At 42.1% G+C, this 489911-nt stretch overlaps 1 protein-coding gene, 1 non-coding gene and 1 pseudogene across 4 annotated transcripts; all 3 read left to right on the top strand.

Annotated features, from left to right (window-relative positions):
* The first annotated feature begins 28304 nt into the window (after nucleotides 1-28304).
* Nucleotides 28305-273945, top strand: TAFA2 (TAFA chemokine like family member 2). Of its 3 annotated transcripts, none has more exons than XM_060244969.1 (6): nucleotides 28314-28908; nucleotides 196473-196579; nucleotides 228512-228664; nucleotides 229835-229959; nucleotides 254303-254514; nucleotides 272995-273945. In XM_060244969.1, the coding sequence occupies exons 2-5, from the start codon at nucleotides 196474-196476 to the stop codon at nucleotides 254312-254314; spliced, it is 396 nt and encodes a 131-aa protein (XP_060100952.1). In that variant the 5' UTR covers nucleotides 28314-28908; nucleotide 196473; the 3' UTR covers nucleotides 254315-254514; nucleotides 272995-273945. The 3 variants fall into 3 exon arrangements, with proteins under 3 accessions (XP_060100954.1, XP_060100952.1, XP_060100953.1); XM_060244970.1 differs by having other exon boundaries at nucleotides 28798-28818; XM_060244971.1 differs by lacking the exon at nucleotides 254303-254514 and having other exon boundaries at nucleotides 28305-28908.
* A 123393-nt stretch (nucleotides 273946-397338) lies between these two features.
* On the top strand, nucleotides 397339-397411 carry TRNAN-GUU (transfer RNA asparagine (anticodon GUU)). Its single transcript has one exon. It is a non-coding gene; the product is annotated as a tRNA-Asn (tRNA).
* Nucleotides 397412-468841: 71430 nt separating this feature from the next.
* Nucleotides 468842-470333, top strand: LOC132575711 (adenomatous polyposis coli protein 2-like; annotated as a pseudogene).
* Nucleotides 470334-489911: the final 19578 nt, after the last annotated feature.

Here is a 489911-nt window from a genome sequence, read left to right as displayed (position 1 = left end):
AGGCTGGAGTAACTGCATAGGATTGGACTGGGGTGGACCAACTTGCTTAATGTAAGAGAGAGAGAGCCTTCTCTATAGCGGCTCCCTATTGATGAAACCAACTGCTGGAAGAAGCAGGAGCATTGCAGAACTTCGTTCAGTTCCGCAGGGTTTGCAAGACAGCTTTATTTCAACTTGCTTTTAATCGACAGCCACATATGAGGACACTCAAGAAGACTGAAACTGAAACGACTGGAATGTATTAGCACCAAATTGTTTTTAAAATGTTATATTGGTTAAGGTTTTAATTAATGTTTAATATTTGTATGTTTTTACTGTTGTGAGCCGCCCTGAGCCTGCTTCGGCAGGGAGGGTGGGATATAAATTCAATAAAATAAATAAATAAATAAACCACATAGAATAAACGTCAAATATCCGAGAGCCTTGGGACATAAACATCAGATCTTTGACTGGAAGGAAGGAGGTAAATAGAAGGAAGGAAGGAAGGACAGAGAGGTGGAAAGAAAGCAACTTACTTTAAATACATTCTTCAAGCTGCCAGCTGGCTTGGCTTGGAGAAGTGATTTAAAAACACAAATGCCTTCTCCAAGCTGGCCAACAGGGCAGTGGGGGCTTCAAGAGCCACACAATATGCGTGAAAGAGCCACATGTGGCTCCTGAGCCATAGTTTGGCTACCCCTGGATTGGACAAAGAGATCTAAGTAGCAGGTGTCTTGGTGGTAAAAGGCTGAGTGTGTAGGGAGTTATTCAGTCTTGGCATCCATGGCATGAATCAGTCTTAATGAGAACCAGATCTCCAGTAAAATTGTCAGTCAGAAGAACAGAAGTTTTGCTCACTTAGGAGAGCAGTCATGCCTTGCCCTTGAACTGGATTTATAAGAAATTTGACTTTTCAGAATTACAAGATATCACGCAGACAGATCCAGAGGCAGGCAAACATTTTTTCATCCAAAATTATACTTAAGGCATAAGCTAATTTTCACAAACGGTTGCAGCAAGCTTAATAACTTTCCAGTACTATGCTTTTGGACATCTCTCGTCTGGCGCAAGTGTTAAAGCTGCAGTACTGCAGTCCTAAGCTCTGCTCACAACCTGAGTTCGATCCCCAGGGGAAGCTGGGTTTTCAGGTAACCGGCTCAGGTTGACTCAGTCTTCCATCCTTCCAAGGTTGGCAAAATGAGTACCCAGCTTGCTGGGGGGAAAGTGTAGATGACTAGGGGAGGCAATGGCATATAACCTGGTAAAGAGTCTGCCATGAAAACGTTGTGAAAGCAACATCACCCCAGAGTTGGAAATGACTGGTGCTTTCACAGGGAACCTTTCCTTTCCTTCTTTTACGCTTGCAAGCCAAGCCACTTTATGTTTACTCAGAAGTAAGCTCTGGAGAAATAGTTAAAGGCCCACATGGAAGGTTATGTAATGTACACACAAACATATAACCATATCAGAGTTGGAAGAGACCCCCTGGGTCCCCCTGCACAATGCAGGAAATTTACAAATACCTCCCTCCCACACATCCTCAATGACCTCTGCCCCATGCCCAGAAGATGGTCAAAAAGGACCTCCAGGGTCCCTGACCAAACTGGCCTGGAAAAAATTGCTACCTGATCCCAAAGTGGTAAACAGCATTTTCCTGGGCATGTAAGAAAGGGCTATGAGAACGAAGCACCAATACAACCCTTCCTGCCATCCTTCCCATGATATGCCTAAGTTCATGGAATCAGCATTGCTGTCAGATGGCCATCTGTCCTCTGTTTAAAAACCTTCAAAGGAGAGTCCACCACCTCCTGAGGAAGCCTTTTCCACTGAAGAATTGCTCTGTCAGGAAGTTCTTCCTAATGTTTAGCCAAAAATTCTTTTGATTTCAACCTATTGGTTCTAGTCCAACCTTCTGAGGCAACAGAAAACAACTCTGCACCATCCTCTATATTATAGCCATTTAAGTACTTGAAGATGGTGATCATATCACCTCTCAGTCATCTCTTCATGCTAAACATACCCAGTTCTTTCAACTTCCGTTATAGAATTTGGTCTCCAGACCCCTTACTTCTTTGTTGCCCTCTAATCATGCTCAAGCTTGTCTATAGACTTCTTAAACTGTTGTGCCCAAAACTGAACAGAGTGAGGTCTAACCAGAACAGAGTTAAAAAAAAAATACCATTACTTTACACGATCTGGACACTTTACTTCTGTTGATACAGCCCAAAATTGAATTTGTCTTTTTAGCCACCACATCAAATGGCTGATTCATGTTCAGTGTATAGTCCACTAAGATCCCTAGATTAATTTCGCTCAAATTACTGCCAGACAAGGGTCCCCCATCCTATAATTATGCATTGGATTTTTCATTCCTAAATGCAGAACTTTACATTTATCCCTGTCAAGATCATTCTGTATCCTGACTGTCTTCTACTGTATTTGCTACCCCTTGCAATTTAGTATCTACAAATTTAATAAGCATTCCCTATATTCTTTCATCCAAATCATTTACAAAGGCATTGAACAAAACAGGTCCCAGGACAGATCCTTGAGGCACTTCACTTGCCACTTCTCTCCAAGAGCACGACCAGCACTACCTGGTGGGCCAGAGAGGCAGCCGCAGGGTCGGGTGGCAGGCACTCCCCCTCCTCGCATGTGCCCTGCCACCCCTGGTGCGTCTTCCCCTCCACGCTCGCCCTTGTTGCCATATGCCTCTCCACTGCCCTCTGCCGCCACACTGTTAATCCTGGCAGCCTGCCAGGATTGCTGCAGGCAGCAGCAGTGGGGAAGGGACTGAGTGGGGATGGTGCTGTGGTAGAGGCACTCAGAGCCTGCCTGCCCTTGCTGTGGAAGCCTCCTTAAACTACAATAGCAGACCTTTATTGGCATAACCAAAAGAGACCTTCTGGAGATTAGTATACGGTTGGCAGTTCAATAAAATATGCTGAATGGAATCAGGCGAACTTGACTTGCATGGACAATGTCTCTCGCTATAGGGGACTTGAAGAAATCTCCCATAGAGAACATTGAAGGAAATGCATTCATCCTAGCCAGCATAAAAGCTCTCTGATGTTGTGGGTTGTCTAGTTCAGATAAATATTTGGCCATTTTCCTGGCTGTCTGATCAAGTCCAAGTGAGGCAGGAGAGCAAGTATATGAGATTCTAGATCTAAGAGTCTCTGTTTAATAAATCTAAAATTATAAGATTCATCAGATGAAAATAGATCATCAATTGCAGTTCCCATGTGTTTGAGCTTCGACATGATTCCATCTAGCCAAGTAACATTATAAGGATCTCTTTTAAAGTAGCTGAGCAGGCTAGCTGGTTCAGCCCTATAATATATTCATAACCAATATTTAAAAGTTAGAGCCCAAGCTTTTGTTTCAATTAGAAATTTGCCTGTTTATGAACAGATTACAAAATAAGGAACACAACTGGATATTCCTAAAAGTTGTCGCAGAAATGCAGCCTGGATATTTTCTATTTTCTGGTTTAGAGCATTAATCCACAGAGGGATACCATACAAAATTTGTGATAGTGTTTTAGCATTAAAAGCTCTGATTGCAGCAGGCAAACATTGGTTACCTTTTTTATAATAAAACTGTTTAATTTGAGATGAAGAACAACTAGCTATACTTATTGTTCTGTCACAGTGAACTGCCCATTTAAGGTTGTAATCGAAGGTTATGCCCAAATATTTAAAACGTTTAGATTGCACAATTTCCTATTTGCCTATATACCATTTTTGTGATCACCATCTTAAACTGTGGTGCCCAAAACTGAACACAATACTCTAGGTGAGGTCTAACAACAGCAGAGTAAAACAAAAAGGGAAGGCAGGCTCTGAGTGCCTCCAAGCACATATGCCGCCCCCAATTCCACAGAGATCACAAGTGAGCTGGCTGTTAAATCCACTTGGTTTTGGACTGGGCTCGGCTTGCTGCTGTAGGCCAGGTAGCACCCCACCAACAACTCTCAGTGCTTTGGCGTGCTCCTCTAGTGGCCAAAAAGGAAGCCCCACTGCCCTTTTATAGCCTCAGTGAGTCATGTGAGGTGGTGAACTTGAAGCACCAGTGATTGGAGTGACCTGTCCTTGACAGAGCACCTGTAAGTGGCAGTGGAGCTCCTCCCCTCTCTTCCCACACTGCCCCAGCCTCCCTGGCTAGGAGATCTTGACAAGCTCGGGATCTCCCAGCCTCCCTGGCTAGGAGATCTTGACAAGCTCGGGATCTCCCAGCCTCCCAGGGCTGCCTATGAAGTCTCTGGCCTGGTGAGCCACCTCAAAAGCTCCCTGGGTGGCTTAACACATGTCTTAGCACCCCAGCGCCAGCTTGGGAGCCCTGCAGGAGCAATTTGCTCTCTCCCCAGTGGCCTTGCCTGGCTCGCCACACTCGCTTCACTTTAAAGAATGCAGCTTGCTGGAAGGTATCCAGGCTCCCCGGAGAAGCGCTCAGCCAATCAGGTGGTTCTCCTTGCCTCATCACTGACTGCCTACCTCACTTCAAGCTTGAAGGTGTCACCCAGGTCTAGCCAGCAGGTAGGGGACCTTCAGGCATTGACATCACTTCAATGGGCTGGAGCGCCCCCTATGAATGTGGCCCTCAGCATTCTTCAACCCTGGGGCAGGGTAGGAGTGGGAAGGAAGCTTATCCCCAGAAATCTTTCTCATGCAGGCCACATTCTTAAACCCTCCGCCCTGGATACCCCACCCCAGTCATTTGCATGGCATAATATTGCACCTCCTCTTGGGCAGCTGAGAGTGCATGCTCAAAGTTTGCTTTGGGAGGACTCCTTATAGCTGCAATCCCATGCACTTTACATGGGCCCCTGAAGCCTGAGGAGACTTGGATTTAACATACGTAGGGGCAGCTTACTAGACCTCTAGATAACTTCCTTGAACTTCAGCAGTTTTTTACCACCATTCTAACATGCACATGTGAGTGGCCTGGTCTGAATATCCAACTGGTCTGAATGCCTACGGGTGGGGTGGGGGGAGAAAGGGTGCAGGCGGTGGGGAAGTTGGAGGCTGGGGGGGCCGGGCTCACCTAGGGCCTGTCCAAGAAGAAGTTGTAAGTTGTGTTAACAGAACAAACAGTTACTTCCAAGGAAAACTACACAGTTTTTAGAATTTATTTGAAGGAAAAAGAACAATAAGTTACTAATGGCTCTGATTATATCAGGTAACAATAGGTTCTAATTAGTGGAAACATTAAGATTTACTTAATATATGCCAAGAAAGGCTGTTATTCATGCTACTTTACATAATTAGAATGGAACAGGCATTAAAATACTGTTTTTTTCTTTTTTTCTCATACAGGAAGGGGATGGAAGAACTGATAAAGGTACTGCTTTTTTTAGCTATGTGTGGCCTTATCTCCTCAAATGCCAGTTAGCTACTTAATGAAATTAAATAGAATCAGTTCCTTCACAATGGCTGCAAGATAAAAGAACTAGGAAAAAAGATTAAATAAGGTGTTCACTGAACACTTAGCTCTCTATTTCTTGGCCTGGATTACAGTTTCCTCAGGAATCAGCAGGCAGTACCAGAGATCTAGGCAAAGTATGTAATTTCTCTGTTGCTCTTTGGAAGACTTACAAATTTACAAGATTTGATTTTGATCCAGTCTTCAACATTAGGAACATGGCTAAAGCAAGTTTTGGGGGATGTGCCTTAGCTTGATTTAAATCATTCTTCATGGATCAAAGTGTAACTAGCTGTCTTCAATGTGGGAGTTGTCCTGTGGTGTTCCAGTCTTATTCCCCATGTTATTCAACCTCTATGTAAAGCCTTTAGGAGAAATCACTTGTAGCTTTGGAAATGAATATGTGGTATGCTTGTAGCTTTGTCATCGATACATGGTATGTTTGTAGTTCTGTCATCCATATGTGGTAGACACCCAGCACTATATCTCTGCCCAAATACCCTGTTAATTTGTTAGAGGTCTTTGATCTGCTGCCTGATTGCTGTGATCCTATGCTTCACCATATCAGCTTTGCTCATCTGAGCAGAGCCTTCTCCAGGTGCCACCCTGCACATGGGCAAAATTAACAGCTGATGGTACACGTGTTCTCTGTGTAGAATGGCCTACCTGCAGAGGTCAGAACAATGCCCTTCTCGCCTGACTTTCAGCAAGATGTCGAAACCAAATGATCCAGGAGAGATATTTTTTCACAGGTAATATGACTGTACTGTAATGAAGTGGTTCAGAAAGGTGCTTTGGTAAAAGGATAGGGACAGCAGACTCTACTGTCATGTAATGTCTTTTGCTGTATGTTCCTGCCATGTGTTCTCTAAAAATTTTACATGTCATGTTTGAATGCTTATGCTTTGTTTCAGGTTGGCTTTCAGCTGTTTCAGATTTCTGTAGTCCAAACCCTTTTTATTGGCTGTCCCATCCTGTAGATTGTATTTGACTTACATTATATAATATGCCTTGAGTGTCAGTGAGAAAGGTGGACTATAACTAAGGTAAAGAAATAAATGCATGCAGTAATACAGTAAAAGGAAATATTTGAGAGGAACAGCCATATTTATTCCAGGGCACAGGGAAAAAAGAGCTGCAAATGGTTCTTTTTATAGATTGGAAAGGACATAGCAATGAAATCTGCCTGCTGTGGCTTTTGAGAATTGGGATAGGTTCCCAGAACAGCTCTGCAAAGAGCAACACAGTGTTATCCTGCTGATCTTACGACTCTCAGTCCAAGAGACAGTGTGCAGAGTTGCAATATTTGCAACACTCCTTTATTGATTGGAAGAAACATGTTGAATTGTTTTTGCCAGAAAGATCACTGTGAAGCTTTTTGTAGGATGCTTTCCTGTATTCATAGAAGGTTGGGTGGGCTTTGAGCAAAGTATTTCTATGGGCTTCTCAGGAGATAGTTCTAAAGATTATCGAGTGATAGATGGAAGTGCTTTTCACTTAATTCACCTGTGGTCTGATATACAAACGGAAGAAGAGGATAAGATGACCCCATGTCCATGATTTCCACCTCCCCACCCCGCCCCTTCTCAGCTCAGTGACTACAAGGTGTTAGCAGTTAATGAGAGCAGCCCTCCCTGCACTGGCCCTTACATACTCTTCATTTTACAGGGATTCAATAACTCTGCTAATTGACTCACTGATTGCAGCTGTAAAGAGTTGGGAGTGGGAAGTTTTGCTCATTTTCCAGAAAGTTCTCTTGGGACAGTGCCCTGATTGGTTTTACAAGGTCAGCAGACCAGTGACCTAAGTTTCGTATAAATGTAGACTACCCTGATAGGCCTTACCTGTCTTTCTACCTTTAACCTTTTTTTTCAGTAACTATGGCTTTAGCCTCTGCTATGTTACTGTGCCATGACATCTCCTAACCTTGAACTTTATTTGCCAGCCATTCAGATACTTAACATCTATATTGGAAGAGCTTTCAGTAACTGTATCTTGAAAGTCACCTTTGTTGTTTTTATCCCTCACTGGAACTATGTTGGACCTGCTTACCTTAGGGACTGTCTCTCCCCAAATGTTCCCCAGAGGGTACTTAGATCAGGAACACAAAACATGCTTCAATCCCTGGGCCTTTTCAGTTGCCACCCCTCACTGATGGAACCAACTGTCTGAAGAGGTCATAGCCTTGTGGGACCTTGCCCAGTTCCACAAGGCCTGTAAGACGATACTGTTCCAGTTAGCATTTAACTGAAACGCTGACCACCACCACTGAGACACTAGATTTAATGGATGCTTAAGATCATTGAACGCCATCTTAAAACTGTACAGAAATCAGCACCAAATTATTTTTAAACTGTCTTAATTTTAATGCTTCTAATGTAAATGTTTTTATTGTATACAATGTACCGTGAGCTGCCCTGAGCCTGCTTCATTGGGAAGGGCGGGATATAAATCCAATAAAATAAATAAAATAATTTGAACGCAGCGACTTGGCAACAGAGATCCATGCTATGGTCACCTCAAGACTGGATTACTGTAATGCCCTCTACATGAAACCTGGAAACTTCAACTAGTGCAGAATGCAGCAGCCAGGTTGTTAATGGGGTTTCCCTTATGGGAAGATATTCACCCTGTGCTGAAAGTGCTGCACTGGTTACCTATTGCATGCTGGATTCATTTCAAGGTGCTCTTCATCACCTTTAAATCCCTGTATGGCCAGGGACCTGCATACCTTTGGGACCGCCTTTCCCTGCATGTTCCCCGGAGAGCACATTGGTCAGGGTTGCAAAACCTGCTTTCGATCCCTGGCCTCAAAGAAGCCAGGCTCATGACAACTAGAACTAGAGCCTTTTCTGTTGTTGCTTTGTGCTGGTGGAACAAGCTGCCTGAGCAGGTTCGGGCCCTGAGAGAGCTTTCACAGTTCAGCAGGGCCTGCGAGACAGTGCTTTTCTGCCAGGCAGTCACTAATTAAGATCAATGATAACAGACATTGAACTATCTGGCCCACCTCAAATGCGCAATCATGATCTCAATATCTGTTTTCCTAATAGAACATCCAGTAATACCAACTGCACATAGGGTTGCCACGTCCAATTCAAGAAATATCTGGGGACTTTGGGGGCGGAGCCAGGAGACTTTGGGGGTGGAGCCCGGAGACATTGGGGCCAGGAACAAGGGTGTGACAAGCATAATTGAACTCCAAGGGAGTTCTGGCCATCACATTTAAAGGGGCAGCACACCTTTTCAAATGCCTTTCTTCCATAGGAAATAATGAAGGATAGGGGCACCATATTTTGCGGCTCATAGAATTGGACCCCCTGGTCCAATCATTTTGAAACTTGGGGGGTATTTTGGGGGGAGGCACTAGATGCTATACTGAAAATTTGGTGCCTCTACCTCAAAAAATAGCCCCTGCAGGAGCTCTAAATCTACAGTATGACTGTGGGGGTGGGGCTTCCCCCGCCAGCCAGCTGGCTGGGGGCAGGGAGAAGCCTGTCAAAACGGGGGACCCCCCGCTGGGACCTGGGGATTGGGAAGCCTAACTGCACAGCAAAATTTGATATGGACTGAATATTACCAATTTAAGATCAATATAGTACCTGATATTGTTTTGTTTTGATATATTCTTGTATTTCTATATTTTACTTAATGTTTATATTGATTACTAGTTTTTATACAATGTTTTTATGAGAATGTGAGCCGCCCTGAGCCTGCTTCAGCAGGGAGGGTGGGATATAAGCTGAATAATAAATAAATAAATATTTTTTTAATAAGAAAACCTATTTAGCTTTATGGTGTTTGGTTGCTCCGAGCTGCCTTATTCTAACCCAGGGTAATCATGGTAATATTATCAAAGGAGGGTCTTGTGCCAGGGTCTCAAGTCTGAGACGGGAACACTCTCTCTGAACAAAGTGTGCAGTTTTGACACCTCATGGTTCATTGGTAGGCTGCTTTGCATGCAGAAGGACCCATGCAGGCCCATAGCTATGGTGGGGCCCACAGGGTCCCAGTGTAAGATTTTGCCAGTTATTGATCCTGACAACCCTTTCTCACAATAAAATGGTAAATAGTTTATTGGACTCATACAGAGCATGACCTTGTGCTTTGGACAGCCAAAGCCAGGAATGACTAAAGAAATTCAGTTACTTAGAATTATTGTTTTAAAAAATACAAAAGTCTCCACCCAAGTGTCTGTTGGTTCTCAGGAAAGGTAATACTCACATTTAGAGCATCAAGGTCAGAGACGATTCTCTGCTGCCCCATCATCAGGGACATGTGATAAGTGAGCAAGGCATTTCTAAAATACATATAGCTACAAAGCATTCTCTTCCTCCCATCTCTCCTGCACATCTTAGAAGTTAGATATATGTTTCTTTAGGTGACTGCAAGAAATGAGAGCAACGGACTTCCGGGATCCATCATCTTGGCTTCAGAGTTGCCTGCAGATTTTCTCCCTGTGTCAATTCTGAGTCTGGTCATTGGAGGGGGGGTCACAGAAGTGATCCTCCCATATGGAAGGCCTGGAAGTCTTTCTCTTCGGCATGGGAACTTCACGGGGGGGAGGGGGTCAACAGCAACTGCCTCTATGCTCGTCATGTGTCCTGAAGCTCCGTGGCTATGTAAACTGCTATATCAGCAAAAAAAGAACTCCCGATCGCTTTTATGCTTTCACTTTCTCCAGTACATCTTTAAAGCAACATTTTTCCACTTCTAAAGCAACGACTCTACTTAACAAGTAGGTGTTTTTTCTAACTTTACCCCCCCCCCCCGGATGGGTCACTCTGCATATCAATAAAAGATTAGCTCAAGGATTACTTTAAAAGGCCTCAGAATGTCATGAGGAGTCTTAACTATTTAAACTGGTTTGAATATAATTATTAAAATTGACCCGGACTGTGAATGGATATATATTACAGAGATTATCAAGAATTTGCAATACGATCTGAACACAAAAAAGATATACAGAAAAGAGTTCTGTCTATTATCTGGCTGTAACTGAAAGAATGCCTCCTAAAACTTCAGTTGAAGCTGTTGTAGAACAGGGACTAACAGGAGAGAAGCGAAAACACAATCTGACCTAAGAGACTGAGTTTTGAATGCACAATCTGAGTCTTAATATGGCATCATTTAATGAAATGGCACATGGAAAAGATATTTGTGCAAATCTCAAATCTTTGAAGGAAGATTTCATCTCATTTACGCAGCTGCTTAAAGATTATTTTATGCTCACAGCTAATGATTTGAGCGAAGAAGAACCGACAGCTAATGAAATGGCAAATCTACAGGGGTTCAGCACTAAAGAGAGTGAATTGGTAGCGGTGAAAACAGAAGGGGAAACTGTTACTATGCGAAACAAACAAAGGAAAAAGAAGATGGTCTCCTCTGACGCATTTTCAAAACTACACCGGAAGTCAAGCTGTAATAAAATCAAATGGAGAAGGGAAAATGGCAATGAATTCTTTTTGTGGTGGTTGAGGAGGCAGGCCATGTGGAGAAGAGAAAAACTGCACTTTAATCAACAAATTTGGATTTGGAAGGCTATTCGGAAAAAGGATTATGGATTTTTTGCTTCTGCTTTGGAGAATGGCTGAACAAGGAACCAAAAGATAAACTGTGGACAAATGGGCTGCCTTGGATATTATTTGGGAAGAAGGACTCTGGGATCTGGGGTTTTTTTTTTCTTCTGTTGAATAAGTAAACATGTAATTATTAATAATGAACAGATGTTAAACTTTAAAAGAATAAGAGAGATCTTGAAAAAGTGATGTTAATGAGTTTAATTAACATAATCCTCTATGTAGTAGATGTACTGACAGTTTGTGAGATTGCTACTAATGATGTGAAAATAGGATCAATGGTTTAAAGGCAGATAGCATAACTGCTGCAGAATTTGATAGACTTGGTAATTTGGCAGATTTGCTTTTAATACGTTAGCAGGAGAAATGGTTTAGACGGAGATAGACAAAGTAATTAGTTGTATTTGATGTATCTCATGTGATTTGCTATGAACAAAGAAAGGATTTTTATGTGCTTCCTTCAATAAGGATTTTGCTAAATCAACAACCTAATTTGTGCTTGATATAGGCATAAGTTAAATTAGTAAAATTTGAGGTTGAGACAGTCTTGCAATAATTTTTTTTTCTTTATTAACTGACTATATTCAATTTGTGTTTAAGAAGAGCTGTTTAGTTGTATATTGCTCTACTAGTTTATTAAAAGAATTATTCTTTTTTTATCCTGGTAAAAGAAGAAAGGAAGGTAACATTTAAGGAGATTTTTATACTTGTAGGTAGGAAGATTTGAGTATTATATTGGGAGGTGGAATTATAACTGATATATTTGTATTGGTTTCTGTTTCCGTTTTTCCCACTCTGTAAGGTCCCTTTCCCCCTCTTTTTATGTATCCTCTGCAATGCTTCTGTTTTGCAGTTTAAATTAAAACTTTTTAAAAATCAAAGAAATGAGAGCAACTCATGACATCACAAACAGATCCTGTTACTGTTAGGTGGATTTGTAACTGGTTGACAGATCGCACCCAAAGAGTGCTTGTGAATAGTTCCTCATCCTCTTGGAGAGAAGTGATAAGTGGAGTGCCTCAAGGATCTGTCTTGGGGCCTGTATTGTTCAATATCTTTATAAATGATTTAGATGAAGGAATAGAGGGAATGCTTATTAAATTTGCCAATGATACTAAATTGGGAGGGGTTGCAAATACAGTAGATGACAGAAACAGGATACAGGATGACCTTGACAGGCTGGAAAACTGAGCTAAAACCAATAAAATGAATTTTAACAGGAATAAATGTAAAGCTCTGCATTTAGGTAGGAAAAATCCAATGCATGGTTATAGGATGGGGGAGACTTAGCAGTAGTTTGTGCGAAAAGGATTTAGGGGTCTTAGTGGACCATACGCTGAACATGAGTGAACAGTGTGATGTGGTGGCTAAAAAGGCAAATGCAATTTTGGGCTGTATCAACAGAAGTATAGTGTCTAAATCACGTGAAGTGATGGTATCGCTTTACTCTGCTTTGGTAAGACCTCACCTGGAGCATTGTGTTCAGTTTTGGGCACCACATTTTAAGAAGGATATAGACAAGCTGGAACGGGTCCAGAGAAGGGCGACAAAGATGGTGAGGGGTCTGGAGACCAAATCCTATGAGGAAAGGTTGAAGGAGCTGGGCATGTTTAGCCTGGAGAGGAGACAGCTGAGAAGTGATATGATCACCATCTTCAAGTACTTTAAGGGCTGTCATATAGAGGATAGTGCAGAATTGTTTTCTGTGGCCCCAGAAGGTAGGACAAGAACTAATGGGTTGAAATTAAATCAAAAGAGTTTCTGGCTCAACATTAGGAAAACTTCCTGACAGTTAGAGTGGTTCCTCAGTGGAACAGGTTTCCTCGGGAGGTGGTGGGCTCTCGTTTCTTGAAGGTTTTTAACAGAGGCTGGATGACCATCTGACAGCGATGAAGATCCTGTGAATTTAGGGGGAGGTATTTGTGAGTTTCCTGCACTGTGCAGGGGGTTGGGCTAGATGACCCTGGAGGTCCTTCCAACTCTATGATTCTACAAATGTATGGCAGGCTCAGTCCTGACACCTGGCCCCTTCACCCCTACCCTCCTAGAGACCACCTGACCCCACCTTTTACAGCCACCACCACCGCTTTCCTGTGCTTGTAGCTGCCACTGCTTTTTCAGGGGGACAAGGCAGCTGCTGCTTTTGCCCCCAGTCCAGTACTCTGCTTAATGGGTGCCCTTCTCTGTTCCAGTTGGTGGACTGTGGAAGTGCTAGGTGTGCTACCTGAGGTGGTGCACAAGCTGTTCATGCTCAGGCAGGGGCTGGTGCTCAACTTGCAGAACTGCTGGTGGAAGGGTAGCCCCACCTTCAGGAGCCTCGACAGAGAGCCAGCCAGCAGGGAGGGAGGGGCTTCCCTCCAGACTGGAGCACAGTTCAGCAGCACAGCCTTATAGCTGGCCCCACAGAGGTGCATGAAGGCTACTTGCTGAGCCCAGAGGCGGTGGCAGCCCATTTTCCTGAGGAGAATGGCCAAGAGAAATCTCCCAATTTCCCCCTTCAAACTAACTGCAACAACAAACAAGCAACAGTGTGCAATAGGAAGTCAGGATTCTTCAACAGCAGCTTAGATCATTATTGTTTCTTTTATTTGCTCTCTATGACTGACAAAATCAATCATTTATTTATCAATCCATCATTTATTTCCGTTCTTTTTCCCCCCTTTCATTCGGTACATTGCCAGCATTCCCAGTAATGCTTCTCTGCACTTCATGTTTTCTCTGATACATTGGAATGTCTAACAGGCCTTCTCCATGAAACCTGTTCTTTTAAATGACCCTAGAGGAAATATGTTCATGTATGGATTAAAGCTATCATAATAGTACAGATGCCTTAACAGAAGCAGTAATGAGTTGTTTTGATTATTGTTAATGATACAATTTTATGAAGTAATGGTCATTAAGAGGAACAAAAAAAATAATCTTGTGTCAACATATCTTAGGATCTGACCTTTCCACCATTGACATACACCTTCTCTTGACCAGTAATTGACCAGTAATTATCTTTACCCATTCCTAGAGTCCAGGTGTTCTCTTGCCCTAGTGCATACTTGTAACAGAATTCTCCTATTCTGGTACATCCCTATGGTCCCATTGCATAAATGAAATGTCATGAGCCATTAAAGAAAAAAAAACTATTTTATTACTGAGACAACTTTAATAGCTAATAGGAACAGTGGTGTTGCATCCCCAACCAGATATCCTAGATCATTAGGCTACGGTAAAAGCTGCATTTTGTCCCTCTGCAAGACAAGATGTGCCAGCTCCCTGAGCCTGCATCCAAGATAACTGTTTCAGAAGAAGAGCAAGGGAACCATGGTAGACCCTAGTACCCAGTGGGGCCCTTGGGCCTGGTGACATGGCATACCTAGTGAGGGCTATACAAGATACAGTCCTCAGACCTTACCATATCTAAGGACCTCAGTATGCAGGACTTGAGCCTTGTCTGGGTTCCTGTTACATTACTGGAAACCCTGTAATAACGCCCTGAATCCAGGCCTCATTTTGGGCAGGAGCTCATAGGAGTGGAGCTCCAGAACCTCTAAATTTTATTATACTCTTTCTTTCTTTCCCCCACCCCACAAAATACTTGCTTCTGGGCTCCATCGTTCAAACCCCCTGTGAGAATTTTGCTGAACTCTAAAATTTGACAAACTTTCTAATATTTGTCTCCACCAAAAAATGGGAAAACAATCAAAACATATCAAGCAGACAGATGGAAATCTTCATCATGCCACTGTGACCACATAGGAGAAAGTAATTTTAAAAGTATGATGGGAGTAAGGTTTAATATGACAATTATAATTCTAGAAGCATTTTAAGGTAGATGCTGAGCTGATATAATTTAGTACGTCTTCTGGTGATGTCGGGTGTGTGGCATATGCAAATGAGTTGTGGTAATGAGCCCAAGCACCTCTTTTTCTATGAAATGACCCCTGCCTGAATCCAAGGTATACTGACAAAAGCAAACTCTGATGGAAGCTGCACATGGATTTCACAGTATAACATGAAAGTTTGTAAACATGAAAGAATAGCTGAGGACATATCATTGAGATCTGGATGAGATCTGGAAAAAGTTTCTGGTCCCCCACTCTTGTTGGTGTTTAGCATAGGTCAATTAATATGCTCTTGCACTATGTGAGGAAGAATGTGAAAATCTCAGAGATAAGAAGACATGGAACAATGACAAAAGATAACCACACGAGGGCAGCTGCAGTTCAAATATATAGCAAGCTAAAGCTTGGGACACACACACGCACACACAGATGCAAAACTTGGATAGAGTCTTAATTTTTGTTTTCTTAATGTGTAACATGTTTAATCAAAGGACTAAAAGACATTATGACAATATCATGTTTTGTAGAATTGTAAATTAAGGCTATAGCATGGTTTATATCGTTAACATTTTTGTGACACAGTGTATATATTCCTGTTTGATGGTATGAGTGCAGCCAATATACCGTATCGTGGTTATCCCTTTTCTTAGAAACAGGCATTAATATTAATTCAGATGAGAATCATTAAATTAATTGAGATTAGAATTGGATAATAGCTCTGTTTTCAAATTGCAGGACAAATAACTGTTGACAGCAATTTATGTTACAATATTAGCTTTCTACTTTGGTGACAATTGTTTTACAAAATAGAAAAGTACCTAATGATTTTTAAAAGGCCAGAATGAAGACATCCAAGGATAAATGCCCATTGTCAAGATGTTAAAGCAGTTAATCCATATCTATTTTATGATCATAAACATCAACATTATTCATAATTCTTGGTTTTCAGTCTTCTCATCTTACGCTTAACTATCTTTTCCAAATCACTGTTATTCTCTATTTAGATCTGTCCCCTTTCTTGGATGCTTGTGTCTGGGCATAGTATGCTAGGGGGAAACAATGATGAACCACTGTCATCAATGATGAACACTGTCATTACTATTCATAGCATAGCCATCAAAGTTCTTTTTACCTTTACTACTCCTATTTCAGTTTTTTCCCATGTAACCTTATTGCAGAAGGCACCGTCCCCTTCCCCTGTAATTCCTTAGAGTTTTTGTTCTTCATAATAAAACATGATAACAAATAATACATGCTGAGAATCTCAGGTTGTTGGGTCATGGATAACAATTTTGCCCCACTACATTTGTTTCAGGCCTACAAAGGCTACAGGTGCTTGCATTATCAACGTATCATCTCTTGTGTACTATAGTTGTTTTCTACTGATGTCTATGAATACATGGTTTCTAAGTGGAAAATGCTCTTTAAATACAAAATTCATACTGCTTCTGTAACAGTTCACTAAACATTTCACTTTTGCCTGACACTTAATAGTTTGGAATTTAAACATTGGGAGAGAGTGATAGGTGAGAATGGTGCAGGAGTTATGATGGGCCATTTGGCTGATTCTGCCTGGAGTTTTTTTGGGGCAGGAACTCACAGGAATGCAGTCCCAGCTGACTTGGCATCAGGGGGTGTGGCCTAATATGCACATAAGTTTCTGCTGGGCTTTTTCTGCCAAAAAAGCCTGGATTCTGCCTCAGTTCTTCTGTCCAGTTATTTTAAAAAATCTGTCCGAGAACAGAAATCCTGGTTTGTTTGGGGTTTTTTTTTGGGGGGGGGGGGAGGGAGCTGACTTCTCCATTTATATATATATATTGATGTGCCCTGTTTGACATATTTCAAAGTGATAATGTATCTGTTAGTATTTTTGAATTTGTGATGCTTTTTGCTGAAAACCCTACACATTGCCCTTCTAAAACTTGTTTTAAATCATACCCCTCATTCCTAGGTTGTGTATTGCAATTACTGTTTGGAGTTCATTCGAAAATGGTAGCATCTAGATCTATATCCATTTGTAATTATCATTATTGTGCTCCTTGGGTACTCTCAGAATATCATCAAACATGAACACCAGTAATAATGTTTAGAACAGCATTTTAAGGCAGTAGGTAATGTTGCCTCATGAATATGTATGAGTTCATAAATATATATTATTCTAATTTATATTCTTTATTGAAACTTAGAGGTTTAAGAGCAAAATTATTACCTACTTTTTTTTTCTTCCCTTTTTCTCCTTTATGTTATTTACTATACTGAAGTCTATTACATATATTAAATACTGTGATCCGCTCAGAACTTTCATTGTAGGGAAGGAAGTGGGTTAAGGAAGTGAATTCAGAACTTATACCATAAATAAATAAATGCATAAAAATTTTAATAAGAGCAAATGGCTTCATAGTCTCTCTGTATGAAGCTAAACTGTGCCCACATAGATGCCCCAATGCAATTTTAGTCATGGTTTAAAAAGCTATTTAGGCATGACTAGAATGTGGATAAGGACATGCATTCAAATGTCATCCTGTTGAAAACCACGCAGTGCAGAATGATAATATTCCCACTTGGATGTGTATCTGAAAGCACATCAGATTGATAACTGTAATGTATGATCTAGTAAATTCAATGCACAAGAAAGTATACTTAATGTATACGGATATCCTTAGATATATTGGGATGAAGGTGTTTTCTTTTGAACTGTTCTTTATTTGAACTCCTAACTGATCTCCTGTCATAATGGGATGGAGTTGCATCATTTATTAGATCCAAACTTAAGCAAAGATTAATAAAATTTAAGTTATTTTAAAAAGACTTTCTACATACTCAGCCTAACCTGTAAGATGGCCCCTCACCTTGATATGACTGACCTGGCCACATGAATCCATACCATAATAACATCAAGACTAGACTACTGTAATGCACTGTACCTTGGTCTGCCCTCAAAATCAACTCAGAAATTCTGACTGATCAAGAACGTTGCAGCTCAGCTATTAACTGGAGCTAGACGGAACATGCATATTACTCCCATTCTGCAGACACTCTATTGGCTGCCCATCTGTTACCAGTAGGGCTGCCAATCCCCTGGTGAGATAAACACAACCACAGGGGTTATAGTGACCAATAATGAAATAATATTAAAGTGCAAAAGTCCTAAAACACACAAAATACAATTAAAATAATAAAGAACATGGAGTCCCAATGTGCAGAGAGTCGACTTGAAACATCCTGCTTTGATCTTTCTTCAAGCATGGGTGCTCCTTCCATAATAGTTATACAACTGTAAAATAAAACTATACTACTATAAAATAACAGGTGCGGGTCAGGATCCTGGAGCACCAGAGCCGGATTAAGAATTCAGTGATAGAGGCGCCGCTTGTTGGCCATTTTCTGGAGAAGAGGCACATGTTTGATAGTTTTAAATTTCTCATTTTAAATTATACCAATCGAGGTTCCTCTGAGGATATAGCAACCAATTTATTGCGGGAAGAATGTCGCTGGATACACAGATTTAATTCAGGGGCACCATATGGGCTGAATAACTGTTTTGACCTATCATGTTTTTTTATAAATATTTCTTCATTGTACTGTATTAGAAATCTTGTGGAATCCTAATGTTATATGTAATAATAGCTAAATTTACTGAATTTATACCTTATGCTATGTTGAAAATTAACTATGTAACACGATTGTACTGGTAGTTTTCAAGTCTGTCTGTTCCTTTAAGAACTGGTTAGAAACAGGTGTGCATGATTATGGTTACAAAAAGATCTTTTTCTGAAACACTGTTTGCTTTGAGCCTATATGAGCATTGTGCCTGTCTTGAATTTTTGGAAACTTTGTAGTGCCTTTGTGAAAGTATTTACATTAGTGAGTATATTTTGGGTGTTACTACTGGTTGCATATTTCAGTGTGTAATAGTCTGTACATGAGTTTTTGTATTTTATTTTCAGTTTGCAGTTACAAGACGTGGTGGTTAAGTTTTTTGAAGTGGGAACTTGTTAATTTGGCCATAATTATGCTGTTCTTTTGATACTACATTGTAACTTTATAACTTATTTATTTTATAGTTGTATAACTATTATGGAAGGAGTACCCCATGCTTGAAGAAAGATCAAAGCAGGATGTTTCAAGTCGACTCCCTGCACATTGGGACTCCATGTTCTTTATGATTTCAGTTGTATTTTGTGTGTATTATGACTTTTGCACTTTAATATTATTTCGTTATTGGTCATTATAACCTCTGTGGTTGTCTTTATCCCACCAGGGGATTGGCAGCCCTACTGGTAACAGATGGGCAGCCAGTGGAGTGTCTGCAGAATGGGAGCAATATGCATGTTCCATCTGGCTCCAGTTAATAGCTGAGCTGCAACGTTCTTGATCAGTCAGAATGTCTGAGTTGATTTTGAGGGGAGGCCAAGGTACAGTGCATTACAGTAGTCTAGTCTTGATGTTACTATGGGTATGGATCCATGTGGCCAGGTCAGTCATATCAAGGTGCGGGGCCATCTTACAGGCTAGGCTGAGTACGTAGAAAGCCTTTTTAAAATAACTTAAATGTTATTAATCTTTGCATAATGATAAATAACATTTAAAAAATAAAAACACACATCAAATATTGAATGAAAAATAAACAAAAAGTAACATTATAGTGCCACAAAGAGAGGACGACATAAGATTACCAAATTAGTACAAAACAAAACCCAAGTATTTAACAGGCATTTCACAATCTTTAGATGTTGTGTTGTTAACATATTCTAAAAAGACAAACCATTTTTCAACAAACATATTCACAATTTTGGAATTGTTTTGCTGGACTACAGATGCTGTTAATTTATCCTGAATAATGATGTCACAGACTTTAGTAAACCAATTCTGTAATGAAGAAATTTTATTGGCCTACCGGTGCTTTGCTATTGCTAACTTCCCAGCTAATAAGTAAGGACAAAAACTCTTTCTGCATAGGGGTACAATTTAGATCCGGCCAATAATTCAATAAGATAGATTCCAGGGTAAATAGAATATTAAAATCGAGTATTTTCCCCCTATTTTTTTTCAGAATATTCATCCAGAAAATACCAACTTTGGGGCATTCCCACCAGCAATGTAGGAAAGAGCCTTTCTGACCACATTCCTTCCAACAGTTAGGAGTACCCTTTGCCTTTCATTGAAATAAGATATAGGGAGTCAAATACCACCTAGCAAATAACTTATAATTCTGTATTTTAAAATAATTAGACTTTGATCTAAATAAAGGAGACTGTCAAAGATTTTTCCTTGGTTTTCATTAAGTTGTATATGACAGTCTTTAAGCCTCCCTATGCCAATCTTTCCCCTTCTTCCCCTTGATCAAAATTTAGTAATAAAAATTTAGTAATAAAAATTAGTTTTAAAAGCATAGAAAAGAACAAAAACACACCCACTATCAAATCATTAAAGAAAGTTGCTCTCTAGTTTGATAGCAATACAGAACTGTGTTGACATATGTGGCAGTATCCAGATTACAGCTGACAGCTGAAGTGACAGTAGATCATCTGACTGGAGGGGGGAACGTGGCAGAGTGCCAGGTTGCATCAGCCAAGGTAGAGTCAGCATGACTCAGCACTGGCCTGATTGGTCAGACATCCATGTAACTTGTATAAATGTACAGAAGTACCTGGATATGTGTTGGGAGTTTGGATGGTGAAGGTGTGCAGAGCATTTTGTCAGTCTGAGATATATTCTGTAAATAAATGTACATAGCTAGTTTAACAGCTACTGTGTGCTAGACTTAATCTCTACGTCTTCAGTCACTGCACTCACTGCGCAGCAGAGCACCAACAAAACTGATGTTTGTTGAATGAAGCTTTGAGGTGAAGGGTTTCAGGTGTTTTCTTTTTTCCAATGCATCAAGTGACAAATCTAAAACGGTCAGAATTTTCTTGCCCTTATATGTAAGAGTGTCTCTCAAACGGGCTTCCGTTAAGGCCATGTCCCTTGTTCTGGGGTAGATGAACTGTGCAATTATGTCTCTAGGTTTGCCTCTCCTCGAATGGGACCCATTCTTTGTGCCTTTGAAATTGCTGGGGCTTTTCCCTCCTCCAGAGTTAAAGCTTTAGCCAGCCAGTTAGAAATAAAAACAGCCACATCTAAAGACCCTTCCTCCCCCTCCTCAAATCTGCAAAATTTTACGTTCAGGCATGCCACCAATTTCCCAAGGCTGTCAAGCATGTATGAACAGCCTTATCAGACTCTTTGAACTTCTGCACTTCACCTTTAAGACACAAGCTAAATTCTGCTGATTGTTCAGTGATTTAAGCAGTGATCGTATGCTCCTCTCAAAGGTCTTGGATTTTAGTATTGATAGGTTTAAGGAGTTCATTGATAGACTCATGAAAACAATGATGAATGTCCTGCTTTAGCAAATCCAAGTTTTTACGGCAATAGTGGAGAGTTATCAGCATTTGAATCAGAAGGAGGGGTAGTAGTAGAGCTGGGCGCAGTATTGGAGTCAGATCGGGGAGAAGGGCTACTGATCTAAGATGAACTATCTGGCTTTAAAAAACAAAGGAACTATGGCAGAGTTCTTCTTGGATGATTTCTGCTTCACCCGGAGTGACTTTCCCATAGATGAAATTTGGGTTAGTCAAATCTGCAATTTTGAAATTAGTAGAATTGGGGGAAAGATCTGGAGCCTTTCCAAATAGCATCTGCCATGTTGTTGTGACACTCCATCCCCCTCCCAGAAAGCCTTTTTTTTTTTTTTTGCAGCTGCATTAACTTGCTTCTCTAGCAATAACATTGTTAGCCAAATTGTTCTCAAGAGAGGTAGGGGGGGATTTAATTAGGTGGGCAAAAATGGCAAACTTGTTTGGGAGTGATAACCTGTGTATACAGGAGTCAGTCCTCTGTAGGAGTCTCTTTAAATAAACAGGAGATCTGTAAACTAAAATAGATTTTATTGAAAAACACTCAATCACATAAGAAAACACAAATTCTCAACAAGCACACAATTTTAGGAAAAATAGGTAAGACAAATGATAGGGACATTTGCATGAGCAGAGATTTCTATGAAGGGGTAATACTAGTACCTGTCAATGACAGAAGAAAGGAGATTCCTCAGTGATGAGAAGGAGGGAAAGGGGGTAGCAAGCGATTACCAGCGTCACCTGCAATGAGGGACCCAAAACTGATCAGGATTTGGTGGTGGCTTTGGCAGCAAGGTAGGGGTACCATCGGAGAGACACCTGAATGGCCAAAAAGCTGGCCTTTTATTGCTAGTTTCATATTCCAAGGCAGGATCTCATGATAAGTTACGCCTACTTGGTGATGGCTCCCAGGAAATAGAACAACATAATTTGATAGGCAATGATGATCCATAGAGTGCAGACCAAATTTTACACAAAGATACTGGAGTGGTCAATTTAGGGCCAAATATTCACTATTGTAACATCCTGGATGGATGAGAACAATAGGGAAACAAAAGAAAGGAGATGGGTAGCAGAATGTAGCTGATGACAGACGATCTCTTCAACGATGTTCTGTTGAGCTGGAGGTTAGCCTTAATGAGCAGCAAGAAGATTCTTTTGTTTGGAAAAAAGACATTGCAACAGTTCATTGTTGACAACTATGCCTTCGCATCTGCATTTCCAACATCTGAAGGTCTTTGGAATGTGGTGTGTGAGGAAGAAACCTTCTCTGCATAATGATTTGCAGGAAAGAGTGTGTCTTCTTGGAACATCTCAGGAACATGGCTTCTCTCAGGGCTGCTTCTGGTGCTGTCTGCTTGGCGACAGGGATGCAACTGCTGTTCTGCAAAGCTGGGCAGCTTGTCAATGAAGCACAGTCCGCTGTTCTCTTGAGTTTGCAGACATAGGCATAGGCAAGTCACACAATAGCATAGGTGATTCACACAATAGAAGGCACAGATAGGGAACAAGTTGGGGCTTGGCCTGATACACTGCTGTATAGTTCATAAGAGATAAATGTCCATAGCTGGTCTAACATAATGGCCAGATGATTATAGTCCATAACAGTTCAGAATAGTTGGAGAGGGGGTTCAGGGCTAACAACATTGGGTCCAGTGAAAACTCAAGCCTTTTAACTGAGTCTGTAAGGGTCAGTTGAACTCCATCAAAAGTAGGGAGAACAATCCCCTTCTCAACCAGCAGGGCTTTTTTTGAGCCAGAGCACACCAGAGCACTGCTCCAGCTGGCTTGGCCATGGCTCTGGCTCTAAAAAAGGGAGGCAGAGGAAAGGCAGTGGCATGGCTTCCTGGGGCCCAGCTTGCCAGCAGGGCTTGTGGAGCCGAGCCATGTTGTGGTAGAGGCCTCCTGGGGCCTGGCTCACTGGCTGGGCTTGCAGGGCTGAGCTGCACTACGGTACAGCTTCCTGAGGCCTGGCTTCCTGGGCCCATAGGATATTATGGAGAGATCAGTCTGCCAATGCATTGTGACCCAGATAAGGAGGTTTAAAGTTTGAAACTCCTTCTCTAGCATCACGCTGCAACGGTGGCCTGATCTCTCCATTCAATTCTACAGACCCATAGTATAGAATGGACTCAAAATGAACTCCTGCTGGGCTTTTTCTACAAAAAAAAAAAAAAGCTCTGTCAACCAGCATTACCTGTTTTTTCAGGGTTTAGTTTCAATTTGTTCACTTTTAGGCAGTTAACCACTGTGGCCAAAGCAGCCATTTTATCCAGTGGAACTAATCTCTTTAGATCAGTTATAGTTCTAGAGGATCTCTAGCCTTCACCTGGAGACTGGCAAACCCAGTGAAAGTGCCTATTCCGCCCCCCGCATTCTTGCTTCCTTTCCTTCCCATCCAGTGGCCAACCTATTTTTATCTTCTCCCCATCTTTAGTTTTCCACCATCCCTATCCCTGGCACTCTCTACCTAGGAAAACTATGTCCCAGTTGTGTGGTGCTGCTTGCCTGCGCAGGCCCAGTTGCACAGTGGGGAATCTGCAAGGACTTGTGAAAGGTACCCATTTCCTGTGTCTCAACTTCATCATGTTATTTCCTCTTTCCCTCTACCTGGCAACACACATATCCTCACCCACCCACGTTTCATCTACCCCTTCATCTGTGTTTATTATTTATTTACTTTATCTATAGCTCAGTTTTCTCCACATGTAGGACTCAAACCAGCTTACATAATTTTCTTTTACTTCATTTTATCCTCAGAACTACATCGTAAGAATGGAGGATTGGGGGTGAAAACCCTTGGGAAAGGGCCCCTTCCCCATTCTGTCCTGACCACCCCCAAAAGAGGAAGAAAGAGAGGTAGAGCCATTATGTCTGACCCTGACCTTCCATTCCACAGAGAGGATAGTAGTGGGAAGGAAGATACAGCCTTTATAACCATTTGGTTGGGTGTTGCTTACCTCCCCTCAGGCAGGTCTCATGCACTGCCTTCCTCATCTCAGCTGTGTGCCTACCTTGCCTCATGTGGGACTCAGCAGGGTGCCACCTTCTGCCTTGCCATGCATGGGGCTCAGCTGGAAACCATCGTCTACCTCCCCTCACATGAAGTTCAGCTGAGCCAGGCACAGCCCTCTGACTCGCTTTGTGAAGGGCTGGACTCCATGCTCTGCCTTGCCTCACCTTGCACAGGGTTTGGCTGGGCCAGATACTGCCATCTGCCACCAGTGTGGAACAATGGCTCCTGGGAGTGTCAGAAGTGTTCTGCAACTGGAATGACAGCCTTCCCGCCCCCAGAACTGCATAATGCTCCCTAGCAATATAATCAGTGCTCTGGGTCTGAAATGACAGCCCTTATGTGGAATGACAGTCCCTGGGAGTAACGTAAGTATTTTGGGACTGGAATGACAGCCCGCCTGAGTCGAATGATGCCCTTGAAAGTAGAAGAAGTGTTCTGGGCCTGGAGTGACTGCCCAAGTGAAATGATGATTCCCTACGAATAGAATCAGTGCTTTGGGATTGGAATGACAGCCTTCAGAGCAGAATGATGGTCCTTAGAAGTAACAGAAGTGTTCTAGGATTGGAATGATTTTTCCTGTAGTGGAATAATGGTCCATGGAAGCAGCAGAAGTATTCTGGGCATGACATGAGAGCTGCCAGAGTAGAATGATGGTTCCATGTTAATAGAATCAGTGCTCTGGAATTGGTTGACAACCCCAGAGTGGAAGGATAGCGCCTTGAAGTAGCAAAAGTGTTATGGGACCGGAATGAAGGACCCCAGAGCAGAATGAGGAGGCAGATGCCAGCACTATGACTCTGGATGGAGACAGAACAGATTAAAAGGAAAACACCTATTGAGGTGGAGCTGATTTGGGGATAACTACCCAACTTCCAGAAACGTTACTAAAATGTAAGCTATTACATTCCACTATAAAGTTTGTGACTGCAGTTGCAGAGCACTGATTTTTATCACAGGGACCAATATTCCTCTCTGGGGGCTATAATTCCAGTCGCAGAACACTTATTCTGCTCCCAAAGACCATCATTCCACTCTGGTTGCTGTCATTCTTACCTATTCTATTCCTAGGGTCTGTCATTCCATTCTGGGGGCCATCCTTCTGGTTGCAGAATGCTTTTGTTACTCTCTGGGGTTTTCATTCCAGTTCCTGAACAGTCTATCTGGGACCATGGATCTTAATTTTTATGCAGCCTCCATTGCATCCACTAGCTCTCACCCAGCATGATTATTTAGAGTAATCAGATTATTGAGGAAACCCAAAAAATTACTAATTCATCAGCTTTCACAGAGCTCTTTCGCCAGGCTTTCAGCTGAGGCAGTGGACATCACTTGTTACCAGCCTTCCCCCTTCATTCCATCCCAGTACTATAAGACCTGCTGGACCTCGACAATAGGCCATGTCTATGAGGCAGAATTTGCCTATAATTTTAGATTTTATATATTTTAAATTGGTTTTACTGTTGATTGTTTTTACCATGTAACTCACCCTGAGCCTGTTCTATGGGAAGGGTGGGCTAAAAATCCAATTAAATAAGTAAGTAAGTAAGCAAGCTATGAGGCTTTTGTAAGCTATTTGGTGGATAAAATCTTGTCACCTGCCTGCCAGTATTGTTACGATATTGTACCTTTCGACCGAGAAATTTGACCGACTCTTTTAGGATGAGGTCAACAAGATCCTGGGTGCTGGCTGGTGAAAACTGGCAGCACTGGAATACAGGTCCCCCTGGCAGATATTATAAACCTGTCCCTGAACTCAGGGGCCTTTCTGGGGAGTTTAAAGGAAGCAGTGGTGAGGCTGCTCTTAAAGAAATAATCTTTGGATCCTACCAATCTATCCAACTACTGCCTGGTTTAGAATCTTTTGTTCCTAGACAAATTAGTTGAGAGAGCATCAGTGAAACAACTCCAGGTATTCCTGGATGACACCTTGGTCCTTGATCCCTTCCAATCTGGCTTCCACCTTGGCTATGGGAAGAAGCTGGCTCTGGTCATGCTTCATAGACACCTGGAACAAGGTCGGTCAGTGCTGCTCTTCTTACTCAACAGTACAGCAGCATTTGACATGGTTGATTATGATCTAATGACCCACTGCCTTGTTGCCATGGGGATTCGTGGGACAGCCTTGAAATGGTTTGTCTCATTCCTCCATGGGTGGGGACAGAAGGTGGCACTTGGGGAGATCGTCTCAATGCAATTCACTTTAGTGTGCAGTGTTCCCTGGGAGCAATCCTTTCCTCAGTCCCTTCTGCACCATCCATCTCATCACTGTATTAGCTTTCATCCATCAACAAACAGGCTGTACTAGCTCACTTGGTTAATTTATGCAACTTGTGCCTTATATCACCATCTGACTTGACTTTTAAACTTATTGTTGTGATAATTGTTTAATAATTAATTTATGGTATTGTTTGAACAGCGCTGTTACCCACCCTGAGCCCTGCTGTGCAGGGAAGGGCAGGCTATAAGTCCAATAAAGGAAATAAATAATTCAAAATCCATTCTGTATTTTTGTTGCAACTTTTGTGTGCTCTAATATATTTCAATGGACCCAAGCAAAACAACTGGCATTCCTGGCTGCCATTATATCCAATGGGTGTGCTAGAATCTCCTCTTGTTCCTAGTAGGAAATCCAGTCATTCATTTTAGTACATCCCTGCTCTTTGTGAACTTCCTAGGGGTATTTGTAAAAGGATAACCAAACCAGATGCTTCTTCTTGCTTGATTTTTGCAAAATCCCTGTGCTACTTCTGAGCTGTGACTTGGCTAGCCATTCCACTGGGCAGCATTTCTGTGATGCCTGTTGTGCCTTAGTAATGGTGGACAAAACGCAGCTTGTTCTCCTTTATCATTCTTGTGTTGCAGTGTGCACTGTACTCAATACGTTACAGGATAACCTGCTCAACTCCTGTGGCCTTGTTAGGATTCTCTTCATGTTGACCTTGTATGCAGAATCCTCTGCGCTGAGTGGGCCGTCTGTGGCATGGGGGGTGTCTTGAAGTACCACAAGTACAAATTTTAAGACCGAGCCCACCCCCAAAAAAGCAGTAAAGGCGCTGCTACTGTTTGTCTGCTTCAGACCATTAAGGTTGCTCACCAGATTAAACTATGGCGAGTAAACGGCTTCCACATTCAAAGTGCTGCTTTTGTACCGCTGGAGGGAGACAGAGGCCGCTGTTTGAAAGGCGCCGCTCTCGAAGGCGCAGGTTTTCGTGCCGCAGCCAGCAGGCGCTCTGGCTCTAGTCTAGGAATGCGGGCACGAAAGAGCCCGCTCGATCTTGGCACGCACTCTTTCCTTTCTTCAACTGTTCACTCAGCCAGAAGCCTGTCTTAGGGCATCTCCCGCCCTCCGGAGTGAGCTCTCAGCTCCTCGGGAAGGATTTCATTCATCCATTGGCGCTCAAGAAAGGCGGGAAAAGCTTGCAGAGGGAACGGCTGTGCTCAGGAAGGGACGACTAAGCCTCAGCCTCGGATCCTGGCGGGAGCGTCGCGAGGGGAAAAAAGCAACAACAAAACACCCCCGCCATGTCCCCCTCCCCTTCCCCGCACTCGTAACGCGTCAAATTTCGGCAGGGACTTCGCGGCTTCTCTCGTGCGCATTTTGTGCGCCTCTGGAAGGGGGGAGGGACACATCTGCTTGGATGCACACTCAGTCGCTGGCGGTGCCCGCGCGCTGGAGCCCGGGGGAGATGTGGGAGCCGCCGCTTCCAATTCAGCCTACGCCGCGCGGGGGGCGGACCGGGAGGTTACCTGTGTGAGAAAGTCTGTCTGGAAGAAGAGGTCCCGGAACTGCTGGGGGAACCACTCCGCTATTTCGTCTATCTGGGCAGCCGACTCGCAGGCCTGACTCGCCGGCTGCTCGGTGGGGGATTTGGCGCCTCGCGTGACAAATAAGGGAGCCGGGAAAGAGGTGCAAAGGGGAATTCTCCGCCTAGTCTGAAACGGCTCCGAGCCGCCGCCGCCTCTTCCTCCCTGCTTTTTGTGCCTTTCCAAGACAAGGGAGACTGGAGAGATCCTTAGCAGCCGTTTCAAGCGAGGCAGCCAGAGATCTAGGGGAGACTGGCTCACGTACAGGAGCACTGCTCTCCGGTCTCTTTTGCTCCCTTGTTGCCTTTCCCGGGAGCGAGAAAGTATGGAGCGAGGCAAACTGGCCGAAAGTGTGCCTGGGTGTTGAAAGCCGCGCAAACTCGCCTGGCATGGAATAAGCGGCCGCTCTGCGCCACTCCATCGGCAGGCAGGATCGGGGCCTCGCGGAGCTGCCAAAGGGCGGAGAACAGTGCAAAGCCGCGGGACTTCCACCGGTGTTTTCGGTGGAAGGTAGAGAAACATCCTCGCGAGAAACCGAAGGGAAGGCAACCGCGTTTCTTGCACGTTTTGAATGCATCTGGGTTGTTCTGAAATCGTGCATCAACACGCGTCGCCTGCCCCACTCCCCGATTGATTTCCGAGCCGAGAGGCGTGGGAACTTCTTTCCCAAGAATAGCTAGCAATTAAAAAGAGCAACAACAAAAGCCCTGCCATCTGAAAACGATTTCTCAGCCCGCTCCTCATCAAATTCATGCGACTGGATGGTCCAGGCGGATTTGGAATTGGTAAGCCATGCAAGTTCGATAAGGCTGGAATTTCCCTCCGGGATCTGAAGGAGTCTCGCTAGGTGGTTCCATAAGGAAGAGGGGCTGCAGGTAGGTGCGAAAACGCGACGCCGGAGTTTCCTTGTCAGCATGGGTTGAGCACAGCAGTATTTAGACGGCATCTGTGAGATCTCAAAGTGGATTAGGTACGCTTTTCTCCCTAGCCGGTAACCAACATCATCTTGCTGTACTCTCAACAGCGTAGACATAGGGGAGCTTTTGGTCACTTTTTTTGGTCGTACTAGTGGAAGAGGTGGGGCGTAATTAGAAGTACATTGGTGTAGTTAATCCGGATTGTTTACTCCGGAGTGAAAGTGCACGCTTGAGTTGAATGTTTATGCAGAATAAGGACTTGTCATGGGGAGGTGGGGGTGGCGATGGATTGTGGACCGTGAGTTCTTTTCTGCTAATCCAGTACATTGACTCTCTGGTTCCTTCCTCTCCTTTTACTGGTGTGTGGGGGGGGGGATATTTCAACCATCTGGCCAGAGTTGGGGAGGAAGGCAAGAAGTTAAAGAGGAAGGACTGACCTCTGCATTTGGATGCACATTCCATATCAGGCAATGCAGATTAGTTAGCATTTTAGCAAGCTTTAGTCATATTCAATGCAATCTAAGGAATAAAAAAACCCCTGTGTTTCCCAGCCTTCCAATGCAGGACTGTGGGTGCATGGGAGATTGTATTCTGGCTAATCCTTGTGATTTGGAAACCTGGGATTGGTAGTTCTGGATCAGTTAACTCTACAAAGAAGGATGTGAGTTTGACAGAGAGTATGTTTGTTCTTGAAAAGGGTAAGTGATTCTAGCTCCTATCTCCCTGTGTCCAAAAGGGATTTAAGAAAAGCCAGCAGTGTTTAAATAACAGCTCTTTAATCTTGGAGTCCAGATAATTCCTGCTTGGCTTGTAAAGAGATCAAAAATATTGTATTTAAAGCTGGGAACTGGTGCAGCTGCTTTCTTGGACTGCTATGGAGATGATCTTTCTATGGTGGAACTAGAGTAGTTTGGAAGAAGGCACAATTCAGGAGTTCTGTGTTAAGCAAGAAGTGTGGTCCAGAAATAAGGGGTGTTTCCTTGCAATAAAACAAGCACCATTTCCTTCAAATGATGAGATAGTCTTCATCTGCCCTGTATTTGTATTAACTAGCGCAGCCGTGTTTCAGCATGGATCAATGAAATATGCCAGGTCTCTTCTCTGAAATCTCCACACTGTCTATTATTATTTTAATCCCCTCTCTTCCTCCCAGTATATCTGCAGGAGGAGATGCAGGGCCATCTGTGAGAGACTATTGATTTCTTTGCCCAACTCTCTTCATAAAGAGCAAGGCTGGTAACTTTCAGAGCCTCATCATATATCCTTAGATTTTTATTCTGTTCAGAAGCCAGTCACTTTATTGGATGACTTGAGGGAGAGGTTAAAGAGTGGAGGAATTGTTTTATAAATCTTTGGGGGAGGGGGAGGAAGGTTTATAAAGCTTGAGGTTTATGACGTCATTTCTTTTTTTATAAATTCTCTCCAAGTTAGGTGTTCTAAAATAAGAGGGGGTTCGTTGCCCATCTCTCAGCTGTGTCCCATGTTATGCATCAGGTGAATGTGGGTTTTCATTTTTGCTTGGCTTAGTATTCTATATTCAATGGTAATACTCTTTCTATACCATCTCCGCCTTCTCAAATGCCTTGGAAAAAATATAGCTTTGAAATACCTCCTTAGTTTGGTGGTGGTAGGGAATACAATTATGTATCCATATGATAAAAGCAAAAGATGCAGCTGTTTTCAGGATCATCGATGCAGAGTTGTCATACTGATTTTTTTTTGCCCTTTGCATCCTTTTCTGCATCTTAAGACTGCCCAGAGCACTTTAAAGTGTTATGTGTAGTTGCAGGAGATTGTTTTTTTTTTTGTCAATCATAATTCCTTATGGTTAAAACAATAAGAACACTTTTTACTTCCAGGAAAATATTTCTGTGTTTTGTGGAACAAGTTCTTTTTAGTGCAAACTACTTTAAAAAAAATGTAAAGTCTACTTGTAGGTTTCCTTTAAATTATTTGGGTTCTAAGCAGTATTGTTTGGCTTTAAGCACAGACATTTAAAATATCACCATTGAAACTAGTTTGTTAGTTTATACAGACTAATGCAAAATATTATATTAGTTCCACTGGCTTCAGTAACATTTATTTCTATGCAGATACACCTAGGGCTGAGATACCAGTCTCTCTCTCTGAGTGATAGAGAAAATTAATAAGCAGCATATTATGTAATACCACAGACAGGTATGTATGCCTTAGGTCTACCTGGAAAAGCAATCTTTATTTTCAATGTGAGGCCAACCTTTTATGTTTCAATATGTATACATGTCTCTATTTATGCAGTGATTTTGCAACCAACAATACAACAATAGTTAGGTAAATAATATACACTTTTTTAGCTTATAGAAACACTATATGTTTAGGAATGCCTTAGTTTGCAAAGTTAATGTTTTTGTCATTAATGTTGCTATTTTGAGATGAAGGTTTGAACATATTCAATTTTAATTTGTTGTCACAATATGCACATCTCTGCATATATTGTTGTTACTACAAAATATGAATAGGAGCTGAGAGGTTTGAGGGGCACCATCCAGCAAAAAGTTATTCTGCTTCAGCCCTAACAAAACACATAGGAGCTGTGCCTTTTAATGGGGCCTGCATAGAAAGACATCTAGGTAGACTGTACATGCATATGGAGTCTTAATCTGAGTCTGAATGCGTCTTTTCTGTATGCCATTTCCAGAGTACATGGTATTACAGCATTACAGCAAGGTACACAGAATGCAGCAGCCTGTGCTGGTGAAATGCAGCTGAGAACTGAAATAACTGGGTATATAACTGCATTAGAGAGTCAGTTTGAGAAAGGCCAGGTGGTATGGAAAGGTTGACAGAAGATTCATGTTCAAAGAGACAGCTTGTCTCATTGTTCTGAGCGCACAGTGATATTTAATACATAAACTCTGTAATTCATGGTAAGGCATTTTCATATGTTCATGTATGACTGAACAGACCAGTGACCTTACTCACTGCAAGACAAACTCCAAGGACTGAGTCAGATCATTGGTTTACTCAGCACTGACAACCTTGTCTGGGAGCAGCTTTTGAAGAATTTTAGGGTATCACTGGAGTTAATGTCATAATCATTGTTCTAGGAATGAATACCAATCTGTTAAAAGTCACTTCTGAGGGAGGAAGACACCTCTGAATGCAAAATTGCTTATCTGTAGACAAATTGAAATATGTAAAACATATGACTCTTTAAAGCTCCTAGATTTGTTAGAAGTGTAACACTCAACTAGAGATCATATGGCATCTGATCACATACTCTGACTTAGAAAGCTCAGGCAGTAATCAAGATATAAAGATATTGTATTTCTTTAACTTGGAAGTTGTCATGCCATGTTGTGTTAATGGTCAGGAATGAAACTATTCCTGTAGTGAAAAAAATGATTCTGAATTAAAGGACTGTGAATTAATTGCAGGTGTGTATATTTTTTGCTTTGGCAGTATTTGTTAGAGATATTTCATGTTTATGCATTCAGATCTTAGATTAAACAAGTCTTTATTCAGAATGGTCCCATTTTTCTTTAAGTATCTGAACATGAAGAACAACATACATTTTCTAATACTACTAATGTGGGAATGCTATGGTATGTTTCTGAAAAAAAAATTAACTGATGCATGCATGGCATCCAAATTAATATACAAGGAAATGTAACCTATTAAAGATTTTGTGGCAAAGTAAAAGAATAAACACAATTATGAAAATTTACATCATTGTATTTTTTCAGGATTTACATATCATATTGTGTACAACAGTGACATTAACATCAATATAATTGCATCCTTGGGTTTTGTTAAATACATTATAAATATTGCTATTGTTTCTTAATTTTATTTAATGATAATTGTTTTAATCTAAAAGTAGTAGAAGCACAGGTTGAAAAGCTTACAAAATAGTGGCCACTTTGTTCAGAGAAACATTCAGAATTATGAAAGCACTAAATAAAATACAAAGACTACATACAGTCCATTGCACATTGACTTGAGTAAGCTCCGCTAAACTTAGCAGGACTTTCAAGAAAACACCCATAGGACAAAGCTGCATTAAGCACAGGGTATAAGCATACAACTTCATGTTAAAGCACAGTGGCTAGCAAAGGATATCAACTTTTGTTATGTGTCTAAATATAGAACATGTTTTCTTTATTATGCTTTCCAATGGACATCTTGTACGTAAATGTATTTTCAAAGAGCAATATATAAGCTACACTGCTATCATTTGAAAGTGTGATGACTGATAATATCAATAATACTGTAATTTTGATCTGTCAAAGACTGAGTCAATCCACAGTCAATTTCTTCCCATTGGAAATAGAGCATACTATGGTTCCTACATAATAATTCTGTAGTTAACAATCTCTAACTTCTGATAAACTGATCTACTGGTTGCCTATCAAAGGGAAATACAAAGTAATCATGTCAGGCTCTACTAGTCTTCTAGAACTGCAGCAAAGCCTTTTAACTCCCCCAATAATACAGTACAATCAGGTTTTTTCACTCTTTCTTTCATGTGTATTTCAAAACACACTTTACAAGAAGAGAAAGATAAAATAATGAGATAATACTTTGCTGTAGTTGCTCCATGTATATAACTAAACTGGAGACAAGTAGTCAAGTAAGGTATCTTTTTTTTACTGAAAAGTATTTCAGTCTTGAATGCTCTGCAAATGGACATTGAGGTTTATGGAGAAAGTATATTGCAGGCTGTGGAAAATATCCTATGGATTTGATTCTGTGGCTCTGACATAATGGGGAACTCAACCATCATGACATAATGGGGAACTCAACCATCAGTTGCTCTTTATAAGAGGAAAGATTTTAAGGCACACATTTTGTATGTGTTAAAGTACAAAATGAGTAAGATGCAGGTTTGAACAGAGAAATAGATTAATCATACTCAATAGTTTGTCTGGTAAGCATAGTGTTATTTAGTTAGATACATATGATCTCTTACTGTTGATGTTTGTTGCCTCCAATTATAATATAGTTTTGCTTTTAAACATTTAATTTAACAACAATGAGAATATATTTTTCATATATTCATGCAATATACAAAAATAGATCATTTGAGAGTAAGGTATTATTCACAAACAACGGCAAAGATCAGGTCAGATGGCATGTGAGTTAGGAAAGAGGTGGAAAATACAATGGTAAATATATGATGATTGGCAAAAGTTTAGAATAGCAAAATTTTCCAGTACTAGTGGCATCTGTTTTTGGTCTTCAAACCATTTTGGATATAGGACCCATTTTGCATATCTATTGGTATTGTTATTAATAAATGGTAAATGTACATGTATAATCACATGTATAAACACATCCACAATGTATAATGTATTAGTGAATTTAGTGCTACTAATGGGACCGTACAGGACAGAGCATAAATAATGTCCAACACTGAGTCCACTTGTTTTCTAATATTTCCATGTGCATGACTGATGGGAAAAACAGTAGTACTGTGCACCCAGGCACCCAACAACCAATCAATACATTACTCACTATGACTATATTCTATTGTATTTAGGATTATGCTGAGTATGTTTTAATGTAGGACACTTCAGCAGTTTCTTTTAAAATAACATGTCCTTTTTAATTATGGATGGTATAAACTGCATTGCAGATTGGTTCGGTAGATGAAAATAGCAATAATCAACATGCACTATCACTCATGGGTCGAGATTTGGATGCCCTTGCCTTGCTGTTATCTATTTCCAGTTGTGGCTGTACAACTTTGTGGATGCTCAGCTGTTGTGGTGCTTAAATTTCATTTCCTTGAAAGCTGCTTTTGTATCTACTCAATAGGTGAAATCTGTTCTCCCCACAGTCATGGACAGCTGTATCATATAATGACATGAGGGTATGGGGGGGATCCTACTGATACTCCCATAAGATTTTGTGTGAAATAACTTTGTGTGAAATAACCTTGATGATAACATGGATTTAAATGAACAACGAACAGTAAGACTTTTTTTTTTTAAACAAAACCGTTTCTGTTTAGTTTCAGGTGGATAGCTGTGTTGGTCTGCAGTGGAAGAGCAAGGTTCAAGTCCTGTAGCATCTTACAGAGCAACAAGATTTCCAGGATATAAACTCTGGAGCGTCAAAGCTCCCTTCATCGTTTTTTATTTATAATCACTGGCTGACCTATTTGTTTTCTTACTGGTTATTTATACAATTGGTTATTGAGTGTAGGGAAGCTAGGATTACCATCAGACTCTGTAAGAATGCATATGTTCAAAACCCTGCTGACTGCACTGTATTGTACTGTTGAATTCCTTGCAAAGTAACCTAAGGAACAGACCTGAACTGCTCATGAACAGCCTATTAAATCAGGTCCCTGCTTGCAACTGGTAAACAGAACGTTGTCTAAACTGGCAGGTGTGCAAGCATCCCTATTCTTAATCTGAGCAAAGTCTCACCAGAGCTGTGACCTGGCACTGTTTTCAGTGTTTATCCAGGATAATGTGAAGGAGGCTGTGTTCATGAACATGTTCATGAACATGCTTCAGATTATAGCCTTTTCTCCCACTTAGGGAAAGCAGGAAAAATGAGTATGTTTCCCACATTTTTTTAAAAATGAGAGCTTGTGATAGTTCCTGTTCTGGAGTGGAGAATCACTTAAAAGTTTACAAACGACATGGGATATTTCACTGATGACATTATATCTGCTTTTGAGTCTGCTTGCAAACACAGAGGGAGGGAAAGAAAGAAAGAGAAAGAAATCAGTAGCCTATGACATTTTACACAATATTCACAGTTGCTGTCAAGGTCTGGCTCTAGTAAGAAATATAGTTTCCCAATGACAACATATTGCTGGTGAGTTAGGAAAAAGCAATATCCTCATAGCAGAAGTACTGCAATGAGGCAAGAAATCTCATCTCTCACTGCAAATAAGTACCAATTGTGCATGTATTGTGTATGGTAAAAAAAAAAGTCTGGAAAGCCTTGAGAATTGCACATTGCTTTTCCAGTGTCAGTTCATAGGAAAAACAGAAACTATGGACATTCCTGCATTATTTTGCATTATTATATTCGGGGGGGAAAGGGTTTTCTTAACATTAGAAAACGTTAGAAAACTTTAAATGTGACTTCAAATATTTTCTACCCATCAATAAGGATTTTTTCAGAGTTATTAGGGGCAGGATCATGTGTAATTAATGTTAAAAACAAATTGAAATTCTACAACAGGGTTGCCCAAATTTTGCACAAAGGACAAGTAACTCCTGCGAACTTTTGAAATTTTGAAAAATTAGCAATTTTGTTGGGTTGGCTAATTTTGCATAATGTATTCTACTTCTCATGGAGAGAAAAAAGGGATGTGTTGGCATAGAAACCCTGCCCTCTGACCACTTGAAGCTGTAGTCTACTGAGTTCATGTTTGGCTTTGTAGATGTCATTATACATTGCCCACACACATTCAAGCCACTTTTTGCAACTAGAAGACTTCAAGAGTTCCTTAAACAACATAAAGTATAATCATTTCTGTGCTCTGTACCCAAATTCTGTGATCAGGGCCTGCCTGTCCCCTTGGCAAGCCTATGCAATCACCCTAGGGGTGTTGAACTCAATTGTTATGAGGGCCGGATCTGATATAAAAGAGACCTTGTTGGGCCAGGCCATGTCTGGTTGGGTTGAGCCATGTCAGGCCAGGCCATGTGTGTACCTATTGAGGTAGCAGAGATATAAATTTTATAAAGAACACAAACACAAATATATTTTTTTTAAACTTAAAAGGTTCTTAAAATGTTAGCACTCATTGGTCTTAAAGGTGCTTTCTTTGTATTTCTCCCATGGGATCCAGGGAACCAGGCAAAGGAAGCTCTGGCTCTTTCCTTCCTTCCCCATGGACTCTTTTTTTTGGGGGGGGGAGCCTCAGCCAATAGAAGGAAGAGATGCTTGACTCAGTAGTTCTGCTGTGTGATTGAGAGAGCCTGGCAAAGCAAGCTATTCCTCCCCAAGGGAGGTGCCTCAGCCAGTGGAGAAAATAGAGGTTTTGTTCTTTAGCTCCTGTGTGATTGAGGAAACCTTGCAAAGCAAGCTGTGATGTAGAAGGAAGCAAGAGAGAGGGAGAAGGAAGCAGATGACAGCCAGTTGCTTGGGGGCCTGATTTGGCCCCCAAACTGCATGTTTGACAATCCTGACCTAAGGTGTCAGAACTGTGGTGGGGCATCAAAAGAGTTAGAGGGTCTCAGGCACCTCCAGGAATCCAAGGTGCAGGGAAGAGAGGGAGCCAAACTAGTTTCCCACCTACATATATCTACCATGCCTACTCAGAAGTAAGTACTATTATGTTCAATGGGATTTACTCTCAGGCAGTGTTCCCTCTAAGCTGCAGAGTCTTGTGAGCAAAAATTCTACTTTGTGAGGTACTGGTATTAAAGTTGTGAGCTACTGGCATTAAAATTGTGAGCTACTGCATAAATTATTGTACTCTGGGGTCATCCTTCGTGAGCTAAGATAAAAACTGTGTGAGTTCGAGGCTAAAAATCTGAGTTAGCTCATGCTAATTCAGCTTAGAGGGAACACTGCTCTCAGGTAAGCATTCTTAGGATTGCAGCACTTAGAATGAGCCATAGATGTTTCATTATGCATGTATGGGGGGCACCAAAGTTATAGATTGCATAGGGCACCAAAACTCCTTTGGCTGCAACCCTATTTACATTTTTCTGCTTGTGTGAAATCCTACCAATAATCAAGAATTGCATATTTTTATTAAAAGTACAGATCACATTCTGAACCTTCCATCTATTTAACAGAATGCTGGATATGTACTGGAAAAAACTCATTGAAAAGGAAGTTCTGATATAGCTTTTGATGAGTGTTAACACAATTACACACTTTTATACATAAATCCCATTTTTACTCCTTTAATGCTACTTAAGCTCTTCTCTTTACCAGCTTGCCCTTTTATTTTCACATACATATATATACTCTCCTGCCCTCTCATTTATATCAGTGCTTTTCTCTGACAAAGTTGATTTTTTAATTATTATCATATTTTTATTTTTCCCTTTTGTTTTTTACAATCTATTTATAATGAATGTAAGATTGCATTTCTAAGTATTTCCATGTAATGAAGCAAGCAAGAAGTGCAGAGTTTCCCCTCAAATTCTCTCCGTGGCAGCTTGTATTTCTGATAGTTAATTTCATACCAGCTGAAGTGAGACCAGTAAAAGGCATCATCTTCCCTATTTTGTGCCTTTTCTTGAATAAAAAGCACACTTAGATGAATATCAGAAACCATGATCAGATCGTTTCTTGCTTCCTGAAATGAAAGTATTTATTGGACCCTATCCAAATTAAGACTGTTTTGTCTCATTGATTTCTGTGGTGGAAAGCTAACCATGTGATAACTCTCCTGTTGAAATTAATGGGGCTTCATTGTGTTTAACTTTGGTTGTAAGGTGCTTGTATTCATTTTGCTTCTTCCTTATTAGAGAAAAGCACTTTAGAAAGCATGATTTTATCTTCATATGTCAAAATATTTTAGTCTTCTATTGTTACAACTGAGTCAGTATGCTCTATTAAGTTTTTCTAAACAACTTTGATGACATTGATATTGTTCTGATAATAAATTGGAAGTGAGTTGTGAAAACGTCAGGAGGAAAAGCCTAGGAGGAAATGAAAAATGCTTGTTCTGTGTGTGTATATGAGTTTTGTTAAGGGTTTCCAGTGTTAAGGGTATTTACGTTACAGTTTCCAGTGTTCTGTGTTTAACTTTCTGTTGTGACAATTCTGAACAGGTTGTTGAGAGGCAGATTACCTAATTGGATCTACTTCTGCATTTTGCTTTTAAGAATGTAATGTATTTTAAAACAGGCAATATCTATTCATGCTTAGCTCTATTTATCCTCATGGATACGCTTCCTTAAAGGAGCTCAGGGCAACAGATATGATTTCTCCCTCTCCCATTTGAACCTCAAACCAGCCCTTTGTCTGAGAGAATGACTGGTCCATGGTTGCCCTGTGAGCCCCTTATTATCTGAAATAACAAGGATCTTCAGCAGCTCTTTCTTCAGCCCTAAACTGTCTGGAAAAATTGAATAATAGAAGTGGGATGATAAGAGCTTGCAGAGTGTGCTCACCTTTATACCTAGGTTTAATATTGCCACAATCTCTCCCAGATTATTTCCACACTATAGACTATTATTTATGCTGACTAGATTTAAAACCATCCTGTCAGGGGAGCTAATAGGATGCGAGTGAGTCAGTGAGACTCTGGGCAAATAGACACCCTTCAACATTGTCTATTCAACTGCGATCTGTTTAATATGGCAATAAATAGCTGGATAAAACCTTATATCCAAAACTCTAGGTGTGAATTGGATAATTTGAGGCTTCTTTTAGCAGGAGTGGATTATAATATTACATTGGCAGTTGCCAAATTCTTTTCTCAATCGATTAAGATTAGAAACTATTAATTTTTTATATTATATAGATTAATGTATTAATACATTTTCTTTTTATTTTAGTCTTAGTGTGACACTGTTCAGAGCAGAATATCATTAAAGTAAAAGTTGCTCTGTGAGCTTTGTGGCTGTTGGAGGATTTGAATAATGGTGCCCTCAGTACTAATCCAACACCTTAACTACTGTACAACATTGGCTCTCATTTTTACTGACTTTCATCTCTATAAACTCAAGGTTCTCAAATATCTTTCACTTTTAGTTTCTAAGAGGATGAAAGACAAGGAACCCTGCTCATATGACCTAAATCTATCAAGAGGAAGCTTTGATGACTCTTCTTAAATGTCTCCATCTGAATGGTTAAAGCCTGTACAGTTTGGAGAGGCTGACACTGGCTCAGGAAACTGTTTTTGTTTAGCTTTTTTCTCTGCTTGCAAGTTCTGCAGTAGTAGTGTTGCTCTACAATGCAAGGCATTACTGAACCTGTATAACAGTCTGACTACTGTTTGTTGTATTTTTAAAAATAATCTCCTCTTACCATGACAGGCTATTTATACTTACTTTAATGGTATAAATTAATTTGTGTTTAAATGTATAAACTAGCCATTAAAATATTACAATCACTGGCAATTTTCTTACATTGTGGTAGTAGTAGTGCAAGAATTATTTTTTTTTTCAAACCAGATCTTTTTCAGTCTTGAGAATCTTTGTTTTTGTGAAACCTCCCAACACATTAAGAGGACAGCAAGTGTAGAAAAAGAAGGGAACAGGAGGCTGAAGAGAAGTGCTTGCTTAGGTTGCTGGAGATCTAAACTCTGGCAAAAAACCCTTTCATCACAAAAATAACTGATGTATTAAAGATGAAGGACTGTCAGTTTTGAAACAGACTTTATGCAAAATTGTAAAAAGAAACAATTTCTTATTTTGGTGACTTCTTTTTGGCACAGCTTGGGAAATAATAAATGTCTTGCCAAAAAGTAAAAAGAACACAGAAAATAAGATAATTTTTTTACTGTTGCTTTTAGCTTCAGAAGGTTTAAACATAGTTTTAGTACAAACCCTGTATTTCCTGAAATGTCATTTGCTGAATTCTTGAGCTAGCAGAATATTAATGTGAAAATAATTAAACGCTAAATGCTTAGTGAGTATTGAATAATGCAGTTTTCTAATTTTCTGATTAATGATGAAACATATAAAAACATTAATTATGGTTGTAGGATTTCAAACAACCACTTTGTGAATAATAGCTTGATTAACTTCCTTTGCAATAAATGGCACAAAGCAAAAGTAAGCTCGATGAATATATTTTCTCATTCTAAATAGTTGACAGAAAATATTTTAGAAGGCAGAATTAAAATTCTGCAATGTTGAGTATTATACATCATACTGTAAGGAAGGGTTTTAAAAAAATGCTTAGCCGTATGCTCTATAGTTAGATAGCATATTTATGGTGGTATGATCCATGAGACAGGAGATAGTTAACCCTGTTACTGGGGTTGCTTGCCTCTACGTGGAAGCAGGGGAATCTCCTGATTTTGCAGGCTCCTGCCTGCCAGCTGGCTGGTGGGGGGAAGCCCTGCACCCAATAGCCACAACTCAGTGTGACATCCCTGATGTGATGATGTCATGCCAGGGGCATCGCACAGTGACGCTGTGGTATTTTGGGCAAAGCCTTACTATAACTATCATGTTAGGGACTTTGCATGCCCCACACTCCTGGAAAGCTCCCTCTCACCCCCAGCCAATGAGAGCCAAGGACCTGGTAACCCTACCTGTTATGGCCTATGGAAGCTACAGAAGCCCCCTTAGACTTCTGTAAGGTAAGTGTTAGAAAGGCTATAGAGTCACAATTGGGCTTTCAGATTCAATTCCGTGTAAACTGGAAGCCCATGAGAATTTGAGGGAGGGGATCATTTGAAATTTGCATCTTTCATCTCAGGCTTTTCCTTTAACTGACATCCAGTTGCTTTCAATATTCTGTGTTTTATTTAGTTCTGTTTAGTTCTCTGACAGTTTCTTTTCGTACCCTGAATATGTAGAAATCTTGATTGTGGATGCCTGTGGGTCGCTTGGTGTGCTTCCTTTGGTATTGTAAAGGGACAGTCACTTTAGAGATAGCAAAAGGCCAAGGCCTACAAGGACTCACAGGAGGGGAATGAACTATCTGGAAATTTCTCTTATTTACACTTTCCCTCTCCAATTTTTTATAAGATCTTAGAGGACTGAGCAGACCGATTTTTCTGCCCTCCACTTTTCCCCTTTACAATTGGTGAATTCCAAACCTATCAAAGGTAACACAACTAACATCATTTGTAGTTGCAGTTGTTATAAGATCTTCAGAAAGTATCAGTCCACTATTCTTCCATTCTATCTCACTGTATCCTATTTTTTTAGCAGCTGATTTGTTGCTCTTTTCCCCTTTTATGTGGAACAGAAGTGAAGTCTCAATAGTTTAAGAAATTATGCTTTTTTAAAAATTATATCCTTCTTTTCTTTCTAATCATCATCCAAAATTACTTATTGCATCATTCTCCCATCCTCATCTTCAGTCTTCACCTCCCACCTTCACAACAATGTTGAGCAGATAAAACCAGTTTGAGTAAAGCAGAATTTCTTTCTGTGGCATAGATCCTGTCCAATGGGCTTATGCCACCTAGCAAAGTGTATCAGTGTGCAGCTGGTTCTCACAATGAAATTATGTTGGATGTTGCAACCAATTAATTTGTGTATATGGTAGCATGTGCCAATGTGTTACCAAGGGTGTATAAGATTGTGACAATTTTAAAAAGTTAGAGCAGCTTGGTATGCAGGCTTTGGCTCTGCTCTGCTCTCTGGTTATTGCAGTAAACATTTCTCCCTTTCCTCCTTACCTGAACTTATTGGCCAAGGACATTCAGATATGCAGCCTTTGTACCACAACAACAACCCTGTAAAATAGGTTAAACTGAGATAGTGTGATGGGACCCATGATAACGCAGTGAATTTCCATTGCAGAATGAGGATTTGAATTCAGTTGTCCTAGTCAGAAAGCCTAGCAACTGCAGTATGCTGGTTTTCAGATATGGTCTTTGGGCTACTATTTCACTATGTTATGAGGAAGACATGTGTTTGGGCTTGTAGAAAGGCTAGCTATGTCTCTTAGCTTCCAAACTGTGTGCCTTTAAAAAATTGTATTGGTGCTGATATACCATGTTACTATTATGAATTGATGCTATTTTGCTACCACAATTAAGTGATATTCCTGCTGTCATGATGTAATAGTGCTGAATGACACACACTGAGAAAAATAGTTTATATTAGTAAACAGAGAGAAAAGCAGACTCATGATTAGAACAGAACCCCTATGTGAAGTGGAAAATATGGGAGGTAAATTGTTCCAAAAGTGCACTATCCACTGAAGTGTGGATCCTGTATTGTAATTCTGCATGCAAATAATGTTGGAACAGCAACAACAGCACAGGATGTGATCACAATATGGAACCAAACTTTCATTGTCTTTCAACATTCTTTTTTTTTTACTGTGTTCAATGTTCATCAAACCATTTTTTTAAAAGAAAATGTTTTCATTAACTTACAGAAAATTTGTCTGTGTGTGCTGCAGAGTCCATTGCTATCATTTTGAGTCCTTTGACGTACCTCATATCTCATTTTTCTCTTTCGTCCTTTAGTCTCTTTCTCTTACTGCTTCATCTATTCATTGCTGAGTTTCATGGCAACTGTATATAAAACTTTAATTCTCACAGCAGTTCATACAGTGAAGAATCTTAGCTGTTTATACTAGGCATGTGCACACAAAAGAATTTGGTATTTTTTGTGTTCAGATTAGAGATGCAAAATTTCTGGAAATTTTGAAGCTTGGAAAAACCCCGTTTTTTTCTGTTTTTAGAAATTTTTGGAAAAAATTGAAAAAAAAAAGCCACATTAGCACTTCTTTTTTTCCAGATTGAAAGTCATTCTGTTACTTTAGGAACATAAAATATGACCATGGACAATTTTACTTGGCATGAAATTATCACAGCTAGCATATTAAAAATATAGTGTATCCAAACAATTATTATAAACAGAATTTACTTTTTAAATAATATTTATTTGTAATTGTAACAAATGGAGCAACAATCTCCTAAACTGTTTACTAGTTTATGTGGAACAGACAAAAAAACCTCCACAAAACAATTTTTAAAACTCCAGAAGTAACAATTATTCATGTTTCCTCTCCACAGTATTAAATAAAAATAAAAAACTCATTCTCATAAAAAGAATTGATGGGGGAGTGTATAGAAGGGAGTTTAGGACTAAGTTTCAATGAATGAGCATGACTTAGAAATTGCTTGTGCTCAGTGCACAGAAATTAGAATAATCAGATACCATGCATATTTTTTAGAAATGATTTGGAAAATATTTGAAAACCTTGTCTTAAAATATTATATTCATGTTTAAATAAAATGTTCCATAATCATTTTTTTTTCTTTTCTTTCTTCAGTTTTTCTAATTTTTGGGGAAAAAACAAAAAAGGCTTTAGGAAAAAAATGTCCCCCCCCCCAATTTCTCCATTTTTTTCCCAGGCCTTCACATCTTTAGTTCAGATATGACCCTAAAAAAGTCAGTATTTCCCGATATTCCCAAATCCCAAAATTAGTATTCCAATGTTTGGGTAATATTTGCGATTGCTAATTTTTTTGGCTCCATTATACCCTATTGGGACCACTATCATGGAGACTCAATATGGGGGTATCTGGGGCTCTTGGGGGAGTTGTTCTCAACTGTCAAAGTTTCAAAAAGATTGGACTAAGGTGTCTAATTCTGTTGGTCCCAGAAGTAGGTCCCCCCCCTCCTCCATTGTTTCTACTGGAGGGGAAAAGGCATGCGGATCCGGTCAATTACCGCCCAGTCTCAAATCTACCATTTTTGGGTGAGGTAATTGAGAGACCGGTAGCTGAGCAGCTCCAGGGCTTTCTGGAGGACATATCGGTGCTAGACCCGTTCCAGTCGGGTTTCCGCCCTGGCCACAGGACTGAGACTGTTCTGGTTGCTCTAACAGATGACTTCTTAATGCAGCTGGATTGGGACGGGTCAGCACTGCTGTTATTATTAGATCTTAAAGCAGTGTTCGACACAGTCGACTATGATCTATTGACTCACCGCTTTGCTGACGCGGGAATACATGGGTTGGCCTTACAGTGGCTCTCCTCATTTCTCTATGGTTAGGGACAAAGGGTGATGCAAGGAGAGGATATGTCCTCATGACACCCCATGGTCTGTGTGGTTTCTCAAGGGGCACTCCTTTCCCTGATGTTGTTCAACATCTATATGCATCCCCTTGCCCAGCTGGTATGAAGCTTTGGGCTAGGGTGTCATCAATATGCAGATGACATGCAGCTGTATTTGCTGTTGGGAACCAATCGTCCTCATCCCATCATCTTTGGCTGTGGGTTTGGAGGCCGTAGTGGGCTGGCTGAAGCAGAGTAGGCTGAAACTGAACTCCTCAAAGACAGAGGTTCTGTGGCTGGGGGGACAAGGTTGGAGCTGAAGCGTAGATTGCCTTTAATACTGATGCCAACAGTCATGAGCTTGGGAGTGACCTTGGATGCCTCACTTTCAGTGGAGGCCCAGGTCACACATATTGCTATAATGACATTCTTTCATCTACGCCACGCCAGGCAACTAGCTCCCCTCCTGCCTTGTTCAGACCTAGCCCTGGTAATCCATGCAATGGTCACTTTCAGGCTAGATGACTGTAACTTGCTCTATGCTGGCCTACCCTGACTTTAACCCGGAAACTCCAACAAGTCCAGAATGTGGCGATGCAAGTTCTGATGGGAATGCAACAGACAGCACACGTTCTACCTGTGCTGCGCCACCTACACTGGCTTCCTGTTGAGTACTGAGTTAGATTCAAGATTTTGGTTATGACTTTTAAGGCCTTGAGCAGTCTGGGACTGACATATCTATGGGACCGCCTCCTCCACTATGTCCCTGGAAGAGTATTATGCTCTACTGGTCAAAATCACTAGTGATCCCTGGTTCCAAAGAGGTCCAGCTGTCCTCAATGAGGAAGAGATGTATTACCTCAACTTTTTAATTCATTGGTTTTATTGATTTTATGTATATTTTTGTTGTACATTGCCTAGAGCCCAGCATTGGCCAGGATGAGGTAATTCACAGATGATGATGATGATGATGATAATAATAAGTAGGAGAATCCTGGAAGAATCTAGGAACAACTGTCGTCTTGAGAATGAGTAACATCTAATCTAGCACCAACTATATACTGTTTTTAATTTATATTGTTTAATGATTTTATTGATTTTATGATTACGATATTTGTTCTATGATCTGATATAAGCCACCCTGAGCCTGCCTTGGTGAGGAGGGCGGGGTATAAATCAAATTAAACATAAACAACAACAACAATAATATAAAGGGTATTGTTATTGTGCTTGTTGTTGTATAGTAAAAGGGAAACAACATTAAAACATTAGTTAATTTTAAAAACAATAAATCAGTAAGAATTGCAACCTGATGGAATTCTGCTAATTTCCACTTATTCTCATCAGACTATCAGAACATACCGGGGGGGGGGGGAGGGAGGAAACTGGGGGAGTAGGCAAAAAAGAAAGATGCCAACAATTGCTGTCCTCAGTTGAAAGCCTGGAGGAACATCTCTACCTTACAGGCCCTGCAGAATTGCAAAAGTTCTTGTAGGGCCCGGATGTCATCTGGCGGAGAGTTCCACCAGGTAGGGGCCAGGTTGGAAATGTCAGCTGGGTATTTATTAACCCCAAATGCACTGAATTTAAAAATTGTTTTCTAATTTTATACCATATGTGGTAGTTTGGATGCCATCTTGGAAATTATGGTCATTTTTCAGAAAAGTTCTTCAGAATTGAAAATTTAGGTTGGCTATGGTTTGGCTGTCACTCAAACCAGCATGCAGTGCCTGATCATAAAAGATACTCATACCTGATACTATTATACATAAATTAAAGAGATGTTGCATCTTCACGGTAATGTTTCTTCAAGATAAACTACCAGAGCGTTTAGCGTGGTTCTAATCATATGGCTAGGGAAGAGAGTACTCTGGGGAAGAGAGTACTCTTGCCTAGTCCTAGGCCGTTTATCAGGACTTCTCAGTAAACTATCAAGGTTTATTTGCAGTACTATTCTAAAAACACTTTTCTGGGACTTGGAGTCTCAGAGTAGACTTTTCTTAGGATTGCTCTCCTATAGCACCATCCCAAGGAGACTTTCCAGAGAACAGCCCCACTGAATAGACTTAAGAAGGATTCTCAGGAGACACGCTTGAGAATGACAGTGTAAGACAAAGATGACTCTACTGAATTCAATTCCTGCATATAGAAATATACACTCACATTAGCATTTGCAACTAAAAATTTCATCACTCACCGTCTCCTGAAAAAATACCAGGCTGGCATGATAACTGAGACTTTCCTGCACACCTATACAATTTCTAAGTATAAAGATGTTGTGACTCCAGACCTGGTTTTGGCCTGGTCACTCTCTTAGGTATCTCTTATTTTTATTGGAATCTTATTTTAAAAGCTTTGAGCAAGCCAGCTACTTTTTAGTGTACCGGAAGTGAGGGGGAGTGAATTCTCCTCTCGCATTGTGGGCTCTTCAAAGAAGTAGAAGCTGTGCCAACTGCATCGAAGCCAGTAAGAACCAGTCTTGGTGCAGTGCGGCGTGACATGCGGGGGATCGGCGATGGAGCGCTGTGCTGCCTGGCAGTGCCACGAGGGGAAGGGGGCTTCCGGTGGCGGCAGGTTTGCAGTGGTGGGGAGGGAGGCAAACTAGACATTTGCCATTGGCACCGGGAGGGGGGAACTGAATTCAGCGCTCCCTACCAGCACCCTAAGCAACCACTTAGATTGCCTAGTGGGCGAGCCGGCCCTGCACCCAACTCATCAATCAACTAACTGATTCTCCCATAATTCTTTGTTTCCTGCAGGGAAGGAAGGAAGGAAAAGGTGTTTCCCAAACATCAATTGTAATTGATCCGCCAATATATTATGGATGAAATGTCTCAAAAGATAGATTTTCTTCCTGTTTTGAAATAAAAGGACAATAAGATGTTTATTTAGTGACAAAAACACATATTTTAATGTAGTTTAAAAAGAAGCAAAATTTTTCTGATTGTAGAACAAGAAGCATAATATATGTGCCTTTCAGGAATAAGCAAACAGGAAAATCTGTTATAAGCAGGGCTTTTTTTGAGCAGGAACTCACAGGAGCACAGTTCTGGCTGGCTTGGTGTCAGGGATGTAACCTACTGTGCAAATGAGTTCCTGCTGGGCTTTTTCTTTTAAAAACCCCCAAGCCCTGTGTGAAACAATGGTGATGCCAGGGAGTGTCGCCTAATATGCAAATAAGTTCCTGCTGGGGTTTTTCTTTAAAAAAAAGCCTGGTTATAAGAATACTTCCAGTTGCTACTATATGCAGCAAAGACAACAATTGTCCTAAAATGGAAAGACAAAACAGAAGCCCACTTTAGAATTATGGCAGAAAAATTTTGGAGTAAAATCACTGAAATTTTAAACCATCTACTGAATAAATCTCAAAACACAAATTTTGAACTGATATGGTATCCAATATTGGAATATCTAATCTCTCAAGATGAGATTCCTGATGTTATTAATAAGTTGTATATTTATTGATTATTAAACATTTTTTCCTTTGCACTTTTTTGTTGTTACATTTGAAAGGTCACACATATATGCTGTAATGTTCTAACCTAAGCATTACTTGTTATAATTAATACAATTTAATTTAAAAAAATACTTCCAGTTATGCAGTATGTCGATTTGGGTGACCACCTATTAGATAAAGAAGACTCGCTTTGTTAAATTGGTGTGCTTGCTAGCTAGTCGCCACAGTGGGAAACTTCATTTATGTGCATATTCATTACAGAAATAAATAAATAAATATTTGTCTGGATCACTACATGTACTCTGGTTTGTTGTACTTAGACCTCAGATGCCACTTGTAGAAGCATCTGCCTCAAGGCATTTACTTTGTAATACCTGGAAAATAAAAATGGAAAGAACTCTACAGGACTGGCTTTCTTTTTTCTTCTGTTCTTATCCTAAACCAATTGTCTCAGGATAATTATTTGTACAGTGGTTTAGGTACATGAATAAAGTTATGGATTTATAATATCTTAAAAGCAAAATTCTGACTGCCTTTTACACCCTTCCATGAACTTTTATTCTTAAAAGAAAGTAATATGAGTGAGAAAATTCATTCTCTGAGCACAGGTCTTCTATGAGGAATGCCTGTGAAAAATTTCTAGCCCAGTTTACATCTAGGGTTCTAATACTAGTTTGTGCTCTTTTAAGGACTGTTGGTGGTACAGGTAACATCCATTTGATGTGAGCTTTTTATACTGTCATTATTTAAAAGACTGCATGTAGGTAGAACCCGTAGCACAGGTAAAGCTGGTGATTATGGCTAATATTTAAAAAAGAGATTACTTTGGAAGGAAGAAACAGTTTAAGAATTCAGATAGCATATCTGTTGAATAAAGAATCCATATAATCCAAATAACCTATTTTGGAAACAGTTACAACTTTGAACTAATGGCACTCCTATGCTGAGGCAATATTACATTGTGTTTTTATTATAAAAAGGAATTATTTGTGGGTTCTTACATGGTTTATTTCCATTTGTTTCATTTTAGCATACTTTCTTTGTAACACTTCAAGAAACATAATGCCCATTATAAAAGATATTGCAGATGGTTCATCTAATCTTATTGGAGACTTTAGGAAAGTGCCCATCAGTATTAAATATTTCTCCCACTTCTGCTACTCTTTAACCTTGTGTCATTTGTTTTCTGCTGAAACATGCTGCTGTCACTGTATTGAAGATTTTCTCTTTTATCTATAGGATTATATCTATAGGATTTAATCTAGGGATTAAATCTCAGCAGCTGTTTGACTGGCTGCAACAATTCTCTCCCCTCATCCTCCTGTGTCATTATTAAGAACCTCAGAGGACTCCTTTTTAGATGATGAAGCAGGTGCAGCATTGTTAAAGACAAGAGTCACTCTGCAAATTAAATTGTAAATTGGATTGATCTGTTAAAAACTGAGATTGTTAAAATGTTGCTGCTATTTAAAGACCCCAATATAATTTCTTACTTCTGTTCTCTGCACTCCTTATACCAGGGGTGTCAAACTCATTTGCTATGAGGGCCAGATCTGACATAAATGACACCTTGTTGGGCCAAGCCATGTACGTCATAAAATGTAATGCCTGGTAGTGGAGATATAAACTTTATAAAGGACACAGACAAACACAAAGATTTTTTTTAAAAAAACACCACATTTAAAATGCTTAAAAGATTATCACTCTTGCAATATTTTGTTAATTTAGCACTCCGATAATTGACACCTCTTGTTCTGAATTATTGCATCAAAATCTGGAGACAATGTCTGTGCTGTAGCAATCTTGAGTATGCTGTTCAACTGTTGTTCAGGTGTGTGTGTGTAAGTTGCAAACTTACATTTGATTTATTGACATTCATTACAGAAAACTTATGGTCAGTGCTTTGAGCCTAAGACTCAGGGAAAAACATGAAATGGCTAGGCATTTCCATGGTCTCATCCATCTGGGCAAGTTTTCCCTCCAAAACTGCTGCCCACTCAATCAGAGGGACAGAAGGGATCCTGGGATATGTAAGCCCTGTAGCTACTCTGATACAGGCTTTCCTGGAGTCTGTAGGCCTCACTAGGCATAGGCTCATGACAGGTGGATTACAGAAAAGTGACTAATGAAAAACTGGTGATGAGAGATAAGGTTGAAGAGGCCATGAGAGGACTTCCCAGGTAATTTTTAAAATAAAGCTATAACATTATCTGTAATAAAGGTGGCAATCTTAACAAACATTTCATTCATACAACATGATAGAAAAGGAGTCAAGACTTAGACAAGCCTTTGACAGAATATGTCCACACAACTCTTTTACTGCATCAGGATAGGAGTTCTGCTGGATTTAGTGGAAGTTTCTGTCATCTTCTTGCAGTATGCCATACCTGGACAGCTGCACCAGTTTTTGAATGTTTGCAATGATAATATCATGGAAGGCCCCATCTAAAGCTTCCAACGTTCTTGTAACCAGCAGTTCAATAAAACTGGAGGAAAAAAACACCGTAGATGTTCTATTAACAGAGTCAATGAACCAGTAAAGCAAAACTTGCTTATCTTTTAGCTTTTGATTCTGCAGTCTTTTGAATGAATCACTAAACATATTCAAGTTTTATACTAGTTTTCTGTTATCTTTTTTATTATGGCCCCTCGTGCAAGGAGGTGACAGTCACTTTAGGAACCTGATTAAGCAAATAACCACTGCAAGGGGCTTCCAGCAGAGTTCAGTAATTGAAAACTTAAAAACCCCCACCAAATTCCAGTTACTTCTTTCACACACTTAGTAACATTAACTGTGGGGAATACCTTGCAGCATGCTTCAAGGACTACACATACTTTCTAATCACCTCTGGTAGGACATCTACTCATAGTGCAGATCAAGGTATTTCCTCTTAGTTAGATGAATGTCAAACAGAAATCAGCAGAAATTATTACTGTGTAATGGAGATCTACTCATAGTGTTTTGAGAAGTGAATGCATTTGATGGAATAATATTTTGTTAGTATTTAAGGTGCCACAAGGCTCCTTTTACAACATATTGTATTTGGATCAGATACAAATATTCTAGGTGGTAGATTCCCAGTTGCTGTGGTCGTGATATCTGACACTCAGAATGCCTGTTGCCTAGCACTGAGACAAATATCCTACTTTTTTCTAAGTGGTCAGTCTTCAAGACTGAATGCTCATTGACTGTGAGACGAAATACTCTAAATCAGTTTACATGTATTAGTACTTCTATTTTGCCTTGCAAAGGCATAGGCTGATTTTACACTGGGCAAAAGATCCAGTAATGCTGCGCTTTAAAAAATTGACCATCTACATTACAATCCCCTTCACTTCTGTTTTGCTCTGGTGTTTTGACTGTCATTTACATTTAAAATCAAAATGTTTTCACCACTGAGTTGCTCCTGACTTTCCAAGACTACTTTTGAATGAGGGTTTTCTGGAAGCTTTGGATCTAATGCCATAAGTTTACTTCTGTTTGGCACATTGTTTAGTTAACGACAGCAGGTGGCGTTTTGAGCATCACTTGCTACTGGCTATTGGAACCTATGACATTTCTCAATGTAGTCCAGTTATTGGATTTCGTTTTCTTTCATGTGTCCGTTGTGCGCTCTAAACCTGCATCCAATCTTCTACTGCCAGTTTGTTCCTGGAGGCTCATCAGTACAGATCATTTCTCCAAGTATCCAACTATTGAAATGGAAAGCAGCACTGTTAGGCAAGGTGGTGTTCGTGTTGATAGGAAAGTTTAGTGCTGAAAGTTTGGTAATCAGGTCTGTGAAAACTATGAATTCAACAACAGCTCAACCCTGGCCACAAATTTGGGCAGTAATTAAATTCATCCTAGGCTATTGCTCTTTTGAGTAATCAAATGTTGGAACATTTCTAGAAGGTAACCATTTGGAACATCTGGGTGGTTCAGCAAACCCATGGTCTTTTGCAGAAAGATTTGGAGGTGGGTTTTTAATGCTTTCTTTGTAAAGGGATATTTGTTCCCCAGAGAGCACTGAGATCTAGTTCTCAAAACCTTTTAAAAATCCCTGGGCCAAGAGAGGCTAGACTGAAAACAACGAGGGAGCAAGCCTTTTCAGCAATGGCCCCCCGATGGTGGAATCAACTCCCAGAGGTGGTGCGAGCCCTGCGGGACTTGAATCAGTTCCGCAGGGCTTGCAAAACCATCCTCTTTCAGCTTGCTTTTAAGATAGAACCCGGCTAAATTGACTTGTAGCCACCTAGCCATCTTATACATGACTGTGAAACTGTAGCACCTTAACTATTAACTTTTAACTTATAACAGCTGTTTTATCTATTTTAATTTAATCTATAACGGTAACTTAATTGTATTTTAATCTGCCTTTGTCTTGATTATATTTTATCGAAATCATGGTTGTCCCATGTCTGTGAGCCGCCCTGAGCCTGCCTTTGGCGGAGGAGGGCGGGATACAAAAATAAATTTACTTTAGTTTACTTTAGTTTTGTGTCTTTTTTGATTTTTTTTTTTTTTCGGGAGAGGAGGTGACACCAGGTTCCTCCAGAGGTTTTGATGCATTTTTATTATGATCACTTTTTTAGGTGGGGGTGTGTGTTGTTCTTCTTATTTCATCTCACCATAAGGACTTGGAGACATCCTTTCCATGACTCAGAGGTTGCTGATGGAATCAATGGGAGTTTTTTTGCATGTGCTTAATGTGCATGCTAATTTAAAGGCACCCACTATTAAAAGTAATCTCCAAATCAAAACCCTCATTTCCAATGCTGAAAGAAGCTGACATTCCAAGTGGGCACTTGGAGACACACACCCTCCCCAAATCCCTTGTATTTGCTTCACTGATGTGGTAACATATTGGTTTAAAATGGTGTAGATTTGTTGAGAATTGCAATGCTATGGTTTGAAATTGTGTAGAATTATGTGATTATTGGAGGATGCAAGGAGACAGACATTCTTGTTACGGGTGAACACTGCAGGTATGAAGTTGATGTTAAATTCCTTTCTAGCCTTTTTTTTGTATAAAATAAACAAGCCACTCTATAATTAAATGGTCATAAAGCAATAAACAATCAGAGAACTAAGGAACTGTTTTCAAGCAGAAAAGTATTCCATGCTTGGTCTCTGAGAAACCTGTCCCCCCCCCCCCTCCATGGTTTCAAGCAGCTTTTAAGTTTGGCGGGCATATCCTGCAGAAGGAAAAAATCCCATTGAAATTTCGGAATTTCAGGTACCTGTGGAATTTTCCCTGAAGTCCAACAGGGTGGCTGCTTGGGGGTGGGGGGGGGGGGACCAGCAATGTTAAATCTGCATTGGAATTTGACAGTAGGGTGAGAGGAGCAGAAATCAGGAGCATTTGCTTAAACAAGATGTCTAGCTAGGAGGCTGAAGTTGGTTCCTTATTCGCAGTTCCTTATTCATTCATTTGTTACTTTGTGAATACAACCAAAACACTGAGGAGTTTGAAAGCTCTGAACCCCCCCAAAAGGTCTAGACCACCATATATCATACACGCCCATGTTCATGGGACACTGCCCTTCGAGAGGACATGTGCTGCCTCATGGTCCAAAGAGCAGTTCTCATGTCAGCTGCTCTAAAGCAAACACTCAAACACGCAGACACTGGGGCCAGAGTGTACCCCAAAACAATATTTGGACCACTCCAAGAAACACCGCAAGAAACACAAGTGCTCGGGACACTGTCCCCTTCAAGAAGACATGTGATGGTACCTGGTCCAAACACTGGTTCTGGCACCACAAGATTCTATTTGGAGTGCCACCAAGAGGCCTGTATTTCAAAGGAGAGTTGAATAAGGAACTATTTTGACTGCTTGCCCTCTGCACCCCAAAATATACTATGGAGCACCACATGCCATACACTCCCATGTTCAGGGGACTCTGCCCTTCAAGAGGACACGTGCTGGTTCCTGATCCAAAGAGCGGTTCTCATTGCAGCTGCTCCAAAGCAAGGTGCCCCAAGACACTTCTTCAGACAAGGGAATGGGGTACAGTGAGCAGAAATACATAGAGCTGGTGGGTTTAAAGTGTAAACGATACAAAGTTAGGATCAAATGGCAAAATACTGTAATAAACAAACTGGAAGACCTTTTGGTCTGGAGAGCATTTGCGTGGGAAACCAATACAAGGTAATAAAAATTGCTTGTTAATTGCTCTTCCTGCAAGTCTAGGTAAAACAAAAGGACATGTATTTTCTAATGATGTTCTTGTCCACCTAATTTACTTTCTAGGAAATTTCTAGTTTGCCATTAGAAAAAAAGAATACATTAAAATACAGTGAAAATGGGTTAAGTTTATTTAATGAGATAAACAGCCAATATCCCTGTTCAGTCCTGGGGAGGTGTTTGTTCCAAGTTTCATAACCCCCATCATTCTTCAAATCAGATTGTACTAAAGTGCTATTTTGATTGATTACCCTCTGCACTCCAAAACAAAGTATGTACCACCACATGCCATACACTTCCATGTTCAGGGGACTTTGCCCTTTTAGAGGATATGTTCTGGTTCCTGGTTCAAAGAGCAGTTCTTGTGCTGGATGCTTCATAGCGGGGTGCCCGCACGACGTACACAAAAGTGGACAATGTTGTAAGACTGTAACCCCAAAACAATATTTGGACCACCTCAAATGACACATCCCCATGCTCTGGAAACTGTCCCCTGTGAGATGACATGGCCTCATAGGGTATTTGGGAGGAACCAGGTTGTTTCTTTGTTTGAAGTAGAGTTATAAAAAGTGAATAATAAACGCACTTTGATGGGAATGAATGCTTAAGCAGATACCAGATCATATCAGAGCTGATGGACTTTGCATAGTAAATTCACGCCATAGATCTAAAAACTTATCTCAATAAACAAATGATTGCTACCATCAACATTTAATGTCCCTACATACTTTTCTTGTTAGTTTTGACTTTCGCTGTGTAAAGAATAGAATAGCAATAAAACAGGAAAAAAAGGAAATTTCCCCATTCCTTCAGTAAAAATCCAAATTGCTTTTGATAACTGGCAAAGTCTCCCCCCACACCATCACTGGATTTCTACTGGTCCAGGGTTGCAGAGGATACAGTGCAGTGAGAGTATAGAGCAGATATGGACAAACGTTCTGCGCATAAGAGTCACATAGAATAAATGTTAGATGCTTGAGAGCCCCAAAACATGAATGTCAGATGTCTGAGAGCCAGAAAACAAGGAAGGAAGGAAAATAGATGGGAAGGGAGAGGTAGAAAGAAAGCAACTTTAACTTCACATGCATTCTTGAAGCCACCAACTGGCTTGGCTTCGACAAGTCATTTAAAGAGAGAAATGCCTTCTCCAAGCTGGCTGATGGGGCTTCGGGAGCTTCAAGAGTCACACAATATGTGTGAAAGAGCCACATGTGGCTCCCAAGCCACAGTTTGGTCATCCCTGGTATAGAGCCTCACGATTTGAAAAAGGGTGTTTTTGGTAAAGAGTGCAGAACCATTGACAATGATATAAGGGCTTTTTCTGTAGAGAAAACCCAGCAGTAATTCATTTGCATATCAGGCCATACTGCAAGCCAAAATGCCCTCAAAAGAGGTTGGGGAATTGCCAGGTGGGCACCTTTGGCTTAAAAAGGATCTAGAATCTATGTATACAGGATTCCACTTCCAGAAATTATTGCTAAATTTACCAAGGACACTAATTAAGTAAAACAATTACGATTTTATTACAGAAAAATATAGAACACACACATAAAAGATAATAGACTCATATAACATACATACAGACCTAATAAAAATAGAAAGAAATGCATGGAAGTAACATAGGGATGGACAAACAGGGTGATAATTACCGATCGTAGTCTTCAAGGAAGGCTCCAATGGCGACAATGAGGACTAGGGAGAAGGGGACCCTTAACTGGCCAAGAATCGGGAATGTATCTAAGCAGTAGGAATGGGGCACCATCCACACGTGCAGAATGTTGGGTCAGAGGTTATAAAGTCTACCTTGACCCCTAAGGGGGTAGGAGGTTCAGGGGCGGATGACAGGTGGTCAGCTGGTACATGACCTCAGAAAAAGGGGAGGCTCTGCAATGACCATAAGGTCTGGACTTATGCAGTAGCCAATAGCCAGTTTATTGGGGGCACCTGATTGGATGCTCATACCCGGCCAATGGACAGACTTCGCCCTGGTTACCTGATTGGATTTCCAGGTAACAATGGGCAAGGGGGAGGCTCCAGTGTGACAGTTAGGGCAGGGCATGGGTGGAGGTATTGGGTGGAGGTGATTAAACAAGCTATCCAAACTTATCTATAAATGACAATAGAGGGTCAAATTGATACCTAAGGTGACACCCGATTTATACAATAACTATGGCTCTGAGTGAAGCTGTTCTTCCTCTTCTTTACTCCTCTTTTGGCACCATCCTTTGTCTTGGGTTCTGTTGGACAAAAGCTTAGGCTGGCAGAATCCACGCCTAAGATAAGTTTGATTGCCTTATGCAGAAGTTGAAGCAGCTGTTGGATACGTGAGTCTTTTGCTTTGCTGTAATGGAGTCAGGAAAACAAGATGGATTCTGGTGGTGTTAGCCTTTGGTTCATGGAAACAGGCTGGGAACTGTTTGCCTGTACAGTTCATGGCGGCGTGGCTTCTTTCACTACAACGGCCAAAATTGTGCACACAAGGAGTAGCTGGAGGCTCGTCTGTAGTTCTGGCTAACACCCATCCAGAGATGTAGAATGCTGCTGCAAAGCTGAGGCTTATAGTATTCACATAAGCCTTAGAAACCGTGGGCAAAGTCCACTTCTTAGAGCAGATGTGTGTGAGTCAAAACTCCAGGCACCCTGGCAACCATACTGGTGATCACGATGTCCATGTGTATGAAAAGTGGGGGGCTTTTTTCTTACAATACCACCTGACATCTCCAACTGTAAACTGCACTGCTGAAGGCTTAACCTGAACACTTCAATTCTTACGGCAAATCAACACTAACAAGTAATAAAGACAGAGGAAGTCATCAGTAAATGGCAGTTGTTACTGTGCATATTTAATAACCTCTGTTTCTAGAAGGCACAGCCTAAAAATGCTTCTTTTACAAAGTTGGAGCATGGAGCCTCTATGTTTGGGAAGGCTATACCTGTTGAACTTCTGCCTGTCATGCAAATAGACTCTTTCAAGGGCAAACTATAACATGACACTCCCTGTGTGGAAGCCACTACAGTCTCCTCTGAAGACCCCGTAACAGTCTGCCAAGAAACTCTGCACATGCTTGGAAACATTATTTTTTCTTTTCAAAGACTACTCCCAGTCCTGGGAGGTGGCATTGTCCCATCCCATACCCTACTGTACCCTGCCATGATAAAATTTCATCTTTTTTTAAAAAAATGCAACCTTTTGATGAAAGCATCTATTCATTGTCTCTGATCACTGAAATTAGGCAATATTACAGGTGGAAAAACGAAAGCACAGATTAGAGAAAAGCTGTGTTCAAGAGAGGAGGTTTATTAAAGGAAAGAGGATTCACCATTGCAGGCTATCTGATGGGAGTGGAATCCATGAAGGAGGAAAGAGGGGAAACAGCTGGCAAAATCTGGGTGGGAGTATGGTTCCAGCTGCCATCCTGAGTCGTGGGTAAAGGCCCGGAGTCAGAGATCTACTGCCACTTTATGTGGAAGATCCATTTGGCTACTGTAGTTAATACTAGGGCGGCTGCTGTTACTTCCCCTCTTGGTCTGGTGAGTCGGAGAAGAGAGGAAAGAGAAGGATTAATATATTCATGGGGGATGAATACATTAATCATGAATGTTCATAGAGAACAGCATTTGAAAATGAGAGCAGTAGCGCCACCTAGTGAATGTAGTACATCAACACAGAAATGTAGTACATCAACACAGATTTATATAAATTAATAAGAATCGCAGGAAAGCAAGCGTAGAGGGAAAAGTTCAGGAGCAAAATTTTGAATGTAGATGAAAAAAAAAAATACTTCGGATTTCTAGAAGGCAATTTCAGTGCTCAAAAAATCAGACCCAAACATGAATGTAGAATCAGCCATAGTGGATATACATGTGGAAGACCATTGTATGGTGGGGAGATAATGAATCTATTTACCCTTTCACTATCTCCCAGACTTACGATCCGCACTGACAATTCCCAGCAAATTAGCCCCACTGTTAGTAGTGCATAGTTAAGAGATAACGCTGAAGAGAGGAAACAGTCTGCTTATGAGAAATTATCCCATGGACAGATAATGGCACTTGCTTGAATGTGTTAGGATGCAACAATTTTTAAAAACCTACTCAATCCGCCAACTCTTTGGATCTTGCTGGTTGATGGAGGGGGGCTGTGTAGATGTCTGAGCAACAATTAGCTCCACCGACTGACATCTCAAGAGAACTGTCAGGGATCCCCAGTCATCAAAGAGGGATGTTGCAAGCCTTTGGCTTTGCTATGTAACCATTCCCTGCCTATATAGCACTTGTAAACACCTATCTTTATCACAAGTTATTTCCGGTTCATATGCTATGAACCTGAAAATAGGGTCTGGAAGACCCTGACTGTAAAGTAAGACAACAGGGATTACATCAGCTCTTTCCAGATGAAGAAAGAGACTAAATTGGTGAGGCCAAGATGCCTTGTACTGTATCTAAAGGAGAAGCATCTGAGAAGGGATTGTGATGCATTGCTTAATTGATATATACACAGGCAATATATGGACTGAAATTAAAACTTACTTTTGAAACTTTTCTCCAAAACAGTGCTTAATCAATGTGTGTTCTTGGCTGTAGATCATATTTTATGTTACTTTCTAGTAACAAGTGTTTTTTGTTTGTGGGTTCTCTTGCTGTCTGTTACTTAAAAATATGTGCTCTTTGCTGAAACATAAAAGAATGCTTTCACTAGAGAAGCAGAACAGCTTCTTTTGTCTTCCTTTGCATACTCTGGAAGTTGTTTGTGATTTCTTTCATCATTGTTCTAGAGAGAAACGTGCAATAAACTCCTTTGTGTTCTACCCCTTTTCTTTGTCAAATACTCAGTGGTTGAGATGTGGCGTGGCAGTATTCTGGCTCTGAAAAAGCCGGTTCTCTTTGATCCATGCGACAGAAATCACTCAGCCCCTGCCCTGCTGCTGGGAGAGGCACAGGCCACACAGGCACAAGAGGAGAATTCAGACTGCTCATGTGCATGCTGGGCAGGTGCAGCATTCACCCAGCCGTTCAGACAGCTGGGAAATGTGCCCTGAATACATTTTAGAGGTTTACTGCTGGGAAGTTCCTAGAATCTATTTAATCCAGTCCCAGCCCATCCTCAGATGAGGTAGGTTCAGGCAGGACTCGAGGGGTGGATGTGCATGTGTGATTACGCACGTTAAATCCAGAGGGGAGATGTGGGTAGGTCGGGCTAAATCTCTCATGTTATCACTCCCTGTGTTAAGGTAACCCACTTTAATGCTGGTATAAGAAAACAGATATTGTTTTGAATGATTTGTGGTTGGATGTAATGATGTAACATAAATTTAGTTTGCTCTTATTTTCTTCTACAAAATACTGGTAGTGAAAAAATATTCTTTTGGGTATTTTATTTTATTTGTAGCTGAATTATATAAAAGTCAGTGAATTCAAAACATTAAAGCTTCAGTCCAATGTATGCTTAGCTGGGAGTAAACTCTATCAAACTCAGTAGGATTTGCTTCTGAGTAGACCTGCTTAGGATTGCTCCCTAATTCTTATACAGAATTATTCCAGTTTTAGAGAGGTCTCAGTTTACAGCATGTTATATATCCCACCAATCTTCTCAGAAAAGTTTCTTCCTCCGGTTTCCTTCAATTCAGTCAGCTCCTCAAGAAAATAATAAAATAAAAACATCCCTTCTGGATCACACTAGGGGCTCATCTAGTCTAGTATTCTTTTTCACACAGTGGCCTACTAGTTGCCCTAGTGGGCCAAACAAATAGAACATATAAGTGGTTTCCCCTGATGTTTCCTCCTAGCACTGCATGTCAGAACTTTATTGTCTCTTGAGTATGGAGGTTTGCTTTTACCCTATATAGCTAGTAGCCTTTTTATGGACCTGTCCTCTATGAATTTGTCTCTATTCTGATGGCCTCAGTATATCCACTGGCAGTTAATTCAACAATTTAATTACTGGTTGAGGTAAAAAATATTTATTTTGGTCTAATCTGCGCTTGTTGCACATTAACTTTATTGGGGGCTCCCTGCATTCTAGAATTATGAGAGAAGGAAAAATGTCTCTCTGTCTACTTTCTCCAATCCATGCATAATCTTATCAACTTTCTTTGTCAGGAGGGCTACTTAAGCTGAAGGAAGGTTCCGTAGGTTAGAAAACCAAGGTTTCAAACTTGCTGAGGAGAGTAGGATATATGCTACTATTTGTATCAAGGACAACTGTGACCTCATTACTGTAGGGCAAAAAAGGTGAGGATTTATGGGTTCTAGAACAAACATAAGATCTAATATATGCTCTAGTCTACACCATCCAAAAAACAGGTGAGGACTTATGGGTTCTAGAACAAACATAAGGTCTAATTTATGCTCTATACCATCCAAATTTTGAATGTGGCCTGCTGAAGTTACTTATGATGCCACTGTGCCATGCCCACAATTGCCATCCCCTTTCCATTGAACTACTCGTACTGTGGCTCTGATAAAGCCATTAATAATTTGTAGTAATGATATGTGAGCATATTTGATAGAGATGAGAGACAGTTTCTGTAATTTGATTTGTCTCCCTTATCAAAGTACCAAATTTTGTCGGAGCCCAGAAGAGTGTAAAGTCGGCTTCTATAATTTCTCAGTGTCTTTATATCCTTTGTCTTTCACCATAACTACCACCAATTTTGTATCTCATGTTCCGACATATTGTTTGCAGGGCAGGGGGGAGCCAAGCCTTCTCCAGTGCATCCTTTGGAAGTGTGTGCATTGTGGCCGACAAGGACCAGGCACGGCATGCTGTGATCTTGGGGTGGGGGGGGGAGGCAAAGAGACGGGAAGGGAAAGGAGGGGCGGGCAGTAGCAAGTGGTGACGGAAGCAGAGGAGGCAGGCAAAATAGGTGCTTGCCTGAGGCACCAGGAGGGGAGAGCCCAATTTGGTGCACCCACCCTCCTGGTGCCCTAGGCAGCCATCTAGTTTGCCTAGTGGGTGACATGGCCCAGCTCAGAGGGTGTCTGAAGAAGTTAGCAGTGACTCATGCAGGGCTGTAGTCAGTAGGGGGGCACTGGGGGTGGTGCCCCTATAGAATCTGCAGCACTCCCACCCAATATTCCTCAATCTTCTGTGAAAGGGAAGATTGGATGGGGAGGGGGACACTGCAGATTCAATAGGAGACACTTCCCCCAGTGCCCCCTGCTGGCTATGGCTGTGGACTAATGAAAGCTCATATCCTACAACAAATTTTGTTGGTTTTTTAGGTGCTACTGGACTCTTTTCTACTGCTGCAGCAGACAAACATGGCTACCCATCTTGATTTAACAGTCATCAACCAAGAACCACGCCCTGTGTGCCATCTCAAACACACACATACACAGACATACACACACTCTTTCCACCACTGTTGAACCATAGCCAGCCCTTCTGTCTGGAGTGAGAAGAAAGGCTTTGTCACCCAATCTGAAGACAGAAAGTGAGATTGCCAAGGCTCTTGGAATATAGCAAACTGGCCATGGAGAAAAGTTATCAAACCCCTTCACACTTTCCTGGGTAGCTGCTCTAGTAGTGGTTTTACTTACTTTTCTGAGACCAGCTTGCTTTTGTTTCAGCAGTCATCTGGGTGCTGGAATGATAGTAAAAAGGTAAAGGTAGTACTTCCATCCCTGGCATGTGGCCTAGAACTAAGAGGGATGTATGCAGATTACCTCTCCTCCAATCTCTCCAACAGTGACTGAGTGCGTATTATTGATCTAGGCCTTTCTGAAGTATGGGCTGCCAGCTCCTTCTCTGTAGCTAGGGAGTTTACCTTTAGCCTAGGGTTCCCATTCCCCCACCTCCAGTGGGGGTTACCCTATTTTGGGGCCTCCAACCTGCTGGCACGGAGATGGCCAGTGGGGGGAGCCCTGTCCCCAATGAGCTCCATTGTCACCTGAAATACCTGTTGTGACATCATCCTGCCAGGCACGCCAGGTGGTGGGACCCTCTAGCATTTGGGTAAAAAACTCTATGATGCCCTGGAAAAAGTCCCCTGTTGGCAGTCAGGGAAGACCTGGCAACCCTACTGTAGCCTCAGTTTGGTTGCATTATTTATTTTGCTTAAACATTTTTACTCTACCCTTCCACCAAACTTTAGCTCATGTTTACAAAACTCATGTGATCCAAGGCATGGTGAAACAGTAAAATTATAACTAATATAAAATAAGGAATCATATTAAAGAATCAGGAATCAATTTAAGTTTCAAAGGTGTATTTTTTTAAAAAATGCATGTTTAGTATTTAAAAAAACCCAATTTAAACAGTAGTTTGGGGTCCCCAACCTTTTTGAGGCTGCAAGCAGTTTTGAAATTTGAAAAGTGGGGGGATGAACACTACCACAAAATGATTGTGGCAGGAGGTGCAGCTAAATAGAATGCTTCCCTCCTCACACCTCCTGGGAAGAAAGCAAGCATAAAGAGGGAATGGAGCCACACACTGACTAAGGAAATCTAGTGCTTGCCAGTCCTGACATGATGCAATAGGATGCTTCCATCTTTGTCTTACTCCTGGAGACGGGTAGTTTTATAGTATTTATAAATCACACTGAGTTCAGATCTTCTGCAGTACACCATGGATGGGAGCTAGAAATACGCTTTCTATAAATAGCTTTGTCCAGTACTTTTTCTGTACATGTGTTTGAACTTTGTACAAATATATTTGCTTTTATCTTAATTCTGTGTAGAAACTCATTTTCAAAATATCTCTTTTTTCCAAATAATGCTTCACAATTGAATCATCAGCATTCTGTGCTATTGTTGATTAATGTTAGAGTGAATTAAATTACACTTCTAATTTATAACATTTCTCGCCTTTGCATGGTAGATTTGATCTATTTATTCATCTAATAAAAACTCCAAATGAATTGGAATAGAAAATATTAGGGTAAAGGTAGTCCCCTGTCATTTCCTACTCTGGGGTGACGATGCTTTCATGTTTTCACGGCAGACTTTTTACAGGGTGGTTTGCCATTGCCTTCCCCAGTCATCTATGCTTTCCCCCCAGCAAGCTGGGTACTCATTTTACTGAACTCAGAAGGATGGAAGACTGAATCAACCTTGAGCCGGCTACCTGAACCCAGCTTCCGCCAGGATCGAACTCAGGTTGAGAGCAGTGGCTTGGACTGCAGTACAGCAGCTTTACCACTCTGCATCATGGGACTCCTTATAGAAAATATTAGTAGTCCATAAATAATAAAAACATCTTTGTAAATTGCTTCATTTGATCATCTTCTACATTCTCAAAAGTCCAGTTCACAAGATTACAGTGAAATACTAAACAGTTTAGGATGACACTGCTAGAATAGGTTTCATGCTCAGGATATTCTTGGGAGATTTCTAAAGTTGCATGCTCTACTTGGTGGCAACAGAAAACAGAAACCTTCCAAAAGATTGACTTTCAATATATATACTCAAGGTATTGAAGCTAATGAAGATACAGACTTTCAGTCAATTTATTTTCAGCTGAAGCCTAAACAAAATTAATATCTGCCATGGATTCATTTATTGTGTAGGCTATATCCTGATGGGCATGAACTGGTATAAAACCAGGGATCTTTCAGGATTGTATATACTTTTTGTTTTTGCCTTTTAGAAAAAAATGGAAATAATTTGCCTGATTTCCCTGTTCTTGGGACATCACACACATGCCTCTTCATTTGTTGGCTGTAGAAAAGTAGATAAAGGCCAGGATCTAAAGGCCCACACAACTGGATCTGCATATCCAGTGGAGTTTTTGACTTGTATTTCTTAAATAGGAGGTATGCCATCACTATATTGCAATTCAGAACCACTTTGGAAATTGAGGGATGTTTCAAAAACAGTTTGTAACTGCTAAGAAGATCTGTTGTGTAGTCAAAAAGTATCCATTGCCTTCCTCTGCAGAATCTTCCTTGGTGGTCTCCCTTTCAGGTACCAACTCTGCTAAGCTTCTGAGATCTGAGGAGATGAGGCTATATGCTATTCCACCTTTCACTCCCAGATTTACAAGTAGGTGATAGTATAGGGTTGCCAGCCTGCAGGTGGGAGCAGAGGATCCGCTGATTTTGTGGGCTTCTGCTCACTGCCAGCCAGCTGGCCAGCAGTGGGAAGTCCCACCCCCAACAGCCATGACCCATGGAACAGTCACACGGAAATGATGTCATCGTTTTGGAGTTGTTGCACAATGATGTTCTGGTATCCAGGGCTGGCCCTGCCACTAGGTGAAATAGGCAATCATCTAGGGCACCAGCCTTCGGACAGCGCTGAATTGGACACCTCCATGTGATGTCACACCACTGTCACTGGCCCGCTTCCCTCCTGGGCTTCTCTGTAAGCTGTGCAGAGCAGCACTGGGCTGCACCTGCACATCAGTGGCAGAGAGTTGGTAGCATCAACACACGTGGTTGCCTGGCTGTGGGGAAGCATGTGCACAGATGTGAAGAGCTGGCTGCGGCAGCAAGGAAGGGAGCTCGCATGGCAGCAGTGATGGGGCAGACACCAACAGGGGAGGTGGGCAGGGAAGAAAAAGTGCTGAGGGACAGGACGAAGCTAGACCTCAGGAACAGAGAGGTGAAGAAGGAGTTGCACTGGCCACTGTGGGAGTGGCAGGTAAGGTGATCCTATCTCCCCCCCCCCAGTGGTGTCTTTTCTGGGCTTCACGGAGATCAAGGCACAAGGAAGCGGCTACAGCTGCACCTTTCAACCCCCCAAAAGGGCTCCAGTGCGGGGGGCACTAGAAGTTAGCCTTGGCTAGGGTGCCAGATAGTCTAGGGCTGGCCCTGCTGGTATCCTGGTTAAAAAACCCAGAGCAAAAAATCCCAGAGACATCATGTGCAGCAATGTCACCCCCCCTCCCAAAAACTCCCTTCCACCCCCGGCTGGCAAGAGCCAAGGACGTGTCAACTCTATTTAAATATAATGGGTTCAGCTACAGTTTTTTTTTTTTTAAAGAGGGGTCACTACTGCTTCTTCTAGAGCCACAAGAGTATAATGTCCTTCAGGGTGGCATTAATTACCTTGTAAATAGGCAGTTTCTGGCAGTTTTAAACAGCCAAGAAAGCAATCAATGTGCTAACCTACACATCTCCTAGGATCTTGCCTGTATCCTCAACTTGAAGATACTGAGGGCTATCCAAACTTTCAGCACAAGCTGCCAGGCAAAAACCAACTCACTAATCAATGCCAGGGTTTTATGAGTAATGTTATCCACAAATGTGCAGGAGCCTATTCACAAAGTGGTTGTAATGGGGTTCTGCACATTTTTTCAGCAATGTTGTTTAGTTTCCTCCCCTGAAAAGTGCGAGGGTAAAGAAGTTGGTTTTTCTAGCAGTTCATGGAAGGGAGCCGGTAAGCATGGACATACCCAGGATGGTTCATGTACAGCTTGGGAGAACACAGTAGGAGGTAATGTAGTTTTATAAAAGGTTCACCATCAATCTGTTGTGCTCGTTTTTTTACTCATTTTAACAAATGAAAAGGAAGAGAACACCACACTCCTTCTAACCAAGATAATAAACCAACCAAACTTGACCTCTGTTTTTTACTCATTTTTTAATAAAAAGCTGAAGAATTGCTGGAGATGTCCCACCACTCCATACATGATTGGAAATTTGCTTGTTAGAGCTGATTTAAGGAAAAGACAGAAGACCTTGGACCAATGGAGCCACCAATTGAAGCAACCAATGGGAACCACAGATTGTAAAGCATGTAAATTCATGCTGGCTGGTGATGTTTTTAAGGACAGTGACAAGTTGCATTTTTCTGTTTTTGCTACCTGTGCAACAAAACAAGTTAATTATTTAATATGGGTGAGTTATCTTTAGGAGAACTCATTATACCTTGGGGATTGAATCTGGTGTTGTGATATAACTTCCAAATATTTTGGGGTAAGGCTGTCTGCCTATGCATATACAAATCATGATTCTGTATATCTTGACTATTGGAATGTCTGCATTTTGGTTTGTATTTTTATTTTGCAGTTCTAATCATAAGATGTGATTGATAAAGCAAACAAAACGCATTTAGAATCTGGACATGCGTCTCCTTGTCTTTTTCCAGGGCTACTTGACAACCAGAAGACCTACAGTATTATGATCTAATGATGTAATTATGATCTCATGACATATTACGATCTAATGTAATTATGATCTAATGATGTATTACGATCTAATGATGTAATTACGATCTAATCTTGCCAACACTGGAGTTCAGGGGGTTGCCTTACAGTGGTTTTCCTCCTTTCTCTGTGGTCGGGGACAAAGGGTGGCAATTAGCGAGCAGACGTCCCGGCATTATCCACAAAAATGTGGTGTTCCGCAGGGAGCTATTCTCTCGCCAATGATGTTTAACATCTATATGCACCCCCTTGCCCAGATTGCCAGAGGTTTGGGGCTGGGTTGTCACCAGTATGCAGATGACACCCACCTCTATCTGCTGATGGACGGCCATCCGGACTCCACCCCAATTCATTTGACCAGGGCGTTGGAAGCAGTGGCTGGTTGGTTACAGTTGAGCTGGCTGAAGCTTAATCCAGCCAAGATGGAGGTCCTGTGTCTGAGCCATGGGGGGCTAAGATCGAGTATCCAACTTCCCATGGTGAATGGTGCCCCTCTTGTGCCAGCTCAGAAGGTGAGGAGTTTGGGTGTGATGCTGGATGCCACCCTTTCTATGGAGGCCCAGGTCACAGCAGTTGCACTGTCTGCCTTTTACCATCTCCGGCAGGTCAAACAACTAGCCCCCTATCTGGCTCCCCGGAACCTAGCCACAGTGATCCATGTAACAGTCACTTCCAGGTTGGATTACTGTAACTCGCTCTACGCAGGCTTGCCCTTGGGACTGATCCGGAAACTTCAGCAGATGCAGAATGCAGCAGCTTGCTTGCTGACTGAACTGCCTGTACGGGCAGGCAGTCGGCTGTTGCACAGTCTGCACTGGCTACCAATTGACTATTGGATCCGTTTCAGGGTTCTAGTATTGACTTTTAAAGGCTTATGTGGCCTGAGACCTACATACCTACGGGACTGTCTCTCCCCATATGAGCTCTGGAGACCTCTACAATCAGCCAACCAACATCTTCTGACTATCCCTGCTCTGGCTTGCCTCGACCCCAACCTGGTGGAATCAGCTCTCCAAGGAGATTCGGGCCCTTACGGAACTTCTGCCATTCCGGAGGCCTACAAAACGGAGCTGTTCCACCAGGCTTTTGGCTGAGGCAGGCGGGCATCCTTACACCATCTAATTGGCCTCCCTGCGCTCACTGCATCCTGTGTCTCAATCTGTGAATGATGTTTATATCATTGACGCCTCCTTTTTGCTTTTTTATTTAATGGTCTTAACTGTTTAATTCTTAACTGTTTTATTGTGTGATTTTAACTGTTTTATTGTGTTGTAATCCACCCTGAGCCCATCTTGGGAAAGGGCGGACTATAAATTCACAAAAATAAAAAAATAAAAGTATGATTAGAAGAATTTTTGTATAATTTGGTGCCTTTGGTTACTTGGAAAACAGTTTCGTGAACTGCTTATTAAGTTTTGTGCAGCTTGTGAATTTCTTCCAGGGACACTTGGCAACTAGAACACCTACAATTTGACTAGAAGGATTTTTGGATAGTTTTGATGCCTTTGTTTTACCTGGAAAATTATTTTGTGAACTGCTCATTGGAAATATGCAGCTTGGAATTTTTGTTGTTTTGCATGTACTGCACCTTTAAACAATCAATTGTGCTTTAGTATATGTTGTGTGAGCCATTGTGGCAATGTGAATAATTTAATAAATACATATATGAATGCTTTTATGCACATTTTGAATATTTGAATAATTGTTCAATGGTTCTGCTCCCAGTGTTTTTTCTTTCCTGACTGGTATTCGCACTGGGGAATCCCTTTATTTGATTCCGTGAATTAGGCAGATCATGAGAAGGAGGGCAGGGTTGCATCATTGCTTAGTTCTCATGGCCTCTTCTTACGTGCCCAGGGAATTGTTGTTTGCCACTCTTGAGTCAGGTAGCGATTTTTCTCTAGGCCAGTTTTACCAGGGATCCTGGAGATCCTGCCCTTCTTTTTTTTTGCCATCTTCTGGGCTTGAAGCAGGGGTCACTGGGGGTTTGTGGGGAAGGTACATGTGAGTTTTCTTCATTGTGCAGGGGGTTGAACTAGATGATCTGGGTGTCTCTTCCAAATCTCTGATTCTATGAAAGGCAGTCCAAATAAAATTGGGGGGGGGGGAGAGGAACGGAACATTTAAAATAGACTTAGGGCGTTTTCGCACTCACCTTCAGCCGGCGCGACCCCCCTCTTCACCACGCAGGATCTGCGTGGATTTCGCACTAAACGCCGCGGAGCAGCCGGAAGAGCCGGAAACTCCCGGCGCAAAAGCGGCGCAAACGGAAACTGCTTTTTGGCGGGTTCCGTTTGCGCCGCAAAAGCACCGGGAGTTTCCGGCTCTTCCGGCTGCTCCACGGCGTTTAGTGCGAAATCCGCGCAGATCCTGCGCGGTGAAGAGGGGGGTCGCGCCAGCTGAAGGTGAGTGCGAAAACGCCCCTATAATGAACAGAAAAAAAGATAACAGAAGCAAATAGAAACCAAAATTTAGAGAATAAATCTCCTTGAAGCAGAGCACAACTGAAAAGCATCAGTCAGACTAGCACCGGAAACTGCAACTCCAGGAGCAGCCCATATAAAGTACCACTGTGCTGTTCCCTGCCTCTTTGACCCAGCTCCAGAAAAAGCATCCCTTCAATCTGCTATATCAAAAGGTGTCCAACCTATCAGTGCAAGCTGCTGTACAAAATCATCTCACTAACTAATGCCGTGATTTTATGAGTAATTTTATTTTAAAAGCCCTTCACAAATTGATCACAATGGGATTGTAATGAACAGGAGGCTGTCCTGCCCTTGAAGGAAAAAAGTAGCAACTCAGCTGGTTCTGTGGAAGTGCTGTTCCATCATCCAATCATCTTTCAGGAGGAGAATGAATACTGGAGGGAAGCACAGCAGGAAGAGTTGAGTTCTGCCTCGGGAGAGAGAGTGATAGTTCAGTTCTGGCTCAGAAAAGCTGGGGCTCCAGACTTACCTTAGGCCCCATTTATGGGCCTATGAGAGATGGAGGGGGAGAGAAGCCTCACTGGCCTGGCACCAAGGGCTACATGCTGAGATGGAGGGGGAGAGAAGCTGTAGTGGGGGAAATCTGAGAGCTGTGCTGGGGCTGCTGGAGTTGTTGCTGATGGTGTGAATGGGTTGCCTTGGTGACCCTGGGGATGACAGTGTGCTCAGTAGTAACGGCTGGGAGGTGCTCAGGGTAAGCGAGGATTGTGGTAATGGTTGAGAAGAGAGCTACAGCAACCCTGGCATTGTCAGTAGCAAGGGAGGAGAAGTTGTGGCAGGCTAAAACCAGCAGTTGGATTGCGCCTGCCTGAGTTGTAGCTGATGGGTGGTGAAGGATGCAGTGGTGATGGAGGTTAATTAAGACTGGGAGAGGGATGAGGGATTCCCCCTGTGAGTATTGCAGGGCCACATTTGTAACTGTATATTTCTTATTTAACAAACTAGTTGAGTTGGAGTCATAATTACTGCAAGCCAGAGGTAACTCATGAAATGACTCTTTGCCATTTTCTTCTACCAGCAGCTCTGGCACCCTTGAAAACTGCTCTTGAGCATTGGGAAACCCTCAGGAATGGCATGGAATACAGCACAGGAACTGCAAAGGGAAGGAGGAATCTGGAAAATTGCTCCTGCTCTTGAAAGAGTTCCTGTTTGTTCATGCAAGAGTTTATGATGTGTGTGTTTGTGGAGGGGAGGGGTCACTGATTTCCTCCCCTCTCAAAAATTTAATTTCCTACACTTGTCAACTTGAAGGGTTCTTGATTTTCAGAAGTGGCATTTAAAGGTACCAGGAATTGCTAAAAGAGGAGAAGGTGACATGTATTCTGTCTGTGAATGAAAGTCTACTAACTGCAGGCTGGATCGGATCTACTAACTCATATAATCCTTGAGCTTCTGGTAGTTTATAGAAGAATCAAATGAAATAATGGCTTAGGTCAGTGGTCCCCAAAGTTTTTGGCACCAGGGACCAGTTTTGTGGAAGACAATTTCTCCACAGACTGGGATGGGGAGGAGCAATGGTTTCAGGATGATATAATTGTGCACTTTATTTCTATTAGTTTAATGTGGTGGTTAAGTGTGCGGCCTTATTCGGAAAACTGGGTTTGATTTCCCACTCCTCCATTTGCAGCTGCTGGAATGGCCTTGGGTCAGCCATAACTCTCACAGAGTTGTCCTTAAAAGAGCAGCTTCTGGGGAGAGCTTTCTCAGCCCCACCCACCTCACAGGGTGTCTTTTGTGGGGGAGGAAGATAAAGGAGATTGTGAGCCGCTCTGAGATTCCAAGATTTGGAGTGGAGGGCAGGATATAAATCCAAAGTGTTGTTGTTACTACTACTACTATTACAAGATCATTGTAATATATAATGAAATAATTATACAACTCAAGGCCCTGTTGCTAACAGGTCACAGACCACTACCAGTCCACGGCCCGGGGGTTTGGACCTCTGGCTTAGGTATTGTAAGATTGTCATTGTCATTATAATACAGTTTATGTTCTATGGAGGTGTTACTCCCAAAAAAGAGACTCTCCTTATATTCTGCGAAAAGGGTTACCACAAATTTTAAACTAGCCACTTCAGCATCTTTTACCAGCATACTGATTTTTTTTACCAGCAAACTGATTATGTCCATCCTGCCGGTCAAAGGCAATTTTAAAATATCATACATTGAAATGAATTTGTAAATTATTAATGGATATTATTCTTCCCCTGGAAAAAGTGACAACTTTCTAGTCATCTGCAGCATTATCAGATAAGGAGCAACCTTGTTAAAAAAGGAAACTGCTAACCTTGTGCTATTTTCTATGAGATTGCACTTCCTCTGGACATCATTGCCAAGAAGCCTCTGTCAGTCAAAGCAGAAAGAACTAAAGACTCCCTGGATAGTGTGCTAACTATGCACAGAGCAGAATGTTTCATATAGCTAACTTTGGCTGTTAACAACGATTTTGCATTCGTTCTGAATCATCAATTCAACCCCTGTGGCTACAAAACCCAAGGGTTCCAAGTGTTTCTGCTGGTTTTAGTATTGCAAAAGTATAGATTATGCAAAGACAAAACTGATAAGGTGCTTTTCAAGCAAAACAATTCATTCTGGGTCCAAAAATAGTTTTAGCAAGGTGCAACTTTAAGAAGTGCTGAGCCAGAAGTTTACATACTTACAAATGACAAGTTATCAATGTACTTAATTAAACACAACCTGTAATGTTAGATGCCTTATGTGGGTCAATATCTCAGCTACAGATATCTATACAGCCTTGGATACTTAAGGAGGATGAGAAATCGTTAAACAGGAATGCATTTTAAAATAGTTTAAACAGGGTATTGCAATGTCCTGGATTTGGGTATAGTTTTCTTTGCTTTAACAGCATCCTAAAAGCACTGATCAAACAGTACATAATTTCAAGATGCTTATTCTTATTTTATAATAAATAGCAAGTAGGGAACCGACAAGGACTTGTGAGGACTAGCAGAGCATCTCATTTTCTCCTCCCCCCACTATTTTCTTTTTCCCTTCCCTGAAAGTCTCTATAGCATTTCCCCTTTTTCTGTTTCCTTCTCTTCTTCCTACTCACCATCCAAACTAGGTTTATCTGACCCGTCTTCAGCTTTCTCTCCTTACCCGGACAGGCATCCTGTTCCCATAAAAACAGTGCAGTGTTAGGGTTGCCAATCCCCAGTTAGGGGAAAGGGATCCCCTGGTTTGGAAGCCCTCCCCCTGCTTCAGAGTTATCAGAAAGTGGGAGTAGAGGGGTTGAATGTCCGTTGGACACTCCATTATACCATATAGAGACTGGTTCTCATAGGGCAGAATGGAGAATTGATCTGTGGGTATCTGGAACTTTCGGGAGCTTATTTTTTGAGGTAGAGGCACCAGATATTCAGCATAGTATCTGGTGCCTCTCCTCAAAAACCCCTCCAAAAGATTTCAAAATGGTTGAACCAGGGGGTCCAATTCTGTGAGTCCCAAAAGAAGATGCCCCCATCCTCTGTTATTTCCAACAAAGGGTAGGCCTTTAAAAGGAGCACAATCCCTTTAAATGTGATGGCAACAACTTCCTTCAGAATTCAATTGTGCTTGTCACAGCCTTGCTCCTGGCTTCACCCCCACATTCTCCTGGCTCCATCCCCAAAGTCCTCAGATATTTCCTGAGTTGGACCTGGCAACCCTAGCAGTGCATCACCAGCAAAGCTGGGGTCAGTCACACAGTACAAGCTTCCTGGACCCTGTTGCACAGTAGAGGATCCACAAGGACTTGTAGGGGTGTTTCCTTCTGTCACATTATTTCCTCTTTTTTTTTGTTTGAAGGCTGGCAGTACTGTTGTGGTTGCCTAGCAATGGCCATTGAGGGCATTTGTTTCTTAAAACCACAGGTGCTGCTTCTAGTATTTTTAACCTATCCTTTTTTTTTTTTAAGATTTCAGATTTTTCTGCAAACCTGAGATTTTGCAGGTTTGTAGAAAGATCTGTTCAGACCTTTAATCTCTGGATTTAAATATCCACAGACAGAGCCATGTTGAGAATTAAATATATTGATCTTTCTAAATCATTTCACTTAGGTGAAAATAGCTGAATGATTAGATGTGAAAATTAAAGAAACTGTGAAGGGGTCAGAAAGTCAAGGCATTCTGGAACACAATGATTTGATACTATCAAACTTTAAAAAATCAGTTTACTTAAATGGAGAAAATAAGATGCAAGTTAAAGTCAGTGCTCTGTGAAATAGAATTACAAGGAGAAAATTAGAAAGAAACATCCCAAACTATTTCATTTAGGAGAACAACCATTAGGGAAATTGGCATTGCAATGATACTTTAGACAGACTGTGGGCTTTTATAAATTGAATTATCAAGTTTAGGGTTGATTTTCTAATTAAAAGAATATTCTTTTGATTAATTTGTACACCAATTACCTTTTTAAAAGTGCTAAAGCACATTCAGCAAAATCAGATTGTCGTGTTCTAACCTGCTAGGCTAGACTAATCCACTTCCATAGAAGTGGATAAGGCAGTCACCATTCCTATTTATAGAAAATTTGCATATAGCTTTAAATACACATCTAAGAAGATGAAGCAATGAGTAGTTGATGTATTTTTGTCCATATTACGTACTTTTAACCATATTAGGTTCAGGCCTCGGATTCAGCAGGAGCTCAAAGCGGCGCAGATCCTGAACCTTTCTGAGGGTTCCCCCTCCTCCTCCCCACCTTGTCCATTGAATAGTAGGTGCAGCTGCATAACAATCCCTGGATGAGCTCCACCACCTATTTTTCTACAAAGCGACCCCTATATTGCCTTACAAAATGTGTTCATGGAAATGTAGATCCCCTTCAGCTGCATAGATATTTCAAGGGAGCATACAAAATTGCTCCTGTAACAGTAGCAGAAGTAAATAAATTATTTCTATTCATAGTCAAGTTCTTTAAAAGAAAAAAATGTGCATATTTTCAATGATGTGGAAACTGCTTTCCAGAAAACCTATCTGTGGCTAGAGTTTATGATGCAATAAATCTATTCCACCACCTACTCCCAATTCTCAAAACATTTTTGCAATTCTTTCTAAAAATTCGGGGGTTTTCTTTTAAATAAAGCTATTTATAATCAAACAGACATACAGACCCTGTGTAGTGGTTATAGTTGTCAGTAGGACATTAGATTACCTTAGATGGATCATACTTTCTCAGCCTAACTTCCCCTTGTTGTGAGGACAAAATGGAGGGGAAGAACCATGTATGTCACGTGAGCTCTGTTGAGAAATAGTGGAATAAAATATATGAATACCTAGAGACAAACCAGGCAGCTCTGAGGCATGTGAAAATAAAAGAATGACAGGTAAATCCATGTTTGTACTGTAGCCTCATAAATCTGTTCAGAGTAAGGAACCAATAAGGGGCGCAGTTTGACAAGTACTTCTTGCTGCTGAGAGAAAAGAACTACCATATTAAGGTCTTTTTCACAGTTTAATCAGGTGAAGCACACCTGGGAAGAGTACTGTACAATACTTTCTGTTTTGACATTAATGATATAACAGGGAGATGAAAGAAAGCAATTCTATGTGATAATATAGGGGGCTTCTGCCCCTTCCACATAATAAGAAATCTATTAGCCTCTGCAAAGCCAGGATATATAATTTTTGAGGAATCTGTTGAAGAACTGCTTAAACTCAGCTCCCAGGAAAATAGAATGGTTTAAATTTAACAAAGATATTTTTAAACCCAGTTTTAAATTTGGGCTGCATTTCAGCTATCCAAAATGGCCAAAATATTCAGGATTTTCAGGGCTGTCAGATAGCTGAACTTAAAGGGCTATTAAAGGAAACAGGCTCTTTAAATGCCTTCTCCAAACCATGTGACTCCATGGTAAATTCACTTGGAAGGCATTTAAAGGGCTTGCAGTCCCTTTAAAACACCTTCTGGGTGAATTATTGCTTGGAGAAGGTATTTAAAGAAACTGCAAGCCCTTTAGATGACTTCTAAGCAGGGCCGGCCCGATACTTTCTGGCACCCTAGGCAGGGCAGCACAGCTCCGCCCCCGCTCCTGCCGCCTACTCACAAGTAGCCCATGCCTGCTGCCTACTCATGAATAAGCAGGTGTGGGGTTACTCACGAGTAAGCAGCAGGCATGGACTACTTATGAGTAGCCCTACGCCTGCTGGCCCAAAGGGAGAGCAAGCGGGAGCTGGCGGTGGCGGCAGGGCAAGTGGGGGGGAGAGGGGCAAGCAGGATTTGGCCACGGTGGCAGGGGGGTGAGGGGGGGTGAAGGATGAGTGGGATCTGGTGGTGGCAGGGTGAGGGGGGGTCGAGTGGGAGCTGGCGGCAGCAGGGCGAGGGGGGAAGGTGAGCGGGATTTGGCTGTGAGATTCCACAGGTTTCAGCGCCTCGAGATTGGAGAGTTGGAGGATCTCGGCTCCGACGACTCCCCGGAATCGGGCGGTAGGAGGCATGCCACAGCTGTGGCATTCTGAGAGGGACCCTGGAGAAGGCCTCCTGACAGCAAGGAACTTTACAGGATCCAGGGAAACAACGGCAGTTGTTCCCTGTTTTTCCTGTCTGATCCGGTGCTTTGCCACCTGATCACCATGATGGCAGCAAGAGGTGATTGCTTTTTTCTTTCAATAAGCTTCTGATGCATCATTCTTCTACTTTAATCACTGGAAGTTTACCATGCAAGGAAGTCAGCTTTTTAACAATACTGGCTAATGGATCTTTTAACATAACAACAATAGGAACCGTTCCAAAAAGAAAGGGGAAGAGGAGGGAAATCTATATGAGAGACCTAAGTGATATCTGTTAAGCCGAGAAAAAAAGTTAAAGATTCATTTGGAAAGGCCTGGTAGAAAATCAAAATGGAGATAATGTGCGTAGTTACAAAGACGGAACAGAAATCAAGACCAATTAAAATTTCCACAGGGGGAAGTGACGAAGCAGGGGCTGTACCACTCTTAGCAAAATGGATGGAGGTGCCAAGGGGAGAAGAGGCAGATTTCAGCAAGATGATAACATTTTGGAAAGCCTTCAAGAAGAAGAGATTATAAACTGTTTTTTGCTTTGTTTTTGTCTACATTTAACTGGTTAGCATTGAATTAATAAAAGGGATTGATAAGTGATTTTGAAATGGCAAGTGAGACTTTCAGAATTTGGACACCTCTCTTCAGTCTGTTATACTCATTTATGGAAGTAAAATAGAATAATGTAATTAAGAGTGGGCCAAGGAGATTGTATGATTTTTTATTTACGTAAAAATAAACAAGTGTGGGAGATGAGGTAGTTATTGTATATTAATTTCTGATTCTTAGAGTAATATGAAAACAGGATGTACAGTATCCAAAATCTTTACAGAATTTTAAATGTTTAAAGTAGACAAAAAGTTAATTTGGGTAAATTTGTAATAAGATAGGCAACATAAATATTTTGCAGTCTTAAGGATCTGCTCCTGATATTTCTGACAAGAGAAACTGTTTATAATGAAATAGACAAAGTACTGTGTTTTTTGCTTTTCTTTCTCTGCTAGAACAAGTAAATTAGTATTAAGGATAAAGGAACTATATTTACTTTTTATGCTTATGTTAACTGTTAACACTGTTAAACCAATTAGTTAGCTTTTATTTCTAATATTGCTAAATTTAACCAGCTAACTCTGTTTCATGATTAGTTTTTCTGACTTTCTCACTTATATGTATTGAAGATGAATAGTTTAGATTTATATTATAAGCTACAGATTAGTTAAAAGTATATAATAAAATAAGAAGACTGTAGAATTTAATGGTTATAATGGGTAAAATTTTAAGGCTTGCGGGTAGAAAGAATTTGATATTTTGTTTTGAGGTAGAAATGTAACAGGTATATATACTGTTTGTCTTTATTTCTCTTGGGGTTTTTTCTATGGTTTCCTATCTTGTATCTCTTTCCCTATCTTTTGCTTCTGTAACCCTGCATTTCCTACCCTTGTTATATTCAAACTTAATAAAAATTTAAATAATGGGAGTTGGCAGTGGTGGCAGGGCGAGCGGGGAGGGAGAAGGGCTAGTGGGATCTGGCAGTGGCGGCAGGGGGAGGGGGAGGGCGAGTGGGAGGCGGGAGCTGGCGGTGGCAGGGGGAGGGCAAGCAGGATCTGACGGCGGCAGCAGGGCGAGTGGAGGGGGAGGCGAGAGAAAGGCAGGAGCTGTGGTGGCAGAGGGAGGGGGAGGGTGAGCGGAAGGCAGGAGCTGGTGGCAGCAGGGCTAGTGGGGGGGAGGGCGAGCAGGATCTGGCAGCAGCGGCAGGGCAAGCTGGGGGGAGGGCATGCAGGATCTGGTGGCAGCAGTGGCAGGGCGAGTGGGGGTGGTGGGTGGAAGCTGGCAGCTGCGGCAGGATGAGCGTGGGCAACCTCCTAGTTTGTCCAGTGGGTGAGCCGGCCCTGCTTCTGAGTTCAGCTGCTGCTTAGAAAAGGCTAAAGGGACCACATTCCCTTTAAATGCTGTTTCCCCTCTCAGTTGGAAACCATGGGCTGGGGTATCCTTCTGGGAACCATGGAATTAAAAAAACAGCCCTCCCTGCCCCAGATACCCCTGGTGATTCTCCATTATAGCTATTGACTTTATAACCTTTGACTATAATGGTCCCATAGGGTATAATTGGGCCAAAAATATTGGCTTCCCCAAATATTTTCCAAATACCATACCAGTGTTGGGATTCGGGAGTATCAGGAAATACCAATATTTTGGGGGGTTGATATACACAAACCTGAAAAATACCAGATTTTTTTTTTTGCACAGTCTGGAGAGGTGGTTGCAGAGCTGAGGAAGCTTTCTTTGGATCATAATTCTGCTGCAACTCCAGGAAAGATGCTAAAGGACAGGAAGGAGGAAATGCAGAGAAGACCCTGAACTTTCTTTGACTATACTTTAAAGATGTCCCTACTGTGGAATCTGTGAACGAAAAATGTACAGGATTTTTAAGCACTGCTCTTGAAAACTGTGAAGGAGTAAACCAATACACCAGTGACATGAAGAATTTAAATTTACAAAAGTACACAAAAAGGCAATGAAGATGCCTTAGAAAGGTGGTTTCTACTGTGAAAAAAAAAAGCATGCTCTAAAGCAGGGGTGTCAAACATGCGACCCTGGGGCCGAATTAGGCCCCCGGAGAGCTCCTATCAGGCCTCCCCCCAGCTTGTCTGCTTCCTTCTCCCTCTCTTGTTTCCTTCTGCATCTCGACTTGCTTTGCAAGTCTTGCTCAATCACACAGGAGCTACAGAGCAAAACCTCAATTTTCTCCATTGGTTGAGGCTCCTCCCCCTCCTGATACCCTGGGGAGGGAGGAAAAAAGCCAAAGCTTCCTTTGCCCAGTTCCCTGAATCCCATGGGAGAAATGCAAAGAAAGCACCTTTAAGACCAACAAGTGCTAATGTTTTTAAGCATGTTTTATTTTACGTTTTTTTTTTAAAAAAGAAAACTTTACTTGTGTTTGTGTCCTTTAAAAAGTTTATATCTCTGCTACCTAATCTTAAATAGGTGCACACATGGTCCAGCCCGGCCTGACATGAACCGGCCAAACAAGGTCGCATTTATATCATATCCGGCCCTCATGAGTTCAACACCCCTGCTTTAAAGGTTTGTAAATCTGAAAATGAAAAATACCTCAGTTGTGGTCTAAGTATCCACAGAAAAGGATTGTGCTGAATTTGTTTAAAAATCTGCATCCATACAGAGTAGTGTAAAAGCATAAGATAAGAGAATAAAGAAACTGAACAAAGAGAGTGGGACAATCTGCATACTGCATTTGCTGGATTACTCAGTTATATTTCGGTTTGTCATTTACTGGGTGCAAAGAACAGTTAGCCAAGTTTCCCAAACTCCTGGGGTGAATATTTGGCTATTTCACATACTGCAGAATGTGTGAATTCATTCTCCCTCTGAGGCAGAAGACATCTCCTCGGGTTATTCCCATCGCTCCAACAGGGAGGCAGGAAACTTCTTTAAACTTCCTCTGATGCCTTCGGAATAGCCCGCCCCTTCAGCTCTCTTCCTGCCTCTGAGGGAGTAGCAGCACAATCACAGGCTTAGCCTTTATTTATTTTTTTCCTTCCTTATTTCAATCTTCCCAATTCAATCCTTCCTTCTATTAATTCTTCACTTGTTTCCCTTCTCCTCCTTGCCTTCTTGCCTCCTTCTCCTTCCCTCAAAGAGATCGAAGATTGCCTTTTTTAGCGTTCCCACCAGATTTTTTCTTGTTTAATGGTGGGCCAGGAAAATGAATGAATTCTCAGCAGAGACTGAGATGTGCGCTGCTTCGCTGGCCATACTGAGTTGTTCGGGCTGGGTGGACAAACCTTCATGGTTTGATTGTGCCATCCACCCTGATGTTCCCAGCTCCAGCCTGGCAGCAGCGGAGGATTGCTCTGGCAAGAGATGCCACTTTGATGAAAACGCTGCTGGCCCCTCTGGGGCCTTAGTAACTTCTGGTGGTCATTTTGGAGGTGCGGGGCCAATCTCCAATACCCTCTTTCAGCCCAGAGAGCTCCTATGTGGGGCTGGAAGAGACTTCCAGGGCTGCACTCATCATGGAACGCCTCGCCTGAATGGTAATGTACCCAGTCATGGGGATTTCATTCACCCTGCTGCCTTGATGACTGAATTGAAGCAGACTATGCAAGAACAATTTTCTGCCTTTTATTCTAGCTTGGGTATTACTACTCCTAATCCTAGTTATCCTTTATCCCCTCTTCTTGGTCCCACTCCACCTGGCCCACTAAGGTAGCTAAAAAGCCACAATTCAGAGAAAAAGGCTCAGGGAATCTGGGGATGAGATGGGCTCTTTTGATTCAGAGCAGGATACTCATGAGGAGAGGGAATTAATCTCAGATGAGGAACATGATGAAGTCAGGACACCTGAACAGTCTAATAGATTGTCTAACCCCAAAGACTATAATTTCTTGTTGACTAAATCAATAGCAGCCCTAGAAATCCATGAATCTTCATCTGAGGAGGAAGATGACGTTAAAAAAGCCAGGCATAAATTCAAGTCTAAATTTACAGGAAATTCAGAATCCCCCCCCCCCAATACAGTAGAAAAAACGGTTTTTCCCTTTCCTTAATATTTTGAGCGCCAGCTGTGCATTGAATGGGACAAGCCGGCCTTGAGCAGGTGGTTCCCTCCTCTAGTAAAAAAGCTCTATGCCTTACCCAGTTATGCTAATGAGTTGTTACAGGTACTGCCAATAGATACGCCTGTGGCAGCACTCCAGTCTTCCAGTCTGCTCACTGAAGATGGCCATGGGACCATCTGAGATGCCCTGGACAAGAAAGTGGAGATAGCCATGAAGAGGCTCTACAAAGTGATCGCCATGATGGTCAGAGCTGCTGCCACGGATTCCATTTCGTCTTGGGCCTCCATTGTCTGATTATGCAGATTAACGCAATTGTTGCCAGAGAATAATCATCTCTTAGATGGCACCAATCGTGTCCTCAAGGCGGTGTCCTTTTTGGTTGATGCTACCTTGGACATTCTGATGTTTGCTTCGAAAGCTATAGCTTCTCATACAGTAGCTAGACATCTTCTCTGGCTCAGAGCTTGGCCTGCAGACATGCTTTCTAAATATCTTGTATCTGCTTATCCCTTCCAGGGGGACCACTTTTTTGGTGATCCCTTGGACAAAATTTTAGTGGAGACTCGTAACAAGAAGAAAGCTATGCCCAGAAGCATCAAGCACACTGATAAGAGAGGGAACCAGCCCTTTTGTACCCAGCACACACTACCAAGGTTTCATTCAGACTCCAAAAAAGGGTCCTGGTAGTCCTCAAAGAATTTCAAGAAAGGGTTCTCCAGCTCCAGATTCTCCAAACAGCGTTTCACCAAGTCTGATCTCACTGAGCGAGACACCAAACCTAAGCAGGACTGACTGTGCTATGCTTTCAGTGGGGGCATGTCTCTCTCATTTTTACCCAGCCTGGGAGACAGCCCATGCAGACTCTTGGACTTTAGACATTATATCCAGGGGCTACACCATCGAATTTCACAGGCTACCACTGGAAAGATTTCTACAATCCCCACTGGCAAAAAACCTGGACAAACAACGGAACATCAATCGAGCTATACAGTGTCTCATTGACATCCAAGCAATAGAACCAGTTCCCCTAGATGAGCGGAGTCAGGGAGTTTACGTGATCTTCTTTGTGGTACCAAAAAAGAACGGGGATTGGATATCCATTCTAGACCTCAAGTTTGTCAACAGGTTCATCAAACTATGCCATTTCCTCATGGAGGCATTGAAGTCCATAACTGATACCCTTCAACCTGGCGATTTCATGACATCAATAGATCTTACAGGCACCTACCTGCATATTCCAATACACCCAGCCCACCAGCATTTCCTCTGCTTTGCAGTTGGCAACAGGCATTTCCAGTTCAGAGCCCTCCCATTTGGTCTAACTACAGCTCCCAGGGTTTTCTCAAAGATTGTCATCAACCCTGTAGTGTATCTCAGGGACCAGGGCATTCGTGTCCATCTTTATTTGGACAATCTTCTGATCAGATCAAACAGTCGGTCGAAATCTGCTCTGGATACTGCCATCACACTGCACTGCTTTCAGGACCACGGTTTTCTGGTCAACCTATCCAAACGTTTCCTGGAATTGACTCAGAGAATTGAACATCTCAGGATGATCATTGATATGACCAACTCCTCCTTGTTTCTTCCTCTCTCCAAGACCAAGAAGGCCTGAGCTGCAGCGACCTTGGCCATTCAGAACACTCACTCATCCCTGTTCTCCCTTGCTGAACTGATGGGGCTCCTAATATCTTGCCTGGACACTATTCAGTGGGCACACCTTCATTCCAGGGACTTACAGAAATTCCTCCGTCCATATCAAATAGCCATAATGGAACACAGGGAGATGTCTCTTCTAGTCCCTTGAAGAGTCAAGCACAGACTTCAGTGATAGACATCTATGGACAACCTTCTCCAGGGAAAGGTTTTTTATGCAGCTGCGATCCAAAAGATCTTCACAGATGCCCATCTACAGGGATGGGGAGTGGTCATGAACCAGGTTCCAGCCCAGGCTTGTTGGACATCACAGAAGCAGCACCTTCCAATCAATCTTCTGGAGCTCAGAGCCATTTACAACGCCCTCATCTTCTTTTGATCTAGCATTGCATCCCAGCATGTTCTGATTTGGTCAGACAATATTGCAACAAAGACATATATCAACAATCAAGGGGGGTTGAAGTTGGCTTAGTGTCATGAGCCCTGATGAGGAGGAGCTGGAAGGGTTAACAGACCTGGAAGAGTTGCCAGCCAGTTCCTCAGCTGAACAAACAGCAGCTGGCCCATCAATCACTCTCCAGGCACCAGTGTCAGCTGTTGACGATCAATCTCCTCCAAGCTCTCCTCCTCCCATCTCAAGAATTCAAAGCAGGCTTCGGAAAGAACTTTCAGAGCAAAGGCATGAGGCATGCCGATGCTTCAGATCTCTCAGCCCTGAGTTCTAGCAGAGTCACTGCCACCCAGAGAGCAGGCCACAGTGTGTGTGTGTATATATATATATATATATTGGCCTGATCCAACATGGCTTCTCTTATGTTCTTATGTTCTAACCACCTGCTGTTAATATAGATGCTACACCTACAATTCTTTCCTTTTTCTGGCTTCATTTCCAGTTATTTGAATTATCTGGTAACAATATGGAGAAACAAGTTTTGGTATATTAGTCTTACAGTTGTGTTTAAGATATGGCTCAAAGTTGTGGAATGCAGAATTTTCTGTTGTGATTGTAACTGAGCTTGGATCTTGAGTTCTGTAGGTGGTAGCTCCAGTAAAGCTATTTTTTCTCATTTACTCTAGTGAAAGCCTTCTATCTGTCCACTGTTAGTATTTCCATACATCATTTCACCATTTCTGGCCAATGTTTCTTATAAATAAAGCACACAGTCACAATATAGTCAGTTTGGAGTAGTGGTTAAGTGTGCGGACTCTTATCTGGGAGAACCGGGTTTGATTCCCCACTCCTCCACTTGCACCTGTTAGCATGGCCTTAGGTCAGCCATAGCTCTGGCAGAGGTTGTCCTTGAAAGGGCAGCTGCTGTGAAAGCCCTCTCCAACCCCACCCACCTCACAGGGTGTCTGTTGTGGGGAGGAAGGTAAAGGAAATTGTGAGCCGCTCTGAGACTCTTCAGAGTGGAGGGCGGGATATAAATCCAATATCTTCTTCTTCATCTTCTTCTATAATTCTTTAAATATTAAATAGTTGACAGCAATGAGAATGCTTAATGCATCAGAAATGATGTGCTGTCAGAAATATGCAAAATACTGTCAAGAATAAATATTTAGTGGAGGAGGAATCCATTCAAATTGCTGTCTCCAAAATATTTATTTATAGTTACAAGTTCGAAGTTCAGACCTTTATTGGCATAAGAGCAATAATGATTCACAATCAAAAGTAGGTACAAAGGCCTGAAATATAGTAAGAACAATACATAAATCAATTAAAATAGCAGCCAATAATACTAATCAAGAGTAGACACCTAGCAATTAAAATACAGTAGTATGCCTCGATTTAATTTTATAGGCTTCTACTAAGAAGTTCGCAACACATGTAGTAATATGGGAATTAACATCTCCTAAAAGGTAGGATAGAATTTTCCTTTTAGTAAATACATTGTGTTGGAGATATTCAGCTAAAAATTGTCTACGTTGTGAGGCCAGGAAAGGACATTCTAAAATAATATGGGATATAGAATCAAGGACTCCTGATTCACATAATAATAATAATAATAATAATAATAATAATAATAATAATAATAATAATAATAATATTTTATTTATATCCCGCCCTCCCCACCGCAGCAGGCTCAGGGCGGCTCACAGCATATAATAAATACATAATTACAATACATGGGCATAATCTATTTTGGAGAGGTATCTGTCTGAACCTACCATTGAGAACTGTTGATGGGAAGGCATTTAAACACGCCAAAGTAAAAGTCCGACGATGGAATGAGGAATCTAAAGTAAAAAAATAATGGGATATCTTCCTATGTCTTTGGGGTATACCTAGATTGGCTGCAGAGCAAACAGGGGAATGTGAGGGGAACACTTTTTGGTATTCGTGATCCATAAGCCTTAGTTGGATTGTTCTTAAGATATATAATTCGTCACATAAGAAAAGAATGTCCACCTCAATACCAAGTTTTTGTAGTTTGTGGGTAAATGTAGAGAGCCAAGTAATGCTATGCCTGTCTTTTATCAGGTAGTGTAATAAACTTCCTGAATCCGTTCTGAAATGAATTTTTAACCAGAACTTAAAAGCCATCATCCAGGCTCTGGTTTCTAGAAGGTGTAAACCTAGCTCTGCACAAATGGATGAGTAGGGGACACATTTGGGAGCACCTAAAATCTGACGGCAGAATGATGATTACACATTCTCCATGCAGGTACTAAAGGCTCCAATCCACAAAGATATTCCATATAGCAACTGAGGGAGGATTTTAGCATTGTAAATTTTCAGTTGCTGGAATGAACTCGTTACCTCCTAAGAAACAGAACTTTTTAATTTGCACCACTGAACATCTTACTAGACTTACAGCTCTATTACGATGCGTTGGCCATCTAACGTTGTAGTTAAAGGTAATTCCCAAATACTTGTAAGCCTTCACTTCTGTACCAATGCACCATTTACATAGGTGCCAGCTCTTTGAAAAAAACAGGATATTTTATTTTTCATAATTAATTACCAGTCGATTCAATCTACAGTATTGATGAAAGGCTTTCAAGTATTTTTGGAGGCCAATTCTGGTACATGAAAGAATAACAGTGTTGTCAGCATATAGCAGTAAAGGCACTGCTAATTGTTCTAAGAAAGGAGGGTGGCCATTCACAATGGACATACGTTGGTTCAAATAATTCTCTGGTGACTGAGTCGAAAGTGCCCTTTAAATCGATAAAGCCTGTATGCAATTTCCCTCTTTTAGGCTTCGTATATTTATCTGCCAAGAAGGTAAGGGTGGAACAATGATCAATTGTAGATTTTCCTTTGAGGAAACCAATTTGTTCCGGGCCAATGATCTTTTCTTTAGTTAACCAATTTAATAGGTGACATTCAAGATGTTTAGAATACAGCTTACATGAGATGGAGAGTAGGCTGATTGGCCAATAGATTCCAGGGGAAGCTGAATTACCTTTTTAATATATTGGGCATATTAATGATCTTAACCAGGACTCAGGGATGTTTCCGTTCTGATCGATAAAAGTAAGTAGGTTTGCCAGTGGAATGGCCCACCAGTCCACATACTTCTTAAAGAGTTCAGCTGGAATCCCATCTAAACCAGGGCCCTTGCCAGTCTTCAATTCAGAGATTAAATCAATTATTTCCTTGGGACTCAAAGGAGGCCATCCTGGATTGGTTGAAAAGGTAAATTCTTCTCTGCACTCTATTGAAATATCTTGGTCATTAAATATTTCAAAATAATAATCAGCCCATTTTTGAGGAGTAATCACATCCAGGGCCGAATTATTTTTCAAGTAACCAGAGACCGTTTGCCAGAATAGTTTACAGTCTTTGGTTTTAATTGTATTCAGCAAATGGTCCCATTTTTGTTTATAAAACTGGTCCCCCCCCCCCCCCCCCGTGATAAGGCTATGATATATCTCCTTGTGTGCAGAGTAAATTTTTAAGTTGCAGGAATTATTGTCTTGCCTAAAAGTTCTAAATGAGTCCCTGAGAAGTTTTTTCATAATCCTGCATTCTGAGTCAAACCATTGATTACAGGTGGGATTAGAAGGACAAATTGGTTTGGCTACAGAATTACAGGAAGCAATTATCTGAGCATAGGCTAAATTGGCGTCCTCCATAGAACAGGTTTTGGCAATAATTGTTCTAAACAACATTCTGTCTGATTGAAATAAGCAGAGTAACTCTTTGTCAGTTTGGGTAGTCCATTTGATTCTTTTAACAGGGTCCTGGGAAACACTATCAGGGGATATAGATACTGGCATATGAGTTATAAGAGAGATGCCATGAAGTGTCAGCAGGAGAGGCAGATGGCCACTCTCAGTGCGGATTCTGATGGAGAAAGAGCTAACTAGTGGGCATAAATCTCAGGAACAAAGGCAATAATCGATAATGCTACTACCTCATGCTGAGGAGTAGGTAAATTCATTTGCATTTGGGAAACTGGGTGACCTATTTAGGATATTAAGATCATAAGCAATACAATGTTCCATAAGTTGTAAACCCGCCTTATTATATAATGTGTCTTTAGAAATTCGTATGTCGGCAAGGGGTAGGGGTAAGTGGTCAAATCATTCAAAGCCTAAAGGGGAAATAAGATTTTGGTTACTTGGTCCTATCCATGCATTCATATCACCCATTATAAGGAGCGGGGTACATGGGAAACGTTTAAGCAAAGAAATAATAAAATCAGATAGTTCGTTCCAATTGCTCAAAAGCATTAAATCGTCCTCAGGTGTACTTCAAGAACAGAATGGAGAGAGAAATTGCTGAATTACAAATTATCATGAAACTTGGAACAAACACCTCCCCAGGACTGAACAGGGATATTGGTTTTTTATCTCATTACATATACTAAACCAGCTCTCACTGAGTATAGCTGTGTATCCACAGTGTTCCAATGTATTTCTCTTTTAGAACAGTGTATCAGAATAATGTTTTTTTCGGGGGGTTTTGTGTTGACATGCTCAAATGAGGGATGTGGGCTGTTTGTCTCATTACATATACTAACCCACCTTCCACTATACTTTAATGCACTCTGTTTTTCTAAGGGTTAACTTATATTATTTCTCTTTTAGAACAGTGTATCAGAATTTTTGTTTTTGTTTTTTGTATTGACATACTCAAATGGGGGATATTGGCTGTTTGTCTTATTGCATATACCAACTCATCCTATGGCAAACTAATGGATGTTATAATCTCTTGAGTAAAATGCTCTCTATTTAAACTACCTTTTACCTTTTATGGCACTCCTACAACAGCAGTCTGCTTTTTATCACCTAGTGTTTTTTCAGCTGTTTTGTCCTACACTAACAAACACAGATCCTATTTGTGATTCTTTTTATCTGCTAAAAACATTCCCATGATTCCACACTGCAAATTTATATTAAGAATTGCTGCGTCCATTCCCATATGTCTGATGAAGTCTGCTTAATGGCATACGAAAGCTTACATTCTGAATAAAATTTAGTTGGTCTTAAAGGTGCATTTGTCTACTGCTTTGTTCTTTTCCTGGCAATAGCTCTTGTCGCACAGAGGAGATACAGATCTCTCAAGTGAGATCTAGGAAAGGTGGCTATTTTTTCATCCATAATAATAAATAGGATCGATGATTAATAGCAAAAAAAAATCCATCATGTCAGATAAATATTTTTGTGTGTGTAACTGCAGAAACTTGGCAGCTACAACTAACATGAACTGGTTTCTAAGCATATAATAATATTATTATCAAACAAAGGTATCTGTGATGCCATAGTTTTGTCAATTTCAGTACAATGATACCTTTATTAATGAGGCAGAAACAAGACACCTGTAAGTGAACATCCAGGGAAACTTGTAAAATGTCTCCCTAAAGCTTTTCTGTATTACCTTTTACTGTTAAATTTGTGACCAATGGTTTGTCCTACACACATGATATGTATATTTGCAGATCTTAAAGTGACTATTCTAAAAGTGAATTTCAAAAACAGGACTCAGCAGGAGACCTTTGAGATACCACTATAACCACTGGCCAACTCCCACCTTTTCCTGGGTTTGGCCCGGTCCATGGGCATTGATGGGGAGGGGTGCTCCCTAAATTTATGAAGAGGGAACTTCTCCATAAATTCATAGGTAGTAATGATGGAGGCCCCTCCCTGTGATGTCACTGGCTCCCCCCTATGATGTCACTGGATCCAATGCCTCTGGCTGAGCCTCCCCCCCACTCCGGAAATTGAGACGTCTATACCCTTGAATCCTCCTACGGATTTCTGAGGCCCAGCCTCAAGGTCCTCTGCTACCCAGCATCTCATTGCCACAGAGACCAAATTCCTTCTTCAGGTGGCTCCTAGAGATTTGGCACCAGTTGTCTTGTCTGCTCATCTTCCCCCTTCCCAGGATTCCCCTCTTAAAGTAGCGTGGTCTGGATTCCAGTTGGCCAGAGGAGGAACTCGAGAAACAACTGCTTGCAAAATTTACATTGTTACAAGACTGTGAGCAAGAGTCCTTGATAGACCGTTTTGAACAATTGACATCTACCCTGAAGGGTCTCAGAGGTTCTACTGATTGTAGGGAGATGGAAATAGAGGGAAGTACTAATGCCTGTGAGCTGAGGAAGAGTGAAGGTGAAGGGACCCATTCTGCAGAGGAGGCCCATCATTTCCCATTAGAACCAACTATAATAATTAACAAAGGAAAGCATAATTCCAACCTGATTGTGGCAGCTGATGACCCTGAAATATGCGAAATAAGGGATGTCCCCCACGCACCTGATGGAGGAAAATGCAAATGACTGTCCTCAACGCAAGACATGGGGATCACCAACAAACCTGTTGAAATTTTGTCATGGAACGTGGCGGGATGGCTAAGATGTCTTCATTCGTACATAGAGGTTCCTTTTTTCCAGAGAGACTTTGATATTATTTTATTGCAGGAAACGTGGATGGCAGAAACTCTTTTGCTGGACGGTTATTCCTCCTATAGTTTACCAGCAGTTCCAGGAAAAGGTCCAGGGAGGTTAAGAGGAGGCTTGGGCATTTTTATTTCCAATGCTCTTAAGGTTCAATGTGTGTTGAAACCCTCGCTGTCCCATTTAGCTATGGCTATATTGGTGAGATGGGATAGGGGAATCCTGATTATTATAAATGTATACCTCCCACCTCTAACAAAACAGACATCTATAGAAGAAAACTGGGCGTCACTAGACCAATTTATAATAAATCTTTCCCTGGAACACCCGGAAGCTCAAATCTTACTGGCAGGGGATTTCAATGCCCGTATGGGAATGAATGATGCCTTCTTAACAAATAAATTTAATTCCCTACTAAATGAGCAGAAACAAGGCCAGAATGGACTTCCCTTCACAAGAGATTTTAAAGATTGTAAGGCAAACTTTGCCGGCCTATGTTTAGCTAAATTAGCAGGAAGAAGAGAGTTCCATATCCTAAATGGGGCATTCTATGGCGATCATCCGGGCGAATATACTTTTATGTCTGGGAATAGAATGAGCACTATTGATTATATGTTGGTATGCAATTCTCTATTACCTCTGATTAAAAATTTCCAAGTACTCCCATACTTGGAGGGTGACCATCTACCTCTATGTCTGTAGATAGCTCTCCCATTAAATCCTAACCAAAATGAGGTATGTTATACAACAAGGATAGGAATTATGGGGAAAAGAGTAAGGTGGGGTGGGGAATTGGATAAAAAAGTGAAAGAAATCTTAACTCCAGAAAATTTGCAGAAGCATGTGTTAGTGTTCACAGCTTTAGAGGAAAACCAAGACCCGCTAATAGTTTACCAAGATATAATCCAGGAGATTTACTCTATTATGACTGTGCCAGCAGGGAATAGATTACATCAGCATTATAGGAAAACAAAACGTTGGTTTGATTCTGAATGTGCCCAAGCAAAAAAAGAACTAAATCGTTTGTATCATCTTGCTATGAGAAGTAGCATAGAAAAAAGGGTAGAGACACAAAGTGCCCTAGTGAGCCATAAAAAAACCTATAAAGGCATTATTCAAAGGAAGAAGAAAGAGTATACTCGGAAACTATGGGAGGAACTTATACAGGCTGTAAAACTAAAAAATTCTGCGCTTTTTTGGAAATTAACAAAGATTGGGGGGTTTAAGATAGCCTCTCCCCTGGACATGTTTATTCCGGCGGAAACATGGACTGTTTTCTTCCAGAATTTATATGATGACAATGTCCAACCCTCTTTTCCAGGTAACATAGAGAACTTCCCTCAGTGGCCACCAGTTAGTACGCAAGAAATAAAAGCCCATATAATGCAACTGGAAAATAGGAAGGCTCCAGGTATAGATGGCATACCAGCTGAGATGCTTAAAGAGAATGTAAATTGGTGGGCACAATTTCTGGCATCTTTTTTCACTTATGTTGATCAAACAGGCCGAATCCCAAAGCAGTGGGGGACAGCTATAGTTGTCCCTATTTTTAAAAAAGGCAATCGAAATAATCCCGCCAATTATAGGCCCATAAGTCTTTTAAATATAATAAGTAAGATCTATACAAGACATCTTTTAGAAAAACTAGAAATATGGATGGAACAAGAAGAAATTATTCCCCTGGAACAGGCTGGATTTAGGAAAGAAAGGTCGACAATCGAGCACTGCCTGATATTGCAACAGCTAATTGGGAAGTACTCTGCCAGAGGTACAACTGCTCTATATGCTGCTTTTATTGATTTAAAGGCAGCATTTGATTCCATTTCAAGGCAACGATTGTGGCAAAAACTAGCGGCTTCTAATATTGATAAAAGGCTGCTATTTCTTATTCGTGGACTCCATGAAGAATCATTTCTTAGAGTGAGATGTAATATGCAGGGATTACTTACAGAACCAATAAAAACTCAGAAGGGTGTAAGACAGGGTTGCCTTTTGGCCCCCACCCTATTTAACTACTATATCAGTGATATGGTGGAACATATGACTGATACTAAATTTCACCCCCCAAAGCTGGCTCTTCGCCATCTTCCAGTACTGCTATATGCAGACGATGTGGTACTGTTATCTAGAACACCTATTGGGTTGCGGAGAGCCTTAGACAGCTTTGTTAAGTACTGTGAAAATGAACGGTTGGTAATAAACTTTGAAAAAACAAAAGTGATGGCATTTGGCAAAAAAGCCAAGAAGAGGTATTGGACTATGAAAGGGAAGAAAATAGAACAAGTAACAAAATTTACTTATTTGGGAATGGTAATTCAGAATACAGGTGCCTATACTGAACATTGTAATATGAGGGTGGAGAAAGCTGAGAAAACAATGTACGCTATCCTGAGATTTTTTCGCTCTAAGGGGGCCTTCTATGTTCCGGCAGCACTGAAACTGTTCCAATACAAAGTGTTAACACAATTGCTCTATGGTATTAACCTTGGCATTTCGGCTAAAAAACTGAAGGCTCTCGAGAAAGTGCAATCTAAATTTCTTCGTAACGTTTTGCAGCTTCCGCCAGGTGTGTCAAATGCCCTTTTGCGTTTAGAAACTGGGCAAATGAGAATTGAGGCCAGAATTATGTTATCTTCGGCATGTCAATGGCTAAGGATCCATAAAAACAAAAAAGGCCTCTTCCCTTTAATAACTCAAGACCCCTATAGGCCAAGGTGGCTGCAATTGGTCAGAAGCAACTTAGAAAGTATAGGATTCTCACTTGAAAACCTCTTGGCGCAGAGCTATGCCAAAGCAAAAAGTATTATCAAACAAAGAATCTGCGATATAGAGAGACAAAGGGATCTAGAACAGGCCCCCTCTTTTTTAGCAGCTACTGAGACCAAATATGTTATGAGGACGGCCAAGTACTTTTTTTATTTGGAGGTACCAGCCCACAGAAGAGCCTTTACATTGGCTCGATGCGCAGCCATGCCCTCAAAGGTGCTAGAAGGGAAATATAGAAAAGTCCCGTATGAAGACCGACGCTGTCCTTGTGCTATGGGAGAGGTGGAGTCGATGACTCATATGTTCTTTCGATGCCCTTTCCACAAGGTACAGAGGGATAGGTTTGTTTCCCCGTTTGTAGTTAAACCAATGGCAGACGCGGACGAGGCATGTTTGGAGAAACTTTTGGTAGATGCAAGTCCAACTATCTCTAGACAGATAGCCAAATTTTGCCATTATCTTGTGAAGTTCCATACTAAGAGACAAGAAACTGCATGTCTTGTATGATCTCTTGGAATTTTAGTTTATAAATGTTTTTATATACTCTGATTTAAAGGATTTATATAAATTGGAACTGACTTGAATTTTAAAATTGGTTCAATTATATTTTAGTTATCTTGGATTGTATAGGTGGGGAAATGTTTATGTATTTTATTGTATTTTATGTTTTTTTAGGAGGGTATTATATACTATCTTAGGTATTTTAGGAGGGTTTTATATGATGTGTTATAGTTTTTATATTGGTCTATGACTGTAATAAAGTTCATTCATTCAAAGTAGCGTGGTCTAAGGCAGTTGGGGAACTATGTGGCACAGAGTTTTATTCTGAGCATCAGCGAAGCCAGCCGATCCAACACTGGCTCTGCCTCCTCCAGGGACCCAGCTGCAGATGCAGCCCTGCTTTCCCGCCTTCCAAGGAGGCAAAGGCAGCCCGGCAGCAGCACAACTGGAGTCCAGCTGCAGGTAAGGGCTGAATTGTGTAGAAGTTTAGGCAAATAAGAATACTATTTAAGAGTTCCGCTGGGGAATAGAGTAGATAGGACAAATCACAAAGACATGCTAAATTTAAACCTAGAGGCAAACTGATGAAGACTTGAGGCTTTGATCTGCAGAATGTTCCATCTATTACGTGTTTAGGTATTAATTTACACTGAGTGGATGAGCAGGCCCAGAGCTAAAGGTTCTGCTGCCCCAGGCAGAACCTGGCCCTCCCCCCAGGAGTTGAATCGCGCGCGTGGCATGATGACGTCACCTAAAGTGACATCATTGCACTGGCGTGCTGTGCTGGCCCAGCCAGCTCCCTCTGAAGGAGGGAGTGGGGAGGGCGGGGCGAGGGACGGACTTAGCATTCTTGCTCGGCTCACTTCTCACTGAGCCCTCCCGCCCCAATTTGGAACGGAGGAAAAAGCATGCAGACGGCCGCTTCCCAGCCAGCTGAGTCCCTCTGAACTGGGGAAGTGGGCTGGGAGAAGGACGGGCTGAGCAATAACGCTCAGCCCACACCTCACCAAGCCCTCCCCCCCTTCAAAGAGAGCTGGTGGAGAAGTGGCCGCCTGCATACTTCTTCCTCCATTCCAAATTGGAACAGAGGAAGAAGGACGTGGCAGACCGCTGCCCAGCCACCTGAGTCCCTCTGAAGAGGCAGAGCGGAGGGGCTGGGCAAGGGGCTGTCCAAGCGAGAACGCTCAGCCTGCCCCTCGCCCAGCTTACTCCCCCCCCCTTCAGAGGGATTTGGCTGGCTGGGAAGCGCCACCCACATGCTTCTGCTTCCATTCCAAATTGGAATGGCAGCCACTTCCCAGCCAGCTCTGTTGGTGCAAGTGGGGATGGAGAGGGGGCACCTGCCCCCAACCTCCGCTCCTGCAGCCGCCTACCTGGCCTATTCCCATGTGCCGGCCCTATGGATGAGCTGTATAGGGATTTTAATTGTTACAGTGCAATGTATTCCAATCTATGTTGCAGTGCTTTATTTTGCATGGAGCAGTGCCATGACTTCTTATTTGTGCAGGATTAAGCTGGAGCCAGACTGAACCCAAAGAATCTACTCACTCAATGATTCTTGGTAAAATTCTCCTGGAACTGACTGGTTCTACCAGTATACGTTATCCCTTACACATATGGTCATTCCAAAATTGGCATTTTGCCCAGGCTAGTTGCCATTCTAATCTATGTCACCTCTAGATTGTATTTCCTGATAACTTGAACCTGATCCTTCACTGATTTGAACTCTACCATATCTCTTTTTTTTATATTTGTGTTTGTGTGTGCATGTGTATCTGCACCTAGAAGTCATGTCAATGTCTGGTGATGGACCCCTACTGAGGACCTACAGGATATTCAGAGAAAGGGATGAATAGAGCCTGCCCCTATCCTTGCAACTGGGTATTTCCAAGAAGTCTCCCAGTCCCAAGTACTAACCACAGTCCACCTTGCTTAGCTTCTTAGATCTGATGAGATTGGATTTGCCTGGCCCATGCAGGTCAGGGCTGCTCTACCACATATTGTGCTTTGATATTCAGTGGGCCTGTTCAGACACACAGTTTAATCAGTTGTTGCTGCTGTTTCCTACCGGATTAAAAGTGATTGATCAGATAGCAACATCTGCTTCCTGGTAGTCAGTTGTTGTCTCTCCCCCCCCCCTTCTCCAAACTGGATTATTTTGTAACTTCTCCTTTGTGGTGTTTTTTGAGTTGTTCAGTTTCACCTCGTAGTTTTCTCTGTCTGGATAGTTCTGCTGCAATATTAACCAACTTCCGGATGTCTGAAGGCTGTCCCAGAGCAAAAGGAGCCTCAGACATCCGGTTTACGGTCACCATTTTTTTTTACTACTTAGCGATATGCCTATAACCACATAATGTTTTCTGACATTATACACTTATGTGCATAATAGTGGGGGAAATGAAAAAAAGAACTGCATGGTGCCATTGTGTGGACGACAGAAGATGGTTTCACCGCGGAGTGATTCAAATTGCAGTATGACAATCTGATCGATAATATTCAGAACAAAGATATTTGGAAGAGAACCAGGTCAGTTTAACACGGACTTAACATGCTGTGTGAACAAGGACAATGAATACCTATTTTTCATCTGTCTTTCAGAGTGTTCTCATGAAACTTCACAAATCCTGCATCTGCTGAAAAAACTGCAGCATGATTTGCAGTAATTAGCAATCGGTTTCTATAACCAAATTTAACATAGTCTACATAATTTACATAATACATTATTTCTATTTGTATTTTTATGTTTTCTCCTACAGAAGGCAGACTATTACTGACAGCAGGCTGACTGATGTTTTGTGTTATGTTCTTACTGAGAATGAAGTGCTCACCTTAATGAGTTCTTCCCTGCTGAAATGAATATACTTGATACTTGAAAGTAATTTCAAGGAGGGGAATAAAAAACTTGTTATGAAAATAACCAGAAGACATGTACACTCTTCAGCTTGTGAATTTAACCTGTTGCTGAATTTGCTAGACCTCACTAATCTCCTGGGAATACTTGCAGATTAAGTAACTAGGGAGGAGTTCCCTAAAGGAATTTTGTGTTCTTTATTAAACTGTGAAAAGCTCTTCTGACTACACATTCCTAAAACGCTCACACTGTCACAGCCAACATGATAAAACTAACATTAGTCAGAAAATAATGACAACTATTAAGAGAGGAGTCTCAAAGGAACAGTTATTTTGAATGAACTCACCAGCTGGCATCTATCAAGGGTGTGCAAGTAGCAATTCTGCTAGTGTAATTGTTATTTCTGAATGATTGTCTCTTAATAGTTAGAATTCAGTGCTTCATCTGGTGGTTTCAGAATTCAATATATAGAGATTGCATATTCATTGTATTTTGTATGATATAGCAGTGTTTTTAATTGCCTAAATATTTTTCAGCAGCTGAGCTTTAGCAAATGGATGTGAGTAAATGGCAGGAAGTGGGCTATGTGTCACAAGATGTGATTGGTCTTTCTTTGTATGTTTTTCATTAACAAAAACATTTTAACAATGTTTTAATATTAAAAAATAACATTGTGTAATATGCTGCAATACCTTATTAAACACGAGATCTCAAACTTCAGACAGTTCAAAGAATATAATAATAATAATAATAATAATAATAATAATAATAATAATAACTTTATTTTTATATCCCGCCCTCCCCCGCCGAGGCGGGCTCAGGGCGGCTAACAGACATGGAGATCCCATGATTCATGTAAAACAATGTAAACAATTTTAAATATATCAATTGCATAATAAATTATTTAGAATAGATAAAATGTATAAAATGGGTGCTAAAACTGTAATCATAATGTCAACAAGATGGCTAGATGTCCACACGTCAGATTAATCGGGTTCTATCTCGAAAGCAAGCTGGAAAAGAAATGTTTTGCAAGCCCTGCGGAATTGGTTCAGGTCCGGCAGGGCTCGCACCATCTCTGGAAGGTGGTTCCACCAACGAGGGGCCATCACTGAGAAGGCCTGCTCCCTAGTAGCCTTCAACCTAGCATCTCTTGGCCCAGGGATTGTTAGTAAGTTCTGAGAGCTAGATCTCAGTGCTCTCTGGGGCACATATGGGGAGAGGCGGTCCCTTAGGTAGGCAGGTCCTCGGCCATATAGGGCTTTAAAGGTAATAACCAGCACTTTATAGCGAACACAGTACACAACCGGCAGCCAATGCAGATCCCGCAGCCCAGGCCGCGCAGGTTCCCACCGTGGTAGTCCCTCCAGCAGCCTGGCCGCCGCGTTCTGGACTACCTGAAGTCTCCGTGTTTGGTATAAGGGCAGCCCCATGTAGAGGGCATTGCAGTAGTCTAGTCTCGAAGTGACCGTTGCGTGGATCACAGTTGCTAGGTCGCTGCGCTCCAAGAAGGGAGCCAGCTGCCTCGCCCTCTTAAGATGGAAGAAGGCGGATCTAGCAGTGGCGGCTATCTGGGCCTCCATTGATAGAGAGGATTCCAGTAGCACTCCCAGGCTCTTGACTTTGCGCACTGGTACCAGTGGCGCACCGTCAAAAGCCGGTAGGGTAATCTCCCCTCCCGGTCCGCCGCGGCCCACGCAAAGGACCTCAGTCTTCGCCGAATACATCTCTAAACATCAACTTTTCGGCAACATAGTGCAATATTAGTGCAACATCAAGTATATTTTGATGACATCAGGTTCATGGACCAAGGGCACTAGAAACTGCAAACTGTCCTGGCTATCAGATGGAAGTAAGTTCCACTAAGCACATGATCTTACAGCACGGGGTTCTAAGGTCACAGACCAGGGTCTGATAACACAATCAAAGGGGAAGTCAAGAGGGCAGTCTGTTAGATTATGTATTCCAAAAGCAGAGTAAAAACCAGTTTGAAGGTCAGGTAATGAGACGGGTTATAAAGCAGGTCAGGCAACTGGTGGAATAGTCAACAAGACTGCAGACAAGTTGATCTTGCTCTGGCTTCAGTCTTATATAGGGAGTTTCCCCCAAACTTGGTTCTGATTCTCAGGTTAGGCTCTTTCCTACAACCTGTGTCATCTCCTTTCCTCATGAGGGGCATGGGGGCCCAGATACTGTGGCAGGCCTGTAGCCATGGTGGGAGGGGGGGGGCTCCCAGAGCCCTGTCCCTGACTTATGCGCAAGGCCCCCCAACTTCTATCCCCCAACTTGCCCCTGACTTCTGAATTTTTGCCACTGCTATGCCTCATGCTGCTGGCTGCCATCTCACTCTGCTGTCTATTCTCTATCAACAACACACATGCACACACATGCATGCATGCCACAAGCCACCACTCTCCCACTCCCTCCCATCCAAGGAATTTGAAGACTCTGCCAACCAGCTGTTCAATGGGGTCTTTAAATCTCTCCCGAAGGCTGGCAGGCTACTCTTGCCACACCTCCAGAGTGATTTATTTATTCATTTAATTAATATTCTGCCCAATCTTGAAATGGGTTCAGGGCAGATGACAACATAGATAAGACAACAATTCCGCCTGGCTTGGTGTCAGCGGGTGTGGCGTAATATGCAAACGAGTTCCAGTTAGGCTTTTTCTACAAAAAAGCCCCATACAACACAATGGTGGTGTCAGGGGGTGTGGCCTATTATGCAAATGAGATCCTGCTGGGCTTTTTCTACCAAAATAGCCCTGCATAAAAGAAAATATGAACATACATCACTTGGGGGGGAAAACAGTCTCAAAGAGATTCTTCATCATAACCATTCCAAAGAACTCTCAGTAATCAGTATGTAAGTATAGTAAGTATAGTTGCCATACTTAGTAGGAGTAGTATGTAAGTATAGTTGTCATACTTAGTAGGAGTCTGCTCTTCTTGTCCCCCGCTAAATTAAGGAGGTTGGTGCTGTGGATGGTCCCCTCCGCCCCTTAGTGCATGCCCTGGGGCACCTGCCCTGGTTGCCCATTGGGTAAGACTGCCCCCGTGCCAACTGTTGCCTGGATTCTCATTCCTTTCCTCAACTAAATAATATTCTGGAAAATAATATTCTGTCTGTTATTTAAGTCCAAACCCTATAACTGAAGGCAAAATCTATTTTCAAAGATGCTTCTGATCTGCTCTAAACTCAGAGGCTGTTTCTACACTCAGGGTTGATTCTGATTTTATGAGCATTGAATCTGCCTGCAGAAAACTCCTGCTCAAAAGTACTCTCTTTTTTTGTTTGTTTCAAATGAACTACTTTATTTAAAACTCCAAGGTGCTCACAGAACATGGTCTTTGAGAAGGCTGAGATATCAAAGGTTACAAGATGCTATGTAGGTTATCATAAATTGTTACAAAAACCGTTCCATTCAAATCTGGGGTTCAAAGGCCACAGCAGTAAATTTCCTCTACTTTACAATAGCATTCTATCACCAGCCCGTGAACTGATAAGGCATCATTTTCATCAGTGATCCATCTGAGAAAAATCACAAAAAGTTTATTTTGAGCCCGCAAATTCATGTTGAAATGATTTCTCACAAGATATTTCCCATTTCTTAGTAGCCTGTTTACAAGGTTTGCATAAACAGTGCAATGCAGACTCCTCACCCCAATGTCACATGAACTTCCAGCCTTTCATGTGCGGAGGGCAGCTGTCCTTCTTCACTAGTGTGGATGTCACAGCAGCACAGCGGCATTACGATATGCGTTGCTTGACAGGCTAATGCAAGGGGGGGGAGGAGCCCTCAAAAGTACTCTTGTAAAGTGAGGAGCAACTCTGGGGTGAAGCCGCTTTCGGTGCTATTTCAAGAAAATGAGTGTAGACGACTTAAGATAATGCAAAGCAAGACAGAAGTGATGGCAGTATGCAATGTAGATGAACATTTTAAATATGCACCGAGAGAGGATTTTCTGTCAAGTCTAGAAACAGCCAGAGTCTGCCAGTGGCTTAAACTCAGTATTTGTGCAATGACACATAGACTTACCTAACTATTAGTTTACTCTGGTGGATTATTGGCTACCCACACATTTGGGAGTCTAGCCAAAGAAATATCTGCTCAGATCAATAGTTGTTGCAAGTCTCTGCTTTTACCCCTACTTCTATGTTTTTTTTCTGTTCCTCTTGAGTAGAAACAACACAGCTTGGGACATTTGGAATATTTGTGTTCTTTTAACTAAACGCTAAATAATTGCACTGAATAATGTCAGCAATATGGAAACATCATATGTAAATGATTTGCATGATATCATGTTATGAGAGATCATCTCAAAACAACATTCCATTAGATATAAAATAGCATTACTGGAATAACTATAATATGACATCTAAATGCAACTGAGAAAAGTAGTAACATTATTTCCGTTGCATAATACTGCATTTCCATTTTACAGACCTCCTAGTGCTGCTTCAAGTGGATGTAACTAACACAAATTTAAGCAGACTTTGGAGGATGGTGGAAGACAGGAGGGCCTGGCGTCCATGGGGTCTCAAAGAGTCGGATCTAACTGTGCGACTAAACAACAAAAGTGCTGCTTCTATAAACCCCAGTGTATAAAACCTCCCATTGTATTTTTTTAAAATAGTTTTTTTTCCTGCAAGCCTAAGATTTTTGCCCTAGCACCCAAATAAAGTTTTAAGACAATAATGTACATTTAACTAGTTTATTTAAATTTATTCAAAACTGCTGATCTGTGTCATCAAGTAGGTATGTGAATAATTATTCTAATAATTAATCGAGGGCAGGCTGTACTAGGCAGCCTGTCCATGACTGCCTTTGTTCTGGCAAATCCACCTTGACTCCAAACTTGGCCAGCAGCCACTGCCAGTCTTGTTTATCCTTGCCTGCACATAGAGTGCTTGAGAGGTAGCAGCTCCAGCTTGATGTCTTGTACAGCCTGATGTACTCTACCCTGATGTACTGTTGAGCTGCTACCAGGAGGATAATGTGTATATATGGAGTATGTGTGTATAGATGAATTAATAAATGTGATTGAATGTCTGTGTGAATGTTCGATTTAAAAAAAATATATTTAAACCACTTGAATGAGATTGAAAATGGTACACAATAAAGGACAAAGGGAGTAATGGCCAGAACTACAAACCTTCAGAAGTAGTTTAACTTCATTGGTGGAACACATACACAAGATTAATAAATGTTTCATAAATGTTCTCAACTCTGAGGTCCATGCTGCTTGCTGCTGTGATAAGTATGGTGAAAGAGAGTATGAGAACATTGTCTGAATTTTGGTAGTGACTACGTTTGTAGATATGCCATCTGTTGCTAACCATGACTGTATGGTTTGCTATTGTTTATGTACCTGCGGTTAAGGAAAATCTGGAGGATTCTATGCAGCCATGTTTGCCCTTCTGATCCATGCACAAAATTTCCCTAAAGCAACAGGGTGCTTACAGCTAGAACTGCAAACCTTCACATTGATTTAACTTCAGTGGTGCAAAACACACATACAAGATTAAACTGTTTCATGAATGTTTTTGGCTCCAAGGTCTACGTTGCTTACTGCTGTGATAATGAGGTGCACTTTTACAAAAGCAGATCTGTATTCTGGATTGGCTGTTCTTCCTGTCTATATCTTGCCAAATGGCAAGAACTGATAACTGCCTAATTTGAATGAAGATGAATAATGATATGATTAGTTCCTAAAATCAGCTATTCATAAATTACATATTTTTGCTTAAAAATTGGATCTCAGATTATTATTTGAACAAATGCCAGCTATTTCCTTCTTGTCTTGTTCTAAATCTGCAAAAGAGCTATAGAACAAAAGATACATAAAAACTGATTTTCTTCTTCCCCACTGGCTCTATATTGCTGATTGGTCAAAGGTTTATTTACAGTTGAAGCTGCACATATGGGTGATGATTTGAAAGCACAGATGGAATTCAGGGAACTGCTTGTTCACTGGCAGAGCCAATCTATCTAACGGGAAGGAACTGATAAGGAGAATGCAGAAACAGAGACTCTAGAGACAAAATATTGACATCCAACTGTTTATTAAATAATATAGTATTTTTCTTGCAAATAAAGAGAGCAAATGTGTTTTTAAAAACACATCAATGGCATTGTATTACATATAGCAAAATCCTTGGTAGTTGAGAGATTTATTTTTTTTCTCCTCAGCAAATAAGAAAGGAAACATTTTTAAAATGCTTCTCTTTATTGTAACAAATTATGTTCTTCCAAATACAGAAGCAGTTGGATTTTGACATCAATATTTAACAATGTTGTTATAAATATACTGTTGAAAAGCAGATATAAGACTTTTACCACTGAAAATGTTTTTCTGCCACGGCTCCTATGCTTTAGACAGTTGTGTTAATATTTTAAAAAGCCAGTGTGTGAACCTTTTCCCAATATGCATGGGCAGTAATGGAGTACATCATCTGTTTTAGTTTTTGATTGCAATGTTATTTATTTATTTTAAAACAATTAAGCAACACAAGCACTTAAGCACATTATAATTACAAATGCATAAATAAGGAGCATCACTGAGAATCATTGGGTGGGATCACACTGGGAATGTGGCATGGCACTATCTTGCCTTTGAAAAAGCCGGTGCTCTTTGATGCAGGCCACAGCAATCACACAGCCCCAACCTGCTGACAGGAGAGGCAGCACAAGCACAAGAGGAGCATTCAGACTGCTCCTTGCAAGTGAGTGGGGTGGGTGCATCACGCGCCACAGTTGTTTAGACAGCTGGGAAATGCACCCTGCGGGTGCTTTAGAGATTTGCTACTAGAAAGTTCCTGGTAGCTATTTAATCCAGTCCTAGCCCATCCTAAAATGAGGTATGGATGGGCGAGACTCAGGGGCAGATGTGTGTGTGTGTGTGATTGTGTACATTAAATCCAGAGGATAGGGGTGGCTAGGTTGGGCCAAATCTCTCGTGTGATCACACCCATTGTCAAAAAGCCCTGTCATGAAAGAATTAGCAATTTTACAGGTGTTACCTGTTCTCCCCCCCCCCTAATTTGTGTAAACAAGTCTTTCATTTTTATTGAAGGCTTTAGAATGATCCAAAATCATTTTGATTACAGTGTTCCCAAACTGTGCAATCCTAATCCAAGTTACAGTGGGTTTAGATGGGTATGACTCTGTTTCAGATTGTACTGCAAAATGCTATGATAGATGAGTGTCTGACCATTTTCCTTAGTTATGGCTGTAAACTTTAGCCATATACTCAGAAGCATTATCCCACCCCCATGAGTTCAATTATTTCTACAGTGTTAAGCTTTAAATATGTGGCAGATGTTATTTTGCAAGCATAATTATTTCTACACATCATGTTGTAATTTCGGAAATACTGCAAGGCCTAACATTCTACAGAGCCTCAAAAGCAAGTACATTCCATTAAGCAGTGATTTTTTTTAAAAAAATCAAACATTTCCTACAAAGAAATGCTTTTTGACATAGACTACAAAAATGGGACTTTCACTCACCAAGGGAAGTACATTCTTTCATTTTCATTTTTACTATTCTTCATTCTTTCTCTCCTAAGGAGACCTTTATATCCTACTGTTACCAATCAGAGTAAATAAATATCTGCCAGAGTTGCCAACATGCCTGGGGGTGGTGGTGGTGGTGGAATATCCTGGCCTTTTAATAGAGGTTTAACAAGTGGGAAAAGACTGCTGAAACTTTTCATGTTATGAAGGTAACATCACGTGATAAATAACATTCCATTAAACCTCTTTTAAAGGGAAAGGGCATTTTTCCTCCTGGTAATTATGTGGTCGTTTTTGCACTCACCTTCCGCCGGCGCGACCCCCCTCTTCACCGTGCAGAATCTGCGCGGATTTCGCACTAAACGCTGCGGAGCAGCCAGAAAAGCCGGAAGCTCCCGGCGCAAAAGCCGCTCAAACTGAAACCGCCAAAAAGCAGTTTGGCGTTTGCACGGCTTTTGCGACGGGAGCTTCCGGCTTTTCCGGCTGCTCCGCAGCGTTTAGTGCGAAATCCGCGCAGATCCTGTGCGGTGAAGAGGGGGGTCGCGCCGGCGGAAGGTGAGTGCGAAAACGACCTGTTACAAAAATTATGTTCCTTTTTCAGATTATTTTAATAATTTGATGCTGTAATTCACTTGCTTTCATCTTTGAAATCTTTTGCAAATAGACACATGACACTGTTCCAGTTTCTAAACCTAATCTTCAGAAAAGCTTTTGAGTTTGACTTGTCTTGTTATGCTCTTGTAAAACAAGATTGTTTCGAAAGCAATAATCCATATTAATTCTTTTAGAGGTTAAGAAATAAAGGCATCTCCTAATTTGTATTAGCTGTGACTAAATCTGTAAACTGGTTGGAATTGTGAGCTCTATACAAACAAAAGATATTTCATCACATATAGGCTGTAGCCAGGATTTTAAAAGTTGGAGGGCATGCTGATCAGTGGGCCCTTTAAATATCCAGGGAGGCCAGTGGCTATTTCTGCTGCCCCTCCCACATGACCTGCAGCCTCCCCTCCTGTAATGTATTGAACATAAGGGATCAGGCCGCATGGCAATTGCTACTGAAGGTGACCCTCGGGTCCCCGGATGGAGCTCGCCAGTCACCCCGCCCATCAAGATCTGTGGCGGGAAGTTTGACCGACCAGGATTGGCCTGGTCGGATGAGGGGGCTGTTCCGGGTAATGTATATAAGCGGGGCCCGGCCCGTGTGCTCTCTCTTGTAATGTGCTACTGAATAAACTATGTTGCCTTCAAACCGTCTCGGTTCTCAGTACAATACACCTTCCCACTGCTGCTGCTGGGGGCCCTTCATGAAGCACATCCAGGGATTGTTTGGATGAAGGCCTTAACACGCAGCTATGTATGGTGGCTGGGGATGGACAAGGAAATAGAGGGGTGGGTCTGGAGGTGCAAAGCATGCCAGGAGTTCTGGCCCGAACCGCAACGCTGGGAAGCACACAGGAAGCCGTGGTCTAGACTACACATCGACTTTGCAGGGCCCTTTCAGGGCCAAATATTCTTCATCTTGGTGGATGCGTACACCAAGTGGTTGGAAGTTATTCCGGTAGCTTCAACCTCGACGGCGGCGGCGATCCAGGTGCTACGCAGGGTCCTGAGCACACACAGCATCCCGGACACCATTGTCTCGGATGACGGGACTGCCTTCACATCCTGGGAATTCCAGGAGTTCATGCAGAGATACCTAATACAACACATCCGGTCCGCCCCCTTCCATCCAGCCACCAACGGCCAAGCCAAGCGGATGGTGAGCACTACGAAAGAAGCACTGGGCCGTATTGTGCAGGGGGACTGGGACCACTGCCTAGCCGCCTTCCTATTCAATAATAGGATAACTCCCAACCCAGTCACGGGGGTCAGTCCAGCCGAGCTGTTAATGGGACGGAAGCTAATCACTAGATTAGATAGGCTGTACCCCGACCAAGCCACCGACATCCGCAATTCCCCAGAGATCAGAGAAGTGGCCAGGGGATTCTTCCCAGGGGATCCAGTATACGCTAGGAACTATGCGTGTGGCCCCGAATGGGTAGAAGGCCGGGTGCTGCGAGTAATAAGGTCCCGCCACTACGATGTGTCCATGGCGGGAGGCAGTGTATTGTGGAGGCATATAGACCAAATACGTCGCCGCACCTAGCCGGAAGAACTGGCCGCAATACGGAGCGAGGAGGAGCTCACAGCCACCCCCCCGCAGAGATCTACCCCAACACCGCTGACCGCTCCGGCTGATCGAGAGGTAGAGCCCAACCGTCGGGAGGGCGACCCCCAGGGAGCTGGGACACCAGACGAGCTGCAAGGCGCAAACAACCCTAGGCCGGCGGATCTCCCACGGGGGGAACCCGTTGCCCTGTCTGCAGTGGCGGCCGTGGCCCCAGCAGCACCAGCGACCGTTCCGACTCCACCCGCCATCCTAAGGAGGTCTACCCGCGAGTGCATGGCCCCCGCGTACTTGCGGGGCTATGTGTCCTGAGCTGGGGGGGGGAGTGTTATGTATTGAACATAAGGGATCAGGCCGCATGGCTATCGCTACTGAAGGCAACCCTCGGGTCCCCGGATGGAGCTCGCCAGTCGCCCCGCCCATCAAGATCTGTGGCGGGAAGTTTGACCAACCAGGATTGGCCTGGTCAGATGAGGGGGCTGTTCCGGGTAATGTATATAAGCGGGGCCCGGCCCGCATGCTCTCTCTTGTAATGTGCTACTGAATAAACTATGTTGCCTTCAAACCGTTTCGGTTCTCAGTACATTACACCTCCCCACTGCTGCTGCTTGATGGCTGCCCCCTCCCTCATGCATGAGTTGAGGTAAAGTATAATATAGTGGGTTCAATGCAATGAAGAGGTGAAGTGGTAGTGATCATCAGCTCTTTATTAGGTACAGAATAGTATGGGGCTGCGCTCAAAAACTGTCTAACTGGGCCCACAGGGCCAACTATATATATCTCAGGATTCCCAGGCAAGCACATTATTGGATCATTCAAACCAGCAGGGGGCCTGTGATTGGAGCCGGGCAGCAGGGATTTGGATCCTGCTGCCCATTGTTCCCGAGTCCCCAAGCTCAGTCCTTATTGCTCCAATGAGCCGTTGCAGGAACACCTAATAAGTCTTCACTAAAGTCCGCATGCACAACATCCCTCCCCCCCAGTTTGCAAGCCTCAACAGACATAGTCTTTCAGGTAGACAGGTTTGCGATGCTCCCGCGTAGACTGCCGGAGCACTGGAAGGGGCAGCAGAGTGGTTGCTGCTTCTGGCGCAGCAAGTGGAGGGGGCCAGTGATGCTGGAGTTTTACCCAGTGTTTCAGAGTTCCAGATGCTTCCAGCTCAGGCAGAAGGGCTGGCGCCTGGGCCTCTGCTTCAGCCTGTTTGATTGATGGGGAGGTCGGAATGGTTGTTGGGTCATTGAGGTTGTAATCCTTGCTCTCATGTTCTGGGGCTTTATATGACTGTAACTGGTCAACGTGCCACCTAATGGTGGACCCACTCTCCATGGTGACCTCATACATAACCGACCCTAACACTCGCGTAACCCAGGCCGGGATCCAGGCTGGGCCACCCCAAAGTTCTTGGCATACACAGTCCCCTGTATTGAACCCTCAGGGTGGCCAGATTGCCTCTGGTATCTCCTGCAGATCTAGGGCTCAGTCTGGGTGCATCTGGTCCAGGAGTGTTGACAGACGCTGGCCCATTAGGAGCTCGTCCGGGCTGCGGCTGGTGGCTGTATAGGGAATAGGATCCTGAACCAGTAGGCACTCTGCAAGGCGAGCCTCACAGTCCCCTTGAATGATGTAGCAGATTGATTCCTTAGTTGACCACACCATCCTTTTTGGTTGATCATTGGTAGCTGGGTGGAAGGGGACTGACTTAATGTGCCTTATCAAGTTTCAGGCGCAAAAGTCTTGAAACTCACTTGACGTTAATGCCGTCCTGTTGTCGGAGACGAGGGTGTCAGGTAAGCCGTGAGTAGCAAAAGCCCTGTGGAGAGCACCAATGGCGGCCTGGGACAAGGTGGATGTTACATGAATTACCTTGAGCCACTTTGAGTAGGAGTCCACAGTGAGGCAGAAAGTCTGCTCCTGGAAGGGCCCCACAAAGTCCAGATGCAGGTGGAACCAGGGGTTGTGTGTGGACTCCCATTGTTGCGCTGGTGCTTGGGATAGTGCCAGACAGATCTCCTGGCATGGTTGGCACAGGGCAACCCAAGACTCAATAGCGTCATCAATCCCAGGCCACCATACATAACTGTAGGCCAGAGCCTTCACACGTATGATCCTTGGGTGGGTTTTGTGCAGCGTGGTAAGGAGTCATTGTCGCAGGGCCGGGGGCACCACCACCCTACTCATCAACAACAAACACCCCTTGTGCACTGAGAGTTCATCCTGGCAAGACGTGTATGCTGTAAAATCCAAGCCCACCTAGCTGGTGGGCCACCCCCTCCACACCCAGTCCAAAACTCGGGAGAGGGTTTTGTCCTGGGCGGAGGACCAAGTGATGTCTTTGGCATATACGGGACAGTCTCATAGGGACTCAATGAGCAGAATCTGGTGCGGTGGGACCAGATCCAGGTCCCCGGATGGCAGTGGCAGGCAGCTCAAGTTCTGAAAAAATCCCTGGGGCCACGCTGACCCTAAACTGGAGGCGCTTGACTTTTAAAAGCGCCTCTGTGCATCACTATTGTTTGTGTCTTGGTCTCCCTTCAAAATTACCCATTGAGATAAAAAGTAAGCAGGTTTTCTTCGTAATGTATCTTTTAATGGATTCTTGCATGACAGAGTATGTGGGAGGGAAGAATGCATGAGCATATATGAGGTTCCCCTAAAGTTCCAACTTATCCTCTATGTATTTTTAACATTTAACTGAAAAGTGTTTAAGTTATCATTTATGGATTCAGAACACAGTGGCCGTTTTCCCACTCACGTTTTACTGGCGCCACGACCATCCTGACGCCGGCGAATCTGCCTGGATTTCGCAACAGAAGCGCCGGCGCTCCCAGAAGCGCCGGCGCTTTCCGTCGCTAAGCCAGCGCAAACGTTTTCCTGCATCTTTGCGATTTCCGTTTGCGCTGGCTTAGCGACGGAAGTAGCCGGCGCTTCTGGGAGCGCCGGAGCTTCTGATGCGAAATCCAGGCAGATTCGCCGGCGTCAGGATGGTCGTGGCGCCAGTAAAAGGTGAGTGGGAAAACGGCCAGTGTCATCATCAGTATGCAGATAATAATCTGCTCTGATGAATAAATAGGTGCATTATCTGCCTGGGTATTACTGCACATCTGTGAGTTACTGTTTTAAATTCCAAAAATCAGGACAAATGTAGTTGAGGGGAGAAGGTAGGGTTGCCAGCTCCAGGCTAGGAAATACCTGGAGATTTTGGGGGTGGAGCCTCAGGAGGGCAGGATTTGGGGAAGGGAGGAACTTAAATCAGATAAAATGCCATACATTCCAAAGCAGCCATTCTACATTCCAAAGCAGCCATTTTCTCCAGGTGATCTGATACTTGTCACTTGGAGGTCAGTTGTAATAGCAGATCTCCAGCCATCACCTGGAAGTTAACAACCTTAGGAGAAAGGTATGAAGTTGTGCAAGGTAAAGTTTACATGTTCTTCCTAATGCTCCCTCTAAGCTGAGTTAGTATCAGCTAGCTTACAGTTTTTTAGCCTTCAGTATACACATTTTTGTCATAGCTCAGGAAGAATGTCCCCAGAGCAAACTAATGTATGCAGTAGCTCACAACTTTAATGCTAGTAGCTCAAAAGTAGAATTTTTGCTCACAAGACTCCACAGCTTTGAGGGAGCATTGGCTCTTCCCCAATTTATTGTGGGCATGATCCATGTGATTGGAGTTGATTGGCAATTTCCCCCCTCCATTCATTATTAGAAATTTATACATAGCTGAAAATGAGGCTTTGGGCCTATTAGACAATATTAAAAGAGTTTTTGTTGTAGAAACCTAATGTTGGCACATGATTCTTTGGGTTGGATGTTTTGTTCACTAAAGGGCACTGCTGGCTTTAACCTTTTATTCCATATGACTTTTACACATGCCACTGAAAGTTATATTGCCTTTTTCTTAGTCAAGTGCTTCTAAACAATGAATTGTGTAATTTACTGCTATTAACAGACATTTCATTTTTAATTCTGATACCACATTATTAAAGGAATGAAAGTGATGAGACAGTAGGAGGGAGTCTGGTTTAGAGAATCTCATTGACAATTTACATGTCAATAAGAGACTGTGTTGTCTCGTATTGAGAAACAGAAAGGAATTATTGAGCATGAAATTATTCTCTAACTACTTGGAACTTCAAGAGAAGATTATCTGTTTTGTTAAGACAATGGGGAATTAGCAAAATTATTACTCAAGTACGTGCAGTGTATAATAAAGATCAGATGCTATGGTAAAATATTTAATTAACTTTTTTGGTATGAATACAGACAGTAGACACAAGAGAATTTGCACTCCAAAGGTCAGGTTCAATAAAATATCTATCTTTGCACTGTGCAATCCCTGGGAAATGATTTTTTTGTATGTTTCCAAAGCACCCAGCCAAGGTTTATGCTGTCCTCTGTGGTTTGATAACAACTTTTTTTTTTTTTGCTGAAAACTACCCAATAGCCTGTACCTGTCAAAGCTTTTATAAGATGACTTTGTTCTTGGCTTGATTCTCAGGAAATAACAGATGTGTTTATTTTAATTTTGCTGAATAATTTTGCTGATTTTAATTTTTTTTCTGGAGTTATAATGCTTTGAAACACCTAGATAATGTTTCTAATAGTCTGCATACATGAAGAATTCATACCAAATTAATATTCATACCGAATTAGCAATGTATATATTTGCTCCTAAATAGTTTATCCTACATATGTTTACATGAATTGGAGACTATTTGAAATAAGTTCCATCAATGCAGGCTTCATTTTTCTGAGGCCTAAATGAGCCAGAGAATAATCGATTACATCTTTCTAAGAAGAACACAGTACACTGCAAATCTTAATGTCCAAATCGTTTAAGATTCATGTGCAAAATCTACAATATAAAATGTTACCAAGTGTGCTCAGGAAGATGTGGGTAGACTAATCATGTGCCTGTGAGGTCTGCTTCCTCTGGGTTTACATTAACTCTAGGAAAACCAAGCATAAAACTTATCTTTTGCTGCCTCTTGTTCCTTTCTAAAGAAATTGCAGGTTTAGTGTCGTGCCCCGGGCATCTCTCGCGGTCCCCTGGTGTGGCTGTTGCACCTCCCCTTTGGGGACCAGGCGGGTGTCCCTTTGAGGTCTCAGAATTAGGGGAGGGAGCCTGGTTACTGCACCTCAAGCCTCCTTTCCCCTACGACTGGGCGTGGGTTCCTTCCGCTCTCGCAGTTGGCAGCCCCTTATTGCCTCAGCCAGCTTCCTCCCCGACCTCGGGTCTCCCCACCTTCTATCCCTCTGGCAATCACCTCTCCGGTCCCTGGGTCCCACCCCCTGCCAGCTCCACCCCCATTCATAAGCCCTGATGCCGGGGGGAGGCATTCCGGGGCTTGGCCATGCTGGAGCTGCTGGGCCTTCCCGGGTCCTTGTGGAGTGTCAGGGTGTGGCGGCAGCAGCCACCGCGGCTTGGTCTGCAGGCCCCTCCTTTCCCTTCTGCTGGCCTCCTTTCTGACCTCCAGGCCCCAGCCTTCTTCGACGCCGCGCACCGGCTGAACCCCTCGCTTCCGTGGGCGGGCGCGCTGGCTGTAGAGGCTGAGGGGTGCTGCTGGGGCTGGGGATCAGGCGTCGGATGCCCAGGTGAGTGGCAGCGGGTCTGCGGGGGCCCCCAGCGGCAATGTGGGGCGCTCCGTGAGTGTCGGTGGGGGGGGGGGAAACGGCTGGTGGCTGCGGGGAGGGGGGCCCTCCACAGAGTCCTGGCCCCGGCTGGGTGGGACATTTAGATTTTAAAACATGTTTTAAGAGAGATGACACATGTATTCAAAGGAGTCCTTTAAAAGGACAAATCTCTGTGGCAGACCTCAGGCCTATACACAATTTTTTTTAGTTCTAAAATGGAAGGCTTGGTGGGGAAGCCAAGCAGAGATCCAAGCAGAGATTTAGATAGTAGTTCAAAGAAGATGTAAAGAGAAAGCATGTGAAGTAGTACAAAAATCCAGTGTATACAGTAGGCTAGGGTTGCCCAGTCCTATTTAAGAAATATCTGGGGACTTTGGGGATGGAACCAAGAGACTTTGGGGTAGAGCCAGGAGACATTGGGGGTGGAGCAAGGAGCAAGGTTGTGTCAAGCATAATTGAACTGGCCATCACATTTAAAGGGACCGCACACCTTTTAAACGCCTTCCCTCCATTGGAAATAATGGATAGGGACACCTTCTTTTGGGGCTCATAGAATTCGACCCTGCTGGTCCAATCCTTTTGAAATGTGGAGGGTATTTTGGGGAGATGCTGTGCTGATAATTTGGTGCCTCTACCTCAAGAAACAGACGTCTCCCCCCACATCCCCAGATACCTATGGATCAATTCTCCATCATACCTGGGCATCGGTCTCCATAAGGAATAATGGAGTGCCCAGCGGACATCCCCCCCCGCTTTCTGATGACTCTAAAGTGGAGGGAGGGCCTCTAAACCAAGGGATTCCCTGCTCCCACCTGGGCATTGGCAACCCTACAGTAGGCACATCTCAAGTACTGGAACTGAACACAAGTTGGGATGACAAAAGTAACCTTTGATATAGTGGCCAGAAAATAGCAGAAACAAAACAGCTGATTTTCCCAAGCTTTGGCACAGGAAGAAATATTTTAGATGACAGTCTTATCAGAGATAAGCCTCTCAGTGGGTTGGGGGAGGAGGCAGAGGTATTCCTGGGTCATGGGATCTTCAAAGGCATGAATGGGGTAGTGGATTCTGTGAAGAAATGCATTTTTCTCCTGAGACACTGTGACGCAGGAAAACCTCCCTGTGTGTGTTCTTCCCTCTGGACTGGAAAGAAGGGAGTCAGTGGTGTAATGATCTTCCAAGCTGAGAGACTTAGTATGTTCAGTCCCTAAGATTAATTGAAACAGATTTCTTCAAAAATTACATATAGGTAAGGGTGGTTAAATTGCCAGGAAGAGCTAATTGGAGTAAAAATGTCAAAGTAACTGAGCAATACAATAGCTAAGATTGGAATAACACATTAGGTAAAATGTGAAAATTGCAGTAAATTAGTATACAGATAATAGAGCAATTAACAATGGATGTTAGAACTAAATTTGAGTCCAGTGGCACCATTTAAAAAACATAGTTTGATTTTTGGGTATAAGTGACTTTGCATGTGTAGTGAGAGAAGAACCAATATCTCTTTTAAGTCCTGGGGGTTCCATTGTTCTGAGTGTTGTAATAGCTTGCAATTCAGCAGTCTCCTATTCCCATCTGTTTCTAAAATTCCTTTGCAATAAAGCAGATGCTTTGAGGTCCCCCATTGAGTGTCCTGGAAAGTTCTTCTGTTCTTGCATATGTTAGAAGTACTCCTTCAGGCATAGATTGCAGAAAAAGTCTTTCAGATCCCCAGACACAATGGACACAAATCTGACATCAAGAATTACAAGACTGAGAAGCCTGTAGGAAAACACTTGAACCTTCCAGGACACTCAATGGGAACCTCAGGGTAACTGTTTTATTGCACAGATGCTTTGAATGCCCAGCAACTGCACTAGTTCAGAGACTCCAGCCATTCATATACCAAATGAAGGTATCTGTGATGCCATAGTTTTGTAAATTTCAATACAATGTTACCCTTATGAATAAGGCAGAAACAAGATACCTGTAAATGAACATCCAGGGAAACTTTTTAAAAAGTTCCCCTAAAGGCTCTTCTGTGTTGCTTTTTACTGTCAAATTTGTCCTTTAAACACAATTTTATTGATCACATATGGTAACCATATCCATTAATACCTTCTTTTTATCTATCCCATATGCTATTTTCTAATCCCCCCTCCCCCCGTTACTTGACTCCCGCCGAAGTTATATACTTAAAATACTATCATTTAAAGGTACCCTTAAACCATAAGAACCTATATTCATATTCTACTTTTTTCTAATACTTGATTGTTATTAAAAAATTGTCCAAAATCCTTTTATATTTCATTTTTCTTCTACATAGCATCTAAACTTTTTCCACTCCTTTTCATACACTTCCAAATCATAGTCTCTTAAGATTCTTCTTAGTTTGTCCATCTCACTCCATGTTATAACTTTACAATCCAATCCCATTTTTCTGGTATTTTTTCTTGCTTCCATAACTGCGCATACAATGTCCTAGTCGCTGAAAGCACGTACCAGATCAAAGTTCTATCTTTTTTTGGAAATTTTTCCATTTGTAATCCCAACAAAAAAGTCTCTGCCACTTTCTTGAATTCATATCCCAAGATCCTTGAAATTTCTTGTTGAATCATCTGCCAATACTTTTTTGCTCTTTCACAAGTCCACCACATATGATAAAAAGAACCTTCATGTCTTCTACATTTCCAGCATCTGTCTGGCATCTTCTTATTCATCTTTGCCAATTTTTTAGGAGTCATATACCACCTATACATCATCTTAAAACAATTTTCTTTTATATTCTGACATGTTGATAGTTTCATAGAGTTCTTCCAAAGATACTCCCATGTATCCATCTGTATTTCTTTATTTACATTGATTGCCCACTTAATCATTTGAGATACTCTGGTTTCTCTTCAGATCGCATAAATCTTTCACTTTTTACTGTCAAATTTGTGACCATTAGTTTATCTTATGCACATGATATGCATGTTTGCAGATCTTAAAGTGACTATTCATTCTAAAAGTGAATTTCAAAAACAGGACACAGCAGGAGACTGCTGAGATACCACTATAACCACTGGCCAACTCCCACCTTTTCCTGAGTTTGGTCCAGTCCAGGGGCATTGTTAGGGGGGTTCCCATTAAATTTTTGGGAGATTTCTCCCTAAATCCCCATGGCCTCACCTGCATAGGTAGTGATAATAGATGTCCCTCCCTATGATGTGAGTGGATCCCAGGTCTTTTAGGGACTTACCACAGCAATCCCTATGGCTGAGCCCCAGCCCCCCCCACCCTCCAAATTGGAAATTCTATGCCCCTGCTTTCTAAATAGCCAGGGAGGTGAGGGAACCAGCTAGTCAGGGCAGGAGAGCCTTCAGGGGTAATTAAATCCCCCCTGAAGTCCATTCTGAGGCCAGGGAAGCTTCCATTGGAGAAGCTGAAATCACAGCGGAGTGCAGGCCAACCAGCCAGATGCAGGACATACCTCACAGTATTTGATACTGGTTGGCTCAGGCTTCACTGAAAAGGATCTCACAGGGTTAAATTTACATTCTCACCTAAGTTCTCACCTTCCCAGCTGAGACTGCACCTGCACTTTTTCACTTTGCAATTTACATCTTGCACTTTACATTGCATTAACAGCTGCTTGTTGCAATTTTTGCACTGTATTCTCAACACTGCATTGCCCAGCTCCTTCTCTCTATTCTTTTAAATTTACTGCTGCTAACCAGGTTTTTATTAATTCTTCTGCAAATTATTGGAGATTGGAAATTGTTTTAATTAATTAGATTATTATCTAATTATTAGTTAGGTTCATGTCTATTTAGTAGGAGAATTTGGAATTAATGTTAGAAGCCTAAATTGCTGTAAGTATAGTTGGTACCTTGTAATAGCTGTTAATTGACAAGTAATTAATTGGATGGGTAGATCAATTTAGAGGGGGTTGTGATTATCCAAATTGAGATTAGTTTAATTAATTAGTGGTAGGGACCAAATTAGGTTTTTTTTTACTAAGTTAGGCTGGATAGGTTAGGAGTAGATACAAGGCATAAATATTATAATTGGAAGCATAGGATAGGTGTAAGAGGACATTATCACAGTGAATGGTCTGAGGCTGAGGCGAAGACCACCTAACGCTGATGTCCAGTCAGAGGATCTCAGTGTTCCTGGGGCAGGGAAAGTATAGTGGTGGGAATAGGCAAAAATTGAAGGAAAGGTGACTGAGATATGGAAATGCTCGCTCTCCTTCCAGCCTATGTCCCATCCCGATGGTAGCAGGTAGTGGGGCCAAGAGAAATCACCCGCCTCCATCCCTAGTGTTGTGCAATGCCAGGTCCATTAATAATAATACCACAGTCCTACGAGACTTCCTGCAGGAGCAGGCAATGGACCTGGCCTGTGTGACTGAGACCTCGGTGTGAGATGGAGAGACTGTAGCTCTCTCTCAAATGGCTCCACCTGGGTACTTGGTCCTTCACCAGTCATGGACTAGTGGGCGGGGGGTGGTGGTGGTGGCAGTACTTATACGGGAGGCTTACTCTTTCCGGGCACTCCTGCCCCCAATGATTAATGGCATAGAGTGTGCTGGCCTGGTATGGGATGTGGGGGAGAGGTTGGCTATCTGGCTAGTGTACCGTCCACCTACTGCATCGGCTAGTGTCTTACCGTCCCTTATGGAGGCCGTAGCAGGCTGGGCATTGGAGTACCCATAGGTTTTAGTCCTGGGTGACTTCAATGTCCATGCCGATGACGTGAACTCCTTACAGGCGACGGATCTGGTGTCAACCATGGCGATACAGGGACTCTCCCAATATGTAACAACTACCACCCATCAGGCCAGGCACACACTGGATTTGATCCTTGTGGTGGGAGTTACGGTGGACTGGATTACTGCCGAGGCAGTGCCATGGTCAGAACACTACGCCCTGAAGGTCCGTATGGTTATGTCGCCACAACCCTGTTTAGGTGGTGAGCATATTTTGACTCGCCCGCGAAGCCACATGGACCCTATGCGGCTTCAAATGGCTCTGCGGACTCCTTGGCCCCCTGGTGACTCGCTGGATGAACTAGCGGAGATGTGGCATCAATAACTCTCTGCAGCCATTGACATCGCTCCCTTGCGCCCTCTTCGCTACCGCTCATGGCTTGCACCTTGGTGTACCCCGGAATTGCGGCTGATGAATTGGCAACTAAGGTGGCTAGAGAGGCAATGGTGGCGCATCCGCGACGAAGCAACAAGAACATCTTATAGGCTGTTTATGAAGTCCTATGAGATGACAGTAAAGGCTGCAAAGAGGGCTTACTTTGCAACCCAGATTGCCTCTGCGAATTCTCACCCAGCCCAATTATTTAGAACAATTCAGATGCTTACAAACTTGCCACAGAACAGTCCAAATGATAAGGAATTGGAAATTGGCTGTGAGGCTTTTGCAGATTTTTTCACAGATAAGGTCCTTCTCCCCGCCAACCTTGACACAATGAGTGAACTCGAAGCCCCGGGGACAAAGGGTGGCTATAGGGGAGCAGTCGTCCCAGAGGTATCCTCTTGTATGTGGGGTCCCTAAGGGGCGGTCCTCCCCGATGTTGTTTAACATCTACATGCGCCCCCTTGCCCAGATTGTCTGGAGATACAGGCTGGGTTGCCACAAGTATGTGGATGACACCCAGCTCTATCTATTCTTGGAAGGCCAGTCCAGCTGCATGTCACAGGCTGGGGCCGGGTCAGGCGAAGCCCAGGGGCAGTCCAAGGCCGGTAACTGGTGAGCAAAGAGGGTCCGATGCGCCAAAGCCAAATCACAGTCCAGGTATCGCAGGTCAGGGGTTCGGAAGCCGAAGTCAGGGGTTCCAGAAGTCAAGCCAAAGTCAGGGGGTCCAGAAGCCAAAGTCAGAAGCCGAAGTGGATGTTAGAATGTCAGGTAAGTGACTAGTTGCTTCCACAAAGCCTTCTCCCAAAGCCCACAGCTATATAGCCCTCTGCTGTCTGTTGCTCATTTGGGCTAAGTGCTGACTCAGAGGGCGGCCAGGATCCTGCTATACTCACGCATCCTTACTCCTAGAAGAGCCAAGATCCTTTCAAAACTCAGGGCTCAGGGAGCGTCCTGCTCGTGAGCGTGCTGCCCTCCTTCGACCCCTGAGGTCCTGGTGAAGGCAGTCACGCACCCGAGCCACCCAAGAGGGCGAAGCAGGGGGGCTTGGGTCTTCTCCCACAGGGGGCAGGGGCACTGGTGCAGGTGGCAGGGGCACAGTTTCTCCTGCAGGCTCGGCTTCTTCTGCAGGGTCCCCAGCACCCATGACACTGCGCCCTGGAAGATCAGGACCTGGCATTGCAAGCTGTAGTGAAATGGCTCAGGCAGAGTCGATTGAAATTGAATCCAGCGAAGGCAGAGGTCTTGTGCCTGAGTCGCAGCGGCCTGGGTAGGGAAATCCCCTTGCTGGCCTTTGATGGGATGCTACTAGCGGCAGTGTCAAGGGTCAAGAGCTTGGGGGTGCTCCTGGAGCCTTCGCTGACAATGGAAGCCCAGGTAGCAGCCACTGCCAAATTCGCATTCTACCATCTTAGGAGTATAAGGCAGTTGGTTCCATACCTGGAGCACGACGATTTGGCAACAGTGATCCATGCAATGGTCACCTCAAGAATAGATTACTGTAACGCCCTTTACATGGGGCTGCCCTTGACTCAACTTTGGAGGCTGCAACTGGTACAAAACGCAGCAGCCAGGTTGTTAATGGAGCTACCTTTATGGGAGTACATTCAACCTGTGCTGAAAGTATTACACTGGTTGCCTATGGCGTTCCAGATTCGCTTCAAGGTGCTGGTTATAACCTTTAAAGCCCTATATGGCCTGGGACCTGTCTACCTTCTGGACCGTCATTCCCCATATGCAACCCAGAGAGCATTACATTCAGGGTCTCAAAATCTCCTTAAGATCCCTGGACCGAAAGAAGCTTGATTGACCAGCACTAGAGCCAGAGCATTCTCAGTAACTTGAGATTACCCCCACTTTGTGGAATGCCCCCCCCCCCGAAAACATCAGGGTCCTGTGGGACCTGCCACAGCTTTAATATGTATAGAAATGTTTTTATGTACTTAATTTTAACATGTTTGTAAATTGCTAATGTTTTTAAACTGTTGTTAGCCGCCCTGAGCCTCTCGAGGGAGGGCAGGATATAAATCTGATAGATAGATAGATAGATAGATAGATAGATAGATAGATAGATAGATAGATAGATAGATAGATAGATAGATAGATAGATAGATAGATAGATAGATAGATAGATAGATGGATGGATGGATGGATGGATGGATGGATGGATGGATAGATAGATAGATGTCAGTGGCAACCAATCACTTGTGACAATGCCAACAGGAAAAGTAATAAAATATTACCTCAATAACTGAGGATTACATTTAGTTTCTCATCATGGTATACTGTAATATTGGGGATTGAACCAAATGTTTAGAATTTGGATAGAAGAATGGATGGATAGATATACACACACATACATTTTCATGCCTACTTACATGATCATGCATGTATAACCAGACATATACCAAATAAGTCTTCTGTACAGAAATCTTGTCCTTCCTGTTTTTTGTACCTAACCTAGCACATCTTTGATATTTAATGGAAGTTTAGTAATATTAGCATCCATACTTTAAAGAACTACAAAACAAGGAACAAAAGTAATTCTGTGTCATTCACAGCATCAAAGCACTTCATATAACAATCAAACAATCAGTGATTCAGCCGTTTTAGAAAAACCATCACTAGACCCTGGGGTATTAGCTAACTATCAGCCAGTTTTGAATTTACCATTCCTGGGAAAGGTAGTTGAGAAAACGGTGGTGGAGCAGCTGCAGGGTTTTTTTGGATGAAACATTTGCTCTGGACCCATTCCAGTTTGGTTTCCGCCTGGGCCATGGGACAGAGACTGCGTTAGTCGCCCTCACCAATGACCTAAGAAGACATCTGGACCAAGGTGGGGCAGCGCTGCTGATTCTTCTCGATATGTCAGCAGCATTTGACACGGTCGATTATGATCTTTTGACCCACCGCCTTGCTGTCGCTGGAGTATGGGGTTTTTCCTCCTTTCTCTGGGGATGGGGGCAGAGGGTGGTGCTTGGCAAGCAGACTTCCATGTGGCACACACTTATATGTGGAGTGCCGCAGGGAGCTATCCTCTTGCCAGTATTATTTAACATCTATATGCACCCCCTTGCCCAGGTTGCCCGAGGTTTTAAACTGGGTTGTCACCAGTATGCTGATGACACCCATCTCTATCTGTTGATGGGTGGTAGACTGTCCTCCACCCCTGAGCATTTGTCTGAGGTGTTAGGAGCCGTGGCTGAATGGTTACAACAGAGTCAACTGAAGTTAAATCCAACTAAGATGGAGGTCCTGTGCCTGAGTTGAGGGGGGGTGGGTGGGATTGTGCATCCAACTCCCAGCCTTGGATGGTGCTGTCTTAGTGCCGGCCCAACAGGTGAAGAGTTTGGGAGTGATTCTGGATGCCTCTCTTTCCATGGAGGCCCAGGTCATGGCGGCTGCCAGGTCTGCCTTTTACCATCTACGGCAGATCAGGCAACTAGCACCATATCTATCCCCCAAGACCTAGCTACAGTGATCCATGCAATGGTACTTCCAGGTTGGACTTTTGTAACTCCCTGTATGCTGGCTTGCCCTTGAAGCTGATCCAGAAACTGCAGCAGGTGCAGAATGCGGCAGTTCGCCTGCTTACTGCGTCATCTGTACAGGTGAGCATATGGCTGGCACTCTGCGGCCTGCACTGGCTGCCCATAGAATACCGGGTCCATTTCAAGGTGTTAATTTTGACTTTTAAAGCCTTGCGTGGCCTGGACCAGCATACTTGCATGACCATCTCTCCCCATATATGCCCCAGAGGTAACTTTGTTCGGTATCTCAAGATCTTTTGACCATCCTTGGTCCAAGAGATGCCCGTTTTGCCTCTACCAGGGCCAGGACCTTCTTGGTTCTGGCCCTGACCTGGTGGAATCAACTCCCTATGAAGATCTGGGCCCTACCTGGCTTGTTAGCCTTTCATAGGGCCTGTAAAACAGAGCTTTTTCACCAGGCCTTTGGATGAGGCAGCAGGCATCTACTTGTTAAATTGGTTGGCCTCCCCTGCAGTACCACACTGCTGTACTATCTTACTATACCATCCTGCTGGACCATCCTGCCATACTATTAACTAGTTAATAATTAACTATTATCGTAACAGATTGTATTGTGATTGCATTGTAATTTTATTGTGATTTTATTATTGTCTATATTGATGTACTCCGCCCTGAGCCTCCATGGGGGAATGGGTGGAATATAAATAAAATAACAACTATCTTTATTAGAATGCAGACTGCCAGTGCTTCCAACATGTTTTGGCTATGGAGAAGCAAAGCTCAGTGGTCAGGTTCATACTTTGCATACAGAACATGTTTTGTTCAGTCTCTGGCATCTGCTAAAAAGATCTCAGATAGGAAGGCTTGCATAGACTCCAGAGGGCTGCTGGTAGTCAACAGAAACAGGGCCTGAGCTCCACACATCTCCAGAACTGTCTTCTGGAAGAAGTAAGGGTTATTTTTTTGTGTGTTATTCCCCCCACCCGTTCTTCACCAAGCTTAACTTAATTGGAAAAGAACCTTTAATCAGAATCACAGATCAGTGTGACAGCTGCAAATTTCCGCATGTTCAAAATAACACGTAACATGTTTAAGTGCCTTACACATAAAATGTTAAAGTGCTTTACAAATAAAAGTTTATTTGCCAGTCAGGTCTTTGTAATAGCATTTTCTATAGTATGTAAATATGAAACACTGACTGGAGGCATTAAAAACTGAGTTCTTAGATCTGAACACAAGTTATTTTTGCATGTTTATATGATTTAGAGCTGACATATTGTTGCTTAAGGTTTGGAAAATAAATATTCAGTTACTGCCACTTAAATTACCATTTTGTTTTTTAAATTTATTTATTTACATTATATTTATATCCTGCCCATTCCATACAGACTCAAGGCGGCTAACAGCATAAAATAGACAATAAACAAAACAATATTAAAACAAAACAATCAGATAAATAACAATGGTGCTACTTCAGGCAGATCATATAATATTTTCTTTCTCACACGCACAGATCTTGGGCAGTTGGTAATAAAAGTGCTATGGATCCAGATGTGGTGGCAGCCCTCTCCCATTAGATGTTATATGCCATCCGAAACAGTTCAGTCTTGAAGGCCCTGTGGAATGGCGATAAATCTCGCAGGGCCCTGATGGCTTCTGGAAGGGTGTTGGGGCCGCAACCGAAAAGGCTCTTGCTCTGGTGGAGTTGAACCTAGCCTCCTTTAGCCCAGGGACAGCCAAAAGATTTTGAGAACTTCATTGCAGTGCTCTCTGGGGAACATGTGGGGCAAGGTGGTCCCGCAGATAGGTAGGTCCTAGGCTATATAGGGCTTTGACGATTAATACCAGGATCTTGAAACAGATTCGGTACGCAACAGGCAGCCAGCGCAGCGCTCTCAGCACAGGCTGAATGTGCTCCTGACGAGGAAGCCCCATTAGTAGCCTGGCTGCAACATTTGTTACTATGCATATGCAAGACAGCTTAATTTGCAAAAAATAAAAATAAAATCACTGTATCCCTAAAGGGAGCTAGTGTGTTCAAAAATGATTTTTTCTTGAACAGGCTGCATACCATGTAATATGGCTCTCTGTTCGTCATGCAATACATGGCTCTATTTGTTGCTGTTAATTAGAACACCTTGCATATACATGAGGAAAAGAGATGGATGACAATTAGTAAAGGCAAGTTTTGTGGGGTGGTGGGTTATTTCCTATGTAACTAAGACACTCCCAGGTTAAAATTGCCCTCCTGCATTCTAGTACTGATTTGTCTTTGAACATGCAGTCATTTGTGACACATCGATGAGAATTTTTGAAGCTCAGATTTCTTCCCCTTGAGTTTAGTTAGACAGAAAATACTCAGGTTAGCTTCATATTTGTTTTGAGCCCAGGTTTTCAGTAGTAAAAAAGCCAGCATGTTTCACCACTGAGTCACCAACAGCCCAATCCTGAGAACCACCATGTAGGCGCGTCTGAGTGTAGAACTAATGTAGGCGGCCGTAGGCGACTCCCAAAGGGGAGAAGTTACACCAGGCGGGGAGGGGGAGTGCAGGCAGATGAGCGAGAGAGAAGCCGTTGCCATGGTGATCTCATCCGTGTGTATGCCATTGGCCCACTGCCAAGGTGAAGGTGGGGGGAAGGGACAGGGTCACGCAGGACCACAGGATTGGCCAGATCGCTGCATGAGACTGGGGTGTGTGTGGAAAGCCTGCACCTAAGAGGCTGCCAATCCCCTCGCACCCTCCTACTGTCAAAGACTCTGCCTATGGCAGGCAGACAGGCAGAGGCATGCACAGACAAAAGGAAGCACAAAATGCAGGAGTTCGCTATCATAGACAGTGGCTGGAATGTGTGTATGGGAATGAGCAGACCACCAAGTCCAACAGACAACCTCCTCCTCCACGGACTCGGAGGCCCCCTGTGCTGCCCCTATGCCCCCTGTTGTATGCATGGAACTCCTCCCGGGGCCTACGGAACTCAAAGTTCAAGGCGCCAGCCATGCATCCACTCCATTATGGCTGCCTGGTCGCGCTATGAGCAGCCCTGTGGGGTCGGGCAGGCTGTGAGGCCGGCCAAGCTGAGGGGCAGCAACCCCTTCCCCTGTCCAGCCATGGGGGGCAGCATGGTGGCTCATAGCCCTCCCCCCCAAGAAGCAAATGCACCCGCCCTCCAAGGCATTCTGTTGGGGAGCCCACTGACAGAGTGGCGGGAGTGGCACAGGGAACGTGCAGCAGACGCCAAGCAGGAGAGACAAAAGGGGGCACATCCCAAACTTTATTGTGCTGGAACCAAGTGCGATGGTGTCCCAGGTGCAACTTAGCCAGTCTCACAGGGGGCGGGGTTCCACTTGGAGCAGTGGGCAGGAGCAGCTGAGTGAGTAGAGGGGGAGGGTTGGAGTGCCACACATGGAAGCCTCTGTGTTGGATTCCCACCTGCAAAACAAAGACAGAGATCAAGAGCACCTGCAGGGGCAGCAGCTGGAGCAGGAGGCTGCCTTTCAGCTGGGGGCTCTCTTAAAGAGACAGCCTCTGACCTACTCCCCACAGGCATTGGATCAGTCACCAGCCCCCCCCCCCCGCCCCACCAGGGGTGGAAACATGTCAGAGGACAGACCAAAGGAAGGGGGCTGGCAGCAGCATGGGGGAGGAGGGCCAGCAACCGCCCACTGCCAGGGTCCGCTGCCTGGTGCAAGTGCCAGAGACACTGGCACACCACCTAGCCTCAAGCGAGGGGAGGAGGACCACGGGGGTGCACAGTTGAACTTACCCACGCATGGGCGACCGTCCTCGTACACTGAGCCTCCAGGAGCCGGGTACCTGTTGAGACCTGGAAATAAGAGCAGTTAGCCCAGGGGAGAGACCTTACTCTCCCCCTCACAAGTCAAAGATACTGTCTATGCAACCTCGCCATGCAGTGCCCATCACCAACATGCCTGTCCCTTACTCAAAGTCTGTGTGGCAGGAAGCTCCCCGGCAGAACCCCTTACCATGTGGCTTTCCCTACCAAATGAGTCGTGCGAGGCCGGAGCAGAAGTATTTTTAGGAGGTGGAGAGCAGCAATTGGGGTTTGGGGAGGGGGCTTGCCCAGCCCAGGGTGCGAGGGGATTGGTGAGGCAATTACACAGCTCCCTAAGAGGTTTGCAAGCTTTCATGGCGGCTGGGATAATCTGTTTCCAGTCTCCACTAGTACCTATGGGATACACTTCTGTTTTTCTGGGCATACCTTTACGCCTCTCAGGGGGGGTATCATCGTCCAAAGTTCTTAGGAATCCACTTAAGCCTGGCCACACCCCCAACTCCACCCCCTCCTCCACCAGTGCAGCTTTATCTGCTGGGCTACTGCCCCCGCTCAGGCATAGCCCTCAGGCACCGCTCTTCTCAGGTGGGGCAGCGTTCCAGCGGGGCAGCGCCCATTTAAGTCCGTGTAAGTCCCTTGCGGCACAACTGCACTTTCACTAGCACAAATGCAACTTGTACCAATGTAGTGGTAAGTTCCCTCCCACAGCTCTCCCCCCCCCCCCCCCCCAGAATTGCACTGCAAGTCTCTTTTATGAGAAGCTTTCTGGCAACATAAGAGCAAGATACTTAATTTCATGCTTCAAGAGCCATCCCAAGTTAAAATCAGCATCATCTCAAGCTTTTGGAAGTCCAAGTGATGTTTGTTATCCATTTGGTTATATAAAAATATATGTCATAAAATGGTATGAAGAAAATTAATCTGCTCTTGAATAGCCCTAGTTCAAAGTAGCATTTTATTATGAAAAACCTATAGCTGGATTCCATCTTCCATGTTTGAGCCAAATAAAGTGTCCAGATTAAATATTATTAAATTGATTCCAGATTATGACCTTGTAAATCATATCTGAAATCGTCTTCATTGATGTTAACTTTCTTATAATTATTGGCCTAATTATATTTCTTCTGTGCATGGGAATACTCTATGTTTGTATTGGAAATTCATGCTCCTATTAGCAATTGCTAGACTACAACATATATTTTTATCCAGGGATTTCTTACTCTGATTTTTTTAACATAGAATTCCGCACCATTCCTATTCAGCATTCTGTTTTATTTTTCACTGTGTGAACTTGTATTCTTATATTGATTTCACCACAAAGGTGCAGAACAGATTGGCTGGATCCAGTCAACTTTTTTACTTAATCTCTCCCAATTACCCCACTTTTTATTGACCCTTTTCCTCATAGCATCTGTCCATTCAAGTCCTGTAATACCTAGCATAGATTTTTGGTAGTCATAGGGGACCTACTGGCCAATAAATAAAAACTCAGGGGACAGCCCCAAAATATGGAGTATAGATTCAAGACTAACAGTGCAATCCTAGGAGCACTTTCCTGGGAGTAAGCCCCACTGAATTGACCTTAGTAGAATCCAGAGTAGACCTGCTTAGGATTGGTCTCTAATAGTGCAATCCTAAGGAGAGTTACTCCAGTCTAAGCCCTTTGAAATGAATAGGCTTAGACTGGAGTAACGGTCCTTAGGATTGCACTGTAAATCTACATTGTTAAACTTAGTAATCAGAACATAAAACACAAGGAAACCCAATGGCTCCCTAGAAAACAGAACCTTCAGGTAAAGGTGGAAAGCCAGCTTCCAAGCTTGACATTCCACTGATCCAAGACTCAATTGGAGGACCACAGAGGCTATACAACACAGGACTCTTTTAACACATTCCAGCTTGTCTACATCCTTCTTAAATTGTGGTGCCTGAAACTGAACACAATACTCTAGGTGAGGTCTAACCACAGCACCGTAAAGCAATACCATCACTTTGCATGATCTGGACATTATACTTCTGTTGATACGGCTCAAAATTGCATTTGCTTTTTAACCTACCACATCACACTGCTGACTCATGTGACACTGACACTGCTAACACTGCTCACTATATGGTCCACTAAGACCCCTAGATCCTTATTATACAAACTACTGCCAAGACAAGTCTCCCCCATCCTATAATTATGCATTTGAATTTTCCTGCCTAAATGCAGAACTTTACATTTATGCTTGTTACAATTAATTTTGTTTTAGCTCAGTTTTCCCACCTGTATCCTGACTCTGTCTTCTTCTGTATTTGCCACCCCTCCCAATTTAGTATCTCAAAATTTAATAAGCATTTCCTCTATCCAAACCATTTATAAAGAAGCAATTGATGGGTTTCCAGTGATAAAATTTACACATTCAGTAAGAAGCTTAACTTGTATGATTGCTGTTTTAGAATATTTTAGCCATCCCATTCCAAACATTACTTTTACTATTGATCCACAAATATTCTTTGGATAAAATGTTAATGTCTCACATTGTAATAACATATTCATGAAAAGACTAGGCAGTTCTGTAGATAATGGGGCAAATTTTCACAGCATTCTTTGCTTAATATATGGGTCTCTGCTGTGCAACAAGCAAACATATAATTATTCTGTATAGAAGAAGAGGGTTTTCTTCTTTTGTGGTCAAGATTTTTTGAAAGTCCCCCCCCCCCCTTGAGAAGGAGCTGTTAAAATGTTTTCCTAAGGCTATTGCCATAATCAATACTCAGTTTTTACTCAAGCCTTCTTTGGCAGAATTCCTATTAACCACAAGAAATTTCCTGTACAGTTGAGTGACTGAAAAAGAGGCTGAATCAGTGAAGTTAAAGGGAGACTTTCCAGGATTTTTGGATCAGGCCCAAATTCAGGAAGTATTTCATTTGATTGTTAGAATCTAAAGGATATTTTAGAAGGGAAAGCTCAATATTCCAAATTAATTATTTTAAAGGGCTGAAATTTATGAGGGCAAGTGCAAGGCTTCTTGAACACTCCACTCTAGTATGGAGTACTCCAAAGGATGGAAAATACATTGAAATGGTGAAATCTGTGGAGTAACTTCAGGAGGGGGAAAAACCCCTGTGTAGAGTCTTTAGCTTTAATTTATTTCCAGTGTGTAGGCCAATCTATTTTGTAGAGTAGCTGATTAGCAAATCTAATTCTTCAAGGTACTATATCTTGTGACAATAAATAGTCAAATGGGATACCACTCCATAATACTTCATTCATGATACAAAAAAAATCACATTGTGTTATTGCTAGGTAAGGTCTTCTACATGATTTATTGCTTGAAAAATATTTTTTTTCCTGATGAGGTACTTTTAAGCAGTTTCTTAATGGTTAAGGATCATGGAACATTAGGCACTAAATAAGGTGTGTCCCATAGCCTAAGATGAGTGATTCTACCCACAGCAATGTATCAGTGAAATCACTTTTCATAGTCTTGTCATCACAGAAGGAAAACTGTGTGCTCTGATGAAATGTTATAGAAGCATAGAATCACAGAGTTGGAGGGGGACATACAGGCCATCTGGTCCAACCCCTTACTCAATGGAGGATCAGCCTGGAGCATCCCTGACAAGTGCTTATCCAGCCGCTGCTTAAAGATTGCCAGTGATGGGGAGCTCATCACCTCCCTATGTAGCTGATTCCACTGCTGAACAACTCTTATAATTTTTCCCTTAATATCCAGCCGATACCTTCTCACCCTTTTAAAACCCATTATTGCGACTCCTATCCTCTGCTGCCACTAGGAATAGCTCCCTGCCCTCATCTAAGTGAAAGCCCTTTAAATACTTAAAGACAGCAATCTGTTCGTCCCCCCCCCCCCAACCTCCTCTTCTCCAGATTGAACATTCCCAGGTCCCTCAGCCTTTCCTCATAGGGCTTGGTCTCCAGGTCTGTGATCATCCTCATTGCTCTCATCTGCACCTGCTCCATTCTGTCCACATCCTTTTTGAAGCAAGGCCTCCATAACTGCACACAATGTTCCAGGTGTGCCTGACCAATGCAGTGTACAGTGGGGCTATGACATCTTGCGATTTAGATGCTATGCCTCTGTTGATACACCCCAAGATCGCATTAGCCTTTTTTGTTGTTGCATCACTCTGGCTGCTCATATTTAAGTTATGGTCCACCTGTACTCCAAGATCTTGTTCACACACTCTACTATCCAGACGTGTATCCCCCATCTAGTATGCATGTTGCTTATTTTTGTTACCCAGAACTCAGCACTTATCCTTGTTAAATTGTTTCCTGTTCACTTCCGCCCACTTTTCCAGTGTGTTCAGGTCTCTTTGAATTTTATATCTTCTGGTGTGGTTCTCCCAATTTGCGGTCATCTGCAAATTTAATGAGTAGCCTCTCCACACCCTCATCCAGATAATTGATAAAAACATTGAAAAGTACTGGGCTCAGAACCAAGTCCTGTGGCACCCACCTACCCATAGTACCTTATGTTACAGGCAAGGTTGAAGTAGTATTTGGGAATGCAGTATACAAACAGCATAGGGGACAAAGTAGAGTGTCTACAAAGGGAGAGGAAATCCATGGAAACCATCACTCTGTCATCTGCAAATGGAAATATTCTCTTGGAGGAACTATACTTGCAACTGTGTTCAGAATAACCTACCTTGTCATAATTTTAGTCTGGAAACTATTTTAAGATGTCAAATATCTGTTTTATCATCTGTGTTTTTATGCTGAGCAGAGTTTTTAATGCTGGATTTTTTTGTGTGTAAAACAATTTTATTAATTTGCAATGTATTGTTATAATATTCTTAAAGAAATAAAAGAATCAATGCAAGTTTATACCAATACATTACATTTTCCCCCTCCTCCTTTCCCCCCTTTTTATGACCCCTGCCGGTGTTTACTTAAATTGGAAAAAATACAAGATAATTTTATCAAACCAAGAATCTTCATATTGAAACCTTACCACAATAAAAAAGAAAAGAAAAGAATGAGTTTAAGAGAAGTCAAACCCTATATGTCCATCTTCATTCTTATCCTTTCACCTTCATCAAAAATAAAAACAAAAGGAGATTATTTCTTTATAACATAAGGAAATTATTTCTTAATAGGATTTAGTCCATCATTCCACAAAGCTTCAGCTATTATCAAAAATCACTAAGTGTCCCTTTACCTTCCAGTATTTTTCAACATATTTTTGGAATTTCTCCCATTCCTTTCTGAACTTCTCCAAATCATAGTCTTTTAAGATTCTTGTAAATTTGTCCATTTCACTCCAAGACATAACTTTTAAAATCCAGTCCCACTTTTCTGGTATTTTATCCTGCTTCCATAGCTGCACATATAATGTCCTTGCAGCTGGAAGCCGATACCGCACCATCGTTCTATCTTGTTTCGTAAAGTTTTCCATTTGTAATCCCAACAGAAAAAAGTCTGGAGACCTCTTAATGTCATAACCTAATTTTTTTGACATTTCTTTCTGAATCATTTGCCAAAATTGTCTTACCTTTTCACAAGTTCACCACATATGATAGAAAGATCCTTCATACTTTTTTGCATTTCCAACATCTATCTGACACCAGATTATTCATTTTTGCCAGTTTCTTTGGTGTCATATACCATCTATATAGCATTTTAAAGCAATTTTCTTTAATGTTGTAACATGTCGATATCTTCATAGAGTTCTTCCATAAGTATTCCCATGATTCCATTTGTATTTCTTTGTTAAAATTGATTGCCCATTTTATCATTTGAGATTTAACTACTTCATCTTCCGTAGACCATTTCAATAATAATTTATAAATTCTTGAAATCAACTTTTCATTTTCGCCCAACAGCATTCTTTCCAATTCTGTTTACTCCTGTCTTATACCTTCATTTTTGATGTCCTGTTCCACCAAACTCTTAATTTGTTGCAGTTGAAACCAATTATATTTATACTGTAATTCTTCAGCCGATTTTAGTTCCACCTTTCCTCCCTGTATTTTTAATAGTTGATTAAACGTTAGCCACATCCCTTCACCAGTTTCTGAAGATAATTTTATTACTTCCGTTGGCACAATCTATAACGGCTTTCTCTCATCATCATATTTTTTTGTATTTTACAAAATACAGGTACTTAGCAGATTTCTTCTTATATACTGATGTGAGAAAAAACCATCCATCTTATTTTTCCCATAATACATATATGCATGCCAACCAAAAATATTTCCATGGCCTTCTAAAACCAACAATTTCTTATTTAGTAACATCATCCATTCCTTAATCCACACCAAACACACTGCATCATGGTACAATTTTAGATCGGCAATTGGAAACCTCCCCTTTCTTTTGCATCGGATAAGATTTTCATTTTAATTCTTGTTTTTTTCCTGGCCCATACAAATTCTGAAATTTTTCTTTGCCATTTACTAAATTGTTTATTGTCCTTCACGATTGGAATTGTTTGAAATAGGAACATCATTCTTGGTAGAACATTCATTTTGATTGCAGCGATTCTGCCCAGCATAGACAAGTTCAATTTATTCCATCTTATTAGATCTCCATCAATTTTACGCCAGAGCTTCTCATAGTTATTTTTGTTCAAGCCTATATTTTTCATAGTAATTTCCACATCTAGATATTTTACTTTTGAAGTAACCTCACACTCTGTTGCACTCTGCAATTCTTCCTGTTGACTTTTTGTCATATTTTTACACAAAATGTTTTATTTTTCTTTTATATAGAAGCCTGCCAGTTCTCCATATTCTTGTATTTTACGAAGCAGCAGAGCTGTTACATATATGGGATTTTCATTGATAAACATTACATCATCAGCAAACGCTCTGTATTTGTAAGAAAAACCTTTCAATTTCAACCCCTCTATTTCCTTATCTTCTTGTATTTGCATAAGCAAAATCTCTAGTGTCATAAATATCAATGGAGATAGAGGGCAACCTTGTCTTGTTCCTTTACTAATTTTCATTTTTTCCTGTCAAATCTGCATTTGTCTTGCTTGTTGTTCAGTATATATTGCCTTCACCATTCTTATAAAATCTTCTCCTAGTCCCAATTTCTCCATCAGTGCAAACATAAAATCTTAATTCACATTATCAAAAGCCTTCTCTGCGACTGCAAAGAATAATGCCACTTCTTTTTCAGGATGCTTCTCATAGTAGTCAATAATGTCTATAACAGTTCTGATATTATCTCTGATTTGTCTCCTGGGAAGAAATCCTGCTTGTTTTCTTTGATGAAATTATTCAAATACTATTTGAGTCGTTCTGCTAATATTCTAGCATATATTTTAAAGTCATTATTAAGTAGTGAAATTGGTCTATAATTTTTTACATTTGTGTTGTCTCTATCTTCTTTAGTATCAACGAAATTACTGCTTCCTTCCATGTATTTGGTATTTTCCCATCAATCCTTATAATATTCATCAATTTCTGAAGTTTTGGTACTAATGTCTCTGCGAGGACTTTATAAAATTTTGCTGTAAAACCGTCTGGACCTGATGCCTTTCCTAATTTCATTGAATTTATTGCTGCTTCAATTTCTATTTTTTCAATTGGTTCATTTAAAATCTTTTGCATATTTACTGTCAAAGGATTTACCTGAATTTCTGTAAATATCTATTTTTTTTCTCCGCCTTTTGGCCTTGAAATAACTTAGCATAATATTTATAGAATTCTCTTTTAATTCCTGCTTGGTCTACAATTTCTTTACCTCCTAATACAATTTTGTTAATAAATTTATTCTCTCCTTTTTTTTTTTCATTTGCCAAGCCAGGAATTTTCCAGGCTTATTTGCCCCTTCAAAAGATTTATGTTGCAGTCTTTTGAGATTCCATTCAACCTCTTTGTTTAACAAATGTCTTAATTGATTCTGTAATATTGTAATCTCCCTTATAAATTTCTTTTTTCCCGGTCTTTTTTTGAGTTTCTTTTCTCTCTTTGCAATCTCTTTTTGAATGTCCAGCAATTGTTTCTCTTTAGCTCTTTTATCTTAATTGTTCATTGTAATTAAAATACCTCTCATTACAGCTTTATACGCATCCCACACTGTCTGAAATTGAATAGCCTCATTTTCATTTATTTGAAAGAAAGCTTTAGTTTCTTTTTCTAGAGACTCTACTATTTTCATTTTCTGTAACAAATCTTCATTTATCCTCCACCTCCTTGTCTTTTTCGCACATTTTGCCATCCACATTAATGGATTATGATCTGTCTCCACTTTAGGAAGAATCTCTATTTTTTTCGTTATAAGTCCAAAATCTTTTGTAGTCCATAGCATATCAATTCTTGAGAAAGATTTGTGCCTTGCTGAGTAAAAGGTATAATCACGCACTTTAGGATTAAATTTCCTCCATATAACTTCCAAACTTTCTTGTTTCACTAATTCAAAAAATGATTCTGGTAATTTCCCTTCATTATTTTTTTTCCAGATCTGTCCAAAATATTTTTAACTGTACCATTAAAATCTCCCATTATCATTACTTGTTCATATGTCACTTGATCTAATTGTTGCACAATATCTTTAAAGAAGGCATACAGTCCCAATAATAACATCTTTTTGTCATCCAACACCACTTCCACTGCTAAATATCTTCCATCATTGTCCTTAAAAATCAACTTTGGATCCAATTTTTGTTTAATATAAAAAATCCACTCCCCTTTTTTTCTCCTTAGCCAACAAGTAAAATTCCATTCCCAATTGTTTATTCCATAAAAATTTATAATCCATTTGTTTAATATGTACTTCTTGTAGGCAAATTATACTACATTTTTGTTTCTTAATCCTATGAAATGTAGCCTTTCTTTTTTGCGGTGAATTTAGTCCATTTACATTCCAAGATATTAATTTGTAATCCATAATGATTCTTCTTTTATTCTGTATCCCCAAATCCCCTATGTTCTTCAAAAAACCTCCTCAGTTCTTGAACATTTGTAATTGTAATCCTCTTGCCTCCATATTCAAAACTTAGACCCTCGGCAGTATCCATCTGTATCTCACTTCATTCTCCCGCAATTTGTCAGTTAATTTTTTATACAGTCTTTTGTCATTTGTGACTTTTCTTGGCAACTCTTTCATGATTCTTAATCTGCTATCATCTACTTCCAGTGTTTTTTCAAATTGTTTACTTAAGATCTTTCCCACCATATCTCTTGACAGAAATCTTATTACCACGCCTCTTGGCAACTTATTTTTTTTGGCATACACTGAATTGACCCTATATATATATAGTCATAAAGATAACTAGATTCATCAGCATCCATACCCAAAAATTATGTCCTTAGATCAGACTCTTCATTTTCAGGTACTCCTCTCAGACTGGTTTTCTATTAATTTACAGTCTTGTAGAACTACTTTCTCCTACAATTTATTAATCATGCACTCTTGATCTTTCACTTTATTTTCAACCACATGTACTTTGTTTAATGTAGCTTGTGTGTCATTTCTGAAATCCTCAATTTCTTTTTTAATCTCCGTTTTCACCACCTCTGCATTTGCTTCAATATTTTTTTAAATTCTTTAATTAATTGCTTCTTATTATCAGTTATTAAATCTTTCATCACTTTGACCAATCTTGCCTCCATAGCCTCCAATTACTCTTGTATTTGTACTTTAGCCATTTTTGCTTCCTCCAATGAACTGACCCTCGTATGTGCTGGCTTTGGTCCTGGCTTGTGTTCAGACACTACTGTCTTCCCGTCACAAAAATAGGCTCAAAGTTGGTCTCACAAAATTAAAATTGAACCGCAGGATCTTATAGATTAGAACCTGCCCTTTTCAGTGAGCCCAAAATCGCCGTTCTCAGAGCTTCCTAGCTCAAAATATTAATTTTTGAAGTTTATAATTTACACAAAATGGCGACCGCGGTTTTTCTGACTCTTTTTAAAAGTTTTCCTTTTTTCTCTTAAGATCCACCAAACTTACTTTCACTTAGATAGTCCAATGTATTTCACCCTGTTTTAGAAACATCTGCTGGCTCCCCTGATTTTTAAAGTCCCATTCTTCTGGAGAGCCAGTTTGGTGTAGTGGTTAAGTGTGCATACTCTTATCTTGGAGAACTGGGTTTGATTCCCCACTCCTCCACTTGCACCTGCTGGCATGGCCTTGGGTCAGTCATAGCTCTGGTTGTCCTTGAAAGGGCAGCTGCTGTGAAAGCCCTCTCCAGCCCCACCCACCTCACAGGGTGTCTGTTGTGGGGGAGGGAGACAAAGGAGATTGTGAGCCGCTCTGAGACTCTTTGGAGTGGAGGGCGGGATATAAATCCAATATCTTCATCTTCTTAAAAAAATTTTTTTTTTTACCTTCCTTTAATGGCCGCTGAAGTTTTTCTATGGTTCAGACCTAGAGAAGGTCAGGAGGCTTGACAATTTCCTTTCTTTCAATGGTGCCTTCCTGCTTTTCTTGCCACGAAGTCTCGTTCTCGATGGTTGAGAAATCTCGTGATGCTTATATGAAGCCACTTCCTGTGACATCTTCCAGATCAGCAACTCAGTGACGATGGGTTTTTTTTACAGAAACCTCAAGTATTCCAAACATAAGTTGTTTTTCAGCTTATAACTTTGTTTCTTGAATAACAAAAGTCCCAAAAGTACCCCCTTTCCTTCTTCTTAACTTTAGAATATTGTAATTGGTCCCAAATTTCAATCCTTATCTCATATAAAGTTTATTTTAGTCCCGGAATGATAGATAAAGATCTTCTTACCTTAAAGCCAAATATATCCTTAACACCGTTCTTTCCAGAGATAGATATTTAGATATTAGAATAGTCCAAAGAAAGCTTGCATCGTGATGAATTTAAGTCAATTTAATGACCACAGAGACCCTCTGTAGATGCTGGAATGCAATTCTTCGCCGGGGACTCTTCAAAGCCTAAAAGGAACCCCACTGGGACCCCTTGTCAGCCAAAGTAAATCTCCTCAGAATTTCCCTAAGCATGTCTTGGCCTTTTCCCTCACTAAGAAAAGTAGGCAGCAGGCTTTGGGGTTGCCTTCTCTGCCCAGAACAGAGGCTCCAGTCCGCTCCTCTTTGAGAAGCGACTCAATTCTCCATGATCCAACCCCGGACGTCTTTTTAATGCTGGATTTTAATCAATATCTTTTAATGGGTTGTTTTTGATTTTTTGTTTTGTTTTGTAAGTCACCTCAGGCAGGTTCCTGGAGAGAGAGCACAAGCTTTTTCTAAATAAATGAATGATACTTTTTTGTGGTAAAGGAGGGTATGTAACAATACAGACTTTTAGTAATTTTTGTTGTATGGAGATCACAGCTTCTCTTTTCCCCCACCATAAGAATAAAGAGATGGACACGGTATACAGAGACAACAAGGGCCACTTTATTAACTATTTATACCTGAAATGGCAAGGGGATTCCTGAAGGGCAGAAAAGCAGGGCAGGTGATAACCTCCCTGGCCAATATAGGACAAGACACCTGCCCCAATCTTGAGCCAATCTTTTCACTCTCAATCAGCAGCTTGCCAAATTGGTAGCATACTTGACCACCACCCCAGAAGCCACTTGGCCTGCTGGGATAAGCTGAACCAGGGAACTCCAAAATAAGATCCACCATTCCCTGCCCTGAGCCACAAGGCCCAAGGGCTGTTTCCAGTGAACCCCTTACTTCCAACAGGAAGTGCCTTGGCATTCACAATTTCTGCTGCCACACTACACTGCCACAGGCAAGGCCAAGCCTTTGATTAGGCCTGTGCACCCACCTGGCAGTCCAAAGCCACCCGCACCCCTCATGGTAGGTCTTCCAAAAAGATGTCATTGCCCTTGTTGGAAAGGTGCACATTATTCATCCAATAGAGGTCAGACAACTCAACCCGTAATGTCAGGATGCAACAGGAAAGTACCCAAACCACTCTCCATGGCATTCTGGAACTGGCATTCTACCAAGCCAATTCAGTCACCTGGAGTCCCCCAAACTACGCCAAACTATGTGTGGCAACATTGTGGAAAAATCGACCTGCACCCCTGGCCATCAGCTCTTAGTAATTTCTAAATCTGACCTTGCCTGAATGATCAGGGATTTCCTTTTAATTAAATTCCAGGTGGATTACTAACACATGAGGAGGAGGACCACAGCTCTCCTCAGACAACAGTGGAAGGAGCCCAGGCCAATGCATCCTCTCTGACCCAATCATTCCACTTCAGCAGGCTCACTCAGGCCCATCTGAGACCCAACAGACATCCTCTTAGCCCGGTGAGTTGCCCACAACACTATGCTGTGGCCACATACAGTGACTCTTCTCACTTGGTTGCCATTAGCACCTGAAACAAAAACTTGATGTTCTAACTAACCAGTTTTTAAACTTTAATTTTCATAATGTATGATTTATAACAGGATGATTTCCACTGCCCTATCTTCTGGATATCCCCTTCAGTGTATCCCATAGCTGCATCTGTGAATGCTGTACCAATTCTAAAGAAGTGGGTTCCAAATTGGAAACCCCCCAAACTTAATGCTTCCCGAGCCCACTTAATGATTGCCCAAAACTGGAATTGCATAAGCAAAATAAAAGTCCATCACTGCATCCCCGAAATGCTAAATAAGAATGCAGAGCCAAAACAGGACACAAGTTCTGCTCAGAACATGTTCCAAGATCCAGAACTGCCCCTTTCTGTAATTGATAGGTTTTGGATCATCTAATCATGTTGTATACCCCAGTGACAAGAACCTGAACATCACGAATGCTTAAGGCATGTCCAGATTCATCCTAACAAGAGCTGGCTATTAATTTGCTTACTCTTTTTAAAAGTCCATTAGCAAAGAGGCCCGAAATAGAGAGGCCTCATAAGTATCAGAGCAAAGCGTAACCCATTGAGCCTTCAAGCCCTGTATTGCAGGCACTGCAGGGTGAAGGCCCTAAGCAACATCATTACCCAGGGCAATTTGGAAGTGAGCAAGTTAATTCTATGTACTGTTGCCAAATTGTTGTGCCAAAAGTGCACAGTCTGATTGGCAAAGTCAGCCGCCCAAATCCATACTGCCACCCAGATAGGAAAGAACTCCAGGAAGGTCAGGTTAACAGCCCATCTTGCCTGGACCCATTCCTCAGGCCAATCCTCAGTGCACCAGCTTCCCCTAAAATACACACTGAAACCAGAAGAACCTGCAGCATCAGATGTGATTTGCAATTCAGCCTCAAGCTTAAGGTCGACCTCATTGTAGGAATCCAAAAATTGTTTCCACATCAACAGTTCTTCTCTAATTCTTCTGGTAACCCTAGTCCCATGATGATGTCATTTCAAACCCATGGTGGCCTTGCAGAGCTGCCTCACAAAAGCGCTGCGCAGAGCCACTACTTTACAGGCAAATTTAAGATGCCCAATGTTGCTGCAGTTCTTTCAGGGACAGTTTGGACTTCAAACAGGCCTGGCCAACCATCCTCAGTTTAGAGGTTATTCAGCTTGTCAGGAGGCAGCCTAGAGACTTGCTGTGTGGTGTCAATCTCAGCAGCCAAAAAGGTCAGAACCAAACTGGGTCCCTCAGTTTTTTCTTGGACAGGAGAAACACCCAGCTCCCTTGCCAACTATGTAAAGCCCACCAACAAGTGGGAACAAACTGCAGAAGCCACAGGGCCTGTAAATAGGAAATATTCTAGATAATGTGCTTTACTATACAGTCCAGTGCGTGTCTGCAAAGCCCATTCCAAAAAGGAACTGAACCTCTCAAATGCAGCACATGGAAGCATCCCATAGGAAGGGCCCAATACATATAGAATTGGCCTTTAAAGGCAAAACCCAGAGGATCAAAATCATCAGGGTGCACTGGAAGCAACTTGAATGCTGACTTGATATCACATTTGGCCAGTTCAGCCTCCTGGCCACAATGGTGCACCATGCCAATAGTCTCATCAAAAGATGTATATCTAACAGTGCACAACTCATCAACTATCACATTGTTCACTGAGCTTCCATGTGGGTACAAAAGACGGTGAATGAGGCAATACTCTTCTGGGGCCTTCTTGGGTACTACACCTAGTGGGGACACCTGCAGACTGGGAACTGGTGGAAAAGGAAAAGGGCCTAACATCCTGCCTTTCCTATACTCCTTTGCTCTTTTAGCTCTGATGGTGTGCTCCATCCCCTTAACTGAAGGCAGGTTAGGTGCCCAAAAAGGGCGTCTTTCACCAACAAAAGGAATGTGAAAACCAAACCTGAATCTATTTAACAAATACATTCTTTCCCACAATTTAGGACAGAGCAGCACTCCAGCTCTGCCACATTAATTGGACTGGGACCCTTTCTCAGCTCCACCATCCCCTTAAAGCTTGCCATTTTTAGACTCTGACTTGCTTTTGGCTCTAGGACAGGAGGGAAACGCATGAGAGCCTGATCAGAGGGGGCATTCATGATGAAAATTGCATTTTTTTTTTACTGTAGGCTTCCTGGGAGGAAAATTCCCAACACTAAGGGCATTTCTGAGATGACTGGTCAGCCTGGGGGTGAAAAACTGAGGAACTTGCCTGACGCTGGACCACATGCTCACTATCAGATTGCTCACCACCTGAAAGCCTTGCAGGTGCCATGAGCTGCATCCATAGCGGTGAATGAATCTGGTCCCACCATAAAGCAGGATTCATAGCAGCATGCATTCTAAAGGCCTCATTATACTGTATCCGGGATGGACCAGTAAAGTCAGTGTTGTCTATGCAAAGTATGTCCATGTACTGAAGTATGGGCAATGTCTGCCATGATTGTGACCTGACCACTAAAAGATAAAGGTAGTGCAAGCACCAGTCGTTTCTGACTCTGGGGTGACGTTGCATCACAGCATTTTCACGGCAGACTTTTTACGGGGTGGTTTGCCATTGCCTTCCCCAGTCATCTGCACTTTACCCCCAGTGTAAATGAGAAAACCAGGATACCAATTTGACCAAGTTTTATATACTTTTTTTGCATTTAATGTGCCCTTTCTCATGGTAATCAAGGTCATCCTTGTTCTTTTCAAGTTCCTAATGTAAAAGGGAGAAAACATCAACATAATCTCCTTTCACAGTCTTGTCCCTGGTGGTAGTGGTAAAGTGTTCGTCTAAAAGTATGGTAACATCCCCAAAGGGTAAGAGTGTTTGCTGGCACCATCTCATATGGCATACCCCATTGGTAAGGTGAACCCCAACCAGACCAACCACAAGGCTGATACTTTGAAAGAGCTCAGGCCCAGACCAGATGTAGGGATAATCTGCTCACCCATCCTCATGGAGGATTGCTCCACAGCAATGAGCTATGTAGAAAGCAGCAAAGTGCCTCCCTGCTTCCTGATTGTCTACAATATTTACCAAGGTCAGGGAATGTGCTGTATGATGGAACACTCCTTTCTTGATCTATTATTAATGTAATGTCATAGAATCATAGAGTTGGAAGGGACCTCTAGGGTCATCTAGTCCAACCCCCTGCACAATGTAGGAAACTCACAAACACATCCCCCAAAATTCACAGGATCCTCATTGCAATCAGATGGCCATCTAGCCTCTGTTTAAAAACCTCCAAGGAAGGAGAGCCCACCACCTTCTGAGAAAGCCTGTTCCGCTGAGGAATTGCTCTAATGGTCAGGAATTTTTTCCTAAGGTTGAGCCGGAAACTCTTTTGTTTTAATTTCAACCCATTGGTTCTGGTCCTACTTTCTGGGGCCACAGAAAACAATTCCACACCATTCTCTATATGACAGCCCTTCAAGTACTTGAAGGTGGTGATCATATCACCTCTCAGCCACCTCCTCTCCAGGCTAAACATCCTTGCACCGTGCTGGTGCTGAGCAAAGGTCCTGTAAAGTACAGGTCTGACAATTTGTCCTAAGGCTCAAACCTTTTCAGCTCCTTCAACCTTTCCTCATAGGACTTAGTCTCCAGACCCCTCACCGTCTTCGTCGCCCTCCTCTGGACCTGTTCCAGCTTGTCTATATCCTTCTTAAATTGTGGTACCCAAAACTGAACACAATACTCCAGATGAGGTCTTACTAGAGCAGATTAAAGCGATACCATCACATCACATGATCTGGACACTATACTTCTGTTGATACAGCCCAAAATTGCATTTGCCTTTTTAGCTACCGCATCACATTGTTGACTCATGTTCAGCGTATGATCCACTAAGACCCCTAGATCCTTTTCGCACATACTACTGCTAAGGCAAGTCTCCCCCATTTTATAACCATGCATTGGATTTTTCCTACCTAAATGCAGATACATTTATCCCTGTTAAAATTCATTTTATTGGTTTTAGCCAAGTTTTCCAGCCATATATAAACTTAATTTGTATCCTTGTAAATTGCTCTGTTTCATTTTCCACCCCGGGAAATATGGATTCTAAAGTAAATTACCAAACATTTCCTTTGATCCTGGCGGGTGTCTGTCAAATACAAATGAACTTTGGCAAAATACTAACCTTTTGTTTATTTTAGAATCTCATCCTGTTGGCTGTATTTTATATGATAAGGAATCTGGGCTGCAGACTCCTTTATACACAATATTTACTAAGTGAATTATGTGGAATTACCTGTCATTGCCCATCCTAACTTTTGGAGCTTTGTTAAAACTGCTGGCCCTACATTTAGCATATTACAATTAGCTCAGGACTCTTGAGAAGCTGTTTGGACCATCAATCCAGAACCTAAGCTGTCCATTTTCTAACGTCTCCTTCGAAAAAGAGGTTTGAACCTTAGGACAAATTGTCAGGCCTGTACTTTATAGGGCCTTTGCTCAGCACCAGCACGGTGCAAGGAATGGGAGTTCCCTTGAAATGAGCTTTTTGTATGCACTTATGCAAGTGCTCTATTGTCAAGTCTGCACTGTACTTTGTCTGATACATAGGTGGGATTTGTGTCCTTTGTAGTGTTTAAGAAATCTACAGTCACATTATTCTTTATTCTTCTTTAATTGATTATACAACTTGTGTTAACCATGAGCTTTGCGCTTTTTGTTCCTGATCCTGTTATATACAGTTTTTCCCTGGCTATTTTTAGCTCCAATACTGAACATTCTGTTTATTATTTAAAAAGTATTTGCTGCTGTTCCAGAGACCTGCTTGAGTCAGCTTAGGGGAAAAATACTGAAAGGAACTAGTGCAGCAAGGTAAGGTAAAGTTTAGCACCCTCAGCCACATGTTCTATTTGTTTATTTTAAAATAAGCCCATTTTCTTTAAATGAGAATAGAAGACGGCCTTCTTTCCCCCCCCTCTGCCAGGACTAAAAGCAGCCATTGCTGGTGGATATCTCTCAAGGGAAGCAATATGGCTTGTTTTAAATTAAGAGATATTTTTTTAATCATATCTTGTACCTAAGTGTGTGTTGTCTTCCAGATAAACTTCAGTTTTATTTCCCTTCATCACTGGTTTTCCTGCTCATATCCTCACAGCTTTATTGTGTATTCCTTGCTGTCCCGGTTTTTCTCTGTTTTTTCTTCCACTCTTCCTGAAACCTATTTTCCCCTAAACACTTTTCCCCACAATCCCTTGATTTCTCATAGCTCCTTCACTTCAGCATTTGTTTTGGTGTGCACAGGTTTTTAATAATTCACATGCTAATAAATGTATCAAAACACTGATATACTATGAATGTTCTAGATGAACCAGAAAGCCAATCAGAACATTCAAAACAAGTAACCAATGCTCTCCATGATGGCACCTGGAACATTCCTTCTAAGAGCACACCAGAGCACCATGTCCCAGCATCATTTTCAAGCTGCACATGCTGGGTCTGGGGTGTCGAACTCATTTGTTACGAGGATTGGATCTGACATAAATGGGACTTTGTAGGGCTGGGTGAATTGTATGATAAAATGTAATGCCAGGTAGAAGAGATATAAAGTTTATAAAATATGAACACAAAGATTTTTTTAAAACTTAAAATGCAAACATGGCTAAAACTTTTGTGCTATTTTGTTTAAAATTAAAAGGGGGGGGGAAGAAAGAAAAAGCACAAGGATCACAGCAGAAATAAAAATATAAACTACAAATATAAAATGCTATGAGCCTAGGAAAACATGAAATGACTGGGCATTGCAAGCTCAACCCCCCCCCCCCCCCCCCCGTCTACTCAAATTGGCAATGGCTCTTCAGTGTAATATCCCCCTTTGGCTATGGGTTCCCAGGTTAGATTAATCACTAGGCACCGGTTCTCAGGTCCATTCAGCATAAAAAAGCTGGCTCAAAGCACCAACACTTCATTTGCAAGGAGACAACTCTAGCAAGCAACAGCTTCAACTGCCATACAAATGCTGAAAAGTGAAACTACTTTTTTCTCCACTCCACTGAAATACACTGCAGCATATATAAAGTTGCAAGGAAAACATGGTCTCTTTGTCACAAATGCTTCTTGATGTAAGAACATCCATTTTGAATTCACCTGGTGTAACCATGTTGATTTGCTTTGTTGCTGGGTTTAGCTAATCTAATGTCTGTAATGACGGCTTGCTAATCTAATGTCTGTAATGATGCGTAAGTAATCTTCCACCCTGGGTACAAGTTGCTACCAAGGTCAAACCCAGAGACTTTCGCTTCTGAGAAACCTGCTTCAGTTAGAATTGATAATTGGGGGGGGGGATGCTTTCATTGGTAGAGAAAAAATAGGAGTGAAGGGGACTGCCTTACAGTGGTTTTCCTCCTTCCTCCAGGGTCAGGGACAGAGGGTGACAATTGGTGACATGGTCTCCCAGCGGTACCCATTAGAATGTGGAGTGCCACAGGGAGCAATCCTGTCATCAATGTTGTTTAACATCTATATGCGCTCCCCTTGCCCAATTAGTACGGAGGTATGGGTTGGGTTGCCATCAATATGCCGATGACACCCAGCTCTATCTATTGATGGACAGCTTCCCAGACTCTGCCCCGGAAAATCTTGGCCATGCGCCCAAGGCCGTGACGGGGTGGTTGCAACAAAGCTGACTGAAATTAAATCCATCTAAGACGGAGGTCCTGTGTCTGGCCTGGGGCAGAATAGGAATGGGAATAAGGCTCCCAACCATTGGTGAGGCACTTCTGTCACCAGCACCAAGGGTTCGGAGCTATGGTATGATCCTGGATGCCTCATTGTCTATGGAGGCCCAGGTCAATACCGGGAAAGTTGGTAGAAAGCATTATCAAGGACAGAATGAGTAGGCACATTGATGAACACGAGTTATTGAGGAAGACTCAGCATGGGTTCTGTAAGGGAAGATCTTGCCTCACTAATCTGTTACATTTCTTTGAGGGGGTGAACAAACATGTGGATAAAGGAGACCCGATAGATATTGTTTACCTTGACTTCCAGAAAGCTTTTGATAAAGTTCCTCATCAAAAGCTCCTTAGTAAGCTCGAGAGTCATGGAGTAAAAGGACAGGTCCTCTTGTGGCTAATTAATAGGAAGCAGAGAGTGTGTATAAATGGGCAGTCTTCGCAGTGGAGGACGGTAAGCAGTGGAGTGCCTCAGGGCTCAGTACTGGGTCCCATGCTCTTTAACTTGTTCATAAATGATTTGGAGTTGAGAGTAAGCAGTGAAGTAACCAAGTTTGTGGATGACACTAAATTGTTCAGGGTGGTAAGAACCAGAGAGGATTGTGAGGCACTCCAAAGGGATCTGTTGAGGCTGGGTGAGTGGGCGTCAACGTGGCAGCTGAGGTTCAATGTGGCCAAGTGCAAAGTAATGCACATTGGGGCCAAGAATCCCAGCTGCAAATACAAGTTGATGGGGTGTGAACTGGCAGAGACTGACCAAGAGAGAGATCTTGGGGTCATGGTAGATAACTCACTGAAAATGTCAAGACAGTGTGCGATTGCAATAAAAAAGGCCAACGCCATGCTGGGAATTATTAGGAAGGGAATTGAAAACAAATCAGCCAGTATCATAATACCCCTGTATAAATCGATTGTGCGGTCTCATTTGGAATACTGTGTGCAATTCTGCTATAATATCAAAAAGGATATTATAACATTGGGAAAAGTGCAGAAAAGGGCAACTAGAATGATTACAGGTTTGGAACACTTTCCCTATGAAGAAAGGTTAAAACGCTTGGGGCTCTTTAGCTTGGAGAAACGTCGACTGCGGGGTGACATGATAGAGGTTTACAAGATAATGCATGGGATGGAGAAGGAAGAGAAAGAAGTACTTTTCTCCCTTTCTCACAATACAAGAACTCGTGGGCATTCAATGAAATTGCTGAGTAGTCGGGTTAGAATGGATAAAAGGAGGTATTTCTTCACCCAAAGGGTGATTAACATGTGGAATTCACTGCCACGGGAGGTGGTGGCGGCTACAAGCATAGCCAGCTTCAAGAGGGGTTTAGATAAAAATATGGAGCAGAGGTCCATCAGTGGCTATTAGCCACAGTGTGTGTGTGTGTGTGTGTATATATATAATAACTTTTTGGCCACTGTGTGATACAGAGTGTTGGACTGGATGGGCCATTGGCCTGATCCAACATGGCTTCTCTTATGTTCTTATGTCACCGCAGTAGCCAGGTCTGCCTTTTACTCTCTCTGGCAGACGAAACAACTGGCTCCCTACCTATCCATCCAGGATCTGGCCACAGTGATCCATGAAACAGTCACTTCCAGACTAGATTACTCCAATTTGCTCTTTGTGGGCTTGCCTTTGAATCTGATCCGGAAACTCCAGCTGGTGCAGAATGCTGCAGCGCGCCTGCTTCCTGCAGCGCCTACACGGGCGTGCATACAACCAGTGCTCTGCTAGCTGCACTGGTTACCGGTTGAGAACCAGATTTAGTTCAGGGTTTTGGTTCTGACCTTCAAAGTCCTGAACGACCTGGGACCAGCATATCTGCGAGACTGTCCATATACCCCCTGAAGAGCCTTATGCTCCATGGATCAACTTCTGCTGGTAATCCCTGGCCTAAAAGAAGTCCTCAACCCAGACCAGGGCATTCTCTGTCCTGACCCCTACCTGGTGGAACAATCTCCCTTTGGAAATCCAGGGCCCTGCAGGGACTTTTGCAGTTCCGCAGGGCCTGTAACACATTCAACTGAGGCAGTGGACATTTTGTTATTCTGTGGCCTCCCTGCTGCAGGAACCCTGATGATATAACTCTGCTGACCCATTTATCTTATACTATCTGCGGGATGTATGGAAGGAGTGGAGGCAACTGATACCACCAACTGCAGAATTGAAGTTTGTTTTTAGACTATGTTGCTTTTAGATTGTATATTGTTTTATTATATGTATCTGACTTTAGCCTTGTATTGCTGACTGTTGTTACCTGCTCAGAGCCCACTTGGGAAAGGGCGGGCTATAAATTGAAAATAATAAATAAATAAATAAATAAATAAAAAAGGTGCTTGGAATTTAAACTTGTTATGGTTTGCATACAAGGTTATATGTGATTGTCTGAGCCCTGGGTCTTAGTTTCACCAAGGCATAATCTTAGAACTGTAAGTCTTCATTTAATGAATAAACATGATTTGGTAACATCATAGAGGTGATCATTGACGGGAATTGTGCAGCACTTGACACTCTTAGCCCAGATACTCCCAGAGACCTTAATGGAAAATCCATTCCACATTTTCTTTGCACTTTTCCAAGCCAAGAAGAGCTTCCTACTGAAGCAGGCAAAGACAAGGCAGAAGGAGCTGGAAACTTCATCAACCTCAGAGCTTCAAAGGGTGAGAACAGGAAGGGGAGGGGGGAGGAAGAGCTGCAGGCCTCATTAAAGCCGGGGGTGGGCTGGGTGCAGCACCTTTAATGTTCCTGTGCTAGGTCATATTTTAAGGAGCCTTGGTTTATATTTCAGAAGGGGCTACTCAGTCATAAAGGTAAGCAACTTGGGCTGTGGGCTTGTCTGAAAGCAGAAAGGGAAATAATTCTGGATATGACAACATTTATGTTTTAGGAGGTTTAGGGTAGTTTATGTGCCTTTAGCAAGAAACTGTAATGCTGAGATTAAGGAGGTGACTTTCCAAGTCCTTTATCTCCTTGACAAGAAGAGAATCGCTTGCTAAAATTTCTGGATGCTCTCAGATAAGAAAATAGCTACCAGTTTTCCCAATTATTGCTTAAATCTCCCCCCCCCTTTACTTAAAATATGATTAGCTAATTATGGACTACATCTCCTTGCCTCATCCCTTCCTTTTCACATGAATGTGAGTGTGTGATTGTGGATGTGTGATCAACTCTCAAAGTAAACAGAGGAAACACATGAAAGCTTATACCTGAAATAAAACTTTATTCGTTTTAGAAGTTCCATGGGACTCTGACTTTGTTGTGAGGTGCACATTATAACCCTGCAATTTCAAGAGGGGAAAAAAGCAACATTTTTCTTCTCTTCATTCCATTTTTGAATTATGGACTACAGTTTGAATTATGGACTAATTCAAAAATGGAATGAAGAGAAGAAAAATGTTGCTTTTTTCCCTCTTGAAAGTGCAGGGTTATAATGTGCACCTCACAACAAAGTCAGAGACCCATGACACTTTTAAAACTGATAAAGTTTTATTTCAGGTATAAGCTTTCATGTGTTTCCTCTATTTACTTTGAGAGTTGATCACACACCCACACACACTCATGTTAAAAGGAAGGGATGAGACGAAGAGATGCATTGGGATAATGCAATTGTAGCAGCTGCACCTGTTCCTTGTCCAGGGGTCAAGTGGACTGCTCTTAGTCTTTGGGCTACCTGTGCCATGGTGGCCACTTGCTGAGCCCTCGCTGCCCTCCACAACTCTCCTGCTGCCCTGGCCATGTGCCTCAGGGATGCTTAGAAGAACTAAAGCCCCGGGTTCTTCTGCAGCAAAATGCCATCTTCCTTACTGCAGCTACCCTCCTAGGGCCCATAGCTGAGCAGCCTTCTCCTTGCTCATTTTCTCCTTTCCCCTGCTCATTTTTTTTTTTAATTTTCTTATTTCTCCTCTCTCAACTTCTACAAATTAGGGGTGTGCATTCAGTTCAGCCAAACCAAGTACAACCCCCCAGAACAGCTGATTTGGCTGTATTTAGGCTGTTTAGAGCCAAATCAGATTCTCTGATCTGATTCAGCTGCTGAATACAGCAGCCACAAATATCCGCTGAAATTGGTGGCTATTTGGCTGCATTATAACCTATGGGCCATTGAAGTCAAAGGCAAAATAGAGTATAATGAATTGCAGCTGGGGGGAGGGAGGGGGTTTGAAGTAGAGGCTGCAAATTTGCTGGGCAGCTGCAGCAGCCTCTCCTCCACAGATCCCCAAAGATTCAAAAAGATTCGACCGGGGGTTCAATTCTAGGGGCACCCAAAGAGGGTGTTCCATTTCACCATTGTTCCCTATGGGCCACTGAAGTCAGTAGCAAAACATAGCATAATGTATGGGTGTTGGGGAGGAGGGGGTTTGAGGGAGAGGCCCCAAATTTTCAGGGAAGGTGCAGAGCCTCTCCTCCACAGAATCCCTAAGTTCAAAAAAGATTCGACCAGGGGGTCCAATTCTAGGGGCATAAGGACGGGGTGAGGTGGGACCCAGATGTGTGCATTTGAACACACAATTTAATACAGCTGTGGGGGTTCTTGTGTCAGCCCAAATAAGTCATCTGAATTCAGCCACAGAGGTACAAAACACAAAAAACCAAAATTAAAAAAAAATGTGCAAGCCAAAATTTCAAATTCTCTTGTAGAACTCTTCAACAGGCTTCATGTTAAAGGGGGAGGGGGCATGAAAAGTTGCCAGTAAAGTCTTTTGAAAACATTATCTGTAGAACATCAGGAAGATTTGAATAGATAATGTGTTTGGTAACATTAAACAGGATCAGCATGGGCTTTCATGATTTAGATCCTTACATCAGATATATGAAGTTAACAGAGCAGATATAAATCTCTCTGTTGGGTAGAATTGCAGCAGTCAAAATGAATGTACTCCTGAGAGTATTGTTTTTGTTCCAAATGATACCAATTATACTTCCAAAAATCTTCTTCAAGCAACTTAATAAAATAGTGGCAAGTTTTGTCTGGCAAAATAAAAAACCCAGGATCAAACTGAAAGTCTTACAAGATAATAAAGAGAGGGGTGGGTTTGCCCTGCCAGAATGGCAAATCTATCATAAAGCATGTGTCTTGACCTGGGCCAAGGATTGGTTGTTATTAGAAAATAAAAGACTCTTAACACTGGAAGGTGCTGATTTGGCTAAAGGGTGGCACTCATATATATGGTATGAAGACCCAACAAAAGGAAGTATCTTCCTCAGGCATGAAATAAGAAAATCATTGTTCAAGACGTGGTCTGAAATAAAAAAACAGGTGTACAGGTATACTCCTAAATGGCTCTCTCCACTTGAAGCTTCGATGCACCCAAATCTCTTCCACTGGAGAGACAATTATACCTATGAGTCCCTACTTGATGCCAAGCACGAATTGAATATTGAGGAAAATACTAACATGGATTGGTGGCTTAAAGTGCAAGTTAGAGCAAGATACAAAATGGATAAGGGATTAGGATTTTCCAAAAAAGTTAAATGAATTTGACCGTATTATATTGGAAACAGATCGGAAACTTATTTCAAAAATTTATAATTGGCTGTTGGACTTGAAAATGCAAGATGAAAGTGTGAAAGAAAATTGGGTTAAATGGATGCAGGACTTTGGTTATGCTATTGAATTAAGTGAGTGGGAGAAAATATGGAAAGAGAATTTGAAATTGACAAGATCCTCCCAGTTTAAAGAAAATTTATACAAAATGGCCCATCGATGGTATTTTACCCCGGAAAAGCTTTCTAGAGCCTTTCCGAATACATCTGACAAATGTTGGAAATGTGGCAAAGTAAAAGGTTCCTTATTTCATATGTGGTGGAAATGCGACCTTGCCAAAAAATACTGGGTACAAGTATCGCTTTGGTGCAAAAAGATATTAAAAGTAAGCATTCCCCACGTACCAGAACTATATTTATTAAATATATGTAAAGTTCCACTACCTAAAACAATGAAAAAGTTACTACTCCACATTATTACAGTAGCAAGGATTTTATTTGCCAAATATTGGAAAACGTCTCAGATACCGACTAAAAGGGAGTTTATGTTTAACCTTCTTGATGCTGCAGAAATGGATATGTTAACTTATAGGTTGAAAGATGGTAATCTGGAAGAGGGTAAGAAAACTTGGTATCCAATGTATGAATGGGCCAAACAATTGGGATTTGAATGGATAGAATAATATTACTTGTATTAGTCTCAGTAATTTCGCTCCATTAGATAAATGTATATAGGTTTGTCAATAATGCTTTTGTTGTTGTTGTTGTTGTTTAATTGTTTATTTGTTTTTTGTCTTTTGTTGTTGTAAATAAAATTCTTTTTTGTGAAAAAAAAAGAGCAGATATAAAATTGGCTGATGTTATGGAGTACAATTTGGTGCGGAGAGAGTGAGCAGCCATACATGAAGATATGCATTTTGGTGGGAGTGCCCCAGAAGTGACATCATAGGAGGAGGCATGACCTGGTAGTTGTGTCATGATGTGTTGGCACTAGATCTTTGACCTGGAAATGATGTAATAGGATGTGACATCACATGAAGTAATAACTCATCATTGCTAAGCACCACCCCCTTTGTTGATTGGCTTTGACTGTGTCCTTTATAAAGTCTATATCTCCAATATTTGATATTACATTTTATAGCATACATGGCCTGGCCTGACAGAGTGGCATTAATGTCAGATCTAGCCCTCATAATCAACACCCCTGATTTAGTGTGAATTTTGTTTTGCTTTTTCCTGATTATTTACATTGTATTGATTTTTGTAAGCTGTTTAGGGGTCCTCCTTGAGGAAAAAAAACAGGTTTTGGATGCCATAAATCAGTTGTACTCTCTCCATGGCTTGTGGTGAGCCACATTTGCAAATACCATCAACCAAAAGAGCCACATGACTGTCTACCCTTTGCATTGTGTTCAGAATTATTCAGTAAAACTGGCTGGTAGATACCTGGGCAATGGGAAGTTTCACAGCTTAATTTTATTTCGGTGTGCACTTCAGAAGAATAGCCTGCTCACAGTTTTCAGTGTGTAGTGGCTTAGTGCAAAGAGTTTCACTTCAGTTCAACAGCACAAAGTAAAATACAGGTAATAACATAAAAAAATGTTCAAAAAGAAGACACTGTCCCAGACCTTTGACTATCATTCTCAGGGGTAGGGGCAAAACAAAACGATTTGCCACCCAGAGTTCCTGTGACACATAATTGAAGACATGAGCCCCAGTCTTCTCTTTCACATTTAAAGGCTCCTAGAGCATATCTCAAATCACAAATGGCTTCATTGATACCATTGTAAACGTTAGTACAACATTAGCACTTTAAATAAATTCATCTGCATAGATTATGCTTGTCATGCAACTGTTAAAGACACAGGAGTTTCAGGCAAATGAAATGTAAGTTTAAGAATTCTATTTCTGTATATGGTTGCCAACACCTTGGAAAAGAAATGGCTTGCCTGTTTATTAAAGGCTTTATGTGTGGAAATGAGCAGTTGAAGTTTATCATGTCATGAAATTAAATACTATCACATCCCATCAAGCCTCTGATAAGAGGACAAGTAGGATTTTTTTTACTGTCCTTTTAATGCAGAAATTCATACTAAATACCCAAACCCTATTTTGGTAAATAAGATGGGATTCTCTGACCCTGTTAAAATTCATTTTATCCTGAATGACTCTTCTCTGGACATAGCTGAGAAGGTGGCTATATATTTGCAACGCAACATAAAGTTGCTCTGTGATAAAGTATAAATAGTTAATTTGATGGTATATTTATCCAGCTGTAATCCAAAATGTAATCTGTATTTTATGTTCCATCTTATATATTTTATATGCCAATAAAGGATTGATTGATTGATAAGGGGACAAGACATTTTCTCTAGATTGTTGGCAGTGTAAGTAGGACAGGGAATATCCCACCAAAATAATACAGATTTGTACAACATTCTCAGGAACCTTCTTTGCACACTAGTATTGCTTGACTCACTATCAATTTGAGGGCTACTATCTTCTGCCTCACCAGGCTGTACGGCTTATACAAAACGCTGGAAGATAGCGGAAGAAAATGGTGGAATGGGCAAAGATAGAAGAAACCCTCAAGTTGACAATGAGTATAATTAACTATAGTGAATATCACTGTAAATATGAATAATGTAAATAAAAGATTATTTATGTAAAGAATGATACTTGAAAAAACAAACCTATCAGTGCAGTGCTCTTTGACTTGTGTATATGTCTTCTGATTGGTCAATGGCCCTATCATTTCCACATGTGGTGAGTCACTCTTTTATTAATATTATAGAATAGGTGGATGTTTCATACTATTACCAAATATCATTAATTTTAAAGTTGGGTTTTATAATAACTATATTTAATAAAGAAATGCAACTCTTAGTGATCTTGCCCAAGGAAGAAGAAAAAGAAGAAGAGTTGGTTTTTATACCCCACCTTTCACTACCTGGAGAAATCTCAAAGCAGCTTGCAATAGCTTTCCCCTCTTCTTCCCACAACAGGCACCTCATGAGGTAGGCGGGGCTGAGAGAGTTCTGAGAGAACTGTGACTGACCCAAGGTCATTCAGTTGGCATTATGTGGAGGAGTGGGGAATCAAACCTGATTCTTCAGAGTAGAGTCTGCCTCTCTTATCCACTGCACACAGACTCTTACTTGTACTATTCCAAATAAAATAAATACACTAAAATAAAGAGGATATATACGTAGCTCTTCTTGGTGAGAATACAGGTTTAAGAAATGAATGAATTTAGCACATGTAATGAGATAGTAGATTAGAACAGTGATTGCAACGCAATACAATGAATATTAGAATGGTATATTGGAATGCATTTATCTGGCCTGTTAACAGAGAAGGCATAATGCTGCAGTACAAATCACCCCATCCCAAAGAAAAATATGCTATTAGTTACCTCCATTCTTGAAAGTACACAGATGGAGCATAACAACAAGGTCTCAGTCAATTACTCTTAGCACTCCACAATTAAGAATAGAAGAAGTAGGCCACAGATTTATTCCCCGCCATTCTCTCTGAATCAAAGTCTCAGAGCGGCTTACAATCTTCTTTATCTTTTTTCTCCACAACAGACACCCTGTGAGGTGGGAGGGGCTGAGAGAGCTCTCACAGCAGCTGCCCTTTCAAGGACAACTCTGCGAGAACTATGATTGACCCAAGGCCATTCCAGTAGCTGCATTCTATCTCCAGTTTTGACATATTTGTTTGCTCCACTGTTTCTCCTTGGAATTAAATCCAAACAATGGTGACTTTATAAACTTAGCTTGTTATTCCTGTTTGCATCTGTTAAATCATCTTCATTATGTGGTGTGCTAATTTGCTGTTCAACCTCTGCCTTTTATGTATAGACTGGTAAATTCCATTTCATTGTATCTGAGGAAGTGTATGTGCACATAGAATCTCATACCTTGAATAAAACTTCATTGGTCTTTAAGGTGCCTCTGGACTCAAATTTAGTTCATAGGATTTGACAGTGAGATAGAAAAGCATACAAAGGTTTTGTTTTATAGTGCTTTCATTTTGTGGGTGGTATATATTATGTCCTTGCTTTCAGTTGAAAGTGTCAGATTCCCTCCTTGTAGATCTGACAGATCACTGAATTTCCATAGATTTAATGAAAACTGAAATAACTGTGTTTTCTTGAAAATTACTCTGACTTATATTTCCCATAGTACATACAAATTGTTTGCAATAGACATGCAGATAGGTTCCATTCACAAGAAAAGTACTTATAAGTTTCCATCATGATCAGACTTTGTGTGCTGGATTTTGACACACTAAAGGAATGATACATATGTTGGGGTTGCCAACTCTGCCTTGGAGAATTCCAGGAGACTGGGCACAGAGCCTGGGAAGAGGCGACATCTCCAATGAGGATATGATTCCATAGAGTCTATCCAGTGAAGCTGCCTTTTCTTCCAGGGAATTGATAACTCTGTAGCCTGGAGATCAGTGAAGCTGCCTTTTCTTCCAGGGAATTGATCTCTGTAGCCTGGAGATCAGTGCAATTCTGGGAAAATTCCAGACCCACCACTTGGCAAGCTTAGATAGATAGGGCAGATATTTGGATAGTGGCATGATGATTAGATAGGGGCATGCTTAGAGGCCATCACATATTTAACATATTCACATATTAACACATCACATATTTAACATATTCAAGAAGACTAAATCTAGCAGGCACTGGAAAAAAGCTAAACAGAACTAATTAATCCTGTACTCTGTACTTTCACAATGCAATACTTGGAAAACAATGGTAAGTGTGCATACAGAGTTAGTAAGATAAAAATAAAAATAAAAGCCCTGTTAAACCTGAAATGATATAGGTAACTTGCTATGCTAGGTTTTGTTTTCAATATCTACAGTATTCCTGGAGTTAATGGCTGTAGGGTTGCCAGGTCTTATCTCCTTGCCGGTGGGGGATGGGAGGGAGCTTTCTGGAAATGGGGGAGCAGGGCGACATAGCCATGCACAAAATCCATGATGTGATGATGTCACATGGAAGTGACGTCATCATGCTGGGAATGTTGCATGGCAACACTGATTTAGGGGCAAACTCTATGGTAAAATTGGACTCAAATAGTAGAGTTTTGCTCAAAAACTACAGCATTGCCATGCAGTGTCCCCACCATGATGATGTCACTTCAGCATGATATCATCACATCAGGGATGTCATGTGCAGAGTCAGCTGTTGGGGGCAATGACTTCTCTCTGCCAGCCAGCTGGTTGGTGGCAGACAGGAACCCATGAAATCGAAGAATCCCCTGCTCCCATCTGTGGATTGGCATCCTTAGATGGCTGTGTTATTGTTATAAAGGCCTCCATTCTTCTTCTCCATATATCCTCTTACTGGTATCACATAATATAAGCATGAAATTACCTTGTACTGAGGTGGAACCATTGGCATATCAAGGTCAGCACTATCTACTTTGGCTGGCAGTGGCTCTTCAGGGTCGCAGGTCTTTAACATTAAATGCTACCTGATCATTTAAAACTGAAGACTCCAGGAAACTGAACCTATGACCTGCATGCCTAACTGATGGCCCTACCCGTAACATTCAGCTCCTGATGAGAAAGCTCACTGAAAGTTAAAGACCCATAGGTTGCCTTGAGCTATATTTATAAAAGCATTCAGGAAATGTATATCGAACCTTAGAATATAAAAGAACAGGAACAGGAAACATGGCACATAGAAATTTGGCACCCCGCTGTTCATAGATTTATGTTTTACCTAGTACAGAAATGAAATTACTTTAATGGCATAATGTTACAGTGCTTTTGCCTTATGTGCTATGTGATCACTGATGTCAAATCCTTGTACTGGAGGGGGAAAAATATGGCCAAGCACTTCATAGTTAGTAATCACTGTTTTCTGTTGCCAAGCAGAAAGAGTTTGCATCAGCAGGTACTGAAAGAAACCATTGATTATGTTGCCCTCTATGGCTATTAATATTTGTATACAAATGTGGCAATTATATCAAGCATAGCAACATATGTTTCCTTTTGTAGCCTGGGCTTATGTTTGAATGAAGTCATTATTGTTCATTCAGCATCTAAAAGTGTACAACCAGTTTGGCCACAAAATGAAGCATACTGGAAATTCATGAATGAAGCCATACGTCTTTTGTTCCTCATCATTGATTTATATGTACTGTGCATAATAACAAGGAAGCTTTGAAATATAATTAATTAATATTATAGGAAAGAAGTAGCCTCTTTCTGTCTGCTAAAAGTAAATCCTGTGAGAAAAACTAGTTCAGCTAAACTGCTGTATGAATGTCAATTGCTTCTTGAGTTATAGGGATTTGCAAGAGTTAAATCTCAGCGCTACAGACCAAGAGGGATCCCAAAGAAAGAGTAAAAATATAGTCAGTATCTTCATTTCTATATGATGTGCTCAGCAAAGAATTGGGGTTCAGTGCAGGACTCAAGCTTATAATTAAAGGTGCTGTGCAGGGAAGGAGGGGGTTTAATAACAATAAATGCTATTATTAAATTTATAGGGATTGTTTGCCTACTTTGGTCTTTCAGGTCTAGAAGGCACTGTAAATATTAGGCTGTGGAAAATGGTATGCTCACTGTACAAAAAATTGCAACTGGACATGATAGTAGATAGTAGGAATGGGCATGGAATGCAAAAAATGATGGTTCATCTAATTTCATGGTGCAATGGGTGGCCCAATTAGTTGGTTCATATTGATTCATGTTTTTTTCAGTTTCCCAACCTGTTTCATTGTTTGTTGGTTCATTTGGTTTGGAAATGTGTAGAATGGCTCACTAGTGGGCTAGAGATCCCAAACTTGCAGCAAACTCTTCAGCAGGCTCTCCTCTACCTGCTCCCCAAGTTTGGTAAAAATTGGATTTTGGGGAGGTGGCTGAGTGAAACTGACCAGAAGCAGCAGAGGGCTAGGGAAAGCTGCCCTGTCTTCTGGTCAGTTATACTCCCCTCCCAGCTTCCTGGGAGTGAAATTGACTTGAAGTGGCAGCTGTCTGGAAAAAGAAACCAAGAAAAAAAGCCAGTTTATTTTCATGTTTTGGTGCAATGCAATCAAACGAACCAGTTTGGAAGAAACCATGAATCAGCCTGATTCATGCATGAATCGTGATTCTTGATTGGGTTTGTGCCCATGCTTAGTAGACAGGAAAGAACTGGTGTTTAGAGTTGGTTACATAGAGACATAAAAGGTATGAGTACACATTTGTTTATTGCTGCTCTAATGAATGATTTTAGTGGTTAGAATACTTTTCAAAAGATGGCTTATTAGACTGTTAAACAAAGTCACCTTTTACAAAATAATATTTGGCAGCATATTATAGGTTGAGGAATAGCAGTCATTTAGCAATTTTATTCCACTTAATAGAACGTATATGCGATGTTTTTTTCACATTCCATAGATTGGCTGTAGGCACTGTTTGCTTAGAGGGTAGAAGCTGAGTAGTTCATTAGGCATGAACCAGGCACATGACAAGATTATTTGCCCCCTGAAGTCAGAATAAAGAGTTGGACACAATGTATTGAAATAAACTTGGGCCACTTTTATTAAACAACATAATCCACAGCAAGGGTACCAACCAGCGGCCTGACCAGGGCTAGGGGTCACCGTGACCGCTCCCCTGCCATTAGCGGGTGAGAGACCCAGCCCTCCAGCCGGAGCTGTATGACTCAGCTCCTGCCAGGCAGGCCCAGCAGGGAGGTGTGCACCAGAGGGCCCAAACCCAAATGCGCGTCTCAATGGAAGGCATCCTCTAGCTGAGCCTCCAGTACAGTCTGCATTCTCCACACCCCGGGTCATCAAACCCCAAGGTTGATCATGCCAGACCCCTAATTCCCCAAAAGGGGGATGCTTCACAGTCCTCCCCTAGCCGCATAGTCCCCTAAACCCCAAAAAACTGCCACTACTAAGGCCAAGTCTCTACTTAGGACTTAGCGCCCACCGAGAGGCCCAAAGCCACCTGCAACCCCTGCTGCAAATCTCTCAGGAAAAGCATGTTACCCTTTTCTGAGAGATGCACCCCATCCCCTCTGTAGAGGTCAGGAAATTTCAATGAAATGTCCGGATGGGGAAAATAGTGGCCCAACCCCCTTCTAACACCTTTTTAATCTCCTTATTAGCCTTATACCAGGCCCTCTCAATAGCTGCAGAGTCCCAAGCACAACGCCAAACCCAGCGAGGCAGACCGTCTGACCACATTATGATGGCCCCAGGCCATCGCTCCCTAATGTGCTGAAAGTCGTCACGGGCCTGCCAAACTAAAGCCTTGCCCTTCAAAAGCCCCGATCATTGCCTCCCAGGTGAACAATTAAAACTGAGGAGGAGGACCCGCACTATCTTGAAATAACAAAGGCAGCAGGCCCGGCCACTGAAGGCCCTGGCGCCCCTGCCATTCAATACAAACATGTTGGCTGAGTCCCAGCTGAGAGCCGACAGAAGTTCTCCGCGCCTGGTGAGCGGTCCAAAACACGTGGCTATGGCCACAGACGAGAACTCGGCTCCTCTGGCCAGGAACAGCAGCATCTAAAGAGAAAGAACAGTTAAACAGGCACATAACCAGTAGCAACCAATAAACAAGCTACCTAAGGCCTAAGAAATGGTCAAACATAAGACTTGTAAGCCGATGAACGCCAATGGCCCAAGTGCTGAATAGAAGGATACTCCATGGGAGTATGGAGTGGGTGCCAAACCACACTCCCGTCAAACCCAGTTTACCTAAAGCCCGTGACGTCACCGCCCAAAACTGATGTTTCGTCAACGGGCTACCATCATGATGGCAAAACAAAAACCCCTCATCGGGCCCCCGAGCTGCCAAATAAGCAGCCATGCAGTAACCGGACACAGCTCAAGCTCTGAACAACTACCGAACTCAAGTACAACACCTTTCTGCAACTGATCCGTCTTAGAGCGACGGACAGTAATCACTGCTTTACCCTCAGATAGCCTAGATCCCTCAATAATAGAGCCTTACCAGAAACATAATTTCCGGATTGTGCAACCAGTTCACTGACTCTCAAGGCCCCAGAAAAGCCACTAAGGACGCAGCATGAAACAAACATGCTTCAAAAGAAGAAGCACACACCACGTCCCAAACCCCTCTCAAACCCCGCAGAATCAATGGAGACATAGGATTCCACGTGTCCACTCTGGGTCCGGCCTCTCTGGCCCACCCCTCCAGCATCTTTCAAAGCTGAAAGTCAGCTGTCTCCTCCCTATAACCCAACGCCTTACTGGCAAAAGCCAATGCTGACATGCCCCGCCTAATGGATCGCACGGCCAATCCCTTACCTCGAAGTGAAACACAGTAGTGGAGCAACTGCTCCACCGGGACGGTTCAAACGATGCGATACCCTACCTCAGCCCTAGAGTCTTCAAACTGTCGCACAGCCCATTCGAAAGACTTCCTGGTGCTGGGCGCAATGGCTAGGCCTATCGCTCTGCAGGCCTTGGCTCTCCAATCAGCCATAGCTCCTGGGGCATTGGCACCGCCTCTCTGTCGGCATCTGGGGCCAGCTGACGAAACCTCTCCGTCTGTTTACAAGAGAGAGTGTCAGCCACCCCGTTACTCACCCCAGGAACATGTTTGGCTAAAAACAAAATATTAAGCCGCAAACAGCACAGAGGGAAGGCCCTCACCAACCTCATCACCTGCTGAGATTTGGATGAAAGGGAATTAATGACGTGGACTATCGCCATATTATCACACCAAAAATGAACAGTATGATTGGCCATATCCTCCCCCCACAGCCAAACTGCAACTAGAATGGGAAAGAACTCAAGAAACGTAAGATTTTAGTTCACACCAACCTTTACCCAGGAGTCAGGCCAATTATCTGCGCATCAGTGTCTGCAGAAATAGACTCCAAAACCCAAAGACCCAGCAGCATCAGACATGACTTGAAGCTCAGCTTCGAGCCTCATGTCCTCTCTTCAAAAGGAGACTCCATTGAAGGACTCCAAAAATTCCTGCCAAACCCTCAAATCATCCCTCATGCTGCAGGTAACCCGACTTCTATGCTGAGGCAGGCATAACCCTGCCATGGCATCACAAAGCCTTCTAAGAAAGGCCCTCCCTGGAGCAACCACTTTGCACGCAAAGTTGAGGTGCCCCACCAGCTGTTGTAACTCCAGCAAGGTAACCTTCTTTTTAAGAAGAAAGGCAAAAATCCTAGCCCTCAATTCCACTATCTTCTGAAAAGGTACCCTAGACAACTGTGCAACAGTATCAATCTCAATCCCCAAAAAGGTCAGTTTTTGGACCGGACCTTCCGTTTTTTCAGGGGCCAAAGGCACCCCAAGCTCCGCCGCCAGCTCAGTAAAGCCTGACAGGAGCTACTTACAATGCCCAGTCCCCTCGGGACCCACGAAAAGGAAATTGTCCAAATAATGAACAACATCCTGTAAACCTACTTTCTCCTTCACAGCCCATTCCAAAAATGTGCTGAAGCGCTCGAAAGCGGAACATGATACAGAGCAGCCCATTGGCAATGCTCTATCCATGTAAAATTGGCCTTCAAAATAAAACCCCAAAAGCTCAAAGTCATCGGGATGCACTGGTAGAAGGTGAAATGCAGATTTTATATTGTATTTTGCCAACTCTGCGCCCACTCCGCAGCGCCTCACCATGGTATACCTGATTGAGCATAAATGCTCAGGAATCCCATCATTCACAGACTTTCCCCTGGGAAAGGAGAGATGGTGAATCAAACAAAATTCACCAGGCGCCTTTTTCGGCACCACACCTAACGGCGAAATCCTAAGAGTACCCACCAGAGGATGTGAAAAAGGACCCAAGATCCTACCCTCCACCAATTCCTTGGCGATCTTGTCCCTAACAGTTTGTTTCAAACCCTTAACTGACTTAAGGTTCCCAGACATAAAAGGAAGCTGAGGCCCCTGAAAAGGGATCCTAAAACCAACTTTAAAACCCTCTAATAAATACAAACTGTCAGGCCTAAGAGGATACCTCAACAGCCGCTCAAGGGGCCCCACCCTTATCGGACTGGGCCCCTTTCTTAGCTGGATAGGATCCACCACCCCCACCAGGCTTCTTTGCTTTTTTTGTCCCCTCACTCTGGGGCAGCTATCAAAGGAGTGTGACCCCCCTCCACACATGGGGCATTCATGCTTGAACTGGCAAGCCTTCCTGTTACACATTCCCATAGAGCCAAATTCCCAGCGGAACCGCCTGCCCCGCTGAACCGCGGAGAGAGCTGGATGAAGCTGAAGACGATGCTGCTGACCTATTTACCAGATGACCGCTATCAGAGTGATCACCCAAATTAGGATTAGCCGGGGACATAACCTGCAGCCACAGCTGCTGATGAATACGGTCCCACGGAAGTGACGGATACAAAGCAGCCCTCATCCGAAACTCCTGATCATATTGCAACCAGGCAGGGCCACTAAATGCCTTGTATCCCATATAAATTAAATCTAAATATTGAAAAAGGGCAGCTGCCCGCCACGGCTGCGCCCAGGCGATAACCCCGGCATAAATACAAAACCCCGGCAGCCAATTCGCCTAGGTCCTGTCCATTTCCGTTTTTTCAATTTCTCCTTCTCATCCAGCTCCTCCTTATCTTTTTTCTCCAACTCTCGAAAGAGCAGAGAAAAAATGTCCACATACTCCCCTTTCAGGATTTTCTCCCTGGTTGTGGGAAGCAAGTGGTCCCCTAACAGCAAGGCAACATCCCCAAACGGCAAGGATGTAAAAGGAACCATCCCATAAGGGGAAGGTGCGCCCATAAGGGAACCTGCCAAGCCAGGATGCCCTGTGCCGGGATAAGCACAGGTATTACCTTGTCCATTAGGCAAGACCCAATTCGGAACTGAATCAGCTCCCAAAGAAGCCGGCACCCCAGCACTTGCAGCAGAAGTACCTTGCCCAACCCCTAATGCTGGTCCCCATGGCCCCATGGCCAAACTTGCCCCGCTCCAGCCTGCCAATTATTACCAAACCTACCTCCAAATCCAGAAGGAACCAATGGCAAACCGCTTCCCGATGCTCCAGCCGCTGCCGCCGTACCCAAATCAGGACCACCGGGGCCAAGATCCCTGCCAGGCACCACTCCACCAGACCTGCCCTCAAGAATAGACATCCTGGTAAGTATATTAGCCTGCATACCCTTCTTGGAGGGCCTAGCTCCTTCTACCCCCCCTGGAGAAGGGATACCTGATGCCTGCTCCAAAGCCTGCAGTCTACTAATGATATTAGCATCCACCATTACATTGCCATCCTCATCAGACGAGGATGATGGGGGGGGTGGCCTCTTAGCAGGTGCCTTGGGTGCCTTGGGTGCCCTAGGCACTGGCTTCTTACCCTTGGGCTTACCCAACCCTTTACCTCCTGCCATTTTAGCAGAAGGAACAGAACAGGAAGTACTTCTTCACCCAAAGGGTGATTAACATGTGGAATTCACTGCCACAGGAGGTGGTGGCGGCCACAAGTATAGCCACCTTTAAGAGGGGTTTAGATAAAAATATAGAGCACAGGTCCATCAGTGGCTATTAGCCACAGTGTGTGTGTATATATAATTTTTTTTGCCACTGTGTGACACAGAGTGTTGGACTGGATGGGCCGTTGGCCTGATCCAACATGGCTTCTCTTATGTTCTTAACCACAAAATGGCCTCCCACAGATACCCTCTAAGATGGCTGCCTTCCCCTCAGCAAGATAGGGACTTAAAATGGCTACTCTACTGTCTTTTCTATCACAACCTTCCCTCACAAGGAAAGGGCCCTAAAAGGGCCCTCTGGATTTCCTTGCAGGTCTCCGATCCCAATCTCACCTAGAATTGGCCCTGCTTAACTATTTAAAATCAGACCCGACCAGGCTATGGTGTGATATGCCCCTCAGGGCCCCCGGAATGGCAGCCACCCTTCCCAATAAAGGGACTAAAAAGGCAACTCCACTCCCCTCCTTCCCAAAAAGGCAGCCCCCAATACTCCAGTCACCAAAAAACCCCACCAGGGACTCAACTACTCTCACTCCCAACAAGGAAGGAGGCCAACCACCCCAGGTTCCAACCACCCAGGCCCCAAGCAGACCAGCCCTGCCCCAGGCACACCCAGGCCCCTGGCAGACCAGCCCAACCCCAAGCAAACTCAGCCTCAGACAAGACGACTCCGAAAAAAACCCTCCGCCGCCGCGAATCCTTTTCCATCGCTCACCGCCGCTGCGAAGCCCCCGATGCAACCCTAAAGGCCTCCAAGGCCCACGAGCTGCCTCCCGAACATCCGAAGGACTCAAAGGAAGAGCGGGTCTGGCTGTTGGAAACACCAAACCCCGCCCACAGTATTGCGCGCCCAAACAGCGCACACCGACTCCCACTGTCCCGGGTGGCAAACAGGCTAACACAGCCTAGCAGCGTTGCTGCTGGCTGTAAGCCTCAGATTGCTAAAAATATTACCCAGGTCTGTGCGTCCTACAGAGGAATGTAAAATAAATTCACAGGAATTACCATAGAAACTGAATGTGGTTGCAAAATTTCATTCTCTATTTTATTTGTGCTAGATGTTTTTCAGATGTCTTGTGGCCCATAAAGCAGCAACAGGCAAGACTAAGCTGTCCAGTGATGCTTTTCTTCATGTTACCACTATGGGATGTTTTGTTCTGTGGAAAAAGTTTTTCCAAGTGAAAGAATCTGGAGGCAGCATTTGCACACAGAAATTACATTGCATATCCTTCTTGTAAAACAAGCAAGAAACTTCTCCAAATTCTGCAAACAAACTTGTGAGTTTGGATTCTGTAGAGCCTAAAATTGGCTTATCTGTTGTATTTCCTCAGAACCTAACCAGACACAATGTTTTTTTTCTCGTGTAAGCTATTATTTCCTTGATCTTTTTTTTTTTGTGTGCAGATAGGCTGTTTCAGACACTTATTTACTTATCCTTGTGGTCTCTTGCTACTGTCCAGATATGTGTTTGTATTGCAATGCCAATGTAGGGCTTTTAGCATTGGGACACTTTCCCAGTTTGGTGTAATGGTTAAGTGCGTGGATTCTTATCTGGGAGAACTGGGTTTGATTCTCCACTGCTCCACTTGCACCTCCTGGAATGGCCTTGGGTCAGCCATAGCTCTTGTACGGGTTGTCTTTGAAAGGTCAACTGCTGTAAGAGCTCTCTCAGCCTCACCTACCTCACAGGGTGTCTGTTGTGGGGGGGGGGGGCGTAAAGGAGATTGTGACCACTCTGAGATTCAGAATATAGGGCAGGATATAAACCCAATATCTTCTTCTTCTTCTATTATTCCTTGCAATTTTGAGTATACTCCTTTACCACCTTCAGAATGATTATTTTCTACATCATCATATGGCCATCATATGGCAGTGTCAATAATAATGGTCTCAGTGTTTCTGGGGCCTGGGTAAAAGTCCATCCCTGTCCCCCCTTCTGGGACCAAGTAGGGAGTCTCCCTCACCCCATGTCAGGTGGGTAGGAGTCACTGATGTCACCAACTGCCAGCTGTGCAAGCCCCCGGGGGTGCAGGTGCAGGTGGCAAGAGCCTGTTCATCATTTTCTTTTCCTCTCCATTTTGGGAGTAGGGCCAAGGGCAGATGCTGTCCTCAGTGGCAGGTGGGGGGGGGGAGCTGAGGCAGCTGACCTCAATGTCTACTGGCTAAAACAACACCCACCTCCTATCCATCTCTCTTTGTAACAACAAAAAAAGAGGCAATTGCTAATTCTCTATTGAACAACATTATTGTATCTCAAAATCCTGTGTATGTGAACCGTGTGCAGGAACAAGTAATCATAGAATAATTTCTGACTAGTAATCTCATTTTGAGAGTGCTTCTTGGCCATTCAGTACATCCTGAGGGTTCTACCTGAAATTCAGTTTACAGAGGTTTAATGGCTAGGTCTGTTTTCCATTTCAGTATTTTGTAAGATGATAAGGAAACTTTTTTCTCCATACCTTAGTATATGAATATAGTTATAAATTTGTATTAATCAGATCATCTAACAGAGTTCTGCATAGTGATTTCCTTTTACATGATTGAATGCATTGTGAAAATTTAATTGACTCCATAGATGCTGTGTTCTGTCTTTAGTATTTTTAAGCACACAGCTGTCTCTTTGATAGCATCTTGGTTCTGTAAGAGCTAGTAAAAATAACAGGTAATAACTGATGCCATTTCCAGGCTGTTAATTTGTAAAAGACCATGAATTAACAGTTTTTGCTATTTATGTGGCATGCTAATCTTTCTTGCAAAAGAAAATCTACCCTGATGAATAATTTAAATCCCAGTTTCCCTGCAAGTCTATAATCACGCGCCCTACAGAGACTGGAGTACATTCTGCCGTGAGTATTGTGCAAAAGATTAGTAGCTCCTTAGTGGCGAGGCTGCTGTAGCAGTGTGAATTGCACTTTTAATTTGTCTTCACATCTGACAGGGCATCTAATTATACTTTCTAAAATCTGTTCTAAATTATGCTTTTTAAATCCTTAGTTGAAGGATATTTACATAAAAAGGTAAAGATTAAATAAATTGTTTTAAGTCATATCAGCAAATCATTTAAATGAGATTGCATTTTCTTCTGTGTTTGAAGCAGAGTGCTCATTCTATTCCTACCATGTTCAGTTTCAGTCAAATCCAGCAATAAGCACATGTTCCTGGTTGTTGTTTTTAAAACAAAGCAATTAGAAGTGAAAGATGTGATAGGTGCATTGCATTTGGAGACAATGCAAGTCTTCTAATTGCTGACTTGTTATTACATTAGGGCTGCAACCATAGGCGTAAACTAACGGGGGGTTGCAGGGCTCCCCCCCCCGAATTTTTTTGATGGGGGCTAAGCCCCCCCCCCGGCAATACTCCTTTGAAATGATCTTCAATGCATGTGAAGCAGTAAAAATATCCCCTCTGTGTTTTTCACTCTCAGCTGCCAAGGAAGTCAGAGACTCTTTTTCACTTTCTTACAAATGCTAATTGAATACAGTAAACATCCCCCTGGCCTTCTCTTCCCTCCCAGGAAACACATATGTGTGAATAGGAAGACTACTTTGTCTCTGGGAAAAGTTGTTTTGACCTGAGCAGACCTACATCAAGTGGGTGGGGAGGGAAAGAACTTTGATAACGTTTATGGCAATAGAAGTGGAATCCATTTATCAGTAGGGACAGATCTCTCAGATTTACGAAAAGGTGCTTATTTTATTCTTTCATCTGGCCTGCCTAGAGCGCTGAAGGAGGCCAATTGATAAAAGGTAAGTTTTCTGCAAAAAATTTTGCTGTATCTTTGGACTCTCTAGATTAATTACTAAGTTTTTGATATGCAGAACACATCAGTAGTTAAATATGTTTGGAAAAGAAAGTATAGCCCTTGACCCTTCCTGGCTGCATCCACTTTCAGTGTTGTAACAGGTTGGGCTCAACATACTTACAATTGGGGGAAAGTCATGGCAAGAGGGGACATGAAGATCAGAGGCCTTTTAAAATTTCCTTTTGTCCTGTGTGCAGTCCAGAGACAACATTGCCAAGGAATGCGCACTCTGTATATGTTCATGCTTTTCATTTTGCTGTTACCTAAAATGGTATGGTACAGGTTCAAAGGTAGGATCGTCTATTCTGCAATCCACATGCATCTAAGTAGCTGCCAGTACCCTCTTCCAGGTTTGCTGCTTTCACACCAGTGTGATGCACAGAGATCTCGAACAGGTTGCTTACCTGTAACTGATTATTTTTGAGTGGTCATATGTGCATTCACAACACCTGCCTGACTTTTCCCCCTGCTGTTAGCCCTCTGATCAGAAGGAACTAGCAGGATATCCATCCCCCACCCCCGTGGACATGCACAGTGAGAGCTCCTATGCATGACACAGGGACTGGGTGCAGGAAAAAAAAGCTTTGCTGACCTTTGTAAGTTACCAATGGGGTCTGTGCAGAACCTTCTTCCCACAAGTATGAAAGCACAGATGACCACTCGAAGATCATCAGTTACAGGTAAGCAACCTGTTTTTTCTTAGACAGTTATAAAGTTATTGTATAAAGTTTATATGGTAGAGTGTTTTTGTTTCTATATTACAAGCGGGCAAGGGGATTAAGGGCTGGTCCTGTCCCCATTGAAATAGGAATTTTAGGCAGTCACTTCCCTGTTTTGATATGTGGTGGATAGTTATATATTCAATTTAACTTGTATATTGCTTATACAGTCCTCCCTTATTTCATATTTTACTTGTACAATTTTTAGCTATTTTTATTGTTGATGTAATCTAGTTAGATTTTATACTGGCTTGGTGCTGCAATAAACCTACCTACCTAGGCAGTCACTTTGTGGCAAGGGACCTAATTTTCTATAAGCCAATAAAGCTCCCAAAAAGGTTGCAACAAGGAGCAGAAGGGCACCCAATCCCCGGCATACACATACTAAGTGGGGATCAGTCCCCAGCAGGGCCACTCATTCTAGACCCAACAGCTGCCCTATTCTGACCCTGGCTTCCAGGGCACTGTGTGGCATGCAGGATCTCTCACCTGCATTCATCATCATACAGCAGGCACCCTCCCAGATGCTACCCCCAGCAGTAGCACTGCCCACCACACAGGCCCCTGATCATACAGTTGTTTTACAGGGAATTGCTCAGGCTATCACCAGGCCCTCAAAATGATTTGACCAACAAGGTACCACCCCAGCAGCTCCAGTGTCATTGGTTGTCCCCCATCAAGGAAGGAAATGACAGCACTCATTAGCTGAAAGTGATGAGTTCAGCACTTCCAGGGACAGCACTCTGCAGAGGCCTCCCCCTGCCCAAAGCAGAAAAGTCACAGGAGGCTATCAAGGTGCAGGGCACATCCAGTAACAATTTCTCACTGCCTGAGTTATCCTCGGAGAAGGATTCTGCCCACGTATTGGGTAATGGTTGATTGGTTGGGACATATATTCCCAGTCCACTAGCATGGGTGCTTAGGTATGAGTAGGCTGAACAGCCTGAGCTGGGTGCTGTCAGGGGAATAGATCCACTCAGTGGGGCTCAAGGATAATTTAGATATGGTAACGGGGAGTACTCTCCAGGTATCCAACTTGCATGAAAGGTCCAGGAGTGGATCTTGGATACTATGTTGATGTATTTACTCTTTTGAGGCCAGAAAGTGGGTCTCTGTCATGGCAAAAGAGGTACACCGAGAGTGGTGTTGAATGGACTTTTCAACGTTGGCTATCAGGATACACTGCTTTTATGAGGACAGTGCTGTCCACTTACTCCAAGCAAGGCTGACATTTGTCCAGCCACTTGGCAAATGTTTTGCAGACGCAGTCACTGGGTGTTTCCCACCATTGAATATGGTGAGAGTTTCAGGATGATGATTTCACATAATGAACTGACTAGGTGGGAACTCTTGGATGACAAGCTGTGGCTTCTCATTGTAGGATCCCATACTAGGGCTGGGTATGATGCAACTAGAGCCAGGTTCAGCTTCAGGCAGAAAGCAGTTTGGCAGGTATGTTGGGATAGAACCAAGTCATGTGTCAGTGGGTCAGAGTTAAATTTGAACATAATTGTGACACTTGTTTCAGTCTGCATCCTCAGCAATCTTGCCCCTTGGCTGGGGTATCATGATATCCCTTTCACAGTGCCCAGTCCTCTGGTTCCAGAAGCAAAATGGTGGGAGAATCAGGAGCCAATGCTGCTTCTTCCTCCAGCACTTCCAAGTAATTTCCCTATGCCACTTCTTTTTGAACATGTTTGGCAAAGACACCTGTTCACCTTCTGGTCCTGCCGCCTCTATGGCCTGGTACCCCAACAGGGCTGTTTCAAAAAACTTGCAGAAGGGTTTTAGTGGGGGATTTTGAATCCCCTTCACAGGTCTTCACATCCTGCCTAAACCTTAAATCTGCCAGGGAACTTCCTGGTGTCATTTCACAAAAGGTCATGAAGGGATGTGCAGATGGACAGGTGGCAGGCCCCTTAGCCCAGGGGTGTCAAACATTTAGCCTGTGGGCCAAACTGACCCACCCCCAAGAGTTTCAATCAGGCCCACGGGGCTCTCTCCCTCCTGTCCTCATCCTACGAAGCTCTGAGACTGCTGACATTCCCAGCTCCTTCTGCCTTCTTTTTTGCAGAGGCTAAAGCAGAAGCCAAGCTGCAAAGAAAATGCAGAATGAATTTCCCATTCAGACCTCTGGGCAGAGCAGATTGGAATGCAAAATCCCTCCACATTGTCAAAAGCTTTTTCAGCATCCAAAAGCATAAATTCTGTTTTTTGACCTTTTGTCCCAGAATATTCACTTGCATTTAATTTTGTCTGATGTTGTCTTTCATATATCTTTTTGGAACGAATCCCATTTGATCTTGATGGATTAGTTCCAGAATACATTTTCTTACTCTCTCGTGTTACAAAAATCTTGTAACCTACATTTAGCACTGAAAGTGTGCTGTAATATTGTGGTAGTAATGGATCATTCCCTTCTTTGTGTATTAACGTGATATATTAGCCTCTTGCCAAGTATATTAGCCTCTTGCCTTTTTTTTTGTTATCTCATTCATTACTTTTTGAAGCGGTATTGTTAAAATATATTAATATTTTATTTATAATATGTCGCTGTAAGATCATCTGGACCAGGAGCCTTGTCTTTTTAAATTTTTATGGCATAATTTAGTTCCTTATACTGTTATCATTCAATTTAATATTTTTCTGTGTTTTGGTGTAACATTTTAAAATTATGACTTTTGTATTTTTCTATTTCATTCTCATTTACAGATTCTTTTTCATAGAGGTTTATGAAGAAAGTTTTTGTTTGATCCATCATTCCTTGTTTGAATGAAGTACTTGGTTTCCTTTTCTGATTCCTGGTATTCTCCTTCTTTCCTTTCCTTTTCTTATACTATGAGCTCGGTATCTTCCTGGCTTATTTGCAAATTGAAATGCCTTTGTCCTAATTTTTTTTTTTTTTTTTGCATTTCTTCAACTTCTAACAGATCCAGATTTTTTTTTTTTTAATGTTTGATGTCTTTCAGCTTGTTTTTATTGCCAGTACTTTTGTGGTCTTGTTCCATTGCCCTTATTTTGTCTATTTTTTCCCATAAAATCTTGCAGCTACTGCCAGTAAAGTTCCCCTAATGTAAGCCTTACTGACTTCCCATCTTAGTGATGCTGTTGTGTCATTAATATTGTTGAATTTAACATATTCTATTAGGTCCTTTTTTCATTTTGTTTAACTTCGTGTATTAAGAGGTTATTGTTTATTTTCCATCTCTTTTCTTTTCTGTTTCCAATCTTCCAAGTAAGTTCTAATGGATTGTGGTCCACTAGAGTTTTTGGTAGAATTCCTGCTTTTCTAACTTCAGCAATTAATGTCTTAGATATCCAAGAAATGTCTATTCTTCAATACGATTGGTCCAAGTAAAATGTAAAGTCTCTTCCCTCTGAGTAGAAGGTTCCCCAAATGTTCACCAGATTATCACTGCCCCAGACAGCGAGTTCCATCTATACCCTGTGGCTAATAGCCGCTGATGGACCTCTGCTCCATGTGTTTATCCAATCACCTCTTGAAGCCATCTATGCTTGTAGCCACCCCCTGTGGCAGTGAATTCCATGTGTTAATAACCCTTTGGGTGAATAAGTACTTCCTTTTATCTGTTCTAACCTGACTGCTCAGCAATTTCATTGAGTGTCCACAAGTTCTCATATTGTGAGAAAGGGAGAAAAGTACTTCTTTCTCTACCTTCTCTATCCCATGCATAATCTTGTAAACCTCTATCATGTCACCCCTCAGTCGACGTTTCTCTAAGCTAAAGAGCCCCAAGCGTTTTAACCTTTCTTCATAGGGAAAGTGTTCCAACCCTTTAATCATTCTAGTTGCCCTTTTCTGGACTTTTTCCAATGCTATAATATCTTTTTTGAGATGTGGTGACCAGAATTGTACACAGTACTCCAAATGATGCTGCACCATTGCTTTATAAAGGGGCTTTATGATACTGGCTGATTTGTTTTCCATTCGCTTCCTAATAAACCCCAGCACAGTATTGACCTTTTTTTATAGCAGTCGCACACTGTCTTGACATTTTCAGTGAGTTATCTACTATGACTCCAAGATCTCTCTCTTAGTCAGTCTCTGCCAGCTCACACCCCATCAACTTGTATGTATAGTTAGGATTTTTGGCCCCAATGTGCATTACTTTGCACTTGGCCACGTTGAACCTCATTTGCCATGTTCATATCCACTCACCCATCCTTGACAGATCCCTTTGGAGTGCCTCACAATCTTCTCTGGTTTTCACCACCCAGAACAATTTAGTGTCATTCACAAAATTAGCCACTTCACTGCTTACTCCCAACTCCAAATCATTAATGAACAAGTTAAAAAACATCAGACCCAGTACTGAGCCCTGTGGTACCTCACTTATTACCACCCTCCACTGTGAAAACTGCCCACTTATACTCACCCTCTGTTTTCAATTAACTAGCTAGTTTCTGATCGATGTGAGGACATGTCCTTTTACCCCATGACTCTCGAGCTTACTAAGGAGCCTTTGATGAGGAACTTTATCAAAAGCTTTCTGGAAGTCAAGGTAAACAACATCTATTGGGTCCCCCTTGTCCACATTTTTGTTCACTCCGTCAAAGAACTTTAACAGGTTAGTGAGACAAGATCTGCCCTTACAGAACCCATGCTGAGTCTTCCTCAATAGCTTTTGTTCATCAATATGCTTTTAATTCTGTCTTTAATAACAGTTTACACCAACTATCCTGGTATTGACATCAGACTGAGTGGCCTGTAATTTCCTGGATCTCCTCTGGAACCCTTTTAAAAGATGGAGGTGACATTAGCTACCTTTCAGTGCTCAGGAATGGAAGGAGATTTTAATTAAAAAGTACATATTTTTGACAGGAGATCCACAAGTTCACCTTTAAGTTCTTTCAGAACTCTTGGATCTTGACATCTGGGCCTGGTGATTTACCAGTTTTTAAACTGTGTATCGGTCACAGGACCTCCTCTCTCATCACCTCAATTTAACTCAGGTCTTTCAACATCCCTCCCGAAATCAGTGGTTCTGGTGTGGGCAAACACTTCTCATCTTCCACAGTGAAGATGGAGGCAAAAAACACATTCAGTTTCTCAGCCAGTTCCCTATCATCCTTCAGTAATCCTTTTACTCCTTGGTTATTCAAGGGCCCCACTGCCTCCCTGACTGGTTTACTACTTCTAATGTATATGAAGAAATTTTTATTGTTGGTCTTTATATATTTTGCAATATGCTCCTCAGTCCCTTTTTGCCTGCCTGATCACAGACTTGCATTTGATTTGCCACGGCCTGTGTTTCCTTTTATTAACCTCACTTGGACTATCTTTCCACTGCTTAAAGGAATACTTCTTAGTTTTTACAGTTTCTATTACTTTGTTTGTTAACCATGCAGGCCTTTTTCTATATCTACTTATGCCTTGCCTAACCTGTGGCATATATTATATCTGAGCTTCTAGGACTGTAGTTCTAAATAGTCTCTAAGCTTCCCAAGTGGTGTTGACCCTTTTCTTTTCAGTTTCCTCTTCACAGGCATCCTCATCTCAGAGAAGTTACCCCTTTTAAAGATAAAAATGGTTGTGTTAAAGTTAAAAGAATAATTATACTGGTCTTGCAGGGGTGTTATAAAGATGACTAAGAAAATATAAGCAAGTGCTATGTAGATGCTAATAAGTAATTGCTGATTGTTGTTGTTGTAACTGTTATTCCTGCTTACTTCATTCCTTGATCATGATGATAAATTATCTGAGTGGTGTTAGGAGAAAAATTGTAGAAAGCTGGCATCACACGCAGAATTACTTCACCTTAAGAATTGCCAGAAACTCTGTGGTTTCCATTGATTCCTAAAGCAGTGTGATGTCACTTCCAGTTTTTCCTTGAAGTGACATCATAGCACATGCAACACCAGCACCTCTTTGTTCCTGCCCCCCAAGCTCCCACCAATTGCCAGGCATGGCAAATATATGCCACTCAAAAACCATTAGAGAAGGAGCCATACAACCATTTTGCTCCTCCACAAAAGTAATTATTATTTATTTACAAAAGTACTTTTATTCATCCATGAGGTGTATGGCGCATATAAATCACTGATGCGAAATAAAAAAATTGAAATTCATAATGCATCCCAATACTTACGAAAATCTAGAACCAATAAATATATTCCAGGGCAACTGCTATCACTCATGAACTAAGATCTATAAATATTTGTGCCTTGTGAATAAACCAGTATGAATTTGGTGTCCTATGGCTACACCATTCAGCAAATTTCACAGTGGAAGAAAAACTGTAGCTATGATTTCTTCTGCACAGTAGTTCAACTTTGTAAGACAAACTTTAACAAACTTTAACAGAAATAATATGTTTTGATCTCCAATAGGCAAGCTTTTGATTTTTTTTCAGGGAGTGTTATAATTAAAGTTAGAAAAGTAGATTTATTTTGAAATATTAGATACTAATATGGTTAAAGACTTTATATAAGAGAACATCAGACTTTAAGAATTGGAACTGGTGCTATGTCAGATGGAGTGTAGTGTTGGCATATACAAAATGTCTGCTGCTTAGTAAAACATTCCTAAACTCAAAAATAGACAGGTAACATTGTCTTTGTTCTTTGGATCTTAATGCTATTTTGTTCTGGTAACATTTAATAAAATTTAAGCTGAGGGCATTTCTCATAAACTTTTGCTTTGAATACTAAAAGCTTTTAGGAGAATGAATCTTGAATATTGTTTTTTTTAATAACTTTGATATCTTGGCATATAATCTTGAGCAACTTTTGGTGATGATAGTTTCCAAATTATGCTTCTTTCCTGCAGTGGCATTAAAAATTAAACCCAACTCCCTTGGTGTTGAAAATTTTGCTCAATGTTGATTGATCTCTGATGTCTGTGTGTTTGCCCTGGGCATTGATAGTTCATTTTTTATTCATCAAAGTGTAATATAATTTGTAAAAATAGGGTAATTCCACACAATTTAGCGTCTTTCCTTTGAAAAAGGAAATTACTATAATTTTTAATAGAGGTGATCTTGTCTATGTAGCATGCTTTTAATGAAAGAATCTTCAATAAAAGTTAACCATCTTTTTATTCTCTTTGCACAGTAAAGCAGTCCATGCATAGTGAACAGGAAGTTTCAGCCAAACCCAATTCCCTGAAAAGCATACTTAAAAAATTATTTCATCTTCAAAAATTATATGTGCACATAAATCCTATAGTAATAGTATTAAATATACAATAGCTATAACCATATAAGCTTTCAAATATATAAAATATAAAAATACATACCTACAAAATGTTAATAAAAATTATTGGTGGCTTTTGGCTGGCTGGGCGGTGATGTTCTGTTGTGCTCTGTGAAGAGCTAAATTCTCTTTTCTATCTGATATCTGTTCTTTCTGGTTTAGATCTTCTGGTTTAGATCCTGCTTTATTCTGTTTTGTTTTGCTTCAAGGCAGCTGTTTTGGCAGGCTGAAACATTTTTACTTTTTCTTCCAGGATGTTTTTTCTATGCCCATTGATAAGATGCTGAGTGTAGCTTAGGGTTCCCATTCCTCCACCTCTGTTGAGGGTTCCCCCCAATTTTGGGGCCTCAAACCTGCCTGGAACTGGCCGGCAGTGGGAACTCTTCTCCTGAAGGCCATTGGCATGCCTGATGTGCCCGACATGCCTGGTGCGGTATCACCTGGAAGTGATGTCATCATGCTGGGCATGTCATGCAGGGGGTGCGCTAACATTTTTTTGGGAAACTCTATGATAACCATAGAATTTCCCTTAAACAATAGGGTCTCCCCTGTACAATATGCCTGGCATAACAGTGTCACTTCCAGGTGACATCATTGCACCAGGCACATCGGGTTAATGAAGAAAGACCCAGGGAGGAGGGTCATCATCCCCTACTGGGAGCCAGGTAAGACCTGGCAACCCTAGGGTAGCCTAATTAACTCTTTTTTTGTGTGTGTGACCAAACTTTTTATTTTGCAATATATTGGAATAAATTCAATTATTCATCTATTCAAATTCAAATATACTTCTCCAATACATTACGTATTTTCAGAGCTTTTCATAGTTGTTCTTATATAAGTCAATGTTTTTCATCGTCATCTCCACACCTAAATATTTTACTTTGGAAGCAACTTCACATCCAGTGGCATTTTGTAATTCTTTCTGTTTGTTTAGTATCAGATTCTTAGTAAGGATTTTCGATTTTTCTTTATTAATATAAAAGCCAGCTATCTCACCGTACTCTTTAATTTTCTTTAACAACAAAGGCATCGTTTGTACTGGGTTCTCATTAATAAGCATAATCATCATCTGCAAAGGCTCTGTATTTATAGGAAAAGCCTTTCAGCTTCAATCCCTCTATTTCACTGTCTTCATCAATTTGAGTCAACAAGACCTCTAGGGTCATTATAAGGCGATATGCTAAAATGGAATAAACTAAAGATATCTATGCTGGGGAGGATATCTGCAGTTAAAATGAATGTTCTACCAAGGATGATGTTTTTATTTCAAACTATCCCAATAGTGAAAGATAAGAAACAATTTAACCTGTGGCAAAGAACAATGGAGATAGAGGGCAACCTTGTCTTGTGCCTTTGCTAATCTTCAGTTGTTCAGTTAAATCAGTATTCACACAGAGTTTTGCCCGTTGTTCTGTATATATTGCTTTGGTCATCCTTATAAAATCATCTCCTAATTTCATTTTCTCCATAACTGCAAACATAAAGTCCCAGTTAAGATTATCAAAAGCTTTTTCCGCATCCGCAAAAAATAAAGCCACCTCCTTTTCTGGATGTTTTTCGTAATATTCAACAATGTCTATTACATTTCTGATGTTATCCCTTATTTGCCTCCTAGGGAGAAAGCCTGCTTGTTCTTCCTGAATAGAAATGTTTAAATGCTGTTTGAGTCTTTCCGCTAGAATTCTAGCAAATATTTTGTAATCATTATTCAGTAGTGAAATCGGTCTATAGTTTTTAACATTCGTGGAGTCTCTTTCTTCTTTCGGTATTAATGAAATAACAGCTTCTTTCCAAGAATCTGGTACCTTCCCATCTTCTCTAATACAGTTCATCAGCTTTTGCATTTTGGGTACTAGTACATCCGCCAAGACTTTATAAAATTTTGCTGAAAAGCCGTCTGGACCCGGAGCTTTCCCTAATTTCATTGAACAAATCGCTGCTTCAATTTCAACCTTCTCAATTGGATTATTCAAAATTTTTTCCATATTATCATTCAAAGGTTTTACTTTTAATCTTTGCACATAGGCATCTATTTTTTCTTTTTTTACCTGTTGACCTTTATATAGTTTGGCATAAAATTTAAAGAACTCCCTTTTAATTCCAGCTTGATCTACAATTTCTTTCCCTTCCACACAAATTTTATTTACAAACTTTTTCTCCCTTTTTTTCTTAGGTTGCCAAGCCAAATATTTCCCTGGTTTGTTGGCACCTTCAAATGATTTTTGCTGTAACCTTTTTAACATCCATTTCACCTCCTTGTTCAATAAAAGTCTCAATTGATTCTGCAAAATTGTGATTTCTCGCATTATTTTCTTTTTCCCCGGTCATTTTTTTAGATCTTTTTCTTTTTTACCTATTTCTGTTTGTAAGTCTTTCAATTGTTTTTCTTTAGCTCTTTTGTCTTTGTTGTTCAATGAGATTAGTAATCCTCTCATCACTGCTTTATACGCATCCCAAACGGTCTGTGTTTTAACCTCTTGGTCTTCCTTTATTTGGAAGAAAGCTTTAGTTTCTTTTTCCAGAGACTTCACTACTTCCACTTTTTGCAACAAATCTTCATTTAGTCTCCATCTTCTGCTCTTTCTCATAGCCTTCGCTGACCACATTAGTGGATTGTGGTCTGCACCTATTTTCGGAAGAATTTCCATCTTATTTGTAATAAGTCCCAGGTCCTTCGTGGCCCATAACATATCAATTCTTGAGAAGGAGTTATGCCTTGCTGAGAAAAAGGTATAGTCACATACATTAGGATTAAACTTTCTCCAAATGTCCTTCAAACTTTCTTGCTCTGTTAAATCAAAGAAGGACTTTGGTAGCTTCCCATCTTTCTTCTTTTTGTTTCCAGATCTATCCAGAGAGTTGTTGATGGTTCCATTGAAATCTCCCATTAACATAACCTGTTCATAAGTCACTTGATTAAGTTGTTGCAAAATGTCTTTAAAGAAAACATCCTTCGCCCCGTTAGGGGCATACAAGCCCAACAACAACTTTTTTTTTCATTTATCAACACCTCCACTGCGATGTATCTGCCATCATTGTCTTTAAAAACCAGTTTAGGTTCTAGTTCTTTTTTAACGTAAAAAACCACCCCCCCTTTTTTTTTCTTTAGCTAATGAAAAAAATTGTTCTCCCAAAGCCTTATTCCATAAAAATTTGTAATCCAATTGTTTAATATGCACTTCTTGTAAACAAATTATATTACATTTCTGTTTATTAATCCAATGAAAAATTGCCCTTCTTTTTTGTGGTGAATTAAGTCCATTTACATTCCAAGAAATTAATTTGTAATCCATAATGTTTTCTCAGTTATTCTGTATCTTTAAATTCTTTATTGTCCACAAAAAATTCATTCATTCCTTGAGTGTCAACTATTACTTTTCGCAGTCTTTTATATTCAAAGCTGAGACCTTCTGGTAGAATCCATCTATATCTTATGTTCTTGTCTCTTAGCTTGTCTGTCAATTTCTTAAATTGTTTTCTGTCACTAATGACCTTTCTCGGCAGCTCCTTCATTATTCGTACTCTGCTTTCCTCCCTCACCATTGGGGTTTCAAATTGCTTGCTTAAGATCCTTCCCCCCACGTCTCTCCTGGTAAACTTCACTACTACATCTCTGGGTAATTTACGCTTTCTGGCAAATTCTGAATTGACTCTATATGCATAGTCGCATAAACGCTCCATCTCCTCCGGATCTTCTTCCAAAAATTCAGCTATAATTGTGACAATATGAGTCTTCACATCCTCTTGTTCATTCTCAGGCACTCCCCTTAGCCGAATCATATTCTCCATCAACTTACAGTCTTGTAGTATTGCTTTGTCTTGCATTTTCTTAATAGTGGCATCTTGATCTCTAATTTTCACTTCTATATCATCAGTCTTTTTAGCTATTGCTTGAGACTCTTTCCTTAGGTCATCAATTTCTTTCTTAAATTCTTTCTTTACCTCTTCAGCACTGGAGTTTATTTCCTTAGTTAATTTCTTCTCACTTCCAGTTATTAAATCCCTCATTGCCTTCAAAATTCTCGCTTCCATAGCGTCCAGTTGTTCATGAACTTGTTTAGACATTTTACCCTCTCCCACTGAGGCAGCTCTTAACCTTGTAACTCTTGATTCCAACTTCTGCTCAGACATTACTGACTGCCCATTACAGATAATGGGTTTTAATTGGTATCTTCAATCCCCAATCTGATAGTTGCATTTAACAGAACAGATCTTGCCCTTTTCAACAAGCCTAAAAACGCCGTCCTCAGAGCTTCCTAGCACAAGATATTAATTTTTAAAGTTCCAAGCCTCTCTTTTTAAAAAGTTTTCCTTTTACCCTCTAGGGCTTATTTTCCATTTTCAAGCACATAGTCCATGTTATTTAGCCCTTAGGGGAATGTTTATGTATGTTTTGAATCCTTTAATAGTCCACTTTCAAGTTATTTAGTGAAAATATTTTGGTCTTTCTTTAATTGGCCTCCAATGTTTCTCTATGGTTACTGACTCTTGCAAGTATCTGGATACTTGGATGCTCCTCTTCTCTCCACACTTACTTCCTGACTCTCTAGCATTAGAGTCTCTCAATGATTGAAGAAAACGTCACTTCCTGTTTTAAGGAAAGAGTCTGCAGCTTTGTTATGACTGGGGGTTTTTTTCGAAGCCACAAGAATCCATAACAGCAAGTATTTTTCTGTACTTTTCTGCTTTCTTTTAAGTCCAAAGAAATCACTTCTACCCCCTTCCACTTCTCCTTAATTTTGCACTTTGAAAAATAGTTCTGGGTCCCAGATCTTCCCTTTTAACAAGCTTTAATTAAACCCGGAGTAGCAGATAGGGATCTTTACCTTATTAACGACGTATAAACTCTCCAAATACCGTCTACTTTATCTCAGATGTTGTTATAGTCCATAGGAAGTTGAAGCCTTAGTGAACATAAGAACATAAGAACATAAGAGAAGCCATGTTAGATCAGGCCAATGGCCCATCCAGTCCAACATTCTGTGTCACACAGCGGCCAAATATATATATATATATATATATATATATATATATATACACACACACACACACACACACACACACACACTGTGGCTAATAGCCACTGATGGACCTCTGCTCCATATTTTTATCTAACCCCTTCTTGAAGGTGGCTATGCTTGCGGACGCCACCACCTCCTGTGGCAGTGAATTCCACATGTTAATCACCCTTTGGGTGAAAAAGTACTTCCTTTTATCCGTTTTAACCTGTCTGCTCAGCAATTTCATCGAATGCCCACGAGTTCTTGTATTGTGAGAAAGGGAGAAAAGTACTTCTTTCTCTACTTTCTCCATCCCATGCATTATCTTGTAAACTTCTATCATGTCACCCCTCAGTCGATGTTTCTCCAAGCTAAAGAGCCCTAAGCGTTTCAACCTTTCTTCATAGGGAAGGTGTTCCAGCCCTTTAATCATTTTAGTTGCCCTTTTCTGAACTTTCTCCAATGCTATAATATCCTTTTTGAGGTGCGGCGACCAGAACTGCACACAGTACTCCAAATGAGACCGCACCATCGATTTATACAGAGGCATTATGATACTGGCTGATTTGTTTTCAATTCCCTTCCTAATAATTCCCAGCATGGCGTTGGCCTTTTTTATTGCAAACGCACACTGTCTTGACATTTTCAGTGAATTATCTACCATGACCCCAAGATCTCTCTCTTGGTCTGTCTCTGCCAGTTCACACTCCATCAACTTGTATTTGTAGCTGGGATTCTTGGCCCCAATGTGCATTACTTTGCACTTGGCCATTGAGTTTATGTCAATTTAATGACTCCAAGGATTCTTTGTAGGCGATAGAATGCAATTCTTCATCGGGGGAATCTTCAAAGCCGGAAAAAAACCCCCTCCTGGGATCGTTCGTCAGCCAAAGTGAATCCCCCTCGAAATAAACATGCATGCCATAGACAAGTTCCTTTACTGGAAAAAGTAGACAGTAGGCTCTATAAAGCCTTTTCTGTCCAAAAACAAAGATCTTGGTCTGCTCCACACAAGGAAACAGGTCAGCTCACCAAGCTACAACCCCGGAAGCCTGTAGCCTAATTAACTCTGAGTGTGAGAAGGGAATAGCTGGCATACTATAATATAGTGGGTTCTTAGGCATTGAAGAGGCGAGGTGGAAGTGATAACAAGCTCTTTATTGAGTACAGCATGCTGGGGGCTGCAGTAACAAGACTGGGGAATGGGGCCTGCTGGGCCAACTATATACAATACTGGGTTCCTGCACTAGCATGTTATTGGGTCATTCAAACCAGCAGGGGGCAGGGCACTATGGATTTGGATCCTACTGCCCATTGTTCCTAAGTCCCCAAGCTCAGTCCTTCAGGCTCCAATGAGCCCGGCAGGAACACCATTTGGTAACACATGGATTCACATACATAACCTCCCTCCCCCCCCCCCCCCCAATTTGCAAGCCACAGCAATCATAGTCCTGCAGATAGGCAGGCTTGCGATGCTTTCATGTTGACTGCCAGAGTGCTGGAATGGGCGGTGGGTCAGTTGTGGCTTCTGGCGTGGTTGGCTGTGGATCTGGTGATACAGGCACTTCGGCTGACAGTTCTGGGATATTGAAGGTCTTGGGCGCATACGGCAGCTCTGGTTCCCTGGAGGTCTCGGGTGCTGATGGGGAAGCGGAAACTGGGACCTTGGTTTCGAGAGGTCCTGGGCCGCTCGGGGCTGGTGGATTGCTTCTCCCCCTGACCCCTCCCATGACTGCAATTGGTCTATTTGCTGCCTCCATGTAAGCCTGTCCTCTGAGGTGACCTCATACATGACCGCCCCTAGCACCCTGGAAACCCTGGCCAGCATCCATACTGGGCCAAAGTTTTTAGCGAACACCAAGCCCGCTGTGTTGAACCCTCTGGGCGCCCAGTTCGCTTCAGGAACCTCTTGTAGGTCTGGGGCACGGTTTGGGTGCATGTGGTCTAGCACGGTTTGGGTGCATGGTTGTCAGCTGCTGGCCCATGAGGATCTCAGCCAAGATATGGCTGGTGACTGTACTGGAAATGGAATGCTGTGCCAGTAGACACTCTGTAAAGCGGGCCTCCCAGTCCCCATAGATGATGAGGCGGAGCATTTCCTTAGTCACCCGCACCATCCATTCAGCTTGGCCGTTGGTGAAAAAAGAAATCCTCCCTTACCAAACATTCGGAGATTTTTGAAACTCTTAACAAGCATGTGGATAAGATTTATCATGTAGACATTATTTACTTTTAAAGTGCTTTTGACAAGGCACCCCACCAAAGATAAGTTAGCAGACAGATCTTGTGGTTTTAAAATTGGTTAAACAACACAAAGGGTAAAGTATAACTAAATGGACAGTCGTAACAGAGGGAAGAAAACAGTGGGGTCCCACAAGTGTTGGTACTGGGACCACAGCTATTTAAGTTGTTACTAATGATTTTGAATTGGGAATGAGTGGTGTAGTGGCCAAATTTTCAAAAGATATTTGGGAACATAAAAGCAGATTGTGAAGAGCTCCCAGATTTCCAGATATGAATCTTTCCAAATTGGCTGAGTACATAGCAAAGAGCAAATGAAAGCAATATGTTCAAGATGGTGCACAGTATCAAACTCACAGGTAATCAGGTAAAGCAGTGTTTGTGAATGGGTGTATAATGAAGGCGGGTGATGGACTTTTTCACTGAGCTGTTCTTTTTATTATTTTGACAGCTTGATGAGAGTTTTATCCAGGCTTTCAGTAAACTTCACATCGGTAACCCTGTTGACGTGAATCTATCGTGTGTGTCGTGTTTCTGTACCAAAGTTACCCAGTGCGACAAGAAAAAGAAGAATAAAATAAATAATAAAAGGAAGAGGTAGTTCTGTTACAATAAGGCCATTTGTTTTTTAACCTTGTGTGATCATTTTGGAGTTAAGCGAGCGATGATGGGGGCAGTTGATGAAGAGGAGGTCTTAAGGCACATATACACCCGGAGAAGCAGGTAGCTTTGGCGGGGTGAGGCCTCTCTTCCAGGCAGCCAAAAAGCAGTGTAAAGCTCTCACTCAAAATCGTGTTACTAACTGGCTTTCAGAGCACTCTGCATAAGCAAGCCTGGGTCCGCTTTAAGAGAAACAAGACCATGGTATCTGGTCTCGATGCCCAGTGGCAAGCAGATTTAGTTGATATATAGACTTTTCAAATATAATTTTTTTCCATGTTTTAAATTTTTTTATTAAATTTGAATACGAAAGGGGTAGGAAATGCAGAGTTACAGAAGCAAAAAAGAGAGGGGGATACAAGATAGAAAAACATAAACAAAAATACAAAGAGAAGCAGTATATATATCTGTTACATTTCTACCTCAAGACAAAATACCAAATTCTTTCTACCTGAAAGCCTTAAAATTTTACCCATTATAACCCTTTAATTCTACAGTCTTCTTGTTTTGTAATATACTTTTAACTATTCCATAGCTTATAATATAAATCTAAACTTTTCATCCTCAGTATATACAAATGAGAAAAGCAGAAGAACCAACCCTGAAACAGAGCTGACTAGTTATATTTGACATCATTAAAAATAAAAACAAACTAATTAGTTCAACAATATCAGAAGTTAACATAAGCATAAACGGTAAATATAGTTCCTTTATTCTTAATGTTAATTTACTTATTTTTAGCAGAGAGAGAAAGCAAAAACAGAAAACACAGTAGTTTATCTATTTAGTTATAGACAGTTTCTCTTGTCAAAAATGTCAGGAGCGGAGTTAAGATTACAAAATATTTGTGTAGCCTGTCTTGTTACAAATTTCCCAAATTGACTTTTTATCTACTTTGAACATTTAAAATTCTTTAAAAATTTTGGAGACTGTAAATCCTATTTTCATAGTGCTCTGAAAAACACAAGTTAATATGCAATAGTTACCTCATCTCCCATACTTGTTTATTTTTAGGTAAATAAAAACCCATACAATCTCCTTAGCCCACTCTTAATTACATTGTTCTATTTAACTTCCATAGATAATTATAACAAACTGAAAAAGGCATCCCAATTCTTAAAGCCTCATTTGCCATTACAGAAACATTTATTAGCCCCTTTTAATGATTCAATATTAACCAGCTAGATGTAAAAAAAAAAAGGCGGAGCAACCCCCCCCCCAAAAAAAAACCAGTTTAAAATCTCTTCTTTTTGAATGCTTTTCAAAATTTGATAATCTTCCTGAAATTTGCCTTTTCTCCTCTTGATATCTCCCTTCGTTTTGTTGAAAGTGGTACAATCTCTGCTTCATCACTTCCTCCTGTGTGAGTTATAGTCGATGTTGATTTCTGTTTCAACTTTATAACTATGCAGGCTGTCTCCATTTTGATTTTCTTCCAGACCTTTCCCATGGGATCTTTAGCTTTCTTTCTCAGCTTGACAGACATCACTGGGGATTCTTTATTACTCTGCTCATGTAGATTTTCATTTTCTCTGTATTTCAAAATAAAAGTCTCCATCTGTTGCTTCATCAATTCTGCTAAACGACCAAGTTCCTGCTTTAAGGAGCTTATGTTTATCATAATATCACACGCTTTAGTTTGAACTGCCATTTCTCCCACAGAAAAAACTCAGTCTGTTAGTCAAAGTTAGAGAATAGTTCAAAAACCCAGTTAACCTGTTTCCTTCAGCTTCAAGTTTTCCTCCTGCATTTCAATTGTAACCATTTCAGTCCTAATTAAGCATCACTTACATTTCTCTTGTAAGCATACCCCTTTTTTGTTCAGACCATATTGTAACCAGAAGATGATCTCCTTGATGCTTATTTATAAACCAAATCAGTTCCAATATCTTTGCTCAATCCAGTTTAAATTGTTGAACGTTTTCCAATTAGTTCTTTGCTTTCTGAAGCCTTTGTTGCGGAGAAAAAAGGGGAGTGGAAAATTTCCTTCCTCTTCACCTTTCTTTTAGAACAGTTCCAATTGTTATGTTAAAAGATCCATTAACTGGTATTGTTAGAAAGCTGACTTATTTTCATGGTAGAATTCCAGTGATTAAGGTAGAAGAATGATGCATCAGAAGCTTATTGAAAGAGAAAAGCAGTCGGGCAATCACCTCTTACTCCCATCATGGTGTTCTTGGCGGCAGGAACACTGGAGCAAACAAGAAGAACAGGGAACAACTACTGTTGTTTCTCTGGGTCCTGTAACATTCCTTGCTAACAGGGCCCCTTCCCAAGGCCCCCTTCGGGATGCTACAGCTGTAGCATCCCCCCTACCGCCCGATTCGGGGGGGGGGGTCATTGGAGCCGAGCTCCTCTGACCACCACCGAGCTCAAGGCACTGAAACCCAGGAAGTCAACTTTCCAAATATAATTATGGCTACAAGTACATTTTAACAGTGGTTGACATATTGTCTAAATATGCCTGGGCTTTGGCCTTAAAAGACAAGACGGAGGGAGGGTGTCGAAAGCCCTTAAGGAAATTTTCAGATAAGGCAAAATACCTGCCAAGCTTCAGACTGATGCAGGTAAAGAGTTTCTAAACCAGTCTGTAAGCAGCCTGTTTAAGCAACATGGAGTCCACCACTTTTACACCCACAATGAAGTCAAAGCCGCTATTGTGGAGTGCTTCAATTGAACATTAAAAACAAAAATGTGGAGGTATTTTATGGCCAACAATATGTTCAGATATATTGACGTGCTGCCACTGCTTATTAAAAGTTACAACTACAGCTTTCACAGGACAACCAGAGCCCATCCTGTGGATGTAAACCACACCAACGCTCATACCGTGTGGAAAACGCTTTACGGAGACTGTGTTGGGGCAAATGTAACGGCAAGTCCTTTCATTAGAAAAGGAGATCATGTGCGTGTGTCTAAAAGCAAAGGAGTTTTTGTAAAAGGATATGAATAGAGCTTCACAGATTAACTATTTATAGTAGAGCAGGTCATCTGTAGAGGCAAGAGACCTGTGTACTTGCTCAAAGATTATTCAGGAAACCCCATCATAGGTTCATTTTATCATGAAGAGCTACAAAAAGTAAAGAGTAAAAGATAGTGTATCAAATTGAGAAAATCTTAGCCTCCAAAGGCAGGGGGAAGAGAAAACAACATCTATTGAAGTGGTTAGGGTGGCCAGATAAATTTAACAGGTGGGTTCCTGCTTCTCAACTCTGTGATCCTATATGGAAAAAAATGGCTGACAGTGGCTTCTATAACATCCTCCCTAGCAACGCATGCACAAGTGTTTTTCCACAGAACACTACAGTGGCCTTTACCACCCATCTAGCACGGTCATTGGACCTTCCAAGGGCCTGGGAGATTGGACTTGTGAAAATACAGTACCCTCACAGCTGGAAGACCCTCACCGAAGATTCCACCATGGAATTGTTACCAAGGAGAAACAGTGGAAATACAGATTCAGTAGCGGCTATTATAAAAGCATTCCTGACCTGATGGTGAAACTGAACAACACCATACTGTCAAATTCCACCCCCACCCCCCTGAACTGAGCATGGACTATGACCCACAATATAGGAAGATTGGTCTAAGAGCACCACCTACTTATACCTTTTCAGCTTCTAAAGAACTGGCTCACCTTTTAGGGGCACCAGATAAGGCAATCCGAAATATAAACTTTACTGCAGACATCACATGGGGGTTCAGCACTTTGTACATTTACATAGACATTGTGGATCACCAAATTGTGAGTGATGCATATGTTCCATTACTGCGTTGTATCAATGTGCATGGGGAGACTGGAGACTGTATCAATAATATCTATGACAAGCCACACTATATTCCTGTGAATAAGCACCACATAGACACCATCACTATTGAAATAAAGACGGACCAGAACAAGAACGTGCCATTTCAGTTTGGTAAGGTGATTGTGAAGCTTCACTTTCGTCCGTGGAAAGTCCTGGTCTGTTAAGCACACAAAGATCTTAAAAAGCTATGGTCATCTTAAAAAGCTATGGGGATCCTGACCTCTTTAAGAATTACTACAAGAGCCAGGCTGGCTATGCTCTTCCTGGTTACCATGGTGCCCCAGTGATGTATGGGACTGGGGTAGGCGGAATTTTCCAGAACCTTTTCTGAAAAGCTGTCCCTTTTTTGAGAAGGGGATTTGAACTCATGAAGCCCCATGTGAGAACTGCAGCCAGAAAAATAGTGAAAGATGTAGTAGGGCATGTTTCTGGTGCTGTTCTAAATAAAGTGAGCCCTCCTATACCACAAGAGGGCTCAGGCCTCATGTACCTGAAAAACAGTGCGGAGTTAAGAGAAAGGAATCACAGGTGCAACTAATTGGGCCACCACGCCCCTTTAAAAGAAAAGCTGTGAAATGCAAGGTCCTTCAGAAGTGAAAGGCCAAGAGAAGAGCAGGAAGATGTCTCCCGAGGCCCAGAGATATATTTTAAACATCAATGGCTTTTATTCATAGCGGGTCAGAAGAATGCACCAAATCTGAACTGGACCTATTCCAAATAGCTCTTACACAAACCAGCATTGAGATGTGTTGATATATTGAAGTTCCTCCCCCGGCTTGTCAGTATCAGCTGTGCTTGACTTTTTCATCGCTGGAAATAGAGATGATTACATGGATTTAAATAATACTCTGCTATACCTGTGCTGCAAAATCGTGAAAGCAGATGGGACAGACCTTGACAGAAATGCAAGGGTAAGTCTGGTGAATTACCCAATTGCCTCCATCTTTAGCCAGCTGGAGACAGACTTATCACACAGTCACACAACACGCATCCCTACCATGGGTTCATAGAAGCTGTACTGAATTACACCAATGATACTCTGAACACTCAGTTCTCTGCAGACCTGTTTTACAAAGACACACCAGGTCATCATGAATCAGCTGTCCTGGATGGAGACAACAATGGGTTTGCTATAAGAGCAGCTCTAGTGGCTGAAAGCAGAAAAATAGATTTGCTGGATCGGTTTCACAGTGACCTGTTTTTCCAAGAAAAACTGCTCTTAAATGGCATGGATGTCAAAATTAAACTGACTTGCAGCAAAGACGCCTTTTGCCTCATGACAGATGATTTAAACAGAGGTTGCAAATTAAAAATCTTGCCTGCTTCCCTTTTCATCAAGAAGTCAGAGTAGCCCCTGGTGTCTGTTTAGGTCACGCAGAGGCGCTCTTTATAGCTAATGCCAAATATCCTGTGGACCTCGTGGACATCAAAGTGTTTAGCATCTCTGCAAGAAGTCATGTCAGCAACCAAGAGAATTTGTTTTGGGGGAAATTACCCAAGCTCTTAGTTATTGGACTGGTGGATAACGATTCCTTCAGTGGGGTCCATAATAAAAAACCATTTAACTTTAAGCATTATGACATCAATTTTTTTGCTCTCTACTTGGATGGAGAACAGGTACCCGCTAAGCTACTGCAGACGGACTTTGAAGCTGAAGCTGGAGACTGCATGAGGGAATACATGCAGCTGGTTCAGGCCGCTGATAAACATTTGAAAGACAGATCTTTGTTAGTAAACTGTGAGGAGTTTGCACAGGGCTACACGCTATTTCATTTGATCTTTCCCCAGATCAGGAATGTGCAGACCACTATTCCTTGATTAAAACTGGGAACCTGCAGGCTGAGGTGCTGTTTGCTAGAGCATTGCCTCACACTGTCAACATGATTGTCCATGGTGTTTTTGACAACGTTATAGAGATAAATCACAAGCAAAATGTTTTGTTTGACTGTATGTAACATGGACACCCTGCAGCTAATATCTGTGTGATCTACTAACCCCTACACCAAAAAGAATTTCTTGGGGGTGTAGCCAAGTGACTGGCTCTCCAAACAGACAGGGCTAGTCAGGATTAAAGACCAGCAGGGCTAGTTGAAAATATCCACCCACATGACCTCCCTGGAGAAAATTGGCTTGCCATATACTTGACAGAGGATGGGTGCAATGAGTTCTTTGATTTGTATGGACATGCGCCTAGCAGTGCTTTATTTCCTAAATCCATTGTGAGATTTTTGAGAAAAAATGCCAGTGAGACTGTATTCCAACTCAAGCAACTACAGGCATCTGACTCTGTGGTCTGTGGATATCACTGCATATTTTTCTGCAGCTGCACAGTAAAGGGCATTCTTTTGAGCAGATTCAAGAGCTGTACTCTGATGATTTAGCATAGAATGACTGAATGGTGGAGCAATTTGTAAAAAAGAAGGGCATGCCCAGACATGCCCTAAACTTCTTTGTGCAACCCCAGGCCTGTGTATCTTGCAGTGAGTTCCACAACAACAACATTGTATTTCAATAAAGCGCCCCCTTGAGGGCTTAAAACCTGACTTTTTGTCTGTTCACTTAAAAAAAACCTAAACAAACAAAATTTATTTTTATTTTAAAAACATTTATTTACATGATTACAAGGTTATCCTGCCAGCGGGCGTGTCAGCTTTGCGTTTTTTAGATGCTCTGTGAGACAGTTGTGGCGTCTCTGGAATGGAGATGGTGTTCTTTTTCCAATTTTATATTTTTTATTGATTTAAACTACAAAGAAAGAAGCATTGCAAAGAATACATAGAAAAGGTGGAAAAGAGGGATTGACAGAATGGGGAAAACAGAAACAGAAAGCAGTACAAATATATCAATTATAATTCTACCTCCCAATAAAATACTCAAATAATTCTACCTACAAGTATAAAAATCTCCATATATTTTACCTTTCTTTCATTACCAGAAAAAAATTCCTTTTGATAAACTACTAGTAGCAATATGAATCTAAACACTTCTTCTTAAACGCAAATAGGTATAACAAGTTAAATTTTTTTTTTTTTCAAAACTGTCTCAACGCCAATTTTATCTGATTTAACTTAAGCTTATTATAGGCACAAATTAGATTGTTGGTTTAACAAAATCCTTATTAAAGCAAGCACATAAAATCCATATCTTTATCCTTAATAAATTGCATAAGATATAACTAAATAATTTGTCTATCTCAGTCTAAACCATTTCTCCAAAAAGCATATTAAAAACAAATCTACCAAGTTACCAAATCTACCAAATACACAATTATGCTATCTGCCTTTACAACCATTAATCCAGCTCTTACAACAATATGAGCAATCTCACTAAGTAAGCATACTGTATCTACTATATAAAGAAATATGTTATCTGCATTCTTTAACATTAATCCAAATTGACTATATATTTAATTACAATTTTACCAGCTCTCTTACTTCAAAATCTCCCTTATTCTTTTAAAATCGGATATCTGTTCATTATTAATAGTTACATGTTTGTTTACCCACAAAAAAAAAAGAACCAAAATTCAGGCATCCTTCATCCCAGTGATTAAAAACTTTTAAGTTCCTTTAATTTCTGCATCCATATTACATCAGCCCATTTGATCACAGCTTGCCTTTTAAAATCACATACCACTTCTTAATCAGAGTTCCATATCCAGCCATTCACAAAAATTAAAAAAAACAACAACCAAGATCCTTCTTCCGGAAAGCTTTCCACATCTTGATTTGTTGATCGGCGTGTACCTTTTCTCTTGAACTCATGGTAGATGTTCTAACATGATATGAACACTTTTCATTGAATATACAAGAGAGATTAATTAAATTATTATTAGGGAATTTTAAGAGTGCAAGACTCTTCACCCATGATTTCCATTCCCACCAACTTCAGAAAAGGGAGAGGGATGACTGGCAATGACCCAGTGGTTTCAGAAAAAGAGAAAGCTGCACAAAGTTAAAACCATTTATTAAAATGAAAGCCATACTGCAGAAACTTTTAATCATAATATTCTAGTATGCAGCATACAGAATTAATCATATTAAGCAAATACCCAATTAAAGTGCACTGTAACTCTATAGAAGATGCATCCTGATTGCTCTGCCAACACCCAAATGGAGGGTGTTTGCTCAGAACAACAAGGAACAAGAATAAAATCACACATTAAGCACTTTTCCCATCTGTAGGAGCTAAGTTTGGTGTAGTGGTTAAGTGTGCAGACTCTTATCTGGGAGAACTGGGTTTGATTCCCCACTCCTCCACTTGCACCTGCTAGCATGGCCTTGGGTCAGCCATAGCTCTGGCAGAGGTTGTCCTTGAAAGGGCAGCTGCTGTGAGAGCCCTCTCCAGCCCCACCCACCTCACAGGGTGACTGTTGTGGGGGAGGAAGGTAAAGGAGATTGTGAGCCGCTCTGAGACTCTTCGGAGTGGAGGGCGGGATATAAATCCAATATCTTCTTAATGTAACTGTTAGTCAGGTCTGTAATGAACATTTGATGTATTTGACAAAACCCAACCTCTATCATTCAGTAAGACATGAATTTTGCCTTTAGTTAAAACAATTTCTTTGCGGGCAAGAAGCCCCAACTATTCTGGTGTCTCTTCAAATAACAATCTATATATTATAGATAGCTCAGGAAGCTCTTAGTCAAGAGTTCCTGAGGAGCCTGGTAATCTAATGTTTAGGCTTTGAAACTAGTACCATAAACTTGAGAAATATCAACTATTCTTTCTGGGGTAAAGTGCATCAGTGGATCCACTCTTGCTTGGAGATATACAGCACTTAGCCAGACTAGAAGACTTGTGGGGGGTGGGGGGAGAGAACCAAATAAGCAAATTCAGGATGCCATACAGAATTGCCCTGCCTTGCCTATAATTCCGCCACCCTGATAACAATCCTGCTATCTCATGTTCCTGAACAACCATTTTTTAAATCAGTGGCACCTAGTCATGGAGAATATTATGTAGCTGTGCAAAGTGTGACCTATAAATAAGAATGTCCAGGGCTTTTTTTGATCAGAAACACACAGGAATGCAGTTCCAGCTGGCTTGGCCAGGGTTCCAGCTCAAAAAAGGGTCTCTGACGAAGGGAAGGCACTAGGCAGCCACGCACTCCATCTGCTCAACCTCCAGCTGGCTTGCAAAGAGAGCACCCCCTCCTGGGAGAAGCTGGACCTGCTGCCACCCGCTCCAGCACACATGGCTCTGTCTCTGGCTGTGTTGGGGGTGGAGGCAAAACAAGGTCTCTCGTTGGGCTGTGTGAGAACACGCAACCATGAAATGCAGCTGATGGCACTGTAGTGTTCTGTGTCAATATGCAGAAAGTAACCTATTGAACGGGTGACAGCACAGTCCAATATGTAAATTAGTTCCTGCTGGGCTTTTTCTACAAATAAGGCCTCAAGAATGTCAAGTGATTAAACTGAATTATGTCAAGAGCCTGAAAATCAGTCAGAACCATTTTTTGATAAATTAACATACAACAGTAACATCAGCAGTTATTTATGGTGAAAGAGAGAAGTATAACAAATTAATACACAACTTGGAAATTTTACACAACAAATTGGCTTATAGAAAGTCATCTGTGTTTTGATGACTGGAGTTCATGGCAACACTTAATCTCTGTGAATATCTAATATAAACCTTTTGAGTAAATAATATGACCCCTTTCAAACTGCCTTTGTATTCCGTTTTAGTCTCTGGTTGCTAATGGATTTTTCTGACATTTCAAACAGACCCATTTTTAGTAAACAGCCGCTAGCGGAATTTATTTACCTGTTCATTCAAGCCCTCTTGCATTGCGTTAGCAAAGCATGGCTGAGCCGCTTTTGAGGGAAACCACTTTTTCCCCATTTTCAACCTCTTCGTTGTGCTTCTGAATCAATGTGGTGTGTTGTTTAAAATGTCCATATTGCTTCCTACAATGCTGCTTTTCCCCTACCCTTGTTCACTGTGTGATCTTCCGTGGACTTTTAAAAATGTTCTAAGGTGAGTGCTATAAAACTAAACCAGTATGGCTATAGCTATAGCAACACCAATGCAATAGTGGCACCACTGAGATGCGTTGACTCCATTGACTTCATTAATGTATCTTGATAATGTGGTTTAACTCTATAGCACTCAACTTACAATGTTTTTTTAAAAGTCCAAGGAAGATTATGCTGTGAAAAAGGGTAGTGGCAGGGGATGGATAGTGCTTCAGAAGAAGGGTCATTAATGGAAGTTAATTCACTGTATGAACCCCCGTCCCTGTATTGCTTTACTTGAAATTGGGCCAACATCCGGTTTAGAACAGTAATGTGAAAGAGACCTTTTAGTTCTACTGTGACAATGTAAAAGCAACGTAAAGTCTGATCATATCAATTGCACAATGTGAGCAGATGTTCACTACTATGAATACTATAACCTTTCCAATAGCAAACTCAGTTATTACTACAAACAGGGTCCGTTCATCAGTTTAGCTGGTTATCTATGATACGTTTTTAAGCCAGAAAATTATATAAAACAGAAAGTGAAAACTATTACATATCTGGAAACTTTTCTAAAGAGACAGGAACATCTCATATTGGTCCAAATTCATTAATCTTATTTACTTCATTTATTGTAACACTATTCTTAGTAATGATGTATGTATGAGTGTAAACCTAATTCATGCTTGCAAGCAAATAGCTTATAGATTTATACTAAAAAAGTTAAATCAAGTATGACCTGATTAAAATGAGAGCGGTCCATTTCCCTTCCCTCCTGTTTTGGCATCTTCTTCCTTCCTTCCAAACTTAAATAAGAATCCTGTTTTTCCCGTTATTTTGCTTTTAAAAATAGTTTATTTTATATTTTGATATGATTACACCTACCTTTCTACAATTATTTACAATATTACTTTTCTTACTTCTCATTACACTAAATTCTGCATGTTCAATTGAAATTTTCGTTTCCAAAATAATAATGCTATGTATCCCATTATCATCTGCTATCTGAATATATGTTGGCAGTTATAACTCTAAGATACTTTGTTGCTAATTAGAATTCTTAATAAAATGCAATCTAAACTCTTGCATATTTGAAAAATAGGTATCTCTGTACTTTTAAGACAGCTGTGAAATATTCGGTTAAGATCTAGGACTCTGATATGCTGCCAAGTTAAATGTTATAACTCTTAGAAAATGAAATAGCTGGCTTAGAGCCCAATTAATTGTATGAAATGAAGAACTGAAAAAATAATTACTTTCTAATACCTCAAACAGCAGCTATTAGACATAGTGAACATTCTTGGAAAGAAAACTGTACAGTCTCTAGTGTCAGATCTCAACATATAGGAAACTTGACAATACTTTGTTAGGAACAGCTTGTAAATTACATTTTTGTGACATAGAGTATGAGTATAAATGCCAATGCCTGTTTAAATTAATGCATAGTAATCTATCATAATTGCTAACTTTACAATTTGGAATGCCATGAATTTTATGGCAGACATGTTTGGCAAACAACATACTGTTTTTGACAGCTATGTTAACTCATGAGAACTTGAATGTCTATTCTTTGCTGCTATCTGACTGGGTGTGCATTTTTGTTGTTGTTGTATTTTTCAGATTTGGATTTTTAGAACCTGGAAAATATTGCTAAATACTGAATTTCCCAAATACCAATATCAGTATAGTTTTTTTGTATTTGGTTAACATTTGAGAATCCTGATTTTTTAGTGTCTATTGTGTTTAGGGGGGGCCTTTGGAAGGCCAGCAGCAGAACCAAAGCAATGTGCCCAGCAGAACCAGTACCATGTGGCAGTGCCAAAACCCAACAGGAGGAGTAAGGTCAAACCAGAGAATCTCTGATCTAGAAGGAGGCATTTCTGCCCTCTGAGTTTTTAAAAATGTCATTTCCCCCCTCTTCTCTTTGGAAGGGCAGGAGGTTAGGTCAGTGGAAATACTAACACTAGTCCATGGAATATTAGCCCATGGAAATACTAATGGATCTGGGAGAAGAGACAATGAGATGAGCCAGCTCTCACACACCCCTCCTCAGGCAGGAGACAAAGTTGGGCTAGGAATAGTAAAAGATGAAAACTTTTTTTAAATGCTGCAAGTCAAACCCTTCCTTGTCTTCTCTAGGTGAGCAAGATCTGATCATAAGTCCAGAAGATTCTCAGGCAGCAGTAGTCAAGCAGGCTCAGAGAACAGCAGCTGCTGAAGCAAAAAGCCAGCCAGGCAGCCACACAGTCTCTCCAAGCCAAAAACCTCTCTCATCTAGCAAGATAATTAAGTGGTCTTTTGAAACCAAGTTGCAAGCAATTACAAATGCAATTTGCAAACCAATGCAATTCCATTTGCAAAAGCAAAATCATTGCACTGATTAGCTCAGAGCTCCCCTAAAGGAGCTTTAGCCAATGGCCCTGCAGAGATTCCTCTTCCCTCTCCCTCCTGTTGCCATGAGAATCAGAGCAAATTGTGGGAAAGAGGCCAAATAAGGAAAGGTAAGTGTAGTCCTTTAACTCTATATATGCTATTAAAGAATCCCAGATAAAGCCATATTCTATCCTGCTAGATTTGGGGATTCGCTAATCAGATATGCAGATAGCTTCTCTAAAGTGCATTTGGCTTCAGAAATACTGGATAAATGCTGGCAAGGCTTTTATTCAGTTAAAAAAAAAAGCTTGGGGTGGCTGAATGTACACCCCTATATCTGCTTGTACAGTTGTCAAACAGTATTGCATCTGTAATGGTGAAGATTTCAATTTGATGAGACAGTACGAAAGGCCTGGTAGAACAGCTCTGCTTTACAAGACCTGCAAAACTGTAATAAGTCTCTCAGGGCCCTGACCTCAAGCAGGAGCATATTCTACCAGGGGAGGGCCAGGGCAGAGAAGGCCCTGGCTCTGATCAAGGCTAAGCAGATGTCCTTTGGGCTGGGGACAGCCAACAAATGTTAGTCAGCAGAGTGCAAGGGTCTCCAAGAGACATATGGGGAGACATGGTCCCTTAGATATGTCATTCTCAGGCCACATATAGATTTAAACATTAATACCATCACCTTGAAATGGATCCAATACTCAGTTGGCACCCAGTACAATTGACGTAGTACCGGCTGGATGCACACCTACACAGATGTCACAGTCAGCAGGTGCACAACCTCATTTTGCACTAGCTGGAGTTTCCAGATCAGTTTGAAAGATAAACATACATAAAGTGAGTTACAGTAATCTAACCTGGAAGCAGCCATTGCATGGGTCACTGCAGTCAAGTCCTCAGAGGAGAGATAAGGAATCAGCTGCCTGATCTGCCAAAGGTGATAAAAGACAAACAGACCTGGCAACATGGTGACCTAGGTCTCCACATAAAGTGAGGCATCCAGGATTACTCCTAGACTCCTCACCCTCAGTGCCAGCACCAGCAGTGCCCTATTCAGGGCCGGGAGTGATTCAAGAGCACACACCCCTGACTCAGGTACAGGGCCTCCATCTTCATTGAATTAAGTTTCAGATGGCTCTGCTGCTACCACCCAGCCATGACCTCAAAAGCTCTGTCCAAATTATTTGGGACAGATTCCAGTAAGCTGTCCATCAACAGGTATAGCTGGGTGTCATCAGCATCCTAGTGACATCACAGCCCACATCTCCATACCAACTGAGTGAGGGGGTGCATGTAGAAGTTAAATAATATTGGCAAGAGAATCTCCCCCCACATCACTTCACATTCCAGTGGGTATCACAGGGACACCATCTCATCAAGCATCACCCTCTATCCCTGACCATGGAGAAAGGAAGAAATCTATTGTAAGGCAGTTCCCCTTATTCCTACATCAGTGAGGTAGTGAGTCATTAGATCATAATAGATCATGTCGAACACTGCTGTTAAATCAAGAAACAACAGCAGAGCCAACCTCCCTTGGTCCTGGTATCTCCGGAGGTCATCTGTGAGGACAGCCAGCACCATCTCCAGGGCAGAAATTGGAGTGGAATGGATCCAGGATGGATGCATCTTCTAGGAAAACCTGAAGCTGCTTAGCCACTGCCCTCTCAACTACTTTGCCAGGAAATGCAAGTTTGAAACTGGGCAGTAGTTTGCTAGGACTGTGGGGTCCAGTGATATTTTTTTTTTAAGAGCAGATGTAACACAGCCTCCTTCAGTCCTGCTGGGAAGGTCCCCGACCAGAGTGTCATTGGGCCTAGATACCATCCCTGCAGGCTTTCACCACCCAGGATGGACATGAGTCAAGGAGGCAAGTGGTAGGCCTCACAGCTGCCAGGATCCTGTTGACATTCTCCCAGGAGTGTCAGCTGAAAAGTGGACCTGAAGACAGGCAAGGGGTTTCCAGTTCCTTTGCTGTATCAATTGTGGTTGAGAGGTTCTGGAGGAATGAAATGACTTTGTGAAATAGCTCACAAATGCCTCACACCCAATAGTTAATTCTCTACTGTTTTGTTTGCCTTTCTGCAGTGTAGTTAAGGACAGAATAGTCCTAAACAATTGGGGCAAGCAAGAGCTTACAGATGCAATGGAGGCTACATAGAAATCTTTCTTTACGGCCTTCACTGCCATCTTATAGCAGGTGCATGTCCCACAACTAACACTGCCCCTCCCCTCACCTGCCAGCCACAGTTTTCTTCAAGATGTAGCTGGAGAAAACTGGCACTGGCTTCTACCTAAGCTGGCCTCAGATTCAGTACAGCTCCTGAACCTTCTGAGGGTTCCCCCTCTTCCTCCCCGCCTACTTTGTCCATTGAATAGTAGGTGCAGCTGTATAACAATCCCTAGATTAGGAGAGTGGACAGCCAGTCAGCCACCAGGGTCCCCCAGCAATCCTCATTAAACCCTGGAGAAGCCCATGCCACCGTTTCTCCACTTATGTGATTTTGGGCGGCAGGTGGCCTTTTGACTGGGAGGGGGGGCAGTCCAGGAGATCTCCAGGCGAGTGAGGCCTGCTTGGGCTAGCTGGATCTCTAGCCAGCCCAAGCAGGCCTCACTCACCTGCGGTTCTCCTTTCTTGCATTGAGTTGCTTTTGGCTGGGGGGAAATGCTAATGAGTTATGCTAATGAGCTCCACCACCTGTTTGTCTACAAAACAACCCATGTACCTAAGTACATGTTAATGTACTGTAAAGGCTGTATGTACATTTTGCTGTGATTGGTGCATATGTCTTATGATGAGTATGCTGACTGGTAGTCTTTCTCCAAGAGAGTTTAGTTTTGAAACTGTTAATTTCATCTCTCTGTTAACTTGTATGGGACTTGTCTGAAATTAACTTTACAGAAGTAGGAAAGAAGGCATTAATGGGAGTGTCTACCTCCACCTAAACTTCTCTCTTGCTGCTATTGTAATATATGTTTGTGTTAGTTGCCACCGAGTTCCAGTTTGGTGTAGTGGAGAACCAGGTTTGATTCCCCACTCCTCCATTTGCATGTGCTGGAATGGCCTTGAGTTAGCCATAGCTATCGCAGGAGCTGTTCTTGAAAGAGTAGCTGCTGTGAGAGCCCTCTCAACCCCACCCACCTCACAGGGTGTCTGTTGTGGGGGGAGAAGACATAGGAGATTGTAAGCCGCTCTGGGTCTCTGATTCAGGGGGAAGGGCGGGGTATAAATCTTCAATTCTTCTTCCAACAGAACAGTTAGAGCCAAAGTAGATGTTACTTTTCCATGAGTTTGTCAAGGGGACTTGCAGCTGTAGTGTAACCACAAGTCCCCATGACAACTCATGTGTAAAAACTACAGATGGGCCCAATTCTGATCAGGATGTCTGTGCAGGGGGAGGAGAGGCTTTTGCTTTCTCTATCCTCTGGTTTTTGGCAGCTGAAATGTTGTGGAGGCTATGGGGGTGGAGCAAATAATAACAGCCAGAAGCAGGAATTCCTTCTCCCCCTATGTAGCCATCCTGATCAGAATTGGGCTCTACTTGCTACGCCTGAGTTGTCATGGGTACTTGAAGCTGCAGTATGGCTGTAAGTCCCCATGGTGAGTTTGTGGAGGAAAAAACTACAGTCTAATTTGGCTCTTATAAGGCCACAATTCTATTTGGGATTGCATTGCAATTTATACAGACTTTTATTTAGGAGGAAGGCTAGATATGCCCCTGGAAGAGGTAGAGTATATCATAAATTTCTAACATGGATGTCTGATGTCTTGCAAACTGTGACACAACAAACAAAACAGGATTATACCCTTGCTTTACTAGTAGTAGGGCCTCTAAATATTGCTGTTATATTTGTACCAACTGCCATTTGTTTGAGAGTAGTGTCTTGGCAGCATTAAAAGGAAATTCACTTCCTTTCCTGACTCAACATGTAGCACATCTACAATCAATACAGGATAGGGTTGCCAAGTCTAACTCAGAAAATAACTGGGGACTTTGGGGATGGAGCCAGGAGACTTTCACATTCCCTAAAATAAATAAGTAAAAATACAGCAGTGCAGTTCCTTTGAATGCAGCCTTCATTTCCTCATACCCAAGCAGCCCATGTCCCTGTACACAGAGAGAGAGAGCAGCCAAAATAAACAGACTGCATTCCCACACTTGTGTGGTCTAGGCTTCCCAATCCCCAGGTCCCAGCGGGGGATCCCCAGGTTTTACAGGCTCCCCCCCCCCCGTCCCCAGCCAACTGGCTGGTGGGGGAATCCCTGCCAGCTCAGCCACCATGCAGGTCTAGGTCTTGGGCAGGTTTAGAAACCTGCAAACAGGTCCGTTTCAAAATGTGTGTGTGTCTCTGTGCCTTTAAAGTTGAGCAGGAAGTACTTCATGGGAAGGGTCAGCAATGCTTGTTTTGCTTTCCTTTCAGAGCAATTGTGTGTGAGAGGGAGGGAGGGAGCCGCACCAGACCCAGTAAGTGTGTGAGAGAGAGGGTTGCCAATCCCCAGGTTTGGAGGCCCTCCCCCCACCCCCACTTTAGGGTCATCAGAAAGTGACGGGGGGGGAGGGGAAATGTCTACTGGCAATTATTCCCTATGGAGAACGATCCCCATAAGAAATAATGGGGAATTGATCTGCAAGTATCGGGGGCTCGGGGGGGCTGTTTTTTGAGGTAAAGGCACCAAATTTTCAGTATAGCATCTAGTGCCTCTTCCCAAAATACCCCGCAAGTTTCAAAAAGATTGGACCAGGGGGTCCAATTCTATGAGCCCCAAAAGAAGGTGCCCCTATCCTTCATTAGGAAGGAAGGCATTTAAAAAGGTATGCTGTCCCTTTAAATGTGATGGCCAGAATTCCCTTGGAGTTCAATTATGCTTGTCACACCCTTGCTCCTGGCTCCGCCCCCAATCTCTCTTGGTTCCACCCCCAAAGTCCCTAGATATTTCTTGAATTGGACTTGGCAACCCTAGTGTGGTCTCACTGGGGCAATTTACTCACGAGTTGCAAAAGTTTTAAATTCTGTCAGATTAACACAGGAAAAGCAAAGGTTCTAGTTCCTCCTTTACTATGCAAATGCCTTCGAAAAGGATTGTGAAACAAACAGAGGGTCTCTGGACTGCTACAGCTTCACAACTAACTGGAAGCAGCCATCTTGTTCTGCCAGCTCACCCCCATTCAGCCTGGCTGGGTCCTAGATTTAAAGGCACAGACACACCATCCAAAAAGCAAGCCATTCCAAAATTCCTCTGGTTCTAAATATGAAAGGCAGATGGGGGCTGTGGGGGTGGGGCTTCCCCCCCACTGGCCAGCTGACTGGGGGTGGGAAGGAGCCTGCAAAACCAGGGGATCCCCCGCTGGGACCTAGGGATTAGCAAGCCTAATACAGGAGTATTTTCCTATGGGCAAAAAGAACAGTCTAAGCAAATCAATTTTATCTGATTCCCTGCTAAGGTCACAGGGCACCCCACATGGTCCCTTGCTGAGTGACTAACTTGAGGAACTCAGTTCCATGGATTGCTGCAAGTTATTTTAGGAATCCATTTTAACTACTGTTACAAAGTTGGGGGAGGGAAATAAAATGTAATTTATAAATATCTTTCATTTTGTGTATTTCATTTCTTTTCTAGGATGAATAAAAGGTACTTACAGAAAACAACAAAAGGAAAACTGCTAATAATAATATTTGCTGTCACATTGTGGGGGAAAATAGCATCTGGGGCAAACCATCACAAAGGTAAGAAGTGGTAATACTTTGTACTGTATGGCACGGATGTGAAATTCATCCACAGATGCTTGAAGACAAGGCTTATCTAACTTTCAACAATACGTAATATTTCTTTGTTGGCATCTCATGGTTGGTTAGTGTAGAAATCAATATTGACAAATATTTTCTATAAATTATGTTACTTCAGTTTCCTATGATTACTTCTGAAGAAACCTTACACCCACGTTGCTTAATAAATTTGTTTTATCACCATATTTTCTGTTTTGTTATATGAAGATGGTAAGCTTGAAAAATTGAGTAACCATATAATAAAGTTGCTTCTCTCATGAAAACTGATTAATCAAACAGCACATAGAAGTGCTATTGATGAGTTCATGAAATGAGCCTCGTAAAAACAGTCTTCAGAAACATGTGTGGTGCTGTAGCATTCCAGTTTTCTATGAAGATGAATTCTGGAGAGACAGAGAGAGAGAATAATAAAATCATAGAATTGGAAGGGACTCCAGGGTCATCTAGTCCAACCCTCTGCACAGTGCAGGAAATTCACAAATACCTCCCCTTAAGTTCATAGGATCAGTGTTGCTACCAGAAGGCCATCTAGCCTCTGTTTAAAAACCTCCAAGGAAGGAGAGCCCACCACCTCCCGAGGAAGCCTGTTCCACTGAGGAACCATTCTTTAAGGAAGTTCTTCCTAATGTTGAGCCAGAAACTCTTCTGATTTAATTTCAACCCATTGGTTCTGGTCCTACCTTCTGGGGCAGCAGAAAACAATTCCGCACCATCTTCTATATGACAGCCCTCCAAGTACTTGAAGATGGCGATCATATCACCTCTCAGCTGCGTCCTCCCCAGGCTAAACATATTCAGCTCCCTCAACCTTTCTTCATAGAACTTGATCTCCAGACCCCTCACCATCTTCATTGCCCTCTCCTGGACCCGTTCCAGCTTGTCTATATCCTTCTTAAAATGTGGTGCCCAAAACTGAACACAATATTCCAGGTGAGGTCTTACCAGAGCAGAATAAAGTGATACCATCACTTCATGTGATCTGGACACTATACTTCTGTTGATACAGCCCGAAATTGCATTTGCCTTTTTAGCCACCACATCACACTGTTGACTCATATTCAGTGTATGGTCCACTAAGATCCCTAGATCCTTTTGGCACAGACTACTGCCAAGACAACTCTGCCCCATTCTATAACTATGTCTTGGTTTTTTTCCTACCCAAATGCAGAACTTTACATTTATTCGTATAAAAATTCATTTTGTTGGTTTTAGCCCAGTTTTCCAGCTTGTCAAGATCATCCTGTATCCGGCTTTTGTCTTCTCTTGTATTTTCAACCCCTCCCAATTTAGTATCATCTGCAAATTTAATAAGCATTCCTTCTATTTTTTCATCCAAATCATTTATAAAGATGCCACAGGAGGTGGTGATGGCTACAAGCATAGACAGCTTCAAGAGGAGATTGGATAAGCATATGTAGCAGAGGTCCATCAGTGGCTACTAGCTGCAGCGTATTGTTGGAACTCTCTGTCCAGAGCAGTGATGCTCTGTATTCTTGGTGCTTAGGAGCGGCACAGTAGGAGGGCTTCTAGGCCCACTGGTGGACCTCCTGATGGCATTTGGTTTTTTTGACCACTGTGTGACAAGAATGTTGGACTGGATGGGCCATTGGCCTGATCCAACATGGCTTCTCTTATGTTCTTATGTTGAACAAAACAGGCCCCAGGACAGATCCTTGAGGCACTCCACTTGTCACTCCTCTCCAAGAGGATGAGGAACCATTCACAAACACTCTTTGGGTGTGATCTGTCAACCAGTTACAGATTCACCTAATGGTAACAGGATCCAAACCATATTTTACCAAGTTTTCAACAAGGACAATATGCAGAACCTTATCAAAAGCCTTACTGAAATCAAGATAAACTATAGGTGTTTTTACATTCAGTTTGATCCAGAGTTTTAGAGTCTTCAAATCGCCTGCCACTATTCCGCTTTAATTATTTCCCTTTTACTTTTAAGCATTTCTATTTTTTTTGTGGGGGGGGGAGGGGCGTGTTTGTCTCTGATCAGAGGGCAGCCAGAATACCAGTGCTTAGTTAAATGTATATGATTGCTTGGAAATCCTGTCAACACTGCAAAAACAATACAAATTTAAATTACTAGATGAGGCAAGCAATGATATGTAAAAATTTCAAGTGCTGTCAGTTTTCATGCAAATTACTGCACCTTGTGGTAGCTTTTGGAGGAGCCTTTTAAAATGCATGAAAACTTCTACAATACAAGTTTGAAATGCCTGCAGAGAAAAAACCAGATCAAAACCACTGTGGAGAAAAACATTGCAGCAGCAGCTCCAAAACTCATCTCACCAAAATAAATGTAGATGCTTCAGGCATCCTTACTAAATATTCCAGGACTGACTGTTGATTGTTTGTTCTAAAACTTTTCCAGGTATAGACATCAAGCTGAGAGGTTGGTAGTTACCCAGATCCTCCTTTTCCCCCTTCTTGAAGATGGGGACAACATTTGCCTGCCTCCAGTCATCCGGCACCTCACCTATTCACCAAGAATTCTCAAAAATAGACCAGAGGCTCAGAAATTACATCTGCAAGTTCTTTTAGTACCCTTGGATGCATCCAAGTGGGCAGCCATGTTGGTCTGAAGTAGTAGAACAAAATTGGAGTCAAGTTGCACCTTTAAGACCAACTTAGTTTTATTCAGAACATAAGCTTTCATGTGCTCTAAGCACACTTCATGAGAGGAGGAATCCAGTTCAGTGAGCAGAGCCACACATAGCTGGTAGGCAGTTGCTCAGAATACAAAATGGTACAAATTGAAGATACAATGACACATCCAATGACTCTTGGATGCAGTTCATCTGACCCTGAGGACTTAGTTTCATTTAAAGAAACTAGGTGTTTATGTACTACCCTTATGCTGATCCTGGTTTGCAACTCCCTACCCTCATTATTGGAAGTTTTGCTGTTCAAAGTAGTTTATAGTTTAGTCCCAATTCTATCATAGTGTACAGTCTCAGATTTTGTCAAATTTTGATTGCATAAACCACAATAGTTTAAATACCACTACAAATTAAATACAGTTTACATATGAAGTTGCAGATAAAAAGATATAATGGAGAATGGGAGAAAGATTTTGGAAGACTAAACAATAATAATTGCACCTCTGTACTGTAAAGGTATGTTTTATACTGAGATGGGAAAAGCTGAAAATGGCTCTAGGCCTCTGGAACACTCCCCTTTTAAAATTTTCATATACAAAATATTTTCCTAATGATTTAATTCTTGTTTAAAATGTATGTGCAGCCCCATCAGGCAGGATCTGAGTACAATAGAACAAACATATTTTGATGTGATCTAGGTGTTTCCTTCTGAAATGGAGTTAGGCTGTTCCACTGATTCTCAACTTGACCATGATCCAGAAAGCCACAAATAATCATTTGGAAGCTGCTTTGAATCCTGCCTTCTGGGGCAATATTTATCTTTATGTATCATTTTGATATTTTAAAAAAGAAAAATGTGGCTGCCATAGACTGCCAGAATCTGTTTCACAAGTAAGTTACAAGCAAGTTTACTAAGTTTGTTAAAACTGGTCCTATAACTTCTGTTTTAACTAAAGCCTGCTATGCAGCAATTTTCCAGGTGAAGTTTTTCCCATCTCTCTAACTTCACATCAGAAGAAAGCCTTGCTTATCTTTTGTGTTATCATGAAGTATCTGTTTATTTGAAATGTATAATCCAGTTTGTGCTTAAAGCACTCATATGCATTGTTTTTGCCATAGTTGCAAGGCAAGTAAAAGTTGGCAGTACAGGATAACCTATACCCTTGTATGTCAGTTATTGTCTGGTAGCTGCCACATTCTGGCTGTTCCCCTTTAAGGATGTCTGTCTGGTAACTACCTAGGCTTCCCAATCCCCAGGTCCCAGAGGGGGATCCCCCGGTTTTACAGGCTTCCCCCCTCCCCCAGCCAGCTGGCCACCAGGGGAAGCCCCACCCCCACAGCCATCATGCACCTCCATGAACGATTCCCATAGGGAATGATAGGGAATTGATCTGCGGTTATCGGGGGCTCTGGGGGGGCTGTTTTTTGAGATAGAGGCACCAAATTTTCAGTATAGCATCTAGTGCCTCTCCCCAAAATACCCCCCAAGTGTCAAAAAGATTGGACCAGGGGGTCCAATTCTATGAGTCCCAAAAGAAGGTGCCCCTATCCTTCATTATTTCCTATGGAAGGAAGGCATTTAAAAAGATGTGCAGTCCCTTTAAATGTGATGGCCAGAACACCCTTGAAGTTCAATTATGCTTGTCACACCCTTGCTCTTGGCTCCGCCCCAATGTTTCCTGGCTCCACCCCCAAAGTCTCCTGGCTCCACCCCCAAAGTCCCCAGGTATTTCTTGAATTGGACTTGGCAACCCTATAACTACCAGAGCCCATTCTTTTTCAGTAGCAGTTATCACTTCATTGAATGGGTTGTCTGAGGTGAAGTGGGTTAGTGTGTGTGCTGTCCTTAGAAATTTTTATGAGGTGCTATAAGACTGTTTTATTTGTTGGGTTTTTCATAGGGTTTGAACTGCAGGCATTTTCTTGAAGGTTTTATTTGAATTATATTATGGATAGTTTATTTATTTATTTATTTGTGTTAATTTCTAGTCCACCTTATCCCGTGAACGATCATAACAGACTTAAACAATAACAACAAACAATAAAATTAGAAGTCAACAAGCAATTAAAACAATAAAATTACTCCATTTCAGGTGGAAGAAAACTAATCAGGCCATGGTGCAAACAAGCTGGAACTGATGATGTTCCAATAGGCCTAATAAATGATGGAATGCTGTGACAGGGAGGCCGGACTTGATGTACTATGGGTTGTCCGCTGCCTCACATGAAGGCCTGGCAGAACAGCTCTGTTTTACAGGCCCTACGAAAAGGTAGTAAATCAGGTAGGGTCCTAATCTCCAACGGAAGCATATTCCACCAGACCAGAACCAGGGCAGAAAAAGCCCTGGCTTTAGTCAAGGTAAGATGGATGCTTTTTGGGCTGGGGACAACATCTTTATAAATGATGTTCAATATCTTTATAAACGATTTGGATGAAGGAACAGAAGGAATGCTTATTAAATTTGCAGATGATACGAAATTGGGAGGGGTTGTAAATACAGTAGAAGACAGAAACAGGATAAAGGATTACCTTGACAGGCTGGAAAACTGGGCTAAAACCAACAAAATGAATTTTAACAGGGAGAAATGTTAAATTCTGCAATTCGGTAGGAAAAGTCCCATGCATAGTTATAGGATGGGAGAGACTTGTCTCAGCAGTAGTATGTGTGAAAAGGATCTAGGGATCATACACTGAACGTGAGTCAACACTGTGATGCGGTGGCTAAAAAGGCAAATGCAATTTTGGGCTGTATCAACAGAAGTATAGTGTCCAGATCACATGATGTGATGGTATCGCTTTACTCTGCTCTGGTAAGACCTCACCTGGAGTATTGTGCTCAGTTTTGGGCACCACATTTTAAGAAGGGTATAGACATCAGGAACAGGTTCAGAGGAGGGCAACGAAGATGGTGAGGGGTCTGGAGACCAAGTCCTATAAAGAAAGGTTGAAGGAGCTGGGGATGTTTAGCCTGGAGAGGAGGCGGCTGAGAGGTGATATGATCACCATCTTCAGGTACTTGAAGGGCTGTCATATAGAGGATGGTGTGGAATTGTTTTCTGTGGCTCCGGAAGGTAAGACCAGAACCAATGGGTTGAAATTAAATCAAAAGAGTTTCCGGCTCAACATTAGGAAGAACTTCCTGACCGTTAGAGCGGAACAGACTTCCTCGGGAGGTGGTGGGCTCTCCTTTCTTGGAGGTTTTTAAACAGAGGCTAGATGGCCATCTGACAGCGATGAAGATCCTGTGAATTTGGGGTAGGTATTTGTGAGTTTCCTGCATTGTGCAGGGGGTTGGACTAGATGACCCTGGAGATCCCTTCCAACTCTATGATTCTATAAATTCCTTCGGAGCAAATATGGCAAGAGGTGGTCCTTCAGATATGTTGGTCCCAAGCTGCACAGGACTTTAAATGTTAGTACCAAAACCTTGAAGTGAATCTGGTACTCAATAGGTAGCCAGTGCAATTGACGCAGCACTGGCTGTATACTTGCCCATACAGGCAATGCAGTTAGCAAATGCGCTGCTGCATTTTGCACCAGCTGGAGTTTCTGGATTAGCCTCAAGGGCAAGCCTGCATACAGCGAGTTACAGTAATCCAGCCTGGAAGTGACCATTGCATGGATCACTGCAGCCAAGTCCTGAGGGGAGAGAGAGGGTGTGAGCTGCTTGATCTGCCAAAGATTGTAGAAGGCAGATCTGGCAACCGCAGTGACTTGGACCTCCATAGAAAGGGAGGCATCCAAGGTTACTCCCAAGCTCTTCATCTTCTGGGCCAGCATAAGTAACATACCATCCAAGGCTGGGAGCCGGCTACCTGACACTACTCTGGGTCATTGTGGTGAGATCCTGAGTGGAGAGATAAGGAATCAGTTGCCTGACCGGCCGAAGATGGTAAAAAGCAGGCCTGGCAACTGCTGTGACCTGGGCCTGCATAGAGAGAGAGGCATTCAAGATCACCCCAAGACTTCTATCCCTCGGTGCTGGGACTATTTTAGAATTGTAAGCTGTAAAGGCAGGATATAAATATTTTTATTAAGAAGTAGTATTTATTGTAACTCCGGTACAGTAATTTTAGGTAGGTTCACATCCTGCTTCAGTGTATACTTGAATATTAATTTGCACCCTGCTTCTTAGTTTGAATCAGTAAAGGTGAATATTAACACATAGTAGAATGCAGAATCAACCTTGTTGCACAATCTCCTATTATGTGTAGAATCATCAGTGTGCATCATGGCCCATCTAAGTAGTGTCCCATCCATACAATCTGTTTGCTCCTTTGAAGATTGATTCATTATACCCTGGTCCATATGGTGTTAGGTGCAGTGGGAAAAGGTACATGAGCCCAAGATTCCCCATCATGTATGTCAGGGATGTTGAACTCATTTGTTATGAGAGCCAGATCTGACATAAATGAGACCTTGTCAGACTGGACCATGTGTGTCTTAAAATGTAATGCCATGTAGCAGAGATATAAACTTTATAAAGGACACAGACAAACATAACTAAAGATTTTTTAAAACTTAAAATAAAACATGCTTAAAACCTTACCACTCTTGCAGTATTCTATTTAACAGTCTCTGATAACTGACACCTCTCGCTCTGAATTATTGCATCAAAAACTGGAGACCATTTCTGTGTAGTAGCAATCTTGTTCAGGTGGTGTTCAGGTGTGCATCTGTAAGTTGCAAACTTACTTATGATTTATTGACATTCATTACAGATATCTCATGATCAGTGTTTTGAGCTTAAGACCCAGAAGAAAACTTGAAATGGCTGGGCATTACAAGCTTTTGTACATAAGTTGCTTCTTGTGCTAGTCAATAACATGTGAAGTAACAAAGATACAGAGAGCTATGTGTTTGTCTACAAAACTTTAGTCCTCCCCAGAGAAATAAGTAGAACTCCTATGTGGCAGTGTAAGCATAGAGAGATAGCAATATATAATGGTCCGTATCAGCCTGCAGTCTGGGAAGTCTAAGTTCAAAATCCCCAGGCTGGGTGAACTTGATCTGGACACACAGTCTCTGGCCGTTTTCCCACTTACCTTACCCCGGAGCGACGTCCCTCTTCACCGCGCTGCGTCTGTGCGGATTTCGCACAAACTGCTGCGCAGCACCAGGAAGAACCGCGTAGTCCCGGGGCTTTTGCGTCGCAAATGTAAACCGCCAAAAAAGCAGGTTTACATTTGCGACGCAAAAGCCCCGGGACTACGCGGCTCTTCCTGGTGCTGCGCAGCAGTTTGTGCTAAATCCGCGCAGACGCAGCGCGGTGAAGAGGGACGTCGCTCCTGGGTAAGGTAAGTGGGAAAACGGCCTCAGCCTAATTCACCTCACTGGCTTTTTGTTATTCTTCATCTAAATAGAATAAAACTTCATTGGTCTTAAAGGTGCTTTATTTATATCTCTCCTGTGTGATGGAGGGAAGTGGGAAAAGTAAAGTCTCACTCTTTCCTTCCCTCCCCCTCTCTTCCTCTCCAAGGGATGGGAGGGGAGGAGACTCAGCCAATGGAGGGCAGAGAGGCTTGGCTCAGTAGCTCTGCTGTGCAATTTAGAGAGCCTGGCAAAGCAAGCTACAGAAGAAAGCAGAAGAAAACAAGAGAGAGGGAGAAGGAAGCAGATGACAGGCAGATGTTTGCAGTCCACAAGCAAGCCCTGTGGGGGGATGGATATGGCATGCAGGCCACACATTTGACACCCCTGATATATGTCAACCAGATCTTCTTCAGACATGGATCACATTTTTTCATGAGCATGAGCAGTGCTGGTGCTAGGGTCTCTGGTGCCCCCCACCAGCACCTGCCCCACCCCCCACCTGCACCTGCCCGTCTGCCACACTCCCACCCACAGGGAGGGCAGGTGTGGTGATGTGGCAGAGGAGGGCTGGGCAGGCTCCAGGCAAGTGGCACGTGCACTCTTGGAGGTGCTCTGAGACTGCCCTAAGAAGGCAGACCCAAGAAGGCTGAGTGGGGGCAGCAGGCGAGTGGCCTGTGAACTCTTGGAGCGCCTCTGAGAGCGTACTGCACATGCACAGCTCGCCTGCAGCCCCCACTCAGCCTTCTCAGGCAGACCCAAGAAGGCTGAGCAGGGACTGCAGGTGGACCACGTATGCACTCTTGGAGGCACTCTGAGACTGCCCTAAGAAGGGCAGTCTCGGAGTGCCTCTGCACTGTGCATGCACACCATGCCCAGCCACTTTTGCCTTAAGGAGCATGCCAACGCCCCACCTGGCTGCTTTCGCCTTCAAGGCAAGAGCAGCTGGGCAGGGCTCCTCCAAGGGAAGGTGGGCTTGGAGGAGAGCACACATTGTGTGCTGCCCAGCCGCTCTAGGCTTCTTGGGTCTGTGAGAGCAATGGGGCAGGGGGAGGTGGTGCCTGGGAGCACTCCTGTAGGCCAAGTGGCGCACCCTAGGTGGCTGCCTATCTGGCCTACTTCCACACACCAGCCCTGAGCATGAGATCATAGTCAGACAGTAATATACATATTCTGAGTGGTATGATTGCTGCTCTGCCTCCGTAGTGGCCCTTAATACTAGTTGGAATCTATATAAATATTTCCAACCACTTGTTTCCTTCAACAGCATGTTTAGCACGTTATGAAATTATGCCGTTGCTACATAATTATATATTTTAAAAGCTGTGTGTACACTTTAGATTGTTTAGAAATCTGGTTAAGATTTTAGAATTGAGGGCCTTGAATATTTGAATGTTAACTTTCTAAGATAGATGGATCACTCAATCATATATACCAATCAGATATTTTAATTTTTTTAACTGTTCTTCCATTTGGTAGGATTAACCTTTCTCTTGATCTTGGCTCGCGCAGACTTTTAAAAAATGCTTGGATTTAAAAAGCTAGCATCTTGCTTTCTCAACGATTTTCCCGAAGATTAAAGCAAGCACATATGCTGTAATGTAGAAGAACTATTCCCCTCCCGCCCCCAAATCCTGTCATTCTCATGCATAGCTGGAAAATACTTTATGCCCTGACCTAATGAGATCTGGTTGCCAGCAGAAGAAATTTATGCATGAACTGAATGGAAACTCTGACACAACTATTTGTAAAATGATCTAGTATATGAAGCTATATTATAAAATCTCCTTTCTCTCTACCTATCAAGCATCCTGTGATAAGGATAACCTCTTCTCATACACATTTGTCTTTCACCTCCCTCACAGGTCACAGAACTTTACTGTAGAACTAAATTCAAGACAAAATGCATTGCATCTCCTGTTTTCATTTCTCTTGGCAATGTCTAATAAATCTCACTATGTGAAATGATGTTATGCATCCCTGAAAGAAGTCAGTGAAGAGGGGTTGAGAAAATTTGGTACATTGACATCACTTCACATATTGAGATTGACCAGATATTATGGGAGAGCAAATTAAGGCTGCTGTTTTGACTGAACCATTGTAATCACCATCACCATTGTCATGTATTATGTATGCAGCAGCTATTATTATACTATATTATCATAAAAATTATTCTTTTTCTCTGTAAGCTCTAGTCCTGCACAATAAATAATCAAGATTTGAATTTGTTATTCCACAGAAGGTTTCCTTTAGGAAGTGGAAGACAATCTAGTGATACATTGACCTCTCATAGGCAAAACACATCCATAGTTCATTTAAAAGTAGTGTTGTATGAGAGAAAGCCCATAGGTTGTTCACTGCTCATCCCTGTGGAAAAACAGGTATTGGTCTAGAGAAAAAAGAGAGTGGCAGGAGATGCAGAGAAAAATAAAAGATGACAATAACTGAGAGATAGGTGGCTGACTTTGATATGTAGGAGGAGGAGAAAGTGCTAAGGGATTTGGAGATTGTGTTGAGAAAAATGCACAGTCAATAGAAAAGATTTTATTTTAAAAAGCTTTTTATATGGTAGACATAACAGTAGTGGGTGTCTTAGGTTAATAAAAATGCAAAATAGCCTTCAGAGTGATTTCATTTGTACATCTCTTATTTTATCAGAACTAGGAGAACCATATAACTCATATTTCTTGAGACAGACAATTCTTTGCATTCCCAGCTGACTGCCTACTTACATCCTTAGTTTTAAATTATATGATTTGATGATTGATTTATGCATTGAAATTGATTCTGAAGGAAATCATTTCTAAATCCAAATTTATAATTTGTGTAGATATGGGTCCTGTGGGTATTTGTCTTTATTAGATAATGAAAGAGTCCTTACTAAAAACAAAGATTTGAATTTGACCATGGCAGTGACATGTATGATTTTATCATTTCTTCTTTCTAGTAATCAATGCAGAATAACAGATTCTATAATCACCAGAAAGTAACTGATACTTAGTGAATCTTTTGCTTGAATCAGTTATGGTGGCAGAACAGCAACAACAACAAAGAAAAATTATGGCTAGGTATGTTTCTTGCATCCTATGAGAGTCCATTTATAGGAAATTAGATATGCTGTGAACTTTGACATGAACACATTCACAAGGTAAACTTACCTTGCTACATGCTTACAGTTTTATATAAGGTGCGCTCCTGATCAGATTGCTTGGATTATTATTTCCAAAGTTCATCTCAAGAGGCTTTGTGCTTGCTCACTAACCAGTTATTCTACAGAACCAGATCACTGTAGTTTGTAGCTTCTTTCGCCCAGTCTAAGAACTAAAGGTGCTTGATTGTTAATTAAGCCACATGTTTCTTAGTGGCCCATGAATATAGTTGGTCACTAGTGTCCTAAATGTATTGCAAAGCAGAGGCTGTCTTGCAGTTTGTATCTTCCTTGCACCTGCACAATCATAAAATCATAGAATAATAGAGTTGGAAGGGATCTCCAGGGTCAACTAGTCCAACCCCCTGCACAATGCAGGAAACCCACAAATACCTCCCCCTAAATTCACAGGATCTTCATTGCTGTCAGATGGCCTCTGTATAAAAACCTCCAAGGAAGAATCAGACACTTCCTTAAAATTAGCACATGAAGCTGCCTTACATTGAGTTAGATCACTGGTATTTCAAGATCAGTACTGTCTATTCTGACTGACAGCAGCTTTCCAGAATCTCAGGAAGCCATTTTGTACATAATCTACTACCTGATCATTTTAGCTATAGATGGTGGAATGGAACATGGGACCTCCTGTGTGCAAGGCAGATGTTTCACCAGTAAGCTATAGCAGGGGTGGCCAACGGTAACTCTCCAAATGTTTTTTGCCTACAACTCCCATCACCCCAGCCAACATCTGGAGAGCTACCATTGCCCACCCCTGAGCTATAGCCTCTGTCTATGTGACCAATATTAAATTGATTTGATTGCCTGTTTTTTGTACCCACACAGTCAGTGATATCTATTCAAGTAGTGATAACAAGAAATGGTTAAAAAAATTAGCAGGGTTCATGGGCAGATACCAAAGGCACACAGAAACAATAGTACTAAGTCTAAATTTAAAATAGCTTTCCCCCTATTTATGTATTTATTTATTTAAAACATTTCAATGGCACCTTTCCACCCATATTGGATTTCCAAGGAAGCAAACACCAAACATTAAAATATTTCATCATTAAAAATACTTAATTTATATACACAAAAATTAAATTAAAAACATATAAACAGACATAACAGGAAAAAAGGGAAGGGACCCAGTAACAGGTAGTAGGTTCATGCCAAGTGGAACAGAAAGGTCTTCATCCAGTGGCAGAAGACAACAATAGAGGGAGGCATGCAAATCTCCATGAAGAGGGAGTTCTAAAATTTTGGTGCCATGAGCAAGAAGGCACTTTTTTGGATTACCACCCATCTGGCTTCAGATGGTGTAGGCACAAAGCAGGGCCTCTGAAGATGACTGGAGTGGACAGGAAGGTTCTATATGCCTTTTAAAATAAGAGGTTAGAGCAGATGTGGTTTCAGTGGGAGAGTGCTCAGATCAATTTGTAATCTTTATTGATAAAAAAGAATAATCATGCAAATGGACAGATTTTAATTCATTTGGACATATCTGAACAGCTTGCCAAATAACCAGCTCCTCACCTGTACTTGACAAGTAGAACTTGAGCTGGGTTGGTAAATTTTCAGGATCACAAGATTTTGTGCCAGTACATAAGAACATAAGAGAAGCCATGTTGGATCAGGCCAATGGCCCATCCAGTCAAACACTCTGTGTCACAAAGTGGCCAAAAATATTTTTTATACACACACACACACACATATATACACACTGTGGCTAATAGCCACTGATGGACCTCTGCTCCATATTTTTATCTAACCCCCTCTTGAAGCTGTCTATGCTTATAGCCGCCACCACCTCCTGTGGCAGTGAATTCCACATGTTAATCACCCTTTGGGTGTAGAAGTACTTCCTTTTATCCGTTTTAACCTGACTGCTCAGCAATTTCATCAAATGCCCACGAGTTCTTATATTGTGAGAAAGGGAGAAAAGTACTTATTTCTCTGCTTTCTCTATCCCATGCATTATCTTGTAAACCTCTATCATGTCACCCCGCAGTCGATGTTTCTCCAAGCTAAAAAGCCCCAAGCGTTTTAACCTTTCTTCATAGGGAAAGTGTTCCAAACCTTTAATCATTCTAGTTGCCCTTTTCTGCACTTTTTCCAATGCTATAATATCCTTTTTGAGGTGCGGTGACCAGAATTGCACACAGTATTCCAAATGAGACCGCACCATTGATTTATACAGGGGCATTATGATACTGGCTGATTTGTTTTCAATTCCCTTCCTAATCATTCCCAGCATGGCGTTGGCCTTTTTTATTGCAATCACACACTGTCTTCATATTTTCAGTGCGTTATCTACCACGACCCCAAGATCTCTCTCTTGGTCAGTCTCTGCCAGTTCACAACCCATCAACTTTTATTTGTAGCTGGGATTCTTGGCCCCAATGTGCATTACTTTGCACTTGGCCACATTGAACCTCATCTGCCATGTTGACGCCCACTCACTCAGCCTCAACAGATCCCTTTGGACTGCCTCACAATCCTCTCTGGTTCTCACCACCCTGAACAATTTAGTGTCATCTGCAAACTTGACCACTTCACTGCTCACTCCCAACTCCAAATCATTTATGAACAAGTTAAAGAGCATGGGACCCAGTACTGAGCCCTGCAGCACCCCACTACTTACCGTCCTCCTCTGCGAAGACTGCCCATTTATACTCACTCTCTGCTTCCTATTAATTACCCTGTTTTTGAACCATAAGAGGACCTGTCCTTTTATTCCATGACTCTCGAGCTTTCTAAGGAGCCAGTAATACAAAGCAATACAATCAGCACTTTATTTTTTGGGGATGAGCCCAGTAACATGCAAAAATATTCTGAATAGTGTGTGAGGGCATTGCCTGACTTCCCTTAGGTCCAAAGTAGATGTTCATTTTTTTTAAAAAAACAAGTAGGCTCAGGTTTCCATGTTTGGGGTGGGGGAGTGATACTGATTCAGATGGGGTCCTTGTGGTGCATGGGAACTTAGTTCCCAGCAATTGAACTCCCAGCTCTCTGTTGATGGATGGCAGCCCGTCTTCTGCCCCTGAACATCTATCCGAGGCATTAGAGGCTGTAGTGGGATGGTTACACCAGAGCCGACGGAAGTGAAATCCAAATAAGACAGAGATCCAGTGCCTGAGTCAAGGGGGGGGGTTGTGCATCTGGCTCCCAACCTTGGACGGTGCTGCGTTAGTGCCAGCCCAACAGGTGAAGAATCTGGAAGTGATCCTGGATGCCTCACTTTCTATGGAGGCCCAGGTCATGGCAGCTTCCAACTATAGCATATCAGGCAGCTAGCACCATATCTTTTCCCCCAAGGCCTCGCTACAGTGACCCATGCAATGGTCACTTCTAGACTAGATTACTGTAACTTGCTCTACACTGGCTTGCCCTTGAAGCTGATCCAGAAACTGCAGCGAGTGCAGAATGCGGCTACTCACCTGCTGACTGCATCACCTATAGGGGTGAACATGTGGCCAGTGCTCTGTGGCCTGCACTAGCTGCCTATAGAGTACTGGCTTTGCTTCAAGGTGTTAGTTCTGACTTTTAAAGCAGGGATGGGGAACCTTTTGTCTGCCAAGGGCCATTTGGATATTTATAACATCATTCATGGGCCATAGAAAATTATCAACTTAAAAAACAGTGCTCCACCAAGGGAGAACAATTCAGGCTGGCAAAATCAATGCAAATAATTGTTTTTTTTTCTATTTGAAGTCATGTGGGGAGACCCTATTTTGGCACACATATACACCCCCAGCCCTCTGCCCTCGGCAAATGCCTAGGTCCAGGTCTTTTTTTGTAGAAAAAGCCCAGCAGGAACTCATTAGCATATTAGACCACATCCACTAGTATTAGCATATTAGACCACACCATGTGGGATTATCAAGTGCAAATTAAACTGGTGGTAGCTGGCTCTCACCCCCCCCATCCCTGCCGCCCCTCCCTCCCTCCTTTCACAAGGAAACTGCAGCTGACCTTTAAAGGCACCCAAATACCCAAGCAGCAATCCTTCACAATGCCCACTCAGGCTCCACAGAGAGAGAGAGAGGAAGGAAGGAGAATAAAGAGAAATAAAAAATGGGGGGAAGAAAGGGAAATGAAATGGAGGGAATAAAGGGTAATAAAGGAAAACAAAGAAATGAGGGGAATAAAGGAAAATAAATGGGGGGAAGAAAGGAAAATAAATGGAAAGAAATGGGGAGAAGAAAGGGATATAAGGGTAGGAAGAAAGGGAAATAAAATGGTATTAAATGGTAGGAAGAAAGGGAAATAAAGAAAGGGGGAAGAAATGGAAATAGGGGAAATAAAGGGGTGAAGAAAGGGGGAAAAGGGGAAACAAAGAAATGGGGGAAGAAATAGAAATAAAAAGAAATAAACAAATTGGGGTGGGTGGGACTTACCTGAACTGTGACAGTGAGTTTTCCAGACTTCACAGTGATCCTGGCCAGCTGGCCAGGCCCCAGGGAGGCCGCCGTGCAGCACAGCTGGGCCCCACAATCCTTGCCAGCCAGCTGGGCCCCAGGGAGACCGCCACATGGCTCAACTCGGCTCAGCGATCCCTGAGGGCCAGACCAAGTGATCTCGAGGGCCGTAAACGGCCCTCAGACCTGACGTTCCCTACCCCTGTTTTAAAGCCTTACATGGCCTGGGACCAACATACCTGCGGGACTGTATCTTCCCATATATGCCCCAGAGGTCACTTCGTTCGGCCTCCCAAGATAGGCTAGCTGTCCCCAGCCCAAGAGATGCAGGTCTTGGGCCAGGTCTTTCTCTGGTGGAATCAGCTCCCTATGGAGATCTGGGCCCTACCTGGCTTGTTAGTCTTTCGTAGGGCCTGTAAAATGGAGCTGTTCCGCCAGGTTTTTGGGTGAGGCGACGGGCATCCATTTATTAGATCGGTTGGCCTCCCCTACTGTACTATCCTACTGTATTGTTTCACTGTATTGTATCGTTACACCATCTTACTATATGGTCCTGCTGAACCATTCTGTTGGACTGAACATTGTAATTGGTTTTAATTGTTATACTGTTGTGATTTTATCGTGATTTTATCATTTATGTTGTGCTCTGCTCTGAGCCCCTATGGGGAATGGGCAGAATATAAATAATAATAATAATAATCCAATTTTTAAAAAATGTAACACTCTTTTGGCCTCTAGAGAGTCCTGTCATTCAAGTTGAAAACCTTGCTGAGACAAGATAATTTCTAATTAGAGAATGGAGCAGGCAGACTGTAAACTTGTGCAGCCTCTGTCTCCTACGTGTACTGTTCTGCAGGACCATGTAAGACATTTCTGATCCTTGATCCTGAACAATGCAGTAAAATTATACAGCAGGTTTATGCTGTGCAATTTTCCTGTGCCACTGCTTTAAGGTAAGTTGTAAGGCATCTTCTTGCCACTTTTGCAGTTGGACTGAAGTTATAGAAGTTATAGGAAAAGAAGAATTAGCCTGAATGTTGCTGTTTAAAATAACAGGATGTTGTTTAAGAGGTTAAGGCAGGAACTGCTACCACATAGTCACAAAAGTCAATCAAATAGCTAGGAACTGCCTGGTCATGTGTTGGAATGTGAATACTATGTGGATTGAGGTTTATGGTTCTGACCCTACTTGATGGGACAAAAAGTAGAAAAAGTTCATGGTAATCCTGCTTCAAACCCAGCAACATCTGACACATAGTTTTTAAATCATTCTATTTGCACTGAAAAGCTGTAACATTTGAATGGCTGTGGTTTCATTTCACCCAAGCCTGCTTGAATCCAAACCAAGGGTATTCAAACGGCTGTCATCTCAAATGTGCAGTGTTCTACTGCATCATCTACTTTGCAGTGTTACTATAGTGCCCTGCTGATTTTATTTTATATATTCTCTCAGATTCTGTTATCTTTGCTCTTCTTATACCTGACAGATGTTCTGGGGTGAATAATGCAATTAAACACTCAAAACTATCCCAGATGCCTTATTTTCCTCGGTTGTCATTTATTAGAAACATAGAAACAGCAGCTTTTTGCTTTGTAATGTCTTGAACTTAGATTTCCTGCTTTCCATTTTTTCTGAAAGGTCTGCAGCTAATCTTTATAATTTTCAGAATGTCCTAGAAGATACATTCTCCATCCTCTATCTGATGGGGAGTTTGCAAATAAAACAAACAAAACCCCCCCAGCAGGGTTGACAGAGTCAGCCTGTGTGTCTACAAGAACTGAACTGGTTATCCGAGGAAAAGAATAGATGCAGTATAATAGTATAACACTGACAGTGTGATCTTAACTAGAGTTACGCTCATTGACTTTTCTGGTTTCACAGTGACAAGGACAGATGAACAAATCAGCAAATGAAACCTTGGTATATCAGCTTTACCCTTCCTGCTCATTTTCCTGCAAGTTCACTATTAATACTGTCATCCCCTTCTCATCCAGCTAAGGGAAATTTAACAAAATACCCTATAGGAAGGTAGAAGGTCCTTAAGACAAAAATATTGCTAGAGTTACCAGGTCCAACAGAAAATACCTGGAGACTTTGGGTGTGGTGCTTAGCAAGGATGTGCCATCACTTTGGTGATGCTATATCCTGTGATGTCACTTACAGGTCAAAGGTTGTGATGGCACTTCCGAAGTTCCACCCTTGCTGGTGATGTCACTTCCAATGCACTGCACCAAAACCCCACCTATTCCTGTGATGTCACTTTCAGGGCACTCCCCCAACATGCCTCATCCTCTGATGTCACTTCCTTCTTTCAAAATTTAAATTTAAAACTCTGAATATATCATTTCCCACCCCCACCTTTTCCCCACTGTAGATTAGTTGTAGGCTTTTAGGCCTCTTTCCAGTGCAAAAATAATGAAAAACTTTAAGACAAAATACTTTAATTTAAACATTTAATGATTAGAACAAAAAATAAGCAAACAGTACATGACAAACAAGTGAACAAAACAAGAGAAGCTGTCATGGTTATATTTCTTTCTGCTTTTGGGCAGGAAAGCAATATTTATATTGGCTTCTTGCTGCTTTCAGTAACTGTGGTCTTGACTTTATAAACTTGCAGAATTCTTCACAGTGCATCCTAAAATACAGTTTCATCTGGATTTCTGCTTTCACTCAGCCAGTTTCTTTCCTTGATCCAGAGGTGCATCATTAAGCTGAAGGTTCTCTCACAATAGGCATTGGATACAGGGATAGACAGTGTAAAAGACACCAACAGATGGCTGTCACCACTGTCTGGAATGAGCCTAAACATCTTTACATATTTCTAGTCTATATTCTCTTCTTGTGCGAAAATCTCTTTTTGGCATTATGACATAATGCAGAAATCATCGAACACCTTGTCAATGTCTACTATATCAGGGCCAAATTAAGGGCTTTGACAAGACTCTCTAATGGATCCCACATCACAGGATTGTCAAGCAAGAGCAGTGCCATGTCTTTGAAAACTGACATATCAAAATTATACCATTTCTCATGGTAGTCGGTGCATCTTGAGAATGTCTGGTCTCCTACTTTGGGAATTTTTCCCTATGAAATGCAGGTATGTTGACCAAAATGGCCATAGCAGATCTTCCATATAACTGTTTCTGTCTCCTCTCAAGTTTTTCATTAAGGTCATCCAGGATTTTGTGGAGTTCTGTGCAGCTAACATTGGCACTTTCCAGTTGTTTCCCAATGGGATTGAACAATGCCATCAAGGAAGTACATAAAACACAGAGGAAGAGATGACTCCTCTAGTGGACTAAATCCCTCCCACATAATTTTTTCACATTATTCTTCACCACATGACAGGAAGTATGCCCTCAGTGCAGGCCAGCACTGAAGAACCCATTCAACAGCAGAGAAAGTGACAACCACCACGTTGGACCATGCCAAATCAGATCTCTATATCTACAAACTCCAAGAAGGTCCTTAATGAGTCTGTACTTTTGACTGAGCATGAGAACTGTGACAAAGACTTTTACATTAAGACTCAGTGCTCTTTTCCCCATTTCAAAGCAATTGTGAAGCACATGGTATTTGCAGCCCACATCTATCTGTCACTTGTTAAGCTTTAGTTTTTGAAACACTCACTTATATTTCCAAAATTCACTGCAGCATTGTCAGCAACATAACGTGACACTGTGTCCAAACTGTGTGTCAAGTTCTGTGTAGCATTAATCAAATTCACCTCTTTGATGTAAAATAAATTATTTTTGAATGATATACATCTGGGTGGCTAATGGTAGCTCTCCAGATGTTTTTTGCCTACAACTCCCATCAGCCCCAGCCAGGATGGCCAAAGGCTGAGGCTGATAGGAGTTGTAGGCAAAAAACATCTGGAGAACTACCGTTGGCCACCCCTAATATACATGTTCACAGCAAAGATGGACTTTGCTAAACTGAGTGGCATTGGTCAGTTCACACCTTTATAGATTACAACAAACTGTTAATTATGCAGTGCTTTAGACTCACAAATTCTGGGGGGCTTTATTCAATGACCTTAGCCATCTCCCCCTCCCAAAGTCTTTTGGGAGTCTTTTCCCAAAGTGAAAGTTGGAAGCTCAGCCGGTGAGATAAGAGGTGGCCTTCACATCTCTCACAAGAATACATGTTGTTATGCACCAGGGGTGGGGAGCCTATTTTCTACCAAGGGCAATTTGGATATCTTTAACATCATTCACGAGCCAAACAAAATTATCAACTTAAAAAACAGTGCTCCGGCAAGGGAAAATGATTCAGGCTGGCAAAATTAATGCAAATAATTGTTTTTCTATTTGAAGTCATGTGGGGTCATCTCTGCCTCGTGCACTGAAAATTATTGTTTTAATGCCACATTTAAGAAAGGAAAAGTACGTTTTAAAAATTCTAAGAAATGTTGTCACATATTAAAGAAACATCAGGTTCCACTTCCATTTTCATTAAGATGGGATCACATATCTGCCCACTGTTTTCCATGAGTGGAAAATGGGAGATTTTCCTGAGTAGATTTTTTTTTCACCGTGCATTCAAAATATCAAGGAACCTAGTCCACACTGTCTTCTAAAGACTCACTGAATTTCCAATGAATTCGACAAATTATTCTGATTTAACAACCCTTTGAATAAGCCATTCTCTCTGCATGGTGTAACAGATGAAGAAATGGCTGCTGGACTTTTTTTTTTAGCCAGACTTAGTACTGTAAGTAAAAATAGTTCTTCTAGTGAGGTGCCCATGTGCCCTGCCAATGACATTGTGGAGGAAAGGCTCCTTGCCTATCCAAATCTCAGCAATGAAAAATGTGATGTTACCCCAAAAGGTTTAAAAACAGATAACGCACTAACTCAGGGGTGTCAAATGTCTGGCTTGTGGGCCTGATCCAGCCCCCAGAGGGCTTCTGTGCAACCTGCAAGGAACTGAAATTGTCTGCTTTCTTCTCCCTCTTTCTTGCTTCTGTCATCACTATTTTTGGTTTTCTCCATGGAACTGAGGCAGTCAAGCAAAGAGTCTCTTCTCACTCTTTCCCTCTTCCTCAAGGGAAGAGGGAGGAGGAGGAACCTCAGCCAGTGCAGGAGCTTGGATCTGTAGCTCTTCTGTGTGACTTAGAGAGTCTGGTACAGCTAGAGCTCTCTCAGTCAAAGTTAGAGCTGTGCTAGGCTCTCTCAATCACACAGCAGAGCTACAGAGCCAAACGTCATTTGTCTGAGGCTCCTCCTCCCTCTTCCTTGGGGAAGAGTGAGATGCTGCTTTGCTGGCTGTCTCAATCCCATGGGAGAATTGCAAAAAGCACCTTTAAGACCATAACAGTTTTTTTCAAGATAAGTAAGAGCTTTTTTTGCCTTGCCTCCCCTCTGTTGTTAAGCTGGTTTTCCCAGGGCTTTCCTGGGTGCAACTGGGTTTCCTCCTCCTTTTCACTGTATTCATGCCCTCATGATCCAATCTTTCTTAGTAGGAAAGCAATGTGAACTGTTCGGATGAGAAATAACAAGAAGCCGGTGAGGTGGAGACTGGGGATGTTGAATTTAGGCTTCCCAGACAGTAGGCTGATACTGACCACTATACATCTCAGTCTCTCTATTCTTGCACTACTACATAAGAGTTGTAATTATTATTCTCTGGGGAAGACTATAGTTTTGTAGATAAACATATAGCCCTCACTCTGTGTCATGGTGCCTTCACATATTTTTGACCTGCACACGAAGTAACGTACATATAAAAGCTCACAATGCCCAGCCATTTCATGTTTTCCCTTGGGTCCTAGGGCACAGAGCATTGACCAAGAGATTTCTATAATGAATGGCAATAAATCAGAAGTAGATCTGCAACTTACAGATACATACCTGAACAGCATACTCAAGATTGCTATAGCACATTGTCTCCGGATTTTGATGCAATAATTCAGAGCAAGTGGTGTCAGTTATCAGAGACTGTTAAATAAGCAGAATACTGCAAGAGTGCTAATGTTTTAAGCATGTTCTATTTTAAAAAAAATTTAAATTGTGTTTGTCTGTGCCCTTTATAAAGTTTACATCTCTGCTACCTGGCATAACATTTTATGGCACACATGGCCCTACCCTACAAGGAAGGTCCCATTTATGTCAGATCCAGCCCTCATAACAAATGAGTTTGACACTCCTGCACTAACTGAAGGCAATCAGTAAAGCCAACAAAGGAAAATCCCCACAAAGAAAAACAGGAAACAAACTCATCAGAACCACAAAAGAATGAAAAGCAAAAGCTCAAAACAAACCAAATATTAAACTGTGCAGAACCTCAAACACTGAAAATAATACCTCTCCCAAAACTCACCCTGCAGCAACCAAATGTAGTCAGAGTCTCCAAGCAAGGGATCCCTCCCAAGATGAAAGAAGCAATGAGTGCAGCATAGATGCAATGTAAATGCAGCCCCAAATGACCAATGTAATGGGCGTCTGTAGTTTAACATTTAAAAAAGTAAAGGTAGTCTTCTGTGCAAGCATCAGTCATTTCTGACTCTGGGGTGACATTGGATCACAATGTTTTCACAGCAGACTTTTTACAAGGTGGTTTGCCATTGCCTTCCCCAGCACTTTTCCCCCAGCAAGCTGGGTACTCATTTTACTGACCTCGGAAGGACGGAAGGCTGAGTCAACTTTGAGCCGGCTACTAGAACCCAGCTTCCGCTGGGATCGAACTCAGGTCGTGAGCAGAGAGCTCGGACTGTAGTACTGCAGCTTTACCACTCTGTGCCACAGGGCTCCTCAGTTTAACATTTACCTCCCTGCCAAAAAAGACAATAATTGGCCAAGGAAACTAGCTTGATTTGTCCCATGCCTATAATTGGCTGGGAGAAATTCTGTTTCCTATTCAATGGCAAGAAGCCTTTTAAAAATGGAGAGGCAGTCTCTGTTAAATTCCCAGCAATTAATTCATCATATTAAAAAGATCTATGAGTCATTCTGGGAAGCTTTAACAGCCTTGGATATAGTCTACAATACATGATCCCATGCCAGGTAAGTCAGACAGCTTTTTAGGTTGGCAGTGTCTGATCCCCCCACCAATCCTATAGTTACAATTTCCTAAGCTAATTGAAATCAGTGGATTCAGAAAGATGTAATTCTGCTTACAACTGCATTGTTAAAGTACTCCACGTTTGCAGGATCACATTGCAGAAAATGGATAGAACATTTCATTTCACTCTAATGCAAGATATAACTGTATTTATATCAGTAGAACTTAGTTATTTGAAAGACAACAGAGAACTATAATTCCCACCCTCTTATCTTGGGGTGAAAGTCACATTATATATAAAGGCAGAAGGTCTTTGCCAGTGATTTTTCTTGCACTGAAGTAGTAGGGATGTCTTGTATAGAAAGTTATAGTTTTCTTCATTTAGAATGGAATGAACAACCTTTTCCCATGACTGTTATTGGCAAGTCTGGTTATTTTCTCATCTAATCAGTTCTTCACATTTTTCATTGGAATGCTTTCCTTACCATTTATAAATTTAAATGGCTATTCCATTTAATTTGATTATGCTGACATAAAAACCTAAAAGTGTCCCATTCTTGCTTTGTAATGACTGATGACTAAAATTTATTGCCTTAAAAAGTTTTGTTTCAGCATTAATTTATTCTGAAAGTGTTTTACAACCAACTAGATATATTAAACAGTTCGTATTTCAGATGCTTATTGGTACATGTAAGTGGTGTTTGATTTCTGCTTAGAAGGTGTTATGTGGCATCTCTGGAAAGCTGGTTTTGCTGTATAAAAACAAGTAAGTAGGAATGTGTGGGGACAAACAAAATCTACCATCAATGAGACAACTCAGAATATAACTAAGAACTTTGCGGAGGAAGCACGAGATTTAGAGATGGGACCCATAGTTCAACAGTAATTTTGCATTTCAGTTATCTCTGCACTGTGCTATTTGCTGACAGCTATGTCTTACTCTGGAGTTTACTTGGTTTGTAGCTGGTCTGCTTGGGGTAGCCAGTTTTGTTTTGTGCCTCTACAGCATCTGTCTGCTTCTAGATAATGAAATGAAAACTTGTTGTCACCCTTTGTGCTGGAAGGTCTGCACTGGCTACTTGCCTCTTACCAGTCACCATTCAAAGTATTGGTGTTCACCTGTAAAGCTTTGAATGGCTTGAGACAGGAGCACCTGAAGGACTGCATTCTCATGTACTGTCCAGTTTTCCACTATTGATCTTCCTCCCAAGGGGATTTCTCTGTGACCCTGATCACAGAAGTGAGGCCAGGGACAGGATCTTTTCATGGGGGTGCCCCCTTCCCCCTCAAAACTTGCCTGATGCCGTACTATTAGCTTTTACAAGTCAAGCAAAACCATTTCTGTTTAACCAGGCATTTAATTAAATTTTTATTCCATCTTTTTTGCTGTTGTATGTCTCTTGCCCCACTTTCCTTGCAGTTCTTGTTTCTGTGGCTGCTTTTATATCCTGATGGGCCACTTTTGCTTTTTTCTATGTTTAGACAAATTAGGCCTACAGGAGAACCATTAACATTGTGATATTTGAATGATAATACTCTTAAATGAGGCAACACATTGCACCTTACACTGGAGAAAGTGATAGCGATCATTTGTTCAGCAGTTACAGAGATGAGAAAATTTTCAGCTTGTAAAGGAGCATGGAAAGATTTTGAATTCCCAAAAGAAGTGCCTGAATAAAGAGCAGTGACCTATGTTTTTCTAAGGTGTCCTTGTGCTCTTGTAAAATGAGCAGAATGACACACATGAGGTCTAATTGAACCAGATCACAGCTTGGCATTGCATGAATGAACTTTGAAAGAGCTTCAGGCTCACTTGCACAAGTCAAGGCTTATAGAGGGCCCACTCTGAATGGAGAGGCTGAGTTGATCACTCATTTGCCTGGTGGCAATACAGGAAATAGAGCAGAAGAGATTCCCATACACTGTGACATTGTAAGAGCTTCTAGGGCAATTCCTCAATTCCTTTTGGGTGGAGCACTGGAGCCCTGATATGTTTACACTCCTTATATTTGTTTTGTTTAATGAACTTCCATCTTCAAATCTAGTGGCTTTTGAAGTGGTTTATAGTAAAACAGTCCTCTAAAGAAAACTTCAGCTTGCTAGCATCATGAAATTCAAATTAAAATATAACTGATGCTGTGAAGTAAATATAAAACATTTCAATCACAAGTTAGAAGTAGAGAAATTAGAACATTCAAATGAACCAAAATTCTAAGTAACTAGAAATTCTTCAATTGGTTTTTATAACTGCTCTAGGAATTGTGCTTGAGCCAACCCACTTTCCAAAATGATGCTATACTTTTATTGTTTGTGTGAGGTGACTAATATAGTTTAATGTATTGCTCTACAATGGCCATATGTTATGAAGTTCTTCCATTTCACTTCTAAACATTGAAGTCAAATCATATTGGGCACAGAGCAGGGCTTCCTTGATGGCAGCAACATGGGTTTAGAACCAGCTTAAAAGCTTGCTCAACAAAACACCACTGTATTATTACTGAAATGTAGAGAGAGAACACCTTTTGTTATTCCAGATGTTTTAAGCTGAATGTACAGTATGTTGTCGAAGGCTTTCATGGCCGGAGTCCATTGGTTGTTGTAGATTTTCCAGGCTGTGTGGTCATGGTCTTGGCATTGTGAGACCTGACATTTTGCCAGCAGCTGTGACTGGCATCCTCAGAGATGTAACCCAGAAAACTGGAGTTCTCTCTGGGTCACAAGGCCGGAATATCTACAACAACCAATGAATGTATAGTACTTGTTCATGCCATCTGTATTCTGCTAAAACACAGTTAATTAGCCTCAATATAGTACATGTCCAGTTTAGTGTAGTGGTTAAGAGCAGTGGACTCTAATCTGGAGAACCGGCTTTGATTCCCCACTTCTTCACATGCAGCAACTGGGTGACCAGCATATGGTTCACTAGGGGTCTTAGTGGACCATACGTTGAACATGAATCAACAGTGTAATGTGGTGGCTAAAAAAGGCAAATGCAATTTTGGGCTGCATTAACAGAAGTATAGTGTCCAGATCACGTGAAGTGATGGTATTGCTTTACTTTGCTCTGGTAAGACCTCACCTGGAGTATTGTATTCAGTTTTGGGCACCACATTTTAAGAAGGATATAGACAAGCTGGAGCGGGTCCAGAGGAGGGTGACAAAGATGGCGAGGGGTCTGGAGACCAAGTCCTATGAAGAAAGGTTGAAAGAGCTGAGCCTACTTAACCTGGAGATGAGGAGGCTGAGAGGTGATATAGGTTGAAATTAAATCAAAAGAGTTTCCAGTTCAACATAAGGAAGAACTTCCTGACTGTTAGAGCAGTTCCTCAGTGGAATAGGTTTCCTTAGGAGGTAGTGGGTTGTCCTTCATTGGAGGTTTTTAAACAGAGGCTAGATGGCCATCTGACAGCAATGAAGATCCTGTGAATTTAGGGGGAGGTATTTGTGAGTTTCCTGCATTGTGCAGGGGGTTGGACTAGATGACACTGGAGATCCCTTCCAACTCTATGATTCTATTCTATGATTCTATGACCTTGGGTAAGTCTCAGTTCTCTCAGAGCTGTTCTCTCAAGAGCAATTCTCTGAGAGCTCTTTCAGTCCCACCTATCTCACAGGGTAACTGTTATAGGAAAAGGAAAGGAAGAAGAATATAAGCTGCTCTGAGACTCCAAGTGAAGGATGGGGTATAAATCCAACTACTACTACTCTTTCTGATTTAACCTATCTCCTAATAATCAGACAAAATAAAATTATAGCAACAATTTTGAAATATTTCTTAATAAATTCAAGTGATAGCTAATCCATTTCCCCAGATTGCCTAAACTATGAAAAATTCTGAGAATTGTGATGGAGATAACTGGTCTATGGGTTGTTGAATTCTCCTTCCTTTCTTGGAAACATTTAATTCTTCAGAGCTTCAGTAACCACATTAGTTTTTTGTTGCCATTAATGGTTCAATTTACTGAAAAAGAAAAGAGACCGGATTCTTCTGTTTAAGCTGGAGTGGGAACCAACATGTTGCACTAAGGTTTTTGTTGTAGTTGTTGTCTCCAAATCCGTAAGAATGATTTCAAGAGGTAATGGGTAGTTCACCTACCAAGTTTTCAACTATTGCTTCTATTACCATTTTGGTGTAGTGCTTAAATTCATGGAGTCTAATCTGGGAGATTTGATTCCCCACTCCTCCATATGCACCTCCTGCATATCCTTGGGTCAGTCACAGTTCTTGAAAGAGCTGCTCTCTCAAGAGCAGTTCTCAAAAGACTTCTCACAGCCCCACCTATCTCACAGGTTGTCTGTTGTGGGGAGGGGAAGGGAAAAGATATTGTAAACCCTCTAAGACTCCAAGTGAAGGGTGGAGTATAAATCCAATCTCCCCCTGCTCCTCTTCCTCCTCCTCCCACACAGGATCTTATTTTACCATATTAAATATTGTACCTTCTCTCCTGCCCTGCCACCTTTGTGCTGTGAAGAGGGAGGCATACTTCTTCAGATGAATAGCATTGCAATTCTCTAAACAAAGTTTCAAAACAAATCTAATGGAAGATTTCATAGTGAAAAGCTATTCATAAAAACTACATGGCTCATTTTTTCTTTTCTTTTCTTTTTTTAAAAGTCACCATCTTTGATGTTGTAATTCAGGCAACTTTCGTGATTTGGATTTTTCACCCAATAAGCCATTGTTTTCAATTGGCATATAATGAAATACATTTGTTAATGTTCACCTTGATCTAAAATAATATAGATACTGTCTGAATATGTTTGATTTCCCACTCAACACTGTTCATCATATTGAATGTTCATTCCAGAAGTCTAACACAGAGTAAATGATATTTGCTATACCAGTGCATCTACAGCAAATGTTTTAAAATTAATATAGAAAATAGTTGATAAATGAATGGTGAAGCTAGAGATTTTGCATATCTCATTAAGGAGTTTCTTAACAGAAAAGTTCGCACATCCATCTTCATATTTAGATTTCAAATATAAATGGTCATTGTATGTGCAAACGGATACAGTTTTCATAATATTGTTGGATACATGGCAATGCCTTTAGTTCTTATCCCATCACAGAATGTTATTTCCTCCCCACCTTTCCCCCCAAATTAGCATTTTATTGTATAAACCAACAGAGTAACATAGACAAACAAAGGGATATGATGAAGTAAGTACATTGTGGTACAATAATCATTAAATATGTAACAGTCAACACTAAATTAAAAATAGTTAAAAGAGAAGAGGTAGAAAGGAGAAAACAAATTGTATTGTATGTAAAGATACTTCTTGTATTTGAGCATGTTTGTATCTTTCACAACCATTTTTGCTGTTGAGACCAATCATGTAGGATTACCTGTTGATGAGATAAATATTTTTATGTATCAAATATAAGAACCACAGTTTGCATATAACAGGCAATCAAAGGAAAACTGCATGACAAGGAACAAAATATAAACACTATATTGTTACAGCAATACCATCAATAAATCACTGTCTAGTTATTCACAAAGTATCATGTATCAATAAACTTTCTACTCATGTGTAGTCTTTGTTAATTCATTATTCAATGTCCATGATTTCAATTTTTGCAAGAACAACACAAGCCACTGAGAAATCTTTCATGGAAGTCCTCCGTCATTTACTCTGACACGGGAAGAAGCTTAAGCAAGTGGACTGGTTCCAGTGTATTCACCTTCTTCAACCCAACACTTCACATGCTAATATAATGCAAGACAGTCTCACCATTCATGAAACAGATACCCAAGAGAATTAAAAACTTGTGAAAACATGTAAAAATCACCAGCAATATCAACTCACCCGAAATTCATGCTAGTGACTTGCCAGTTGAAGCACCAGTCTGTCTACAATTTGACATAGTTCCAACATTTTTGTGGCTTATATCGCTTCTCCTAATACAACCGTATCACTCCACAAACTTATACATGGTAAAGCTTAATTACATTCACCTGATAAGTTCCCAGGGCTATCTTAAAGTTACTTTTACAAAAATGCTATCAGCTCCATGTTCTGATTTAATCCCAGTGGAGCCATAGTTTTTAAAGTGTGGATCCCATAACATTCCCCTCACAAAAGGTGTTTATGGATGACTATTTGAACATAGGGATGTGGTTCTAGAACCAAAAAAGAAAAATCATTAGGAGAATTTTTGGCAGACATGAAGTGTTGGCTAAGAAGAGCATCAGGATTCTGGGTCCTAATGCAAGACCTATGTTTGTAAATTCTAGTACAAACCATTCTCATAGAGGATCCAACATATAACACATAGCATCCACATTTACTAAATAGATTATTCTTTTTGTGGCACATAATGTCCATGTTGTCAATTTATTTCTGAAGTGTGGTAAACCCAGTTCATCAGTCCTCTGGACTAGTTCACAGACGGAACAAGTTGCACAGGGGAAATATCCCTTTAAACCAGGGGTGTTGAACTTATTTGCTATGTGGGCCGGATCTGATATGAGACCTTGATGGGCCAGGCCATGTTGGACCAGGTCAGATGTGTACCTATTTAAGATTAGAAGAAGAAGAAGAAGATATTGGATTTATATCCCGCCCTCCACTCCGAAGAGTCTCAGAGCGGCTCACAATCTCCTTTACCTTCCTCCCCCACAACAGACACCCTGTGAGGTGGGTGGGGCTGGAGAGGGCTCTCACAGCAGCTGCCCTTTCAAGGACAACCTCTGCCAGAGCTATGGCTGTCCCAAGGCCATTCCAGCAGGTGTTAGATAGTAGGGGTATAAGCTTTATAAAGGACACTGACAAACACAATTAAAGAGTTTTTTAAAAAACTTAAACCATGCTTAAAATATTAGCGCTCACTGCTCTGAAAGGTGCTTTCTTTGTATTTCTCCCATGGGATCCAGGGAACTGGGCAAAGGAAGCTCTGGCTCTTTCCTTCCTTCCCCATGGGACCAGGAGGGGGGAGGAGGCTCAGCCAATAGAAGAAAGAGGCATGGCTCAGTAGCTCTGTTGTGTGATTGTGATAACCTGGCAATGCAAGCTCTTCCTTCCCCCCTTTCCTCTCCAAGGGAGGACCCTCAGCCAATGGAGAAAATAGAGCCTTTGCTCCATAGCTGCTGTGCAATTGAGCAAGCCTTGCAGAGCAAGCTGTGACGCAGAAGGAAATGAGAGAGGGAGAAGGAAGCAGATGACAGTCAGTTGCTCGGGGGCCTGATGGGAGCCCTTCGAGGGCCTGATTCAGGCCCCAGGCCAGATGTTTGACACCCCTGCTTTAAACCTTCCCTGTTTTCTTTTGGTGGTTGCCAAATATCTGCCTTAATCAGAATATTCCTGACATTCTTGGTTCTGCACATGCTAATAAATGGTAATTCCTGGCCAGGAATATCCTGTACCAAAGCCAGTATCTGTGAATTATTTCCTAATGGCGCTTGCCCTATAAACATAGTCTAATGCACAGGTGATTCTTGTATTACCCTTGGTGATTCTCTTTTCCAAGAGTAACTCTTCCCTGTTGCTCTGCCTGGCCATACATAGTGCCCTTTGTTCCACATTTGTTGGATATCCCCTTTGTTTAAATTGGCCTGATATTATAGCAGCCTGTTCTTCAAAGGGAAAGCATAGTTCCTCCAAACTCAGGGAAAGCATAGTTCCTCCAAACTCAAGAAATTGGCCAAAAGGCAGATTCTGGCATAAATGCCAGGGGTGTTGAGAATCAAACCTGAGATAAGAGTTCCTCTCTGTATTTTTAACATAAGATTTCACAGCCAGAGTGTCCTTTGAGGTCCAAAAGACCTGGGTGTCTGGGTGTCAAATTGTAGACAGGACTGGTGCTTCAATTGGCAAGTTACTAGCATGAATTTTGGGTGACTTCATTTTGCTGGTGGTTTATACATGTTTTCACAAGTTTTTAATTCTCTTGGGTATCTGTTTCATGAATGTTGAGATTGTCTTGTATTATATTAGCATGTGAAGCCTTAGATTGAAGAACACCGAAATCAGTCCCCTTGCTTGTGTTTCTTCACATGTCAGAGTAAAGATGGAAGACATCCATGAAAGCGTCTCATGTTGTTCTTTTGACAATTTAAATCATGGACATTGAATAATGAATTAATAAAGACTACATACGAGTGGAAAGTGTATACTGTTTATTGATACATGATACTTTGTGAATAACTAGACAGTGATTTATTGATGGTATTGTTGTAACAATATAGTGTTTATATTTTGTTCCTTGCCACACAGTTTTCCTTTGATTGCCTGAGATAAATATTCTAGCAATGCAAACGATTTTTCATTAAAACTGGAAATCCTAGGGAAGTTTAAAGATCTATTAATTCAATTTCTGATGTTCTCCATGATGTATTGGTCCCAGAGTTTGTGATACCAACTGTCGAAAGTATCGACCAATTTGTTCTTCCAAATTGAAGCTATTGCCGCCCTGGCTGCTACAATCATTGGTTCTATTAGTTCTTTGTGTCCTTACTAAGGTAAATCATGTGGCCAGTAATTTAGAAACAGAGTTTCTGGGCAAAATGGACCGATAGCAGTTATTAGTTTAATATGTTCTAGAACCTCCTTCCAGGAAAATCTGTATTTTATCACATTTCCACCAGCAATGGGCAAAAGTACCAATCTGGTTACAGGATTTCCAGCAATAAGGTGTTTGTGTGGGAATAATGTGTGCGGCTTTAGTTTAGTTTATTAGATTTATATCCTGCCCTCCCCACCCAAGCAAGCTAAGGGCAGATAACAAGCCAATGGCAATATAAACATTTGAGTGTTGTGAGATACCATCTGGTCATGATTTAAAAAGTTTCTAACCTTGTGAGAATAGTTGTTGAAAGCAGCATTTTTTACTTCCAAAGTTCTGTCCAAATTTTATCAGTGAGTTGCATTTCACAGTCCTTTTGCCATGCTTGTTGATAGAGGAGTGGATGTTTTAGTAATATGTTCAGGAGAATTTTGTATAAATTAGATATTAAACCTCAAATGTTATTTTCTAACAGCGTCATCCTAAACAGAGTTCCACTCTTCTAAGTCCATAGAAGTCAATGGGTATATCTTTGTTTAGGACAACACTTGAATCCAATGCCTTGAAGGGCATAACTGTGCTTAGAATTGTACTGCAAGTATCTTATGAAGTTCTAAATTACAGGGGGAAAGATTATATGCCAAAATTGATGAATCTAGGTTCCTTCTAGCTTCTTTCTCTGCTCTTCCTGCCATTTCTCTGTCCTAAGGTATACTGTAAATAGGTTCACTTTCTATATAGAAGAACTCTCAAATGAAGTCTGCATTACAAAGGATCTCCAGTTTGGCAATATTCTGCTTCAAAAAATATGCTGCATCTATACAGAAATGTCATCACTGTTGTCAACTTCTTGTTTTCACAGCTCATCATGTTAAAACTGGAACTTGTGAAGTGGTGGCTCTCCACCGATGTTGTAATAAGAACAAGATAGAAGAAAGATCACAGACAGTCAAATGCTCTTGCTTTCCTGGGCAGGTAGCTGGTACCACCCGAGCAGCTCCTTCATGTGTTGATGGTGCGACATACTATGTTGTTTGTTCTTCCCTCAGCAGTTATATTCTCCTGAGTTCTGTAAAACTTGCCTTTTGTTCAAGCCTGTGTTGATAAGAATGATGTTGAAAGTTCTGTTTGAGATATACCCAAGATGAATGATAGCTGGATATTTCAAAATGAATTACCGAGCCTATTTCTTCATGGAGCCTCTTGAAAAGCATAATTTTATGTAAAAATCTGAATGCCTGTAGTGTTGTATCAAATTCTTTTTTAATACCGCTCCCAAAGCTACATCAGCACATTTGTTCCACGTGCTGTGATTTCACACTTCCTTTATGTTATTTTTGCTATGAAGATGCAGCACAATGGGACAAAGGATTTTTAGGGGAGGGACGGTGGCTCAGTGGTAGAGCATCTGCTTGGGAAGCAGAAGGTCCCAGGTTCAATCCCTGGCATCTCCAAAAAAGTGTCCAGGCAAATAAGTGTGGAAAACCTCAGCTTGAGACCCTGGAGAGCCGCTGCCAGTCTGAGAAGACAATACTGACTCTGATGGACCAAGGGTCTGATTCAGTATAAGGCAGCTTCATATGTTCATAACCTCTTTCTTTTAGTCAATTTAGCTAAATGATTCCTTTACATTCTATATAGTAGTTAGAAAGCGTTACCAAAGGTGCAAGTTTCTTTGGCTGATTTGCATACACACACACCGTTTTTGTTTTGTTTTTTTTGCATTGTCAGCTGTCATAGAAGCAGTACTGGAGTCAAGGAATATTTTTTTCTGCATATTTTAGTCTAGAATCTTCACTGGTTAATATGTGAGGACTATTAGAGAAATACAGTTGAATAGAAAAGGGGGAAATGGACCAGAGAAAAGAAGTTGGATCTCTAAGAAATCTGAGATTGTTCTGGAAGACCTTTAAAGTAGTTTAAAAGAAAGCACATGTTAGTAGATGAATTGAAATTTGCAATACTAAGATAATTAACTGGCCTTACAGTTGAATGACTTTCTGATACCAATTCAAGGAAACCAATTATCATTGGAAATTATCATTTTAGCTTTATTTGCCAAGTATTTATAGTATTTTACCAATACTAAACCATGTATGGCTTTGCTATAGTTTGTCTCAATAATTCAATAATTTCTAAGGAATAATAAAATGAGTGTCTATTTGCATTTCTTCCTCTGCTGTAGCTTCAATAGTGGAACAAAAATGGTGGTGTCAAATGCAACCATGTCTTGAAGGTGAAGAGTGCAAAGTCCTTCCAGATAGGAAAGGATGGAGCTGTTCTTCTGGGAATAAGGTGAAAACAACACGGGTATGTATAGTATTTATATTACATCTGGCTGAAGTGCTAAAAACAAAATGCTTAACTTTGTTTTTGAAGGGTGCTCAAACAATCAGATGATAATGATGACAATGATATTTACAGTTTCTGTAATCCAAAGAAAATATAGTCTCTTCAAAAAAGGTTAAAATCCCACCAGTCAATTGATTTGTGAAGGAAGAAGGTCCAAAGGAAGTGAAATCCTGGTTCCCAATCTGAGTTGTGCTAAGACTTGATTACAGTTAAAACCTGGACTTTACATATCTTTAGAAGTGTTCTTTTTGTTTAATACTGCTTCACAAATTCCAGCGATTAATCTTGGTGCTAAATAAAATAAATTTATTTCGGGTTAAGTAGAAAGCAATCTCAAGGGGAAAAAATGCACACCATTCATACCTTAATGCCTGAGCAATTAATTTAGTATGAAAGTCTTTTGTTATCTAATTTATTTAACTAATTAATTTATACTCCACTGCACACATGTAACGCCTTATACATTTGCATACTGGAAACCTAAAACTCAATGTATATATTTAAATGTCATGACAATTTTATAAATCCTGTAGAAGTTTTTTTTTATATATATTTCTTGCCTTATTTCCCCAAAGACTTATGTTAAACTCAGATAAAAAACAAATTCATTGAGAACTGCATAAAGATGTAGCAGTATAAAAGTACGAATGTGGTGGTTAAGTGACAAAATCCATAGATATTAATGCGTAACTTAAAAACAAAATTAGTCAAAATACATTTTATACATGGTTCAATGGCCCCAAAGGAACTAACATTCATGCCCCCTTTTAAGACTTTGTTGATCTAATAGTTAAGATTTAAAACAACTTATAGAGATTTGTAGAGAGAATCAGTATTATAAGAAAAATATATGTCTCTTCCTTTTGATTGGGTTCTTTTATTTGACATTTGCTTTTGTACTAAACATCAGTAGTGAAAGGGCACTGGAAATTCAGTGTGATTACAATATATCAAAAGAAATTATCAATTATTAAAAGAAATAGAGCTTGATCAAAGACAACCAACTGTTCTAAAAGACATGATTCCAGTGGTGATATACGGGAGAATTGATTCAGTTATACTATAACAAATACAGTTGTCTTTTACTGTTGGTATATCAACAGAGGCAGAACATCCAGACTGCAAGATAGTTAAACCTTGCATAGATCTCTAAATGTATAATTCTATTATGAAATTAAAATTGTGTTCAGTTATGGACTCCATAATTTAAGAAGGATACAGATAAGTTGGAATGTGTCCAGAGAAGGGCAACAAAGATGGTGAGGGATCTGGAGACCAAGTCCTATGAGGAAAGGTTGAAGGAGCTGAATATGTGTAGCTTGAAGAGGAGACAACTGAGAGGTAATATGATAACCATATTCAAGTACTTGAAGGGCTGTCATATGGACAATGGTGCAGAATTGTTTTCTGTTGCTCCAGAAGGTCAAACCAGAACCAGTGGGTTGAAATTAAATTGGAAAAGTTTCTGGTTAAAAATTAGGAAGAACTTCCTGACAATTAGAGTTATTCCGCAGTGGAACAGGCTTTCTCAGGAGGTGGTGGGCTCTCCTTCTTTGGAGGTTTTTAAACAGAGGTTTGATGGCCTTCTGACAGCATTCTGTGAATTGGGCAGATCATGAGAAGGAGAGCTGGAAGGGTTGCATCAGTGCTCAGTTCTCATTGCCCTTTCTTACAAACCCAGGGAAATGCTAATTGCAACTTTTAGGCCAGTCAGCAATTTTCCTCCAGGTCAGTTTTTACTCCTCTTCTGGGCATAGAGTAAGGATCACTGGGGATGTTTGTGTGGGGGGAGATATTTGTGAAGTTCCTGAATTGTGTAGGAGGTTGGACTAGATGGCCCTGGAGGTCCCTTCCAACTTTATGATTCTGTGATTCTAAGATGTCATAGTCCTGCTGTATACTGCATTGGTCAGGCCACACCTGAAGTATTGTGTGCAGTTCTGAAGGCCTCACTTTAAAAAGGATGTGGACAAAATGGAGAAGGTGCAGATGAGAGCAATGATGATTATTGGGATCTGGCGACTAAGTTCTATGAGGACTTGGGAATGTTCTGTCTGAAGAAAAGGAGGTTGAGCATGGACATGATTGCTCTTTTTATGTATTTGAAGGGCTGCCACTTAGGGCAGGGGTGGCCAGTGGTAGCTCTCCAGATGTTTTTTGCCTACAACTCCCATCAGCCCCAGCCAGCATGGCCAATGGCTGGGGCTGATGGGAGTTGTAGGTAAAAAACATCTGGAGAGCTACCGTTGGCCACTCCTGACTTAGGGAATGCAATGAGCTGTTCCTGTTGGCAGCAGAGAATAGGACTCGTAACAATGGGTTTAAATTAAGGGCTGGATATTAGGAAAACCTTTTTATGGTAAGAGTTGTTCAACAGTGGAATCCTTCCTTCCTTCCTTCCTTCCTTCCTTCCTTCCTTCCTTCCTTCCTTCCTTCCTTGTTATAACTTTTTTCTTTATTCTCTCATTAGCATAACTCATTTGCATATGCCACATCCCTGATATCAGGGGTATGTGGCATTTGCATATGCGTAATGCTACTGAGCTCCTGAATCTTTTTTTCCTACAGAACGACCCCTGTTTATATCCCATCCTTCTCCCCAATGGGGACCCAAAATGCCTTACATCATTTTCCTCTCCTTCATTTTATCCTCACAGCAACCTTAACACTGTGTGACTGGGCCAAGGTCATGCAGCTAGCTTCCATGACAGAGTGCTCCCAGTTTCTAGCTCCTAGTTCCTGGAGCTCCCGGTTCCTAGTTTGACACATTAACTATCACACTGCATTGGCTTATTCAGCTGGACCACCCACTGGCCCATTGCCCTTTCATATAGCAGCAAGCACAATGAGTGAGACCCAGGTGTGAGGTCAGCCTTGGAGGGGCTGCCAGTCCCCTGCTGTGTTTGGCAGTTGACTACAATGGGGGACCAGCAGCATCTGCACAACCAGTCTCAGTATCCAAGCATGGATATCCCTGGGTCAGAGCCCTTCCACTTGAACATGTCATCAGGCAGCCCTAAGGGGGTCATAGATGGATGGGGTATGGAGGGAGTAGGGAAGGGAGGGCTGTGGAACTTCTGTCATGCAGTTGGATGCAAACAGGGATGTAGTTGTGGCACAACCCAGACTTTATTAAATTGCATCAGACCATCGTGGAAATGCTATTTCCCTGGGGCCATGGATTGAGCCTTCCCTGGCATGGAATGTGTGTAAATGAGGTAGAGTCACAGGTGGAACTTGAAGGAGCTGGACAGGTGCAATGGTCCTCTCCAAGAGGTAAGCTGGGACTGTAGACCAAGCAGAGTGAGGGGATGACAGTACTGGTCATGCACTGGGGTCTGCTTGTTGAATTATCACCTGCAGGAAAGCAAAACAGAGAGATATGGAGCATTGGCAACTGAGCACAAGCACTGAGGTGTGGTTAGCCAAGTCACTGGCATCCTAGAAAAGTCCACAATCCCAGCTCCATGGGGAGGGAACTGGCTTCTAACCCTCCTTGAGGCAGAAGCTGATATCCACGCTACACTCACCCATCCTGTGCTGAAGTTCCTAATGAGTGCTAATGATCTATCCACTACAGCACCTTCAGCTGTTGTTCAAGTTTCTGATCCTACAAGGAGTGCCCAGGAAGCTGCTTCACCAAGTAAAATGGGACAGCTGAAACCACCAATGAGTTCTGCCCTTTCCCAGGGTGGGGAGGGTTCCAGGCAAAAGAATGAGCTAACAGCCCAATTCTCTCCTCATGGCACTTCACCTGGGAAACTTTTCTGGGATCTTGTTCTCATTGCATGGCAGGGGACATGGTGCCAGGAGACCATGACTTACATTGCTCCCATAAAAATGCAATGTTGGGCTTGATTCTGGGAAGTGGCAGCACCCAGCCTCATGTGAAAGGAATGGTAAAGCAGGTTTGGGTTCTCTACCCTTGTGTGCTGAATGACTTGCTGGCTTCAGATTGCAACATCTCTCAGAGGGCAGGTTTACAGAAATCAATCAAGGCAGTATCAGCATGTTCAGCTTCTGATGTCCAAAAGCTTCTCTCAGGAGACTCTCTAGCCTCATGCTAAGACATCCTGCATACAGCTAGCTTCTCAGGAACAATCTTGCAAGGTTTCATCTCCACTATCAGCAGGTAGCTGGTGTTGAGCAGTGAGGCATGTAAATTCATTCACAGCTTTCTTCTGTGGCATTCCAAGGATGCTGGTGACCCTGGAGAACTGGGGGCAGGTGCTGATCTTCAGCTGCTGAAGTAGAGGTGGAGGTGATTCTAAACCAGCTGTCATCTGCAGCTTCTGGTCAGCTTCTGTCAACTGTAGGCTGACTACACAGGGCCCCTCCTCCTCTGAGGAGTCTTCACTGTCACTAAATCTTGGCTTGTCCATGACAACTTGTTTACTTGTCACTGTGAAGTTGCCTCTCTGAGTCAAGCTCTGAAAATGGGGTAGCTGTTAAGGTTATGCAATGAGACATGTTAGCCACACAGTATGGATTCTCCCTTTCAGGTGTTAGTGTTAACAGTTTGCTCAGTAGTGCTAAGTTCCCTCTTTGTGCCCCCCCCCCCATTAAATGCCATTCTTCTCACTCAACAGGGTGCTCTTCCATTTCCCATGCTGTATGACCTACCTAATGAGTTCTGGGGTGTCATGGCTAGGGTTTTTGTAGGGCTGGAGTGGCAGTGTGGGTGCTAGGGAGGAGGGTTGGCTGCTGCAGCACTCCCTCCACTTAGGTTTGCACTGTCACTAAAGCCCATGAAGTTCATCATGAAAGATTGTAGGTTCCCAGCATGCGTTCATATAATGCATGAAATACATATAGAATAATTTCACAGAATGGTCTGCATGAATGCTGCATAGATTTTCCTAGGTTAAATTGGTTTTCCTGTCGGCAAATAATAATAGATCAACCCTTATATTTATTATGTTCAGCCCAATATTTTATTTTATGCCTTACTTGACAGCAGCTTTCCAAAGCTGGAGTCCTTTGTGGGAAGATGCAAGTGTTCAAATTTAGCAATATCTTACATGTTCTACCCACTTTGTAAGAAATTCAAGTATAAAGAAATAAGGATACTTTCATGTTATAATTTAAATGGCACATTATTGGACCTGCATGAAATCTTGATTTACCAAAGATATCTAACTCAAAATAACTATTAAATGCCCCAAATATATGTTGGAGACCACAGAGTTCATCATGCATTTGGAATCTTCACAGAATTAACTTCTGGTGTTTTACAGTGCAATCCTAAAAAGATGTACACTCTTTCCATTGAAGCTGTGGTTTGGAGGCCATGGTGGGCTGGCTAAGGAAGTGGTTGAAGCTGAACCCATCAAAGACAGAGGTTCTATGGTTGGGGGGAGCGGGGTTGCAGTTGGAGCGTAGACTGCCAACTCTTGATGGGGCACTACTAACACCAGCACCCACCATCAAGAGCTTAGGAGTGACACTGGACACCTTGCTTTCAATGCAGGCCCAGATCACATATATTGCCAAGGTGGCATTTTTTCATCTTCGTCAAGCTCAGCAGCTAGCTCCCCTCCTATCTCGCTCAGACCTAGCCACAGTACATGCAATGGTCACCTCCAGACTAGACTACTGTAACTGGCTCTATGCTGGCCTATCTTTGAGTCTGATCCGGAAGCTCCAATGGGTCCAGAATGCGGCAGCGCGGGTCCTGACAAGAACACCACAGGCGGCACATATTATTCCTGTGCTGTGTCAGCTACACTGGTTGCTAGTTGAGTACCGGGTTAGATTCAAGGTTTTGGTTATGACCTTTAAGGCCTTGAGCAGTCTGAGACCAATGTATTTATGAGACCACCTCTTCCACTATGTCCCTGGAAAGGCGTTGCGCTCCAGTAGTCGAAATCTGCTGGTGATCCCTGGTCCGAAAGAGGTCCAGCTGTCCTCAACAAGGGCCAGGGGTTTCTCAGTCCTGGCCCAAACTTGGTGGAACGCTCTGCCAGAAGACATCAGGGCCCTGCGGGAGCTTTTACAGTTTTGCAGGGCCTGTAAGGCGGAAATGTTCCACCAAGCCTTTGCATAAGGACAGCGACGGTTGCCGTGCTGGCACTTTTCCCTCCCCACCCTCTCTTGGGAGGATCCCCCTGATGTGATGCATTAACTGAATAAGAGCACTTTAAAGATGCCATCAGAGTTTTAATTTTTTAATGCAATCGATTTTATATATATGTATTTTTTACTGTTGTAGATTGCCCTGAGCCTGGCGCTAGCCGGGATAGGGCGATTCATTAAATGTAATAAATAATAATTATAATAATTGTACTTAACATTGCTAGAGTGCAATGGTGTAGTGGTTAAGTGTGTGGACTCTTATCTGGGAGAACCGGGTTTGATTCCCCACTCCTCCACTTGCACCTGCTGGAATGGCCTTGGGTCAGCCATAGCTCTTGCAGAGGTTGTCCTTGAAAGGGCAGCTGCTGAGAGAGCCCTCTCAGCCCTGCCCATCTCACAGGGTGTCTGTTGTGGGGGGAGAAGATATAGGAGATTGTGAGCTGCTCTGAGTCTCTGATTCAGAGAGAAGGGTGGGGTATAAATCTGCAGTTCTTCTTCTTCTTTTATCCTAATCTGAGTTACACCTTTAGCTGGGACTAGCTATAGCTATAAAAGTCACTATTGCTCAGGGAAAAGTGGTCATTTGAAGATGCCTAAGAATTTTTTGCGTGTTAAAGCATGTTGCTTGAAATATGATTTGATCATTTAATCTCATTCATGTATTTTAAAATCTTATGGACTCAGATTTGGTGTATTTGATGTATCTTAACACTGCCCCCCCCCAAAAACCCCACTATTACAGATTAGGTAATAATTGATAAGAAAAGTGTAATTGTCTGGTACTGACACTGGTTGCAATAGCCCATGGTTCCCATTTCCTCCGTTAGTATCATTTCTACTTAGTTGCCTGCTAAGGAAAAAAATAAGGATGGACAAGTAGGAACAATACAGAAGGGCTGAGAATGAATCCCTGGATCTAGAAGTGAAATTTATCTTTAGCCAAGGTCGATACTAGTGTTAGTGAAGCAGATATAGTGCCTCATGATCTGTCCTCCTCTGAATTATAACAGGTACATAAGCACTTTCAGCAGCTGCAAAGAAAATAAATAGTACAAGTTCTGCTCTTTTGTTGGCAAAAATGAGATAAGTATTGCTGTCTTACTAGCTTTTTTCCCTTTGAATTGTCTTGCTTTCTTGGTTTCTTCTCACAAATAGGGCTGTAGCTCAGATTAAGCTAATTTATCAACAGCACATCTTTTATCTCAAAAAGGTTGTAGATTAGATAGCAGAATAAGTGTGATCAACACATCAGAACAACAGTGGAACTACTCTCTCATTTACAGTGCAATTCTCAAATAGCTGTTGCTGATTTAGAGGAGAGCACTTCAGTAAAAGCAGTTTGAAGTTTATAAAGGTTGTGTTTGTGCAACATTGTCTTAAAGCTGGTATCCTATGTGCTCTCATTGAAGCCACTTAGGAGTCAGCCAAAAACTAGAAATCAGAACAACCTGAGGTCAGAGCCAGAAAATGAAGTAGAATTGGAGTGACACATCAGAAGGGCAGACAGTACTCTGTCAATGTCTGTGCCACTTAAAGATGTACTTTATGTGTAAGACTAGGCAGGAAGCAGATACAGGATGTTCTATGCCACAAAGTATCAAGGACAGGAAAACTAGGTGCTGAGCAAGGCATCCGGAAAAACAAGGAAGGAGAATGTGCAAGCAATGGCTTTCAGAAGGAACCCTCCAATACATGTAGAAGTTATGTAGATCACTTTGGGGCAGAAGAGTAGAACAAAATAATAAGGATACAGAAGCTTATTGGAAGAAATTATTTTTGCAGCCTGCCAGAGTAGTTCCATGGCTAAGCAGGCAGCATTTCTGCCTAAACCGGAAGAAAAATTAGTTTCTTGTCTCACAGCAGGCTCGGTGAAAGTCTTCCATGTCACAAACAAGCAGCTTATTAGAAATTAAAAAATAATACAAGTTAATTGGAGCAAAATGCTTTAAAAATTATACAAAATTTATATGCTTATAAATTTTATGAATAAATGTAACGTGTATGAATTTTTTTCTGACTCATGAATGACTAGGAATGTATTTTCAGAAATTCACAAATCAAAATTCAAATAAAATCATTTCTATAGATTCAGGTGGGTGGCCATGTTGGTCTGAAGCAGCAGAACAAAGTTGGAGTCCAGTGGCACCTTTAAGGCCAACAAAGGTTTATTCAAAGCATAAGCTTTCATGTGCAGGCACACTTCTTCAGATACAAACAATGGAATAAAATTTCCCCAAGTCCTACTGTGTAAATAGGACTTGAGGAGATTACAGATGGGTAAATAGGATTTGAGGAGATTTTATTCCATTGCTTGTACCTGAAGATGTGTGCTTGCACATGAAAGCTTATACTTTGAATAAAACTTCATTGATCTTAAAGGTGCCACTGGACTCAAACTTTGTTCAAATCTTTTTTATTCATCAATATATTTGATATATCAAATTACATGAAAATCATGACAGTGGAAGTATTAGGAAATTACCACAATGTTGGCATCTTACTAATTTTCAAAATCACACTAGATGAACCCAACAGAAAGACAGCAGATGACTAAGCAGATACAATAACTGAAAGGACTGTCTTCCAGCCAGAAAAGGCAGCAGATAATGTCTTAAAAGAGAATTGTCCTAGGAGGCATTTCTGTGCAGAGTGTTTCCACATTTTATCAGTCACTACAGGGTTCCCACTATCTTGAGGGGGTATTCTTGATTCTGTATAGTCAGAAATAGTTCATTGTTGTTTACTATTCTGTTCTCTCCTCTAGTTCTGTACCAGTCTGCATAGGTATAAATATTCTGTTTGTACACTTTCGATGAAGGCATCAGAAGGGGGAACATAACAAAAAAATATTTTCAGAAGGTGTTCAGTTTCAATACATGAAGCTGTGTAGGACTGAAAGGATTAAATAATTCTTATCCTTTGCCCACAGTTTTGAACAGAATTCTGGATGTACACAGCTGCAGTCTACTTTTAAAAATTCTAGGGATATCAAATCATAGACCTCCCAATTTCTCCTTCAGTTTCACTGTAACACAACATTTCCTTTTCAGAATTATGGATTCACTAGTAATAAGACTCATTGTGAAGAAACTACAATGGGCTCTAGAAAGAGGCTCTGGGTGAGTGCCCCCCACCCTTGCTGTCTTTTACCCATCCAAGTGAGGGCATGCACTTCCCACAAACACTCCTGAAGGGGGGCTGATGTCTGTCATCTGGAGAGCAGTTGTAATTCTGAATGATCTCCAGACCTCACCTGGAGATTGGCAACAGTGGTTCCTCAGGAGGAAATGGCATTGTATCTTTGTGAGGTCTCGTCCCTCCTCAAACCCCACCCCTTAAATCTCCAGGAATTTCCTAACCTGGAGTTGGCAACCATATCCCCTTCTCTTTATCTATCCCTCTTTCAGTTTACCAGGGCCTTCCCCCTCCCTGCAGCTTCTACATAGGAAAAGGACAATCTTTCTTCACACTGATGGGGGGGGAGACAAAAGCAGCTTACATCATTCTCCTCTCCCCACTTTGATCTGCACAACCTTGTAAGTTAGGTTAGGCTGAAAATCTGTGACTGGCCCTAAATCACCCAGTCAGCTTCCACAGCAAAAACCTAGGTCTGGCAGATCCCGCTCTGAAGCCCCCCCCCCTCCCAACTTTGGCTTTCACTCACCTCCCCACCAATGTTCCCTCTAAGCTGCAGAATCTTGTGAGCAAACTGGCATTAAAGTTGTGAGCTACCGCATAAATTATTGTGCTCTGGGGCCATTTTTCCTGACCTGTCAGCTAGCTCATGCTAACTCAGTTTAGAGGAAACACTGCTCCTCACCCTTGCTGTCTTCACATCCACTCTGTAGGTGAAACAGAAACCGGCTTTCCATTCCCACCCCCCCCCCCCCCCATGCATATGTGTGTGTATGTGTGTCACCATGTCTGTGGTGGCTCACAGCCTTGAAACAGGTCCAGAATGCCGAGAAGGAAGAATAATGGTGTGTGTGTGCGTGTGCACGCAGGGGGTGCATGATGATAGTCATGCAGACACTGAAGCACGTCAATCATTTTGCTTGCAGTGCATTGTTGCCATCTTTTCCTGTCATATCCAGCCTTGTGGTGTTTAGCATCAGCGTGAGCTTGTGGCATTGTTTTTTTTTGCCTGGCCTGGTTGTGTTATAGAGTATGCACCTCAAGGTAGGTATTTTCTGTAGGGGATTTTATCTGATTTCAGTTTTCCATCTTCTCCCCCCTCCCTACAGCACCTACCTAGTAAAAGTACAGTCTTTTTCCAACAATGGGGACAAAAACAGGAAGCAAGCAACCTTGGTAGGGTATAATGACACAGCCCTCACCTGGAGATTGGCAACAATGATTCTCCAGGCGAAATGGCTAATTTTGAGAGTGGATTCTATGCCATGATACCCATCTGAGGTCCCATCCTTTCTCAAACTCACCCTCTCTAGGCCCCACCCACCAAACCTCCAGGAATTTCCCAACCTGGAGTTGGCAAATGCTAATTCCCATTGGCTGTCATAGAGGGACTACTGCTGAACAGGAGCAAGCGGCCGGGCCTAGTTAAGTCAAGCCAGCCGAGTGGCATCAAGTCACCTAGAGGGTGCTGCCAGGCCTAAGGTAGCTAACCTCCAGGTGGAGCCTGAAGATCTCCTGCAATCAGAACTGAATTCCAGACAACAGATTTCTCTCCCTATCCTGGAGACTGTATGCTATTCTATTTGCCTGAGATCTCTCCCTTTACTGAGAAAAGCAGCCTGGGTTGCCTAGCAACAGCCTCTGGCTAGCACTTCACAGGGCGAAATAAGCGGGGCCTTGCCTCCCTGGCTATTTGTATGGCCTTTGGAGGCTGCGTGTGCTGGTAGGCCTTTTGTGAGGCCACAGTAGCTCTTGGGGTTTTTAAAAAGTTTTATTGATTTAAACTACTACAGGACAGCAGCCATGCAGATTATACATAAAAGAAAGGGAAAAGCAAGAAAAGGGAACATACAGAATGGGAAAAAACAGAAATCAGTACAAATATATCAATTATAACTCCACCTCTTGATATAATACTCTAATATTTCTACCTACAAGTATAAAAATCTCTGTTAGATATTACCTTCCTTTCTTCTTTTATCAGGACAAAGAAACAAAAAGAATATTTCTTTTAGTAAACTAGTAAAGCATTGTACAACTAAACACATCTTCTTAAACACAAATCAAACTGTCTCATCCTCCAATTTTACTAAATTAACTTGCAGCTATGACAAGCACAAATTAGATTATTAATTTAACCCAAAGCCTAACCAAAAAAGCACATGAATATTTCATAAGAAATTGCATAACATATCTCAAATATAATCAAATACTTTATCAATCTCTAACTAAACATTTCTCCTACAAACATGCTAAATCAAATCTACCAAACTGATGTCTCTAAATAGGCAGACTGTCAATATTTACCTATTCACCAGGAAAAAAAGAAAGAGAAAGAGAACCAAACATAAAAAGACCCAAATTCCAAAATCCTTCTTCCCCAGAATTACAAACTTTCAAGTTCCTTATGTTTCTACATCCAAGTTATATCCAAGGCAGCCCGTTTGTCCATAACTTGTCTTCTAATGACATCATACATTTCTTAATCAAAGTTCCTTATTCAGCCGTTCACCAAAACAGAAGAAAAGATCCAAAATCCTTTTTACGGATTGTTTTCCAACACCAGATTAGACAATTGAAGTGCAGTTTGCCTCTTCTCAACATGGCCCGCCTCCTCAACCACAAGAAAAAAAGTTCTTCACCATATCCCTTTCTCCAGTTGATCTTGTTGAAGGTCAGCATCCGGTGAAGATTTAAAACTGCGTCAGACGGGGCCATTTTCTTTTCTCTTTGTTTGTTTCGCATAATCACCGTGGCTTTGAACACTGAAATCAGCAGAGAAAGAAAGACTCCTGAACGCTTTAGCTTTCTCTTTCTACAGTATGCTCTTTAAAGCAACATTTCTCCACATCAAAAGCGACATTCTGCCTAACAAGGAGGTGTTTTATCTTCTTCAACTTTACCCCCCGATGGGCCACTTTATATATATATATATATATATATATATATATATATATATATATATATATATATATATATATATATATATAGAGAGAGAGAGAGAGAGAGAGAGAGAGAGAGAGAGAGAGAGAGAGAGAGAGAGAGAGAGAGAGAGAGAGAGAGAGAGAGAATTATATATTTCTGGACTTTTTCCAATGCTAGAATATCTTTTTTGAGGTGTGATGACCAGAATTGTTAGCGCACCCCAAAAAAGACATTATACACTTTTGGTGATGTCAGAGGTGTGGCTTAGTATGCAAATGACAGTGATGTCAGAGGTGTGGCCTCGCATACTAATGGGTTTCTGCTGGGCTTTTTCTACAAAAAAGCCCTGATCATAGATATAATAAAAGTTGAATGTGCTCCATAAATATATAGCAATCCCAGGGGAAAAAACGAATGCATGAAAGGGAGAGAAAGAAAGAACACTGCTAAAAAGAAAGAAATACTGAATGAATGAAAAGGACTGACAGAAAAAAAATGAATGAATGAAAGGGGGGAGAGAGTTGGAAAGAAAGAAAGAACACTGCTAAAAAGAAAGAAATAATGACTAAATTAAAGGGATTGACAGAAAGAAAATGAATGAATGAAAGGGGGAGAGAATTGAAAGGAAAGACTGACAAAAAGAAATAATGAATGAATGAATGAATGAATGAATGAATGAATGAATGAAAGGGACGGAGGGGGAGACAGTTGGAAACAAATAGAGAAAAAAGAAAGAAAGAGTAATGAAATAGGAAGAAAGGAAAAGGGAGGAAAGGAGTGAAAGAAAGGAGGGGGAAAAGCAAAAAAGAAAGAGAAAAGAAAGGAAAGGAAAAATAAAGAGACTGAAAGAAAGGGGATGCAAGCAACTCACCTGCAAAAGTGCTGACTCCCTCAAAGCCCCAGCTCTGCAGCTTGCCCCCCCTCCCGAGCCCTGCCGGACAGCGCAACATCGGAAGGCCCCAGTGCAAGCGCTGCAGGCCTCCCCAAACCCCACCAGACAGTGCGACTTTGGAAGTCCCCCGCACAAGCGTGGCAGGTCTCCCCGAGCTCCGCCAGACACCCAGATGTTGGGAAGCCCCAGTGCAAGGGCGGCAGGCCTCCCCAAACCCCGCTGGACAGCACAACGTTGGGAGGCCACTGCGCAAGCACGGCAGGCCTCCCCGAGCCCCGTTGGATAGCATGACATCGGGAGGCCCCCACACAAGCACAGCAGGCCTCTCCAAGCCCCACTGGACAGCACGACGTTGGGAGGCTCCCACGCAAGCGCAGCAGGCCTCCCCGAGCCCTGCCAGACACCTGGATGTCGGGAGGCCCCTCACAAGCGCGGCTGGCCTCCCTGAGCCCTTCCAGGCAGCAGGGGAAGTTGATGAGGCCAAACCGGAATGCTGCCTGGCCCAGCCAGAACAGTGTTCTGGTGCATTCCAACTCAAAAAAAGCCCTGTCTATGATGATATGTTCACTTTGAAAACTTCTTGCTGTTACCTGAATCCTCACAAATAACTGAAATAGGATTTCCTGCACAAAAGCCCTCCCAGTGCTTCAGTGACTTTAAGACACAGCATATATGTCACCAATTATTTCTACTTACCCTATGAGTTAGAAGAACCATTGAGTGCTATTTATTTAGCGCTAAAATAATTATCGACTTTAGAAAAAACCTACATACAATCTAATTATTTCTTCAAAGCACTCATATAAAACATACATTAACTGTATACCTGATCTGGAGAAGAGGAACCTAAAGTTGCAGGATTACATGTTTATACCACATCACATAAAGGCAGATTTCTTTGTGTTTTGCTATTTAATGCTATAGAAAAATTCAGGTCAGATTTAATTCAAAATGCAAAGCATGCATATCTTTTCTTGATAGGCCATAGGGTTGGGAAATATCTGGAGAGCCTGGGGAAGACCCTCTAAAGTTGCCATTTTCTCCATGGGAACTGATCATCTGGAGATCAACTATAATAGCAGGAGACCTCCAGGTGTCACCTGGAGGTTGGCAGCCCTAGATACTGAGGCAGACTAAAACATGAGATTTTCTTACCAGTATTTTGAATTCCCCCTGTTATTATGGTAGAATTGCATAGCTTGTGTGATGTTATGGACAATGGAAAGGTTGCAGTGATGAGGGATGTTGTGGCATGGAATACTGCAGTAAAACCTGTGTGGTCTGTGTAATTATAATAAAACTTACTTTCCCTTTTCCTCATTTCTCTGTTTTTCTTTTTTCTGTATCCCAATTAAAATTTTAAAATTTAAAATTAAAAAAAGCCTGGTTAATCTATGTAAGAGACAATTGCTTGTAAGCACATGGTGGAATTATGAACACACATTGGAAGTTTTCTGAAATGACAGCTTGAAGAACACTCAGTCTTGACAAGGGACTGTATAGATCAAAGAACCCTTTGTGAAGCTTAGCCTCTTGCTTGCAGTACAATTCTAAACACAATTATACCCATCTAACCATTGACATGAGTGGGCTTAGAAGGATCTAAGCTCTGTTTGCAAGTGCATAGTTAATGATCGAATTGTAATATAATTTAGTTTGTTTCAAAAAGAATTCTTGTTGAACACAAACTTATCCAGCATCCATTATAATGTTTCATTTTAATGAACTTAAACATTTATGATATTTTTCTTGGAGGTAAAGATGTATACCTCAAATAACTGTCATTAACAGCATAATCCTGACCTGTGCATGTGCTGCAATGGTCGGCTGCCTTGCAACCTTGGTGCCACTAGTTGGCTCCCTAAGGGGCAAGTTACACTGCGGTGAAGTGGGGAAAAAGTGTAGCTGACTGTTTGCTAGGCCATGTCCATGATGATTCTGCTGCAGCGTGGCCTTGCAACATAGTGTCAAGGCAGGGGTAGCGAGGGGCACTTCAGGTCCTGGCCCCACTGGTGGACCTCTTGATGGCACTTGTGTTTTTTGACCACTGTGTGGCACAGAGTGTTGGATTGGATGGGCCATTGGCCTGATCCAACATGGCTTCTCTTATGTTCTTATGTCAATGGGAACAGCCAGTCCTGGGGCAGATGCCATTGCATGTCATAGCTAGCGGATGGGTAAGGGCAGCCCAGGTGAGCCCCATTCTCCTCTCCCACACCACCCCCTGACAAAGACCTGCACTAATGATAGGCACATGATTGCCATTATTTGTTTTCCCTGCATGCCAGCATGTTTCATGGCCAAGCCCCTGCCCTACTTTGAGTCTGCCTGCTGCAGTGGTTCTCCTACCTCTGACTCAGGAAACCCTCATGACCACTGCCCCTCACACAGATGCCTTACCCCCAGGTGCCAAAGGAACCACTTCCTGGAACATCATTCCTTTCTTATCAGCTCCACGCTCACAACAACCCTATGAGTTTGGTCAGGCTGAGGGTGTGCATCTGGCATCTGGTCCAAGGCCATCCTCCTAGCTTCTATGGTACACGTGGTGAACAGATACTGGGACTCCCAGGGCCAGCCTCATTCTCTAGGTACCATGATAAGCCAGTTTATTCACCCAGATCACTCTCTGGCCCCTCTCCACTTCACATAGAAACCTGAGAGGTGAGTGAGCCCTCCCTCTTAGACATTACCTTGGGAAGTCCACAGGGGAGTGGCAGATGGGGTAGGGGGAGAGTGTGGCAGGGAGTGGTGTGGTGCTCCTGTCATGTAGCAGAAACCAAGCAGCAGAAACAAAGTTGGGGCACAACGCAGACTTTATTGAACTGGAATTCAAAGGTTGACTACTCCATCCACTTCTACATGGAGGCTGAGGATGCCTGACACCTAAGTGGGATGGCATCACAGGTGGAACCTGGAGAGGCATGTTGGGCATAAAGCTCCATTTCAAGAGGAGGGCTGGAACAGCTGACTGAGTACAGTGCATGGGAGAGGACGTCACACCCACAAGCCTCTCTGTTGAATCTCCACCTACAAGATAATAAACAGAGCCATGGCAACAGGGCATGAGTGTCATGCCAGCAGCAGCCATGGATGTCTTGTCCTGACAGGGTCTGCAAAGGCAGCCCCATGGGGTGGCTCGCCACAACCCCCCCTTGAAGTGCATGATGGAATCAGCCAACTCACTCACCTGTCCTGTGTTGAAGTGCTCCTGGATTGCTTGCAATCCATCCACCACAGTAGCTGCAGCTCAAGGCTGTGAGTTGGCAAGGGAGTGATTTTAAGGGGCACTTGCAGGCTGGTTCACCACAAGCAACAGAGCAGCTGCCAGATCTCCCAACTCACAGACACACCCTGTGCCCTGCTGAGGGTGGGAACGAGGCAAATGGCAGACCATCTGATGGGAAACTTTCCAGGGAAGTTTTTCCATGGCATGTCAGGGACCATGGTGCCATGTGGCTGTGGCTTGTGTTTTCCCATGCCGAAGGTAAATTCTAGGCTTGAGTGCAGGAGATGCTGTCACACTGCCCAGCTTCAAGTAAGGAGACAGGGGAGCAAGTCTGAGATGCTTGCCCATGCTTACTTGTCAGTGTATGGGTGCCCCTGTAGGTCAAGCCTCCCAAGGTTGGGTACCTGCTAGGGTTCTGAAATAGGAGAAGTCAGCCACAGAGTATGACCTTAGCTCTCCTCCTTGGGTGTCAACACAAACTGCTCTTCCTGTAGTGCTAAGTGTGCATCTCCCACCACCAAAGTGTCTCGCCCCTGACTCTTAATCCACACAACAGGGAGCTCTGAAATGTAGTCCTGTGCCACCTGCCCTACCTACTATGACGTCCTGGTGAAAGTTATGTAGGATGATGGGGGCCGCAATTGGGTGTTGGGGAAAGGCCTTGGTCACCCTGGAGAGGGAGGGGACTGGCCAAGGCTGTTGTCAGCATCCTGACCTCCTCTGAAACTGATGGGTAGGGATACAGCAGAGGGAAATACTTTATCATCTCAGTCCATGGGTGCCTATGAACTACACTATGAGGTTTTTTTTGCATAACTTTCCACCTCTGGCAGGGGGAAAGGAGATGACGAACTCTATTCACACCCCCAACACTGCCCACAACCATACCAGCACAGGAACCTATGTCTCAGTTGCTCCAACAGCCAGTCACTATGCCCCACTGCCAGCACCCATGAGCAATGGGGCACTGCAGTGGGCCTACACTGATGGAAGTGCTAGTTACACCAATGTAACTAAGACTTATGCAGATGTAACTGAGACTTACGCCAACATAGGGGTTAGTTTGCTCCCAGAGTGCTTTCACACACACACACACACACACACCCCTTTGGATTGTTATACAGAAGATAAATGTTCCTGTATATGTATTTATTTGTTTATTTTATGTTATTTTTAGCATGCCTTTCTCACGGGTGCTCAAGGTGGATTACACAGAATGAGCTAGTACAAGCACAAGAGAATAGGACATTCAATAACAAATGCATTAGGATTTTAAAAGTCTGGAACCACCAATGATGGGAAGAAAGCAATCACTTTCCCCACTGTAATTACAGTGAGAAAACTGATTCTAGGGTGGAGGCGGTTTGAGTGAGAGGCACTGCATTTGCAGGGCTGCTTCCAACTTCCAAAAGGATTGGATGAGGGGGTTCAACTGTAGGGGCATCATCTATGATGGGTAAAACTACCGTAGGCAGCAGTCAGATTCAACTCGAGAATCTCTACAGTCAGCTGTGCTGATGGTGCTAGCTTGCAAAGAACATATTTGCCCAGCAGAACACGTGCTACTGTTGCAATGGTAGTGCAGTGCACAGGACCTTAGTTCAAATTAGAGAATCTCTCAGATTTAAAAATTGTGATGGGGTTTTCTGTAGGGACTGCAGCACAGAACCAGTGCATTGAATGCACTAGTGCCAAGCAGCAGAGAAGGGGCATGAACTTTCTGCATGCAAAGGAGTTGCATACTGAACCACAGCCCTACAGAAGAAATGCCTGTGGGAATTTTGTAACACTGCACTGTAAGAAAGAAAATTTTGGAAACCTGAACAGGACACTTGGGTTTTAAAAGAAGCGTCTGAGAAATAAAGGCTGCTCAAGGGGAACCTTAACTAACATGGCAATTAGTTGCACATGAAAGCTTGCATTGTTAATAAAACTTTGTTGGTCTTAAAGGTGCTACTGGACTCCAAATTTGTTCTACAGTGGGGAAAGTGACTGATAGATATTTTTTCCATCATAGGGGGAAAGGGCCCTATTTGGTTGCCCCTAGAATTGGATCCCCTGGTCCAATCTTTTTGAAACTTGGCTGTTCTGTGGGGGAGAGGCTCCTGAAGCCTCTACCTCAACCCCCTCCCCCCAACCACAATTCATTATCCCCTATTTTGCCATTGATTTCAGTAGTACAAAGGATATAATGAGGCCATATATTCAGGAATAGCCAAATATCTCATGAGTCAGATTCGCTACTGAATCTGCTGTAGAAGATATTCAGCCCCCCGAATTTTTAAGCCTCAAATACTCATGAATCTGAATTTTCCTGATTTTTTTTTTGTTTGCACACCCCTAATTTATTATAATGGCCAAAATGTCTTTTGTTGCCCCTACAGCAGCTGGTATTCAGACAATATCTGACAATAGGAATACTAATTTCTCTTGGTCTGACCTTCCAAGAAGGCGAGATAAAATGGTACATAAAAACCTATTTCATTCTGCCTCATGTTTTACACAATAAAATATGACATTAGATAGGTCTGAACTCTTTTCTCATAAGGTATCTGCTTAAAATGACCTTCATAGGCCAGTAATGGCAAGATATCAAAACGGGCCCTACTAAAAGCTTTTCGATACTTGAAATTAATTAGATTAACAAATATGGAGAAGATACCAGAGGTAAGGGAGATAACTGTTTATAAATCACAGAAATTCAGTTTGCCTAATAGTCCCATGTCAGCTTGAATACACTGATTCAACAATCTTTGCTTGACAAATAGATTTGGCATTGTAAAAACCAAGGGATCTCAGATAATCAACAGAGAAGCCAAGTTTGGCCACTATTCTCAAAACAAAACTGCGCTAAGACCTATCCTTCATTTCCCCATATGCCAAAGTAAGTAGTTTAGAAGTCATATGAAAAATACTCTTCAACCAAAAATTTATAGTTATTTTATGAACTAAGGTTGTTATCTGAGATAAAGAATTCTATTCTAGTCATTACAGAAGGTGTTGAAGGTGGGACAGCAAGAAGCCTGCGTGTAAATGTATTTTGGGAAATTTCTAAAGTATGAAGATTTCCAGAAGCCCATACTGGCGCTCCATACAGAAGCTGGGGTAATAACTACGTTTTGTAGATTTCTACAGTTTGGAAGTATCAAGCATCCACCTCTTCTCCTATAAAATCGTAATTTCTTTTTCTGCTAAATCTCATGGTCATTAGAAAAATAATCAGTCCCACTACTGAAGAAATAATGGCTGGAGCACTTTCTATCGTCTTAGTACATATAATTGGCTTTAATTTTTTGAATAGGTCATTCAACATCTGTTCATATGCAACATCTTATTATTTGAAAGTGCTTAATTTTGGCAGAATTGAGCCCATTGTTTTTCAGACCAATTTTCCACATTATTCTTTTTGGCACAGGAGTGTTCCTGTGGGCCATTTGTATTATAAGAAAAAAAATCATGGGAAATTTTAATAACATTCCTTCTCATCTAATTGCACTAGAACAATTTCACTCCCAACAATGCTGGGAACCTGCATTAGCAAAGCAGAATTTACAGATGTTAAGAGTCAAACATCTCCAAAAAAGGTCAGGCCATTGAAATATGTAATTAACTGTTTCATTATATTTCCATCTTAGTACATGAAGGTAATTTTTGAAAATGCCATTGCTTTTTATTTTATGGCAGAAGATCCATAATCAGATTTCCTTTTTAAAAGCTTATAGCACCTGGGGAGGGAAGCCAAAATTAGATTGTGGAAGGGATGTTTGAATCTTTTTTCCTATTGCCATTTCTCCCATTTTAATTGTTCCCTTCCCTGGAGTTGCTGTTTGCCTAAAACCATACCCATATGGCATCTTTGTATTTTCTATCATGAAGAGAATAGCATTTGAGGGAGGTATTTAAATTGGGAAAATGTCATGAGGGAAAACTATGAACCCCTGTGGGGTCTTAGCTGGCTTCCCAAAACTACTTTTAAATGTAAATGGGGGGGGGGGGAGCAGTGGGACAGCTGATGAAAGATCTCTAGATGGCACATCCAGTTTTATCCTTGACTGAATCAATATGGTGGAATCCAAAAATAAAAGCAGTACTTCATACTGGAAGCAGGGAAACTGGTAATTCAGAATTATATCAGTTAGTTTATGTTAAATGGTATGTTTCTGGGTCACAGAGGGAATAATTATTGCTAAAGTTTCAATCATAGGTAGAAAGCCTACCTCTCCATGGTATAAATCAGTTTTTACTTATAGAAAACTTGCAGCTATTTTTGGTTCCTAGCTGAAATGTTTTTCTGCTGATGATTGTATTTTGCATATGTTTTCTTTAAAACCTAGTGTGAACTAAGCAATTAAAGTTAGTGGTCTTGGATTTTTGTTATGTAGAATTTGGAATCTATTCATGGTCCAGTTTTCTCCTCATCTTCCCTATAATAATTCTATAGACAGACTGGTCTCAGTTCACCAAATCAGTGATTGGCTGGCTAGCAACCTTACAGTTGCTCCTGTTGTTCCATTGGCTGAGCTTGCCTCCCCTCCCTCCCATGCATTTCCCTCCCACACACTTCATGCATACTTCAAACCTCAGCTGGTCAGCTTTCTTTTAGGCGGCAGCAGAATTTCTCTCAGGTGACAGCAGTGGGTGATGTTTCTCTGTTGAATCAGCTGTGCACAGAATGTTTGCAGGGGCTGTGGTATTGTGCAGCCAACGCCCCAAGGGCCTGCTGCTACGACTGTGGCACAATGCACAGCCAGTGAACAATGGCCTTTAGAGTGGCATCCTGCACCAGGATCACCTCACAGACACCAGTGTGTGCTAAAGGCGAAGCTCAATGACCGGCCATGTATGACGGGACTTTCTTCCAGCCATCAGGTGAGCTCGCAGTTGGCCGGCTGACCTTGCACCTCTCCTCCAGGCCAACACATGGTGCCCTCACCCTCCCTCCCTCCTTCCTCACTCCCATGATGACACTCCTTTCCCCACTTCCTAGCATCATGAATCTGTGTTGAGGGGGAACCCCCCCTCCTCTTTCTGGGGATACCATATCTGTTCCCTCACACATTGGCTGTCTTTTATTTACTATATAAGCCCCCAAACCATTGACAGACCCTCCCGTCTTCCTGTTTCTGGGGATGCTGTTTTTGTTCCTTCACAGACAGAATGTCTTAAAAAAAACACCCCTACATTATTGACAGCAAACCCTCCTCCCATTCCTGTTTTTTGGAATGCTGTTTCTGTTCTAAGGGGAGTGAATGCCTTCACTTGAGTGCATGTGTGGGAAGACAGCAAAGGGGGGGCACTTGCACAGAGCCTGCTTCTAAAGCCAGTAGTCATTCCCCCTACAACAGGGCTTACTTTAAGTAGCATAATAAATGGCAATAGAAATTGCTAAATGCTTCTTTGCTCAGTTTTCAACACGATACTGGGACCTAATAATTGATTAGCTATTTTTCTAGCATTAGCAAGTTTAGGATCAGACTGTGGTTTTAGTTTTCTATTTATTTATTTATGTACAATTTCTGTGTTAATCCTCCTTTTTACCCAATGTGGACTGATTGCATCTGAGAAATAAAAATTATAAATATGTATAAGAATATCTTGTCCACATGTGTTCACCAGAGATTATTACCTATACTTATGTCTGAGTTTGTGTGCATTGGGGATGGATAAAGATGTCCTGAATGCTATGATGTCTTTAGTCTTTTTTCAGGAGTTACATTTGGCGGTATCCAGCCACTCATGCCAGGAGTGCATACTACCTGCAGTCAGTCCTCCTGATATGCATTGTTGCCATTTGGCCTGATTGGGGCACCACATATATTTTCCACTTTGGCATGTGCTACATAAAATTCTGATTTTTATGGTTTTGTATAGCGTATACTGAAGCTGGAAAATACGCACATACTAAATGGCTACTATGTGTATAGGGAGGATTGCAAGTAAAGTCTCCACTCAATATATGAGTTGGATACTCCCACACATATCATCTGGGAAAGCCTGTATTAATCCTGTCATTTCTCATTTTTATTAAACACTGAATTTAAGAGTTATATTTCCAAATATAATTTAATAAAAAATTTTTCTAGATAAAATTAATTGTATAGTTAACATATCATAACTCTAACCTTCCTTTAAAGAGGTAAAACAACAAAATAGTAATATTATACGTTTAATAAATCAGGGTTGCATTATCACATTGCATCAAATTGTCTTTCTAATATCATTGCATAGTATATAGCTTCTCAGGTCAAATAAGGCATTTGTAAATTATTTTCAGAACTGATCTTAAGTGGATCTAGTTCAACATTTCTGAAAATAGACTTGTGACAGTGATTATTTCAGTGCCTCAGTATAGATATAAAAACTTAGTACAGAATCATGCTAGAGTTCCATGGATTTATTTATTTATCGATTTGGATTCCACATTTCCAGTTTCAAGGTGATTAACAACTTCATTAAAATCAGGGCTTTTTTGTAGAAAAAGCCCAGCAGGAACTCATTGGCATGTTTAGCCACACCCCAAAGTCTTCATTGTTTTGCACAGGGCTTTTTTGTAGAAAAATCCCAGTAGGAAATAATTTGCATATTAGGCCACATCCCCTGACATTCCTGCTAAAAAAAAGCCCTGTTAAAAATAATTCACTACAAAAATGCGAAATACAATAGATAAAGACATATTGATCAAGCCTCTCACTAGCAAATTAAATATATTATTTTTATATTAATATTGTCTTATAATAGAATATTGTATTTTATCATGTTACTATGCTGTTAGCCACCTTGAGCCTGTTTTCAGGTAGAGCAGGATACAAATAGAAAATAAATAAATAAAAGCAAGTAATTAAAATGTTTGCTGAAACAATATAGAAAAGGTATTTATTTTCTTGGTCTTCAATTTTAAATATGATTACTTTTATTAAATCCCATTGACCCACAGTAAGAACTGAAAGATTGTTGCTTGCTGTACTTCAGTTTAGTGATCTTGCTACACTCCAAGATGTTGATGTGCAATATATTTGCTTGTCGTAGGCTTGCCAATCCCCAGGTCCCAGTGGGAGTTCTTCCACTTTCCCAGGCTCCTTCCCACCCCCAGTCAGCTGGCCAGTGGGGGAAAGCCCCACCCCCAGAGGACCATGTGACTTTCCCCCTCTGGAGGCTCCAGTCTCCGATTGAAAGGCCTCCTCTTGGGATGGGGTATCTGTGTTACTTGGAAGAAGTTGGCTGCAACTTATGAGTAGAGAGGCCAATCCCTCGCTTCAGAGTCACCAGAAATGAAGGGGAGGGAAACGTTTGCTGAGCACTTCATTATTCCCTAGGTGGAGATTGATTCTCATAGGGTATAATGGGGAATTGATCTGGAGATTTCGGGGGCTCTGGGGGAGTTGTTTTTTGAGATAGAGGCACCAAATTTTCAGTATAGTATTTAGTGCCTCTCCCCAAAGTACCTCCCCAAGTTTCAAAACAATTGGACCAGGGGGTCCAATTCTATGAGCCCCAAAAGAAGGTGCCCCTATCCTTCATTATTTCCTATAGAAGGAAGACATTTGAAAAGGTGTGCTGTCACTTTAAATGTGATGGCCAGAACTCCTTTGGAGTTCAATTATGCTTGCCGCACCCTTGTTCCTGGCTCTGCCCCCAATGTCTCCTGGCTCCACCCCCAAAGTCCCCAGATATTTCTTGAATTGGACGGCAACCCTAACTTATTGGGGAAACATTTCTCTGTCCTGCATTCTGGCAATAAGTATTACCAGGGCTTTTTTTTCTGGAAAAAGAGGTGCCAGAACTCTCAAGAGGAAAATACAGGAGAAACACATGGGTGCCCCTCATGAACTTTTAAACATTTTTTTGAGAATTTTGTTTCCACAAAGAGGTTCTGGAACTCTGTTCTGCCATGTTCCCCCAGGAAAAAAAGCCCTAAATATTACTAAAATTGTTTAAGATAATGTGTATCTTTTCTGCAAGTAAAAAAGTTCTGCTGCTAATCCCAGTTTTGTTTTATACAGTTTAGCCTGTAACAGTGTAGTACCTGACATGTGTTTGTTTCTTAGGCAAACGTGTAAAATCCTTCAAGAACAAGGAGATTTCTGCTGTGGCTGATGTCAATTTTTGATTATTCCACACACACACACACAATATTCTGACTCCACGTTTGGGGTAATAGCGATGAATCCTAGTCTTGGTCGGATTCTCAGGAAGAACCAGAAGGTTCGTTGAGGAATAAAGATGTTCCAGCCTTGATTTAATACTCACAGAGCAGCAGGTGTGTACAAAAAACAAAAACAGGTTTCCATAGTTGTAGCAGAATTTGATGTATTTTGTTTTTTCTTGCAGTTATATACACAGAGTATCCTGTAATTTTGCAGATTTTGTAGTTGCAAGTTATACCCTGACAAAGCTGAAAGCAGCCCTCTGCAGTTAGATTGTTCTCATAATAAGAACTACAATCCAAAATGTATAGATCTAAAAATCTAGAATGTGTAAATATCTCTGCATTTCCAGTAAAATTGAAAGCATGACTGACAGTGCCAGCACTTCCATTGTAGACTTACCTGTTTTTCAGTCACATTTTTATCCTGCCCTTCTGTGAAGGTTTACATGGGTTTTCCACCCTCCTTTTTAACCACACACAAATCCTTTGAGATTTGTTAGGCTGAGAGAAACATGTTACTAAAAACCAATCCCCAAATAAATCGTTTGTAACATTTATACTGCTACCAGAATGTATTCAGGCTCTGGTTTTGATGAATCTCTGGCTTTGTCATGTCAGATAAGTAAACAAATTATTAGTAGAAATTGAATTATAGGGGATAATTCAGTTTTTTTCTTGTAGAAGAATTTAGCTTTGTTGCAAATTGGTGCCGAGTACAAAGCCTGCATCCATTTAGATGAAGTCTGTTCATGGAAGACAACTATCATTCTTTACTTTAACCATGATGGTTGTGGAAAGTTCCATCAAGTTGCAGCTGCACACCTCATGGAAATTTTAAGGCAAGACATGTTCATGTTTTGCCTGCCTATGCATAGTAACCCTGAACTTCCTTTGTGGTCTTCCAATCAAGTATTAACTAGGGCTGATAGTGCTTAGCTTCTGAGATCTGATAAATCAGGTTAGCTTGAGTCAGACAACTTTAATCAGGGTCTTGACTGCATTAGGTTAGAGACTTTTAAAAAGCATATGGGTATGTGTTCAGACATTGCAGAAATTTGCTGTTTCATTTCTACTCAGAAATGATCAAAAACATTATCTGAAATTCTGGAAATGTTTTTGCTTCAGGGAGCTTGCCAACAGGTAGGGAAGGAAGAAAAGCTAACTGGAGCCCTGCAACAGCAGCCAACCAAGCAATGGACTCTCCCTCAGAGGCAGCAGAGGCCACAGGAGTGATGAGGGAGGAGTGAGAATGCCAAGGCTAGGACACGGGCAGCCCAATCCAGACATAAGTGGCGGCCGGCCGTGGCGTAGCTGCCGCACCACTAGTAGACTTCCTGAGGACTTCGGCATGCTGGAGCATGGGGAGGGGGGAAGCGTAGCTTGCCGTGAGGGAGACGATCGCCATGGAAATGCTGCTGGTGTAGGCATGCAAGGGAGGTGGAGGTAGCTTGAGGGGAGGGCCAGCCCCCCCATTGGCCAGTCCTGGCACATGCTCCGCAGCTCATGACAGTCAGGGATGGAGAGAGGCAGCCCCAGAGAGGCTGATAGCCATCCCCAACCCGCCCCAAAACAGAGAACGGAGCCAATGATGGGCAGACCATCACAGGCAAAGAAGAAACATTCTACCAACATGGGGAGGAAACAGGAGTGAGGCTGGGCATGCACGCATGAGAAGCCTGGCTTGGTGGCGAGGTGGGGGTGGGAACAAGACAGGGCCGCACAGGACCACGGCGGGGTGGGGGCAAGAAAGGGCCGCATGGGAGAAGGAGTCAATCCCCTCACACCCTCCCGCTGTCAGGGACTCTGCCAATGGCAGGCAGACAAGCAGGAAGTACCAAGTGCAGTAGTTTGCTGTCACAGATAGCAGCTGGAATGTGTGTCTGGAAGTGAGCAGCCCAACAGCAGACACTCCTCCACCCAGAGACCCCCTGTGTCGCCCTGACACCCCCTGCCATGTGTACCGAACACCTCTCCCAGGGGCCACAGAACTCAGAGTGTGAGTGCATCAGCTGCAGAACTCTGAGTCCACTTCATCAGCCCCCCCCCCCCCTTAGTGCCCTGTGCACAACAGCCCTGTGGGCTTGGATAGGCTGTCAGTCCGGACAGGCTGAGGGGTGGCACTCCCCCTAAAACCAAGTCTGCCCACCCTTCCAGGCATTCCTTCAGAGAGGCCACTGACAGGGGGGGGAGGTTTGCCCAGGGAACGTGCAGCAGATGCCAAGCAGGAGAGACAACAGAGGGCACAGCTCAGACTTTATTTTTCTGGAACAGAATGTGACAGTCTCCCTGGCATGCACTGGGCAGTCTCGCCGTGGGCGGGGCTCCATTCTGAGTGGTGGGCAGAAACAGCTGAGGTAGTGGGGGGGGGCAGTGGAACAACACACACAAAGCCTCTGTGTTGGAGTCCCACCTGCAAAATGGAGATAGAGATCAAGAGCACCTGCAGGGGCAGCAGCTGGAAGAATAGGCTGCATTTCAGCCGGGCACTCTCTTAAAGGGACAGTCTCTAACCCACCTCCCCGCAACAGGGCAGCTGCCACACACATAACATGCCCTGCCAGGGGTTGAGAACGCGGCAGACCAAGGGAAGGGAGCAGGCGGCAGCACAGGGGAGCGGGGTCAGCAAATGCCCCATTGCCAGAGCCTGGTTCAAGTGCCAGAGACGCTCGCACACCAAGCGGTCAAGAGCGAGGGGAGGGGGAGGCTGGGGGGGGGGGCAGTGAAACTTACCCAGTCATGGGTGACAGTTCTCGCATGCAGAGCCTCAGGAAGCCCGGAATCTGTGGAGACCTGGAAACAAGAGCAGTTAGCCCCAGGGGAGAGACCTCTGTCTCCCCCTCGCAAGTCAAAGATACTGTCAAAGCAACTGCGCAGTGCAAAACCTGTCACCAACGTGCCTGCCTGTCTCTCACTCTAAGTCTATATGGCCGGGAGCTCGCTGGCAGATCTTCCTGCCAAGCAAACCTGTCCCTAAAAGATACCTGAAAGACATTCATGAGGTAGCATCAATACTCCTGAAATTTTGTTATGATAGTAATCATGCCCTTTCTGAAATACTGAAATAATGCGTATAAGAAATTTTTGAATTGTATATCGCTATTATAGCACAACAGAAAGTTGTTTTTACCTTTCTGACTCTTTATTACATGAATTAATGATTCCCCCCTCCCTTTTTCCTCTAGCACTGCAGTAATTAAAGTTAAGGGTTATATTTCAGTTGATAGTCCAGGTATATATAAAGTAATGCATTTCAAAAATTAAAGGCGCCAGTAGTTAGGCTTTGACAAAAACAATTATCTCTGGCCTAGAGGTTGTTTCTCTTAATCTTAAATGTGTATAGATTGTCTTGAATTGTCCAGGCTTGTGGAAAAGGCATTTTGCACATACTTAAGAGCAAGCTCCAATGATTCTAGGCTGAAATTCAGCTGTTGAGTCATGTAAATAGAAACTCCATACAAGAGAAATTCAGTAAATACTATTGGAATGTGCATTTTTCCTGACCCTAATTTATAATTGGGGGGGAGGGTTGCTTCAAGTAGCATTTTGCTGCTTAATTATTAAGTGCCTCATTTGCTATTGCATATTATTCATTTGCTATTACATATTATTACATACTAACTTGTCTGTCTACCACTTATTTAAGACTTTAGGAAGGTGATATTGCCTTATGCCATGTATTATAGATAATCTTTGGTTGGAATAAATCATCCTTTGTGTCTGTGATTTTTGAAGTTTAAGTGGCTAAAGGAATATAAACCTGTTGTTTCAAAAAAAGATAAATAGGTCACAATGTCTTCAGTAAAATTCCAGTTTACGAAGGTATTACATCAGAGGTTTAATATACGGAGTTACCTGCATGCCATATTTAAGACAAACAAATTAGAAGCTCTAGTTTTAAAGATTCCTGGCAATTTGGCAAGAACCATGAGATACTCTGGGATCAGCAAAGATAGTGAGAAGTATTAGGGGGGAAATTCTTTTAGTCCAGATATTTTGGCAGAACCAGATATGTGGAGTCATGTCAGGCATTATTTCAGATTAGGAGATGTGAGCAGAGAATAATTAGAAGCTGCAATGCTTACAACTGAAGCCATAAAGGGAGTTGCTCCTTGCCATCCTCTTCCATGTTCTGTGAGGCTCCCAGTTCCTTGGTTTACCAGGGAGCTGGGCCATATGAAGTGGATTGGAAGACAACTAGAACAGTGTTGGTGGAAGACACATGATGAATAGACAGGGCCCATTTACAGCCCTATGAGATGGCATTGATTTGTGTCAAAAATGACACAAATAATAATATAAGAGATTTTAAAAATGGAAAAAAAATGGTTTTGTTTTCTGGTTCTAAGCCTTTGTCTCATGTTGCCATAACATTTCCAAGTTTAAGCTAAAACTACAACAATGTTTATACTATCATTTGCAATGGTTTCTTTCTCATGATGAAAATTCAGTCTGGATTCTAACGAACAGCAGTGTCAAGTCCCCAATGCTGACAATAATAAGATCCTTTGTATTTTCAAATAGATCCATTTATTGTAGATAGAGTAGGACATATCACCAACGAGTCAGTGAGAAGATTGAACAATGAAGGCAGAGCAAGCATTATATAGATGAGCACTAGCCTTTAGCAAATGGCAGTAACATTCAAACCTAAAGGCTATAAGGTTATAATAATATTGGTTTGTTTACTACAGAGTTCTACAGAGCACTTGGGAACTGATAAGAGGCTTGAGAAAAAGCAGGGGAGGGTTAGAGGCTTCGACACCTCACATTCTTCTGAAGACACAACACAGGACTGACTCATAAACCAAGGGCTGTAATTCAGCAGGAGCTGTAAACCAAATAAGATGAAAGGACCAGAGACTTGACAAGCAGTCTGCTTACAGCTGAAGTATAAGAAGATAGAAGAAGATATTGGATTTATATCCCGCCCTCCACTCCGAAGAGCGGCTCACAATCTCCTTTACCTTCCTCCCCTACAAAGACACCCTGTGAGGTGGGTGGGGCTGAGAGGGCTCTCACAGCAGCTGCCCTTTCAAGGACAACCTCTGCCACAGCTATGGCTGACCCAAGGCCATGCTAGCAGGTGCAAGTGGAGGAGTGGGGAATCAAACCCAGATCTCCCAGATAAGAGTCTGCACACTTAACCACTGCACCAAACTGGCTCTCCTTCTATAGGAAAATGTTCTATGCTAAATATAGCTGCATGAATAAGCACATTTATATAAATTATTAGATAACCATGTTTGGTTGATCCCACTTAATCTCCCAGGCCAGACACACACACAAACAGACACACCCTCCCAGAATGCAGCTTTCATCAGTTTAGATAAGAAGCTGTTTTGAGAAAGAGACCCTCTGAACCCAACCTGCTCTTAGGGAAGAGTTGCGCTTAAATGGTAGGGCGACAAGTGAGGAAAAGTTGACATATGTGAGAGGATGCCTTATAGGAAAAGGAAAGGGGGAAGGGAGAAGTGTGTATGCCTTCCTCAGTTCCTTAGAGGAAAGGAAATATAAATGTACTACATAGGATCTATGCTATTATATTGTGAGCTTGTCCTTATGAGTTTTAAAAATCAGTTCTGGCCCCACACTGCTTCAGTTTATCCCCTGACTTCTGGATTTATGCATTTAGTTTTCACTTGGGGGGTGTTATCCCCTCCAGCTTTTTCTTAGGTCCTTGGAAACCACTTTAATCCCAGTGTTTTTCTGGAAGCCAATTTTGAGTCTGCTTTTTTGTAGTGTGTATTTTTTCTGTTGATTTTCTTTATCCCACCCACCTCTAGCCCATTTTTCAGTTACTGAATTGTAGTTATCATTAAACCATTCCTTCTCCCCTCCAGTGATATCACTATAATGCTGTAGTGTTGTGAGAACCAGTTTGGTGTAGTGGTTAAGTGCGCAGACTCTTATCTGGGAGAACCGGGTTTGAGTCCCCACTCCTCCACTTGCACCTGCTAGCATGGCCTTGGGTCAGTCATAGCTTTCATAGGAGTTGTCCTTGAAAGGACAGCTAATGTAAAAAGCTCTCTCAGCCCCACCTACCTCACAGGGTGTCTGTTGTGTGTGTGGGGGGTGGGGAGAAGGTAGAGGAGATTCAGAGTATAGGGCGGGATATAAATCCAATATCATCATCTTTTTCTCTATCAGGTTTAAGCAGGTTCTCTGAATTCTCAGCTTTGATTTTTTTTAAAAGATAAGGCTCCAGCTCCTTCCCTTGCAGAGATATGGCAGGTGGGGGGGAGGTATATCTCTGCAAGGAAAAGGCTAGAGATTTTTTTTTAATGAAAGCTGGGAATTCAGAGAACCTGCTTAAACTGTCATTACAACGATATTTTAAGGCAATTTTAAAAATAAGGAGGGGCCTCTGCTGCCACCAATGACTCTCCCTTGAAAATCCTCATTATTTAAGCCACCTGCAGAAGAAAATAAATGGACTCCAAAAGTGTCAGAATGCACAGGAAGTGTTGACTCCCAGGAAAATCTAATTCTTGTGGGTAAATCAGGAGTAAGCATTCAGAAAAGGTCCATGTTCTGCTTGTTAATTTGCCCTGCTCAGAAGCCAAGAAACCTCTTTTCATGATAACCTTCATTTTTCATATTGTCCAAATGGGAGTGGAATCGCTTTTAGGATAGGTACACAAAAGCTGGCTATTTAATTCACAGTTCTTCAGATGAATCTACTCAATTGCTATTTGATACTTCAAAATAAAAATATGAATAATATTCATAACTCCCTTTCATCCACAATCCCCCAACTGAAACTTTACTTCCCTAATCATTTTACTTCTGACAGGAGTTATATCTGGTAATGGAGCCTTCCCTAGACACTTAGCTTAAAAAGGTCTGCGTTGTTTTAAATTTTCCTCCAGCCCTTCTGAGTAATCCACACGACAATTGGATTTTGATACTAGGTCTGGCACTTTCATGTCTACTTTGACATTCATTGTTGCTTGCTTCAGAAGCAACAGCAGTTCTAACTAACTGCAGTGGTCATTTTTTGGACATGTCCTTCAGGAGGCCTTCCAAGTTATTTCTGCAAGAAATGAAGCAATCCAAGCTAACATGTATTCATCCAACATTATCTGAAGTGTAAGCACCTTTCAGATTTAATTATGCATTGTTGTTTTAATATGAAACTAGTAAGTTCACAAGCAATTAGGCTTGGTTCGCAGCAGCAATTCACCAATTTAAATTAAAAAGTCTTGAAACACTAGAGTAATTATTCCGTAATTGTGCATCGAGTACACAGAAAATGAAGAGAGTTTAATTATTTGTATTTATAATGTAGCAACCTATGTGAAAAAAAGACATTAGCATGTAGGGAGCAATTTCTTGTCAAGTATGAACAAATTAATTCAAATAAATATTTAGAGTGTTATAGCTATTTTTTCATCTGTAGTGCTGAGCAACAGCAAAAGTTAATTTTCAGATGTATTAATAATTAATTGAAAAGCTGATTGGAATTGATTGGAACACATTTGGAATGTTACTGTTCTCCTAGGATTTTTAAGATCACCACTGTGCCACAGTCATATTGTGGGGTTTTTTTATTTTAAAAAAAAGGATATTGGCACAGGGCCTTACTTTCCAGCTGCTCTGCTGAAAACCTTGCATGCCATCCAAAAATAAAACCTTCCTGTAAATAACATGGACGGATATTAGCTAAAATTTAACTGCATTTTTATGAAATTGACTTCCACATTCCAGTCTGTATTCTACTTAATTTGCAAGTGGATGGATGCCATTAACACTAATGGCTGATGTGTGCCACCCTGATATTAGGATTTATGCTCCTAGCAAATGTGGACTCTTCCAAGTATTACTCAGAGAAACAGTGTGTGACCTACCAGTATTAAATTATGACAAAAAAGGAAGGACAGGTGGAGCAACAGGAGTGCTGGCAACTGAAACTCAAATGAAACAACAATAATAATGATGGGTGTAGCGTAGCCACGAAGAATGGCAGATGCGTGATCCTACTTCTCCTCAACCCCGCTCCTGTTTTTCGCTCATAAAAGAGCACTTCTAAATGCCAACAAATTTGCTTACCAAAGAATGCCTGTAGATGCCCACAAAAACTCAGTGGGTAAGCAAAACAAGCAAAATAACAATGATTCACTCAGTCCCAGGACACGAGCAGCAAATCAGCCCGAAAAAGAAAAAGCAACCACTAAAATGGCCGCGACATAGCAGGAGTCAGCAGATGGCACCGAAGACATCCTTATGGATTTATTCATTGCAGGACTCACTACAAGAGTCCCTTCAAACTTCCCTGGAAGCATCTTTTAAAGATATGAAAGTAGACTTACTCCAGACCTTATCAGATAAAATTGCAACTCTTTTGCTACCAGCGACCCAGAAGCTTCAGGAACTATCCAAAGCCCTTAACACCACAATGCAGACAGCAGCGACCCAGAAGCTACCAGCAACCCAGAAGCTTCAGGAACTATCCAAAGCCCTTAATACCACAATGCAGACAGCAGAATCAGCTATAAACCTGAGTATGCTCCTTAAAGACGACAGCTCACAAACCCAGGAGGAAATTATCACTATGAAGGACAGGACGCTGTCACTGGAGTCTGTGGTAAGGCAAAATAATTTAAAACTTTGTGGGGTGGAAGAGGGCGCTGAACAATCATATAATACCATAGACTGGGCAACCAAATGGCTATCCTCCATTTGGACAAATCAACACCAGTGACTATCACTAAAGCCTTCAGAATTAGCTCTATACAAAAAGCAACTAAAAACTACCCCAGGGACATTTTGATCACCCTCCATGATCTCAGCATGAGAAACTCCATTATGCGTATTGCAAAGGGGAAAAGGCCATTTTGATGACAATGGAAAGCAAATCATCGTCTTACCAGACACTCCTCCTGAGGCTCTGAGTATCAGGAAGTTTCTAAAACCCATAACCAATCAACTTCAGGAGGCATAAATCCATTATCGATGGAACCCAGCAGGGAAACTTACAATCAGATATCAAGGAAAAATACTACAAGCCCATGATGAACTCTCAGGGCAGATCCTGCTAAAAGCGTTGAAATTAGAGACACTACTGGAACAATCTGCAAAAACAAATTTTAAAAAGCTGTCCTTTTCGGCATCTCCTATAAAGCCCCACAAGATTCCAGTTCCAGGGACTGAGGACACTTAAGCATGGAAACTCCGAGGAGCTATGTCAGCAGGGATTGTAGAACTCAACGTTATGCAAGTTTCATTTCTTTCATTGGCAAAATAAGAACATTTGTGTTTTCAAAAGCAAAAATTGTTAATTGTATATTTTACACTTGGCTTCTAATCTCACTGCAGAGTCTTACAATAGAGAAAAGTCTACATTAAGTAGCTTAGGGAAATCACCACTCAATGTGTTCTTAAAGCATTTATGTAACTACCCAAGGGAGGGGTGTTGGGAGACCTAGAGGTATAGGACTCAGCTCCGTTTTTTTTTTTCATTTTACTGTATTTCCTCTTGATTGCATAGCTTCTCTAGAATCTATAGGTGTAGATTCATATAGTGAGTTTTATAGTGTTATTTAAGTTTCCTTTATTCACTGGATTTCACTGAATAAACCTTTTTTTGGTTTTAATTTAGGTTTATTGTATTAACCTACTTATTAGCCTTGCAACTTAGAATACTCCTGAATGGACTGGTGCCCACCATTGCAGAAGAACTCCTCCCAGAGAGCCAATGTGGCTTCAGAGCTAATAGGAGCACCACCGACATGGTATTTGTTCTCAGGCAGCTCCAAGAGAAATGCAGGGAACAGAACAAGGGTCTATATGTGACTTTTGTCGACCTTACCAAAGCTTTTGATACCGTTAGCAGGAAAGGCCTGTGGCAAATCTTGGAACGTTTAGGATGTCCCCCAAGGTTCCTCAGCATGATCATCCAGCTACATGAAGACCAGCGAGGCCAAGTCAGACACTGCAACGATCTCTCGGAGCCCTTCCCAATAGGCACAGGTGTAAAGCAAGGCTGTGTTCTCGCGCCAACTCTCTTTACGATCTTCTTTAGCATGATGCTTCAAAGAGCCGCAGTAGATTTAGATGATGACGATGGTGTCTACATCCGCTATCGCACCGATGGCAGCCTGTTCAACCTGAGGCGGCTAAAGGCCCACTCCAAAACAATGGAAAAACTTATCCGAGAGCTACTGTTTGCTGATGATGCTGCACTCGTCTCCCACTCGGTATCAGCTCTGCAGCATATGACGTCCTGCTTTGCAGAGGCTGCCAAGCTATTCGGCCTAGAAGTTAGTCTGAAGAAGACAGAAGTTCTCCACCAGCCTGCACCCCAGGAAGATTATCACCCTCCTTGCATCACTGTGGGTGAATCAGTTTTGAAGACAGTCCAGCAGTTCAGCTACCTGGGGTGCATCATCTCCTCAGACGCCAAGATCGACAAGGAGATTGACAATAGACTGGCAAAGGCAAACCGTGCATTTGGCCGACTGCATAAAAGAGTGTGGAGCAATAAGCATCTGAAAAAAGGCACAAAGATCAATGTTTACAAAGCGGTTGTGATGACAACCCTCATCTACGGCTCCGAATCGTGGGTTTTATACCGTCATCACCTGCGACTCCTTGAGCGCTTTCATCAGCGCTGCCTTCGCATCATCCTCAACATCCACTGGAGTGACTTTGTGACCAACACTGAAGTCCTCAAGAGGGCGGAGGTTACAAGCATCGAGGCACTGCTGTTGAAGACACAGCTGCGCTGGGCAGGGCATATTTCCAGGATGGAAAACCACTGCCTTCCCAAGATTGCCCTGTATGGCGAACTTTCCACCGGCCATCGAAATAGAGGGGCACCAAAGAAGAGGTACAAGGACTCCTTGAAGAAATCCCTTGGTACCTGTTGCATCAACCATCACCAGTGGTCTGACCTAGCCTCAGATCACAAAGCATGGAGGCACACCATCCACCAGGCTGTCTCTTCCTTTGAGAACGCACACATAGCTGGTCTTGAGGACAAAAGGAGATTGAGGAAGAATCGTACTGCTACAGCACCAACCCCAAATCAGACTTTTCCCTGCAGCCACTGTGGCCAGACCTGCCTATTCCGCATTGGTCTTGTCAGCCACCAGCGAGCCTGCAGCAGACGTGGACTACTGCACCTTTCTTAAATCTTCGTTCGCGAAGTCAAGCCGAGAGAGAGAGAGAGCCTTGCAACTATAGTAACTGAATAAGTTTACTTAATTTTCTCTTATAGAGCATTGGTTATTCCAATTAAAACAGGTTTACTACAAGTTGTGCCATTTTTATTTAGTGACAAGAAGGAAAGTAAGTGTACATAAGCCTAGTATTTTAGTCTTTACATGGAACTTGCATACTCTAACGTTATTTTTATTGATTACTGTATCCTCTGAGAAATGGCAATGGGATACCAATGCCTCAATTAATGTCTGCGGCTTAAACAACCGCATTAAATAACGCAGGATTGCTTCACATCTATTGAAACTCAAGCCACACGTAACATTTCTCCAAGAGACTCACATCAGAAGCTCTGAAAACCTTTTAAAATCACCATGGTTCGGGCAACAATTTCATGCCCCGGGTACCTCAAAAGTCCAGAGGTTCAGCAATAATTATTGCAAAAAACACCAGATTTGGACAAATGGCCCTGCTCAAAGATCTGCAAGGCAGATACATTTTTGTAAAGGGCCTTTTAGATGGCCACCTTGTTACGTTAGGCTCTATATATGCTCCAAATACTCTGCAAATAAAATTCCTTAAACAGAACTTCAGAACCTTGCAAGAGTTCCAAGAGGGCGAGGTCATCCTGGGATGATACCTCAACTACATCATGGACAAGACAATGGACAAATCAGGTGGGAAGAAACACTCATCACACCTAAAAAATTGTTTTGCTCAACTAAAGCTTTTACTGACATTTGGCGACATAAAAACCCACGAACCAGGGCTTATACTTTTTTTTCACCTAGGTTTCAGACATATTCCAGACTAGACTACATTCTGGCATCTCATTCACTGGTAGAAAAAATTACATCAGCTGACATTGCCTGTAAAGCATGGACAGACCATGCTCCAGTTACATGCTCTCTCATGTCATTCTAGCACCTCAGGACTGAACGAAAATGGTCTTTTCCTAAGACACGAAAACATAAGGCAACATTTAGCAATTAACATTATACAATTTTTCAAAGAAAACTTACCTGATGAAACCTCACAAGCCACATGATGGGAGGCTTTCAAAGCCACTCTTCGTGAGCAATGGATCAGCATATCATCTTACCTTAAAAAAGAACAAAAAGAAACAGTTAAATCATTACAAGAATTGATCAAATCATTAGAACAAATCCATAAGAGGACAGGCAGTCAAAAGATTTATCAGAAACTAACAGCGGAAAGAAAGATTTAAAAAACTCTCGATAATGAAGCAATTCAACGATACCTAATTCACACAAAACAAAAGTATTGCATAAGATCAAAAAAATCACTTCGCATATTGGCCTGGAAAGTGAAGGAACAAAAGAAAGCTAGACACATTTACTCTCTAAAAAAAATGATACGGGCGATATCCTCACCTCAACTACCTCAATTATAAAAGGCTTTGTGAAATTTTACACAGAACTCTACGCAACTAAATCTCCTGATCCTAACAAGATACGTGACTTTTTACTAAATAATAACCTAGTTAATAAGATCTCTCAGGAACATAGGAATTTCATGAAAGCAGAAATCACAACCAAGGAAGTTGAATTAGCTATCAGCCAACTAAAAAAACCAAACCTCCCCTGGAGGTGATGGCTACCCCCCAAAGTTTTTCAAACTATTCATACAAGAAATAGCCAACCCTATAAAAGACCTCTGTAACTCAGTCATAAATACTGGAGATATGCCACCGTCATGGGCACAAGCCAACATCATAGTAATTCCAAAACCAAACAAGACCCATTACTTCCTTTATCATACCGCCCTATATCACTCCTAAATCTTGACACAAAAATTTTCACCAAAATTCTGGCCAACAGGCTCAAATCAATTCTTCAAGCTTACATAAAAATAGAGCAATCAGGTTTCCTTCCTTATTGCAACATCACTGACACTATTCGGGAAACCATAAACGTAATACAATACTGCTTTCATAATCACAATAACACCATGGTCATGTCACTGGATGCCAAAAAGGCATTTGATAGTGTCGAATTCCCCTACCTAAATATCACATTAGACTTAATGGACTTTGTTCCCACTTTAAAAATAGTATAGAAGTCATATACAATGCACCATCAGCTCATTTATTAATAAATGGGCATTCATCAACCCCCTTCCCCATCCAAAAAGGTACGAGACGGGGCTGCCCAATGTCTTCTTTTCTGTTCCTCATAGCATTCAAACCATTATTGGAAGCGATCAAACAGAACAAAGAAATTAGGGGCATTGAAATTGGTGACAACCATCACAAATTGGCAGCATACGCAGATGACCTTACTCTGTACGTCTCTTCTCCTACACAATCACTCATGGCCTTAAACTCGCTTTTTAAAGAATTCAGTTCTATCTCAGGCATCACATTCAATAGCCTCAAATCAGAACTTTTCCCAATAAACCTAAGTGATATGACAATTAAGGAGTTAGATAAATTAGGAAAATGTACTTGGAGCAAATCATCTTGGAGACTCCTGGGAGTCCACATCCCCCTTGAGTATGCTAACTTGAAGCAACACAATTATGATTCCTTGCATAAAGAAATACTACTTCAAATAAAAAATGGGAGATTTTAAAATTTTCATGGCCCGACCGCTTTTACCTGATCAAAAATATCCCAAAATATATTTTTCTTTTCCATTCACTACCAGTACTTCTCACTAAATCAGTTATAGGCAAATGGCAGTCAGACCTCAATAAATTTTTATGGGCCCAAGGTAAATCAAGAATCAGACATAGTTCACTCATTCAACCCTCTCCACAAGGCATCATGAATTACCCTGAATGTCAAGCATGCAGGTTCAATGACGAGTCGAAGTTGATACAAAGACTACATTTATTGATAGACCGATACTTTGGCTAGCGCCATAGCTTGAGAAGAATGAAACCGATACATTGATACACAACTTTTAAGACACACTTCAAAGGGATTCCTATGGGAGGGGAAGCCAGGGGAGCTTTCACACATAGAATATCAAGCGTTATCAGGTGTTTGGCCTTGCAATGCCCAGATGGCTCATCCTCCCGGAGGAGAATTCATGGGAAGGTGCTGATTCCTTTGTTCCCTCTAATTAACAGTCATAAAGCAAAAGGAAAGCCAGGAACGAATAATAAACTAACAACATTTGGTTCTCTGGGATCCTTCCCAGGTCTGCTTTTAGTCAGGCCCAAACCTATTAGTCATTGATCAGAATTAGCCATGCTTGACAGACTTATGGTCATACTATCAAGCGACACTCCTAATACATATTACCAAAATACTTATAAACCGTAACTACGCAGAATGGAATTCTGTAGAAGCTAGTTATCTGAGACCATACCACACAAAAGACATAATATGGAACCTTTGCCTCCTACCAAAAACAAAGTACAAACAAAATATTTTTCTTCACTTTCTACTTACCTTTTGGAGACAGAAACACAAAAAATTTGTTCCTGAAATTTCACGCTATTCTTCCTTTTTATCCCAACAATGGCTTCTAACTGGACATCAAAACTCAGAATTCTGTGGATGGAGAACAAAATATTGTTATCAGTTAATAGATTTATGGCATAAGAACAGCTTTATAGAAAAAAGGAACTAGAAAAAAAGCTTAATCTTAATATAAATTGGTTTCGTTACCTACAAATCAGACATGTTCTATTCAAAAAAAATAAAAGAAGCCTTTATACGTCCACAAATGGGGTTTGAAACTTTGATTAAAGAGCTAAAAGGCAATACAAAAGGACTGTTATTACAAACTGATAATAACACATTTGGAAAGTAAAACCAATATCTATAAAATCAATGGAATACAGATTGCCAGAAACCTATAGATGAGCAACAATGGGATACCATTTGGATCTTGTACGGAAGTAAATCTAACGTAACAAACCTAAAATTCCAATTCCATGAAACCTTATTCAGATGTTATCTCCCCCCCCCCAATAAAACTAAACAAAATTAACCCCACCAGTGACCCTTTATGTAAAAAAAATGTGGGAAGAAATAAGACTACATCCATGGTTGGTGGTGCTGTACTGTTGTATCCAAATTCTGGCAACAAATCAGAATGCAAAGAAAACATATCACAAACATAGACTTACCTTTGCAATCCGCTATCTTCCTGCTTCATAACTGGAAAGACAACAAAATCAGTTCTGGTACAACAGAACTAATATACATCTTAATAGCTTCAGCAAGACTAGTCATTGCTGCTCACTGGATAGATAAATATAGTCCCACCCTAGATATGTGGCATCAGAAGCTATGGGATATTTTCATTATTGCATTTAACTCTTTTGACATTACATATACCCAGTATGAAAATCGCATAGTAGCAGTTTGGTACACGTTGCTGACATTTTTTTTTATTTTTGGAAAATGGAATTATTCCTAAGAATCCAATGTACAGAAAGTTAATGTATTTTTGAAATTTTATTATTCTTTCATGGCAAATTAATCTGTTAATGTTTTCAATAGACATTATTGTTACTCTTATAATACTTCAAGATAATCCTGATACTGTACAAACTTGAAATGATTGTTTATTGTTTATTTTGTGTGATATGTAATGCTATGAATTACAACAATAAAGTATGCATTTTTGAGAAAAAATAATAATGACAATGATGATAATAACAATAAGCAAACTGAAATAAAATAATGTTGTGATGCAAGAAATCATCATTTGCATAAACAGAATGCAAGTATATGTGGTTGTGCACCATGTATTATTTACACTGTGCAGCTGTCAATCAATTATTTGCGTGGCACATGCTTGCTGTGGTGCAGATATTCATTTGTGACTCATATTATGCTATGCATCCTTAACTTTACAAGGCAGATATGACATGACCGCCTTATGGACTTCTGTAGAATGATACAATGGGTTGAGTCAAATCAAGTTTTCTGCTTTAGAAAAAGTGAAGGAGGGTTCTACTCGACCACCAAGAAAGTATGATAACAATATTGGGACCTGAATGGTCAAAACACATGTGAAAAGGGGGATGCAGTGAGGAGGATTAGATGAGGCTGAGTTAAAAGATGGCTTGGATTGAACATTTTGAATTTCAGAGCTTCCACATTGTATTAGAGAAAAGGGAAAATCCTTACCTAGCCTGTAGGCAGGACCTCTATCCCCCTTCCTTTTGAATGTACAGGAGGAAAGAAATGTTCCATGTGAGTATCAGGAGTTGGAAAAGACGCCAACACCTATTAGCCATGTTAACCTTAATCATAACTTTAATACTATAGTTTACCTAGCTCCTGCTTACCTTCTAGGGACTCAGGACAACATACGTAGATCTTGCCTCTTCCATGTGTTGTGCATTTCATGTAAAACATAAAACATGTGTTATTTCATTTCTGTAGATAGACACAGCACTTTCTGTTTCCATGCAATGAGACAAAATCTGAGACCTCAAAAATGAGTCTTGCAGAAATTCCAAATCCAGCTCTTAAATTAAAGAACCATGGCAACAAAAAAACTGTATGGTCAAAAGCTGCAGCCTAACTTAATGCTTCTCCTTCCGACATGATCCTGCAACCACTGCTGCTTTTCTTACCTACATATGTGCCTACATTACTAGAGGCTGCCTAAATCCCAAAATGTAGCTCTATTGTTTCTTTTTTTCTTTATAAAATATTCAGATGTTTGTGAGTGTAAAAATAAATACTAAACCCCTAAGGCAATCCTTTTTAGAATTCTTATCAGCATTTCCACACTGCAGAATCAAGAAGAGCTATATGCAGATGGTTTTGCCGAGGGCAAAGAAATCTTTCATCATTAAGGAACATGGCCCTTCAAAATCTGGGATATCCCTTGATAAACCACTATCATAGCCAGTCCATTGGGTCAGTGCTCTGGAGAATGGATAGCATCATTTAATAAAATTTCATTTTGGAATGCAACATGATTATTAATTGTATCCACAGACACAGCAGAAATAGTCCTTAAAGAGATTTTTCTTTGATATGACAGATTTTACTTTTCTCTTCATGTTTTAAATCCAAGTCAGGCATAGGGAAAAATACAATTGCTGTGAAATATTCTGTCTTGCAAAGTCTTTCTCTGTGGTCTTTTTGTTTTTAATGTAAAAGTGGATGAAAGTGCTGCAGTGAAGTTTTGAGGGTTGCTGTGTCTACAAAGGGGTGGAGGATGAATACATTTTGCACACACAGATGTGTTTTTCTTCTCCAATGAGGCTGCCTCTATACCCTCCCCCTCCGTGATTTCTGCTTTTTGGATTAAAAGTAAGAAATGACATCTAGAAGATCATGAAAGTAATAAGGGAAAAATCTGCAAAATTGCCCACAGCCTAGACAGTGATTTGGTTTCATTTCAGGGTTGCTTAAATTCATTCAATATGAAATAATATTGCAGAGTAATATTTTCAGAGGTTATGGCTCCAACAAAAGTGTGTGAATTCTTTTGAACAACTCATTTATTTTGTGTACACACAGGATGGAACCTGTATGCTTTCTAACATTGTCTATCTAGCTGGGTGGCAGAAGTGGTTTCTGGAAAAGCTATACCTGATTTTGAGAAGAACGCAGGAGGACAGGTTATGGAACTTACACTGTCTTCTAGTTTGGCTTTTAGTATTGTCATTGAGCCCAAACTACTTTATTCTTCTGAGTATCTTGTGATTTTTGCTACTAATTAGTTGGCATAATTTGCCAACTGATCTTTTGGGACAAGATACAAATAAACCTTAAAGATATTTTCAACTAGTCTTCCACATTTCTAGGGAGAAATGCTCCAAACATGCATACTAGAATTTTATTGTAATGGGCAGAACCTAATTTCAGTTTACCAGAATCCACCATAAAAGATGTAATCAAATGGAAGTCAGGGTAATCTCAGGAAATAAGAAGACAGGCACTACCCTTCGACAACTGAGATGCTTTCCTTATTCCTGTCTATTCCATGGTTTCAATTTAAGCTCAGTCAGGGTATTAATCACACAATTGATTCATTTTGGAATATGCAGATCTAAATGCAGTCTTATTGGTCTGCACATGCCTTCTTTACATAGTGGCTTAGAAAACTGATTTATGGCATTATAAACATTATGTTCAATACATTATGAGAGAGAGAGAGAGTTTAGTGTAGTGGTTAAGTGTGTGGACTCTTATCTGGGAGAACCGGGTTTGATTCCCCACTTCTCCATTTGCAGCTGCTGGAATGGCCTTGGGTCAGCCATAGCTTTCGTAGGAGTTGTCCTTGAAAAGGCAGCTGCTGTAAGAGCTCTCTCAGCCCCACCTATCTCACAGGGTGTCAGTTGTGTGTGTGTGTGGGGGGGGGAGGTAAAGGAGATTGTGACTGCTCTGAGACTCTGAGATTCAAAGTGTAGGATGAGTTATAAATCCAATATCTTCTTCTACATATAACTTTGATCTTGTTTTCTTTTTTATTTTTATCTTTACAGGTAACTCGATAGCAAAAGACAAATCAAATCCAACTCATGACTGATAATATTAAATACAGCCATGTAGGAAGTTTTAATAACCAACTATGAACCATGAGGTTAAGTTTGTAACTGCTGGAGCATACAAATTATTCCAATGAGAACATGAGCTGTGAGAGAAATAGCCACTTGAGATCAAAACTACTGGAAACTCAGCTGAACAAATCTGATGTGATAATGATTTCAATGGACTAAACTGTACATTTGTAAAAATAGCATAAACTTAAAGAAATGATATGGCAAAAGAGGTCAAGAGGTGATGCTAAAGGGACACAGAAGAAGCAGCAGTCTGCTGGATCCTGGCTTGAGAGTTGTGACATCTCACCCCTACAAAAGCAGTCTTTGAAATGTACTGACCTTTTCCCTCCAGAACTTTACCAGTCCTCCATACCTGTTGGGGTTGCATACTGCTTTCATCAAATTACTGTTCCAGAAGTTCTTCCCTGACACAACACACTTTTAATTTGTATTCTAATCCTGAAGGTCCAGGACTACATATTTCAATACGCTGATTTTCTTATAGGAATGAAAATATATATCCATTGTTAATCATTATTGTTGATAAATAGTAGTTTAACTGAATATGTCATTCATATACAAATGTACCATTAGTTGGACACGTTTCCCTAAGGCTAACCAGCTACTGCAACTCCTTTCAGATAAATAAAGAATGGTCAAAACACAGTTTTCATTTTCCCTCCCTGGTATTTTTAAAATATCAGTTTTATATAATTTCAAGAATATGTTCCTTGTACACACTTTGATTTATTAACATTAGGTCCTACAAAAAAGATAAATAATATGTGACACTAACTAGTCCCTATATGAAAATAGATAGGGATGCATGTTAATCTTTCAGTCCCTAAGATTTGATGGTAGTCATTCAGATGTGTCTTTTAGGGTATCTGTTTTTTTTACTCTCTTGCTTGAAAAAATATTATCTGAATGCTTACGTACATGTCTGCTCAGTTCTGTTTTTTGATAGAAAAATATCTGTTCAAATTTAGAATCACTGATGTTTTCCTTGGCAACTTCTTTGGTATTTCAAGTCCATTCTGTAGTCATTTTGTTAAAACAACCATTCTTCTTCTGTTTTCTATTATTTTCTATTATCTTCTATTTTGGTATTTATTTTTAAATCTTGCTGATCTTCTGTTTTATGAACAAAACAATGCTTAAATGCCTTAAGTAGTTGTAAACCTTTTTTCTAAGTTTTTACAGAATGTATAATTTTTATATGCCATTTAATCTATACCATGCTATTTTGAAATTTAAGACAAAGATCAGACTGTTCTTTTTGCATACCACACACAGCTGGTTTTAGAAAAGACCTGTCTATGATGATCTGCATTGTTTTGTAAACTGATATTAAGATTACAGAAGTTCAGTCTTTTTGATGGAAACAACTGGGCCAACAACCATAAGTTGCTTCTAGTAAGTACTAATATTGATGGGAGAAAAATTCTTCCCATTGTTAGAACTCATTGTCACAACTCATTGTAACAATGGACATAGACTAATTAGAAATAAATTGGATTCCATGATGAACGAACAGCCTATGATACTGTGCTCTGTAACATGAAACAAGACTGTCCCATGATTTCATTACATTTGTTGTCTTATGACACTTAATGATGGGAAATTAAGGAAGGGTAAAAATCAATTTGAGGTGCAAAGTGTATCATTCTGCCACACAATAATCCAGATTTTTACAAGGGAATTCATTATTTTAGTTAGGATAAATTAGCTGTAGCACCAGTTACCTTCCTTAGTATTATAAAAGGGGTAATGTTGTATCTGGTCAGCTTTAAAAAGGATGTTTAGTGAAGGACCACAGCATTTGACACTTTGCCTGGAATAGTAAAAAGTATAAATGTGTAATTTTGTAGAACCTATGAGTTTGGCCTAAGTTTAGCAAAAATTCTATGATTCTACAAATCCTCAACATTTGTTTCCTTTGTGTTTATTCTTAACTAACACTAATGCTGTATTATTTACAAGTGTAAAACGTGCATATCAATAGATGAAAATAAATGGATTTTCAATATTTATCAAACTGAGCATCTATACTGGGTTAAAGTTTTGACAACTGCTAACCAGTAAAAAAACCCTGTGGTATAAAAATAATTTATTTTAAAATGTATGTGTAGTTGGAAACAGGTTTTCTGTTTCCCCTTAATATAAAGAAAAGATGTTTCAAAATTAATATATTCCAACCCAGAGTGAAGCTTCATCCTTTTTGACTTGAGCAGATTGCTAGTTTCCCCCCCTGAATTCTAATTTCTTCTGATGGAGATGGAAATTTTGATGGATAGATAAGTCTAATGATAGGTTCTTCTTCAGTTCCAATTAAATGGTTATGTCTGAAGCCTACAAAGGTGAACTATAACTGTACTCTTCTATAAAATTATTAATTTATGTTTATTATCTTCAAGGCTAAAATTCATCTACCTCCTTATAAATATACTTTCAAGCTGAGATCTGTCCTGAGTACCTTTGGATACATGAGACGAAGACTTCAGCAAGAAAGAGGGACAGGCTCAGAATTTCAGCAATCTTGAGAAGATGAACTATTGAGTATGTCTTACTTTTAGGAAGGCATCTTTATCATATTTATTATGAAAGGTGTTCAGCCAATGAGTGGTCTGTGTAACAAGGTAAAATATTTTAATTTGCTGCGGTTGATACTGATGGGTTTTATTGTATATATTATTTTAGGAAGGATCAATAACTTGTAAGTCGCTTTAAGTTTCAAGCTTGTGGAGTGGAGAGGTTAAAAGTGATAGTTGAGTAAGCAAAGAAAAAACAGAAGGGAAGGTGTTAGTTAGGGTCAGGTACCAAATATATGTTCACAGCTATGCTGATAATTCATGTTGGAAAAGGAGGGGCTGATTCAAGATCCATCACATTCGATAACAGGCTGCTTCTCTGCCTCCAAGGTGACCTGCAATGCATGGTGTTAACCGCACCTTCAGTCTCTCATGCTTTAGTAGGCTGTTCCCTTGACCGATCATCAGATTCCTAGCTTCTAGATATAGACTGTAGTAAACGTACTACTTACAGATTTGTTTCTGTCACTGAGCCAAAAGCTAGTTATCCACATGGTTTTCTTTATTATGCTTGGATTACTTATTTGAGCCATCTGGAACTATTTGATCCGCAGATTATTCTCTGTTGTGTCCCAGTGTAATGGTATTGGGGTATTGGGGTCTGGATTACATTGATGGGGGGACTAGATGGCTTGACTTTTGATGTGGGTTACATGATGTCAGTCCCTTCTAAAATTTTTTATGTAAAGCTGCTGTTGTTACCTCTCCCTGTTGATTGACTGATTTATCTCCCGTGTCTAGAATTGCAGCACATCATCTGCAAGCCAGCAAATGATGCATGCTTTTGATTTTTCAGTGCAAAATAGCATCCTAATTTTTTTGTTGTCGCTGTTTGTTTGGTTTTTTTTCCTGATAGTTAAATCAGCTGAGCTCTGCAGTGAGATGACACAGTTGAACAATCTGATGGAATTATGTAGTTTCTCATAATTTCAGTGCTGTTAGATAACAGAAAGAGCGTTACCTAACCACTGCTTGTCAGACTTCACTGTTTAATTCCCATCCCACAGATCACTTATGTTTACTCTTCTGTGCTATTAGAAAATGTTTCCAGATGATATATTTTAAGCCATTTATACTTGATCTTAGAAAGCTGTCCTTTCCTGTTGCACAGTCTGTCACTATAAATACTTCACTGAAAATGTCAACTCTGGACTCCTGTGTGTGCCACTTATACTGTTATATTGGGACGTTATATATGAAAGCCTTGAATTCTGACAGGTAACTAGTGAAGGTTTCATATTAAGCCTTAGACTCATTTGCATGCTCTCTTCTCCTTTCATAGTTAACAAGTTATTTCCTGCATTTTTTTCAAAGTACAGTTTTCCCTTTTGTCCTAAGTGGCTAAAGGGTTTGCTTAGTAAACCAGTGTTTTCTCCTTATTTTCTAAGTAAGCACAAGCTATTATTTGGATATAAAATGAACTAGATAAGGAGGGGGGGGGGAGATCCCAATGTAAGTAATTAATGTTACCACAAATGCTCATTTTTGTACTAACACTTCTCCTTCCAAATGCATTAATTAGAACAGAGGTAATACTAGGGCTGCAGTCACAACACAGGCTTGGCGCAATCTGTCCATGCCTCTAATTACACCTGGACTTTTGTGTGCTGGAACTCCTTTGCATATTAGGCTACACTCCCCTGATGTAGTCAATCTTCCAAGAGCTTACAGGGCTCTTTTTACAGGGCCTACTGTAAGCTCTTGGAGGATTGGCTACATCAGGAGGGTGTAGCCTAATATGCAAAAGAGTTCCTGCTATTAAAAAAGCCCTGAATTACATTTTTATTTTGTAACAGGAAGTTTTGATAGGACCTGAACCAGCTTCACTATACCCACCCTGAACTAGCTTCACTGTATGCTCACCCATGGTTGATTGTTCGGATTGTTGCAGCATCTCCCTCCCCCCCCCCCCACAACCTTCGCTCATGCACATAAGCATGTATCCAAAGCTCCAGCTCCTTTTTGACAGTTCCACAATCTTTCCACTTGGTACTGCAGCCCCTCTCAGCTTCCCTTCCATTGCATCTCTTCTGTGAAATACATGGGGAGAGTGTAAGCATCATGTAGATTTACATGAGTAGCCCCATTGACTTCAGTAACTTTACTGTCAATCATGGGCAGTTCTCCAACAACAATCCCTTTTCTACTGACACAGCATGCATGGGGGGAAATGGGATTTTGAGCAGGGTTGCTAGTCTCACCAGGCTTTCTGCCAGTATATTTCCACGGCTTTCCAACCCCAGCAAATAGGAGGCATGGGGGTGGGGGAATTGTTGCTCCAAAAGGATCTTCTCCAAGGGGCTCTCAATCCTAATAGATTGTCGGGTGCAGAAATGCACGAGTGGTGATTCAAAACCCTGGGGTGAAGATCCGCTTATGCTCATATTACTACCTGATTTTTTTAAAAAGCAGGGGAAGGGAAAAGTTCAAACTTCCCAACCACCTTGCATTTGCAATAGGAGACTTCAGACATCCAGGGTCAATCAGATGAGCACTTTGATCTGTTGTCATGGCTCCTCCCAAATGGATTTAAAGTGCTCTATCAGACAGCAACATCTGACTCCCATCCTGCAGTCATCAGCTTCCCGTGTTCACCCCTTACTTTCCTGACACCACAGAAATTCTGGTCTTTACAGTTCCTACTCATTTCACAGTGCTTCTGCAGATGTCTAATAGCTCTCTTGTGGGGTGAAGGCTTTTGGAAAGTCAGATCACTCACTTCCTGTTTTGCCACCATTCCCCCCCCCCTCCAGTTATCCATGTGTGCATAAGTGGCTATGTGCTGAAAAACACTACTTGTGCATTTCATTGTGCCTTCTCCCCGCAACCCACTTTATTCACCCCGTGCCTGATAATTCCACTTCAAAGGGAGATCAGAATGGGGTGCTAATTACTGGGGAATGGGAGATAGATGTCACTGTCTGATCATGCACTTTAAATCCAGAAGGGAACAGAAACTATACTGGGTCAAACTGCTTGTCTAATTGCAGCCTAGGAATCCTTGCTATGCAGTGGAAGAGACAATCAGCATCTAATTCAATCATGCTTTCTGGAGTGCCCTAGAATGAGCCTGGAATTGGGGACAGGGGGTGGGGCATGATACAATGGATCATCTAAAACTGGCACGCAGAGAGGATCAGATTTCAATCAGTAATCTCCACCAGAGAGACTTTTGATGCAACAAGATTGTGGCTACTTACTGGCCTCCAAGGCCTTCCACTGGAGTCCAGGGGCCAATTTGTCCCTGCAGCTGGAGGAGGAGCCAGGCATTGAGCGATGGGATGCTATATGTTGTATCATTGTGCAGGGGCAGGGACAGGGGCAGCCTATTTAGGCCTGGTACCACCCACCAACCCTTCAGACCATTTGCTATGCTCAGAGATGACACAGCTCCGAGTGCTTGGTATGGCAGGGCGGGTTATGGCCTAGCAAGTGCTGGGAGCAATCTGATAGGCCCATTGGTTGTGGTTGCACTGAAAAATGGTGTGAGGGGCCTTGGCGACCCTGTGGAATTGTTAGAGCCAGCAGCAGCAGAGAGCCAGGAGGGATTGATGTGGGAGTTCACCCCATCAGCAGCACTGTGTCCCAGGCCTCCCCCGCTTTTTTAAATTCACAGATGTATTATCAATTAATGAAAAAATACCATATAGTTGAAATACAAGAAGACTGAAGAATTTCAGAATCAGTCATTAACAGCCCAAACTTGGAACACAGTACAAAATTAACCTAGGTTTGTACTTAATACAGTACCATCCTCCCACCCCCACCCCAAACCCTCCCTTGTTTCTGTATAGTGTGATTGGGGTTGGTAGCTCATTATTTTGCATTACTGTGGAGGGTTTACACCCCCCTTTTATTGCCTCATCAGGGCCAGAGGCCTGTAGGGCTGCGAGTCTCAAGGGGGGATGTGCTTACTTTGGTTAGCATTTGGGTTAGGCTTGATTGCACTACTACCCCATTTTGTTCCACATTCTCCTTGGCCATGACACTTTAAAAAGGCCAGGAGCAGTTGAAAGGGAAGCAGTTCACCCCAAAGACTCCTCCAAGAGGCCAACACTGGTCTGTTAGGGAAACTGCTCTCAAAATGAGATTGGGGAATTAGATTGAGAGACAGTTGTCCCAATAGGAATCTTTTATTATCTGTGTATACCAGGCTCAACCATTCAGATAGTCAATGCTCAATAAAGGACTCTAATTTAGTAAAACCAATTGTAATTTATTCAGAATAATAGTTCTTTCATACCAGGTAAAAATACAAAACATTCACACATTCATACAGGTCTAGGGAAAATAGATAGATTGATAGGGACACATATCAGGGTAGACATACAGGGCGATATTTACCATCGTAGTTCTTCCAGGGAGGTTCCAATGGCGACATGAGAGGACAGGGGAAATGGACCCAAAACTGTGGCTAGAATTGGGGATGGATCTAGACAGCGGAAGGTGGGTTGCTGAATAGAAGCACACATGAGTGAGTTGGGTCAGAGGTTAAATAGGCTTCCTCAGACCCTAAGGGACTGGGAGGTCTAGGGGAGGAGCAGGGGGAGGCTCTATGATGACCAAGGAGGCTGGACATCCCTTGCTGACACCTAATTGGATGCCAGTTTTGACCAATGAACTTCACCTTAGTCTGGTGAAGCTGGAAATTTCCAAGCTGCGATGCTGCCTGGGGCGGCTCCAAGGTATTAGACTAGGGTGAGAATGGAAATGGCTGGATACTTAAGATTAAATGGGATTAGCTGGGAAGGTGACAATAGGGAATCAAATGCTGGCCTAGGTACCACCCGGTGTAGACAAAAGACTTGATGGAGACAGGAGATGTCCTTCCTCTTTCTCATCTTCTGCTGGGCAAGATTTATTGTTCTGGTATTGCTGAGCAATTAGGATCAACAGTGGAGCTATTAATCCATTCATAAAACAGATGGGTTGCTTGCAGGCTCAGGGTGTGTACGTGTGACTTTCCCACTAAGAAGGAATGAGTTCAGCCTGGCAGGGTATGCTTGGATCAGGAAAGCAAGATGGATTCTGCTGTTGTTAGCTTTAGGTCCATGGAGCCAGGCTGGAAACATGGTGGCCTGGCTTCTTCCACTGCAGTGGCCAAGACTGGGCACACAAGGAGCAGCTGGAGCATGTCTGTAGTTCTGGCTAACACTCTTCAGAGATGTAGAATGCAAAGCTGCCATATAAGCCTTAGAAACTGTAAGCAAAGTCCACTTCTCAGAGCAGATGCGTGAGAGTCAAATCTCCAGGCACCCTGGCAACCATGCTGGTGATCATGATGTTCACATGTATGAAAAGTAGGGGGCTTTTCCTCACAGTTCCCCCCCTCAAGACCTACGTCACCATCTGGTGGCGAGGTCTTGCAATAACACAATGTCCATATCTGTAGTTGACAGGCGGCGAGTCCACGTAGCTTCAGGTGTCTATCGGGGTGTACCGTCTATCTAAAAAGGTTGGAGCCACTATCTAAACTACTCAAAAATTAATTTGGAAAAATATTCCAATAGGCCAAAGGTTCCTTCCTTTGAATACTACGATGCAGGGGTAACAGGCATTGGCAATATTGTAGGGCATACAGTATTAAAACACAGGGTTACAATCATTGAAATAAAAGTTGAGTTCATAAAATCATTACTGCCATTTAAACCAGATAAATAACAAGAATTGATCTATAAATCACACACAATCATGACAATAATTGATTAGGAAAACACACAGGTACATTAGAGTTCATGGTTACAAGTGAATCCATATCTTAATCTTGAGTCTTCTTTTCTTCTTCTCCCCCCCTTGATAAGCTTCTTATACTGGGGGTTTGAAGAGGATCTTCTTCCATGTACCTATTGGGTATGTGAAAGTCCTAGTGGAGGGTGAACTAAAGAGTCTTCCCACCCCCCCTAGCACCCAGCGAAATCTGTCTTTATTGTTGCTAAAAGGGAATTCTTCCTGTAACCCAGCATGGACTTGGCAATGGTGCTTTTATGCCTGTATAACCGACGGTCCATAGAGCAACAGTGGGCTTTGAGGAAAGAACCAAAAGGAACCAAAAACATTCACACATGACAACATGGAGATGATTCTGTACCATTGTAGGGAGCAGTGAAAGCAGATCAAAAATGCATACATTCAACCATGAAGAAAGGAATCTTAAAAAGCTATCAGTGAAGTGTCCTCCTGTCCAGAGTGTGGTGACCAGTGAGCTTTTACGTCACAAGCTTACATATGTCATGTTAGGGGCCTGCATTGGGCAGGTCTGCCTTATTACACTAAGCATTCAAGACTTTAGGAGGCCTTTTCCTTGTCAAGGAAGGAAAGGAATATACACAATTCAGAAAACACAACCCAAAATATTCTTTGTTGCAACATAAAACTTAAAATAAAACATTGTGTGCAAGCTTGGAGCTCCAGGAAACTGACCATAGTTGGGGCGTCCCCCATATGATGAAAATAGTTCCACAAAGAAGAGACAAAAGAAAACCTTTGCTATAGCTTTGGAATATAATAAATTGTCAAAACAATATAAAAACTTCAAAAACAAAAACTGAGGCCTCAATAGAACAATGCTAGCTAGCTTTATATGATAGGGATCATACCCAAAATGACAGGTGAGCTAGAGCAGAGAAATTAAAACCTGGACATAAGTGAGCTGATCAGGTCCCACTACATCCAGTTTTTCTCTGGGCTAGTTCAGCTGAAACGATCTCACATGTGAGCACAGATTTCAACAAAAACTTAACAAAACAAGAATTCTGAAAAGCAACATAAGGGTTACACATACATAAAACAATTCTTAACAGGACTATCAACAACTCTTAGAACTACTGAGCATGCATTAGACTTGATTTGCAGGTCCAGATTCCCTGCACATCTATATTGAAAGAAAAGATGAGCAAACTTAACAAAACAAATCCTAGAAATCAAATTATGGTTAATTCACCTTGACAAACAAATTAAGCAATTCATAAAAAGAGAAAAGATGGGGCAGGGCATCTGTAATACCAAGAGAAAATGCTGGGTTGTTGCAAGGACAAGTCAAAAGAAAGACTTGAAGCACGAAAGCATATCCCTTGAGGAAGAAACCTTTTATGGAGTAAAAGGCAAAACTAGGATGATGGCACAATGCTCCAGGTTTAAGGCTTGTGCCAGAGAATGATTTTCCTCTGTGCATACACAGAGTACAAAGAATGTGTTGCTGGAAGGCAACATCCTGTCAGGAATACCAAATAGACCAACATTTGAACATGATACAACAAGACTTGAATTGGGGAGCCTTGATAGGCTCAGCCAACTGGTTATAGATGCACAAATAACACAAAGGACATTTAGTAGCAAGAAGAAAATCATGATCAGAAATGGACCCTGAGGAATCTACATTAAGAATCTAACAGGTTATTGCTCATTTCCTTGAGAACATGGGAAAATAGAAAAGGGTTTTCGCTCAGAGAAAGTCTAGCTCTAGCAAGATATAGGTGGAGGCAGAACCATCCATTGGTCATTATATTACTTAAGACCAAACAAAGATACTGAGCCCACAAAGTGGGGCCTTTTAAGAACATGTGGATACCTCTTTCCACAGGCAGACTGGATTAAACTAAAATTAAAGCTCAAGCTTCACCAAATAGCTAAAAGGGAAGATTGATGATGCAAATGGCATTCAGAGAGAAAATGAAGATATCAATAGTTGAAGTACATTTGAGGAATCCAGATTTCTAATGGAGACCAAGAACTTCCAGGAATTCTGCCAAAACAAGAGTATTAGTTTCTTGGGGCTTAAGAGAGAAAAAGCACAGGGAGAGGGTAATTTTACCCCAAGGAAGTGTACAGATGTCCTATACTTCTTGTAGGAACCAAAATTTTGTGAGGTAAAGTTTTCTTAGCTCTAATGTTTAGCAAAGGGCCTATAGATTGCAAAGCATTTTCCTTTTACTACAAAGCACTGGGAATGCCCAATAGACTTTGAGGAGCAATTTCCTAAAAGTGTTTCCCTTAAAATTAAAAGCTACAAAACCTGAGTATAGGGGAGATTGGTACCAGTCACTAGAAAAAAAATATATATATATTTTAAGACTTAAAAGGTACAGCAAAAATAAGTAACAGAAAGCAAGCTTCTAATCTAGGAGATCTCTTAGTATTAGGGCAGTTTACAGGCAGGGGATTTTCTCTAGCAGAGAAGGATTGGCTGTAAGTAGAGCTTTGGGATGCCAGCTCCAGGCTGGAGATTTCTAGAAATTTGGGTCAAATTTGAAAATCACAAGGCATGCAGTCCATTTCCTTGGACACTTATTTCCTCCAGAGGCTTAGCCTCAATGTACTGGGGAAAAGGCTATGATTTTGGGAGAGACCTCCAGGTCCCACCTGGAGACTGGCGACCTTACCAAAAACAAAGTAGTATGCCCCTCTTCCACCCAGGTATTTCTCTGGCTGGGAAGAGGCTGTCTCTGTGAGAGACTGCAATATAAAAAAAGGTTTGGTAATGAAAACTTTTGAAATTATATTTTTTTAGACCTAAAATCAGAAGATGAGAATTCAAAATAGCACAAAATATTTCCACACTATTTCCACCCTCCCCCCCTAGATGTGAAAGGAGGGGAAGGTTTGAACAGACAAACCAAAATTCCTTCCCTCTTGGATAAAGTGAGGGCTTAGCTTTAACAAAAGGCTAAAACAGACACAATGGATTTGGCCAGTACTCTTATCTGACCCTGATAAGTTTTTACAAAGAAAGGTGGAGGAGGAAAATAATGAGCTTTCTGCCTGGGTGGGGCTCAAAATTGTAACTCTTTCCAGTTTCTTTAACTCAAGCTGAATTTGGCTGATTTTAATTCAAGAGGGTCTGCATGAGATTTGCCAGTCAGTACTACATTAGTTGTTGCTGCTCTTGCAGCTGGAGGTTCTCCTTTCTGTACTTTCAGATTTAAATGACAGACTTGCCCATTTGAGGTTAGCTGTCTTGTGTTGCTGTGACCTTTGAGAAGGAGAGGCAACACTTCTTACAAGACAATGAGGCTCTCTCTCTCTCTCAAAGACACTGAGTTGCTTGTACCTTAGGGAGACCTGAGATAAACAAAAAATCTACCTTCTCAGGGCAGTGCATTTAAAATTCTATTCCTTTGCCTTAGTTACTATCAAATCTTTACTGCCACAGATTTCCATTGAGCAAGAGGGAGAACAATTAGCATTTCTTCCTGATGGCAAGAGTGCTAAGCATTTGCAATACTTTAGCCAGTTCTATTTGGGCTAATCTGCAGGCACTCTGTACAAGCTCAGAGGCTATACCACTTAAAATTAATAGAACTGAGGAAATATATATATATATATATATATATATATATATATATATATATATATATATATATATATATATATATATATATATATATTTTACTTTATAAGCAAGAGAGAGGAAGATGAACTTGGGAGTTTCACAGATTTTCATTCAGACAATTTGAAAGTTAAAACAGTCAGTTTCTTACATTTTGCTCTAAATGTTTTGAATTAACAAAAACTAGTGCAGTCTCTCTTTCTCAGGTACTTGATGCTGGCATCTTTAAAGGGTTAAACTGAAGATATATTACATCAAGCTCCCATTACCCTGCAGAGAAAACTAACTCTGCAGGCTGGAACCCTTGCTGGGATTCCAGGAGATCTCCAGGCCTCACCTGGAGAAATGGCCTGGTCTAATTGTAGTCCAAGTCATTGCTTGTATGTTTTCTTGTTTAGTCAAGGGAAAAGGCACCCTTGTTACCTTAAACCCTAATGAAGCCAGATCTCTCTGTTTTAAGAGACATTCAAATCTAGATGTTAGATTCTCCTTTGGGTGGGGGGGAGGTTCAGAGACAAAGGAACCTTGCCTGCCCATGTGGGACTACCATTCTCTGAAGTTCCACAGAATTCTGGCTTTCAAATTCCCCAAATGGGATGAGCTAAAGACAGAAAATTTCTGGCGTAAAGGGCTGAGACTTGCTCATGTAGGAGTGTCTGGAGCAAGTCCTTGCTAAAATGAATACCTTGTGCCATGATTGTAGAACTCTGCATAGGCTCAGAGACCACATTTCCTTCATGATTCTGGGGTAAGAGAACTGAAATAGGGACTGTTTTCTCATTTTCATGGGGGAAAGAAGTCTGGGGCTGCACAGCTGGGTTTGCCCCGCCATATTTCCTTTTATCCTGCACTTCCAGAATTTCCAGTCTCCTCTCTGTGGCCCTGCAAGACTCCAGAACATTTTGAAGGAGACTGGCAGTTTCCTTTTCTTTCCTAGCTTCTAACCTTTTCTGAAGTTCCAGATTTTTCTCAGCGAGCTGTTGGATATCTAAATCCTTTTCATGAGTAGGATTTGTAAGTTTCCCTACCCTTTCCCTATTAGGGAAGTCTTCCAAAGCAGTAGCTTTGGGGAAGCTATCTCCATTTTCTGCAAACCCTGGGGCCTTGGGGACCATGTGCCCTGGTGGCTTCATGGCATCTGAAAGGGCAGCAAGTAGCACATGTGTGGGCTGCTTATCAAACTGCCTCATGTCTGCTCCAGTGGCTCTAAGCTGGGACCAAGCTACCATTCTGACTTTGTCTCGAGGGGTCCACTGGGCTGAGTGGGGACAGCGTCGCCTAGGAGCATAAGCCTGCTTGTAGAGGGGAACCCTTGGGGCAAGCTGGGGATGGCAAGAAGAGCTGGAACCAAAGCCACTGTTTTGGAACTTCCAGTTCTGGCTTTCTTTTCCATGCCCGTCCTGTTCCTGATTCCAGTAAACAGGGTACTGGCCTTTTCTATTTAATTGTGCTTGAGTGAGCTGTGTTTCTAAAACAGCAGCCTTCTTCTCAGATTCTTGGGCATGCTTTAAAGCATTCTCCAGTCTCCATTTGGCCTCCTGGAGAGCGTGGGTTAGATTTTGTTTGTCTATTAAGTAATCATATCTCTCATCCCTGAACCTTTCTACCTTCTTCTCATAAGTTTTTAACCAAGCTTCTGTCTTCCTAAGCTTAGAGGATACCTGTTTCTGCTGTTCCTGGCATTCTTTTAGCTTAGCTTCTGACTTTTCTAAGTTTTGGTAGGTTTCCCCATAGAGCTTTTGGGCATCTTTGGTATGTTCCACTGAGGCTTGCAATGCTGTGAACAAGCCCCATGCAACAAACCTGTCCAGTTCGGATCCTATATCTTCACAGTGGTTGTCAAAGAAATTCCTAAGTCCCTCCAGGATATCCATTCCCTGGAAGAACTCTGGGTACCAAGGGTTTGGTCCTTTATTTGCCAACCATTCTCCCAGTTTTCCAAAGGTTTCCCTCATTATTTTTACAGATTCAGCTTCATGCTGTTTTCTGGCTGTGGTCTTTTTAGTGACCACAGGACGGACTGGGGCTGAGCTGTTTTTATTTCCTTCTACCACCTCTTCATCCTCACTTTCCCCATCCGAAAAAGCATAAAGGGTGGATGGAGAGACCGTCGCTATAAGAGCGTTTTTACGGTCTAGCTTTTGATGCAGTAAGGCAATCTCCTTTTTACATGCCTCATGATTGGCTGCTTCTCTGGTTTTCCGGCTCCTTTCGGCCGCAATTTCAACGGCATGTTGCAACTTATTATTGCGATCTTTTGTTTGCTCCAGCTCCTTTCCCAACGCCTTTACCTGCGATTGGGCCTTTTTTAGAGCGGACATGGTGTCTTGGTGTACTAAATTTAAGGTGTGTTTCTCTGCTCTAATCTCTTCTATGGTTCGACTTGCATGTTGCCAGTCGAGGTCCAAGCTATTATTTTCCGCCGCCAGCCTATTTATCTCTGCGGCGTGTTTTCTATGCAATTCCGCTTTTTCTGCCTCATGGGTCTGGAGTATGAGTTCCTTTTCCGCTGTATGCTTCCGGAACTCATCCTCCAGTACCTCTGCATGTCTCTTAAGGCTTGCCTCCAATTCTTGTTCCTTCTTTTCTATCTGCACCTCTTGCTGTTCTATTTGCTTTTCTCTTTGGGCAAGCTGTTCCCTGAGTTGCTTATTCAGGGTAGTGCTATCCCGTAGGGCTTCAAACAAGCCCCATGTGGCAAAAAGATCTCTCTTGCCGGTGCTAATTGTTTTGTTGCTGCAACCCTCTTCAAAAATGTCCCTAAGGGATTGGAGGGGGTCGGAGCCTTGGTTAAAGAGTCCCTTTTTCCAGGGGTTATCTCCTTTCTTTATCAGCCACTTGTCCAATTTGGGGATCTCTTCCTTTTTGGCAAGAATATCCATTGTGGCGTGTGGGGATTTCTCTTTGGTTATGGTTTTAAATGTCAAGCCAGCCGCCGGCTGCGCCTTGACCAAAGAAAAGGGTAGTGAGCCAACCACCGGTTGCGCCTCAACTACAATTAAGGGAACGAGCCAGCCGCCGGCTGCGCCTCGATCCAGGAAAAGGGTAGTGAGCCAGCCGCCGGCTGCGCCTCAACTACAGTTAAGGGAATGAGCCAGCCGCCGGCTGCGCCTCGATCCAAAGAAAGGGTAGTGAGCCAGCCGCCGGCTGCGCCTCGATCCAGGAAAAGGGTAGTGAGCCAGCCGCCGGCTGCGCCTCAACTACAGTTAAGGGAACTAGCCAGCCGCCGGCTGCGCCTCGATCCAGGAAAAGGGTAGTGAGCCAGCCGCCGGCTGCGCCTCAACTACAGTTAAGGGAACGAGCCAGCCGCCGGCTGCGCCTCGACCCAAAATGAAGGCACGAGCCAACCACCGGTTGCGCCTCGGCCCAAAATGTTGCCCGTCAGTCAGATTGCATCGGTCCACTGGCCCGCCTGCCTTCTTGACTGTCGGGTGCCTTAGACTAGCCTTGGCCCAGACTCGTGTAAGGACTTGGGTGTGTGTGTGTAGGTGTCTGAGTGTGTATGTAGTGTGTGTGCGTGTGTGCACTAAGCTCTAAAGAAAAGGGAGAAGGGAAGGGTGCTCTATCCAGATCTTAACAGCTCTGACCTATCCTGACATTCCCTCCCACGATAGACGCGTTTAGAAAGGCCTCGGGACGGCGGCCAGGCTTCACGGGACTTCCCCCTTGCGTTCTATCGGGCTCAGTCCTCTTGCGAGGTGTCTGGCCTCCTAGGTGCGGCTGAGAAGTCCAACGCTGAATGATAGAAAGGGGAGCAGCCCAACCCACAATTTATAGAAATGCTCGCTGGAGCCGTTCACACAGAACTCATTCACTCAATCACTCACGCAATAGCCTCGCTAGCAAGACTTTCTGAATGGTGCAACCTTACGTCTGTCTGTATGAAGACACGCGTGTCGACTCGCGTGCGTTCACACAAACAGGATAATGCCCAAGCTTTCTCCACCAATTTCTGTTAGGGAAACTGCTCTCAAAACGAGATTGGGGAATTAGATTGAGAGACAGTTGTCCCAATAGGAATCTTTTATTATCTGTGTATACCAGGCTCAACCATTCAGATAGTCAATGCTCAATAAAGGACTCTAATTTAGTAAAACCAATTGTAATTTATTCAGAATAATAGTTCTTTCATACCAGGTAAAAATACAAAACATTCACACATTCATACAGGTCTAGGGAAAATAGATAGATTGATAGGGACACATATCAGGGTAGACATACAGGGCGATATTTACCATCGTAGTTCTTCCAGGGAGGTTCCAATGGCGACATGAGAGGACAGGGGAAATGGACCCAAAACTGTGGCTAGAATTGGGGATGGATCTAGACAGCGGAAGGTGGGTTGCTGAATAGAAGCACACATGAGTGAGTTGGGTCAGAGGTTAAATAGGCTTCCTCAGACCCTAAGGGACTGGGAGGTCTAGGGGAGGAGCAGGGGGAGGCTCTATGATGACCAAGGAGGCTGGACATCCCTTGCTGACACCTAATTGGATGCCAGTTTTGACCAATGAACTTCACCTTAGTCTGGTGAAGCTGGAAATTTCCAAGCTGCGATGCTGCCTGGGGCGGCTCCAAGGTATTAGACTAGGGTGAGAATGGAAATGGCTGGATACTTAAGATTAAATGGGATTAGCTGGGAAGGTGACAATAGGGAATCAAATGCTGGCCTAGGTACCACCCGGTGTAGACAAAAGACTTGATGGAGACAGGAGATGTCCTTCCTCTTTCTCATCTTCTGCTGGGCAAGATTTATTGTTCTGGTATTGCTGAGCAATTAGGATCAACAGTGGAGCTATTAATCCATTCATAAAACAGATGGGTTGCTTGCAGGCTCAGGGTGTGTACGTGTGACTTTCCCACTAAGAAGGAATGAGTTCAGCCTGGCAGGGTATGCTTGGATCAGGAAAGCAAGATGGATTCTGCTGTTGTTAGCTTTAGATCCATGGAGCCAGGCTGGAAACATGGTGGCCTGGCTTCTTCCACTGCAGTGGCCAAGACTGGGCACACAAGGAGCAGCTGGAGCATGTCTGTAGTTCTGGCTAACACTCTTCAGAGATGTAGAATGCAAAGCTGCCATATAAGCCTTAGAAACTGTAAGCAAAGTCCACTTCTCAGAGCAGATGCGTGAGAGTCAAATCTCCAGGCACCCTGGCAACCATGCTGGTGATCATGATGTTCACATGTATGAAAAGTAGGGGGCTTTTCCTCACAGGTCATTCCCAGGAATGACCTTGTCATCAAAGTTATTCTTGATAGGCTTGTGGCTATTGAACAGCAGTTGGGGAGTGGGTCCTTCCTTTCCAATGCATGGGTAGGGGGGCTCAGCAAACTAGACTGTCTCTAATCAGATGTTCCAAGCTCAAGTGTTGGCCTGTTTATCTTTCATTGAAAGCAGGTGCAGAAACTCAGCTGCAGGTGGGGACAAGGATGCTGCTTCAAGAGGTCGTGCTGTACAAGGCAGTGGGCAGCAGCTGGATCAGGTGGCAGAGACACAACTGGTTGTTCCCTGTGTGAGAACTTCACAAGTGGGAGGTAAGGCTGAAACTGCACCCATAGGTTGGCTGGCCTGGCCATGGGGACCTAAGGGTCAGCTTGCTGCCTCCATGCCAGCTGAGCAGCCAGTTAATACTGTTCAGAACACACAGGTCAATGTGCCACCAGCCAGTTGGCCATGCTGCAGTGGGCCAACTCTGCCTCAGTCTGGATGGATGCCTGCTATGACTTCACCTCAGCAGTATCAGCTCAGCGGGTGGCCTGATTGGGGTTCACCTTACTAATGGGGCATGCCATATGAGATGGTGCTGGCAAAGGTGTTACCTTACAGGAGCATTGTGGTGCCTTTTACCATGGCCACTAGGGATAAAATTGTGAGATCAGAATATGTGGATGGATTTTCCCTTTTATATCTAAGGGACCGTCTTCTCTGCTTTGTGCCTGGTAGGATGTTGTGCTCCACCGATAACAACTTGTTGGTAATCCCTGTCCCCAAAGAAACTCAACTGTCCTCAACTTGGGCCAGGACTTTCTCAGTCCTGGACCCTACTTGGTGGAACTCTCTGCCAGACAATGTCTGGGCCCTGTGGGATCTGCTACAATTCCACAGGACCTGTAAGGCAGAGATGTTCCACCAGGCTTTTGACAGAGGCTTTTGACAGTGATACTTGGTTACTTCTTGTCCACCCCCCTCCAGAAGTGTTCCACCCATCCCAACAGTCTGAAGAAAATGGACACAATTAGCAAAGCACCATTGGTGGCTGGAATTTTTACTGTTATTGTTTTACTGTATTAACTTAAATATTGTTTTATTTTATTTATTTTTATCTGATGTACATCATCCAGAGCCCTAATTAAATTATCTTCATCATCATCATCATCATCATAAATCGGAAACTTGAGAAGGACATAGATGATCTGATCTGGATGACAGTGATAAGGAATGCCTGAAGAAGGCCTTTTTTGTATTATGAACTCCTTTGCATATTAGGCCACACACTCTTGATGTAGCTAACCCTTCCTGGAGCTTACAGTAGGTCCTGTAAGCTCTTGGAGGATTGCCTACATCAGGGGTGTGTGGCCTAATATGCAAAGGAGTTCCTAATGCAAAAAAAGCCCTGGCCCAAAGCATCAGAAAGTTGATAGAACTTGGGCTAATTGGTATCCAGGCTTCTTTATTCATGCAGGTGTAGCAGTTAGGGCACAACCATGGAGGGTACTGTCCATGCTTCAATACATGGACATCATTTACAAGGGTTATACTGACTTTACTGGTCCAGCCTGAATGAAATATGACAAGGCTTTACACATGCGAGCTGTTATAAACCCTGCTTTGAGGTGGGATCAGATTCATCCACAATTATGGATGCAGCTCATGGCCCCCACAAGGCCTATATCAGATAGTGGACCATCAGACAGTGGACTTGTCATTCAGCACCAGTCAAGTTCCACAGCTTCTCACAGCCAATCTGGACAGGTATCTCAGAAACACCGGTTGTGATGGGAATTTTTCTTCTGGGATACAGCAGAAGAAAATCATGCACATTTAATCATGAATGTTCCCTCTGTTCAGGCTGTCCTGCATTTCCCTCCTTTCCAAGAGCCAAATGTAAGTCAGGGCCCAAGGATGGCTCAGGTAGCAAGCATCAAGGGAGGAAGCAGTGCTCCTGCACTGCTTGAGAAAGGGACCTAGTCCAATTAATGTGGTTTAGTTGGAACACTGGCTGTGTTATTCCCCCAGATTATAGGCTCGAGCATTTTTGTTAAACGGGATTAAGATTGTTTTCACATTCCGAATATGGGTGAAAGGTGCTCCTATTAGTACCCAGCTTTCTTTAATTAAGGGAATGGAGCACATTGTTAGAAAATATACAAAGAAGAAGATGATATTGGATTTATATCTTGCCCTATACTCTGAATTTTAGAGGCTTGAGATTGGGGCAGGTGTCTTGCCCTGTTGAGGACAGGGAGGTTATCATGTGAGGAAAAGGGAACAGGGAGGTTGTTGAGGACAGGGAGGTTGTCATGTGAGGACATCTGCCCTTACCTTTCTGCACTTACAGTCATCCCTTCAACATTTTTCTCAGGTTTTTTTTTTTGCTTTAAGATCTTATTATTATTATCTTCTTTTAAAATACAGGAATGCAAAAGTTAGATAGAACAATATTTACAGTATAAGAGTAAAAAGAAGAATAGCAGAAAATACATAATAATATCTATCTTCACATACCAGTAAGGATAATTGTCTTCTTTAAACAATGTCAGAACATGTTAAACATTACAAACATGTCATTTTTTTATTTTTGAAATAATCTTTATTTTAAACATACACCAAACCAATATGACAATGCATTAAAACAAAGACAAATGCATATTTGCTACAGAGAAGATACAAATAAGGAATGACATGTATTAGAAAAATAGCAAGTCCCAATAATAAGCCTTATTAGGAACCACATTTTGCTGATTCAAATATGATACTATTGGAAACCATACTGCTGTGAATTTTTCTTGATAATTTTGCAAGTTAGGCATGAGATAATAACTAGTAATTTTGCAATGAACAAAACATCCCCACACCTTATTTTGCCAGGATGATGAAGAAGGTGAGCTTTTATCTCCCCATTTTGAAGCAATTACAATCTGCTAGCAATGGCTAGCAGAGTTGTAATCAAAATATTTCTACTTTTGTTTCCAAAGCCCACTGGTAGCATAGACAAAAGGATTTCTGGCCTGACAGGAACCTTGACTCCTGTTATCATATAATACAACTAGCAGTGCATATAGTCCCCCACATCCCTTCCAACATTTTGCACTCACAGCCGTCCGAAAATGGTGTAATCTGCAAGGAGTAAGATACCATTGATGTAACACCTTAAAAGAATTAAAATGAATATCAAACACATTAGACTTACAGTGGGATCCAAAGGGGGGGGGGGGGCTGAAAGTGCTTTTGGAGCGAACTAACCGCTATGTTGGCAGAAATGCCAGTTGCACCATTCTAACTCCCTCCGCGCTGGCGCAAACGGGACTTGTGCCACTCTCCATGTGCCTCAGCCCATGGCTGTTGGTGGAGTGGCGCCCTGACCCGCCTGCAGCACAACTGGGGTGGAGAGAGCCATGCCGATGCAGAAGGGGGCAGCCTGAGGGGCATGGCCTGCGTTAGTTGGCTCCCAAAGACCTTCCAGCCTGTGAACGCCCCCCCGCGAGAGGTGCAAAGTTACAACAAGGCAAATGCTGGTGTATCCCATAGAGACCCATGTATCCCCAAAAAAAAGTTTGCTACCACTTGTGGCACAGCTGCAAAACCCCTTAGGAAGTGACTAAATGGCGCCCAATCCTCACATGCTCTGGACAGGACGAGCCCCCTCTCCAGCACCCAATCACAGCCCCCCTCCTAGAAAGCCTCCTGCTCTGGCCTCACACAACTCTTTAGGTAGGGTATGGCGCATGGCACAGGACTCTGCCATGGAGTTCCCTGCCGCACGGACACAGAGCTAGGGCCAGGGCACGGTGATGGTGGACAGTGCACAGCGAGGGTGCTTAGGCAATACAGGATAAGCTCTTTGACTTTCAAGGAGGAGAGCGAGGTCTCTCCTCTGTGACTAACCTTTGTTGTTTCCGAGTCCCAACAGGTACCCAGCTGCCAGAGGCTCAGCAGTCGCACATGGATGGGTAAGTGCGGCTGTGCACCCCAAAGTTCCTCCCTCTCCCCTTGGTCAAGGCCGGGCGGTGTGACAGTGTCTCCAGCATTTGCTCTGGGCAGCAAGCTCAGGCAGGGGGAGTTGCCACGGCCCCCCTTGGTCTGTCCTCTGCATCTTCCCCCCTCTGGCAGGGCACCGGTGTTTTTTTGGGGGGGGGGCTGGCAGCTGCCCCAATGCCTGTGAGGAGGTGGGTCAGAGATTGCCTCTTTAAGGGAGTCCCTGGTCGAAACACAGCCTCATGCTGCAGCTGCTGCCTCTTCATGCACTCTTGATCTCTGTCTCTGTTTTGCAGGTGGGAAATAAACAAAGAGGCTTCTGTGTGCAGTGATTCAATCCCCCCCCCCCCTCTACTCAGGTAGCTGTTCCTCCTCTCTGAGTGGAGCCCCACCCCCTGCAAGACTGTCTGAGTTGTACATGGGATACTGTTGCACTCAGTTCCAACACAATAAAATCTGAACTGTGCCCTACTTTGTCTCTCCTGCTTGGCATCTGCTGCCCTTCCCTATGTCCCTCCTCCTTCCCTCTGCCACTCTGTCAGTGGGCTCCCTGAGGGACTGTCTTGGGGGCGGTCTTGCTTGTTTCTTGAGGAGGGGGCTATGAGCCAACTTGCCACTGCAAGGTTGGACAGGGGAGAGGGGAGGTTTTGCCCCAGTCATCCCATGAGAGGGAAGGGGCCAGGAGTCGCACCTCAGCCTGGCCGGCCCGGCAGCCTGCCCAACCCCACAGGGCTGTTGTGCCTATGGCTTGGAGGTCACATGCCTCTGCTCATCTGCCTGTCATTGGCACAAGTCTCTGACAGTGGTGGGCTCAGCCACAGGATTGGCCAATCCTGCAGCTATGTACTTCCCCTTCCTGCAGACAAAGCATATATGGATTTGTTTATTCACAGCCTAAGCCAGCATTTAAAACAGTAAAATCATACAAAATTAAAACTGAATGACCATAAAATCATACATTAAAAAGGCATAAAGTACTGTTGTAAAACTACAAATATAATGGAACATGGCAATTACAGCAAACAGAATGGCAAAGGTGTTTAGCCATTTCCTGACTGAATTATTAGAGTTTTCCTTATTCTTGTGGCAAGCCAGCCAAATTTTGCTAATTTGTATGTAACCTCCGGGTTATCATCAAGAAGATTCTTAAGGAGTTGCAGTTTTTTACTACTGGTAAAAGGTATGGCTGTGGAAAATGGAAGTACTTCTCGATGCTCATTATAAGCCTCACAGTCAAATATGACAAGGACTAAAGATTTGATACAATCATTGCAGCAGGGGCATAGTCATTCTTGGAATGGCACTTTTTTATCTCCCCTCCACCACCACTGAAGGGAGAACGTCCCACCTCATAAGTGTAAACGTTCTCCTATATTTATTATTTGTTAAGCGGTTTAGGTAGGGCATCATGCCCAGGCTCACTCCTTTCCCCTCGCCGCTTCGGTGGAACTTCCCTCCTTTGACTGTGCCCATCTGCCGGTGATTGGCATAGTTCTCTGTCAGGGAGTGGGGAGGGACAGGTGATGAGCCTCTCCGGGGCTACGTCTCCCTATCCCCGACAGTCATGTGCCACAGCGCCTGCACCAGCACTGGCCAATCCGGAAGGCCAGGAAGGCCCCTCCCCTCCTACCGCCTCCGCCTATGTCTGAGCAGCACATCCGTACTACAGCGGAGTTGCCATGGTGACGGTCTCCATTGTGGTGCGCTACACTACTTCTCTCCCCCTGCCCGAACAGAACTAAGCCCTTAGGAAGTGGAGAAGCGGTGCTGCACTTACACCACAGCCAACCACCATGGAAGTAAGGATTGGGCTGTTAAGCCTTTATAATGCGACTTGGTCTACCCATCACAAGTATGCAGTGAAGACAGCTAACATCAGTGCATCTGCCATAGCACACCTTTTTTTTATGGCAGAGCTAAGCAATTTGTGCCAGCTGCCATAAAAATATTCAAAGCCAAAGCAATTTCACAACTTCTGTATGGCATCCCAATCTGGATCGAATCTTTTGAATGTGCTATTGAACGTGCCCAATCCAAATTCTTGCATAAAATTCTGGACATGCCAAAACATATCCCATATACAGTTATCTGCTTAGAAACTGACATGTCTTTAATGGTTACTAGTGCATGGCTCATGACCTTCAAATTCTGGCTACACTTGCACTATAACTCTGAACCGGGGAGCTATATCTATCAAATGCTCTCTGAACTTATCAAATTGGTCAGCACATATTGAGAAAAAAATCAAAGCAATGGGTTTATCTCTAGAACTACTGTCCATGTTGTCCCTCACCACCGCAGTACAACAAATTAAAAACAGGCTGCTAGATGCCAAGACCTGTACAGTCTGGCTAAGAAAACTTGTTCCCCACTGAGCTTTAAGATTCCTCTTAGTACTGGGAAAATGGCCTCATGTCTATCTGTCTTGTGGCTGCCACAGCAGCATAGAGCTTTTTCTCTCGCCAGATGCAACACCATGCCCTCTGCCATTCTTTATGGCAGATTTAACAAGACAGCCTACTCAGTCATATACTGCCTCTGTAAACAAAAATGTGTGGAGTCAATTACTCATATTCTTTACTGTAATTTGTATATACTGTAGATCTTCATCACAAGTATTTACATCCTCTTTTAATTAGCATGGTTGATTGTTCTGATGCACAAGGTCTATAGACCTTTGAACAATTCTTCATCTAGTGTCACTGAGAAGGTGGCTAAGTTTCTACTCTGTTTAAAGACACATCAGAGGATCTCATAGAAACAGTTTGTGTTAATGTTTACTCTGATGTATATGCACGGAATCGTTCCATTTTACCTCTTTTAACCAATTTGCTCTGATATGTATATCTGTATATTTTATGCCAATGAAGGCTAACTTGACTTGACTTGACTTAAGCCCATATGAAATCTAACTTGAGTGCCAGTCCTCCTCTTGGATATTCTGCTTACAAATATCCTGCCAAAATAATTGAGTTTGTATAGGCTTTTGTGACATAACTGAAACCAGAATTTTATAAATGCTTGAGACAAGACCGTTGACTTCTCCCTGATATTTATGCAAGAGCTGTTCAAAAGGAGCAAAAAGAACCTTAATAATCTCATTGAAATTATTCGTAAAAAACATGTTTTTTTACTTGCAGATACCTAAACCACGATATCTTTACACCCAATTTTTTCTCTAAGTCCTCCTTACTTATAAAGGTACCTTTATGAACAAAATCAATAATTCCATATATATCTTTTCCTCTCCAGTCTCTAAAAAAATATAATAAGTCAGGGGTCGTTTCTTAGAAAAATAAGTGGGATTGTTATACAGCTGCACCTACTATTCAGTGGACAAGGTGGGAAGGAGGAGCTGGAACTCTCAGAAAGGTTCAGGAGCTGTGCTCCTGTGAGCTCTCACTGAATCCAGGGTCTGTAATAAGTCATGATAATAGGAATTACTCAATATAATCTCATTCTCTATCAGATATTGCACAACAGGAAACCAAACAGATTGAAAGGATTTTTAATAACTCCCTGCATGTGGCATAATAGAGTGACGTGTGATTCTAGCATTAATGGAATGGTCCCAAAGTTTATTATGCCACATTTGTACAGTCGGGGCCATTTTATCCTTCCGTTTAGTTGCTATAAGAATTCTAGCAATGGCAAGCAGATTCACAATTAGGACATTTTGTGTAGCATTACAGGGTGAGGACAACAAATGGAATAACAGAAGTGTCTCCAGCAACAATGGTGTTTGTATCCAGTAATCAAGTGGGTTCGATCTATGACATGTAACCAAAAGTTATGAATAACAGGACAGTGCCACCAGCACTTTTCTCAGTTATAAATAGTTAATAAAGTGGCCCTTGTTGATTCCATATGTTGTGTCTGTCTCTTCATTCCAACTGTGGGGGCAAATCTCTCCTGTTATTAACATAAATTCTTCTTTACCATGTTAGATGAAATAAATATGAAATTAACAAAATTAGCATGTCTATTATGCCAGAAGCTTTGCCCATATTTGGGACTGGCCAATTGCAAAGCTACTGGTTTTATCCACTTTGAATTAGCTCCTGAATCTAAAAAGCCCTCACCCAGTTTCCTTACATGCACCCATCTTACCCCTTTCCTTTTGAGCTCAGAATGCTGATTTCCCCTATAAAGGGGGATATACTCAGGGGTGGAATTCTAGCAGGAGCTCCTTTGCATATTAGGCCACACACTCCTGATGTAGCCAATCCTCCAAGAGCTTACAAGGCTCTTTTTTGTAAGCTCTTGGAGAATTGGCTACATCAGGGGTGTGTGGCCTAATAAACAAAGGAGCTCCTGCTAGAATTCCACCCCTGGATATACTCCTTCTGCAAAATGCGTCTTTTGCTTTCTTCAAGATGAACTATTATTTGAAAGCTGATAAAGTCCCCATTTGACATACAATGCTGCAGCCTCCCTGTTCTCTTATTGGATTTATTAGCTCATTCATTGGTGATGGGTTCTCCTCTGAACCCCAAGATCATTAGCTACCTTTTTCTGGCCTTCATTCTCTTCCTTTCTCCCCCTTCCTTACAGGTAGTTTGTTTCAGACTCTTAGGGTTCTCCTCTGAACCCCAAGATCATTAGCTACCTTTTTCTGGCCTTCATTCTCTTCCTTTCTCCCCCTTCCTTACAGGTAGTTTGTTTCAGACTCTTAGTGCCTCAAATCACTCTCTTGTCTGGATCTGCAGATTTCCACCCTTGTGTTTTGTACAATTCCCCTTAAACAAACAAGCAATTTTTTCTTATTTTTACTCCATTTGTAAATTTCATGTAGTAGCATTTCATCACCCAGCCAAGGATCATTGCTGTGCTTTTGTGCGTCATAGATTGGTGTTTTAAGGGCAGTGGATATGGGGTAGCTTGCAGTAATGCCAGTGATAGAGAACATGGTAGTCCATGATAGGCTAGAACTAACAGTTGGCTGAGCCAACTATTTTTTGTCTTTGTTTTGTTTTTGTTTTGTCTTAATCCTCCTTCCATGCCTGGATAATTTTGTAAAAAATAGGCACTTCAGTACAGTTTGTTAACACTTAATGGATCCCTACACTGGTGCCAATCTAAAAAAACCTCTTGTTTTGCTCATGTGTTTGCAATATACAGTAGAAATACCCAATATACAGTAGAAATACCCAAAACAATCCTGGATCATGTCTCTCCTTCCTTAAAACTGACCAGACTAATCAACAGCAGTAAAGTTTGTGAGACAAATAAGGCTATGAGACAAATAAGGCCTTTGTTTATATTCCTTCAGCACAGGAGAGCCAGTTTGGTGTAGTGGTTAAGTGTGCGGACTCTTATCTGGGAGAACCGGGTTTGATTCCCCACTCCTCCACTTGCACCTGCTGGAATGGCCTTGGGTCAGCCATAGCTCTGGCAGAGGTTGTCCTTGAAAGGGCAGCTGCTGTGAGAGCCCTCTCCAGCCCCACCCACCTCACAGGGTGTCTGTTGTGGGGGAGGAAGGTAAAGGAGATTGTAAGCCGCTCTGAGACTCTTCGGAGTGGAGGGCGGGATATAAATCCAATATCTTCTTCTTCTTCTTCTTCTTCTTCTTCTTCTTCTTCTTCTTCTATTACCTACAACCAACTGAAACCAGATTAAAGATTGCTGGTTTCATAAAAGAGACCTGAAGGAGTCTCAACTTTCCTTTGGATATAACCATTCTCCAAGTAACTTTCCTCTAGCCTAGGGTTGCCAAGTCTAATTCAAGAAATATCTGGGGACTTTGGAGGTGGAGCAAGGAGCAAGGTTGTGACAAGTATAATTGAACTCAGAGTTCTGGCCATCACATTTAAAGGGACTATGCTCCTTTTAAATCCTTTTCCTCCATATAGCAGTCTGAAATCCAACAGGTATGGTGTGTGCTACTTCTTGCTTGGGTAGCAGTCTGAAATCCAACAGGTGCGGTGACACGGGTCCGAGATTCAGTCCATGTTTCATTCACCCTTCTACTGGCTGCTTTTCTTATGTTCTGGAACCCTTGCTTAAGGTAAAAGCTCACATGACATGTTATGTCTCTTCAGTTTGCATGAATGGTTGGATTTCAGACTGCTACCCAAGCAAGAAGTAGCACATTTATTGATACTGCACATGTCTATCAACAAAAGTCTACAGACTTTGGTACCATTACAGCAATTGGAAATTAATTTGTATTTTGAGTTGTGCTGTATTCATGGACATTTGTAAGAATTTTGGTGAAGAATACATGAATAGGATATAAGAAATATCTGTGGAACAATATATAAGTAACACAGTGGTTTATTTCAGTTGGGTATTGGCAACCATATACTAGTCTGAGGAGTTTTCCTCCAATGTAAGAAGTGCTTTCTCCAACAGAAGGGGCAGTTAAATTGGAGGAAGCCCCCTTAGATTAGGGAAAGGCTTCAATCATGACCCAAAAGGAATGGTGGGATATAAATATTTCAATAAATAAATAAATAACTTTGCTCAGTGGGGTGCTACAAGGTTGCCACTTTCTCAGGGAAATGGAAATTGGTCAAAAACAAGGGGAAATGTGATTAAAGCATATTTTTGAAATTTCACTGCAAAAGGAGAGTTTGCACTTGCAGTAGGTGACATAGAGAAGTGGCACAATATAAATGTAACATAATGGTGCACACATCATCATAGATAATAATTCCCTAATGGAATTGGCCAAATCCAGCATTCCCATTGGCTGTGGTGTACATTCCATCAGTGATTGGCCTATCAACTGCCACTCAAGAGAACTTGTATGCCATTGGCTGGGCCCACTCCTCTCTCCTGCCAGCTGTTGCCTACCCACTCTCTGTGGCATTCGAAAGAGAAAGTAGGCAACAGCGGCAGGGAGACGGTGAAGAGACAGGTAATGAAAGTGGTAATGTGACTAGGCAGCAAGATTTAGCTCTGCTAGGAACATTTTCTCAGAAGCCATGGCAGCTGCCACTTTCCTGTCACTCCCTCCCTCCCTCCTCCCCTCAACCTCACCCCAGGACAAACAAGGATTGGCCCATTGGGGAAGTTGCTAGCCAGAGACTGTTGCTAGGCCACCAAGGTTGCTTCTGTCACTAAAGGGAGAGGCCTCAGCCAAATAGAATGCCATAGAGTCCACCCTCCAAAGCAGTTATTTTCTCTGGTGTGTGTGTGTGCAGAGGTCTGTTGTCTGGAGTTCAATTGTGATACCAGAAAAACTACCCTAGGCCTGGCTGCTTGCTCCTGTTCAGCAGCAACCCCGCCCCCCTATGGCAGCCATGGTTGGCAACCATTGTTGCCAATTCCTGGTGAAGGCTGGAGATCACTCAGAATTAGAACTACCCTCCAGATGGCAGAGATCAGATCCCCTGAAGAAAATGGCTGCTTTGCAGGGTGGACTCTGTATCATTATACCCTGCTGAAGTTGCTTCAGTACCCACTGTGGAGAAAGACTGTATTTTTCCTAGGTAGAGGCTGTAAGGTGGGGGGAGGAGATGGAAATCTGAAGTTGGATCAATTTTCCTATAGAAAATGGCCACCTTGAAGCACATTTGTTGTTCAGTCACACAGCTGAGTCCAACTCTTTGCAACCCCATGGACAAAGTCATGCCAGGCCCTCCTGTCTGCCACCATCCTCTGAAGTCTGCTCAAATTCATGTTAGTTACATCAGTAACGCTGTCCAGCCATCTTTTGCCACCCCCTTCTTCTTTTGCCTTCTGTCTTTCCCAGCATCAGGGTCTTCTTCAGTGAGTGCTCCCGTCTCATTTGGTGGCCAAAGTATTTGAGGCGGATACTTTACAGTATACCATAACACAACCAGGCCATGCTAAAAAAAAAACAGATCACGCCACATGTACACACTGATGCTAAACATCGCAAGGCTGAATGTGACAGGAAAGGTGACAGCAATGCACTGCAAACAAAAGGAATGCTAAACTTGTAAGAGATGGCATTATTTTATGGAAAAGCTGATTAGCTTCTACATTGTGTAATCAAACAAACTGAAATCTTCAGAAGTTTCAAGAAGGCATGTCTTCTTTAATAGTTGCAAAATTATTACATGTATATAAGAACATAAGAACATAAGAGAAGCCATGTTGGATCAGGCCAACGGCCCATCAAGTCCAACACTCTGTGTCACACAGTGGCAAAAATTTTTATATACACACATACACTGTGGCTAATAGCCACTGATGGACCTGTGCTCCATATATTTATCTAAACCTTTCTTGAAGGTGGCTATACTTGTGGCCGCCACCACCTCCTGTGGCAGTGAATTCCACATGTTAATCACCCTTTGGGTGAAGTACTTCCTTTTATCCGTTTTAACCTTTCTGCTCAGCAATTTCATTGAATGCCCACGAGTTCTTGTATTGTGAGAAAGGGAGAAAAGTACCTCTTTCTCTACTTTCTCCATCCCATGCTTTATCTTGTAAACCTCTATCATGTCACCCCGCAGTCGACGTTTCTCCAAGCTAGAGAGTCCCAAGCGTTTCAACCTTTCTTCATAGGGAAAGTGCTCCAGCCCTTTAATCATTCTAGTTGCCCTTCTCTGGACTTTCTCCAATGCTATAATATCCTTTTTGAGGTGCGGCGACCAGAACTGCACACAGTACTCCAAATGAGACCGCACCATCGATTTATACAGGGGCATTATGATACTGGCTGATTTGTTTTCAATTCCCTTCCTAATAATTCCCAGCATGGCGTTGGCCTTTTTTATTGCAGATGCACACTGTCTTGACATTTTCAGTGAGTTATCTACCACGACCCCAAGATCTCTCTCTTGGTCAGTCTCTGCCAGTTCACACCCCATCAACTTGTATTTGCAGCTGGGATTCTTGGCCCCAATGTGCATTACTTTGCACTTGGCCACATTGAACCGCATCTGCCACGTTGACGCCCACTCACCCAGCCTCAACAGATCTCTTTGGAGTTCCTCACAATCCTCTCTGGTTCTCACCACCCTGAACAATTTAGTGTCATCCGCAAACTTGGCCACTTCACTGCTCACTCCCAACTCTAAATCATTTATGAACAAGTTAAAGAGCATGGGACCCAGTACCGAGCCCTGCGGCACCCCACTGCTTACCGTCCTCCACTGCGAAGACTGCCCATTTATACTGACTCTCTGCTTCCTATTACTAAGCCAGTTTTTGATCCACAAGAGGACCTGTCCTTTTACTCCATGACTCTCAAGTTTTCTAAGGAGCCTTTGATGAGGAACTTTATCAAAAGCTTTCTGGAAGTCAAGGTAAACAACATCTATCGGGTCCCCTTTGTTCACATGTTTGTTCACCCCCTCAAAGAAATGTAACAGGTTAGTGAGGCAAGATCTTCCCTTGCAGAACCCATGCTGAGTCTTCCTCAATAACCCGTGTTCATCAATGTGCCTACTCATTCTGTCCTTGATAATGGTTTCTACCAACTTTCCCGGTATTGAAGTCAGACTGACTGGCCTGTAATTTCCCGGATCTCCTCTGGAACCCTTTTTAAAGATGGGGGTGACATTTGCTACCTTCCAGTCCTCAGGAACGGAGGCAGATTTCAATGAAAGATTACAGATTTTTGTTAGAAGATCCACAAGTTCAACTTTGAGTTCTTTCAGAACTCTCGGATGTATGCCATCCGGACCCGGTGACTTATTAGTTTTTAATTTGTCTATCAGTTGTAGGACCTCCTCTTTTGTCACCTCAATCTGACTCAGGTCTTTCAACACCCCTTCCAAAATTAGTGGTTCTGGGGAGGGCAAAAAGTTCTCGTCTTCCACAGTGAAGACGGAGGCAAAAAATTCATTTAGCTTCTCAGCCATTTCCCTATCCTCCTTCAGTAATCCTTTTACCCCATGGTCATCCAAGGGCCCCACTGCCTCCCTGGCTGGTTTCCTACTTCTAATATATTTGAAGAAAGTTTTATTGTTGGTCTTTATGTTTTTTGCAATATGCTCCTCATAGTCCCTTTTTGCCTGCCTGAACACAGTCTTGCATTTGATTTGCCACAGCCTGTGTTCCCTTTTACTAATCTCACTTGGACTGGTTTTCCACCGCTTAAAGGAGTCCTTCTTACAGATTCTGCGCAGACTCGGAGGAAGGCAGCCGCTTGTCTCTTCGCTCCTACTAACGCTAAGTTGTTTTAATCTTTTAACTTTTATCTTGCCTTGATGGAAGGAATTGTTTTTAAATAATCTTATCCTATCACCTCACTTTTGATATTTGGTGCCTCTGTTTTGTCTTTCCCAAGCTCTGGTTGTTTAATTAGTCAATAAGCCTCTGCCTTCGTTTTCCTAATCAGAAGCTGCTGCAGCTAATGACCTACAGCTGAAGTTTTATAAAGTTTTATAAAGTTTTACACAGTCTTAGCCTGTCTCTCAAAGACAGGGTTTTGTTTTTTTTGTGTGTTTTTTAGAATCTTTTAATTTGAACTGAAGGTTGAAATTAAGTCAACTCCTGCAAAGCAACAGGGCGGAGTGCAGTCGGCTACAGAGTTGGCTCTGACAAATTTGGCTTTTAAAGATATTTTACGATATTCTTAGCAGATGTTGTGGCTTTTATCTGTAAGTTTTAAGACATTAGTTGTTTGGTATTTGTTTTATTTATTTATTTTTTTATTCATTTTTATCAGGACAGGGCTAATTGCCACCCAACAGAACCCTCTTAATGGCATCAGGCAAGCGGCCAAGAGAAGTGGAGGAGGAATCTGCTTCTTTGCCACTTTGCAAACAGTTCAGGATAGAGGACTTTTTTACCTTAAACAATAAGTCCAAATCTGCTCTGCCATCATTTGCTATTGAAACATCGAATCGCTTCTCCCCTTTAGAAGACGAGGTAGAGCCTGCTGAAAAGGAGGAACCGACTAATGAATTGACTAATGAGTCTGATCACGAGGATGGCGTTGACTCTCAACTCCTGTCTGGGGTGGGGGCTTTAAAGGTGCAGCAGAGTCAGCATGATAATGAAGAAAGATCCATGTCTTCTGACGAACTTGCCCCAATTACCCTTATTGCAAGCACAGTGGATTGTATCTTTAAAAAGTTAAAGAGTTTAGAAGACCAAATTCTTGACCTTTCTTTAGAACTAAAGAGACTATCAGTGTCAATGGATAAAGTCTACTTAGCCCAGCTGGATGATACCTCTATTGGAGCTCTAGCCCCTTTAAAGCGATGTCCGTCTGCAACTCAGGAGGTTGATCCCCGGAGCTCCTTTACGGAGTCTAAGGTCAGCGTGGGCCTTAAAAGGAACGTGCAACAATTGGTTCTACAGCCCAATAAGGTTTGCATCACTGTTTGTCCTTATGGCAGGAAGACCCCATGCTGGAGAAGTAAACTTTTAGCTAAATCCCATCTCTGTGAACTTCTTCATCTGAACTATCACAAAATTGACTTGATTACCATTGAATCTCTTAATGATCAGTCTCAAATGCAGAGGATTCTGCTTACCTTTCAATCCTCCAACATTCCTTCACTAATTTTGAGGCGAAAGAATTACCTATGGTCAAAGGGGGTTTTCCCTGTTCGATCTTTTATTAACTCTCAAACTAATGCTCTGCTGCCTAACCTGTCCGCAGGGGTCAGGACACGAAGTAATCCCCATCTCTTGAAGAACGCATCATCTTCAGCGGCAAAATATAAGGCTGCAATGTGTCTTAAGGTATCCAGATCTGGTCAGTCCCAAGCAAACCCCGAGTTGCATAATGAGTCATCAGTGCAGCCCTCTATGGATGTGACGCATAGTCCCCTTAATGTTTCATTAGAAGATGACCTTTTGCAGTCATTTGGGAGTCTTCCAGCAAAAGATCAACAGGCGATACTCATAAGACTTGAAGGTACTAAGCTGCAGCTGCAAAGGTCTTTAGAGCCGGGGAAATCAGTTCCTTCAATCAACCTAGATCCTGCAAGCAACCCCCTGCCCCCTTGTCCCCCATCAGCTGACTTAATTGATCTGTCTATGGAACTCTCTCTAACTGGCTCAAGGGCACCCCAACATAATGGTTGTATTTTCACTGATGACTCCAGGGTTCTAGAAAGGATATCCATTATCGATTGACTACCAGCTAGGGAAGCCACAAGGAAGATCCACATCATCTCCTGGAACATTGCTGGGTGGAAGAGTAAAGCGAATGACTCAGATTTTTTGGACTTTTTGAAATCCTTTGATTGTGTCTTCCTTCAGGAAACATGGGCAGAAGACAGTTTTAGACTGACGGATTTTAAAGTTTTTAATCTCCCCGCTTATAGATCTCACTCTAAAGGTCGCAGTAAAGCAGGCATGGCTGCTTTGGTGAAATCCAGCTTACCATTTAAGGTGATCCTCCTGGATCCTTGCCCGCCAATTGCCCAGGCTTTATTGCTGTCCTCCCCAGCACTGACCCTAATCATGATTAATGTTTATTTAGCCCCTTCTAATGGTGAGCTGGAGTTAGATGCTGTCTGGGAGAAATTTTCTGACTATGTGACGTCTTTGTCTAGGAAATTCCATACTGCTCAGCTCATGATTTTTGGTGATTTTAATGCTCGGATAGGCAGTAACAATCAGAAATGGATCTCTCATTTTGGCTTTGAAGCGGTTGAATCCCCTCCACTACAACTATGTTTACCCCGTTGTTCTAAAGATACTTTAACCAATAAGGCGGGTCTTAGATTAATTGAATTCTGCATAGCGCACAATGTTATAATATTTAATGGTCTCTCTAAATTTCCAGCTGCAAATGACTTTACTTTTTTTTCCACAAGGGGTTGCAGTGTGATAGATTTTTGTGTGGGCTCACCCAACCTTCTGTCATCTATCGATAACTTTTACATCGATCCGCGCACAGAAAGTGACCACCTGCCCCTAACTCTATCCCTACGATTGGATCTGGAGGTTAATATGGTATCACCTTCCCAATCCATGAAGGCCCCTGAGAATGTTCTAAAAAAAATCAAGTGGTCCCCGGCCCTAGAAAGGGAGTTTTCTTCCCTCTTTGGCTCTGAAGCGCTATGCAGATTAAGGGATTCAATCATAAATTCCAATTCAGATGATTCAATCCTTTCAGGATTTTCATTATTAATTGATTATTGTAGTGCCAAAGCTAAACCGGTGATCTTGTCTAGGTCTAGTTTCTCCAGCTGGTTCGATACAGATTGTTTAGCTTGGAAACAAGAACTGAGAGCTCATTTTAAAGAGGCTTGTCACTCCAAAGACCAATCAAAAATTAAGGCCTACATTGCTTACAAGACAGCCTACCTGGAGCTTACTACATCCAAAAAGAAAGCTTTCTTTCAGAATAAATGGGACCAACTTTACCACTCGATAAAATCTAACGATAATAAGGCCTTCTGGAGAATCATTTCAGGTAATCTAAAAAACAATTCTGTTACTGACCCAAATATCTCTGAGCAAACATGGGTTGATTACTTCTCTAACATTTTTGCTGCCCCATGTGTATCCCCTCCTATCTTAGCAAACCCCTCAGTTACTGATATGCCGGTCTGGCCTCCAGTAACTCTAGAGGAAATCAGTGAGTTATTGAAGGATTTAAAAGCGGGTAAAGCACCTGGCCCTGATGGCCTTCCCGCTGAGGTATTCACAAAGTTTGCCGATTGGTGGCTCTTGCCCCTTGCAAAATTGTTCTCTTTTATCGATCTGCATGGCTCCATCCCTGACTCTTGGCTTGACTCTATAATTATCCCAATATACAAAAAGGGGGGGTTGGAGTTACCAGAAAACTTCCGCCCCATTAGTTTATTATCTATAGTGGGCAAATTGTATGCAAAACATTTAGAACTCCGATTAACTGACTGGATGCGCCTAGGCAACATCATAGGTCCTGAACAGATTGGCTTCTCCAAAGGCAAATCTGCTATGGATCACTGCTGCACTCTGGCCTTCCTTGCTGAAAAATATATGCATACCGGGTCAAAAAAATTATATGCTGCCTTCATCGATTTGAAGGGTGCTTTTGATTCAATAGATAGAGCCCAACTATGGATCAAGCTTGGTTACCTGGGAATGGACCCTCGTTTGCTGTTTCTCTTGAGGAAACTTCATTCTAATACCTTTTGCCAAGTGAAATTTTCTTCTAGCGGTGACTTGACTAGTAAAATCCCAGTGTTAAAGGGGGTAAAACAAGGTTGTGTGCTGGCCCCACATCTTTTTAATTTATTTTTAACTGACCTGGCACAATTTTTGACCCCTATCAATGGTCATCCGCCTAAACTTGCAGGCCGAGCGGTCCCCTTATTACTTTATGCCGATGACACTACCATCCTCTCTTGTACAAGAGTGGGCCTGCAAAGGTATTTGAACGCCTTTTATGACTACTGTAATTGTAATTCACTTACTATCAATTATACCAAATCTAAAGTAGTTGTCTTTTCAAATTGCTGGGGCCCACAGAGATGGTTTATTGGCAATTCAACAATCGAGCAAACAAAAAATTTTAAATACTTGGGGATCACTTTTAACCACAAGTTAAGCTGGGTTTCACATCGTAACAACACCATCAACTTGGCTAAGTGTTCAGCTGCTCAAATTAAACAGTTTTTCTTTGCAAGGGGCAACCAATTAGTTCCAGCAGCTATTAAAGTATTCAAAGCCAAAACGCTTGCCCAAATCCTCTATGGTATCCCTATATGGATCTCAGCTTTTACCAGGAAAGTGGAGGGCATTCAAGCCTCATTCTTTAGACAAATTCTTGGTTTGCCAAAATGTGTGTCCTACTTTGCTCTCTGCTCTGAAGTGGGTCAGTCTTTGGTGGAGACAAAAGCCTGGATTGCAGTGTTTAAATTCTGGCTCAAAATTCATTTTAGAACAGATCCCAACAGCCTTCTTGATTGTATGAAAAGAGACCCATATATTTCGTCCTGGACAGCAGTGCTTCTGTCTAAACTCAATCAATTGGGGTTAGAGGTAGATGATTTTTCTACCTCTGAAGAGTCATATATCTTCAGATGTATTAAACTGAGACTGTGGGAATTGGAGGAAACGAAATTACGGCCAACTCTCCCTTATACTTGCTCTCCAGCTTCCTTAGGTCTTTATGCTTTTTGTGGCAAAATGCCCAATTATCTATCAGACCTAACCACTCCAAGTCATCGCAGGGCATTTATGTTGGCCAGACTAAACGCGTTTCCCTCCAAAGTTTTACAAGGGAGATATCAGCGAGTCCCTTTAGCCGACAGACTTTGCTCCTGTGGAGCGAATACCCCTGACTCAATCCAGCATATATTGCTTGATTGTTCTTTTTACCATAACCTCCGTAAAGATTTATTTGGCAAGCTTTCTTTTTCTCCAGATTTGTCTATTCTGCCACCCTGTTATTATTTATTGAGTGATACTGAGGGGGTGGTTAGTGAGGCTGTGGCAAAATTTCTGGCTGACATCCTTAAATTTAATTCTGAGCATGTTTGAATGTATCTGTAAGCTCGGTTTTATTTTGATTTTATCTCCAATGTTTAAATTTTTATATTCTGTGTATTTTTATCTGAATCTATTATGCCATTAAAGGTTTGGTATGGTATGGTATGGAGTCCTTCTTACCTTTTACAGCTTCCATTACTTTGTTTGTTAACCACGCAGGTCTTTTCTTATGCCTGTTTGTGGCTTTCCTAACTTGTGGTATGTATTTTATCTGAGCTTCTAGGATTATAGTTTTAAATAGCGTCCAAGCTTCCCCGAGGGTTTTGACCGTATGTACCTTTCCTTTCAGTTTCCTCCTCACATGCCTCCTCATCTCAGTGTATTTACCCCTTTTAAAGTTAAACGTGGTTGTGGCGGTCTTTTTGGACAACTCCCTATTTATACAAATGGTGAAATCAATAACATTATGGTCACTGCTCCCAAGTGGCGCAATCACTTTTACATCTCTCACCAAGTCTTGGGCATTACTTAGGACCAAATCCAGGATCGCCCCACCCCTGGTAGGTTCTGAGACCATCTGCTCCATAGCACAGTCATTGAGAGCATCAAGAAACTCAATCTCTTTCTCTCGACCAGAACACATATTGACCCAATCAATCTGCGGGTAGTTAAAATCACCTATTACAACACAGTTTTTACGTTTAGCCGCTATCTTTAAGCCTTCCATCATATTATAATCGTCCTCTCTCTTTTGATTTGGTGGGCGATAACAAACTCCCATAGTTAAATTTCCTTTTGGGCCCTCTATTTCAACCCAAAGCATTTCTAAAAGTGAATCTAATTCTCTGACCTCAGTCTTACTGGACCGTATATCCTCTCTGACATACAGAGCCACCCCACCTCCAACCCTTCCCTCCCTATCCTTCCGATATAGCTTATATCCAGGAATCACCGTGTCCCACTGATTCTCGAGACTCTGGCAGACAGTCCATATTGTTTGTCGCCTTCACAGTGGACAACTCTGGTCTGTTACCCGGTAGAAAAATAGCAGCCAACCCTTCATCTCTTTGAGACGAGTCCTCCCGAACCAGAGACATTTCATCTCCTGTCGGCTTTCCCCCAAGATTTAGTTTAAAAACTTAAAATCTGTATCTATGGAAGAGCCAAATGTAAAGCACTTTTTTGCGCGGGGGGGGGGGGCTGAGAGAAGAAATTGAAAGAAGTGGCGGGGGGGAACAACCCTGACTGGAAAGGAGAACAAATTAATTGGTTGGAACATTACCATTTCGTGTTGAACATGGTTCTTTTAAAACAGGATTGCATGCAGTTAAATGGCACTTTAATTCAGTCTCAAGCAATGTGCATTATTTATTCAAAAATTCTCTAGCTAGGTGGGCATCATACACTGCTGTAACATGAAGCACACAGTTTCCCCAGAAGTATTGCTCCACTTTGTGGTTGGAGAATCTTACATGTCTTGACAGGGCATCACTGTTTTTGACAATGTCAATAAATATGTGGAAGTAAAACTCTCTAACAGTAAACTTTCAAGTTGCACCTGATCTTAAGTTGCACTTAAGATCCACTCATTAAGTGTATGGAGGCATTCATGAAAACAATTCCTTGAGATTGCAAGCCATTTCTACAAAAGTTTCAAAGCCAAAAACCACTTGTATTTTTAACATGAAGAACTTAATGAACTAAGCAAGCAGCTAATGACTTGTTGCATAAAATCAGAAAAGCTGCAAAAAATCTGTTTCACAATTGTTAACAATTGACATGAAATTGTCTAAGAACTTGCTTGACAGAAGCAAGGTTGAAATTGGCTTTGCAGCAAAGCAGCTTTTAAAAGAAACTAAACTAAGAAAGCATTAAGTTGCCAAGTTTTACCTAGAATATCAAAACATGGTAGTAGCAGTTGTTTTAAAAGTTGATTGAGAGAAGTCCATTGAAGTTCAAGATGGTTTGTGGCTTATCGACATTATATTCTACTATCATACATAAACCCAACATTGGAATAACCTGAATAGGGACTGTCCTTTATCTTCTGCATGTGTGTTCAGTAAACAATTAACTTTTAAAGAAGTTTATGTTGAAGCTCTTCTCTTAAATGTTTTTGCATTTCATGTGGTTGCTGGGGCACTGCTGTTTGTTTGGTTTGTATGGGCTGAAGGTGATTGTTGCTGATTGATTAGAAGTGGCTGTGTTCCTGGGGCAGACTGAGGCCCCACCCTCTTTGCATTATTAAGCTGCACCTTGCCAGAGGCATGAGCTGAAAGGAAAGAGCGAAAGGGCTCTTGGCCTGTGGCTCTTAGCCTGGGGGCTGTGTAAGGACCAGGAACCCAGATTCCTATTTTCCTTGTGTTCCCAGTAAGGTAAGTAGACCCTCCAGAAGGAAAGCCACATAAACAAACAGGATTTAAAAGGGAACTGTATATTTAAAAAAAAAACTATCATGGAGGTAGAATGCCAGCAGGGGGGTGGAGGCTTTCCAGTGTTTTGCACTGAGTGTCACATGTATGACTATCTGCCCACAGGACAGAAGTCTTGGGTGTGTGCTCGATGCAAGGAGCTCTTGGTACTCAGGGAATGAGTTCGTACCCTTGAAGCCGAGGTGACTGACCTGGAGAAGCAGAGACAGTCAGTTATGCACTCGGAGAAGACTGTCGCAGGGAGAGAGGGGGGGGGGGTGGTCTTGGAAGTCGGTGATTCAATCATTAGGCAAGTAGACAGCTGGGTGGCAAAACTGCATATTAACCGTATGGTGACTTGCCTGCCTGGTTCAAAGGTAGCGGACATTACGCGTGTTGTAGATAGGCTGATACACAGTGCTGGGGAGGAGCCAGTAGTCGTGGTGCATGTTGGCACCAACGATGTGGGGAAATGCAGTTGTGAGGTCTTGGAGGAAAAAATTAGGCTGCTAGGTAGGAGACTTAAGGCCAGGACCTCCAAGGTAGCCTTCTCAGAAGTGCTACCTGTTCCACGTGCAGGGCTGGAGAGACAGGCACAAATTAGAAGTCTCAATGTGTGGATGATATGATGGTGTAGGGAGGAAGAGTTTAAGTTTGTTAGGCACTGGGATGCTTTCTGGAACAAGCGGGTGCTGTACAAAAGAGACGGACTCCACTTGTCCCCAGATGGAACCAAGCTGCTGGCGCTTAAAATAAAAAAGGTGGCAGAGGAGTTTTTAAACTAAATCTTGGGGGAAAGCCAACAGGAGATGAAATGTCTCTGGTTTGGGAAAACTCATCTCAAAGAGATGAAGGGTTAGCTGTTACTTTTCTACGGGTAATGGATCAGAGTTGTCCACTGAGATGGTGACAAACAGTATGGAGTGTCTGCCAAAGTCTCGAGGCAGCAGGAGGAAGGTTGCGGGCCTAACTTGCCTGGGAAATTAGAGATGTTTGCATACAAATGCTAGAAGTGTTCAAAGTAAAATTGGTGAGTTGGAATGTTTAGTGTTGGGGGAAAACATAGACATTGTGGACATTTCAGAAACTTGGTGGAATGAGGAGAATCAGTGGGTCACGGTGATTCCTGGATATAAGTTATATTGGAAGGATAGGGAGGGAAGGGTTGGAGGTGGAGTGGCTCTGTATGTCAGAGAGGGTATACAGTCCAGTAAGATTGAAGTCAGAGAATTAGGTTCCCTTCTAGAAATGCTTTGAGTCGAAATAGAGGGTCCAAAAGGAAATTTAACTATGGGAGTTTGTTATCGTCCACCAAATCAAAAGATAGAGGATGATTATAATATGATGGAAGGATTAAAGATAGCAGCTAAACGTAAGAATTGTGTCGTCATAGGTGATTTTAACTACCTGCAGATTGATTGGGTCAACATGTGTTCAGGTCGAGAGAAAGAGACTGAGTTTCTAGATGCTCTCAGTGACTGTGCTATGGAGCAGATGGTAACAGAACCTATCAGGGGTGGGGCGATCCTGGATTTGGTCCTAAGTAATGCTCAAGACTTGGTGAGCGATGTAAAAGTGATCACACCGCTTGGGAGCAGTGACCATAACGTTATTGTTTTCACCATTTGTATAAATAGGGAGTTGCCCCAAAAGACCAGCACAACCATGTTTAACTTTAAAAGGGGTAAATTCTCTGAGATGAGGAGGCATGTGAATAAGAAACTGAAAGGAAAAGTAAATACAGTCCAAACCCTTGGGGAAGCTTGGAGGCTATTTAAAACCACAATCCTAGAAGCTCAGATAAAATATATATCACAAGTTAGGAAAGTCACAAAAGGCCTGCATGGTTAACAAACAAAGTAATGGAAGCTGTAAAAAGTAAGAAGGACTCCTTTAAGCGATGGAAAGCTAGTCCAAGTGAGATGAACATATGAAGCTGCCTTATACTGAATCAGACCTTTGGTCCATCAGAGTCAGTATTGTCTTCTCAGACTGGCAGCGGCTCTCAAGGGTCTCAAGCTGAGGTTTTTCACACCTATTTGCCTGGAACCTTTTTTGGAGATGCCAGGGATTGAACCTGGGACCTTCTGCTTCCCAAGCAGATGCTCTACCACTGAGCCACCGTCCCTCCCCAAGAGATTAATAAAAGGGAACACAGGCTGTGCCAAATCAAATGCAAGACTGTGATCACACAGGCAAAAAGGACTATGAAGAGCATATTGCGAAAAACATAAAGACCAACAATAAAAATTTCTTCAAATATATTAGAAACAGGAAACCAGACAGGGAGGCAGTGGGGCCCTTGGATGACCAAGGGGTCAAAGGATTACTGAAGGAGGATAGGGAAATGGCTGAGAAGCTGAATGCATTTTTTGCCTCCATCTTCACTGTGGATGAGAAGTGTTTGCCCGCTCCAGAACCACTAATTTTGGAAGGGGTGTTGAAAGACCTGAGATTGAGGTGACAAGAGAGGAGGTCCTACAACTGATTGATGAATTAAAAACTAATAAATCACCAGGTCCGGATGGCATACATCCAAGAGTTCTGAAAGAACTCAAAGTTGAACTTGTGGATCTCCTGACAAAAATATGTAATCTTTCATTGAAATCTGCCTTCATTCCTGAGGACTGGAAGGTAGCAAATGTCACCCCCATCTTTAAAAAGGGTTCCAGAGGAGATCCGGGAAATTATAAGCCATAGTATGATTTCAATACCGGGAAAGTTGGTATAAACCATTATCAAGGACAGAATGAGTAGGCACATTGATGAACACAAGTTATTGAGGAAGACTCAGCATGGGTTCTGTAAGGGAAGATCTTGCCTCACTAATCTGTTACAGTTCTTTGAGGGGGTGAACAAACGTCAACAAAGGGGACCCAATAGATGTTGTTTACCTTGACTTCCAGAAAGCTTTTGATAAAGTTCCTCATCAAAGGCTCCTTAGTAAGCTCGAGAGTCATGGAGTAAAAGGACAGGTCCTCTTGTGGATCAAAAACTGGCTAATTAATAGGAAGCAGAGAGTGAGTATAAATGGGCAGTCTTCACAGTGGAGGACGGTAAGCTGTGGGGTGCCGCAGGGCTTGGTACTGGGTCCCATGCTCTAACTTGTTCATAAATGATTTGGAGTTGGGAGTAAGCAGTGAAGTGGCCAAGTTTGCAGATGACACTAAATTGTTCAGGGTGGTGAGAACCAGAGAGGATTGTGAGGCACTCCAAAGGGATCTGTTGAGGCTGGGTGAGTGGGCGTCAACGTGGCAGATGAGGTTCAATGTGACCAAGTGCAAAGTAATGCACATCGGGGCCAAGAATCCAGCTACAAATGCAAGTTGAAAGGGTGTGAACTGACAGAGACTGACCAAGAGAGAGATCTTTGGGTCGTGGTAGATAACTCACTGAAAATGTCAAGACAGTGTGTGATTGCAATAAAAAAGGCCAACGCCATGCTGGGAATTATTAGGAAGTGAATTGAAAACAAATCAGCCAGTATCATAATGCCCTTGTATAAATCGATGGTATTGTACAGCCCTTTCACAAGTCCACCACATATGGTAGAAGGACCCTTCACGTTTTTTACATTTCCAACATCTATCAGACATCTGATTATTTGTTTTCGATAGTTTTCGATATACCATCTATACAACAATTTGTAACAATTTTCTTTTATGTTATTACATGTCGATATTTTCATAAAGTTCTTCCACAAATATTCCCATTGTTCCATCTGAATTTCCTTGTTTATATTAATTGCCCAGTTTATCATTTGAGATTTTACCACTTCTTCCTCTGTAGACCATTTCAGTAACAGTTTATATACTCTTGAGATCAATTTTACGTCCTCACCAAACAGCATTTTCTCCATTTCTGTTTGTTCTTATCTTATTCCTTCATTCCTAATATCCTGCTTCAGCAGACTTTGAATTTGTAACCATTGAAACCAATTAAATTTATAATCCAATTCTTCCACTGATTTTAATTCTGCTTTGCCTCCTTGTATTTTTAACAATTGTTTATATGGTAACCATTTCTCTTCCTCAATATCCAAATATAACTTTATTACTTCCATTGGCACAATCCACAACGGTTTCCTCTCATCTCCATATTTTTGGTATTTGAACCAAGTTTTAAGCAAACTACTTCTTACATAATGATGTGAGAAAAAACCATCCATTTTACTTTTCCCATAGCACCAATATGCATGCCAACCAAAAACCTTTCCATGGCCTTCTAATGTTAATAATTTTCTGTTTAATAGCACTATCCAATCCTTAATCCATACCAAACAAATTGCATCATGATATAACCTTAAATCCGGTACTTGGAAGCCTCCCCTTTTTTTAGCGTCTGTCAGGATCTTCATCTTAATTCTTGGTTTCTTGCCCACCCATATAAATTCCGAAAGTTTCCTCTGCCATTTATGAAATTGTTTATCTTCTTTCACTATTGATATAGTTTGAAACAAGAACATTATTCTTGGTAATACATTCATTTTTATTGCTGATATTCTACCCAGGATAGACAAATTCAACTTATTCCATTTTTGTAAGTCCACCTCAATTTTCCGCCAAAGCTTTTCATAGTTGTTTTTAAATAAGTCAATATTCTTTGTTGAAATTTCTACTCCTAAATACTTTACTTTAGAGGCCACTTCACAGTTTGTTAAATTTTGTAATTTCATTTGCTTAGATTTTGACATATTTTTACACAAAAGTTTTGTTTTCTCTTTATTTACATAAAAGCCTGCCAGATCACCATATTCTTTTATTTTTTGGAGCAGCAACAGTGTAACTTGAGTTGGGTTTTCATTTATAAGCATTACATCATCTGCCAACGCTCTGTATTTGTAAGAGAAGCCTTTTAATTTCAAACCCTCTATCTCCTTATCTTCTTGAACTTGCATAAGCAGTATTTCCAGTGTCATTATAAATATCAAAGGGGATAGAGGGCACCCTTGTCTTGTTCCTTTACAAATTGCTATTTTCTCTGTCAAATCTGCATTTATACAAAGTCTTGCTTGTTGGTCAATATATATTGTCTTTACCATTCTAACAAAGTTTTCACCCAATCCCAATTTCTCCATTACTGCAAACATAAAGTCCCAATGAACATTGTCAAAAGCTTTCTCTGCATCAGCGAAAAGCAAAGCTACTTCTTTTTCAGGATGTTTTTCATAATATTCTATTATATCTATTACAGTTCTGATATTTTCTCTTAATTGCCTTCTGGGGAAAAACCCTGCTTGTTCCTCTTTAACAAAACTATCCAAATGCTGTTTCAGGCGTTCCGCTAAAATTCTAGCATATATTTTGTAGTCATTATTTAGCAATGAAAATAGTCTATAGTTTTTTACACTAGTCACATCTCTGTCTTCTTTTGGTATCAACGAGATTACTGCTTCCTTCCAAGTATTAGGTATATTCCCATCTATTCTTATAATGTTCATCAATTTCTGATGTTTTGGAAGTAGAGTTTCTTTAAGAACTTTATAATATCTTGCTGTAAAACCGTCAGGACCCAGAGCCTTCTCTGGCTTCATAGAGTTAATTGCCACTTCAATTTCTTCCTTACCAATTGGGTCGTTTAAGATCTTTTTCATATTGTCTGTTAGGGGTTTAACATTTATTTCCTGTAAATAGGCATCTATTTTCCCTTCCCCCCCACATGACTTTTATACAAATTTGCATAATGCTTATAGATCTCTCTTTTGATTCCTTCCTGGTCAGCAATTTATTTGTTGCCCAAACTAATTTTATTAACAATTTTATTTTCCCTTTTTCTTTTCATTTTCCATGCCAAGTATTTTCCAGCTTTATTTGCACTCTCAAAAGATTTTAAGTTCCATTCTACTTTTTTATTTAACAAGTGTCTTAATCTTCTTTTTCTCTGGTCTCTTTACAAGCTCTCTCTCCTTTTTAATCTCCTTCTGTATGTCTGTCATTTGTTTCTCTTTAGCTTTTCTGTCTTTATTATTCAATGTGATTAAAATACCTCTCATCACCGCTTTATAAGCATCCCACACTGTTTGATATTGAACGTCCTCATTTTCATTTACTTGGAAAGAGGCTTTAGTCTCTTTTTGCAGAGATTCTACTACCCCATCTTTCTGCAGTAAATCTTCATTTATTCTATAGTCTTAAAGTCTTTTTGGTAGGTTTCGCAGACCACATTATTTGATTATGATCTGCTCTTATTTTCGGAAGAATCTCTATTTTTTTTTTGTCCCAAATTTTTTGTACTCTATAACATATCAATCCTTGAGATAGAGTTATGTCGAGCTGAGAAGAAGGTTTATTCTCTAACTGTAGGATTTTTCTCCCTCCAAATGTCTACAAGATTTTCTTGCTTTGCTAATTCAAAAAAAGACTTTGGTAGTTTACCTTCATTATGCTTCTCCCCAGATCTATCCAAAATATTTTAACTGTACCATTAAAGTCTCCCATTAACATGATTTGCTCATATGTCTCTTGATCAAGTTGCTGCATAATGTCCTTAAAAAAAGAATCTTTTGCTCCATTAGGAGCATACAGTCCCAATAGCAAAGTCTTCTTGTGCTTCATCATCACTTGCATTGCAATATAGAAGATGAAGATGAAGATGTTGGATTTATATCCCGCTCTCCACTCTGAAGAGTCTCAGAGCGGCTCACAATCTCCTTTACCTTCCTCCCCCACAACAGACACCCTGTGAGGTGGGTGGGGCTGGAGAGGGCTCTCACAGCAGCTGCCCTTTCAAGGACAACCTCTGCCAGAGCTATGGCTGACCCAAGGCCATGCTAGCAGGTGCAAGTGGAGGAGTGGGGAATCAAACCCGGTTCTCCCAGATAAGAGTCCGCACACTTAACCACTACACCAAACTGGCTCTCCATCTATATCTGGCTCTATATCTATCATCATTGTCCTTAAAAATCAATTTTGGTTCCCATTCCTGTTTTACATAAAAAACCACGCCTCTTTTTTTCTCTTTAGCCAATGAAAAAAATTCCATACCAAGTTGCTTATTCCACAAACATTTGTAATCCAATCGTTTAATATGTACTTCTTGTAGACAAATTATGTTACATTTTTGCTTCCCAATCCAATGAAAAGTTGCCTTTCTTTTTTGTGATGAATTGTCCATTTACATTCCAAGATAATAATTTGTAATCCATCATGGTTTTCTTTGTAATCCATCTGAACCTCCAAATTCTTTATTCTCCACCAAAAACTTCTCCATCTCCTGAGTGCTTCTAATGCTAATCCTCTTCCCCTTGTATTCAAAAAACAATCCTTCTGGGAGAATCCATCTCATTTGGCTCTCTCTCAGTTGCTCAGTCAGTTTTTTATATAATCTTATGTCACTTAAGACTTTCCTTGGTAATTCTTTCATAATTCTAATATCACTGCCTTCCACAATCAGCTTGCCTTCATATTGTTTACTTAGAATCCTTCCCACCAAGTCTCTTGTTACACATCTCCCTACCACATCCCTTGGTAGTTTATTTTTCCTTGCATATTCTGAATTGACCCTGTAAATATAGTCATAAAAGTAATTAGTGTCCTCAGGATCATCTCCAACATATTCAGCAATAATCCTTATGTATTTCCTTAAATCACCATCCTTTTCAGGCATACCTCTCAAACGTATCTGATTTTCCATTGATTTGCAGTCCTGCAATACTGCTTTGTCCTGCAATTTTTTAATAGTGGAATCCACTGTATTAATTCTTTCTTCATGGTCTTTCACTTTCTCTTCCACCTCTTGGATTTTTTTGGATACTGATTTAAACTCTTTACTGAGAACTTCTATATCTTTTTTAAATTCCTTCTTACAATCATTTATAGAATCTTTAATCAGTTTAGACAATCTAGCTTCCATGGCATCCATCTGTTCTTTTTTATCAGCCTTTTGCCCTCTTCTAGTGTCTTGGCTCTTGTCTGTAATGGTTTTTGGGCTGACATTACTGCCTTCCCATTATAAATATAGGCTTTACAATTGAAGTCACCAAGTTCTTTTTAAATGGTCTAGTCTTATAGATTAGGGCATGCCCTTTCAGAAGAGCCCCAAATCGCCGTCCTCCTATGCCCCTAGGTCCAGATATTAATCTTTAAAAAGTTATAGTTTCCCAAAATGGTGCTCAGTGTTTCTCTGTGGTTTAGTCCTAGAGGGTCTTAAAAAAAATGTAGTTTTCCCTTCCCTTGATGGCCTTTTCTGCCCACACTCGCCACAAAGTCTCGTTATCTATGGTTATGAAGTCTCACGATGTTCCCAGATGTCATTTCCTGTAATGACTTGTTGATCTGCAGTTCTTCCACTCTTGGGGGGAGTGACCACAAAAATTCCAAACAACATCAGCTTTTGCCTTTTTTAAAGCCTTATATTTGTTTAACTCAGTCCAAAATTTCCCTCTCCTACTCCTTCTTTATTATTACAAGTTGTTTATGTGTCCAGACCTTCATTTGCCTTCCAAATATTTCCCAATTTAGTCCTGGAGCAACAGATAAAAATCTATTTACCTTTGAAGTGTCCCTTATATTTGAGAGAAGTGACAGTTTATAGCACATGCTGTGAAAGTGAAACTGGTGCTAGAGCCTAGATCATCTAAATGACAGTAGGTGGCTGGGTGCCAGAGGTTGCATCAGCCAGAAGCACAGTCAGCATGACACAGCAAGATGCTGATTGGTTACTCAATGTATAAATGTACAAAGACACTTTGTATGTGTGGGTTAAGGAAGTTGGAGAGCAGCGGAGCATATTGTCGGAGTGTAGAGTGAATGGTGTGTAAATAAACTGTATATAGTGGTTTTACAACTACTGTGTGCAACCTTCATTCTTGCGTCACTAAAGATCACCCTCTTAAGCTCTAAGCGCATCGACATGAAGTTCCGACATCAAACACACTGGTCTGTTTCTCATCCACGATTAATTAGTCCTTAAGAAGCTTGGCACACGTTGAATTTATGTCGATTTAACGACCCCAGATACCGTCTATAGATGTTGGAAGCGGTCCTTCTCCGGAGATTCTTCAAAGCCAAAAAGAACCCCCCCCACCCCGGGATTTCTCGTTAGCCAAAGTACGTCTCCTCAGAACTTTAAGCATATCTTGGCCATCATTTTGCCTAGATGATGTAGATAGCAGGTATTGAAACACCTTCTCTGTCCAGAATAGAGGGTCTGGTGAGCTCCCCCACTGGAAAGGTCATCAATTCTCCATGAAATCCAAACCGGAAGTCCTGTCTTATGTTCTTATTATTTGTGTGGTTTTAAACTGTTTAATAAAACATTCATTTAATATAAGCCAACCTATGCATTTTTAAAACATGGGGCTGTTTTTAGTGGTGGTCAGGGAAATTGACAAAAGTCAGACAGGGAAAGTTAGGGAAATGGCAAATAACATTTCCTTGACATCCCTGAGTGGTAGGATGGGGCAGGATTTACCCAAATATTTTCAGAAGTTCTGTTATTAAACTGACTGAGTGTATGTACAGAACAATTTAAATGTATCATTAACAGCTCACAACTATATACTGATTATGTTCAATCAGAAAGAAATCATTTTGTATTTAATAGACTTCACACTCAGGATTGCACCTGAGAAAGGTTTAGATTTCTTTGGCCAAAGAAGTTTATTGTGGGTGAGGAGGAAGGGTCCAGCCTTTTCCCTTAAGCATCTATTATGTTCACCAACTGAGTTACTGACACAGTTGCCTTCCACTGCTATTTGGAAGAAGGAATACTAAAGGACATGACTGAAAAGTTGTGTAAAAAAACTACACCTTAAACTACATTCATTCTATAAGGCTGATTCTAGATACAGGAAAAGGAGGATTTAAAGATATATTTATTAATTTATTTTCCAAAACTTATATCCCACCATTCTTGCCTCAGAAGGGCTGCCAAGGTGCCTAGCAAATAAAAGCATACACAATAATATCACATTTTAAAAACATTAAAACCAACTGATTAAAAATTACATCATTAAATCAATTAAAAACACAGCTAAAGTCAGTACAAAGATGTAAGAGCAACTCCAAACAATTAAAACTGAGGAAACCCCAAATGAAACAGAAAAAGTCTTTACCCATAGGCGGAAGATGCGAACAGATAAGTTCCAGAGTTTTGGTGCCAGGTTGCTACCTACAGAATCATAGAAGGCAGGACTCCTGAAGCAGGGCCTCCAAAGGTGACAACAGCAGTTGAACAGGTTCATAAAGGAGTAGGTGCCTCTTCAGGTATGTTGGTCGCAATCCATATAAGGCTTTATAGGTCAATACAATCATCTTGAATTATGTCCAAAAACAAAATGGGAGAAAGTATAGTTAGGCCAAAACTGGAGGGATAATGTGCTTATCACCCACTCCAATCAAAATCCTAGCAGCAGCATTCGGCATCAATTGAATTTTCAAACCCTTCTCAAAGGCAGCCTTATGTAGAGACCATTGCAGTAACCTAATCTAGATGTAACCAGGGCATGTACCACAATGGCCACTAGAACACTGTGGCTCGGATAGCAACAAAAGTTATCCTTTTGTGAGAGACCCAGGGGTGTGTTCACACTACACTAAATAATGCATTTTGCAACTGGATTTTTGTTATTCTTAAACAGTAAAAATCCAGTTGCAAAACTCATTAGTGTGGGCACACCCCCAGATTGGTCAAATTTTTTCTCCCTTCTCTCCCTCCTGGGAAGAAGACTGACAGATCCAGTGAACTGATTTTTATGGACCCATTGACCAGAAATCCAGAGGGAAATACAAGGACACTCACTGCTTGATGAATTTATGTACTAGTGACAATGGGCCTTGCTTAAAGAGGAAAATACTCTCTGCCCCTGTAAGGTGGCACCTGCTTGCATTGCAGAGTTGAAAAAGAAAGGACCTTATGGGCTGCTTGATGCAGATACTAAGGAGGCATGCAGGAGGGGTTGTGGGAACTTGTGGAGCACTTCCCCATTTTCCCCAATGGGGTTGCTTCCACTGAAGCCATGTCAGAGTACTATTATCAGGGACATTTTGCTTCAGACAGTATTCTTCTACAGAGAGAAGAGAATTACTGAGGAGGAGAGGCAGTTTTTCCACACTGGGTTTCTGAAGCCAGTTTTCTGCGCAAGGGTTCAATGGAGGGGTAAGACTGTAATCATAATGACAAATAACCCTACCAGACACAGTAACATTTATAAGTCTGGTGATGGAGGAAAGAGGGAAGAAGTGATACAGAGGCTTCTTCTAGGATTGTTCACACAGTGCCAATCTATGGATTGCTTTTGCTAACATTTCTAGTTGCAAAGCAGCATAATAGTCACCAAAAAAAGCCCCAGTGGCATAAAAAATGCTGTTATGATCTCTTCCTCTTTTAGAATCTACTCCCTTGATAAATCAGTAGCACATGCTCTTATCAATGGCCAAGTCCTGGAACTTAGCGGGCCTGTGATTAAGAATATATAAAGGTGACTAAATGATTCAGCAGTACAGTTGTGTCATGGAAGGAAGTATGTAAAGCAGGAAGGAATGAGGCTGGAAGGGAGGATATTAATTCCCAAGGTGTTTGTACCAGCTAGTCAAAATTGGGCTGTAGAGCCTCAGTTTAATTATATATGGCTAGTTAGATTTATTTCTTATTCCTTCTTGCATAAATGTTAGTTGATAACACAACTCTTGTGATTCTTCTGATCCATTTTGCTTATTTATTTTGCTTTCTGATAGCACAACACAGTTTTAGATGACTGTGCAATTTCTGAGGAATAAAGAACAATATCTAGTCACGCAAGTGGAGTTTATCCTTTTTTATTCCCGTTCTGTGCCAGGGCCCATGAAGGGTGCTGTAGAAAAGTGGAAACTGTAGTCATAGAAGTACCTTGGTAGTTGTGTATTGAGAACTACCTATGCTGTTAAATCTCCTATAACAATCTGTTCCATAGTCATGAAAACACTGGTGCTTAATCTTAGGAAGAGTTACAACATGAATTCTAGATTAAACTTTGTGAATATAATGGCTGCCACGTTTTTCTTTTCTTCTCTATTTTATCAAGGACCCAGGAATTTTGATTCATGCTCAAATCAGAATCTAACAATGTGTGGCTTTTATGTTTTCAAAAACCTTGCGGACATTACTTCTTTGATACAATATAACTTGCTACAACCAGATAACTTTCTAATACCAGGCAGAATCTAACTTAATTATGTCTGCAAAACACCTTTGCCATTTTCCATTTTGTTTCAGATGGCTGGCAGAAATATCTCTTGTGTTCAGCAACATCTTTCTCACTGCCTTCCGTTCCTGTGTTCCCTCAGAAGAATTTTTGTAATGTACATATGGCTACTTTTGCTTTATCCTTTTTAATATTAATGTATTTATGTTATGTTGTATTTATGCCATTGTTTACTGATTTTATTATCTGTTTATTGTTATATCATGATATTATATCATGCTTTGTAAGCCGCCCTGAGCCTGCCTTGGCGGAGAGGGCAGGATATAAATAAAAACTTATTATTATTATTATATTATTATAATAAAAGCCTTAAAGTCCTCTGGTGAAGCCAAATCCAGGCCCCTCATTGGCTAAGCCTGCACTCCATGAACCACTGACCCATCACGTGTCCATCAACCCCTATGGCCTCACATTGGCTCACTGTCCTGTCCCCCCTGCCCTTTGCCCTCCCCCACCCACCACTAGCCCTGTCAGGCAAGAACACAATCAGGTGACCACTGATGTCTGAGGGAGACAGTTCTCTGCTCGAGGCTTACTAATCATAATTGCCTCTCCTTAGGGCCCTGTCTATCTTCCTTCTTCTCATTTTTCTCACTCCTTTCTCCTCCTCTTTTTTCTACCTCCCCCTTCTGTTCTTTCTCTCATTCTTTCTCTGTATCTCTGTCTTTCAGTCTTTTTATTTAATTTTGTCTATCTGCCTTCCTCCCTTTAATCCATGCAAACAGTAGCAGTTAGCAACTCTTCAACTGACAAGGAATGTTTGTTCACAGCAGGGAGGAGCCACTTCAGAGGGAGCAAAAGGGAGGCTTGCAATGGCTTTACTCACAGTGTCAGCTGCTTGATGCTACCAGCCATTTCCTTCCAGGGAATCACTGTTGTCAACCTCCAGGTGTTTGGCTCCCCCCCCATGAGAAAAGACTGTCCTTTTCCCATGTAGAGGCTGCTGGGTTGCCAACTCCAAGTCACCTCCCCTTGAGGTATGTGTGGGGGGGAATTAATGCCTTCACTTGGGTGAGTGGAAGACAGCAAGGCACTCGAAACCATTGCCTGATCACAGCTCAGTCAGAGTCTTTCACCACCCACTGGCTGACTTCCTTGCCCCTGCCTACTAAGGCCCAAGAATGTTGAAAAACTGCCAAAAGCAGTCTCACCTCAGAGAGAGACACATATTCCACTCTTCTCTATGTCCTTTCTGTCAACTGGCCTCAGAAAGGACTGCTGTTGTACTGCAGCCTCACAAAAGGTGTCACCAGCAACATACCTCTTCCACCCTATCAACGACCCACACAGACGGCCTGCCAATAGATGCAGCCTCCGAAGGCTGCCAAAATAAGCCAGGGAGTTTATTTCCTATCTTTCCTCCCTCTTCCCTCACTTCCTGTCTCACTTCTCCCAGGATGGTTGGCTGAGGAGATAGGGTTGCCAACTCCAAGTTGGGAAATTCCTGGAGATTTGAAGGGTGGAGCCTGGAGAGGATTGGGTGTGAGGAAGGGTGGAGCCTCAGACAAACCATTCCTTCTGAGGAACCATTGTTGCCAATCCCCAGGTGAGGGCTGGAGATCACTCAGAATGGCAGAGATTAGCTCCTCTTGAGGTGAGGGGGGAGTGAATGCCTTCACTTGGGTGGGTGGGAAGACAGCAAGACAGGGGGGGCACTCACCCAGTGGCCTTTAGTGGTACCTTTCCAGGTTGGTGGGAAATTCTTGGAGGTTTTGTGGTGGACTTTAAGGAGAGCATACAAGTTTGAGCTTTAGGGTGTGGTCTGCCAGACCCAGGTTTTTGCTGTGGAAGCTGACTGGGTGAATTATTTTATTTTATTTTGCAAATTTATAGTCTGCCCTTTCCCAGGATGGGCTCAGGGCAGATTACAACACAATAGAACAGATAACATCAAACAATAAAACAGTTAAAAATTAAACAGTTAAAACCATTAAATAAAAATGAAATAATTTTGGACCAGTCACAGAATTCCAGCCTAACTTGCCTCACATGGATGTTATTGAGAGGAGAATGATGTAAGCTGCCTTGGTTCCCGCCCCCCCCCCCCCCACACACACACTGTGGAGAAAGATTGTCCTTTTCCTATATAAAAGCTACAGGGAGGGGGATGAAAAGCTGAAGTCAGAGGGACAGATAAAGGGAAAGTGATAGGGTTGCTAAATCCTAGACAGAGAGATAAGGAACCAGTTGCCTGACCTGCTGAAGATGATAAAAGCAGAAGCAGGTATAAGAGCCTAAGCAGGTATGAGTAGGGTTGCCAAGTCCAACCCCAGAAATATCTGGGGACTTTGGGGATGGAGCCAGGAGACTTTGGGGGTGGAGCCAGGAGACACTGGGGTGGAGCTAGGGGAGGGGGGGAATGGCGCCGGGGAGCATGGCGAGCCGCCCCGTCTTGGAGCGGGCGACGCCGCTGCGCAGCTGCCACCTCTTCTCCGCTCGCTGTGGCTGCTCCTCCGAGATGGGCTCAGCCTGAGCCCATCTCGGAGGAGCAGCCACGGCGAGCGGAGAAGAGGCGGCAGTGGCGCGGCAGCCTCGCCCGCTCCGCCTCTGGGGTGGAATCGGAGGGGGGGGTGGAGGCGGGCTGGGGACATGGCGAGCTGCTCCTGGCCTGCCTCCGCCCTTCCCTTCTCTGGTTTTGCCTGCGCTGCTGCCGCCTCTTGGCTGCTCCTCCGAGATGGGCTCAGCCTGGGTCCATCTCGGAGGAGCAGCTGCAGTGGGTGGGGAGGGGGCGACAGCGGCGCGGCGGCCTCACCCGCTCCGGGATGGGGTGGCTCGCCATGCTCCCCGGCACTGTTTCCCCCCTCCCCCACTTCCATTTTTTGGGGGAGCAGGGGAAGAGGGTGGAAATCCTGGGGTCCCCCGCCAGGGCGGGAGGGTTGGGAAGCCTAGGTATGAGAGCACATATGAGTGGCCCCTCCTGCTCAAATGGCTAAACTACCTCAAAATGTTTGTTTAAACTGCTGGCTAAAACTGCCACTGATCAGACCTTTTACCACACATCTGACCAGAACAAGGGAAACCATGTTTGCCATCTTAATATTACTAACTGGTTTTAATTGATGGAATTTTAGATTCTTAGATGCAACCTGTTATTTACATGTGTCTTATAGTATGAATTTTAGGTTGTAAGTTGCCATGAGCCCCATCAGTGGAAAGGGCAGGATAGAAATCACATAAATAAATAAATCTGATACCGGAGGCACCCTGCCACTTTGGCTGCCTTGTGGGGTTCTGGATCCTCTGGCACCCTTGGGGAGGGATGACATAGCAGGTGCAGGAGATCACTGTCTATACCCTTTCTGTATGGGATCAGCACCACCACATACTACCCCCCTTCTCATGGCTGGCTTTACACTGCACCCAGGGCAATTGGTGGAAGTCCACATTCACAGAGAGGGCTTCTGGTGGTCATCCACTCTTTCTATGTCCCTTCAGCTAGGCACCCGCACAACCTAGTCACAGTTTTGTAGGCCAGAAAATGTTGGGGAAGAAGCTGCAAACTGCTGCACTGTGTCATGAAGCCTAAAGCTCCTGCACATCCATAACTGACTGTGAGGCAGCCAACACAGAAGCAGAGGGATGTCTGTTAGCACCCCTATGGATGAAGTAGGTGCTTCTCTAGACCCTCTCCAGTGTTGTCAGTTCTGTTTTTCACTTTGGGTTAGTTCTCCTGAAAATGGGGTGGTGCAACAGTGACTTCAGTCAGCAGCCTATGTGGCAGATCCATGGTACATTCATGCCCCATCCAAGCACTTGCAGCATCCATAACTGTTATCTGCATGGGGCTCATACCTATCAATCAATCAATCTATTCAGCCAATGACCAGTATAAGTCAAAAGCTAGAACTCAGTAAAACATTTAAGAATAAAATTGGTCTAAATATAACAGTAATATCTCTAAGATTTAACATTTAAAATCCATACTTAAGAAATGTACTGATTATATATCTCGAAAATTTATAATCTATACATAAAATTTCACGTCGAATTCTACAAGCTGCTGAGAAAAATTTAGCACAGCTAATAGTGACCTGTGGATTCACACCCATCAAAAGCTTCTTTAAAATATCTATATCAGAACAACCTAAGTAATTATTAAGCAAAGGGAAATTACATTAGATCAAACTTCCTGACAGAAATGACAACAAAACAGTACATATTTTACAGATTCTACCTCATCAATGCCACATGGATGGGTTCTCGCCTTCATGGGAGTTTTTAAAAAATCTCCCTTCTACAACTGCAGATGGTAGGGCTCGCCACCTTATCAAGGTGAAAGCCCTCACATTGACTGGGTATCTCCAGAATGGAGAGATAGGATGCTGGGGCAACCACATATTTCAGCTTCTCTGGAATTAGGAAATTTGGGATATTATTGATATTTCTTTGACGCTCTATATCAAGAAATCTTTGCTTGATCATTGATCTTGCTTGATCATAACCCATTTGTAAAACAAATTCTAAAGAGGAGCCCATATTCTGCTGTTTAGATGGCCCTAGAGATGTAAAATTTCTGGAAATTTTGAAGCTCGGAAAAAAACCCAGTTTTTTTCCGGGTCTTTTCCAGAAAAAAACAATTTTTTGGGGGGGGGGGGAATTGAAAAAAATACTACATTAGCACTTCTTTTTTTCTTTTCCAGATTGAAAGTCATTCTGTTACTTTAGGAACATAAAATATGACTATGGAAAATTTTACTTGGCATGAAATTATCACAGCATATTAAAAATATAGTGTATCCAAACAATTATTACAAACAGAATTTACTTTTAAAAAAATATTTATTTGTAATTGTAACAAATGGAGCAACACTCTCCTGAACTGTTTACTAGTTTATGTGGAACAGACAAAAAAAATCCACAAAACAATTTTTTAAAATCCAGAAGTAACAATTATTCATATTTCCTCTCCACAGTATTAAATAAAAATAAAAAAACCTATTCATCATGTTAAAATAAAACATTCCATAATCAATTTATTTTCTTTTTTTCAATTTTTCAGAAAAAAAACAAAAAAGGCTTCTGGAAAAAAATAGGAAAAAACTGTTTTTTCCCCAAATTTTTCCAGTTTTTTTCCGAGCCATCACATTTCTAGATGGTCCTCTCTCAAGAGAATTGAAAATCATCTTGCAGGACTAAAGGTGTCAGACCCTTTGGGCTGTGTACTAATTTTAACCAAAAGTCTCAGAGCAGCTTACAATCACCTAGACTTACCTTAGCTTCCACTTTAACCAACCCTGACTCAAGACGTAGACTGGCATTGGACACACATCTTGGAACTTGGAATAAAGTTTTCAAGAATCTTGACTAGACTTTTTCTAGAGGAGCAAAATGGGAAAACAAAGGTACAAGTGTTGTCCCATACATTAAGTGGGGCAATGTTTTTGCCAAAAATAACCATGAAGCTGCTGGTGTACACATGCCTCCTTTGTTATGAGCAAATTTAAGAATGCCCTGCTCAGTTTTCTGGCCAATTGATGCAGCATAGTCATGATGGACAGTTCTACTCCCAGAAGAATGAATCATCACCCCTAAATATTTAAAACAGGATGCTTGTTCTAGCCTATGACCATTGATATACCAAGACCTTTTTTCCCTACTTCTGCTGAATGATAGAATTTTAGTTTTATTATAATTAATCTCTAGTAGGGTCTCTTCACAGTAGGAGCTGAATGCCTTAAGCACTCTTTTCAGACCCACTGGGGTTCTGAAGAACCATATCATCGGCAAATAGCAAAGTTAGTATTTTTCTGTTTGCTAAAATGGGGGGGGGGAGGTTTTCATATCCACACTATCCACAATGGAAGGTCCACAGTGGCAGCATCTTCAAGGGGCTCTGCATCTGTGAGTAGATGGGCTGAGGAATTCTATGGTAATGCACTCTGGCAGGGCTTGGCCTCCGACAATGCCCTATCTTGTGTAGGCCCCATCAACTACTGAGACTGTCTGTCAAGTGCACAGACAATATTTTAGGCCTCCTACACCAGCAGCTGTCCTGGTCCAGTCCCCATGAACCAAACCCCTTTGTACATGAGGCTGACTTTGGAGGAGGCAGGGGCCCCTGCAGCTGCCAGGGCCTGGAGCAGGAGGTGTTATTGACAAGGCATTTTGCAGCCCCTTCCGGAGGCCATGGAGGGAAAAGAGTTTGGAGTAAAGATGTCTTGCTTCCCTGTAAGTGTGCAGCTGCCACTTGGGTTCCCAGCAGAAGAGATGGGATATCTCTTTAAGATGATGATGAAGAAGAAATTAGATTTATACCCTGCCCTTCACACTGAATCTCAGAGCAGTTTACAATCTCCTTTACTTTCCTCCCCCATAACAGACACCCTGTGAGGTAGGTGGGGCTGAGAGAACTCTCACAGAAGCTGCCCTTTCAAGTGCCATCCCAGCAGCTGCAAGTGGAGGAATGAGGGATCAAACCCAGTTCTCCGAGATAAGAGTCTGCACACTTCACCACTACACCAAACTGGCTCTCTTTAACGTGAAAGACAGGAAAGATCAGCCATAGAATGTGGACTTTGCTATCCCTGTTGGATGGTGATGCCAAGTGCTCATCCAGTAGTGCTAAGTGCCCTCTCTATGCCTTCCCCAACAGCAAGGTTCCTTTGTACTTGCTCTAAGTTTGCACAGCAGTGAGCTGTCACACAGTATCCTGTGCCAAATGCCCTACTTCATGAGTTATGGGGTGACTTTCCATAAACATATGTAGGGTGGGGGGCATGATTGGGTGCTGGGTAGAGATGTAAAATTTCTGGAAATTTTGAAGCTTGGAAAAAAAACCTAGTTTTTTTCTGTTTTTTCCCCAGAAAAAAACTGAAATTTTCGGAAAAATCGAAAAAAAATGTTCATTAGCACTTATTTTTTCTTTTCCAGATTGAAAATCATTCTGTTACTTTAGGACATAAAATATTACTTTGGACAATTTTACTTGGCATGAAATTATCACAGCTAGCATATTAAAATTATAGTGTATCCAAACAATTATTACAAACAGAATATTTATTTGTAATTGTAACAAATGGAGCAACAATCTTCTGAACTGTTTACTAGTTTATGTAGAACAGACAAAAAAACCTCCACAAAACAATTTTTTAAAATCCAGAAGTAACAATTATTCATATTTCTTCTCCACAGTATTAATTAAAAATAAAAAACTCATTCTCATAAAAAGAATTGAAGGGGGGAGTGTATAGAAGGGAGTTTAGGTCTAAATTTCAATGAATGAGCATGACTTAGGACTTGCTTGTCCTCAATGTACAGAAATTAGAATAATCTGATACCATACATATTTTTTAGAAATGATTTGGAAAATATTTCAACACCTTGTCTTAAAATATTTTATTCATCATGTTAAAATAAAAAAATTCCATAATCAATGTTTTTCTTTTCTTCAATTTTTCCAATTTTTCAGAAAAAAACAAAAAAGGGTCAGGAAAACCCCTGCTTTTCCCCCAAATTTGTCTGGGGGGTTTTCTGGGCCTTCACATCTCTAGTGCGGGGGAGGGGGAAAACCAGTGCTGATGAGTGTGGGGATTGGTCATGTACTTAACTGGCACCGTGAGGTGCTTGGAATCTTGTGAGAAGGGCTGCAGCAGTGGGGAAGGGGAGGGAAACATTGTTTTCAAGTATAACATGTGCCAATGGTATACACTGCCATTTTTGGAGGCACAATTTTATGCCTGTTCTGGGGTGTTCTCATGCTGGAGGTGCTTAGAGAGCTTCCTAAAAGCTGTCATGCCCCAGAACCCCCACATAGACCCCAACACAGGGGTCTGCAGCAAATTTGCATCGGCATGCAGCTGTAACACAGCCAGTGCCAGCACCAGGGTTTTTGGTGCCCTAGGCAGCAAGGGGGGGTCGACTTCAAGCATCTCCAAGTGCATGAGCTGCCCCAACTGCCTGCCCTGCTCAGCCTTCCCAAGTCTGCACAGACTTAGGGAGGCTGATCGGGGGTGGTGGGGTGGCTCATGCACTTGGAGATGCTCAGAGCTAACCCTCCCTTGTTGCAACGCACCTGCTGCCACACCAACCCCACTCAGCCCCTTCCCCACCACCTTCCTGGGTGGCAGCAAGGGTGAGCGTGGCAGCGGCGGGGCATGCAGCAAGGGAGGGCTGGCTCAGAGCGCATGTGCTGCTCCATGCCTGCTCAGCCTTCTGCTGGAAGCACAGACCCAGGAAGACTGAGCAAGAATGGGGTGTTATGTGACCTAGGCCCTCTAAAAACTGATTTCTGCTTGCCACGTGAAAGAGGAAGAGCAAGTTGCAGCCCTGGGGCAGTTTGTGCAAAATCGAAAGGAAGCCTCACGGAGAAGAGGAGCATGAGATCGGGACAAGACTAGTGGGGAATATCTCTCTCTCTCTCTCAACTAGACGTGTAGTTGGGAACCTATCTTTGTATCTCCTCTTTTCTATCAAGTATGTTAGTTCCTAAATAAACCTGTTAACTGCTCTGTCAACAATTTATAAAATTATATTTTTATGGGACAGTTTTCTTTCTGTAATACAATTATAGTCCTAATTCTGCAAACTTGTTTGTATATTTCATTTGTTCAAATTCAAGGTGAAGTCTCTTCTAGTGCTTTGAACGGCAATTATACATTTGAGAATTCTATACATGAATTAGTTATAGTTAACCTATAGGATTTCTCCTTTAGATTAGGTTTCTCTTTAATGTAGTATATAATTATTAGTTGTAGTTATATGTTTGCATGTATCTACCTATTTTTATTTCTGTTACTGATTCTTTGAATTTTAAATAATTTAGTAAGTGGGTCTTTACAAATTACATCTTTATTGTACTAATGTAAAGTTTACAAGATGCACACACAAATAAACCTGTTTAATTCAGCTCTGGGAAGCTTCATGTTTATGAGAGTAGCTACTATTTAGATACATCTAATATTCAATGTGTTTCTGTGAGACCTTCAGAGCTTTCGTATTCCATGAGAAAAGATTGGATCTCATTATCAGTCTAATAGAAAGTCATGAGTTATTTGCTTGGAAAATTTGCTATCTGTCAAAGCTGTTGAGGGATGGAGAATAGGAGTATAACATTTTAAGGACATGGATTCCTCAGCAGGCTGGAGAATCCAGATAGTACCTTCCTCATTTTGTATGGAAAAACAAGAGAGCAGTCAGCAGAGCACAATGGTTCACACTGCTAGTTTATATCTGAAAACATCAATGTCAGCTAGAAGTCCCTCAAGGAATACAAAACTGTTCATGTTAAATTCTTGCTCATTTTGAAATCCTGCTATGTCTGTCAGCCTAGCAGGATGCCAATACCTATATTTATGTGAGATAGCCGACATATCAAAGGATTTTTCCTTTGTATCTGCACATAATCTAGGAAATTTCCTGGAAGCTACTAATTTTGCATCTGAGGCAATGTGAGGGATCTGAGAAGTTTTTAAGGAAGAAGTTTTAAGAAAGATGCTTGAATGTTCTTTAAAATGCTGATCATGTAGGTGTTAAAGGCATTGCACAAAATATACGTTCTGCAATATATATCCTAAGCAGAGTTACACAGTTCTAAGCCCACTGACCTGAAGCCTGGTTTACATTGTTAGATACATTGTGGTTCTTTGCTCAGACATGAAATACTCTCTTACATAGCAGAGCCTTTTCTCAAGAAAGGTTTGGTGGCATTTTCACCTTGGCTATTACATTGCAAACTGTCTAGTCTGAAATCTTTAGTAAACATGTTGATTCTCTGCAGAATCTTCAAATGGGGCTTTATCGTCACCTTTAAGATTATTCAAATATACTTTGTCTGAGCATAGACATAACTGTCAACTGATTCACAGTAAAAAGCTGTGGTGCCTTAAGCTACTTTTTTTTTAACCAGCCACAGGACTGTCAAGGTGACCTTTCCTGCTGTTTCAATTACATAGTGTTGCCATCATTTAACTATTTGAATGATGGAAAGTGTGCATTTTGATATCTGAATGGCAACATTTCTAGCAAAGGAGATCTCTACGACTGGGCTGACAAGGGGATATTATAGATCTAAAGAACCACATCAAGGAATTAACAGAAGTTGCATTCTCTGACTGGAATCTAAAAATCTATTTGGAAAGCTTTGAGGCAATCATAATACCAGTAATTGATTTTAATAATCAATAATGACAATTTTGTTCTTGGTTGCTCCTAGCGCCGCAGCTATGCTGGGTAACAAAAAGATGTTTCAGTTGCCTTTATTGGAGCAAAATCCCTCATATGCCCTTCAAAATATTTTTTTTTAAAGCAATGAACCCTTATAGAACTGCTTTTCACCCAGTTTAAGCTGAAATATGCTGCAACTTTATATGCCCTTCAAAATGAGCTTCTATATTTTATTCAATAAACTTTATAAGCCTCATTACCAAATTTCTGAGCACCGTTTGGCTCTGCTGTTCTGACCATCAGTCACTACTGAAACAAGTGGGAAAACATTCTCTGAAGTGCTGAGAAAATGAACATGTTCCTATCAGATTGAAATGGTAAAAAGCAATGACACTATGATTGTGTAGCTGAATTAAATACTTGCAGAAAAATACTCCAGCTGGGGTGAAAATATAATGTAATTCTCTGAATGCATATCTCTGACAGGGTATATGGCTGTGCCTTCTCAGTTGTAGATTTATTGGCATGAATTTTCTGCAGATAAAAATGTGATAGGAATAGATCTATTACTTCAGGTAATCGAGATGTAAAATGGGACTAAGTAAATGGAAACCATTTCCTTCATGAATAATTATATAGAGAAAAGAAATTCAAAGATTGCATGAATATTCAAAATTGTTGTGCGCCTACCTGATAATGAGAAAAAATGATTGCTGAATAACCATTCAAAAATAATGGACTGAATTTTGAAATGGTTATAATTTGCAATGGTTAGATTTCCATTGCAGAAGTCAGCATTCTTATGACAGTTTAGCTTGTTTACTAGTGGAATTTAGGAGCACATAGTTCTATATTGATTTTAATATGTATACAATCAATATTTTTACATATGAACCCAACAAGCTTGTTTACTACTAGGTGTCTCTTACAGGCCCAGATGCCAGGAGGCATGGATTATCTGCAGCTACATGACAGCAAATAAGTTTTGACCACTGTGTGTACATGCAATGTAGAGCTAAGTATAATCTATGGATCTGTATTTGATACAGATGCATGTTGCATTTTTATATAAATTTTAAAACATTTGTATGTTGATGTAAAAAGGTCTAATAACAATTTATTGTAATGTGCGTATGTTTTTCTATACTCCTTCCTAGCATAAAGGCTTTCACAACAAACGAGAAGTAACACTGAATACTTACTTTCCAGAACAAGGCTATATGGATGACTGGAAAATTACCCAAAAAGCCATTGTTGCCAAGGTCTGGTGTTCATGACTAAGAAGAAAGAAAACTTAAGACAGAGTTCTGGGCATTGTTGTTGTTTTTTTTTTGCTACCATCATAGCAAATGATGGCTGTGTTGGGGTAGGGGTTGTAGAAAAAGCCCAGCAGGAGCTCATTTGCATATTAGGCCACACACTCCAATGTCACCATTGTTTTACACAGGGCTTTTTTGTAGAAAAGGCCCAGCAGGAACTTATTTGCATATTGCCACACCCTCTGGCACCAAGCCAGCCATAACTATGTTCCTGTGTGTTCCTGCTCAAAAAAAAGACCTTTCTGTTTTCAACCTGGGCATGGTGGGTGTCCATAGTCCAATTAGAATAAGAACTCGGGGAGAGAGAAGAAAGGAGGGATGAAAGTCTCAGCCTCTATCCAGCCATCTGTTCATAGGATGCAAAGTTTCCCCACAGTTTTCTACATCCCTGCAACCCCTTCTGACCTCCAGAAAGATCAGTCCTGGAATTGTAAAGGGACTGTGCATGTCGGGTGCTGTAGTGAGGACAAACAAGTGAAACTGCTACTCTCTCTTTTGCGAGCAAACCTCCCAAGAAGGAAGGAGCAACCTCATCCATTTTTCCTTCTATTCTTCAACCTTCCAACCTATGTGAAGATTCCTTGTTGTTGGTCCCATGATGCCAGCAAATTATTAATGGGGAGGGGGGGCAAAAGGAGTTGCAGGACAAGAACTCCTTATGCCTTCCATTCACAGATGGTTGAATGCAAACTCTCAAGTTCTCCATTGTTCATTGTCTGCTATACTATAGCGGATTCTATGCATAGCAGAGTCTCGGAGTAGTGATAACAAGCTCTTTAATAGGAATCACATAGTAAAAGGTCACAGTACAAGACTGCCGTTGGGGCCCATGGGCTGAATTTATATACATCTCTGGGTTCCCGCACAAGCACGTTATTGGGTAATTCAAACCGGTGGGGGCTTGTGATTGGTCCTGGGCTGCGGGGGCTTGAATCCTACAGCCCTTTGTTCCCAAGTCCCCAAGCTCAGTCCATATGGCTCCATTGAGCCGGGTGGAAACACCACAGTCTTCCCCTGAGTCCACATATATAACATCTCCATTGTGGTACTTCGTTTGAGAAACTAGAATTGAGAGGTATTACTGCAATTCAAATCAAAGAAATTTTGCATGCCAGCTAGGTCTTAGTGCAGAGCTACTGATAAGTTCTGTTGACAGCAGGGAATATATGGAGAAACACTCTGCATTCACATTGACCAGTTCTCAAAGAAACTTCCAAATCAAAGGGTTTTTTTGTTTGGGGATTGCTTAAAAAGCTGAATTAAGAATACACTGTACAAGGGTGGGGACTCTTTTTAGTTTTATTGTTTCCTTTCTTATATCTCCAAGGTAAGTTCAATGACTGTTTTCAAATAATAATAATAATAATAATAATAATAATAATAATAATAATAATAATAATAATAATAATAATAATAATAATAATAATAAAAGGTAAAGGTAGTCCCCTGTGCAAGCACCTGTTGTTTCTGACTCTGGGATGACGTTGCTTTCACAACGTTTTCACGGCAGACTTTTTACGAGGTGGTTTGCCATTGCCTTTCCCAGTCATCTACACTTTCCCCCCAGCAAGCTGGGTACTCATTTTACTGGCCTCAGAAGGATGGAAGGCTGAGTCAACCTGGAGCCAGCTACTTGAATTCAGCTTCCGCCGGGATCAAACTCAGGTCGTGAGCAGGCAGCTCAGACTGCAGTACTGCAGCTTTACCACTCTACACCACGGGGCAAATAATGCTTAGAAGCAAATACTTACAGCTACCCATATTTCCCCCAACATGAAACTTGGGGTTGATGATTTTTATTAGGGAAACAGTGCATGGTGATAGACCTAAATGATCTCTCTGTGTGCACACCTGTCTCCCCTTGAATTGTAGTCATGACCCCACAGATAAAAAAATCTTTGGAAAAAAATACATAGTTTGTTCTTCAAGGACTAGGGTCCCCAGTGGAATCATGCCCTAAACTCCAGCACATTTTGAGTATAGCTGCCTTACATTGCCAATGCTTTCCATCAGTAAGGATTTCTTGGCCATATATGGATATATATGGATAATTTTGCATTGGAATCATAAAACTTTTCTGATAATTCTGAGCACTTTTTGGACACAAGTGACCTATAAATCTTAAGTTTTGGGATGTCACTTCAGTCAGCCACAGCCCATGGTTGCGGTGAGAAACTGGTGTGATACTCCCAGATCTTTGAGTGCTGTCGCAATGCTTAAGAGCTAGGGGTAAAAAAATCCATTATATAAAATGAATTTATTCAGCTGCAAAAGCCAAATGAATATCCTATTAAGTACTGGGGTAAAGAACTATTATGAAGGGATACGAAGTGTTCAGGTGTCTTCTTTTAAACCACTATGGAGACATACATCATTTCGCTTTTGTCAGTTCATACACTTTTAGTTTATAATTGCTTGGTCAACCTTTTCATCCATCTTAATTAGCATCATAATTTAGATTGAAAGGACATCCCTGGTCTGTGCAGTTTCACTAGTAGAAAAAGAAATGCAAATTAGATACTTCTCTCAGAGCTTCTCTTCCAGTTCTCTCAGTTCTCAAAGAGAAAGGGAAAAACTCCTACTATTTCAGTTCCTGTTGATTTTGTGGATTCAGCAGAAAGAAATGTTGAAGACAGTCCCTCAATTGCCAACCTTATCCAGGTTTAGCTTTTGACATGAAACAGAATGTTCTTCCATATTTATGCTAAATTACTGCATGTAGAAACATGTGACAGTGAACTTTTAAAATGAATAGTCTTCTAGAACAAAGCAAAAGTAATGATTTCTTTGACGGATTTCACACTCACCTTACGCTGCTGTCATGTTTGTCTTCTCTGCGCAGCATCCTTCAGATTTCCCACTATCTGCTCTGGGGCTGCAGCAAACATTGTGGTTTTCGTGCAGCAAATGGAAACTGCTAAAAACCAGTTTCCATTTGCCGTGCAAAAACTGATGTTTGCTGAAGTCCAGGTGCAGATAGTGGGAAATCTGAAGGACGTCACGCTGAGAAGATGAACGTGACAATGGCTTTAGGTGAGTGAGAAATCGATGTTTGTCAAAATAGCTAACCCATAGAATCAACACCCAAATATGTTACACTGCTGGAATGAGAAGTCTTTCCTTGACTGTTTTCGTCCATAGTGATATTGTCAGTACCTGGGGCTTTTCTTGGTTTCAGATGTTGGGTAAGGTTCATAATTTCTGGAATGGATACTGATGGTCATTTAGGAATTGCATCCAGGCTGCCTGTATCAGCCTGTTATCACTCCAGCCTCACTTTCTTGTTATACTAAGCCCGATATTCTGAACAATTTGGATTGAAAGTTTGAAACAGCTCACTAGAATTTCTCTCTCCCACCTACAAATACCTAGTATTATAAATGGTTGTATGGGACAAAACATTTCAGAACTTTTCAGTGTATATGCACCTTAAGTAGAAACCAGGTTGGACCTTCAATGTGGTAAGAAGGCCCATGTAGAGAGGCCATGGTTCATTCACTGGTATAGCCAGGGCTTTTTTTTTTTCCTGGAAAAAGAGGTGCTGAAACTCTCAAGAGGGAAATGAAGGAGAAACATACCAGTGCCCTCATGAACTTTTAAAACATTTTTTTGAGAATTTTGTTTCCACAAAGAGGTTCCAGGACTCCATTCTGTTGTGTTCCTTCAGGAAAAAAAAAAAGCCCTGGGTATAACAGAAGCTTACCATCCAGAAGTTCAATCCCTGGCATCTGTCTTTAAAAGTATCTCAAGGTAGCTGATGCTGGGAAAAGTCATTTTTTTGTCTGAAAGGCTTTGCCAGTCAGAACAGATAATACTGAGTTAAATCAATTGGTGGTCTGACTCTCTCTCTATTCATACTGAATGATGGATTTTGGCACAAGTTTAAATTTGTTATCTTAGTATTATTATTATGCCATCAATGTGTATGTTGCTTAACAGAATATAAATGGGCAGATTCTTGCCCCAGGAGCTTTCAGTTTAAATATGATGTAACCAGGGGTGGAATTCTAACAGGAGCTCCTTTGCATATTAGCCCACACCCCGATGTAGCCAATCCTCCAAGAGCTTACAAAAAAGAGCCTTATAAGCTCTTGGAGGATTGGCTACATCAAGGAGGTGTGGCCTAATATGCAAGGGAGCTCCTGCTAGAATTCCACCCCTGGATGTAACTCAAATGCCTAATATGATGTCTGTGAAAAGGCCCTGGCTCTGGTTGAGGACAGCTGGACAGGGACTTATATTTCTTATCTCACAAGAAATGTCATTGATAAAAAATAGTAGCATTTTGCATTTGGGAAATATAGTCTAAGGGTTAAATAGAAAGTCAGTGTAATGCCCATTACCCCCCACTTCAGACTTGGCTCAGCTCTCAGCTGACAACAGCCTGTCAGCAGAGGCCTTGACATAAAACAGAACCACAACCTAGTAGAGTAAGGCCACAGCAACAGGGTTCCTTAGGGTTGCCAATCCCCAGGTGGGGGCAGGGGATCCCCCGGTTTGGAGGCTTTCCCCCCCACTTCAGGGTCATCAGAAAGTGGGGGGGAGGGGAGGGAAATATCTGCTGGGAACTTTATTATTCCCTATGGAGATGTATTCCCATAGGAAATAATGGAGAATGGCTCTGGAGGTATCTGGGGCTCTGGGGGGGCCTGTTTTTTGAGGTAGAGGCCCCAAATTTGCAGCGTAGCATCTGGTGCCTCTCCCCAAAATACCCTCCAAGTTTCAAAAAGATTGGACCAGGGGGCCCAATTCTATGTGCCCCAAAAGAAGGTGCCCCTATCCTTCATTATTTCCTATGGAAGGAAGGCATTTAAAAAGGTGTGCGTGCGGTCCCTTGAAATGTGATGGCCAGAACTCCCTTGGAGTTCAATTGTGCTTGTCACAACCTTGCTCCTGGCTCCACCCCCAATGTTTCCTGACTCTACCCCCAAAATCTCCTGGCTCCACCCCCAAAGTCCCCAGATATTTCTTGAATTGGACTTGGCAACCCTAGGGTTTCTGAATGTAGTAAATTTAGCAGCAGCACAAAGACACAGTTTTAAAATGCTTAAGAGAAATTTATTAAGATGGTGCTCAGTTCTAAAAAGAAAGGAGTGACTGAAAAACAACAAAAAGGACAGTATAATTCTAGCACTCTTACATCTATTGTAGAGGCAGACTTACATAGGCTCAGTCCCATTCCTAGCCTCAGCTGGCTGCCTGACCATCCCAGGAGAAGTAAAACATGGAGGATCTTCCTCCAGCATAATGTGCTACACTCCAAAGAGACCCCAAAACAGGGGAAGGTTCTACGTTTTTATGAGGAAAAATCCCTCAGACAATCAAAAGTCTCTTGCCAGCTTAGGTCATCACAGCAAACAGCCATGCTGTTTTCCACTTGTAAGCACAGACAGCGAGCAGTGTTCCCTCTAAGCTGAGTTAGTGTGAGCTAGCTCACAAATTTTTAGCCTCCAGCTCACACATTTTTGTCTCAGCTCAGGAAAAAATGATCCTAGAGCAAACTAATTGATACAGTAGCTCACAACTTTAAAGTCAGTGACTCACAATTTTAATTCCAGTAGTTCACAAAGTAGAATTTTTGCTCACAAGACTCCACAGCTTAGAGGGAACATTGACAGTGAGTCCTTTTATCAAACTCATCTAACTGGGTAAAGGAGGGGCATGAGAACAGAGCATTCAAAATTGTGATAACAGATAAAACAAAGAAGCCTATTAGTACAACCTAGAGCAGTACACCAGAGGATTAAAACTTATTTTTAATTGTAGTTTCACTACAGTCAGGTCTTACTTTCCCTTAGGTTTTCAAGTTTATCCACATGTTCACCACTTGTATTTACACTAACTGAGAAGTTAAAACATAACCCCAGTCTTAATGATCTGATCTAGCAAGCTGTTATCTAAAGAATTGGGAAAGTGTCAGAATTTGCACTGATTTCCTCCTCCATATCTGAGTCAATAAATTCAGGTGGGTAGCCATGTTGTCATAACATCAAAGCAAACTTTGTCTAAGCAACCTGGAAACAAAGAAGGAAATCAGTATGCAAGAGGAAGCATTAAACCCTCAGCCCATTGCTTATTCTCCAAACATCTGCATTTAACCCTGGAATATATAGTTAGAAGTATATAACCAAAGGAAAGGCATAATTGATGGATAACAATGCAAAAGAAAATGACATAAAACATCCTGTCATGTAACAGACAGGGACACATAAGCTAATTGAAAGAACATGAAAGCAACACTCCAGACTAGACAGAGATAGAGGAGTAAGTGTGTGATCTATGTGACATTTGAGGACACAAGTAGGATGTAGATGGGGGAAGCATCTTCTCGGTAGAAACAAGGCATAGGGTATGATCTGAACAGTCCATGAATTCTAAGGTGGTTGTGCATAGTGACAGGAGATGATAGATGATACTGTGCCCTGTTAGATTATACTATCATTTTTCAAAGAAATGACTTGCATGCCAAATGTATGGAGAGGGGCTGTGGTTCACTTGGAAAACACATACTTTGCATACAGATAGTCTCTGGTGCAGTCCTTGGCAGCTCTGGTGAGAAGTTCTCAAGTGATAGCAGATAGGAAATGTCTGCCTGACAATACTGAGCTAGATGGTCCAACTTGGTACACGGCAAATTATTACTCTCAGTGAATAATGAAACAGGTACTTCTTGCTGCTTATTATCATATTGGAAATAATTCAAGGATGTTAGTATTTTTATAATTATATACAAATTGGGACCTGCAGGAGACTTGCACGAAGAGTGCAACACATGCCCCAACTTTGTTCCCTCCCTTTCCCCCTTTCTCAAATAATCTTCAACCCTCTCCCTCTTCCCCTTCCCTGACAATCTTATCTACCTCTGTTTCTGTCAATCTCCCCCTATATTTCTCTCTTCCCATTCCCTGACAATCTTACCCTCTACTCTCTTTCTCTCCCTCCCCTCTTTACCTTGACCTCTTCAGCTGTGTGTGTGTGTGTGTGTGGGAGTTTTAAAAGGATATCTGAGCTAGCGACTACGGAGGGGTGTGAATGGGAGAAGAAGTTCATTCTCATCCCCTCTCTGTAGCTGCTGGCTCAGCTGCCCTCTTAAAACTTACTGTTGGCTTAAAGCATGGGTGTTGGTGATTTTTATACAGATCTCCCTGAAGTCTGACAGATTAGAAGCTGGGAAAAAGTTTTAAAAGGGCAGATGAGCCAACAAATACAGAAATGGGAATGAAAAATAGCCTTGTCTCCCAAACCTCTGTAGTTGTTGCCCACTGCTCCCCCCCCCACATTGTAGCCATCCACCTGCTTCTTCCTCCCCCCACAGCAGTGGCAACAAGGCCCTCTCAAGCCACCAAATCAGCAGCAGAGGCCCAGGAGCTATGGTGATGGCCGCTGCAACAGGACCCTCTTCAGGTATGTGCTCCGTGCATGTGCAGAGAATGCTTTTGTTTGCAGGGGAATTTACCCCCCCCCTCAAGTATTTTAAATGGTTTTAGATTTTTCTGCAGAGCTAGGGGTTCCCCACATTTGAAGAAAAATCTCCTTTCTCTTAAGTATGGACCCAAGCTAGGGCTGCCAATCCCCAGGGCAAAGGTACAAAAACCTCTGTGAGAACCAGTACCTTTACCCTGCTCCATATATCCGCGTTTCTCTGTTGTGTTGCTAAATCCCCAGGTGGGGGCAGGGGATCCCCTGGTTTGGAGGCCCTCCCCCCACTTCAGGGTCATCAGAAAATGGGGGGGAGGGAAATGGCTGCTGAGCACTCCATTATTCCCTATGGAGATTTATTCCCATAGAAAATAATGAAGAGTTGATCCGTGGGTAACTGGGGCTCTGGGTGTGTGTGTGTTTTGAGGTAGAGGCACTGAATTTGCAGCACAGCACCCAGTGCCTCTCCTCAAAAGACCCTCCAAGTTTCAAAAAGATTGGACCAGGGAGTCCAATTCTATGAGCCCCAAAGAAGGTGCCCCTATCCATTATTTCCTATGGAAGGAAAGCATTTAAAAGGTGTGTGGTTCCTTTAAATGTGATGGACAGAACTCCCTTTGGAGTTCAATTATGCTTGCTCTTGACTCCACCCCCAAAGTCTCCAGGCTCCGCCCCCAAAGTCCTCAGATATTTCTTGAATTGGACTTGGCAACTTTAGCCCAAGCAGTAGATTAAGTTACCTGTATCTGCCCACATTGAGAGAAATAGTGTATTGATCAGTTCATTTTACTCACTAATGAAAATGAAAAAACATACACAATTTTATCAAAGATTTCAGGTTTTCACAGCTGGTAACATCATTAGGGTTTGTAGAATCTTTCGGGCTCAAGTGCCGTGTTCTACTGGAGAAAGTTTTTCTTCCAGATGTTTCGTTCTCGGCTGCGGAGAACATCCTCAGTGGCGTTGCAGCCGGAGCAGGCGGTCTGACCTTCTTGGCTGCTGTGCATTGAGTGAGGCCAGGGCTGCTGGAGAGCTGCTATTTCAAGGCTGGAGGGGGTGCGGTGAAAGGGCAATAGGTTTGTGAATGTGCCCATTGTTTGGTGGGGCTTCCTGGAAGGGTAGTGATAAGGAAACTGGCTGTTGAATGTGACCATTGTTCTGTGTTAATTGCTGGGAGGGCTGGAAGGGGTGTGAAGAAAAGGAAGAAGGTCATTGACTGTGCTGATGGTTCTGTGGAATGTACTGGTTGTTCTGTGAATTTCTGCAATTTATCGTCTGTAGGGTGTTTTGCAGAGCGGGATACCAAGATTCGTGGATGGAAATGCCTTCTTCCTTTCTGTTAAAGTTGTGCTGGTGTTTGTAAATCTCAATAGCTTCTCTGTTCAGGCGGGTATGATAATGTGAGGCCGTAGAAAGGATTTCAGGACTTCGGCCACACTGTATTCAGGAAACCCACACACACCGACTGCTATCTAAATAAGAATTCCAATCATCATCCTCGCCAAAAATGTACAGTTGTAAAAACCCTCTTCCACTGAGCATCACGCATCTGTGAACCAAGCCAACTCCAGCAGGAACTACACCACCTCAACCAGTCACTGCAGGCCAATGGATACTGTCACGGGCTGGGGCCAGGACAGGCAAAGTCCAGGGGCAGTCCAAGGTCTGTAGCTGGGTAGCAAGGAGGGTCCAAAGCGCCAAAACCGAATCACAGTCCAGGTATCGTAGGTCAGAGGTTCAGAAGCCGAAGTCAGGGGGTCCAGAAGTCAATGCCAGAGTCAGGGGGTCCAGAAGCCGAAGTCAGAAGCCGAAGTGGATGCTAGAACGTCAGATAAGTGACTAGTTGCTTCCACAAAGCCTTCTCTCAAAGCCCACAGCTATATAGCCCTCTGCTGTCTGTTGCCCATTTGGGCTAATTGCTGACTCAGAGGGCAGCCAGGATCCTGCTGAGACTCAAGCACCCTCACTCCTAGAAGGGCCAGAATCCTTTCAAAACTCAGGGCTCAGGGAGCGTCTTGCTCATGAGCGTGCCGCCCTCCTCCGATCCCTGAGGTCCTGACGAAGGCAGTCACGCACACGAGCCACCCGAGAGGGTGAGGCAGGGGGGCTTGGATCTTCTCCAGCAGGAGGCAGGGGCACTGGTGCAGGTGGCAGGGGCACAGTTTCTTCTGCAGTCTCGGCTTCTTCTGCAGGGCCCCCAGCACCCATGACAGATGTTCCCTACAAGAAATTAGAAGAGCCCTCCATCCCAAGAGACCATCCACATCAAATCCAGAGCCACACACAAATGTAGGTACAGCCATCCTGCCCTACATAAAATCTGTCACCGATCGCATTGGCAAAATTCTCAAACGCCACAATGTTGTCACAGTCTTCAAACCCACACAACAGATCCGCCACTTGCTGCGCTCGGCCAAAGATATGAGAAATCCACTTTCAACCCCTGGAGTCTACAAAATACCCTGCTCCTGTGGTGCAGTCTACATTGGCACTACCCAACGCAGTATCAACACCCACCTCACCGAACACAAGAGACACTGTCGCTTGTTTCAGCCAGAAAAATCAGCTGTAGCTAAACATGCACTTCAAGGAGACCACGTCATCCACTTTGAAAGAACTGAAGTCCTTTCTACAGCCTCACATTATCATACCTGCCTGAACAGAGAAGCTATTGAGATTTACAAACACCAGCACAACTTTAACAGAATGGAAGAAGGCATTTCCATCCACCAATCTTGGTATCCAGCTCTGCAAAACACCCTACAGACTATAAATTGCAGAAATTCACAGAACAACCAGTACATTCCACAGAACAATCAGCACAGTCAACGACCATCTTCCTTTTCTTCAGACCCCTTCCAACCCTCCCAGCAATTAACACAGAACAATGGTCACATTCAACAGCCAGTTTCCTTATCACTACCCTTCCAGGAAGCCCCACCAAACAATGGGCACATTCACAAACTTATTGCCCTTTCACCGCACCCCCTCCAGCCTAGAAATAGCAGCTCTCCAGCAGCCCTGGCCTCACTCAATGCACAGCAGCCAAGAAGGTCAGACCGCCTGCTCCGGCTGCAACGCCACAGAGGATGTTCTCCGCAGCTGAGAACAAAACGTCTGGAAGAAAAACTTTCTCCAGTAGAACATGGCACTTGAGCCCGAAAGATTCTACAAACCCTAATACACAATTTTGTGACTATTGAAACATTTCTCTAAGTTTCTTTTGGATTAAAAGTTTCTGTAACATCATTTGTAGTGCTGCATTGTGGTTCAGTGAAATAAAATACATTCTGTGATAATCAGCTCACAAATGTATACTGAATTTCCTCAGAGGTGAAATTATGAAATGTGCTTTAATGCTATTTTTTCCCACTTAGACACAAGTTCCTCTGAGTTGAACAGTTCCAGAGGAGTTAGCTGTATTAGTCTGTTGCTGCAAAATAGTAAAGTGTCTAGTAGCACCTTTAAGACTAACAAATTTCATTGTAGCATAAGCTTTCAAGAAACACAACTCTGACAAGAAACTCAGCTTTTTCTAAGGTGCTATTGGACTCTTTACTAGGGGTCCCAATCCTCCCGCTCTAGCGGGGGACCCCAGGTTTTCCAGCCTCTTCCCCCGCTCCCCCCAAAAACAGAAGCGGGGGAAGAAACGGCGCAAAGGAGCGCGGCGAGCTGCCCCTTCTCCGCTTCTGGGATGGGGTGGGGAGGGGGCGGCGGTGCAGCGGCATCGCCCACTCCGCCTCTGAGGTGGAGTGGGGAGGGCGGGCCAGGAGCGTGGCGGGGGGTGGTGGTGGCAGAGAGAGTGTGCCTCTCTAGGCTGCGCTGGGAAGTGCCTCCTCCTCTTCCTACTTGGGCAATCCAAGTCAGATGCCTTAGCTGCCTGCCCGCCACCTTCTGGCGCGGCCTCCTGGGAGGGGGGGGGAGGAAAAGCGAGAGGGCCGCTCCAGGCTGCGCGCGGAAGTGCCTCCCCTTCCTGCTCAGTCTCCGGGGCAACGCCAAGCAGAGGCTCGCTCGCCCGCCACCCGGCAGCTGCTGGCTTGGCCTCCTGGGGGGTGGGAGCGCGGCTCCCAGGGAGGGTGGGTGGGGGTGGCTCTTTGCCTGCCCCCTGGGTCCACTTGGGGTGAGGGGGGAGTCGCTGGTGGGCGGGCTGCTGCCATGGCTGGTCCTGCCACCGCCGCTGCCACCATCTGGATCGGGGACCAGCTCATCTTGGAGGAAGACTATGACATCCCCAGCGAGCAAGGTATCCCCTCCTCGCCCTGCCCGGGGGGGTAGGGGTCGCCCGAGGGGGGTCTGGGCCCTCCTCCTCCCACTGTAGGGTTGCCAATCCCCAGGTGGGGGCAGGGGATCCCCTGGTTTGGAGGCCCTCCCCCCACTTCAGAGTCATCAGAAAGCGGGAGGGAGGGGAGGGGAATGTCTGCTGGGAACTTTATTATTCCCTATGGAGATGTATTCCCATAGGAAATAATGGAGAATTCATCCACGGGTATCTGGGGCTCTGGGGGGGCTGTTTTTTGAGGTAGAGGCACCAAATGTTCAGTATAGCATCTAGTGCCTCTCCCCAAAATACCCCCCAAGTTTCAAAAAGATTGGACTAGGGGATCCAATTCTATGAGCCCCAAAAGAAGGTGACCCATCCTTCATTAGTTCCTATGGGAGGAAGGCATTGAAAAGGTGTGTGGTCCCTTTAAATGTGAGGGCCAGAACTCCCTTTGGAGTTCATGATGCTTGTCACAGCCTTGATCTTGGCTCCGCCCCAGTGTCTCCTGGCTCCACCCCCAAAGTCTCCTGGCTCCACCCCCAAAGTCCCCAGATATTTCTTAAATTGGACTTGGCAACCCTACTCTTTACTATTGAGTTGAACAGGACTTTTAAAGTGTGCTCACAGGGGAACTTTTTCCCGTCAGTACGAACAGGACTTTTTTTTGTAGCAGGAATTCCTTTGCATATTAGGCCACCCCCCCTAATTTAGACAATCCTCCAAGAGCTTACAGGGCACTGTAATACATTTATTAAAACAGGTTTTATGACAATCTACCCTCAAATGCAACTGTTTCTGTAGTGGAAAACTACAGCGGTCACTTCATATTCAAATACTGCAATTAGATACAGTACTAAAACATCTGAAGTTCATAAATATTTTTAAGCTTCCCCTTGCATTCAACCCAAAACAGTTTCTGAAATGCAGACTTCTGTATTTCCAAAATATTGTCATTTTGATCAAACTGGGTGGGTTTTTTCCTCCTGTTGCTAGGATTCCAAAACAGTTCTATCTTGATTTAGAATATTATTTTGGGGGGGAGGGGGGCAAGAAAACAAGGCATAATTTTGACCAAACTGGGTGGGGTTTTTTTCCTGTTGCCAGGATTCCAAAACCACAATTCTATCTTAATTTAGAATATTATTTTACGGTGGGCGGGTGGGAAACAAGGCATACTTTTTCATTTGACTTGGACAAATTAATAAGCCATGGTTTATCACAAACCTGGAATGGTAAAAGGTGAGAGGAATGCACAAGGGCTTTGCAAAGTATGTTCTTATAACACTTGAATGCAGCCAAAATGTTGATATACAAAAATACACAGTAGCAATAAAAAAAAGTGTTTTTCAATTTGACTAAAACATTAGATAGACAAATTTTTATGAGAGGAAGCTATTTTAGGGGAAATTAGAACATGATCCTTGAAAGAGAAAGAATAGATGCATATGCTGTGAGAGGCAGTTCCCTCCAACCTCTGCATCCCCAAGCACCAAAATTGCATAGCTGCTAATGTTTGCCACAGGCTCTCAACTGCTTGCATAGAAGTAAATCCAGTATTCAATTCTGTGTGTATGGTGTGTGTGTGTGTGAGAGAGAGAGAGACAGAGACTAAGAAACTATACTGATTTATCTTTAGTAGTGGAGTGACAAATTGTGATGTTTGTTGTTTTTTGGGCAGCTCATAAATGCTGCCTCAAAGAATGAAAGTATACAGTCAAAACAATTTAGAATGCCTTAATTTCTGATCAGCTATAAAGTTTATCTTTTCTCATTCTGGATAAAAAATGGCATGTACCGGCCAAGACTCAGATGGTTATGAAGGTGTTTATGGATACATTTTAACTTCTATTTGTAATTGCACCCATTAAATAATATATACTTACGATGCTCCTGGAGCTACTCTCCAAGCCATATTATGTTATTCATTTTTAAGAATGAAATCAGCAGTCATTGGAAGTATAGTCACATTTCAGCTGAGTTTGCCACACTGGGTTTTGTTCCATTTCTATGCTATCACTAAAACTTCTTTTTTGCTCCTACTGTGATATATATATTACTGTTATTAGCCCCTAACATCCCCTGGTCTGTGTGAGAAAAAGACCCCTAATTTCAGAACATCGTAGTCACTCGTTTGGTTGCCAGGGTGCCTGGAGACTCAACTCACACACATCTGCCAGGAAAACATGGGATTTGTCTACCAGACTAAGGGACTTATGTGAGTACTAACAGCCACAACATTGCAGCAGCACTCGGTATCTTGGAAAGAGTGCTAACCAGGAGGAAAGATGGGTTTCCAGCTGCTCCGTGCGTGCACCATCTCGGTCGTTGCAGCAGAAAAAGTTGCGCCGCCAGGAACTGTCCGGGCAGATGGTTTCCAGCCTTGACCATAGAATCCATATAGAAGGCTAACATCACCAGCAACTATCTTCCTGCAGTGCCAGACTCCATTACAGCAAAGCGGGAGGCTCACGTACTCAACAGATGTCACCAATGCATAAGGCAATCAAGCTTATCTTAGGTGTGGATCCTGTCAGACTGCCTAAAGCCTTTGTCCAACGGAACCCAAGACAAAGGATGGTGCCAGTAGAGGAATAAAGAAGAGGAAGAACATCTTCATTCAGAGCCAAGCTTCTTTGTATAGATCGGGTGTTACCTTAGGTAGCAATTTGGCAATCTATTGTCACCTTTTAGATAAGTTTTGATAGCCTTTTAATCACTTCCACCCCAATAATTTCACCCATTCTTTCCCTTAATGGTCATCCTGGAGCCTCCCCCTTTTGCCCATTGTTACCTGGAAGTCCAATCAGGTAACCAGGGCCAGATCTGCTCATTGGCCAGGTATGGGCATCCAATCAGGTGCCCCCAGTAAACTGGCTATTGGCTACCACACAAGTTCAGCCTTTATGGTCATTGTGGAGCCTCCCCTTTTTCTGAGGTCATATACCAGCTGACCACCTGTCATCCACCCCTGTACCTCCTAACCCCTAAGGGCTCAAGGTAGTCCTTATAACCACAGTCCCAACTCCCCACAGGTGTGCATCTAGCAGTACCCCATTCCTGCTGTTTAGATACATCCCCGATTCTTGGCCAGTTGAGGGTCCCCTTCCCCATAGTCCTCGTTTGTTGCCATTGGAGCCTTCCTTGAAGACTACGATCGGTAATTATCACCCTGTTTGTTCATCCTTATGTTACCTCTATGCATTTCTCTCTATTTTTATTAGGTCTGTATGTCTGTTATATGAGTCTATTACCTTGTATATGTGTGTTCTATATTTTTCTGTAATAAAATCATAATTGTTTTACTTAATTAGTGTCCTTGGTAAATTTAGCAATTTCTGGAAGTGGAATCCTGTATACATAGATTCTAGGTCCTTTTAAGCCAAAGTTGCCTACCTGTCAATTCCCCAACCTCTTTTGAGGGCATTTTGGCTTACATCTGATGAAGTGTGCTTAGAGAGCACACGAAAGCTTATGTTCTCAATAAAACTTGATTGGTCTTAAAGTTGCAACTTGACTCCTGCTTTGTTCATACTGAGCTTACTAAGAATATATTTCAATTTTTCATAGTTCCACTTACTTGCTTATGACTGGAAATGAACAGCACACCCTTTTCTTAGCCCATTCCCTTTCAAACTGAACACACTTTCTTTCTCTCAGGGGCAGTGTGTTCAGTTTTCAGGCACAGTACCCCAATCCAGGAAAAGTCAGTGATGACTAACCTTGTTCTATTGCTTTTAGTGTGACTTACTGCAAGTTTGCATGATCCCTGGTGTATATCTGTAGCCAGGCATTTAATGTACAAGCCAAGCAGGCAGCGATGATGATGAATATGGCTGGCAATAATTTAAGTGATCAAGGGGGATGGCAAAAGTATCTCCATGGGCAGGATAATTACGTTCTATGTTGTGAGCTGCCCTGAGCCTGCTCCAGCGAGGAAGGCGGGATATAAAACAAATAAAAATAAATAAATGTTTCTGTATAGGATAGGAATGTTCAGAGAGACAAAAAAAAAAGAGCATTGTGTGGATCTGATCTCAATTCTTTTGTATAGCTTGACCATCTTGGTCAACTTCCAGACATTTCTGCAATTCATGCTGGCTGGAATATTGAATATAGGTTGTCATTTTCACTCTGAGAAAATTTGAATGGGAGCCAGCAGTAACTTTGGCCTCACTCTTTCAAAGGCATGAGGAACAAGACATGCCAGGAGTTCAGCTGTTGGGTGCTTCATGCCTTGTGGCATTGTGGGCTCATTGGAAAGGTTATATAAGACTGCTATGCCTACATGGGTAGACTTTTGATTTGAGTTACCCTTTCTTCCACTCTAAAATTTGCAATATGAAACTATGCCTAACCATGGGACTGAAGCTCAAACCACTGTGATATATATGTTACTGTCATTAGTGGGCTGCTATTATGTTTAAGCCGCAAAATGTAGATTTAATAAACTTTTACACAAAATTTTTAATAAACCTGTTTAACCAATGCATTTGTGTCTTATGTATTCATCCCAGAGTGTATAGGCATCAAGACAGTGTTAGTACTGCAATTCTTGCTATCTGATTAATGAAAATATTCTATGGTTCTCCAAAGCTCTGATTCTAGTCCCCATCATTTGGTATTAAGAAGAAATGTATTTTCTTTTCCTCTGGAGGCTTGAAATGCACAAAACCTTCATGTTGAGTTTTAAAAGCTCATTGGGTTTTAAAAGCAGAGAACAGTCAGGAAGGGAGGAAGTCAGTTCAATGGCTTTCCAGATGTTCCTCTACCCACCTTCATATAAATGCTAATAAGTAAACAATGGCATGGTCAAGCTCCTTCCCCCCAAACAGGGAATAATGAAGAAAGCTGAAAGGAAGAAAGTTTTCCTTTGAAATGTGGTTTTTTGTTGGAGAAGAATTTTATGGATACTGTAGACAAATAAGAGACAAATAAGTGCGTTCTAGCCTGAACTCTCTGGCAATGAGGGAGCTAGATGACAGTCACTATGATAGTGAGTAGAAGATGTGCTGGGCCAGCAGCAATAGGGGTGGAGACTCTAGTATCATAGACCCCCACTTGTTGATTCTAATCCAGTCTGGTATCTGGTAGCTAAATAGCTAAATAATAATGGTTTATAAAACCAAGGGATTCAGATCCTGGACACTTAGATAATGAGGTGGAAAATGTGTGCCTAGTGTAAACCTTTTTACATTATTGAATTCTCCTCTATCCCCCCTTAAAAAAAAAAAAAGCCCTTACAGTCCAGATACAGTATATTAACATATCTAGTTTTCACCCTGACTTCATAGTTTGCTAGGTACAGAAAACTGGGGGGAGGGATAGGAAGTGAATGCCATCTTAAATGTTACAGCACAAATGCAGGTTTACCCTTAGAGTGAGAACCAGGTCTTTCTGTCTGCTGATTAGATGTATCAGCTCATTAAACACTAGCATAAGAACATAGGCTGAGACCTTTTGCATAGCAAATGACGCTGTGAAACTGAAAGCTAAGCTTTCTCTTTTAATGATCTCCAGTTAAACAAGGATGAAATCAAAAAGGCAAAGAATACTGACTTTTATCAGTCCCTGAGACATTGGTTTAATCTTCCTGCGTAAAATTACACTAATTCCATGATCTCAAGGTACCTGGCAGGATTTGGGACTAGGAATGTTTAACAATTTCATTCCTATATGCTTTCCTCCATATATCTTTTATAATTAAGAATTATGCAACTAAGTATCTGTTTTCATGCCCCATATTCATTCAAGTCCTTGCAATCATTCCATGGCTTCAGGCACAGGATGAAAGCAGTTACTCCACTGCCAAGATTGCAAAGAGCCTGTGCATTCCTGAGGCCCTCAGTACTGAAGAACATGGAGAGCTATCTTCTCCTGTATTTGGTACAATGGGTAACTGTCAATAATATTCACAACTATCTAGGAAATAAGGTAATTCTTAGTTCCAGATGGAACTAGTCTGTGCTGGTCTGTAGCAGCAAAATAAAATGGGAGTCCAATGGCACCTTAAAGGGTTAAAAAAATAAATAAATCCCGAATCAGTTTTTAAGCCAAAACTCACTTCATCAGCCCCATGAAATGTACATCCATTGTGTGTGTTAAGTGCCATCAAGTTGTTTTTGATTTATGAATGAATGACCTTCAAAATGTCCTATCATTAACAGCCTTACTCAGGCTTTGCAAACTGAGAGCTGTGGCTTCCTTTATAGAAAAGATCCATCTCATGCTAGGTCTTCCTCTTGTCTTGCTGCCTTCAATTTTTCCTAGCATTATTGTTTTTCCAGTGACTCTTGTCTTCTCACAATGTGACTAAATTTAGACCCCAATATTCAATAGTGGTAAGGCTTTTAGGGGTTCAGCCCACTGACATTAATCATTTCTATAATCAATTAAATTGAATCCAGGCAAGAAGGAAGTGTTGTGGCTGGATCAAGAGGAGCCAGTGCTGAGGTGCCAACTCCTGACCCTTGATGGCATGCCCTTATCACTGGCATTGACTGACTGTCAGGAGTCTGGGCATGACTCTAGATTGGCACTAGCTCCCTATCTATGGAGGTCACAAAAGTTTGCCAAGGTTGAATTTTTCCAACTGTGCCAAGTTCCACAACCAACCTCCTACCTATCCCGCCCTAATCTAGCCACTGTAATCCATGCAACAGTCATCTCCAGGATAGACTACTGTAATTCTCTCTAATCAGGTTTACCTTTGCACCTGACCCAGAAGCTCCAACTGATCCAGAATGTGCTATGTGGGTTCTCACAGGGACCCCTCTGAGGACACATATTCAACCTGTGCTGCAAGAGCTGCACTTGCTTCCAGTGGAGCACTGGATCAAGTTCAAAGTCTTGGTTTTGACCTTTAAGGCCTTAAGCAGCCAGGGACCCACATACCTTCAGAACCACCTCTCTCACTATGCCCCCAGAAGAGTATTGTGCTCAGGGAATAAGAACTTGCTAGTGGTCTCAGGCCCAAGAGAGATCCAGCATTTCTCAACTAGGGCCTGGGCTTTCTCAGTCAGGCATTTGGTTGAGGACAGTGACAGGATAGCATACAATCTGGCACTCTCACACTCTTCCCCCCCCCCCTTAAAACCCCCAGGAGGTTTAGGACTTGCAACCTTTTCACCATCTTGGAATGGGTACTATTTTTCTGGATTTGTTCAGGTTTTTAATGTTGGTTTTAAACTCAAATTATTTATTCTGTTTTTATTGTTATAAGCTGCCCTGAGTTCTGATTTCAGGGAAAGGCAGCCAATAAATCTAATAACAATAAATCTAATTAACAGCAATAGCATTTGAATTTTTCATTGAACATATGAAGCTGCCTTATACTGAATCAGACCTTTGGTCCATTAAAGTCAGTATTGTTTCTCAGACTGTCAGCGGCTCTCCAGGGTCTCAATCTGAGGTTTTTCACACCTATTTGCCTGGACCCTTTTTTGGAGATGCCAGGGATTGAACCTGGGACCTTCTGCTTCCCAAGCAGATGCTCTACCACTGAGCCACCGTCCCTCCCCATTGTCCCTCCCTCCTCTTCACCATCTCTTGAGCTTCACTACTACAATTTTACTTGTCTTCACCACAAATCTGCAAAGTAAACAAATATTGATCAAATTTTATAGACAGGAAACTGAGATCAGTTTTACCAAAGGGAATTCATATCTCAGGTGGGATTTAAACCCTGGGTAGACACACCATCCACTTTGCCAAACAGGTTACAATTTGAACCATCTGTCACACTAGCTCTACTGTTTTGAAATAGTTTATATTACAATTTTCTTTTTCAATTCCTGGTGGCTATGAGGTATTTCTGCTAGCCCATTCCCTGAGCACAACAGCAGATGGCTGAATTTCTCAAATTATTCACCATTTGCATAGCCTGGTACTTACAACTCAAGTAGGCCAAGTTGAAACAGTGGCAAACTGTATGTAAACATGGTTAATGACAGGCCATACACACTGTTACTAATGTGAATGTGCAATGCTTTCTAGTAAAGACTCCCCCCCCATCCTTCCTGATCATATTGTATTTTATGACTTGTGCTTGCCATGTTACACAGCAAGCACTAAGCAAGACCTTTTAATCCTGCAGAGCTCTGAATGGAAACAATTATCTTACTTCTTTCTTCAAGCCCTGACTCAGTCCTGTGCATTCTTTCAATGGAATGAAAAGCTCTTGCAGTCTTTAGGAGAAAAGTAGAAAGCTGAAAGCTGAATGGGAGATATAATATAGAATCACAGAGTTGGAAGGAACCTCCAGCATCATCTAGTCCAACCCCCTGCATAATGCAGGAAACTCACAAACACCTCCCCCAAAATTCACAGGATCTTCATTGCTGTCAGATGGCCATCTAGCCTCTGTTTAAAAACCTCCAAGGAAGGAGAGCCCACCACTTCCTGAGAAGCCTGTTCCATTGAGGAACCACTCTAACGTCAGGAAGTTCTTCCTAATGTTGAGCTGGAAACTCCTTTGATTTAATTTCAACCCATTGGTTCTGGTCCTACCTTCTGGGCCACAGAAAACAATTCCACACCATCCTCTATATGACAGCACTTCAAGTACTTGAAGATGGTGATCATATCACCTCTCAACTGCCTCCTCTCTAGGCTAAACATCCCCAGCTCCTTTAACCTTTCCTCATAGGACTTGGTCTCCAGACCCCTCACCATCTTTGTCACCTTCCTCTGGACCCATTCCAGCTTGTCTATATCCTTCTTAAAATGTGGTGCCCAAAACTAAACACAATACTCCAGGTGAGGTCTTACCAGAGCAGAGTAAAGTGATACCATCAGTTCACATGATCTGGACACTATACTTCTGTTGATACAGCCCAAAATTGCATTTGCCTTTTTAGCTACCTCATCACACTGTTCACTCATGTTCAGCATATGATTCACTAAGACCCCTAAATCCTTTTCGCACATACTACTGCTAAGACAAATCTCTCCCATCCTATAACCATGCATTGAATTTTTCCTACCTAAATGCAGAACTTTAAATTTTTCCCTGTTAAAATTCATTATATTGATTTTAGCCCAGTTTTCCATCCTGTCAAGGTCATCTTGTATCCCGTTTCTGCCTTCTACTGTATTTGCAACAATTTCTCCCTAGTATCATCGGCAGATTTAGTAAGCATTCCCTCTATTCCTTCATCCAAATCATTGATAAAGATGTTGAACAAAGCAGGTCCCAGGGCTTATCACTCCTCTCCAAGAGGATGAAGAACCATTCACAAGCACTCTTTGGGTGCGATCTGTCAACCAGTTACAGAGCCACCTAACCGTAACAGGACCCAAACTACATTTTATCAACTTGTCAACAAGGATACTTTGTGGAACCTTATCAAAAGTCTTACTGAAATCAAGATAAACAATGTCTACAGCATTCCCCTGATCCAGCAAGGTAGTCACTTTTTCAAAAAAAGAGATCAGGTTAGTCTGACATGACGTGTTCTTGAGAAAACCATGCTGGCTCTTAGTAATCACAGCCATCCTTTCTAAATGTTTCAGGACCGACTGTTTGATGATTTGTTCTAAAACTTTTCCAGGTATAGACGTCAAGCTGACAGGTCGGTAATTACCTGAATACTCCTTTTTCCCCTTCTTGAAGATGGGGACAACATTCGCCTGCCTCCAATTTTCTGGTACCTCTCCTGTTCTCCAAGAATTCCCAAAAATAATAGCCAGAGGCTCAGAAATTACATTCGCAAGCTCTTTTAGAACCCTTGGATGCAGTTCATCTGGCCCTGAGGACTTAGTTTCATTTAAAGAAACTAGGTGTTTATGTACTACCTCTATGCTGATCCTAGGTTGGAACTTCAAACCCTCATTATATGTTCTGTTTTTGCCATGTTGAGCACTGTTTTCCTCAGAAGAGAAGACTGAGGAAAAGCAGGAATTGAGCAGTTCCGCCCTCTCTTCATTACCAGTTACAATTTCACTTTCCTGCCCTTGCAATAGGCCTATCATGTCCTTGCTCTTTTTCTTACTCTGAACATAAGAAAAGAACCCTTTTTTTGTTTTTAGCATCTTTGGCATCATACTGAGCTTTAGCTTTCCTAACTTTTTCTCTACAAGCACTTGTGATTTGTTTATATTCATTTTTGGTTATAAGGCCCTTCTTCCAATTCCTAAAGTGGTCTTTTTAATTTCTCAAGTCTAGAGAGCTCTTTATGGAGTCAACTCGACTTCTTTAGGCTTTTTCCATTTTTTCTTCTCATAGGAATCGTCTGTGATTGCACTTTCAGTATTTCGTTCTTGAAACGCCCACCCCTCTTGAACTCCCTTCTTAAGTATTTCTGACCATGGGATTTTACCCAGCATAGTTCTAAGTTTATTGAAGTTTGCCTTTCTGAAGTCCAACCTTATAGTCTGACTACATATAGCTTTTCCCTTCCCTAAGACTGTAAATTCCAAAATCACATGGTCACTACTGCCCAGGGTGTCCACTATTTCCACTTCTTCAATCAATTCTTCTTGTTGGTGAGAATCAAATCCAAGATAGCAGATCCCCTTGTTTCCTTCTTCACTTTCTGGAAAAGGAAGCTGTCAGCAAGACAAGTCAGGAATCTATTTGACCTTTCACTTTTAGCAGAGTAGGACTTCCAATAGATATCCAGGTAATTGAAATCTCCCATAATCACTATATCCCTTCTCTTGGAGAACTTTGCAATCTGTTGTAGGAGTATCTCATCCAAGTCCTCTGCCTGACTTGGTGGTCTATAGCAGACCCCCACCATAATATCACTGTTATTTCTTACTCCTTTTATTTTTAACCAGAGACTCTCAACTCAGCTGCCATGCTAAGATTCACATATTTCCTCACAAGTATATACCTCCTTCACATATACTGCTATGCCTCCACCCTTTCTCATTTGTCTGTCCCTTTTAAATAAGGTGTACCACTGAATCGTAATATTCCAGTTGTGAGTGTCATTCCATCAAGTTCCAGTAAGGCCTATTATGTCATAGTCTCCTTCCTATATTAGGAAACCCCAAATCAGTCTTTTTCCTGCAGCCACTGTGGCCGGATCTGCCTGTCCTGCATTGGTCTTGTCAGCCACCAGCGAGCCTGTAGCAGACGTGGACTACTGCACTCTTCTTAAATCTTCGTTCGCGAAGTCAAGCCGAGAGAGAGAGAGAGAGAGAGAGAGAGAGAGAGAGAGAGAGAGAGAGATATTAGGACTTCCAGTTCCTCCTGTTTGTTTCCCATTCTCTGCACATTAGTATAGAGACATCGGAATCCATGTTTTATGCATTCCAAGGGTTTAGTTTCTGTACATACCTGCAAGTTAACATTACCTAGTGTATGTGCCACTCTGTCACGTCCCAGACCTGCAGGCAGCGACGGGCAGCTTCTGTTGCCCTGGCAATCGGCCAGGACGCGGGCTGCCGTCTGTAGTGCTTGCAAAGGGAGCTCAAGCGTTATCTTAACAGTCCTAATTGGTCTTCACCATAAATCAGTCCAGCCGAAGGGAGTAGCAAAGCACGGTGTCAGGAATGCAAAGGGTCAATAACCGGGGAAAGCAAGCCGAATATATCCAAAGTACTTAGCCAAGTCGCAGAGTCAAAGCAGGGTCCAGTGTCCAGTCCAAAAGTCAAGCCGGGTCGGGAACAGACAGGTTTGCTCAGCAGACAAGAGGGTGCAGGGCGCGGTCACGTCCAAGGGTGATCATTTGTTGCCAGCACAGTTTGTACTGAGGCCAGGATTCCAGATATACTGTGCTGGCTAATTAGCTTGTTAGTATTCTGGGCTCAGATCCCTCCTAGCACGCCTGCGTGCCTCTCTACGCCTGTTCCTGAACTCCAGCCGTCTCCTCTCGCGTAGCCGGTCTCCAGGTGGTGGTGATTCAGGAGGGGATGAGCTAGTGCTTGGTGTAGCCTGATCGGTTCCAGGTGGCCCCTGCTGCTGGCTTGCTCCTTCGGGACTTACGTCCGATGTTGGTAAAGGCATCTGCACAGCAGGGGCTGGGTCTGAAGCAGGCACCTGCTCCGAGTCAGCAGGGGCAGGCATGACACACTCTCTGCAAATCTTTAGTGTTCTTATCCCCAGTTTCTGGCATCCTACAAGGCTTTGAATTATTGTCTCGCTCCCCCCTACAATTTAGTTTTAAGCCCTCCTTATTAGGTTAGCAAGGCTGTTACCAAACACCCTTTTTCTTATTGCCATAAGGTACAAACCATCTCCCGATAGAAGACCACTATCTCAAAAGTGTAAGCCATGGTCCAGAAATTCGAATCTTTCCTGATGACACCATCGATGTAGCCAATCGTTTATTTTAAGTATTCTTTCTCATCCTAAACCACAGCCTTCAATAGGAAGAACCGATGAGAACACAACTTGTGTGCCCAGCTCCTTCACCTTCTGACCCAGAGCCACATAGTCTTTTCTAATACGTTCAAGGTTATGGCGGGCAGTATCATTTGTTTCCACGTGGATCAGCAAGAAAGGATAGCAATCTGTGGACTTGATAAGTCTTCCAATCCTTTCTGTCACATGCTGGATACATGCACCCGGCAGACAACAGACCTCTCGGGATGACAGGTCCGTTCGGCACACTTTGGGTTCCACCCCTCTGAGCAAGGAGTCTCCAATCACCACCACCTTTCTCTCCCTATATTGGGGAGCAGAAGCTCCAGGCTTCTTATCCACAGGATCCTGAGAAACTTTCTTCAAGCTTTGCGGAGGCTGGGGAAATAGCCCTTGTTCCAATTGTTCCGAATCAGTTACTGTGGGGAGATCCTGAACCTATTGCTGAGTAGCATAGGCTCAGAGTAGCATAGGCTCTGGCAAGGATGAGCCTTGAAAATTAAAGGCTCAAGCCCCCACCCACCACTGACTCAACAGCTAGAGCAACAGCAGTGGGTGGGGCCAGCAAGTACCCCTAGGCAAACAAGCTGTCTTCACTCAGCAATAGTTACACAAAAGACACACAAAAACAATCAGAAACCCCTCTCCAGCATTACTATTTGCAGATTCACAATATAATATAATATTAATATACCCATTACTATTTGTAAATTCACAATGATCTGTGTTTCTGAGCTACCTGTACAGAAGATCAGTGCTTAATGAACAGCCACATGGAGGCCATATTAAATATTTCTAGTTGGCAGCAATCCTTTTGTAAACTTGTCATCTGTGTACAATCCACATGATGATTCCTGTGTATGGATGCCATGGTGGTGACAAGTGTGATGAATCATACAGCTGCCTGACCTTCCAGTTTTCTCATGGTAACGAACAGTGCTGTCAAGTCACAGTCAATCTATGGTGATCCCATAGGATTTTCAAAGCAGGAGACAGAGACAGTTTGCCATTGCTTGTTTCTGCATAATAACCCTGGACTTGGATGGTCTCCCATCCAAGTACTAATCAGGGCTGACTGCTTAGCTTCCAAGATCTGATAGGGCTAACCTGGGCCATCCATGAAAGAGGAAAATGTCCTGTTCTCAGATTAAGAAGGGATGACATCAGCAAGGATGGTGGCCAAGTGGAATCAGCATCCCAAATTTAACCATTTTAGGAATGTTCTGGAGAGTGAGAAATAAATATACACCAAGAATAGGGTCTACTGGATGATCACCAGAAGGGAGCTGCTAAGGATTCTGAATTGGCAACGGTAGGGTATATAATTTTTGCACAACTTTCTGTCCATTCTTTTTACACAGTCAATGACTCCTAGTCCCTATTACTCTGTTCATGGATCTCCTACATGGCATGTAGCATGATCCTTAGAGATACATTAACATAGTCTAGGTTACTGTACATAAGGACAGAAAGGAGGATGGCAATGACTTGGCATACCAACCAGCTGTTGTAAGACTTTGTAGCTGAGCCTCTGCCCCACACCTTTCTTGCAGGTAATCATTTTAAGCCTAAGCATACCTAGAAGCAATTACCCAAGGTATCTGTGAAACAAAAAGTTCCTAGCTGTTGCTTAGAGCTGAGAGGAGGATCTGCTCCCACTCCTCCCCCCCACAAACAAACAAACACCTCTATTCTGCATTCAGAAGCCTTTTGCCTTCTACTGTTTATTTCTTTACATTGTAATTTTGTATTGTAAGCCGCTGTAGGTCTCCACTGGGAAAAATGGTGGCATATGTATGCTTAAACAAATTAATTAAACAGAAAAAATATAGAAGCATCTCATCAATAGTAAATTACTTGCAGTAACTCACAACATTTATCTGAACACGTCATCTTGTTTTAAGTTCAAGAACCACTGCCCTTATTTTCTCAAGAATGATATTTTTCTTTCAAACTATTGACCTCTTCTACAACCTTAACCATAACATCCATTGTTTGGTTATTATTGTTAGGAAAATGTTTTGCAATAGATTTCCCTCTTTTCTTCTGATGATGTTTGTTCTACATTTCCCAGTTCATTTTTCATGGACCCTTATTAATTTTTCTGTCACATCTTTACCTTTTATTTGTTGATAACAAACAATACAAACAACACAAATAATATACTGACACAACAACACCAACAAAAATGGAGATATGGAATACGGAAAAATTCGCGTCAGACATGTTACATACAACCCCACGGAAATAAATGAAAACAAAAAAAATAAATACAACCTCTTAATTGGCATAGACCTCTTCTGCTATACAAATTCTGTTGGCATTCTAACTTATTTCTATCATTTTAAACATTTCAACACTTTGTTAACCAATCATAAAATAAATTCCAGTTTTTGTCAACATATTTCTTAGGTTTGGTTCTTAACAAATTAGAAAGCTTATCCATCTCTGTTGTATCAATTATTTTTACAATTAAATCATCCATTGTTGGCAATTCATTTCTTTTCCAATACTGCGCTAACAATATTCTCGTAGCAGTATTAACATGGATTATCAAATGTTTCTCAGCTTTACCCATTTTATCCAGCATTAAATTTAAGAGGAAAAGCTCTGGCCTAAAAGGAATAACAATTTTAAACATTTTTTGTAATATTTCATGGATTTTTGTCCAAAATTCCTTAACTCTTTTACAAGACCACCAAACATGGAAGAATGTTCCTAAATTATTCTCGTTCTTCTAACATTTATTTGATAGACCTGGAAACATTTTTGTTAATTTTACTGGAGTCATAAACCACCTGTTCAAAAAAGTTTTGTCTTACATATTTGATCTTCCTCGCCATTTCGTCTAGATACAAGAGATTCATCTGATCCTGTAACAGTTTGATCTCCTTCTTCAAATTCTTAGTATTGGGATTCTTCTTAAGAGTATTTTCTTTATTTTTAAGAGTCATAAGTAGTTCATCATATCTTTTCCTCTTTAGTTTCATCTGCCATGAATTGAATTTGATCACCAGGCCCCTGAAATAAGCTTTACTAGTATCCCAAATAATATTTGGGGATGACTCCTTTGACATATTAACTTTGAAAAAAAAATTCATTTCTTTTTCTACTTCAGAAACAAATTGTTCATTATTCAATAGTGAAGTATTTAACCTCCATCTCAAATTTCTTGGTTCATCCTTTCACTTCAGTACCAAGGGGCTATGATCTGCAAAAGTTCTTGCCATAATCTGGACATCTAAAAGATCTCTCATTATTCCCATAGTAAACCGGGCCATATGGATTCGAGACCAGGATTCATACCGCTCTGAATAAAAGGTAAAATCTTTCGCAGAGGGATTATGGGTTCTCCAAGCATCTAACATCTTATATTTATCAACCATTCTCATAAAACGTTTTGGTAATAAATGACCTTTTGTCTTTGTTTGTCTATTTGACTTTCTGTCTTCCAGATTGTCAAAGACAGCATTAAAGTCCCCAACTTCACAAATGTTTTCAAAATCATACAACTGTAAAGTTTGCTGTAGTTTACTGTAAAAATGTTCCTGATTTTCTTTTGGTGCATATACATTTACAATTAAAATTTTCTGATCCCCTCATTGCAATTCAACAAATAAAGACCTCACATCCTCTGCAGCATAAACACATCTTGATTTAATTTTTTTCGCTTATATATATAGCCACACCTCTTTTTTTTCTTTTTAGAGTCCAATGCCACATATAGTTTCCCAAGTTTCTTTTTTTCTAAAAGATGTTTGTCTTTTTCTCTAATGTGCCCTTCCTGGAGACATACAACATCAGCTTTTATCTTAGATAGTTTGAGAAATGTTTTCCTTCTTTTTGTGGTATGTTAAGCCCATTGATATTGACCGAGAATAGTTTCAATGATTACCTTCCATTATGTTTAATGTTCTTTATTACCATTTTTATACCGTTTCTTCTTCTTCTGTAATCTTGTTTCCATGGGTCTACCTGCCCCATTTTTTCCTCAGAATCCTGCTCCCCTTCTGAAGATTCTTCTGTAGAATGATGCCCCTCTCCTTTCCCCTGACCTGTCATAGCTTCTTTATATACCTTTCCTTCCTTGGACCTTCCCCTTTTAATATTGTTCCTATCCATAAATTCCTCTAACTTAAATACAGAGTCAATTTTATATCCTCGTTCTTGAAATGAGAACAACAAACCCTTAGGGAAGAGCCATCTATAAGAAATTGATTTCTCCTGTAGAAACTCTGCCAACAGTTTATAATCCTATCTTATTTTTCGCACCTGCCATGGAATTTCTCTTAAAATTTTGACAGTTTGTTCATTTATTTTTAAAGGTTGATCTTTAAAAGCATTCCACACTTTAAAAGCATTCTCTTACCTTCCTTCTATTGAATCTAACATGAACCTCCCTGGGGAAAGAGTGTTTTTGGATAGGCCGTGCTGACCCTCTGTACGTAATCTAGTGATGGTGCCAATGCTTCACACAGCCTCAATGTCAAATCTTCTGATTTCTGTTCAGGAATATTTTGGAATCTTAAGACACAGGCAGCATAATCAAGCTCTAATTTCATTAACCTGTTTTGTACTGACTTTTGCATAGACTTCACCATCTCTAACCTTTGGTTAACTACTTCCATTTTGGAGTCAAACACTTTCACCGACTGGGACAACCCCAAAAATCTCTTCTTTAGTTTCTGTTAATTGCCTCTGTAGCCCATCTAATTTTTGATTTAACACACCAATCTCTTCCATCATGTTATTTTGCACTTGGTTCAGTGCCATCATAAAATAGGTCTGCATATTATTTCGTAGCTCCTTAAGAGTATCTTGAGATATTGAAGTCCCAACAGAAGTCCCGACTGATTTTGGCACCCCAGGGGAAGGCACTGGCCTGTTTGGTCTGCTCATTTTTGAGGGATAATCGAAACAATATTAAAAAAGAGAAAAGAGAAAAGAAAAGGTGGGAATGTCTTTAATTGCCTTCCCTTAGGATTCCTACCTACTACCTGAGATGTTTAACACTCGAGAAAGGGCTCTGACCAAAATTTCTTAGCTGCCTATTTCACAATATTAACTCTTCTCCTTTCTCCCTCTCATCAAGCCAAACTCTCTCTCATTGAATATCGAATAGCGATTAATAATTATAACAAAATTAATTCTGATATGTTAGCTTTTTAACTATAAATTGTGCAACAAATCGATATACCCCACCAAATGCTACTAATTTATATGTTGTAAGTCCCGATTCAAAAATTGACAATAATAAAATCCCATAAATTTTCAATATTTCCAAAATTTCAGTGTAGCATAGACTTCATAGATGCATACATACAATGTGGACATCATACCTTATATAAACATTCATACAATCACACCTTCAACACCCACTCACTCATAGACTACCACAACTCAGCACCACCATTCATCCAAACATTAAGGTCCCACATTCAAAACATCCATCTCACTCTGTCCATATACACTCATACACACTCACTCCTGATCTCTGTCTCTATTTGTTATGTTTGCTGTAATTTTTGGTCTTCAGTCTTCCATCTTCTTTCTTCTTCCTCTCTCCTTTTTTTCTCAACGTATAAGTCCCCAACCTAAGTCCTTTCCCTCTTCTTTTTATTTGCCGTTCTTCTCACCACCTAAATTCATCAAAAACGCCTCAAAATAATCCCAAATTAATCAAAAGTTTTCAGCTTACTCAACTCCAATAGGTGATCTGCTCCTCTCCTCTGCTTCTTCTAAAACTTTCACTGGGTTTTCTTCTGACTTTCAACTCCACCACCTCTCCTTCACCTCCGCCGCTGCGTTTCTCTGCCAGTCTTTCCCTCCACCTCTCACATCTCACTCACTGCTTACCTCTGCATCTGTCTCAGTCCTCTAGAGTGCTCACTTCAAGAGGTAGGCAGGCTCAAAAATATAAGGAAACAAACAAACAAGCAAGAGAAAAAAACACTATGGTTTTTTTAATCTTTGCTGCTTCTCTCCTCCTCACCAGCAATTGCGTCTTACCCGCCAAAATGGCGCCTGTCTCAACCCAGGCTCGAGGGAGGAAAAGGGGAGCCCAGACTATGACTTGCATTGTAATACACGCTTCCCCAAAGTAGCCCCCTGTCACAAGAATCCCCCGACTGGGGTTCTAACAAGTCTTCACACCTCTGAAGACCCCGAGTTGAGTGGTCCAGCGCATTCCTGCAAAGCTCTGCTGGACGCATCTGTTCATCGTCTCACTGAAACTGGTGGTCGACCCTTATTAATTTTTCTGAGTATCTTAATTTATGTCAATTGACTCAGAATTTGGGATCCTTTGATATGGACTTTTTAGAGTCTCTAACAATGGGGATAAAATGTGCCTTTGTAACACACAGCACAAACCCAACCATTTCTAAGCCTGTCTGATCAAAGGGTTTCAATGGAATGGCTGTCTTCATCAAACACACACCAAGACACTAGAAATAGTCAGTGTCGTTCATTATTTTACAGCATGCTTACTCATTCAGTGATTTTTTTTTGTTACAGCTGCTTTGTGTGAAGGTAAGAGAAGCCCAAATGACTACACACTCCCATGCAGAGATTACAGAGTATGCCCTGAACTCTAAGATCTGCCATGCAGTACTTGTCAGAGAGCTTCCAGTGGATGACTTATTAATATCCCATTAAAGTAGTTCTCTGAGGGAGTGTAACATAACTACTATTCAATATATGTCTATCATTTGTTTGAGGCTATTCCTTTGTGTGCACCAACACTTTATTTCACCACTTAATTACAAAATCAAGTGCTAGGTTTTTGCTACTCTCATCCATAACAGCTATTGCTGGATGTAGGAATGGGTGGGGGAACAGATTGCTTCTTAACTATAGTGTAAAGTGTATAGAACACAAAGTGTTACACATACACAACAGAAGCAGCAAAACTATGCGTGACCTTAAGTTCAAATTTAAGTGAGTTATAGTGTCATTGCATTATGCAGTCCTGTTTTATAAACAGACCCACCTCAGCCATATCTTGGGCTTCCTCTTTCCTTCATTCAATCCAGGGACTGAACAGCAGCATGGCAGTGAGCAGATGGGCAGGTCAAGTGCAACTGAAATGTATGTATAAACTGATATTTGGATGTTGATACTTTATTGCACTGATGTCTATGAATGAATTTCTATGAATATGATATAAATTTGCATGAGTTTTATACATAGACAATATCGATAAATTTCTATAGATTTACAATAATATTTAAGATGGAGAGTTTTGTTATTGGCTTATTCAGTCCTACATGTGGCCATTTAAAAAGGATCTAGTAGTAGGTAATATGAAAACCTTTGCCCCTATTTATGACTCTTTTCATGAAGAGTCTCTGCCAGTCAACAACAACAACAACCTTTAATGGCATACGATAGCATCACAGACAGGTAAGGAAATAGCAGTAATAAATCATTAACACATTAATACTGTCTCTCCTCTTGGCAGCCAAAATATGGCCACCATTTCCATAGTCACTTCACAACAGTTAGAGAATAGAAAAAGTCTCCTCCTCTCATCAGGTTGATTTTTTTGGTCTCTCAGTAGCAGCTCCAAAAACAAGGCTCAGAGATCACAATAAAAGTACAATGCAAAAGAATATGATCCAGGCTTTCTATTCTGTTAGAATCACAAGTGCACGGTTTATCAGCGTATGAGATTTTACAAAACCTTCCAAACGATACAGCTGAAGGTAGCACATTAAAACGGGCTAGCATAAAGGCTCTTTGATAATGCAGAGCAGTCAAACAGAGGGAATATTCTGCTATAGACCCTTGGGAAGGAGTCCCTACCTCCAGGGGGCAGCATTTGCCTGTGGCACGACTAGTCAGCTCTTAGTGTTCAATATCTAACAGTCTTTGTTTAATCATACCAAAGGCTGATCTTTCTGGTAGGAGGAGTAATTTTGCTCTCTATATGGAGAAACCAGGGAGAAGAATGGGACTCGGCAAGCATTTGCAAAATGAAAGGACTGGAAACAGTTCTGAAATGTAACCTGAGCCAAAATTTAAGTGTTATAATCCAAACTTTCATCTCTAGGAGTCTTTGGTTAGTCTCCAAACAAATGGCCACATAAGGCACACATGGAGGAAGACCTATACTGATTTCTCACGAGGCTTGTTCCGGGTGGAGAGCCCTTTTGCTACTGGGGCTTCTCTCTGTTTTTGCACAAGTTGCCCTGGAGCTGTGAGTTGGTGCGCCGCTATTCAGCAGCAAGTGAGATCCTCTGACAAGTGGGTTCTGCTTGCTGTGGAAAAGCGGTGCGCCAACTCGCAGCTCCAGGGCAACTTGTGCGAAAACTGAGAGAAGCCCTGGGGGCAAAAGGGCTCTCTACCTGGAACAAGCCCTACCTGGAACAAGCTCTCTACCTGGTCCCAGTGTTTTCCACAAAAATATAGATTGAACTTTTTCTATATCCTTATTAATGGCCCTAATCCAAATTGGGATCCCATAAAGCAATTTGGCATTGATCTTACGGTTAAAGACCCTAAGTGCAGCAGGGACATATTGATTGTCCTTAGTATGGTAAAAGCGGGTGATTGCAAGTATGTTGCTGTTAATAGATTTGACCATTTCTTTTTTATGGGCAACCCATCTGGAGCTAAGATGGAAATATACTCCCAGATATTTGAAGCTTGGAACCTGCTCAATCCAATTACCTCTTACATACCATTTCGCAGGTTTCCATGCTTTCCCAAAAGCAATGATTTTAGATTTCTCAAAGTTTAGGATTAGTTTGTTTAGATCACAATATTCAAGAAAGTGGACTAAGAGCCTTTTCGAACCAACATGTGACAAAGAGAGTACAGCATCATCTACATAAAGAAGTAGAAGGAGATGAATCATCCCAAGTTTGGGACTATGGCCATCCGTGGTTTTCAAAAAAGGAATCTAAATCATTCACAAAAAGATTACGTAAATAATAGAGGGACGAGAATACAGCCCTGTTTAACTCCTATGTTCATTGGAATCTTGCATGTTAAATCACCCTCAGAGCTTTTTATTTGACATATAGTATTGAGATGGAGCTTCCTTTTGCTCTGCCAGTCTGAGTTGATGATACTGGTAGACCAATGATCTTATTCAGGCTGCTTGGTGTGACATAAAGGAACTGTATTGAATGTGCATTTTTTTCTCCAGCTGAACTCAAAATTGCTGCTGTGCTTGGTTTCAGTTCTCTGTTACGTACATAAGTTCTGTCAAGTTGCAAGCAGCTTGCAAGCCCAGCAATGGGCTTTCAAGACAGTGGAGAAGCAGAAGTGGTTTGCCATTCACTTCCTCTGACAATTTTTCCTTTGGTGACCTCCCATCCAAGTACTGACTCTGCTTGGCTTCTGAGATCTGATGAGGTCAGGCTATACCATGCCATCTTCCTTCCCTCAGTTCTCTGTTTCATTACCTGGAACTGCTTAATTACATGCACCTTTTGTTAGAACACTGGGACAGATTCTATCTAAACATACCAGTTTAGGGAACTCATGGAACAGTTTGCCCCTAATGCAGAATACTAATAGGGTGTGATCACACAAGAGATTTGGCCTGCGCCTTTCCTGGTAGCATGGCAGGGGCTGTATGATTGCCTTGGCTGGCATCAAAGGGTACCAGCTTTTTCAAAGCTGGGATACTGCCATGCTAAATTCCCAGTGTGATCCCACCCATAGTCAGGATGGTCACAAGAACTGTGATTGTTTAAATCTTCAGCATGTTCTCTGCTTTGAAAACCTCTTATGCAATCCCCTTGTCATTTATGCGATTATTTTTGTACCCATAAATACTTCCCCAGTATATTTATTTAACTTATAAACATGCCTTTCTCCTGAGCATCATTATAGACCTTTTAAAAATGCCTTACCTATTTTCCTAGCCTATTCATGACACTGAAGTTAAGGCTAGGCCCTAGCTTGCAAAATATCTCCCCGTTTCCTCTCAATGAAAGCTTAGGTACTACTTCTGTTAGATTTATTGTAGGCAACATCTATCTGGGCTATTTCTCAAAGACTCTTCTGAGGTGTTTGAAATATTTATTTTTACTCAAAACTCTTTAGTATTTTTAAAACTCCAAAAGTAAAACGGGGAACACAGAACAAAGTTAGAAAGACAGGCAGTTCATTCTTGAAAAGGTAAAAGATGGATATGGATCAAGGTCTCATGAATTCAGAGAAGCACTCATGTATCTAAATGTGTATGAGAAACTCTCTTAGATGGCAGTAGTAAGTTGGGTTTATCATGATAGGTAGGGAAGATTTGGAAGGCAACTTGAAGCATCCAGCTATAATGGTAGTTTCTTGAGCAGCTCATCAATCAGCATATGCTGTGGTGGTTTTTATAAAGGAAAGCCGTGGCTGCTGAGCAGCACTGGCCAAAAAACTTTATTTTTGTATGGCTCAGTCTGGAGGGTGGTGAAGCTTGGAACATTTTGGCACAATTCATGCAGGCAATGATGACTGTTTGCTGGCTGCATTTGGAGCCATGATAGTGTTGCCCAAATGAGGAGGACCATAAATGGCTGCCAAGTGCAGTCCACCCATGTAAATGAGATTACGTTTATTGACATTTAATAAACTAGTTAAACCAAACACTGGTATCTCATGTCTTATTTGTGAAGAGGAGCCTGGAACAATCAGCTTTCCTTCTGGCTTTTGCTTGCCATACTTTAACTTCCTCTTTTCAAACCAAAAATTTTGGTAAAACTATTTCCCTTGTCATTGCTCAGATTTTTCTTCACATCACTTTCTAGGCCCTTCTTTAATTACCTTGATAACCTTGTCCCACATTATCTTTATGCTCCTGTTTTGGTTTGACTATCTTCCTATTCTGTCAACCAAAAGATCAGAATGGTGTTTCTTCTCCTTTGTCCTGTCATATTAACAGGGCCACTTCTGGAGACCTGGAGAAGATAACCATCTTTATCTTCTTGCCCCTCCAGGACTTTGAAAAAACAGCATGTCAAGCTGTGCATACTTAGTAGGGCTACCAAAGCTATCATAAGAGTCCTTCTTGTTAAAAGAGTTTGGCTATCATTTTGGGCCACAGAAGTGGCAGGTATGGGTATGTTGCCTGAGGAATACAAGCAAGGAGGATGTCAGTGGGTACCAGTTGCTTTATGAGGCCTGTTCTTGCTATGATAGACAAGGAGAATTCAATGGATTCAGATGTGTATAATTCTACTGAGGATTGCCTTGTGGTTTACCATTCCAGGACAATGAGAAAGTGAGAATGGCATCCAAGATTCACTGTCAGAACAGCTACTTACTTGCTCCTTCCCTTTCATCTGTTTTAAGTGATGTTTGCCCTCCTCTCTTCTGAGGCTGGCATCACATGCAACAAGAAAGGTAGGAGGATCCAGTACTCTGGTTGAGGAGGTGCATGCAGCCCATTCTGACCCTGTTCAAAAAAAGACAGGGCAGATAGCAATGAGTTCTGCTGCATGATGGAGTGTCAGCAAAGGGTCTCTCCGACGTTCCAGAAGTCTAGCATCTGCCTGACAATGCTGATCTTTGCTGCCAGGCCTGGTGCTATGTAAAAAAATAATTACAGTATTAGACAACTGGAAGGTCATGAAGAGACTACATTTGTTGACAGCAGACATCTTGTGAGCCAGTTTGGTGTAGTGGTTAAGTGTGTGGACTCTTACCTGGGAGAACCGGGTTTGATTCCCCACTCCTCCACTTGCACCTGCTGGAATGGCCTTGGGTCAGCCATAGTTCTGGCAGAGGTTGTCCTTGAAAGGGCAGCTGATGTGAGAGCCCTCTCCAGCCCCACCCACTTCACAGGGTGTTTGTTGTGGGGGAGGAAGGTAAAGGAGATTGTGACCGCTCTGAGACTCTTCGGAGTGGAGGGCGGGATATAAATCCAATATCTTCTTCTTCTTCTTCTTCTTGTTACCACAGGACCTTTTAGACATGGAAGTTGTAAAAATAAGATGTTAGCAATGTCAAGAAGAGGCAGGAGAAGAATGTTGGCAATGCACATGGTTTTTCTTGAGAGGAGCTATTCAGCTACTTCATAAAGGGTAGTCAACAATCCCATGTGACCTTATGAGAGTACTTTTGATAACAGGAAAAAGTCATCTCTGCTGTGGCTGACACTTTCTAAATGAACTTATGATTCTGAGGTTTTACTATTTCTTTGTTCTGGTCATTGCTCCAGCTTTGCTGTCCCACTTCAGACTTAGTTTTGTCAAACTTTTGGGCATACCCAAGTGAGTTCATATTCTACTAGGCTAGCTACATTGACAGAGCAATCCGGGGGGGATGAAAGCACTGTGGAAGTGGACTTACTGCTACGCTGGCGGTCTGGAGACTTACGCTGGTGAATCCTCCCCCATGCCGGCAGAAATGCGGCATGCGCCACTCTCCAGCCGCCGTAGCGTGCCGCTGCTGTGGCCTGATGGTGGAGCACCACCACGCTACACTGGGGGCACAGCAGAGGTGCAGGGCGGCACGTCGGCGTAGGAGGGGGCTGACCCAAGGGCGTGGCCACTGCTGGTCGGCTCCCACAGAGTTTTCGGTGAGAGAATGCCCCCCCGCAAGGTGCAAACCTGGGCCATGGAAAATGCTGGTGTGCCCCATAGGCAGTAGTGGAAGCAGGAAGCACATGCTGATGGCGCTGGCGCAGCAGAGCAGAAACACTTTGGGAGCCATGTTATCAGCCCACCAATCCCCTCCTGCTGCGGGGGCCATGGCCCCCCTCCCACACCAATCCCCTTCCGCACCCAATCAGTTCCTCCCCATCCTACAAAGGTTCCGACTCTGGCCATGAACAACACCCCAGGAAGGGCAGGGCACACAGCATGGCACTCTGCTCCGGAGGGCCGCGCTGTGCAGACTTAGCGTGAGGAGGGGTGCACTTGTTGGTGGGAACGGCACATAGAAGGCTGTTACTTAAGTTACAGATGGTGGACTTGGGGGGAGGTGAGCTAATTCTGGGCTGTCTGCTTAACCATTTGTGCTTCCTAGCCCTAACAGGTCTTGCTCCCAGAGCCCCCTGTATGGATGGGTAAGTCCGGCTTGGAGTCCTCGCGGCCCCCAGCCCCCAAGACCGGCCAGCGTGGTTGTGGCTCTGGGTGGGGTGCAGGCCCCCACACATGTGCGAGTGGGGGTGTGCCCTGGCCACAAATCTCGCTGCCATCTCCCGCACCCCGTGTCTCGGCCATCCCTGTCCCGGGGCAAGGGGGGGTGCAAAACGTGTTGCGCCATTTCCCAGTCCAGCCTCCAACTCGCAATCTGGGGCAGGTCCTGGTGCTCGCGCCAGCCCCCGCCGCAGCTGCTGTGATTGCGGGCTCGTATGCGATGCAGCTGGCCCATGATGCACGGCAGCTGGAAATGTGTGGAATGGCTCCACCGAAGGCAGCCAGGACACTCGCCCTGCTCGCCACAGGCTCGGCCAGGGTTGGAGTTCTATGCCTGCAGCCAGCAAGGGCCCCCCGTCTTTTTGTCTTTCAGGGGTGTGTGCTGCACACCAGCCTCTGCTGCCGCCGGAGCACAGCCGCCCGACCCTAGCAGCTCTGCAGCTGTGGGAGCGTCCTCCGCCAATGGCATCCCGTACTGCAGGAGTCAAGAAACTCCGTGTGCGAGCTTGGTCTCCCCGCTAGCGGATAAATAAACTTAGCCCAGCACACCCATCTTGTCTCATGCTTCTTTCAGTTTTCCCAGCTCACCCCAGCCCCCTGCATCCCCCACACACTCTGCTCATGGCTGTCCCAGGGGCATGGCTCTGTGGCCAGTGGGACTCTCGGGGCAACTACTTAGTGCAGTTGTGTGGGAACTGCAGTGGGCAATATCGGTGAAGGGCGGGGGCTGATAGGTGGCGAGGCAAACACTTGTCCGGGGCTGCACCATTTGTCCACACCATCTGAGTCTGTGATGCAGATGTCAGGGGTGCTGAGTTTGAGGTTGGTGCCCACAGAAAAGGGGGGGCGACCCAGGGAGGGGATTTGGCTGACCAGAAATAATGGCAGCTGGATGGCAGGCTCAATAAAGAGGGAAGCTGGCCATGTCAGCATTCCTGCCGCAGGGCGGGCTCGAACCTACGGTCCCAGCATTATGAGGCGGGGGATTAGCTTGCTAAACCAAGCCGGATCAACTGTGTGCTGAGGCAGCTTACAGCCAATGCATACCAGGGATGGGGTGGCTCCTTGTTGAGAGTGTCAGCATGATTGGCTCCTCCCGACCCCCTTTTGTAATGGCCTTGGTGGGGTCACGCAGGGGCCACAAGCAGGGGGCTGCGTGGGCTGCCATGGGGGCTTCTGGATAGGCAAATGAGGGACACCTGCAGACTTGAAGGTGCGCCAGCTCAGCCCAGGGAGCACGTGGGGAGGTGTGAGTGGCAGCTATCATCCCTGGTGGCTGCCGGCCTCCGAGGGCCAGCCTCAGCTGGGAGTCGAGTCTATGGCCACTCACACCTCACAGAATGCTGCCGTGGTGCCCTGCCTGACAATCCCATGGCCATGGCATGTGGGAACCCTGCCGAGATGCTCCTGGCATTGCACTGGGGTTCCCGTGTCCCCTCCCTAGTTTATTTTACCTTGTCATTGTTTTTTGTGTCTCCCCACAGGACTTCAGCTCTGCCTGCCATTTCGTCATCTTCCCCATGCCTTTTCCAGCAAGTGCATGAATTTTTGAAGGGATCCCAAGAGGGGTTCTGACAATTCTTGTTTAATAATAGATTGAACTGCCCAAGAAGCAGCAGCATACATGGGAGCGTGCGGGCTCCCCCCCCTGCCCCGTGGCCCCGGGTGTGTGAGAGGCCGCATTCACGGCATGCTCTCCTCCCTAGGTATCCTGGCCGTGTGCCAAGTGACCCAGATGTGAGCTCGCACAAGGTCCCGACAGCCAAACTGGACTGAGGCAGAGAAGGCACTCCTGGAGAAAATGGCTGCTTTGGAGGGTGGACTTATACCCTGCTGTGGTCCATCCCCCCTCCCTAAACCCTGCCCTCCCCAGGCTCCATCCCCAAAATCTTCAAAAATTTCTCAACCCAGAGCTGGTTACTCTGGTCTCAATAGTCTGTCACAATCTGTGGAGAAACAGTTATTCTACAATAATGAGAAAAATCATTAAAGCAAAGGAATGCCATTTAAAATGATGATTGAACCCACAGTGTCACTTTATTGGAAATGAAGAGGTTAGGTGTTTTGCACTAAAAATTTTAGTATGTTTCAAAAAAGGGTGAACACGCTAATTTAATTGTTTGTCATGTTAACATGGGAGATTGTATTGTCCAGGAGCTTTGCAGCACTGCACTTACTAGAAAAGCTACTGTAAGAAAAAGAACCAGAAGTGTAATGTTAAAGGAAAATATTATCTAGATTGTTTGTAAATCATGGAGAACTTTATTTTGTGTTGATACATTTCCTTTGATAAAGTTAAGTATACAAATAGACACAAGGGGAGAGTGATTGGAATCATGTCTGCTGGATCCTAACGCAGAAGTCTCAGTCTCAGTCTCTCTCTCTCCCACTCCCTCTCTCCAAAACACACATAAACATAATCCTGCACTCCAATTTTGTGGGACACATATCACATATAGGATGCCTATTTAAGTATTTGTACGTACTGGAACCTTTGCAAGTGGGACCTTGAACACAAGGAGGTTGGAAACTAGGGATCACTCTCTGTTCAACTGCCATGAATAGGAAATTAGCTTTTCTTTGGGCAGTTTGACTCTTCATGAGAAATTTGAGCCTGCTTGGTGAGTTACATTAAATGAATTCAAATAGTACAATGCAACTGGCTGTATTTCAAGCATCTCATACAGCCAGTCAGAAGTTCTGGTCCCTCCCATGCCCAACCTGTCATCACTGCACATTGCTCTGGAGCCTATTGCTTAAAAAAAGAGAGCAAACCAGTCAGTTAGTTATAAATCAACACAGTGTTATTAAAATAATCTCATCATTTGGTATCATAGTCCATGTTACTGATGTTATTTCAGTGTGATTTACTGCAACAAATGCAAAAGCAACTGCACAGCAGTAGAAAATGAAACTCCACTCACATAGCTACTGCTTATCTACATTAAGCTGCCTTATAATTAATCAGAGCATTGGTTCATCAAGGTCAGTACTGTTTACTCACACTGGCCACAGATCTCTTAGGGAAAGGTCTTTTACATCAACTACTATCTGAGCCTTTTAACTGCAGATGCTGGAGACTGAACTAGGGACCTTTTTCATGCCAGGCAGATGCTCTACCACTGAGCCTCTGCCCTAATGACAAAGCTCTTCTGCATGATCTTTAAACTGGACAGGAGTGAGGTAATGAGATCTGAGGCACAGGTCATTGGAAATAATGGCTATAGAAAACAATATATTTTCTTTCTGCATTTTCTGCAATTCTATGTTTCTCTTTCATGCAATGAAATCTACAACATTCCTGGCAAGAAGACAGGTAAGCCACAATTCCCCCATCCCTGCTTTCACTTAATACAGCTAAGATGCAGTTTGGTATACTGATTAGGGAAGAAGTTTTGCTAAACTCAGTGGAGCTACTTTGGAGTAAACATGAATAAGATTAGGGCAAAGGAACATGTATAGAATTAGACTATACTGAGAAGAAACTGAAAGCTTGAATCATATAAGAAACCCTCTCAGTTTATAGTTATCTTTATTCATCAGCAGTTATCTTTATTCATCAGCAGCAATGTTAGAACAAATGGTTGAGCCTTCATTAAGAAAAGGCAAGTTTTTATTGCCCTGAATTAAAAAGAACATCTTTGGATTTTAAGAAAGAAACTATAGTAGCAGTGTTTGCAACATTTGGGAATATTTAACAGAATTAAAAAAAAAAACTCTCAAGGATGAAACTTATAATACGAGAATGTCAATTATGACAGAAAGGTTTAGACTGGTACTGTTTCACACATTTGCCAATTTAATACTCAGTTTTTAAAAGATCAGGTCACTTTCAGGTTCAATATTTTTAATTAATTTTTCAGAGAAATAAAGGTAACAGGGAAAAAGGGAGATAAAGAATTAGATATAAGCGTCAGTATCAATATAGTTTAGCCTGTATGGATTAGACTTCTTTAAAGTCGCACCTTATCAAATATTATTATCACTTTACTCTATGTCAACACGTTCTTAATAAAATGTTTTAATGATTGTAAGCCTAATAGCTAGATTATCTAGTTAGCTTTACATTTCAAATATATATAACATTATAATATTTATTACAGAAGGGAGTAAAAGTTAACACCAGAGAATCTTAGGTATCTAACCACACAGAAAGCTTCAACCAAAGTTTTCTTGCTTCTTTCTTAGATTTCCAGTATTTTCTCCATCAAGTCCAATCTCGTGGGACTTACTTGAAGTTTCCATTTCTGTGCCAAAAGAATTCTAGCTGCTGTATTAATATGCACCAATAAATGTCTCATCTCTTTTGTATAGTCATTAGGATATATATTCAATAAAAATAGTTCTGGTTTAAATTGAATCTGTGTCTTCAGAATTTTCTGTAATAACTCATGGACCATCTTCCAGTAGCCTTTCACCACCTCACAAGTCCACCACATATGGTAAAAAGACCCGACATGCTTAATACATTCCCAGCACTTATTTGACATATTAGAGTACATTTTAGAAAGTTTTCGTGGGGTTACATACCATCTGTAAAACATCTTATACAAGTTTTCTTTAAAAGCTACTGACAGTTAACTTGATATTAAGTTTCCATAACTTTTCCCATTATTCTAGCATAATATTACAACCCACGTTCGTAGCCCATTGGACCATGCACTCTTTTACAGTCTCATCTTGCATCTTCATCTGTAGTAAATATGAATATATGTTGGAAATTAACTTTTCTTGGGGCCCCAAGAAAATTTTATCAAATGGGTATTCGTCCATATTAAAATCTATTGTGTTATCCTTGGCATACCTGGATTCTACTTGTGTTCTCAACCACCAATTCATTTTAATATCTATGTTTTCCAATTTTTCCTTAGTTTTCAATTGATTATCATTTTTCAACAGTTCTTCATATCTGTAACTCTGGTTTGGTTTTATAAGGTTTGGAGGTGTAAATGCTTCCACAGGAGACACCCATCTTGGAATTTTCTGATAAATTTTTGGCTTTAACCAAATCCATGTGTGGTACAGAGATTTCCAGAACCAATGATTTTTAAAATACGAATGTCCTTCTAATCTTTGGTACCATAGGTATGCATGCCAACCCAAGGTAAGATCTTGGCCCTCTAACGTCAACTGCCTTCTATCATTCAAAAGGACCCAGTCTCTTACCCAGGTCAACACCGAAGCTCTGTAATACAATTGCCAGTCAGGTAGACCCAAGCCCGCTCTTGTTTAAGAGTCCTGTAAAGTCTTCAATTTAATTCTTGGTTTTTTCTTTCGCCAGATGAATTCAGAAACCATTTTGTTCAATTCCTGAAAAAATACATTAGTTAAAAGCACTGGTATAGTTTGAAAGAGGAATAACAATGTTGGTAAAATATTCATTTTTACTGAAGCAATTCTTCCCATTAGAGATAGATTCAAATCTTGCCACTTCCCAAGATCTTTTTTAATCTCTTTAAGCCGTTTATCATAAGTGTCTATCTTTAGATTACTGCATTTATTTGTAATATAAATGCCAAGATACTTAACTCTTTACTCATGAGAGAATCCTGATTTTTGTTGAAGAAATTGAATTTGTTCTGTCGTCATATTCTTGGTTAAGAATTTTGTTTTGTGATAATTTATCTTCAATCCTGCCCAGAAACCAAATTGATTAATCTTGTTCAGCAAATGCTCAATAGAGTCTATTGGCTGCTCTAAGTCATCGAACTCAAGATGTGAAGATGCAAGTGGTGGGGGACACAGCCAAAGCTTATTTTAGGGGGCTAGCAATCAGATTTAGTGCTAAGAAAAAGACTAAGTCATCCGCAAAAGCCCTCAGTTTATATTTTTCACCCTTGATCAACACTCCCTTAATACTTGAATCTTCTCTTATTTGATTGTTCAGTATCTCTAAAGACAGAATGAACAGAAGTGGTGATAGTGGGCATCCTTGTCTTGTACCCTTTTGAATAGCAATTGTTTCTGTTAATTAGCCATTCTCCATCACCTTAGCCCTTTGTGAGGAATATATTGATTGTATTGATCTCAAAAAGTTCTCACTACACTCCATATCCTTCAGTTGTTGTAGTATAAATTGCCAACGAATGTTGTCAAAGGCTTTCTCTGCATCCAAACAAATTAATGCCAATTGCTTCTCTGGATGAGTCTCATAATATTCCATTATGTTACATATTGTTCTGACATTGTCTTTCAAATATCTTCTAGGAAGAAATCTTGATGAATCGTGCTCACTAATACTTTCTTTAGATGTTGTGCCAATATTGAAGCAAACATTTTGTAACCCACATTTAAGAGAGAAATTGGTCAAAATTATTTGTATCTGTCAAGTCTGTACCCTCTTTAGGGATTAAAGATATTGTGGCTTCTTGCCACGAGACTGGAATTTTGGCTTCAATTTGAATCTTTCCAATAAGAGATTTAAATGGTATCAACAAACAATCTTCAAAAGCTTTATAGAACTCTGCAGGTAAACCATCTGGTCCCGGGGATTTACCATTCTTTTGGGATGCAATTGCGTCTTCAATTTCCTTTATTGTTATTGGCTCATTTGATATTCTTCGTTGCTCCTCTGTAAATTTATTGAGATTGTTCTGTTTAATGTACTCTTCCAGGTCTTCCTTTTGGACTTATTTGGCTTCATATAATGTTTTATAGAATTGCTCCACAATTTGGCATATCTCCTGTCTTTGGAATTTCTCTTTATTATTTTCATCTTTCAATATTGGAATTATTTTTTTTTGCATTTTTTTTTTCAATCTGTAAGCCAGCCATCTTCCTGACTTGTTAGCATGCTCAAAATAGTTCTGCCTGGCAAATCTTAATTTTTTCTCAACTTCCTCTACAAGAAGTAGGTTAAGTTGGTGCTGTACTTTTTAAATCTTATTTTGAAACTCCTGTTTTGTAGGTTGTGCTTTTAGGTTTTTTCAGTATTAGCTTTTGAAAGTTTTCAGTTCTCTCCTTTTTCTTAGCACTAAATCTGATTGCTAGCCCCCTAAAATAAGCTTTGGCTGTGTCCCACACCACATCTTGAGTTATATTTTGTTTGAGGAAGGATTCCATTTCTGTCTTGGTTTCTCGAAGAAAGTCTTTATCTTTCAGAATTAAGGTATTTAGCCTCCAAGATCTTTTCAACTGGGATCCCTTAAATTTTATCATTACAGGGTTGTGGTCTGATATAACTCTTGGTTGAATTTCAGTCTCCACTAGAACTTTAACCAAGTCCGTAGATAGCCAACACATGTCAATTCTTGACCATGACTGATGGCTAGCAGAATAGTATGTAAAGTCTTTGGATTTTGGGTACCTTGTTCTCCATGCATCCACTAGATCCAATTCTTCTGCAAGTTTCCAGAAATTTGATGGTAATTGAAATCCTTTGGCTTTGGTACGTTTATGTTTTTTTTGTCCAATTGTCTATCACAGACTGCATTAAAATCTCCTACTAGACAGTATTCTGCATATTCCAGGTTTGCTAGCTTGAGATGTAGATTTAAAAAAAACTGGCCATGGTACCTCTCTTAAAATCTTCACCGTGTTTCCTGCTATCATTACTGGCTTGTCTCTTGTTTGTTTCACAATATTATCTTTGGTCACCTTCTTTGTCAGCTTCAAATGGATTTCACTAGGTAGTTTATTTCTTCTCGTTAACTTGACCTAACCTGGTCAAACTCTTCTTTCATTTTATCAGATGTCACTTGTAGGATTTCTGCAAGAGCTTCGCTTAGTATTTTATATAAGTCCTCAGGTTTTTCTTCTGCTACATTTTGAAACCACAGCATATAAGCTGCTCTATCCATTTCAAGTTGGAGACATCTATTATCATATACTTTCTGCTCTTTTTCCAGATGTTCCACCTTTTGAGTATTATCTAAAACCTTCAAAGCTTTATTAGTCTCCGCCATTTGCTTTCTATTCTCTTAAAGTGCTTGTTTAATCTCTGCCATCTGTTCACCTATATTATCTACCTTACCAGTCAGTTGTGCTATGGCAGTTAAAAGGGTATTTTGCATTTCCTTCATGTCACCCTGCATAGCTGCAGGTGTGAACTTTCCAGGGCCAGATGAAAAGCTGGGCAAAGGGGTCAAGGGTCTACCCTCCTGATTGTCTTTTTTCTTTTGTGGCTCCTTAATCCCAATGGATGCTTTATTGTCCATCTCCTTTAGTAAATTGGTCCTCAGACCTAAACCATTTCGGATGTTTTCACTTAATCAACCTGTTTTGTATCAACAATCTCAAAGTTGTATCAATAAACTCAGAGTTCAACAGAAAATATCAATGTTATGAAACAAGAGTAGTTTGTTTGGGAACAGAAGCTTCTCGCTTAAAACAACAATTTAACCAGCTTCAAACAATACTAGACAATGCGATAAACAAAACCTTTTTATCCAAACCAACCTCCCAATGTCTCAGACACCGCACAGTCTAGCTCACAATTCTTCAAAAGTCCAATCAGGTATTCCAAAGAGAAAAGGTATAGGAGTTCTAACAATTGTAATCCAGGGCTGGGTGCCCAATTTAGGTAATCTCCAGATGTAGTAGCTGAAAATAATACAAAAAAAAAAGGAAAAACAAGAAAAAAGTCCAGGTATCCTAAATGCAAAAAGGAAAGAAAAAAAGAACCCAAAAGAAAAATTGAGAGTGATGCAAGGATCCCCTTCAAACATCCAGCTTTTTATAAATCATAAAGAAGTTTAAAAGTCAAAACCCAAACACCCCCCCCCCAAAAAAATAAAAAAGATGCTGAAAACCATATAGACCATCCAATATTTTGTAATCCATTTAAGGACTTGGGAACTTCATGCTTAATTTTCTTAAAATCAGCCAAATAGCTATCCCACTGATGACACCAGATAGCTCCACATGTATATAGTTAAGACCAACAGAGTTTTGTTCAGAATAAATGCCTTCCCTTCAGCACAGCCATAAAAATCTTTGTATCTTTAAGACCAACAAAGTTTTATTCCAAATCTCTATCCTCAAATCATTAGCAAAGTTTCTAGAAATCATCTCTGGAGTCACAGCTTTAAATCCAAGGCTATACACAGCAAGTCTTCTCAGCCCAGTTGCCAGTCTTTTAAACTCCTTGTGGCTCTGCCACAGCTCCACATGCACAGAGAAATGAAAGGGTATATGGAGAAGCAAATCTAATCAAATCATATATAGATCAGTAAGATAATGTTCCTGTTAGGGTTACTGATAGCCTGCGGAATCTTCAAGGCACAAAGTTATCATAACAAGCTCAAACTTCAGAGCAAGTCTTTTAGAGGCCTCAGAAGCAGGGAATGGGGAGTAAAGGGATTTCCTTCTCCCCTCTTCTCCTTCACAATCACCTCAGTCTTTTTGCTGCTTGAGCTGCCCACGCTCCAGATCCAGTCACCACAGCTATCCAATTTTAAAAGTGAATAAAGATATAAGAAGGCACTTACAATCAACTTGTCTGAAGGAAGTAGACCAAGCAGCAGTTTAAAGTTGAAATCAAAGAAGAAGAAGAAAGCTGGTGTTCAACACCGATGCCATTAAAATGGAGATTGGGGCAGCAAGGCTTGCAGCGACAATGGTTTTTAAAGTATGAATGACCTTTTAGTCTTTGATACCATAAATACATATACCAGTCAAGGGTGAGGTCATGTCCTTCCAAGTATAGTTGTCTCCTGTCTAGCAATACCACCCAATCTCTTACCCAAGACAGCACAGCAACTTTGTAATACAGCTGCCAATCTGGAAGGCCCAAGCCGGCTCTGGTTTTGGAATCTTGTAAGACTTTTAATTTAATTCTTGTTTTTTTCTTTCTCCAAATATACGTCGATAGGTAAAAGGACTGGTATAGTTTGAAATAAGAATAACAATTTTGGCAAGATATTCATTTTTATCGAGGAGAAACTACATTTTGCAATTGAGAAAACATGGCTAAGAGTGAGGTGACTGAGAGGAAACTTCCCCTTTCTTCTTGACCTTTTGCTGACTAGACAAAGGAGTCACCTGCTAACTGGCCAAACAAACAAACAAGCTTTCCTGCATTATCTCTTGATTGGCAGAGAGCCAGAATCTTCTTCCTAGGTCATGCAGACAATAGGGAATCAGGTTCAGTATTAACCCTACAATGACTGGAACTTTAGAACATTGCAAAGGACATGCAGAACAGATACATAATTCCAATAGATTTGGTATACACATCATCTGGTTTTTTATTTTGAAAAAAAACCCTGTTGTTTTGCATTAAACAATTCTATACGAAATCATTATCAACCATTATGGGCCAGTTTGTATTCTTTGAAATCACTGGATTTGCTTCCTGTTTCTGCTCTGTCTCTTCTTGTTCCCGTGTGACCACTGTGATCGTCATCTCTATCCAAAGTGTCAACTGTATTGGGTTGAGTATTGCTAGAAAAAGCTCCCAGTTTGTGCACTATCACTGCTTCACTGGTGCTTGTTTGGCTTCTTACAGCTGTAAATGTTGACAAAGTCCTGCTTACAGGATAGGGTGGGATATAAATAACAAAATTAAATTAAAATTAAATCAAATTAAACTTTGACTTGACACTGTGAAATAGTTTGATAGTTTTTGACATTTAAAAATTTTGTCTAATCACTTTTCCTTGAGTTTGCATCTTTGGTATCCACTTTCTTGAACTAATTGCGATTCCTCTTGGGGTCTTGACCTGTACAATTATCTCGGCTTGGCTTCGCGAACGAAGATTTAAGAAGGCTGCAATAGTCCACGTTTGCTGCAGGCTCGCTGGTGGCTGACAAGACCAATGTGGGACAGGCAGGTCCGGCCACAGTGGCTGCAGGGAAAAGTCTGATTTAGGGTTGGTGCTGTAGCAGTGCGATTCTTCCTCAATCTCCTTTTGTCCTCAAGACCAGCTATGCGTGCGTTCTCAAAGGAAGAGACAGCCTGGTGGATGGTGTGCCTCCATGCTTTGCAATCTGAGGCTAGGTCAGACCACTGGTGATGGTTGATGCGACAGGTGCCAAGGGATTTCTTCAAGGAGTCCTTGTACCTCTTCTTGGGTGCCCCTCTATTTCGATGGCCGGTGGAGAGTTCGCCATACAGGGCAATCTTGGGAAGGCGGTGGTTTTCCATCCTAGAAATATGTCCTGCCCAGCGCAGCTGCGTCTTCAACAGCAGTGCCTCGATGCTGGTAACCTCCGCCCTCTTGAGGACTTCAGTGTTGGTCACAAAGTCACTCCAGTGGATGTTGAGGATGGTGCGAAGGCAGCGCTGATGAAAGCGCTCAAGGAGTCGCAGGTGATGACGGTATAAAACCCACGATTCGGAGCCGTAGATGAGGGTTGTCATCACAACCGCTTTGTAAACATTGATCTTTGTGCCTTTTTCAGATGCTTGTTGCTCCACACTCTTTTGTGCAGTCGGCCAAATGCACGGTTTGCCTTTGCCAGCCTGTTGTCAATCTCCTTGTCGATCTTGGCATCTGAGGAGATGATGCACCCCAGGTAGCTGAACTGCTGGACTGTCTTCAGAACTGATTCACCCACAGTGATGCAGGGAGGGTGATAATCTTCCTGGGGTGCAGCCATAAAGTTATTGTTGTTCTTAGTTCTACTGCAGTTACATGTATTTATGAATAACACACTTAAATACAAATATAAAAGAGGCAATGCAACAGATGCACTTTAACATTAAAATAAATTCTTTATACTAAAAAAAAAGCATAGGATATTATTGACTACAAATATATTCACCTTCCACAAAGATGCACAGTACAAAAACTCTAAACACATAAGTAATACCTATATTGTAAGTCCAAGTTAATGCTCACAATACTGGAACAGCAGATGAGATTTCCAGGCTGTACCTGCAGATTTTTTCACTTGGATCCTGAATCCCACTTTACCTTTGTTTTAAAAGATCTCTAATAACTGCACAAGTCACCAACATTTACCTGCAATAATCCAAAGTAGGCCTTGAAACAACAAGATCTGTTCAGGCCTTTCCCCACCTTTATGGTGCTATAGCTTCTTCCTGGGCCAGGCTGAACTCCTCAGAAGCATTAACAAATGGAATATTAAGGAAGATGCATTGCACAGTTCTAAAAGAATTAATAACTATAAAATTACGTATTTTTCACAATCATATGAATTTCCCATTAAAAGTGTTAATAATTCCAAATTAACATTTAATAACTCCCCAAGAAGTAACCTTTGTTTTAAAAGATCTCTAATAATTGCATAGGTTACCAACATTTACCTGCAATAATCCAAAGCAGGCCTTGAAATAACAAGATCTATGCAGGCCTTTCCCATTCTTATGGTGCTGTTGTTTCTTCCTGGGTCAGACTGAACTGCTAGGCTGCTGGGAACAACCAGCCCACTTAGGGAAAGCTACAACACTGAGCATGCTCCATTCTAAGGTCAATATTAAGCACTTCAAACCCATTGGCTTGTGATTCTATCACTAAAATAGCCTTAATTTAATAACAAACACTTTAAAAATCTCCATTGACTTTAATTGAAAAATTCACTCATTAAAAAAGAGTTGCTTCAGGAGCTAGGGGACTAGGGGCCCTGAAACTTAAGCTTCATTAGTATCACAGTAGATCTGCCTCTGGCACTAATCTGAACAATGAACCATGAAAGAAGCACATATTGAGGCCAGATCCAGGTGGGAGTCTTGAACAACAATCTCCATCACAAAATGTGCCCAAACTGCACTAACCTTCCAGTCTTACCACAGCCAATGTGTTTACACTGCAACTAAGAGTCCAATAACTCTTCCTCTCTTCTCAGGTGATAACTGTGTGTGATATACCACTTTACTTAGTTGGGACCACTTGACTTAATTATTTAGAAGTATAAGCATGGGAGGATGGGGCCTTGGGATGCAAGATGGCAGATGTGTAATTTCTATGCTCCTGATCCCTCCTATCCTATTCCTGCTGGTGCCTCTGCTTACTGTCTTGTCTGACTCTCCAAAATGAAGGTGCTACTAAATCTTATCTGCCATCCAAGCAATTTTGCTGGCAGTTCCACTTGCTTTTTAATCCCTATCTGGGTTGACTAAAAATGTCCTTTAACAAAATGGTATGAAGCCAAATGCTGTGACTAAACAAGAAGTATAAGCATGGCAGTTCTATACAGACACACAAGACTGCTCTCCATTGTGCTAAACTGCCTCCTTAACAAAAAACTTTGCCCCCCTAAGAAAAATTGCTGGCTATGGGCTTGTACAGAACATTAATGACAAACATGAGGATGAGTCTAAGTCATGCTACTTCAAGCACACCTACTACTTTAAGGACAATGTAAATAAATATCATTCTTCTCTCTCCAGTTGGTACTCAAAGTGACTTAAAACATTGTTCTCCTCTCCTCCATTTCCTCACAATCAAAATCCTGTGAGATGAGCCAGGCTGAGAGTGTGACAGGCCCAAGGTCATCCAATCGAATTAAATAAATTTAATGAGCTTCCACAGTAGAAGCAGGGATGCAGACCTGAGTCTCCCAAGATTCTAGTCCAACTGTCCCCTACATCATGCTGGCCTTCTTGGCTGAATATTAAAATGCATAGACAAAAGGGGGCATGGGGGGGGGGAGGGAGATGTTTCAGAAGACAGGACATATAGTGGTGGAAATGGATAGCTGAAAGAACTAGCACAGGATGGGCAATGGGGTGAAAATGTAAAAGAACTTGAGGAAATGATGGATGGTAAGGAAAGATGTTGCAGAAAATAGGGGTCAAAGAGAAGGCCTTGGCAAAACTAAAAAATACAAGGTCACAGATTGGGGTGGGGGGAAGAGATAAAAGTATCTGAGGTTTTGTATATCCTATCACCTGTTTATGGAATAAACAATCTATTATGGGTTGCTACCTTTTCAATAGCTTAATAGACTGTCTATTGAAACATTAACAAATAGTGAAGACTTTCTGTTGCTCCAAGAAAAGCTGATCAGATATGCAGGACCCAACTGCTGGGTTCATTGCAGTGAAATGATGCTGTGGTGGCTTATGCTGTTAGCCAGCTCCTATCCTATATGCATCAGCCACACAAACGTGGGTGATGCTAAACATTGAGACCCATCCTGCTGCAAGAAGAAACTCCAAATGGAGACTGTATTAAAATCAAGACTTGAGCTATTTTCAGTTTAAAATGATTTTTCCCCCTTAGCTCTGCTTGCTGGTTTCATTATTTTCACATGACTGCGCATAAGGAGAGAGGAAGACTCACCTGCTGTATCTATCAACTAGGGACACCTTTAAAGGGGCCTGTTTTCCATCAGTCTCTCCATTTCATGGAATAATAGGCAATTACTCTCCCTCACACATTTAACTTTCATACAGAAATAATTTACATTAAGCACACAATTCTCCTTTAAGGGAAATGAGATTTTAAACTGCTCCACTATGATAGTCCTTGTTGGAGCAAAGCAGCCTATGTATTTGAGAGATTTTTTCCCAAGCAATGAGTGCTTGAAGAAAAAAGGTCTGACTGAGTACTGAGGCAATCCTCTTTCCCTCAGTTTCTGTGTATCATGATGGAACAAGGGATGGTGTGCTGCAAACACATTCCTTTTTGTGTTGCTTGATATGCAAAGAAATGCCCTTGGTCATATAATGGTGCCTTGAGTAGTCACTAGGGATGTGCATTTGGTTCAGCCGAACTGAATAAATCCTCATATACCCCCTGATTCAGAAGTATTTGGTGCCAAATACTTCCGAATCCATTGCACAGCAGCCGTAGATGGTTGCCCCAAATACTTCCAAATCCATATTTGGCGGTATTCAGAATGCAATGGAAAAAGTGGGAAAGGAGGTTTTACAGCCTCAGGGAAGCTGCTTGCCTCCTTTCCTGCCTTTAGAAGTCTTTTCTCACCTCTCCCATAGCCTCCCTGGGATCAGGGAGGGAGGGGGAGAGGAGTCCTAGCAGCCAATCCAAAGCAAGCATTTGCAAAATACATTGCAAATGCATGCATCTTTGCAGGGCTGTTGTGTTGCTGATGGCTGGGCTAATCCCAGCCATCAGCTACATTGTTGTTATTTTGTTTACTTGGGTATCCAAGTAAACACTGTTCTCTGGCCAATCACAGAGCAGTGGTATTTTTTGAAACTGCTCTGTGTAGGGTCAGAGAACCTTTTTGAAGAGTCTGCCTGGCTGGATTCCATTGCTGCTGGTGGACTGCTGTGGGCTGATAAAGAAATACTGTGCTGTGCTGGCCCTTGGCTTCAGCTGCTGCTGCTCTCTGTCTCTCTTTTCTTGCCTGGCCTGCCTAGATTGGAAGACATCCAAAGGTAAGTCTTGGGGTTCTTTTTGTTCGTATTTAACTTAGGATATATGTAAAAGGACCTTTTAAAACGCAGAGTCCCTTTACATATCCAGATTTGGGTGAGTAGCTTATTTGGGGTTAGGGGTTCTGTTGGGGGTGGGCGCCTGGGGGGGGGGCGGGCGGGGGTTGCCCATATCTTTCTTTAGTAAGAGGACTTTTAAAAGTGCAGTGTCCTTTTACTTTTCCTGATTTCTGTGGGTGGCTAGGATTTCTTGGGGTTAGGGTGAAGGTTGTTGGGAGTGTTGTTCTTATGTTGTATTTGTTAAAGTCAAGTTTTTTTTAGTGTTTTAAAACAATTCTCTGCTTTGTTGCTACTATTGGGTTGCTGTTGTTCCTTTTCCTTTCTAGTACTGTTTCCTGGGGGGGGGGGAGTGTTTGACCTAATTTTTATTGTTAAAAGTTAAGTTTTTAAGAGGTTTCTTGGTTGGATTTGTTTTGTGGCTGTTCCTTGCTTCCTACTACGGTTGTTCCTTTTTCCTTGTTCTGTTTCTTGGGGGGGGGGGAGAAGTTGTTTGGTTTGGTCTGAGTTTGGTTTTTTTGTGTGTAAAAGTTAAGTTTTTAAAAGGTTTCAATTGTTAAGTGAAGTTTTGGGTTTTTTAAAATTTTCTCTGGTTGGTGTGAGGGAGTTGGTGGGTGGCCTGTGTGGGGTGGGTGAGACTGGTTTCCTTTCCTGTTTTTATAGAGGATGTTTTTTAATCTGAGGGTGTTTTCAGTTTGATTAGGTCCAGTAAATAGGCTGCCCCACTAATAAGGGTGTTTTTAGGGATTGTGTTTCTTCAAATTTTAAAAAAACTTAATCCAGTTTAGGGCTTTAGCTTTTTTCAAACTCAACCAGGCCAGATAGGGGCAATTTAAAAAGATTACAAGTTTGTTCAAAAAGGCAGCGTGACTAGGCCAGATCAGGCTCCCTTTTAAAGAATGTAGGGTTGCGGTTCATCTTGCTTTCAGTCACTGAAAGCCAGTGCATCCTTTGATTTCTATAGGGTAAACCACAGCTTGTCTCTCGTCATAGGGGATACCTGATTTTTAGTTTGCAAGGAAATCTTTTTTGTCCCAGGATCTAGTAAGGAGAAGTTTAACTAGGAGCATATAACAAGGATTGCCTTCATCTCAAGGTAAACTTTAAAAACTGTAGCCAGGTAGAGGCAGGATCACTTAGTTTCCTAAACCTTACCAAACTACTACTAGCTCCCACCCCAAAAAGGACAGGCTAGGGACCAACCCCCCCCCCCAGTTTTGGTGGGAGGGTTTTTTAAAAAGAAGTCAGGCCACCTGTTGGTTCAGGATACAGTGTAATGAGGTAGGTTTGTAAAAAACCCCACTCTCAGTTCAGATGAGACACTGGTTTCAACAGAAGAGGGGCCCTGGTGACAAGGCCAGGGAGAAGACTAGAGGGGTGGAGGGGAGGGAGAGGGGGAGGACCACAGTTTACCCCCACCTGTGTGTAGGGCCACTCCACAGCCACCTTCCAGCACTCTGACCTCTGGACGTAGTGTGATGAAGAAGGCCTGCCTTGGGCCCTTCATTAAGGCTGCTGCTATGGCACTCCCAGCAGAGGTGCCATTAGGTGCTGGCACTGAGCAGGGGTCTGCTGCTCAAGCAGTCTCTCCTCCAGCTGATGTTGCTCAGCCTCAGCATCCAGAGGAGGGGCAGCAAGAGCAGTACTCCTTGGATCTGAGCTTTGGGGACAGTTTTCTGTCCAAAACAATCACCCCAAAGAGGATGCAAAGTATTGTGCAAAAGCTGGAGAGGAAGCTGGTTGAGGACCAGCTCCCTTCTTCGGTTCCTTGGGCACCAGCAGGCCTTTGGGGGATGGTCAGGAGGGGAGGCCACATGGGGTGGAAGGGGAAGAGATGAAGGTGCCTCTCTGCCCACTTCCTCCTGCTGGCCAGCTCCTCTTGCCACCCCAAGACACGCTGTGTCTACCCTGAACACTTCACAGGAGTTGGCTCTGGTGGATACTGAAGCTGCTGGTCAGCTTGGGCATCCATACACCTCTGAAGTCTGGAAGCACTTCTGGCTTATGGAGGATGCATGCTATACACAGTGCCAGCTGTGCGGGGCCCGGATCAGTTGTGGGTGAGATCCTGCCCACCTGACTCTGGGTTGGGGGAGGACATTCAGAACCAGCTTCTTAAAGGGGAGAAGCAGGCTGGTGCTGGGGTGCCCAAGCGGCCACCACCACCCAGCCAGGACATCAGTACCACCACGACTACCTCCTGAGCTCTTTGGGAGAGTTCTGCAACAGGGAAGGGATGCCAGGCATCTCTGCCTGAGATGTTTGGTGGCGGTGGCACTTCTGTGCCAAGAGGGAGAATGAGGCACAGCAGGAGGATGATCACCTGGAACCTTGTCAGGATTTTTTTCAAAAGGGGAAAAATATATTCTACCTGTTGGGATGCCAATCGCCTTCCTCTTGATTGAAATATGATCCCTCTGTTCCTAGACTCAGCGTCCTGAAGGAATGTATTTCAGGCATGGGAAAATTGCTCTGAGATTTATGCATGCTGGAGACTAAGGCTACCCAAAACCGGATATTATTGATCACCAGTACAGCTTTGCTTCTTTAAGATGGTCAAGTCCGAAGTGACCAGAGAAGAATTCTGTTGACTGAGCAACACTTTTGGACTGGCTTGACATTTATCTATTTGTTAAGAGCAACCTGCTTTTGTACTGATTACTGCACTGTGTTACACTGTTTGTAGTATTATTTGTTAGGAGAATATTTCCTTGTTTGAGTGGGCTTTGTTATTTTACATATTGTTGTTAATTACAGATGTCATATACTTTGCAGCAGGGTTTCCCAAACTCCCCCCCCCCCCACCATGGCTCGGTTATTTTTATACTTCTCCTTCATGGTCCACTAAAATTTGGGGGGTAGAGCCAGGAGTCTTTGGGGGCAGAGCTGAGAGAAAGAAATGATGTACAACTCTTGCAATATTTTGTTTAGGAAAGGTAGGAGAATAGTGGGATTTTGCAATGCAATTTAAAAAATAAAACATCAAGAAAAAGCACAAGGATTACATAGCAGAAAACTAAAAATATAAAATGCTCTTAAGATCCAGGACTATTGGTTACAGTATAAAATTAAAGAGAAGTGGAAGGGGTGAAAGTGGAATTTTTGGAACTAAGGGAAAGCAGAAAAGTGCAGTAAAATACTTGCTGTTGAAAATTCCTGCAACTTCTGAAAAAAAACCCAGCCATAACAAAAACTGCAGTCTCTTATTACAAAGCAGGAAGTGACGTGTGTTTCAACTATTGTGAGATCTACAATCAGTGAGAACGAGACTTCATTGCCAGAGAGACAGGAAATAACTGCTGAGAGAAAGAGGAACTTCCAAACATCCGGGTATTTTCAAGAACCAGCAACCATAGAGAAAAATTGGAGGCCATTACAGAAAGTTCAAAGATTAACTGGATGCTATGGAAGCAAAACTGTTAAAAGCGAAGGACTTAATAACAGAAAGAAATAACTAAAGAAATTAATTCTAGTGCTGAAGAAGTAAAGAAGGATATCAAAAAAGAGATTGATGAACTAAAAAAAGAGTCTCAAGCAATAGCTAAAAAGACTAAGGAGATTGAAGTAAAAATAAAAGATCAAGATGCTACCATTAAGAAGATGCAGGATAAAGCAATACTACAAGACTGTAAGCTGATGGAGAACATTATTCGTCTAAGGAAAGTACCTGAGACTGCCCAAGAGGATTTAAAAAACTACGTTGTCACAATAATGGCTGACTTTATGGAAGATGACCCTGTGGAGATGGGACGTTTGTGTGATTATGTCTATAGGGTCAATTCAGAATTTGCCAGAAAGCGCAAGCTACCTAGAGACGTGGTAGTGAAGTAAGCAATTTGAAAGCCCACTAGTGGTGGAGGAAAGTAGAATGCGAATGATGAAGGAGCTGCCAAGAAAAGTTATCACTGACAGAAAGCAATTCAAGAAGCTGACAGACAAGTTAAGAGACAAAGGCATTAGATACAGATGGATTTTACCTGAAGGTCTTAGCTTTGAATACAAAAGTCTGAGAAAAACAATAGTGGACACGCAAGGAATGAATGAATTTTTGGCGGACAATAAAGAATTTGAGGATACAAAATAATTGAAAAATCACTATGGATTACAAATTAATTTCTTGGAATGTAAATGGACTTAATTCATCCCAAAAAAGAAAAGCAATTTTTCATTGGATTAAAAAGCAGAAATGTAATATAGTATGTTTACAAGAAGTACACATTAAGCAATTGGATTACAAATTTTTGTGGAATAAGGCTTTGGAGGAAGAATTTTTTTCATTAGCTAAAGAAAAAAAAGGGAGTGGTTTTTTATGTTAAAAAAGAATTGGAGCCAAAATTGATTTTTAAAGACAATGAAGGCAGATACATTGCTGTGGAGGTGTTTATGAATGAAAAAAAGACGTTGTTGTTGGGACTTTTGCCTAATGGGGCAAAAGATGCTTTTTTAAAAGACATTTTGCAACAACTAGATCAAATGACTTATGAGCAGGTAATGTTAATGGGTGACTTTAATGGAACAATTAAGAACTCTTTGGATAGATTGGGGAATAAAAAGAAAAAAGATGGTAAGCTGCCAAAGTCTTTTTTTTTAAATAATAAAGCAAGAAAGTTTGGAAGACATATGGAGAAAATATAATCCTAATGTATGTGATTATACTTTTTTTTCAGCAAGGCATGACTCCTTCTCAAGAATTGATATGATATGGACTACGAAGGATTTGGGACTTATTACTAACAAAATAGAGATTCTTCCGAAAATAGGTGCAGACCACAATCCATTAATGTGGTTAGCGAAGGAAAAGAGAAAGAGAAGAAGATGGAGACTACATGAAGACCTGTTGTTAAAAGCTGAAGTAGTGAAATCTCCTGAAATAGAGACCAAAGCTTTCTTCCAGGCTAATGAAGACCAAGAGGTTAATATTCAGATGCGTATGGGATGCGTATAAAGCTGTTATGAGAGGACTATTAATTACATTGAACAATACAGATAAAAGAGCCAAGGAAAAACAATTGAAGGATTTGCAAGCAGAAATAGGCAGAAAAGAAAATGATTTGAAGAAAAGACCGGGGGGGGGGGGAAATAATGCGAGAGATAATAATTTTACAGAATCAACTGAGACATTTATTGAATAAAGAGGTGGAGTGGAATTTAAAAAGGCTACAGGAGAAATCATTTGAAGGTGCTAATAAACCGGGAAATATTTGGCTTGGCAACTGAAAAAAAAAGGGAGAAAAAGTTCACAAACAAGATTTTTTCGGAGGGTAAAGAAATTGTGTATCATGCTGGAATTAAAAGGGATTTTATAAATTCTACACCAAATTATTCAAAGGTCAACAAGTAAATAGAGAGAAAATTGATGCCTATTTGCAAAAAATAAAAGCACAACCCTTAAGTGAAAATATGGAAAAAAATCCTGAATGATCCAATTGAAAAAACAGAAATTGAAGCAGCAATTTGTTCAATGAAATTAGGAAAAGCTCCGGGTCCTGACGGCTTTTCAGCAAAATTTTATAAAGTCTTGGGACAAATATTAGTACCAAAACTTCAAAAATTGATGAACTGTATTAGGCAAGATGGGAAGGTGCCAAATACATGGAAAGAAGCTGTTATTTCTTTGATTCCGAAAGATGATAGAGATTCCATGAATGTTAAAAACTATAGACCAATTTCACTACTGAATAATGACTATAAGATATTTGCTAGAATTCTGGCGGAACGACTCAAGCAGCATTTGAACATTTCTATTCAAGAGGAACAAGCAGGCTTTCTCCCCAGAAGGCAACTAAGAGACAATATCAGAACAGTAATAGACATTGTAGAATATTATGATAAGCATCCAGAAAAAGAGGTGGCTTTATTTTTTGCTGATGCGGAAAAAGCTTTTGATAATCTCAACTGGGACTTTATGTTTGCTGTGATGGAAACAATGAAATTAGGAGATGACTTTATAAGAATGATCAAGGCAATATATACAGAACAACAAGCTGAACTCTGTGTGAATGCGGATTTGACTGAACGAATGAAGATTAGCAAGGGCACAAGACAAGGCTGCCCTCTATCTGCATTGTTGTTTACAATGACCCTAGAGGTCTTGCTATCTCAAACTGATGAAGATAAAGAGGTTGAGGGTTTGAAGTTGAAAGGTTTTTCATATAAATATAGGGCCTTTGCAGATGATGTGATATTTATTAATGAAAATCCATTACAAGTGACACCCTTGTTGTTAAAGAAAATTAAAGAGCATGGTGAGTTAGCAGGCTTTTATATTAATAAAGAAAAATCGAAAATCCTTACTAAGAACTTGTCTTTAGGCAAACAGAAAGAGCTACAAAATGTTACAGGTTGTGAAGTTGCCTTAAAAGTAAAATATTTAGGTGTGGAGATTACGATGAGAAATATTGATCTATATAAGAATAACTATGAAAAGCTTTGGCATAAAATTGAAGAAGATATGCTAAAATGGAATAAATTGAATTTATCTATGTTGGGGAGGATATCTGCAATTAAAATGAATGTTTTGCCAAGAATTATGTTTTTTTTTCAAACCATTCCAATTGTGAGAGATAAGAAACAATTTAATCTTTGGCAAAGAAAGATCTCAGAATTTATATTGGCGGGCAAGAAGCCAAGAATTAAGATGAAAATCCTGACGGATGCAAAAGAAAGAGGTGGTTTCCAATTACCTGACTTAATTGTATACCATGATGCAGTATGTTTGGTATGGATTAAGGACTGGATGACTTTGACTAATAACAAATTATTGGCTCTAGAAAGTCATGGAAATACTTTTGGTTGGCATGCATATTTGTATTATGGGAAAGAGAAGATGGATGGATTTTTCTCACACCATTATATAAGGAGGAACTTGTTGACTACTTGGAAAAAATATAATAAATATGGTGATGAGAGAAAACCACTTTGGGTAGTGCCAACTGAAGTTATAAAATTGTCTCAAAGTCCACGAGAAGAGAAACATGTATCATATGAACAACTGCTAAAATTTCAGGGAGGCAAAGTAGAAATGAAATCGACTGAAGAATTGCAGGGTAAATTTGACTGGTTTCAACTGCTTCAAATTTGACTGGTTTCAACTGCTTCAAATATGGTGATGAGAGAAAACCACTTTGGATAGTGCCAACTGAAGTTATAAAATTGTCTCAAAGTCCACGAGAAGAGAAACATGTATCATATGAACAACTGCTAAAATTTCAGGGAGGCAAAGTAGAAATGAAATCGACTGAAGAATTGCAGGGAAAAATTGACTGGTTTCAACTGCTTCAAATTAAAAGCTTGGTAGAAAAAGATATTAGCAGTACAGGTATAAGATATGAAAAAACAGAAATAGAAAAAATGCTTTTGGGTGAAAATGAAAAATTGATTTCAAGGACTTATAAGTTGTTACTGAAATGGTCTACAGAAGAGGAGGTTGTGAAACCTCAAATGATTAAATGGGCAATTTAATAAAGAAATACAACTTTAATAAAGAAATGCAAATGGAGACGTGGGAACACCTACGGAAGAACTCTATGAAAATTTCAACGTGTTATAAAATAAAAGAGAACTGTTTTAAAATGCTGTACAGATGGTATATGACACCTAAAAATTAGCAAAAATGAGTAATCAAGTCTCTGATAGGTGTTGGAATTGTAAAAAACATGAAGGTTCTTTCTATCACATGTGGTGGACTTGTGAAAAAGCGAAGCAAATCTGGTTTATGGTTCAACAAGAGATATCGAAAATCTTGGGATATAATATTAAGAGAGCTCCGGATGTTTTCTTGGTGGGACTACAAATGGAAAGCTTTCCAAAGCAAGACAGGACATTGTTGTGGTATTTGCTTTCAGCTGCGAGAACATTGTATGCACAAATGTGGAAGCATGATAGAATACCTGAAAAATGAGACTGGATCTTAAAGGTCCTAAATTGGAGTGAAATGGACAAACTTACTAGACTCTTAAAAGACTGTAATCTGGAGAAATTTAAAGAAGATTGGAATAAATTCCAAAATTATGTGGAGATACAATGGAAGGTGAAGAGTCATTTAGTGGTTTTTGATAACGTTAATTGAACTTTAAAGGAGAAAGAAGGACTGATTATTGAGTACTGCTTTAGTAGTAGAATATAAGTAGCTGAGTTAATATAGTAAGTTTATGTGAGTTAAGATAAAATCAAGATTTGAATAATTTTTAGTGGTGACTCCATGATTATGAACTTTATGGTTAATATTTAATAAGTATTAATTGAACTCTTAAAGTGGAAAAAAGATTTGATTATGGCTATATGATTAAATATGTAATACTGAAGAATAAGATTAAGAATTAAGTTAAGGAACAATAATAGTAGTTATACTGGAGTTAAGATAAAGTTAAGTGAATGATAACTTTTAGTTAAGGTTCTATATATGTGAATTTTTACTTTTAAAAGGTTTTTAATTTGTTTTGTATACTGGTGGAGGTCATAAATTGGAGGGTGGGAAGAGTGGGAAATTATGTAATCTATTGAAGAATTATATTTAAATTTTGATAGTAGAATATCTTTCAATATATTGCAAAATAAAAAATTTTGACCAAAGAAAAAAAAAGGAAGAGAACTGTCTCACCCGAGACAATTGGGTGGTCATTTCTCAGACTGTGCAGGTTCTTGAGCCCTTCAAGGACTTGAAAGGAAGGATATGTAAAATCTAAATAAAAGCAAACAGCTACAGAGACCATTTAAAAATATGCTAACTCAAGCAATTAAAAAAATCTAACAATTATAATAGCTTTGTTCAACGAAGATTTTATGTTGCAGCTTGAATTGAAAAGAAGGACTTGAAGTAAGAATGGGCAAAGTCATATAAATACTGCTATGGTTAATATAACTGGTTGCACTTAGGAAGAATTCAGAATAAATTTGACCTGGTTAGATTTTCTATTTCATCTCTAAAAAGCTACCCTTCTATTATTAGTAGTAAGGGAAAAGAAATTAGGCACTATTTTCTGCAAGTGTATAGCATGGAGGATGAATTTTAAGAAAGATCGGAGCCTCCAGCAGCCCGCTGCATCGTGGCGTGGCTGCCGGGGAGATTTTGCCCCCTCCGGAGGAGAGAGCGGGCAATCTAGTGCGCTTTTGGCACGTTTGCAGGGGGCGGGGCTTCTGTGTGCCTTCGGAAGCCTCCGCTCCCTTCCTCACAGTACTCTTGAGTTGCTCGGTGAGAGGGAGCATTCTTTCAATGTTTGTAGCCGGCATCGGGAGGATTAGGCCTCCCTCTTACCTTGGGAGGCTGTTCGTCAGCTTGACGTTTAGTCGTGTCGTGAGGGAGATCGCGTTGTGGGACCCTGGTTTTTAGGAAGGCTCGTTCAGTAGAAGGCAGCTTCATATGTTTGATCCCCTTGAGGGAGCCGCTATTTGTAGAGCATTCTCCCTTCACTGGCTGTGTTGCAGCCCTTGTTTTGTTGCCCTGAGTAGCGTGGGCTGCATTTTTAGTTTCAATTTTGGGAGAGGGATGGTGGCTCAGTGGTAGAGCATCTGCTTGTTAAGCAGAAGGTCCCAGGTTCCATCCCCGGCATCTCCCACTAAAAAGGGTCCAGGCCAGGAGGCATGAAAAACCTCAGCTTGAGACCCTGGAGAGCCGCTGCCAGTCTGAGTAGACAAGACTGACTTTGATGGACCCAGGAGGGTCTGATTCAGTAGAAGGCAGCTTCATATGTTCATGTTCAATCTTTTTCTTGGTTGGTGGTTTTTTGGGGGGAATTGAAGGGGCATTTTGTAAGGGTGACGGGGGGTTGCCTCATTGGAGGGCTTGAATTGGTGTCTCCCTCCCCCAATTTTAAAGTGTATAATTTGTTCTCTGCATGGCCTCGTGGGCTTAGCAGCCATTTTAGGTGGGGTTTAAGACAGGAGCCATTGGGTGTGTTAGAGTCGGCCATTTTGGAAGGTGCTGGTGCTTCTTCCTCGTCTCTTGTTCTTGGTGGCCATTTTAACTTGCCCTGAGGTGGCAGCCATTTTGTGGGCTTCAGCCATTTTATGTGAGGGGAATAAAAAAAAAATTCCTGCCTTTGGCTGAGTGATAAGCTGCTTTACTGCAGTTCAAACTCTTGCAGCCGGCACGCAAGGTCCTAAACCGCCCCAGAAGCGTCCTCCACCCCCCTTGTCTTCAGATGAGGAGGGTGAGGACGAGGTGAACGCGGTCATTTTCCAGAGGCTGCAGGCCTTAGAGCGGGCATCTGGACTTCACCTTCTCAGATGCCAGGAGTGGGGCGGGTTCCTAAGTGGGCTTTGCAGGCGGATATATTGACCCATTTGTCTATTTTGTAGGGCAGGTCAGCTGCAACTGCTAATGGAGGAGCTGTGGGCTTCGTCGGCTCAGATGCTGGATCTGGCCCGTCGTCCGGTGTGGTTGGTGCGGGAGCAGCATTGGTGCCTGCTGTTCCTCCTGGTAAATCAGGGGATGGTTCTTTACCTTATTCTGGGCCTGTGTGGCCCTGGGGGCCTTGGGGATCTGCTGCATCCAATGGAGTCTGTGCTGCTTTGGGGGCTGCCGGGACTCCATTAGCTTCAGGTGGGGGACAGCACTGTAGTTGGATGTGGCCATATGGTCTGCTTGGCTCAGTAGGCAACTGGACTGGGGTAGGGCAGCATGGGGTGGCTGCTTCTTTAACTGGCAGTTGGGGTTTCCCATCTCCTTATGGGGCGATCCCTTTTGGTGCTATGTCCTTCAGTGAGGTTGCCTTACCTTTGGGCGACCACCTGCTGCCTGCCACAAGATACAAAATACTTAAGGGGGAATATGTTGACATATTCTCCCTTTTATTTAGGGAATTGGAAAAAAAGGATAAGGAGGAGCTGGATGATAAAGAAAAGGAGAAGCTTAGGAAGAGGAAGGTTGATAGGACCTGGGCCAATTGGCTTCCGGGTTTTTGTTGTTGTTGTTGTTTTATATATATATGCGGGAGTGATAGCGCAGGCTCAACCCTGGTGGGCAGCAGCGCTGATTCAGTACATGGACATCATATACAAGGGGTATACGATGTTCAGCGGTCCTGCCTGGATTCAATACAACCAGGAATTCAGGATAAGGGCTGCTTTGTACCCTTCACTTCCTTGGGACCGGATTCACCAGCAGCTGTGGCTGCAGGTGATGTCGCCTGCATGACCAAATCTGGGGGACCGCTCTGACAGCGGTCACTTAGTTTCTAGGGGTTCCTCTTCTCCTTCCGCTTCTTCTTCATCTTCCCGCAGTTCTGTGGGGCAGGCGGTTCAACCCCGCTTGCTTTGCTGGGAGTTTGGGTTGCAGGGGGCGTGCAGTTGAAAAGCTTTCCAGTTCAAGCACGAGTGCCCCCTGTGTGCTGGCCCACACTCATTTAATGACTGTCCAAGAGTTCGGCCTCGTAAGGGCCAGAAGAGACAGGGTGGGGGCGCCCCCCCTCCAAAGCTGGTAAAGGGCCCCAGCCCGATAAAGGTGGGACCGCTTGAACAGTGGCTTTGTAGGTACCCACGCAGGGCTGACAGTTTGTATTTGTTGAATGGTTTTAAGTTGGGTTTTAGGATTCCTTTTCAGGGTTCTCGGGTGCCAACTTGGTCTTGGATCCTTAGTTTGGTTAAAGGTTTAGAACATGTAGTGGAGGCTAAGATCGCCAAGGAGTTGGCAGAGGGCAGTGTTTGGGGCCCGTTTTCTTGTCCTCCAGTGGCCAACCTTAGGGTTTCCTGTAGTGCAATTGTCCAGAATTCCTTGCCAGAAGCTGGCGGATTTGAGGGATAGGATTAGCAAGGAATTCTGGACAATCGTGCTGCAGTGTCCAGCTCAATCCCCAAAAACACGAGGCTTTGAGCCAGACCCTAGTTTTTTCTTCAGCCAATGGCACCCCCAACTCAGCAGCAAGCTCAATAAAGCTTTTTGAGCTTCAGCAGTTAGTGGGGCACCTTAAATTTGCTTGCAAAGTGGTTGCTCCAGGTAGGGCTTTTCTTTGTAGGTTTTGTGACGCTATGGCGGGCCTTTGCTTGCCACAGCACAGGACTAGGGTTACTAGCAGCATGAGGGAGGACCTATGTGTGTGGCAGAAGTTTTTGGAATCCTTTAATGGGATTTCTTTTTGGAGGGAGGACATGAGGCTTGAGGTGGAGCTTCAGGTCATGTCTGATGCTGCTGGGTCATTAGGTTTTGGGGTCTACTTCTGTGGACATTGGTGCATGGAAGAGTGGCCTGAATCATGGGTGCAGGCTGGTTTGAGCCGGGATCTCACATTTTTTGAATGTTTTCCCATTTTGGTTGCGGTTTGGTTGTGGGGGAGTGATATGGTTGATAGTACTGTTCATTTTTGGTGCGATAACATGGCTATTGTTCATGTTATTAATTCCTTTTCATCCAAATTGCAATGAGTTATGAGGTTGGTGAGGGCCTTCTCTCTGCATTGCTTGCAACTTAACATTTTGTTTTTGGCCAAGCATGTTCCTGGGGTGAAAAACAGGGTGGCTGATGCTCTCTTTGGTAAACAGATGAGAGGTTTCGTCAGCTGGCCCCTGACGCCGATCAGGAGGCGGCACCAATACCCCAGGAGCTATGGCTGATTGGAGAGCCGAGGCCTTGTGCTTCCTTGAAAGGTATGGGATTGGCTGTGCGATCATTTAGGAGGCGCTTGTCTGTGCTGGCCTTTGCTAGTAAGGCGTTAGGATATAAGGAGGAGACAGCAGATTTTCGTATTCGAAAGATGCTAGAAGGGTGGTCCAGAGAGGTTGGGCCTAAGCCTGATACCAGGAACCCTATGTCTCCTGAGATCCTTAGAGGTTTGAAACGGGCGTGGAGAGCAGTTTGTGCGTCTCATTTTGAGGCTATTTTGTTTCATGCAGCCTCTTTGGTGGCATTCTTTGGGGCTCTGAGGATTAGTGAATTAGTGGCAAGCTCCAAGAGTGATGTTTTAGGCAGGGCTTTGTCACTGAGGGATATTAAGTTATCGGGGGGTAAGGCGGTTCTTACCATCCAACGATCCAAGACTGATCAAGAGGGCATTGGGACTGTGTTGGAGTTGGGTCCGTGTTCAGAAGTGGAGCTTTGCCCAGTTTCTGCATTGGCCAATTATTTGGCTGTGCGGGGAGGCTGCGAAGGGTTGTTGTTTTGTCATTTTGGAGGCAGCCCTCTGACAAAACATCAATTTTGGGCCGTGACATCCAGGGCTTTAGCCTTGTTGGGGTTGTCTGGAGTGAGGTTTGGTACCCACTGCTTTAGAATCTGCGCAGCCTCTATGGCTGCTGCCTTGGGTTATCCTACTTCGTCCATCCAGCGCCTTGGCCGTTGGTGGTCGCAGGCTTACAAAGGTTATATTTGCCCTATGCTCCACTAGTAGTGGTGATTAGGAGCTAGGGTAGTTTAAGGATGGGGTTTTATAACTTGTCTGTTTTTCTTTTTAGATGCTGTTGTTCCTGGCCGGAGGAGCAGAGTTCTCATCTGCGGGCACAGTTATGTGTTTTGGGCGGCACATCAAGCTCGGAGAACTGCTGTTGGCTCTTAGCTGGGGCTCAGCAAATATGTTACGGTTGAATGGCAGGGGCACCGGGGTCTTCAGTGGCCTGGCTTGCTCCCCCTTTTGTTTCATGAGTGTGTGGGCCCTCCTCCTCAGGTATTAATTGTTCACCTGGGAGGGAAGGGCTTGGGTTGATTAAAGGCAAGGCTTTGATCTTGCAAGCCCGAGATGATTTCAAGTACATAAGGAAGAGATGGCCTGGTACCATTATAGTTTGGTCGGCCATGATTCCGCGCTTGGTGTGGGCAGTGCTTGGAATCCAGCTGTGATAGAGAGGGCTCATTAGAGAGTGAATGAGGAGATTTGCAAGGTTTTGGAGGGTGGTTTGGGCCACTATTTGCCCCATCCAGATATTTCTAAGGAATGTCCTGACCTCTACAGAGGGGATGGGGTGCATCTCTCGGAAAAGGGTAATATGCTTTTCCTGAGGGATCTGCAGCAAGGGCTTGTATTGGCATTGGGCCTTTCGGTGGGTGCTAAGCCCTAAGTAGAGACTTGGCCTTAGTTGTGGCAGGTTTTGCGGGGTTTATGGCAACATGAGGCCTGGGGAGGACTGGTTAGCCTCCCCCTTTTGGGGAGTTAGGGGTCTGGCAGGATCAACCTTTGGACCAAACTTTTATTTTGCAATATATTGAGATAAATTCATCTCTACAAATTCAAATATATTTCTCCAATACATTACATATCCCCCCCCCCCACTCTTATTCATGACCTCCGCCGGTACTTAAAACAAATTAAAAGCATATTAAAGGTAAATTCACACTTGTAAAATCTTTAAAAAGAAAAAAAATTATCATTCACTAACCTATTCTCTAATAATCACTTAGCACTTATTAAACACAACGCTCATAGTTATTGATTCAGTTCCAGAGTTCCCCCTATCTTAGTCTTATCTTAACTCTCATATATATATGTTTACCAAATAACCATGTTCTACTAATGCTTTTATCACAATATCACAATTCCTCTTTATCATTAAAAGTTCAATTAATGTTATCAAACACTACTAAATATCTTTTCACCATTATAAAATTTTTATACAAAAAGTAATTTTTCAATAACCTTTTCTCTATAATTCACTTGGTATTCATTACGCACAAAACTCATAGTTATAAAATCAACTCCGGAATTCCAGCTATCTTATTCTTATCTTAACTCATATATGTATAATTACCATATAACTATATCTTACTAACTAAATAATCACAATTCCTCTTTATCATTTAAAGTTCAGTTAATGTTGTCATAAAAGACTAAATGACTCTTCACCCTCCATTATATTTCCATGTAACTTTGGGATTTACTCCAGTCTTCTTTAAACTTCTCCAAATTATGTCATTTAAGATTCTAGTAAGTTTGTTCATTTCACTCCAGTTAAGAACCTTTAAGGCCCAGTCCCATTTTTCAGGTATTCTATCTTGCTTCCACATTTGCGCATACAGTGTTCTCGCAGCTGAAAGCAAATACCACAACAATGTTCTGTCTTGCTTCGGAAAGCTTTCCATTTGTAATCCCACCAGAAAGACATCTGGTGCTCTCCTAATGTTATAACCCAAGATTTTTGAGATCTCCTGTTGAATCATTATCCAAAATTGTTTCACAACATCCCTGGGTAGTTTACGCTTTCTGGCAAGCTCTGAATTGACTCTGTATGCATCATCACATAAACGCTCCATCTCCTCCAGATCTTCTTCCAAAAATTCAGCTGTAATTGTGACAATATGAGTCTTCACATCCTCTTGTTCATTCTCAGGCACTCCCCTTAGCCGAATCATATTCTCCATCAACTTACAGTCTTGTAGTATTGCTTTTTCTTGCATTTTCTTAATGGTGGCATCTTGATCTCTAATTTTCACTTCTGTGTCAACAGTCTTTTTAGCTATTGCTTGAGACTCTTTCCTTAGGTCATCAATTTCCTTCTTAAATTCTTTCTTTACCTCTTCAGCACTGGAGTTTTTTTCCTTAGTTAATTTCTTCTCACTTCCAGTTATTAAATCACTCATTGCCTTCAATATTCTTCCTTCCATAGCATACAGTTGATCATAAACTTGTTTAGACATTTTGCCCTCTCTCACTAAGGCAGCTCTTAACCTTGTAATTCTTGATTCCAACTTTTACTCAGACATTACTGATTGTCCATTACAAATAATGGGTTTTTAATTGGTATCTTCACTCCCCAATCTGATAGTTGCATTTAACAGAACAGAGCATGCCTTTTTCAACAAGCCTAAAAACGCCGTCCTCGAAGCTTCCTAGCTCAAGATATTAATTTTTAAAGTTCCAAGCCTCTCTTTTAAAAAAGTTTTCCTTTTACCCTCTAGGGCTTATTTTCCAATTTCAAGCACATAGTCCATGTTATTTAGCCCTTAGGGGATTGTTTATATAAATTTTGAATCCTTTTATAGTCCACTTTCAAGTTATTTAGTGAAAATATTTTGGCCTTTCTGTAATTAGCCTCCAATGTTTCTCTATGGTTACTGACTCTTGCAAGTATCCAGATACTTGGATGCTCCTCTTCACTCCACACTTACTTCCTGACTCTCTAGCATTGAAGTCTCATAATGATTGCAGAAAACGTCACTTCCTGTTTTGAGGAGAGAGACTGCAGCTTTGTTATTTTTCTGCACTTTTCTGCTTTCTTTTGAGTCCAAAAAAACCACTTCTACCCCCTTCCACTTCTCCTTGATTTTCCACTTTGAAAAATAGTTCTGGGTCCCAGATCTTCCCTTTTAACAAGCTTAAATTGAACCTGGAGTAGCAGATAAGGATTGTTACCTTATTAACGACGTCTATTCTCTCATTATCCCGTCCACTTTATCTCAGATGTTGTTATAGTCCATAGGAAGTTGAAGCCTTAGTGAGTTTATGTCAATTTAATGACTCCAAGGATTCTTTGTAGGCGATAGAATGCAATTCTTCATCGGGGGAATCTTCAAAGCCGAAAAAAAACCCCTCCTGGGATCTTTCGTCAGCCAAAGTGAATCCCCCTCGAAATAAACATGCATGCCGTAGACAATTTCCTTTACTGGAAAAAGTAGACAGTAGGCTTTATAAAGCCTTTTCTGTCCAAAAACAAAGATCCTGGTCTGCTCCACACAGGGAAATAGGTCAGCTCACCAAGCTTCAACCCCGGAAGTCAGGCAGGATCAACCTTTGGGTGTGGCCCGAGGTGTGTGAATGCAGACTGTCCTGGAGACTCGATTGGATGGGTGCCTTTCGCTGAGACTCGCGTCTGTTGTCTGGGCCCTCCGGTGCGAGCCTCGCTGCTGGGCCTGCCTGACGGGAGCTGTGGCACACAGCTCCGGCTAGGGGGCCGGGTCTCTCACCCGCTGAAAAGGCAGGGGAGTGGTCTGTGGAGACCCCTGGCCCTGACCTGGCTGCAGTTCGGTTGCCCTTGCCGTTGTTATGTTATTTAATAAAGTGGCCCATAGTTTTTACCAATCTAATTGTGTCTGCCTCTTTATTCCGACTTGGGGGGCAAATCAACCTTGAAGTTAAACTGGCAGTGCACAATTAAACAGCCTGGTTTCCTCTGTAATGGCAATTTGACACTGTGAAGCAACAAAAGGATCCAGATGTAAAAGAACTATCATTGGATCAGATTGCATTTTGTAATAATATGCTTTATGACAATGTTTGCAGTTTTGCAGCATTATGGTTTTCAGTTAGTAGCCAGTTGCTGTTTTCTCTTAAAATATACAAGAAGAGCTAGACCCAAAAAATAATAAAATGGGAAATAGATCTGTGTTTTGAGTTCTTTGCCTAGTTTTTCTGCTGGGTGGTTCAAAAGGTTTTTGTAAATAAATAGTTCCTAGTTACATGCAGCCCTGATCTGGGTAGCTCAGGCTAGCCTGATCTCATCAGATCTCAAAAGCTAAGCAGTGCTGGTTCTGGCTAGTATTTGGATGGGAGATTGCCAAGGAATACCAGGATCAAGACATGAAGGTAGGCAATGGAAGCCATCTTTGAAGGTCTCTTGCCTTGAAAACCACAAGGATTGCCATAAGGCAGCTATGACTTGATGGCACTTTCCACCACCAGTTATGTGCACAATGTCTTTCTTTTCTCCAGAAACAGCTATGATGCCCCTGTCCCTTTCCTCTCTCAGAGGCAAGATTTTCCCTCTGTTTTTCTTTCCCTTCCTGACTGAGCTGCCCTAGGTATATGTTTTCTTTTTTCCTATCATAGTACAATATTTTGGCTGTTGACTCTGCTCAGGAACCTGAGGGCAGAATTGAGAGCCCCCTTTAACTTAAACAATTGAAATGGCAAACAAGGCATTTTGAAATTCCAAATTAACAAAATATTTTATTCAACATAGAGGGGAAAGGTCAGGTGAAATCAGGGGTAAAATTTCTGAAGTAACTCAATATAGAACTCCAAAGTAAATCAGTATATGTACAGACTTTCATTTCAAAAGCTTTTCTCCATGACTGAGGTTCTTTAAGATGAGTGGCTTCGTTCCAGTGTTTCCTAAACAATCCAGTACACTTTTGGTTTCCAGAAGGATGGTACTCTCTTTCTAGTACTCGAACCCCTTCTCTAAACACACCAGTATTTATCTTGTTTTAATTGATACTTAAGATTTTACAAGGCAGCCTCTAACCACACCAGTTCAGGGATCTTTCCACTCTACAGAGCTAACTCCCTGTTTTAACTGGGTATGGAAATTTCTTCTCTCACTAGAAGATCTATCACCTTTTCTTGGCCTGAATGGGAGTCTTCCCCTATTTTTCTGTGCTAAAATGCTCTCAGTCAGAGCTGAATTCAGACTGAATCCTCATAAGCATCCAGTTCAAAAGTTTTCTCTGCTAATCAATCCAATCTCTTGGAACAGCCTGTCACTCAAGGCTCTCTGGAGAATTAAGCCTTCACAGTTCCTTAGTTGTTTGTACAGCACTTCTAAGCTCTCAAAAGTGCAGTCTGTCACATTAGCAGACAGATGTTGGTATCATCTATTGCTGTTGGACACTTTATAGTCATGTAAATCTTGTATATCTTTCCATGGGTATTCTCTTTAAAGGTGTGTGTTCATGTATGCAGTTAGTATAACTTAAAACCAATGGATAGGTCCACAAAGTGAAATGATACAGTGCTGAGATCAAGGAAAGTCTGTCAATTTTTCATTTTATTGAGGGTGATTAAGAGATGTTAATGTCTGGAGAAGACAAGAGCATGGGGAGAGTTCATCAGATTAATCTCTGTTTCTCCACTGTGTGTCTCAATGTGCTGCCTATAATTAAATTAAACAAATAGTAGCCTGTATTCATTTGCCCAGAGCTCTTGAAATATGAAGAGTTAGATATTTGAGTGAATAAATCGTTGATTCAGGGTTAATCTGCCCAAAAGCTCTAAGAAAACATGTTTGTTAGGTTACATGTTTAGAGAGTTTATATCTTTCCATCTGATAAGATTTCTGCACCCCGTTATCTTTGGGCTTTTGAAGATTATATGTCAGAGCACCTGCCAGGAAGATGAAATGAAAATTTCCTGTTGATTTAAATATGTCCTGTTGTGTCTTCATGCAGTGCTTTTAAATGACTTTTCTAAGCATTCAAAGGTGCAAGGAAGAAGCCACCTTTGCAGACATAACTGATATGCAATAAAAATACTGGTTTAAGTACCTCTTAGATTTTTGACATATATTTGACTTAAAGAAATAGTAAGCATTTTAAGTGTTTTGATGGAGAATATGTGACACTCAAAACTATGTTCATAAGGCAATACTTTCCAGAGTGTTAATCATTCCAGTTACTAGAACCTGCATGCAAGAAGGGATCACGTTGCCATTTTCATTTACTGGTCCTTATAGTATGTTTTTTAACTGTATCAGGAATTGGGGATAAAATCATTAGAAACCCTTCATCTGCCTAATGCAGACAATTTAGGTTGTTTTTTCAAAGGCATAGGAGCAGGACTAGAAAGACCCTTGCAGTCTCAGCTATCAAGACAGAAAAAAGCAAGAAACCAGTGATGTTGGTTAGGGATGAGGTTTCTTCAGGTATTTGGTCTAATCAGCCTTAACAGAATAAATGGAGATGAGATAAAGAGAGGAGACAGATATTAAAGAAGAGATAACTGGGACTAAGTGAATAGCTGGAGGAACTGGGGATGAATGTGTAAAACTCTGAGTATTTAAAAAAGAGGAAATTTCCTGTGGAGTCAAGTTGAAAACTGCAGCTAGGAAATTTATAAGCTATAATAACACCAGCCCTGACACAAACATAAACTGGCCTCTTCAAAGATAGACAAACAAGAACTTACTAGCATAGGGGTAGTACATAAACATCTAGTTTCTTTGAATGAAACCAAGTCCTCGGGGCCAGATGAACTTTATTTATTTATTTACTTTCAAATTATATCCCGCCCATTCCAGACTCAGGGCAGCTAACATCTCAATTTCAGATTAAAAAACAATAGGACAGTCAGTTATAATTTAAAACAATTTAAAACAAAGTATTGGTGCTATACAGAGTATACAATTTATCTGTTGGTGGTCCTTCTGGTGAAATTGCCCAGTAGCATAAAAGTGGCAGCCTTCTCCCCTAGTTGTTATAGGCCTGTTTTAAAAGTTCAGTTTTACAAGCGCTGTGGAAATGGGAGAGATCCTGCAGGGCTTTTATGGCCTTGGGGAGTGCATTCCACAGCATTGGTGCTGCCACTGAGAAAGCCCTGGCCCATATAAAGCCCAGTCTGGCCTTCCTTAGTCTGGGGATGGACAATAGATTTTGAGTGCTTGAACGACGTGCTCTCTGGGGAACATATGGGGATAGGCGGTCCCATAGATAGGCAGGTCTTTGGTCATATAGGACTTTAAAGGTCAATACCAGTACTTAGAAACGGACTCAGAACACAATAGGCAGCCTGTGCAGCTCTTTCAGCACTGGTTGAATGTGCTCCCATCTCGGGAGTCCTATTAACAACTGTACTGCAGCATTCTGCACTAGCTGCGGTCTCCAAGTCAGAGTCAAGGGCAGCCCAATGTAGAGGGCATTACAGTAGTCTATTCTCGAGGTAACCGTAGCATTGCTAAGCTGCAGTGCTCCAGAAAAGGGCCAACTGTTGTACGCACCGCAGATGGAAAAAGGCAGACTTGACAGTGGTTGTTACCTGGACCTCCATAGACAAGGAAGACTCCAAGAGCACTCTCAGGCTCTTGACCTTCAGGGCCGGAATTAGAGATCCTGCAAAGCCATCTGAAACCACATTGGGTCCATCTGCCTTCGAGGGCGAGCTAAAACCTGCTTGCTGCCTAAACAGGGCAGGAATGGGATATTCACACAGGCCCTCAAAGCATAGTGGTCCAACCACGGCACTACGTCTGCAGAAATCCGGTCCACTACAACTCCTGTCACATCCAAAAGTATTTAAAAAGCTTGCAGATGTAATTTCTGAGCCTCTGGCCATCATTTTTTGAGAATTCTTGGAGAATAGGTGAGGTGCCCAAAGACTGGAGGCTGAACATGAGTCAACAGTGTGATGCAGTGGCTAAAAAACCAAATGCAATATTGGGCTATATTAACAGAAGTATAGTGTCCAGATCACATTAAGTGATGGTATTGCTTTACTCTGCTCTGGTAAAACCTCACCTGGGGTATTGTGTACAGTTTTGGGCATCACGTTTTAAAAAGGATATAGACAAGCTGGAACAGATCCAGAGGAGGGCGACAAAGATGGTGAGGGGTCTGGAGTAGGGGGTGTGCATTCGGTTCGGCCGAACTGAATCAACCACCGAATCACCCCTGATTCGGCTGTATACGGAATCGCATACAGCCGAATCCAATTGGGGCCCATTATGCGGGAGCCGAGTATGGCTCCCCGTATACTTCCATATAGATATTCGGAAGTATATGGAATTCTATGCAAAAGGCGGGAAAGGGGCTTCTGCAGCTTGCCTCCTTTCCCACCTTTGGTAGCCTTTTCCCGCCTCTCCCATAGCCTCCCTGGGATCAGGGAGAGGGGGAGGGGGAAGAGGAGCCCCATCAGCCAATCCAAAGCATGCATTTACAAAATGCATTGCAAATGCATGCTTTGCAGGGCTGTTGTGTAGCTGATCCCCCAGCCATCAGCAACATTGTTGTTCCTTTGATCTTTTGCTTACTTGGGTATCCAAGTAAGCACTGTTGTCTGGCCAATCACAGAGGAGTGAATTTTTTGAAACTGCTCTCTGTAGGGCCAGAGAACCTTTTTATTTATTTATTTATTTTATTTATTCCGTAACTTATATCCCGCCCTTCCCACAAGTGGCTCAGAGCGGCTTACAACAAACAATAAAACAATAAAATCAGAACAAATTAATACATTTAAAATCAAGCATTTAAAACCTAAAAATCTTAAAATTTTACATTATACATTAAAACTATACAGTATAATCACAAAAATCTGGAATCTGAAAGCTACATTTGTCCAGTCAGGCGTAGGCTAACCGGAAGAGGGTCGTCTTACAGGCCCTGTGGAACTGAGTAAGATCCCGCAGGGCCCTCACCTCTTCCGGTAGCTGGTTCCACCACATAGGGGCCATTGTGGAAAAGGCCCTGTCTCTAGTTTTTTTGAGGTGCACTTCCTTGGGCCCGGGGATGGTGAGAAGATTTTGAGTCCCAGATCTCAGTACTCTCTGGGGAACGTGTGGGGAGAGACGGTCCCTCAGGTAGGCAGGTCCCAGGCCATATAGGGCTTTAAAGGTAATGACCAGCACCTTGTACCGGACTCGGTATATTATTGGAAACCAGTGCAGAGCCCGAAGACCCGGCCGAATGTGCCCCCATCTTGGGAGGCCCAATAACAGCCGGGCCATGGCATTCTGCACCAGCTGCAATTTCTGGGTCCGGCACAAGGGCAGCCCCATGTAGAGGGTATTGCAGTAATCCAACCTCGAGGTGACCGTAGCATGGATCACTGTTGCTAGGTCGTCGGGGTCCAGGAAGGGGGCCAACTGCCTTGCCCGTCTAAGATGAAAAAACGCGGACTTGGCAGTGGTTGCTATCTGAGTTTCAATATTTAGGGACGGCTCCAGTAGAACCCCCAAGCTTTTGACCCTGTCCGCCAGCCTCAGCGGAACATCACCAAAAGCTGGCAGGGGGATTCCCCCCCCCCGGGCCCCGACGGCCCAAACAGAGGACCTCTGTCTTCGCAGGATTCAGTGTCAGTCCACTCAGTCTGAGCCACTCAGCCACGGCCTGCAATGCCCGATCTAAGTTATCTGGGGCGCCTTCAGGAGGCACATGAGGTGCCTTCGGGAGTCTGCCTGGCTGGACTCCTCCATTGCTGCTGTGTTGGTGTGTGAGAGAGATTGTGCTGTGCTGGCCCTTGGCTTCAGCTGCTGCTGCTCTCTCTCAGCCTTACCAGATTTGCTTGGAGTAGAGAAGATGTCTAAGGTAAGACAGTATTGGGGTTCTTGTTTTTATTTTAGTTGATAAAAGGACTTTTAAAGACTCAATCCCTTTACTTATCCAGATTTGGTTGGTGGATAGCTTATTTGGGGTTAGGGGGTTCTGCTGGGGGAGGGGGCCTGGGGTGGGTTTTTCCCCCCCAATTTGCCCATATCTTACTTTAGTGAGAGGACTTTTAAAAGTGCAGTGTTCTTTTAGTTTTCCTGATTTGGTGGCTCGGATTTCTTGGGGTTAGAGGGAAGGGTTTTTTTGGAGGGTGGGAGTGGGGGAGGGGTTGGTAAAGTTCCTGTATTGTTAAAAGTTAAGTTTTTTACTGTTTTAAAAGGATTCTGTGTTTGCTTTGTTGCTGCTGTGTTGTGCTGCTGTTGTTCCTTTTCTCTTCTGGTTCTGGTTCTTGAGGGGGATGCTGTTTGGCCTAAATTTCATTGTTTAAAAGGCCACTTTTTTAACAGTTGAGTTTGTGTTGGCCTTCTGTTTGGATCTATTCTCTATTGCTACAGGTTTTGCATCCTCCTGTCCTGTTGTCCCCCTTTTCCTGGTTCTGGTTTTAGGAAGGGGAGTGTTGTTGACTGATTTGGCCTGAGGTTTCTTATTGGTGAAAAGGCCACTTTTTTAACAGTTGAGTTTTTTGGCCTTCTCCTGTTGTCCCTTTTCCTGGTTCTGGTTTTGGGGAGGAGGGGGTGTTGTTGACTGATTTGGCCTGAGGTTTTTTATTGGTGAAAAGGCCACTTTTTAAACAGTTGTGTTGCTTGGCCTTTTCTGATTGTGCTGGTTTTTTTGGGGTGGGTGGGTTAAAAGTTAAGTTTCTTTCTATCACATTTTGTTTTTTTTTTAAATTACCTCTGGTTGGTGTGGGGGTTGGTGAGGGTGTGTGTGGGCTGGGTCACTTTCATGTTTTTATAGAGTTATTTTTGGATTCTGAGTGTGCTTTCGGTTTGGCTAGGGCCACTAAATAGGCTGCCCCACTAATAATGGTGTTTTTAGGGATTGTGTTTTTTGAAATTAAAAAAAAAATCCAGTTTAGGGCTTTATCGCCTTTCAAAATTTAAGTAGGCCAGATAGGGGTGATTTAAAAAGATTTTAGGTTTCTCATAAAAGGCAGTGTGACTACTAGGCCACATCAGGCTCCCTTTTAAAGAGACTAGGGTTGTAGTGCATCTTGCTTTCAGCCACTGAAAGCTGGTGCATCCTTAGATTTCCACAGGGTAAACCACAGCTTCTCTCACGTTATAGGGGACACCTGATTTCTAGTTTGCAAGGAAATCAGGTTTGTCCCAGGATCTAGTTAGGAGAAGTTTAACTAGGAGGATATAACAAGGATTGCCTTCATCTCAAGGTAGCCTTTTAAAAACTGCAGCCAGGTAGAGGCAGAATCACCTAGTCTCCTAAACTTTACCAGACTACCACTACCCCAACCCAAAGAAGGACAGGTTAGGGACCAAAAAAACAAATAAACAAGCTTTGGTGGGAGGGTTTTTAAAAAGACTCAGGGCACCTGTTGGTTCAGGGTACAGTGCAGTGAGTTACGTTTGCAAAAAAACCCACTCTCAGTTCAGGTTGTGTGAGACTGGCCAAGGGTGACATGAGTGACAGGCAGCAGAAGAGGGGCCCTGGGGGCAAGGCCAAGGAGAAGACTAGAGGGGTGGAGGGGAGGGGGAGGACCCAGGTCTCCCCCCCACCTGTGCGTGGGGCCACTCCACAGCCGCCTTCCAGCACTCTGACCTCTGGCTGGAGTGTGATGAAGAAGAAGGCCTGCCTTGGGCCCTTCATCGAAGCTGCTGCTGGGGTGCCCCCAGCAGAGGTGCCAGTAGGTGCTGGCACTGAGCAGGGGTCTACTGCTTGGGCAGTCTTTCCTCCACCTGATGTGGCTCAGCCTCAGCAGCCGGAGTAGGGGCAGCAAGAACAGCTCTCCTTGGAGATGAGCTTTGGGGACATGAGGGTGCAGAGTGTTGTGCAGGAGCTGAAGGAGAAGCTGGTTGAGGAGGACCAGTCCCCTTCTTCGTTTTCTTCAGGCACCAGCAGTCCTTCAGGGGATGACCAGGAGTGAAGGCTGCATGGGGTGGAGGGGGAAGAGATGGAGATACATGAGGTGCCTTCATCTCCACCCACTTCCCCCTGGCGGCCAGCCCCTCCTGCCATCCCGAGACACGATGTGTCTGCCCTGAGCACCTCAAAGGAGGTGGCTCCAGACACCCAAGCTGCCAGTCAGTTTGGGCATCCATTCACCTCCGAAGTATGGAAGCATTTCCAACTTATGGAGGATCCATGCTATGCGCAGTGCAAGCTGTGCAGGGCCCGGATCAGTCGTGGGCGGGACCCTGCCCACCTGACTCCGGGGGGGATGTGGAATCACCGGTGGTGCTTCTTAAGGGGGAGAAGCAGGCTGGTGCTGTGGTGCCCAAGCGGTCAACACCACCCAGTCAGGAGGTCCATCCCATCGCGACTACCTCCGCTCTCCAGGAGCGTTCCATGGGAGTACAGGGACACCAGGCATTTCTGCCTGAGATGTTTGGTGGGGGACGCACCTGTGTGATAAGAGGGGGAATCAGGTATGGCAGGAGGGTGATCGCCTGGAACCTTGCCAGGTCTATCGCCCATGGGTTTCCATTTTCAGTGATCGAGAATCCTGGGGTGCTGGGTTGCTCGAGTACCTGGCACCCTGGTACTAAGTTCCTGCAAGAACCACCATTAGCAGGACCATTGTGCCAGTTATTTTCAGGGTGACCAGATCTGTGGTGAAGGAGCATTTGTCCCGTGCTGCCGGGGGGACTGTTCATTTCACCTCAGATATCTGGAGCTCCCAACATACGTTTGAGGGGTATCTCTCCCTGACTGCGCATTGGTGGCAACCCAGAGAGCTGGGGGCAGTGCAGTGTGGGGGTGGCAGCAGTAGCGGCAGGCAGGGTTAGGGCCACCAGGCTGGCTATCGCTGGGCCTTGCTGCACGCTGAAGCAGTCAATGCGCCGCACACGGCAGACACTCTGAGCCATCCTCTCACGGCAGTTAGAGGGCTGGGTTGGCAGCAGGGACATCGCCATGTGCTTCGTGGTGACTGATGGTGGCTCCAACATCAAGGCAGCTGTCCAGTGTCAGGGCCTAAAACACCTTCCTTGCGTGACCCACCTTCTCCACCTCGTGGTTAAGGACGTATTGGGCAAGACGAAAAGCCAGGATTGTCGGTATCTAGCCGCGACCCATGAGTACCAACTTCTTCTCCAGAAGTGTCGCCACATCACGGGTCACTTCTCATGTAGCAATATGGACTCGTATTGGCTGCGTGAGAAACAGACACTGACAGGCGTGCCAGGGCACTGCCTGATCAGTGATGTCAGCACACGCTGGAACTCCACCTGTGCCATGCTGGAGCGCATGGTGGAGCAGAGAACAGTCCTGGATGCCTTTGTCTCTGAGACGAGGGTCTTTCGGGATGAGAACTGTCTCACCCAAGAGGATTGGGTGGTCATTTCGCAGACTGTGAAGGTTCTTGGGCCCTTCACAAGACCCACAAAGAAATGCTCTCATCTGACACGGTGAGCATCGCACTGGTCGTCCCCATGACCCAGATGGCCCGTGAGGACCTGGCCTCATTTCTACTGCCAGCTCAAGGCTGTGCAGACGTTCTTCCTGCGGTGTGCGCCCGGGTTGTTAGGCTGCAGGAAGGGCTTGAGGCCCGCTTTTAGACTTTCACCCAGGATAAGGTCTACATGATGTCGACCATTTAAGTCCCGTGCCTTAAGGGCACAGCCACCGAGCGAGTCAACGAGCTTGATCGCTGGCGAGACGAGCTCTCCCAGAAGGCCGAGCGTTCTAGAGTCAGGGCAGACCCAGTGCCAGTAGTTGAGGAGGCGAGGGGTGGAAACAGCTCATCTGCCACTTCCACTGCTGTTGTTTATCCCCAATATCCCCAGCTAGGCAGTGTTTCCCACCAGACTCACGCCATGAAGAGTCCTGAGATGATACTCATCAGGCGGGTCGTTGGCCCCTCTAGGAGCAGTAGGGCACCGAGAGCGAAGACGGGTGCTGTGATGGTGAGGGACTATCTTTTGGAGCCCCTCAAGCCACAAGAAACATCTCCTTTGGACTTTTGGGTTACAAAGGAGGAGGTCTGGCTGGCCCTCTCCTCCGTGGCCAAGGCGTTCCTCTCATGCCCACTGACGAGTGTGCAAAGCGAGCACGTCTTTTTGCATATGGGCGACATTGTCTGCCCACATCGCAATTGCCTGCAACCCTGGACAGTTGAGCAGTTGGTCTTCCTGAAAGTTAACTTGCCTATGTTCGGTTCCCCGCACATAGACTTTGAGAGTGAGCACCTACTTGTGCCTGCATCCTTTCTTGGCCCGCGCTTGTAAGGTGGTTATAAAACGCTCCTCCACTAAAAATAGACTAGAGTCCAAAGACAGCCCAAAAACCCACTCACAAATTGATTGGCATTGCATCCCCCCCCTCATCCCTCCCCAAACCAAAAGTGAATGCTGGTTTAAAATCTGCAAAGCAATCCAAATTTCCCCAGTCCCCCATCCACACATGTCTAATAATACTGAAAGGGCCATTGCAACCCCCAACTGTAACCGACAGCACCCACAGGCCCAGCCCGGATAACCCGGTTTTTTTTCAGGGGCAGGAGGAGGAAAGAGGGAGGTGCCAGTGATGATGACAGGCAGCCAGAAGCCATACCAATGCTGAGGTCCCTCTAATGGGACAGTGATAGCTGGTGTGCTGCTGCTGAGCTGAGAGAGAAGGAATGGTTGCCTTCCTCTCACACAATCTGAGGCCCTTCCAGTGATCTTCCTCATTTGTGGTGCAACTTTGGCTCGCCTCCTCATGGTGCACCCTGGGTAATGCAAAAGAGCCTAGACCAGCCAACCATCCATCACTCAAGGTAAGTCTAAATGCTTCTTGCTTTGTGTCAGATACAGAATGATGTGGAGCTAGGTGCAGTCTACCGCTTCTCTTGTTTTGTTTGGGGCAGGGCTGGAGAGCTGCCATCTGTAGATTGTGTGTTCTGTGGCAGGGAAGCTGGCACCTCGGTGAGAGACCTAGAGCCAGCATGCTTGTTGTGCTTGGCCAGCTCTCCCTGCTTTCTTTGGGGCAGGGCTGGAGAGCTGGCATCTGAGTTTGCTGCAGCCAGATTGTGTTTTGTGTGGCAGGGTTCATAGAGTAGATAGATGTATATAGTGCATTTGGGTCCTATAAAGATTCTCTGGTGTGACGTTAGATTTGGTTTTGGGTGCCCCAGGAATTGGACCCCCTGGCCCAATCTTTTTGGGACTTCGGGGGTTTGTAGGGGAGAGTCCCCTGAAAATTTGGGGGCTCTCCCTCAAACCCCCTCCCCTCCAGGCAGCTTCAAATATACCCTATTTGCCATTGATTTCAATGGCCCATAGGGTATAATGGTGCCGTATATTCAGAAATAGCCACGCATCTACCATATATGCGGCTATTCTGACTATGGAATTCAGAAATATACGGGATTCTGTATTCCCCCCCCCCCCCCCCCCGTATATTTCCAAATCCGTGTACTACCGAATTTTTTTTTTGCACATCTCTAGTCTGGAGACCAAGTCCTATGAAGAAAGGTTGATGGACTTGGGCATATTTAACTTGGAGAGGCGGCGGATGAGAGGTGATATGATCACCATCTTCAAGTACTTGAAGGACTGTCCTATAGATGATGGTGCAGAATTGTTTTCTGTGGCCTCAGCAGGCAGGACCAGAACCAGTGGGTTGAAATTAAATCATAAGGGTTTCTGGCTCAACATTAGGAAGAACTTCCTGATTGTTAGAGCAGTTCCTCAGTGGAACAGGCTTCCTCAGGAAGTGGTGGTCTCTCCTTCTTTGGAGGTTTTTAAACAGAGGCTGCATGGCCATCGACAGCAAATTCAGATCTTGTGAATTTAGGGGTGGGGTGGGGGGTGGGGCAGTATTTGTGAATTTCCTGCATTGTGCAGGGACTAGGTGACCCTGAAGGTCTCTTCCAACTACTTGATTCCATGATTCAATGACTAGAAGATACTATTTTCTCATTTGAATTTTTAAAAAAATGTTTTAATGTTACTCTTAAATTTGTGTTGTCTCTCCCTTTTCTAGTTAAGCTATGTCACAGAAGCCATGCAGATTCAGAAGACTTCACTCCCCAATCCACCCCTCTTACAGCACCCAGTGAACAGCTGCGTCCATTTTCTCACAAGATGCAGGATTGCATGTTGTAGTTTTGAAGAGCCTTGAGCTTGGGTTTGTGACTCGATAAAGGAAATTTATCCTTGCCAGTGCTATTAAGGTGGGTTGTGGAAGTAGGTATCCTGTTTTCGACTACCAACAATACTATTATGGGCAAATTTATTCCAATTTTCATAATTTATGCACAAATTAGTTTAATATATGGGACCCAAATAGGCTTCACATTTCAAACAGGTGAGAATAGTAGTAAATAGACCCCCCCACTCATTATTAATGAAGGGGGCATGGCCAGTGACATCACATCTGGTGACGTCACCAGAAACTGTGTCGTCAGGGTCATGGCCCCAGAGTCACGTGACTGGAAACTGAGTCAAATGGGGGATGGAAGTGACCTATTTTTGGGGCGCCATCATGATGTAGGTACCCTGCATAATTAATTAAGCACTTCCCACCAGGAGGTGGCCTGTCTAGCCCCACCCCTACGTAACATAGACCCGCCAATCACCATCTATGCCCCATCATTATGTAAAAAAGGTTCCAGAGGATACCCGGGAAATTACAGGCCAGTCAGTCTGACTTCAATACCGGGAAAGTTGGTAGAAACCATTATCAAGGACAGAATGAGTAGGCACATTGATGAACACGGGTTATTGAGGAAGACGCAGCATGGGTTCTGCAAGGGAAGATCTTGCCTCACTAACCTGTTACATTTCTTTGAGGGGGTGAACAAACATGTGGACAAAGGAGACCCAATAGATGTTGTTTACCTTGACTTCCAGAAAGTTTTTGATAAAGTTCCTCATCAAAGGCTCCTTAGAAAGCTTGAGAGTCATGGAGTAAAAGGACAGGTCATCTTGTGGATCAAAAACTGGCTAATTAATAGGAAGCAGAGAGTGAGTATAAATGGGCAGTCTTCGCAGTGGAGGACGGTAAGCAGTGGGGTGCCGCAGGGCTCGGTACTCGGTACTGGGTCCCATGCTCTTTAACTTGTTCATAAATGATTTGGAGTTGGTAGTGAGCAGTGAAGTGGCCAAGTTTGCGGATGACACTAAATTGTTCAGGGTGGTGAGAACCAGAGAGGATTGTGAGGAACTCCAAAGGGATCTGTTGAGGCTGGGTGAGTGGGCGTCAACGTGGCAGATGCGGTTCAATGTGGACAAGTGCAAAGTAATGCACATTGGGGCCAAGAATCCCAGCTACAAATACAAGTTGATGGGGTGTGAACTGGCAGAGACTGACCAAGAGAGAGATCTTGGGGTCGTGGTAGATAACTCACTGAAAATGTCAAGACAGTGTGCGTTTGCAATAAAAAAGGCCAACGCCATGCTGGGAATTATTAGGAAGGGAACTGAAAACAAATCAGCCAGTATCATAATGCCCCTGTATAAATCGATGGTGCGGTCTCATTTGGAGTACTGTGTGCAGTTCTGGTCGCCGCACCTCAAAAAGGATATTATAGCATTGGAGAAAGTCCAGAGAAGGGCAACTAGAATGATTAAAGGGCTGGAGCACTTTCCCTATGAAGAAAGGTTGAAACGCTTGGGACTCTTTAGCTTGGAGAAACGTCGACTGCGGGGTGACATGATAGAGGTTTACAAGATAATGCATGGGATGGAGAAAGTAGAGAAAGAAGTACTTTTCTCCCTTTCTCACAATATAAGAACTCACGGGCATTTGATGAAATTGCTGAGCAGACAGGTTAAAACGGATAAAAGGAAGTACTTCTTCACCCAAAGGGTGATTAACATGTGGAATTCACTGCCACAGGAGGTGGTGGCAGCCACAAGTATAGCCACCTTCAAGAAGGGTTTAGATAAAAATATGGAGCACAGGTCCATCAGTGGCTATTAGCCACAGTGTATGTGTGTATATAATTTTTTTTTGCCACTGTGTGACACAGAGTGTTGGACTTGATGGGCCGTTGGCCTGATCCAACATGGCTTCTCTTATGTTCTTATTTTCTTAGCTACCCCACATATTTAATTAATTAAGCACCTCCTCCATAAAATGACCTTAGTAACTCACACCACATGGCATAGCCAGGCCAATCATTATCTATGTCCACCCCGCTGTAACGTAGCAACCCTGCATATTAATGGAGCAGACCAAAAATCACATGTGTAGTCCCTTCCCCGCCCCCTTCTCCAGCGCCACCCACTGCAGCGTCACTGAACTTCCGCCTTTGTCACACCACCCTGGAAAATGGGGGCCGCCACTGAGAAGGCCTGAGTAGGCCCATGTGACCCCTCTAACAACATGCCCAGTCACCCCTGACCAACAGCAAATGAGCCGGGGGCTGGGGCCCACCCTCACCAGGTTATTTTAGGAAATAAGCCATTTGTGCTTGAATACACATGCGCAGGCTCCTGCTGAGAACATGGAAACTCTTGCCAGGCCCCAGGTATTCACCACACCACTGCCATTGGGAAGGCCTAACTTCAACAACATTGGCGCTCCTACCAGGCAGCTGGAATTTGACATCCCTTCTGCATCTACTATGTACTTTGGTGGAGTTGTTCCTATGCGCTGTACTTACCTGGTCTCCAATGAGGCTGTGAAGATGCCTGAGCACCCCACAACTCCAGAGGTAAATGGCAGAACAGAAAACACAATGATGCCTGCATGGGGAAGCCAGCATGATGTGTGGACGGAGCTTTCCAGCCTCCCTGAAGATGAGATGAACTTCGGAATGCCCAGCCCGCTGTGCTGTATTTACCGGGAGCATGCTGAGCAGTTTGAAGATGATAATGAAACTACAGAGGGGAGTGAACATGAAGAGGTTTTAGATGAATCCATGGAACAAGAGAAAGCGGTGTCAAACTCACACGTAATCAGGTAAAGCAGTGTTTGTGAATGGGTGTATAATGATAGTGGGTGATGGACTTTTTCACTGAGCTGTTCTTTTTATTTAATTTTGACAGCTTGATGAGAATTTTATCCAGGCTTTCAGTAATCTTCACATCGGTAACCCTGTTGATGTGAATCTATCGTGTGTGTCGTATTTCTGTACCAAAGTTACCCAGTGTGATAAGAAAAAGAAGAATAAAATGAATAATAAGAGGAAGAGGTAGTTCTGTTACAATAAAGGCATTTGTTTTATAACCTTGTGTGATCATTTCTGAGTTAAGCGGGTGATGATGGGGGCAGTTGATGAAGAGGAGGTCTTAAGGCACATGTATTATACATCTGGAGAAGCAGGGAGCTTTGGCGGTGTGAGGCCTCTCTTCCAGGCAGCCAAAATGCAGTGTAAAGTTCTCACTCAAAATCATGTTACTAACTGGCTTTCAGAGCAAGATGCTTACAGATTGCATAATTTCATTTTTTTTCATTTTATTTGATTTATATCCCACCCTACCCCACCAAAGCGGGCTCAGAGCGGCTCACAACATAAAAATCTAATAATAAAATACAAGAATTAAAATACAACAATAATTTACATAATTAAAACAACTAATCTCAATACATCAATCAGTCTCAGTGTGCTATCTTGTGGTCTTCCGTCAGAATATTTCAATATTTCGATGTTTCAATGCCGGTCAGTTATAAGCCAACCGGAAGAGGACTGTCTTACAGGCCCTGTGGAACTGTCCAATGTCCTGCAGGGCCCTGACCTCCTCCGGTAACTGGTTCCACCAGCAAGGGGCTGTGATAGAGAAGGCCCTGTCCCTAGTTGACTTCAACCGGGCCTCCTTTGGCCCGGGGATTACAAGCTGATATAAGCAAGCCCACGTCCGCTTTAAGAGAAACAAGACCATGGTTTCTGGTCTCAATGCCCAGTGGCAAGCGGATTTAGTTGATATGCAGAAATTTTCCAAAAATAATGATGGCTACAAGTACATTTTAACAGTGGTTAACATATTGTCTAAATATGCCTGGGCTTTCGCCTTGAAAGACAGGACAGGAAGGAGGGTGTTGAAAGCCCTTAAGGAAATTTTCAAACAAAATAGAATACCTGCCAAGCTTCAGACTGATGCAGGTAAAGAGTTTCTAAACCAGTCTGTAAGCAGCGTGTTAAAGCAACACGGAGTCCACCACTTTTACACCCATAATAAAGTCAAAGCAGCAATTGTGGAGCGCTTCAATCGAATATTAATAAAAAAATGTGGAGGCATTTTACTGCCAACAACACCTTCAGATACATTGACATGCTGCCGCTGCTTATTCAAAGTTACAACCACAGCTTTTCCAGGACAATCAGAGCCTGTCCTGTGGATGTAAACCACACCAACGCTCATACTGTGTGGAAAATGCTTTATGGAGACTGTAAATGTAAGGAGAGGCCTTTTATTAGAAAAGGAGATCATGTGTGTGTGTCTAAAAGCAAAGGAGTTTTTGTAAAAGGATATAAACAGAGCTTCACAGTGAGCTATTTATAGTAGAACAGGTCATCTGTAGAGGCAAGAGGCCTGTGTACTTGCTCAAAGATTATGCTGGAGACCCCGTCATAGCAGACAGAGTGTATCGAATTTAGAAAATCTTAGCCTCCAAAGGCAAGGGGAAGAGAAAACAACATCTAGTGGTTAGGGTGGCTTAATAAATTTAACAGGTGGGTTCCCGCTTCTCAACTCTGTGATCCTATATAGAAAAAAAATGGCTGACCGCGGCTTCTTTATCACCTTCCCTAGCAACGCATGCGCAAGTGTTTTTCCACAGAACACTACCCATTTAGCCTTTACCACCCATTTAGCACGGTCATTGCACCTTCCAGGGACTTGGGAGGCTGGGCTTGTGGAAATACAGTACCATCACAGTTGGAAGACCCTCACCAAAGATTCCACCATTGTAATCGTTACCAAGGAGAAACAGTGGAAATACAGATTTAGTAGCAGCTATTATAAAAGCATTCCTAATCTGGTGGTGAAACTGAAAAACGCCATACAGTCACATCCCACCCCCCCTCGAACGGAGCATGGACTATGACTCACGGTATAGGAAGATCGGCATTGAGAGTTGTCTATATATTGAAGTTCCTTCCCTGGCTGCTTTGTCAGAATCAGCGCGACTTGACTTTTTCATCGTTGGAAATGGAGATGATTATATGGATTTAAATAATACCCTGCTTTACCTGTGCTGCAAAATCGTGAAAGAAGATGGGACAGACCTTAACAGAAATTCAAGGGTGAGTCTAGTGAATTACCCTATTGCATCAATCTTTAGCCAACTGGATGTGACTCTGGGAGACAGGCTCATCATGCAGTCGCATAATGTATATCCATACAAAGGGTTTATAGAAGCTGTACTGAATTACAGCAATGATACTCTGAACACTCAGTTCTCTGCAGACCTGTTTTACAAAGACACAGCTGCTCAACATGAATCAGCTGCCCTGGATGGAGACAACAAAGGGTTTGTTAAAAGAGCAGCTCTAACAGCTGAAAGAAGAAAAATAGATTTGCTGGGTCAGCTTCACAGTGACCTGTTTTTCCAAGAAAAACTGCTCTTAAATGGCATGGATGCCAAAATTAAACTGACATGCAATAAAGATGCTTTTTGCCTCATGGTGGATGATTTAAACAGGGGTTGCAAATTAAACATCTTGTCTGCTTCCCTTTTCATCAAGAAAGAGTAGCCCCTGGTGTCTGTTTAAGCCATGCAGAGGCACTCTTCACAGCTAATGCCAAATATCCTGTAGACCACATGGGCATCAAAGTGTTTAGCATCACTGCAAGAAGTCATGTCAACAGCCAAGAGAATTTGTTTTGGGGGAATTACCCAAGCTGCTGGTTATTGGACTGGTGAATAACAAGTCCTTCAGCGGGGGCCATAATAAAAACCCATTTAACTTTAAAGCATTATGACATCAATTTCTTTGCTCTCTACTTGGATGAAGAACAGGTATCCAGAAAACCACTGCAGCCAGACTTTGAAGGTGGAAACTGCATGAGGGAATACATGCAGCTAGTTCAGGCCACTGGTAAACATATGAAAGACAGATCTTTGTTAGTAAACTGTGAGGAGTTTGCACAGGGCTACACGCTATTTGCATTTGATCTTTCCCCACATCAGAAATGTGCAGACCACTATTCCTTGATTAAAACTGTGAACCTGCGGGCTGAAGTGCGGTTTGCTAGAGTATTGCCTCACATTGTCAACATGATTGTCTATGGTGTTTTTGACAACGTTATAGAGAGAAACCACAGGCAAAATGTTTTGTTTGACTATATGTAACATGGACACCCTGCAGCTAACGACTGTGTTATCTACTAACCCTTACACCAAAAAGACTTCCTTGGGAGTGTATCCAGCGAGAGTGGATCAAAGACTATCCCCAAACAGAGAGTGGAACAAAGACCAGCAGGGCTAGTTGTAAATACCCACCCACATGTTCTCCCTGGAGAACATTGGCTTGCCATATACTTGACAGAGGATGGGTGCGGCGAGTTCTTTGATTCATATGGACATGCACCTAGCAGGGTTTTATTTCCTAAATCCATTGTGAGATTTTTGAGAAAAAATGCCAATGAGACTGCATTCCAACCCATGTAACTACAGGCATCTGACTCTGTGGTCTGTGGATATCACTGCATATTTTTTCTTCAGTTGCGCAGTAAAGGGCTTTCTTTTGAGCAGATTCAAGAGCTGTACTCTGATGATTTAGCAAAGAATGACCGAATGGTGGAGCAATTTGTAAAAAAGAAGAAGGGCATGCCCAGACATGCTCTAAACTTCTTTGTGCAACCCCAGGCCTGTGTATCTTGCAGTGAATTCCACAACAACAACAACATTGTATTTCAATAAAGTGCCCCCTTTTGGGCTTAAAACCTGACCTTTTGTCTGTTCATTTTTTAAAAAAACCGAACAAACAAAATTTCTTTTAATTAAAAAGCATTTATTTACATGATTACAAGGTTATCCAGCCGGGTGTGTGTGTGTGTGTGACAGCTTTGTGTTTTTTAGATGCTCTGCAAGACAGCTGTGGCGTCTCTGGAATGGAGGCAGGGTTCTTTAGGTATTCCAAAGCATTGCAATTAGCTGTTGCCCACAACAGAAGATGGCACATTTAGTTCACCATAGCCTTCATGAAAACATCCCAGCCTTTAGGCACGCGATGGCTAGGCAGATCATGTGTTTGAGTGACTGCCTTCACCAAATCCATAAGATGAGATCCCTTTATATTTTCAGCTCGATATACGAAGGTTCCATTGCCATCCCAAGAAGAAATAATTTTGTTCTGTTTCATTTTGTTTAACAGCATCTTTGCACAGTTTGTAAACATGTAAGGCACGCTGTCTATTATTTCTTGGAAGACCACATCAGAACTCGTATTGGTTTCTCCAGAGGATGTCTCTGGCTGATGTAGAAACAGGTTCAGTTTAGATTTTTCAGTTTCCTCCTGCTTCACATGAGCTAAAATTTTTTATAGCAGAGTTTCAAATAGGCTTGCTTTTTGAAACTTTGTTAAATCTTGCCTTCGGAGAACAGCCTTCATTTCAGTATCTAGGGAATGCATTGCATTGGCTCTGATGTTCTCCTCCTTAAAGGGAGGGGGGTTCCTTAATTGTTCCAGCTGATAGCTAGGAGCCAAGTACATTTTTTCATCATATTCCATCACCTGCTTACTAAAAGACCAGTTAAAAGAAGAATAGCAAAGCTTAACAGAGGCCCTATAAATCTGCCAGATTGTTTCAGCAGCTATTTCTTCTTTTTCAGAGGTACTCTTTTGTTACTCAGTTTTTAAATGAAATGTCGCCTTTTCCTCAACATGCACACCTGACATGGTGAAAGAGGAATGTTTCCTTTTAAAGTATTGAATGGAATTTCTGAGATAGCTGTGACCAGATCATTTGAAGCTGAGCATAGAATGGCTTTCTTTTGTTTTGAGGTAGTCTTGATAAGTAGTTTTAGGAGGGGCAGATTCCTATTTATATGGCTGGACATATTGACCCTTTGGAGGATTTGGAGGTGACAGACTGTTTAGTATACCGTCTGTTTCCTTTTGTGCCCACTGGGGGCTTGTTTTGTTTTTAAGACATATGCAGCAGGCCACTGAGGCAGGAAAAGCCCCATTCTTAACCTCAATGAATCTGGCGTGCACGCATTTGAATCCACCACCAGTTACCCATAAGGTTTTTGTGTTCCATCCTCAAAGGCCTCCAAAAAGAATTGGGACTTCCCCAGGTACATTTTGGTGGGCCAGAGTAGCAATCTGTAATTTGTCTCTGGGGTTTTTTAACAGAATCGGGTATTTTTTATTTAAGCATATGGTTCTGTTGCTTTTTCCATGAAAGAAAATATTCTGAGTAATAAATATAATGCTCAGATTCCAATGATGCACGTATTTGGTAAAGGCTCTCTCAATTTCAGGTTTTGACAAGTAGAGTCCATCAAATCATCCACTATAATCAGACTTACTTTATTAGAGGGGAACAGTTGATCATCATTTAGGGTTTCAGGCAGCCCTTCAACAAACTTTACAGATGTGAATTTATAGAGGATTTCGTCATACAGATTCTGCCAACAGCTGTAAAACCACACGACATTATCAGGTGAAAGCACATGATGAGCATTGTCCAAAATACTTTTTACAAAGATGCTCTTGCCACAATTGCTAGGCCCTGCCAGTACTGCAGAAAATGGATGTTTCCACCGTACATCCAGTTTAAAAACCTCATGGCAATGTTTTGTATTTGTCCACAAGGACTCTCTTATCATAAATGGCTTTGAGAGTTTTCTTAAGTGGCCCTGTCTCAATAAGCCACCGATTCTTTTTCCTTATGATGGAGGTTGCTGGACTCTGATCTCTTTAGATGCCTGCTCGGTAGTGTAATCTAAGTCCAGGTCCTTCAAGGTGTTAAAGTTAATTTTTTCACAATTAGAAACATCGAGGGTGATGCCTTTGGCTTTCATGCACACCTTTCTCCCTGACAATTTGTAACCATAGGTTTTAGGACCTGCTGACGTGAACTCTGTTATTCTCATCTGGTGGGAGTTTGGATGTGAGATCTCCTAAATAATCTCCGAGAGCCAGAATAAAATCCCCCTTCCTACTGACAAAAATGACTAAACCAGTGTCATGGTAAATGACGCGGTCCTGCAGCCTGTGTAAAATTTCATACAATTCTAACCATGCATAGGATGTTGTAAAACAGGCAATCAGAACATTTGTGTTGCCAGCTAAGGTAACTGTATCTTTTGCGTGTTTCCAGGACATGCTTGCTGTTTCATCGTCAATTATGTCAAAACCTGACACATCATATGCTTTAAAAAAGACAAATTCTAGAAGCTTAGTACCATCCCTCACTATTTAAAAAGAAAAAAAGGAACTTATACTTCTTTATGGTTATTAACTCATTCGATTAATGATCCAATATATTGGATTAAGTCATATTATCTATCTTATTATAATCTTTCAAGGAAGAACAAAATATTTTCTCATACTCTCATTTTAACTATCATTCTTATCTCAGTAAATTAAAAATAACTGATAAACAAGTTATCCATTATCAAATATCACCAAGTGTCCTTTCACTCTCCAATGTTCTTCCACAGAGTTCTGAAACTTTCGCCATTCATTATTAAATGTTTCCATATCAAGTTCCTTCAGTCTTCTTGTTAATTTGTCAATTTCACTCCAGTGCATAGATTTCATAACCCAGTCTCATTTTTCTGGAATTTTATTTTGCTTCTACAACTGCGCATACAATGCCCATGCAACTGAAAGCATGTACCAAAGTAATGTTCTGCCTTGCTTTGGAAAATTTTCTATTTGTAATCCCAACAAAAAGATTTCTGGTGCCTTCTTCACTTTGTATCCCAAAATCTTTGACATTTCTTGCTGGGTCATTTGCCAATATTGTACAGCCCTTTCACAAGTCCACCACATATGGTAGAAGGACCCTTCATGTTTTTTACATTTCCAACATCGATCAGACATCTGATTATTTGTTTTTGACAGGTTTTTTTGGTGTCATATACCATCTATACAACATTTTGTAACAATTTTCTTTTATGTTATTACGTGTCGATATTTTCATAAAGTTCTTCCACAAATATTCCCATTGTTCCATCTGAATTTCCTTGTTTATCTTAATTGCCCAGTTTATCATTTGAGATTTTACCACTTCTTCCTCTGTAGACCATTTCAGTAACAGTTTATATACTCTTGAGATCAATTTTACGTCCTCACCAAACAGCATTTTCTCCATTTCTGTTTGTTCTTGTCTTATTCATTCCTAATATCCTGCTTCAGCAGACTTTTAATTTGTAACCATTGAAACCAAACAGCATTTTCTCCATTTCTGTTTGTTCTTGTCTTATTCATTCCTAATATCCTGCTTCAGCAGACTTTTAATTTGTAACCATTGAAACCAATTAAATTTATAATCCATTTCTTCCACTGATTTTAATTCTGCTTTGCCTCCTTGTATTTGTAACAATTGTTTATATGGTAACCATTTCTCTTCCTCAATATCCGAATATAACTTTATTACTTCCGTTGACACAATCCTCAGCGGTTTCCTCTTATCTCCATATTTTTGGTATTTCAACCAAGTTTTAAGCAAACTACTTCTTACATAAGAGAACTACATTTGGGGTCCAAGCACATGCGACAGCTCTATTTATACAGATGTGAATGGCTATTAACATTACCACACACCTGACAATAATTTTTCTGGCATTAAAACCCTTTCAAATTAATTATTCCATAATAATGATTTTCATGATTGAAAACAAAATGGGTTCTTTGGTATACAGGGGGCCCTGTTCTAAAAATTGCCCAACCTTTACCACCATTCAATACCACTCCTATATTTACCTTTAAATGCTTTTCAAAGGTGGCAGCATCTGATAATAATATCTCTTGCTCATCTGAAAACCCAATCTCTCTGTACAACAGCCGCACCCTTTCTGTTAATTCAGGGATGGTTACCAACTTCTCTGACATAACGCCAATGAATCTTATTCCAAAGCACAGAATACGATTGCCATGATCTGAATTTAATAAATGCTGCCGCTTCTTTTTGATAACTTCACTACAGAGGACAATACTTATAACTCTCTTCCCTCTCCCCCCTTTATTCCTTATTTCCATCATAATTAAACGCCGGGTGCCATGAAGATGAATTTCAGCGTTACTCTGCATGAGGTTTGACATCTGATTTATAAACTCATCAGCAGGAAAGGCACCTGCTGGCGTCCTTACATAATGCAGGACATTGCTTAGCCCCACCCCATCAATATGGAGCTGTACTAGATCACCATCCTGGACTCTGGCTTTCATATCATTAAGAAGGCCCTAAATAGTTTCCTGTATTCCCTCTTGTATGAGGACGGGGTGACTTAACTGCTCTAAGTTTACAAACCTGAAGGCCTCTGAATACTGATCCACTGCCAAGTTTGCAAGATGTCATTCCCACTCTCCAACTTTTTCTAGGTAAATCTTTGGTGTGTCAAGGCTAGGGGACAGTTTTTGTGGGGGTGATGAGGGGCCTTGTTCAGCAGCAGCATTGTTATTTGCTAAATTGGAGATGGCGACAGGCTCTACCTTTGTGCTGAGAGGGGCACCATGAATTGAATTATCATTTGCACACTCAGAGGCAGGGACTGCATTGTTATTTGGCATAATGGATGTGGCAGCAGGCACCATCACCTATGTTAACATTTGGCCTCTCAGAGGCCCTGAATCTGCTAAGAAACCTTAAAAGAGAGTCACTTCTTTTTTGTCTAGTTTTAAACTTTTTTGCATTCTTGAGGTGCTTTTGTAGGACTTTTTGCCAAACCTTTCTCAGTTTCAAATGCTTGCTTTTCCTTTGGTGTGTGTGATGAGGCCCTCTGACTTGCCCCGTGCCTATCTCCAGAGCTCCCCCATTTGGACATACAGTATAACTTTGTAAAATTCTTTCAGAGCCTTTCCAGAAACCAACAAGGCTGTCTTTTAAAGCAGCATTTAAGGGATTGCAATAGCCATCTAGCCCCAAAGAATGAAAGCTTGTGGCTTGGCCGTTAAGTATTTGCACAGCAGCTGTTGTAATGCCAAACAATTTCAATACACACTCATATATCTTGCTAAAAGGGGCATCTGTAGTGATATTAATGTGGGGCTGACAGCCTCTAACCTGGCTTGCACCCTTTCCCTGCTTTTACACACCAAATCACTTTGTAAAATAATTTCAGAACCTTTTCAGAAACCCAAAAGGCTGCCTTTAAAAGCAGCAATTAAGGGGTTACAGGAGCTATCTATACCCAATGATTGAAAACTGTTTGCATGGTCAGCAATTGTTTACATTCCAGCTGTTGTATCCACCAGCAATTGCGCTCACATGTGTCCCTAAAAGATGCATCCACATTAGCATTGTCAATTTTCTGTTTCTTAGAGGGTGGTTCAAAAGCACCCTTTTATAGGTGTTTACAGTCTGTTTGGTTTGTGTGTTTTCTTTTCGCTTTACCACATCCTTTTGACTGGAGCGGGGCGGACGATCCTTTCACGGAAGTCTGCAGCTTGGATTGCTGTGCTGACGTTTTGTGGCCACATCCAGACCTCAGCGGGGTGGAGATCACTGTGCTCTGAGGACATTTCTGGTTTGTGACATCTTTAGGAGAGAAGGCTGAATGAAAATAAAATACCAGCATGGCCAAGCCTCAGCAAAAATGTTATTAACACACACACCTTTCAGGGTTCCTTTGTGTTTCATAGTGCCCCCTAGTGTTTGATGGCCTGCTATGTTTTGCTTAGAGCCCACATGTTCTTCATCCGATGTGCACCTTTTTCCATCTACAGTGGAGAGTTATTACATAGGCACAAAGTTAGAAACCATTTCCCCACTATATAAAAATTAAACATTAAGCTTGCTTTTTAAAATGAAAATCCAGAACAGTGAAGCAAAACTTAAAATTTACCAGACAATGGTTTCAGGCATCTCTTGGTTTCTAACAGGGTAAGGGAGGAGGGAAATTTTCCTTAGAAGGCCCATCATCATCTTTCTCACGGGCATGCTGGCCTAATGAAAAAAAAATTAGCTTTTCAAACTGGTTTTTTAAAAAGAAAAAAGCCCTTAAATTCATTCAGAAAAACAGTCTCCACCCTCACACTCAAAGACAAATCAAATATTTACCACATTGTATTTTTGAACGTATCATTTCCCACCATGCTTCACAGCCATGTGGCCTCTTCTGGTATGCATATTAAAATGCCAAAAATATGAAATATATGCAGCCACACCATTTATAAATTATCCACCACTACATACTCCTCTTATAAAAACAACAGCAAACTGATTTTAAAACTGAAAGAGGAATGCAAAATATACCTTTGTTTTTTGAAGACTTCTTTTCTGCCATATTTGTTTGTTTTCACCTCTAAGGTTTACAAAAAATATTGAAAAGGTCTGATCACAAATAAACCTTTTTACAGCTTTAAATTATTATCCCCATTTACGAAGCTTAAGACAAACACCTCAAGGTTAAAAAGTTTCCCTTTAGTGCCTCTCTGTGAGCTGGAAAAGGATGTGATTCACCCCTTAATCTAATCAAGTAAAACTGAAACAGCCCATACTCCCCCTCCTCAGTCATTCATTTTCAGTCAAAGGAAAGAAACCGGCCTCTTTTTAAAAAAGTATATTGTAAAATATATAAAACAAACCTCTGTCATTCAAAAAAGCCACCAGAAAGAGTAGCTAAATATCCTTACATCTTACAAACATCTGTTAAATTAAAAAAAAAAAAACAGGAGTAGATCCCTTCTTTCTTCTCATTAAGCATGCTTGGGGCAAACAGGCCATAAACTAGCTCCTTTACAGGCAGTAAAAGGATTCAAAAAGACAAAATTTACAAGCAGTATTAATTTCTAATTACGTAGAAAAAAAGAGTAGCACATGGCTTACCTGCAGCCTCAAGGTAAAGATGTCTTCTGACGTTTTCCTCCTCTGGCCAAAAAGGATGTGACTCACCCCCTAATCTAATCAAGACCAACTGACCACTATTGTGTGTGTGAAGGAGTGCTGTGATTGGTTCCCCCGCCATGTGACTTGCTAATCCAATAGAAATTGTCCATGAATTGTAAAGGTAACCAGGTTCCATCCATGTGACTGCAAAATCCTCCCTTCCTTTCCTCTCCCACACATTCTCAGAAAAGAAGCAGCCATGGTTTCAGGAACCACACACACACACACACATACACACACATATATATATGTGTGTGTGTAGATTTGGGAAGGGAGAGCCTAATTATAGATAGATAGATAGATAGATAGATAGATAGATAGATAGATAGATAGATAGATAGATAGATAGATAGATAGATAGATAGATAGAAAGAATTAGGCTCTCCCTTCCCAAACTTTTTTTAAAAAACAGTCGCTGGTAAATATGGAGGCTAACCATCCTAGCAATTTTTAAAATGTTGCCAGATTTAATCAGAGTGCAGCTCCCTCCCTTGCAACACCCCTTCCCAAACTTTTTTTTTGAAAACAGCAGCCAGTAAATATGAGGGCTAACCATCCTAGAAATTTTTAAATGCTACCAGATTTAATCAGAGTGCAGCTCTCCCTTTCCCTTGCAACCACCAGCCCTTCATTTCATGGGGGCATGCTTGGACATGTAATAACAACACTGATTTCTTTAAAACGATTCTTTTTTATTTACAGGCTTTTTTCATTTACAGACAGTGAAAAAAGGAGTTGCAGTCTATTTACAAGGTTTGTTTCAAAAACAGACAGTAAAAAGCAGCTGCAATCTCTCTTTTATTTACATCCCAGAAACACAATTTTTTTTCTGACTCAGAAAAAATGAATGAAAATGCAGAGTTTTTCAAAATTGTTTCAAGAGTTTTCCGTGAATTTGACGCATCTGCAACTTTATTTACTAAATCAAATATTTGGTCCATATTCTCTTGCGTGAAGAGCAGACATTTGAATGAATAGGTAACCAAGGTCACAACCTGCATTATCGAATGTATTGACATTTAATCAATTACAAATTTCACCTTGCGGTCTGCTATTTGTTCAGACCAAGAAACATATGCATGAGATTTCTGTCCGGGCGATTGAAGCTGGCATCCTTCACAAGAATCATATAAAAATTCATTGATACAATGCATTGTTATTGAATAGACGGCAGCACGAAATAATGCTGACATTGCTGATTTCCGTTTTTGGGGTGGAATATAGTCAGAATCTTCAAAAACTTCCATATTTAAAAGCTTTCTCATCGCAATGACTCATTCTCTGGGTGTCATGCCAAATGGAATTTTTTGCAGTTCCTGTTAAAAAGACAGCATTTATTTTAGTTTTACAAGTCTTGACAAGCCCCCACACCCACCACACAACACTCAACAACTTTAGTCCATGCCTGCATGAAGATCTTCGCCTCTGAAGGAATATTCTCTTCTGTGGCTTCAGCCAATTTTAAATCTGGAATTTGTGGCTCAATATAGGCAGAATACTAGAAAATTAAAAGCAGATTTTTTTTCAGTTAAAAGCACTATGCAAAGTCTGTTTCCAATAACCTTTTCTACTCCCCCACCCCACCCCCTTTCCCCCTTTCCCAAATTACCTGTGCCATAGAGTTGCTATTGGCCAGGGGAGACTGGGCGTGTTGTTAGAGGGGTCACATGGGCCTACTCAAAATAGGTCATTTCTGTCCCCCATTTGACACAGTTTCCGGTGACTCTGGGGCCATGTCCCTGATGACACAGTTTCTGGTGACGTCACCGGAAGTCACGTCACTGGCCATGCCCCCTTCATTAATAATGTATGGGTTGACAATTTCTGGTGACATCACCGGAACTCACATCACTGGCCATGCCCCCTTCATTAATAATGTATGAGGAACAACAAGGTGAGGTACTACTGGTGAGGAACAACAAGTATATTTCAGGCTGGTGCTGGTTCTACCAGCTTAACTCATACAGGACCATAGGCGGCCAGCCACATGCCAAAAGTCCTCATTCAGAGTTTTTATAAAAAATTGAAATAGATGATTGAAATTGATGTTTTAAAGCAGGATTATTATTATTTTTTTTAAAAAAAAATATTTTGGATCTTAAATTCTTGCAAAATAGAATTTTCAACAATGGTTATTTTTAATTAATATTACTTCCCTCCTAACAGTTTAGTGGTTTGAAATTAGGAGTGGGATCAGATAGGATCAGGGAATGTGCTCAGTATAGTATAGTATAGTATAGTATAGTATAGTATAGTATAGTATAGTATAGTATAGTATAGGGAATCATTCAGGATTGGGACTAGATGTACAGCCTCCTACTCACATAGCACTGTAGCTCAGTACAGTTTAGGGGAGAAGTTGTGGTTTGGTGGTAGTGCCTCTGTTCTGCATGCAGAAGGTCTCAGGTTTAATCTTTGGTATCTCCAGTTGAAAGGACCAGGCAGGAGATGATGAGAAAGACCTGAGACCCGGGAGAACTGCTGCCAGTCTGAGTAGACCGTCAGAGAGTTTCAAAACCTTTAATGGCATAATAACAATAAATAAATAAATAAAATACAAACAGGATCTAAAATGAAAGAAAGTAATTAGGGCAATGTCATAGTGGAACAATACATAAAAAAAGAATTGATGAAATATTCTTTGCCTTTGTCTAAATATATAATAGCCCTTTTACAATACAGTAGCCAAATACTCAGCCACTAATGCAGTCAGACTGGCAGATTTATCAGCAAGTAAATAGTAGGTAATTCTTTCTGCTAACCCTGATGGACTACAGGTCTGATCCAATACAAGGCAGCTTTTTGTATTGCTCATAAGAACATTGATTAAAAATTCTTTTACTTTTCTCACCTTGATGCTTAAGTCATACAAGTAACCCACAAGCTTATTATTATTCAATGTTAATATTCTTTATGTTGTTATTGTGCTTCATGAATTCAATAAAATGTTGATGGAGAAGAATGTGTGAGTAGTTAGTATGACATGTTTTCTAATGTTTTACAATCATAGGGTGAGTTGAAGCAATTGGTTTATCATTTATGTCATGTGCTCTAGATATTACTTGCTTGATAAGAAAGAGCAGTTTTAAATATCCAACAGACAAATTGAAAATTGCAATTATGTACGGAAATGCAAATATTAGAAAAAGATCATTGTGCCTTTAACATGACCAGTCATTTCTTGAAGGATATCTATTGTAAAGAATGGATATGTTAAGTGCATAAATAATTTCTTAGAAATAAATGCTATATCAAGAGCAAATGCCAAGTGGTATTAATGACAGATATCTAAAAATTGTTGTTACTGTAGGTAATATGGTGCATCTACCGAGATACAAAAAATTACTTTTCTTAGCACCAGTTGCCATTCAATAGAGTACAGTAGTATCTCTATCAACTTTGTTCTCATCAAGAATGCAGGGCCAAAGCCATAGAAGTCCTTTGCCATGGTGCTTTGATATCCATCCTGTCACAGCCAGAAACATTAGGATAAGTCTGTGTTGGTTTAAATTAGGGCAGACTGCTACATTTTACATCCTGTAAAACCATTTTAGTTTGAAGACAGATTACATCCAGTACATATTCCTGAAGGCCATTTTCTCAGAGGCCATTGCGGCCACCACTTTCCTGTCACTTCCAGGGTGAATTTGAGGAAGGGTGGGATCTCAGACAGGTACAATGTCATAGACTCCACCCTCCAAACCAGCCATTTCTTCCTGGAAAACCATTGTTGCCAATCTTCAGGTGAAGCAGGTAAGAAGCATTAGGATATCTACGATAAACCAGCCTCAAATATGAAAAAAATCATAGATTTATCAATATAGTATAAAGAACTGATCCAAAGTGCAATATATACCACACCTGAAACCAACGTCCTTTCAGTTACAATCAGTGTTCTTATTCTTTAAAGTGGTAGTCCAGGGTGTGGTAAGACAGAGTCCAACACTCCCAGACTTCTTTCCGCAGTAGCCGGTGTAGAGAGGAATAGCAGCAAAGCGTAAGATTGCAACAGGGATGCACATATTACACGAGGCTTTTACAAGCTGCATAAATACAATATCAACAGTCACCAGCAATCCTAAAAATACAAAACTATTAAGAACTGTGTTAAGAAGAATTACATACCTTCAAAATTATTTAAATCATTCATACATGGCAAATACATGGCAAATATTCCGCAGATTACAAACAGCATCACATGGCCATACATCATATGATTATATATGCACATACAGGGGTTGACAATTACTTTAGCTCTTATAGTTACAGACAATATATCCACAGTGGCACATCCTGAAAATTACCAAATACTGAATACTAAAAAAACCAGGAATGGTCCCAGTCATTATTAAGTCTGTTTGGTGTCAGGGATTTGAATTTAAAAATCCAGTGCATTTCTTGTCTTAATAACCACTTGTTCATATCTACTTTACTCTGGAGCCAAACTGGAAATTTTTCCTAGACAAAAAACCATAAATTATTGGGGTAATGCTTTAATTCTCAAAAATGATCTGTAAGAGGAGCTTCAGAAACCAATTTTTTCACACGAGACTTGTGTTCAAGGACGCATGTTCTAACTGTGCGTCTGGTACTGCCGCAGTAAATTTTTATAAAAGGACATAAAATAACATAAAGCCCTTAGTTGAACAAGTTGTGATATCATTGAGAGTAACCTTAAGACCTGTAACAGGGTGCACAAATTCCTTCAGTTCCAATGATAATGGGCAGGCAGAGCATGCCTCGCATTTATGATGTCTGCCCATACAATTTGTTATTATTAAAATCAGATCGAATCAAAAAATCAGATAAATTCAGAGTTTTCCTATACCCTATTTTAGGAAAATTACTACATCCCGGAAGGTCGTTTACTAAAACCAAAAATTTTAAGGGCATTTTGGAAGGCACATGTCAATCTACTTTCCCTTCCCCTCTCATTTACCTCACTCCATTCTCACTTGGAAAACATAACCATTCTAAACATATTGTTAACTCGTTTGCAGGCAGAAGTAATTACACGCTCTGGATATCCGCATGATCTAAATTGTGTACAGACCTAAGTCCTTTCAATCTCAAAATCTTCCCAATTTGTAGAGTTACGTTTTGCCTGGATTAACTGTGAAACAGGTAAACTCTTTTTTAGATGATTAGGATGGCAGCTGTCAAATCTTAGTGGTAAAGAGTTATCAGTTGGTTTCCTGTACGATCTAACTGCTAATGTATTGTCCCTTGATTTGAAAACTAGTGTGTCCAAAAAAGCCATAGATGGGATGTTGAAAGGACGTTGGTGTGATATATATTGCATTTTTGTATAAGTTCTTTATACTATATTGATAAACCTATGCATTTTTTCATATTTGAGGCTGGTTTATCATGGATGCCCTAGTGCTTCTTACCTGCTTCTCTTTTCCACGTTACTCTTTTGGTTGTTGAATCTTCAGGTGAAAGCTGGAGATCACTCAGAATTACAACTACTCTCAAGATGGCAGAGATCAGATCCCCCTGAGGTGTTTGTGGGGGGAATGAATGCCTTCACTTGGGTGGGTGGAAAGACAGCAAGGGGGAACACTCGCCCAGAGCCTCTTTCTAGGCTTCTTGTATTTTTCTTCACAATGGGCCCTATTCCTACTGCAGATATACTTTGCATGTGAAACACACAGTTTGAAGAGTTTTAACTTAGTTCAAGTGACCTGAAGCTTTACAATCTAATCCAGAAAGAGCTTTAGCAACACAAGCCCGTTTGAAATGAACAGTGCATAAAGGTCACAATCTTGGGGATCAACAGAAGAGAAAACTCTAATTCACACTGTCAGCTATGAGATTGTCTTCAGACTCGATTATGGTGACTTGTGTAGAGATGCCAACATTAAATGTATGTTCCAAGCTACACATTTCCAACAAAACACCTAAAATGCCAGCAATAAAAAAGAACACCTCCCCACCACCTTTTTACTACCTGATATTTGCCATATATTAAACCAAATTCACTATTCAGTTCACTTTCAGTACCAAGGACATTTCTTGTTCCTGGTCAAAATGTATGAAGTTTTTGTCAAAACAAAGAATTACAATATGTACACAGATATGTCTATTTTTTTTCTTACATAGTTATAAATGTCAGTCTAACTTTTGACCCAACCTGATGGGAAACATGAAAAAGGCAGAAATGCGAAACATGATTATAATAAATTGCTATGTATATACTGTTTCTGATATAATTGTTGATAACTATAATGTTGCATGCACAGATGTCACACACATGGACATCCAAAACACAGTTCTGAAGAAGTAAGCAGTGACCCACAAAAGCTTGTATCCTGCCATAAATGTTAGTCTTTAAGGTTCTATGCTCATTTCTACTGCTACAGTTCAGGTGACATTTTTCATTTCTGTAGCAGCCCAAGTGGCCACCACCAGGAGGAAGAGATGAAGGGGAGGGCAGGATAGAGCCAGCAGCAGGAGGGATGGATTCTGGAGCAGATCAGAATTGATGAGGATGGGGTGGGGAGTTGAGCTAGAGTTGAGAAGAGGGAAGCTGGAATCAAAGCCAGCTGGGAGGGAAATGGGTCTTTGCATGTCTCTCTCTCTCTCTGGGCATGCACATACACAGGCAAATATTATATCAACGAGGGTTCATGCACAGCCAATTATAATTGCCATTCTTCCTCATTGTCTTCTCCCCATCCATGATCAGTTGGAAGAGGCAAATTTAGATGTAGTTGAAAACCACAACATTAGTATTACATTGCTTGATTGTCCTGTACAAATGACTCTTTGATAATTTATCAGAATCAACTTTTTAAAAAAAGTTTTAATTGCATCTCTTTCTTTAATGGAACCATTGACATTACATATCATATTGTTCATGAATTCAGGAGTGAAGGCAGCATGATATAGCCTGATCTCATCAGGTCTGGTAAGGTAAGCAGGGTCAGTACTTGGCAGAGACCCTACAAAGGAAGACTCTGCTGTGGAAGTTTTCTCACTTACCAAGAGAACGGCACTTTACACACACACACATTCAGTAATAGCCAGTGAACCATTCTCTTTACAAACCATTTTAAATATCTGCATTCTAAAGCTAGAGGGGATTAAAATAGGAAGTATTGTAGTATTATTTATATAAAATCAATAAGATGCTCAAATTTGTTCATTTGTGCTTACTGCTTACTATATATTTTAAAGTTTACTGGCATAGCTAGAGAAGGTTGAGGAAAGTGAACAATTGATTAGGGAACCTTGCTGCCTGGTGCCCCCCAAAGTGCCCCCCCACAGCTTCCCCCCTGCGGCTCCATGCCCCCTCCCCATCCCATCCCCTCCCCGCCCCCCTGCACCAGTGTCCTGCCTGGTCCCCCTGGCATTCTGCTCGCCTGCCCACTGCGGCTAAAAGTGGCAGCGCTACACTCGCTCCCTTCCTCCTGGGGCTCGCCAGCTAAAAGTAAGCTTAGCCGACAAGCAGCCCGTGCCTGTGCATTTTGTTAAGAGACAAAATGTGTAGGCACGAGCTGCGAAGCTGGCTAAGCTCACTTTTAGTCGGTGAGCAGGGGGAAGGGAGCGAGCAAGCGGAGTGCCTGGGGGCATGGGGGTGGGTGGGATGCTGTGCCGGGGGGGGGGGGGGGGTTGGGCGGGCAGTGGCCCAGAGGGGGTTAGCGGCAGCAGTGGCAGGGAGGGGGGGAGGGAGGTAAGCTAAGCACTTGCCTGAGGCACCAGAGTGGGGGGAGAGTCCAATTTGCTGCCCCTGCCTCTCGGCGCCCTAGGCCCTGTTTATTGTGAAAAAAGAGTTAATATTTATCTCAAAGAAAAGAGAACTAAGTGGAGGAGCAAATAGATGTTGATAGCATTATGATGGAATAGTAGTGAAAATGACCAGCAAGAAATTATATTTTGTCTTTTAGGCTATGGGTCATTCAGTCAGATTACTTGGCCATTCTCACAACCTGAAAGTGCCATCTGGGGTATATTATTTGCCCCACTGGGGAAAAAAACTGCAAACAAATTTCCCTGATGGAGAAAATAATGCCCACAGGGACCAATTTAGGTTGGGGAAATGATACAGGGGGCATTTAAACTCTCTCTTCTGGCTTGCAGAATGCTTATCCAAATTGCCTCCTGTATGCCTGGGAATTGAGTTCCAAGCATAGAGCTCACAGGGCACATCAGACTGCCAGGAAAATTCAACTTTATAGGAATTCCTGACAGGCAACGAAGATAGTATGTATTGACAGAAGATGAACTGAGGGCTTTCTTTATTTAGAAAATGTCTATGCTGCTTGTACAGGGAACCTGCCATTTGGAGGTCAGGAGTAAAAAGTCATCACCAAACAGGAAATATATTAAGTTATATAATGGGATCAGTATACTAATGTGGACTCCAGTGTTCAAAGTCCACAAGGGGCAAGTGGAGAAGAGGAAAGGAAATCTAGGTGAGGTGTGATCACTGTGCATACAAATTCTGCTTCTTCTGTTGCAAAAAGGCAGGCTAGAAAGATAATCAATAAATAAAGTTACCAACAAATTTTTCTGCCTGTTATCTGGCTGTGAGTTGTCTATATAAATCAGGTCAATTTATAAACCTTTTAAACAAATGCTATGAAAACTTACTCATGTAAGTCAAAGACTTCTTACTTCCTCCAAATGAACACAGAAACTCACTTCTTTTAGAAAAGGCTAGATGGTATGTGTGAGGCCAGATTCAACATTGTTGCGGTACAATCCAAGGCAAGTAAGTCCCAGAATGCCAGCATTTCTGGTTGTTAGTTGTAAGGTTAGAAAATGAAGCCTTGCAGCCTCTTTCCTAATCTAAATGATTCATGCTCCATTAATTTCAATTTGCCCCAGTGGGTTTAGCAATATAACATATTTCTAGCTTGAAAATGAGTGTACCATTTCATCTAGCCAGCTTGCACAGAGACTGGATATACATTTCTATTTTACACCATCAGTGTCTTTTCCTTTGATATGGGTGATGTTTCCTTTGTGCTCCTTGTGTAAATCCTAATTTCCAACAAACCTTCATTCTTTCTGATGCTTGGGTGCATCACAGCCTTCTTTTCTTTCCTTGTCCTTTGTTATATATGATGTGGGATGATATTGTCCATTAGGAATCCCTTGGCCAATCTGAAAGCATCTATTTATGTTCCATTAGTACTTCAAGCACTTAGATCATGATGAACTGTAAAAAAGCCTCCCACTCACTTATTTGAAAAACTATAGAATGTAAACTGTTCTTTTCTGAAACAGGAATCAGAGGGTGGAGGAGGAAAAACAGGATAAAATGCAAAGAAGCATAGAGGAAGAACTTTTCAGCTGTATTATCCTCAGGCAAAGCTATTTACAGCCCAATCCAGACATACGTGGTGGCCGGCCGCTCGGGTGTGGGTGGATCTAGGGCGCCGCCCGTTGGCTTCCAAAGGGGAGACGTTACGGCACGCTTGGAGGGGGAAGAGTGGCCTGACAGGCAAGAGAGAACCTGTCGCCATGGTGATTCCGCCCAGGCGCACACCATTGGCCTGTTGCCAAGGCAGGGGTGGGGGAGGCGCAGGCTCGCGCAGGACCATGGGATTGGCCTGCTTCTTGTATGTGACTGGGCGAGGGGGCGGAAAGCCCGCATCTTCGAGGCCATCAATCCCCCCACTCCCTCTTGCTGTCAAAGACTCTGCCAATGGCAGGCAGGCAGACAGAGGATGCATGGACAAGCAGGAAGTGCCAAGTGCAGGAGTTCGCTGTCATAGACAGCAGCTGGAATGTGTGTCTGGGAGTGGCCAGACCAAGTCCAAAAGACACCCCCTGAAGTCCCCCCCCCCAGTGTTGCCCTGCTGCTGCCCTCTGCTATGTGCAAGGAATGCCTCCCCTGGGGTCCACAGAACTCAAAGTGCAAGCCGCTGGGCATGCATCCACTTCAGCGCCCCCCCTCAAGTGCCTAGTGCACAACAGCCCTGTGTAGTCGGGTAGGCTGTCAGCCCAGGCAGGCTGAGGGGTAGCACCCCCCTTCCCCTGTCTAACCATGCAGGGGGCAGTGTGGCAGGTCATAGCCCATCCCCCACCAAGAACCAAGTCTGCCCACCCTCCCAGGCATTCCCTTGGAGAGGTCACTGATGGGAGGGGGGCCTGCCCCAGGAACATGCAGCAGATGCCAAGCAGGAGAGAATACAGAGGGCATAGCTCAGACTTTATTTTTCTGGAACAGAGTGCAACAGTCTCCCTGGAGCATGCTGGGCAGTCTCACCATGGGTGGGGCTCCATTCTGAGTGGCAGGCAGAAGCAGCTGAGGGAGTGGGGGGGGGGCGGTGGAGCAACACATGCGAAAGCCTCTGTGTTGGAGTCCCACCTGCAAAACGGAGACAGAGATCAAGAGCACCTGCAGGGGCAGCAGCTGGAAGAGCAGGCTGCATTTCAGCCGGGTGCTCTCTTAAAGGGACAGTCTCTGACCCATCTCCCCACATCGGGGCAGCTGCCACACTCCCCCCCATTCCCTTCCAGGTGTTGGGAATGTGACTGAGGGCAGACCAAGGGAAGGGAGCAGGCAGCAGCACAGGGGAGTGGGCTCAGCAAATGCCCCCTGCTGAAGCCCACTGGTGGGTCCAAGTGTCAGAGATGCTCGCACACCGAGTGGTCGAGGGCGAGGGGAGGGGGAGGATGGGGGGGGGGACAGTGGAACTTACCCAGCCATGGGTGACAGTCCTCTCATGCAGAGCCTCTGGGAGCCCGTAACCTGTGGAGACCTGGAAACAACAGCAGTTAGCCCCAGGGGAGAGACCTCTCTCTCCCCCTCGCAAGTCAATGATATTGTCAAAGCAACCAAGCGGTGCAAAACCCGTCACCAACGTGCTGGCTTGTCTTTCACTCTAAGCCTGTATGGCCAAGAGCTCTTCAGAACAATAGGTTTTTTATAGCTTGCCTTTCTATACCTGAATGAGACTCAAAGCAGCTTACAATCACATTCCCTTTCTCTCCCCACAACAGACACCGTGTGAGGTAGGGGGGCTTAGAGAGTTCTGAGAGAACTTTAACTGGCCCAAGATTACCCAGTGGGCTTCATGTGGATGAGTGGGGAATCAAACTTGGTTCTCCAGATTAGAGTTTGCCATGCTATACCATGCTGGCTTTCCTAGGAGATGCCAAAATATAGCTGTAAGATTGCCAAAGGAAGTATTTTTCATATATTTTCTTATACCATACAAAATAGGTTTGCCCCGGCATACCTAGTTTAAAAATAATGTGGTATACTTTTTGGACCTTGTATCATCTGAAAAATATAGCCATGGAAAAAATGACTGTGAAAAAGGCTCCATAATGTCACCTTTGTCTTCATTTCTTGAAGCTAAAAATATGAAATCTCATTATTATGGCTTCTTCTTTTCCATGAGAAATGTTCAGTGATATTCATTCCGCATTTGGTTTTAGTATATAGTTTGTCATTCATAGCATCATGTTGGTAGATTTCAAAAATGTCTCCAGTTGTATTGACTCAGGAGGATTGTGGGTTATTAAAAGGTGTGGTGCCCTCAGAATACATTGTTCTGCTCACATTGATGGGTTGTCCCACCTGCATAAAGCATTAAGTTTGTTTCTCAATATACAAGGGGATATTTGTCAAATTGTTTCATTTAATTTCTTTCAGAACTGACATTTTCTGGGTTGGGGGAAAAAGCCATTAGATGTACATTGGAAAAATGAAGATATAAGATATCTTATATTACTAATTCTTCCAGAAATAAGTAAGAATGTGATATGCATTGCATCATAGGAAATTTTAGCTTCAAATATTTTGTATTAGCTCCAGTATTCACATAAGGTGTCCTAAAAACCCATTTTCATGGCTACTGTACTCTGCAAAAGTAATGCAGATTCAAAGTCAAAATTAGAAGTGCCATCTCTAGCTTAATGCATAGGGCATCTTTGTGGTATACATCTTTTTCAACATGCTCTAAGCTCTACTATTTTCTAAAAAACAGGGTCCAAGCAGTTACAGTATTGTACATGTGCAATGGATTTCTAAGAATGTTTTGAGGCTAGCTTATACAGAAGCAGTGCCCATGCTAAAAAGAAAGCTTATTCATCAGTCAATGTCCAACAGGCCCTTTGCAGAGTTATCTGGGAGCAGAATGAATGTGCATGGGAAGAATGGGACTTCTGTAGCATTTCTATGCCCAGCCTATATGCATTTGTTTGGAAATATGTACAAAGCCTACACTATGCACATATGGCTTTGTATGATTGGTTCCCAAATGGGTAGAGATAGCCAGCTGTACATGATTTATATTCTGTTCAAAAGTATACAAGTGGGTTGGAAGAGGGAAAGGCTTTCTGCCATGATCCCTTTCTTTTCTAGACTCCCCATTTTATCTATCCATGGACCTATCCATCTATCTATCATCAATAGAAGCCCAACATCATGGCATTTTCCAGCTCTCCCGTTGGCTGTGGTGCGTACCTCATCAGACATTGGCCCGTGAACTGCCAGTCAAGGCAACTTATGTGCCATTGGCTGGGTTCACTCCTCTCCCCCACCCACTGCCAGTCCCAGAACAGATGAGGATTGGGGCCTGGAGAAACTGCTAGGCAGTAGCTGTTGGCAGGTAACCAAATTTGCTGCTGTCAGTAAATCACAACTGTGAGGAAAAGCCCCCTACTTTTCATACACATGGACATCATGATCGCCAGAATGGTTGCCAGGGTGCCTGGAGTTTTGACTCTCACACATCTGCTCTAAGAAGTGGACTTTGCCCACAGTTTCTAAGGCTTATGTGGATACTATAAGCCTCAGCTTTGCAGCAGCATTCTACATCTCTGAAGGGTGTTAGCCAGAACTACAGACATGCTCCAGCTGCTCCTTGTGTGCCCAGTCTTGGCCACTGCAGTGGAAGAAGCCAGGCCACCATGTTTCCAGCCTGTCTCCATGAACCAAAGGCTAACACCAGAATCCATCTTGCTTTCCTGATCCAAGCATACCCTGCCAGGCTGGACTCATTCCTTCTTAGTGGGAAAGTCACACGTACACACCCTGAGCCTGCAAGCAACCCATTTGCCTCATGAATGGATTAACAGCTCCACTGTTGATCCTAATTGCTCAGCAATACCAGAACAATAGCTCTTGCCCAGCAGAAGATGAGATAAGAGGAAGAACATCTCCTGTCTCAACCAAGTCCTTTGTCTAACCCGGGTGATACCTAGGCCAGTATTTGATTCCCTATTGTCACCTTCCCAGATAATCCCATTTAAACTTAAGTATCCAGCCATTCCCATTCTTACCCCAGTCTAACTCCTTGGAGCCGCCTCAGGCCATGTTGCAACTTGGAAATTTCCAGGTTCACAGGACTAAGGTGAAGTTCATTGGCCCAAACTGGCATCCAATTAGGTGTCAGCAAGGAACTCACCATTGGCTCTGCTAATGTCCAGCCTCCTTGGTCATCACAGAGCCCTCCCCCTGCTCCTCCCCAAGACCTCCCAGCCCCTGAAGGGTCTGAGGGAGCCTATTTAACCTCTGACCCAACTCCACTCATGTGTGTATCTAACAGTATCCCAGGTCCGCTGTCTAGATCCATCCCCAATTCTGGGCACAGTTTTGGGTCCATTTCCCCTGTCCTCTTATGTCGCCATTGGAAACCTTCCTGGAAGACTACGATGGTAAATATCGCCCTGTCTGTCTACCCATATATGTTCCCCTATCAATCTATCTGTATTTCTTAGACCTGTGTGAATGTGTGATTGTTTTGTATTTTTACCTTGTATGAAAGAACTATTATTCTAAATAAATTACAATTGGTTTTTATTAAATTAGAGTCCTTTTATTGAGCATTTACTATCTGGATGGTTGAGCCTGGTATACATTTGGTAAAAAGATTCCTATTTAAGCCAGGTGTCCATCAAACTAATTCCCCAACCTCATTTTGAGGGCATTTCGGCTAACACAACCAACCTTGGTTTTCTCACTAAAAAAGCTGGGGGAGGAGGGCCATTCTAGGCTTCTTTTGGACTTTGAGGGAGAACTCACTGGGTACAGTTCCAGGTTGGTGGGAAATTCTTGGAGATTTTGTGGTGGAGTTTGAAGGGCAGGGTTTGAGGAGGGGAGAGACCTCAGCTGAATATAATGCTATAGAATCCACCCTCCAGAACAGTTATTTTATCCAGGGGAGACAGAACTGTTGTCTGGAGTTCAGTTGTGCTACCAGGAGTTCTTCAGATTCCACCTGTAGGTTGGCAACCCTAGGTCTGGCTGTTTTGTCCTGTTTAGCAGCAGCCCCCACTGTGACAGCCAGTGTGATGTAAGAGTTAGGGCTTTAGAGGGGGTCTGCCAGATCCAGGTTCTTGCTGTAGAAGCTGACTGGATGATTTCTACTACTTACAGACTTCCATCTTAACCTACCTCACAGGGTTGTTGTGCAGATCAAAGGGGGGAGAGGAGAATGATGCTTTGCCCCTGCATGTTGGAGAAAGTCTGTACTTTTCCTAGGAAGAGGCTGCAGGGAGAGGGAGGAGATGAAAATCTGAAATCAGATCAATTCTCCTACAGAAATGCTTTGTCTACTAATGTTATATACATACATAGTCAGTAGATCAGTATAAATCAATATAAAATCAGAAGGAAACATTTTGTTTCCCTTATCCTTGACTAGAGGTAATAATGCCAAACCAGTGTCCCAGTTCATTGGAACTAGGCCATGTAAGAGAATACAAATTTATCTTGTCAGACTAAGCACTGAAATGGAACCTCTAGGGTTCTTACAATCAGATATAGTAGCAGGAAAAAGAAAGAGAGAACTGAAAATTTCCAAAATTTAATATTACAAGCTGGAGAAGCTGAAAAGAATCTTAAAAAACAACCAACAAAATATGAATTCCAAAAAAAGGTGAAAGAAATGCAACATAAACTGAATTTAATTCTTATGGAAGAGATGGAAATTAAACTAAGGTATGCCAGACAAAACTTTTTTGAACATGCTAATAAGCCTGGAAGGTGGTTGGCATATAGGATGAGAAAAGAGAAGGCCAAAAGAATAATCACGACATTGAAAGATGAGAACAATAAAGAGAAAAATCAAAAACAAAAAATACGGCAAATTGTGGAGCAGTTTTATAAAAAATTATATGAAGAGAAGCAAGTTCAGAAAACAGAGTTAGAAGAATATATTAATCAAAATAACCTTAACAAATTCACAGAGGAACAACAATTTTTTTAAATGAGCCAATAACAATAAGGGAACTTGGAAAGGCAATGACATCTCAAAATAATGGCAAAACTCCTGGACTAGATGGTTTACCTGAAGAATTTTATAAAGCTTTTGAAGATTTCTTCCTAAAAGATATTTGAAAGATAATGTCAGAACAATTTGAAATATTTTGGAATATTATGAGAAGCATCCAGAGAAGCAATTGGCCTTAATTTGTCTAGATGCTGAGAAAGAATTTGATAATGTTCGTTGGCACTTTATGTTACAACAACTGAAAGGCATGGAGTGTGGTGAAAACTTTTTGAGAGTAGTAGAAGCAATATACTCTTCACAAAATGCAAGGGTGACAGTGAATGACGAACTAACAGATGTTATTAAAATTCAAAAAGGTACAAGACAAGGCTATCCATTGTCACCTTTACTTTTCATTTTATCTTTGGAGATGTTGACTAACCAAATAAGGGAAGATCCAAACATAAAGGGAGCTGTGATAAAAGATGAACAATATAAACTGAGAGCTTTTGCTGATGATTTAGTTTTTATATTAGAACAACCAATGGACTCAATTGACTGCCTTATAAACAAGATCAAACATCAGTAGGGTTTGTAGAATCTTTCGGGCTCAAGTGCTGTGTTCTACTGGAGAAAGTTTTCCTTCCAGACGTTATTATAAAATCTATCCTTACTGGAATTATTAAAATTACTAGACAATTTTAACAAAAGGTTTATACTATAAAATTTGAAAATGGATTCTGTGCGGTTGAGACAAAATAATAAGGGACAATTTATGTAAAGAAAATATTGTAGAATTAAGTTTTTTTAAAGTATTCCTATGCAAAAATAATACTGGAGTGTATTGTGGTTCCCCCCCCCATTCTCCATCCCTTTTCCTTTCTGAAACCAATAAAACTTTTCAAAAACAAAAAAAAGGGATCCAACTCAGTTACATACTTCATATTCCATCCTTATCTATTTCAAGAACTTACATTTCTAAACTACATTTATTAATATTTTAACTCTTTCCATTTATCATATCATAGAATTTGACTCAGTATCTATTTCCTAAATTAATTAACAACCTTCAACCACTCATATAATGGCTTCCAGGTTTCTTTACATTCTTGTATATTGCCCTCTTTCAACTTTACTGTTAAAAAATCCATTTCGGCAGCCTCATACAATTTTTGAAGGAATTCCTCTCTTTTTGGTATGAGCTGGGGTTTCCAATATCTTGCATACACTAACCTTGCTGAGGTTACAGTATGTAATAGAAATCTATTAGTTAATTTAGACAAGGAGTTTGGACACATGTTCAACAAATACAGTTCAGGTAAGTACTGAATATTCATTTTTAGAATTTTTTGAATCCAGCTGTTAATCTGTCCCCAATATTTCCTGGCCTCATCACATTGCCACCAAATATGGTAAAATGTACCCTTTACCCTTTTACACTTCCAGCACTTATTGGTACTATTCAGAAACATCTTGGACAACTTCTCTGGTGTAATATACCATCGGTATGCCATTTTAGAAAGATTTTCCTTAAATATGGACTATCTTGTTAATTTTATATTTTCTCTCCATAACTTCTCCCATTCTCCCAGCTCTATATTGTGCCCATTTTATCATACTTTCTTTGATAATATCTAACAAAAATTATAGATTTTTGTAATCAATTTCTCATTAGTTCCTAAGATTATAGCATCAAATTCATTCATCTTTTTGACAAATCCAAATTCTTTATCACATTTATATCTAAATTTAATTTGCATTTTTGTCCACCAATCTAATTGCACATTTTCCTCTATCTTCAAATTACCTCTATTGTCTAATAGGTATTCATAAGTATATGTTTCTTCCCATTGAAATAAATTTGGGTGTACTGAAGCTTCCACTGGCGATAACCATTTTGGTGTATATTTATAAATTTGCAATTTAATTTCCGCCCAGATTCTATATATAGATTTTCTGATTTCATGCTTAAGAAATAAACTGTTTTTCATAGGTATTTGGTACCAGATGTAAGAGTGCCAACCTCTAAAAAGATCTGCTCCCTCCAAAATCAATAATTTTTATTCTCTAACAACATCCAATCTTTTGCCCACATCAGTATACATGCTTTATAATATATTTGCTAGTGCAGCAATGCAAATCCACCTCTTTGTTTAGTATCCTGTAGAATCTTCAATTTAATTCTAGGTCTTTTATTTTGCCATATAAATTAAGATATTATCTTGTTTAACTGTTGAAAAAAGGATGTTGGTAGCATGATCAGAATCATTTGGGTTGTTAAAACAATTTTATTTGGTAACATATGGTAACAAATTATATTTCTATTAATAACTTCTTTTATCTATCCCATATATTACTTTCGACCCACCCCTTCCCCCGTTACGTGACCCCCACCGGTGTTATTTACTTAAAGTACTAATGTTTAAAGGTACCCTTAACTAATAAAAACAAACATTATAATTCTTCTTTTTTCTAAACTTAATCATCAAAAATTGTCCAATGTCCTCTTATTTTCCACTCTTTTTCTACATATCTTCTGAACTTTTTCCACTCCATCTTAAAAACTTCTAAATCATAGTCTCTTAAAATTCTTGTTAATTTGTCCATTTCACTCCATGTCATAACTTTTACAATCCAATTCCATTTCTCTGGTATTTTTTCTTGCTTCCACAACTGCACATTTAATGTCCTAGCAGCTGAAAGCAAGTACCAAATTATAGTTCTATCTTCTTTTGGAAATTTTTCCATTTGTAATCCCAACAGAAAAGTCTCTGCAACTTTCTTAAATTCATATCCCAAGATCCTAGAAATTTCTTGTTGAATCATCTGCCAATACTTTTTTGCTCTTTCACAAGTCAACCTTCATGTTTTTTACATTTCCAACATCTGTCTGGCATCTTATTATTCATCTTTGTCAATTTCTTAGGAGTCATATACCATCTATACATCATTTTAAAACAGTTCTCTTTAATACTACGACACGTCGAAAGCTTATATAATGGTGAGAGAAAAAGCCGTCTATCTTTTTTCCCCATAATACATATCAGCGTGCCAGCCAAATTTATTTCCATGACCGTTCAACACTAAGAGTTTTTTGTTTAACAACATTATCCATTCTTTTATCCATACTAAGCAAACTGCTTCATGATGTAATTTTAAGTCTGGTAATTGAAATCCGCCTCTCTCTTTTGCATCTGTTAAAATTTTCATTTTAATTTTTGGTTTCTTCCCCGCCCACACAAATTCTGAAATTTTTCTTTGCCATCTATTAAATTGTTTACTGCCTTTCACAATTGGAATAGTTTGAAACAAATACATTATTCTTGGTAGAATATTCATTTTAATTGCGGCTATTCTACCCAACAGTGACAAATTAAGTTTATTCCACTTTAACACATCTTTATCCATTTTACGCCATAGCTTCTCATAATTATTTTTGAGCAAATCAACATACTTCATTGTTATCTCCACACCCAAGTATTTTACCTTGGAGGTAACTTCACAGCCCGTTAGTCTCTGCAATTCTTGTTGCTTATTTATTTGCATATTTTTACATAGAAGTTTTGATTTTTCTTTATTAATACAAAGTCCTACCAACTCCCCATATTCTTGTATTTTGGCTAACAACAAAGGTGTGGCTTGTATGGGGTTTTCATTTATAAACATTATATCATCTGCAAATGCTCTGTATTTGTAAGTAAATCCTTTTACTTTTAATCCTTCTATTTCTTTATCCTCTTGAATTTGCATCAGTAATATTTCAAGAGTCATTATAAACAACAGTGGGGAAAGTGCACAACCTTGTCTTGTACCTTTACTAATTATCATGTCTCCTGTAAGATCAGCATTTATACATAACCAGTTTGGTGTGGAGAGCCAGTTTGGTGTAGTGGTTAAGTGTGCGGACTCTTATCTGGGAGAACCGGGTTTGATTCCCCACTCCTCCACTTGCACCTGCTAGCATGGCCTTGGGTCAGCCATAGCTCTGGCAGAGGTTGTCCTTGAAAGGGCAGCTGCTGTGAGAGCCCTCTCCAGCCCCACCCACCTCACAGGGTGTCTGTTGTGGGGGGGGGGAAGGTAAAGGAGATTGTGAGCCGCTCTGAGACTCTTCGGAGTGGAGGGCGGGATATAAATCCAATATCTTCTATCTTCTATAACCTTGCATGTTGATAAATATATATTGCTTTTATCATTCTTATAAAGCTTTCTCCCAGCTCCATTTTCTCCATTACTGCAAACATAAAATCCCAATTTAAATTGTCAATTGCTTTCTCTGTGTCTGCAAAGAATAATGCTACTTCCTTTTCTGGATGTCTTTCATAATATTCTACAATATTTACAAGAAGTCTGATGTTGTCTCTTATTTGCCTTTTGGGAAGAAACCCCACTTGATCTTCCTTTATAAAGTTTATCAAATATTGTTTAAACCGTTCTTCCAAGATTCTTGTATATATTTTATAGTCATTATTTAATAAAAAATTCCTCTGGTAATCCATCTGGGCCTGGAGTTCTATTGTTTTTTTATTCTTATCATATCCACAATCTCTTCTATTGTCATGGGGCTATTCTTCTTGTTGTATTTCTGATTTTTCCTTCTTTTTATATAGTTTTTGGTAAAAGTTCCTAATAATCTCCTCAATTTGTTTTCTCTGTAAAACCTTCTCCAAATTTTCATTTTTAGGGACCGTATCATTTTCTTCTCTCTTTCCTTCCTTAATCTGTAGGTCAACCATCTGCTCACTTAATTGGCATTTTCAAAAAATTTTTGTTTAGTCCATTTCAATTTTTTCTCCAATTCTTCTTTTAACACTAAATTAATCTGGTGTTGTATACTTTCAACCTTCATTTTAATTTCCATTGTATTTTTCTCTTTTTGTATTTTCTTCTGTATATGCAATTTTCCTAATAGTTGATTATAAGTTTTCATTCTTTCTCTCTTTCTCCTTGAGGGATATCTGATTGCTATTCCCCTAAAAAAAGCCTTAAAAGTGTCCCATATTGTTTGAATACATATATCTTTTTCCAGCTTCTAATTAAAAAACATTTTAATTTCCTTTTTGGCTTCTTCCACGAATACTTCTTCCTTTAAAATTTGGAGATTCAAAGTCCATTGAGCGCTTGTTGTTGAACTTTGGAGTGTAATCTGTAATGGGTTATGGTCTGCAAATGTCTTGGGCAAAATTACAGTTTCTTCTAATAACGGGAATAAAGCAGTTGAAATCCAGCACATGTCAATCCTGGACCAGGAATCATGTACCTCAGAATAATAAGTAAGATCTTTCGTTTTAAGATTTTTTGTCCTCCAGGCATCTATTAGACTTAATTCATCCACCATCTTAAAAAAAAGTCCTAGGCAATTGGCTACGACTTGTTTAAAAATCTTTTTTCCGAATTTCTTGTCCATGTCAACATCAAAGACTGCATTATAGTCGCCTATAATACAGTGATCTTGATAATCAAACTCAATGATTTTATCATGAATGGTTTTGTAAAATTCTTGTTTTTTATTCGGGGCATATATATTTCTGAGTAATATTTTTTCCCATTATGTACTATTTCATTCAATAACTCTTTGCCATTGTCGGCTGTGTATAACAATCTGGATTCAATCTGGGCTCTGATATAAATTGCCACCCCTCATTTTTTCTTCTGGTCCGCTGATACATATAGTTGGCCTAACTTTTTAGTTTGAAGATATTTTACGTCCTTTTTAGTAATATGTGTCTCTTACAACATATTATATCAGCTTGTAAATTTTTTAATTGTCAAAAGGTTTTCCTTCTTTTTTGTGAGGTATTTAATCCATTGACATTTATTGAAATAATTTGTAATCCTGTCTTGCCCATTATTCCGTTAGTATATTACTATCTACTATTTTTCCTTGTTTTTTCTGTGTTTGCGATCTTGTTTTCATTTTCTCTCTCTTTTTCCTTTTTGGCCCTTCTCCATCTCTATTTTTGTTTCCTTCTTCTTCTTGACCTTCTCCCCTTCCCTCTTCCTCCAACTCTGATTTTTGCCTATCTTCTTTTATATATCTATTCAGGAATTGTACTTTAGACGTGGATTTTATATTAAATCTTTTACCTTGAAATGTAAAGAAGATGCACTAACCATATAAAGTGAATCTCCTTTTCAATCAGCCATGCTAGGAATTTCTTATAACCACTTCTTCTCTGTCATATACTCCAGGGTATTTCTTTTAAAATTTTTATTTTATTATCTTCCCATTTTAAATCGACTTCTCTGGTAGCTCTCAGAATCGCTTCACAAGTCGAAACCTTCATGAATTTAACATGTACTTCTCTTGGCAAATTGTATTTCTTTGCGTAGGCTGAGACAACCCTTTTAACCCAGTCTATCTCCTGTTTAATAACTTTCACTGCCTTTTCTTTGCCTAATGTCAAGAGGTCATTCACTTTCCTGTATATATCTTCCCCCTTCTCTTCTGGGAGATTCTGGAATCTCAAAATATATGCAGCTTTGTCCATTTCTAATTTTGCTGTCCTATTCTCAATATCTGAGCACTTAGTCTTGTATTCTTACATTGTGGCAGCCATTGCTACCATTTTATCATCCTATATATCCGCTTTAGTTGATAACTTACGTGTTTGTTAACTATTAAGTAAAAGTTGTCTCTGAGATTCATCAGCTTTCTCATTAGTCTTTCTTATTTCTTCTTTTAGTTCAAGTTTAATCTCTTCTAAGGCCTCTTGGTTTTGTTTAAAACCTGTCATATTCTGCAATTTCTCAATAGCGTCCTGGTTTAATGCTGCTGCCACTGGCTTATTCACACCTGGTGAGGTACCCTGCCCCTGCTTTTTTATCTTGACTTCCATATTTCTTCCCCTTCTTTACCTTACTACCTTCACTATAATTGAAAATTAACTAAAGTACACTTAGACCGTTACACTCTCCTGAAGGCACTTATTTCTGTTATTATATAGTCCTTAGTGCCCTTCCCCAATAATTCTTATTTACTTCATGAACATTAATTTTGTTACTATTTACACATTTATCCTTACTTACAAATCATCACTTAAATATCCTTAGTCACTCTAATTAATTAAATTGTTTAAATTCATTCACTCAAATTAAGCTAAATCAGGATAAGTTCATTAGTTCAGTTAATATCATTATTCAAATCAATTTAAACTACTACATTCATTACTTCAGTTCTATTCTCTCCATCAGCATGTATTACGTCTCAGCCTTTGTTTCACATTCATTTAACCAGTAGGCATTATACTTCTTCCTCCACAATAATGAGTTCTACTGCTAGAGCGTCTCAGTCTACTGTGTCTCGTCCTTCCTTCTTCCTCTTTCTTCTTCCTAGAAGCCCCTGTATCTCCTTTTCAAACTTTCTCAATACGCCATTTTAGTTCACCACAAACAGAGTTCTCGGAACCTCTTCTTCTTTTCTTGACATGTCATTTCAAATCGTCCACCCGCTCTTCAAAGAAGAGGCAGCCACGGCTCTTCCTCCTTTTATTCTCTCAAAAAAATTTCCTCTTCTAACATCCTCTAACGCCAGCTCTCCGCTCCTCTACTCCACTCATCTCTTTTACCACCTTCTCCATATCTTTAATACCATTTCTTAAATGTGTCTCTGCTCAACTCTGTCCATCCTTCTTCGCCCAAACACCTGTTCTCGATTTCTCTTTACTCTCTCTCTCCCTTTCTGCCTCTCGCTATCTCCACCAAACACCACATCCTCTTTTTGCTTCTTTCCTTGCTTTCTTAACTTTCTTCCTTACTCCCTCCCAGTATTGCTTCACTTACTTTTCAAACCCTTAATCTTTAAAAGTCTGTGCTCCACTTTGTCACTGTGTAGTTTTCATCCTCCTCCGCAACCCGCCTCTCTTTTCTGCTTCTCCACAATTTTAAGTAAGTTCGCTTTTATTCTTTATGGCCTTATATCCAGTCGACCAAATTAAAGTATTCTTTTCTTCTCAAATTATCAGTCCACAAAGGTAGATGGAATGTCTAGTATCCTTCATGCTCCATTTTTCTGGTGACTCAGTTAAAAATGCACAAGGCATTTACAAGCCTCGGCACGGGAAAGACAGAAACCAGTAGAGAAGCCTCCATTTCCCCTCCAAAGTTCCTGCCAGCTCCCTTTGCCAAAGAGAGTCTTCCGATGCTCTTTTAAGGGGTGCCACACCAAGGAGGCCCCCTCTAAGGCTTGTAATTGAAGGTGCTTGCCAAGAGCCCTCAGTCAAGCCCTCCGCATCACTGCGCCATCTTCCTGGAAGTCCATTGTTATAAGTTAATAGACTAAAGACTTTTAAAAGCTGGAAGGATTTAGCTTAGGTTATAAGATTAAAAATGGAGCCTTCACTTCCATAAAGTTACAGACAACAATAATTTGCCTTGTGTTCAGTGGCATTGTTAAGACCAGCATAGGTTTATTCCGAGTATAAACTATTCTTAAAGATGCTATTGTACTCAGGCTTTGTTTTGTTGCTTCAGACCAGTACAACTATCCACCTGAATAATCTGTTGTTAGTTATCTTTGAATTGCAGAGTAAATAAACAAACTGTGTGTTTGTTTAAAAAGAGAAAAAAAAGTTGTATCCAGAGCTAATAAGGGAGGGAATCACATTTTAGAGAAAAACAAAGAAACATTTCCCTCTGACCTAACAGACTACATGTTCATGGTTACATGGCTAAAGCTTAATGGCTTCTTCTTCCTCCGTTGAAAACAAAAAGTAGAAGACCTACAATAAACATGCAAATAACTGCATACATGATCAAAGCATTTCTTCAACCAATATATTGATTATCTAATAGAAAGGTTACAGATCACCTCATTTTTACCAGGACTTTTTTTGAGCAGGAATGCACAGGAATGCAGTTCCAGCTGGCTTGGTATAGGGGCTGTGGCCTAATATGCCAATGAGCTCCTGCTGGGCTTTTTTCTACAAAAAATAGCCCTGATTTTTACTAAATACAGTCCATACTTTTCCTGGACAAACTTTCTCAACTTCTAATTGGTTACAGCTAAGCTAGACAACATTCTTCTTACATGCAATAACAGTTAACTCTATAATGACTGAAAGTGTTGTTAACTTGTAAATATATTCCAACATTTGTATTATTTGACATCCTTGTTATTTTAGTAGCCACAAGTAGGGATGCTTTGTACCTGATTGTGTAAGGTGCTGCACATGGCTGAACACACACAAAATGAATCCACCAGGTCCTACCCACAAAATATGTGAGGCTTTGATAGTCCTCCTGTTTCTTAAGCACTGGCAGGAATGCCTCTTTTATGAATTCTGGTTTGAATGTTACTTTAGGTGAATGAACAATTTCTGAAGTGTAATTTGAGGCTCAGGTGAAGAAAGACACATCCAGAAGTGACACAATACCTAGCTTTAGAAGTGGCTTATTTATATCTTCTAAATAAAAAAAAATTGGGGCAGAATTCTTACTGCCTCTTTGCCTCCATGATGCTTCTTGGTATCAACATGTTGCTTTCCAGTGAAGGGAATATACATATAGAAACTGGCAATTAATATGAATGAAGCCATACTGTAGGGACAGCAATCTTTAGCCATATAAAATTAGACTGTTGAATGGAGACCTCTGCCATCATTGACCAAACTTTAAACTGTCATTTACAAACTATTAATTGGAATGCTGGCATTTTATGCTGTGCCAGAGAAATGGATGCTCAGGAAGACAGTATACATCTGCAGTCCCTCGAGGGTTAATTAACCAGGCAGTAGCATTCTACCAAACCTTTGTAAAAACAAAACTTAACAATAATTATCTAGAAACAAAACTGGAAATGAGCATCAATGTCACCCTCCCAGAGGAGCAAATTATGCCTCTTACAAGGCAGAAGGGCCCAAGGGAGATAGAAGGGAGAGCACTGCACAGAGATTAGTTCTGTCTGTCTGCCCATTAACTGGCAGTCAGGTCAGGAGTTTAGACTCCAGCTCAGAAATGCACTTGACTCTTTACTTAAGTTCACAATTCATCAGGGCATGTACTTAACTATTATACTGGGCCTTTCTACACCAAAATCCTATAAATATGTTGCTCCTCCTGCCTTGTTTCTTCTCAGCATGCTTTGCTTTGCAAAGGGTAGCATTGCATAGAGCTGTGCCCGGACCCCAGCTAGTTATAACCTGAGTCATGAAAAGCACCAAATGCACATGTGTGTGGAGAAGAAATCACCCAGTGAAGTTGGCTGGGTCCAGATGGGATCTATTAGGCAAGCCTGCTGGTCTCAATAACTATCACAGTGCTATAACTTGGAATACACAAATCTTCTCTGCATAAATATCCTGGGGGGTTGTGGTCCTGAACTACCATAGGGTTGCTCCACATGTCAGTGGAAGACATTTTTTTAAGAGGGCTGTTAGGTACGGATGGGCACAAATCAGCTGGCAAACTAAAATTCATCACAAATTTTGCCTGGCTTGTGGTTCACAAAGCAATATTTGTGAACTGAAGAACTCTCGTGAACTTTCATTAATTTTGATGCAGTCTGCAGCAGTTCTTCACAAAAAAACAACTCAGCTGTTGGGTATAAATGGCTGGTAGCCATTCAACCTCCTGTTTTCTGCTCCCTGTGTAAAGCCTCAGAGGAACAAAAAGCAGGGGGTCATTTAAACCATTGCTTGCTGCTCCCACATGAAAAGCCACAGAGCAGAAAATAGAGGTTTAAATGGTTCCCAGTGGCTTCTTGCGGCGAGCAGAAAGCAGGGGTTTAAATGGTTCCCAATGTTAGAAATGAGACATTTCAGTGGTCCATCTATGTATCTGTGACCAATAGGAACAGCAGTGTGGAAATAATAAATTTGTTGCATTAATTATCTATAGTACTGAAAATTCTATGTATTATTTTCTTTAAGTATCAAAACTATTATTGACTTCTCATTTATTGATCCCAGGTTTGAATATTCATCATGCCCATGAAAGCTCGCTAAGTGACCTTGAGCCAGTCACACATTGTTAGCCTAATCCACCTTACAGGGTTGTTGTGAGGAAAAAATGGAGAGATAGAGAATGTTGTAAGCCACTTTGGATGCCCACTAGGCTGTAATGTTACTTCTGGGTTTTCCCATAATAAAGTTAGTAAATAAATATTTCTAAATGGAAATTTCATAACTAGTCCCCTTTGCAGATATTTAGTCTAGGTATACTGAACATACATGGGTGGGGGGAATAAGAAAACACAGTGGTAGTTTCTCTTTTGGCCCATCCCCAGCCAGTCTACAGGAGGCAGAAACTCCAGCACATACAAATGAGTGTAAGTAAGTGCAAACAGAAACCAGCTTTTGCTGGGTTCCTGTTTGTGCAAACCAAGCCTATGGATGTGCACCTTCTAGGTGTCCTGGATGAGTGATGTAAGATGCTTTGAAGCTCACCAAAGGGGTCTCCAAGGCTCAGAAAATAGCACTTTTGGGGGAAAGAGCTATAAAATCACAAAATGACAGCAAAGTGAAGATGCATTTGCTTAAATTGCTTATCCGAAAGGACAGGATATTGCCAAAATATGAGCAGGGTAACAAAACATGTGATTTGAGCTCTATGGTGATTGGAGGTACAGGCCTATGGTTTCTCAAGGAGAGAAGACTAACTCTGGATTGGGTAAGGAATTTCCAGCCAGCTGAGGCAGAAAGAGTTAAAGGGTCTGAACAACCTATTGAATAAAGTTGGAGTCCAGTGGCACCTTGGAGACCAACAAAGATTTATTCAAAGCTGGCTTGAAACCTGTGCTTTGCTACAGTATTTAACTACTTTAAATTCACTTATAATACTTCTGGGTATATAAAAGGGATTTTTTTTGTTTTTGAGGAAGGCTGTTTTGTTTTTGGAATTGGTTTTGTAATATAATAGCTTAATAGCTGACTTTCACAAAGTTGTTCAAATAATGTGAAGCATGTTGGTGGAGAAAACAGATGAAGTGAATTCTGAAATATAACATTTGTTGAAGTAATACAAAAGAGAAGGTTGTGGTGTGAAAAATGAAGTGAAAAATATGAACAACCTTTTTTTTCTCTTTGTAGACTGCCTGGTAGTTCTGCCCTCAGGTACCTTGGTAGTTCTGCCCTCAGGATCACCAGGCTGCTGGGTGAGCTCACTCTGGAGCAGGCCACATAGAACTGCCCATGTGAGAAGCAGTCTTCTGTTAAGCCCATTCCTGCCATGTTCAGCATCTGCTCCTGGGACTTGCTGATGGTCATAGCAAAGTAGACCTTGAGGGGGAACTGCAACCTTCTGAACCTGAAGAGATTATCCAATGGTATGAGTGGTATGTATGGTAAGATTACCAAGTCCCCCCAAGCACTGCCAGTGAGTAATGTGACTGTGATGACATTCCTGTAGAGTGCCTTCACTTGCAGTCTGGTGCCATTTCAGAGTTTGGATGGATTGAGGTTCTGAAGCAGTATCACTGGAGCCTCCACTTGGAGGAGAAACTTGTGGGTTGGGGAAAAAAGGTTAAGCTAACAGCATCCTTTCCTAAGAGTAGTTCTATCAGAAAGACTTCTACTCTGATATATTGCATAATTTCACAGACATTATTCTGATAAACTGTTTTAAAAGAGAAATACTTTAGAATACAGTGGATATATAATTCTACTTGGTGAGAATAGGTTTAGCATATGTAATAAGATAAGAAACCAATGTTCTTGATCAGTCCCAGGGAGGTGTCTGTTCCAAGTTTCATAATAACTTGCAATTCCATTCTGTTCTTGAAGCTCCTTTGCAGTAGAACAGCTACTTTGAGGTCACCCACTGAATTTCAACCATGCTGAAAAGAAGGAAGGCCATAGACAGGGATACATGGCTGCCCTCCTGGATCTATGGACAATTTTTAACATTCTTCAAATACCAGGTTAGGTCAGGAGCCAGGAACAGTGTTTGCTCCATGCTGAATCCAAAGCAAGTGCTACATTAAGGTTAGACTAGAGATGTGATCTCCCCCTCCCCTTTTCTTCTCCCAGATCTACTATGGTGAATGATAGTCATTTTCCCGTGTAGTGTGCTCTAATTTGTTAAGCTTTAGTAAATAAAGTCTTTCCTTTTGAACTGTGTTCAAAAACTTCACCATACACCTAGCTAACTTGACAGATGCACACCAAGAAAGGGAAGTAGTAATTGGGAAACTGCCCTTTGCACATGCGCAGAGACATGATAGTCTGGTAAACCTCAGACTACCAGTAATTGTAGTCTGAGTACTGTGTACAATTCTAGTCACCACACCTCAAAAAAGCTATTATAGCATTGGAAAAGGTCCAGAAAAGGGCAACTAGAATGTTTAAAGGATTGGAACACTTTCACTATGAAGAAAGATTAAAACACTTGGGGCTCTTCAGCTTGGAGAAACGTTGACTGAGGGGTGACATGATAGAGGTTTACAAGATTATACATGGGATAGAGAAGGCAGAGAAAGAAATACTTTTCTCCCTTTCTTACAATACAAGAACTTGAGAACACTCAATGAAATTGTTGAGCAGTCAGGTTAGAACAGATAAAAGGAAGTACTTCTTCATCCTGAGGATGATTAACACATAGAATTCACTGCCACAGGAGGTGGCGGCGGCTACAAGCATAGCCAGCTTCAAGAGGGGATTGGATAAGCATTTGGAGCAGAGGTCCATCGTCGGCTATTAGTCACAGCATATTGATGGAACTCTGTTTGGGCCAGTGATGCTCTGTGTTCTTGGTGCTTGTGGTGGTGGGGGGGAAGCAACAGTGGGAGGGCTTCTAGCATCCTGACCCCACTGATGGACCTCCTGATGGCACCTGTTTTGGGTTTTTTTTAACCATAGTGTGACAGAGTGTTGGACTGGATGGGCCATTGGCCTGATCCAACATGGTTTCTCTTATGTTCCTTTGGTCTTATGTAAAATCTGGTTTTATAGTTTGGGTTGGTGGCAACTGAAGAATAGACATGAACACACACAGGCAAGCTGGGACAGGATTATGACAGTAAGCAGATATGGTCTGTCCAGAGTCTACAGACTCTTCGCCCCACCTACATCACAGGGTGTCTGTTGTGGTAGTGGGGGAAGGTAGAGGAAATTGTAAGCCGCTCTGAGACTTTGAGATTCAGTGTGAAGGGCAGAGTATAAATCCAATATCATCATCCTCTTCTTCTTCCTCTTCTTCCTCTACCTCTTCTTTCTCTTTATCTCCCTCCTCTCCTACTTCTTTCTCTCCCTCTCCCTCTTCCTCCTCCTCTTCTTCTTTACTGAACTTTTGTTAGATTGAGAGTGGGGAGGCTACTACTCCCCCTCATGTGCATTCAATCTACTTAGAATCTACCAAAATACTTGATTGTTCCACTTTTCATATTATTGTACATGTCCTATTTTTCCTCCAAAACTTTTTCAACAGGGGAATAATAATACTTTTAAAAAGACAGCATCTTTCACAAACATCCATTAATCATTACTTTCCCATGAGGTAACAAGGTACGTTGGAAGCAGCCACTGTGAAAGAGGAATCTTTCTGGTTGTATTACAGTTTAATTGACATGAAGGCTTCTGTCAGAAGCCCCTAATAATCCCTGTTCATTACTGGAACTGAGATCCTGGGAAGAGGATATGACTTCCAGAAATCCGCATAGATGATAGTTACAAGCATTCCAGCACAGAAATTGTGCTTTAAAAATAAATAAATTCTGAGATTTGAGAGACTTAAATGGTCATTAGATGAAAATTCCACTTGCATACTAGAGCAAACAAATCTAAAACATTTGTGGTTATATATTTCTCTGAGTCTCTGGAACAATCTACATGAGATACTAGGTTAATATTCTTTTTACTGTCTTGGCAGTGTCGCAACACAGTAGGTATGCTTTCTCCTAAGCATGTATTTATTAAAGTAAATCTTAGGGCTGACCCATAGATAGTAACATATCTCTCTCTTCACTAGTCCACATGTCAACTTAGATCTCATCCTCAGGCATGGTCTGTGGTACCTTCCATTTGGCATGTCGATATAGCTACTGCCAGGTTTAGTCTTTCTCAGTTACAGTTGCTGTCCTATGGAATGTTCCCCTGAAGAAAGTACCTCAGTATGACAATGTCCTTTTAATAGGTTTGCTTTTCTGCTATTTAGTTTTTTTTAAAAAATAATGCTTTTCTTTTCTTTTTATAGTGACATTTAGTTTATTATTAAATTGTATTTTGATATTGTTTGATGGTTAGTGTATGTTGACTTGAGATCTGATATAACTTTTTGGGAATTAAATTTACGATAGTATATTGGAGACTTCCAGTTTACAGCATCAGGGCTGGCCCTTCCACTAGGCAAACTAGGCAATTGCCTAGGGTGCCAAATTTGATGCCCCCCACTCCAATTAACTTTTTTGTTTGAAAAAGTTCACTGCTGAGCACTAGCTAGGAGTCCCTACTCAAGATGGTGCCCAGGCTTCCTGTCAGTGCCATCTTGAGTAGGGATTCCTAGCTAGTGCCTGTCTGTGCTGCGGCGCTTCCTGTCCTCTTCAATTTGCTGCTTTTCCCTCCTCAGCTGTGGCCTCTCCCCACCTCCTTTCATTCTGACTCCAGCCTTCTCACCCTCCCCCATTCGCTCTCTCCCCACCCTCTCAGATTGTGTGTGGCTGCTGTGGCTTGCTTCTCTACTTGCCCTGGTTGTGCTGTGTGCCTGGGTGGCCTTGAGTGGCTTGGTGCATGCATGGCTGGGGACCAGGGCTCTGGCTAGAGTTGTGCAGTGCCTCAGCATCAGGCAGTAGCAGCAGTAGCAGCTGCCACCACTGCAGCACGGGCGAGCAGTGGAGGCAGAGAGAGCTTGCCTTGGAGGAAAGGGACTGCAAAAGCCGGCCTGCCAGTTGGTGCTGCCGCTGCTGCTTGTTCCTTGCTCTTCTGTGCCCAGCTGCCTCCAGCTTCCAGTGGCTGGGGCATACAAAAGACAATGAATGACTTAAGGTGCATCAGGGGCCACAAGCCTCACACAGCTTGATTGGGAATGCTACTGCTGCTGTTTCTCCCCCATCTGAGTGCAATGATCCTTTGCAGCAGAGCAGACCATTCTCCCCCCCCCCCCCCCCCGCACTGGAAGCAATCTCAGCTCCGTACAAATGGGTAGCTCTCACAGCCTCCCTTCCTTCCCAGAGCCTGATACTCATCCCTCTATCTCAACCAATTTCTGGAGGAGATTTGCAAGGAGCTTGCTGCGGAGGTGTTTGCAGCTTGCAAGGGCCAATTATTTTAAGGTACAGGAGGGGCTATCACAATGCAGCTTGGTGCAGCCTGCGGTCAAAATATGTAGGACTGCTGCCACCGAGTACTGGGGAACTAAAACATCCTCAATTATTACTTTCATTCCCATTTGGTAAAATCCATTCAGATCAGAATAACTGTAAACCAGTTTGGGCAAAGGAAAACTGGGAAAGAAGCAAGAGAGAAAATGTGAGTGGAAAAGAGAGTAGGAAAGACAACTTTCCTTCCCCCTTCCCCAGGCATCTTTGTGTGGATGCATGTGTGACCGGAAGATCAATACAGGAAAGAAAGCCTGTGAAATGCGTTGCAATTGAGGGCATGATGCTATGCACATTTGCAAGGTATTAGTAAACCCTGCCGAAGTCAGTGAGAGTTTGTAAACATGGCCTGAGATATATTATTCCTAAAGTGGTAAAGGGAAGCCTCAAGACAATGGCTGCTTTGAAGTCGTTCAACTCGTGACTCATTTCCTGGGCTTCTGTTTTCAGTTGTGAATTGTAGCTGCTAGAGGAGGTCATACAAATAGCTGCAGGAGGCAAAAATGTCTCCCTCTCTCTTTCCTTTTCCTCTTCCAGTTAGCAGGGAAGGAGGCGGTGCTGCTTCAGAGCCTCGCTTCCTCTGTGCCAGATTGAAGCGGAGACTCTGTCTCCACTTTCTTGCTGGACTGAGCCCAAGATGGTAGACAGGTATTAACACTGCACTCATAAGATTATAGGTAATGGGTTGAGGTTGGAAGGGACGTGGGGAAGAGTGGAATGAATTAAGGAAGTCCAGGGTTGCTGTTACACAGAGGCATGCAAATTGCAAACCACCTCTGTTTCTCTCTGTCCTAATCTGGATGGCCCAGGCTGTGCCCGTACCCCTGAAAAAGAGAAAATTGGTGGGAGTGCCAGAAGTTAGCTTTGCCTAGGGCGCTATTATCATAATTGTAATGAATATCGGCTGAAGCCTATTTCTGTTCTGCTAATCATAGTGGTTCCTTTTAGTGCAAGGAGCATTCAACTGGCTCAAGAGGCATTTCCACTGCACAAGGGCCTCTTGCATTAGCAGAAAATTCTACACCATTGTAGAACTGTAAGGGAAAATGTATGTTTCTTGATGTAACACCAGAGTCAAAAGGACTAGAGATGATGTGGAAGGAAAGAAGGAAGAAAGGAAGGAAGGCAGGAAGGAAGGAAGGAAGGCAGGAAGGCAGGAAGGAAGGAAGGAAGGAAGGAAGGAAGGAAGGAAGGAAGGAAGGAAGGAAGGAAGGAAGGAAGGAAGGAAGGAAGGAAGGAAGGAAGGAACTGGGTCATTGGTCATTCTAATGTTATTATCTGTCAATTACCAATACAAAATCAGAAAAAGTCCCCCAGATGCATCTTCACAGGGCTGAGGAAAGGAAAATGGCACTGCTATGGGGCAGGGCCTGCGAAAATGCTTACATTCCAACCATGTTGCCTACAGCATCTGGACTGCTGTCTTTCCAAAAAGATCACACTAAACTAGGTTTGGGAAATCATAAAAGTAACAGTCACCCATGTCCTCCTCACACTGGGCACCTGACCTCAGGTTGGTGGTCAGGTCTCCAGGATCTTCCTTGGCCTCACCAGTTACCAAGCAAAGGGTGTCAACTTCAGTGTCATCACCAGGTGTCTCTTTATAGCCTTCCAGCCTCTCACCCTTACACCTCTGTGTCTTCCAATTTTAGTGAGGCTGTCCCTTTGCTTTTTTTGGGCTCCCTGGAGGATGGCTGTCCCTAGCCCATGGTCCCATGGCAGACACACATCTTCTACAGCTTCCTGCTTGCCTCCTTTGGTGTCACGGGCCTCACAGGATCTGTGGATCTGGAGCAAGTAGAAGCCATCTCTGATGAGGAAGAGGCAGAAGAAGATGGCTCCTTTGCTTTTGTTATAACCAACAATGAGTGACATATCAGAGGAGGTATCAGAAGGAAATCTCCAGCCCAAGGCCAAGGTACCACATTTGCAGCCCCATATTTGGGACCTGTAGCAAAATATCTGCAGCGGTTATCATCAACCTGTTGTTACCTGTGCCCTTGGAATGCTGGAGAAGCTGAGCTAGGAGGAACATGCAGGCCAGGCACTGTAGTGCATGGCTGGCAGCTCAGAAGTGTTCAACTTGAGCTCACAGGAGCAGAGCTAGGGAAACTGCTTCCAGTCATAGATCTTTTTCACACAGCCTAAGTATTCCGGTATGCCAGCTGGTCAGTTACTGAACAGTAACGGGTTTCTGCTGGCATTTCAGACAGACCCGATTCAGTAACTGGCTGCTACTGGAATACTCTCACCTTTTCACACAGTCCCGCGGCTGTCCCGGTAGTGAGGCATTCCTGAGACGTTACTAACAAAGAGCAGCTTCTTTCACTTTTCAACCCCTTCTTTCGGGTTGAAATCGCTATGGGGTGCTGTGTGAAATGTCCAGTATCTAACCCGGGAGCAGTTTTCGCGCCCTTTTTCGCCCCCCGGCGCGTGCGATCTCCGGCTTTTTTGGGGGGGGAACGTTGGGCTAAGATCGCTATAGCGCTATAGCGACGAATCATAACAGCATCACCATAGGGATGCCTGGGCTCCATTAAGATGCCAGATATCGCCGCCGCTGAAACCTGGTAACTTATCTCAATAAAGCGTAGCCATCTCTATGGTGTTGCTGTTGTGATACGTCACTATAGCGATCTTTGCCCGACGTTCCAAAAAAAAAAAAAGCTGGAGATTGTGAGCTGGCAGGCAAAAACGGCTGGTGCTGGTGGAAGCGAGATAAGAGCAGAACAGTGTGAAATGGCTCGCTTCAATCACGGAACCCTATCGGAAAAAAAAAAACACATGTGTCTGAAAACTCCCATCCCTGTCTCTGATTACTGCAAGGCGGCACAATACCGACTCCCTTCCGGCTTCCACTGGTAAGTGTGAAAAAGGCCATATACACTGCTTTGCTTTAGTTTTCTGCAGCTGTTTGAGAATGGCTCAGTGTGATCTGAGGATCCATGGTCAGATATAACAGGAAGACTGATGTGGAAGCAATGTTACCTGCTGATGATACCACTGCTGCTACCTATCATATTTGCAACCTGCTGACTCTGCTGCTCTTGTGAGTCATTGTGTCTGCCTTTAACTCATGAAACTTGGACTGTGCTGCTCATCCTTTTGGACTTGTCACTTTGGTATAGCGGTTATCTATGTTTTAGACTTGAAGTTTTGTTCTATTTTCCATCTGATGAACCTTTCATCAAAATACATGAGTATTTGGCATGTGAATGTCTATACTACCGTTTGTAATCCAACTATTTAGTGGAAATGGGATCTTCAACCTCAGTAAAATGTGGCTGAGAGCCAGTTTGGTGTAGTGGTTAAGTGTGCAGACTCTTATCTGGGAGAACCAGGTTTGATTCCCCACTCCTCCACTTGCACCTGCTAGCATGGCCTTGGGTCAGCCATAGCTCTGGCAGAGGTTGTCCTTGAAAGGGCAGCTGCTGTGAGAGCCCTCTCCAGCCCCAGCCACCTCACAGGATATCTGTTGCGGGGGAGGAAGGAGTTTGTGAGCCGCTCTGAGACTCTTCGGAGTGGAGGGCGGGATATAAATCCAATATCTTCTTCTTCTTCTTCTTCCCTATCTGCTATACCTTCTAACAGCTCTCCAGCCTCTTTCCTGGGCGTAAGGGCTTGGCAGTCTTCCTGGGCTGCACTGGTTCCTGGCAGCCCATGCCTGCCCTGGTGGTGCTCCCCATCTGCTTTACTGGCTGCACCTTGTCCTCATTTCCCTGCCTTCCCCCTCCGAGCTAGGCATCACTGTCTGTGACTTGTACACTGCTTCCACCATCTCACCTCCCCCCTCACTGGCTCTCAGCCACATTTTACTTGCAAGGCTGGCTGGAGTGGGCCCTGCCCTCTTGCCAGTATCCTGAACTCTCTTTTGGCCCAGTTGTGTTTTTTTCCAGCTATGCTTTTGGGAGCACCCCAACCCAGCCAGGCCTCATGGGCCCCTCCAGGCAGCCCCAGTAACACAGCAGGGTGTCATGATCCTGGGCCTAATGAGGCCTACAGGCTCCAGAAAAGACTGCCTAGGAGTATTTCAGAAAGCCTACATTTCTCAGGATCCCCTCTGTCCCTCTGACTGGGTGGCAAGATTATGGAGGAAAACTAGCCCAGAAAGGGGAGGGACCTGAGAGGAGAGCATAAAAAGGGGCCAAGCACAGACAGGGTACATTCTTTCCTGGAGAGGCTGCACGCAGAAAGGTTCTCTGTCTAAAGAGATTGTAGACAGAGAAGGAGTGCTCTCTGGAACAGGCAGTAGGAAGATCCTTCATGCAAGGGAGGTGGTGAGTTTTGCTATTAGAGTAGGGACTATATAACTAAATGCGTCAGGGCTTTTATTTGCACCAACCTTTACTGTTTCATATTCACTATAGCACTAAATCTTTATTCACTCTAACGCTAAATCTTTGGAGAGGAGTGACAAGTGGAGTGCCTCAAGGATCTGTCCTGGGACCTGTTTTGTTCAACATCTTTATAAATGATTTGAATGAAGGAATAGAGGGAATGCTTATTAAATTTGCAGATGATACGAAATTGGGAGGGGTTGCAAACACAGAAGAAGACAGAAACAGGATACAGGATTACCTTGACAGGCTGGAAAACTGGGCTAAAATCAATAAAATGAATTTTAACAGGGAGAAATGTAAAGTTCTGCATTTAGGTAGGAAAAATCCAATGCGTAGTTATAGGATGGGGGAGACTTGTCTTAGCAGTAATATGTGCGAAAAGGATCTAGGGATCTTAGTGGATAATATGCTGAACATGAGTCAACAGTGTGATGTGGTGACTAAAAAGGCAAATGCAATTTTGGGCTGTATCAACAGAAGTAAAGTGTCCAGATCACGTGATGTGATGGTATCGCTTTACTCTACTCTGGTAAGACCTCACCTGGAGTATTGTGTTCAAGTTTGGGCACCACATTTTAAGAAGGATATAGACAAGCTAGAATGGGTGCAGAGGAGGGCAACAAAGATGGTGAGGGGTCTGGAGACCAAGTCCTATGCGGAAAGATTGAAGGAGCTGGGGATGTTTACCCTGGAGAGGAGGTGGCTGAGAGGTGATATGATCATCATCTTCAAGTACTTGAAGGGCTGTCATATAGAGGATGGCATGGAATTGTTTTTTGTGGCCCCAGAAGATAGGACCAGAACCAATGGTTGAAATTAAATTGGTTGAAATTAAATCAAAAGAGTTTCCGGCTCAACATTAGGAAGAACTTCCTGACCGTTAGAGCGATTCCTCAGTGGAACAGGCTTCCTCAGGAGGTGGTGGGCTCTCCTTTCTTGGAGGTTTTTAAACAGAGGCTAGATGGCCATCTGACAGCAATGAAGATCCTGTGAATTTAGAGGGAGATGTTTGTGAGTTTCCTGCATTGTGCAGGAGGTTGGACTAGATGACCCTAGAGGTCCCTTCCAACTCTATGATTCTATCACCCACATTGTTTTAGAGCACTAATAATAAACTTCTTTTGTTGTTATACTGCCTGGGTTTTCATGTCTCCTTGGTCAGAGTTAAGAGGTATTTATTCATAAGGAAGACAAGGGTGGTTGGGTGCTCTAAGTCCTCCCATGCAGACCCCAGAGTGGTGGCAGCCAGTAGAAGGCCCTCCTAGGCCCCTACTGTGTGAGATTGGACTAGATGACCCTAGAGGTCCCTTCCAACTCTATGATTCTATCACCCACATTGTTTTAGAGCACTAATAATAAACTTCTTTTGTTGTTATACTGCCTGGGTTTTCATGTCTCCTTGGTCAGAGTTAAGAGGTATTTATTCATAAGTAAGACAAGGGTGGTTGGGTGCTCTAAGTCCTCCCATACAGACCCCAGAGTGGTGGCAGCCAGTAGAAGGCCCTCCTAGGCCCCTAGTGTGTGACACAGGGAAAAACACATAAGAAAGGATTTGAATGCTCCTGGAAACAGTGCTGCTGTAAGGAAGTCAAGGAGGAGCAACTTGACTAGAAACAGTCCAAATTGAGCCAAGGGGAGTTCACTTGCACTTAAAAATACTTTGCTGTTACAGCTTAGCAAAGTCAGAACCTTTTATTTGGGGCTACTATGAGCCCACAACTGTGAGCCCTATGCAGATAGAGTGTTTGTAAATTAGGTTTACAGACTTACCCTTTTATTGAGAGATTGAATAATGTGCATTAGGCATTTTTTAAAAAGTTCTAATTGGTCCAAATAAAAATGTCACTTCACTGCTCTGTGGTTTCTCTTCATCAATAAAATATGTATAATTTGCCTCTCTTACCACAAAAAATAAAATATGTATCAATGAACATGATAAGGAATGCTCAGTTGCAGGGGACACAAAAGTGCTGCGGCATATTAGCTCAGTTGGAGGGTCAGGATTAGTAAATTCTTTGTGGTGCTGGAGCTAGAGATTACTGCGGTAGCTTTTGATACTGAGCAGGAGGGAAGTCTAAGCTCCACGAGTGGTTAAGCCTCTTACAATAAATGAGGAACTGCTTGCTTTAAACTTTACCGATAACATAGTAAATGGAGAAATGCCACTGACAGTTACATGCTGGCTCAGATGCTCTTTTAAAATATAAAGACAAGAGCAATGGTTGGAAGGCACCCAGTAAACCCAGAAATAAAATATCTTGTGTTTAGCATTTGGTTGCAATGCTAAAAAAAAGTAATTGCAAATGGTATGCCTTGAGCAGTGACAAGGTGGAGCTGGTCTTCTGGCTGCTGTCCATGCTGGCCACCCGGGACAAAGAGGAGATGTCCCACACCCTCCTGGCCATGTCGAGTTCCCAGGAGAGCTGCCTGGCCATGTGGAAATCGGGCTGCCTGCCTCTGTTCATCCACAATGCGGACCAGGAACTGGGGACATAGGAGAGCCCCAGCGGCCATGAAGGAGCGAGGAAAGATTGCCGCATGAGGGCCAATGCCACCCTCCACAACATCATCTTCTCCAAGCCTGATGAGGGGCAAGCCAAGAAGGAGATGCAGGTGCTGCACGTCTTGGAACAAATCCACTCCTACATGGAGACCTGCTGGGACTGGCTCAACATGCACCATGAGGAAGGGGTAAAGACCCCCAAGGAGGGTGCAGGTCCTGTTCTCATTGAGCCACAGATCTGCCAAGCAACTTGTGCCATCATGAAGCTCTTGTTTGACAAGGAGTACCGCCGTGCCATGAACGAGCTGGCTGGGCTACAGGCCATTGCAGAGCTGCTGCAGGTTGACTACGAGATGAACAAACTGATGAGTGGCCCTCTGAACCTGACCCTGAGACGCTATGCTGGCATGGTGCTGACCAACCTCAGCTTTGGAGATGTGGTCAACAAGGCCACCTTATGCTCCCACAAAGATGCATGCAAAGGATTGTGGTGCAACTGGTGGCCGACAATGAGTTGCGCCAGGTGGTCTCCAGCATCCTACATAATCTCTCCTGGTGAGCCAACATGAACAGCAACAAAGTCTTGAGGGAGGTGGGCAGCGTGACGGCTCTTGTGCAGTGTGCCTTGCGGGCCACCAAGGAATCCACCCTGAAGAGCGTGCTGAGTGCCCTGCTCACAGCATGGTGAACAAAGCAGCCATCAGTGTGGTGGAAGGTGCCCTCAGCTTCCTCGTAAGCACACTCACCTACAAGTGCCAGAGCAACTCACACGCCATCATTGAGAGTGGAGGGGGAATCCTGAGGAATGTCTCCAGCCTCATCGCCACCAGAGAAGACTACCGGCAAGTCCTGCGGGATCACAACTGCCTTCAGACACTGTTGCAGCACCTCAAAGCCCACAGCCTGACCATCATCAGCAACGCCTGCAGAATTCTCTGGAACCTCTCTGCCTGCAGTTCTAAAGACCAGGAGCTGCTGTGGGACCTGGGGGCGGTCAGCATGCTCCGGAACTTGGTCCACTCCAAGCACAAGATGATAGCCATGGGGAGTGCAGCTGTCCTCAGGAACCTCCTCACCAATTGGCCCCTCAAATACAAAGATGCCATGGTCACCTGCCCTGGATCCTGCATGCCCTTGCTTTACATGCAGAAGCAGAAAGCTCTGGAGGCTGAGTTGGATGCCAAGCACTTGGCAGAGACCTTTGATACCATGGAGAAGCAGACTTTGAAAGGCCAGAGCACCAAGAAACCTCCAATGAGGCATTTCTGATACCAGTGCAGCTCATCTTTGAAATCTAAGAAAGTTGTTCTGGTGCATGGTCTCAGGTGTTCCTTCATCGCTGATGCTGCCACTGTTGAGTCTGTCATTGGATATTTTGTGTTTTCCTTTCCCTTTTATCTTGTAAATAAAGTCTATATATTTTTCTATAAGTTTTGCCTTTTACTTGGTAGACCTGGGACCTGGTAACACCCTGACCAAAAAGAACCTACGTAGCATTTTATTAAGTTTATTATTATAAATCAGCAGCTGGGCATTTAGTAACAATAATAACAACAGCTGTGGATTCTCCCTCTTGTGTGTTTTGACACAGATACAAACCCGCTAAGAAGCTAAATAAAATTAAAAAAATATTAACTGCTCTGCACAAAAGGTCAATAGGTATGGTCCTGATGGATTTCCCATAGGAGGGCTCAAAAAAAAAAAAATCATGAGAGCCAGCAACTGTGAAAACATAGTTTCTAGTACCTTTTTCCTTGCAGTAGGTGTGCTTGAAATGGCATGAAAACTGTATCAGTGATATTTTTTATTTGATGATCCTTTCATACATGTAAATCACTGTGTGTTACAATAGTCAACATGTTTTTCATTGATCTAATTTGGAGATCCATGACATGTCAGCCTAACCTATTTTTAACAGGAGGAGAGGCAAGGTATTACTTGTAGGTGAATTCACATTTTACAGAGTCCTGCTGGCCATAAGGATGTGTAAGTATCGCATGAGCCAGTTTGGTGTAGTGGTTAAGTGCACTGACTCTTATCTGGGAGAACTGGGTTTGATTCCCCACTCCTCCACTTGCACCTGCTGGAATGGCCTTGGGTCAGCCATAGTTCTGGCAGAAGCTGTCCTTGAAAGGGCAGCTGCTGTGAGAGTCCTCTCAGCCTCACCCACCTCACAGGGTGTCTGTTGTGGGGGAGGAAGATAAAGGAGATTGTGAGCTGCTCTGAGACTCTTCGGAGTGGAAGGCGGGATATAAATCCAATATCATGATGTGTACTATAAATTCTGTGCTTCCCAGGTGTGTGTGGGTTTATCTATCCCCAGCCTGAAAGAAGCCAAGCTGGCTTTGACTAGAGCCAGGGTTTTTTCAGCTCTGGCTCCAATGCTATGGAATGAGCTGTCAGAGGAGACCAGGGTCCTGCGGGACTTGCTTCAATTCTGCAGAACCTGTAAGACTGAGCTTTTCCAGATGGCCTTCAGCTAATATCTTGATGCCTCTGGCAAGAGTGATAGGTCTCCCTGTGGGTTCTTAGCAATAACAATACTTTTGCTTAACATAAGATCAACAGGCCACATGGCCATTATCATTATTATTGACTGTAGTCTGCTGTATACAACACCTGTTTTATAGTATGATATGATTTTATTGATATGTACTTATTTTATTGTATTTATTGTACTGATTTTAATATTGTTGGAAGCCACTCCGAGCTGTTTTTGGAGGAGCGGGATATAAATGTTCAGAAATGTATGGACATAAAACCAGTTTCATGTTGGGAAATCCCAGTTCCCTCATTGGTTGGGATTGGGTGGGATTGCACTGCATCAATCTTTGGCCCGTCAAACTATCAATCAAGAGTATTTACCCATATTTTTCACACCATAAGGCGCTCCGGACGATAGGACACACCTTCCTCCTGGGGGGCGATCCGCTGCCTCCGATCCCGGCGCTTCCTCCATGCCTGCCTGGCTCCAGCTCTGACGCTCCAGCTCTGATGCTTACAGCTCTGCCCTTCGATCCCAGCACTTGCTGTAAGCGTCAGAGCTGAAGCCAGGCAGAAAGGCACGGAGGAAGCACGCTGCCCTCTCCACAGACGGCGCTCGCAAAGCGCTGGGTTTGTGGAGGGGGCGGGTGCTTCCTCTGTGCCTGCCTGGTTTCAGCTCTGATGTTTACAGCAAGCGCCGGGATTGGAGGGCAGAGGGCGCGATCCTGGCGCTTGCTGTAAGCGTCAGAGCTGGAGCCAGGCAGGCAGGTGCGGGGGAAGCGCCGGGATCAGAGGCGGAGGCAGCGGATCGCCCCCTCCCCAGGAAGGTAGGTACCGGTACCTTCGCTCCATAAGATGCACACACTTTTTTCGCCACTTTTTTTTTGGGGGGGGGGTGCGTCTTATGGTGCGAAAAATACGGTATGTGCCAGTGGTTCACCCTGCTCCTCTCTCCCACCTAAGTGGCTGTTGCTAGCCAGCAAAGCTGATTCTCTCAGTGAAATGCAACCAAACTTAGTTCTGGCAGTTATTGGCTTTCCCTGCTCTCCCATTGGCTGAGCTGCCTGTTGCACTGATTCACAGAGCACAGAAAGAAATCCTAGCCTAGAATGACTGAGGGAGGGAGAAGGCAGGAGACAAGCCAGAGAAAGGCTCCCTTTGATTGGCTGAGAACTCCTTTGGAAAGGGGGAAAATGGTGTCCTGTGCCAACAGACCAAATACAGAGAGACACAGAGATTGAAGTCCTGTGCTTAAGGCCAACAACATCATTAGAAAGAGACTGTTGGTCTGAAAGGTCTCACTATAGGCCTCTGAGGCAGAACTCACTGGGGCCAGTCCTGACTATGGCTACCAGTTCCAGGTTCTGTGGTGGAGTCTGAGGAAGGCAGGGGAGTCACGCCTTCAGAGTGGGGCCTGCCAGACCCAAGTTCTGGCTGTGGGAGCTGACTGGGTAATTTTGAACCAGTCACAGACTTCCAGCCTAACCTCCCTCATGGGGCTGTGAGAGGAGAATGATGTAAGCTGTCTTAGGAAGATGGGTGGGAAGTTGGCAAGGGTGGAGGGTGAGTGAACACCAAGAATTGGGGGTGGGTGGGAAGATAGCAAGGGTGTGGGTGAGTGAATGTCATGGGCGGGAGGGGGTAGTGGCATGCCAAGGGTGCAGGGTAGTTAAGAGGAAGAAGCATTTTGAGTGGGTGGTATTAGGATGGGGTGGGGGGGGGGTGGAAAGACACCAAGGGCAGGGGAAAGTGAATGCTTTCACTTGGGTGGGTGGATGGGAAGACAGCAACAATGGGGAACACTCTTCCAGGGCTTCTTTCTAGTGGGGGCCATTTTTGCAAACCCAGCAGAACCAGGGCAATTTGCCCAGTAGATCCAGGGCCACTCTGGCAGTGCAAACCCAGCACTTCTGCTACTCCTAGAGGCTATCATTTCACTCCCAGAACACTTCTGCTACTCCAATTTGCAAAAGCCTCACAGACAATCTCCAATTCATTAGAATTTGGTCTGCCTTGTGGCAGCATTGTAAGGGTCCGAATTGTATTGAACAGTTGTGCTGGGCGCCAAATTGCAGACGCAATTTTAGCCACAAAGTATGTTTTCTTTGTGGCTTTGAATGCCATCTCATAGGACTTCATAAACTCCCTATAAGATGTTCTAGTCGCTTCGTCTCGAGTACGCCGCCATTGCCTCTCTAGTTTTCTGAGTCCCTGTTTTAATTGCCACAACTCTTGGTTATACCAAGGTGTCGGCTTTAAGCAAGGGCGCAGAGGACGCCTAGGTGTGATCTCATCGATGGCTCTGGAGAGCCTATCATTCCAGGACTCCACCAGGTCATCTAAGGAATCGCCAGGAAGCCAGGGATCCCGCAGCGCTGACAGGAACCATTTTGGGTCCATCAGGCTCCGCAGGCAAGCTAAAATGTGCTTGCCACCTAAACAGGCTTGGGGTGGGACATCCATACGAGCCTTGAGGGCATAGTGATCCGACCATGGCACTGCTATAGCAGTAAAATCGTTCACTGAAACTCCTGCTGCGAAGACCAAGTCTAACATGTGCCCCGCCTGGTGAGTGGGCTTTGCAACAATTTGGGAGAGTCCTAGTGTCACCATGGATGACACCAGGTCCATCGCCTGATTGGAGGTCACATCATCGGCATGAACATTGAAGTCACCCAGGATCAGAAGCCTTGGGTGCTCCAATGCCCAGACTGTTGCGGCCTCCATCAGGGATGGTAAGGCGCTAGCTGGTGCATTAGGTGGTTGGTACACCAGCCTGATCGCCAACCCCTCCCCAACGTCCCACGCCAGACCAGCACATTCAATGCCCTTGATCTCCGGGGCCGGGAGAGCCCGGAAGGAGTAAGCCTCTTGTATGAATAGTGCCCCCCCCTCCCTGCCCGCTAGTCTGTGACTGGTGAAAGACCGAGTATCCTGGGGGGGGCATCTGGAAGAGAGCTACGGTCTTTCCGTCGCGCACCCAGGTCTCGGTCACGCATGCCAGGTCCATGTCCTGCTCAAGCAGGAATTCCCGAAGGGTGGAGGTCTTATTATTAATGGACCTGGCATTACATAACACCAGTGATGGAGGTGAGTAATTTTGCCTGGCCCCACTACCTATCACCGCCGGGATGGGACACAGGCTGGAAGGTGGTCGAGCACTATCATGTCTCAGCCTCCTTCTCTTATAATTCTGCCTGTTACCACCATCATACCTTCCCCTCCCCAGGAGTACCGGAATAATTAATGAATACCCCTATAATAATTAATGAAAGCATGCTTCTGCCTTTAAAAAGAGGGTGTCTGATGCAATGTTTGTTAGAAGCACAGACAGCCGTCAGCCACTGTTTGCCTTCCAGTGGGAAGAAAAAAAGTCTGGTTGAAAGCTACAATATACATGGACCTGTTTACCTCAGGGGTTCAAAAATTCGCCCACCCTTTTTGGTAATGCCCTCAGTAAGGACTTGAGCCGGTTCCCAACTGTGCCAGGAGAAGTTGTGTGCCTTCAGTATGTTGATGATATTCTGATAGGGGTCAGAGAGTTACAGACTTGCCAAGGTGCCACTGCTGCCCTGCTAACACTTCTGACTGAGGCTGGGTATAAAGTGTCTCAGAAGAAAGCTCAGCTATGCCAAGAGGCAGTGACATTTTTAGGCTTCCATATATTCCAGGGCAGACAGCAGCTAGGCAGGGAGCGAAAAGAGACTGTGTGTGCCATTCCTGTGCCCACCACCAGGTGCCAACTGAGGGAATTCTTAGGAGCAGCAGGGTTCTGCAGAATTTGGCTCCCCAATTTTGCCATAACAGCTAAGCCCTTATACAAAGCCACTAAGGGGGTGGGGAGAAAAAGCACCTTTTGAATGGACAGAGCAATGTCAAAATGCCTTTGAAGCTTTAAAACACCAGCTCATGCAGGCCCCAGCTCTGGGACTATCTAATACTGACAAGCTCTTTAGTCTGTATGTGCATGAGAAAGAAGGAATAGCTGCAGGCATTCTAACTCAATTGCTGGGATCCTGGCCCAGACCGGTGACATATTTGTCTAAGCAATTAGACACTGTAGCAAAAGGGTGGCCCCCCTGTTTGTGCTCAGTAGCAGCTGTCACAGAACTTGTGAAGGAGGCAGACAAGTTTACCTTTGGAAGTTAACTTGAAGTAAGAGTTCCCCACTATGTGCAAGCCCTTCTGGAGCACAAAGGGAACTACTGGTTCAGCAATGCCCATATGGTCAGATAGCAGGCGCATATGTGTGAAAATTCCAGAGTGAAAATAGTGACTGTGTCAGCTCTGAATCCAGCCTCTTTGTTGCCAACTCCTGCTGATGCATTGGAGCATGATTGCTTAGAGGTTATGGAAGAAGTATTTTCCAGCCGGCCAGATCTGAAAGATGTTCCATTTTCAGATCCTGATATTGAATATTATACTGATGGGAGTAGCTTTATCCAGGATGGGAAGTGCAGAGCAGGATATGCAGCAGTCACTCTAGAAACAGTGATAGAAGCAGAACCGCTGCCTGTTTCAACCTGCACAGAAAGCTGAGTTAATTACCCTCATCAGAGCACTCAGGTTAGCAGAGGGACTTAAAGTAAATATTTACACAGACTCTAAATATGCTTTCATGATGCTGCATGCCCATGGAGCCCTATACAAAGAGAGAGGCTTAATTACTGCGAGTGGCAAAGGAATTAAAAATGGTAAAGAGATCTTGGAATTGTTAAAAGCTGTCTGGGCACCTTGGCACAAAGCTGTCATCCATTGCTGGGGCCATCAGAGGCCCCTAAGTCCTGTAGCAAGAGGAAATCGGAAGGCAGATTTAACAGCTAAGGGGGCAGCACTAAAGCCTTATCAGGGAAGCACAGAAATTCTGCCTGTTTTTCAAGTTTCCTTAACCGAATGGAGTCCTTGGTATTCACTAGCTGAGGAGCAGTGGGTTCAAACTCAAGGGGCAGTAACCAAACGAAGGGATGGCTGGTATGTTCTCCATGATGGCAGAATTTATATTCCAGAAGCTGTTGCATGGCCATTAATTCAGAATCTGCATGAGGAAACACATTATGGAAAGACTGCACTAGAACACTCTGTGAGTCAGTGGGCATATATTAATTGTGTGAGTTCACTGACAATCCAAGCCTCTGCACAATGTGTTACATGTGCAAAGAATAATCCAAGTTTGGGTCCCACTCAACTCCCTGGGAGTCAGCCAGTGGGAGCAACACCTTTCTCCTCCCTAGTTGTGGATTTCACTGAGATGCCCAAAGCTGGACATTACCCTTACATGCTTGTATTTGCTTGTACGATGTCTGGATGGATTGAAGCTTACCCCACATGCACTGAGAAAGCCAATGAGGTTGTAAAAGCCTTATTAAAAGACATTGTGCCTAAATTTGGTTTACCTGTAATCATCGGGAGCGATAATGGATCATCGTTTATAGAGAAAACTGTACAGGGTGTGTCTACGTTGCTTGGTATTACCGGGAAATTGCATGCAGCCTACCGCCCACAGAGTTCAGCAAAAGTTGAAAGGGCTAATAGAACTTTGAAGAATGCCTTGTCTAAGCTCTGTCAGGAAACCCATTTGCCATGGACTACAATGTTGCCAATTGCATTGTTTCGGTTGCACTGTTTGCCTCACAAACGACTTCATCTGTCACCTTTCGAGATTGTTTATGGAAACACCCCCCCCCCCATAGTCCAAGGAGATTGAGGTGACCTTTCTCAGTTGGGGAGCCTTATAACTTTTGAGGAATTGCAAGCCTTGGGCAAAGCTATAAAGGAGGTGAATAAGTATGTGTTTGAAACTTTGCCATATCAAATTTATTCTCCTGTACATGCTTACCAGCCTGGGGATAGTGTGTGGGTAAAAAGCTGGAGGGTAAAGACCTTACAGCCTAGGTGGAAGGGCCCATTCATTGTCCTTTTAAGTTCCCCTACAGCCGTCAAGGTACAAGGTGTAGCAGCATGGATCCATTGGTCTTATGCCACTCAGTAAAGACTGTTGAAAGTCAGCAGCCATGCTCCAGCCACACCCGGAAGCTGGCTGGTCTACGCATGGCCGAAGCTTGAGGAAGTCTTCTGGAGCCATACAGAGTTAGATATTCCTTTATATTAATTTGTTGAACTTCTTGAATTGCTTATTTTTCTATATTGAATATATTATTACAATAGTGCTATTTTGCTATAAGCATTTGCTGTAGGACTTCAAAAGCTCTTATTGCTGTGCTTTCTTGCTATATTTTTGCCAGTGTGCTAATGTGCTGTACTTAAGCGGTGCAATGTACTAGATGCTGGGAAGGAAAGGATTCTAAATATATGTTGTGTGTTCAATCTAAGGGAGTGCATGGAGTCTGCATAAAACCTAACACTCAGATAGTTTGTGTAGAACGTGGAGTGTCTTATTATCAAGCAAAAATAGAATATCCTGGATCAAGTAGGACAATAGCTTTTAGAGGAAGTTTCCGCTGCCTGATGTCACAGTGGGTATGCTGGCCGGTTGATTTAAAGTCTAACCAGATAAAAAAGCCCAACCTTAAGCCTAAGCTACTTGTACAGGAGAATAAGAAAATTTTGTATAAGACTGTTCTTAATGATGCTCAGGACAAGAAATTTGTCATTCCAGAACCTCTGAGTAATCTTTTTATAGCCTTAGCTGAGCAAATAGCTGCCTCCCTAAGTATTTCAAACTGTTGGGTGTGCGGAGGTCCACTAATGAGTGAGAGATGGCCTTGGATTGGCATTGAGGTCTTGCTTTCTGACCTAGATGGATGGAATAAACCTAGATCAGAGTCAAGGCCAGAAGAGAGAAAGATCTGGGAATTGCAGACGGTGGTGAATGGAGAATTATGCATTTCCCAGGGTGTGCTGTGGATGAATGGAAAGCATGTTGGGCACACTTCGTGTCACCGAACTTTGTTAGTTAGCTCCACTAAGGAAAAACCAAAATGGGTAGAGGCGAATGGTGCTGTTATAGAGGATTTTCAGTCATGGGAAAATGTTAGCAGTATAAATAAATATTCTAATGCTGCTTCAGATTCCTCTGAGCAATGGATGGCTCCTGAAGGGTTATATTGGATCTGTGGTAAAAGGGCTTATACACTCCTGCCCAGGAGATGGCATGGGACTTGCATTATTGGAACAATACATCCCAGCTTCTTTCTTTTGCCATTAAATGTTGGGTCTGCTTTGGAGACCCCAGTGTTTGATGATTATGTTAGATCAAAACGTTCCTTGGACATCGGAGGTACGCAGTGGGGAGATGAATGGCCCCCACAGCGGATCATTCAATACTATGGCCCAGCTACTTGGGCACAAGATGGGTCTTGGGGTTATAGAACACCTGTGTATATGCTTAACCATATTATTAGATTGCAAGCTGTGGTAGAAATCATTATGAATCAAACAGCCATGGCTTTAGAACTGTTGGCTAGACAGCGGACCCAGATGCATGCAGCCATATATCAGAACCGTTTGGCTCTGGATTATTTGCTGTCTGAAGAAGGTGGTGTCTGTGGGAAGTTTAATCTTTCAAATTGCTGTCTTAATATAGATGATAATGGAGAGGCTGTGCAGAATACAGCATCTGAAATTCGTAAAATTGCTCATGTAAACATGGAAAAATTTGGATGCATCATGGTTTGGACAAATTATGGGAGATTGGAAGCGTATTTTATCCTTAATTGGTATTTCCTTAGGAGGTTTAGGGCTATTACCATGTTTAATTTCAGTTATAAGGTACAGCATTAATAATGCTGTAAAGGCACTTACTCTCTTTGAAAAAAAAATGTCAGCATCTTGTACATGTCTCCAGAGGAAAGGAAACAATATTTCATTAATTTGTGTAATAATGGTCAGACTCTTTCAGACACAAATAAGCTTTCAGAGTTTGAAAGGGGGGAGTGAAGGGGGATCCTTGAATAATTAATGAATACCCCTTTAATAATGAATGAAAGCATGTTTCTGTCTTTAAAAAGAGGGTGTCTGAAGAACTGTTCGTTAGAAGCTCAGACAGCCGTCAGTGGGTGTGGATTCACAGATGTGTATTGGATAACGCAAAGAGGCCTTACTGAGAAGCTTCTTGCTCGAGCTGATAACTCATGGAGACAGGAGGTATGGAAAAGTACTAGAAGAAGAGCAAAGGAGTGGAGAATGCTGAATCAGATAACTTGTGGGGCCTGCCTGCTAAGCTTGCTTTGTGCTTAAAAAGACGGCCTGAGGATCAGGGGGAGAGGTTCAGTATTTTTGGAGCTATGATGCTCAACTGGACCCTGCTTATGGTACCAGAAGTAAAATACTTTGTTTCATACCAGTAATGTGTGCGGCTTGGTTATTTTCTTGCTACACCAGCTCCCATTATTCCAATAGGCTTTCAGGACTCTCCATTGTTTCCAATGGACAATCCTGTCATTTTTTTAGTACATTCCCTCAGCAGAACTCAGTGCCATTTTGGCAATGCCACCATAACAGGACTGATGTGAAACACAGACTTACACTCCAAGTGGTGGAGGGTTTTTTTTTTTTTTTGCAGGCCCAGCAGGTCCAGTGCTGACTGGGTGATTTCGGACCAGTCACACACTTCCAGCCTAATCTACCTCACAGGGTTGTTTGTGCAGATCAAAGTGGGGAGAGGAGAATGATGTAAGCTGCCTTGGTCCCCCACCCCATTGTGAAGAAAAACTGTCCTTTGCCTATATAGAGGCCACAGGGAGGGGGAAAGTGATAGAAACCTGAAGTCAGAGGGGCAGATAAAGGGAAGGAGATAGGGTTTCCAACTCCCAGTTAGGAAATTCCTGGAGATTTAGGGGGGGGGCACTTGGATAGGGTGGGTTTGAAGAAAGGTGGGATCTCAGACAGGTACAATGCCATTTCCCCTTGGAGAATCACAGTTGCCAACCTCCAGTTGGCAGCTGGAGATCATTCAGAATTACAACTGCTCTCCGGATGGCAGAGAACAGCACCCCTTGAGATGGGGGGGAGTGAATGCCTTCAATTGGGTAGGTAGGAAGGGGGGGGCACTTGCCCAGAGCCCATTGTATTTTTCTTCACAATGGGCCTTATTCCAAGTAAATAAATAAAATTGCAGCATGCACAGAGAAAGGACTTCAGCATCCCCTTGTGCTGTTTTCCCAGCCTGATGGCCCAGGGGAATTGCTATTTTCTGAATCACTTTTGTCTATTGATGGCTACATGTCATCTTCACAGCAGAGCAAATAGCTGTTCCCTGTTGTTGTTTCTGGTTTGGGAAATAGCATGGAGTGGGGAGGCTGAAGCCTCTTCCCATGTGTGTCATGGTTCCAAGCTAAATCAGAGCCACACAATGCCTTGGAAGCATGGAACTCTCAGTGCATGTGTGATTACTCATAGGACTATAAAGTCTTTTTAATGTGTGAATCAGCTGTGATACCTATGACAGCAGTTCCTAAGACATTCTTCATAGAAACATCCTGTTTCACCAAACACAAGAAAGCTTTACTGTTCAAAAAGATTTGTTTCTTTCATTCACTAGTCACTATAAGGTTCATGTATAACATTGATTAGATGTACATCTTAACACATCATTGGATGCCACTGGTGGGCATGTTTTAATACAGTTGTACCCTTTATTATAGTCATATTTAGGATTACACAGTATTATTTGCCAATGTATTATTCAGATAAATAATTAGCTGAAGCTACTGATCTGTACTGTAAGCTGAATTATTTTGATCTTAGAACAATATATATCATTTATGGCATGTCAGCCAGTTTGTCTTCTTACACAGATTTGCAAACAAGTTAAAACTTGTGAATACTTATTATTCTGTAGGACAGAGCTTTGATTTGCAGCTGGAATTTCCCCTTGGTATTTATATTGTCTTATTGTTATCACACCATTATAAATTCTTTACTGTTGCTGATGTCTTTATTTCACACTTCATCTTGATCCAGAGTTCTGGATAATATACCCACTGAGATTTCTACACAATATACATTTTTATGTGTACTACTACACATTCCAATTTTTTTAAAAGAGGAGGACTGCCCCATTTTGGGAAATGCTACAGTAAGCTGCTTACTATCCACAGAGTAGCTGTGTTGGAAGGGGCGTACCTTCTAAAAATAAGGTGTTTCTAGTCAAGTCACTCGCTAGGGAACTTACAACTTCTGGACTCTTAACATTTATAGCCCTTTTTGCAACTGGTTCCTGCATACTGTGTGTTCCTTAGATACAGCTTGTAAATTTTATGTTTTGCTATGCTTTCTCATTCTTATCCTGGAATAGACTGCCATTTTATACATAAAGGAACAGCTGTAGTTAAAGCATCTTCCCAAAATGTACAAGTTGGACTCCATGAGATCATTCCACCTGCATATCAAATGAGAAAATGTTTATGTGTAGTACCAGGAGATGCTGATGGAGGGGCAACAAAAATGAAAATATGTATGTTTAGATTCTTTTTTTTGGGGGGGGAGGGGGTTAGTTTCTTTTACCCAACATTTACTAGCAAGTGCTTACACTCTAAGGACCAAATTTGTTTGAGTACACTTGTCCACTCATGAACAAGTAGACTAAAAATGAAACGAAGTGCATGCTGTTACATATTAAATAACAAATCAAGGCACTTCTACCCAAGTTTAGGTGTGTTTAAGAAAGCTTTCAGTGGGCTCCAAGCCTCACTTGCACCACTGAAGGCCCATCCACTTGGGCAGGGCAATGGTGCTCTCAGGGCCTGACTTTGCAGTGGAAGCCCAGGGTCACAACAAACAGGATCATTCGGAGGTGAGAGAAGGCTATAGCATTGCATTTGAAGTATACATTTACTATCTAAGGGCCCCCCATAAAACCATTAAGTTTAATGGAATTAAAGTGGAATTAAGTTTAAAGGTGGAAAGTTTAAAATTATCATTGTGCAAGAGTAGTGTTGCCGGGCACAACCTGGCAACCAGTGGGACACCAGGAAGGGGGGACATGAGGATACAGCTGTTGGCAACAGGTGGGGGTATAGCAAGCTTGTGGAAGAGGAATCTGTTATTTCCATAGAATCTTACTTGCAGCTATAGTCTCCTTTGGTATATCCCATAATTGGTGGTGGGGGGTGTGACATGGCGGGCAGCTGTTGGTGAGGTGACATCATCAGTTCTGGGAAAACCCACAAATGAAGTCACATCCCTCTAGAAATAGCTGGATTCTTAGAAATGACTGATGTCACTTCTGGGTTTAGCCTAGAAGTGATGTCATGCTGTTGGCCCAATGACCATTAAAAAAAAAAAAATTCTGCTGCTGCTGCTCTGAGTGGCAGGGGTAAATGGGAGCTGAAGTGGGGGATTCTCCCTGCCCCTGGCAAGAGGATGTAAGAGAATGCAATGATTTTAAGAACATAAGAGCATAAGAGAAGCCATGTTGGATCAGGCCAATGGCCCATCCAGTCCAACACTCTGTGTCACACAGTGGCCAAAAAATTTATATACACACACACATATGCATACTGTGGCTAATAGCCACTGATGGACCTCTGCTCCATATTTTTATCTAACCCCCTCTTGAAGCTGGCTATGCTTGTAGCTGCTACCACCTCCTGTGGCAGTGAATTCCTTTGTGTGAAGGAGTACCTCCTTTTATCCATTCTAACCCGACTGCTCAGCAATTTCATCGAATGCCCACGAGTTCTTGTATTGTGAAAAAGGGAGAAAAGTACTTCTTTCTCTACTTTCTCCATCCCATGCATAATCTTGTAAACCTCTATCATGTCACCCCGCAGTCAACGTTTCTCCAAGCTAAAAAGCCCCAAGTGTTTTAAACTTTCTTCATAGGGAAAGTGTTCCAAACCTTTAATCATTCTAGTTGCCCTTTTCTGCACTTTTTCCAATGCTATATGAGGTGCGGTGACCAGAATTGCACACAGTATTCCAAATGAGACCGCACCTTCGATTTATACAGGGGCATTATGATACTGGCTGATTGGTTTTCAATTCCCTTACTAATAATTCCCAGTATGGCGTTGGCCTTTTTTATTGCAATCGCACACTGTTTTGACATTTTCAGTGAGTTATCTACGACGATCCCAAGATCTCTCTCTTGGTCAGTCTCACCAGTTCACACCCCATCAACTTGTATTTGTAGCTGGGATTCTTGGCCCCAATGTGCATTACTTTGCACTTGGCCACATTGAACCTCTTCTGCCATGTTGATGCCCACTCACACAGCCTCAACAGATCCCTTTGGAGTTCCTCACAATCCTCTCTGGTTCTTACCACCCTGAACAATTTAGTGTCATCTGCAAACTTGGCCACTTCACTGCTTACTCTCAACTCCAAATCATTTATGAACAAGTTAAAGAACATGGGACCCAGTACTGAGCCCTGCGACACTCCACTGCTTACCGTCATCCACTGCGAAGACTGCCCATTTATACTCACTCTCTGCTTCCTATTAATTAGCCAGTTTTTGATCCACAAGAGGACCTGTCCTTTTACTCCATGACTCTCGAGCTTACTAAGGAGACTTTGATGAGGAACTTTATCAAAAGCTTTCTGGAAGTCAAGGTAAACAATATCTATCAGGTCTCCTTTGTCCACATGTTTGTTCACCCCCTCAAAGAAAAGTAACAGGTTGGTGAGGCAAGATCTTCCCTAACAGAACCCATGCTGAATCTTCCTCAATTTTCATGGTCAGCTCCACATGTAGTCTTCCCTCATGTATACCTCAAAGGCAGCTATAGCAGCGCCAACCTCACGGCCTCACTGGATCTCTTTATTTCAGTCTCTTCGGGGTATTTTACTTTGTTATTTGATGGAAATATAATTCACTTCATAGGGGACCACAGCAGCTTTGTTTGTTTCCCCAAAAATATAGGCTCTCGAGAACTTTAACTTAAACCACAGATTTATTATAACACAAAGTCTTTAAACTGGGGATATGGGAGATATTTACACAGGCTAACACGTTGCTCAGTTGTTTCAGGCTTCACATTAACTTTTTCTTCCTTTGAGTTTCTCAGTTACACAGTTAACAGTTTCCCTATAACTTGCTCTCTCCACCTCTAGCAAAGGTCTGGCCTCTTGGGAATGATGTGCCAAGTTTCACCCCTCGACTGGAGTCCCTCTCTCAGCCCTTCTGGTGTCTCAGACCCACATCCACTCCCTCAACCACCTCTCTAGATCTTCAGAGTTGTCTATAGGTGTCTGTGACCGTTCAGGTCTTGACTGACTCACACACACAGCCCTCTTGGCTGGTTTTGTCGAGCTTGCAGCCTCTGGAAGTCTTTCCCGCCACTGTCTCAAGCTCCTTCACAGGATCAGCTGTCCCCTCAGCCTCTGTCTGGCACGAACTGACCCTCTCAGTCTCTGTCAGGCTCCAAGATGGACCAACTGACTGAATCACTGCCTCAGCAGCTTCTGTCTCTCACAGACTTTTTTTCTCCCTGAGAGCTCTCAGCACTCTAGCCCCCACCCTCAGGTCACCTGACGCAGGCCCTGTGCGTCTTCAGTTTCTGGTTAACCCCTAGCTTTCCGTCACAGCAGCTTTTTAAAGTGCAAAGTGGGTGCAGAACTCTAGTCCTGGATCCTTGAATCCTGCACTGTTTTATACTGGCTCCTGTATCATATTCATGTTGCTTGAAGTTCTAGGGTTACCAGCTTACCTGGAATATTGGAAGACCTCCCACTATTGCCTCCTGTCCCCTGCTTCTGATAGAATGAATGGTGGGAGGAATATAAGGAGGAATGAGGCCAATTGGCTTTACAACCTCACTTAAAGGTTTCACCCAGAGGTTATGTCTTGATGCTAGGAAATCCCTAAAGCTCTATGATTTTAAATGTATATTTAAAAGTTTAACAATTTATCTAAGCATCTTAGGCATGAAAATGTGAAATAAAATGAAAATAAAATGCAGGATGATTACTTATAAGACCAATTGTTATAAACATAAGCTGATGGACATTGGAAAAGAAAGCATTTCAAACAGAAGTTCATCTTTAGTTAATCCGCTCTCTCTATGCATAACTCAGGAGGAGTCAACACCTTGATCACAACTTAACCTCTATGCTTTAAAGGTGCCTTAAATGGGCACTGAATTCACTCTTCCCTTTGGCCAGAGTGCACAAGACTCTAAACAGATGTGCAAAAGCATCCCCCAACATTATTTCTGAATGAGGAATGAAATTGTCTGTTACTGTGGTCTTTGCGTTTTCTCCTTTCCCCTGGAGTTGTACATCTTACCTTGTTTTATCAGTTTTAATTACAGAATTATTTTTATATGCTGGTAGGTGTTCCTAAACTTTATGATTTTCAAAATCTATAAATGTATGGCATTTAATTTTGTCAGTTGCCCCAGGTTGCTACAGCTGAGGAGCAACATATACATTATTTCATAAACAAACAAATAAAAGTATGGCTTTAGATGGTTGCTGGGCTACCTTTCCTTATCCAAATCTCTGCAACTGGGCTATAAATCAGGGGTGGACAACAGTAGCTCTCCAGATGTTTTTTTGCCTACAACTCTCATCAGCCCCAGCCATTGGCCATGCTGACTGGGGCTGATGAAAGTTGTAGGCAAAAAACATCTGGAGAGCTACCGTTAGCCACCCCTGCTATAAATGAACCTACTTAAGTCTGCTGACAGGAGGCTACATCCAGATCTGCTGGCATTGACTCTTTCCATGATTGACAGTGCTATTCTAAGCAGAGTTACACCCAGGGGTCATTTTGTAGAAAAAATAAGTGGTGGAACTCATTAGCATAACTCATTAGCATTTGCTGCCCCCCCCCACCAGCCAAAAGCAACCCAATGCAAGAAAGAGCCCTGGGTGAGAGATGACTGCTTGGGCTGGCTAGAGATCCAGGCCTCACTCAGCTGGGGCTCTCCTTGGCCACTGCCCCCCACAGCCAAAAGACCAGCAGTCTACCATTACCCAAAATCACATCAGAAGTGGAGAAAGGGTAACACGAGCTTCTCCAGGGGTTAATGAGGGCTGCTGGATTTGTGGCAGAGCCCTTGCTGGCTGGCTGGCTGCCGTTTCTCCTAATCCAGGGATTGTTATGCAGCTACACCTACTATTAAATGGACTAGGTAGATGGAGAGAAAGAGGGGGGACCCTCAGAAAGGTTCAGGAGCTGTGCTCCTGTGAGCTCCTCCTGAATCTGAGGCCTGGTCACACCCTTCCAAGTCTGGACTGTAAGATACTATTTAGGAATACTGTTTCTTATGGCTTAGAAGTAGTAGTAGAAGAAGATGACTGCAGATTTATACCCCACCCTTTTCTCTGGATCAGAGACTCAGAGCAACTTACAATCTCCTATATCTTCTCCTCCCACAACAGACACCCTGTGAGGTGGGTGGGGCTGAGAGGGCTTTCACAGCAGCTGCCTTTTCAAGGACAACTCCTGCGATAGCTATGGCTGACCCAAGGCTATTCCAGCAGCTGCAAGTGAAGGAGTGGGGAATCAAACTCAGTTCTCCCAGATAAGAATCTGCACACTTAACCACTACACCAAACTGGCTCTCCAGTAGGTGTACTCATGCCTTTCATTTTTTTCATAGGAAAGCTTGAATAGGATTGCAGTCATAGTATTTGAAAAAAAGGCGGCTGTCCACTCTGAACAGGGAGGTGGTCTGATGCACTAAGCAGAGCATTCTGCTTTCTTTTCTTTTCTTTTTTCTCATCTATTTCTTGCATTTACTACATTTTTTTAAAAAACAGTTCATTAATGCCATCATATTATCTTGCTAACCATTTCTTATGCTACAAATGGCACATTTGTGCAAATAAATATAGACAGGCAATTGTGTACAGTGGAAATCACTGTGTTTGTTTGGAAATATGAATAAGTGACTGAAGAACAAAAGTAATTTTAATTTATTTAATTTATCCTGTTTATTTTAAGTATGTCTGTTTTTGAGCATGACACTCCAAAAAGTATCTTGGTATTTAACAGAAATATTTTAATCTCCATAGTTACAAGTAATGCATCTAGGCATTAACACTGGGTATATCTGGTCCTGGAATGCAGAATCCATTATAACAGCATGTATCTAAGGTGGTACAAGACAGAAATTCATGTACTTCTGATTGGCAATAGCTTGATAAATAGTTGAAGCTCAATATTACCCTCAACAGGTGCTGTGAATCATTGGATGTCCCTGGTTTCAGACCTACCTCCTAAGAAGTCTGTAGTCAGAAAGAATTAATCTCCCAATTGCTCAGACAAAAGAATATGACTGTGACAGAATTTGTATACAGTGGTACCAAGTCAAGCTTCTAGAAGTAAGTGGTAAATCTTTAAAGTTTAGAGAGGAGAGTCTTACAGACAGATCCTGTGCAGTCTACTCAGAAGTACAGTGAGACTTACTCATAGGAAAGTTTGAATAGGATTGCAGTCATAATATGTAAAAAAAAAGGCTGTCCACTCTGAACAGGGAAGTGGCTTGATGCACTAAGCAGAAACCCTGTAAAATTTTGTCAGATGAACCCTTTAAAAACTGTAGATTCTATAAAAAATATCAGTGCCTCATTTGTACAATGTATGCATAACTGTTGGAATATTTTGCACATTTCCTTTTTTATTTTGGGTGCTACTTATTGTTTGCTCAGTGAGCTCCAACAAAGAAAAACATTCTCAGGTCCATCATGGGGCACCATGAGTTTCCATCATTATTTATGCTAGCCCTTGAAATGGAGCCCTAATGGAAGAACCCTTGACCTTGCAGACACCTGCAGTAACTTTGTGTTCAGAAAACTAAGGAAAACATTTGTCAAATCCAGTTACATACATAGAATGGATGATATCAATATTTGCATCGTGTGTGCACTAAATTGATGTATAATACTCCAGATGCATATGAATTGTCAATTTTAAAAAGGCAATACACTATTGGCAGTTTCACTTTCCACTGCATTCCTAATAATCCCAAATGTGGAACTTGACTTTTTCATTGCAGCTCCATGCAAAGTAGGTGTTTTTGTTGAGATACCCAAGATGACACAACTAAAACAGCTTTACAGAACTGGAAGGACTCAGTAAAATGGACCTTAATGATTCACTAAAACTGGCCATTACCGGGAAACAACTGTGGGCTTGTTTTACAGATGGAACCTTTTGGTTGTTGGTGTGAATACACAAAAACTTCAGTTAATCATGAGCTGCACACAAAGTTCTACAAAATGGGCCTCATGGATGGGTGGTTTTCTGTAACAAATACTGTTTTCCAAGGAAGGGGAACTATCTACTGTATGTCTTCTGAGCAGAAAAACACACATGAGACCATACCTCTTTCTGACACATACTGCATACAACAAGATAGAGCTTTAATCATATGAAATAGCAGGATGTTGAAACTATCTTTGCAATAGTATCTTGACTTACTCCACATCTTCACTTTGAGGCCTACTTAAAAATATATATATATTCTGACCTTTCTTGAAGAAACTAAATTAATGTACATGGTTCTCTCCCACTTGTTTATCCTCACAGGATGACTGTGAGAGTGTGACTGGCTTAAGATACACCAATTAGAGAGAGCCCGGAAAGATCCCCAGCCCAGAGCCCACTGGACGACATGGCTACCGCTCCAGGAATTTTGCCAGAATTTGACGTGGCCCATTCTGAGCTATGGGAACCATGGGTCAAAAGACTCAAATATTACCTTGTGGCCCAGAAGATCAGAAACTGGGACAAGGACCAGGAGATGAAAAAGGCCAATCTGCTGAGTACATGCAGCATCACCATCTTGAGGCTAGCCGAGAGCCTGGTTGCGCCAGCAATGCTCAAATCATCCTCCTTCGAGTGGATCATTGCGATGCTGACTCGCCACTTCGCTACCCAGCTGCCCCACATGACCTGATGACTTGAATTCCTCAACAGGCATCAGTAGCCGAACAAGTCAGCAGCCAACTACCTCGCTCACTTGTGCGAACTCGGAGCAGAGTTTGCAGTGCGGCTGGAAGAGGCCCTGCTCATAAAGTTCACATATGGCCTCCACGATGAGAAGGCCCACTGGAAGATCGCTGAGATGGATCACCCAGTGCTTGAAAAGGTCGCCGCCACCAACAAGGACAAGTTCACCTCCTGCCTTTGTGCAGTCCAAGTTTCAACATGGCAGGATTGAAGGTGAAGCGGGAGAAGTGCCTACTGAGGGTTCCTCAGAGCAACTTCCTGGAGTAAACTGTGGATGCAAGCAGAATCCACCCTGCGCAGGACAAGGTCAAGGCCATTTGTGATGTCCTGGCGCCCACCAACAAGGCTGAGCTCCAGGCATTTCTCGGCCTCTTGAATTTCTATCACTCATTCCTTCTCCACAAAACCGCAATAGCCGAGCCCCTCCACCAGCTACTGGACAAAAGGATGCCTTGGGTCTGGGGCCAATGGCAAGCCGCTGCTTTCTAAGTGGTTAA

This window comes from Heteronotia binoei, chromosome 8, assembly GCF_032191835.1.
Source record: "Heteronotia binoei isolate CCM8104 ecotype False Entrance Well chromosome 8, APGP_CSIRO_Hbin_v1, whole genome shotgun sequence".
NCBI lineage: Eukaryota > Metazoa > Chordata > Lepidosauria > Squamata > Gekkonidae > Heteronotia > Heteronotia binoei.
Note: the sequence above shows the minus strand (reverse complement) of the source record. Positions and strands in the feature narration are given on the sequence as shown.

What these genes read in the sequence shown, in the direction of transcription:
- TAFA2 (XM_060244971.1), top strand. Translation starts at nt 196,474, where the DNA reads ATGAATAAAAGGTACTTACAGAAAACAACAAAAGGAAAACTGCTAATA. An exon ending in TGGGGCAAACCATCACAAAG is followed by an intron (nt 196,580 to 228,511) that starts GTAAGAAGTGGT and finishes TTGTTTTCACAG; the next exon opens with CTCATCATGTTAAAACTGGA. An exon ending in AGCTCCTTCATGTGTTGATG is followed by an intron (nt 228,665 to 229,834) that starts GTGCGACATACT and finishes CCTCTGCTGTAG; the next exon opens with CTTCAATAGTGGAACAAAAA.